Consider the following 576,716-nt stretch of genomic DNA (forward strand, 5'->3'; position numbering starts at 1 on the left):
CATTGTTATTCCTCCTCTGAAAGGATGGGAGAAGATATCTGTTCACCAAGAAAGTAGCCTTCTATAGTCTTATTTTTTCCCCTTTTCTGGGCATTTTCCCAACTAGTTACTTTTTAGTCCTTTGTCAAGAGGGGGTTATACTCTGGGAACCTGTAAGTTCTCAGTTCCTCCAAGGTGGCACAATCAAGGGAGTGGAGTTTACTCCTCTCTTGGCCTGCACACTGGTCTGGGAGCAACCACAAGCATTTTTATCTGTCCAGGATCTGCGAGTAGGATTCCCTCTCCACAGTCACCACAAGCTCTACCATGTCAGCACTTTCCTTCCCCCTGGAACCCCACTCAGAACTGAGACCCAGATCAGCTGTTCTCAGCTGATTCTCAGGTAAAGAGCTGTCCCCAGGCTCTTTAGGTGGAGGGCTCCAAGAATAGACTTGCTGCAGTGGCTGCTGCCACCCTGGGGCTGGGGCTAGGGCCAGATTCTGCTCCCTTCTCACCCAGGTGAACGAGCTTTCTTCCTGACTTTTGAAGATGTCTTTGGCATTTGTGGGTTGAGAAATTTGGCAACCACAGCTGCTACCCATGATTCCACACCTTGAAGTCTGCTCCAGTCCTGTCTGTGAGGTGCTGTGGCATGCCCAAGGCTAGACTGAGCTCTGTGGGCTGTGCTCTGCTCTGAACCTGGTGTAATAGGCCTTTCCTGTTGGTCTTCCAGGCTGTCTTGGGCTGAAAATTTCTTCACTTTTTTGCTTTGTGGCTTCCAATGCTCTAGAATTTGTTTACAATCATTTTTTACAGTCATTATATCTATTGGGTAGATTCTTAAGGAGAATAAGCATTTGTGGTGCTTGTATTGACAAATGGTTCAGTAATTTCAGCTACACAGTATCAGAGCTAGACTGAATCTGAGCACCTTCATGGAAACAAAAAAGATCTTATAAGTTCATGTAAGCTTTATCAGCTTTTTCTGAAATCTAACTTCTCATCTTTTCTTATAACATAGTAGTATTCCATTACATTCATATACCACAACTTGTTCAGCCATTCCCCAATTGATGGGCATCCCCTTGATTTCCAGTTTTTGGCCACCACAAAGAGAGCTGCTATAAATATCTTTGTACATGTGGGTCTTTTCTATTTTTTACAATCACTTTGGGATACACACCTAGAGGTGATATTGATGGATCAAAGGGTATGTACAGTTTTATATCATGTTTTCTTCCAAATTGCTCTCCAGAATGGTTAGATCAGTTCACCACTTCACCACCAATAGTCTAGTGGTTCAGTTTTCCCACATCTTCTCTAACATTTATCATTTTCCTTTTTTGTCATGTTAGTCAATGTGATAGATGTGAGCTGGTATCTCAGCATTGTTTTAATTTGCATTTCTCTGATTAATAGTGATTCAGAGCATTTTTTCATATAACTATAAATAGCTTTGATTTCTTTGTCTGAAAACTGTCTGTTCATAATCTTTGGCCATTTATCAATTGGAGAATGATTTGGTTTTTTTACAGATTTTGACTTGGTTCTCTATATATTTCAGAAATGAGGCCTTTATCAGAGATACTTGTTTGTTTGTTTTTTTAATTAATTTTTTTTTCAGTTTTCTACAATTACTTCCATAAGTCTCAGATTTTCTCTCCCTCCCTCCCCAAGATGGCATGCAATCTTATATGGGTTCTACATATACATTCTTATTAACCACATTTTCACATTAGTCATATTGCATAGAAGAATTTAAATGATTGGGAGAAACCATGAGAAAAAAACAAACCAAAACAAAACATAACACAAGAGAAAATATTCTGTTTCATTCTGTATTCTGATTCCATAGTTCTTTCTCTGGATGTGGATGGCATTTTGCCTCAAGAGCCCTTTGCAAATGTTTTAAGTCCTTGTATTTCTCTAAAGAACTAAGTCTACCAGAAACAGTCCTTGCATACTGTGGCTGTTACTGTACACAGTGTTCCCCTGGTTCTGCTCATTTCACTCAGCAGAATATGAATGTAATGGAATACTATTGTACTATAAGAAATGATGAATAGAGATACTTATTATGAAACATTTTCCCAGTTTTCTGTTTTCCTTATAATTTTGCTTGCATCAATTTTATGTAAAAAAATTAATTTTGTATAATCAAAATTATCTATTTTACATTTTGTGATGCAATCTGCATCTCCTTGGGTCTTAAATTCTTCTATCCATAAATCTGACAGATAAACTCTTTATGCTCGCTTAATTTATGTGTACCTATTTTGACCTTATCTTAATATATGGTATGAGATATTGGTCTATAGTTTCAGTTATACTGTTTTCCAGTTTTCCAAGTAGTTTTTGTCAAATAATGAGCTTTTGTTCCAAAAAGATCTGTTCTCAGATCTTTGGATTTAGCATATACTAACTTGCTATGGTCATTTACTGCAATGTAATTTGTATCTGATCTATTCCACTGATCTACCACTCTGTTTCTTAGTCAATACCAGATTGTTCTGATAATTACCATTTTATAATACAGTTTGAGATCTAGTAGGGCTAAACCATCTTCATTTTTTTAATTGATTCCCTTATTATCCTAGAGCTTTTGTTCTTCCACAAGAATTTATTATTTTTTTAACTCTATAAAACAATTTTTTAATAGTTTCATTAGTATGACACTGAATAAATAGATTAATTTTGGGAGAATTGTCACTTTATTTTATTGGCTTGGCCTACCCATGATCAATTAATATTTTTCCAATTGTTTAGATTTGACTTTATTTGTGTGAAAACTGTTTGATAATTGTGTTTATACAATTTCTGGATTTTTCATGGCAAGAGACTCCCAAATATTTTATATTGTCTATGAATATATTAAATGGAATTTGTCTATCTCTTGCTGTTGGACTTTGTTGGCAATATGTAGAAATGCTGATGCTTTATGTGGGTTTATTTTATATCCTGTAACTTTGCTAAAGTTGTTAATAATTTCAAGTAGTTTTTTAGTTGATTCTCTAGGATTTTCTATGTATAACATTATATCATCTGCAATTCTCATAGTCTATTTTAATTCCCTTAATTTCTTTTTCTTCTCTTATTGCTATAGCTAACATTTCTAGTACATTATTAAATAATACAGGCGATAATGGGCAGCTATGCTTCACCCCTGATTGTATTAGGAAGTATTAGGAAAGTTTCCAGCTTATTCTCTTACAGATAATGCTTGCTGATGGTTTTAGATGATTACTTATCATAAGTTCCACTTATTCGTATGTTCTCTAGTGTTTTTAATAGGAATGATTGCTGTATTTTGTCAAAGGTTTTCTCTGCTTCTGCTGAGATGATCATATGATTTCTGTTGATTTTGTTACTGTTATGGTCAATCATACTGATGGTTTTCCTAATTTTGAACCAGCCCTGCATTCCTGGTATAAATCCCACCTGGTCACACTATATGATCCTTGTGATATATTGTTGTAATCTCTTTACTAGTATTTAATTTAAAATTTTTGCATCAATATCCATTACAGAAATTGGTCTATAATTTTCTTTCTCTGTTTTGGTTTTTCCTGGTTTGAGTATCAGTATCATATTTGTGAAATAAAAGGAATTGGGTAGAACTGTGCCTATTTTTCCAAATAGTTGAAAGAGTATTGGGATTAATTGTTCTTTAAGTGTTTGGTAGAATGCACTTGTGAATTCATCTGGTCTTGGGGATTTTTTTCTTAGGAAGTTCATTGGTGGCTTGCTCAATTTCTTTTTCTAAAACTGGATTATTTAAGTATTTTGTTTCTTATGTTAATAAGAGTAATTTGTATTTGTGTAGACATGCATCTAGTTCATTTAAATTGTCACATTTATTGGCATATAACTGGGCAAAATAGTTCTAACAATTGTCTTAGTTTCATCTTCATTGCTGGTAAATTCACCCCCTTTAATTTTTGATACTAGTAATTTGGTTTTTCTTTTCTTTTTTAAATCAAATTACCCAATGGTTTATCTATTTTATTGTTTTATTCATAAGACAAGCTTCTAGTTTTATTTATCAGTTCAATGATTTTCTTGCTTTTAGTTTTATTAATATCCTGATTGTCAGGATTTCCAATTTGGTGTTTAATTGGGGACTTTTAATTTGTTATTTTATAGTTTAGTTGCATGTCTAATTAATTGATCTTCTTTTCTCCTCTTTTATTGATGTAAAAGATTAGAGGTATAACTTTTCCCCTAACTACTACTTTGGCTGAATCCCATAAATTTGGTTATGTTGTCCATTGTTGTGATTTTGTTTAATGAAATTATCAATTGTTTCTAGGCTTTGTTCTTTGACTCACCTGTTTTTTAGCACTAAATAATTTAATTTCCAATTAATTTTAATCTATCTTTCCACTGCCTATTACTGAATGTAACTTATTGTATTTTGATCTGAAAAGGATGTGTTTACTATTTCTGCTTTTCTCCATTTGGTTGTGAGGTTTTTCTCTCCTAATACATGGTCAGTTTTTGTGTAAATGCCATATATTGCTGAGAAAAAGGTATATTGCTTTCTATTCCCACTCAATTTTCTCCAGATATCTAGCACATATGACATTTCCAGAATTTTATTTACCTCTTCAACTTCTTTCTTATTTTTTGTTAGATTTATCTAGTTCTGAAAGGAGAAAGTTGAGGGCCCCCATTAGTATAGTTTTATTATCTATTTCCTCTTATAACTAGTTCAACCTCTCCTTCAAAAATTTAGATGCTATACCATTTGGTACATGTATGTTTAGTAATGATATGACTTCATTGTCTATGGTACCTATCAGCAGGATATAGTTTCCTTCCTTATCTTCTTTAATTAGATCTATTTTTGTTTTTTGCTTTGTCTGAGATCATGATTGCTACCCCTGCTTTCTTTGTTTCAGCTGAAGCATAATACATTCTGCTGCAGCCCCTTTTTGTGTATGTCTCTGCTTCAAATGTGTTTTTGTAAACAACATATTGTAGGATTCTGGTTTTTAATCCATTCTGTTATCTCCTTCCATTTTACAGGTGAATTCATACCATTTACATTTGTAGTTATGATAACTGTGTATTTTCCTCCATGCTATTTTTTGCTTGTTTATCCCCCTCTCACTATTTCCCTCCTCTCAAGTGTTTTACTTCTGATCACTGCCTTCTCCAATATACCCTCACTTTTACCAGTCTCCCCTCCCCCTTCTATTATTCCTTTTTACTACCTTATAGGGTAAGATAGGTTTCTATATCCAACTGAATGTGTATATTAATCCCTCTTTGAGCCAATTTTGATGAGATTAACATTTAAACTTTGCCTGTCAACACCACTCCTATTATAATAGCTCTTTCATACCTCTTTTATATGGAATAATTTACCCCACTCAATCTCCTCCTTTTTTCTTTTTCCAGTACAATTTTCTTTCCAACTCCTTTATTTTGTTCTTCTTTTGGTATCATCCTATTCAAGCCATCTTATATCCAAACCCTCTGTCTCTATATACATCTAATTGCTCTTATAGTAATAAAGTTATTAAGAGTTATGAAAATTATCTTGCCATATAGAAATATAAACAGTTTTACCTTATTAAATTTCTTATGTTTTTCTCTTGTTTCTTTTTTACCTTTCTACTTTTTATTTATTTTTATTTTTACTTTTTAAATTTTACATCGTATCTTGTTATCTCATAGAATCATTTGTTTCTACTTGTTCAATTCTAATTTTTAAGGAATTACTTTCTTCAGTGAGCTCGTACTTTTTTTCCCATTTGACCAATTCTATTTTTTAGGGAGTTATTTTCCTCAGAAAATTTTTGTACATCTTTTCCCAAGTTATTAATTCTTTTTTCATGATTCAGTTTATTCTCATTTCTTTTCCAAATTTTTGTTCTGCTTCTCTAATTTGCTTTTTAAAAGCCCTTTAAGATCTTCTAGGAATTCTTTTGGGGCCTGTGACCAAGTTACATTTTTCTTTGAGGTTTCACATGTAGCCATTTTGATACTACTGTTCATATGCCATCCTCCTCCCTAACACTATAGTAACTTTTTGTAGTCAAGCTCCATTTTTGGTTTTGGTTTTATCGCTCATTTTTCTGCCTCTTTTTTTTTAGTGATTTGTTGTTTTTATGTGAGAGGTGGGCTCTGGTCCTTCACTGCTTCAAGCTTTTTGTGTTCATCTGCATCTCACTGGGCTTCAGGGCTTCGTGAGCTGCTTGCTTTCTCTGGAAGGTAGGCTTCCCTTCTGGCTTGTACTGGGAGTGTGGCTTAGCTGCTGACCTGCTCTTGCTGCTGGGTTGCTTTGCAAACAGGGTCTCTCAGCTGGCAGGCCCCAGGGATGAGGTTTTGCTCTTGCCTAACCCCCAGGTGGGGCTTCAGTGCAGATCAGAAATGGGATGAAGATCGATCTGGTGGTTTGTGCTGGGGGTTGGAGCCACTGGGCTGGGACCTTGCTGTGTAAGGAGACTGCTTCCTTGCCTAGGGATTTGCTGGCTTGTAGGAATGTGGGGTCTTGCTGATAGGCTGCTCCAGGCTTAGAGCCTTACAGAAGACCCCCTGTGTGAGCCTGGCTGTTGCTGCTGCTCTTGGACCTTGCTCCTTTTCCACCTCAGTGAGTCAAACCTTTCCTGTCATGCTGGTAGGCTACCCTCCTCCTCTCTAGATCAATTGTGAGACAATTTTATGGTTACTTGGAGGGCTTCAGAGGGTTGTTCCTCCCTTATTCCATTATCTTGGTACCAGAAGTGTATCTCTACTATTATAAATGATTTTACGAAGGGAGATATCTCAATTTGAAGTTAGGAAGACCTGAGTTCAAATCCAGATTCAGACACATACTAATTGTATGACCCTGGGCAAGTCACTCTGCCTCCCTCAGTTTCTTCATCTGTAAAACTGGGATAATAGTAGCCCTTGTGTCCCACGGATATTGTGACGGTGAAACAGAATACTTGTAAGGTGCTATCTGGGCTAGTTTATCATCATCGTCATCATTAGAAGCAATAACTCCCAATTTGGTTGAGGTTTCCAAAGCACTTTTCTTATAACAGCTCTGTGAGGTATATTACTATGATAATTCCCATTTCACCAATAACTAGCACAGTAACATGTATTTCTATAGTGCTATAAGGTTTTCAAAGTGATTTATATATATATTAACTCATTTGATCCTCACAACAACCCTGAGAATTAGGTACTAGTATTATTCACATTTTATGATTCAGAAAACTGAGGTAGACTAAGGTTAAGTGACTTACCCAGGACACAAAGCTGGTATCTAAGGATTCAAAGTCAGAACGTTTTGACTTCAAGAATCACTACATGTTCTGTCCACTACAGATAAAGGAACTATGCCTAGACTCAGAAAGATGAAGAGATTTATCCATGGTACCTAGCAACTATTCAATGTTAGAGTCTAGATGGAAAACTTCATTCTGATTCTACATCATTCTTTTCTTCCACCACACTTCCATATCTACCACCCACCTTGTAATAATAGTTGACTTTCTTATAACAGTCATCAAGTACTTTACATACATTATCTCACTTGATCTTCCTGATATGACTTTTAGTTATACACAACCGCTATCATTATTTCCACTTTACAGAAAAAGAAAGTCTCAGAGACTCTTAGTCACAGCTATTAAGCACCAGAAGCCGTACTTCTGACTACAAGACCAGTAGTATTTCTGCCATATTGCACTGCAAGAAAAGACAGAGGCAACTAGTTCATCTTCCTCATTTTACAGATAAGGAAACTGAGGTTCATGGAGACTAGTGGAAAATTAGATTATGGGGTAGAGAAATTGGTGATTAAGCCAGTATGACTGTGATTAAACCATATCTCTAAAATAAGAGTTGCTCTGTTAACATTTATCATTCTCTATAGGAATTCTCATAATCTGGTAGAAAATCAAATTTTGGATATAGTTTAAATGAACTTTTAAAATGTCTGTTTTCAGGAGGGAAATAGTAGACATGCTTCAAACATTGCCTCATCTAGGAAAAATGGAAGTGAGAGCTCATTGGAAATCTCAAAGCCATATGTTCTACATACTGGGAAAGCTTTTTTTTAGATTAAGGGGGGAAACCATGAGCATTGAATTAGCTTCTAAAGCCATTCATTAGAATATAAGACAAGGACTTTTTATGAAAGAAAATGCTTTTGAAAAGAATTTGAATGTGACATCCACATTTTGTATACTTGACGCTGAAAGTAATCAACGTGGAAAATAAAAACAGATTTGAATAATTACAGGCATCATCATAACTTTGGGTGAATTCATTATTTTAGTTATCAAAACAATTCTATGAGAAATAACAGTGGCAGATCTGACTTTTGAAAAATAATATTCTATTACATCCATATACCACCACTTGTTCAGCCATTTCCCAACTGATGGGCATCCCCTCAATTTCTAATTGTTGGCCACCCCAAAAAGAGCTGCTATAAATATTGTTGTTCACATGGGTCCTTTTCCCTTTTTGGTGATCTCTTTGGGATACAGACCTAGCAGTGGTATTGCTAGATCAAAGGTTATGCACAGTTTTATAGCCCTTTGGGCATAGTTCCAAATTGCTCTCCAGAATTGTTGGATCAGTTCACAAATCCACCAACAATGCATTAATGTTCTCATTTTCCCACATCTTTTCCAACATTTATCATCTGGTAGGTGTGATGTGATACCTCAGAGTTAATTTAATTTGCATTTCTCCAGAAAGCATTGTTAACTACTACAAAATCTTGAGCAAAGAACTAAGCCTTGGGGGGGAGAAGTATACAAGTAGTGTTTTCATTACTGCTGCAGTTCAAGAAGAGATAAGCACATTTGGGAAGGAAAGATCCTATATTAAAATGGAATTTAACTTAACATACGAATGATAGGTTCCTGGCCAGGGATGGAGTCTTACTTAGCAAAGAACTGAAAATGTGTTGGTTAGACCAGATATATTGACCCAGGCATCTCATTCTTTAAGAGGGATATGATGACATTAAAGAGGGAAGTGAGGGCAGGAGCAGTGGGAGCAGTAGCAATGGAAAGCTACGGTGAATTCCAGCAGTAGCAGCAGCATGGCAGATAGCGTTTGTCTTAATGGAGCAGCAGAGGGAGCAGAGCAGTGAGCTTCTGAGGCTTGGCAGTGGCAGAAATGGGGTGGAATAGCAGTGGCAAAGGGTTCATTGATCATGCCAAGGTGTTCCTGGGGCACATGGAACTGCTTGGAGCTAGACCTGTAAGGAGTCTCATAGGGATTTATTTAGGGAAGAATCCTTAAGCCCTTCTGCTGGCATCTTGTGATTATCTTTGAATGGGTGGGTGAGGCAGAGAATGACCCTATTTGCTTGACATTTACCCCTTATTTACTTTGCTGTTTTGTGCCAATTAAATACTTTTGTTATTTGATTTGTGGCTCCTGGGCAAGTCAGGTAACTGCAGTTTAGGTGTCCTTGTCTATAAAATGAGGGGAATATGAGCGACTATGCAGAGAGAATCATATGATATTAGATATGACAACTATGTAAAGCACTTAGCACACTTAAAACCTGACCCCAGCAAGACCCTGCCAGCTCCCTCCCTGCTTTGGTTGGCCCTACCCGAGGGCTTTTTTTGCTGTTAGTACTCGACCCTTCTCCAGCATCAATGTGCAGGCAGCTGGCTCCTGGGAAAAGAATCTTCCATTCATACTCCCTGCCTGCCTTTGGTCCCTGCCTCAAAGTCTTCTCCCAAACATGGCCCCAGCTTGTCACTTCAGCACGAGATGTTGCCACTTGCTTTGTGGATTCGCTGCCCACTATCCCAGTGTTTTCCACTATGTGCCTGCCCTAGACAAGATCCTGTTACCTTCCTGCAGTCTGTGAACTTCCCTCAAGGAACTCTGCAATCGATGAGTCTGTTTAAATGAATTTCTTAATGGGTTAGCAAACTCTTATTCCCTTATTCTCCCCCATTTCAGTGATTGTAAACCTTTTGCTGCTGAAGAACAAGTCATACACCTCTTTTCTAACTTTCATGACTTATTCCTGTTCTCCTCAATCCCACCCTCCATAATGCCACTAAGTATAAGTGTCACTTAAGGATTTGTCCTAGGCCTTCTCTTTTTCTCTTTATGCAATTTTACTTATTGATCTTATCAATTATGGTGGATTTAATAATCATCTCTATGAAGAGGATTCCTAAGTTTATATAACCAGGCCTAGTCTCTGTCCTGAACTCCAGTCTTGCCTTTGGGCCTACTGCCTTTTGGATAGTTTAAAAGGTTGACCCAAAGGTACCTCAAACTCTATACATTCAAAACAGAGCTCATTATCTTCTCCTTGTACCTCAAACCAACCCTTCCCTCTTCCTAAGTTCTCTAGTATTTCTAAGGGCACCACAATTTTCCCAGTCACCTAGTTTCACAAAATAGGTATTATTCTTGACTTTCACTTACCTCACATACCCAATCCATTGCTGAACCTTGTTTCTATCTTTTCAATATCTATTATAAATGTCCTCTTCTCTCCACTCACACATTAGTACCAGACATCACTTGGGTTTGTCCCCTCATCATCTCTCACCTGGATGACTGCAGTAGCCTTCTAAGTGGTCTTACTGCCTCAAGTATCTCCCCACTGTTCTTCATTTAGTTACCAAAGGATTTTCTTAAAAATGTAAATCACATGCGTCACTCCCCTATTCAGTAAACTCTATTGGCTGCCTAATACTTCCAGAATCAAATACAAAGTCCTCTGCTTAACATAATCTGGCCCCTTCCTCCCTTTTGGTCTTTTACCTTCTTCTCTGCTGCATACTAGCATCTGGTTCTACCAGCCCCCGTGCCTTGCTCACAACATTCTTGGTGCCTTTGTAATGGCTCTCTCTCATGCCTTGAATGCTTTCCCTCCTCACCTTCACCTCTTAGGATAAAGTGGATCTTTCTTCAAGACTCAGCTCAAATCCTACCTTTCATAGGAAGCCAGCTCCATCCTCTTAGCTGCTGGTGACTTTCCCTATGAAATTATCTTCCTTCCATCTACTCTGTATCTATCTTTTATGTACCTACTAATAATTATTTACATGGTGTTTTTCCCATTAGAATGTCAACTCCTTCAGGGCAGGGACTGTTTTTGCTTTTCTTAGTACGCTCAGCATTTAGCAGGATGCCCAGTACTTAGTAAGTGCTTAATAGATGTCTACTGACTGATTGAATATAAAAATGTTATTGTTATTGTACCTATTTGATTCTAGATTTGAATTGGATGTTATAGATTGGTCAAAATCCTACGAAGGGGGACTGTCTCAAGGAATAAATGGAGAGGTTAGCCTTGGCCAGGAGACTGAGACTAGAGAGAGGACTGAAAGAGGGGATCAGTCACTCAAAAAGCATTTCTTAAATGCCTACCTTGTGCCAGGTCCTGTGCTAAACACTGAAAGGTAAAAGAGACAAAAGACAGTCCCTCTCAAGGAGGGACTCACAGTCTAATGGACCAGACAATATGAAAACACCAACAAAGCATATATCTATCGTGCTTGTTGTTTCAATGCTGTTTCACATTCAAGTCATCTTTTATATCTCTCTTGTTGAATATACATATATATGCACACACACACACACACACACACACACATATATATATATATATATACAAACATACATATACACATATACATGTTCATACATACTCCACATAAGCTGGAGGTAATTGATAGAGGGAAGGCACTACTAGCATGTGAAGCATAGATGAATAGTCTTGATCTTAATGTAAACTAGGATCTCACATAACCTCCTGGGAAATGACAATGGGGTTAACATTAGGGGACTGTGAGGGGGAAGAAACCTGAAGTGGTTGCTGTGGAGAATGTGATAATGAGTTAATCTGAGACCAGTAACCCTACTGCTGAAGGGGGTATTAGTTAATAGTCAATAAACATTTGTTAAACACAGACCAAGTGTCAAGCTCTGTGATGAGAGCTGAGGATACAAGAAAGATAAAAATTAGTCCCTGCTTTCAGGAAGCTCATAGCCCAATGGGGAAGACCATATGCAAACCACCATGTATAAACAAAATACCTCCAGTATGAACTGGAGCTAATCAACAGAAGGAAGGCATTAGAATTAAATCAGGAAAAACTTCCTGTAGAAGGTGGGATTTTAGCTGTGACTTGGAGGAAGCCAAGGAAGGTGGAAGGCAGAAGGCAGCTGGTGTTCTCTCTAGGCTTTATGGGCCTACTTTACATGTGAAACACGAGGCAGGCTATGGAGAAGGCAGTAACCCTGGTCCTCTTCACTCAAGTAGGTAGGTAGATTGTTTAGGCTGCTCATGTTTGAGAGAGATAATATATCAGGTTAGCATTAGTGCAGGCTTTAAGACTTCAGGGCAAAAGGCTAACAAGACTATAAAACAATTATAAACTTAATAAAACCTAAATAAAATGGGCATTTCCACATACACAGTAGAATAAAAAAGAGGAACGTATATGAAATGACAAATTTCTACTACATACAGCTTGCTTTCTTTAAAAGCATGTAATAAATTCAACATGTAACTTTCAAAGCCAGACTGCTTATCTGTGAATCTACTTGGTCTTTCTTCTGCTACCTTCTATACATTTAAAAATACTTGCATTGCTCTTTTTTTGGCTATGCTACCCTTCTGCCCCTTCTTCCTCCCACTACCAAGAAAGAAAATTTTAAAAAGACAAATAAAATAAAAATCTTTGTAACAAAGATGCATAATCAAGCAAAAGACATTTTCATATTGATGATTTCAGAAAATATCTTCTGTATCTTCAGTCAATCACATCTGCGAGGAGGTTTATAACATACATAGCAAAACTTCTTACATAATACAACAACCCTTTTCCAGGTGATTTAAGAAATTTTCCTCTATGTTTCTTTTTCTTATAGGACAGTGAGGTCAGTGGTATACCTGAATTGGTAAGGAGATTGGGGCAGAGCAGGCTGTCCTGGTTTTTACTGGTCCATCTCAATTACTGAACTTAATTAATTGTCTTTTCTAAGCCCAGAGCCTTTCTGGATCCTTTTGTAGATTTGGATACTGCAGACTACCCCTTCCTGCTGGATACTCTCTCTTCCCTTGACTTCTATGATTTTTCTTTCTCTTGGTCCTCTACATGTATGACAACTTAGTCCATCTCCTTTGTTGGTTTATCATCCACCTCCTGAACTTTAAATATGGGTGTTCTCCCAGGCGTAGTCTTGGGCCCTCTTCACTCCTTGCTTTATTTTCTACTTTGGTAATTATCTATTTGATTTATGATCACCTCTGTGCAGATGGTTTGAAAACCTATACATTCACCCATCGTTCCTGAATCCTAGTGCCATCTTCCCTCATAACTAGGGAGACATCTCCATCTAGACATTACATGGGAATCTAAAACTCGGTATATTTACAATGGAACTGATCATTTTCCCACTAAACCTGTTCCTCCAAATTTTCCTAATTCTTTTGGAAAAAAAAATAAAGCCTTTTATCTTTAAATCACAATTACTTTTCACTCCCTTCAGATCGAATCTTCCTTCATGATTAAGAAAAACAAAGTAACAAAAATAGCCAGTGTAGCAATCTTGTCTGCCAATGTATATATTATATTCGAGTAATATCCCACCTCCTTGTTGTGGAGAAACAGCAATGTTTCATTATCTCTTCACTGAGACCATCACTGGTTTTTTCATTACTTAGAGTTAACTTCATTCTAGTGGTTCCCTCATTTATACTGTAGTCAGCGTGCCATGACACATGATAGGATTCCCAACAGTGAAGGAGCTGGATCAAAGGATATTAACAGGATAATCACTTTTTCTGATTAATTTCAAATTGATATCTGGAATGGTTATTACTACTTCATAGTTCAACCAATAGTATAGCAGTAGGCATGTGTTTCTATGACCCTTCCAAAATTAACTGCTTCTTTCTTTTTTTTAATCTTTGCCAATTTTCATGCTGTGAGGTGAAACATCAAAGTTGTTTAATTTGCATTTCTTTCACCGTTAGTTACCTGGAACATGGTTTCATGTAATCATTTATAGTAATTTTGCTTTGAAAAACTTTTCATTTTCTCTGACCATTTATCTTTGGGGGAATTATGCATTTTGCCAATCCTTGGTATATTTCTTTTAGGGGCACATCATGTTCTCACCCACTTAGTATCACAACCTTGGAGTCATCCTTGGATCTTCCCACTTCCTCAGCCTAATTGCACTCCATCAGTTGGTTTTTAAATGTTATTAATTTTACCTCCTGGCTATTCCAGAACTTAGTGTTTTATCATCCATCTCTCAGCTGTAACATAAATTGTCTTTCATGCCTAGAATGTCCTCCCTGCTCAACAGCTTTTTTTAGACCCACTGTCTTCCTCCAAAGCTTAGCTCAGGTGTTGGTTGACTTCATGAATCCTTCCTTAGTCTCTCAGTTGTGTACTCTCTTCCTGCTCAGATCACCTTCTAGTTACTTACTTGAGAACATGTTGTATATTTCCGGTACAAAGGGCAGTCCTGGAGAGCACGGGCTCTCTTTTTCTTTCTTTGTAACCCCATCAGCTAGAACAGTGTTTTGCACATAACAGATAATTTATAAAGGTTTGTTGCTGCGATAGAACGTAACTGTGTCTGGGAAGCTGAGGCAGCTTCGCCCTGCCATGGTTGCACAGAAGAGAATTGGTGTTAGGGGAGAAGCTTATGGTAGGGAAATATCTAGAACACTATTTTAATGGTTTGGATAAGAGACAGTAATAGCTTGGACTAAAGTGGTACAAAGATAAAAGAGAAATAGAATGGGCAAATCTCATGTGGGGTGCAAGGGAAAGGGAGGAGCTAAATATGGCTTTGAGGTTTTGAGCCTGGAAAATAGGAAAATAGTATCATTAACAGTGATGGGGAAATCAAAATGAGAAGTAATTTGAGGGGGAAGGCATGTACTTAGATTTGGGGTGTCTCGTGCCATGGAGGTTAAGTACAGGCACCTTTGTCCTCTGCCTCCCTGTTACAAGCCTAAAAATCTGTTAAAGTGAAATTCTCCAACTTCTGATTTTCTGCTTATTAACAGGTGGGCAGAAGGTTACCTTTTTTGTGAGTATGATAAAAGAAGAGGAAGAGACTATGATCTGTGTATGTCTGACAGGATTTGAGAAATTTTCATTATGTACTTCAGAAACTAAAATGAGAGTTTTAAATAAGGCAAATGAAAAATGGGAGTTTAAATTCATGAGTGGTGACAATAACACAATTGAAGACAGTCAGACATCTTCTTAAAGACAAGGCATCTTGGCGTTCTGTGGCTACAGGTCGTGTCTATGTTGCCCTCCAAATAATAAGTGTGCTCTAATTTCATCATTCTTTAAAATTTTCAAATTACCTGGACACCTCTAATCTCATTTTATTTTCATAACAGCCTCCTAACCAAAAGGGGTAAAGGTAAATGCCGTGTTCTCAAGGGAACAGCAGCAGTCAATACCGAGCTAAAGGTTAGGCGCTACTGGGGCTCACTCTTATAGATCTTTCACCATCCTTCCAACATGACAAACATGGTAAGTCTTTGGTGACTGAGTTTTGTCACTTCAATAATATAATACTTCATTGTTAACATTATTACTATTAAGGATTGAAATTTTGTTTTTCTTCAAAATATTTGTTCACAACTTGATTTTTGTAGGCATTGTACATCCTGGGCTTGTGGTCCCATGATAATTTATATGACCACACAAAATTCTGGCTAAAAAGGAAAATACTATTTTTATTTTTGCAACATACTGCTAGAATAAAGTACTTCCTATGTGATTCAATGAATACAAATACAATTGGACCATACAATTTATTACTTTATTAACAGCTTATCCTTAACTTATGATGCTTCATTATGTATTTGTTTACAAAGCAAATTATCCACTAACTTCTATGAAAAACAATATATCTTGCAGCCTTGTTAAGAGAAAAAAATTCTCACTATTTTTTCTTCCTAAAACCTCAACATTATAGATCCCGAGTATCTGCTGGTTCCTCTGTGTCAGTTTGTGTGTTCTCAGCTTGTTCAGATTTCTAATGCACTGGAAGGAAAATCATTTTTAAGTCTGCATTGATTTATGGCAATATTTGTATTCAACAATCAAATGCTACACTATTTCCTTTTAAATGGCTATGCACCTAATTAATTTCACTTGTATGACAATTAATTAGTTTCACAGATTCCCATTTTTTGTATTGAACCTGACTATTGATAGTTGGAATAGTTACTGTATCAGATTACAATTCATGTTTTTCCAATCATACCACATAAAAATACTTTTTGTATTTTGAAAAACAGTCCATTGCAATATCATCCAACAGCTTTCACAAATTTAATATAATCTTCAACTAGTTTCTTCTTCTCATTTATTTTTTCCATTATTGCTTCTAATAAACATGCAGCAAATGGAAACTGGAAGAGAAACAGAGAAAGAAAAATGATTGTCAAAATTCTACATTTTCTTCAGTTAAAAAAGCAAACTAAATATCAAACTATCAGATTTCATTCAGTTATTTCTGACAACTTTGCACATATTACTTCACCTTCCTCTGATCTCTTTAAAACTGATTTTTCTTGTTAGTGTGGGTAATTTTGTCCTTTATAATAAAAATGATAAAAGAGCAGAAGTAAAATGAAAAAAGATAAACGCCTTATTGAACAATTCATGGTTTACTGACCATGTTAATGATGTAATCTGCAAGACAAGAAGCTTAGCCATTAATCTTCAATCAGCTGATCAATAACAGGTTATAGTCATCTCCAGGGCCCACAGGCCTGTGAAAGTAACGCTGTTAGTTCATCACTCATATAAGAAGGAGAGACAACTATCGATACACTTCCCTGTGTTATAGGGAAAGATCTCAACAGTTGTACAGTGAAACTTTGGTGTACAAAAAAATGAGGAAAATATATCCATTGATTAGGATGTTAGAAGAAAAGTTTGTTTGGAGTATCAAAGTATAATAGACATGTTGCAGGCTGCTGAGTTTATACACTGAAGAGTAAGGTTTTGATGGGCTTTGTAATTTATATACCTTCTTGGAAATTAATCAAAATTTAGTCCTCTGTGCCTTACAGAGTTGTTTAAAGAACTTCTAATTCCACAAAGACTGGAATTTCCCTTGCAATTCCTTTCCCTTCCCCTCCTCTCAGGGACACTCTTGTTCTTATCATTGGCCAACGGAAATGATTCTTCTTAGGACATAGTAGGTTTTCCTCTCTTCTCTGAAACTTGCCACTAAGGAAATAATGAGTTAATACTTATAAGGAATTCTATAAAAAATGTTAAAGCTTCTAGAGAAATGCATGGCAATACATTTCAGTTCTCTAGCTTGTCGAATGATCTCATTTCTGGGGCTGATACAAGCTGCCTCCAACAAAACTGTCAGTTAAGGAGTTTCAGTGAAGGGACAACAGGATATAGAGGATTTGGAACTGGAAGGGATCTCAGGATCATCTAGTTGACCGTCTTCCTTTGACATCTGGCAAAACTGAGGTCCTGAAAGGTCAGGAGTGAGTTGGGAAGTCCTTGGACTCCAAATGCAGGGCTCTTGTCACTACACCACTTAGTACAATGATACGTGTTGTCTCGTGTCCTTAAAAAGTAGGTAGAACTAGAGTGACCAACATTTCTTATAAGGAAAAGCTGAAGCAAAGAAGGGATTTGCTCAGCTTTCTTATGGAATTTAAGTAAGATAGTACTAGATGCTGAATCTTACATATCTAGTGACTCCACAATATGAAATAAATGGCTTCATTTTATACAATGGTCTCTTTATACTTTAAGAATTAGTACCTAAATTAGGGTGAATGCATTTTTCTGAGTAGATGAAATATAAAAAGTAAATGCAATTTTTTTTTGCCTGAGGTTCATTATCAAATCAGGGGATTTAATTGTTTCTGATGCTATTTTAATTATAAACTTTCCTTAAATTTCACTAGTCAGATGATACAATAGTACATGACATCTGCTCCAAATTAACTTATGATCTATGTTTATCTGTTCTAGCCTACATAATTTGCTTCACTTCTTAAAATTAAAAAGTAACTTTATTTGATGAATAACATTTTACATGCTTCAATTAATAAAGGTAAAATAAGAATAAAATGATATGAGGAAAATATATTACAAAAATAATCATATATGCTTTAAACTGATTTTCTTACTCTTTAGTACAACATTCCCAGCTCATTAAGGTTAATCCCTCATTGAATTTGAAAATAAACTATACTGCCTATGTAATTTCCAGTGTAATAAAATGCATATTATTGACATGAAGATGTGTTATATTTTTCCCTAACATATATTATTACCTTTCCCAAAATTTAGAATTATAATTTTTATGGGAAAAGCTAACCTTAAATCTAAGCATACATCTTTGGGATGCTAAGAATCACATAGTTCTTGAATTGTTTATAAGTATTAAACTGATTCTACTGAATTATTTCTAAGATACAAAAAAATGGCCCTGATTTAAACCAGGGACAGTTATAACAGAGAAAGAAAAGTATAGACCAATTTCCTTAATGAACATGGATGCAAAAATTTCACATAAAATATAAGCAAAGAGTATATAGAACACATCAAAAGGATTATATACCATTACCAGGTTTTATTTATATCAGGATTAGAGTAGAGTTAGTTCAATATTGGGAAAATTATGAAAATAATAGTTCATATTAACAACAAAACCAGAAAAAATCATACGATTATATTGATAGATGCAGAAGAGGCTTTTGAGAAAATACAACTATTTCTATTTAAAACACTAAAACATTGAAAAAAATGGATCTCACCTTAACAGGATAAGTAGTATTTATCTAAAGGTAAAAATCAATGTTATATGTAATGGGGATAAACCAGAGACCTTTTGAAATAAGATCAGGGGTAAAGTAAGGATATCCTTTATTTTAGAAAATCTAGTAACAAAACAAGAAAAGGAAGTGAAAGTAATAAGCATAGCCAAAGAGGAAATAAAATGATTACTTTTGCCAAGGATATGATGCTTTACTTAAAAGATCAAAGAACCAACTAAAATTAATCAAAACAATAATTTTAGCAAAGGAGCAAAATACAGAATAAATGCACATAAATTATAAGCATTTCTGAATATAGACAACAAAATCCAACAAGAAGTGATAGAAAGAGAAGCAATAAAATATGGGATAGTCTATCTACCAAGATATACAGAGGAACTGTAGGAAATCAACTACAAAACACTTTATGGAAATAAACCCTTACCTAAGTAACTGGAGAAACATTCATTGTTCACGGGTAGACAAGGCCAATATAATGAAAATTATAATATTATCTAAATTAATTTATTCAGTATCATACCAATCATACAACCAAAGGTTTACATTATAGAGCTAGAAAAAATAGTAACAGAATTCATCTGTTAAGGTCAAGAATTTCAAGGGAAATAATGGAAAGGAAAGGAAAGGAAAGGCACCTGGCAGAAACAGATCTCAAATTATACTAGAAAGTAGTACTCATGAAAACAGTTTGGTACTGGTTAAGAAATAAAGAGGTTAAGCAGTAGAAGAAATTAGGACTGTAACATACAGAAGCAAATGAACTATTCATCTAATGCTTAGTAAACCCAGACTCCAGGTACTGGGGAAAGGACACACTATTTGACCAAAACTGCCGGGAAAACTTGAAAATAGTCTGGCTGCAATAAGGTTTAGAACAACACCATGTATCAAAATAAGCTCCAAACTGATACATGACAAACATAAAAGGTCACACCATAAGCAAACCAGGGGAGCGTGGATGTGACCAACAAGGAATGCAGAGGATCATAGTAGGGAAAATAGGCAATTCTCATTGCTTTTGTGTCTGCCTCTTTGTGAGTCTATTTTGTCATTTTGCTGACAAAGACACTACAGGAGTTTTCCATTTCCTTCTCTAGCTCATTTTATAGATGAGGAAAGTAAGGGAAACAGGGTTAAGTGACTTGCTCAGGGTCACACAGCTAGTAAGTGTCTGAGGCTGAATTTTAATCCAGGTCTTCCTGACTCCAGGCCTGGTGCTCTAGCCTTTGTGCCACCCAGTCACCTCTGTAACAAATACAACCAATGAAGCTGTGATTAGAAGGAAAACAGTTAACTGATGGAGAAATCCATACAGTACATTTCTCTGCTAAAAGTCTATTTCCAAGATCTGTAAAGAAACTGATTCAAATTTATAAGAATAAGATATTTCCCAGGTGGAAAAATGCTCCAAGAATATAAACAAGAAAGTTCTCAAAAGAAGATTCGCAGGATTAAAATGGGAATAAGAAGAAAGTTCTTCAAATCACAAGCACAGACACGAAAATTAAAACAACTTTGTGTTTCCACCTCAGGAATGTTAGAAGGTTGAAGCTGATAATAAAGGCAAATGACACATTGCTGTGAAGTTGTGGCTGCTATTGTGGATTTGTCCTGCCATTCTGGAAAACAATTTGGAATATTCCTGAAAAGTGAGACCTGTGCAGACCTTTGACTCAGTGATACTATTACGAGTCCTGTGTCTCAAAAAGAGGAAAATGATCCATTGGCACAAAAATATTTGTAGCAGTTCTTCTTATAGAAAGAACTGGAAACTAATGGGGTACCCATCAATTGTAGAATGACTGAACAAGATATAGTACATGAATGCAATAAAATATTAATTTGCCCTAAGAAATGATGGAGGGGACAGTTTCAGAAAAAACAACGTGGGAATACATAAACGAACTGATGCAGATGAAGAAAGAACCAGCACAGTTTATATAATAAAATATAATAAAAATAATAATACAAACATAAAAGATTTTGAAAGATTTATCAACACAATGACCAACCATGATTCCAGAGGACCTATAATCACCTGTAATCCACCTCCTGAAGGAGTAGTGATGGACTCAATTAGAAGAATCAGACATGCATTTATGGACATAAGCAATGTAAGAATTTGTCTTGCTTTATATATATTACAAGAATTTTGCTTTTATTTTTTTTAGTAATAGGGAAAAGTGAGAGGAAAATAAAATAAATACTTGTTAGTTAAAAAATAATGCAAGCTATATGCCCACTGGCCAATAAGTGGAAATACTATTGAAGGAACCAAACCACTAATGTTGACATTCACAATATTAATGAAACCAGAAGACTCAAGGAAATTACAGATAAATAAAAGGATGGTTCACAAGTTCTCTTTAAAGCAGCAAAAAAAAGAGTTGCTCTAAAGCAACAGGAGAAGGAAAGGAAATGTACCTGTGATTTCACTGATATAGGTAACTCAAAGCTGACATAACTGCCTCTACCAATGCAGGTTGGAACCTTCTCTGCAACTTCTTGAATTAGAAAGCTGCCTAGAGCACAGGTATCAAACTGGTGGTCATGGGCTGAATGCACAGCAACTCCTGTGCACTGCCCCAATTAAAATATAATTGAAAAATGTTTAAGAAGTAAGTAAATAAATAAAATGAAAATACAATACAACAGATGTTCATCTGTGATTTTCTACGTCAGTGTTCATCTTGCAGTAGACCCATTTCTACCTGAGCGTGACACCAGTGACCTAGAGCAGTGAGTGATGAAGTGGTTTTGCCTAATGTCATGTAGCCAGTATTGTGATAGAGGCTTTTTGCCCCCAAGCGAGAGGAAACATTATTCCATGAGATGCTTATATATCTTAGCTTGTAGGGCTTGTAATGCATATGAACATATACATGTCTGATGGTAACATGCAAAGACCACAATAAATTATTTATGAAATAAAATAAAATGATAATTTAATAATACCTGGTAAAGAAGATGAAAACATAGAAAAATTTCATACAGAACCTCTAAACTAAAGCAACATATATATTCAGATATGTAATATATACACACATACTATGAGAAGGTGACCACAGAGAAATATTGTGGAAAAAACAAGTTAGAAAGCATGGGTTGGAATTTCAAGAACCATAAGCAAGTATATCATAAGTATTTTACATGGAGAGTCAGATAACGTTGGCATGACATGACTCCACCAATGTATGAATAGAAAACCATTGGTTTTCATTCTGGGAATAATTGCTGAATCGGTTGTGTTCAACCAGACCATCAAGGAGGTAGTCACCACCAAATCAGAAGAAAAGTGAAGACCTATTGCATTAAGTTAAAATAACTAACGTGATTAATTTAAAATGACCTGTTAAGTTTTTAAAATGACACGAATAAAGGTAAAGTATTGACACACATTATCATCATTTCTTACTGAGATGTAAACTGATATAAACCAATAACTGCAACAAGGAAGCCAAACACTTAGGCTTCTTGCCTAGCAGAGAGACATAGTAGTCATTGCCCACTGGTTTAGAGTACAAAGTCATATATAGAACACTACAAAGGAAGATGGCAGATACATACACAATAGCAAAAAAGGGTGGAGGTGAAACTGCAAAAGACTTGGAATGGGATTCAGCTAATTCAGATATTCCCAAATGTATTAACTGATGAAACTGCAAGAATATATGTTGACTGGGGCAGATTTGCCATTTTTTCAATAACATGTACTCTCATAACTAAAAGTGGAAGTAACACATCTGGACTCTGTTATCTAAGTATATGAAGTATTAATGGTAATTAAAATGCCAGAAAATGAAGCCAGGGTGAGATATAGCAAAGTCACGTACAGAACAAGTATGAGTTGGAGGTTGCAAAATTTTAAGAACATTGAAGGATTTTTAATATATCTTAAAGAGAGAATGATGGCAAAAGATTAGAAATAATTATGGGTGGGATTATGAGCAAAAGAACTGAAAAACTATGGAGATAATATCAAGCATACCACCTTATGTATTTGTTTTCTTATGTCTGTAAAATCTTAACGAACAGAATGTAAGCAAGGGAAGCAACTTGTGTTTTTGATCTAGATAGCCTCAAAAACAGCAAATTCATTAATGTGTATTGATTTGAATTGAGATTTAAATCTCTATGGTTGAATCTATTAAGGTATTTTGTATAACCTTAACATATAGGAGACACCATGTTGAAAGGGAGCCTTGAGGACAGCATCTTACTCTACCAATTCAAATGCTTTCTGGTTAATTGCTTCTCCATCAATTCTGTTTCTATGAAGTCATGGTTTGTGGTAGAAAACAGTTTGTGAAAGCCTCTCACTTCCACTCTCACATGTTTGCTGACATTCATGTGAGTTGACTAAGATAATGAATGTTTTATTTGTCAAAGCCGTTTAAAAAAATCTATTGTAATGATCATGTTTTTCTTATTTGTAGTGGGGCAGCTAGGTGGTGCAATGGATAGAGCACCAGGCCTGGAGTAAGGAGACTCATCTGTGTGACCCTGGAGAAGTCACTTCACCCTCTTTGCCTCAGGAGCTGGAGAAGGAAATGGCAAACCACTCTCTTTGCCAAGAAAACTCCAAATGGAGTCACGAAGAGTAGGAAATAACTGAACAATAATGGTTGAATATGATCATTGTTTTCCAAGTTTTGAGCCATTCCCACAATCCCCACGTAAATCCAACAATTATAAAGTATAGTTTTTGTATATGTTTTTATTTTGCTAAACTTTTATTCAAACTTTTTGCATCAGAATTTGTTAATGATCTTACTGGACTATAGTTCTGTTTTGTTTTGGTGTCAGGGTTTGCTTTCTTATCCCCTGGTTTTGGTATCAGAATAGTATTTGTTTTTTGACAGGAATTTTGCAAAGTTCCTGAATTATCTGTTACCAAGAAAAGAATTTGTAGAGTAAGTATTGGTATTAAATATTTGCTACAATTCATTTGTAAATCCATTTAGACTTATTTTTTGTCGTTTCCTCTTGGGACTGTTCAACATTTCTTGTTTAGTTAATCTGAGTATGTTATATTTCATAGGTAGTAAACTCTTTCCTTTGCAGACTTAGTTCTGCTAGTATATTATTGTGATTCATAGTTACTGAAAATTCTTTGTTTTCTTGTTTTTTATCTATTTACCTAGGTCATTTAAAAATTTTGACAACTTGATTTTCTGCTTTCCATTTCAAAAATACATTGTTAAATATTTTATCAATTTTGTTAGCTTTTTAAAACTGCCACTTAGTTCATCAGTTGAATGCTATCCTCCAGTACTCCAATGTATCTGTGACAGCTTCCTTGTGCCTCTGTAATGTGAACCACAAGTCATCTAACCATGCAAATCTTCCCCAGTGGAGTTCACAATAAAAGCCTTTTGAAATTAAAGACTACTGGATCCATCTTGTTAGCTTTTGAGGATGCTTCCTGGTAAGAATGGTGGAATTACTTTTTTGTTTATTTTCCTCCAGCTTTTTCAATTTCTTTTTTTCCGCTTGTTTAGGAATTGCTAATTTGTTAGAGTGGGTTTTTTTAAAAACACATACACAGTTCACTAATCCTTTTTAAGTAAAATGTGAATAGGTTTTCAAAGATCTATAAGGGTGGGAATACTTAGTCTTTGATCCACTGCTTTCTGCCCTCTCTTGCTTCTCACTTGATCAGGTCCAGGGATCACACTGTACCACTGTTCTCTAAGCCTCCTCATTGCCTCCATTGACTATGGACTAGGAGAGTTACATATTTATAGGCCTCCAAGCCACTGCACATTTTTAGTCAAGCCCAAGTTCTCCTTCTAATTTAAAGTTATGTTTTCACCCTTTGTATAGGGGCAAAAGATGGTAGACACATCCTCATTGAAGCTCTCTGACATACAGAAAACATGATAAAAAGCATGGGAGCAAGCGCACAGTCCTGTTTCACTCTATTATTGACTGGGAAAGTGTGAGAACATTGTCGATTATCCAAAATCTAGGCAAGCATGCTCTAATGAAACTGATGTACAATACTCATAAACTTCTGGGCAAGAAAATTTTGCCATAATTTTTCATAAGCCCTCATGAATGACAGTGTCAAATGCCTTCCTTAGATCTATAAATGTTTACGGACCCCTGTTCTGCTCCTGGCCTTTCTCCTGGAGTTGTTGAGCAACAAACACTGTATCAACCATTCTTGAGTCCTTTCTGAAGCCCCACTGGCTCTTGAAGAGATTGCTGTCTTCCAGGTGAAGGATCAGCCTATTTATAACTCCAGAGAGTATATTCTGGAAATGACAAAGAGATAGATCCCTCCTCCCTCACACCCCACCTCCCCCAGTGACTATCACAGGACAACCCCTTTCCTTTTCCTTTATAAAGATGGACAATAGAGGCATCCTTGAACTCCTGGGAGATAACTTCCTCTTGCCACATAACCCAGATTTCAGTCAGTTTTTGTATAAGAAGTGGACCCTTAGCCTTGTAAATCTCAGCTGTAATAGCATCAATACCAAGTAATCAATGCCATACAAGAGGAACCTAATGGCATTCAAAACCTCTTCTTCATTTAGAAGTTTGGCTAGAGAAGGACTGACTTCTACCAGAGGTATAAGGAAAATGGCTTTAGCATTGGTTGATGATGGTCTGTTGAGATAACTACGGAAGTGTCCAGCCCATCTCTCCAGGAGCTTGTCATTATTTCTAATCAATGTGGCTCTATCAGCACCGAGCAGTTGAGATGCATTGTACGTCTTTGGCCCATAAATAGCCTTTAGAGCATCATAAAAGTGCTCTGGATTGTTGCTATCAGTGGAAAACGGAATTTCATCCACCTTCTACTGAGCCAAGAACCCTGTGCCTCTCTAAACTTCACTAAACTTTTATTTTTGAATGACTTAAATGCTGCCTTCTTAGAGAAGTACAAATTATCCTGCTGATAAATCCTGTGGAGTTCTTGTTTTTTATTTATCAATTTCTGAATTCCCCCTCAGTTTTGTCCAATCAGCTTTGATGTTTGTGGATGTTCTGGCCCAGATGAGTAAATACAATGCTGTACACTAAATCTCTGAAAGCTGCCCATTCTTTTGCTGCTCCACTGTTGCCATCTGTGTGTTTGGCTCAGCTTTTCTTCCAAGTTAGCAACAAATTTTTCATGCCCTTGTGCATCTCATGACCTTCTCATCACAAACACTGTCTTCCATTTAACTGAACACAATAAAATTTCATGGGTGTGCCTTCACAGGAAACACTGGTATTTAACAGACTATGTCATTGTAAGAAAAGACAGCCAGAATGTGAGAGTGATAAAGGCTATGTGTGCCACAGAGTGCTGGATTGATCACAGACTTAACCTCTCCAAGCCAAACATTCATATTCAACAAAAGCAGTGGCCCCAAGGCAGGAGGATAGCTAGAAGACTTAGAGCATTTCTTGGACAACTGGTACTTCAAATGAGGGATCACCGTATGCAAACCAAGAAGCAGAAATCCTGCTCTCAATACCGATCAGTCTTGGTATTTTCGCCACAAATGAATAATAATAGCTCACATTTACATGGTGCTTACTATGTGCCAGGCACTACACTAAGCACTTTATAATTATTATCTCATTTGAGCCTCATAACAACCCTACAAGGTAGATACTATTAGTATCACCATGTGACAGACCAGGATATTGAGACAGCCAGAGGTTAAATGATATGTCCAGGGTCTCACAGCTAGTAAGTATCTGAGCTGGATCTGAATTTAGGTCTTCCTGACTCCAGGCCTAGTATTATTCTATCCACTGTGTCACTTAAGCTAACTGAAATTAAATGTAAGAATGGGTCACAGTTACTCTTTGCAAGAAGCAATGCAAGTAAGTGGTTTGATTTTTCTGCAGAGGCAAAAGAAACACAATTTTAGGGAATATTTGGTCACCTTGTATTTCAGTATTGATAATTATTTGCAAAAAGATGACTATGAAAATAATGCAGCATATGTGCCAACTTCAGTAGCAAAGGATAAAGTAGGGAAATTCTATAAAGAATTCAATGCGATTTTCTTTCTGCCTGCTTACAGTATGTTTTTCTTTGATATGGAAACTCTGGCTGCTAACTCTGTCATTCCTGTATGTTTTCATTTTGAAATTTCTTTCAAGAGTGGCTACTGGATTTTTATTCATCTTCATTCCAGTATGAGGGTATGTACAGTCAAATTACATCAAGTTGCACTCTGATACTCAGTTACTTTAATGGAAGGGTAGGAAAATGTAAGACTAGGAATATATTGAAAAGCACAATTCAGGAAAAAGAAATGAAAGAGCCAAAGATCTGTAGATTATGCAAAAGTCTAAGTCTTTTATATCATGAACACTTTCTCCAAAAAATGAACTAGAAGGAGATGAACATAGCAGGCACCTAATAGCATCATTCAGAAAAACAACTGTGTTGGGAAAGAGGGGAGGGATTTCTGTTCGCTGTAGGAGTTATCCCTAAATCAGTTTTCTGTATATAGTTACACTACTGCCTTCTCAGGGAAAATAACAGAATTAGTGAAAAGAAAGATTAAGGAAGGATAAGGAGAAAAATTCACAAAATTGAAACAACTCAATCTTGAATTATTTAAACAAATAATTATTCATGAAAAATGTGAAATGGTTATTAGAAATTATAGAGTATAAGAATCTTACAAGTTTAACCAATGTAAATCTATTGCCAAAAGAAGACCAAGAAAAGAAAAAAAAATTTACTTATTTGCTAAATGGTGAGAGACTCTGGTCAAAGACAACATGAGTTTAGATTTAGAAAGTAAAGTAGTTTAAAAATCTTATAAAGATAATGGGCAATTATGAGAAGTATGATAGCCTAGAGGAAAGAAAAGAAGTAGAGAGTAAAATCAATGTTTAAACAGTGGGCAAGAGATTCAACTAAGCTAAGTCATTCCAGGGACATTTAAGGATCAAAGTGGAAAGGGGATTAAAAAAAAAACTAGGAATAAATGGAGAAAGCTGTAAGTCTTCTATAACTGTTTTCATTATTAATGAAAGCAACATCACTACACTTGGATCCTAATGTCACATTTTAGATGTGTTTATAGCAGAGATAGAAATGGCACTAACATAAACAGAAAGGAACTGCACTGGACTAAGTATATATGAGATTCATGCTGCTGCTGCCACTAGTGTTCAGTTTTTCCAGTCATGATCAATTCTTCATGACCCCGTTTGGGTCAAGAGATTGCAGTGGTTCCCCATTTTTTTCTACAGCTCATTTCATAGATAAGAAAACTGAGTCAAACAGGTTAAGTGACTTGCCCAGAATCACACAGTTCATAAATGTCTGAGGCTGGATTTGAACTCTGGAAGACTTATCTTGCTGACTTTAGGCCCAGTAATCTATCCACTGCACCATGTGGCTGCCCAAGAGATTCATGGCAGAAGATACACAATTGTGAGGGTGTTGCCGGGTCAGAAGGAAATACATCTGAAAGGAGGGGAAAATACCAAAGACATGGAAAAAATATTGGACTTTACTAATTTCAAACAAGGCTTCTGTTTCTATCCCCTTGATGAATGCATAAGTGGGAAAAAGCAGGCTTTCACAAGTAATATCCCAAAACGGACCACATCTTTTGTATTTTGCATCTGATGCAGAAAATAAAACGTTGAGTTGTACTTCATGTTTGTTGATCACAAAAATAAATTGATTTAACAGAGACAAATACTGCCTTTAAAAGGTCTTTTCCAACAAGATGTCTCCCATCCATACATTATAATCATTCAAGATTCCTTGCAAGATATAATGAGAAAAATGAAGGTTCCAAATGGATACTATATTTCCCTTCCTTCTGTTAAATGTAAACCGTACTAATTGTTGCAATGTATTGCCTTTATATGTTTCTCTTGATTACTAACTGCCTTTCAAAGTTACTACTGAGCTCTAGTATTTTCATTAAGAGTGTTTGGAAGTCCTCTATTTCATTAATGATTCACTTTTTTTCCTTTGTATGATTACATTCAGATTTTCAGGGTAAGTTGTCCTTGATTATAATCCTTTATCTTCTGTCTTTTGGAATACCCTATTTAAAGGTTTCCTTTCCATTACAGTAGTTGGTGCCAAGTTTTGTGTGATCTTAACGGTGGTTCTTTGGTACTTGTTCACTTTCTTTATGCCTTCTTGCAGTATATTTTTCTCTGATGTGGAAACTCTGGTTTTTTGTTGCCAGTCCTGTGTTTTATTTTGGAGTTTCATTAGGGCAAGAGTCTGAAACTTTTTTTATAACATAAATCCTTTTGACAGTCTCATGAAATTTAGGAACCCTTCACAAAAATGTTTTTAAATGCATAAAATAAAATATACAGATTACAAAGGAAAACAAATATGTTGGAATACAGTCATCAATCTTTTTTAAAAAAGCAAGTTTAGAGACATTGCATTAAGAACCCCTGGTTTAGAGAGACTGCTGAAATAGTCCAAGTAGAAGGTAACGAGGGCTAGAATGAGGAGGGTGTTCTTTGAGCAGAGAAGAGATGGTTGAAAGAGATGTTACAGAGAAAAAATGACAACATTTGTAAACTGATAGATGAGGGAAAGGAAAGCAAGGAGTAGAGGATGATACCATAATGACTATAAGGATGCTAACTTCCTAGAAAGAAACTGAGAATTAGATAAGGATATATAGAAGATAAATTTAATTTTAGACATGTTGAGCTTGAGATGCCTACAAATCATTCAGTTAAAATGACTGATAGGTACTTGGCAAGGTGGGAGTATGCTATTTTTGTGCTGGCAAAAAAAATGAGAAACTAAAAGTATGTCCATCAATTGATGAATGGCTGAATGAGTTATAGAATACAAATATGATTGAAGGTCTGTTGTTCTACAGGAAATGAAGAAATAAAGACATTTAAAGAAAAAAAGACATTTTGGAAACTTACATGAACTGATGCAGAGTGAAATAAACAGAATCAGAACAATTTATACTATAACATCAATATTGTAAAATTGAAAACTTAAGGACCTTTATAAATTGATGAAGAATTAAATGAGCAGAACTGGGGGAATAATTTATATAATAGTCATCCTATAAAAACAAAAAATCTTTGGAAGTTGTAAGACCTATGATCAACACAATGACCATTCAATATTAAAGATGACTAATGGGAGTAAGCATAATTAGGCCTGTAGGTAGCAGAATGTAGAAGCATGCTGAAGGTACAGCAATTGCAGTTGGCTAGACCCTGTGGTTCTTGATGCTGACTCAACTGACAGTTAATTTTCAGAGATCTGGGTCTTGGACAGGAGTGAAGATAGCTGAGGGGTCAGTTCACCAGAGAAGGCAAACCACATGGAAAAGGAGGGCATTGGAAAATCAGAATCAAGGCTGTGTGAGAGGAACAAAGGCAGAGGACGTGGATTCCAACGTCTGGGAACATGGCCCCTTTAATGCGCAGTGGCTGGCACATGCATATCTATGCTTTATCAGGCTTTGCCCCAACCATGGTAAACTGTCAATATGACAAGCTCCCTTCCTGGTTTGATTTGATCCTCCTTGGCTTTCTGGACACCTTTGATTCATTCTCCAATTTCGTTCCCAGGTTTATTCTATTCTTTAGTACATGCAGTCTATCTTCACTTGTGTAATAAATCTTCTATTTCTCTAATATTTGGCCCTCAGTTTGGATACCACTTGTTTTGCTTCACTTCTGATGCCATCATCTAACACCTTTTCTTTCTAACCTTACTGTCCCATAGTGATGTTCTCTCCTTGCCAGCTCTAACTGCAATCCCTTCATGACTAATTCTGATGGGTGACTAGATAAAATATATACTCAGAAAGCTGAGTATATCAGAGAAGTCAGAAAATGCCAGCTCAAAATCAGAGAAACCACAAATTGGGCCAAAAATTAGAGAATTTTCAAGGTGGCAAAGCAGGGGCATGGGAACAATTTTTAAAACAAGTAAGCAGGGAGCAGAGCCAAGATGGCAGAGTAGAAAGACACAGATACAGAGGCTCTCTCCACACAGCCCATAAAATACCTGTAGGAGGGACGCTCAACAAATTCTGGAGCAGCAGAAGTGGAGAATAACAGAGTGGAGGACATTTCCAGCCCAGGGTGACCTGAAAGGTCCACAGGAAATGTCTGTTGCACCAGACACAGAGCGGAGCCCAGCCCAGCCTTGGCCATGGCACACAGCTCAGCAAACAGCCCTTGGGGACAGAATCTCCAATCATGGAATCCCTAGTCCCAGCAGCAGTGGGTTCACAGATCCCTCAACCCACAGGCATCAAAGGTCAGTGACGGGGGTTTTTCAGCTGGCCAGGGAGAGGGGCCTTCCATAGCTCTGGCCTTAGGCAGTCACTGCAGAAGCCACATCAGCAGGCACAGCAGCCAGATCCATTGTTGGAGCATAAAAACCCTGGGGGCACTGAGGAGCTGATTCTTGCCTCGGCCTTGTGTGGAGGCCCTGGGGGAGCTGATCTTTGTCTCACACTGAATGGTGGCCCTGCCCATCCAGCTTATCTGAAAATCAGCCCCCAGTGCTGACTTGGTGGAACTGGAGGCCAGGTGACTGTGGAGAGGTAACTGCTAAGATTCTGGGCACAAAAATCCCTACTGTGCCCAGACCAGTACATGCTTGATTGTGTGACCTTGGAGGAACTGAGAACTTACAGATTCCCAGAGTATACCCTACTCTTGACAAAGGACCCAAAAGTCAAGTAACTGGTTGGGAAAATGCCCAAAAAAGGGAAAAAAAATAAGACTATAGAAGGTTACTTTCTTGGTGAACAGATATCTCCTCCTATCCTTTCAGATGAGGAAGAACAATGCTTACCATCAGGGAAAGACATAGAAATCAAGGCTTCTGTATCCCAAACATCCAGAATAAATATTCAATGGGCTCAGGCCATGGAAGAGCTCAAAAAGGATTTTGAAAATCAAGTGAGAGAACTGGAGGAAAAACTGGGAAGAGAAATGAGATGCAAGAAAAGCATGAAAAGGAGGTCAACACCTTGCTAAAGGAGACCCAAAAAATGCTGAAGAAAATAACACCTTGAAAAATAGGCTAACTCAATTGACAAAAGAGGTCCAAAAAGCCAATGAGGAGAAGAATACTTTGAAAAGCAGAATTAACTAAATGGAAAAGGAGGTTCAAAAGCTCACTGAAGAAAATAGTTCTTTCAAAATTAGAATGGAACAGATGGAGGCTAATGACTTTTTGAGAAACCAAGAAATCACAAAACAAAACCAAAAGAATGAAAAAATGGAAGATAATGTGAAATATCTCATTGGACAAACAACTGGAAAATAGATCCAGGAGAGACAATTTAAAAATTATGGGACTATCTGAAAGCCATGATCAAAAATAAAAGAGCCTAGACATCATGAAAAGGTAAACAGTAAAGAGAAATCATAAGGGACTTACTAAAGTTGAACTATTCACATTCCTACATGGAAAGACAATATTTGTAACTCTTGAAACTTTTTTCAGTATCTGGGTAGTTGGTGGGATTACACACACACACACACACACACACACACACACACGCACGCATGCATGCACACACACACACATAGAGAGAGAGATAGAGAGCACAGGGTGAATTGAATAGGATGGGATCATATCTTAAAAAAATGAAATTAAACAGTGAGAGAGATATTTTGGGAGGAGAAAGGGAGAAATGAAATGGGGCAAATTATCTCTCATAAAAGAGGCAAGTAAAAGACTTTTCAGTGGAGGGAAAAAGGGGGGAGGTGAAAGAAAAAACATGAAGCTTACTCTCATCACATTCGACTAAAGGAAGGAATAAAATAAAAATAAAATAAAACACTCATTTTGGTATAAAAACCTATCTTCCAATACAGGAAAGTGGGGAAGAACAGGATAAGCAGGGTGGGGGGATGATGGAAGGGAGGGCAGTGGGAGGAGGGAACAATTTGAAGTCAACACTCTTGGAGAGGGACAGGATCAAAAGAGAGAATAGAAGAAATGGGGGGCAGGATAGAATGGAGAGAAATATAGTTAGTCTCACACAACACGACTACTATGGAAGTCATTTGCAAAACTACACAGATATGGCCTATATTGAATTGCTTGCCTTCCCAAAGAGAATGCATGGGGAGGGAGGGATGAAGAGAAGTTGGAACTCAAAGTTTTAGGAACAACTGTTGAGTATTGTTCTTGCAACTAGGAAATAAGAAATACAGGTAATGGAGTATAGAAAGTTATTTTGCCCTACAGGACAAAAGAGAAGATGGGGATAAGGGAAGGGAAGGATGTTGGAAGGGAGGGCAGATTGGTGATAGGGGCAATTACAATGCTTGGCGTTTTGGGGTGGGGGGAGGGGAGAAATGGGGAGAAAATTTAGAACCCCAAATTTTGCGAAAATGAATGCTAAAAATGTAAATAAATAAATTAAAAAAAATAAGTAAGCACTTATCTCTCCCAGAAGGACAAATTATGCTGATGGAAAAGTACCTTCACCATCATCATCTCAGGAATTTTCTGAGTCTTGAAGCTAAACTCAGCTATATAATTAGGGAAGACGGGGAGTTCTCTAGGGCACAGGATGGCTCTCAAGGAGATTTTCTAATAGATGTATTTGTTTGTCCTAGGAGTCTCATACTGCTTGACCAAGTGCAGGGCAGAATTTCTTGCTTCTACTATGCTTCTAGATTTTAGTGGAAGTGTTTCCCTTAACCTGGAAACCTGAGTATGATCAACAAAGAGGATTTTTTTAAAATGTCCTCTGACAAACAAGGAGTCTCTAGCACAGGACATATAGGGAGAAAAAGCAAAAGCTACTGCTAACTCCAACTCAGACCATGATTCCTTTTGCTGGCTGGGAAGTACAGGTCAGAGAGATCCTTGAAAACAGGCATTTTGGAGGAGGTCCCCATTTCTTAGCATAGTGCCTGGTGCATAGTAGGAGTGTGATAAATTCTTGACTATTTTTCAACTCTTGGATAAAGCACAGGAAGAGTATTGTTGTACCTTCCATTATAGACTGGCTATGTTAGAAAAGGGTGAGCTCTCCAGCACCCATTATAGAGAAAGAAGTGGAAAATAGTGGGATAGTTCATAGAAACCAAATTCAATTACAACATTTATTATACAAATGGACATTTACTTTTTTCTACGCTGCTATCTTACAATCTCTGTCTCTCACATAGTTTACAAAGGTTAAACTCTGTTGCTGAAGAAAGGTTATTTATTTTGCACAGATTTTCAATGGCTTCTTTCATGTAAACACCTGCAGATGCCTACCTGTGGGTACTGGTATTCTACTGCCAAAATCTCAATTTTATGTCTTATATTGAAAAAAAATTTGGCTGTGTAAAAATGCATCCTCTATAAAGGTAAGACATAAATGATGTGTGCAGATGTTTGAGGAATATATTAGATATAACATCCATGACTATAAGATACAGAAGGCACAGTTTATAATATGAAAACTAGCTGCAATAGGCAAAATTGTAAAATGGAGATTCCTATGTCAGTAAAAAACAAAAAGTAATTTATATTCAGCTTTAAGAAATGAAACTAATAATATTTTTATTTTATTCTTAATCAAAAAACTATTGCTAAAATATTATTTTAAATGCCCTTGACTTTTTCCCTTATAGAAAATTTAGCATGAAACAAATTACAGCATAATAGCAAGTATCTATAAGCCCATTCTATCTAAAGAGACAGAAAATAAAATATTTAGACAAGAGATATTTATTGCCCTCAAGTAAAGAATTTAATAACCAATAGTCTGACTAGGATGAATTTGAATATACCCTGAGTTTTCAGTCAAGGCTAGGGAATTTTTCATGATTTTTCTTCCTAAATGGAAGAAAGCAACAGTGCATGACTGTACGGGGAGGAGTTTATGCAAGAAATTGGAAAGAAGAGATACACTTTTTTTCCTTCAAGAGATGACTTAGTAATTGACTACAGATATGTGGAGTGAGAAAGATGGCCTTTGGAAGTGGAAGCCAAATAGGTTAAACTAGATCATCAACCTACTCCCAATTTCCAACTTGCCTCCTCAGAGACTTAAGAGAATCAGATATATCTTAATTTGAGTTAAGATAGCTTGTTCTCACTGAGAAAACTTATTCACTCTGTGCATTTTCTGATATATTCTAATCTGTTTAAAACCTATGATTGCAAACTTCTGTTTGCTATTTGCTTCGATAAATGTGTTCTATTGCTTCTCAACTGTATCTTTTGTGTAATTAGAGTCTGATAGGAAGGAGTCAAACTGCAAGTATAAGGTAAGGACTACCATTTCCTTTTGTTTTTAAGTTTTTAAATTTATTCTAAACTTAAATAAAACATAAGAAAAGAGAAACAAGCATTTCTATAACTGTAATAAAAATGATTGCACATGAAACTGCAAATCTATTCTATAAAACTTGCTATTTCTTTTAGATATATATAAAATATCATGTAACTTAAAAAATAAAATAAAAAATTGTCAGGTACACAGCAGAACATGAGAGGATTCAATATAAAATAATAAATTTTCATGTCAAGAAAACCTACGTAATATGTACTACACATTGTTTTCAAAGTTGTCCATCTTTTCTTTGCTCCTGTTTTCTTTTGTTCTCTGCTGTGTACTTTTTACTTTATTTTTCCCCTCCGTCCTCCCAAAGGCTATAATGAAGCACAGATACAAATACACACATACATAAATATATGTACATATACACACATACACACACATAGATGCAGATATCTATAAACATATGCATGTATATATATGTATATTTATACATATATCTTATATATATGTATATGCACATATATGTAAGATCGTACTATGCTTATTTCCACTGTGTCTGTTTCTCTGAAGGTGAATAGAATTTTCCTTCTTAAGTCCAAGTCTTTCCACTTTTTTCTACATCAACCCACTCATCATTTCCTACCCGACAGCAATATTCCAACCTAATCACATTCTATCTGAGAGATGTATGCATCTATGTAAGTTTTTTGTTGTTGTTGCAATTTTCTGCCTTCCTTTTATTCTTGACTGCATAGATTTCATTTATACAAGAAAATTTTAATTTAAAATAATCAAAATTATCCATTTTACACTTCAACACTTCAACAATTATCTCATTTTATAATATAGTTTAAGGTCTGATACTAATGAATCTGCTTCCTTTACCTCTTTTTCCCCCTGGTTTCTTTAAGTTCCTGACCTTTTGTTCTTCCAAATCAATGCTGTTACTATTTTTTCTAACTCAGTTAGATAATTTTTTTAGTAACTTAATTGGTGTGGTATTACTTAGATTAGTTAAGTAAAATTGTCATTTTTTAATTATATTGGCTTACCTACCCATTAACAATAAATATTACTTCAATTATTTAGATCTAACTTTATTTGTATAAAACATGTTTTTTACTTATGTTCGTATAGTTCCTCTGTCTGTTTTGGCAGGTATACTCTCAAGTATTTTATATTGCCTAGTTATTTTAAATGGTCTAAAACAATATTGAATAATATGGCTGACACAATGTACTTTCCGTTTTTCTCTATTAATTAAATCTATTATAACTTTAACTTTGTCTGAGATCATGATTATTACTCCTATTCTTTTTACATAATAAATTCTACACCTGACCTTCATTTTATGTTTGTATGCATGTCTCATTTTTATAGCATTTCCTGAAAGCAACATAATGTCGAAATCAAATTTTTAATCTGCTATCAGTTTCCATTTTATGGGTAAATTCATCCCATTCATATTCTAAACTATAATTACTTATTGTATATTTTCCTACTTCTTATTTTTCTTCACCATCTCACCCTATTCCTATCCCTCCTCACTCTTCTACTTTACTTCTATCTACTATCTTGCCCTCCTATTCCTTAACCTACTCACCCCTCCAAGAATCCTTCCCTTATCCTCAACTCCGATCCTATCCCCTTGCCCTCGTTTCTTTCTGAATTTAGAAGACTTTTACACCCTTCTAGATATATATATATATATATATATATATATATATATATATATATATATATATATATATATATATATATATATGTTGTTCTCTCTTCAACCTATTCCCAATGAGAGTAAGGTTATAGCCCTACTAGCCCTCTCCCTTGTGATGGTAATTTAAAATAGGAAGATCTTTGCCATTCATTAATTGGCCCATGTGACCTGCCTGAGTCACATGGAAGCCTGAGTCATATGGAGTTTGTGGTGGGAGGAGTTTGCTGAACAGGTAGAGCAGGAAGAGAAGGAGCTAGAGACGAGCTGAGAGGAAGTTAGTCCTGAGACCAGTCAGAACTGAAGGATGCAGGCTCCTGGGTGGTGTGATTGATTTTGTGATTGTGATTTTGTTTAAGGGGCCTTGCTTGTGAATGGTTTGTGGCTCGAGGCTGGTATTGTCTTCTGCATTGTTACTGTGTATAGGTTTTTGTTACTATGATGGATTTGGTTTTCTGGTGTCTGAATAAATGTTATGGTTCTGTCTTCCATGTGGAGCCATCTGTGGTATTTTGCAATTCAGAATTGTTCTGAGGACACTGCGAATATCTCATTGGTGCTACAGACCCTTCTCCCCCTACTAGCTTCTTCTGTTTATCAATTTTTCCTTCTTTGCCTCCTTTGTATGAGATAATTGCTCTTTTTTATCTCTCCCTATTGTTTTCTTTCTTAAGAATCACCTCATCATACTTGGCTCAGCCCAAGACTTTCTTTCAAACTATCCAAATAAAATGATGGTCATAAAAGAACAGATAATATTTTCATATATAAGAAGTAAACAATTGGACCCTATTGAGTCTCTTATAATTGGTCCTTAATGTTTTGTCTTATAGTTCTTCTGGATGTTATATGTAGAATTTTCCCTTAAGTTCTGCTGTTTTTTGTCGCAAATACCTGAAAAGCTGTCAGTTTGTTAAATGTCCATTTTTTAAAATTCAGGATCATGCTTATTTTTGCTGAGTAAGTTGTAACTCCAGATCTTTTGCTCTATGACATATAGTATTCAAAGATCTACAGTCCTTCAATACATTAACTGCTAGGTTTTGTGTAATTCTAATTGCAGATCTACAGTCTTTAAATTATTTCTTGTTGTTGTTGCTTCCAATATCTTCTCCTTAATCGGGGAACTCTGAAACTTGGTTATGACTTTTCTGTAAGTTTTCCTTCTGGATTTCTTTCAGGTGGTGTTCAGTGGATTTTTTCTATTTCTGCTTTGCTTTCTTATCCTAAAACTTCATAGTAATTTCCTTGATAATTTCTTGTAATGTTATATTGGTTCTTTTTTTTAAATCATAATTTTCAGGTAGTCCAACTATTCTTATATTATTTCTCCTCGATGTGTTCTATAGATCAATTGTTTTTCTGATAGAGATGTTTCACATTCTCTTCTTTTTTTCATTCTTTTTTGTTTTATCATTTCTTTGTGTCTTATGATGTCATTAGCTTCCCTTTGCCTGATTTTAGTTTTCAAGGAATTATTTTCTTCCTTAAGTTTTTGATTCTCTGTTTCTAGTTGACTGATTTTCTTTTCATAATTTTCCTGGATTGCTCTAATTTTTTTTCCTAATTTTTTCTCAGTCTCTTTCATTTGATTTTTAAAGTCCAAGACATCTTTTTTGTGCTTGGGACCATTTGACAATTCTCCTTGAAAAAGGAGTGACTTTTTAAGCTCCATTATCTTCCTTTGAATATGAACCCAGATATGGCTTTTGTTTTAAACCTAAAAATTCTTCTGCTTCTCCAGCAGAAAGATAGCAGTCCAGTACTCCTCTCAGAGACTATATATGAGAGTTTCAGGGATCCATATTAATGGCTCTCTTAAACATATTTAAATAACCCATTACATGGGCAGTACATAACTTACATAAAGACAGAATTCAAGATATTTTGCTTGTTGGAATGAACACAATATTTTTTAGAACACTAAAGTAAGGCAGAAAACATCAAAAACTATTTTTTTGGCTTAGAATTCTGAGGACCATTACTTTATAGCTTCTAAATGTTTCTTGTTGCTGACTGTAAAAAGAATGTTTTTTCTCTGCCAACGATCTAGGATCCCCTAAGAGTCATTTAGAGGTCCACCAAAAATTTGCATAATGAGGAAGACATATTGCAAAAACGGGGTCTGATAATCACAAACTGTCAAAAGCTGTGTTTTATCCTTATTCAGCATCTCTAATCTTAAATCTTAGACTAAAATTATGAGGTACAATTACAGAACTACAATGCTAAGGTGTGGTTCCTCCCACTCTTCCTGCTCCAAGGAAGAGTTGCTCCTACACCTGTCACATATGGACAGAGGCCTAATTTTAAAAATAAGCTTTATTGATGCCTTTTATTTTAACATCACAGTAATTTCCAGACACACTCTCTTACCCACTTCTAGAACAATATTGGTCTTACTATGTGCTCTTGGAACTGTAAGATGGAATACGGTAGATTAGCTGAGAAAAGGAAGTGTCCTCACCCAAATGTGACAAGTCATGAAACACAGAACTTATTGCCTTAAAGCAGCCACAGAAAGATTACAAGACTATTCAAAAAGAAGGAAAAAGGATCGGTACATATTCTCAGACTAAATGATAAACAGGTAAAACAAAAAAGCAAAGCTATTTCTGGAATAAGCAAACATTGCATCACTCATCAATAGTAAAGGAGGACAAAGACGCATGCCGTTGAACTTGTCAAATATAGCCATGAATGGTTCACTTCTAGTAGGAGCCTATGAAACAGCTAAGTTCCAGGGAGGGAATCAAAAGACCCTCCATGGGTGGCATATGCATGGAATGAGCTTACGATATATGGACAAAGAAGTATAGGGCAGAGGGCTAGGTCATATGAATCTGTTTGTAGAATTGGAAGGGTTTATGATGGTGATTTAGGACCAGCTTAATGCCATGAGAAAGTACAGAAAGGTCTTCCTTAAGGAGCCCAGGTTAAGTGACATGATGCTGCAAGGAAATGGTAGAAACTGCTTAGCATATCACTGAAGGCTGCAAATACTTAACAAGACACGATCTAGCATCTAGAATTATAGGTCAAAAGCTTGCTGGCTGGTTTCACTGATGACCGACAAGAAAGCCACATAGCAGAAATGGGATCAAGATAGAGGCTAGGCCTATATTTTCATTGTCATAGACAACCTCCGGGGGATGAGGAGAGACTCCTTTTCACCACTGCAGGCCAGCACCTTCTCTGCAACTTCTAAGCTTCAAAAGTTGCCTTGTGCACTGGGAGCTTAAATGAGAGGGTAATGTAAATAGCATGTGTCAGAGATGGTACTTAAAACTCTGGTCTTCTGGCTTCAAGGCTAGTTCTGTAGCTACCATACCACACTGCTTTCTCACAGGCCTCAAAATATCCAGGACAGCACAACTAAAACTGAGCTGTTTCTCATAGCCCAGATATAATACTGATCCATAAAAAATTAAAAATAATATTTCAATAGATGTGATACAAAATACCCATAATCTTGTGTGTATGTACGTTGAAAAGCTTTCAAATACAGAGATGTAGCATAAGAAAACAAAATAACATGTGAACAGGATAAGTATATATCATATCCATCCCCTTGTCTGACCTAGTACCAAAGAAGCTTTCAGCAAACCTTGGGTTGGTGGATTGGGCGCAGTTTACATTTTATTACTTTCACTGAACTATAAAAAGCAGTTATTTTATCCAACAGTCTATGGGACATTAACTATAAAAGAAAAGGACAGTCACTTGTTTTAAGACTGTTTCTTTCTGAACTTCAATAGCAAGATGGAATAAGGTAGACATCTGTTGTCCTTCATAATACATTCAATTTATTCCAGTACAGACATAACAGAGGGTAAAAAAACCTAGTATTAGCTTATCAGCAGGAGGGTATGGAGGTAGTTAATATGATGCTGAACAACAGCTGTCACTGCTTCAGGCAACCCTTTTATTCAATGGATTGATTCTGGCACATTCCCCACGGCAATTGTTCTAAACTCTCTCCAACTCCTTCCTTCCCACCAAAAAAAAAACAAAAAAAAAACTTTGCCTTTGATATTATTGAGAAAGTTAATATTATTCATGGTGAACTCCCTCATTTATCCTCTACTTTTTAAAACCACTGTGTTCTTACCCATCCTCTGTTACCGACGTAAGGGCTGAACTAGGGCCATGACAGTATAAATAAAAAAAGAGGAAATTCCTGCAAGACATACCTTGGGGTAGAAATCAATAGGACTTGCCAACTGATTGCATGTGGGAAGTGAGAGGGGGATAGATCAAAAATGACTAAGTGGAATGCCATGCAAAGTGGTTTGCCATCAACAGAAACAGAGAAGCTCAGAGAAGAAATAGCTCTTGTCTGGAATATTGTCAAAACTTGATAACTAGTAACTCTACTTCCAATCTCTCTTGTCTCAAGTCTGTTCTTCAGACAACGAGCAAGGTATTTTAATGCACATATTTAGGTTATACTAATATCTTCATTGGGGCAGCAAGGTGGTACAGTGGATGGAGTGTCAGCCTGAAGGCAGGAAGACTCATCTTTCTGAGTTCAGATATGGCCTCAGGCGTCTATTAGCTGTGTGACACTAACCCTGTTTACCCGAGTTCCTCATCTATAAAGTAAGCTGGAGAAGGAAATGGCAAACCCCTCCATTATCTTTGCCAAGATAACTCCCAATGTGCTCACAAAGAGCTGGGTATGACCAAAATGACTGGACAACAAGAGTATGTCTTAATTAATATTTCATTTTAATGCATATATTTACATATTTATTCTCTTGCTCAAAGATATTGTGTAGCTCTATACTGACTATAGGTTAAAATGCAAACTTCTTAGCCTGATTTTTAGGCCCTCCATAACATGACTCAAAACTGACTTTCAAGTCTTATTTTCTACAACTACCTTTTATATACTATACATTCTAGCCAAACTAGAGAACTTGCTATTTGTTTACAATGGAAATTATAGAACAAAAATGACTAGCAGGAAGTTGCTATGTATATAACAAAGTAGTAAGAAAGGACTAGCTGCCTTTGATTAATTCAAGTTACTTGGACCAGATGAATATATTCTTAGGTTAGAAAGAATTGGCAGATATAATTGTTCAGCAATTATCATAAATATCTGAAAGATCATGGAAAACATGGGAGGCGTCATAAGGATGGAGAAAAGCAAACATTGTTCCAATTTTCAAATAAAGGAAAGGTAACTGAACAACAGACTGGTAAGAATTTGATTTCAATTCCTGGGAAAAATTTTAAATGGATCATTAAAAAGATGATTGGTATATATGTGGATAGGGAAGTAGTAATCACGAAGAGACAACATGGCTTCATCAAGAACAGGTCATACCACTTTCCTCTCTCACTCTCTGTCTCTTTTGGGTCATGGAGTGCTTGATAGTGTAGGCAATGATGTAATGATGAACTAGTCCAAGAACCACACCATCTATAACGCGTTCCACAAATGGCACAGAGATGGCATTAAGAAACTTAGATGATAGTTTTCATTTGGGGGTTTCTTTCAAAAAGGTAACTGGTAAATTCTATTTCCATATTGCTCACTGGTTCTAAGACTTCTAGGCAGTTTTCTTTTAAGATTTTTTATAAAGTATAGAAGCACAGCCAAAATGACTGAGTAAAAGCAGTGACTTGCCTAAGCTCTCCCAAATTCCCCTATAAGCAACTTTAAAAGTAACACTTCAAAATGAATTTTGGAGCAGCAGAACCAACAAAAGGATGAGGATATATAATTTTCCAAACTAAGACAGGTTAAAAGGTTGGCAGGAAAGGTCTGTCTCACTAAGATGAAAGTGGAGCACGATTTGGTGCAGGGTGTGTCATGGCAAGGCCACAGAAGACTCTGGGAGTGACTGAATCAACAGTGGAGGTTTCTGGAGCTCTCAGCCCATAGACAATAAGGGGGTCGGTTAACAGGTCAGAAAAAGATTGCAGAGAACATTAGGTGTAGGACTCTGTTGCACTGTCCATATGTGGTTCCAGGTCACAGCTCCAGGGCAAGGAATGGCACTAGTAAATGAAAGCATGCAGCTGCAAACATATCAGGGCTCTGGCCACATTTCTAGACAGAAAAATGTGTTTGTGGTGTCTGACGGACCAGAACACAGGCCAGGAGAATAGTGAGCATACCTCTCCTTAGATCATACCACCATGGAAGTACTGAACTACCACTAAAAACAGCAGCATGAAAAACTCAAAGCTCACAAGAGTGCCCTCTTCACCCTGGGAGCATAGCCCAACTTTAACAAAAAGTTAAAAATCAAGAAATAGGCTGGAAAATGAGCAAACAAAAACAAAGCTGACCATAGAAAGTTACTACCATGACAGGGGAAATCAAAACACAAACTCAGAAGACAACAAAGTCAAAAGGGTTAAATCCAAAGCCACAAAGAAAAATGTGAATTAGTCCCAGGTTCAAAAAAAGAGCTCCTAGGAGAGCTCAAAAAGGATTTTAAAAATCAAATGAGAGGTAAAGGAAAAATTTGGGGAAAAAAGTGAGAATGATACAAGAAAATCATGAAAGAGGAGTCAATAGTTTGGGAAAGGAAGCACAGAAAAAATACTGAAGAAAACTGAAGAAAAAACACAATAGGCCAAATGGCAAAAGATGCACAAAAATTCACTGAATAAAAGAACTCCTTTAAAAGTAGAACTGGCTGAATGGAAAAGGAGACACAAAAGTATTCTGAAATAATTCCTTAAAAATTAAGTTTGGAGAAGTCTCCATGAGACATCAAGAAATCATAAAGCAAAATCAAAAGAATGAAAAGACAGAAAAATGTGAAATATCTTATTGGAAAAAACAAATGACCTGGAAAACAAATCAAGGAGAGATAATTTTAAAATTACTGGACTACTGAAAGCCATGATCAAAAGAAGAGCCTAGACATCTTTTTAAAGAAATTATCAAGGAAAATTGCTCTGATATCCTAGAAACAGAGTGATAAAAAAGAAATTCAAAGAATTCACTGATCACCTCCTGAGATTACAAAATACGAATGCCAAGAAAAATTATAGCCAAATTCCAGAGCTCCCATGGGGATCAAGGAAAAATATTGCTGGCAGCAGGAAAGAAATAATTCAAATATGGAATCACAGTTGGAATAACACAAAATTTAGCAGCTTCTACATTAAAGAATCAGAGAGCTTGGAATATGGTATTCCAAAGGGCAAAGGAGCTAGGATTACAACCAAAGAGTCACCTACCCAGCAAAACTGAGTATAATCCTTCAGGGGGAATATGAACATTCAGTGAAATACAGGACTTTCAAGCATTTCTGATGAAAAGAAGAAAAAAAGACTCTCAAATACAAGACTTGAGAAGGATAAAAAGGTAAACAGGAAAGAGAAACCTTAAGAGATTCGATAAGATTAAATTGTTTACATTCCTACATAGGAAGATAAAACTTATAAACTCTTGAGAACTTTATCATTATTATGGAAAGTTAGAAGGAGTATATAAACAGAGACAAGGGGTATGGGTGTGAGTTGAATATGATGGGATGATACCTAAAATAAATTATAATTAATGGTTGAGAAACAGAGTTGCACTTGGAGAAGAGGGAAGTGAGAGGTAGAAAGGAGTAAATTATCTCATGTAAAAGAGGCACAAAAGAACTTCTGCAGTGGAAGAAAAGATGGGGATAGAGTGGATAATGCATGAATTTTACTCTCATTGAAGTTGGCTCAAAGAGTGAATAACATAAAAACTCAGATGGGTATAGAAATGTATCTTACCTTTTAGGGTAGCAGGAGGAGAAGGAGATAAGGGCAGAGGGCTGATAGAAAGAAGGGCAACTTTGGGGAAGAAGTAGTCAGAAGCAAAACATATTTGAGGAGAGATGGGGTAAAAGGAGAAAGAGAGGATAAACCAGAAAAATAGGATGGAGAGAAATACAGAGTAATCATAACTGTGAACAATTTTTCAGCAAGTTTCTCTGATAAAGGCCTCATTTCTCAAATATACAGAGAACTGAGTCAAATTTATAAGAATTGAAGTGATTCCTCAACTGATAAATGTCCAAAGGATACAAACAGGCAAAAGAAAGAAATCAAAACTATCTAAAATGCTCTAAATGACTTATTAGAGAAATGCAAATTAAAACAACTCTGAAATACCACCTCACACCTACCAAATTGCCTCATAGGACAGAAAAAGAAAACGACGAATGTTGGAAGTGATGTGGAAAATGGGCACTGAAGTACTGCTGGTGGAAATGAGAACTGATCCAACAATTCTGGAGAGCAATTTGGAACTATGTTCAAAGGGCTATAAAACTGCGCATATCCTTTGACTCAACAATGCCACTACTGTATCTGTATCTCAGGTCTGTATCTCAAAGAGATTTTTTGAAAAAGAAAAAGGACTTATATGTACAAAAAAACATTTATAGCAGCTCTTTTTGTGGTGGCAAAGAATCAGAAATTGAGGGGACATCCATCAATTGGGGAATTGCTGAATAGTTGGTTGCATATGATTATGATGGAATACTCTTATGCTGTAAGAAATGATGAGCAGAATGCTTTCAGAAAAACCTGCAAAGACTTACATGAACTGATAAGTGAAGTGAGCAGAACCAGAAAGTGTGCACGGTAACAGCAATATTGTGTGATGACCAACGGTAAATGGCTTCACTATTGTTAGCAATGCCATGATCCAAGATACTTCTGAAAGACTTACAATGAAAAGTGCTATCTACCACCTAAGAAAGTACTGATGGAGCCTGAATGCAGACTGAACCATACTTTTTTAAACTTCCTTTACTTTTCTTGGGATTTGTTTTGGTCTTTTTCTTTTACAACATGATTATTATGGAAATATGCTTTGCATAACTGCATATGTATAACCTTTAGCAAATTGCTCGCCTTCTCAATGAGATGGGAGGAGAGGGAAGGAGGGAGAGAATCTGGAACTCAACATTTTCTTAAAAAGCATGTTAAAATTATTTTTACTTTTAATTGGAAAGAAATAAAATATTAAAAAAGGTTTGTTTTTTTTTTTTAATTAGGACTAGGATTTTTTTTTTAGTAGTAGCTTTCAGAGAGACCAATCATTTTCAAATTCTTTATTCCTTGATTTGTTTTCTAGGTCAATTGCTTTTGTAATGAGACAGTTTCTTCTTTTTTCTATCTTGTGCTTTTATTTCAATATTTCTTATTACCTCATTGAGTTGTTTGCTTCTATTCGGTCCATTCTAATTTTCAGGGAGTTTCCTTCTTGGGAAAGGTTTTGTACCTCTTGTCCTACCCTGGTAATATCCATTCTAGTTCTTTGTTCCATAGATCTCATTTCCTCTCAAACTTTTTCCTCTATCATGCTAATTTTACTTAGAAAAAATATTTTAACTCTGAAAAAAACACTTGATACACCTCTTTCAGGAATTCTAGTTGCATTTTTTGCCCAAGTTGTTTTTTGCCTTGCATGTTTTGCTGGTAGATGTTTTTGAGCTAGTCATTGTCTTCTTCTGAGTTTGTGTCTTAAGTATCTCTGGTACCATAACACTTTTTATAGTAGGATTCTTTGTTTACTCATTATTTCAACCTATTTCCTAACTTCTGAATTGATGTTAGAGGCAGGTTCTGTGTACTTCTGAAGGGGAAGTCTGGGCTGGTCCTGTAGCTGCTTTCTTGGGGTACTGAGTATTATATCAGGGAGAGCTGAGAGTCTGCAAACTATCAGTGCTCCCAAAGTAGGCTGATTCAGGGAAAGTCTGATCATTTCTCCCATTCTGAACTCTGAGTTCCTGACGGGTTTGGGTCTGAGCAACTATAGATTGCTGCTGGAGTCAGCCACTATCCATTGACCAGAAAGCTTTACTGATTCAGAGTGAAAAAACTGCAAGCTTCTTGTTAATCTGGAATTCTTGCCCTGATTACACCTCTGCAGACTTCAGTTTGGGTTAGAGGTTGGAACTGTGACCCTGTTCTGCTTCTAGTGGCCCAAGTGGTTCAAACCATATTGCTAGAGCTTGCTTCTGAACGTGCTCTTCTATTGGTACCCATCCCAGGACCCTGTACTGCTCATCACCCTGGAATGTCACCCCTAGGCACAGGTCCCCTCTGTCATCTATCTGTGACTTGGATTTGGGTAGTGAATGACAAAGCTGCCAGTTGGTACCTGTTCCCAAATGCTGCATGATGCTCTCATTTGGGTAGAAGAACCTTCTTTTCCCCTGGTCTATTGCTTCTCTCTACCTTGGAAAGCTCTGAATATGGCAGGTTAACCTAATCCTTAGTATACACAACCTCTTTGTGTATCTCCTAAGCTGATCTTGGCTGAAAAAAATGAACACTGTAACTTTTTTCTCAAATTTCCTCAACAGGATTCAGACTGGCATATTTTCTAGATCTGTTTCAAAGGGTTTGGTTTGGTTTTGTACTTTTTGGTAGGGACAGAGCTCCCCATACTTCTTTTTGCTGCTCAGATATCTTGGTTCCACCTTCCTCTGAGTTGTTTTACTCCATAATGGTGTTATCATTGTATAAATTGCTCTTGTTCTGCTTACTTTGTCCTGCAATTCCTTCTTAAATTATCCATTTCAGCACTAATTATGACACAATAATATCCCACCACATTCATATAACATAATTTGTTTAGCTATTCCCCAGCCTTGTAGTTTCCTATTTTGGGCAACCATGAAAATACATCTTATAACTATCTGTGTATATATTTTTTTTTCATTGATACTGCTATTGTTTGGTTGGTTTTTGGGCAAAATTCCAAATTATTTTCCAGAATGGCTGAAACACTCCACAGATGCACCAACAATGCACTAGTATACCTGTTTTCCCACAGCCCTCCAACATTTGTCATTTTTCTTTCTGTCATCTTTGCAAGTCTAATAGGTTTGGGATGGAAACTCAAAGTTGCTTTAATTTGTATTTCTCCAATTATTAGTGATTTAGAGCATGAACTCAAGTTTCTGAGAAATACGTGTTTTGCTAAGAAGCATAAGAATGGACTGAAGAAGATGCCAATAATGACAAAGCCATCAATGTGCGAGCAGAAGCCATCAAGGCCCTGAGCACCAAAGTCCCTAAGTCCAAGCTCCTCAGTCAGTCAGTGATATATGTGCCAGGTGCTATGTAAAGTGCTGGAGACACAAGAAGAGGGAAAAGACAATTCCTGCCCTCAAGGGGCTTATAATTTAACAAAAAAGAAAAGTACAGATAAGTTCTATACAGGATAAACAGGAAACAATTAACAGAGGAAAGGCATTAAGATTAAGAGGGCATGGGGAAGGCTTCCTGTAAAAGATGGGATTTTAGCTGGGACTTAAAGAAAGCCAGAGAGATCAGTAGTTACAGAATAGGGACAGTGCCAAATATGCATGAATGATAGCCAGAGAAAATGCCCAGTTAGGAGATGGAGTATCTTTTTTTGTAGAAAGAACCAGGAGGCCAGTGTCACTTGATCAAAGAGCATGTGGCATGGAGTAAAATGTAAGAAGACTGGAAAGGTAGGAGAAGGGCCAGGTTGTGAAGGTCTTTGATTGCCAAACAGAGAATTTTTTTCTCACCAACATGACTAGTAGATGCTGAAGTTTGTTGAGGAGGTATCAGATTACCAAACCCAAAAGTTCTAAGGCCATACTAGATACTGGCCCTAAGACTGCTGGCCATTGATCAGACCCCAAAGTCTGTACTAAAGCCCTGACCCTAAGGTCACAAGCATGACTCTAAGGTTGCCAGAACCACTGACACCAAGGTTGTCAAACTGACTGAACTTATAGGGTAGTAAAGCGGCTGATCCCCAAGGACATTATGTCTGATCCCATGAACACCAAGTCCAAAGCCAAGATTCCCAAGTCCAACTCTAAGCTCAAGCCCAGCAATTCCAAGATTGCTAAGCCCATTGGTCATGTCAGCCAAGTTACTGGTGCTAAGGCCCTCTGGACTACAGCTACTGGTCTTAAAACTTCAAAATAGATGCTTCAGTACAGAAAGACTTGTTTAAATTTTAAGCTGCAATTGTTTTTTTTTTCAACCAGGGCATCATCATTAATGATTTCATACAGATAAAAGCAGCTAAGTAGTACAGATAGAGTCCTGGAGATGGAATCAGGAAGAACTAAGTCCAAATCTAGCCTCAGATATTTATTAGATGTGTGATCCTGGGCAAGTCACTTAACTTCTGTTTGTTTTAGTTTCCTCATCTGTAAAATGGAGATAATGATAGCACCTGCCTCCTAGGATTTTGGGGAAGATAAAGACATAATATTTACAAAGTACTTTGCACACCAAACCTTAAAGTAGTACGTAAATGCTGGCTGGTTGTTCTCCTTCTTCTTCGAAGAGGACCAAAATGACATCACCATTGTAAAGTGAAATTTCAGTGTGTCCGACTGTGGCTGATCAGACCAATAGGAGCTTGGAATGCTCTACCACAGGTTGGGCATAGATAGTCCATGTGAATATTTGGGGTGAATATCCCTAATTTGTGCATCCTGTATTTACTTTGTGCTACCTCATTTCTGCTTTGCTCAAAAAGCACAGTACCCTTTCTGATGTGGGCACGCCACGCTAAGCGGTCCTGTGCCAGTGTCTCCCATGTTGCACAGTCAAATCCAAAGTTCTTGAGAGAGACCTTGAGAGTGTCCTTGTATAGTTTCTTCTGGCCACCATGTGATCGCCTGCCCCATGCAAGTTCTCCATAAGACAGTCTTTTTGGCAAGTGTACATTTGATATTCAAACAACATGGCCAGCCCATCGGAGTTGCACTCTCTGAAGCATAATTTGAATACGTGGCAGTTCAGCTCAAGCAAAGACTTAAGTGTCTGGTACCTTATCCTGCCAGGTGATCCTCAGAATCTTCCTAAGACTTCCTAAGTTCAAATGGAAACGACTCAGTTTCCTGGCATGGTGCTGGTAGACTGCCCATGTTCCACAGGCATACAACAATGAGGTCAGCACAACGGCTCTGTAGACCTTCAATCTGGTATTCAGTTGTGTAACACCTCTTCTTTCCCAAACTTTTCTTCGGAGTCTCCCAAATACTGAGCGTGCTCTGGCAATGCATGCATCAACCTCATTGTCAATGTGTACATCCCTGGAAAGTACACTACCAAGGTAAGTGAACTTATCCACAGCATTCAAAACTTCTCCACTTGTTGTAATTGATGGTTCCACATATGGATGGTGTGGTGGTGGCCAATGGAGCACCTGTGTTTTTTTGGTGTTAATAATTAGGCCAAAATTAGCACAGGCAGCAGAGAATTGATCCATACTTTGCTGCATCTCAGCTTCAGAGGCTGCATTGAGTACACAATCATCTGCAAACAGATAATCATGCACCAAGACTCCCTCCACTTTGGTCTTGGCTTGTAGCCTTTTCAAATTGAAGAACTTACCATCAGTATAGCAGTTGACCTTGATGCCGCATTCATCCTCACTGAAAGCATTTGTCAACATGCTATGTAGTTTTGTCAAATTGTAAAGGAAGTGATGAGTCAAAAGAACATGTCATACCAGATAAACCTTTACTTTTTGTTGTTGTTGACAGGATTATTAACCTAGTAGATGAAAAGAATGCTATGGATATAGCTTACTTAGATTTTAAGAACATTTTTGATAAAATGCCTCACATTTGTCTTGTGAAGAAGATGGAGAGATATAGACTAGATGTTGACTCCACATGGATTCAGAACTGGTTGGATGCCCAGACTCAAAGTCAGTGTTACTAGTTCAGTGACAATATCATAGGTCCCTAGAGGAGTATCCCAGAAATTTGTGCTTAATTTTGTGCTGTTTATAATTTTTATTAATGACTTGGGTAAAGGCATAGATACTATGCTCATCAAGTTTTCAGATAACACCTCACTGGGGGATTGGGAAAAGAAGCTAACACAACAGATGACAGAGTCATTGTTCAAAAGCATCTTGATAGGCTATAGCACCAGTCTAGATAAATTCAATAGCAACAAAAATAAAGTCTTACACTTCACAAATATCAGATGGGGAAATCATAGTTAGCAGCAGTTATTCCAAAAAATATCTGAGTCAAACTCAATATGAATCAGCAGTATGGCAACGCAGACAAAAAAGCTAATGCAATCTTGTTCCATACTGGGAAGGGCATAAGTATAGGGGGGTGATAACCCCACTGAACTCTACTCACACTAGACTTCATCTGGAGTTCTATTATTTCCTTCCGGGCACAGAGCTTCAGAACAACCAGGATGTTGAAGGGCCTTAAGTTTATGTCACATGAAGATCAGCTGAAGGAACTGGGGATGTCTAGCTTAGAGGGAAGTTGGTTAGTCAGTAAACATTTATTAAGCATCTGCTATGTGCCAGCCACTGTGCTAAGTACTGGAGATACAAAGAAAGGCCAAAGACAGTCCTTTAAAAAGCTCATAATCAAATGAGGGAAATAATGTATAACTAGCTATCTGCAAATAGACATGAAATACATACTGACTAAATTGGAAATAATCAACAGAGGGAAGGCATGAAAATTAAAGGAAATCAGGAAAGGCTTCTTGCATAAGGTGGAATTTTAGCTAGGACCTGAAGGAAGCAAGGAGGCAAAGGTGAGGAGGAAGAGCATTATATGCATAAGGATAGCCAGTGAAAATGCCTGAAATCAGAAGATGGAATGTCTTGTTTGTGAGACTTAGTGGAAATATGATGACTGTTTTCAAATATTTGAAGGGCTATCATGTGAAAGAGAAATTAGAATAGGATTGTTTGGCCCCAGAAAGCAGAACTGGGATGAGTGAGTGGAAGCTTCATGTCATGAAAAAGTTCCTAACAATTAGAGGTGACTGAAAGTGAAAGGGCCTGACTCAAGAGGAAGTGGATTTCCCCTTCCCTGAAGGTTTTCAAAAAGAGGCAAGTTGACCAGTTGGCAGGTATGTGTCAGTGGGGACTCCTCTGGGGTATAGGTTGGACAAAAGGGACACTGGAATAGATTAGATGCAACTGGTCCTTTCCGGCTCTCACAATCCTCTCATTCTGTTCCCCAATAACGTCCTGCTGTCCTCTCTACAACCAAGCAAACTCTGCATTGCTCCTCATACCTGCAATACACTTCCATGTTATCCTCACCTACTGAAATCCTTTTCTCTTAAGGTCCAGCTTTAGAGCTACTTCCTCGATGGAGCCTTACTCAGTCCTTCTAGTTAAAAGTTACTTTTTCCCACCCTAAATTTTCTTAGAACAATGTTGGATCTCTCCTTGTCTTTCCAATATAAAGTTTTACAGTATACATATTTGTGGGCATGCATCACTTTTGTTATATTGATTATATGATCTCAAGCTTCTTGAGATCAGGGACTATTACCTCTCACAGTATCATGAAATAGCAGATTTAGAGCTAGAAGAGAACTTAGACACAGTCTAGTCCAACCATCTCATTTTATTTACTATAAAGAATCCAGGTAGTATTTGGATTTCTGTTTTCTGACTCCATATCCAGCATTCTTTCTATTTTGTCTTGCTCTTTCTATATCAGAAACTACTTACAATCTCTTGTATGCAGTAGGCACTTACAATATCTATTCTGTTACTTGTAATGAACATTAACAGCAAATTGCAACGTTAGCCTAAGAACTTGTAATTAATTATAAGTGGCAAAGAAAAGTCAGGTCAAGATATTATTTAAGTTTAAAAGTTGTGATCTAAACTTTGATGGAATTAAAGTTACTTATATCAACTGTGCAGACCTTTTTTTTAAATGGTATCATAGATTAGCAAGGATACTTTTTGTCAAGGCCACAAACAAAATGAAAGTGGTCACACTGATAATTTCATTCAGCACAATAACACTGGATATAATGAGATATTGGGAACAATTTATAAGTAGAAAAGATTTCCATTCCACTTCACTGAGAACAATTTTTACTGTACCTAGATTCCATTTTAGCCTAGCGATACTCCTCTTTGTCCTGTAAATTAAGGGACTGGAAGAGACTTGTCTGTTAGCACACTTCCTTCAATGATCACCCTACATAATACAGTTTTGAAATAAAAGAGAAATGATTGGTTATATATTCTGATTTGATATACTGTATAAGCTAAGACTCAACTATAGTACTTTTGCCACTATGGTAGAACCTAGGACCAGCATCTAGTCTGTTCCAGTCTAATTCATTATATTCCTAGAAGTGCTGAGTCTCTTACAATAGCACACATGTCAGGGAACTATCTTAGTTGGAGAGATCTGTCTTCTCTGACACTCATTATTGCCTGGTGTTATCATACCAAACATAGTTTCTGCCTTCCAAGAATCAAAATAAAATAATTAATAATAATCATTATTTTATAATACTTCCTTTATGTGTTATTCTGAAATTATGAAGGAGTATCACCAAATCTCATGTGAGTCTCTTTAAGAAGAGCTCCAAATCCTGGGAAAGAAAAAGAAGTTTAACTAAAAAGTAACCGATACAATTCTATGACTACAGAATGTCAAAGTAATGGAGAAGGCAAGAGGCAAGTATAATAGGTAGAACTGTAATAGACAAGACAGTGTAGTAGAAAGTACTGGACTCCAGAAGATGTAAAGTCAAATCTTAGCTCTCATACTTAATAGCTGGGATACCCTGAGTATCAAGTCCTCTCTTGTTTTTTTTTCCTTTATAAAATAGAAATTATACCTGTGCAGGGGTATGCCCAATTTAGACTTTAGCAAAATTGATGGGATAAAGATAGAGATAATTAAATATCAGGGTCAAATACTTACAGGCATAAAGGTAGCATCTGGAAGTTATTTTGAAGATTTGAGTAATTTAGTTGCATTTTAAAAGATCAGAAAAGACAATGAATTTATTCTAGAGTACAGAGGACCTCAGTATCTTTATCCTTAGATGGTCATTTTGTATAAGACTCAACAGGAATTTGGGAAATTTAACTAGATGATCACCTTAGTTTGGGCTGGAACACAGTTCTGAATCAGTTTTTTGAAGAAACTGATACAAATATATAAGGAGCTCAGTAATCAAATTAATATTTTCAAACAAATAGATATGGCTCTGTGCTGCTTAATTATTTTACCAGTGACTTAGATAAAGGCACAGATGGCATGCTTATAAAATGCACAGATATCAGAGTTGAGAAGGACAGCAAAATGTATTAGATCTAAAAAGCATCCTGATAGGCTAAAGCACTGAGATGAACCTAATGAGATAAAATTAAACAGGGACAAATGTAGTCTTATACTTGGGCTCAAAAAAATCAGCTTTACAAGTTGAAGATGGAGACACATGCTTAGATACATTGTCAGAAAAAAATAAGAAGGTCCTGTTAGATTGCAAGCTCAATAATAGCCCCATTATCATAAGGAGCTAGAGATTTTTAGCCTGAAGAAGGGAAGTCTCAGTGGACAAATTTTATCTGTGCTCAAGTATTTGAAATGTTCTGTGGAAAAGGGATTAAACTTATTTTGTTTGGCCTGCCCAGAAGAACCCAAAAACAACAGACAGAAGCTTCTGAAGGCAAATTTGGATTTGATATCAGGAAAAAAAAAAACCTCCCTAATAATTAGGGCTATCAAAAAATGAAATGGTCTTCCTAGGCATGTAGTGATTTTTCCTACTAAGGAGAAGTTAGGTGACAATTTAGCAGGTATTACCTTATCAGGTAGTAAGAATTCCTTTAGTGTACAGCTTGGATTAAATCAGGGGTTGTTAATCTAAGACAGAGATAACTGCCCCCCCCCAAGTTTGTGACTAGACTGAGAAAGCTGTAAACTCAAGTGGCAAAAGTACTTTAATAACTGTATTTTAACGTAAGTGGTTTCCTTTGCAATCCTACGTATTTGACTTTATGCATATGGCCTCACCACTCTGCCAAAGAGGCTTAAAAAAAGGTTGAGGATCCCTGGATTTGACAGACTCTAAAATATTGTGATTCTATGTACAGACGCTATATGGAAGGGTAATCAATATTGTTTTGCTTTGTTCTACAGGGTAGAACTAGGAGCAATGGTTATCCCAAAGTGCAATGGGCTGTTGTAGGATGGATCAAGTTTCCTGTTTTTAGGGGTCTTGAGGAAAAAATGTTTGAGTATATGGCAGAGGGAAGGAATTCTTTTCCAGGAATGGGAGGACCACTCCCTCAAGGGAGTCTTTTTGGACTGTGAAGCTCAGTGATTCTGGGAAGTTTTAAAGAAAATGTATCCATTAATTGAAATACAAATAAAAATATTACAATACTTATCTTATAGGGCTGATGGGAGGAAAATGCTTTGTAACCTTAAAGTCCCCAAGTAATTTGAACTACTGTAATTATTTTTATCACCACTAGGAATTAGAGAAGATGAAAGAGCACAGAGATGCAGCTGATCTTTAAGGAACTTATTCTGGTCACACATTGATAAGAAAGTATTAACTAATATAACTGAAAAAAAGTGAAAGACTGATTGACCAAAGAGATGATTCTGACCTCAGGATGATTCTGAAATGTAATTCAATGTTATTTTCTTAAGTGGAAATATAGTCCTTTAACTCTGCAGTCCTCTATCTAGGGTTGCCTTTGGTGAATACAAAGAGCATATCTTTGGTGATGGGAAATGTCAAAAAGAGAAAATCACTTTAGGGGAAAAAAGAAAAGCTCACTAAACAACATCAGAAAGGCAAGAAACATTGGAAAATAAAGTAAAATCATGTCCTGGAATAAACTGATAGGTAATGGAAAAGCAGACACAATAATTCAAATTCAAATAGTCTTAACCCTAGATTATCTCTAGTAACAGGGTAATGCAAAGGCACAGACCTAAAATGTCTTAAATTGTCTTTAGAATTTTCCTGAACCAACCTGAAATAGTTCAGTATTACAGAGCAGGACCCAGTCGGTGAGAAAACTAAGTTGAACTGTGAGATATATGAATCACTGGTATTTTTAGAGAAATAGAATTTAACTGTTTTAGGAAGGGTTACCAAAGAGCAAAAGAGAGAGGAAAGGTGAGTATCAGGAGGAGGCCACAGAAGAACAGAGGAGACATTGGTTTTGTTTAACTGAGGCAAGAGAGGACGTTATCAGAGAGATCGAGAACCTGGTTCTGGGTCTGAGCACGAAGTAAAGGCAAGGGCATACACCCAAGTAAAGAGATCTAAAGAAGGTGCCCAGAACACCGGGGGGATCCCTTGGGGAGGGAGGTCTGAAGGGAAAAACGTCAAGAATTTAACAGGACAAGAAGGCAAGGATAGTATCATCTACCTTTGGAAGGTGTATATACGTTAATTAACTGGAATTAACTGCTTACCAAAAGTCCAGCAGAGATGTGAACAAGCACAGATTTTACCAAGTCTGCTTTGATGTACAGATAAGAATAATTTAAAATTAACACATTAATTACATGCAAATAGTGCTTTTTAAGTTCCTTCAGGTTTTTTTTCACTGAAGTAGTTTAAATATCTCTCATGAAATCTTTATAAATAAGTGCTATTAAAACTCTTGATAGATGGACCAACACCAGCAGACTTACTAGGATATATTTTCCTTGAGAGGAGGGGCTATTGCTTTTCATTTGTATCCCTAGTGGTTAGCAAAGTGCTTGTCATAGAGTAAGTGCTTAAGAAATGCCTTTCCATTCCATTCTTGAAAAGTATTTTTTTCTCTGAAGTTAAGAGTCTCCCCTCAAATTTTTACATTATATTTGCTTAACAAATCTTTTGTGCATTCAAAAATATATTTAAGGCCCAGTCTTGGTACAATTATTAAGAGTTCTAAAAAGTGGATATTCCTTTATGATACTTATTTTTGAATAAAAATACATTTAAGGTTTTAGTTCCCCAAATTTAAAATAAAACAAAGGTGTCCTGCAAAAGTTTAGTCCCAGAAGACTGAGGCAGCTGTCTAGCTTTTTCCTACTTTCATGCCTGAGCAACACTTGCACATTCCCTGGGTACAGAGTGAGGGAAGTGACTGTGCATTCTGGGTTCAAGGAAAGACATTTCAAATTCTCCTTTATTTGTAGCTATTACTGAGCCACCAGATGGCATCTTACAATAAAAGCAAAAAGACCTGGTAGTAATGTTAATAAAAGGATTATTGGAGCAATTTTTCTAACTGTTTTCCATTGGACAATTGGGGAATCCAAAGAAAAAAGCTATAACGGTATAGAGACAAATACCACCTATCTGCTTGCCTGTCTGTGGGTTATGCAGAATGTGTATAATTAGCGAATGCCAGAAAATCATCTGATGCGGAATTATTGATATGACCGAAAACATCACTGCTTTTTGACCAATAACATGTTTGAGCATGGGTGAACACTGATAAAAGTAGGTGTAGAATTGGAAGACACCGAACGAAACGTTGAGGGGTGCCATCATTCAGTTTCTCTGCTTAGGTCCTATGAACTGTGTCTGATGTCGGCTCTGGCTTTCATCTTCAGCCTTTCATTTATACTTTGACTTATGAGTCAGAGATTTTCATCTGCTTCTACTCTGAGTCTGGCTACAAAACAGAGAAGACACACTAGTTGCTGCAGAGGCCCTTCTGAGATGGGCTACTGTGGTTCAAAGCCATTGCCTTTCCACCTTCCTAGCTGCTGAGCTCTTTTGAAATAGGTCAGTTGTCTGTGGATTTCCTTGGAATACCAGCTTCTGCTTTGTTTGTTGGCTCTGTTCCTATTTATACTTGGCTTAACTCATACAATATAGCACCTGGCCAAAAGATCCTCTATCCCTCTTGAATTTAGTTTGCTTTATTTTTCCTTAGGCTCCTTAACCATTACAATTGTCTTGTGAACTTTAAGAGCTCCCTGGAAGTGAAAGGGGGGCTGTGACAGGATCTGTCTCAGAAGAAGGCAGTAAATTTTATTTTACAGAAGAAATCTGTAAAATAACTTGTCTCCAGATAAATTTGGAGTATTTTGTTCATTTTTTTAAGTAGTAAGTTTCTTTTGTATTAATGAACATTATGGATGATTGAGTGAAACCTGGAAGTTTGAGGAGAAAGAGCAAAGTGAAAATAACTGAGACCCTGATGAGGAACTAAATATCACAATCCTGTTTTGAGTACCAAATTCCCAATGCAGAAGAAACACCAATATATTTTAGTGGCCATTTCTGATGTAGGTTTACTTCTAGTGAATCAGATGTACACAATGTACTGTGTTAACTAGTTAAACAAATAAGTCCATGCTTCTAATAAAATTAGAAAGACATTTACAAACAGCACAACAAATTTTGAAACAAAATTCATTAATATTTAAAGATGTGACTAAATGAAAAAAGTGAAGGGTGAAATAGAAATTTTTAATTAAATATTGGTGACGTACCCAAACATTAAATATGGAAACAGCCCATTCATGTAAGTATAAAAACTTAACAAAGCAAAAATACCAAGCTGACATCCATTTTACCTTATTTAAGGCATCTGTATCTTCTGTATCCATTGTAAAATAAAAGCTTTTTGAGTTTCACATTTCATATTGTTCACATAGACAGCACTTCAGTATTATTTTAATGTGTACTGATGCACTGGACGCAAATAGTTTTCTAATTTCAAATGAATATTTTATCAATACATATTTTCACTTAAGTGAATATACACACACACATACACATACAACACCTTCTAGACTGTCAGAAACAAATCAATGGATTAATACTCAGTATTTATCATGAAAAATGACAACCAAGTTTGAGCCAACTTCCTGAAATCATATGCTTTTAAATCATAAGTCATTAAGTGAATTGAAGGATTTCTCAGCTATATAGTAAATTCAGAAAGTGAAAATGCTTTTTCTTTGGTAGCAGATTCTTATTTTGGCAAAATAACAATCTGTTCATTTTTTGCTTCACTCTGCCTGGGTAAACAATCATAATGACATCAGTGAAAATTTTACCTCAATATTTCAATAATATTTTAAGGTCATTTGGTAACTAATTAACTACTACATTATTTTAGACAATGAATATACTTTTCCCATAGATTGGAGATAATATAAATGCAAGTATGAGAACTGTGCCTGGCAAAGTCATAAACTAGATGGCAGGCGTGCTGTTGTAACTCTTGAGCCTCTTGAAATTCCAGAGCTGAACTAAAGGTTCAGAAAAATTGGTGTGAAAAGAGGTATCTTGTCTAAAACTCTGGACAAACACAAACTCAGGAACAGAAAGAAAAGTCTGGTAAAACGGAGCTATGTTATAGTTTATAGATTTTCCTCTTGGGTATAATTATGAAGTGGCATTCAAGTGAGAACTCTGAAGCTATATCCCCATTCCAACCTCCCCCACCCCCAAATCTAACACATTAGAAAAACCACCTATGTCAGTAATAAAATAAAAAGTCTTTGACTTTTTAAATGTTATCTTACTATCACAGTGGAATAAAATTAGCTTGAAAAATGATCTAAAGGGATATGATGCAGTTCATTATGTATAACAGCAACAGCAGTGGTTTCCCAGTGTTCATAAAGGCTGCTCCATTAAATTTACCTCCAGTCAATAATTAGGAGTCCACAAATAAACCGAGGCAATTAAATCAATACTGCTGGGCAATTATATTCCAGAGTCCAGGCTCAGTGGCACAAAAAGACCCTATATCAAGCTGTAGTATTAAGTGGTCTGCTTCAATTTTCAACAGGGCATTTTCTGGACAGAATAAGCAGCCTGAAAACGGATGATCTCCAGTTTGTGCATGCATATGAAGTATGTGTGTGTGTATGTGTGTGTGTGTGTGTGTGTGTGTGTGTGTGTGTGTGTGTGTTTGTGTGTGTGTGTGTGTGTGTGTGTGTGTGTGTGTATCATGCGAGTAAAGTATCTTCTGGTATCCTTAGAATTTGAAAAAAAATGCTTAAATTTAATGTTTTAGAATCATCATTTATATTTTTGGAATTCCAAAATAGAAAGAAGCATAGTAATACTAACAAGAATAAAATATGTTTAAATGTTATTCAGTTCACTTTTATTCACTGCCCTGGTAAGAAAATCTGAAGTAGATCTAGCCATTTCTAAAGTCACTTTTGAAAACTTGGCAAATATAAAAGTCCTGGCTCACAGATTTAGAACAGGGAGGGATCTGAGAGGCTGATGGTCTCATTTTACAGATAAGGAAGTTGAGGCCCCTCAAGGCTAAGTGACTTGCCCAATGTCACCTGAGTACAAGTAGCAGAGCTGGGATGGGAACTTTAGTCCCTGGACTCCAAACTCCTGCTCTTTCTTCATGCTACCTAGAGAACGTGGCATTTGGTACTTAAACATACCCCATATGCATGTAACTGCACGGTTTAATAAAGCACTTTAAAAACACTCTCTCTGTATTGATTCTCACAACAACCCTGGAATGTGGCACTGCGATGTGGAATGAGACTGTTAAATATAACTTTCAAAAGGTCATATGGGAGCAAATAAGCAAGACTGGACCTCGAAGCTCAGACCACCAGTGAATGCAGTGTTTGTTGCCACCACTCCATGCTGTCTGTTTGAAGTGCGCATCCTCAGTAATATCAGGTATTATTTAATGCAACTGATTTGGGTTTATAAAAACAATATTATAAACATAAATGCTGTATGCATCACGTTTTACTTATTCTTGGTATTACTCAAACCAGGCCAACCAATAGTACTTTGCAAATATTAAAAGAAATTTCTTTTCTATAAATTACATTTTGAATTGTAAAATGGAAACATCTGTAAAATATTTGCATAACCAGTTTGCGAAGAGAAATCATTTGAATCCTTTAGCATGCATCTTTCAATGATTTTCTTCTTTTGTGAGCTACTTTTAATACAAAAATCAAGATAAGAGCAGGAACTATAAGGAAAAGTTTTAGAATACATTACATGTTGTGAGTGATGTCAAAACAGGGGCTGACTATGACTAGAAAAGAAGGGCTCTCACCTGCCAATAAACTGCCCTTGATCACTTACAAGAGGGGCACATCCCAGCAGACCGTGTGTGTATTAAAAAAATACTTGAAAGAGAAGAAAAAGTATCACACAGGTCACAGCAGCGGTCTCAATAGACCCCTCAGGGATTTCAAGTAGTCTCAGCCTTGTCATCCTCTACGCAGCTTTCCACTCTACCCAGAAAATGTCGATAGGAAAATGTTTGAGGGGCCTCTGGTGGAAATTTTTTCATTCTTTCTGCATTGACAGGATGCCAAATCAATATTTACTTCCCACTAACAAGCTGCTCAAGGTCTCAGTAGAAAATATTGTAGAGAATGCGGGAAGACACAGTAATAAACAGCTGTCTGGCTGTGAGGAAAACATGAATTGACTGGAAACAGGTCCATAGTAAAAGGTCACTGAGACCCATGAACTCCTCAGGTGTCCATATCAACTACTAACTTTAAAGACACATAATAAAGAATCTCTTTTCCTAAGAGGTGTAAGGAATGGATCCTTTTCAATCCACCAAACATATAGATCAACCCAATAATTTAATTAATACATTTGCTAAGATCCTCTGTTGAATTAGTAAATACAAATAGGGTTAACTTTCCTTTCTGTTAGCATAATAATTCCTTATATAATACAACAATATTACAAAATAAGAGAAATTCTGTTTTAAATAAAAGAAGGCTTGAGATTATTAAGATAAAGTTTTAATAGAAAAAGCAGAAATACCTGGCCTTCCAGAATTTTGTTAATGTATATTATCCACTCCTTGTCTTGTTCACAGGCTCTCCTTGCTTTTTTCATTTCCTAAACAAAAAACAAACAAACAAGTAAAATGTCGGTATTAAGTTTATCTAAAATAAAATCACAGATCACATAGCCAGACATCAAATATATCTTTTCAAGGAATGAGGAATTGGCCTGTCCTAGATACCAAAAGACTGGCAACTTTCTAAAATTCAGCACTCATTTTGTGTCTTTGAATCCTAAGTGCCTAACAGATAACTAAAAATTATTACCAACACGTATGCAAAACACAAGTCCACAGAGCACCAACTCAAAAAATGTGTTTCAGATATATAAATTTACAAAGTGGATTTAAAAAAATAAAATGTAGAAACAATTCCAACTGAATTACTATTGCCATCGAGCTACACAAGGTAGCAAACACACTGCTCTGTCTTCCACGGGGCACCTGGATCACTATCTTCAAGGGAGGAAGAGGAATCAGACCTCTGCTACCTGCCCCATGAGGAAGAACCAGGAGTTGAGGGTAGAAGTAGTAGGAAGGAAAATTTTGTATTGTTATAGTGAAAAACTCCTTGACAATTAAAATTATGTAAAAGTGGAATGAGCTGACTTAGGAGGCAGAGGTTCAGTATCACTGGAGATTGTGAGGTGCAGGCAGAATAATCACTGGTTGGGTAGGTTATAGAACTGTTTAAGTATGAGTTGCCCCAACTCAGATTCTGAGATAATCTGATATTTTTTTCTTATACAGGATTTTATTATGTGTTATGTTTGGTAGGCAGGCATCTCTGTTAGTAATAAGTCTTAAAACAGTATAACTGCATATATTTCCAGTACACTAAAAACTAAATTTTTTTATAGTTTTCTAAGAAATAAGTAAAGTCCCTGTCTTAATGGCTAGGATCAAGGCAGGAGTGAATCACAGGATATAGATCACAGGGTTAGGGCTGGAAGGGACCTCAGAGGCTTTATAGTCTTTAATTTTGCAGATAAAGAAACTGAGGCAAAGGGAGATTGAGTGACTTGCCTGAGGTCACACAAAGAGTAAGCAGTAGAGTAGGAATATGAACCCAAATTCCCTGAATCCACTGTAATGCTATTTCTATTGCATCATGTGAAAGTAACTGAACCTAAATAAAACTGATTGTGCTATTGGTATATACAAGAGTCATTAAGAATCACAGAATTTTAGGGCTCTAAGGACCATTACAAGCCCTCTAGGGCAACCTTATTTGAAATATAAGGAAAATGAAGTCAAAAGTCACAATTAGTTAAAGGTATACTCACGTGTTAAAACAAAACAAAAACCATAATATAAAAATGTAAATGCATCAATAGATAAACTAAGAGATAATTATGTCAATTGAAAATAACTATCATTTTAAGTAGGATGTCCCAAAGGCATCTCATATTTGACATGCCCCAAATTGAGCCTGTCTTTATTTGTAAACCCATCCTCCTCTCAAATTTCCTGCTTTTTGTTTAGCATACCACTATCTCTCCAGTCAGCGAGGTTCACAGACTTGGCACCATCCTTGACTTGTCATTCTCTCTTATCCCTCACACCCAAACAAGCTGCCAGACTGATCAGCAGCATCTCCATAAAATATTTTGTATCCTTTCTCTTCTTTGTACTATGGTACAACCATCAAAACTTCATTCCTTACTCACTCACTCATATAATAGTCTCCTACTTAGTTCATTAACAATACTACATGTGCACACATACACTATTATCATAGCTATCGCTGTCACAGTGTCTATGTGCCAGGCAGTGTGCTAAGCACTTTAGACATGATAGTTCATATTATCTCACACAACCTTGTGAGGTAGATGCTATTATCCCCATTTCCCATTTGAAGAAACTGAGGCAAACAGAGGCTCAGTGACTTGTCCTGGGTCACACAGCCAGTAAGTATCTGAGGAAACATTTGAACTCAGATTTTCCTGAGTCCAGGCTTAGTGTTCTAAGCCCTGTGCTGCCTCACTGCCTGCTTCCTGTCTTCATGCTCCACTCAGCTACCAAAGGGACATTCCTAAAGCATAGGTAAGAGAGTGTTATCCCTCTGCTTGGGAAGCTACATTGGTTCCCCCTTGCCTTTATGATCAGATACAAACTCCTCTATTTGGCCTTTAATTTCTCTACAATCTACCTTTCCTAGTTTGCTAAACATGACTCTCTTTTATGCACTTAATAGCCTAGTCTGGTCCTCTTTGAGAAGGAGGACAAACCACGAAGTCAAACTAGCCTGCTTCTACTTCTCTATACATTTCATTCCTTTGCACCTATCTATGCCTTTGCACACAGACTGTCTCCCCTTCCTGTAATTCATTCTTTCCTCACTTCAACTTTTCAGAATCCCCGGGCTCCTTCAAAGCTCAAGTGTCATCTCCTGTAGTAAGAACGTCTATCCTGATGCTCTAGTGTTTAGTGCCTTTATCCTAGAATTTTCCTTCTCTATTTCAGGAAGGCCCTTTTCTGCAATGGCTCATGCACAGCCATGTATGACTTCCTATTCCCCAACTCAACTTTTTGACTGACTCATCAACCACCTTGCTACGAATAATACCTCACCCTCAGTCCTTGTTTCTGGAAGGGATGTGTCAATCTACTCTTTTATATCCCCATTCATTCGTCCTGTAACTTTCCAGACCTAAGTGTCCTTCCTTGGTCACCACTCCTCTATTTGTATGGTAAACTTGGCTTCCTTCCCATGCCAGTCTTGATTAAAACATAAGTTTCCTGAGGGCAGAACCCGTCTTTGGTTTTGAATTTATATCCTCACTGCTTAGTATAGTGCTTGGTGTATAGTAAACACTTAATAAATGTTTTTTTTTCTTTTGCTCACATGTAGGCACATGTGTAGTTATAAATATAGCTTATCATTTATTGCATCTATTAAATGGATTCAGCGAGGAAGGACAAGACTTTTTTAAAATAAAATTTTAAGTTTTAAATACTTACCTTCTTAAATTTTCAATGGCAGTAACTTTGGATTTAATCAGTATACACAAGAGATCTACCACTCCTTTATGTTACATAAAAGAGAAACAGCTTAAATCAGTGATGTCAAACTAACTACATGCACTGATGGATTAAAAATAAATTTACAAGATACAGAGTACAATTAACTAAAGAAGGGAAGTGGAAAGAAGAGACACGAGCAACTGATTTGTCTCAAAGTCATTTCAAGATGCTGCATAGCCCTCATCACACAGCTCAGTTTGTGTGGATTGTTTCAAGCATGCATCTCGTCTTGATGCATTTCCTCAGTGCAAAGTGTCAACCCTTATTTTTTTCTCTTACAGCTAAAATTATTGAGTCATCAAATAGTCATATTTTAATTGAAATTTAATTTAATTTTAAAAACTCATTGATTTAAAAAATGACTGCTAAAAAAGCCATTTAAATTATCTCACCTCTTCATCCTCCGAGTCTAACATTTCTTCCACATCAGTCGGTGAAAGGTTTAGGATAGAAGCTGCCAAACACTGGACTTTTTGGGTTGCAGCGTTGGCAAGTGTCTTATTGTGTACTATTTTTTTAATATGTCTTATCTGCAATCTCATCTCTTGGACATTATGTTGTATTTCTTTAACTAAAGCCTGTAATAAACAATAAATGAATTTAACTAATGCAAAAGAACCTAAAATGCCATGGAAAACAAGTAAAACAAATTAAATTTAAAATAATCAGTAAGTCAAAATATGGGGCTATTAATATCCCCTCCTATTACTGAATTTACTCTGTAATGAATATTGGAAGACCTTTTGCAAAGACAAGCAGGACATGCTCCTCGCTTTCAGAAGGTATATACTTAGGACAGAAGAGAGCAAGTGGTGGTGATGGTTCCAAACTTGAACTTACATTCCTTATTCACACTTAACAATACGTAAGTGACGCTGTCTGATCCTTCCGAACAGTATAATAAGGTTGTCTTATTTACCCAGCAGCCGATTCCTTACTTCCCACTAGACCTGACCACGGTGCATTCTGTCATCTTTGATACATTTCTGATGTTCCCAATAATCAATGCTGTTAGAACTAAATGTATTAACTGGTAGTCATCTAACTAACACTGCCTTTAAGCCACTTTCTTCTGTATATTTGGTATTAGCTAACATTTAACACAAACTACTTCCATATACTTCTCATACTAAAAACCTTTCCTTTCATCAAGAATGGCCATCTCTTCCCGGATACTATGCCACTCACCTTTTCTGTGACCCTCAGTGATTTCCAAATGCCTTTAGAATAAAATATAAATTTCTCTGGCTCCAACATACACTGTACTTTCCCATCCTCATGATTGATTATTCCCCTTCCATAACTCTAGAGGAGAATCAAACTGGACTGCTCCATGTTCCTCATGTGTCATCTTTTCTTTGGGCCTCTTCATCTCTGGAAGTCTTTCTTGGCTTTACCAAGTGCCAGTGTCCTCCCTCAATAAACCGTCTTTTAGTAACTTTGCACTTTTTCTGCTGAACTGCCAAACTGAAGGGATTATTTCATTTTTATGTCTTTCTATCTCTAGTCCCTTGTACAATGACTATTACACATAAACATTTGTTGATTGATTTAAGATTAATTCGATGCTTTTAACATATTTACTAATAGTTGAACCCTCCATTAGAATGCCACAAAGCATATATGTAGTACTCTATTAAGCTGACCAATATATTGGTATCACCCTCCCCCCAAAAAACACATATCAAATAAACCTACTAAGAAAACTTCACTTTGATTCGGATAATTTTAAAAGAATTTTAATAATACATCAAAAGAACAGTTTGTTCTGAACATTTTTTTTACCCCAGAGGCAGCCAAACTATCCACAGAAAAAACTAAGACAAAAAAAGAGCTCATTAAGTAAGGAGGGGATATACACTGAGAGAAAAAAACGTGACAAGAAAAAAAAAACTAAAGGAAAATAAGAGAAAAGTAAGGGAAAATGGCTAAGGTACAGAAAGTAATGAAGACTTCATGTGGCGCAGTCCCACCACTGCTCTATAGCATCAGCTGGTAAATCACTCCGGGGACTTTAAAAAGTGACATTTCAAACAAAAAAAGCACATGTGACATCAGACAGGGCTCAACAGCGGAGCTCAGAAAGACTTAAAAGTAACACAGAATCGTTCTCAGCTATGGCAGCCCTTTGGGGTAAGGCTGCATGTCACCATCTAAAACAGGTGTCCAGGTAGACAGTGATTTGAAGGGATGATGTCAGCAAAATGAAGAACTGGCGAAAAATCTCCTCAGATAAATAGCAAATAGAAAAGAGCCTCCCCCTCCCACCAAATAAATCATGAATCTATAAATATGTGGTAGAAACCACTGATGACCTTAACACTTTCAAACTGCAAGACAGAATTGTGTAGGCAGAATAACTAGCACTAAAGTTTATTACAATTAACCATAAGTATTGCTATTATTGTATTTCATTCTAATCTTTTAAAATGGATTTTTGAATGAAATGGTTCTGGGACAAGCCCTATCATATTTTCATATTTAGTACTCTACAGACTATTGCAGAAGTAGATAAACGGCTTTTTTGTAATTGAATACAAGTATGAGGATGTAAGCTTGTCCTCTGGAGAATCACTGAAAGCACCTTTAGGACCCCTCTAGCAGTGGGCAGAATGGCCGGGATGGGGCGCTTCTCATGCTGCGCCCATGTGACTCTGAGCTCCTTTCCTAGGTCCCTCGGTTTGGAAAGTTTTTTATTCCACATTGCTTGGTGATGATGAGTATTTGGTATGAAGACCTATTAAAATATTGTTCTTTATTATTATTACAATATCATTATTAACCATAAGTATTTATTAAATACCAAATACCATTACCTTATCAAAGTATTACTGTAAGGCAGGAGAGTTACAGAAATTCTATCAATTTCATCTAACTGGAATGTAAGCTCTTGGAGGATGAAAAAGTCTTCTTCATTTTTGTATCCTCCACAACGACATGTCGCCTTCTACTTGTAGGGGCTGGTGTCGTGGTGAGGCCGAGGAATGACAAGTGGACAATGGTGTGCTTCACTAGTACCACTGAGGTATCAGGAGAAAGAGAGGAAGGATTCCAGCATGTTTCCCTCAAAGACTTGATGGGACGACACAGAAAACAAGTGAAATGAATGAGCACCCATCAATGGGCTGTAGTCTGCATTAGTGGAGGAGAGAACTTCTACAATGATGAGATCACAGATCCATTTGAGTATTTGATGATTTATATGTGTATTTCATTTTTATTTATGCTATACAGTTCAACCATTTTCACCTACAAAACCTTTCAGTAAAGTTGAATAACTGAGTTTCACCTCCTCTTCTTTCCCTTCCCCAACTTTCTATGCAGGACCAGATAAAAAGAGGAAAAAAGTAAGAAAGTGTGTGTGTGTGTGTGTGTGTGTGTGTGTGTGTGTGTGTGTGTGTGTGTGTGTGTGTGTGTGTGTAGAATGCAGAATACTGAATTGCTTCTTGCCTTAATTTAATGGTAATTTCATTCTTCACAAAGGTAGAGGAATAAAAAGGGGAAAATTCTGTTCAAAATCTGATTCTTTCCAATAAGGAGGAGCTGAAGGGGAATAAGGTCTTGCTGAAGGGGAAGTGATGAGAACCTTGAGGTGATATGCTTAATTGTAACTTTACTTCTATTAGCTCTCCTTTGGAGAGTGATACCCAAGAGGATTAATGAAATAATGATATCACCTAGCCTCCTTTGATAAATTCAAGTCACTTCTCCCTCAGGAAGCTGAAATAACTGTCAGGTGTTATTGTAGCATCACTGATTGTAATCTTTAAAAGATCACGGAGAAGTGGAGAAGGACCTTATCATCGGAGAAGGACAAATATTCCAATTTGCAAAAAAGTAGGTGACAAAGTCTGAAAATTCTAGGTCAGTAAGTTTGCCTTCAATTTCTGGCAAAATTCTAGAACGTAAAGATCTACTTCAGGACTTCTGGAAGCCAAGATGGCAGATTAAGCGGTAAAAGATTAAGCTGTAGCTCTCCTATATTCACTTCCAAACAACCATAAAATAGTGCTCCAGGACAAATTCTGGAACAACAGACCAGCTGAAAGACAGGGTGGAGCAGTGTCTTATCCCAGGAGACTTGGAGGATTGGCAAGAAAGGTCCATCTCACTCTGGTAAAAAAGACAGCACATTCCAGGACAGGAAGCCAGACTAACCTTTTTTTCATTTTTGACAAATCACTAAACTGGTAGATAATAGGAATGCTATAAACATAGGTTACTTAGATCTTAGCAAAGTATTTGACAAAATTTTCATGCTATTCTTGTGGAAAAGACAGAGATATTGGTCAGATTACAATATTCTTAGGTAGATTCAGAACTGGCTGAATAGTCAGAAAGAAAGAAAAAACATTAATAGTCTAATGTCAGTTTAGAAGGAGTCCTTCAGTGCCCATAGATTTGGTAAGCTGAGTACTACTTAGCAATTGTGTCAGTGATGTAGATAAATGCCTAGATGGCATGTTCATAAAATCTATAGATGACATTTCTGTGTGTGAACACCAGAGTGCAGACTCAAATAATTCTTGACAGGCTAGAGCAGTGAGATGAACTGAATAAAACAAAATTTAGTAGTAGGATAGAATATAAAGTTTCCTAATTGGGACACGTACAAGACAAGGAAGTGATGACTGCGTAGCAGTGTGACAAAAGAAAATGCAGAATCAAGTGGAGAACAAGCTCCATTACTCAATCAGAAATCTTAAAGAGTGCTGAGAATCATAATGTCCAGGAATAAGGAGGTGATAGTTCCAATGTAGTGGCCACGTAACATCTAGAGTTACTATTTTCAATCCTTTGCACCATATCTTAGGAAGGGTTTTGATAAGCTGGAAGATATGCAGAAATAGGCAAAAAAAGTGACAAATACGACTAATCAAATACAACCATCTCCATAATCACTCCAAATCAGTCCTTTAAAGCCCTGTTGTCAACGGTGCAAAGACACACACGGTTCAGCTTTTCATTAACTACCAAGTTCAGTTAGTGAATGACTTCTGTCATTGCGCTAGTGGTTTGAGTTTAAAAAGTAAGTCATTTATTCCCTTCTGACAAGAATGGCCAGGCACATGACTATTACCTTGTAAGTAACGGGCTCTGAAAAATTCAAAAGCACCATATAAATGGCAGCTATTATCATTATTAATAAGACATGTATGAAAGAGAGAAAGTGACACTGAGTTAGTGCTAGGTAACAAATGGAGAGACAGTAGGAAGCAGTAGGCAGAACAACGAAGTGGAAGCTTCGAGACCTAGGTTCTAGGGTTGCTTTACAACTAGCCTCGCTTTGTGAACTTAGGTAAATCATTTCATTCTCTGAGTCTCAGTTTCTTCAACTCTTAAATACGGTGACTAGATTATTAAGATCTCTTCTAACTTTAAACTCTTGATTCATAACATTAACTTGAGTCTTATTAAAAAGCATTTGTTTGATTATTAGTCATTTTCTTTAGTCACAAAATGCAAATGCCCATAATATAACATGTTTTATTCAAGACTCTGAAAATACATGCTCAACAGTAATCTCATTAAGTCATTATAAGATAATCGCATTTACTTCCCCTGGTAAATATGCCCAAGAACAGAATACAGAACAACTACTTTAGCGGCACCCGCACAACAGCAGTGGGCTATTTCTTACTGGACACTTGTTTACATGGTAATTAACAAATGGTAAAGGCACCCTTTCTCTGAAATTTTTAAGTTGGGGGCTTAAAATTTAAACTCTCAACTCTACTTACATCCACAAAAAAATTATAAAAGAAGATTCTTAAGAGGCACTTGAATAAGTTAAGCATCTAAGAAGGAATGAAAAATTACAAGTGATAAGAAACAGATGCAAGCAAAAAAGTTGTTTTTTTTTTTTTTTACAAATGTTCTATATTTTCCCAAAAATTTCATTTATGTTTACTAGTTTGGCATTTATTTTTTCTTTTAGTTAATTTAAGTAGTTTGTATTTCTAAATATAAATTACCTCATTCTTGTCATTAAACTAAACTAAAATCCATTGTGGTTTTGTCCACAATGTATACAGCCTATGAATTACCACAAAATAAACCTAGTTTTATTAGGTAAAACCCAAGATGCTGCCACAGGAAATTGAATTTCTCCACCAATGTGGTACCACAGATTCAATAACTGAAACTTTCACAGAGTTTTCATTAGTCAAATACCTACACGAATAGGGCCTCTACAAAATTCTTTTTTAAAAGGTAGATTTCTAAATTACTGAAATTTATAATGATTAATAATTTCTTGAGAAATGATTATAAGAGATGGAGTACCTTATCCTTTTCAGATTTCAATTTGTACAACTGTATTCAGCTTACTTCAATTACCACTGTAGTTTCATAGGAATATATGATGTTTTTAAACTCAATTCTGACAGTAATGCTTCCTCTAAGAAATAGTGTGGTTTCTGTATGACTTTCTATATAGCTGGCACAATTTCAGTCTTTATTAAAAGCAAAACTCATGCCAAAAAAAAAGATGCAACTTCTGTTTTGGGAAAGGTCTTTCTTTATAAAGTATTTCAAAATAAGAAACACATAAGTATGCCATTCATCACAAACTCAATGACATAATATCTTAATTTCTTATCCACAACTACCTACAAACTTCCATTGAATTCATAGCTTTAAGGCCTTTAAATGTTAAAATGTATTCACTTTGGGAACAGCAAATGTGGCTAGGTTGAGACAGAGAACATAATACTAAATGAAGCCAAATATTTCTATTTTCTCGTCAACCTTTTATCCTTCATTATCTTACTTTGTTTTACCCCTCATTGTCTATCCTCTAACATGGTTCTCTCCGGGTTTTCCTCTGACCTTTCTAATGGCTCCTTCTCACTTTCATTACCTGGATCTTCCTCGAGGTCATGGCTACTAATCATGGGTGTTCTATAAGATGTCTCTTGAGCCCCTTTCTCTTCTCCTTTCATACCAAGGTTTTATTATTATTATTTTTTGATGTCATGGACTGTTTAGTGAAGCCAATGGATCTCTTCTTAGAATTATATTTTTAAATTCATAAAATACAAAAACCTATAAAGGAAACTAATTATACTAAAATATCTATGTATCTATGTATTTACCTATCTATCTATCTATTTACCTATCTTTTCCTGTCCAAATTCACAGTTCCTGTGAAATATATTCACAGATTCTTAAGAGACTATGAATTTAAGTTAAGAACCCCTGCTTTATACTATCTTACTCAGGGATTTCATTAGCACCCAGAAGTTCAATGATCATATCTATGCAGATTATTTTTAGCTCTATTTATCCAGTCCTAAGTTTTCTCCTGACCTCTCATCATCAGCTACCTATGGATCCTCTTGAACTGGATAAACTGTAGGCATCTCAAACTCAAAATAGACTCATTTTCATTCCAAACTCTCCCCTCTTTTCACTTTCCTATTACTGTCAAGAATACTACCATCCTCCCAGCCACCTAGGGTCCTAAATCTGGTTTCATCATCAAATCTTCACTCATTCATCCCACATGTTGAATCTGTTGTCATGTCTTGTCATTTCTACCTTCACATCTCCTCCTTTTAATTTTTGATTTCCCCACCACCCTGATGAAGACTTTAATCCCTTCATATCTATAGTGGAAAGATTGAGAAGTACAATAGGACAATCAAAACTCAATTATGCAATGAGAAATTAAAATCAAGGGTAGAACATGCATACGGTGTGTTTCAAAAGTGGCAAATATCAGGAGGAGAGAACACTTAAGAATCACTGGATTTTCTGAACACCATGACCAAGCAAAAAATATCAATAGCATATTTCAAGATATCATAAAACTGCCCAGAATTATTAGAACCAAAGTGCAAAGTAAGAAGGAACTCACAGATCATCACTTAAAAGAAACCACAAACTTAAAAACACCCAGAAAAGTCACAGTTCAAAAATAAGACCTTAAAGGTTAAATTTAAAACACTTCAAGGAACTAGGGGAAAAGTTCACTATTAAGGAATCCCTGTTGGGATCACCCAAGATTATGGATCAATTTTTTAAATGTGAAAGAAAAGAATAGAATGTATTCCAAAAGGCAAAAGAAAAAGACTTATAATTAAAAACTTATTCTGCAAAACTTCTTATAATCCTAAAGGGGAAAACTGACTCTCTTATAAAATAGGTGACTATCATATGTTCCTTTGAGAAAGTCAGTTCAATCTCTGAAATGCAAGCAGAAAAAAAGTAAGAGAGATCAAGAGAGGTTTGAGTAATCTGCAATGAATGAAATGATAATCAAATGCTCACATCCTCATAAACAGAGAAGAGGCCCTTGTCCCTTCAGAATCCCACTGTCCTCAAGGGGTAAAAGCAGCGATAAAGGATGTGGGGGTAGTTCTGTTTTGTTCTGTTGTGTTTTGTTTTCAGAAAGTAAATAAAAGGAAGAGGAAAAAGGGAAATCATTAGGGAAGATATAAAAAAAAGAAGGGGAAGTCACTGACTATTTCTGATTATTGATGTTCTTCAGAAGAAAAGTATATGAACAGGAAGGTGGGAAACGGGAGTATAAGCATTTCATGAATCTCATTTTTATTTGAACTAGAGAATGAAAGACTAAACAGAGCAAGACACACAGAGACGCCCCACCACCCCCTTCCCCTACATACACATACACATACATAAAGAATTTAGTGTAAATTAAACAGGGAAATGGATGAGGATATGAATGAGGAATTTTAAGAAACAAGGCAGAATTAAGGGACAGAGTAGTCGTGAGCAAAACAAGCCTCAATCTTAGAAGGCTGATTAAAAAGGGAGAATTAAAATGGTAGCAATAAAGGGTAAGAATCTTTCAGTGTGATCTGAATCTGGGCTGGGGGAACACAAGAGAGGCAAAGGAATAGGAGCAGACCACCAGTCATGGATTTCTAATTTTAATCTCATTCCCTTCTTTCTTTTCTTTATAAAGAATAGAGAAGTAGGAGGTAACGCAAAGGAAAATTAAAATCAAATATGATGGAAGAAAAATACACCTAACAATAATAACCATGAATGAGAATGGCATGAACTCTCCCATAAAGTGGAGGAAGGTGATAGAACAGATGAGAAAGTAGACTCCAAGGATATTTGACTACAAGAAACACATCTGGTATAAAAAGATCCATAAAGAGTTTACATGAGGAGCTGAAATAGAATCTATCATCATTTGTGTCTATCCAACAGAGAAAGTACAGCAATGATGATCTAAGATAAGGCAACACTAGTTAAAAGAGATAAATAAAGAAACCGCATTATGCTTAAAGGCAGCTTAGTGAAACAATATCAATATTAACTGCATACATGTATGTATGCATACATATAAATGCAAAAAAACCACTGGATGACCTAAATAGAATTTTAGAAAAGAGCTCAAAAAAGAATGAAAGTGAGCATGAACATGACTCACTGTACATGCCACCTTTACAAAAACTGAACATGTTCTGGGGTTTTAAAAAGCATCGTAAACAAATGCAAAGAAGCAGAAATGTTAACTCTATCATCTGCTGACTATGCAACAAGAATCATCATTAGTGAGGGGCAATACAAAGAAAGAATTAAAACATAAACAGAAGCTAAATAATGTTACGGGCAGCTAGATGGCCGAAAGTCAGGAAGACATCTTCATGAGTTCAAATCTGACCTCAGACACTGACTAGCTGGGTGACCCTGGGCAAGACACTTAAGCCTGTTTGCCTCAGCTTCCTCACCTGTAAAATAAGCTGGAGAAGGAAATGTTAAACTACTCCAGTATCTTTGCCAAGGGATTATGAAGAGTTGGACACAACTGAAATGACCAAACAACAGCAAATAACGTAATAACAAATATCAATAATTGCTGACCTCTATTTAGAGAAGATGTGCCAGACTGGGGAATCTCCAACTCAAATCCTACCTGTGGTTGGAAACCTTTTCTGGTTGCCCCACTGTTAGTTGTGTCTTCCCTCTGAGATTACCTCCCATTTACACTGTATATATCTTGTCTGTACACAGCTGTTGGCATATCATCTCCTCCATTGGAATGTGAATTCCTTATGTCAAGAACCATGCTTTTGCCTGTCCTTACATCTGCAGCATTTAATCTGATCCATAGCAAGTACTTAATATATGTTTGTTGAGGATGAGTGATGATGTAAAACACAGTCCCTCCCTTGAGGAATTTATAACTGAGGAGATGGAAAAGAGGCACGTTAAAAAATTCTAAGAATGCAATACATGATATAAGAAGTGCTTGTGACATAACTGATACAGATAACAAGTGCTCTAAAGATTTAGAAAGAGCATCTATGTAAAGTAGACTAATCTGGCTAAAGCAGAGAGATCACTGAAAATGACTGTGTTCAAATACTGTTAGTTTCTTTTGTGACTATTTGATTAATCCTTTGTGTCCTTGGTTGTGCCCCACTAGTGAATATATATTACACTTAAATCTACTTTCTTCTTCAAGGCTCTTTATTAGTTCACATTTCACCTCCCGTCTTCTTACCTTCCTTCACTAAAATCCCATTCTAATGCTTTATCTTATTGTGAAAGTGACTCTGGGTTCCTGGTGGCTAAATCAGAAGAGGCCAAACGCTGGCAGGTCCCTATAAAGCAGAAAAGGCTTTGGGCACAAACCCAGTGATGAACTGTTCCTGTTGTACCAGGAGCATCCTCAATAAGCTTGGCGGGCACCTCATGCCAGGCTGATAAGCTACATGCTCATGAATTTTGGGCACACTGCAAAACCTCACAATCATTTCCTTAGTTATAGAAAGGTTATGATAGGACTTGCAGAGAGTACCCATACTGATATGGTCAATTAGAAGCAGCTAGGTGGTGCAAAGTATAGAGCACTGGGCCTGCAGTCAGGAAGGTCTGAGTTCAAGTCCAGATTTGGGTATTTCCTAATAGTGTGGCCATGGTCAAATCAATTAATCTCTGTACACCTCTATTTCCTCAACTTTAAAATGGTTATAAAGTTCCTGGCACATAGTAAGGGCTTCATAAATGCTTATTCCCTCCCAATTCAACAAGTATTAAGAACCTACTAGGTCCAGGACACTGCACTAGACATTGGGGACACAAAGACAAAAATGAAACAGTCTTTGCCCTCAAGCAGCTTATGCAGATCCTCTAAATATTCTAGTGTCTTTTTAGTTTATGCTTTTCTCTTTACTGTCTTTTATTACAATTAAATAATTATATATGTATGTATTATTATAACGGGTTCCCCTTTTATTTTTATTACATTATATGATTCTCTTCTGCAAGGACACATACAAAATGGGAAATTACATATTTATAACAACTAACCCTATAAAATTTCATGAATAGAAATCAGGAGACTTGAATGACAAAAAGAACAGAAAAATTCAAATTCTAGATCCAGTTAAATGGCAGAAAACTCCAGGGTCTGGATGACATTAATAAGAGCTCGCATTTATATGGCACTTTAATGTGTGCAAATGCTTACAAATGTGATTTCATTTAATCCTCAAAACAACCCAGTAAGGTAGCTGCTATTCGTATCCTCCTTTTACAGGTGAAGAAACTAAATTTCTAGGCTGCTGAGGTTTGTGAGCTCCCTGAGGGGTGCAAAGGAGGAAGAAATTCTCTTCATATCTTCCCCTCAAGTTTGCATGTGATAACACTCCATTTCATTTTTCAATCACTAGAATGTAAGTTTCTCGAAGGCAGTAACTACCTCATTTTTGTCTTTGACTCTCTAGCACCTAACACGGTGTCTGGCTGATACTTGATAATGAATATCGATTAACTGATTCAAATGTAATAGCTGACATTTAGCACATTTATATACATGTATATACATATATTTATTTCATTTGATTTTTATAATAATCTTATGAGATTTATAATTAAACATTATTAGCTGCATTTTGCAGATGAGTAAAGTAAGCGTTAGAGAAGTTAAATGTGCTGTCCATGGTCACACAGCTAGTAAAATTCAGAAGTAGGATTTGAACTAAAAGTCTTCTTGGTACAAAGTTTTAGCCTCATCCAATTTTTTTATATACTAACGAAAAGCATGTCACTATTTTCAGGTATATTTGATTTCCCTGACTTGATGGTTTTTTATATTAACATAAAAATCAATACACCCAAGTTTGAGCACTAATTTCCTTAAGTATTTGAATTATCCCTTCACTTTTAACCACTCATCTATTTGATTAAGATAATAAATCCAGAGGCTAGAAGTTAGTATAAATTAGTATTTTATATAATGGAGGTTAATAAATGAGTAATCAGAAAAATAAGGTTAGTTCTAGTACATAAAAATGTTTTTAGCAGTAAGAGCTTTTCTGTCATGATAGCTAACAAAGGATTTCTTAATATAATCTTTTTCCAGTGGCAGTATACTAATAAATGAATGAATGACAAAGGAAGTACTACTGCTCTACTGCCCTTCTACTTCACAGAAAAAGCTAGTGGTGAACTTGTTTTAACAACATAACTGTTAATTCCACAAAAGTGCAAAATTTATATGACCCTAATATAAGACTGCGTCTTACCAAGTCATGCTTCTGCCTGATGACAAAACCAGTGAATATTTATACTTCTACCTGAATGCTGGCTCCATATTAGCACTTATTTCAACTCTAATGAAATCAACTGAAAAGCTAGCGTTTGACATGTGACTCTTCACATACTAATACAATGATAAGCCAATATGAGGGCTGAATCAAACTGAACAAATCCTTATAGAAATTTTCTCAGAATATTTTATTTGGTCATTAGAAGAATCAGTGTCTTGGCTCTGCCATATAGATAAAACTCAGGTGCTTTAAGAAATTGATTTTACTCTAGGGCAAAATTCTATATTCAAGACTAGATCTAGAACAGATGGCTACTCCACCTCTCCCATAACTGTGTGGTACAATATGAATAAATGAGAAGTCTGAAGGGAATGTGTATTCCATAACTGGGTCTATATAAACACCATTACTATTATCACTTCTACTAATATTTATTAAGTATTCTTGTGCGCATTGTTTTGTATTAGGCTGTATTAGGATGAGTCCCAGAGTTCATAATATTCTACACAGAATAAATTAAAGTACTTCCTGGTTCCTGCCCTCCTAAGGTTTATAATCTAAAATACTCATGTGATTTTTCCATTCAACTCTTCCCCTGCTGCTGAACTGTGAATGTGGTATAATTATGGTTTCATGAAGGCTACACCAGTAGAATATTAGCTCTGGCAAGTTACATCCAACTAGAAAGGTTTAGAGTACTGCCAGTGCTGTGATGTGTTCCTTCCAATCCTGGCCAGAGGAGAAGACCTTCATCTACCAAGTAAGAGAGAGGGCATGCTCTGCACTGTCAGAGGGAAGTACTAATATCACAGAAATCACACGTTCTTGAAGTGCTAACGAATGTGTGAAGTATTATGCTAGATGGTTATAAACAAGAATGCGAAGCACAGTCTCTGCCCGCAAGTTTATAATCTGGTTGCAAAGAATAACAGAAAAGTAAAGTCAGTGCGTGATCAACTTCAACATTTGATAACATAAACTTTGTGACGTAAGGAATCAGAAATACGGTTTGTAATTGTCAGGGAAGGCATCAGGGAAGAGGGGGCGACCTGGCCTGGGTTCTGAAAGGTAGGAGGGAAAGGAGAGAGCACCCCAAACATGGGGAAAACATTGAATAGAGTTAGAAAAGTCAGAACATACATGGCATGGGGATAAGTTAGTGAGCAGTGAGATGTGAGATTAGATAAATTGTACCAATTATAAAGGGCACTGGAAATCAGGTTTAAGAGTTGAGAACACAGTAGGAAATTGGGGAAAACAACTTAAGGTTATTGATCAGGGTATTGACATGATAAAAGCAGTGTTCAAAGATTATTAATCTAGCAGTGGGTGGTGAATTGAAAATAGAGAATGTGAAGGTAGAGATGGCCAACAAGGAGACTGTTATAATAATTTTGTTGTGAAGTAATGAGTATTATAATAAGGTTATGAAATGAGAGGATTTAGAGCTCAAGGAGACCCAAGAAGACATCTTTTATAAATTAGGAAACTGAAATCCAGAGAAGATTAGGATTATAAGATCACCAATTTAGAGGTAGAAGAGAGCTCAGAGCTGTCTAGTCCAACTCTCTCTTATTTTACAGGTGAAGAAAGGGGGCTCAAGCAGGCTGAGTAATCTGCCTGGGCTCACTCACATATGTCAGAAATGGGATGTGAACCCAAGTTCTTGAATCCGAAGACTACAAAGTCTTTCCACTATACTACCCTACCTCCTCTAAGTTCACACAGGTAATAAAGGGCAGATCCTAGATTCAAATACAAATCTTGACTCTAAATCTTGTGTTCTTTCTATTATACTTTTACTGTCTCTTAAGGAAGTCTCCTGTCATAGCATTTGATAAAGTACATATGTTTCCAAATACAAATAAACCTCTTCTTCATTTTAAAAGCCACTTATAAACCTTGTTTAAACCAAATTTCATTTGATGGAAAGTTGTATCTCTGTTGAACAGATCAACACCTTCCACAGACCAAGCTAGTATAGTAATTCTCTGACTTTGCCCTGGTAAATACTAATAAAGACACATTTAGCTTTTTCCATGGCAACTATTCAAGTATTAAATTTCTTTGGATTTACTGTAAACTACAATCAAGAAAAATGAAGACAAAAGACAGGGAAATACAGAAAGATAAAAAAGAGAAAAGGAGAGACAAACAAAGAGACAAGAGAATGTAAAATGAGTTTGTTAGAAACAAAAAAATGATAGGATACATAAAGGAAACTAAGACATTGTCTCAGACTTCAAGAGGCTAGCAGTCTAATTAGATAAATAAGACAGACATCTGAAACAGATAACAATATGATATCAAGGTAGTAATGGGTTATAATTTCAAGAGTTAAATTGTGCAGTGCAGATATAATGACAGAAGGAAGGCATGCATGTGAGAACGAAATAGTTATGAAGAACTTGAGACTTGAGCTAAACCTTGAAAAAAAGGTAAGGTTTGGAAAAATGGAGAGTAGTAACATGGTATTCCTAGCAAGAGGCTAACATGAGCAAAGGAAGGAGAGCTGGTAAGTGAACGTGGTGGAGAGAGAATAAACTGATGTCACTGCAATACAGTATTTCTGCTGCAGACTTCATTATGCAGAATGCTAGGCACAATTTAACCTTCAAAAATTCTTGATAACTGATGAATTTATAACACTGGATTGGTAGGGTTAAGAGTTTTTGGAGAGGCCTAAATCTAGAAAGGGATTCAAAAGGTCAACTAACCCACTTTCATGCTCTTGGTCAGAACTACAACCTAAAAGTTGAAGATAACTAGCTACCTTACATATTCTTTGTGGTTGAGTTTATTATTATTTTTTGTTTTGGACACAATAGGGATATCTCAGCAGACATCTTCCCCCAACACACACACACACACACACACACACACACACGTCCCCAAAGCAGTTAAGCAAAGGTATCTAAAAGACTCACAGTATAAATCACTTTTCTTATTTTACAATTTACTGTTAAGAGGGATGTAAGTTTAATAAGAAGGTTTGATAAAGATCTTCCAGTTTCCCAGTTATATCGGAATAGTCTCTTATTTTTCATCTCTTGTTTTTTATTCTGCTTGCTGCAGAGATGAAGAATCATTGCACAGTTAAAAAACTGTTACATATATTTGAAAACAATCACCTCTGGGGATTTTTTTTCTTTATGATACGCACCCTTCCTTCCCCCCCAATTATCCTCATCCTTCCTGAGACAGCCTGTTTTCAAAGTTTGTTCTGGACCTTCACGTATTATTTCCCTATCAAGAAGTAGCTCTCGGAGGCGGAGCCAAGATGGCGGAGTAGAAAGACGCATGTACACATAGCTCCGAACCCACAACCCATAGAACATCTACAAAGAAGTAACTCACGGCAAATTCTGCACCCAGAGGACACAGAACGTTGGAGCGAGGGAGATTTCTGTTCCGGAGAGACCTTCAAACCTCTCGCAAAAGGTCCTTCGCGCCACGGACTGGGCGCTGGGACTGGGAGCTGAGTACAGCCCTGCCGCAGCCACGGCACCGAGAGGAAAAGATCCGAGCGGGCTTCAGGGATGGGATCTCCAGAGGCCACGCGGGTCCCTCCACCCACAGGTGACAGGGGTCGGTGAGAGGGTCTCTTTGGTGGGTCGAGAGGGGAGTGGGGTGCCCCCATACTCAGGCCCCCTCGGAAGGCAACAGTGGAGGCGGGAGCAGACCGGGGCTCCCCAAGCAGGCAGGAGCCTGGATCCATTGTTGAAGGTCTCTGCATAAACCCCCTGAGGGAACTGAGCCATGAGGCGGCCCTGCCCCCACCTGAGCACCTAAACTTAATCTCACACTGAATAGCAGCCCTGCCCCTGCCCAAAGCCCTGAGGCTGGGAAGCAGCATTTGATTCTCAGACCCCAAGCGTGGCCTGGGAGGATCCGGAGGCGAGGTGGGTGTGAGGAGAATATTCAGAGCTCAAGTCACTGGCTGGGAAAATGCCCAGAAAAGGGAAAAAAAACAAGACTATTGAGGGTTACTTTCTTGGTGAGCAGGTTTCTCCTCCCCTCCCTTCTGATGAGGAAGAGTGGTGCTCACCATCAGGGGAAGACACGGAAGTCAGTGCTTCTACATCCCAGCCCACTCAATGGGATCAGTTCTGGGAAAAGGTCTTAAAGAGCCCAAACAATTTTCAAAATCATGATAGAGAGGTGGAGGAAAAACTGGGAAGAGTAATAAAAGACTTGCAAGCAAAGTATGAACAACAAATCAGCACCCTACTAAAGGAGACCCAAAAAAATGTGGAAGAAAATAACACCCTGAAAAATAGGCTAACTCAATTGGCAAAGGAGGTTCAAGAAGCCAATGAGGAGAAGAATGCTTTCAAAAGCAGAATTAGCCAAATGGAAAAGGAGATTCAAAAGCTCAATGAAGAAAAAGAAGTAGCTCTCTGTTTTGCCCTTTACAACTCCTTCCCCAAAGTGCATGTACATTCTAGGCTCACTTTCCAGTAGTGATGCCATGGAGAGTATCTCATGGAACACTCACACAATCCTTGATTTTTTCTACTGGCTCAAAGAACATATAATATTCTTGAGAGGCAACATGGTAAAGGGGGGAAAGCACTGGACTTCAGAGTATGGAGATTAGGGTTCAAGTGCTGACTATGACCCTCAATAGCTGTCTGTTTTTTGGTAAATCATGTAACCTCTCAGACTGTTTCATCATTTACAAAATGAGGCAATAAAACAATGCATCATGCAGTGATAAAAGATAGCACTTTGTAACACCTTACATGATAATACTAGGTTAGGTAATGGATTTCCTTCCATACTTTGTGACTTCATTAATGGGAGCTCCAAAAAAGGCAAGTAGGTGGGACAGTGGATGAGAGCACTGGGGCTGGAGTGAGGAAGACCTGAGATTAAATCCAGTTCCAACACTCACCATCTGTGCAATCCTGGGCAAGACTCTCCACCTCAGTCCACCTCAGTTTCCTCCACTATAAAATGGGGGTTATAACAGCACCTACTTCACTGGGTTGTTGTGAGAATCAAATGAGATATCTGTAACATTTTTAACACAATTACTAGCATACAGTAGGTACCATATAAATTTTTATTCCCTCCCCTTCCTGAATAATATGCAATGAAATATCCATCACTCATTAGTCTGACTAATTTGTATTCTTCAATGTTTATGAATCTTTCATAGGATTCTCCTCAATGTCCTAGAGATGTTTCTCTAGTTCTTGTGACATTTCATGCACACTAATAGGGCATGTTGCCTGTCCACTGTAATCCCATATTCTCTTCCTATAACTGGTCCACGTTTTCTAGGCATTTATCTCTGACAGGCTAAACTCTTTTTTTTTTTTATTTAACTTTTAACATTTATTTTCACAACATTTTGGGTTACAAATTTTCTCCCCTTTTATCCCCTCCCCCCCCCAAACCCAAGCATTCTAATTGCCCCTGTGACCAATCTGCTCTCTCTTCTATTCTCCCTCTCTGCCCTTGTCTCCGTCTTCTCTTTTGTCCTGTAGGGCCAGATAGCTTTCTTGACCCCTTAACCTGTATTTCTTATTTCCCAGTGGTAAGAACATTACATTTGATCCTAACACTTTGAGTTCCAACTTCTTTAGCTCCCTCCCTCCCCACCCCTTCCCTCTGGAAGGCAAGCAATTCAATATAGGCCAAATCTGTGTAGTTTTGCAAAAGATTTCCATACTAGTTGTGTTGTATAGGACTAATTATATTTCCCTCCATCGTATCCTGACCCCCATTACTTCTATTCTCTTATGATCCTTTCCCTCCCCATGAGTGTCGACCTCGGATTGCATTCTCCTCCCCATGCCCTCCCCTCCATCCTCCCCCCCACCCTGCTTGTGCCCCTGTCCCCCACTCTCCTGTATTATGAGATAGGTTTTCCTATCAAAATGAGTGTGCATTTTATTCTTTCCTTTAGTGGAATGTGATGAGAATAGACCTCACGTTTTTCTCTTTCCTCCCCTCTTTATCCCTCCACTAATAAGTCTTTTGCTTGCCTCTTTTATGAGAGATAATTTGCCCCATTCAACTTCTCCCTTTCTCCTCCCAATATTTCTCTCTCACTGCTTGATTTCATTTTTTTTTTTTAAGATATGATCCCATCCTCTTCAATTCACTCTGTGCACTCTGTCTCTATGTATGTGTGCGTGTGTGCATATGTGTGTGTGTGTACTCCCACCCAGTACCCAGATACTGAAATGTTTCAAGAGTTACAAATATTGTCATTCCATGTAGGAATGTAAACAGTTCAACTTTAGTAAGTCCCTTATGACTTCTCTTTGCTGTTCACCTTTTCATGGTTCTCTTCATTCTTGTGTTAGAAAGTCAAATTTTCTTTTCAGCTCTGGTCTTTTCATCAAGAAAATTTGAAAATCCTCTATTTCATTGAAAGACCATTTTTTCTCCTGAAGTATTATACTCACTTTTGCTGGGTAGGTGATTCTTGGTTTTAGTCCTAGTTCCTTTGACTTCTGGAATATCCTATTCCATTCCCTTCGATCCCTTAATGTAGAGGGTGCTAGATCTTGTGTTATCCTGATTGTATTTCCACAATACTTGAATTGTTTCTTTCTAGCTGCTTGCAATATTTTCTCTTTCACCTGGGAGTTCTGGAATTTGGCCACAATGTTCCTAGGAGTTTCTCTTTTTGGATCTCTTTCATGCGGTGTTCTGCGGATTCCTTGAATATTTATTTTGCCCTCTGGTTCTAGAATCTCAGGGCAGTTTTCCTTGATAATTTCATGGAAGATGATGTCTAGGCTCTTCTCTTGATCATGGTTTCCAGGTAGTCCCAGAATTTTTACATTGTCTCTCCTGATTCTATTTTCCAGGTCAGTTGCTTTTCCAATAAGATATTTCACATTATCTTCCATTTTTCGAATCTTCACGCTATGTTCTGTGATATCTGTCTTTCTCATAAAGTCCTTAGCATCCATCTGTACCATTCCAGTTTTGAAAGATCTATTTTCTTCAGTGAGCTTTTGAATCTCCTTTTCCATTTGGCTAATTCTGCTTTTGAAAGCATTCTTCTCCTCATTGGCCTTTTGAACCTCTTTTGCCAATTGAGTTAGCCTATTTTTCAAGGTGTTATTTTCTTCAACATTTTTTTGGTTGTCCTTTAGCAGGGAGATGATCTGCTTTTCATGCTTCTCTTTCATCCCTCTCATTTCTCTTCCCAGTTTTTCCTCCACCTCTCTAACTTGATTTTCAAAATTCTTTTTGAGCTCTTCCATGGCCTGAGCCCATTGGGTGGGCTGGGACACAGAATCCTTGATTTCTGTGTCTTTGCCTGATGGTAAGCATTGTTCTTCCTCGTCAGAAAGGAAGGGAGGAAGTGTTTTTTCTCCGAGAAAGTACCCTTCAATAGTTTTATTTCTTTTCCCTTTTCTGGGCATTCTCCCCAGCCAGTGGCTTGACCTCTGAATATTCTCCTCACACCCACCTCGCCTCCCGGTCCTCCCAGCCAGCGTTTGGGGACTGAGATTCAAATGCTGCTTCCCGCCTTAGGGCTTTTGGCGGGGGCAGGGCTGCTATTCAGTGTGAGAATTAAGTTCAGATGGTCAGCTCGGGGCAGGGTCGCCTCTCAGGCCCAGTTCCCTCAGGGGGTTTATGCACAGACCTTCCACAATGGATCCAGGCTCCTGCCCGCTTGGGGAGCCCCTGTCTGCAGCCGCCTCTCAGCTTCTATCTCCCGGGGGGGGCCCGAGCCATGGGGGCACCCCACTCCCCTCTCGACCCGCCAAAGAGACTCTCTCACCGACCCTCGTCACCTGTGTGTGGGGGGGCTTGTGCCGCCGCTGGAGATCCCGTCCCTGAAGCCTGCTCGGATCTGTACCTCTCGGAGCCGCGGCCGCCGCAGGTCCGGGCTGGGCTCCGCGTCTGCAGCGCGAGGGACCTTTTGCGAGAGGTTTGCAGGTCCTTCTGTGGGTGGAGGGACCCTCGTGGCCGCAGGATATCTCGTCCCCGTAGCCCGTTCAGATCTTTTCCTCACGGTGTCGCGGCCGCTGCAGGGCTGCACTCAGCTCCCAGTCCCAGCGCCCAGTCCACAGCGCGAAGGACCCCCCGCGAGAGGTTTGCAGGTCTCTCCGGAACAGAAATCTCCCTCGCTCCAATATTCCATGGTCTCTGGGTGCAGAATTCACAGTCGGTTGGTCCCCTCTAGCCGTTCTGTGGGTTGTGGGTTCGGAGCTATGTGTATGTGCGTCTTTCTACTCCGCCATCTTGGCTCCGCCCCCCCCCCCCCAGGCTAAACTCTTTTGAATATATATAGACTTTACAGAAGAAAATCTGCAAGGTTTCAGGCTTCATGTATGGTACCCTGTAAACAGGAAGAACCTCATCACCTACAGGGAATCCTTCATTTGTACTCTCTATTACACATCCCCCCGAGTATGACAAACACTTTTATTGATCTGTTTTTATGTTTGGTTTACTAATCAACAATTAGTTATTAAGCAAGTATGTATGTCAGTTATAGTTTGTGGACTGTTGAATAAAGAACTCTCTGTTGTGACATCCTTAAATGAATCTTGTAGGGTTCTGATATGCATGGAAAAATCTTGTCAGATAACAACCTTTAAGGCAGTGAGTTCTACCAAAACAGATGGTTGTTAATAATCAACAAATATTATGCATAGATAAGATCTTTTATTCTCTATATCTTTCAGTCAATTGTGTGATGGTAAAAATGCAGTCTGTTAAAGAATATCATGCTTTTACTTTAGCCTGTCCTTCCTTTTCTCACGTTTTCAGCAATGATGCCCTTGGTACATGTATTCTAATAAATATTCTGTCAAGACAGGAAAATGGGTAAGGGTTAGTAGCTGTGAATATTCTCTAGCTCACCATTTGAGGGGGGCAATAATAAGATAGGAGAATTTGTCCCTAGGGCCTTGGTATCCTCCCTTCTTTCTGGCACCTTGAGAATTGATTCTATGACCCCCTTACGATGCTCTCCTCACCTATATGGACTTCTCCCAGTCGAGCTCTTCCCATCTTTGGTCTATTTCCTTGTGTAGAGTAGCAGGAACAGGGATGCTTATTGATATGAATAAGAACAACAGGAATAGGAACAGAATGAATACAGGGGGAGGACCAATAATATGTCACTCCTGTCTGTTTAGAACCATCAACAGTTCATGTTTCTCAATGAACAAAACAATGGTTCCATTTGGTTCCCCTAAAGAAATCTGCCTAATGTGCATAGAATGGTTAGTATTTGAAAAATGTTTGCCATATTTTAAAGATAACATTTACAAAATGACTATTGAATTAACATGAAGTTCATGAAACTTCACCACTTCTAAACCATGAATTGAAATATATTTTCCTCCTGATATATATATAATATAATATTATTATATTAATATATATTATAGTATACATTCTATTATATTATTGTTATATATAATATAATATAATTTCTTATTTGAAACATTCAACATTAAAACAATATATGCCAAAGTTTTATAGGCTTTTTTTTAAAAGAAAAATAACAATTAGCAAATTCTTATATAAGATACAAGATTATTCCATTTCATGACAGGCAGTATTGCAAAGTAGACAGCAAGTCTTCAAACAAGGAAGGCTTGGACTCAGCTATCCCTTTTGACACATACTGACTCTGTGACACTAAACAAATATATTGCCTTCTCAGTGCTACAGGCACCAGAAGGTTCCAATCTGGCTGATAATGGGAGTCTTCTCAGGTGGGAGTTTCCTACTTTAATAAAACCACTGGTCCAGTTCCTAACCCTAGCCTATCCTAACTCATAATTATCAGCTATTTAAGTTAAACACAATTCTATTTTAGGTCTAATGTAAACTTTTGAATGGACAAATTCTCATGGTTTTGATATATCATAATATTAATGTCCTAAACCCTCTATTTGGAAAAATTCAATTTTCCTTGAATCTGAAATGGGTAATGTCTTTATACTTAGAAGAAAAACTATATTTTTAAAAGCCTCTCTATATCTTCATATATCTTCTCTCCTTCACTCAAGTCTTTAAAGAAGAGGTTCCCTTTGACACCAATAATCATTTTACTTGAGATCTTAATCCTCTCCTCTCCCTTTGTCTCTGGAGTTCAACCTCGCAGTAATTCCCTCTTATTCTTACATCATAAACCCCTATCTACTAAGCTCTTTCTGTCCTATCTAGAAAAATGTACAGGTCTTCTCCATCCTAAAACAAAACAAAACAGAGACAAATAAAACTTTACTTCTCACTGCCAGAGGCTTAAACACATTGTCTTATGTTTCTTCTTTTTCACTGCCAAGTTCCTTTGAAGAAACTTTTTCTACTCATTTCCCTATTCTTTCCTGTTGCCTCCACTTTCTCAACCCCTTACAATCTGGTTTCAGATCCCACCACTCTGCTGCAGATGCTCTCTCAAGCACTATGAATGACTTATTTCCTGTTCAATTTGACAGCCTGCTGCCAGTCTTCATCCTCTTTGGTTTCTTAGTAATGTGTGATGCTCCCCTATCTCCAGATATGTCTGATTCCCTTGACTTTGATGACAATGCTTTCTCCTGATATCCATTCTTTCTAATTTCTTGTGATGGATCATTATCCATTTCTCGTCCTTTCAACATGGGTGTCTCTCAAGGCTCTGATCTTGACCTCCTTTTCTTTCTACATTCTCCTCTTGGTGATCTCATCAGGTCCCATGACTTTAATTACAATCTCTATGCAGGCTTTGAAATCAGTAATCTAGTCCTAAAAACTCTTCTGAATTCTAGTCTCACATTAACAGTATACTAGACATCCCTAACTTGACATGTGCAGAACTAAAACCAAACATATCTTAAACTAGACATTTTAATTTCCCTTATAAATACCTGCTTGATACATTTGATTTCCAGTTACCCAAATTTTTAACTATACCACCATCCTTATAATTTTTGTTTCTTTCACACCCGTATTCAATTAGTTGCCAAATGAAATTCTCCTCAACATTAAATTATTTTTCATAAATTTTCAAGCAATCCTGAGACCAAACAGTTTGGGAACTGCTAGACTAGGGAACAGAGTATGAAAAGGGGAACAGCGTGAGATAAGCCTGGAAAATTAAGTAGGATCAGTATCGTGGAAGGCTTTTGAAATAGGTAAAAGAATTTAAATTTATTTGGTATGTTTTGAAGAAAAGAACAGGAAGTTGTTGTTTTTTTTTTTTTTATCTTAGTAGCAATGTGAACTGAATTATGTATTAGTAAAGCTACTGTGAAAGGATGAATTCTGGGTGACATGACAAAAAATGGTAGACTAGATACTTTCTGAGTCTCCATTAACTCCCACCTCAAAAAAGTAAATATATGATATATATATAGAGAGAGCAACTGTTGGCTTGGATAAGCAAACCCTGACAAAGTGTGATAGACATAAGTAATATCAAACATTTCAGTGAATGCCTACTTATCACTATGATATTAACCATGCTTTACTCTGGGAGTGTTTCAAGTATGTGTGAAAAAAAATATCCTGAAGAGTCATATGGTTATACTTGTAAAAAACAAACAAAAAAACACAAAACCACTTACTTTTGGTGTGATGTTTAAACATCATGTTTAAACCATGATGTAACTTAGAAAATAGTAGAACTTCTACCTTATTTTAAAAAGAGGGCACACTAGACATTTTCTCCAAAATCCATGACCTCTCAAACTTCTCTAAAATAGGAATTATTTACAAAAAACAAATTCTAGCTATCTCCACAATTAGGGCACCAAGAACCTTGGCAAGATAAAGAAGTAAAAGCAAAGAAACATACTCAATGAGTCTTATTGTGCCCAGTCAGCACTCCATCCCAAAACACCTGCACAAGCAAACCTGTGGGCTGGCAGTATAACTCAGTTATATAACCTATCCCTCTCCTGCTTCCCAGTACTGTAAATTCCAAAGGCAGAAGCTTTCTCAGGCTGTGATAGCAGTGTGCAACATGGGAATGCTCAGTGCTTCTGGGTAAGTCACTAAACCTGTCTGCCTCACCTTCCTCAGCTACAAAATGGGGATAATCAAATGAGATAATATTTGTAAAAGGGGTAAGCATAGTGCCTGACACAAAGTAGGTACTTAATAAATGCTTGTTTCTCTTTCCTTCTTTCCTTTCTTCCTTCCATTTGCTGATAAGATGATGGTTTACTTAGAAAATTCTAAGGAATCAGCAAAGATCCCAGGTGAGACAATTGCTTCAGCAAAGTTTCAGGCTACAAAACAAACCCTCAAAAATCAACAAATGATAATGATATAATGATAACAAAAAAAAGAAACCATAATGGAAAGGAAATCCCATTCTAAAATAATCTCAAAATGTATAAAGCATTTGGAGATCAGTCTACCAAAGCACACTAAGTATTTGTATAAATTCAACTACATAGAGCTCCCTAAAAGAAATAAAAAACAACTTAAATAGCTGGAGGAATATTAAGTGCTCATGAGTGAGCTGTGCCAACATTGAAAAAATTACAATACTGCCAAAATTAATTTATAATTTTAATGCCATGCCAACTAAATCATAAAAGAGATGCTTCAAATGCTTACTAAAATAATAAAATTCATTTAAAAAATCTAAAAGATCACAAGAAACATTTAAAAGATGTCAAGATGAAGAGAAAATAGTAATTCCTGGCTTCAAATTGTATTATAAAGTGGCAGTCACCAAAAACTATTTGGTAATGGTTAAAATAGACTAAGCAAGAGGGAATCAGAAACAATGGAAGTCAATAACTCAACATACAATAAAATGTAAAATATAAATTAATTAGGAAACAACTCCTTATTTGATAAAAACTGTTAGGAAAACAGGAAAGTGTTTTGGCACAAATTAAGTTTAGATCAATACCTTATGCCATATTCCAAAATATATTCTAACCTTAAGATCAGAATTCAAAAAAATTAAAAGAGAAGCTGATCATATACATCTCACTATGGATAGGAGATGCTTTCTTAAATATATAAGGTATTACAAAAGATAAAATGGTAACTGTGATTTCATTATGGGGGTTATTAAAAAGGCCATTAATTAGACTCATATATATCAAAAATGTGCAGCCGCATTTTTTGTGATAAGAATTAGAAACAAAATTGATGCTCATCAATTGGGGAATAGTTAAACAAACTGTAGTACATGAATTAATGGAATAATAATGTTCTATATGAAATGAAAATTTGACAAATATAGAGAAATGAAAGAGTTATATGAACCAAAAAAGAGTGAATAGCCAAGAAAAACAATATAAACAATTACAATGTAAAAAAGGAAAAAAACCACCACAAAAATAAAACCAAAAGTGAATGCTACAAAATTACAAAAAACAAGTATAACTCAAAAGAGAAGATAAGGAAAGACCCCTCCAGTTCCCAGGCCATCCCTTTGCATTAGTGGAAGATCCATAAATGCAGAAGTGGAAGATCCATAAATGTTGAACATTGCACATATTTCCAGACATTTTTGATATATTCATCAGTTATGCTGGCTTTTTAAAAAAATTTTTTTGTATTCAAGAAATACTATTTGTTATACTACATGGATGGCCCTTGAGGATAAGCAGAAGGGAAGGTACTAGGAAAAACTATGTTGATATAAAAAAAACAAAACACATAAATAAAAACTTATTTAAAAAAGAATATAGTATAAGAACCATAGAGGCTGACTGTCCCAATGGTGGTTTGATGTGCTCTGACCAACAAATCCAATGTAACTTCTGGTCCCCTGATGCTAAGAGAAGCTGCTGTCATCAAACAGCCTGACATTTTTATCTGCTGCTTGTCCAGAACAACTCCCAAGCCAAGACCATCCACAGCCAGCCTCTTACAACATCATCAGGATCAGTTTGTAGGCCTACCTTTCAATAATAAATATTTAGATACTGAAAGTTCTGCTCTCACCAATAATTTACATTTTACATAAGAATAATAAAAATAGAGTGTGGCATACAGGGCAAAATCCTAATGAATTAACACCAGAGAATGCTAATCTGTATCTCTGTATCCTTCTCTCTGACAGTAGGGACTCCAAGGATACAGAAACTCTGATCAAAGCATCAAATACAGAGCTCTTAAGTAATCCAATCTCAAAAAGAAGTTGAACTACCTAGAAAGAAATTACCAAATGGACAGGGGACTCTAGTCCAGATGGTTTTATAGTATAATTCTATCATATTTTTAAAAAATAATACTTAATAAAGCTTATCAAAAATTGAGACAGAAATCATGTAGTTTCAACACAAACTAGGGAAGGGAAATGAAAAAAAAGAGAACTACAGACCAATATTAACAACAAATATTGATTCAAAATTTTAAAATAAAATTTAACAAACGAGTATATTAATCAAAAATATTCACTATCATCATGATAGATTTATACCAAGGATATTATTAAATATTAGAAAAACAATTAACATAATGATATTATCATACATCTAGAAGGACTGATGAATATGGAGTTGCTGGGCCAGAGCTGAATGTGCATTAAAAGGGAGTTACTTGCATATCTGTAAGGATTTTTAACTTTGTGGCAGCTGATCTGAATCTCAGCTCTGAGTGGTGGCCCTGGGAGCCCTCCACCTAAAGCCCCTGGGGGAACTGAGCAGCTGATCTGAATCTCACCCCAGAACTCAGCCCTGCAGTGAGGAGAAGCACTGATGTGGTAGAGCTGGAGGTGGTTGTGGAGAGGGAATTCTACTCAGACTCTGGGTAGAAAGTTTTTGGTTGCTCCCAGACCAGTGTGCAGGCCAGGAGAAGAGTAAACTCCTCTCCCTTGATTGTGCCACCTTAGAGGAACTGAGAACTTACAGGTCTCCAGAGTATACCCTCATCTTGACAAAGAACTCAAAAGTCAAGTAATTAGCTGGGAAAATGTCCAAAAAAGGGGGAAAAAATAAGACTATACAAGATTACTTTCTTGGTCAACAGGTATTCTCTCCCATCCTTTCATATGATGAAGAACAATGTTTGCCCTCCGGGGAAGACATAAAAGTCAAGGCTTCTGCATCCAAAACCTCCAAAATAAATATGCAATGGTCCCAGGCCACGGAAGAGCTCAAAAAGGATTTTGAAAATCAAGTAAGAGACATGGAGGAAAAATTGGAAAAAGAAATGAGAGCAATGCAAGAAAATCAGGGAAAGCAGGTCAACAGCTTGTTAAAGGAGACCCCCCCCCCAAAATGCTGAAGACAACAACAACTTTAAAAATAGGCTAACTCAATTGGCAAAAGAAGTTCAAAAAGCCAATGAGGAGAAGAATGTTTTAAAAAGCAGAATTAACCAAATGGAAAAGGAGGTTCAAAAGCTCACTGAAGAAAACAGTTCTTTAAAAAGTAGAATGGAACAGATGGAGGCTAATGACTTTATGAGAAACCAAGAAATCACAAAACAAAGCCAAAAGTATGAAAAAATGGAAGATAATGTGAAATATCTCACTGGAAAAACAACTGACCTGGAAAATAGATCCAGGAGAGGCAATTTAAAAATTATGGGACTCTACCTGAAAACCATGACCAAAAAAAGAGCCTAGCCATCATCTTTCATGAAATTATCAAGGAAAAGTGCCCTGATATTCTAGAAAAATAAATATTGAAAGAATCTACCAATCAACTCCTGAAAGAGATCCAAAGAGAGAAACTCCTAGGAACATTGTAGCCAAATTCCAGAGTTCTCAGGTCAAGGAGAAAATATTGCAAGCAGCTAGAATGAAACAATTTGAGTATTGTGGAAATACAATCAGGATAACACAAGATCTAGCAGCTTCTACATACATTAAGGGATCAAAGGGCACGGAATATGATATTCCAAAAGTCAAAGGAACTAGGACTAAAACCAAGAATCACCTACCCAGCAAAACTGAGTTAATACTTCAGGGGAAAAAATAGTCTTTCAATGAAATAGAGGACTTTCAAGCATTCTTGATGAAAAGACCAAAGCTGAAAAGAAAATCTGACTTTCAAACACAAGAATCAAGAGAAGCATGAAAAGGTAAACAGCGAAGAGAAATCATAAAGGACTTACTAAAGTTGAACTGTTTACATTCCTACATGGAAAGACAATATTTGTAACTCTTGAAACTTTTTTCAGTATCTGGGTAGTTGGTGGGACTATACACAAACACACATACACACACACACATAGAGAGAGAGAGAGACAGAGGGCACAGAGTGAGTTGAATAGGAAGGGATTATATCTAAAAAATGAAATTAAGGGGTGAGAGAGGAATATATTGGGAAGAGAAAGGGAGAAATGGAATGTGGCAAATTATCTTTCATAAAAGTGGCAAGAAAAAGACTTTTCAATGGAGGGAAAAAGGGAAGAGGTGAAAGGGAAAACATGAAGCTTACTCTCATCACATTTGACTCAAGGAAGGAATAAAATGCACACTCCTGAAAACCTATCTTACAATACAGGAAAGTGGGGGAGAAAAGGATAAGCAGGGTGGAGGGGGATGATTGAAGGGAGGGCAATGGGAGGAGGGAGCAAATAGAAGTCAACACTTTTGGGCAGGGATAAGGTCAAAAGAGACAATAGAAGAAATGGGGGGCAGGATAAGATGGAAGGAAATATAGTTAGTTAGACTTATACAAAATGACTATCATGGAAGTCATTTGCAAGACTACATATATATAGCCTATGTTGAATTGCTTACCTTCCCAAAGGGGATGGGTGGGGAGGGAGGAAGGAAGAGAAGTTTTAGGAACAACTGTTGAATATTGTTCTTGCATACAACTGGGAAAGAAGAAATGCTGGTAATGGGGTATAGAAATTCATCTTGCCCTACAGGACAAAAGAGAAGCTGGGGATAAGGGAGAGGAGGGATGTTAGAAGGGAGGCAGATTCGTGGTAGGGGTAATTAAAATGTTTGGCACTTTGGGGTGGGGGGAGGGGAGAGATGGGGAGAAAATCTGGAACTCAAAATTTGGTGGAAATGAATGTTGAAAACTTAAAATAAATAAATTTTAAAAGAAGATTTTCTATCCCATTTAGGAGAAGTGAAGTCTTTTGCAGTTATGTGGATAATAAAACTTTATATTAAATTTCATAATTCTTTGGAATTTACAAGAGACATGAAAAACACAAATAATCCTAAAGTCCAGCTGACCCTCGGCAAAGCTGTAAGGTTAGCAGTTTGTCTTTGACACTCCTAAAATTCCCTTTCTAAATACCCTTTCAACCCTTTAAGGACAGAATGTTCTCAGACTTTTCATGCAGGCTTCAATATCTTTAGGATATTCTACAAGATAGAAGCAGCCCTCAGGCTGACTCCTATGGCATTTCAATCAGTCTTTTTCTTCCCAGGTTGTATCCCATAATTCAAAATTATAACTCCCTCTTCTCTCATGACCCAACTTCTATTCCTTGTTTCCTGATCTCAGAAGTCACAGAGGAAATCATTCTGACAAATTTAATTCACACAAAGGTATAAATGAAAACATTTTTCTGTGCTACCCTTTCCAGAAGTATTTTCATTTTTAAAAGGGGTAATTAGGAAAGGCAATGCCTTACACCCAAAGGAATGACTGAATCTTGAATGGAAGAATTACCAGCACCCTGTAAGGTAAGTGGCAAAATTTAGAGGCACTCCAAAGGGAGTGTCTTCTTAGTATCACTTAAATTTCACTACCTATTCTATCTATAAGGCCATCTGTGAAGAAAAAAATCTGAATTAAAGCATGCAAAAGAAAAGGAGAGCCCAAACCTTCACAAACGTGATGAATTCTTCCTCTCGGTCATTGGCTCGCATTAGTTTTATTTGCACTTTTTCAAAAGCCCGTTCACTTTGCAAAGCTAATCCATGGAGCTGCTGGGAAGCAGTTGTTTCAAGCTCTGTCATAGCAGATTTTGTCTCATTCATTTTACTTAATAGGTGAGCAAACTTGTGGTCCTATAAAAATAGGATTAAATATTCACCATGATTCCTAGTAATTATAGTCTGACAAATTTTGTTAAATACATTTAGCAGAGTTTATGTAGGACAAAGCAAACAGAGCTGTATTTGTGATAGACTTGTTTTCTTCTGTTTTAAGATGAAATTTCTGGCTTGTTCATTTTTTCCTCATTCTAACTTTCATTGTTTCCTGTACTTACGTATAGTTATGTATTTGCTGCCAAACAGAAGAGAAGTTATTTCAAACCAAAAAGTCTCAAGTCAATTATGTAAAATGTTTACAATTTCAGGGCAATTGATGGATTCTATATACCCACATCATTATATTTCCTCAAAAATAATTTAAGATTTTTGTATTAGGATAAAAATAAATGTCTTTTCTTATATAGCACTCTCTTTAGATGAAAATAAAATAAACCAAAACAATGCTTACTTGCTAGAATATAAGGAATACAAAAAGGAATACAAAATAAAAGAAAACAAAAAAACTGAGATAATAGTAAATATTTGCTTCAGAGATAGAAAGATGAAAAACTACAAAAGGAGGACACTGCATCACAACAGCTCCCAAACAGGAATAGCCTACAATCATACATACCTTTCTTTCCAGCTCAGCTTTAGCTTTTATATACATATGTTCATAATGTGACTTTTCTTTTGTAACTACATTAAGCATTTGCTTGAGTGCATCAATTGCTGTCTTCTTGTTAGTACAGTCTTCAGTCAGTGATTTTACCTGAAGTAAAACACAAGGGATTGTGGTGGAATTATTTAACAAAACAATTTGTATCAGAACCAAATTAAAACATGAAGTATTTAAATTTTCTTTCTTCAAAAGTGATACTCAAATTCAAATGAAGTAGAACTTGTTAACATTTATATGGTGAAATAATAGAAGTAATTCCAAAATGAATATTGCACATGAGTTTACAGGAAAGCCTAAATATGGTATCAAAAGACATATAAAAAACCACTAATTTTGTTAGACTGTATTTTCCACATATTTTATTTACTAATATTAGTTTGTTTAAAAAAAATTAGGAATTTTCTTGAATGTAAACAAATATAATTATTAAATACTCTTAGTTTTCATATATATAGTAAGAATAATTTAAGATGAAATGTGAAATATATCACCCAGTACTGTCGGAAGATGACAGTGAATGAACTCTTTAAAATGAAAAATGTCATTCTAAGACACTTAATGATGAAAATGCTGAATACTAAAAAGAACCATAGGAAATATCTTTTTTATTGGAAATGAATTTGTCCAGCTTTTTTAGACTTTATTCCTTCTTTCTTTTGAACTGAAAATAACATAATGATATCTTAGCTCTGGCAAGGAAGATGAAAGAGGAATGCCTTCTGGGACTGACGACGCTTAAGGATTGCCATAGTGCAGGCTAGCTTATCAACTGTTGAGCCAGCTCTCTTCTAAGGGAATCACAGTTTCTCTTAGTTGACATAATACTTATTTCAGTTTTGAGGATGAGAAGCTTTCCCTGCTCTCACTCTCACAAAGTCTCTCTACACACTAAATCAAGTGGGCACAGGAGAAGATAATGCTGACTAACTGACTTGCAGCTTCTTTTTAAAATTTGCTTCTAATTCAAAATGTAACAAAATGCTGAATAAAAAGTATGGATCCTAATTTTATTAAAGATAAGCTCAATTACATATTGACAGACTATTTTTAGGATGGACAGAAAGAGACCACGGCTCTCTTTCATTCATTTGCATAACACGGAATCAACTTAGGGATAACTGACAACTTTTTTGTTCTTTTTAAAATTTAATGATGAGACACCTGATGAATTCCTATTAATCTACATATTAAAGTTCTAAATCTGGGCAACTATCAGTTTGAAGAACAAATGATGTTATATAGTAAGTTCTATCCTAATATGAATGTTCATATAAATCTACTGGGATTACTGAAATAATTAGTGCAATGTGAATTGTAAAGTTAAATTATTTCTGTTAAAAAAAATTATTTTTACAATTCTGAGACCAAAAAATAAATGATACCTTTTTCTCAAGATTTTCTAACAAATCATTAAAGTTGTCATTATTTTCCAAGTTAACTTTCTGTCGACGCTTAAAGTGCTCTATCAAATGTCTCTTCATGGCTAAATCCCTCTCCATTCGAGACACTCTTAAAAGGAAGGAAAACATCACACTTAGAGTAATGGGACATATATTTTAAAGGCAGCATGTTTTTCATAATACAGAAATTCTGCTCAAATGGTATTGATCAAGTTGGCTGTACTAGATTATACATTGTTATATGTATACTATTAACCAGTAAATTGTTATGCCTATTGATATGCTTTTGAATTATATACATTGTCTATTTTGAAGCGATAGTTATATTATAGCATGACAGTTATACTTAATGTGTGTGTGCCAGTAAAACTTAAGTCAAAACTTTTAAATACTATAGAAAATCAGAAAAATAATTCACACATCCATTTGATATTTACTAGATTTAGGTTATATTATCATAAGATTATTAAAGCAATTATTAAGCAATATTGAGATAATCAAATTAAGTAATATTGAGACAATTAATCAAAAGAAATCATAATACTAGGATATATACTTTAGTTATAAATTTTGCAATACCGCATTTTGTAAATACCTCATAAATAAGCATAGTTGCATTATATTGACATGTAAGTCTATCTGTTTGCTAGAAATTTGAGTCTTTAAAAGCTATCAAGATAATTTTATAAACTACTCTAATAGATCCAAATAATTAAATGGTTAAACTTTTAAAAACTATTAATCTATTCTTTATCTGATAGGTTTTATCTAGCAATGTCAGTTGTCCAAAATACAGGATTGCAACATGAGCAAATTTTTAAAAATTTGTAAGTAACAGGCTAGAATTAATTAGACTCATAAAAAGTCATTAAATTTAATCTTAAGATTCTTTATGGTGAAAATGTTATATAAAAGAATCAATTTTGACTGTTGGACTAAAAGAACCCAAGTTTTTATAGGTTCATATAGAAAACAGTTTGTAAAATCTTCAAGCCATTCAAATATAAAGAAAAAATTCGTTTTGTCATCCTAGAAAATATAAATCGAGGTACTTTTTTTCTTACCATTCTCAACCTTTAAAAGTTGATACATGTAATAGCCCCAAAAGAAAGAATTACAGTGTTTGCAATATTTCTTTGAGTATTATTGAGGAAGTTATTTAGATACCATTCAAGAAAAAAAAAAATCAGTTCACCTTAGTGAACTCATTTCAAGATTCTCACTGTAATTCTGAAATTGTAGTTTTTGGTCACTAGATAGGGCTTAGATTATGAATAAGGGATATTCTATATATAATCTGAACATTTACCTTAGGGCAGAAAAAGTAGATTACATTAGCAATAATTCACAACATTATTTTCTAGACTTGAAACTGTTGACAGTTCTATCAACTACCACTGGGTGGCACCAAATACAATGGATATATACAACAAGAACATACTTTCCTTGCAATTCCAGCATCTGTTCTTCCTTTTCCTTTACTTCACATTTTAGAGACTTTATATTTGATGACTGTCTAGTCATTTCATTTGTTGTATTCTAGGTTTAAAATACACATGAAATTAAAAAGAACATTTACTCTTCAACAGTTGGTGACATTTGAAGTAAATAACACCAATGACTTAAAAATGATAAAACAGCACTTACCCAGCAGAAATGACCATTCCAGAAATAGTACAGAAAAGTAACTAAGGTGCATCAGATGAAGACTAATTAAAATAAATGTGCTACATTATATTAACATAATATGCTTCAAATTATGCTTTTGAAATTAAATTAATTTAAATTAATAAAACAACCAAAATGTTTCAAATCATATCAAAATACTATAGAAGGGATAGCCATTGACATAAGGGGGAAGTGCTCTCAAGTCATTCAAATATGAAAAAACAGAGCAAAATGCCTTTCTACGTGATGAGCGCGGTAGCATGCTGGTGCAACAGTGACTTGAACTTGACGCTGCAGTTAAGTATGAATACACTCTTCTTTTTCTGAAACATTATCACTCGTTAGAGATAAAGATTAATAAGACTGGGAAGTGATGGAAAGTGAAATCATCTCACATGCATGATGAAGTTATCTATGTGACTATTTTTTAAAGCAAAATAGATGTCAAGCTTTCGATACACCTGTCCGACATGTAAGAGGGCTGAGACATGGATCAGGAGTCAGAATAGATGACGTAACTGGCTCAGATACTGACTAGATGTAATGATCTTCAGTAACTTCTCAGCCTCTCTGTATTTCAATTTTTCTATCTACAAAACAAGACTTTGAGATAGATGAGATAGATCTCAGTTTCCTATCTAATTTACTTGTCATGTAGCCATTTAAGGGGGAAAAAGCCCTAGTATATTAAGCAGAATAAAAGATATAAATTCAATATATATTTATCTTTTGTCAAGTATTATGTGGGGATGCAAGTAAAAAGAATAAAATAATTCCTACTGTAACGGATTTATATTCCAATATGTGTTTATGTCTGAGTAAAGTTCTATGAACATTTGGAGTAGAGGCATTTCATTTAATGTTCTTTATTAATACTCATACGAATAATGCATTTTATGTTTAATTTTGAAAAGGAAAAAAATCATGAAAATACTAGTAATTTTTTTATCCCAAGACACAGTGGAACTTTCTATTTCTGAGAAGTTACAATTATACTGTTTGAAGGCTGGACAGTTTTATCTAAGGTTAAAAAAATGAAAACTAGGAAAGTCGTAGTAAAGAGCTAAGAGAAAATCAATTGCAAGGTGACTTCAGACAGAAATGTCTTTTTTTAAGAGATTAAGGTAGCAGTTTATATAAATACATCTTTTTTTCTTTTTGTCTTTTGAAATTTTAATTATTTTCAAAATTAATAAGCATTTCTTTTCTTATCCTTTTACTCCTCTCTCATTAATTAAATAAGAAAGAAAAACAAAAGAAAAATCTTCACAACAAATATACATAGTCAAGCAAAACAAATTTTCTCATTGTCTAAGCCCACCCAAGGATTTAGATTCATTTTGAGTTCATCATCTCTGTCAGTATTCCTCATCTTCCTGTGGAATTCTGGTTTGTCGTTTAATTCATCAGAGATCTAATAATTTTCAAATTATTTTTCTTTAAAATATTCTTTTTTTTATTTTTTTAATGTTCTACAATCATTACCAAAAAGCTTAGATTTTTACCCCCCCGCCTGTCCCCCACCATCTCCCTCCCTCCCCAAGACGCCATACAATTCTATATATGATCTACATATACTTTCCTATTGAATACGTTTTCACTATAGTCATGCTGTGTAGATGAACTAAAATAAATGGAAGAAATCATATAACAAATCAAAGCATAATACACACACACACACTTACACAAACATGATCTGCTACATTCTGCAGATGAATTCTATCGTTCTTTCTCTGAGTGTGGAAGGTGTTTTGCTTAGAAAACCACTGGGAATTATTATTTTTTGTTAAGTTCTTGCGTTATTATGAAGTTCCAAGTCTACCAGAAAAACTCTCGCACACTATGGTCATTGATGTGCACAAAGTTCTCCTGGTTCTGCTCCTTATGCTCAACATCAGATCAAATAAGTCCTTTCATCAGATCAAATAAGTCCTTTCAGGCCTTCCTGAAGTCTTCCTGTTCATCATTTCTTATGGCACAATAGTACTCCATTACATTCATATACCACAACTTGTTCAACCATTCCCCAATGGATGGACATCTCCTTGATTTCCAGTTTTGGGCCACCACAAAGAGAGTTGTGGGACCCTTTCCCATTTTTATGATTTCTTTAGGATACAGTCCTAGAGGCAGTATTGCTGGGTCAAAGGGTATGCACGTTTTTGTAGCCCTTTGGACATAGTTCCAAATTACTCTCCAGAATGGTTGGATGAGCTCACAGCTCTACCAGCAAAGAATTAGTGTTCCAACTCTCCCATATCTTCTCCAATGTTTATCATCTCCTGTTCTGTCATGTTAGCCAATCTGATAGGTGTCATGTGGTACCTCAGAGTTGTTTTGATTTGCATCTCTCTAATCAAAAGTGATTTAGAGCATTTCTCATATGACTATAGATAGCTTTAATTTCTTCCTCTGAGAACTGCTTGCTCACATCCTTTGACCACTTATCAATTGGGGAATATATAAATACATCTTTTGAAAGCTATAGCTTTTCATAAATGTGAAAACTGTCAAAGCTGTTAATTATCTTGATGGTTCTGATCTGGTCAAATGACCACGTATAAAATAGTTATTATCAGTTTATTTTACTGGTGCATGTGCAGACAGCCTAAATTAAAAGGCATTTTAACATGATTGCAGTAATGCCTCATTAGTTCAGCATTGTTAGGAAACTGAATGTCCTTTTAAAAATGAATTTTTCAGTGAAAGAAAAGAAAGTTTTATAAAAATCCTTAAATTAAGTTTGTCCCTATAAAGTGTTCCGCACTTTTCGACCCCTTAAACTAATAAAAAAAGAAGCTATTTTTGATGTTTTGTGGTTATCATGAGAAGAGAACATAAATTATTGAATTACAGAGCGATTTGTGGTTTCACACAGAAGTCTCTTTTCTCTGTACTTTTTAATATGCGAATATTTGTTGTTTGTTATGTTCAAAAGAAAAAAGAAAATTTAAAGAATCATCATGTTTCATTATATGTGAGCCCATATGGCAACAGGCAAGTTTTAAAGTAAAAAGAATGACTTTTGAGAACTCAGGTCAAATAATAACAAGAAAAAGGATTTTTCCTGATAGGCCAAACCTTACAAAAATAAACACAATAATACAGATTCACAGAACTCGAGTTGCTGGTTTTATAAGTCAACTTGTTCAAGACTTTTATTTTAAAGAGTAGAAAACTGAAGCCCAAAAAAGTTTGGTGCATGACCAAAGTCACTTCAATGGTATAATGGCATTGCTCAAGTTCTCTGGCTCCAAATGTTAACACTCTTCCCACAACTAAGTGATGCAGGTGAATAATAGATTCAGTATGAAAAATTAAAAATTCACTGAATTTTATTCAGATTTGGCTAAATGTATTTAGATATTCTGGCAAACTCTACAATATCATGGACATAAAGAGATGGAAAAATGCATTTTCTGTATTTTAAAACACCTTATGAATCAAGGACATCCAAGAGACAAAGAAGCATAGAATAATAGTTAAAACTGTGAAATAGAATATTATTTAAGAGCTAACACCAGACATTTTAAAATGTTCAAATAATTCAAATATCTCCAGTTGGTTCTTGTAGAAAAAAACTATCTTAAAATTCAACTATAATATTCACCTGTTTTGAAAAAAAAGTGTCAGCATTTTTATATCCATGCAGAAACTCTCTTCAACGCCTTATCACAGCATGGAGGACAGGGGGAAATGACTCATTACCAAAAGAATGGCCACTAGGTCTACAATTTTTATGGCCTTAGCAACACATTAAACCTTTTAGGTATAGGAGTACATCTACAAAAATTAAATGATCAATTTGGAAATAAAGAAAATAGTACGAACACACATATGTATTGGAACATGGGAATCTGCAGTAGCACAAAATGTACTTTTGTAAATTTTAAATTTAATTAATGAAATTAATTACACTGAAATTAATGTTCTAAGAATCTTTCAAACCATGATTTAAACAATAAAGCTGCACTGTGAAAATCTGGCTGATGTCTTTTTCATACCTTTCCCCCACTCCATGTTGGAGATGACAGTAGATGTGACACTTCTAATTGAGGCAAAGCATCACTCAAAGCAGAGGAGAAGGGAAGGAATTAAACTTTCTCTTTACTTTTTCTGTCCTCTTAGCCCACACCTTCATCAAGGCAAATGACATAATTATAATTATGAATTTAAAAACAAGATTTGCTCTGGATCCTCTGCTCTCCTCTTTACTCTTGTGCTGTCTCTGTCTCTATCTCTGTCTTAATCTCTCGATCTCTCTGTCACTGTCTCTTTGTCTGTGTGTGTGTGTGTGTGTTTCTTAACTCAACTCCCATTGATTCAACTCTTGTTTCTATAGAGGTGACCCCCAAATCTGCATATCCAATGTCACATCTCCTGAGTTCCAGAACACTACATCTCCAACTACTGCAAGAAATCTCTACCTGAATTTCTCACAGGAAATCTCAAACTCCACTTGTTCAAAACAAAATTCATTATCTTTTCCCTAAATCTATCTACACCTTCTAATCTGCCTATTTTTGTCAGATTTATTAGCAACTTCTTAGTCACATAGGTCCATGACATCTAAATTAGCCTCACCTCTTAATCTCCCTTCTCCCTACAAATCCAATCTGTTTTAAATTTTATGTAATGAACATTTCTATGGGATATAATGAAATCAACAAGCACTTAGAAGGATTTGGTAGGTACCAGGTACTGTGCTAAGAGCTGGGGACACAAAGTAAGGGAGAAAATACTGACCTCTCAAGAAACTCACTTTCTAATTGAGACTCCATTTAACGGGTCCAATACCAAAGATTAACCTAGAGCCGCAACAGCCTGAGCCAACCAAATCATCTTTAGTTTCTGAAATTATAAATGTCTTTAATCTCTTCAACAAAGTACCAATGGACACATCCAGGTCCTTCACAGGAACATACAAAATCCTTAACAAAGGCCCCTCTCCCTACAAACTCATAAAGTTGACCACATAATTTTATAACAAAAATAGTCTTCAACCAGCTTCTCCTCTCAAATTTTGCAGAAGAATTAATATTCTGAACCCTCCTCGTCCCCCTTGCCATATTTCTATCTGGCAAAATGATTAAGTGTTGGCTTGTTGAAGAAGTTTTAGGTTATTTAGGTCTTTCTACTGTGGTCACTGCTTTACTTAGGGTGGGACTCCATCAATAGCTATTCATTTTCCTATCTAAAATAATTAATTTCATTATTTTTGGTGATGTTACTATTCACAGTGTCCAGCACATTCCAACTCTCTACTTTCATGATATAGAGGCATGAGGTTTCTGTGTGATCTGTGACTTCTAAGAGTTCCTTTATCATCACCTTCTCATCAAATCCTTCATAGAATTTCTCCATATCATCATCCTCTACAATGGATGGTATTGCAACTACAGCAATGAGCTTCATGGTGATTCTCTGCTCATGTCATCATAAGCATTGCAATAAGAAATGACCTATCAAATGTCTCATTAAATAATATTTCTGGTTGTTTTTGAGCACAAGATGAAACCAGTTTGACAGTTCTTTTATTTGCTTCTCCAAGAAGAACCTATAAGCCATTCTTCCATTTAGGTATAATTTCCTAATGTATTTTGGTTTTACTTATGGCAAGAATTTCAGTAGTGATATGATTCAATTCATCAAGTTGACTCACTGACATAAGACAGTATGAACAGCTAAATTAATATTTATAGAAAGTCTAAAAAATAGGTGATACTTAACACCCTCTGCTCCTTTTTATGCCTCTGTGCTACTGCTACTTTAGAAACAGATAGTACCCAGGACTATTATTTATTTATTTTGCCCTGGTTGCCATGGCCAAAGAATTCATTGACCAGTATCCACTCTATTGGTGATAATATTGGCTACTGCCATAAGTCCTTCCTGTCCTCCCCTGGAAGGCAGAACTTTTCAGAGATTGTAGTCTTATGGCATGGACTTTAATCACTCAGAAGCACTTCCCTACCACAATGAGGCAACCAGAGTAAGAACTATCCTTTCAAATTATTCTGAAATAATTACCAAGGAATGTTGTATAGGAAATTGGCCTTGGAGACAAGGGTTTGGTTTTGTTTATTGGCCTCAGGACAATCTGAACTTGTCCCATATTGGAATGGCTGGGTAACTCTGAACAAGTCACCTAAACTCTCAAGTTGCTACTGGTATAACGAGAAGGTATAGAACCATTGGTGATATCCTCTGTTAAAAGTTTCCTTAGCAGAAATTTCCTATACCAGTGAAATACAGGTCCAGATTTTTTTTAAAATCTTGACTTATATAAGCAAACGATACAGTAAGTAAAATTTAGCCTGACATTATTTTCAATTAAAATTTTTACTGAGTAGATTAGAAGTAACTAGATGAAATCCTTTTTTATTCTGTTCTAATACAGAGTTATGGCAGTTTTCCTATTTATAAAAAGGACTAATAATAAATTTAATACTTTCCACACAAAATGGTAAGGATTTATTTAGCAAACTGCAAATTTTTCTGTAACCTTAAATTGCCATAAAACCATAAGCTAAGCACTCAACTTTGAGAAGAATAATGGAATTTAAAGAAATCTGAATTAAAACTTACACTTCCTCTCCCAAGGCTGTGCCTTTTCACTGGCAGTCTTCCCCGCACCCCCTCTTTCCTAAACCTGGAATTCCCTCCTTCTGCATACATGCCTCCTAGCTTATTTGACTTCCTTCTGGTACCAGACAAATCCCACCTCCAGGGAGCCTTTCCTGATCCTACTTAACTTCTAAAATTATCTCCAATATATTCTGTCTATATCTTACTTACACATAGTTGTTTTCATTTTGTCTTCCCAATTAGACTGTGAGCTCCTTGAGAGCAAAGATTTTTTTTTAATCCTTTCACTGTATCCTCAGAGCTTAAAACAGTGTCTGATACATAAAAGAAGCTTTATTATTGTCAAGTCATTATTGACTTGAATTGTGGTAAACATAGAATATCTTAGTAATTTGATCTAAGGTTATCTAAACCTTATTCTACATCTCACTATAAGGTTATGATACCTTGTTTCTTAATAAGTTGTTAACATTTAAATTTGACTCAAAAATTTTTTTGAAATCTGAATATTTACAAAATCTGAAACACTGAGAAAAATTCATGCATAAGAATACAATCTTCTCTTTTGAAATCTCTCTCTTACCTTAAATGTAACAGATTTAAAGATCTTTATCAAATATACTTAGCTCCTACAGTAATTCTCACTTTAAAATATCATTGTGAGAACATACTCAATATGGTACACTCAAAATATTATCAGTCTTTTCAATACTTCATTCCTTCTGAACTACATGTAGTCTATTCCTAGCTGAAGCTTTCTTCTGGTTACTTCTATTGCCACCATCTTTGCATACCTCTGGCTAGCAACTCTCAAGGAAGGAAATAACTTTTAAATGAGACACAATTCAGAAACATGTGTCTTCATAAACAACATGTTACTAAGTTCTCACAAATAATTTCCCAACTTAAAAAAAGAAACCTATAGTTCTATTTTCTATAAAATATATTCTCAAATATCTTTATTTATTTATATTACAAATCTGGCTTGGAAGTTGTTGAGATTCTTATCACTCTGGTTAATTGCTTGGTAAATATTGTGGTCATCTCTCTTATTCCCATATACTTATCGAACAAAAGTCTTTTAAATCAAAGAGTTTTTAAAGTAAAACACCTGATTTCCTTCCATTTTACTCCCCTCCCTCAATATGGGAGCATATACATAAAAACACCAAAATACCCAAATACACTATATCTCTCCATACACATACATATACACACAACACTGAATGTGTAAGTTGGGATGAGATGTAAGGAATTTGGACATCTTAGTTTAAAAGCGTCTCCTTTTAAAAAGGCTTCTGTTAAAAACGCAGCACACACACACACACACACACACACACACACACACACACACACACACCCCAATTCTTTGTAAGTCGATCCTTATACGTTTTCCAAAAGTAATTCTCTTTATTATCAGGATCTGAGCAGGACAGGTTAGAATGGAGCAATGAAACCGATGAGGAAAATGATGGATTTTCCACCTCCTGAGTCAGGGCTTCTGTGGCTTTGGTCAGTTTGTTCAGAGCTGAGGACTCTCAGGGACTAAACACTACTTTTACGCACACATATCTGTATGCTGGTTGGAGACTCACATACTTGGTTACCTTGACTTATATTTATTTTTTATGTGCTATGTATATGGAAAGGGATAAGGAGTAGAGCTGTGATTTCACTAGCATAGGGAACTCCATGGTGAGGAAATAGCCTGCACCAGTGGAGGTGGGCACCTCTTTGTGGCTTATAGCTTTAGAGAGCTGCCTAAAGCATTTAAAGGTTAAAAGACTTACCCAGGAGCACACAGCCAGCGTGTGTCAGAGATGGGGCTTAAATTCAGGTCTCTCTGGCTGTGAGACTAGCACTTTGTGCACTATACCAAACTGCATCGATATGACACATATTTTTATATAAGTAGATAAGTATGATATCTTTCCTATTTGAATGTAAGCACTTTCTGCTCAGGGGTTGTTTAATTTTTGTTTTTGTAACCCTGGCATTTCGCACTATGCCTGGTACATAGTAAGCACTTAAATAAAGATTGTGGACCGATTAACAAATAATTAAAATTCATGTACAAGCATTCATTCCAAATTCCAACAGAGAATGAAAAAATTTTGTATTATGCATACCTTGCCTTTCTACTATTAGCAAGGTTATCTGGAGTTGAGTAAAACTGAGTTGAGTCAATTCAATTTCAGAAAAAATACCTTTAAGAAGTCACTTATTAAATACCAATTATTAAATTACTATTAATTCTGAATTTTTAGTCATTTATAGACTCACCTTTAATTTACACAGCAGCTGTTTAATTTCTGCCTGCATACTCTTTGAAGGAGAGTCTATTGCAGATTTAACTTCATTTGCAGCCTCCAATTTCTTTTGTAATTCTTTTTTCTCTTTGCGAAGTTCAGCCAACTCTGAATTTAGCTTCTATTTTTCCCAGAAAAGAAAGTGTAACCATATTTTAAAAGCAATTCTGTTGTCTGTTAACAAGATTTTTATAGACCAAACATTATCATTACTCATGTTTGAAATCTATCCAATTGAAATTCATGATGAATAATGTAATTTAAAAATTAAAAGTGAAATCAAAAATTTAATTTAATTTTCTATGAACAAAATATCCTAGTGATAAAAATTTTAAAGTTTCAAAATTCTGTCTTCTGTAATAATATATATACATACAAATGTATATATTGTACAGTTGCAGATATTAAGAGGTCTTAGATAAAATATATGAAAATGACAGGAAATATGTTGTTTCTGTTTTGCATAATACTTAAAATACTGGGTCTTTCCAAATAAATATTAATGAAAAAACAGTGGTAGTCAAACTATGAATATTGAGAACAATTATAATTCAAATGCTAGAATCTCTACTGGCTTTTACTTTAAGTTTGTAGGGCTTTCCGCAGTTAAAATAAAATGCACCAGCTCTAGTAAACCATTTCAGGTTAGCCGGGCTTTCCTTATGTTGCACTATTGCTTCTCTTACGCATATACACATGCTAGCCAGAGACCCACATATTTGATAACCTTGACTCTAGGGCTGATGTACTTAACTGGTAAAAGCCAAGCTGGAGCAGGACAGGAGAACAGATGTTATTTGTTTATTCCACTGGGTAGTTCTTACCACCCTATACAGCAGCCAAAATGCTTCTCATTTAGCAACATAAATGTTAAGTCCAATTAGCAGACGAGGCTTGTTAGGGATTTAGTTCAAGTAAATAGCATGCAAACAAACTATCTTGGTTTTTATTGTATTTGATTGACAGCTGACAATGCCCTTTTGCAAAGTCTGAGGTAGAAAATCCTTCTATTTACATTTTAATGCCATAAACATTTAATTAGAAGCTGCTAAATAATATACTTTAAGGTTTTTATGTAAGAAGGTAACAGAAATAGTCTTTATGTTAGCTGTTATCTCTCACTAGTCTGTAGTCAGCAGAACGCCACCAAGGTTTAATGGCATAACAACTTAGGGCTCCTTGAGAACATAACTACACTACTATTTTATTATTCCAAAGAAGCTTATAATATGGCAGTTTAACATAAGGAACAATTAGACAAAATGGTACTGAAATCTCTCAAAGGAAACAAATTTTCCTTTGTGAGGAATCCCAATTAGAAATGGAAGAAGATATTACATTTCCTATAAGATGAAACATTTAAAATACACTAACATTTAAATAAAACTACTCTGTATTTATAGCTACCTATATACTGATATGTCCATATATTTATTATGAATCTGCTTATATTACAAATAATATTCATGAAATAAAATAACTCTTTTAACTTAAAATGCATCTATTGTAAATTTGGACTTCTTTGGTCATATTTATATTTACCAGTTTTAAAAGTATATTTTTAGGAATTAAGAATGGTATAAGACGTTTTCAATAATTTCTCAATTCTCTTTATCAAGATATTGCTATAAATGGTATCAATTTCTTTCTGAATATTAAAACTTTCCATTAATTAATTAATTAAATGAATGCCAAATTTTACTAACAATTTAATTTTATTTAAATTACTTCTTCTCTGCTTCTGCCTAAGTAGCATTCACTGGGGAAATTGTTCTACCGCTTCCTCCCTCATCCAGAGAAAGGTCTGCTTGTGAGCTCACCTGCTGGAGATTTCAGCCCTGTCAGATTTATCTCAGGGCTGCAATTCCAGGTGAATACAAGCTGAAACAACATTATACAGCCACAAATACTTTGATGATGTGCTTTTTTTCTCTAAGAACTGTCTCTAGTGCCTTCTCTCCCAGGGTACACAAACCAGAGAATTTCCTGTTCATTGATCCCTTGCTAGAAGACACGCTGGCATTGTAAAGGGGAAAAGTGTCCTTCACCAACACAATTTTATTTCTACTGGGCCAATCCAGAAAGACTGGAAAACTAAAACTGTGCTTTCACAACTTAAAAGGAAAAGAATTGCTACATGAGGAAAAAATGAAAATGATGATAATGCACATAAATGGGCAATCAGAAGAGGCGGTTTAAATGAAGCTAAAATCATTTCATCCACTATACGATACCATAAAGCCAAATTCCTCAAATCAGTAATTTTTATGTTAGAACTGCCACGAGAAAGGCCATATAAAGAACATGTAACTTTTAGAAGTATTAGTATGGAAGCATTTGGTTGTATTTTCATCTAGTCTAGGTTCCCAAAGTGGTCAATATCGCCCCCTGGGGGGCACTGGACAGACCCAGGAGGAAGTAGTAGCCCCTGCTTCAATTGGAGGGCACTGAATAAAATACGAGCGCGCTGGAACCAGAAGGAAAGAAGAGAAGACACCAAAACGTTGAAGGCCCATTCGTACATGTTCCATCTGCTGTGTGACAGAGCTGAGGGGCAGCGATTACATTATTTTAACCAATCAGTGGTCAGGACTGCTGAGGAGTCTCAAGGAGCAAGTGTTGGCAGGCACACAAAAGTGTGCGTAGGCAGAAACGTATGTGTGTGATGACTTGTTGATAATACAGTACTATATGGTTATATGATCTAATATTGCATCATCAAAATTTCAATGCTGGAAAAAACCCACAAATTTATAATAACATTAAATTGAAGATGTCATTTTTTGAAATGATGCAAATGTTCCCCCACAAAAGTTGTTAAAGGGTTAAAGAAAGTAGATTTCCAGGGGGGCACTGAGTAACTTTGTTTTGAAAAAGGGGCAGTAAGTTAGGGAACCTCTGATATAAAAACGATCACTTACGCGGAACTTGCCTATTTGTTAGTCATGGAGTAATCGATTACTCCTTTTGGTTCGTCTACCTTTTGGGGCATTGTCAGTTAAGCAGAGACTAAAAAATGGTTTCACCCACTTATGGCCCAAAGTTTAGATTGTTTATTGCTCCTATACTGGTGGAATAGCAAAGATGTGATGCAAATCATTTTCTTTTGCTGGAATGACTGGCCTAAACTGATATATGCTCCACAATATACATTTACTATATATCACAATTTTGATTTAGAATCTGTAAATAATTTCTAATTTTTTCTTACTAGATATTACCTAAAGAAAATCAATGCTGAAAAGTAATTTTTGTTCTTATAATAATTTTGTCCTAGACTTTCCAGGAAGAGAGTAAAAGTTGATTAGAGCCATCCTGTATTTAGCAATAGTAGGAATTATTCAATTCAACAATTATCAATCACCTCCTATATGCAAGACACCATGGCTGCAAATACAAAATGAAAACCGCTCCAACCCTCAAGGAGCTTACATTTCAATGATCAATTTTTGATGATTATAACTATGGTGGTCATTGAGACAGCTGTTTTTCAGTTACAGAACTCACTATAGAAATATCTTCATTCCCCATTTAATGGCTACGTATTTTACACACCTATACCCACACATGAAGCAGCTAGGGAGTATAGTGGATAGAGTGATCAGCCTAGAGTCAAGAAGATCTGAGTTTAAAAATGGCCTCAGAAACTAGCTGTGTGACCCTGGGCATTTAACCCTGTTTGCCTCATTATCCTCATCTGTAAAATGAACTGAAGAAAGAAATGGCAATATCTTTGCCAAGGAAACCCTCAAAAAAGGTCATTTAGAGTTGGACACAATGGAAACAACCAAACAATGACAAAAAGACACAATCACAGACACACACACAACGACAGTGCAATGGGTACATACAGATATGTGTGTGTGTGTACGTACATTTATATATACATATACAGACACATATATCACAATAGAATCATAGCCCTGGGATACAAGGAATTTTAAGTATAATTTAAAAATCATAGCATCGTGAGACCATAAATTTAGTGGTGGAAGGGACTTTAACATCCACCGGTGAGGACCAGAATTGTAAATTGAGTTGCCAAGGGTTACAGAAGTATGAAGTAGCATAGGGAAATTTTTAACCCACACCCTCTAACTCAAGTCAGACCTTTTCTACACCTGACCAGAATACTGCCTTGCCCAAATATTAGAAAACCTTAAGCTGTGAAAGTTCTATTTCAAAAACTATTGTTATTTAGTCATTCAGTCATGTCTGATTCTTCGTGACCCCATGGACCACAGCACACTACCTCTTTACGTCTGCTCAGGTTCATGTTGGCTATTTCCGTGATATTACCTAACCATCTCATCCTCTGCTGGTCTCTTTTCCTTTGACCTTCAATCTTTTCCAACATCAAAATCTTTTCCAATGAGTTTTATCTTCTCATTCTGTGACCAAAGTATTTAAGCTTCAGCTTCAGTATTCGGCATTCCAATGAATAGCCCAAATTAATTTCTTCAAATGTTCACTGATTTGACCTTGCTATCCAAGGCATTTTCAAAAGTCTTTTCCAGCACCACAGTTCTAAAATGTTGAATCTGGTGCTCAGTTTTCTTCATAGTTCAACTCTTATAACCATATACTGCTACTAGAAAAATCATAGATTTGACTCCATGGACCTTTGTCAGCAAGGTGATGTCTCTGCTTTTTAGTTTGTTGTCCAGATTTGCCAGTTTTCCTTCCAAGGAACAAATGTCTTCCAATTTCATGACTGCAGTAACCATCTGCAAAGACTTTTGAGCCCAAGAATATAAAATTTGACACTGCTTTCATCTCATCCTCACAGATTGCTAGGAAGTGATGGCACCAGTTGCCAAGATCTTAGTTTTGTTTTTTTTTATATTAAGCTTCAAGTCAGCTTTTACATTCTTCTCTTTCACCCTCATCGTGAATTCCTCTTCACTTGCTGCCATCGAAATGGTATCCTCTGTAATATCTCATGTTGCTGACATTTCTCCTAGGAACCTTAATTCTGGCCTTTGATTCATCCACCTAGCATTTCTCATGATGTACTGTGCATATAAGTTAAATAAATAAGGTGACAATATACAGTCTTGGACTCCTTTTCCAATCTTGAACCAATCAGCTGCTCTATGTTTGGTTGTAATTGCTGCTCCTTGGCTCACATACAGGTTCCTCAGGAGGCAAGTAAGATGATCTAGTACTTCCACCTCTTTGAGGACTTGACACATTTTTACCATAAACCACGTAGTCAAAACCTTTAGTGTAGTCAATAAAGCAGAAGTAGGTTTGTTATTTTTTTCCGTTACTCCTTTGCCTTCTCCATAATCCAGCAGATTCGTCTCTAGTTCTTCTGCCTTTTAGAAAACCAACCTGCTCTTCCAGTAATTCTCAGTTTATAAATTGCTGACGCCTAGCTTGCAGAATCCTCAGTATTCCGTCGGGTACATCTTTCCCTTAATCTTTTCTCTTTCTTTCTTTCCTCTGTTATTTGTAAAGCCTCATCAAACAGCCATTTTGCCTTCCCGCTCTTTTTCTTTGGAAATGCTTTTTTGCTGCTGCCTCCTGTATGCTGCAAACCTCTGTCCGTAGTTCTTCAGGCACTCTATCTACCAGATCTGATCTCTTAAATCTATTTGTCACCTCTACTTCCTATTCATAACAGTGGTTATTTGGGTCATACTTATATGATCTGATGGTTTTCCCTACTTCCTTCAATTTAAGTCTGAATTTTGCAATAAGAAGCTCCAGATCTTGTATCAGAGCTTCTCCACCCAAGGCTGCAACATACACCAATCTGATTTCTATATTGACTATCTGGTGATGTCCATGTGCAATTGAAAAATATATATATATGTATATATATATGTATATATATATATATATATATATATATATATATAAATACCAGAATCAATTTGATTTTCTCCCTCCAAATTACACGTAGGTGATGCAGTGATTAGAGTTGTGCACACGGAGTCCGGAAGAATTGAATTCCAATCCTGCTTTCTGACTCGACTGTACGACCTAAATTGCAATTTGGATTGAGAAAACCAAATTGATTCTTATTACATTTTGTAATTGATTCTATTCCGTATCACCTCCAATCTGTTGTAAAATTGCCTAAGCAATTTTTTTCTTTGTCTCTGAGTTAAGTTCAGAAGTTCAGCTTTCTTCTCTGAGCTAAATATAAAGAAATATATAAATTAAGAAACCCCTTTTTTGGGGGGTAACTGCTAGTGTTACTAATAAATTGAATGTGCTCAGAACTTTGTGCCTCAGTTTACCTTAATTCTGATTGTAACAGTCTTACCAAAGGAGCTCACTGTTACAAAAGCCAAGAGAGAGGTAAATATCAAATACAGTGTGGTTTACGGGAGCAAATACCATTGAGATTTCAATATATAACTAAATTTATATAAAGTTATTTTCTAAAGTTTTACAAAATAAAGAAGTTCTATATAGGAATTCTTAGTTTGATATTAATTGTTCATTGAAAATTTGGGATGTTATACCTTAAAAATAAGCAAGGTGGAGGAAGGGTGGTAGAGGCAATAACAATTTTAAGTATAGGTAGTATTGGTTGCTTATTTAACAGAGTCTTTTGAAAAATCCATCTAGTTGCTAAATCCATCATTTATAAACTATTTTCTTGCAAATGTAGTTATTAAAAGCCTCCAAGTGTGTTTCACAAGATGTCAAGCTGATGAAGGTAATATAGAGGACTTTTTACCAGCGCTTTAGCTAGGAGTTAGACTTCAGTAGCCTTTAGAGACCATTAAGTACCCTTTGGCTAATTGGCCAATGGTAGATTAATCCTCTTTTTATTCTAGCAGCACTATTTTAACACCCCTTGCACTCTGTCAATGTAGTGTCTGAATGACAAAATAATATTGTGCATGAATAATAAGCAGAAAAGTTAAATTAACATTTCATGTTTAACATGCTGTACCTATGTGTCAGAAAAAAAACTTTCTTTTTAAGTCACTGACATTCAAATTTTTTTAACAGTCTAATGCCGACAACTTATTGAGGTGAATCTTCCTAATTACTGCTAATTGCTTATCAAGAAAAGAAGACTCTTCTTGAAGTGCAGTTGTCTGTTACAGATGAACACAGCTCCAATGTGCACATTAAAGACAGGCTACATTACTATGAGGTCATACTAAATAAGTTTATAATTAACAAAGCAGCTTTTAAGGCTGTTTAAGGTAGTATAAATGCCCATCTATCTCAAAGTGGTTAAATTAGAGATAATCAATAAAATACAAGTATCTGCATATGAATAATAAGCATATTTAATTTCAATTTACTAAAACAAAAGTAATTTGTAATGTACGATATATGCATACATATGTGTACATATATCTCCAAATTAGTATTTGGCAAATATTTTGAATATAAGATATTTTGACTTACTTGAAAAGTCAAAATTACTAGATACAACTTTCTAAACAATTTCATTCTTAAAAATGCTTAAAATACCCCAAAATGATGTCACTAACCTTTTATTTCTATGAATATATTTTATATTTTGGATTCTGACATGAACTTGAACTCAATCTCTTTAACCTCAGTAATAAACAAAATGTTTTAAATAATATTATTTTAGCTGAAATGCTGATTTTAAAATTACCTTTATTTAACTAAAAATTTGATAGATGAAAATATTTCTCTATTTATTTGCTTCTCATAAAACAGAATGCTAATACCTATCTTGGAATTGATTAAAACTAAACTCAATGACTAATAATAACAGCTTACATTTATGTATAACTTTGTAGCTTTCAAAGAGTTTTCGTAGATTATTTTACCTGATTAATCAATATTAACATGAGTGATATTAAATCTACATGATTTAAACTTTTGTTATTATGACTATCCTTAACATTTAGTCCCAGGACATTAATGGAAATATGGAAATAAAAGAAGAATTAATGTTGTAGTTAATTTATACAATTTAGAAAACTAAACAAACACAAACATCAATTATGCTTGGTTGAATCATCCATATTTTGATTTATCCACAGTGAAAATTATAGTCTTTAAATCTAATATACAGAGCCACATATCTGTTAACGTTTCAAATTGCCTCTTCACTTTTGCCTGCTGAAAAGCCCACTGAAACTCAAATATTAAACCACCTCCTCATTCTCTATGAAAGGACTGAGAAAAGGTCCCTGAGAGGGACACTATGGACACCAGCACAGCACAGCGCAACAACCGGGGGAAATACTCCTCTGACAAATTCAGTGTTAGTCTAGTACCGGCTCTCTATCCTTTCATAATCAAATGTAGTTCTGAAACTTAGCATTAAAGAAAAACTTAAAACCATTTCCTAGTGCATTTGTGTATGCGTAATTGCTGCCACTGAAACAAAGCTATTTGTCACGACAATCATTTATTATTTCAAGGACACTTTGGGTTAAATGGGCTTTGGTGGGCTGATCTGGGGTCTTAAACTCCTTACACCATTGCTTCTTCAGGAAAGCATTAATATTGCTTAACATATTTTTAATTTCTAAATAATTTATAATAGACCTGGATATTTATGTAAGCAACATATATGTTAAATCACTTTCAATTAATAACCTGCATGTATAAGTACAATCTCAATTAATTACACATGAATAAACATGAATAGTGTATCAAGTCACAATAATTTGAACTACATATTTTTATCTTTTACATAATACAAATAGATCTTTTACAACTTTGTACTCAGAATCATAATCTGTGGATCTTCATTTTACATACTCAAACTAGTGAAACTATGATTACATAAATTCTGTTAATTTATAATATGTGGAGAACATCTTAGAATCTGAAAATTAAAATATTTTAATGGTGGGGTCAATCATATGAGCAGTATCCATTTGCTTGATCTTAGTACATCTAAGCACTGCAAATGAACTACTTCCATGAGAACCAGTCAGGGAATTTCAAATACTCTACAGCTCATTACAAATTTAACAGCAGCAATACTAAGTATTCATATGGTTCAGATAACACATACAAATATACTCTGCTGAAAACTCACCAGGGAAACAAATTAATAATGTTTCCATCTGTTTCCTGTATATTTTTATGAAATCAAAAAAACCATATATATGTACATATTGTTGTTAAAAGAGGAGTTTTTCTTATATAATTGAAATAATCATTCGTGTATGTCTACCCAAATGTACATCTTAAACAAAAAAATGTGCAAATTATAAAAGTATTGCCTCCAATATATAGAAGTAAAAATAGATTTTAAAATCTTTAAAATATACTATATATTTTATTCTAGTCAATATATTAATAAGAGGAATGGACAAACCTTTTAATTAAAAATGTAAAAAGTCAGAATGAACTAAGGCTTGCAAAGAGCACTAAGGACAACAAAAAAGGGTGTTGTAAAAAGGGCAATCAGAGAAAAAAAAGAACGCCAAAGCAGAGAGATGACGATTATTTGAAGAGGGGATGGTAACAATAATGGACACTGAGGGAGGAAAGACTGCTCAACTCTTCCTTCTGTTTTTCTCTACAGAGCAAATTGTTCTTTATGCTGGAAAGGACAAAAGGAAAACTGCTAATAAGAAACTGATCATTCAGTAGTAAAGGAACACCTAGGTGTCTTTGAAGGGTTCCAGATACCAGACCCAGACAAATGATTTTCCAAGATACTGAAAGAACTAGCAGAAGTGACTGCTGAGGTATCACCAGTGACCTCTGAAAGACTAGGAAAACTGAGAGAAGTACAGCAGGACTGAAGTATGGCAAAAGAGGAAAGAGGATAGAGCCTGAAAACAACTCAATGAGTTTGATTGTGATTCCAAGTAAAAGTCTAGCGTAACATCTGTAACTGCTGCTGGTTTCATGGGGGCTGGGTCATTTACTCTCTCCCTTTGGGGGAGTCCTAGCTTTGAACCCACAGGCATGGATCAAGTTCATTCCTGGGGGAACACCTGGCCCTTACAGAGATAGGTCAGGCTCCTTTCTTGTATTCTCTGGTTCTTTATATCCCAAAATCCTGGAATACTTCTGAGAATCATTGAAAGCTTGTATTTGGCTCATCTCTAGAGTTTCCCTAACATAAGAAATAGAAAAATACTCATTGCAAAATGTAGATCAGGTATAGGACAATTTCCTACACACACACACACACACACACACACACACACACACACACACACACACACACACACACACACACATATACACACACACACACAAAATACTTCAAACACAAAAGATTCATGAGCACACATCAAGAAAGACTTAAACATGAAGCAATGACTAATAACTATTGCATTATTATACTCTTCTGGGACATTTTTCATTAAAATTTCAAAACCTAAGCCATATTGTGAAACTACTGAATTGGCTGTTCACTTTGACCTCAGCTTTCCAGTGTTCACACACCACCTTCAATATCCACATCTTCTGGCAAGCCAGGCCAGGGGCTGGCTGCTCCTCCACTTCCTCTTGGCATTCACCTTCTCCTATGCAATTTGCTACACTAGTTGTAGGGAGCCATTTCTATGGTACAGGCAACACCAACTGAGGGACTCAGGAGCTTCTGACCTCTCAAACTTGCAAAGGTTGCCTCCAAAGCTAGAACCACTCACCTCAGAATTGCTGCTCAGTCACCTGAACTAGGCACAGGAAGAAAAAAAGTAGAAGTGGCAGTCAGAGCTTTGAGATCATAATTCAGATCTGCGTCGATGAGCCCATGCTCAAACGTCATTGTGGAAGTAAATGAAGGTGCCTATTGCCCACCCCATGGGAAGTCACATAGAGAATTCCATATGCTCTGATGTGTGTGTGTGTGTGTGTGTGTGTGTGTGTGTGAAAGAGAGAGAGAGAGAGAGAGAAAGAGAGAGAGAGAGAGAGAGAGAAGAGAAGTAGTAGTAATAAAAGAAGAGAAGTAGGAGGAGGAAGGAGAGGAGGAGGAGGAATAGGGAGATGGAGAAAAGGGAGAGGTAACTGTTTCTCAAACTAATGGAGCATTATACTAAAACGTGTTATTAAAAGGATGGTTTGCAAACATCTAGACAAGGAAGTGGTATTCACAAAGTGTAGAGTGATTTGGCAACCACAAAAAGTGAATATGGTTTTATGCTACAATAAGAGATATAATATTCATTAAAAAATCACTTTATGCTGTATATTGGCTTCATCGATAGTATATTATACCTGAATAACTTCATATCCTTTTCTGGGGGACAATTTTTCTAGTAGTTCAGATTTTTAGATTTTTAGTAAAGCAATGGGCAATACTTCCCATATTAATATTATGGACAAGATGAAGGGATATGAGATTGATGACAGAGAGATGGATGAGTTCAGAAACTGCTGAATAGCTATACCAAAAGCATAGTCTTTTAAGGTTAGATGGAAACTTGGAAAGGGGTAGAGTTCGCAAAGTCAGGAGCCATGAACATGCTGAAGACTAGAATGCTGGGCTGAATCCAATAAGATGAAATGTAATAAGGATAAATAAGTGTCACTGTATACTTGAACTTTAAAAAAATCTACTTCTCAAGTAAAAGATGGGAAAGCCTGGCTATGTAATAGTTTGTTTGACAAAGATCTTGGGGTCAAAAAGAGTCGAGATGATAGAGTGATATAAAAGCTACTGTGTTCCTATGGTATAGTGCTAAGAACTAAGGAGATGATGTCCCTACTACACTCTACCTTGCCCTACTCTTATCTAAACTACTATATTCAGTTCTGTAAATCACATTTGAGAAATAAGGGGGACAACATCCTAGGAAGGGAATCTACATTGAAGTTAACGTAAATATTTAGCCAGCCAGATAAGAGAAAATCAAACATTTGAAGGGCTGCAATATGAAAGATGTACTAACCTTGCTCTGGCTGTCCCCAGAGGGTACATCTAGAACCAATGGTTAAGCATTGCAAAGAGGCAAATGTAGGCTTGACACATGGTGGGGGAAGTCCTAAAATTTAGTTATTTTAAAATAGAATAGACTGCCTTGAGAGGTAGTGGGTTGCCCTCCACTTGAGGTCTTTGAAAAAGGCTGGCTTAGCACATCATATAGAATGTATTCATGTTCATGTTTAGTTTGATTAAATGACTTCTTAGGGCTCTTTTAACTTGGAGGTCTTTGATGATGCTGTATTTTCATACGAGTAAGAAAGACGTACCTAGAAGGAATACGAAGGATGAATTGGAAGGGATCAAGATGGAAAGTGAGAAGATTAGAAAGTTGTTCATAGTTCAGATGAGAGATAATGAAAACATATTAAAGGGATGATATTAAGCATAGAAAATAAGGAAGGAATTTGGAAGAACTTACAGGGGTAGAATCAACAGGACAGCACAAATAATGGCAGTGGTAAAAATGGGGGTGAAGGAGATGAGGAAAAGGGAAAAATAGAAAATAACACTGTGATTGCAAACATGGAAGAATGAATTAATATAGCATAGAGGAAGATAGGTTTGAGGAGAAAAATAAAGAACTTACTTCTGTACATATTTATTTTTCAATACTGCAGTTAAATATAGATGGAGACAAATTCTAGGTTGCTAGAGAGGTATGCGTAGAACTCAGAAAAAAAGGTCATGATGAGAGAGGGATTGTTTTATATGATCTACATAATTGTAGACTATTTGAGGCTATGGGGCTGAATGTGTTTATCAATTGTGGGAGAAGCCCTTTTATTTCCTTCAGGACTCAGCTGAAGTGTCATTTTCTACATGACATTTTCTACATAGCTGCTAGTACCTTCCCATTCAAGGTTTCTTTGTCTCTTTCCCTATATCTTCCTTATATCTACCTTCCTATGGGCATATTGTTTACCCTAACTGGATGATAAGCCTCTTGTACCTTTTCACCAGCACTGATCACGGTGTCTGACATACATTAATTAGATACTTAAGAAATACTTACTGATTGATTTGATTGATAGTGTTCCCCCCAAAATTACTCTATATTTTGTACACAATTATTTATGGACAGATTATCTCCCGTAATAGAATTTGTGCTCTTTTATGGCAAAGTTTCTTTAATTTTTGTCTTTGTGTGTTCAGTGACTAAGTGCTTGCACGTAGTAGAGCTCCTTGAGGAAAGGGACAGTCTCTGCTTTTGTTGTTGTATCTCTAGTGCTTAGCACAGTGCCAACCACATAATGAAGGTCTTAATAAATGCTTTTTCATTTATTCCTGAGGGACTACCAATACAACAGGAGAAATATGGGAGACGGAGTATCATGTATAAACAACAGCAAAAAAAGCCAGTCTGCTTGGACTAAGTATCTTCTATAGCTTTTAAACAGCAGCACAAGACTGCAAGTCTATATCTTTTTTTTTTTTTTTTACTATGCTAAGCTGTTTGTAATATTTCTCTATAAAGGGTTGACAAATATCAGTGGGTCATTCATTATTTGGTTATAAACATTAAGGCTAAGTATACCAACATGAGGAATCCTATAAAATACCTTTTCATGCCAGGGAATAAATAAATGTCTTGTGTCCAGTGAGAAATGCCTCCTGTTTTCCTTTGCCAACATAGCTCATGATAGTGAAGGGAAAGTTTTTTCACATTTGAGTCAACTTTTAAGGCAATGTTTGGGATCAAAACAAATTGGTAACAACAAGTTTTATATTAAACTCAAATGCATACATTTTTCTATAAGAAAAGTTGCACATTTAAACAATTCTATCACGTATTGTCAACTACCATAATTTCTAGAAGTCCTAGTATATGTATGATACATGATTTTAAAAATTTGATTCTCATCATCTTATACCTTTCAGATTGGCTAAAATGATAGTAAGGGAAACTGACAAATGTTGGAGGAGGTATGGAAAAATTAGGATACTAATTCACTGTTGGTAGAACTGTTAACTAATCCAAACGTTTTAGAGTACAATCTGGAAATATCCCTATAAAACTCTGTATACCTCTGATCCAGCAATACCTCTACTAGGTCTGTTTCCCAAGATGATTAGGAAAAAAGGAAAAGAATATATATATATATATACATACATATATATGTATATATGTATGTATATATGTGTGTGTATATATATATATATACATATTCTAAAATATTTGTAGTAGCTCCATTTGCAGTGGCAAAGAATTGGAAATTAAAAGGATATCCTTCCATTGGGGAATGGCTGAATGGAATACTACTGTGTAATAAGAAATGATTAGCTGGTTGATTTCAGCAAAGATGTGTGAAATTAGCAGAGTGTTCTACACAGTAACAGCAATATTGCTCTAAGTACAACTTTGAACAACAAGATCATTTTGAGTATTACAAATATTCAATTAAACTACCAGGGAATGATGAAGGGAGATACTGTCCATATCCTGAAAAAGAATTGAAAAAGAGTATATATAATATGGTTTTACATATATTATATATATATATATATATATATATATATATATATATATATATATATATATATATATACATACACACATTTTTATGTCTAATGGCATGCATCTCTAGGACAAGGTGGGGAAGGAGGGAGGAAAAAAGTACACAGCATAGAACAAAAGCAAACTTAGAAGGAAGCATAAAAAAACAGGGTAGCTTTGAAAATGATGTCATATTTATTACATCGTTTTCAAAAAAAGTATACAGCGTGAAAAAGAAATTCGTGGTTTTATACTGAATTCTCTCTTTATGTTGTGCTGTGCTCATGTAAAAGTTCTTTTTTGTCTTTTTGTATTTAAGTTTAAAATGAATTTTAAAAATTTTGTATCTATGACTTCATGAACAAAGGGAGCTCCCAGGTAAAGAAACTCCCTCTATTGGTGCCAATTGGAATTTATTCTGCTCTTCATAGTATGAAAGCTACATAGGTGTACTGAGAGGTAGCAGGACTTGCCCAGAGACAATATTTATTGGAGGCAGGATCTGAACCCATGTTCTTCTGACTGGCTGACTACCCAGAATGCCATGGTGCTTCTCCAGCAATCTATCAACAACCTTTTTCAGGTCGACACCATCTGTTTGGGGGATGCAGGTCAAAGAATGAAATTCCTGATTCCCAAGGACCTTACATTCTAATAGGGAAGACTCTGTGTGTGTGTGTGTGTGTGTGTGTGTGTGTGTGTGTGTGTGTGTGTGTGTGTGTGTGTGTGTGTACAGTATATTTATATGTGTATATATATATATATATATATATATATATATATATATATATATATATAGGAAATAAAAATAAGTTAAAAATGAAGTATTTTGGGACAAAGAATACTAGCAGTTCTGGGGAGGGATCAGAAAAGGCTTCATGAAGATGATGTCTGAACTGCAAGCTAAGAGAAGAGAAAGGAGTCTCTGAAGTGAAGACAAGGAAAGAAAGCACTTTAAGAACGTGGGATGGCCAGTACAAAAGGCACAGAGAAAACAGGAGGAACAGAAAGATAACAAATATATGAGGGCATACGTGCACATACTTGCATATGTAAAATTATGGTGTACTTTATCTGCATATGAACGTATGGAATAAGGAGAACGAGAATGAAGTCAAATGAATAGACAGTAGTTAAACACAAGGCAGCTGAAGAGAAAGGGCTCTAGCAGTTGTGGTGCTTTCTTCCGAGGGGAGACTTGCAGGGGGAAGGAGGACAACCAGGGGAGTGATGTCATGAAAACCAAGAAGAGAGAGACAGAGGAGCAAAGAATGATCCATAGCGTCAAATACAACAGACAGCTGATGAAGAATGAAGAGTAATGAAGAGATCGTCGGTAAATCTGGGAAGATCCTTTTCAGCTGAGTCATAAGGTCAGAAGTCAGGCTGCAAAGGGCTAAGGAATGACTGAAAACAGAGATGAGCGTGGCCTACTTTTTCAAGAACACTGCATGAATATTCATGGGCAATCAATCCAAACAACACGTCTAATAAAGTTCTTGTATTAAATAAAGAGCTATTAAGAAGGGATGCCCTCCACAATAAAATAAAAAGATAAAGCTCTTTATGCCTATAGTCTGTCTGCTGACTAAGGAAGCCTAAGGGACACAGAAAAAGTACTGTGAATGTGGAGAAACTCCCTTTCTAGTTAAGTACAAGGCAGAGAATGGTTCTCTACAGCCTAGAGTATACAGAAAAGATCTGTATCTGTAGTTACAGATACTGCAATGATGCTTTAAAGTGAATTTTTATTGCTTTTTTTATATCACCAGAATTTCTTTGTTGTCAGAACATTAAAAGATTTGAAGGGATATAGTAGAGTATGAAGGAGGCTGCTAGGTGGCACAGTGAATAGAAAACAAGTCCTGGAGTCAGGAGGACTGGGTTCAAATTTGACCTCAGACATTTGACACTTATTAGCTGGGTGACCCTGGGCAAGTCACTTAATCCCAATTGCCACCAAAAAAACCAAAACAAAAGAATGTGAAGGATCTGTAATTTTGTTAGCATTAACTATAGTAGAATGTTAATTATGCACCATTTCGTTAGCATGGGAACTCCTGCTATAAGAACTCAGGCCACCAACAGAGACTGATTGAAACCCATCTAAGACATAGTAGTTGAGGCCTAGGTTAAAGAGGTTAATTGAATTTCCAGGAGTCACATAGCTAGTTCTACATGTGAAATTTAAAGCTTGGGCTTGCTCAATCTAGACCAAGCACATTATCCTGTAGATGAGAACCTTGCCTCTTTCTAGGACTTTATCATTCAGAATTTACAGGGAGGCATTACTCAAAGGAAAGGAGAAAGTACAAGCTTTTCAGGTAATAGTGAGTTTCATAAAACAAAGTGGAAAATTCATAGTCCTGTTGTCTCTTGTACATTTTGAAATTAACAACCGAGAACAAAATACAGGCCACATAGATGATAAAAGCAAAAGTTCTGTCATGCCTACTCTCTGGATATAAAGACCAATTTAAAAACAGGAGTAGGGTAAAAATGTTGCAATTACTTCCCATGATAAACAAATGGAATACAAACTGCTGATCCTTTCTTCCATGAGGTACCTGTCCACTCTGAAAATGAAAATTTACTGAATGGCTGAGGCCACTGAGTAGCAACAAATTATACTTTATCCACCACAATGTGACGGTGATGCACTACAGTGGAAGTTTATCACAATAACCGGGCAAAGAGAAGGGAGGAAAGTGGAATGGCAAGAGATGAATTGAAGTACCAGCAGTGTCTTCATCTCTAAAATGGATATGATCATTACATGTCCAAGTGGTTTCAGAGAAATGCTAAGAAAATAAAATAATAGAAATAAAAATTTTAAGTCCACATTATTATCAGCATTTTATCTGGTAACACAAAATGATTGCTCCAAGTTGTACTGGTAAATTAGCTTTCTCATCTACCCTCTAATCAAGCACTTTCAAAAAGCTATCAGAGATTCTCTTGCTAATCTTGTCTTACCATTGTTTCAAAATGATCCCACAACTAGATTTCAGACTGGCATAGCCTTAAGCCTTAGGTTTCATGTCTAATATCTTCAGGAAGTCAAATGTTAATTTGAACAAAACTACATAAAATTATATGTGTTTTAATGACCATTTTTTGTCTAGTACATTAATACAATGAAAGAATATTAGGTAACCCCAAAATATAACATCTTCCTCACATTGTTCCATATTGTACTGATGTCAACAATGTCTACCATGACTATCTTAAGATACTTTTACATGATCTGTTTCTCTATATGATGCTTTTTTTAAGTGATCACTTTGGTGCAATAATTAAGGGACATTTCTGGTGTCATTTTTGCCATTTTCACAGTAAAAACTTTGTTAATTTTAAAAATGCATTTCCCTATACATTCTAGATATGTGTCCTAAAATAAATATAAAAACAAATCAGAACTACAGTGCAAATAAAATCAAATGGGGAATACAGATAGTACATATGCAGCTTGTTTCTTCCTCAAAGTAGGGGATGGTATTCTAATATAAAGCAGAAAATTAAAATATCTGGAGTGATTTTCTAAGAAAGTAAGACATTTTTTCTTATGGAATAAAGAGATATATAAAATCTTACTAAGAACATTTTTTGTTAAAATTAACATCAAAATTAGCTTGTTATAGTTTCTTTTCTTTTCAAGTGAACATCTAGGTTAGCACACATTATCATATTTTTGAAGAATGGGAAATTTATGGCAACTAGTTCAAGAAGTAAGGAAGCTGAATTATCTAATTCACCTCATATTTCAAACACTGTTCACTACCACAATCATTATTCCAGTACTGTCTTTCCTTAATCAAAGAAAAAAACAAACATCATCTGAGGGGAGGAAGAAAACACACACTCTACATTATCAACAATGGTAGAGGCACAGTTCGCTGTTTAAGCAATATTTCTGTTGGCTTTGAGAAATGATCATAGCACCAACTCTGAACACCTTGTTCTATAAGAAGCCAGGATGGCCCAAGGAAAATGCCAGTGGAGAAAGAACACAGAACATCATATAATTAGAGCAGCGAATTAACTAGGAATCATTTTTAAACATATAACAGATACTTCGTAGGGTTAAGAACAAAATAAAAGTGTTTTGTTTTTAAGATTTTACAGATTCTGCTTTCAAACACTGCTCACAATAACAGGTTTTATACAAATAATAGAATTTTTACAAAAAGAATTTAAATTCAATTTGCTGTTTCATATGTTTACTATTTATGGAACTAAAGTAGACACCTTAATGCAAATTTACATTATAGCACATTTAAAGCCAACTCTAAAAAGGCACACACATATCTGGATCTTGCAATAATCTGAGTCAAAGAAATGTTTATTATGACTAATATTTTAATGAGATACACACTTGAAAATAAAGTGATACAAAGAATAAATGTTCTGTTGGAAATTCAAGCCTATGTGATATATTAGGACAATAATTTGTTAGAAACAGAAAACATATTTGTAACAAAAGCCGTTCAAATCATGCTTTTGATTTTAAAATATTCCTCTGGTATGCTCCCAAGAGAATCTGAGAACAGCATATAAGGAGTATGATTTTACTGTACACAGTGTTCTAAGTGATAATAATAGTTTCTTGCAAAGTCTAATATAAGACATAGACATTCTGTTAACAAATATCACTTGGTTGATCTAGAAGATAGGACATAGAAATAAGACAGTCACGTCCAATTCCACATGGATTCTCAGCTCAGATCCTGGTTTTTGCACAGTTTACCTTGCGAACATGATCCGAGTGACATTTCACAAATTCCTGGATAAATGTTGCTACACTCTGCCAGCAGAGAGACAGGCTATGTCATGCACAGATCAATAATAGCACCGTGTTTCATCAGCCTCAAAATCAAAAGTGCTTCATCTGGCAAAAGCCATGGCCCTTGAGAATCTGACATATATAAACTGAATACTCTACAAGGAATCTCTACTATACAAACTTCTGAGGTAAAGCATCATGCAATTCACAATGAAACAGAATAACAAAAGTAGTTTTTAAATTTGTTACTTCTAGAGGAGCGAATACAAGTTACCTAAGGGTTACTTAATAAAGGAAATTAAGGTCTTTATAAATTAAGCTATTAACATAAATTAAGCAATTTTAAATTCTATATAGTTCCTGACTGAAAACATGAATTCAGTAAAATTTAAATGTACTTTAAGAATAACTACAACGTGCCAATGGATAGAATCCCCAGATTATGCGCATAGAATTATAGGAAACATATCTATATAACATATTTATTGTTATTTCATAACATTATATTCTTGTTTTAATTTCAAAGATCGGACTCATTCTCTTTTAAGTAGTTCATATGTCCTTGAAACTCTCAGGCTAAATAAATATGATTTAATACCCACATCAAAGAATGTTTTTATGGAGTAACTTCTTGGTGGGGGTTTTTGTTGCTCGTATTGTTTTGGTTCTTAATTTCAGTTTCACACTTGGGTAATATCAGATGGAAACAGAATTCAGTTCAATAAAGATCACCGTGCTCCAATGTATGTAAAGGTTTATCTAACACACAGGTCAAATCCTCTTCTCATAAGGTTTCTAATCTTGTTGGGGGGATACAGTACATATAGATAAATATAATCCAATATTTAAATAGTTCTATGATCTCGGCTACATGGATATTCCTTGCAACAACGCATGGAACAATTTATCTGTGGATAGGAGACTGTTTTTCAGATCCTCCCACAATTCACCATAGGGAATCCATTTCATGTGCTGGAGGGCTTCCTCTATTATTCAGGGTATCCTCAAGATACCAGTGGAGAACAGTTATTCCTTGATCTCAACACAACACGCCCATCTTGTTTTCCAATCACATGTTTCTTTGTTTTATTCCATTTTTCCCCCATATTTTATGTAGTCTCTTTGCTAGTGTTGTAGCCTGCTCATACCCATCTTGTGCCTCTCCACCCCCTTTTAAGTAACACTAATTATAAACAGCATAATTAGGGATGTGCTCGTAAAGATGACCATAATGCAACCTTGGAGAAAGGTAGGAAGAAACAGAGGATGTGAGAAGGAGGGGTGGGGGGAAAGGGGAGGGACAGTAGGTAGGAAAGGGGGATTAAGAAGTTCAAATTTATGGGAAGTAAAGGAGAAAAACCAGAAGGCAAGGAATGAGACCAAGACTATACATGGAGGACATTAAGGTAATGAGTGGGTTGTAGTGAGAGGTAACAGGACAAAGAAAAGGGAACAGATTGTGGAGCACCTTGAATGCTAGGAAGCAGACTTAATCTAACAGGCAGATGAAAAGTTATCATTTCCCTAAATTCTGGAAAAGTATATTTTGATCTGAGAGATTATTGTGGCTTCAGCAGTAACTAGATATGCTCAGTAGGCAAGGCAGGCTTAAATTGAGTATGTGAATTTTCAATCATGCGTCTGATGCCTATTAATCCTAATCAGAAGATTTTTTAAAACTAATCAACGCTCTTCTCAAATATAAAACTTTGTTGTTAGGCTTCAAGAGCGATACGTATAGTGATAGAATTTAAGAAATTTATAATGATTCTCATCTGCCTAGAAGACTTAGGGTGCTCCCATAGACCATACCTATTTACACTGTCCTGCATTATCTCCCATGAAAACCTTTTAACATCTTCAATATCCCTGTCACCATTCATGTTCGTTCCTGCATTCTGTTTTGCTGCTTTAGTTCCCATCATTTGCAAATACCCTTCCTTTTCCTCAATTACCTACTTCAAGAAACATGGAACTTTGTTTTGGACTTCCCTCATGAATATATTATTTTATTTTATGTCTTATCCCCCAAATATACTGTAAGATACTTGAGGATAGGACCTGGACTATCTTAGCTAAATGTTTTATATCTTCCAGTGATCGTTGTTGAACTGATTCTATTCCACACAACACAGTTTTTCAAATTGTACTTAAAAGTAACTAAATCTGTACTCTACATTTTGGAAATTTATTATAAATTAACTTGGCAATTTGTTATATACAAAATTGGGCTCCCTAAATATTCCCTGAAAGTAAATCTTGTTTTTTTGACCAGAGTGAAAGGTTCCTAGGGTGAAAGGGTAATGAAGGGCTGTTTTGCATGCTACTTTATATCCATTATAGTGTTAAGCTTAATATTAAGCATAGAGCTAAATTTCAATAAGCACGTATTGAACAGAACAGCAGAGTAATATAACTTATAGTTTACTTTAAATATAGCTATATATACATCCATATACTCTTATGTAATTATATGGTATACACCATAATCTGTAATTCTCACTTCTCTAGTAATGGCAAAGAGACCTGGGTGAACCCAAGGAAGTTACATAACCTCTTTGGGGATCAGTTTTTTTCAATTGTGAAACGGTGTTTACACTAGATTTTTAAAGCTCCGATACACAATGCTATTATGCGCTGATAAAATATTCTAATTTGATTCACAAGTTATTTAGAATGCAACAATACACATCAAGTGTTCTGCAGGCCTTCAAGTATTATATAATATTAGCTATTAAAAATGATTTATCCTATTGACTAGTATCTGCTTCATTTGCAACCTGAACTATCGTAAGAAACTAATTTAAGGCCATTTTCAGTACAGATGCTAGCCTTTCCTCTAAATAAAATACTTTTTAATGCCCAGTGCAGAAACTGACAGCAAAATTGCTGTCATCATCTTATTCACACATCTTGACGACTAATCTTCAGACTATAGATTCTTAAAAGTGAGGTAATTTATTCCAGTTTAACATTTTTATAAAAAGTATCAATCATTTTATTAAATCCACTAAATTTCATTAAACTTCATTTTTTAACATTTAATAATATTTTTAATTATATGTAAAGATGGTTTTCACCATTCATTTTTGTAAGATTTTGAGTTCTAATTTTTTCTCTCTCCCTCCCCAAGACAGCAAGAAATCTAATATAGATTATACATGTATAATCATGTTAAACATATTTCCACATTAGTCATGTTGTGAAAGAAGAATCAAAACAAAAGGGAAAAATCACAAGAAAGTAAAAATTTAAAACAAGTGAAAATAGTATGCTTCCATCTGTATTCAGACTCCATAGTTCTTTTTCTGGATGTGATTATCATTTTCCATAATAAGCCTTTTGGAATTATCTTGAATCATTGTATTGCTGTGAAGAGCTAAGTCTGTCATAGATGCTCATCACACAATGTTGCTGTTACTGTGTACAACATTCACCTGCTTCTGCTCACTTCACTCAGCATAAGTTCATGTTAAGTCTTTCTAGGTTTTTCTGAAATGTGCCTGCTCATTATTTCTTATAGTACAGTGCTATGCCATTACATTTATATACTATGACTTGTTCAGTCATTCCCCAATTGATGGGCATCCCTTCAATTTTCAATTCTTTGTCACCACAAAAAGAGCTGCTATAAATATTGTACACGTGGGTCCTTTTCAATTTTTAATGATCTCTTTGGGATACAGACCTAGAAGTGGTATTGCTGGATCAAAGGATATTCAGCTTTATATCGTGTTTTCTTCCAAATTGCTCTCTAGAATGGTTGGATCAGTTCACAACTCCACAACAATGCCTTAGTGGTCCAATTTCCCCACATTTTTCTAACATTTATCTTTTTCCTTTTGTTATAGTAGCCAATTTCATAGGTGTGAGGTGGTACCTCAGAGTTGTTTTAATTTGCACTTCTATAATCAATACTTATTTAGAGCATTTTTTATATGACTATAGATAGATATCTTTAATTTCTTTATCTGAAAACTGCTTTTTCATGTCCTTTGACCATTTATCAGTTGGGGAATGATTTGTATTCTTATAAATTTGACTCAGTACTCTATATATTTGAGAAATGAGGCCTTTAAAAGAAACAATGACTGTAAAAATTGTTTCCCAGTTTTTTACTTTTCTTCTAATCTTGGCTGCTGTGGTTTTGTTTGTACAAAGACTTTTTAATTTAATGTAATCAAAATTACTCATTTTGTGTTTCATAATGTTCTCTATCGCTTCTTTGGTCACAAATTTTTCCCTTTTCCACAGATCTGACATGTAAACTGTCCCAGGGCCTTTTAATTTGTTTATGGTGTCACACTTTATGTCTAAATCATGACCCTATTTTGACCTTACTTTGATATGGTGTGTGAGATGTTGATCTATATCTAGTTTCTACCCTACCATTTTCCAGTTTTCCCAGTAGTTTTTGTCAAATAGTGAGATTTTATCCCAACAGCTGAAGTCTTTGGGTTTATCAAACAGTAGACTGTTATAGTCATTTACTGCTGTGTCTAGTATACCTAATCTGTTCCATTGATCTACCACTCTACTTCTTGGTCAGTACCAAATAGTTTTGAGGACTGCTGCTTCATAATATAGTTTTAGATCTCGTACAGCTAAGCCAACTTCCTTTGCATTTTTTTCATTAATTCCCTTGATATTCTTAACGTTTTGTTCTTGTAGATGAATTATTACAAATATTTCTAGTTCTGGAAAATAATTTTTTGGTTCTTTGATTGGTATGGCACTGAACAATTACATTAATTCAGGTAGAATTGCCATTTTATTATATTAGCTTGGCCATTAGCAATTGATATTTTTCTGACTGTTTAGATCTGACTTTATTATTGTGAAAAGTGTTTTGTAACTGTGTTCATATAGTTCCTAGGTTTATCTTGGTGGGTAGATTCTCAAATATTTTATACTATCTACAGTTATTTTAAATGGAGTTTCTCTTTCTAGTTCTTGCTGCTGGGCTTTGTTGGTAATATGTAGAAATACTAATGCTTTAAGTGGGTTTATTTTATGTCCTGCAACTTTGCTAAAGTTACTAATCGTTTTAAGTAGTTTTTTAGTTGATTCTCCATTGGATTCTCTAAGTATACCATCATCTACAAAGACTGATAGTTTTGTTTCCTCATTACCTATCTTAATGTCTTAAATTTCTTTTTCTTACTAAAATTGACATTTTGAGTAAAATATTGAATAATAGTGGTGATAATGGGCATCCCTGTTTCAGCCCTGATCTTAATGGGAATGCTTCTAGCTTATCCCCATTACATATAATACTTTTAGAGAAAACTCCATTTATTCCTATGCTCTCCAGTGTTTTTAATTGGAATGAGTGCTGTATTTTGTCAAAAGCTTTTTCTGCATCTATTGAGATAATCATGATTTTTGTTACTTATATAGTCAATTATGCTGATAATTTTCCTAATATTGAGTCAGCTCTGCTTTCCTAGTATTAATCCTGCCTGGTCATAGTATATTACCCTTGTGATAAATTGCCGCAATCTCTTTACTAAAATTTTATTTAAATTTTTGCATAAATATTTGTTAGGGAAATTTATTTATAATTTTCTTTCTCTATTTTGGTTCTTCTTGGCTTGGGTAACAACACCATATTTGTATCATAAAAGGAATCTGGCAGGACTCCTTTGCCTATTTTCCCAAATAATTTATTGGAATTGTTCTTTAAATTTTGGAAAAATTCAGTTGTAAATCTATCTAGCTCTGGGGATTTTTTTTCCTAGAGAGTTCATTGTTTAATTTACTTTTCTGAAATGGGGTTATTTAAGTATTTTATTTCCTCTTCTGTTAATCTGGGCAATTCATATTTTTTAAAATATTCATCCACTTCACTTAGATTGTCAGATTTATTGGCATACAGTTGAGTAAAATAGCTTTTAATTATTGCTTGATTTTTCCTCTTCATTGGAGGTAAATTCACCTTTTTCATTTTTCATACTAGTAATTCAGCTTTTTTAAAAATAAAATTAACCAAAGGTTTATCTATTTTAATAGGGTTTTCCCCATTAAAACCACCTCTTGGTTTTATTTATCAATTTAATAGTTTTCTTACTTTTGAGGTTATTAATCTCTCCTTTGATTTTCAGAATTTCTAATTTGGTATTTAATTGGGGAATTTTGGGGGTTTTTTTGTTTGTTTTTCTGGCTTTTTTAGTTGCATGCCAAATTCACTGATCTCTTTCTCCTATTTTATTCATGTGAGAATTTAGAGATAAAAAATTTCCTCTAAGAACTGTTTTGGCCTCATCCCATAAGCTTTGGTATGTTTTCTCATTATTCTTGTTCTCTCTGATGAAACTGTTTCTATGATTTGCTGTTTAAATCACTCAATTCTTTAGGATTAGATTATTTAGTTTCTAATTAGTTTTTAGTCTCTCTTTCCATGGCCCTTTATTATATGTAATTTTTATTGCATCATGATCTGAAATGCACTTAATATTTCGGCCTTTCTCCATGTGTTTGTGTAGTTTTTACACACTAATAATACATGGTCAATAGGTGCCATGTACTCTGAGAAAAAAGGCATATTCCTTTCTATTTCCATTCGGTTTTCTCCAGAAATCTATCATGTCCAACTTTTCTAAAATTATCTTCACCTTCTTAACTTCTTTCTTGTTTATTTTGTGGTTAGATTAATCTAGTTCTGACACGGGGAGGTTGAGGTCCCCCATCAGTGTAGTTCTTTCAGTAAATGAACTTGTCACCCAAGAATTTGGATGCTGTGCCACTTGGTGAATATATGCTTAGAAATGATATTACTTCATGGTCTATAGTACCTTTCAGCAAGATGAAGTATCCTTTCTTACCTTTTAATTCGATCTCTTTTTGCTTTTGCTTTGTCTGAGATTGGGATTGCTACCCCTGCTTTTTTTTTTTTTTTTTTTACCTTCAGTCAAAGCATAATATATTCCACTCCAGCCATTTTGTTTACTCTGTTTTTCTCTCTCTGCTTCTAATGTGTTTCTTGTAAACAACATATTGTGGGGTTCTGGTTTTTAATGCACTCTGTTGCTGCTTCCATTTCAGGGAGAGTTCAATCATTTACATTCACAGTTATGATTACCGTTTATTTCCTTTCATCCCCTTCCCCCCAACTGGCTCCTTATACTTTTCTCTGTCCTTTCACCCTGTCTCTCCTCACTAGTGTTTTGCTTCTCACCACTATTTCCTTCAATTTGCCCTCCCTTCCATCAGCCCTTCCCTCTTTTCCTCTTTCCCCTCCTATTTTTATCCTCCTTTCTGCTCTCCTTCTATTTGACTTCTCATATCCTTTTTTTTCCCCTTTCCCCTTCTACTTTCCTACAGGATAAGATAAATTTATATACCCAACTGAGTGTGTATTTTATTCCCTCTTTGAGAAAATTCAGGAGATTAAGTTCAAACAACTCACAGCCTCCCTTCTTTCCCTCTGCTGTAAAAGGTCCTTTGCCCTTCTTCATGTGATGCAATTTACCTTATTCTACCTCCTCCTTTCCTCTTCTCCCAGTACAATTCTTTTTTTAACTTCTTAATTTTTTATATCATCACATCAAAGTCAATCTATACCCATATCCTCTGTTTATGTATACTCCTTTTAACTGACGTAATAGAAATACATCTCAAGAGTTACTAATATCATCTTCCCATGTAGGGATATAAACAGTTTAATCTTATTAAATAATATGGCTTTTTCTTTCCTGTTTATTTTTTTATGCTTCTCTTAAATCTTGTATTTGAAGATGGAATTTTCTGTTCAGCTCTGGTCTTTTTATCAGGAAAGTTGGAAAGTTTCCTATTTCATTGAATGTCCATCTTTTTCCCTGAAAGATTATGCTCAATTACATTTGGTAGTTGATTGCAATCTAAGTTCCTTTCCCTTCTGGAATATCATATTCCAAGCCCTCTGCTCTTTTAATATAGAAGCTGCTAAGTCCTGTGCAATCCTGACTGTGGTCCCTACATATTTGAATTGTTTCTTTCTGACTCCATTATTTTCTCCTTGACCTGACAATTCTGAAATTTGGTTACAATATTCCTTGGATTTTTCAATTTGGCATCTCTTTCAGGAGGTGATGACTATTTTACTCTCTGCTTCTAGTTTTCCTTGATAATTTCTTAAAAGATGCTGTCTTGTTTCTTTTTTTGGTTATGGCCTTCAGGTAGTCCAATTAATTCTTAAAGGATCTGTCCTGGATCTGTTTTCCAGGTCAGTTGTTTTTCCAATGGGTTATTTTATATTTTCTTCTATTTTTTTCATTCTTTTAATTTTGTTTGACTGATTCTTGATTTCTCATAGAGTCATTAGTTTTCACTTGGCCAATTCTAATTTTTAAGGAATTATTTTCTTCAGTTAGCTTTTGTATTTCCTTTTCCATTCGGCCAATTCTACTTTTTAAGGAATTGTTTTCTTCGGTCAATTTTTTCCATTTGAAGAATTTTATTTTTAAAGGAGTTGCTTTCTTCAGTCAATTTTTATTCTTCCTTTTCCAAGCTGTTGAATCTTTTTTTCCCTAATTCTCCAGCATAGCTCTCATTTCTTTTCTCAATTTTTCTTTTAGTCCTCTTACTTGAATTGTAAAATTCTTTTTGAGATCTTCCAAGAGGACTTTCTGGGCTTGAAATGAATTCATATTCCCATTTGAGGCTTCACATATAAGCACTTTGACACTGTTTTCCTCTTCTGAGTTCAGGTTTTAATCTTCCCTGTTGCCATAGTAACTTTCTATGGTCAGGGCTCTTTTCTGTTTCTTACTAATTTTTTCAGCCTATTTCTTGACTTTTAAAGTTTGGCTCTGCTTCTGGGGCACAGGTGGCAGTGCCAAGCTTCTTAAGCTTGAGTCCAAGGGCCTGGTTTTCCGTATCGGGGCCTCAGGTGCTTGCAGCTTGCCTATTATGCTATAGGTGGCCTGGCTTGGTCATGCCTATTGTGCCAAGGTTCTGAGTCTTGCATTTGGGCTTCTGCAATGGGGCTGGAGGCCTCACAACTGGCCTGCTGAGCCAAGACCCAGAAGCCTTGGTTGCTGATCTGTGCTGCTGCTAAAGACCTCCTGATGGCTTGCCTAGACACCATTTGTGGTAGGCTATGCTCCCCTTTTACCCAAGTGAGCCAAACCTTTCCTTAAGTCCTTCCAAATTATCTTAAGCTGGAAAATTCTTTCACTCTATCCTTTTGTGGGTTCTGTCACTCCAAAATCCATTTAGAGGCTTGATTTAATCTTGTTTCTGAGGGTAATTTGGGAGAGCTCAGGAAACTTTCTGGTTTCTCTCCACCACCTTGGCCTCATTAAACTTTTAAATAATAGTTTTTAATTAAATGAGATCTTTCAACTTTGCAGTACTATTAATAGATTTTTGTATGTTTCATGGTACCAAAGTATCTACAACAAATACATTTCAAGTACTACAGAAAAGAAAAAATATATAGCACCTCTCATTACTGAATAATCAATACTTACAATCACAGACTTACAGTTGGAAGGAACCTTATCAACCAGTAATTATTCAGGGCTACATAGGTACTAATTATAAGGAGCACAGACTAGATTTTAATTTTGTCCAGCTTGGACTTCAAATTCAGGTGTGCACACTCTCTCACACACTCTTACTCTCTCTGTTTCTGTCAGTCTTTTCACACACATACACATATATCACAAATACATATGCAATGTGCTACAGATGTATATGTGTGTATATGTTAAGTACATGTGTGTTTTATATATAAACATACTGGCATGACTGCAACAATGGGCCCTTCAAATTCAGTGATTCTATTGACAATGTTTTTCAACATATGAAAAAGACAATCTAGAATCTAATGACTTACAAATCATACAATGCAATCAGAACCACTTTCCTGTAGAAAAATGACCCCCAAACCACAATAAAAACTTTGAGTAACCCCAGGGCCTCTAGGACACAAAAAATGCAGAAGCTAAACTGGAATTCAACAATTTAGTGGAAATTTGTGGAATGTGATCATGAGATGACCAGAAGGATGGAGAGAATTAGGGTGCTACTCTAAGCCAATGTTGAAGTTTCAGGACGCAAAGGGGGAAATGATTATTTGTAATCTACCTTCCCCCCCTCCCTTCCCATTGTGATTTATGTATATAATCTCTGTCTTCATTTCAGCAAGGTGAAATTTTGCTTATAGTTTTACTAATATTGAACTAGCTCTACATTCCTGGACTGCCTGTTCATAGTGTATGTTTGTGACATGCTGACGTAACTCTTTGCTAATATCTTACTTACAAAATTTTTACATCAATACTCACTAAGGAAATTGATCTATACTTTTCTTTCTCTGTTTTGACTGTCCCTGGTTTGTGTAATCAAGACGATATTTTGATAGGATTCCCTATATACTTTTTTTAAAAGTTTATGTAAAATTAGAATTAATTATTTTTTAAAACTTTGATAGAAGTTTACTTATAAAGCCATCAGGTAGTGGTTTGTTTATCCTTAGTTCATTTATAGCTTGTTCAGTTTCTTTTTCTAAATGATTATTTAAGTATTCTATTTCCTGTTCTGTAAATCTATGTAGTTGTAGTTTTGTATCTGTTCATCCATTTCATTTAGATTGTCAGCTTAATCAACACATATTTATGTGAAATAACTCCAAATAATTGCTTTTATTTCTTCAAAAACAGCTCCTATTTTTATGTATTAAATGTTGGTTTTATTTTTTACTTGCAATTTTGTTCATCTATCCTTTGACGTTCAGGACTTCTATTTTGGTGTTTATTTGGAAGTTTTTCATTTGTTAGTTGTATTTTTTAATTGCATTTCCAATTCATTGATCTTCTCTTTCTCTCTTTTATTGAAGGAGTTTAAAGATGTAAGTCTTCCCCTAATTATTGCTTTGGTGCATCCCGCAAATTTTAGTATATTATCTCAACTGTACCATTACTGTAATGCACTTACTATTTCGATAATCTGTTCTTTGATCCACTCATTTTTTAGGTTTAAGTTAGTTTTTAATTATTTTTTCATCTTTGCTAAAAGACTCTTTATTGAATATAATATTGTATTAAGTCTACAAAAGATGACATCTAATATTTCTGGGTTTTTGCATTTGTTTGTGAAGTTTTTCTGCCCTATTACATGGTCAGTTTTTGTGCCAGGCACTGCTATGAAAAGTATACTCCTTTCTATTTCCATTCAATACTCCCGAGACATCTAACATATCTAACTTTTTAAAAATTCTATTCATGCCCTTAACTTCCTTAATTTTTTTTGCTTCAATTTATCTAGGTCTGGGAGGGAGTAAATTAAGATTCCCCCACTATTAGTTTTACTGCCTATTTCTTCCTGTGACTCATTTAGCTTCTCCTTTAAAAATCTAGGTGCTCTGCCATTTGTTCCACATATTTGGTATTGATATTACTGTCTAAGGTACTTTTTGGCAAAATGTAATTTCCATGCTTTTCTATTTTAACTAAGTCTATTTTTGCTTTTGTTTTGTCTGAGATCATGATTACTATCCCTGCTTTTCTTTTCTGTTGTATTTCAGATGAAGCTCTAGTTCTTCATTTTAACTCTTTATGTATCTTTCTGATGCAAATGTGTTTCTTCTAAAGAACACAATGTCAGAAACTAAAGAGATATCCTGTCTTATTTTATGGGTGAGTTCATCTCATTCAAAATCAAAACTGCTATTGCTAAATGTATTTACCTGTATCCTATTTTCTTACATATATTCTTCTCTTTTTTTTCCCTGCCCTGTCTTTGAGTATTTCTAACACCTCCCTTATTCTACTACCTCTTGTCTCCCTTTTCCTCTTAATCCCATTCCTTCCTATTTGCTTTTTGAGTGAGATGCATTTCTATACCCAACTATGTGTGTATACCTATTCTTATTATTCTTTTCCCTCTCCTTCCCAGTTCATTCATTCCACTTCTAATCTATTCTATCCTCTCTCTCTCTGTTTTTTTAAGATCAGCACAACAGAATCACAAATAAGCTCTGTGTCTCATTAGACTCACTTTATGACCCCTGGTCATGCTAAAGTTCTGAGGAGGTAAATATATATATCAAAAAGAATGTAAACAGTCTAACTTTGTTTAGTCCTTCTTATTTCTCATACACATTTACTTTTTTATATTTCCCTTGACATCTGTGTTTCTTCATCAGATTTTCTACTCAGTTCTAATCTTTTTATCAGGAATAGTTGGAAGTCCTGTTTTTGTTAAAAAATACACTTGTTCCTTTTAAGGAGGGACAGGGTCAAAGGAGAGAATAGAATAAATGGGGGGTGGATAGGATGGAGGGGAAATACAGTTAGTCTTCCACAATATGACTGTTATGGAAGTGTTTTGCATAGCTACACATGCATAACCTATATCTAACTTCTTGCCTTCTCAATGAAAGTGGATGTAGAGAGAGGGAAGGAGAAAATGTGAAACTCATGCAACTGGAAAATAAGATATACAGGCAATCTGCCCCACAGGAAAACAGAAGGGAAGAAGATAAAAGGTGGCGGGGGCAGGGGGAGTGATAAAATGAAGGTCAGATTGGAAGAAGGGGTAAACAGAATGCATGCCATCTTGGGATGGGGGAGCAGAAATATGGGGAGAAACTTCAGAACTCAAAATCTTGTGGAACTGAATGCTGAAAACTAAAAATAAATTAATTTTTAAAAATTCACTTATTCTCTTCTTAGATTATACTCAATTCTGCTGGAATGGTTGTTTTTGGTGTTAAAACCTTGGTTCCTTTCTTTTTGTAATATTACATTCTAAGTTTTCTCCTCTTTTATGGTGATGGTTCTAAATAATTTTTTATTCTGACTGTGCCTCCTACATCCTTGAATTCTTTCCTTCTGGTTGTGATTGCTTGCAGTCACTTTTTCCCTGACCTGGGAGCTCTGAATGTTGACTATGATATTACTGGAAGTTTTCATTTGGGGATTTCTTTCAGGAGGTGATTTGCAAATTCTTTTAGTCTGAACTTTTTCCTCTGGTTCTAAGACATCAGACCAGTTTTCTTTTATGATTTCTTAAAATACGATATCTAGGCTATTTTTTTTTTTGTTCTTGTGTTTCTGGTTATCCAACAATTAATAAATTATCTTTCCTCAAAATATTTTCTAGTTCAGTTGTTTTTCTGATAAAATGATTCACTGTTTTTCTATTTTTCTTTCCATTTTTTAAACTTTGTTTTGTAATTTCTTGATGTCTCAAGTCATTGGCTTCCATTTGGCAAATTTCAACTCTCAAGGAGTTATTTTCTTCAGTAAGTTTTGGTACTTCTTTTTCCAAGCTGTTAGTTCTCTTTTTATATCTTTCTTCCCTAGCTCTTGACTTTCCCCCCCGCCCCTAATTTTTCCCCTATTGCTCTCAGTTGGTTTCTAAAATCATTTTAGTTCCTTTTTTAACTCTTCTAGGAATTTCTTATTGGACTTCTTTACAAGCTGAATTTATCTTTGAGACTGTTTGTACATTTCTTCAAGTCATTATCTTCCTCTCTCTGGGTTTGTATCTTGAGTTTCTCTGTCACCATAACAGCTCTTTATGGTTTGGTTCCTTTTTTGTTTATTCATTCTTCTAGTCTACTTCTTGACTTTGGACTTAGTTCTGGGCTCTGTAGACTTCTAGGATGGAATGGGAGGATTGTCTGATCTGAACTCCTGTCTTCCTTTGTGTTATTGCATTCATATCTTCAGCCAGGGGCTCCCAAAGTAGCATGAATCAGGAGATCTACTCACTGCCCTCCTGGTCTGGGTCTTTTGACTCAGATTTGAACTTTGTTCTTATCTGGGAGTCTCAGCAAATGGCTGCATGATAAGTGAACCACAAGGAAGCTCTGAAGTTCCAAAATGAGTAAACTGCCAACTCCCCTGGGTCTGGAATGTTGCACTCTGCTCCTAGAATCAGAACCACAGGGAACTACCATTTGTGTATTGAGGTTGTTTCTTGCTCAGCACACACCAATGCTCTCCTCCACCCTGGATCTGCGACCTTACACCAGGTGGTAGGTGACAGAGCTCCGAGATGGTACCTAGCACTTGCTCAGGAATAAACTAGAATCTCTTTCTGGTACCTTGTATTAGCTAGCCCTCTCTCAATCCCTGGTTGCTGGAATGCTCCCAGCTTATTGCCACTTCACATGGCCAGTCCCCTTCCCTAGTGTCTGTAGATCTCCATGTCTGACTTCCTGAGCTTCCCTGTGTGGGAAAAATGACTATAATTTTTTGGCTTTTTCAATAAGAATTGGATCTAGTGCTTTCTCTAGATCTTTGCTGAGGGCATGTGAGAGGACAGCGAGACTTTAATGCTTACTCTCACTCTGCCACCTTGATGCCTAACGACATCAGTGAGGTACTGCTATTTGTCCTTTATTCTCGAAGAGGATCATGACATCAAGGAGGTGATGCCAAGACATGCAAGTGAATTGGATTTAAGTGAGAGAGGGATGTAAGAAGTCATCAGCCTGACTCTCTCCTCTGAAGCCATCTGTGTCCAGTGGCCACATATAGATCAGGACTGGAGATGGCCCAGGATGTGGTGGGGGACTTTGGCTTATTCAAGCTAAAGCCTTTAACAGGTCTCATTTTGCCTGAGGCAATGCCCATAAGGCTTCATAAGAACTGAGGCAGAGAATGGCCTCTTTACCTAGCCAAAAATAAATAAAAAAATGTTTTCTGAGCTGAATGAAGGACAAATAACCTCTACTCACCTCTGTGAGTAGAAAAGGAGCAACCCTCTGAGGAGCAAACTGGAATGTTTTTCTTTCTTTTCTTTCTTCCTTCCTTCCTTTCTTTTTCTCTCTCCCTTCCCTCTGTCTACATAGGGCATCACACCCTTACTTGCCAGTGCTCTGCCCAAAGAGAATATAAATTTTAATTTCTGAAACCTTTTCTTTTACTTAAAGACCAGCCTTAACCCCAAATCACTCTAGCTCTCATTGATTGGCCAACAACAGGTCTCAGGTCAAGCCCTGTTTGGTCACTGTTTGGGCCCTGGTTGGCTCAGGATGAATGTAAATAGCAACTGTTTCTGTTTTGACCAGAAACCCTGAGGGTCTTCCCTCCCAGACTGATTTTTTATTTATTTACTTACTTTTAATTTTTGACTAGGTAAAGGGGCCATTCTCTGCCTCAATTCTTTTGAAGCCTTAATCACTGGATGGTCATTGCCTCAGTCAAAATGAGATCTATTAAAGACCTTAGCATGAAAAGGCCAAGGTCCCCCATTGCATCCTGAGCCATCTCCAGTCATTCTGATCTATATCTGGCCACTGGATGCAGATGGCTTAGGAGGAGAAAGTGAGGCTGGTGACCTGCACAGCTCTCTCTCACTTAAATCCGATTCACTTGCATGTCATGGTATCACCGCCTTGATGTCATAGTCCTATTTGAGAACAAAGGACAAACAATCCTCCTAATGACACTTTAAAATCTTCATCCTTCTTGATCTCTCTAATGCCTCTGACACTGTCAGTCACTCTCTTCTACATGAAAACCTATTCCCTCTAGGCTTCCGCGACATGATTCTATCCTGATTTTCCTCCTATTTATCTGACTATTCCTTCTCACCTTCCTTCACCTCAGTCACACGTTGTGTCCTGTATCCCACAGTGCTGTCCTGGGCTCTCTTTTCTACTGCTAAATGATCTCATTTGGTGATTCCATCAATTCAGACAGATTCAATTATCATCTCTATGCTGACAATTCTCAAATCTATTTATCCAGCCGTAATTTCTCTGCTGAACTCCAATCTCACATCTCCAAGTAACTATCAGACACCTTGAACAGGATGTCTCAATGACATCTTATATTCAATATGTCCAAAACTGAACTCATGGTCTTTCCCCCTCTTTTTAACGCTCCTCTCAACTTCCCTATTACTGTAGTGTTCCATTATTGTTCCAATTACCCATGTTTGTAATCTAGGTATCACCCTCAACTTCTAACTATCATTTGCCCCTCTATGTCTAATCTGTTGCCAAGTCCTATAGATTTCACCTCCATAACATCTCTTACATACTCCATTTCTCTCTTCTGACACTGACATCACCTTAGTATAGGCCCCTAAAATTTCACATCTAGACTACTTCAATAGCCTGCTGGTTGGTCCAATCTGCCAAAAGTTTCCTCTACTCTAGTCCACTCTTCATTCAGCTATTTAATTAATCTTCTTAAAATGCAGTTGTGACTGTGTCATCCCCCTAGCCAATAAAATCAAGTGGTTTCTCTTCATCTCCAGGATCAAATACAAAATTCTCTGTTTTGTGTTCAAAGCCCTTCATAACCTTGTTCCCCCTACTTTTTCAGTCTTCTGACATAGTACCTCAACAATTCTTCTCCAAAGTTGGTTAGCTGGTTGGTTAGTTGTTGTCCTTCATGCTCAAAGAGGACCAAAATGGCATCACTATGTCAGGGTCAAGGTACAGTGTATTCAACTGTAGTGGATCAGATCAGTACAAGTTAGGAAGACTCTACCATAGGTCGGGCACAAACCGTACATATGAACAGTTTTCTAAATTTTTGTCTCACCTTTCTTTTGAGCTACTGCAATTGTTTGCTCACAGATTATAAGCATCTTTGATACAGGCACACTATGCTGGGCAGTCCTGTGCCAGTGTCCCCCATGTCTCACAATGGCTTCCAAAGCTCTTCAAAAAGACCTTATATTGCTTCTTCTGACCTCTATGTAAGTGCTTGCTTTATGTGAGTTCTTCATAAAATAGTTTTTTAGGCAAACATACATTTAGCATTTGAACAACATGGCCTGCACTCTCTGCAGCAGAGTCTGAACGCCTGACACTTCAGTTTGAGAAAGGACCTCAGTGTCTAGCACCTTATCTTGCCAGGTGATCTTTAGAATCTTCCTAAGACAATTCAAATGGAAGCAGTTCAGTTTCTAGAAATGGTGCTGCTATACTGTCCAGCTTTACAGACATACAACAATGAGGTCAACAAAATGGCTATTTAGATCTTCAGTTTGGTAAGCAGTCTAATACCTCTTCTCTCCCACACTTTCTTGTGGAGCCTCCCAAACACTAAGCTACCTCTGGCAATGTATGCAGCAATCTCATCAAGTATGTATACTAGAATGTGTACTGCCAAGGTAAATAAACTTAATCCACAGCATTCAAAATTTCTCCATTTGCTGGAATTCATGGCTCAAAATATGAATGCTGGTTGGAGGAGAACCTCTGCTTGCTTGGTGTTAATTATTGGGCCAAAATTAGAACAAGTAGCAGAGATTCGATTGATAATCTGATGCATCTTAACCTCAGAAGCTGCACTGAGTGCATAATCATCTGCCAACAAAAAGTCACACACCAACTCTCCCTCTACTTTATTCTTGGCTTGTAGCTTTTTCAAATTAAATAATTTACTATCAGTGTGATAGCTGCTCTTGATGCCATTTTCGTCCTCATTGAAGGCATCTGACAACATGCTGAAAACATCATGCTAAAAAGCATGGGAGCAAGTACCCAGCTTGGTTCACTCCACCGATGACTGGGATATCACGATATTATTGTCCATTATCTAGAACCCATGCAAGCATGACATCATTAAACTTTTTTTCTAAGTACTCTACAATCCAAAGGTACTTGTCTATTTGTTATTCCTACCATAAGAAACTTGATCTCTGACTGTGGGCATTTTAATTTGCTGTTCTCCATTCCTGAAATTTTCTCCTTCCTCATCTGTGCCTCCTGGCTTCCTTCAAGTCCCAGCTATAACTCCACTTTCTACAAGAAGCTTTTCCTGATTTCCTAAATGCTAGAGCCTTCCTTCTGCTAATTATTTCTAACTTATCCTGTATACAGCTTATTTGTACATAATTATTTGCCTGCTATCTCCTCCCTTAGACTATAAGCTCTTTGAGAACATGGACTGCCTTTCTTTGTTTCCCAGACACATGGCAAATAGTGCCTGGCACATAGTATGCATTCAACAAATGTATATTGACTGACCTCTTCATCAAAGATATTGAGATAATGGAGAGAATGAAAGATGTCAAGGAAGTTTAGGATGTAGAAAAGAGGAGAAGAGGGACTTCCTGGTGTCTATTTTCTCTGAAATATATGAGGTAAGGTCCTCAACTGGAAAGCGTGGGCAAAGGGGTTGTGCTAGATGCTTCAGGAATGAAGAAGTGAGGAAAAGTCTATGGAGGGAGTTGGGTAGAGAATCAGTTAGGGAGGAATAATGGAATTACCTTGCTGAGGACATTTTGAGGACCACATCCAGATTAGGGAACATGAATTTGTAGTGGACCCAATCAGCTCAGCTTCCTTCCAACTCCATTTAGCAGCAAGTGAGTAGGGATGTAGGGGACAGATGGTGAGATTAATACTTCACTGAAATTGCAGAGAACCAGAGGAATATGTAATGAAAACACTTAAAAAGTCCACTATATAGCTAGAGCCAGGATGGCACAGTGGATTCAGTGCTTTGGAGTCAGAACTATATTCAAGTCTAATCTCTGACACAAAATAGCTAGTAAACATGAGCAAGTCATTCAACCACTCAGACACATAGGCACCTCTTTGAGATCATAAGTTGCTACTTGTGGCAATTGGAGGAGGCAATACATCCTATACCAATGACATAAAAGGTCTCAACCCAACATAAGTGTTTTTTGTTAGGTTCAAACTTATGTCCCGTTTCTTGTCAAATCTCCTCCTGCATAAAGAACCTGAAAAATATTGTTTTTAGAGGAAGAAATTATCAAAAAGAATTCACTCAATCACAAAAAGAAAACATATGAAAATAATTTCTAAAGATACTTAAAACAACTTTTATGAGAAATGTTTTTCTACACAGTAAACTAAATTTTACAAAACTAAATGATGTGAAATTCATTATCCATCATGTTTTTTAAGATCCAGTTAATGTATAAAGTTACATTTTCCCTTAAAATATGTATTTTTTTTTGTTTGCCTTTGTCAAGTCCTACTCTTGGAATCTGTTTGATGATGCTTTCATGCTGAGAAAGGGGTCTCTAAAGACACAACACACTTGGGCAATATGATTCTGATAGAACAGAATGGCATTTACACCTATCTCTTGTTAAGGCTTTGGCCTCACACTTATACACACTTTCAATTATTAGTGAGGCCCTTCTTGTCAAGAACTGCACTTGTAAACTCTGAAAGGTCACCTTATATATTCTGCTTTATGTCTTTCTGGTTTGCTTTTGCAATAATGTAGAATGTTAATATGCCAAGAAAGACAATTCAATATTTTAGTTAAAAATTAATTTTCAGAAAATATATGTAAAATATAAAATTGTTGAATTCATGTAAAATAAAGTCACTCAGTATCAACATACTCAATGGGCATTAAATTCTTTTACCTTCTTACAAAGACAATTGATTGTGCTCCCACAATCTAAGCTCCCACTTCTTACTTGACATTACTTTAATGATTTGAGATGACCTTAGTGTTTGCCTTATCCCATGATAATGGGAACAACCTAGTGATGAACCATCTGATTATCTTAATATTGACTATTTAAAACATGTAATGTGGACATAATTCCGTAGCATGCAGCTCACCTAACAAAGGTTTATTCTCAGCATGCCTAGATCTTCTAAAATGGAGGTGCCATTTCCCTGCCACATGAGTGGGCATAGCCTCCTTTGATGGCCTATTTACATGGAACAGGCTCCATTGTTAAAACCAGAGAGACTGTGATGGTCACCTTCTTTCTGCTTCACTTTCTGGTTCCTATGCTTTTCTGTGGGCTCTTTCCTCCTATATCCTGCCCACAGGCAGGTACCATGAAGTGAACCAAGACAAGGGGAAGAACTTCCCTTGCCCTCCCTCTTTTTTATACAGACTCTGAGAAATGGGTCTGGAAGTATTTGTTTTTGTTCTGCTTCATTTGACCTCCTCACTTTCAGCTTCCAGGGAGGGCCCCACTGGATCCAGGATCTCAATCCATAGCAACCTTGGAGACAGGATTGCAGGAGGATATTATAACTAGACAACTTGGCAAAGAAGCCAGGAAGCCTGGATCTGGAGCCCAAGGTAGATTTTGGATTTGGAATTGGGACTGCACTACACAGGAACTGAACTAAGTTATAATATGAGCCTAAAATGTAATAATATTTTGCTATAAGAATAAGTAGCAAAAAAAGTGCTCGCCAAACACCCTTATATTATAAAATTAAATGAAGAGTTCAGGTTCACTACCTACTGAATGACGGTACAATTTCCCATTCTTTGTCCAGAATTTTCAAGACTGATTCAATTAATGAGTTAATATTATGTATTAAATGTAATGAATCAATAAATATGCATTAAAGTTCCTAAAATATGGCAGGCATTGTAAATTTCGGAAGTGGAAGGGCCCTCAGAATTCATTTAATTTAACTCCTACAAGAATCACCACTGTCACATCTGACAAGTGTTCATCTAACTTGAATCCACCACCTCTGGATATACAGCCCCCTTTTGTTAGGAAGCTTTATATCATGGTTAAAAATTCTTATAATTGATATTATAACTCAGATACGACAAAAAGGAAATACTGTGAATTGAATGAATCAAACTTGTATTTAAGATCTTTTTTTTAAAAAGTCACACTATAATAAAAAATTTTCAAATAGATATAGATACATATATACACGTAATACATAATTATCTATGTACACACAATATATAACTATGTTTTAGTCAAGTTGTTATGCCAATCATTATCTGAAATATAAGCCATAAATATAAATGTACTTAATTTCTGCAAATAAAATTTAAAATTTTTTAAAAGGAAATTTCTGGTATTTACTTTGGAGAATCACAAAACACATCATTATCTGTCTTATTCTGAATTGATCACTTTGTGCCTGTAAACTAGTTCCATTCTAGTTTGCAAGTGTTGTTTCATAAATCACTCAGCCAATGCCTGCAGTAATTTTTTTTATACAGAAACTGATCCAAACCCAAAGTATTTATCTGACAAGAATTTCGGTAGGATTGCATGGCATTTTTGTCTAAAACTATAAGAACTGATTCCTAAAGTTAAAAAATGCTTAACTTTTTTTTTTAGTATGTTGGCCCATCAAGTAGAACACACAGACTATTCTACAAGTACTTGCTCTGCATGTAGTAAGTTTTGTAGTTCAAATGTAACACCAAACATCCCAAAGCAAGCTCTGATAAACCACTATCATCATGATGCCTTTTAGCTGAAAGGACATAGAAAATTAATATTCCCAAAATAAAAGCTTTCTTGAGTTTTAAGAAATTCTTTGATTATATTCTATATGGTATTTTAAATGACTGGAATCAGTTTTAAATAATTGTATAACTGCACATTCAATGAAAAGCTTCTTAAGTGGCTGACAGCTAGAAATTTGGTTCAATAATGGAGAATAACCTTAATACTATTATGTCTTAAGAGGACAATTATTCCAGCACTAAAAGACAGACACTTGACAAAATTACCTGAATTACTAGTGGTAATTTCAAGATGCAAAAAAGAGAAGCATGGAATTAAACTCCATATCACCTAATTCTCACAAAAATTCCATGTTCCTTTGACAAAAAAAACTTTTATTGAGATCAAAAGATACCTCAAATCCTCAGGTTCAATGAGTAAAAACTATACTGACAAATGAATATCTGCAATATTTTATCCTGGGCTGCTTTTTAAATGTTATAGGCCTCAAAGATTTTAATAAAACACTGACTGAAGAATAAATCTATCTATACCTAAAACTGGCATATTTTTTTCAATTTCAAGTCCCTTAAAAATGCTAGTTTATCAGGAGAAGAAACCAATGTTTGTAGAATTTTACTACATTACTCAAGTGGACAGAATATTATAAAGAAACATAATTTTAGTCAATTACAACACTTATTTGGTTGTCTCATAGTTGCCAAAATATTTTCAACTAGTTTTGTAGGCATGTTTTAAAGTGAAAATATTGTAATATCATTTTCAAAGGTCATTTTTTCCTCTCTTCAATATTTTTTGTATTTTTCCATAACCAATAAAGTATATCTAGCCCAATGGAGATTTTAATGGAAATGTAAGACCATTTATTACACAATAGCATAAGTATGGCATTTACTTTGTAACAACTTGAGGTTTGCAATGACTGGCCTAAGTCATTCTGGATAGCTTTCCTACCCTATGTTCAAAGAAGAACGTGGATTACAAGTTATTTGATTAGCTGAATCACCATTCTCTCTAAAATGTACATGAACCCTGCCATTAGAACAGTTTTTTTTAATCTCTTAATTTTCACTTGGCAGATAGCCCAACTCTCTGTTTAAAATGTGGATTTCCCTCGTGATAGCACTAGTACAGCATTTCAAGAGTACTTAGCTGTAAGAAAGGGAATTAAAATTGGTTTTGAGAAGGAAACAATGTGCACACATCAGATTTTTAGTTTAACTCCTGCCCTACTCTTTTTTCCTATCCAAAATGCTGTTCATTAGACATTTAAGTCTACAAATTCATGTGCACCAATTAATGGTATTAATGAAGTTGGAAAGTATTGCGCCTTCTCCAAAAAGCAGACCAAGACATGGTAGAATCTGTGACCATTTCCAAGACTCTGGCTCATTTCTGTGTTTGGGCACTGGCGTGGCGATTCATTGAGTGTCTGGGTTTCATCTGATAGCTTTATGGAATTGGTCAATAAGAATAACCTCAAAGAATTTGTAGGTTGAATCTTCACTCATCCATAGGAGTTGAAGACTCAGGGTCCCACAGTGGCAGCCAGCATATTCTTCTGTTACAGATTGAATACTCCCAGCAAACTTCAGCTGACTGACACCATGATGCACAGGTTTGCCGTGGTTTACACCCTTGGGAACTGGGTGTACGACGAACATGAGTAAAGAAGGTCTCGGTACTCCAGTCTGCAAGCTTTGTTGGGTTTGCTGTGCCTGGGGCGCTCAGCGCAGGGTAGACAGCTGGCGGTACTGCTGGCAGTGCGTCTGCAGGAGGAACCGCATGACATCCTACTGTTTCTTCCTCCACAGTTCCTGGATGTAACTGCAGGCCCCCATTCTGGCTTACACTCAGCCTGCCTGATGGCTGCCATCAACCAAAAAGCCCTGCATTACTCTTTTCTCTTTTTTTGCTCACAGTGCATAAGTTGTAAGGAGGACCAATCAAGAAACTTGTCTGCCACTTTTCAGTTTGCAAATAAAATGTGCTTCTGTTCCAGCTGAGATGGAGAAAGCTCTTTTCTTCAAACCCCTAGCTTCTTCTAAGCCATATATTTTGTGTTACATTCTGTTGTGTATATGTTTCTAACAGTCATCTCACTTTATAAAACTTTTCATTTGTTTCAAGAAAGCAAGAGCAAATGATTTGTGGCCTGAAGTAAAAATAAAGTAAGAAAATTTGTCCTCAGATCAGAGGTTTTGAAGCAAAATTTAACAAACTTTCCACCCTGAGTGGAATCAGGCTCCCCTGACTTCTAAAACAGAGTTAAGAACACTTAAAGGCCATAACTTCAACTATCTCATCTAAATACTGACAAAGGACTTGATGTTGTCCAGGACTCCTCTCCAGACTTCAAGAATGGGACCAGTTCACTTACTATGAGTGGGTCATCTGGCCATGTTGGGATGTCCTTAACCTTCCAATAACAGTTTGAGACCTGGGTACAGGTAAGGTACAGTTTTAAACCCAGGACAGAACTAGGATGCAGACGCTGCTAGTCTAAGACTAATTCTATGAAATTAAGTGGCTTGTGAATTATGCTTTTCCCAGTCCTAATAAACAAAATACTAGACAGTAGAGTAAAACCCAGTTACTGGTTGTTTTAGTATAAAGTAACAATTTCCCTGTGTCTTTCCCAGAGAATTTAATAGGAATGTTTCTTTCCTTTAAAGAAAATCTTGAATTGCTTTATGACTGAATTAGAATAAGCACAAGGATCAGTTCAATTGAATATGTCAATTAATCAATAAGTATTTCTTAAGCACTTACTGGGTTGCTTGACCCTGCTACATTCTGATTAAAAAACAATGAGAATAACATACCCAGTCTCTGACCACAAGGACCTAAATACCAACGGGAGAAAACAGGATGTACAAAGGTCTATACAAAGTAAACATGGAGGGGAAGGCTCCAGCAGCTGAGGACAGGGAAGGGGACAATGACGGGTTGGCTGGACCTGAGACTTGAAGTCAGTCAGAAATTCTAAGAGGCAGACAGATGTGAGGATGAAGAATGCTTCAGGCATGATGGACAGCCTGGGAAAAAGCACAGAGACGGAAGATGGAATGTTGTGTGCCAGGACAGGTTTGCGATAGGATTAGATTGCAGAGTACATGAAAAGGAAAAAAAGGGTACAAGATTGGAAAGGTAAGAAGAAGAGAGATTTTGAAAAGCTTTCAACTCCAAACAAGGCACCTTTTAATATGATCAAATTAAGTTAGATATTTAGGTTAAAATTAATGTGATTCAAATTACTTTTTTCATACAAAAGTTGAATATAATGTCAGTATATTATTAACTCATCAACTAAGATATAACACAGAATAAAAACCAAAACCACTATGGAAGAGGACCAAAAAATAAAAATGTAGAATAAAACTCAAAATTAATAGAATCATATTGTCATTTTTAATTAGTACCTATCCACCTATTCTCCATGCAACTTCCTTCTTGAGTGCATTCCTTAACCTACTTAAGTTACTGAACAATAGATTTACACATATGTAAATTGCATAAATGTGAGCTAAACAAAATTGTAAATAAAATATGGGTTTTGTTAAAATCTTATAACACAACTTTTCACTAACGTTTTCATTACCTTAATGGTTTGTTTGGTGGTCTGAAATTTCTGGTCAGTTATTTGTTGTTGCTGGGTAAGCTTTTCATTGGCTTCTTTTAATTCCTTAATAGAAGCTTCAGTAGACTTTTTCAAATCCTGTAGCATATTGATTTGCTGCTGCATGGATACAACTCGTTCCTGTAATACTAATTTCGTGAAGTTTACATTCTCTTTGTTAACTAAATAAATGACACGGTAAATGATGGTTTTTAGTCTTACATAAATTTAAAATGACAGTTATGCAATTTCAATTCATTCTCACCTTTAATAGTAGCTGGTGCATATGCACTCCTCAAAGCACAAATTTTCTTCTGGGAAGATGATCTTCTATAATTCTTATTACTGATATCCTGAATTTAAAAGTCTCATACCAATTAGATTAGTACTCAAAAACTCTAGTTGGATAAAATAAAAACAATAATTTTACCTATTTAAAACATATGAAGAGCAAATAAAGTTCATATCAGATAATTATAAAAAAATTAGCAATATTATATTTTGTTCTTACCCTAAAACCACAATTTATTGGTTAGAACTAGAAATTCAGCTAGCAGACAGAAGGTTAAATCAACTTACCAGAATGAACTTTAAGGCCTTCTAAAGAAAAGTAGGACTAATTGTTACAAGTATTAAGATAAAACATACTGTGAGACTTTAATTATTTTGATTCTGGATATATCAGTCCATTACTCCTCTTTTCAATCCTGCCTGACCATTCCTTGGATATTTCACTATGATGTCACCAGTGGACCTGGGCAAACAGAAGAAATGAAACTTACCTTGTTCTATTTAGTTACCAGTCAAAGCAGGAGGAAGAGATTGAAACTATTAACTGAATTGATTTTTAAGGATAATCTGTACATTTCAATTATCCATGATACCTTTGTACTCTAAAATGCCAGGGATAATCAAGAATTCTCTTCAAGTGGTAGTATGAGGCTTTCAGATGTCTATGCATGAGGCAAGGAAAGAAAACTCATGTGAATTATGAAAATAATAGATTCTTGAAATTATAATCAGCACAGAAGGGGAAAACAAGGAAGGAAAACATAGCAAATTAAGAAAGCATTTCAACCATTAGTCTCTGTTACCATCACATTAAAAGATAAAGTAATGTACGTAGGTAAATGAATTACTATCCCTCAAAGAGTATACTTTTCTCCAGATATCCTTGAGGACAGTATACCAAGTCTAAATAAAACAAAACTGTATAGGCTCACTTTCCAAAACTGCTCTTCAACAATAAATATTTCTTTCCAAAAAAGAATTTAGACAGTCATAGACATACATAGTTGTTAACATGTTTTAAAACTTAAAAACAGGAATGAGGATGACTGTGGTGGGATTTTTTTTAAATGGCAAAAATTTTGGTTAGGTGATTAGTTTGGGTTTTTGGTTTTTTTTTTTGCTTTAGCATAAAAATTAATTCAATGTAAAAAAAAGATGGCTTCTCATAAATTAGAAATTCTCTGAAGATGTCAATTCTGGAGAAAATTAATGAGTAATGTATTTTAGTTTAGATGGCATTTTTGAAGAAATATTATCATAAAAACATTTCTTGGTAGTCATTAGGAGGAAAATGATATTTTAAAACTTTTAAATATGGCATTTATTTTTAAGATAAAATTTTAGCACAGCAAAAAAGTACTATCTAATCTGAAATAACTGCCACGTTACCTGTAATTTATTCCATTGCATTGAATGCCATAAAACAATGTTGACATAAATTCTCATTGTGACAATGGGCTGTACATTTTATAGACAGTGGATAAACAAAATGAATGATTAAATATAAAGTGTTACTGTAAAGCTACAAAGCTGGTTTTTTGTGGGTTTGGGTTGGTTTTTTTGTTTGATATCCTGGACCCAGTGAAGGTTTTACTTCAAAATAACTAATCGCCCCGTGCCATTCTGCACCTTCTCCAATCACATTACACCAAGGCTCACAATATTTTTGGAGCTACTCTTCTGGCACAATTCCCAGAGACCATTGAAATCCATACAAGGGAACAGTTCTTATTGTATGGTCACACATTTCTTACTCAAAATAGCGCTTCCCAGTTTAATCAGCTATCTCTTTTAATCACCAGACTCAGCAGAAAATTAATTTTAGCAATTAAGAAAAACCACTTTCATCCTCCAAGGTCAAAAAATGTGTCATGGACTAAAGTAAATTTCAAGAGAAGAGCTCCAAAAATGCTTTAAGACTAGCAGATAGAGACTGAGCCCAGCTCTTCCATTTCACAGAGGAGAAACCCAGAAACATCAGGCAATTTACTCAAGGTCAAGCATAGGAGTATGACTCAACTCTGGGACCTTTGACTCCAAATACAGAATTCTTTCTACTGTATAAAAATACAGCCTCAAAGACATAGCACTTCCCTGGACATGTATATCCTAATACGTGTGTTTTAAAAAGGAAGTCATAGTATTCCACAGTTATACCATGTAAACAAATAAAACGGGCATAAGTCAATTGAAAAAACAATTTTACTGAATTATATTTGACACATTATTTTTCTATGTTTGACAAAATTCTTCAATCAGGTAGAATCTGTCAGCAATCACAAATGAGTAGACAGGAACAACACACACCAAAATAATATTTGTTGAGCTTGCCAAAGTGGCAGGTTATATTTGTGATCAAGTTTAATTAAATTCAACAGGTATATAGGTAGCATTTAGTAGGTATAAGGAATTTTTATGAAACTCAAAATCATGCACATTTTAATGAACTAGAAATATTTAGTCTTCAGCAGAGAAGATTTTATGAGGGAAGCAAGGCTATGCCCATAGCCTTCAAAGATTTGAAGAGTTTGGCATATGGAAGATGGATTAGATTTATTTTCCTGAACCCAAATGGGAAGTAACTAAATATACTTGTAATGAGTTCACACTCAAATAGAGGAGACAAGTACACACGTACACACACACACACACACACACACACACACACATAAAGTAAAAATGGAAAGTTAATAAATATGGTTATATATGAAGTAGTCTAGTAGTCTATGAATTATAAAGTAGTTTAGAAGGTAAGGCACCAGCAGTTAGGGGCATCAGGAAAGGTTGCATGCAGAAGATGATGGTTGGGCTGCATCTTAAAATAAAAGAGGGACTCCAGTAAGGGGAGATAAAAAGGGAGTACATTCCACATATAGTGAAGGTGGCTAGTGCAAAGCTCAAATCAGCACAAACTTGGAAAGTAAAGATATTCTTTTTATTTTAACAGTAAAAAGCTTCATCTAATTGTTACTAGAGCCATGCCATGGAAGAACTCAAAAAGGATTTTGAAAATCAAATAAGATAAGTAGAGGAAAAATTGGGAAGAGAAATGAGAATGATGCAAGAAAATCATGAAAAATGAGTCAACAGCTTGCTAAAGAAGACCCAAAAAATGCTGAAGAAAAGAACATCTTTAAAAATAGACTAATCCTAGTGGCAAAAGAGGTCCAAAAAAGCCAATGAGGAGAAGAATGCCTTAAAAAGTAGAGTTGGCCAAATGAAAAAGGAGGTCCAAAAGCTCACCAAAGAAAATAATACCTGAAAATTTAGAATGGAGCAAATGGAAGCTAATGACTTTGTGAGAAATCAAGAAATACTAAACCAAAAGAATGAAAAAAATAGAAGACAATGTAAAATATCTCATTGGAAAAACCACTGACCTGGAAAATAAATCCAGGAGAGATAATTTAAAAATGATTGGTCTACCTGAAAACTATGATTAAAAAAAGAGACTAGACATCATCTTCCAAGAAATTACCAAAGAAAACTGCCATGATATTCTGGAACCAGAGGGTAAAATACAAATGGAAAGAATCCACCAATCACTTCCTGAAACAGACCCCAACAAGAAAACTCCTAGCAACATTGTGGCCAAATTCCTGAGTTCCCAGGTCAAAACAGCAAGAAAGAGGCAATTCAAGTATTGTGGAAATACAATCAGAATAACACAGGATTTAGCAACTTAAACACTAAGGGATCAGAGGATTTGGAATAGATATTTCAGAGGTCAAAGGAGGTAAGATTAAAACCAAAAATCATCTACCCAGAAAAACTGAACATAATACTTAAGGAAAAAAATAGAATTTCAATGAAATAGAGGACTTCCAAGCATTCTTGTTGAAAAGACCAGAGCTGAATAGAAAATCTGACTTTTAAATACAAGAATCAAGAGAAACATGAAAAGGTAAACAGGAAAGAGAAACCATAAGGGATTCATTAAAGTTGAACTGTTTACATTCCTACATGGAAAGATGATATTTGTAACTCATGAGACCTTTCTCAATATTAGGGTAGTTAGAGGGAATATATATATACATACGTGTCTATATGTATATATTATATATGTATGTATATATAGGTATATAGGTATATATTATAGATATGTATGTGTATAAACAAATGGCACAGAGTAAGCTGAATAAAAAGGGAGAATACCTAAAAAATAAAATTAACTGTTGAGAGGAATGTATTGGGAGAGAAAGGAAGAGGTAGAATGTAGCAAATCATCTCACATAAAAGAGGCAAACAAGAGCTTTTACAATGGAGGGCAGAAGGGGGAGGTGAAAGGGAATAAGTGAGCTTTACTCTCATTGGGTTTGGCTTAAGGAGGAATAACACACACTCAACTGTGTATGGAAATCTATAACACACACTCAACTGTGTATGGAAATCTATCTTACCCTGCAGGGGGAAGGGAATAGAACAAGGAGGATAACAGAAGGGCTGGCAGATTGGTGGAAGGGGTAATCAGAAGCAAACACATGGTGGCGTGACAGGTCAAGGGAGAAAACAGAATAAATGGAGGGTGGATCAGGATAGGGGGAAATGGACTTAGTCTTTTGCAACATGACTGCTATAGAAGTGGTTTGCATGGCTACACATGTATGACCTACATAGAATTGCATGCTTTCTCAAGGAGAATGGGTGGGGAAGGAGGAAAGGAGAGAATGTGGAACTCAAAGCTTTAAAAATGAATGTTAAAAATTTTTGCATGCAACTGGGAAATAAGACGTACAGGGAATGGGGTATAGAAATCTATCTTGCCCTACAGGAAAATAGACGGGAGGAGAATGAGAGAAAAGGGGGTGATAGAAGAGAGGACAGATTGGGGGAAGGGGTGCATGAGGTGCATGTTGTCCTGAGGTGGGGGGGTGGGGAGAGATGCAGGAAAAATTTGGAATTCAAAATCTTGTGGAAGTGAATGTTGTAAACTGAAAATAAATAAATCATATATTAAAAAAAATAAAAATTTTTAAAAAGTTCCATTTTGATGTACTAGTAACCCCAAAGTCACTTGGGTCAGCTAAACAATCAGATATGAAAGAAAAACTTTAAAGAGAATAGCTTCCTACAGTTTCAATGAAAGAACAACCTAGTGTTCAGGATAAAAGAAATCATTTATCTTCCAGCTTTATAGAGGTTTGTACTAAAAGGGTAGACATGGTAGTGCACTGAGAAAGTATTATTAATTATTATTAAGTTGTAGTTAAAATATTTTTCACTTTCTATTTTTAGAAGTGAGTCCCTAGAGGGCTGGCTTCCCTAATACTATGACCACTGGCTGGCACATATTAAGTGCTCTAAAAATGCTTTCTGACTGACTGGAAGGATAGGGAAAAAAGGCAGTGTTTAAAAAAAAAAAATACTCCATGTTAGTGGTGAGTGAAGAATATTGTTTTACATTTAAATGCAGCTAAAAATGATACTTTGTGAGTACAAATATACTGTACCTAATGAGGACCCTTTTTTGAGGTGCTCATTAGTAGAGAACATTAAATATAATTAAAATTGAAATTTAAGAGGTTATCCAATATTCTCATTTATTAATAAATATGTAACTAATTTTTCTTTAACTAATGCTTTACGATAAAGTATACCAGGATATACAATATAATTAATTTTAATCTTTGCTGTATGTCTTTTGAAAAGAATTTTTAAATTACTAACATAAGTTTAAAATCATTAATCATGATGTCAGGGTATGGGCAGCTTAGAGAAATTTGAAATATTATTAAAATGGGTCTTATAAATAAATATATTATATACCTTTTTGACTGGACTTTCTATAGCTAATGTAATTTCTTTCTTTACTGCTTGTTCTTCTGTCTGCTCCCCTTCATCTTTTCTTGGACTGACTTTTTGGGATGTTTCCACAATGATTGTTCCTAGGTTTGGAGAGGTCAGTTCTTCAGAATCGCTTTAGCAGGAAAAATACAAGAAGAAAATTAATTAAAAACAATTCATGTCTTTCCAGCTTGAATCTTTAAATAATTTTATCAACTTTAGGTAAAGTTATAAAGAATTAACTCTATAAATGTCCCAAGGATACTTGGGAGGAAGGGTAGAATTATAGAGCGTAGACATCTATGGTAATCAAGAACACAAGATAACTATAAAATCTCCATTTTACTTTGTGCTTTACTATGTGGCTACAGCTGTAGCGTTAATTAAAGGAAATGATAGTACAGCAACAGAGAATCAAGTTAATTATTATTTTCAAATCTCTAATATCCCCCAGGCAAACTTACAATGATGCACACTAGTGGAAATGTCATATGAGAAACCTGTCAGAGATGGCTTACTGATGTATATGAACTGCCAGATGGGCCCTCCCATTTAATACACACTTTGAAAGGGGATAATAGTAATGCAAATGCTGAGTTGCCTATATTCAGCTAAGCAGAAGAAATAGCTTATTAGAAGGAATCTGTGAGGCTCTGTGAATTTTGCTATGAAAAGAAATGGTAAGAAAGTGAAACATTTAAACTTGAACTGCAGTAGTTTATATTGGTATGTAGGCAGATTTTATAATGAATAAGTAAATGTACAGCTATACATACACATATATCAATTTATTAAATTTTACTTGTTATATATAGATATATTTCTAATAAAATAAACACTATTTTCAAAATTTCAAATAATTATATTACAAATTAGTGCAAATTATTGTTGGTTTGAGAAATTCTAACATCAAATATAAGTTGCCCAAATTTGGAAGGACTCTTTAAAAAGATCATGACTTTCTCATTGGCAGTGGAATTCAAATGAAATCTGAGTTATTCAAATTTAGATGCCACTAGAAAAACCCTAAGGTGCTTTCTAAATTAGTCTGAGAGTCCATGACTCAAATTTCATTGATTGGTTTCACATAAGCTTTTAGAAGACAATGCAATGGTTGTTACTCATCTCTGAAATATATAGTATGTATACCATCTAACTAAATGTAACAGGGATAAAGCATTAAACTGCAGATTACAGATTAGATAATTTTACCCTAAAGAAAACAGGGTTCGAGTACGTGGTGAGTAGATCAAGATTCTATTAAGTAAGATGGCTTAACGAAAGATGTGGCTGGCCCTTTCAATTTGCCACCACCCCAAAACAAAATGAAATGTGGCAAATAAAGTAATGAAAACAAAAAGGGAAAAGAAAAAAAAACCTCGCCAGCATGTAAATCCTATTAAAAAAAAAAAAAAAAGAGGGCCATTTTGCTGACTCACTAAATTACATATGGCATTTCCCATAATTCCCTGCTAATATCTTGCACTCTATACTCTGTCAATACTCTGAGACACCTATGGCATGGGTAGCAAGTCATCTAGTGGTCTATCTGTGGGATCCTCTTGGAGTTTGAGAATCTCTTCCAGACAAAGATTCAAACTAATATTCTCCAAACCTTAATACATACTGCTCTAGCAGTCAAGAAAAGCTGATGACTGAAGAGAGGGAAAAGTCTCAACATAGTAGAATAGATAAAACACTACCTAGAACAGAAGAAAAATAGCTTCTGGAAGGAAGGACAAGTGAGAGGTGGGGTATAAAACTAGCCATCATTCAGCACTACCAAATCATTAAAAAACGGTTCTAGACTGGTAGATTAAGGAACTGTTATACATTATTTTGCCTATATTTAACCTAAGCATTTCAATATGGTGAGGAAAAATGTAGTACCTTTAAATGAGGAAACCCAAAGAATTGTTATCAATATCCTCATATGAAGTTGCTCTTTCATGTAAAACCTCTGATAACTGGACTTGGTTCTACACTGATTTACATTTTTTACCAAAATTTGGATAAAGGCTAATCAAAAGTTGAGATTAAAAGCTGAATGAACTGGGGATGTTTGGACTGTAGAGAATGCTTTAAAAAGCAAAACATGGGTCTTATCTTCAAGCATACAAAGAGATATAAATGAGGAAGAGAGATTTGATTAATTTTGCTTGGTTCCAGATAGCAGAACTAGGAGAATGAATGGAATTCACTAAAAGGCAGATTTAGGTTTGATGTAAGGAAAAGTCCCCTAAGAATTAGAATTGTCTAACAATGAAATGGGATGCCAACCAAAGTAGCAGAGTCCCCTTCCCTAGAGTTTTAGTTAGAAACTATTTATTAAGTGAGATAGAAAAACCATTTTCAATCAGGTACATGCCAGTTAATAGTCATTACTGAGTTACAATAGTATTTCACTATAATAGTTGTTATAATAGTTATTATAATATAATAATATATAATATATAGTTATTATAATGGTTCTTTATATTATACTAGATAGAAAATTAAGTCATTTCCAAATTTATGACTCTGTGATTCTCATCTTCCATAATTCTTGTCCATTGAATTCCACAAATTCTCTGTGAGGGTTTTATACAGACTGCTAAGGCATCTTCTGCAAGTTTTGTAATATTACATGTTTATTAGTACAGAATATGGGCTATCTATTTCACTTGTTTTCATTACATCAATCAATCAAAAGCATTTATTAAGTGCCAGGAACTGTGCTATGTGCTGAGGATACAAAAAAAAAAAAAAAGCAAAAGTCATCAATACCTCATGGAGCTCACATGGACATGTGAACAAATACAGATACAAAGCAAGCCATATACAGGATAAAAAAGGAAACAATTAAGAGAGAGAAAGTATGGGGATTAAAAGAGGTTGGGGAAGCTTCTGGTAGAAGGTGGGACTTCAAGGAAGGTAGATAGGTAGTAGTCAAAGCAGAAGAGGGAGAGCACTCCAGACATGGGGGACAGCCAGAGGACATGCCCAGAGTCAAGAGATGGAGTGTCTGTAACATGGCTGGCCTATGTTCTCTCTAGATGGTATTTGGTGCCATTCCTCTCTTAGATTCATGGTATTTTTCTCCACTCTTATCTGGCTCAACTGCAATTTTAATTTTTCAGAGACTACAGGAATCTGGGATTTATACAGACAAATAGCATCACACACACACACACACACACACACACAGAAATACTTTGATCTTGTTGACATAGATACTCACTCTAATAATGCAGGCTATGACCCATAAATGCCTTCTTATCCTGTGCAATTCTTGTTCATATCCTTCTACAAATCTTCCAGAGGAATCAAACATGATTAAACTTTCCTTTAGATGTTATGACATGGATATCAGTAGATCCTGTTGGCCATCTATCACTTATGCCATGATCTTGCTACAAGACTACATTTTCATGCAGTCATAGATCTCTTGAATGACTTCCTTCACACTGATTCTCTTGCACATTTCTTTGTTAGTAACATATTGAGGCCCCCTTACACCCACAATGTAGAGTTTCATTTACTTTGGAGCAAACCTCAATTTTAATATTTCAGAGACTGTGGTATTCCATTACTTGTAGCCATACATCACCAGAAAACTATTGCTATTAAAAAGACAGGTACTGAGGAGAAGCTTGGTATAATTAAAATCCCTGTTTAATTTCCTAAAGATTACCAAGTCAACTTTTTTCATCCTTTTCATTTTTGACCTAGTCCATACTCACTCCCTGTTTGTCTGAGAAATCTGATACATACTGACAAACCAATTCTAGGGATTGGTTTGGTCAGCCAATTGTTTATCACAATCTGGAAAATAGGCATTTTTAATACAGTTAAGTTCCTTCAATCAATAAACACTTATTAAATGCCTACCGTGCTAGGTGAAGAAGATACAAAAAGAGACAAAAGACAGTCCCTGACCTCCAAGAGCTTTACAGTCTAATGAGAAAAATACCATGCAAACAAATATGTACAAAGCAAGCTAAATTCAGGATAAATAGGAAATAATTTAAAAAGGCAAAGCACTGGAACTCAGAAGGGTGGAGTAAGATTTCCTCAGGAAGAATTTTAGTTGAGACTTGAAGGAAGCCTTAAGGATAACCATTATGTGATTTCTGATACAATGACCTAGGCCCAAATTGTCACCATAAAACTATTCATTTTCATAAACAAATTAGCATGACTGAGTTCATGAGGATGCTAGCCCCAGAAGGATGTTTCATTCCATTCTTGGACTATGACTATCTTTAAGGCCATGGGGAGTTAAGCCATTTTCAGTTAAATTTACAAATCCAATGGTATATGCCTGATATCAAACTTGATTACCAGTTGTTAGAGTGAAATCTGCTTGTTCTAAAATTATTTCTATAGGTTTGATGTATGTATCATAAGTTCAAGCCTATCAATCTTTTTTCCTTTTTTTTTTTTGAGATTGCAAACTTTATTTCTGCTGATTGGTGGACATGGTTCCAGGACTGGACACAGATCTACAAATGTGGCTCAATCAAGCCAAACGACAACAGGAGTGTCAATTTGATTTGCATGACTGCACAAGGCAAACCTATATCAAATATTGCCTGCCTTTTTTTTTTTGACATTTTATTTTTTTATTTATTTTCAGTGTTCTACAATCACTACCGTATAACTTAGATTTTTTTCTCCTCTCTCCCCTTCCTGCCCCTCCCTCCCCAAGACAGCATACAATTTTATAAAGGTTCTACACATACATTCCTATTAAATACATTTTTACCAGTCATGTTGTATAGAAGAATTAAAATGAATGGGAGAAATCATATAACAAACCAATATGTAATACAAAAGAAAACGATCTGTTACAATCTGAATTCCATAGTTCTTTCTCTGGTCGTGGAAGGCATTTTGCCTTAAAAGGCCATTGGGAATTTTTTAAGTCCTTGCATTGCAATGAAGTTCCAAGTCTACCAGAAAAAACTCCAGCACACTGTGGTCGTTGTTATGCACAAAGTTCTCCTGGTTCTCCTCCTTTCACTCAGCATCAGATCATATAAGTCCTTCCAGGCCTCTCTGCAATCTTCCTGTTCATCATTTCTAATAGCACAACAGTATTCCATTACATTCATATACCATAATTTATTCAGCCATTCCCCAATTGATGGGCATCCCCTTGATTTCTAATTTTTGCCACCACAAAGAGTGATACTATAAATATTTTTGTACATGTGGGACACTTTTCCATTTTTATGATATCTTGGGGATACAGTCCTAGAAGCAGTATTGCTGGGTCAAAGGGCATGCACATTTTTGTAGCCCTTTGGGCATAGTTCCAAATTGCCCTCCAAAATGGTTAGATCATCTCACAGCACCAACAATGGTGTTCCAACTCTCCCAAATCTTCTCCAACATTTTGATAAATGTTTTGTCAGGTTACTCAATTTGATAGGTGTGATGTGGAACCTCAGAACTGTTTAGATTTGCATCTCTCTAATCAATAGTGATTTAGAGAATTTTTTCATATAACTATAGATATCATTAATTTCTTCCTCTGAAAAGTACCTGTTCATATCCTTTGAACATTTATCAATTGGGGAATGACTTCTATTCTTGTACATTTGACTCAACTCTCTATATATTTTAGAAATGAGGCCTTTATTACAGACACTAGTAGCAAAAAATCTTTTCCAGTTTTCTGCATCCCTCCAAATCTTGGTTGTATTGGGTTTGGTTGTACAAAACCTTTTCAGTTTAATATAATCAAAATCATCCATTTTGCACATCATAATGCTATCTCTTGTTTAGTCAAAAATTTGTCCCTTCTCCATAAATCTGATAAATATACTATTCCTTGCTCCACTAATTTATTTATAGTATCAATTTTTATACCTAGATCACGTAGCCATTTGGACTTTATTCTTGTGTATGTTGTGAGGCATTGGTCTATGCCTAGTTTCCGCCACATTGTTATCCAGTTTTCCCAGCAATTTTCGTCAAACAGTGAGTTCTTGTGCCAGAAGCTAGGGTCCTTGGGTTTATCAAACAGTACATTATTATATTCATTGCCTACTGTGTCTTGAGTACCTAGCCCATTCTACTTGTCTATCCTTCTGTTTCTTAGCCAGATCAAGTGCTTTTGATAACTGCTGCTTTATAATACAATTTGAGATCTGGTAGAGCTAAGCCATCTTCCCTAGCATTTCTTTTCATTAGTCCCCTTCATATTGAAAAGAACCTTTTGTCCTTCCAGATGAATTTTGAAATTATTTTTTCTAGCTCTGGAAAATAATTATCTGATAATTTGACTGGTATGGCAGTGAATAAGTAAATTAATTTAGGTAGAATTATCATTTTTATTATATTGGCTCAGCCTACCCATGAGCAACTGATGTTTTTCCACTTACTTAGATCTGACTTTATTTGTGCAAAGTGCTGTTTTATTGTGTTCATATAGTCCCTGGGTTTGTTTTGGCAGGTAAACTCCCAAGTATTTTATAGTGTCTGCCCTAGCTTTAAATGGGATTTCTCTTTCTGTCTCTTGCTGTTTGACTTTGTTGCTAACATATGGGAATGAAGAAGATTTATGTGGGTTTATTTTGTAACCTGCAACTTTGCCAAAGTTGTTTATTATTTCAAGTAGTTTTTTAATTGAATCTCTGGGAGTCTCTAAGTATATCATCATATCATCTGCAGAGTGACATCTTAAGTTTCTTCTTTGTCTATTCTAATTCCTTCAATTTCTTTATCTTCTCTAAATGCTACAGCTAACATTTTTAGTACCATATTGAATAATAGTGGTGATAATGAACATACTTGTTAAACCCCTGATCTATTGGAAAATGGAAATGCATCAAGCTTATCTCCATTGCATATAATGCTTGCTGAAGGTTTTAGGTAGATACTGCTTATTATTTTATGGAAAGTTCCATTTATTCCAATGCTCTCCAGTGTTTTTAATAGGAATGGGTGTTGTATTTTGTCAAAAGCTTTTTCTGTATCTATTGAGATAATCATGTGGTTTCTGTTAGGTTTCTTGTTGACATGGTCAATAATGCTAATAGTTTTCCTGATACTGAACCAGCCCTGCATTTCTGGTATGAATCCACCTGATCATGATGTATTATTCTCATGATAAGTTGCTTTATTCTTTTTGCTAAAATCTTATTTAAAATTTTTGCATCTATATTCATTAGAGAAATTGCTCTATAATTTGCTTTCTCTGTTTTACCTCTTCTTGGTTTAGGTATCATAACCATATTTGTATCATAAAAAGAATTTGGGAGGACTCCTTCTTCCCCAATTTTCCCAAATAGTCTATAAAGTACTGGAGTTAACTGTTCTTTAAATGTTTGATCGAATTCATTTGTAAATCTATCTGGCCCTGGAGATTTTTTCTGAGGGAGTTCACTGATAGCTTGTTCAATTTCTTTTTCTGAGATGGGATTAAGTATTCAGTTCCTCTTCTGCTACTTTGGGCAATTTATGTTTCTTAAAATATGCAACCATCTCATTTAGATTGTTGAATTTATGGACATAAAGTTGGGCAAAGTAATTTCTAATTATTGTTTTAATTTCCTCCTCATTGGAGGTGAGTTCACCCCTTTCATTTTTGACATTGGCAATTTGGTTTTCTCCTTTTTTTAATCAAATTGAGCAAGAGTTTATCAATTTTATTAGTTTTTTTCATAAAACCAACTCAGTTTTATTTATTAGGTCAATAGTTTTCTTAATTTCAATTTTATTAATCTTTCCTTTGGTTTTCATTATTTCTTACTTGGTATTTTCTTGGAGATTTTCAATTTGTTCTTTTGCTAGCTTTTTCAGCTGCATGCCCAATTTATTGATCTCCTCTTTATTTTATTCATGTAGGCACTCAAAGTTATAAAACTTCCCATAAGAATTGCTTTTGCAGAATCCCATGAAGTTTGGTAGGTTATCTCATTATTATCATTCTCTTGAATGAAGTTATTGATTGTTGCTATAATTTGTTGTTTAACCCACTCATTCTTTAGGATTAGATTGTTTAGTTTCCAATTAATTTTTGGTTTATCTTTCCATGGCCCTTGATTACATAAAAGTTTTACTGCATTATGATCTGAGAAAGATGCATTGACTATCTCTGCCTTTCTGCACTGGATTGTGAGGTTTTTATGCCCTAGTACATGGTCAATTTTATTATATATGCCAAATACCACTGAGAAAAAGGTATATTCCTTTCTATATCCATTGAATTTTCTCCAGAGAGCTATCATATCTACCTTTTCCAGAGTTTTATTCACCTTAACTTTTTTTCTTGTTTATTTTGAGGTTAGATTGATCAATTTCAGAGAGGGAAGGTTGAGGTCCTCCACTAATATTGCTTTGCTGTCTATTTCTTCCTGTAACTCCCTTAACTTCTCCTCTAAGAATCTGGATGCTATACCATTTGGAGCATATATGTTTCGTAATGAAATTGCTTAGTTGTCTATGGTGCCTTTTAGAAGGATATAGTTTCCTTCCTTATCTCTTTTGATTACATCTATTTCTACTTTTGCTTTGTCTGAGATTAGGATTGCTACCCCTGCTTTTCTTACATCATCTGAAGCACAATATGTTCTGCTCCAACCTTTTATCTTTATCCTGTGTGTATCCCCCCCATTTGAAATGTGTTTCTTGTAAACAACATATTGGATTATGGTTTTTAATCTATTCTGCTACCCACCAAGGTTTTATGAGAGAGTTCATTCCATTCACATTCACAGTTATGATTAGAATCTGTGTCTTTCCCTCTATCCCCTTTCACACCATTTGTGCTTTCAGTTCTCCCATCTCCCTTCCCCTCTTCAAGAGTTTTCACTTTTGACCAGAACCTCCCGCAGCCTTCCCTTCCTTCTTTCAGCCCCTTTCCCTTTTACCCTTACTACTTCTTCCTTCTCTTTTAGCCTCCCCTTTCCTTTCTTCCCCCCTTCCCCCTCCTACTGCCTATACCAAATCAGATGAGAGTACCTCTCAAACAATGCTCATCTCCCTCCCCTCTTTCCCTCTAGTATAATTTTGTACTTCTTCCTGTGATGTAACTTACCATTTTCTGCTTCATCCTTTTCACATCTCCTGTTACACTCCCTTCACATGCTTAAATCACATTTTTATCATCATATCATTAACTTTATACCTCTTCCCTCTACCTATGTGTATCCCTTTTATATTTCATAATAGATGTACAATTCTCAAGATTAACAAGTATCATCTTCCCTTACAGGGAGGCAAAACAGTTTGCCCAAATTGAGTAATAAGTTTTCTTTTTCTGTTTACCTTTTTATGCCTCTCTTGAAACTTGTGTTTGAAGACTGAATTTTCTATTTAGTTCTGGCCTTTTTTTCAGGAAGGTCTGGGAATGGCTTATTTCATTGAATGTCCATCTCCTTGCCTGAAATGTTATGCTGAACTTTGCTGGGTAATTCATCCTTGGTAGTTCCAGCTCCTTTGCCTTATAGAATATCATAGTCCAATTCCTTTGATCTTTTAATGCAAAAGCTGCAAGGTCCTGTGTGATCTGACTGTAGCTCCTCGATATTTGAATGGTTTCTTCCTGGTTGCCTGAAGTATTTTCTCCCTCAATTCATAGTTCTGGAATTTGGCAACAATATTTCTTGGTGTTTTTAGCTTGGGATCCCTTTTGGGAGGTGAACAGTGGATTCTTTCAATGACTATTTTGCCCTCTGGATCTACCACTTCTGGGCAGCTTTCCTTGATGATTTCTTGGAACATATTATCCAGACTCTTTTTTTTCATTGTGGCTTTCTGGTAGGCCAATAATTCTTAAATTTTCTGTCCTGGATCTATTTTCCAGGTCAGTTGTTTTTCCAATTAGATATTTTACATTTTCTTCTATCTTTTCATTCTTTAGATTTTGTTTGACTGATTCTTGATGTCTCGTAGAGTCATTAGCTTCTACTTGTCCAATTCTAATTTTCATCAAATTGTTTTCTTCAGTTAACTTTTGCATCTCTTTTTCCATTTGTCCAATTATTCCTTTTAAGGAATTATTTTCTCCAGTTACTTTTTATATTCATTTTCCATTTGTCCAATATTCCCAGTTAGGTTTTGTGCTTCCTTTTCCATTTGTTCAATTTTCCTTTTTAAAGAGCTGTTCCCTTCAGTGAACTTTTTTCATAGTTTTAAAATTATTGGCCAGTTTTTCTTCTATTTCCTTTCTCAGTTCTTCCAAGAAAGTTCTTTGTGCATATGAGCAGTTCATAGTCCCTTCTGAAATTTCAGATGGGAGTGCAGTCTCAATACTGATCTGTTTGGTATTCATGTTTTGGTCCTTGCTCCTAATAGAAAGATTCCATGGTCTTTTCCTTCTTGCTTTGCTTCTTCTTCCTCATGATGATGACGCTTTGTATATTGTGGCCTCTGGTTCTTTCACCTAGAAGCTAGAGAACCTGGTGCTGAGCTGGCTGGTGTGAGAAAGCAAAGGGCAGGTGGTGTGTGTGTGTGTGTGTGTGTGTGTGTGTGTGTGTGTGTGTGTGTGTGTGTGTTTCCCTGGATTAGCCCTGGAGCTAGCTTTTGAAGTGTAGGGGAGGGGTGGTCTGGTCACAGGAGATTACCTCAACTAAGCTAGAGCAAAGACAAGCTCAGCGTTTGGTGATCCCCCTGAGGTAGCACCTGGGTCCTGGTACGAGGCTCCACACCCCTGGAGCTCCTCTCGGTGGTTCACTGAGGTGAGGCTGTCTGCGACAGTCTGGTCTGCCACAGTAAGAGGAATCCTGTTTAGCAATTTTCTGAGCCTCAGGTGTTTCGAGAGTGTTTGCCCCTTCTATTGATCCCACTGATTCAGGATTTTTCTGGGGAAATATTTTATGACTCTTTCAAGGTCAACAAGGGAAGGGGGAGAGAGCATTTACCGATCATTCTGCCATTTTGGCTCCCGGAAGTTCAAGTAGGTGATTTACAGATGTTTAATCTGCAGGCTGATAGTCTCAGGAGTGCCTGCTTGGGCTCAGTGGCTCTCACTTGCTTGGCTCTGCTGGTCTCCTACCCTGGGCTGCCAATCTACAGTTCTGCTGTGCTGCTGCTATCTCAGGCAGCCCTGGGGCTTTCCTGCTTGACCCTGCTGTGGTGGGGATGTGCTGTGCTGTGTGCTCCTCCACCTCCGTGGAACAGATCCTTCCCATTGACCTTCCAGTATGTCCTGGGCTGTAAATCTGCCACAATCTGTCTACTGTTGGATTGTGCACCTCCATAATTTGGTCAGATTCTCTTTTTAGAGGTACCTGAAGGGGTTTATCTAAGAACTTAGGTGAGTATTTGCTTTTACTCCACCATCTTGGTTCCACTCCCTTCTCTTTTTCTTTTTTTAAAAAAGAGGAATTGTTCATATTTTTCTCTACCTTCATGTAATGGGTTGTGTGCTCCTTCAGGAAAGAGACTGTCTGTATTTTTGTTCGTATTTATATTCCTAGCATTTAGCACAGTGCCTGACATGTAGGAAGTGCTCAAAATATCTTAGAATAGCTAATAATGTTGAACATTTATGCAAGGTTTAAATTTTTGTTAAATGTTTTACAAATATTATCTCACTCAATCCTCATAACAATCTTGTAAGGTAGTCATAATCATAATGCCCCTTTTACAGATAAGAAAACTGAGGCAGAGATAAGTTCAGTAACTTGCCTAGGGTCACACAACTAGTAGCTGTCTGAGGCCAGTTTTGAATTCATCTTTCTGATTCCATGTCCAGCACTCTCTCCACTGTGCCACTAATTTGCCAATATTGCTGAAAGAAGGCAAATATTCTGAAGACAGTAAAGTTCTACTTTGGGATCTAATTGTGTGAGAATTCTTTGTAGCTGAGTGTTTCATAGAAGTGTTTTGTCATGCAGTAGTAAATATAATACTTAATTCTCATAATGAAATCAAGTTTCATTCATAAAGAACTCAAGTGACAAATCCAAATAAAAAAGGAAGAATACAATACATTTCCTCAAGTATATGTATGTATGATGTACATTAGAACTGAGCAGGCAGTTAATTAATTTTCAAGTAAAACATGAAAATATGAATGTACATATTTACATGCACAGTATCTATCAATCTGTAAACACATCATTTATAGAATGAAGGGACAGGTACCAAGAGCTTGAGGAATTGTGAACAATTAAAATTGAAATATACCTTAAAGATAGAGGATAACTCGTAGTTGGGATGTGAATGAGATAGGATCTCACCCAATTTCAAATCTAATATTTTCCCAGGAAGATAGAGGCAAAATTGTGAACTATGCATAATAGAATTCAAAGATCAGTTAGTCCAACTCAATTTTAGAAAGGAATAAACTCAACCACAGTGTGCGAGAGTTTTTTCTGGTAGACTTGGAATTTCGTAATAATGCAAGAACTTATTAAAAAAAAAATCCCAATGGTGGATTTCTAAGGCAAAATGCCTTCCACACTCAGAGAAAGAAATATGGAAGTCATTTGCAGAATGGAGCAGATCATGTTTGTGTGTATGAGTGTTTTTGCGTATCATGTTTTGATTTGTTATATGATTTCTTCCATTCATTTTAGTTCGACTACATCACATGACTATAGTGAAAATGTACTCAATAGGAAAGTACATGCAGAACCTATACAGAATTGTATGTGGTCGTTGAGGGGGAGGGAAGTAGTGGGGGGTAGGTGTGGGGGGGATAAAATCTTAATTTTATGGCAGCGATTGTAAACCATTAAAAATAATTTTAAAAAAAAGAAAGGAATAAACTGAGGCGAGAGAAAATAAATTGCCTTATCTAAAGTCACACAGAAATTATCAAGTCTTGCTTCTTAATATTTCATTCTTTGAACATAGAAAGCTGAACCAGATGATATCTAAATCTGTAATCTATGGTTTTCTAAGAAAAACCTTAAGAAATTGGACCACAATGATACCAAAATTGATAAAATATGACCAACACTAGCAATAAGTTTTGAAAAATTCATTAAAGTATGATTGAAAGCTAAACATATAGTATTAGAAACTGGTTCCTTTGAAAAATATGAACAATTAGGGATCAAATCTGTTATTCATTTTGAATACAGGATAAAACATAGAAGTGATGAGCAAAGATTATTTAAAATACTACTCATTTGTCCTTGTGAATTTATTGTGCATGTGTATATAGATACATATATGAAAAGGGATTAGGGAATGAAACATTATAGATCTTTAGTGCATTCCTATTGCCATTCCCAGGGGACTATATGATTCAAGACTGGAGAGCTACACTATGATAACTTTAAAGAACTAAATTTTTTACCATCATTCAATTAAAGTTAGTACAATGACTGTGCATAAAACATACATGAAATAATTAGTGAAGATGGTTCTTAATTTAAAGGATGTTAAACAGCTTGTAGACATCTGGTAACAAGCTGAAATGGGTCATTCAAAATTTATCTAACTAAATTAAGAAGGAAAAAATGTTTCTCCTCCTGGGTCGGCATGTCACAAGATAACTAAACCGACTTAGTAGGCTTGCCTGGGAATCCTTAGCTGTCAGTGGTGAATATGCAAAGGGCCAGCAAATTAAATCAACCTGCCAAACTGTCAATTTCAAGCCTCATGACTGCATGAAAATAGCATCACTGGAAGAAATCAAGCATTGCCTTCTTTTGGGTTTCCTGGCACCTATTCAAATACTCATGCAGTTGTGGCTAATTTTGCATGCAAATTTCAGTCAATAAGCTCAGAACAAGACCTCCCAAGATATTTCAAAGGATCTGACAGTATTTTTTCTGAATACCAAATCGACAGTAGTTGAAATTCAATCTCCATTTGCTAGTGCTTTACATATGCACACTGTCCCCTCCAAAGAGCTAAGTTAATGAGAGCCGTACCTGCTTTCACTCACAACCTCCCAGTCGTCCTTACAGTTCTCAAACATATTGCTCATAACCTTGATGGACTGATTGAGAAAAGCCTGAGGATGTCCCGTGGTACCTTTTTTCTTGGCTGCTTTAAATTTAACCTTGGTGGTAGTTGTCTTACATTGTCTACATTGTTCAGTGCTCACCACCTCCAGACTGGGCTTGTTGGGTGTAGCTTTGTCCAGGTACAGCTGAACTGACCCCACTTGTAGCTGGGCTAGAGACTGTGCTGGAAGCTGCATTTGGGCTGGAAGCAGTTCTGATGGCTGGAGTAGAGACGGAGTTGGTAGCTGGATTGGAAGCTGTGCTTGCAATTGAGCTGAAAACTGAGTTGGTAGCTGAGCTGTTATCTGTGTTGGTAGCTGAGCTGGTATCTGTGTTGGTAGCTGAGCTGGTATCTGTGTTGGTAGTTGAGCTGGTATCTGTGTTGGTAGCTGAGCTGGTATCTGTGTTGGTAGTTGAGCTAGTATCTGTTTTGTTAGCTGAGCTGGTAGTTGTTCTGGCAGCTGAGTGGGTAGCTGAGTTGGGAGCTGTGTTGGTAGCTGTGCTACAGACTGTTTGGGTACCCATAGGAGTGCCTGAATTGGCTGTCCTGGTTGCACAGACTGCATTTCCCCCATATGCTGCACCTCTTGCATCTGCTGCATCTCTTGCATTTGTTGCATCCCCTGTATCTTCTGAATTCTCTGAACTTTCTGAATTTGATTTGGGCCCTCCATTTCTTGTACCTGCTTCCTCAGCTTTTCATTTTCTTTTCTCATTTCATTAATTTCCGCCACTTTTTCCTTCAGAGAATCAATTTCTGCAACTTGTTCCTTCAGGCACTTGAATTCCACTACTTGCATTCGCAGGGCCCTGACTTCTATCTCCAGCTCCCTGACCTTGAATTCAAGAATAGTTCTGTCTCTTTCCACATCTTCCTTCTCTTTTCGTAGATGGGTTAGCTCTTTTTCTTTTGCTTCTGTATCACCTTGCTGCTGTTCACAGGAAGATTTTATTTCATCATTTTCTTTAGTTAACTTTTTATTTTCTTCTTTCAGTTTCCTTGACTTTTTCTCAAAAGCTTTCAATCGTTTCTCTAAATCAATAATCTAAAACAAAAGTGCATGTTTTAATTTTTGTCCCTGTTAAATCCAGAATTGTGAAACCATTGTAACTTAAAATTATGTTTACTTTATGAAAATAAAGTTACCTTTACCACAAGGTCAAAATCAATCTGGAGTGTTTAATGAATTAATAATTATAAGGAAATGTAAATGAATACATTCTAACATTAAAAACTACTACATCTGTTGAGCAAAGAGTAAGTAAATAGTGAAAGAAGGTAATAATATTCTAGATAAAGGGAAACAACTCTAAGTTAATAGATACTGCTATACATACAATTCATTGTGAACAATATTTCCATAATGGAAAAATTATCTACACAAGCTAAATGATTTAAAAGCATAGATACAGATCACAAAAATAAAATAAAGTTTACATGAATTTGAACATTTAAGTCATGGGCTGCAAAGCTAACAAAAAGACTGCACTCAAAATTTAATCTTAAAAATCAAGATGATTTCAATGATGCTTATAATTTTCTAAAAGGTGCTCAAATATCTTCACTCCTTTCTAATACTGCAACATGTCCTGGCGTATTTTCTTTTTAAAACATTTTCTAACTCGGAAGACACATTTGGTCTGGTCTGACAAAGGATTGAGAACTGGAGAGGAACTTCAGAGACCATCAAATCCACCTCCTTCATTTTACAGAGGAGAAAATTGAAGCAAGAAGAATCAAAGTGACTTTCCCAAAATGACACAGCTAATACGCGTCTGAGGGTTTGAACCCAAGTTTTCCTGGCACAAAGTACAATGCCTCTCATTTAGCTTAGTTCAGATACTGTGGAATGCTACTTTTTGTCTGGAACTCGGAAAGTTTAGTCTAATAGCTAAAACACAGAGGATAAAGTTGAAGATTAATTAGGTAACAAAGGTTTCCTCCCCAAAGTCATCTGTCTAAATTGTTGGTATTGGTTGTCTAGAATATTTCAGTTTTGTCAGATAATTAAATCAACTCCTGATTGTCACAAGCTAGGTAAACTTTTATTTGAAGAAGCCAATGCAAATATTTTGTAATTAAAGGCAAATGATTTTGGATTCATCTTGCCATCACAGGTAAGAAAGGCTAAATGTATTTTGGTTCAATTTAGTGATGCTTTGCTTAGGTCTGGAGAGGTTGAACCTTTCACTTCTTAGCTTATCACAGGATATGAAATGAACATTTTTTTCATAGCTGAATATAATTTTTATCATTATTCTTATCAGTAGTAGATGATTAAGTGTAAATTAGAATAACAAAAGCTAGTTCAACATAATGTGAACTAATCTCTTCAAGACTAAATTTGTAATTTCACTGATATAAGAAACTCCCTCTATCAACTTAATACCTTCTCTTTACCTTTCAAACAGCTCCTTATATCACTAAGAGTTAAGTAACTTGATCAGGTTCACACAGCAAATATGGGTTTTCCTGGTTTAAGAGTCAGCTCTCTATTGACTATACCATGACTGCTTCCCTCCAAGAAAGTATAATGAATTTATCAAAGTATTTTTAGAGGATTCTACATATACTCAGATGCATTAAATCAAGTATTTTTAGAGGTCACTAAATTTACTTTTAGTACATATGTGCAAGAGAACAGGTGCAAAAAAATATAAATCTACTTCTAGAATTTCCATTATTAAATGCTTAAAAAAAAGACTGGTTTCTAATTTATTTTTAAAATACATGTCCCTAAAAAAATGGTCATTTACTAATAAGCTAAAATCAGAGAAATCAGTAATACTGGTAACAATAGTGATTCCAAAAAGTTACTAGATTTTCCAATTATATTAGTGATGAGAAATATTTCATAACTTCTAATAAGCAAATTTCCATAATATTACTCTTTTAGTTATCCCTTGCATTTATATTCAATTAATCATGTTGTATCCTTTGAAATGCTGACAGGAAGTTGGGAAGAAAGGCTACATGGTACAGAGAACAATCTTTCTCAAGTGTAGGTGTAGATCTGACCACGTTGTCCCTTCCCACCCTCCAATACACAGACACAGACACAGACAGAGACACAGACACACACAGACACACACACACACACACACACACACACACACACACACACACAGAACTCCTGTGCCTGCCTCTCCTCTATCTCCAAGATCAAATATAAAATAGCTTTTAAAGTCTTCTGCTAACTAGGTCTTCCCTATTTGACTGTCTTCTATATATTTTAGGACATAGTGACCCCAGCCTGTGTGTTATTCCTTATACATGATACTCCATCTTCTAACCTGGTGACATTTTCATGGCTGTTCCTATCCCTGGAATGCTCTCCCTCTGCACTTATGCCTTCTGGATTTCCTCAAGGGTCAGCTCAAATTCTACCTTCTCTAAGATTCTCCTCTTCAACTCCCCATTCAACCACTAACTTCCTTACTTCCAAGATTAACTCTCATTTACACTGTATTTAACATGCATGTATACAGTTATTTGAATGTCTGCCTCATTAGAATGGGGGATCCTTGAGGAAAGTGACGATTTTTAAAAAAATTTTCTTTGTATTCCCCAGTGGTTGACACAGTCCCTAGCACAGAGTATGTGCTTAACAAATGCTGGTGGAAAATGTTGATGATACAAGAGGCTTTGTCTTTAAGTCAGGAAAACCTAATAGATATGTGACACTGGGCAAGTCACTTTATTTCTCTGTGCCATACTTTCCTTATAGTGGACAATGTAAAAATTGGATTCTATGTATCTATGGTCGCTTGCATGACCAAATCTATGATCCTAATCTGATATTTACTAAGCATGAATCTGAGAAAGTCTAATTAAATTTAAAGATACAAAACAGGAGGCAGAATAGATACAGAGCTGATCTCAAAGTCAAGACTTGGGTTCAAATCCCACCCTTTTCACATATTCTCCACGTGACACTGGGCAAGATCCTTCCCTTCATCATACTGCAGAAAGCTGTTGAAGACAGGGATTCTTAACCTGAGGTCCAAAAATTTTATAAAAAAATATTCTGATAACTGTTTTTCAATATTTGATTTCTTTTGTAATAAACATTTTATTTTATGCATTTTAAAAAGTATTCTGAGAAAGCATCCATAGGTTTTCTCAGATTGACAAAGGGATCCATCACACAGAAAAGGTTAAAAACCCATGGTACAAGACAAGATGATAGCCTGCACAGATATTTTCTTACTGGGAATTAACAATTCCAAACTACAAAGCTAGTATTATTATTTTATTAAATTGAAATGATTTTTTAAAAAAATTTGCAAAGGACTTATTGACATTTTGCACACCAGTTAAAAGTCAAGGGTGGGTGCATTAAAATTTTAAAAATTTTTTTTTTATAAACCTTAAATAAGTTGACAATAATTTAAAGATAGACAAAACAACACAGAGATATAAAGTTAATAACTGTATTACTTTAACTTTCTTTTTAAAAAAACTGAGGGGGGAGGAGCCAAGATGGTGGAATAGAAAGATACACATATGCTAGCTCCTAACCCACAGCCCATAAAATACTTGTAAAGAAGAACTCCCAACAAATTCTGGAGGAGCAGAAGTCACAGAACAATGGAATGGAGGAGATTTCTGTTCCAGAGAGCCCTGAAAAACCGACACCAAAAGTCTGTCACGCACCTGACCCTGAGCAGAGCCCAGCCTTGCCTTGGCCGCGTGGCACCGAGAGAAGCAGATCCAAGCAGGCTTCAGGGACAGAATCTCCAGCAGCCGTGCAGGTCCCTCCACCCACAGGTGCCAAAGGTCAGTGAGAGGGTCTTTTCAGCTCACTGAGAGGGGAGCTGGGTGTCTCCATAACTCAAGCCCCCTTGGGAGGCAGCAGCGGAGGCAGCAGCAGACAAGGATTCCCAAAGAAGGCAGGAGCTCAGATCCATTGCTGAAAGTCTCTGAATAAAACCCCTGAGGGAAATGAGCCCAGTGTGGTGGCCCTGCCTCCGCCTGACCACCTGAACTTAATCTTACACTGAATAGCAACCCCACCCTGCTGAAGCCCTAAGGCTGGGAAGCAGCATTTGAATCTCAGACCCCAAGCCCTAGCTGGGAGGGACTGCAGGCCAGGTGGGTGTGGAGAGGAAACTAAGAAGTCAAGTAACTGGCTAGGAAAATGCCCAGAAAAGGGAAAAAAAATAAGACCAAAGAAGGTTACTTTCTTGGTGAACAGATATCTCCTCCCATCCTTTCTGATGAGGAAGAACAATGTTTACCATCAGGATAAGACATAAATGTCAAGGATTCAGTATCCCAAACATCCAAAATAAATATTCAATGGGCTCAAGCCATGGAAGAGCTCAAAAAGGATTTTGAAAATCAAGTTAGAGAGGTGGAGGAAAAACTGGGAAGAGACATTAGAGAGATGCAAGAAAAGCATGAAAAGCAGGTCAACACCTTGCTAAAGGAGACCCAAAAAAATGCTGAAGAAAATAACACCTTGAAAAATAGGCTAACTCAATTGGCAAAAGAGGTTCAAAAAACCAATGAGGAGAAGAATGCTTTCAAAAGCAGAATTAGCCAAATGGAAAAGGAGGTCCAAAAGCTCACTGAAGAAAGTAGTTCTTTCAAATTTAGAATGGTACAGATGGAGGCTAATGACTTTATGAGAAACCAAGAAATCACAAAACAAAACCAAAAGAATGAAAAAATGGAAGATAATGTGAAATATCTCATTGGAAAAACAACTGACCTGGAAAATAGATCCAGGAGAGACCATTTAAAAATTATGGGACTACCTGAAAGCCATGATCAACAAAAGAGCCTAGACATCATCTTTCATGAAATTATCAAGGAAAACTGCCCTGAGATTCTAGAACCAGTGGGCAAAATAAGTATTCAAGGAATATACCGATCACCACCTGAAAGAGATCTAAAAAGAGAAACTCCTAGGAACATTGTGGCCAAATTCCAGAGTTCCCTGGTCAAGGAGAAAATATTGCAAGCAGCTAGAAAGAAACAATTCAAGTACTGAGGAAATACAATCAGGATAACACAAGATCTAGCAGCTTCTACATTAAGGGATAGAAGGGCATGGAATAGGATATTCCAGAAGTCAAAGGAACTAGGACTGAAACCAAGAATCACCTACCCAGCAAAACTGAGTATAATACTTCAGGGGAAAAAATGGTCTTTGGATGAAATCAAGGACTTTCAAGAATTCTTGATGAAAAGACCAGAGCTGAAAAGAAAATTTGACTTTCAAACACAAGAATGAAGAGAAGCATGGAAAGGTAAACAGCAAAGAGAAGTCATAAGGGACTTACTAAAGTTGAACTGTTTACATCACTACATGGAAAGACAATATTTGTAACTCTTGAAATTTTTCAGTATCTGGGTAGTTGGTGTGGGATCACACACACACACACACACACACACACACACACACACAACACAGAGTGAATTGAATAGGATGGGATCATATCTTTAAAAAAATGAAATTAAGCAGTGAGAGAGAAATATATTGGGAGGAGAAAGGGAGAAATGGAATGGGGCAAATTATCTCCCATAAAAGAGGCAAGCAAAAGACTTTTTTTAGTGGAGGGAAAAAGAGAGGAGGTGAGAGAAAAACATGAAGTTTACTCTCATCATATTCGACTAAAGGAAGGAATAAAATGCACACTCATTTTGGTATGAAAACCTACCTTACGATACAGGAAAGTGGGGGAGAAGGGCATAAGCAGGGTGGGGGGCATGATGGGAGGAGGGAACAATTTGAAGTCAATACTCTTGGGGAGGGACAGGATCAAAAGAGAGAATAGAAACAATGGGGGGCAGGATAGGATGAAGGGAAATATAGTTAGTTAGTCTTATACAATACGACTATCATGGAAGTCATTTGCAAAACTACACAGATATGGCCTATATTGAATTGCTTGCCTTCCCAAAGGGAATGGTTGGGGAGGGAGGGATGAAGAGAAGTTGGAACTCAAAGTTTTAGGAACAACTGTAGAGTACAGTTCTTGCTACTAGGAAATAAGAAATACAGGTAATGGGGTATAGAAAGTTATCTGGCCCTACAGGACAAAAGAGAAGATGGGGACAAGGGAAGGGAGGGATGGTAGAGGAGAGGGCAGATTGGTGATAGGGGCAATCAGAATGCTCAGTGTTTTGGAGTGGGGGGAGGAGGGAGGGGACAAATGGGGAGAAAATTTGGAACCCAAAATTTTGTGAAAATGAATGTTAAAAGTTAAATAAATAAATTTTTAAAAAAACTGAGGATGGAAAAGAGAACAAAACTGAAACGGTATCCCTCAAGAATCTATATAGTGGTTTATACCCTTTGACCCAGCAACATCACTTCCATTTCATTAACTAATTCAAGATAAGCAAACACATATCCTATCAAATGTCTCAAACATGAATATAGATGTTATAATTATTAAAACATATAAGTTCATTTAAAAGTGTTATTAAAATCAAATTAGTATTGTCATTCTGTATTTCTTTATCAATGACTATTCATATTACATGTATTACCATGTAGGGATCTGAGAAATCCTTTGAGGTTATAAAGAGATCCTCGAACTTGAGAAGTTTGGGAACTACTTGTGAAGATAGCAAGGGACATTTCAAAGGTTCTAAATAACACTGTACATACTGAAGTTCCCAATATATGCTACCAACAGATTGGCTTCAAAATACAATGAAAAATAAAGGAGATAACATTTTTTTAGAAACAGAGGATGAGGGGGGAACTAAAGGAAAAATCACTTCATTTCTAGGCTAAAGCATCGGAATTATCAACGAGAAATTCCAAATGGATCGCTAACAAAATACGTGTTTTCTTTAAAGATTTCATGTTCAATTTTTCCTTCCTTAACTAAAAAGTTTTAAATAAATTGTTATCATGAAAAGATGTAGCAAATTTCATTTAAAATAATCACTTGATAATGCATAATTCAAAATGTTACTGTACTGATTAAAATACAATATGACATATTTCAGTTTTCTCAGACAAAAACTATACTCTAGTTTTGACCCATTCTACTCTTTTCTTTCTGAACCAGTCTGGATTTCTTCTATGAGGTATTAATGGCTATGTCAAAGTAGATGGTACTACTGTAAAATACGGAAAACTATCTAAAAGAAAGTTATGATCTTTCCATTAATCTCATTTATCACTATAGTAATGATAAATTAACAGGCTAATATGAAATATGACCAAACTAAAAAAAAATCTCATTAGTTATTTAGTAGTTAAAATTGATTTTTAAATTTCTAACACTGAAGGCATTTATTGTAAAATAAAAAATAAATTCGACTAAGATTTATACCCTAAGGCAGCAGTGTGGTACCATATATCCATAGAGACAAATATCATACTGAACCTGGCAAACAAAATTATGGTTTTTAAACATACATGATAAGCCAGTATAAATATGTGACATCCTAGATGTTAGTGCTGAAATGATTTCAGTTACACAGTCTACCTTAAGATAAATGAAAGTGAACATTTCTGTTCTCTGGGTTATTATTTTAACATGATGTTTGTCATTCAGTAATAATGTGATGACAACCTTCATTACCTAACCATATGGCAAGTCTTATAAGTATATGTGATCATATCTACCGTAAATTATTATAAGTTAGTCCAAAATATAAGAAAAAAGAGGTAACTATACTGATAGATTATATGTTGTTGTTTTATTATATGTTCTCCTGGTGCGAAAGATTTCTAAGAAGTAAAGTCAATGCAGTTCGGTCAAATGAAAATCCATTTGAAGAGTAAGTGTATTTAAAGGATGTATTTTTTTATATCAAACTAAAACATATGGCAAAATACAACTAAGCCCCTTTAAGTGAACATTGTAAACATACTTATGTATCAAAATATGAATTAAAACATAAATATGAATCATAATATTTACTTGTTAAATAAGGTTTATAACAATATCTGCCCATTAATGTCAGGCCTTCTACATAGTAGGGTGTTCACTACAATTTAAAAGTAAATGATGAACTTATAAGTAGGTTTTAACTATAAAATTCAAAGAATGAAGCAATTTACTCTATGTGAATATTTTATATTTTAAAATTAAAAGCATATTATGAAATTATAATATAAAATCTAAAATACCTACGTAACTTTTCTTTGTCTTAGAAGTTAGATGTTTTTACATTTAATATTGTATAACACAAACTAAGTTATACCTGAGGCAACATGTTACAGTGGATCAAGTATTAGCTTAAATGTTGGGAAGACCTGAGGTTCAAACCCTTTCTCAGACACATATAAGCAGTGGGAACCTGGACCAATTACTTGACCTCTTGGTGCTTTGGATAACTCTCTGAGACTTTTAAGTTGCAGGGAAAGTGCTGGCCTATGTTGGCACAGGGAATTTCAGTTCCTTATTCCAGTGAAGTTTCAGGTTCAGTCCCTATCCTTGTTCCTAAATTATAAATAGTAAGAAAATGCTACATTTTAACTTTTATTATCTATTGTTTTCATTTCCTTCATTCTAAAATATTTTAATTTATCCATACATAAGCACAAATATCTCAATATTTATTCCATATTCATCGGAATCACTGATCCTGTTCTGACAAGCGACCCCAGTGAACTGAAGTTAAATATTCACCAAAAGGTTTAAATTAATGAGCTCTGATTTAAAATAACAATCCTTTATGTTAAAATTTAAATTTCACTTGCTTAGCTCTACAGTAAAGATCAATATACCTTCTGCAATGTCTCATCTGACTTTTGTTTCAGCTTCTTCTCTGAAGCGTCATCCTTGACGTCTTGATCTTCACAAAGTTTGTAGAGCAGTTCTGGCAGAGAATAAATAACATGTGATGCCACCTCATACATCACTACAACATCACTGTTAATTTCAGGATATAAGTTCTATAGTTTTTCAATTATGAATAATGTGTCTATTTTCTTGTTAAGTCTTTGGCCGGTAGTTGCACAGTGACCTCTTCCACAGCTTTGGGTCACATAATTATGGATCTTTGCAGTATCACAGTGTAGTTTTTTCCTGCAGTACCAGCTTTTCAAAGGTACAATAGATCTGCAGGTTCAAGATACTATACTTTTATTCTCACTTTCATTCTTTTGTAGACTATTCCCCTTTTGCTTTAAAAGCAGAATTCATTTCTATTTTATCTATACAGTCACTACTAGTTTTGTTCTTTGGGTCTTATTCCCTGCCAGGAGGATGAAAGTGATTGTTCAACAAAGCAAACAGAGAATTAGGATGGACTGAAACTTTAAATCATTTTTGTTAAGTGAAAGATCATGTACTCTACAGGAGAAATCACAGAAGTCATTTTCCTATAAAACTGTGAATTCATGACAATTAGAAACTCAAATGGCAGAGTGAACTTATGTCTACAAAACATGACAAAAAGCAGCTAAACTTCCTGACAAATACAAAATTTGCTATTAACAAAATAATTTGCAAAGTTAAAAAATCCCTAAAACTTTTGCTATGAGTACTAAAATTAAAGGGGACCAAAACTGATGAAGATGTTATATTTGCATGTGAGGTAAAACACTGTTATCAAAAAAAAAATTCATATTCAATAATATTAGGGAATATTAAATCTCTCTAAAATAAAGGGAAAAGATGAGACTGAATTAGGCTACAGAATAGGTATTAATGTTTCCTTGAGAATATTTCTTTAAAGATATAATTTTAAAACATATTTGGATATTTTAGGTCAAAGAAAATTCTGCCTTATCAACAAAGGGGAATGAGAAAATAATTTTATTCACCATAGAATAACAATCATCTTGGTTTAAACAGAGATTAATAAGTTTGTTAGAATGAATTAGGAGTTTCTTTTGTCTTTGGAACATGTCACAGTCAATTAAAATTTCTTTGTTGGTGAAATAAATGGAACACTATTCTACAAATAACAAAAGCTAAAAAAGGTAGAACTTTTCATCTAGGGAATATGTACCTTTACCTTGATAGTAATCTCTTAGCTCCCATGTTTTTGTTTTTGTTTTGTTTTTAATTATAGTCCCCTAACACAGTGGTACTGAATACATTTACAATATTTTTAAAACAATACACAAATATGATATGCAAATAATATTCATCTTTTATGCATACTTAGCTATTTGGATGCTTACTGTATTTCTGAGTACAATATTTACCACTTACTTGTCTTAAAAACCAAGATGTTTCTGGATTCAAAGTGAATAAGCCAGAGAACAAATCAATAGTTAAATATATTAAAGTAGCGGAACCACTTACAAATAAAACCACTGAAACTACATATTAAAAAATCAATTAAATTAAAGTTTGTTAAAATAAACTGTCTATAAAAGTAAATAAATTAAATAAATGCTACAGCACAATTATTTAGAGTGAAATCCATGAACCAAAATCAGTCCTCTTTCTTAAGTTCCACAAACCAAATCAACAAATATCTATTTGTTGCTACATTCCTGTATTTAAGACACTGCACTAGGTTCTGCTAGTTGGTTGAGTGTTGTCCTTTGGGCCCAAAGAGAACCAAAATGACATCCCTATGTCAGGGTCAAGGTACACTATGTATGATTATGGTCAATCAGACTAACATGAGTTTAGAAAGCTCTATAATAGATTAGGCACAAATGGTCCATACGAACATCTGGAGTAGAGGTATCTCTAAATTTTGCACAGCTCCCATTTCATTTGAGCTACTACAATTCTGCTTTGCTCATTGAGTACAGCACCTTCTTTGTTGTGGGCACACAATGCTGGGCAGTCCTATATCAGTGTCTCTCATGTCTCCCAGTCAATTCCAAAGTTATTCAGAGAGACCTTAAGAGTCTTCAGTAATGTTTGTTGTCAGATGCCTTTGATGAGATGAGAGTGGCATCAAGTTCAGCTGCTATACTGATGATAAATTATTTAACTTGAAAAGGCTACAAGCCAAGACTAAAGGAGAGGGAGAGTTGATACACTGCTCTTTATTCACAGATGACTTGTGCACTCAATGCAACCTCTGGGGCTGAAATGCAACAGAATATGAATCAATTCTCTGCTTGTGAAATTTTGGCCTGAAAATTAACACCTAGAAAATAGAGGTCCTCCACCAGCCAGCACCACACTATCCATATGTGGAACCATGAGTCACAGCAAATGGAGAAATTCTGAATGCTGTGGATTAAATTCATTTGGCAGTATACTTTCCATGGATGTACACACAGATTATGAGGCTGATGCACCCATTACGAGAGCTAGCACAGCGTTTGGGAGGCTCTAAAAGTGAGAGAAAAGAAATATTACGGTACCTAGTAAATTGAAGGTCTACAGAGCGTTTGTGCTGACCTCATTCTTGTATGCCTGTGCAACCTGGATAGTATACCAGGGCCATGCCAGGAAACTGAATCGCTTCCATTTGAATTGTCTGGGAGGATAATGTACTGGAAACTGAGGTCCTTTCTGAAGCTGAACCGCAAAGTATTCAAACTCTATTGAAAAGAGTGCAACTCCAATATGCTGACCAAATTGTTCAAATGTCAAACATATGTTTGCCTAAAAGATTATTTTATGAAGAACTCACACAAGACAAGTATTCACACAGGGGTCAGAAGAAGTAATGAAAGGCTAGTTCAGTCAGGATTGATTGCAAGGAATTTATGGGAATTATCATAATTCCACAATGACTTCTGGAATAAAAAATGAAGTAACAATGAAATTTTTACATTAAAATGTAGTATTTCAGGGCAGAGCCAAGATGGCAGAGTAGAAAGATACACATACGCAGGGTCTCCCCACACAGCCCATAAAATACATGTAGAGAGGAACTCTCAACAAATTTTGGAGCAGCAGAAGTGGAGAAAAAAAGAGTGGAGGAGATTTCCAATCTAGGGTGACCTGAAAGGCCCACAGGAAACATCTGTTGCACTGGACACAGAGCGGAGCACAGAGCCCAGCCCAGCCTTGGTGGTGAGGTTTGCGAACAGCCCTTGGGGGCGGAATCTCCAGTCATGGAATTCTCAGTTCCAGCAGCAGCAGGTTTGCAGATAGATCTCTCAACCCACAGACGCCAAAGGTCAGTGACGGGGGTTTTTCAGCTGGCCAGGATGGGAGAAGGGCCTTCCATAGCTCTGGCCTTAGGCAGTCGCTGCAGAGGCCACATAGGCAGGCGGCCACATCTGCAGGCACAGCAGCCAGACCATTATTAGAGCTTAAAAACCCCTGGGGGCATTGAAGAGATGAGTCTTGCCTCAGCCCTGTGTGGAGGCCCTAGGGGAGTTGGTATTTGTCTCACACTGAATGGTGGCCCTGACCATCCAGCTTATCTGAAAATCAGCCCCCAGTGCTGACTTGGCAAAACCAGGGCCAGGTGGCTATGGAGAGGTAACTGCTAAGATTCTGGGCACAAAAATCCCTCTCTGCATCCAGATCATTACACACTTGAGTGAGCCACCTTGGAGGAACTGAGATATTACAGATTCCCAGAGTATACCCTACTCTTGACAAAGGACCCAAAAGTCAAGTAAGTGGTTGGGAAAAATGCCAAAAAAAAGGGGAAAAAAGTGAGACCATAGAAGGTTACTTTCTTGGTGAACAGATATCTTCTCCCATCCTTTCAGATGAGGAAGAACAATGTTTACCATCAGGATAAGACATAAAAGTCAAGGCTTCCATATCCCAAACATCCAAAATAAATATTCAATGGGCTCAAGCCATGGAAGAGCTCAAAAAGGATTTTGAAAATCAAGTAAGAGAGGTGGAGGAAAAACTGGGAAGAGAAATGAGAGAGATGCAAGAAAGCATGAAAAGCAGGTCAACACCTTGCTAACGGAGACCCAAAAAATGCTGAAGAAAATAACACCTTGAAAAATAGGCTAACTCAATTGACAAAAGAGGTTCAAAAAGCCAATGAGGAAAAGAATGCTTTCAAAAGCAGAATTAGCCAAATGGAAAAGGAGCTTCAAAAGCTCACTGAAGAAAGTAGTTCTTTCAAAATTAGAATGGAACAGATGGAGGCTAATGACTTTATGAGAAACCAAGAAATCACAAAACAAAACCAAAAGAATGAAAAAATGGAAGATAATGTGAAATATCTCATTGGAAAAACAACTGACCTGGAAAACAGATCCAGGAGAGACAATTTAAAAATTATGGGACTACCTGAAAGCCTAGATCAAATAAAGAGCCTAGACATCATCTTTCATGAAATTATCAAGGAAAACTGCCCTGAGATTCTAGAACCAGGGAGCAAAATAAATATTGAAAGAATCCACTGATCACCTACTGAAAGAGATCCAAAAAAAGAAACTCCTAGGAACATTGTGGCCAAATTCCAGAGTTCCCAGGTCGAGGAGAAAATATTGCAAGAAGCTAGAAAAAAACAATTCAAGTATTATGGAAATACAATCAAGATAACTCAAGATTGAGCAGCTTCTACATTAAGGGATAGAAGGGCATGGAATATGATATTCCAGAAGTCAAAGGAACTAGGACTAAAACCAAGAATCACCTACCCAGCAAAACTGAGTATAATACTTCAGGAGAAAAAAATGGTCTTTGAATGAAATCGAGGACTGTCAAGCATTCTTGATGAAAAGACCAGAGCTGAAAAGAAAATTTGACTTTCAAACACAAGAATGAAGAGAAGCATGAAAAGGTAAACAGCAAAGAGAAGTCATAAGGGACTTACTAAAGTTGAACTGTTTACATTCCTACAGGGAAAAACAATATTTGTAACTCTTAAAACTTTTTCAGTAACTGGGTAGTTTGTGGGATTACACACACACACACACACACATACACACACAGCACAGGGTGAATTGAATAAGATGGGATCATATCTTAAAATAATGAAATTAAGCAGTGAGAGAGAAATATATTGGGAGAAGAAAGGGAGAAATGGAATGGGGCAAATTATCTCTCATAAAAGAGGCAAGCAAGAGACTTTTCAGTGGAGGGAGAAAGTGGGGAGGTGAGAGAAAAAACATGAGGCTTACTCTCATCACATTCGACTAAAGGAAGGAATAAAATGCACACTCATTTTGGTATGAAAACCTATCTTCCAATACAGGAAAGTGGGGGAGAATGGGAAAAGCAGGGTGGGGGGCATAATAGAAGGGAGGGCAGTAGGAGGAGGGAGCATTCTTGGGGAGGGATAGGATCAAAAGAGAGAACAGAAGAAATGGGGGGCAGGATAGAATGGAGGGAAATATAGTTAGTCTTACACAACACGACTATTATGGAAGTCATTTGCAAAACTACACAGATATGGCCTATATTGAATTGCTTGCCTTCCCAAAGGGAATGAGTGGGGAGGGAGGGATGAAGAGAAGCCAGAACTCAAAGTTTTAGGAACAACTGTTGAGTATTGTTCTTGCAACTAGGAAATAAGAAATACAGGTAATGGGGTACAGAAATTTATCTTGGCCTTGAGGACAAAAAAGAAGATGGGGATAAGAGAAGGAAGAGACGTGAGAAGGGAGGACAGATTAGTGATAGGAGTAATTAGAATGCTCAGCGTTGTGGGGTTGGGGGAAGGGAGAAATGGGGAGAAAATTTGAAACCCAAGATTCTATGGAAATGAATGTTGAAAACAAATAAATAAATTTAAATACAAAAATAAATAAATAAATGAATGAATGAATGGAATGTGGTATTTCTAGTTTGGGGTAGCAAAACTGTAAACCCCAAACTGGAACATTCTTCTGTGGTTAACAACAAACTAAAGGAAATCAAAGAAATAAAGTGCTACTGAACAAAGTAATTGCTTCACCTTTGCCAATACAGAGGATGATGTAAGAGAATGAATGAAATCAAATGGACATTTCTCTGGGGTCCTTCACTCCTGTTTTTAAGACAACTTAATTTATTCTATATTATTTATCTTTATCTTTATTATATTTATATTATATTTAACTTATATTTAATTATTAAAGATTTTATTTTCTCCCAGTTACATGTAAAGACACTTTTTAACATTTGTTTTTAAAACTTGGAGTTCTAAATTCTCTTTTTCCTCCCTCCCCATCCCAGCCTCATTGAGAAGGCAAGCAATGTGATTTAAGTTAAACATGTATAGTCATGCAAAACATTTCCATAACATCATGATTTGAAAGAAAACTCAAACAAAAAAAACCTGTCCAGATAAATAAAGTAAAAACTGCATGCTTCAATTTGTATTCAGACACCGTCAGTTCTTTCTCTGGGAATGGATAGCATTTTTCATCAAAAGTCCTTCAGAGTTGTCTTGGATCATTGTATTGCTGAGAATACCTAAGTCATTCACAGCTCATCATCTTACAATATTGCTGTTACTGTGTACACAGTACATTTCACTTTGAATCAGCTCGTGTAAGTCTTTCCAGATTTTTCTGAGAGCATGTCACATCTAATTCTTAAAGTCTTGATCCACATTATGCTGAATCTAAAGGATTGTAGAGCTCATTACTTACTGATTCCTGATTTAAGAGTTATTCAATGGGGAGCCAAGACAGAGGAGTAGAAAGACAGACCTGTAGAAGCTCCCCCACAAAGCCCATAAAATATGTGTAAAAAATGACTCTAAACAAATTCTAGAGTAGCAGAAGCCACAAAATGACAGAGTGAAAGAGATTTTCAGCCCAAGGCAGCCTGGAAGGCCAACAGGAAAGGTCTATACCACAGGCATGGAGCGGAACACAGCCCAGCATAGACAGGACCTGGAACAGGCTTCAGGGAGCTACCAGCAGCATTAGGTCCCAGATTGCTCCACCCACAAACGCCAAAGACAGCTTCAAGGGTCAGTAAGAAAGTTCCTTCACCGAGGAGAAGGGAACACAGTCTGGATCACTGGCAGCAGCTGCTGCGGCAGCAGCGTCCATTTTTGGAACCCTCAGCCTAAAGTCCCTGGGGGAACTGAGCATCTGATCTGAATCTCAGCACAGAGCTCAGCCCTGCAGTGAGGAGAAGCACTGATGTGGTGGAGCTGGAGGTGGTTGTGGAGAGGGAATTCTACTCATGGATTCTGGTCAGTAAGTTTTTGGTTGCTCCCAGACCAGTGTGCAGGCCAGGAGAAGAGTAAACTCCTCTCCCTTGATTGTTTCATCTTGGAGGAACTGAGGTTCTCAGGTCCCCAGAGTATACCCTCCTCTTGACAAAGAACTCAAAAGTCAAGTAATTGGCTGGGAAAATGCCCAAAAAAGGGTAAAAAATAAGACTATAGAATATTACTTTCTTGGTGAACAGGTATTCTCTCCCATCCTTTCATATGAGGAAAAACAATTTTACCCTCAGGGGAAGACATAAAAGTCAAGGCTTCTGCATCCAAAACCTCCAAAATAAATATGCAATGGTCCCAGGCCATGGAAGAGTTCAAAAAGGATTTTGAAAATCAAGTTAGAGAGGTGGAGGAAAAATTGGGAAAAGAAATGAGAGCAATGCAAGAAAATCAGGAAAAGTGAGTCAACAGCTTGCTCAAGGAGACCCCAAAAAATGCTGAAGAAAATAACACCTTTAAAAATAGGCTAACTCAATTGACAAAAGAGGTCCAAAAAGTCAATGAGAAGAATACTTTAAAAAGCAGAATTAACCAAATGAAAAAGGAGGTTCAAAAGCTTACAGAAGAAAACAGTTCTTTAAAAATTAGAATGGAACAGATGGAAGCTAATTACTTTATGAGAAAACAAGAAATGACAAAGCAAAACCAAAAGAATGAAAAGATAGATGATAATGTGAAATATCTCAATGGAAAAACAAATGACCTGGAAAATAGATCAAGGAGAGACAATTTAAAAATTATGGGACTACTTGAAAGTCATGATCAAAAAGGGATCCTAGACATTGTCTTTCATGAAATTATCAAGAAAAAGTGCCCTGATATTCTAGAACCAGAGGGCAAAATAAATATTGAAAGAATCCACCAATCACCTCCTGAAAGAGATCCAAAAAGAGAAACTCCTAGGAATACTGTAGCCAAATTCCAGAGTTCCCAGGTAAAGGAGAAAATATTGCAAGCAGATAGAAAGAAACAATTTAAGTATTATGGAAATACGATCAGGATAACACAAGCTCTAGCAGCTTCTACATTAAGGGATTCCAGAAGTCGAAGGAACTAGGATTAAAATCAAGAATCACCTACCCAGCAAAACTGAGTATAATACTTCAGGGGGAAAATAGCTATTCAGTGAAATGAGGACTTTCAAACATTCTTGATGAAAAGACCAGAACTGAATAGAAAATTTGACTTTCAAACATAAGAATCAAGAGAAACATGAAAAGGTAAACAGGAAAGAGAAATTATAACAGATTTTCTAAAGTTGAACTGTTTACAATACTACATGAAAAGATAATATTTGTAACCCTTGAGACTTTTCTCAGTATTTGGGCAGTTGGAGGGATTAAATACACACACACACACACACACACACACACAGACATACAGACACACACACACACACATAGAGAGAGAGCATAGGGTGAGATGAGATAAGATGATATCTAAAAAAACAAAATTAAAGGGTGACAGAGGAATATATTGGGAGGAGAAAAGGAGGAATGGGGAATGGGGCAAATTATCTTTCATAGAAGAGGCAAGAAAAAGCTTTTTCAATCGAGGAGAAAAGGGAGAAGGTGAGAGGGGAAAAGTGAAGCTTACTCTCATCACATTTGGCTTAAGGAAGGTATAACATGATCACTCAATTTCAAACGAAAATCTATCTTACACTACAGGTGTAAGATAGGAAAACAGGGGAGAGGGGGACAAGTGGGGTGGGAGGATAATGGAAGGGAGGGCAAATGAGAGGAGGGAGCAATTAGAAGTAAACATTTTGGGGAGGGATAAGGTCAAAAGAGAGAACAGAATAAATGTTGGACAGGATATGATGGAGGGAAATATAGTTAGTCTTAAGCAACATGACTATTATGGAAGTCTTTTGTTATTCAATGGAAGACTCAGGGTAACCTAGGATCAAACCAGCACCAGAATTATCAATTTGCCCTAAGGAAAATTGTGATACGTATATCTCAGCTTTCATGGTTTTTGTTTTCTTCAGTACAGAAGCAATAATTTTCACTTTATGGATTATTATCCTATTTCTCCTTTCTTTCAGACCAAAAAGAGTTTAAATGCTAAGTTCTCAATAATAAGTCTCTACACCCTTACTACTACTCATCTCATTTTCTTTCTTCCCAATGCAACTTCTTCTCCACAACCAGGCTTCTTTATCTTATCACCTTAATGAAATTGCTCTACTACCACCAAAGCTGTCCTTATAATCAGAAGAAGTAATTTTTATCTTTCCAATCTTACTTCACTTCCTCTGTTGCACAACACCACTGATCTTCAGACTTCCTCTTAATATGGTTTTCATGACACTTTCCTCTCCTGAATTTCCTTCCCCTTTTCTAAAGCTGACTTTCTCTTCCTCATGCCCTAACTGGAGAAAGGCTAACACCATGTAAGTAAAGTTTGTATCATGCGGCTCTAAGTTTATTACCTATCCCTCACTTACAGCAATATTTTTCTTTCTTCTCCGACTTACAGACAGGTTCACAAAATCTTCCTGCACTTCACTATCCATAAATATCTAATATCATTTTTAGACCTGGATATGGCATTGTGAACTCCTTTTTCAGATAAATCATATAAAAATTAACATATACATTCCAGAAGCAATCCTTGGCTGAATTCCATGCAAAGACATATTGGTAGTATCTATTTATCACTATTTCTTTTTTATTTATCTCTGGGTCAAGTCTCAGTATTAAAAAATGACCATGAACCTACGGTGATTCAATTTTTAAAAACTTTTTTGTTGTGGAATCTTGCCATGAGAATTTGTAAGGCTAAATTATTACATTCTTTGACTTTTCTTCATCTCCATTTTTGTCTATCTCTTCAAAGGTCTCTGGTAGATTAGACAAATATGTGTCAATTTAATTAAATGACTATCCATCAGCTACATTTTATTCAAGAAAATTACTGGCAATATGGAGCAAAAAAAAAAAGAGTACAAGATATAGTTCTCACCCACAAAGAATTTATAATCTATGGGCAGATGTAAACAATTTAAACAGGAATTGGCAGATGTGATAATATACAATGATATTTAGCAAAAACAAAAAGTGCAATAAGAATTACAGAAAAAAATTGATTTGGACTATGATCATCAAGAAAGAATTCAAGCAAATGGTGGACCTTCAGAAAGGCCTTGTAGGAAAAACAGAATATGGATGAATAAAAAATGAACTGCAGAAGTGAGAGACATAGCACATGCAAAGGGAAAGGAAATAGGGAGAAGAGGAAGGAAACCAGTCTCACTAAAGAAGAAAGGTTCATGAAAGGGAAGAGTAGAAAAGAAAGGGATGTGTTGGTGTTGATTTATATAGTCACTTACCTTCTCTTTCTTGTTCCAGACATGCATTCTCTTCTTGCATTTTAGCTGCTTGGAACGATCTAAAAACTTTAAGTTGATCCAACTCTTCTTCAAGATTGACACTATTGAAGAAATAAAAATAATGGACTACTTTTTAACACACTGAAACATAAAAGCAAACATTCATCAAATCAGTCAACATATTTACTAACTACCTACTACCTGTCAGGCCCTGCGCTAGGTACTGAGGATACAAAAAAACATACAAAACACAGTCCCTGCTCTGGAGGAACTCATCATCTTAAGTGGAGATACCATGCAAGCAACTGGGTATAAACAATCTATATACAGAATAAACTGGAAACAATCCCGAGAGACAAGGCACTAGTTAGGAAAGACTTGGAAAGGTTTCTTGTACAAGTCAGGATTTAAAGCTGTGACCTGAAGAAAGCTGAGATGGGAAGATGATAAGGGAGACCATTCCAGGCATGGTGGGACAGCCACTGAAAATGCTCAGAATGGGAATGTGTGTGGAGATAAAGGATAAGAAGACTAGAAAGGCGTGAGGAGGGGTTAGGTTGTAAAGAGTTTTGAATGCCAAGCAGAGTTATATAGTCTAGTAGCCTTTTAGGATTGCAGAAGTTCAAGAAAAAAATAAAAGTGCTAAGTAACTTCATCTCACATCATTTAAATAAGCAGGTCAAAGTTTTCAGAAAACCCCACAACTCAAGGTCGTGTATTCTGGGAAATACATTTTATCAGTATGGGACTATTAACATCGGGAGAACTAGTTTCCATATGCATAACATAAATCGAAGTTCTAGGTTTTGTACTAATGAGTGTTAATGTATAGTTGTATGTTTGTTTTATAAGATAACTGCCTAAATGTCTACTTAAAACTAAATTTTCATTTGTCAGGTTGCTTTTAAATGTGTCCATTCCAAACCAACAAAGTACAATATAAGCTAAAAGCAAGAATGAAAGGAAGAAATGGAAAGAAGAAATATGAGAGTTGTCCTGGAAATTTTCCATATAAATCATTTGGGCTGAATATTACTCAGTAGCCTAATTCTTCAAAATAAGACAATGTGAAGTGAAGGCTTTTGTTAATTCTCAGATGAAATGAAAGATTTTCACTCCACATTTTTGAGATGGAGAATGATGTAGCCAGGTATGTGCTCTAGGAAGATTTGGAGGTCAGATTATGGAAGATAGATTAGAGAAAGAAAAGATTAGGAACAAAAAAATATAAGAGGTTACTAGTACAGTAAAGAGATGATGAGGATCTGACCTATAGTGGTAGCCATGTGCATGAAGAGAAGAAGGATATATTTTACGAACTGAAAAATCTCTAGTGTCTACTGAGGCAAATTCTTAAATCTTCAAAATTTATAATAAAAAAAAAATCTACAATAGAAAATTAAGCGCTTTGGACAGTATCTTTTGAACAGAAGTGTTCTTCCAGGGAGGAAAAAATTTTTTAACAGCATCAACAATAATTAAAGAAGCTGTTTATGTGCATATGTTTATATCATATCTAATATTTCCCCTTTTGTGAAAATAGGAACACAATAAATGAAAAAAATCTTTTTTTTTTTTTTTTGGTATGACATTAAAGCTATAAAGTAATTTAGGTAACATTGTTTTTCTTTCATTAGCACAGCTCAAATATGAACCGTGTTCTAATTATTTAAATAACATTGATATTAATCTTGAATCTGCTTTCATTTTTTAAAGAAGATCATTAAGTGTACGTATACTAAAATATCAGTTTTAGGGACCATGAAGGTTCAGTGGTTCTCAAAGACTGGTTTTCAAGGCATACAGGCGGTTCTGGAGACAGCTTTCTGAACTCATTAATACAACGTAATTAAGCCTATGATTTCATTTCTTACAAAAATTCATAATATATTTGTCATAATCAATCAAGAAGTATTTTAAGGGTCTATTCTTTCCAAGCACTACGCGGGGGGAAGAATAAAGAAGACATTATCATATTACTTCATCAAAAGGTGTCTTGCCTGTCCTTTTCATTTTGAAGACTGATGTTAGGAAGATGCAGGTAAGAGAAAAAGTTGGGAAGGTACAGTAAGTAAGAGGAAAAGAAAAAGATTGTTTCCTGGGTTTTTAAATACCCTGGTAGCTTAATCTTGCTCATCTTTGTGTGAGCAGGCAGATATGCAACAAACTAACCAGTAAAGAAAATCAGTTATCCTTTAAAATGATCAGAAAAGTTATTTTTGAAAAAAGCTTTATTGCACTGTATTCAATATGTTTATATTTTTTAAAAGCTTTTTAAGCTTGTGTGGTCAATCTACCAAAGCAGATTCAAGATTAATGTAAACGTTATTTAAATAACTAGAACATGGTTCATATTTGGGTTGTGTGAATGAAAGAAAAATAATGTTACCTAAATTACTTTACATATTTAATGGCATACCAGTCAAATTACAAGACAACTTATAGAGCTAGACAAAATAACAAAATTCACATGAAGAAAGAACAAAAGAGATAGAATCTGAAGAAAATCAGAATGAAGGAGGAATGAGGATGAACAGTGCTCTCATCTTATAATACAGCTTAAGGTCCGATACTGTTGAATCTTCTTCCTTTACATCTTTTCTCCCTGGTTTCTTTGAAATTCTTGACTTTCTGTTCTTCCAAATGAACTTCGTTATTATTTTCTCTAACTTGGATACTTTTTTAGTAATTTAATTGGAATGACACAATAAATAGATTAGGTAAAACTTTCATTTTAAAAATTACATTGGCTTTACCTTCTGACTAGCAATAAATATTATATAAATACCATGCTTATATAAAATTTAATATTAAATTAATTATAATATTAAACAGTACTAAATTATTATAAATATTACTTCAATTATTTATATATTGCTTAATTTGCATAAAAAGTGTTTTATGTTTATGTTCCTATAATTCCTGTGTCTGTTTTGGCAGGTATAAGCTCAGTTAAAAACTATCTAGTTATTTTAAATGGTCTGAAACAATACTGAATAATATTACAGACATATAGTGTAGTTTCTGTTTTTCTCTTTTGATTAATTCTACCTTAACTTTAACTTTGTCTGAGATCATGATTGCTACCTCTGCTTTCTGTTTTATATAATAACATCTGCTTCTGCCCTTTATTTTATCTTTATGTGTATCTCTTGCTTTAGTGTTCCCTGAAAACAACATAACGGTGAATTCAAATTTTTAATCTGCTATCCATTTCTGTTTTATAGGTAAATTCATCTATTCACATTCTAAATCACAATTACTTATGTATTTCATTCCTTACAATTTTTCCTCACTACTTTTCTCACCTATTTTACCTTATCCCTCTTCACTCCTCTGCTTTACCTGCTACCTTGCCCTCCTATTCTTTAACCTACTCATAGCTCCAAGTGTCACTCCCCTTACCCACTCCCTCCACCTTATCTCCTTGCCCTCTTGTTTCTTTGTGTATTTAAGACTTTTATACCCATCTAGATATAAATGTTGTTCCGTCTTTAATATATTCTTGTTAAAGTTTCAGTACTATCCGACCTCCCCACACTACCTTCTTCAGTTATCAGTTTTTTCTTTTTAGCCTCATGTGTATGAGATAATTGCTCCTTTTTATCTCTTCCTATAGTTCCATTTTTGTAGAATCACCCCATCATACACAGTTTAGTCCAAGCCTTTCAAACTACTCAAATAATGATGACAGTCATAAGAGTACTGTTTATATTTTCACTTAAAAGTAAATAATTTGACCTTATTGAAACCCTTATAATGGGTCCTTAATGTTTACTATATATTTCTCCTGGATGTTATATGTCAAATTTATCCTTAAGTTCTTGGATTTTTGTCAAAAAAACATGAAAGTCTTTCAGGTTGTTAAATATCTTTTTTTTTTAATTCAGGATTATACTTAACTTTGCTGGGTTGTATCCTTGGTTGTAACCCCTGTTCTTTTGCTCCGTGGGATATAGTATTCCAAGACCTACAATCCTTCAGTGTAGTAGCTGCTAGGTCCTAGGTATTGTAGCTCCATGTATTTAAATTGCTTCTTTCTTATTGCTTCCAGTATTTTCTTCCTTAACCTGGGAGCTCTGAAACTTGGCTATGATATTCCTGGAAGTTTTCTTCCTGGGATCTCTTTCAGGTGGTGATCATTAGACTTTTTTACTCTATTTCTGCTTTGTCCTCTTGTTGTAGAACTTAGGGGAACTTTTCTTGATAATTTCTAGTAATATTGTATCAAGATTCTTTTTTATCACAATTTTCAGATAGTCCAACTATTCTTATATTATTTCTCCTCATTCTTCTCATTGTAATTTCTCAAGATCAGTTGCTTTTCTGATGAGATGTTTCACTTTATCTTCTATTTTTTCAGTCTTCTGATTTTATTCTGTCTTAGAATGTCATTTGCTTTCCCTTGCCCAATTCTGGTTTTCTTTTTCTTTTTTTTCCAATTTATTTATTTTTGGTTTTCAACATTCATTTCCACAGGATTGAGTCCAAATTTTCTCTATCTCTCCCCTCCCCCCACCACAATGTCCTACATTCTGATTATCTCTTCCCCAAGTCTGCCCTCCCTTCTATCACCCACCCCCCATTATCTCCTTTCCCCTTACTTTCTCGTAGGATGTAACACCAATCACAGCAGCACACCTGAGAACTGCTGCGGTGAATAATTTTAAGAGTCTAATCAAATAGTATAATGAATTATCAAATTATTTATTTATTCAGCAATAAACTAAACATTGTTCAATAAAGAAAAGCATAACATTAATAGCAAAATCCTTAAGTAAAATATATCACCTAATACAGATACGTATCTCATAATACTCAGTATGTCATATGGCACATAGCATACATCATTGCATCCCCAAAGTCAGAGGGTCCCAGGCTAGGGTCTTCCCTAGCACAATGCATCCTTAAGGGGTAGCAGAAAATACCACACCATCCACCCCTAGGTCACTGCAAGAACAACCTCCTTAATCAATACACAGTGTGCAAGCAAAGTCCTCCATCATCTTGATTCGAGACTGACTTTTAAACCCCATGGCTCCTCCTCTGTGGGCCAACCGGTCCCAGCTCTTGCCTGAGTTCACACACAGGCAGTTATCTGCTCCTGCTCTGTGTCTCAATTCATGGGGACTGTACCATTCCAAACTCTTCTTGCTTTTGCCTGATAGCAGGCTCCAGGGGTTCTTTCCCACAGCTTCTGTTTCTAGGAAAATGAAGCTTACCAGGGCTATAACAATATTTACACACATTACCAGTGCCATCATCTCAATTCACTTTAATAGTTCTTAAAAGGGGCTTAAGCTAAGCTTCCTTCCTGTGGGCAGATATCCACTCTTCAGCTCAATTCACTAATAAAGACCAAGAGACAGGGCTTCTGTCTGAGAAATTAACACTAACTAAGAGATGGGACCTCTGTCTGAAAAATCAACACAAACCAACAGAAAGGACTTCTTTATGAGAAATCAACACAGATCAACACATAGGGCTTCTGTCCGAGAAATTAACACAGATTAACAGGGAGCACCAACATCACGAACATTCTCCCCACTAGCAAGTTACCCTACACTGCTCATGCTCACTTTTCTCTTCTCAGCTCTGCTTCTCTCTGTAGTCTCTTCTCCCTCCAAGCAATATGATGTAGATATAGATATAGATAGGTAGATAGATAGTATTTCTGTTTTACATACTATATATATATGTATAGATAGATGCATATATATGTATAGATAGATAGATGGATATATATATATGTATAGATAGATGCATATATATATGCATAGATAGATAGATAGATAGATAGATAGATAGATAGATAGATAGATAGATAGATAGATAGATATTCTTTCCAATCAAAGACTCTTAATCCAAACAAAAACTTCTGATTCAGTCAAAGGCACTTGATTGGTTAAAACTCAATCCAGAAAAACAGTAAAAAAAAAATCCTACTTTGCTTGTTGTTACATAGGGCAAGATAGATTTCTATACCCTATTGCCTGTATATTTTATTTCCCAGCTGCACATAAAAACAAATTTAATATTTATTTTTAAAACTTTGAGTTCCAGATTCTCTCCCTTCTTCCTTCCCCACCCAATCTCATTGAGAAGGCAAACAATTCAACACAGGTGACACATGGGTAGTTATGAAAAACATTTCCATAATAGTCATGTTGTGAAAAACTAACTATATTTCCCTCCATCCTATCCCACCCCCACAATCTATTTTCTCCTTTGACCCTGTCCTTTTTCTAAAATGTTTGCCTCTGACTACGCCCTCCCCTCCATCATCTCTCTCCCCCCACCCATGTTCTTTTCCCTTACTTTTCTGTAGGGTAAGATACTCAACGGAATGTGTATGTCATTCTCTCTTTAAGCCAAATCCAATGAGAGTACGGTTCACTCATTCCCTCTCACTTCCCCCTTTTCCCCTCCACTGTGAAACATTTTTCTTGACTCTTTTATGTGAGATAATTTACATCATTATATCTGTTCCTTTCTCCTTCTTCAATACATTCCTTTTACCTCTTAATTATTTTCTTCAGTGAGCTTTTGGACCTTCTTTTCCATTTGGCCAGTTCTGCTTTTTTAAGGCATTCTTCTCCTCATTGGCTTTTGGACCTCTTTTGCCATTTAGATTAGTCTATTTTTTTAAGGTGTTATTTTCTTCAGTATTTTTTTGGGTCTCCTTTAGCAAGCTGTTGACTCATTTTTCATGATTTTCTTGCATCGTTCTCATTTCTCTTCCCAATTTTTCATCTACTTCTCTTACTTGATTTTCAAAATTCTTTTGGAGTTCTTCTATGACCTGTGACCAATTCATATTTTTCTTGGAGGCTTCTGATGTAGGAGCTTTGATTCTGTTGTCTTTTTCTGGTTGTATGTTTTGATCTTCTTCGTCATCAAAGTAAGATTCTATAGTCTGAGGGGTTTTTTTATGCTCATCTTCCCAGCCAAATACTTAACTTTTTTAACTCTTTGTCAAGGTAGGACTCTGTTTTCAGAGGGCTGGGGTGTAAGTGGATGTACTTTCCCCAGTCTCAGGGATTTTGTATCAGCCACCTGTTCCCCCACCATCTGCGGACCCAGAACTCTGGAAGCAGCTGCTGCTGCTGCCACCTCCCCCACCCCAGGGCTGGGGTTGGACCCCTACTGGACTGGATTCCTCTTTCACCCAGGGCCCACAGAGTTTTCCCACTAACCGTCTATAGTGTCTTTGGCATTTGTGGGTTGAGAAGACTAGAAACTGCCAAAGCTGCCAGTGATTCAGTCCCCTGAGGCCTGCTCTGAACCTGTCTTTGCTGGTGCAGGCCATGCCAGACTGCGCTCCACTCCCAGTCCAGTGCAATATATCCTTTCTGTTGACCTTCCAAGTTGTCTTAGGCTGGAAATTTGTTTTACTCTATCATTTTGTGGGTTCTGTAGCTCTAGAATTTGTTTAGAGTCATTTTTTTACAGGTGTTTGGGGCAGATCTCAAGCAAGTCCCTGCTTTTACTCCACCATCTTGGATCCACCCCCCATTCTGGTTTTCAAGAAATTATTTTTCTCCTTAAATTTTGCATTGTCTTTTCAAGGTGGCTAACTTTCTTTTCACAATTTTATTGATTTTTCTTAGATTGCCCTTTTTTTCTAATTTTTCCTCAGTCTCTCTTATTTGATTTTGAAAATCCTTTTTAAGTTCTTCCAAGAGCTCTTTTTGTGTTTGGGACCATTTGATGTTTCTCATGGAAAAAGTAGTTGCTTTTTAAACTCCATTATCTTGCTCTGAATATGAATCATATCTTCTCTGTCTCCATTTATTATTGGGTTCTTTCTCCTTTGCTTACTCATTTTTTTATTTTGTTTTTAGCAGTTATTAGGGCAATCAACTTCTAGTTCCAGGGTATGGGGAATGGTGCCCCAACCCTCAAGTCCATATTACTGTTATTTTCTGAGGTCTGTCCCAGGTTCCAACCTTGGGCTTCTATCTCACTTTTAAACCAAAGTTAGGGCCCCCAACCACACTGTATCGCAGATGATCTTGTTCCTTGTGGTCCCTCCAGTGGCTGCAAACTACAATTATCCTCTCTCCCCTGGAACTGAAACCAGGGACTCTGCTCTCCTGCAAGTGCCTGCAGCCAGAAGGGACCTTGCCCCTCTGCTACTGCTCTCAAGAGGTTCTCCTCCTTACAGTTATGGCCTGGGATGCATCTGGTCAGCATAGCTGTGTTTGGTATCCCTTGGCACTGAAAGGTCCTTCAGTCTTCTCCTACTCAGCTCAGACACCCTCACTATCTGTGAGATGAAAGTTTCTAAGGCTGAGACTGCCTCTCAACTCAGCTGCACCCAGGGCTTGTAGATTCTGGCTTCAATGTGTTTGAACTTTACTCAGACTGAACCTTCATCTCTAGAGTTCAGGTTGTTCCTAGGGTCTTCTCAAATTGTCTGAGGAGGACTTCTTTACCCCAACTTTTATTTATTGCCCTGCTCTATGTTCCCTCTAAGATGAAGTTCTGTCCTTTTTTTGTGTGTAGAGGAAATTTGGAGAGCCAAAACTTTTCGGACCTACTCCACTATCTTCCCAGAATCCTTGCTGGGTAGTTTACTCTTAGTTGTAATCCCAGCTCCTCTGCCATTCCAGAATATCCTGTTACAAGCCCTGTGATGCTTTACTATGGGTACTGCTAAATCTTGTGTCATCCTGACTATGGCTCCACAATATGTGAACTATTTCTCTCTGGATGAAGTATTTTCTCTTTGACCTGAGAACACTTGAATTTGGTTACAGAAGTCCAGGACTTCTCTTTTGGGGATCTTGTTCAGACGGTAATTGGTGGATTAACTGGAGATGGCTCTGGAGGAGAAAATGAGGCTGGTAACCTTGCACAGCCCTCCCTCACTCAAATCAAAGTCAATGACAAGTCATATCATCATTTCTCTCCATGTCATGGTCCCTTTCAAGAACAAAGGACAAACATAACCTGTGAGCAGTCCGAGCTCCCTGAATGTGGACCCAGTCAATTGGGTAACTCAAAATCATTCTCTCCTTCATTTCCCTCTCTCTCTCCCTTCACTTCTCCTCTCCAAAGGAAGGTAAATTTTGATTGCTGAAAGCTACCTAGTTAACTTGGGATTTACTGGCTAGATTTCTTTCTCAAAGACCAAACCTTAAACCTATTTCACTCTGGAACTCGTAGATTGTACAACAATAGGTCCCTGACCACGCACCCCTTATGGCTATATTTTGGGCCCTTCTGGCTCAGAGTGAATGTAAATAGTAATTGTTTCTCTTTTGGCCAGCAACCCTGAGGATATTCCCTTCCAAGTGTGATCTCTTTTTTTTAAATTAAAGGGGCCATCTCTTGACTCACTTCTTACCTCACTCAAAGTGAGAACATGAAAAAGACTGCAGCTTAAAAGGTCTCCTACTGCATCCTGGGCAATCTCCAGTCAACCTGATGAATATCTAGTCACTGGACTCAGATGGCTCTGGAGGAGAAAATGAAGCTGGTAACCTTTGCACAGCACTTCAAACATAGCACTTTCAAATCAAAGTCAATTGAAAGTCATGTCATCATCTCCCTAATGTCATGGTTCTCTTCCAGTAGGAAGGACAAACACAACAATAACAGCCTGGCGGATTAACTGAATTCCTCTTTTATCATCTGGATCTAAGATATCAGAGCTGTTTTCCTTGACAATTTCTTGAAATGTGATGTCTAGGCTCTTTTTTTTGACTGTGGTCTTCAGGTAGTTCAACAATCCTTAAATTATCTTTCCTCAATCTTTTTGTCAATTCAGTTGTTTTTACAATAAGATTTCATATTTTTTTCTATTTTTTCATGCTTTTGACTTTATTTTATTGTTTCTTGATATCGCATGGAGCAATTAGCTTCCACTTGCCCAATAATTTTAAGGAATTATTTTCTTCAGTGATATTTTGTACCTCTTTTTCCATTTGGCCAAGTATGCTTTTCAAGGAATTCTTTTCACCAGTAATTTTATGTGCCTTTTTTTACCACTAGATCAATTTTTTTTTTAAAGATGTAATTTCCTTCAGTATTTTTGTGCCTCTTTTAGTAAGCTATTAATTCTCCTTTCCTTATTTTCTTGCATAACTCTCATTTCATTTTGATAATTACCAGTTTATAGTTGATTGTGAGATCTGGTACAGCTGAGCCACCTTCCTTACAATGTTTCTTCATTAATTCTCTCGGTATTCTTTCTCTTGTTCTTCCAAATTAACTATATTATTTTCTCTAGTACTATAAAATAATTTCGGTAGTTTGGAATGGCAATGAATAAGTAAATTAATTAAGGTAGAATTTTTCATTTTAGTTATGTTGGTTCAGTTAATCCATGAGCAATCAATATTTTTTCCCATGTAATTTCTTTCTCACAGGTGTCTGGTTCTGAGAACTCCTAAAGCTGCTGCATTGCCACTGCCAGCATTCTCTCTTCCAGGCTGTCACTCACTCAGGTGTTACAGACCTTTCCTGCTGACCTCCGAACTTTTCTTAGGCCAGAAAAATGTTTCATTCTGACCTTATCTGGGCTCTGCCACTCCAAAAGTTGATTTAAGGCATTACTTTAAAGTTGTTTGAGGAGGATGTTGAGAGTCCAACTCAGCTGCTGCCTCTAATTCACTATCTTCTAAAGTTGTAATGATTAAGCAATTAGAAGCATAGTAAATAAACTTCTGACCTACTTTAAAACTGAGCACTGAAAGCAGGCAGATTTCTTGATTACCCAGATAAAAAGGTCAAAGTTAGTGGAGGCAGGGACTAATAATTGGCAAGAGGAAAATATGCTTTCTGATCCAGGGATTTTCCTGGAGAATATTTTTGGACTCTAGGGAAATGAAGTTTACTCAAAAGGACAGTAGGGGTAAATAATCATAACTAGGAATTAGAGTAGATGGTAAAAGAGTCTCAGGTTACCCTATTAACTACTCTCCAGCTCCTCCCCACCCCCAAGAATACTTCCCAAGAATTTTTCTCCTAATTTGGAGTAATCAAAAACTGGGTGAGCTTTGAACTTGGGCAACGATAAGAGAAATTTAAACAAGGAAATGAAACTTTAGAACAATGACACATGAAAGTGGGTTTAATAGGGATGATTTAGAGTATTTGTTATTCGTATAACTCCATTGACTCTGATAATTTACAGATGATTTGCTGTTACAAAATCTAATGAATTATTTTATGACCATTTGGGGCAGGGAAAGGGGGCTAAATTTTCTATTCCTTTTGATGGAGAAAAATTAGGAAACCCTGGAGACCAGGCCCTATAAAGATGAAGTAAAATCAGTTCTGTAATAGAAGGCTGCAAGGGAAGGGGTTAAATTTTAAAAGACATGAAGATGAGAAAGAGAAATTCCATTCAAAATTACAATAAAATGTATAAAATGTTTGGATGTCTATCTTTAATATATATGATAACTGAATGTAATTACAAATCTCTACTTACAGAAATAAATACGTACCAAAATAGAAAAATATTAATTGCTCATAAGTAGGCTAAACCAAAATAATAAAGGCGATAATATCTAAATGATTTTGTCATTCAATCCATTGTTATCAAACACCAAAAGAATAGTTTAAAAAAAAACCCTCGAAAAAATTACATTCATGTTGAAGAAGAAAGGTTCAAGACTTTCTGTTTGTACATCCCTAACAAAAGCACTGCAATAAAATTAAAACAGCTCTGAGGTACCACCTCATATCTATCAGATTAGTTAACATGACAGAAAAATAAAATGATAAATGTTGGAGATGTGAGAAAATTGGGACATTGAAATGCATGATGGAGGCATGAACTGACCCAACCATTCTGGAGAGCAATCTGGAACTATATGCGAAGGCCAGTCAGACCATGCACACCCTTTGATCAGACAATACCTCTGCTAGGTCTGTGTCTCAAAGAGATCATTAAAAAGAGAAAAGGACCCACATGTACCAAAATATTTACACAGCTCTTTCTGTGGCACCAAAGAATTGGAAATTGAGAGGATGCCCATCCGCTGGGGAATGGCTGAACAAGTGGTGGCATATGATTGTAATGGAAGACTATTGCACTGTAAGAAAGGATGAGCAGGCAGACTCACATGAACTGATGCTGAGTGGAGCGCGCAGAGCAAGAACAGCGCAGCAGTAACAGCAACCGTGTGCATGACCAACTATGATTAACTCCGCTCTTCTGAGCAATATAAGGACCTAAGACAATTCCAAAAGACTCATGGAAAGTGCTACCACAGCCAGAGAAAGAACTGATGGAACCCGAATGCAGATCAAAGAATGCTATTTTCACTTTATTTCATTCACAATTCTTCCCCTTTTGTTTTGTTTCTTGTTTCACAAAATGACTAATAGGAGAATATGTTTTACATGTGTATACATACATACATACATACGCACACACACATATATATGTATAAAACAACATTTGTCAAATTGCTTACTGTCTTAAGGAGGAGGGAGGGAAAGGAGGGAGAGAGAAAAATTTGGAACTCAAAATCTTATAAAAAATGAATGATAAAAATTGCCTTTCCATCGTAATTGAATAAAAAAATTGAATAACTGAATAAAAATTGAATAAAAAGCACTGCAATAGAAGATGACCAAATGTCTCACAAAATTATGGAATGATTTTTAATGACCCAAAGTTTGATGTTAGTGAAAATTTCTTTCCAAAAAGGTTATATTAACTTCTGAATTATGTCAAAGGTTTTATAGACTAGTTTCTTTTTAATTAACTTAAGCAATTTATATTGCTGAAGGATTTCACAGTACATATTCAGAGTAGAATCATCAGAATTCACTACCCCCTTAATAAAATTAAGGTGCTTTTGCATCACATCATAGAAGTCAAGTAGGATAACTATATATGCCAAGTATACATACACAACTTAATGCAGCTACTTTTCTTTAAATCATATTTGTCAAATAATTCACATGAAACTTAATTGGGGACAAACAAAACTGACTTGAAGGTTATTTCTCTTTCAGCACTGAAGATAAAAGTCATAGGATCATCAATCAATCAATCAATCAATAAACATGAGTTAAGCATTTATTATGTGGCAAGCACTTTCCTTTGAAAATGATTTGCAGAAAGCTCTGTATCCCTCTTCTTCTACTTCTTGTAATGATCTCTGCCATATTGGTCTGATGCGATTCACAAGTTCCCAATCCCAACTAGTTGTCTCAATTTTTTAGTTTTGAGTTTATCTTCTTCCTCTTCAATTGCAGCTTCATCCTCTATTCTATCTCTTTCCTTAGCTTCTTCTTCAGTGTATTCTACAATTTCAGTCTTACTACTGCACAGAAATATAGCAAAGCTTCAAGGTAAAGTCTCTTCTTACAAAGTGAGAATCATTTTGGTATAGCTTACCCCTGTGTCTTCTCTTGGGTCAGCAGTGACAGTCGGAATCCCAGAAGTGCAGTAAATCCTTAAGGATCCATGCCCTCTCACTCCAAATCCAGTTCTCTTCCTATTATTCTACACAGCCTCCATGCTGGTATAGAGATGGTGAGGATATAGAGGAAAACTACTAGATGTCATTCTGACTGTATTGGGCTACAAACCACAGAAGGTGAGTGGGTAGGTCTGAATTAGAACAATAGGGCCCTAGACATACAGGTTCAGAGGGAAAAACCCTAAACACATTTCCAAACAACAGACAACATTGTGCTGAGTCAGAATACCAGGAAGACTGAGACTGGATGGATGGAATGGATAGAATGCACCTGGTCAGGTTTCTAGGAACCAGCTTAGAAGACTGGACTGGGATTCAGCGATGGATATTTTTATTTGCTCAATAAAACAGAGTGCAACAATAATAAAAACAGTAACAACATCGACAATCTAATTAATAGCAATATAGCTCGCATTTATGTGGTACCTTAAGCTTTGCAAAGTGACTTAGAGAATGTTCTTTTCTCCTTCCAACAACCCTAGTAGTAAGGCGCTATTACTATCAATCCTTATTTTACACATTATAAAGTGGAGGCAGAGTGCAGTTTTGTTACTAGTAAATATCTGAGGCCAGATTGAATTCAGATATGACTGACTCCAGATCCAGTCCTCTGTTCACTGCACCACCTAGATGCCTGTACATTTGGTTTGTACGCAATGGCTTCTTTTGCAGGACAGTGGTAGTAGAGAGCAGATCTTGATACTCCTGATATTTCCCTAGAAGGTTCGATCAGGTCCTCTTACTTTCATAGCACTGGTTATCCTGGCTCATGTACAAAAATATGTATAACAATTTTTTTTCCTGGTAACCAGGAAATTAAGTGGGGTTCTCCTATTGAAGAATGAATGACTAAATACATGTTGATACATGAATATAATGGAATATTACAATGTCATAAAAATTATGAACAATTATCAGAGGAAAGTGGAATAACTTTTAAAACTGATGCATATCAATCAACAGAATTAGCAAAATAATCTATACAATGACAAAATTATAGAAAAAAAGAAGATAAGTCATGAGTCCAAATGAATAAAAATGAAACATGTCCTCTTGGCAAGGACACACTGACTTTTTGCTACTTGTTACTTGAAAAGTAAATTAACCCAGTTTTTAAAATCCTAAAGATCTCTCAACACCCTATTCAAATGTCAGATATGCTAGGAAGTTAACTGATTCCTCTCATCAACAAAGAACATTCTTTCATAAGACCTTATGTAGCATGTAGTTTTTTTAAACTGATATGAAAGACACTTTTCAACTTTAAAAATTCCCCTATAATTCTGTTATTTGTTATTGTTTTGTATAATAATTATTTACGCAAATAAAGCACTCCCCATACACACTACATTGCCATGAGGCCATGTGTTATTTAAATTTTTTTGTCTCTGTTATGTTTAGCACAAAGTCAGCACTTAATAAACACTTGTTGAAATGCATTTATTAAGTTATTATCCTCATTAGACACTTAAAAAACAACTAGACCTCAAAATAAGAGGGAAAATATTATTTTAAAATACAGCAAATAGCATTTTAATTATGTTATTTACAGCCCCTGTACAGAACAGAAGGTCTGAGTGGAACAATACATTTAGTTGTGAAAATTATTAACAGAAGCAAAACATCATGACTTGCTAACTACTGAGAGGCATTAGCCATTATAGGATGCATTTGCTGAAAGAATTCTGAGAAAGTAAAATTTATTTACAAATAAAGCTTTATATGTATCAGTTTTGTTAAAAATTACTACTTAATAAAAGACTTCTTTTAAAATCCTGTCATCAAAATTGTAAAGATCTTGGAGTTGAGGAATGAGTTTACTCTCAGTGTAATTTTCTATAGGGGATGATGTTAGTGGAGAGGAACTAGGGAGTTTAACATTGCTGTTAGGTCTAAGTAAATCATGTTAGAATTAAAAGGGCCATAAACTTTTAAAGCTAGAAGGGAATTTAGAATCATTTAAACAAGACCAGCCTCACAATTTAAAGAGATGAAGATTGCAAATCATTTTAAGAATTCGATACATAGGCCTGAGGTGAAAATATTTTTTTAAAAGAGGTTCATTCATTTTTCGAGACTTATAAATTTTATTCTTTTTGGCTTAAGTACCATGAATTCAGAAGAAATTTTTGAAAAAATCTGGGAGTTTGTGAACATTTCTAAACATAGTATAAATATAATTCCAATTCTAACTTCTCAGCAACTTCTGTAAATTCGATGAGTCAAAAACCAGGTTTCAGGATTGAGAATTGGAAAAGACCTTTCAAAAAACTATATACTCCAACTCCCCTGTTTTACAAATAAATAACCCGAATTACTTCAAATGAGTAGTATAAAGGGGTAAACTGATTTGCCAGTATAGCACATGGAATAAGTAACAGAACCTAGGATATCTAGTGGATGATATTTCCTCTAATAATTTTTGGACCCACCTTCAGCTTCCCTATAATCTTTTTACTTGTTACCAATTGTTTAAACATCGTGGAGTTGCAATTTAGGTGACTGTGATAGATTAATAATAGAAACTGAAGCTGGATTTAAAATGTTTTCCTTATTTTAATGTAAAATGGTATTCCTTAAATTCCTAATCCAATAAATGAGTTCTATATAAATTAAACTCACTCTTTTGAAGGCTAATTACTGAAATTAGTTTCTTATACATATTTATATGGAATAATCATTAATAATAAATTATTGAAGTAATACAAATTATTTAAATTATATTAACTAATTATTTGAATTAGTTACTGAAACCTGCTCCAATTATTTTTAAATTTTATTTTTATTATAAGCTTAATAAAAATCAATAAATGGGAATACAAAGAAAAAACTAAAAAAGGAAGTTTTATTTAAAACTGTGGATGTCTGTTATGTACAGTTTGGCTTTCTCTCTACTATGTGCAGCTTGATTGCTTTTATGTTAGTGTTGTCATTTGCTGGGGATGGAAGCTCAATTCCATGTGGACAGTCTCGGGCGGGTAAAGGTGGGAACTTCTAAATCTTAGAGTTCTCACGAGGCCCCCCAGGAAACGACTGGGAATCGAGGTGAACCGAGCTATCTCGTGTATTTCCGCCTCTTCCCGTGAGAAACGTGATGGGAGAGAGCTCTCCCCGCCCTCGAGATTGTCCCAGATCTGGGCACACCTAACAGGCACGGTATTCAGATGCAAACTATGCGGCTGGAGAGCTTAATTGGAGACAGGAAAGCCTGAAAGCTCTCTTGGGCGGAGGGGCCACGGGTGAGGACAGAAGGCTCCGCTTTTCCTCTCTCCTCTCTTCCCTCCCCCTCTCTCCCCACTTACACTTCTACTTCCAATCTCTTATTGTAAGATCTTTGCCTCCTTGGGAGATCTTTCTCTCTCCCTCCTAAGGAAGAATTCCCCTGCACTTGTAACCAGAACCTTGAATAAAGCTCAACCCTTGTTCGACTCTGGAACGTCCTTTCTCTCATACAAGCATCCGGCTTGGCCAGCCGAAGACCTCGGGAGGTGAAGTAAGAAGACTCGGGTAGCCCACAGGCCTCTAGGCCTGGCAGTTGGCGCCTCTAGGCCTGGCAGTCATTTATAAAATTCAAATTGGACAAAGTAGTTCCAAAACTGTCTTACTATTTGATGTTCATTCGTGATCTTCCTTATGATTTCTCATTTTCATGTTTTAATGATTCATAAAGCTTTCTTTCTTCCTTTTTTTAGTATAATTATCACTATTTCTCCTCTCATCCCTAATTCACTCCACCAAAAGAAAAACAAAAGAAAAGGTCTCCCTTATAACAAATACTTCTGGTCATGTAAAACAAACCCTTAATTGGCTGTCTCTGAAAAGTATGCCTCACTCTGTATCTTGCATCTTTGTGCGGGAATAGGTGGGAAAAATTCATTACGTTGTTTAAACTTCTTAATTCTTTCGCAGTTATTCATCTTAATAATTTTGTAGCAATAGATCAAATTATTCTTCTGGTTCTGCTCACTTCATTCTGTACTGGTTCATATAAGTCCCCTCAGTTTTCTTTGAATCTGTTATTTTCATCATCTCTCTTTTTCCCCAGCTCTTCTCTAATTGATGGGTAGTCACTTTGTTTGAAGTTCCTTGCTACAAAAGAAATTACTGCTATAATTGTTTTTGTACGCATGGGTATTTTTTTTTCCCTTTCTTTGATGCCTTTGCTGTATGAGCCTAGAAGTGGTCTTGGGTTGGGTTAAAGAGTGAGCAGAATTTAGTGACTTTCAGATATATTTCTAAATTGCTTTCCAAAATGATTAGACCACTTTGGAAATTAACCAACAATGCATTGCTGTGCTTATTCTTATAGTTCCTTCAAGGAAAATGAATATAAAGAGCACAAGAAAATGTGAAAGACAGTAACTGACATAAAGCAAGATCAGTTGACTACCAACAGCACGCAGACTGACAACAATTACTTCACAGAATAAAAATAAATACAGCTTTTATCGCATTCTCCACATCAAAGATTTTAGATCCCCATGAATGCATCCTACTAATGTCTCACAAAAATCACGTGATGATAATGATGATGATAATGATGATAGCTAACATTTATAGAGTGCTTATTATATTCCAGGCACTGTGCTAAGAGCTTCATCATTATTATCTTATTTGATCCCTACCCTAATGGAATTTACAACCTAATGGTGGAAGAAAACAGATAAAAAGGAGCTGAAAAGAGGAGAGGGAAGGCTGGCTGCTGTAGGGACATGATGAAGTCTGGCAGCAGGGCTGGACAATTGGAAGATGTATGAGTCACAGAGGTGATGTCATCCTGCAACAGGAAGAATTTCTGGAGATTATGAAGACCAAGAGAGTAGCCAGGTAGGAAGTGAGGCTTCTGAGGTAGCCCACATGCTTTCTTTATCGTTCATTTATTAAGCCTGAACTATATTTTCCAACATACATTTTACAATCTTCCCTAATGCCACCATTAAAATTAATGAGTATGAAAGTACAAGTGGACTTATTTGGAGGAACTGGTCCAAAGGTTCGTAGAATTTACTTCCTTATCTTCTGCAGCACATGTTGCTGCATGTGCTTCAGTTATCTTAAAAGGGTCAATTTTGTTTCTAATAAATACAAGGTCTATTCATACCAATGTGGAACAATGTTTTTAATGATTTATTTCCATTTTTGCAAATTGCAATTATTATAATAATGAGTTTACTTAGTGAATGTATTTAGTAAAAAACCTTACAGTTATAAATAGATTCTATCATAATTGATAAAACATATCTAGGATTATACTACATTTCTTATGTTTCAACTTAAAGCAATTTAAAAGGCCTGAATTATATATTCTAAAAACCAGTACTGTTCAATAGAAAATGATCTTTAGCTACAAGTATGAATAGTAGTTATTGCTACAGGAAACCTAACTAGACAAATGACTATATTTAACATAAAATTGTATAACCTCAAAGCAAGGTAAAACTAAGTTACCAAAGAAAGGATCATTGTTGATGTTTAAACAATCCTCCCTATTTCAATATCTTTTTGCTAGCTCAATGTTAAAGAAAATTAAAAACTATATCCCATATCATGGGTAAATCTGGCATATCAAGACAAATAAAATCGTACCATTCTCTTGGGCAAAGTCACATAATACCTTGGCTACTTTGTAAAAAACTATTATATAGAGAGATTTAGATCCAAAATCATTTTTTCCTCAAAATGTCCAACTGTATGTCTATTTAAAATTAATTGTGGTCTTCCCATCTTAGAAAAGTAGATAATAAGAATTCATCAGGTTAGTATCTCAAGAGAAAAATATGAGATTTGGAAATGACTACAACTTAGAAGGAAGATACATGAAGAGGTTAGAAGGCAGCTCTGGCGAGAGTGAGAGGATCAAAGAGTTAGCATTAGAGTTCTCAAGACAACCGTTCTTAAGACAGTTGAAGAAAAGGAAAATTAAAAGGAATGTCTTGGGCAGTTAGGTGGAATACTAGTTGTGTGACTCCGGGCAAGTCATTTAACCCCAAATGCCTCTCCCAATGTTCTTCATTGGGAATGTTGTCCTGGAATACTGCAAGGACTCAGAGAGAAGCAGCCAATTGAAGAAATCTGAAATTCAGATAATGATCTGATACCCAAGAAGTATAAGGAAATAATAATTACATAATAAGACCAAAAAGCATTCCTCAGTAGTAGCCAAAGGATATGAATAAACGTTTCTCAAAAGAACTTCCAACTATCAATACTCATAAGAAACTTTATTCCAATCAATTAACCAATCAACAATCAACAAGCATTTCTTTAGTGTTTACAATATGCCAGGCACTATGCTAAACACCAGAATACAAAGAAAAAGTGAAAATATTTCCTGCTTTCAAGAAGTTTATATTCTAATGCGGAGATAATATGTAGATATGGAAACTAAGATGACAGGAACATAACCTGCAATTTCAATGGTGCATAAGGAAATTCTATCGACATACAATTAATAGAACCTCAGCTGCCAAGAGAATTGAGAAGTAAAGTCCCTTGCCCAGGATCCCCCAGCTAGAGAATTTCTAAGGTAGGATCTGAATCCACATTTTCTTGGTTTTGAGACTAACTATTATTTCCAGTTGCTTCATATATAAATAGGCATAAACAAGCAATGATTAATAAGAGAAATACAAATCAAAGGAACTCTGACATTTCATCTCACGATCAGAAAATTGGAAAAGATGCCAAAGGAGAGGAATAGGCCATGTCGGAGGGGCTATGGAAAAACAGGCCCAGGGTGGGGGAGCTGTTTGATCCAAGCCTTCCACAAAGTGATGTGTTATGCAAAAAAAGTCATTAAAATGCCAGTTCCTTTGATCCAGAGATCTCAATGCTAATCATAAGTCCTAAGGAACTCAACGATAAAAATTATAAACAACATATTTTTAGTAGCACTGTTTGTAATAACAAAGAACTGGAAACAAAGTAGAAGCCCATGGATTTGGGAATGGCTGAACAAACTGTGGTATGTGAGTGAAACAGTGAAATACGCTAAAAAGAACAATGAATTCAGAGAAGAATAGAAAGACATGAACTGATGTACAGTGAAATAAGTAGAATCATGAAAACAAGACATACAATGACTACATTAATGTAAATAGAAAAAACAAAATATTTGAAACTTCATACTGTGAAATTATAACAGCCAAGCTAAGATCCAAAGAACAGACATGAAAATGTTCCTTCCCTCACTCCGTTCTCCTGCTTTGCAGAGGCAGGAGTGGGAAGGGAAGACACTTAGAGGAATGGAACTGTACATATAATGTCAGATTTTTTCATTTTGTTTGTTCTGCTGTATTTTTCCCCCATTTTTATTTTTTATTATAACAAGGCTCTTTAGGAGAGGGATGGAAGTAAATGCAACTGACATAAAAAACAAAGTAAATATTTTTAAAACAAGATAACAAAAAAAAAAGAACATATAGTTATCCCAATCCATTGTCTTATATACTCTAGCAGTGGCTAGGGTAGCAGGGGAACCAGACTGGTCCTTTAAGGAATCAGTCCCTTACCCCCTTTTGTGACCTCAATTATAAAAGGTCTAGCCTACAAAGTAAAGGCATCAAAGAATATACCTAAACTCTACTTCCTAAAGGGAAGAGATCCAGATCAAAGTGATTGGTTAGTGAGGGGACAAAATGGAGCACAATTTTATATCTTTTTAATGTAGAAGCTCTTCTGTTTTTATTGTATTTTGTGATCCATGGGTATTTTCTTGCATTTTAACCCATGAGCCTGAATCACTAAACTGGCTGAGGTTAGGCCTGACTCACAATATCTGCTGTACAGCAAGAGATGAACTCAGGAAAAAGGGAAAAACAGAGATGTTTCAGTTTGCACAATAATCTTCTTCGCTGTATGGAAACGCTTAAGTATATCAGATGCCACATTTAAGTACGTTACCTGCCATATACAACAACATAAATATTAGGTACAAAGACAGACAAGTTGGTGTTAATAATGACAGATAATTGGCAAAAGGGCAGCAGCCCTTTAAGTATATTTCTGAAATAATGATATACAAGTCAGTGAAAGAAAAATAATGTATAAACATCTGATCTAGGTAAAACTGTTTAGAAATTCATCTAAATGTAAAGTTAAGATATTAAAAACAAAAAGCTGCATTTCGAACAGTTTGAAACCTTTAAAAATATTATGATTTTAAGAATCATTTATATTCCATACGTATCCTGTTTTTATCAAGAACCATTACCTATGTGTATCTGTTGTTATATTACTGTGCAACATGGGAGACGCTGGCACAGGACCACTCAGCATGGTGTGCTCGCATCAGAAAGGGTGCTGTGCTCTTTGAACAAAGCATAATTCAGACAGCACAAAGCAAACACAGGATGTGCAAATTTGGGGTATCCACCCCACATATTCACACGGACTATCTGTGCCCAACCTGTGGCAGAGCCTTCCGAGCTTGTATTGGTCTGATCAGCCACAGTCGGACACACTGAAATTACACTTATCATGGTGATGTCATTTTGGTCCTCTTCAAAGACGAGGGACAACAATCAACCAACCAACTCTCTGAGTAATTTAAAAAAGACTTCAGACCTTTAGGAACTGAATCCCTTAAAGAGTTTACAGTTTCCAAGTGGATAGTTTCTCTTAATGACAACTAACAGCACTCCTTACTAAACTTCCACTCTTGTCTTAAAATGCTACATAATTTTAATAACATAAATGAGAATAACTAAAGTATTCACAAAAGTTATAATACTAGCTAAATAACTGTTTACTCCATTCTTTTAAACCATACTAAATCAAGAAAAATTACAATACCCTTTACAAAAAAAAAGACACTATCAAAATGTTTAAAGATGATAATTTTTAGGTAAAATCATTTTGTAGACCTCAAGATTCGTCAGCAATATTAATCAGTTAGGGCAGGGGGTATTCAACATTTTGATAGTAAGCACACAATGAATTTCATATCCTTTAATAACAGTCAGAGATCAAGCAGATGTGAAGTGAAAACAGAATACACTCAGGTGAATAAAGTTGTCAGCTCCAATGTAGCAGCTTCATAGAAGTCATGCAAGAAGCACTTTTAAACTTCAGGTATCCAGCAACTCTTTATTTGTATCTTACTCTGGATTTACAAAAAGACCATGATGATACCTGTGGACTCTTACATGAAGTTACAGTCAGATTTCTAAGAAGCAGAAATTAAATCAACAGAGATTTTGCTGGCACAGGTTTGTTTTAAGAAAACAGCACCAGAAGTCTCTAACACATGAAGAGGATATTTGATATAATTTGTTTGTGACCTTTTCCCTATTTTGGTTGAAGACATAATTTCTTCTAGATATGAAAATGGATAAGCAAGGAGACATCCACAATTTCTTACTCTCTTCTACCAATCCTATATTCAGTCAATTGCCAGTTCTTATTCATTCTTTTTCTACGATCCTTGCATACCTCTCCTTTTCTATGATCATACCATAGCCACCATAATTTAAGCCTATATCAACTCTTACCTGTACTGCAGTGATAGTCTCTTAATGTATCTCCTTGGATTTAGCCTGTATTCTTTTGAATCCATATTCACATAGCTACCAAACTATATTTCTAAAACAGTATAATCTAAACATAATCACTACCCTTTCCAAGTTCCAGTAGTTCCCTACTGCCCTTAGGATAAAAGGTAAGATCCTATTTCACAGTCTGGCCTATTTCTTTTTGGGCTGATTACATATATTCCCCTTTACACATGGTGTCTTTCAGTCAAATGGATTACTTACTGTTTCTTATACATGATATTTCTTTCCCTCCCCCTGTGACTTTACATAGTTTGTCTCTCTTTCCTAGAATATTCTCTCTCCTCACTTCTGTCTCTTAAAAACCCTCATTCCCTTCAAGGCTAAGCTCTAGTTCATCTCCTACAAGAAGACTTACTTAATTCTCCTACTTATTAGTGCCCCCAAATTACATGGTATGTATTTTGTATATGTTTTAATTTACTTATCAATATACCTGTTGTTCCCTTCCTGAGTATAATGACATGTCCCTGAGGTCAGTGGCTTCTTAACATTTGCTCCGTATCCCTGTAGCCTGTCACAGTCCTGGCACAAGGCAGTAGCCTAATAAATGCTTGTGGAATTACCAGTCTTTCAAGAATCAGGTCAGTGTCACTTTCTCCATGAAGTATTTCTTGATTTTTCTACCCTAAAATTATCTTTCTCTTTCCTTAAATAGCCATAACACTTTAAGTCTCTTATTGTACTTTCTTTCTCTCCTTTGCACTGGAGCAGATCCATTATCCTTACTAGAATATAAGCTTCTTATTGACAAGGACCGTGTCTTATTCATCTTTCTATTCCCCAAAGTACCTAGCATAGTGCCGTGTAGAAAAAAGCTCAAGAAATGTTTGAATGAATAAATTTATGAAAAGTTTCAAAGACAGATATTCCATTACCAGCATTAAATATTTATTCAGCATCCACAGAATATGTTGCAAAATATTGAAGACCTTAGAGTTCATAGTTCGAGTTTAACATGGTCTTTTCTCTAAAGAGCTTATAATTTTGTGAAACAGCTTATAATTTAGTTTTATGTGTATTACATAAAGAGCTGAGTACCATAAAATGATATGATAATTTATAATTTGCTAAGAAAATTCAATAAACTTTGATGCTCAGTGCCACACCTGTTGCCAAATTCTTAGACTAGCTATCTGAAATTTGCCATCTTCCACAAAAACTTGACATTCTGATGGCTAAAATTACTGTAAGGTAAAGAAATAGTTAAATAGCAGCAAAAAGCTAATTATACTGGGCTAATTTCCTTTTGTCTACAAGAAAAGAAAGTTTTCTTTCATTGACAGACTGAGTATAATAATATGTGAATTATAAGATCAAAGAAGCAAACTGTATGTTTTCTAAAATATGAGTTTCCTTCACCAAGTTTTATACTTACTGTATCTAAAAGAGCTGTGTGAAGGGATCAGCATTAAGCCCAAAGGACAGGCAATGCACAGCAAGAAAGAAAGCAACTCCCTCGTGTCTTCTTCAGGTCACTACCAAGGACCATGTTAGCAGATCCACACCAGACCCTTAACAGGCAGCTCTGCTGCTACCAGTAATTAGCTTGGACAGCTCTGGCTCCAAGAGTAGCAGCAAGGCTACACCATAATGAGCTCAGCTGGGATTAGCAGGACAGGGCAGGGAACCAAGAGAGCTGAGGCATTCTGCATTGCGTATGTATCAAGGAGATCAAACAAGGATGGCTGGCTAGGTTATCCCCTCACCACCTCATTCCAAAAATGAAGCACGGCAGTGTGTAAAATACAGGCTAATGAAGAGCGACACCTCCAACAGATGAGAGCCACATTAATTAACACAATCCCTAGATCATGTTATACAGTTTCTGTTAGTAGCAGCAAACGTACAACTTGTCACTGCATTATGAAAAAAGCCAGTGGTTTTTTTTTTCTTTTCTTTTTTCTTCGTAAAAAGAAGACGGTATAATCTTCAAATTATGTAAGGACTCTCTCTAGTGGCCTTCGAGCCACATAAAAACCTCCCCAAATGTTTCTCCATGTACATATTGTTGAAAAAAGAAAACTCACTTTTCAATCAATAGCTTCTGGTGTTCCCTTTTGAAATATGTCAGCTCATTCCACAGAGCATTAGAATCCTCTTGTCGGAGCTGCTGGGACTCTCCACTCCTCATTTGTTTGTTTCTGTCAGTCCTATTTTATAATCAAGATGTTTTATTATTTTTCTAAAGTTTAAAATCTAGAAAAACTCATACAATCTTTGAACTTTAAAAATCCATTAGACATATTCCTAAAAGATAATATGAATGCAGTTTTGATTGGATAGTACTTCAAAAATCTGGTATGTTTAAATTAAAGATCTAAAATAATTTCACAAAGCTGGACTGCTGGTGTGAAAGCAGAGCTCTTAATATGACATATGGCAGTACTAGGTCTATCTCTCAAATTCTGCCAATAGAGAAAATGTACATTGTAGAGATGTCACAATCTCCAAGAAAGGTTATAAGCCGTCAACTAATCCAGCATATGTTGCCAACAAATCTGTAAGTGGCATAAATGCCCAGTCTTAAAAGCAAGCTGTTAGGTATTCATGTTGGAAAACGAACCATTATGCTATCAGGGCTTTGAAAAGTTATATGCTTAGAGTAGTGGAATCTAAAGTTATTTTTACACTTTGTTTTTGCTCAGGTGCAATTTGGTAATATTTCCATCTATCAGGAGAAATAATTAAAAAGTAGTATAATCAGAAGAACTTTCTCCATCATGATCCAATTTTATCAATAGACAATGGAAATTTCCTTTTGAATCTCAGTTTTCAAGAGATAAAAATCAACTCTTCACTTATAATTTGGAAAAGTGATGTACCGACCAATTTAGAAACGTTATTTCTACATACGAGCAGACAATGTGTATCACTAACGCTGCCCTGAAGGATCTCTCGCCAAAGAAGAGACTATACTACATTTTCTGTTCTCATTCAGTCCTTTGCTCTCTGTTGATACTGTTAACAAGGGAGCCACTTCCTACTAACTGAGATTTGAACACCTGTTCACAGCAATTGAACTGAGACCACCAATTCATTCAGATAGCTTTAGAACAAACCAATGGATTGTTAAGATTTTCAACACTTTCTATGTTAAATAAAATTTTAAACTGTTAACTGTAAGTTATAGATCACATATACCTTTTGTCTTTATATTGTAAAGTTCTGAGTCTTAATTTTCACTAACAAATACTGTTATAAAAATAAATGTTCAATCTTATATATGCTATTAATTTAAAATCATATATTTTAATTAAATATCTACAGAGACTAAAAAGTAAAATAAATAATAATTTTCAACTGTTAAGGAGCATGAATACAATTTCAAAATACTAAAGGTTGGCGTATGTACTTTATCATGCTCCATGTTACCTACTTATATGAAAAAATTTCTATCAAATAACTTTACAAAATCCACTAAGAATACTTAAAATGCTGCTGTATTCCATTTAATATTTAGGGGAGGTATTTTTTATGAGCTATGTAACTCACTTGCTATAGTTTTCTTCCAACCGTTTTAACTGCTCTTTTACTGCTCTGTAGTTGGTCTGTAACATCTGCAGCCTTTCTTTGCGTTTTTCATGGGCATCTCTTAGCTCATCATTTTCTTGGATCTATAGAACACAAAGAAATAAACACAAGAGTTTGGTTAAAGATATTAATATTATGTTTCAAATAAAAACAGCATAACCAAGTTGCAATTTTAAATAAATTATAAACGTACTTTTATTTAACTAAATTAAGTGGAAGAATGAGAATTGTTATTAGGTTAATAAAACTGGTTTGTTATTTCATAAACTTGGAGGGTAATTAAGTTATGGTTTAAACCATCATGGTTTAAATAGTTATAAGAATTTGATACCAAAATTTTTCAAGTCTTTGAATTAGAACCACAACATAATTAGTTATGTTACAGAGTACTTTTCTATTTTTTTCTTAAGAATTGGTCAGAATATTGGTCAATATTCTTCCTTATTACAGATAAACAAGCCCAATACTTCAGTCTATAGATTAAAGGCTAGACTAATGTAAACTAGAACATTCAAGAAGGGCAATTTACCACTACACAAGAAATCCATCAATTAGAAAGTGCTTAGTAAGTGTTTACTAGTTGCCAGGCACTGGGCTAGGTGAAAGAGATCCAAGTACATAGAATGAAACAATCCACTCACAATGAGATTATACTCTGAGAGAGACGAGAAGATACAAAAATACATGAGGCATCATTGTAAAGTTAATAAATACAAACATATACAAAGTAGCTAAATACAAGATAGTTTTGGAAGAAGGCACTAACAGTTAAGATCAGGAAGGGCTTAATGTGGAATTGGCCTGAGCTACCTTTTAAAGAGAACAGAACTCTATGAAGCAGAAGTAAAAAGAGAATATATTTCAGAAATAGGGAAAGGCCAGTGTAAAGGTACAGACTTGTCAAGAATTAGAAACTCAATAGCTATCTAAAATAATGCCAAGATTATGAACCAAGGAAAATGGAAAAGATAGTAGTGCTTTTGATAGAAACAATAAAATTATAAGAGGGAGAATTTAAGGTATAAGACAAGGAATTCATTTTTAGATATTGAGATTAGATGTCTTAGAAAAGGCAGAGACAAAATGGCAAAGCAGTAGAATGAAGTACAGCAAGCTTCTCTAAATAGATCTAATAACATGTACTACAACTGAAGACAGATGAGAAAACCCAAGAAAAAGTTACAGGGAGTCATTTTTCCAGCATTGGCCAGCATAAAGTGAAGCAAGATCTTTGGACTCTGGGAATAGGGTCTGACCAGGAATGAAAAATGAAAGGCACATCAGTACCCAGGAACTAAAAGATAACAGAGGCTGTATTCAGGGGCATGAAGAGGTTCCAGACCAATTCCAGGGCATAGAGAACTCAGGCAGAGTGCGGGAATATTGACAGCTGTCAGGTTTATCAGTTATCACTTCCAGTTCAGAGATGACTGAATTCAATAGAGAAATGACCATGGCAGACATCTCAGATCAAAGAGGATTCTACAGTTCTGTCACTGAACAAGCAGGGCTTTGCAACAGGCTAATAAGGACTAAGGACAGCAGAAGTTTATTGAAACTCCAAAGGAGGAAATCCACAGGTATCTTGCTCAAATACAAAACCAGGTCAGGAATTTGCAGAGCTCTGATCACTCAACAGCAATTAAACTTGTCCAGGATCAGATCACTTTACGAGCACTGAAAACTTATAGTTCTGCAACCTGAGGTATTCCTGAGGTTGTAGAGCAACTCAAACCTTGATACCTCCCCCAAAATAGTAGCAGAACTGAGCCAAACACTTTTTCCAGAAGTGCCCAGAGCTGGGTCCCAACACAAAATACAAACACACTGGGGAACAGAATAAACAAACCAAAATGAAGACAATATTTTAAATCTATTATGGTGATAGGGATGTTCACAACACAAATCTAGAAGTGAATGACTCCAAAACATCTACAAGCAAAGCTTTACAGAAAAACACACATTGAATACAAATTTAAATAGAAGTCTTGGAAATAATAAAATGAGCTTTTAAAAGAGTTTTTAAATGTTTTTTTATATATGAAATGACAGCACTAGTGGAAAAAATGAAAAGAAATGAAAGCTATGCAAGAAAGAATTTGAAGGAGTTATTAACTGCTTGGGGGATAAAAGGGAGTATAAAACTTTGACCGAGAAACAAATCACCCTAAAAACCAGAATGGAGAAACAGAAGCTTATGACTCCATTACACAGCAAGAAATATTAAAACAACTATCAATCAACTGAAAAATATAAGAAAATGTAAGCTATCTCATAGCAAAAACAAATGAAAATTAGATGTGAAAAACAAAATAAGCTGACAACACTTCAGACATCACTGGATTATTTTTTGAAAGCCATGAACGAAAAAAAGACATTATAATTCAAGAAATCATAAAAGAAAATTTCTTAGACTTCTTAGAACCAGAGTACAAATTGGAAATAGAAAGAAAATATTATTTACCGCCTAAAAGAAACCACAAACCGAAAAACTCTCAGGAACATTATTGTCAAAATATAAAGTTTCCAGGTCAAAGAAAAAAAAAACTGAAAGCAACCAGAAAGAGAGAATTCAAGTACCAAGGAGCCAGAGTTAAGATCATACAAGATTTAACAATAATCATTATAAAAAAGCAGAGTTTAACATACACTATTCTAGAAAGGAAAAATACACGCTTATAGCCAAAAATAACTTATCTGGCAAAATTGAGGATAATCATACAAGGGAAAAATGTATCTTTAATGAAATAGAGGATTTCCAGGTATTCCACATGAAAATAATAGATTTAAATAGAAAATTGAGACACAGTTTAAGTGACATGCCCAACAGCACACAATTAGGAAGTATTTGAGAGTGGATTTGAACTCAGATCTGACTCCTGTGCTCTATTCGCTGTCCACCTAACTGCCTCCAAATACTACAAAATATGACCGTTCCATAACATAACTCTCAAGCACTACCTCCCAATGTGAACTTGTAACTAGAAAGAAATACTAACTTTTTTCAAAGGTTCAAGTCAAGAGGTAATTCTGTAGAGCTCAATAATCATTTTGTAGTGGTAATACCAATAAATGATTGCTTCATTGGATACTAACAATAGTATTCTTTTTTCTTAATAATAGTAACAGTGTCAAATACCTGCCTTTCCCTCCCTCATGTTAACACTCAAATAAATTTATTAAGTTCTTATTTCAACAGCATATGAAACTCTACTAAACTATCTTGGGAATGATTTTGGAAGGGGATTATGTTCAATTATTTTAAATAGTTATGGAAAATGAAGTATATATAATGTATTGGGCCAGGTACTATTCACTTGAGAGTAGCTACATGAAAAGAGTACAAGAATGAAATTTACCAATGATCTTTGACTAACTGTGATTAGAAAAATAAGACATAAACTAGAGTCAGAGGAGTTCACACAGTACACGATGACTTGGGTGGTATGGAGTGTTTTTAACAAAGAATTGTCAAGTACAAGGGCCAGGAGACTTTTTTCTGTACAGCTCATGAGCTAAGAATGGTTCTTATATTTATTGTATTTTTAAAATATAAATACTTTACTGTATTTTTAAAAATAACAATTTTATCATATTTTAAAATATATTTTTATTGCATTTTAAGATATAAAATCATTCTTAGCTTCTAAGTTGTACAAAAACGGGGAGAGATTTGGCTCTTGTGCGATAGTGTGCCAACCCCTGGTCTAAGTAGAAAAAGTAAAGGGCTGAGGTTCATAACATATGGTTCCAGTCCACTGTACCTTAACGGGCCTCATTTTCCCATCCTCAAAATGAAACTGTTACCCTCATGTTCAATTTGTAGGGCAGTTTAAAATAAGTATTGAAACAGAGACTCGACCAGTGATTTCATTAGTTTAGGGGACTCTAGAGGAGGAAATTCACTCTCAATGCAGATAACACATTTTCTATGCAACATATATATATATATATATATATATATATATACACACACACACACACACACATACACACACATATAGTCTTATATACAGAGTGCACAGCAGTTAAGTGAATTTCCCAGGGCCACATTGTCTTGCATATGTCAGAAGAACTTTTGGACTTCAAGGTTAGCTTTCTACACACTAAAACATGTTGCCTCTCCCATTTCAAATAATGAGAAAATGGAAAAAAATGAAATAAAGTGAGAATAAAAAGGAATAATACTTCTAGACCTCACAGCATGCAAGGTGCCACCAAATATTTGACTTCTGTTTTAAGTTATTAAAACAAATACTTTTTTTTAAAGTTAGCTTTAAGCTTGAAAACTGAAGAAGATTTAGAGGGCATTTTATATGATGGAGTAGTAATCATCAACATTTTCTGTTAATGGTTAAAAAAAAACAAAACCAGAAAAGTAGACCAATGGAATAGAATAGACAAGAAAGAATCAGAAATAAGTGAACTTAATAACCCAGCATCATGGACTATACAGGAAAGAACTCTTGCTGACAGGCATTGCTAACAACACTGCCAAGTAGTCTGGCAAAAATTGAATTGGGATGAACCCTATTTAAGCCTTTTGGTTTCTCTCCTTGTCTCCAATACTTCCCAAATACAGTCTATCCACCTGTTTGTATTTGTCCTTCGTTTTTGAAGAAAACCATGCCATCCAAGAAATGATGACATGACTTGCACTTGACTTTGTTTTCAGTGAGGGAGAGCTGTGCAGGTCACCAGCCTCACTTCTCCTCCAGAGCCATCTGAATCCAGTGACCAGATATTCATCAGGATGACCGGAGAAGACCCAGGATGCAATGGGAGACCTCGGCCTATTCAGGTACTCACTTAGAGTGAGGTAATGTCCATTCAGTGAATAGGCCCCTTTAAGAAGTAATGAGCAAAAGAAAAGAAACCAGTAAATCAAGCTGGGAGGGAAAAAGCCACAATTACTAATCACTCTGAAGCCAGGTCCGGAAAAAAGCCTGTGTCCAATTAGTCTTCCTAAAGCACAAGTTGATATCACCCCGCTGTTATAAACTATGGCTCCCTATCAGCTCTGGGATCAAATAAAAATCCTGTTGGGCATTCAAGGTATTCTTTTTCCTTATTCCTCTCTACTCATTGCAACTCACTGGCACTGTCTTCCTTGCTGTTCACACAAGACATGTCATCTGACTCCAGGAATTTTCAAAGGCTATTCTCTACACCTAGAATTCTTTCCCTCCTCATCTCTGGATCCTGGTTTCTAAGGCCTTGATCAAGTCTTTGCTAAAATCACATCTTTTATGAGAAGCCTTTCCTGATTCTCCTTATTGCTAGTAGTGCTTTTGTTTGTTAATTATATGTGTATATATACATATATGTATTATTTATGCATATGTAAGCATATAAATACACATATATACATATGGCTTTTATACAAAGTTCTTTTCCTGGTTTCTCCCCTATTGACGGTGAACTTTTAAGAGTGGGGCCCTGTCTTTTGCCTTTCTTTGTATTTCCAGTGCTTAGCTCGATGACTACAACATAGTAGTTGCTTAAATTCTTATTAATTTGATATCTTACATCATATACTACAGTATGACCAAATACTAAAGGTTATACAATGAGGAAGGAAAGAAGGAAGGAAGTGGAAGGAGGGAGGGAGGGAGAGAAAGAGAGAGAATCCAAATCCAATACCTCTCATTGTTATGGCTAAGGTGTGAATTTTAACCAGATTGTTTTTGTTCAGTTGTTTCAGATGTGTTCAACTCTTTATCACTCCATTTGAGATTTTCTTGGCAAATACACAGGAGTGGTTTGCCATTTCTTTCTCTAGCTCATTTTACAGTTGAGGAAACAGGCAAATAAGGTTAAGTGACTTTTCCAGGGTCACGAAGGGTAATAAGACTATGAGACCAGATTTGAACTCATAAAGATGAACCTTTCTGCCTCCAAGCCCAGCCCCGCACCACCTAGCTGTGCCAACCGGGGAATAGGGGTTTAAAAAAAATTTTTTTGACTGCACAAAACTGAAAAACTTTCATACAGACAAAATTAACAAAACTAGAATAACAGTGAACTTTTTGTCTCCGCTGTTCCAGTTCTGGAACCATGAACCATGATCTTATAAACTCTGTCATGACTCGCAGATGTGTTGTGTCGATCTACCCTCCCCCTACAGCACCCGCCCCCCACCAAATCTTGTAATTTTCTGAACCAAATACCTCTTTCTCACCAAAAGTGCCCCAGGTGTGTTGTTTCCACCTTTAGAATGGCTCCTTGAGATCTTACTGGAATCACTAGCGCTTCATACAGTACTTTAACTGTGATAGGTACTTAATAATCATTTCTCATAAATTCATTCATATTAAGATAAACACCAATCAAACAACTCAGAGGTTTCACCTTATGTCCAGAAACCAGGTAAAGATGATCAAAAAGGCAGAACAGTAAACACTTAAAGGGATTCAGTGAAAACAGAAATACTGTTCTGGAAAGCAATTTGGAATGATATAAAGAAAGTAACTTAAAGACACATGATAAAGACTTACATGAACTGATGCACTGCTAAGCAGAACTCAGAAGTAATATACACAGTGACTGAGGCAACGCAAATGAAAACAACCCCAAACTGATCAAAACTGAATAACGTAACATCATAATGACCAAGCTTAGAACCAAAGAAGAAATGTGAAAAGGCATCTCTCACTCTTCTGTGGGTATGGAGCGTTACAAGATGTTGCAGAATTTTTCAATGAGTTGATTCATTTTGCTGAATGTTAGAGCCTCTCTCCAAGCAGATGTGTGCACATTTAACAACGTTTCTAACATATCTGGCTAAAATGTACAAGTAGATACATTTTCTTCCACATAAATCTAAAGCCCTTTGGCTCCACAATGCCAAGATATTTAATAAACACAGCAGATACTTAGTCAATGTTTCCTATCTCAAACTGAATTTAACCTTCCATGAAGAAGAGTAGTATGGAGCAGTGGTCATTATGGGCTGCACTGAACTGGTCATCATTGAGGAATCCAAAAAAATAAGATCTGATTACATCATTTTCATGCCCACAAACCCTTAGTGACTATAATCTCATATTATAAACAAAGATTCATTACCTTGTTGCTTAAACTGCTCTAATTTGGCTTCAGCCTTTTTTTTTGTGTCCTTATTCCTTCCTCTCACTCTACACTCCAACAGAAGTGGAATGGTTCTTTCAACAACCTCATCATGCATTTCCCAACGTATTTCTCTCATTATGAATTCCCTTACTGTGAATGAATTAATGAAACATCGTATGGAAAGTACTTTGCAAACTTTAAAAAGGTACATAAATGTTAGTTTTTTATTGTTGTTGAAATACTGTTCTCCCATCAGGGGCCTAGTAGCTCACATGTCAATCTTTCCATGATGCCTATCCTCCTATCCTCAATCCTGCCTTTCTCACACTTTCTTAAAGCACATTTTATCATTCCATTGACCTCTCACAATTTACCAAAACAGCAACTATGTCTATCTTGCATATGATATTTGCCTCATCATACTAACCTCTGTCAGGGAAAGATCTGAAAAGAAAAAATTCTACAAAGATCTTGAAGAAAGTATCTCAAGCACCGTTAGGATCACACAAGACCTGGTAGCTTCTACTAAAAAGCAAATTTCTTAAAAGAAATTACTCTAAAAGATAAAAAAGATAGGCTTATAACCAAGAATAACTTATTCTGTACAGCTGAATATAATCCTAAAAGAGAAAAATGAAAACCCCTTTAATGGAGTAGTAGACTTTCAAGCATTTGTCATGAAAAGACCAGATCTGAGAAGGAACTCTGAAACACAAATGCAAAACAAGAGAAACAGAGAAGTAAATTTATGTGAACAATTGGAAGATGACGTATGATGATAGTGCTAACATTTTAAAAAGATAAGCATAAGTTTTGAAAGAGAATGTAAAATGTATTATATGCTTTTATTTTTTTAGAAAAAGAGGTATGAAAGGCAAATTTGTAGTTTTATATACACTCTTCTACTTGTGTCCCACTGTGTTTATGAAAATATTTCTCATCTTTCTCTCTCTCTCTCTCTCTCTCTCTCTCTCTCTCTCTCTCTCACTGTGTATGTCTCTTTCTCTTTTTCTCTTTCTGCAGTTCAGAATAAAAAAACTAATGAAAAATATTTTATGGAGATAAGAAAACGGGCTTATGGCTCTATCTGTAATTATTCTGTCTTCATTATCTTTTTTCCTCAACAATACTATATCACTGAGGTACAAATCCCAACCTGTATCTACAACTGATCATCTTCTTTAACCTGCTCTCCTACCTCCCACCAATGTCCCACTCCAGATTTACTCACCCTTACCTCGTGCACTCTGGAATGCCTTCTATATAGCTAACAAACTTGCTTTCATCTAAAGCCTTTTCCTTTCTTCCTCTGCTATTCTCCAGCACTCACTAAGAACTAGCTCCGGCCGATAATACTACATCTCTGCCTACCCTATCCTGTACTGGTTGCATTTTCACTTATACTTGCAAATCACCAGTCACCATGGAATTGTTTCCCATTAACACTTCTTGACTCTGTTCTACTACTATCAACTCAATAACCTCTCTTTTGAAGTTTATTTAAACCAAAATTTTTGTTACTGTTGTCCAGTAATTTTCAGTTGGGTGAAACTTGTGACTCCATTTGGAGTTCTCTCGGCAAAGATCCTGGAGTGGTTTGCCATTTCCTTCTCTAGCTCATTTTATAGACAGGAAACTGAGGCAAACAGAGTTGAGGGACTGGTTTGGGGTCACCCAGCTAATAAGGGCCTGAGGCCAGATCTTAACTCAGCAAGAGGAGTCTTCCTGGCTCCAGGCTCAGCACTCTATCCACTGTACCACCTAGCTGCAATCCAAACTTATCACCCAATTAAGATTCTAGCAGCTGTTATTTACAAGAAGAAAATCTTAATACTTTCTCATTGAATTGTGTGCCTGACTCATGGTCTTACTCTCCACCCTAACTCCGGTCCTCGTGATAGGAGGCTTCACTTAGCAGTTCCTCAATCTATTCAAATCCCATGACCAATTCCTCCATTCCATCTCAACTACAAACAGATGGTCATACCTTCAACCTTGCCATCAGCCACAAGTGTTTCCATTTTCATGTTCATCATCTCCCAAACTGCTATCAGAACATCTCTTTTCATTTTCCCTCTCTTCTTTATGATTCTTAACCCTGTTCTGCATCCTCATCCCTTCCACTCTACACTCTTCATGAAACATGAAGCCCTTTTCCTCTTACCCTATTGTCCTGCCAATTCCAAACCTTGAATTACTCTCAGAATCTACTGCTTCACTTCTATACATGTGCTGCTGAATGGAGAAAATAGCTGAACTATGCTGACTGGGTACACTACAAATTTATGTTGCATAATCTCAACTGTCTCTTCACTGCAGCAAAGCATATACCTAAACAAATTGCTGACTTACTACAGTGGGTATTCCAAACTTTTTCAACCATCTTCAAGCCTCCTATGGTACCCCTCCTCCTTAACTTCTCAACCAGGGGTGACACCTCACATTTAATTGAAAAAACTGAGGCCAAATGCCAAAATCTCCTTCTTTCCCTTTTCCCTGAATGTCATATCATTCAGATGTCTTCCCCCATGATTTCATCCTTCACTTCTGACTCATATGAAGTGATCTTTCTCCTTGCCAAGTCAAAGCCCTCAAAATGCACCTATGACCCCATTCCATTTTGTCTTTAAGTAGATTACTACATAAGCTTCACTCTCTCATTAATCTTCAATTTCTGTCTATTGACTCTGGTCCCTACAATATGCCCATGTTTCCGTACCCTTTGAAAAACCTTCACTTGATCTGACCATGCTTGCTAGCTATCATCCTATGTCTCTCCCCACTTTTATGGCCATACTCTTTAAAAATCTATCTGCATTTAGTGCCCCCCTTCCTTTCTTCTTGCTTCCCCTATAAATCTTTTGCAGTCTATTTTCAGGCCTCATTATTTAACTGAAATTGCCCTCTCTACAATTACCAAATCAAATGGCTTTTTCTCAATTCTAATAACTCTTGACTTCTCTGCAAACTTTGACATTGTCATTCACTCCCCCTTTTCTGATATTCTTTCCTCTTAGGTTTTCTTGGCACCATTCCCTCCTGGTTTTCCTCCTACATGCCTGATCATTCTCAGTCTCTTTTATTTTCTTTTAGGTCATATCAGCATGGGTATTCCCCAAAAATCTGACCTAGTCTCTCTTTTCTTTTCCCTCTCTATTATCACACTTGGTGTTCTTAACCACTTTTCATGGATTCAAATATCATCTTTATGTAGATGATTCCTATCTATTCCTATCTATAGCCCTAACTTATTCTCTCCTGACTACCAGGTTCACATCATCAGCTACCTATTAAACATTTTTATTTGGATGCCCTGTACATATCTGAAACTGAACAGCTCCAAAACAGAACTCATCATCTTACCTCTCAAAGTCCTCCTTTTTTCCAAACTTCCCTATTATACTCAAGCATACCACCATCACTCCCAGTCTTGTAGGCTCATAACTTATGTGTCATCCTCAATTTTTTACTTAAACTCAACTCTTAAACACAATCAATTGTCAAGTCTTCTCATTTCTATAGAAATAACTGAAGACTTTTTAAACATAAGAACCACTTATACCATAATTATCAACATTATAATAATGAACAGCTTGAAGGATTTTGTAAACAATAAAGAATGAAATGAGCAAAACCAAGAGAAGAATTACAACTCCCACAATGATGACAAAGTACAAATGACTTGGGAAGCCTGAAGATCTGTGACTAACAGAAAGGCCATCAATGACTCCAGAGGACTGACGAGGACACAAGCTATCCATCACAGAGAGGCAACGGATCTAGAGATGTGGGACGATTTACACAAAGCTATCTTTCTGTACAGTCATTGAAAGAATCTGTACTGCTTGACCGGGTGGATTTGTTACAAGAAACCTAAGGTTATATACAGAACTTAAACTTAGCTTCTATATCTCCAAATTCAGTGTTCTTCCTAGCACCTTCCTTTATTCTACACTGTCATCATACAAATCATGTTGGAAAAACATGATGGCAATGTGCGTTTCAAAGAGAAGGGAGGGATGAAGAGAAGAGAACGGACTGAAGTTCTACTTGAGTTCCCATTCAACCTTCAGTCCAAAATAAACACTTTGAGCACAGATTTCCAGAAGGACAATGTGAGTATGAGTCACTTCCATGGTATAAGGACAAAAACAGTGATTTACAAACTCTAAGAAAAAGGAAAATGACTACTTTATTAAATTCTTCAAAGTCTCATGAAGTTATACAAGCAAACCTAAATAAAGTCTCTGAAAATTCTGTTTGGCAGGAAACCTACAAGTATCATGCATTGTCCACACACCAAGTAGCGCTATACATTTAAAGGGTGATAGGAATGCCCCCTAAGTCATAATGTCGTTGTAGAACAGTTAGCTTCATTCTGAATTGATACAAATTACTGTGTAAGTACTATCACATTCAAGCTGTTTTATGACAAAGTAATACTTAATTGTTGATTGATACAGTATGTAGGTAGGCATGTTTTAGTTTCTGAAACTGTATCAAGGAAGTCCAAATCAAATATTTTTTATCTCAATAGAATATTAAGTTCCGAATAGGAGGGATTCAAATTTTCTGTGGTACCAAACACTTTCTACATAATTTCATAAAAAATTACTTAACATTCAAATATTCAATAGGACACTAGGTTCTAGTCTACAGCTATAAATGAAGAAAGTAAAGAAGTTGGCACTCAGTTCCACTGAGCTCCATCACTACCCTTTTTCCAAAAATGCCCTAAATATAGCTATAAGAAATAAGTCCAAGATTTATGAATAATTATTTCCTATAAGAATGGGAATTCAACAAGTACATCTTAGGGAATGTCTCAAAGAAGGGCTGCTTATGCCTGATTCTTTTTTTTTCTGTCTTTCCTTAAGAAAAAAAAACAACCACAAAAAACCTGGCTGTCTTTATTTTAATCAGACTGGAATGGCATGGCTCCTCGCAGGCATGATCCCCCGTGGGTGACTGCTCCATTTCTGACCTGGTCTGATTCACACTTCTTTAATCTGGCGGGTAGTTCCTGATTCCCAGGGGCTCAGTATTTTGGTGATGTCAGACTTAGTAAAGGATTCAATGGCTCCAGACCCAATGAAGCTCAAAACGAAGGAGCTCAAGTTAGTCTCAGCTTCCTCAGTAACAGAATTATTGCCTAATTCTAACAAAACAAAAATCTACTGACTAAAGTATTACACATTTTGACATATATGAAGAGTTTGTAATGGCAAAAGGAAGGAAATTATACTTGCTTGAATTTCTGATTAAGCATATCTTTCTTAACTGGAAGGAAAACAAACCATGAGGAGGCAGTCTGGTTAATAGAAGAAGCACCGTATTTAGTTGGAGGACCTAGACCCTGTACTTATACTAAGCCTAGGAAACTCATGACCACAGTTTCTTTATCTGTAATATGAGGTTGGACTCGATGACACTGAAGATCCTTTTGATCTCTACATCGATTTTCCTAATACTCTGTAAATGTAGTCAATAAATTTTCTTTTTACATGTTTTCAATATAATTGTTTTAAAACTTTCTACAAGTCTTGTTCCAACACTTGATTGTGAGGTGGTATTGACTCCAGATCCTCAAACCTATGCCAGCAGAATACAAATTCTAGCAGTTTCTACCAAGCCAGAAAAGATTTGAATATGACCATGGGGAGTGTATGATTTGAGTACCAGGTTAATTAGGGAAGGCTTGTCACCAAGTTGGTTAAGAGGTACTGAATTTTTCCACCATACAGCAGTTCTTAAAGCCTATCCATTAAATCAAGGAGGGTTTAAAAACTGTACCAATAGAGGGAGAAGAGATATATAGATATGATACACACATACATTTATGTTTATATATATGTATATTCTCCTATAAGTAGTTTATATGTATGTGTGTCTATGCAAACACATAAAACTATGCATGCAAACATAAAAATATTTATGCATAAACATATGTCTGTATGTATATATACATATATCATATATATACAAATATATATCATTACTTTTATTCAGTACAAACTCTATGTCTATATCCAGGAAATTAGAAACGAAAATATTCCCCACCAAAACCTACTCACATAATGCCAAAAGTGGACTATCTACATTCATCGGTAGTAGCATCTAGCATTATCGTTACTGTATGGTACTTACAACTCTTAAAAATGAAACCAAGTACCTACATTTTTTTCCCAGTAATTCAAACACATAATAAGATATAAATGCAATAGTTTGCAAAGTGTATATTTGCCTTGGTATATCTTTATCTCTGCAAGGTTAACACTAAAGAGATTTTTTTTTTTAACATTCACCTTTAGCTGCAGTGTCTTCTCTAAGTTTTCAATCTTCATTTCGGCAGCTTTAAGCTTCTCGAGGTCCTCTGAGCCTTTAAAACACCTCTTTGGGGACAGAGACCTTGAACGTTTCACAGGTGGCTCCTCGAGAATAAAACAAGGACATGGTTGAACTAGTTGGAACACTGGATTATGAAAGACATGCAAAATTAAAGAACAAGTAATTTTGAATACTAATAATGAATTATAAAAAAATCCTGCATGGAATACCAGAGAAATAACAAGCAGAATTACCACAGTGCTACCGCTAAAGGTTTCTCTGTGACTCGTTAATGAGAATATTCATTTACATTCACATTGTTTCTTTCAGAATAATGATGTCCCATTAGGGAAGACTAAAGGGTTATAGACTCAGAAATGCAAGAAACCTCATTACAAAGGAGGGGATGGAGGCTGGTCTAATTGCTCTATAAGGGTCCAAGGTTACACTTGATAGGACAACCAGAAACAAGAGGGAAAGGATTTTTTTTCCCTTTGAAATAGTTTAACACACTGTGAAGTTGAAGGAACAATATGCTTGAGGAATATAAATACAACAGACAGTAGATCTTATACCATAATGACCATATGGTCATTAACTATAATGTGGCTAACTAGAGACAAGAATATGTGTTTATATTATGTACAGCTTCATATGGCAATCTGGAGAAGGAATATGTGGAAGCACCACTATTAAGCTGGGCAGCATCCTGTTCATACTTCATGTCCTCATGAAAAAAAGACATAAAGTTCCATTCAGAATATTCCCTCTCATTTTCTAAATTTTTATGAGGAACAATGAACTGTCCAGTAACTTATAAACAAGGTAACATTAGGCCCTATAAATGTTCATTCAGAGTTTTAAATTTTTTCGTTTAAATAGAATTTATTATTATGTACTTCTCTAAACTAAAAACTAGCAAAACAACAAAAACAAATGCTGTAGCTATGTCAAAGAATAGTTTCTCTAAAAAGTACATAAAATACCACCTTGCATCTCTGGATCTAATCTTGAGTAGCTATTATCAAGATTTTTGTTCAACTTAAAAGACAAATTGGCAAGTGCTAAATGCAGAAAATATTTGTATTAATACAAACATTGATCCCAGTGCTTTCTAGAAAAATACTATTTCACTATAAAAGTAACACCCTTTGATTAAAATGATTAAGTAATACAAAATTTAAAGGGAAGTCTTTTGAAACTCCTTATTTTGAGGAGAAAAAATGGTTTTATTAACTGATCCAAAGACAACATTTTTACAATGTAAGACTGTTACACTGATATTTTAATTAGATAAAAGTTTCTAATTATCTTTGAGGTAATGCCAACACATACAATGATTACTTTAAAAGGAAAACAAAGATAGGAACATTTTTACATGAGTAATTATACTATTCTAAATCTCTCAATTTCATCATTAATTAATATACAGAGGTTCCTCTTTGTATCTGTGATGAGAGGGAAATGATTTAATATTATTTTAACATATACATAAAAAGGATGAGGAAGTAGAGAGAAGCTGTGATTTGATATGTGTAGGCAATTCCCTGGGAAAAAAAATACCTTCTACCAATACAGATTAGCAACTATTCAACCACCTATAATCTTATATTTCCTGGGACACTGAGTAGTTAAATGACTTGCCCAGTATCTCACAACCAGAATGTGCGAAATGCTAGGCTTGAACCCAAGACTTCCTGACTCTAGGGCCAGCTCTATATCTACCAATTATATACAACTTTTCAGATATAAAATATGATATCCAAATGAAAGATTAGTTATTTTGAAACTTCTGGTTTTTAAAATACAGATGATTGTCCTAAGTCTTATCAAGTCTTTTAAAAGCTGAAATTAACGTGTCAAGCTTGATCAGCATGATATCTATTACTGATTTTTAATATCAACAAAATGTATGTTTACTTTTAGGGCAAGATAAGCACATGGGTCTTCAATAAGTTATATAGAACCTGACAAATATTCATTTTTAAAAATATAAATAAATGATCCTCTAAGTAATTCATGAATCTATCATGTTTTGACAAAGTAAAACTTTCTACTTCAAACTGATAGTTACTTTAACGAGTCTTTGGAAGATAATTCCTTTTAAGCTTTTAAAATTAGAAGTAGTAAATAAAAATTTGTGTTGGGCAGCTTTTTAGACATTCTCCTGAGCAAGATAGTTTGACTGAAATCATCATGACACATACACTACAGGAAAACTTCTCCACCTCATGTACTCTTCCAGTTGCTGAGATGATTCTTCCTACGTGAATATTGGTAGAAGAACCCTTCTCCGACAGCTTAAAATTTGCTATTTTCAATTTTTCCTGTAAAAAGTCAATTTCAGACTGTTGTGACACCATTAAGGTTTCTAGTCTAGAAAAAGATGGCTGTTGAAATTCCTATAAAAACAACAGATATCAAATTATTTTAAAATAATTCAAGCCTTCAAATCAGCAGAAAGTTTAAAGAAGGCTCTCCTTACCAACAGCCCATCTTCCCCATTGGGGCAAGGATTAAACCAAACTCTAATATTCCAAATGCAACATTTTCTCAAATATCCTAAGGTCTGAGTAAATAGCTTCATAAATAATAACATCAAAGAGATTTGCAAACACGTAAGGAGGAAAAAAAATGGAAAACACATTTGTATTATCCACACAAAATGATTTTGATTTCAAGTTCATGATTTAAAATATAAGAATTTTCTAAATATGTTTAATCTACCATCTGATTCTTATAAGTCACAAGCGTAATAATATAAATTCAGAAAAATAAACTGAAAGCTTGTTACTCCTATAATATGCTGTAAAATTAGTTTTAGCCAAATACTCTGCTCAATGTGTTATTTTAACATTTTTTCTGTCAAATAAAATACTTGAAAGCTCCAAATCTTAACAATATAAATCTTTGAAAAAATTTTTTACAGGAAACCTGTTGATGATTGGTGCCAGATATATTTGAGATCATTAAAACCCAGGAACATATGCTACTTCAATATTTTCCACTAATATTTAAATCTCACAATATATGTACTGAGTGATCACAGGAAACAAAAAAGTTAATAGAATATTTTACCATATTCAAAACAAAAATTTTGCTCCTTGCAAGACAACAAAAGCCTTATTTAATTCTCCTATTAACATTAAGGATCCAATATTCATAAAATTGCATTTAATTAAAGATTTGAGGCATCCTATCATTTTCAAATTATGTTCCTAAGGACTCAAATAAAATGTTTAATTCCTTTTGGGTCACTAATGAAAAATATCATTTATTTCTTACTTTGTTGACAAAATACTCTAAATTCTATGAGATCATCTCTTATGAGACCATTTTTGATTTACATTGTTAGAGTCTAAACCTCTCAAGGGGACCAGCATACCATTTTTCTCTAAATATTATTTATACATGAGGCAATGTTTTATAGTGGAAAGAGCTGTCCTCAGAACCAAGATCTATCTCTGATAAAGATCTACCTCTGATATATATCAGCTGTGTGATCCCAGGTAAGTCAATTTATCTGTACTCTTTAACACTAAAAGTTGCCCAGAAAAAAAAAAAGGATGACAACTCCCATTTCCTAATCTAGAATTCCCAATGATAATGAAAACACAAGTCTAGTTGCTATCCTTATTATTCATACTTTGTTATGAAAATTTCACTACAGTTATTACTTTATTCCTAATTTGCTTTGTATATCAAATTATAAAGTCTTTGACATTCAAAGCCTTTTTGACACTTTTCTCCCACTTACTTTTCTAAATTATTTTCTCCATTGTACTCAACTCATGCAAACCTCTATATTCCTTATTCTTGGATTTTCAAATACCACATACTGTGTTTGGAAATATTTCTCCACTTGCTGGTCTGCCAAGTGAAACAAATTTTATTTCTAAAAACATTTCTTCTATGTTGACCTTATTTGACATTTAACATCTTCCCAACAGATCGTGATCTACAGTGTTATTATCCTCATTATGTTAGCAAATAAATTTGAAATGACTTTTTACTAACAGTAAAACTGGAAAAATAAAACTTTTCATAACATATACATAAAATATATGATATATATTGCATATAGTGATTCTCTAAATTTAAGATACAATTTTCAATCAAATAAAAAGCTTATAATTCCTGCACTTAAAGCCTCCTCTGAAATTTCATCATGGCAGATACGTGACCCTAAGTTATGTCACTGAGATACAGGCACTGGCAGAGTCTGCAAATCTGTAAAGGTTTTAAGTATTAGTTGGGCATGGACTGTAGATCTGTCATCCAAAGATTATCCTCATCAATAGAGTAGACACTAAAAAATGATTTTTTTTTTGGCAGAGCAATTCACAAATGAAAGTCTACTAAAACCTGGAGGGTTTGCAAACTTCACTAGTAGAGGAAATACTCTATGATATAAGCATGGGATCTTCAAATATTAAAAATTAAATGATAAAGCTATATGTGGTCAAGATAGCCCAAATGCTACACTGACGTCCTCCCACGTTAAAAACAAATCCAAGAGTTCTTATTCTTAACCTATGGTGCTCGAACTTTTGAAAAAATTATTTTGATAATTATATTTCAATGTAATTGGTTTTATTTTCCTATGTATTTTATTTTGTTCATTTTAAAACTTTACTCTGAGAAGAGGTCCATAGGCTTTATCACAATGAAAAAAGAGTCTATGACATAAGAAAGGTTAAGAACTCCTGACCCTATTGGTAAATCCCCCTATAGGAAATTTATAGCACATTATGGACAAGAATTGTATAGGATAAAAAGGCATGAATGAATTATGTTTCACAATGCAAGTACCCACCTTGATGAGATCAAAGATTCACTGATGATGCACATGTGAAGACATGAGAAAATGCAAACACTGATTAAGAAGTTTTGGAGGTTGTTTTTTATTTTTTTTAAATACATCAGTAGGCACCATCAAATGAAAAAAAACTGAGGCTTGTATATTTAAGCAGCATCTTATTCTAAGGACCTCAGTAATGAAATCTCAAAATTGAAAAACAAGATGATTAAACAAGCTTAAATGTTCATATGTAATAATCACAACAAATTTAGAATAAAAATTTTGGATTGTTGCATTTTTCCCTTAAAAGCTAAAAGCCTGATTTATCTAGTAGAGAGGTATAAGAAATGAAAAAAGCCAAAGACTTGTCACTACTCAGTATTTTCTATTAATATAAAGAAAATATAAATTATACTTTTATATTATTAATTTTGGTGATAACTGGTAGGCAAACAAGATATGACAAGAGATAGATGACATAAAAAAACTAAATGGAGTCAATTAGAAGAGACTAAACAAAAATAAGGACTGACATAGTTCACAATTAGCTGGGTGTTTTGCAAGTCACAGGGTTAACCAATCAGAACAAAGGTCCAAACAAACATTTAACTAAAAGAATGAATGAAAATGAGGACGTTATAGTGTGAGATTGGAGCAGTTCCAGTTCAAGCCACTGAAACAAGCTATCAACTGAAAACATAGAAAAGACATTTCTATTATAAATTCTGGGAGAAGGTTAACCAATTATGAGAGTTGTCACAATAAAGAGGAGATGCAAAGATCCCACAGATTACATCCTTGCCACTAAATGCTTAATGTCCTTGCCAAACAGATACAAATCAAATCCAACACTGGTTTAGAGCATAATATCATTTGTAAAACACTACAGGAGAGAGTAGTAAAAATTTAAAAGTAGTACTGCATCATAACACAATAAAAGCAGTTGATAAAAAAAATAATTCTGTGAAGAGTTTTGCATGAGATTCAGCTAAGACAAATTATACCGCAACAGTTCAGATGAATTATAAGGAGAACAACAAATAGATGCAAAATGAAACAGATCTACTAGAATTTTTTTCATAGGACTCTAGATTTCTGTTGGCAACAATAATAGAATTCCTCCATTTGTTTTCTATGATCATGAAGAAAAAAAAACTACTTATAAAAAGTGACTGGAAGAACTGTTGATTATGTCTAAGTACACACAAAAGATTAGAGATAACACCAATTTAAAATCAATCAAATTTATCTTATGGAGGGGAAGACTGAAGTATTTCTTTATCCTTTTAATGATAAATTCTTCCCTCTGAAATCATCTCCAACTTTTCTTCTATGTATATATATTGTTTGGACATAACTGTCTGTATGTTTTCTTGCTCTTAGACTATGAGCTCTTTAAGAAAAAGGACTGTTTTTGCCTTTCCTTGTGTCTCTCATGCTTTGCTTACTTTCTGGCATTTAGTAGATGCTTAATAAATGCTAGGGCACCTAGGTGGCACAATGGATAGAGTGCTGGACCTGAAGTCAGGAAGACTTCCTGAGTTCAAAATTGGCCTCAGACACTTACTGGCTGTATGATCCTGGGCAAGTCACTTAATCCTGTTTGCCTCAGTTTTCTCACTTGTAAAATGAGCTGGAGAAGGAAATGGCAAACCACTCCAGCATCTTTGCCAAGAAAACCCCAAAGTATCAGACACAATGAAAACTAAAAGAACAACAATAAATGCTTGCCATCTTAGCCTGACATGAGAATAGAAAAGGTCACAAATGGGCACTTTCACTGTAAAAACAAATGAAAAGAAAAAATTAGGAACTATTAACCAATCCTGTTATCTCAAGTTCATGCAGCCTATATGTTAATTATCTAAGCAAGCAACAAGAACAACTTTGATATAAACAAGTGGAAGAATGGGGCAGATTTTCATTGGAAATTTTCTACAGGAACCTTCATAGGACAAAGCATTTGAGCTAGAAGGAAACTTGGAGATCATCTATTCCAATCGCCTCCTTCTGAGACCTGGAGAGGTCGATACATGTCCAAAGTAACACAAATTATTAACATGTGAAAAATCCAGGATCCAAAGCCAGCTCCTCAGAATTCAAATCACCGCGCATGATGTTTTTCATGATAGTTCTGTACAAAAGGTCTCAATGAAGGAAAGATTTACAGTTAATGGCAAAGTTTCTGAAAGCTTCTATTTACAGATGACATTGCAACATGCTATCAAGCCCAGTACATTTTCCAGGCAAATCCATACTAATGTCACTGGAATTAATCAAGTAAGAAAAGTTCAGGATAATATCAAGGTACTGAACCTGGGAGACGAGAAGAATGGTGGTATTTCCACAGAAATTCAGAAAAAGAGTTGTTTTTTTGGAGGAATGAAAAAGAATTGTCAGGAATATACTATGTTTGAATATACTAGGTATGAAACATCCAATAGGTACTTGCTGATGCAGGTCTGGATCTCAGCAGAAAGACTTGAGAAGGATTATAGATCTGACAGTCATCTGTCCCATCAGATCTGATGAAGTCACTCAGAGAAATAGAGTAAAGGAAGAAAACAGAAAAAGGCCAAAATCAGAACCTTGGATTAGATTAGAAAACAAGGAGACAGTCAGTAATGCCACAACAACTTAGGGAGAAAGAAATTATAAAGATCAATAAGATTAAATCAAGGCAGAATTATACAAAACTATAATGTAAGGAAGAATTTGAAAATTGCAAAAAGATAACTCTTCCAAGAAATTTAAATAAGAATATACTGATTTCTTTTGTTGGATTATGCCTATTTATTTTAAGGGAGGACTTTTATTTGAGGGAGGAGGTAGTATTAGTGGCTAGTTAGAATAATACAATGAAACAAGGGCATCTAGGAAACATTTTAAAAAATAGAATAGAGAAGAAATCAATTCATACAAGGATGGAGACCGACTGAACAAGTTTTGATATTACCATGTTAAATGTAATATGAACAAAAATAGATTTTACATGAATTCAGTTTCATATACCATCTTTTCTATTGTTCTTTATATATTGAAATGTTCATGTTGTTGTTTGTTAAGGTCATACTACAAAAACTTCTTTTTAATGTTTTAAGAAATTTAAGTGGGAGGGAGATAATTTTCAGGTGAGGAGACGAGGAACACAGGAAACAGGGAAACCATTATGGAGAGGGTAATAATCTGAGTGTATCCTTGAGGAAAAAGAGAAATGTCCAAAGGTGGAGATGGGATGCATCGGCTAGAACAAACTGCATGGGTAACATTAAAATTAAAATTAAAATTAAGGCATCAAGGCAGCAGAGGGTAGGCCAAATATTGCAAATGAACATTGACATAGGCTCAGAATTAAGCGGCAGAAAATCAGCATGATTTTGGAAACAGTGTAGTACTTTGAAAGTTCCCAAACAATTTGCAACTATAAAATCACTTTCCTTTAACACAAATTTTTTCCTAGTTAATGCTACCTGGCACTGATATCAGAAAAATTAGAATTATATGCAATCTGAAGGACAATAAAAAGCTAGAAACTTGTGGGTTTTAAGTAGGCAATGGCATGTTATTAACAATGATGTTGAGGCAATGAGGGATATGCATGACCTGAAAAGAAATGTTAGTTATATAGTAAACATGAGAATGAGATAAATGAGAATGATCCAACTGGTATATTAGTATCTCTGGGACATTAACAGAAAAAAAGGTAGGCTTTTAGTCAATTAGTAGGATACCACTCCCAAACCTCCTGGGAAGATAGATGAGAATATGCAGATAAGAATTAAACGGGATGAGAAGGCATGGGTGAATTGAATTCTGTGTAAGGGAAATAACAAAAATAAAACTACTGCTCCTTCCAATTATCAAAGTAACCCAAGCCTTGTCTCTGCCTTTAACGAAAGTTACAGAAAACGAGAATATTATGTTGTCATAAACAGAAAGATGACCTGAGAGTTGATCTGATGAAGAAAATAGACAAAATTTCATTTTATCAAAGGCCTAAGATGTGAAATAAACATTTGTCATCATTTGTATGGAAAAGTTTTCAGTTTTTTATTATGTTCAATGACTCATAGTCTAATTCCAGCTTTAGAGCACCTATTAAGGAAAACCTGGCTCAGAACAGGATTATTTAGACACCTGGTTCAGAATCAGAGAAACTAGGATCAAAGATCACCTCTACCTCTGTTACTACCACTGGAACCATGGATGAGTCACTTGGCTTACTCAATATCCCTGGATCCATTTTCTTATCTCTAAAAAAAAGGGTTGACTAAGACAGCCTCTGAGGTCCCTTTCACCTCTATATCTATGATCCTAAAATAGAGAAACCTATAGTGTTTTTTCCTATTAATGTAATAGGAATATAACTTGATAAATAATTAAAAATTAAATATTTTTAAAAAACTAATTCTTCATGACACATTCCACCTACAAAACCACAAACATTTTGTGGTATGACAATGTGCTTTGGCAACATTAAAAATTCTCTAGTTATACAATAACTGAAAAGATTATGTGGCTTTTTTTATGTTGTTTCCTTTTTTTTTGTTAAATGAGTGGATTGGATTAGATAATCTTCAACTCCTTTACAGCTATAAAATCTTATGATTCAAGTTTACAGCTATTAATTTTTTTAGATGTTTTACAGATATATTTTATTTTTATATCAAAGAAAAACAAAGCTTACTGTCCCATTGAATCAACTCTCCTTTATGACAAAAAGTAACTATTTAGCAAAAACATCCCCATACAGTAAGGATATCTAACAATGCATAGCATAACATTCTGACCTAATTAATAGTCCCCTACTTCATTATCATAAGAAAGGGGATCTGATTCATTACTGTTCTCCATGATCTTTGAATTTTTCATTTTTTTATTAACTTAAAATTTAACTTCCTTAAAGTGATTTAATTACACTGTTGAAATAATGACATAATGAGTTCACTTTAGATCCAGAAAGATCTGCCCTGGATTCAGAATATCCTGCATCTGATATATACTGATGTGTGACCGTGGCTAAGTTATTTCATCTCTCAGTGCTCCAACTGCTGAACTGCACTGGCAGGATTTTCCTCATCAAGATCCTATATCAAGGAAATCACAGGTTCGGTTCCTACCTTGGCTCTATTTTCTTTTGAGTCTACCTATTTCATCCTCCATCAGTTTATACAGATCTTTCCACATTTCTCTGAATTCCTCATAATCAGTATTTTTCAGTACACAATAACATTTCATTATTTTCATGTCATAATTTTTATTTACACCTCCTTTATTTCTACTTTTTTTTTTTTGCTACCACAAAGAATGTTGCTACAAAAATTTGGGTATATATTAGAGATTTGTTTCTATCTTTAATTTCTTTAGGACATAAACCCAGAATGGGAGCATCAAGTCAAACTTGAATCATTTTTTGCATTATTTTAAATTGATATTCAGAATGTAGAAATACCAGCAGTGTAATATTAGTAAACCTTTCTTCCCCAAACCCCTGTCACATTCACTATTTCTGTATTTTTGGTCACTTTTGCTCATTTGTAGTGTAAAATAAAACCACCAAAGTTATTTTAATGGTAATGTTCTCCTAATTTAAGTGATTTGAAACATATTTTCACATTGTTATTTATAGTTTACAATTTCATTTTTGAAAACTTCCTATCCTTCTACCAATTATATATTGGTCAATTAAATTTACTTAATTTTTAAATTCCAAAACTACCTAACAGATATGAATAAAAGATAACTGATTATAAGAATGTTTAATATGGATATCATATTTTTCAGGTATGTACCAAATAATACTTTTTCAGTAAATTTTGGGGTAAGTTTTTAAATTTTCTTTTTTAATTGAATAATTAAATTTAGGCTAAAATTTAGGTTAGGTTAAACACCTACATCATAAAAGGCTTCTAAATCCTATGACATCTCAGTTCCAAATAAGTATCAAAATTAAAGGCTAGAAAGAATGAAGGAGGACAATTACAAATATTAAAAAGGGCTAGTATTTTGTGTTTCAAGAATCCTTCATATCAAATGAAGCTTGACAACAATAAATTCCACTGAGAGGAAAATATAAATTATTTTTAATTAAAACCAAAAATAATATTTCCATAAATCCCCACCAATGATGCATATTCACTTGGTCTAGGTTTAAATATGTCTTCAGCAATAATTATTTATGGTACAAAATTTCAGATTATAATATCAATTAATGTTAACTTGGCAAAGGGTTAAAATGAAACTAATCTAAGTTGCAATTTGTTTCAAAATTATATTACATATATACTATATATTTAACTATATATACTAGCATATGTATACTTTTCATTTATTTGAACTTATAAAGTTTTCAGCTTTCAAAATTACATTTAGAAGTGAAAAAATGTTTTTCTTCAAAATATTAAGTTTAATTTATATACATAAAGGTGAAATTTTACTATGAATAGTGAGTATATCCCAGTGATTTCTTTAGAACAAAATTGACTGGTACAAATTATTCAGTAAAGTGATATCTAGCTTCTTGACACTAGTAGGAAGAGAAAAATCCCTGTGTGGTGTAGACTAACTTCAAGGAGCAATAAAACGCGAAGGTTCTGGTTAGTAAAGGCAAAAATCACATTCCACACCTTATTAACCCCTTCCTTTGCATAGAATGCTTGTTCTATGATTTATACTATACCAGAGCTAACAACATTGGTTTATATTCCCATCAGAGAGATGACAAGGGAATTTTACTTATCACAGGAATTGACCTACAACGTACTAAACACTTAACCCATGACATGCAAATGAAAGGTTAACAGCCTTATAGCTGATAAAATGAGTATTCATTCTAAAATAGATACATATTTCTTTATACTAATTAGAAAACATTATCAAAAGATGGCTTAAGTACTTCCAAAGGTGTATGCTGCCTAGAGCTGCCTTGTTGTATGCCAGTATGTTAACTGGTATTATTAAGAAATTAGAGCGTTTCACTAAATACTGACTTGATTACTAGAGAGTAATTTTGACATTAGGATGAAGAGACTCCTAGACTTTGCTTAGAAAATAATCTCTGAACTTTAAATTGGGTGACCTTAACTAACAGGATTCAATTCTTTCAAGGTTTGATGAGGTGCTTATAAATCCTAAATTGTGTCAGAATTTATTTTGAATATTTCTGATCCAAAGATCATAGTGTTAGAGCTGATATAGGGATTTCAGAGGTCATCTAAGCTCAAACCCCTCGCTTTACAGGTAAATTAAATGACAGTCAGAGAGAAGGAGTTAGTTCCCCTAAATTAATAAAAAGGAAAAGCTGGAATATGAACTCAATCCCTTACTACAAATCCAGTCCTCATCCCACTATACCATAATAGCTCTCCATGTATACATGTACATAAAGTCAACAAGAATTTTGTCAAAGATCAATCTTCTGTTTCTTTGACAATTTTCACTATGAAACAGGATATTTTTCATAGGATAATTTTGTAATCAACTAAGGGAAAAAGGCATTGTACATTTTGTTGACACATACCTATGTCACAAGTCAGAAAACAAACCCTGTTCACTAGTGGTGTAAGCTGGGGCCTGCGCTTGTTATGCATTATCATCTCTATACATTAGAACCTCAATCACACTGAAACAAATTCACCAAAGTGTGGTTTTCAATCTGCTAACTATGCATTCCATAATAGCCTGTAATTATTAAAAACTGACAAGAAAGCTACGCCACCTGTGTTTATGTGAAGCCAGGTAATGAAAAAAACAACAACGCTGTCATCACCTCTCAATTCCTGATTGCATTATCAAAACTGTAGCCGAGTTTGGCATCTGGGTGTGACCTTGTTAACTGCTAGGGTAATTAAATTTATCCTATTGGGAAAAGGGATGATAAATTATTAGCAAGAAGATTTTGTTCACATTTTATTAAATTGGCCTGTCAAAGGGTTGGCCAAATTATCAAGGGCCTCATTTATTGGAGGCCAGCCATATTGCCACATCTGTTACAATTATTTATAATTTCAGCAGTTGAAAACCAACTGAGTGAGGCATCCGCCATGTAAAGTAATTTACAAATTATCTGATGAGGGAGTGTTTTAGCTTCTCCCTCATTCCTAGCCAGCAGAAAGCCGCGTTGTAATTACAGAGCACGATTAGGTTCTTTGGGGAACTTATCTTGCACTCATAGCCATAGCAAGATGCAGCAAGAACATATGGAGGAGCTTGTGCTTCTACTCCCTGAAGCTCGTGACCCGCCTGCCGCTGAGCCCTGGAGTTGAATTTGAATGAGAGTGCCATGGCTAATGTTCTACACATGCACCATTTATGCCACAAAACAAATCGGATCACTGTTAATTATGAAGCAGCTATAATCAGGCCTTCACATCTGTGTAATGTGAAGCGCAGTAGGCTGTATTCCAATAATGTATGACTACCTTTGGGTCGCAAATTGCGAGCCATATTGCCTCAGTAGTAGTTACTGAATTCAAAGTAACTCCTTTGATAAAAGCCCATCACAAGGATATTTTTATCCAGCTTTAAAAAAAAAAAAAGGCAAACAAGCCTTTCTTTATCAGCTATTGACCAGAACAGTTAAAGCATATGGCACAAGTTCATTAATGAACAGCACACAGCACTCTAATTTAATGAAACCACTTGAGCCATAAAAATCAGATTTAGTTAATTCCCTCCTTCACATTTTTCATTTTTTTGTATATAGCCTAAATTCATATTCTATTTGATATCAAAAAAGAGGCTATAAAATACTTATCTAAATTTATAGTTATCAAACTTTTGTCACATAATTCAAGATCTTAAAGAAATAAAAAAAAATAAAGTTTCTTTGGCATACCTCAAACTTAATTTAATCTTAATTAATAAAGCATACGCTATTTATGTTTAGAAAATGAAGTCTGGCAGCTGTATTCTAACAAAAAAGTACTCCTTATTCCATGAAAAATCTTTCAGTAGAAAAGCAACTAAACAAGCTGTACCCAGATGGCAAACCAGCTACAGTTTAATTAATCCACTAAAAGCCATTCAGTTTTCAGTAAGGGTAATGTAATTTTGAATAATTGTAGAAAAAAATCACTAAAACGTTCTTAAGTTTTATTATAGCGGCATGAGAAACGCCACTATAGAGTAGTTAAAGTTGAGTTGCTGTTTCCATTATATATGCTAAATTTTTACATTTTAATACCTTGCCTATTGTACCTTGCTTGAAGCTTAAAATTAATTTTGAATATTAGGCACTGAACTAAAATTTTAGTTCAAGTAAAATTGCATAGTGTTAATTCATATAAGTTTAAATAACATCATTCTAAACAATTGGGCTTAAAGTCTGGTAATATATTGAGAAAGGGAATAAATACGCTGTTAAATTCTTAAAAGAAAAAAGATTTTTCTAAATTTTAAAAATAAATTTTAATTGTTTAATGTAAGATAAAATATAGCATTATTTGACAAAGGTAAAAGTTACTTTGTGAAGCATATTTCACTGAGGTTAACCAAATTCTAATTCTAATAATTATTTGTCTCATGTATAATATATAACCAAAAAACTTTTATAAATTTTAATCTTAAAATGTGTATGTCAACATTTTCTCTATGGCTGCACATACTGATGTGTTAACTTTCAGTTAACAACAGCAAAAAAGAACCTTACCCCTAAATCCACAATTTCTAATATTTTAAAAAAGAATTTATAAAAGATGCTATACCAAAATCAGTCATTTTATTCAAATAACTTTATATTTATAAATTATATTTTGCCCCTGAAGATCTGAAAGCACAAGATTGTATGAACCTAGATACTCCGGTTTAAGCAACAAGTAAATACTTTCCATGTCACACGCTCTGTTAAAATAAGTAGGAAAATTGGTACAAAATGTAAGAACAGAAGGTTAGAGGCCTAAAGAATAGAATGGCCAAGTCTAAGAAACTACATAGACTACAATGGATAGAAAGTAGTAGCTATCAAATCTCTTGACAAATAATACAAAATTTCCTGTCTTGGGCTCTTCTTATTTAGTACAGACATTTTGCTAACATTCAAGAATTATTCAGGTATATTTACCCTATTTTAGTTAGGACACTGAAAAGCTGAAGTAATATATTTAGCTTAATGAAGTAAAGATACAGATAATATGATGTCTTCTTTTAAGTGTCTAAAAGATGTCATTTAAATAATCCAAATAATTATACTTAGTCCCTAATGAGAGAATGAGGAGAAATGAGTAGAAATTACACGGAGGCCATTTGTGGCCTCTCTGACAGTTCTAGGTATCCAGAAGTTGAATGGGCTGACTCATAAAAGAGTATGCTTTTCATCAGTAGAGAGATTTAGGTGGAATACGGATGACCCCTTGTGGAGGGCACTGTAGCCCTCTCAAGTCTCTGCACAGAAACTGGGCAAGGTGACCTGTGAGATTCTTTCTAACCTTGAGTCATTATCATGCTCTCCCATTACTGCTGGCACTGTAGTAATCCAAGTTGTAATCAACACAGATAACTTAAAAGAATAAGCAAAGTGAATCGGTTCATGATGAAGAAGCCAGGCTGGCATAGTCAGTGTTAGAGATGAGACCTGCCCTGTTTCAAGCCAATTCTGACTCATTGACTAGGTAGAGTCTGGCCAGAAGATGATGCTCTAGAGTCTAAGAAAAGTGGAAAATTAAAGGAAGGAAAAAGCTTGAAATCGAGAGAGGACCAGTAAACTATAAAAGTTTCAGGGAAGAAGTCATGCCACAAATCCAAGACCAAAGTAGACTACAAAAGAACTTACTATTTATTTTTCCACTTAACTAAAACTTCTCTCTTTTTCTCTGTCTCTGTCTCTCTCCTTGACTTACGTGTAGTGAGTAACAATGTCAATGAGACATGTATCACCTATTTTGGGGGGGTACATATAAAGAATAACAGTAATTCAATTAAAGCTTTAGAAGCATGTATTTAACACTACTCCCTTGACTGCTATTTTACACTTATTACAATAGGTGGACAAAGAGAATTGAGAACCATTTTCTTTAGAGTTTCATGGTTTACAGTGGCATGTCTCAATTAAAGTCCTACTATAATGTTTCATGAGATGCAGGAAAACCATAGATTCAAGCTATGCTTTTACAAATACTAGCTATGTGACCCTAAGAAAGTCACACCCTCTCAATATTCTAGGCAACTCTCTCAAACTATAAATTGCAGAGAGGTCTGGAAGGTTACAGGGAACTCCTTGCCTTGTTAGAGAGAGCATCCTCACCTGTGAGTTGCCTATAATTCTAACGAAAATAAGTGATTCATTTTCTATCCCTATTCCTATAGTGTTCCATTATATTTATCAAAGATTATGCTGATAGAATAAAAGCTTGAATAGTATTTACCAATCTAAAAAAACTCTAAATAGAAGCCCAGAAACAAATTGTGTATCTGTTATCTGAAGGCTAGCCAATCTAATGCAGAGAAGTTCAACATCTGAAGGCTGGCCAAAAGGCAATATCATGTAATTCAAATTAATTAAGACTTTGCTTTACATTTTGTTATGATCAAAGTGAACTGTATGTGAAACACAGTGGTTACAAAAATAAGTTGAACTATTGACCAAAGTATGTCAAGGAAATCAGTCAGAAAGATGTACATGGAAAGATGGACAGAGAGAACAGGAGTCTGGTGCAGAGTAAATAGGTCAGGGAGTCAGCTAGAGATTGTAGAAGTTAGAAGAGTCCATTGAAAAGCTATTAGGAGGCCAGACATAGAAGGCATAGAACCAGTTGGCAGAAGATTAAGGAAAAAGCAGAGAGAAGTCCAGAGAGTTGAAAAGAGGCCAGGAATGTGTTTATATATGTACAGGAAAAAAGGGATAAATCCAAAATAAAAGGAAGAGAGGTCAGAGATCCATTCCCAAGAAGTTAAACGATCAGTTAGTGAACCAGAGAATATACAGAAGGCCAGAAATTTCTACATAGTATTTAGAAGGCCAGCAATCCATACCCCAGTAAATAGAATGCCAAAAAAATGAAACAAAAGCCAGGCAGTTATTCCTAAAGTGGCAGGATAAAAAGATTATACATAGGAATTATATGGCTATCCAGAGGGAACAACCAAGGAAGAAGTACCACACCAATAAACTGGGTGAAAACACAATAATTATAACTTTAGAAATGATTTAATAAATTACATGGCATAGAAGGACCTCTCCAAACAAAGCCTTTCCTATAATTTTCACCACTGACCTTTTGACTTAGTAACATTATATTCACAACTTAATTGTGAATATAAAAGTCTCAAATGCAAAGCATGGGCACAAAATAGTAAATCAGTGATTTTTTAGACAAAGATTATCCAATTTCTTTCTAAATCAGTTCCATTTGATTAAGTTCAACAAGCACTTGGCATCTTATATTTTTGTGCCAACACTGTGACCTCAAGAAGCTTCCGTTCCCCTAGTTTTCCTGCATGTTTTAATTAATTCTCTACTGGAGAAGGCAGAGAAGTTCCCCCTTCTTCCAAAACCCCCTCACCAGCAGGCTCAGTCTGACTGCCTACCATTTCCTTTGCCTCCGTGTTCTAAAACCATGAGCCATGATCACAAACACTGTTCCTGGACAGGGCATAGCAATCATTCCTATAATTTTCCAAAACAAAGTACATCTTCCTGGCCACCATGACCCTCTATGATTTTTCTCCATTAAAATGTAAGCTCCCCAAGGACAGAAGCTGTCTTTCCTTTTGTTTTTCTATACCAAACACATATCATAAATGCCTTTCATTCATTCATTCATACAAACCTTTCTCCCAATAAATGTTTTCCAATCTTGTTTTAGGTGAATAAAATTTGTTCATGCAAAATCTTTTCAATTTTGTTTTCTCAAAATTATCGATTTTATCTTTTGTGATTGCCTGTCACTTCTTCTGAGTTAAAAATTCTTCCTTGTTAAATCATGAAAAGTATCTAGTCTAGCTGTCTCCTCATTTTATTTGTTGAGGTATGATCTTTCATTGAGTTCAAGTGCTCATTTATGGGGAGGCAGAGCCAAGATGACAGAGTAGAAGGATGGACCTGTAGAAGCTCCCAGCCACAGCCCATAAAATACCTGTAAAAATCACTCTAAACAATTTCTAGAACAGCAGAAGCCACAAAACAATAGACCAAAAGAGATTTCCAGAGCAAGGCACCCTGGAAGGCTGAAACAAAAGGTCTATTGCACCAGGCTTGGAGCAGAGAGCAACCCAGCCTTGGCCATGACACGCGGCAAGGGTAGGACCAGGCTTCAGGGTGCCACCAGCAGCAGCAGTTCCCAGATTGCTCAACCCACAAATGCCAAAGACAGCTTCAAAGGTCAGTGAGAAAGCTCTTTCACCTGGGTGAGAAGGGAACACTGTCTGGCCCCGCCAGCAGCAGCCACTGCAGCTGCAGCGTTTATTTTTAGAGCCCTCAGCTTAAAGATCCTGGGGGAATTGAGCACCTGATCTGGTCTCAGCCCTGAGTGGAGCTCCTGGGGTGGGGCGGAGCATTGGCTGGTGGAGCTGGTGGAGGATCTGGACAGGGAATCCTACTAGCAGATCCTGGGCAGAAGAGTGCTTGTGGCTACGCCCAGATCAGAGTGCAGGCTAGGAGAGGAGTAAACTCCTCTTTCTTGATTGTGTCTCCTTGTGGGAACTGAGAACTTACAGGTCCCCAGAGTATACATTCCTCTTGACAAAGGACTCAAAAGACAAGTAACTGGCTGGGAAAATGACCAAAAAAGGGAAAAAATAAGACTATAGAAGGTTACTTTCTTGATGAACAGGTATTTTCTTCCATCCTTTTGGATAAAGAGGAACACTGAATACCATCAGAGGAAGACCTAAAAGTCAAGGCTTCTGCATCCAAAACCTCCAAAATAAATATGCAATGGTCTCAGGCCATGGAAAAGCTGAAAAATAATTTTGAAAATCAAGTAAGAGAGGCAGAGGAAAAATTGGGAAGAGAAATGAGACAGATGAAAGAAAATCATGAAAAGCGAGTTAATAGCTTGTTAAAGGAGACCCCAAAAAATGCTGAAGAAAATAACACCTTTAAAAATAGGCTAATTCAATTGGCAAAAGAGGTCCAAGTTCATTTATGACTTATTGTTATTTATGGTATAAGATGGTCTTCTAAACCTAATTTTTTGCCAAACTGCCTTACAGTTTTCCTAAAAGGGAGTTTTTCTCCAAATAATTGGAGAATAATTGGATCACAGATTTACCAAATAGTGGGTTATTAATTTTCCTTTATCTAGTTTGTTCCAGTGATACTATTATATAAGCAGTTCCAAATAGTTGATGATTACTGCTTCATAACTATAACTTGTGGTCTAGAAGTGGTATTCTACAATTCCTGTTTTTTCCTCTATTTCTCCTGAGGTTATAGATCTTGTGTTCCTCCAAATGAAGTGCTGTTATTTTATTTAGCTCTATAAAGAAACCACTTAGATTTCTGATTAAAATATGTACTAAATATGTAAATTAATTTATACAGTATCGTTTTTTATAATTACCTAACTCAAGCATGAGCAATGAATAACTGTCCAATTATCTGTCATTATTAAATCTTTAAATCAATTTAAAGAAATTCAATCTTGAATGTATTATGGAAGACAAACTACATTAAATAATCATTTTATGTATTTGTTTTAAATCCTGTTGATGTATTTATTCTCATTTACATCTTGTATATATTTATATCATATGTACTGTTTCATTTACAGAATATAAGCAACATAAGGGTAGGTGCTATTTCATTTTTGTTTGGTATCCTGAATGCTGGGCTCAATTTCTGAGACATAGAAGATGCTAATAAATGATTATCAGTCTAAGTAAATTGACAAAGTCATCAACACATATTGATAATTTTTTCTCTACTTTGCCAATATCTGACATTTTGATCTATTTCTCTTAACTGTCATCATGAGCATTTCTAGAATGTCAAACAAACAGCAGGGGAAGACGTCAAATGCGTTTCATTCCTATATTTATTATCAATCAATAAGCATTTCTTATACACCTACTATACACCAGGTACAGTACCAAGCACCAGGGACAGATACAAAGAAAAGCAGAAGATAGTCCCTGCTTTCAAGGAGCTCACTTGCAGTTTCATTTATGATGTCTTGAAATACAGCATTGGAAAAACCCAGAAAGCCCACTGGGATTCAAAGGGAGCTATGAGACCATGCCTTAAACCCAAATTACTGATCCTCAATGACTAGCCTACAACAGGTCTCAGTCCAAGTCTTACTTAGAGTTCTGACGACTCAGAGTGAGTGTAAATAGCAATTGTTTCAGTTCTGGCCAGAAACCCTGACGTTCTTCCCCTCCAAGATTGACTTTCTTTCAAAATAGGGGAGAGAAATGGGTCTTATTCCTTACCTAGCCCTAATCACTGATTGGGTATTGCCTCAAACAACCTGAGACCTGGGAAAATCCTTGGCTTAAAAAGGCCAAGGTCTCCCACTGCATGGGGGGCCATCTCCAGTTGTCCTTATCTATATCTTGCCACTGGACACAGATTATTCAGGAGAAGAGAATGAGACTGATGAGTTTGCACAGCCCTCCCTCACTTAAATTCAATTCGCTTGCAAGTCAAGATATCACCTACCTGATACATCATTGGTCCTCTTCAGAAAGAAGGTCAAATAACAACAATCTGTCTGTGAGTCTAATGGGAAAATCTTCTAGCCTTCTTCTCATTGAAAGTAATGCAGTTTTAGGTTTCAGACATGGATTTTTATTCTATTAATTATGAATCTTCATTTGCCTATGCCATTTAGGCATAAATGAGCATAACTGCTTATTGATTTTTCTAAACATGTTACAGGTTCGTGTGGCTTTTGGTCTTTTGGTTTTAATATTACTGTGCAAATTATTTTCCTAATACTAAACAAAGACCTCTGATATCAACCCAAATTTGTCAAAGTGAAAAATTTTTGATATATCACTATAATCCTTTTGTTAGGATTTTAATTTTTTTTTGCATGTTCATCAATGATGCTGGTCTACGGTTTTCTTTTTTAGTCTTTTCCTGGTTTCAGAATTAATGCTATAAACTTGCCCTACAAAAAGCAACAAAGTTTAACCTTGGGACCTAATTGGCTGACTTCTTTGAATCAATTTCCCCTTAGTAGATTATGTTGTATTTATATGCTTCCTGGAAATTTAAGGGCATAAAAAATTCCAACTACATAGAATCTTGGCCTTTTCAACTGTGCAGATGTCTGAAAACCACAGGAATCACCACACCCTGCCATGGTAACCAGACACATTTCCAAAGATTCTGGTATCAATAATCATGACTATCAAATATAAATGCCATTGCATCATTGTTATGGTAGACTAATCAATTTCTTGTTAATTGTTCAATGACATAAGTCACTGAATGAGTGTCTCAAGTGCTGGTGGCAGGATTTCCCTAACAACAGTATAAAAATTTTTTTAATTCAATGAAATTTATATCTAACTCAATTTACGCCAAAGATTTTTATCTCACAGCACTTCTTTTAAAGTTTATTAAATTTTGCCTTCTGAGAATGACTTTTTAGAGATCTCGAATTCATTTTGTCTTAATTTGGAGAGTTTATATTTTTGTTATTTTCTACCAAAACTCTACGAGTTTTGCTAATATATAATTTATTTACTAAACTGGGAAAATTACTTGTATTTCTCCTCTGTTGAGATTACAATTGGATCATTTTTAATTTTAGTAATTTGATTTTCTTTCTTTCATATTAGATTGGCTAAAGATCCTAATGAGTTAGTCTTTTTAAAGAACCAATGGATGTATTGATAGTTTTTGTAGACTTTGTTAATATTTTTCATTTTATCTACACATTCTATGTGTATTTGTTAGTTTTCTGAATTAAAAAACTGCATAAAAATTCAGTATGATCTGCAAAGAATTTAATATTTCTGCATTCTTTACAATTTAACTGTGCTTTAGCACAAGGTTTGTTTGTTTTGGGGGGGGGTAATAGTACATGTATTGTTGGAAAATACAGATATTCTAACTTTAAATTCTCCAATATTTTGTGCAGGTCTATATTTTCCTTTCTTTATCTTTCAGTTAGGGTTGTCTAAATCTGAAAAAGGAACACTAAAGTCTTGACAGTCATGTCACCACTCTTTTTGAAATTAAGTTAATTTTTCCTTTATGAACTTAGATGCTATGCCATATGGTACATGTATATTTATTGGTTCAATGACTATGGATCCTCTAAATATGGAGTGTTCATTTCCCAAATTACTTTTCCTGATACAGACTACAAACCCTGATTTTTTTGAAAACCATTTTGGCATGGCAGATTTTGTTCTGGTCTCGTTTTCATGTCTGCTTTTAATAATGTGTGCATGTATGTGCATGCCCACATGTGTGTGTGTTTTCACAGCACCACTCTCCCGGTTTTCCTCCTATCTATATGACTGTCCCTTTGCTAGATCCTCGTCCAGAATATTCCTCTAAATATATGTGTCCTTTGGGGTTCTGTCCTGTATCTTCTTTTGTTCTCCCTATACACTACTTAAGTTGGAAAGTTAATCAGCTCCCATGGATTTAGTTATCATTTCTATGCTGATGATTCTCAAATCTACCTCTCCTGCCCCAGTCTTTACATTCTTATACCTCCAGCTGCCTTTCAGATATCTCAACCTAGATGTCTAGTAGACATCTTACACTAAATGTATCCAAAACAGAACTCATCATCTTTCTCCCTAAGCCCACCCTACTCTTAAGTCCCCTATTACTGTAAATGGGAACACCATTCTGCTAGTTCCCTAGGTTTACAACTAATATGTCATTATTTACTATTCATTATCTCTCACCTTTCATATCGATTTTGTTGCTAAGGCCTAGCAATTTCACATTTGCAATATCTCTCAAATATTCTCTTTTCTCTCCTCTCACACTGCAATGACTCTAAGGCAGTCTCTCATCATCTCACACCTCAATTAGGACATTAACCTGTTGGCGAGTCTGCCTGCCTTAAGTCTCTCCCCACTCCAATTCATCCTTTCAGTCACCAAAGTGATTTTTATAAAGTGCAAGTCTGACTGTATCACTTACCTAATCAATAAACTCTAGTGTCTCCCTACTGCCTCTAGGATGAAATGCAAAATACTCTGTTTGACATTCAAACATCTTCATAACTTAGCCCCCTCCTACTTTTCAGTTTTCTTACACCTTATCCCACAACAATCTACTGACACTGCCTCCTGGCTGTGCCATCAACAAAATACTCCACGCCTCGGTTCAGGCATTTTCTCTCGCTTGTCTCCCATGCTTAGTATACTCTCCCTCCTCAACTCTGCCTACTGACATCCCTGGCTTATTTTAAGTGCTAATTTCTCATTTTCACATGAAGCCTTCATCAACCCCTCTTAATTCAGGAGCTTTCCTGCTTTTCATTAATTCCTATTTATCCTGTATACAACTTGCTTTGTATATATTTGTTAGTATTTTGTCTCCCCCATTACATTGTAAGCTCCTTGAAGATAAGAACTATCTTGTGCCTCTTTTTGTGTCCCCAAGATCTGGCACAGTATCTGACATATAGTAGATGCTTAATAAATGTTTATTTCTTGTTTCACATATAAAAGATTGTTCATTTTGTTTTCTTATCCATTTTTCTACTTTTGTCTGATTGGATTATTTAATATATTAATCATTAAAGTTTGGGTTTGGGTTTTCCTCCACTTGCTTCTTTTATATTGATTTTTATCACAATTTTCTTTGAAGAGAATAACTGTTCCCTGAAATTAGCTTATATGACATTCCTATATGAGTTACCTCCTTATCCAATCGTCAATATTTATCTGTTTTATCCCAAGTTCTTTGAATATGATTAAATTTATTTACTATTTCTTTCTTTTCATTTATCTGTTTCTTTCCTTCTTTTGAACCTTCCCTTTCACTGTCCTCTCTTCAGCATGATTCAAAATCTTCTCTCCCTGAACACTCCTGTAGCAGCTAGAATAACTTAGAAGTCTTCTTTTAAACCAAGAGTTATTAAACATTTTGTGACACAGAACACTTTTGAAGGACACCTACCAAGAATAATGTTTCTAAAAGCATAAAATAAAATACATAGGATTGTAAAGGAAAGCAATTATACTGAAATACAGTTATGAAGATATTTAAAAGTTTGTGAACAACATGAATCCCTGTTTTAAATAAAAAACTCTATGCCTTTCAAGTGGCACCCTTCTCCTACAACACCCCAAAGAAAGGTTATATAGGAAACATAAGCCACTTAAGGTTGGTAATTTGCATTAATATGAAAGATGATGCCAAACATCTTTCTCTCTCTCCTTCAAACTAACAAACATTGTGAACTCCTAATTATTTACAAAATCCCACATTATCAGACATATTTATAGCTCAACAATATCACAAAAACATATTTAAAATATAAATGATTTTTTAATTTTAGTATACCATTTGATATCATCTAAACTATTCATTCTAACCACTGGCAAAGATGATAAAAAATGCAGCTACAGAGATCTATGATATTTAAGTAAAGCTATGTAGAAATTGTTACCTAGAAAAATAAGAAATTTAGGAGATTATTTGTTTATTAACTATTGATATGAATATATTGCAATGTTTGCCTCTAAAGAAATATATAAATCTGGCATAACAATACCAGCAGCAGACTTAAATTAACAATTTATTTAGGAATTTGGATCAAAATATTAATTAGTAATATTTACGAAATTAGAGATCCCTGTGATTTGATTTTCCTACTCTCCAAACTGCTCTGTCAGCCATGGAAAAATATCTATCAAATATCAAGCATCTAAATCAAAGTGAAATGAATTTCATTTGGATTTGATTTTGGGGACAGGGTGTAAAAAAAATTTTTTGAGACAATTCCCAGAAGATGGAATTCAATGGCTTATAGACTTAGCTTACTAAACCTGTGTGGTATCATGAAAGGAGCATTAAATGAAGAGTCGGGACAGCCTAGATAAAATCTCGGTTCTTCCACTGGTTAGGAGTCATAAACAAGCCATTTTACCTCTTCTAATTTCAGTCTCCTCATGTTTAGAATTAAAAGGCTGAAATAGATTTGAGTTATCTTACATCTCTAATAGTTCATTATCTAGGACCTAAATGTCTTCATATCCTAAAAAGAATGGAATACCTTTCAAGATCTATAGACTGCATTAATAGGCCAGGAGAAAAATCAAGAAAATATATGTCCTTCTCATGTAGCTCTAATCCCCAAAGAAAGAAAATTTATGGAATCAAACTTGTATTTTAAAACATTCTGAAGGTTGTTAATGTTAATAACCTTCTTCCTTTGAATATTTATTATAAATAGCTATTCATTTTATTTTGTTTTTGATGGCAAAATTTCATTTTGTAATTTAGAGGGAATATTATAATTCAAATAGCACATATTCAGTTTAAAAACAACTTTTGAATTCAATTTTGTAGTTATACAGGAATTGGAAAGAAGAAAAGATTAAACATTTCCTTTTTGAGGCAAGACAGTGTAAAATATGTTTGGTGTTTAACTTTTTCTTACTAGAAGCCAATAAGAGATGAAAACGGTAAATGTTATTTCAGGTTATAAAACACAAAATCATGACATCATACTTTCAAAATATAGTTTTATTTGTGAATCTATAAATTCCCAAAAGAAATGACTGGTAGAATAGAAAAACTTAAATTGATGGTGGCAAACTTCACTGAAAAAAAAAAAAAGAACTGACTAGGAAAGAAAATATATAGAAATGAAGGGCAATCTAAAAGAGAAGCAAAAACATTAAAGGAAACTGTGAGCTCCATAAAAACAAAACATTTAAATCTGGAAGACATATTATATAGAGACAACTAAAAGATTATTAATCTCCCAGAAGAACAAGACTATGCAAAAAAAAAATTTGAACATATAATATATGAAATACTACAAGAAAACTGCTTAGAATTTCTGAACACAGCAAACAAAATGTCAAATCACCTCCCCTCCCCCCAAAATTCTAAGAACCATAGTTAAATTTAGTAGTTCCAATGACAAACAACAAATTGAGCAAGAGATATGGAGAAAGATTTTCAAGTAAAAAGGAAAAAAATTCAAATAACAAGATGATTTTGTACCCAGCAGAAACAACATTAAGGAACAGAATAATGTTGTATAATGGACAAAGGAGCTCAAGATGCAACCCAAGGTGACACACTCTATAGATCTGACCCTATTCATGAAAAAATATAAGCTTTCAATAAGATAAAAAGGTGTTTGAAGTATTCTTACAAAGAGAACCAGACCTGAACAAATTATGAATTTATCCAACACCAAAGAAAACATGCATGCAAGATAAAAACAAAATGAACAAAAAAGCAATACGGCAACCAAGAACAAAGTCAACAAAAGAACAACAGAGAGATAATTCAGAGCTTTCTTTCTAAAAGTGCATATGAAACAAGGGAAAAAGCAAAAAGACGTGGAAAAATAGGCCAGCCACATTGGAGACGAAACCTTTCTCTGAGACAAGTACTGTCCACATCCTTCAAACAAGGAAGGATCAAGCCCAGCAACAGAACTATAAGCAGACAGAGAGATAAAGATGGAATCATATGTAAACATACAATTGCATATGTATAAACATATACATATATACATAAACTAAAATCCATTCTCCAATATATATCTGGTCAAAGGAAACAAACAGTGCTCAGAAGAATTACAAACAATCAGCCATAAGAAAGAACTCTCCAAATGACTAATAATAAGAGAAAAACAAAACACAACCCACCCTGAGTTTTCACCTTAAATCACACAGATTGGTAAAGATGACAAAAGATAAGAATAGTCAATACTGGAGGGATTGGAGGAAAACAGGCACACCGGGGCTCTGCAGTGGAGCTGTGAATCAGTACAATCATTTTGGAAAGTCATGATAAATACGATGAACACCGAGAAACGTGGACAGATCTACATGAAGGAGCGCACAGGGAAGTCAACAGAGCCTGATAAGCAATAAACACAACAACTACAGCAAACAAAAAGAATCGTCACCAAGAAAAGAAATAAAAATTGAATGATGCAAAATGTCGAAGAATGAGCATGAATTCAGAGCAGAGATGTGAGAAACGTCCCACTTGGCCCTCTGGAAGGCCTGTGGTAAACTGCATATATTTTCAGACTCATTCAACCTGCTGCTCACTTATGATCAAATTTTTTTCATTTTTTTGTCTTTAAAGATATTCTTTGTAATAAGAAATTGCTCTTGGAGTGGAAGGAAAGAAATATGAAGCAGGGTTTGGTGTGGAGGAGGGGAAACATGGTAATATGAAAAAGATATTAATAAAAATGTATTTATTAAATTGAGAAAAATTATATTATGCTCCATTCCTTGGAAGAAAACTATTGTGTAGTATATCTAAGGACATAAGCCTTTTCACCTCTGAAAATTATTTAGCTGGTAGATTTTTGACCACATATTACCATTAAATTCTATGGAAAAAAACTCTCAGGGTACTTTTATGTTCTATACCCCATAAAATGTAATATTCTTAGTTGGGAAAGATCTGAAGTAAAGAAAAATCTTAACACAAAGTCAAAGAAATAAAATTCTGAAAAATATTTTAGCACCCTATATCACCTCCTTCCTTAAATAAGAACATCATCAAAACATACACAGACTATTAGTCTGCTTTGTACTGATGGTGACAACAACCAATTGATGAATACCACACATGTTATCAAAAACTTTAAGCATTCATGAAATACTTTTGTGAAATATTTTTAGGAAAATAAGGAAGCTACCTTTCATTTTCTAGACTAGTTCCTATTTTATGCAAGTATACTTAGATTTTTGAAATCCAAAGGGAGAAATAATCAAAACCTAAGCAAATAAAAATTTTAAAAACTGGCTCTTACCTGTTCCTTATTATTTAGAAAAGGGGGACTAGTTACTAAGTGTGAAATTTTTTCAAGGTCATCGATTTTTTCTGTCAGTTGCATGATATCACGGTCTTTTTGAACTAGTTGATCCTTAAGAAAAAGAATATTTTTCCGGAGCAGAGACTCAGTTGCTTTCTTTGCTTCAAAATTAATTTGTAACTCACTGTAAAGCTGTTTAAAAATAAATATTTAATCATATTAAATTAATAACCAATTAAAAATATTTATTTACCTATGAGATATCATATTTGGCAATATATTTAAAACATAATTCTTACACTCAAAAAAGGACAGTTTCGTTAGGAAGATTACATATAAACTTATAAAACTTATGCAATAATACAAGATACTTCAAAATTCAATACAAGATTAATGGCTGGACAAATGGTTTTGACAACAAGTGCTCGTTTTAAGGCCAAAAAGTACATAGAGGTGATAATAGACAGAGTGCAAGAAGCCACAGAGAAAGATAGGCAGGTATTCCAAAAGATTCACAGTACAAAGTATATGTGGGGGACAGTGAAAAGTCAGATAAAAGGTACATATCGGGGACAAAATGGAAGATAGGACTGGAAAACTCCCCTAGTATTGTCCGTCAGGTTTATAACCTAGGGTGTCACACTTTACTCTTCAGTATCTCTTACCCTCCAATTCAATTTGTTGCCAAGGCCTATTAGTTTCCAATTTGGGCCCCTTTTTCTTTTCTGACACTGTCACCACTCTAGTGCAGGCCCTTATCACTTCATGCCCATACAGTTATGTTACAACACCTTCTTGTTGGACTCACTACTACAAGTCTCTCTCCACTCTAATCCATTCTCTAGCCACCTGTGCTTTCTAAAGCACAGGTCCAACTACGCCAACCCTCCCTCCCCACCCTACCCTCACAATATTCCATCTGTTACCTCCAGGATCAGCTATAAAATGCTCCATTTGGCATTCCCAGTCCTTCATAATCTATTTCTCCTTGCTCCCACCATTCTAGGCTTCTTACACATTTCTCCCCACCTCTTTGTTATTCTACAAACAACACTGCGACTCTGGACATTTTCTCTGGCCATTCCTCACACCTGGAACACTGTCCCTCCTCATCTCTGTCTCCTGGCTTCCCTGGATTCCCTTTAAGTTCAACTAAAATCTCACATTCTACAAGTAGCTTTTCTCAATTTTTCTGAAAATTCTAGTGCCCTCCCTGTGTTGACTACTTCCTATACATAATGTGTTCGTATATATTTGTTACTTGTTTGCACATCCACTAAATTGTGAGGGTAGCGATTGTTGTTTTCCTCTTGTTGTATCCCCAGCACTTAGTACAGTGCCTGGTACGTAGTAGGCAATTAATAAATGCTTAATTGCTGACTGAGATTAAAGAACGTCTTGAGCGACACATTTAAGAAGTTTGGATTTTATCATATATGAAAAAGGGATCCACTCACGATATTTAAACAGGGAGGTTACAAGTTCAACTATGTTAAAGATAAATTCTTTTCTTTTGAGAAAAAAATGACATCTTCAATAATATAAAAGGGCATCAACTGCAAACCCTGGCAACCTGCGCAAAAGGACTACAAAATTATAAACCACATGTGTATCAACAATAAAAATAATTGTTGAGCTCATTGTACTTGCCAGGCAATTTTAGTCAAAAGTATTGCTGGCAATTGAATACTATCCTACCTATTCATACTGATCCGCTAACGAGAAATTAAATATACAAATTTATGAAAAAAATAAATTTATGGGAAATATTTGGGCACAATTCAGTTTCAGTAATTTAACTAGATTACAGGAATTACACATCTTACTTGCAAAGCCACTACAGACTCTAAAAACAGTTACCCGAATTAAAGGTACTAGTAGAAGACCTATGACTGAGATAGAAGCTGATAGCAAAAGAAAGCTTTCTGTGCAAAGAACTACTGCTTCTGCACCGAGATTAACTAACAGCCAAAGCTTCACCAAAAGCAAGAGCTTCCCTGGGCAATGAACAATCAGAATGATTACCTGCAGGCAAACAATTTTTCAACTTCTAAAAGAGATAAAATAATATTTTAAGAGCCCTGGGAACCACTTTTTTCTCTAGCTCCTAAAAAGTATGGGTTCTATCCCTACCATTTGAGCTCATTCTTCCCCCCAATCACTAAATATACTGCTTTATTTCTCCATACTCCCTTCCCCATTAAAGGCAATATAATTTATATTTAAGCTACAAGACTAACGAGGAAGTGTTTTTATCAGAATGATATTAAATATTTTTGTAAAGTCAAGAATACTTATTTATGAATTAAACGGAATTTTGTGGTATAAATATGAGTTTCTTTATCGTACCATCATAAGAAATGCCTAAAACCTTTTCCAAAACACAGTTAATGCAATGAGGTTTGTCACAAGGAGACAGGAAGGGAATGGAAAGACCTGATAGCTTCACAGGTAAAAGAAAGGATTAGAGGGGGTCAGATTGGAGGCTTGAGTTGTACTGGGGATTTGAATGTGACTACTATTGATACTGGGTTCTATAAAGCAGAGGAAAAGGTTAGATAGAATTAGAGTAAAGTTGCATGAGCTGAGCTGATGATCTAATGGCAGAGGTGAACCAAAGATAGGGTAAAGAGCAAAGTCTCCTATTCTGGGACAACCTCATAAACTGTTAAAATATAGAGAATTTGGCCTTAGGTATCCAAATTGAGAATATTAATAAAATTATCATGATTTTTCTGTGTAATGGCTGGAAAAACAGATATTATTCAGAAGCTGGTGAACTAGTTAATAATTAATTCTCTTTTTTCCTCTTAATCTTTCTTTACAAACTTGACTTCTGACCATTTCATTAAGAACAACCAAAATGTATAGACAGAAAAAGGATATAAATCAAAGTGAGCAATATTATAGTATTTCTTAAAGGTTTTCTCATTTACAGAATGAGAAATGGAGTAGGTTAATAGCTCCCATTAATGCAATATTTTACATTATTTCAACCTGAAACCAGCCCTGTGAGGGAACCAGAAATTAGTGTCATCACTCCCATTTAACAGTTGCAAAAACTGAGACTAAAAGAGGTTTAGAGACTTGCCCAAGATTGAAGAGACAACAAGCAGAAGAGATGGAATTTGCATCAAGTTCTGTATCAATTCCTGAAATCTACATTTATCACAAATGCCCCTCTCAAATCTAAAATGTTATATTCCAATGAGTTTACTATTTGGTAAGGAAAAAAAAGTTTTTTTTAACCAAAAGGCAGGTTTCTAAATTATATATACAAATCAAACAATCGTGTTAAGATGGTCCCTTATTAAAAAAACAGGCAAGGAAAACATAACATTAATGTTGTCTGCATCTTCCCATCAGTCTTCAACACAGGTTTTATGTAATATGTTGGAGACCTTTTCCAGATCTTTTGCCACTGGATAGATATCAACAAGGCACTAGGACTGTCCATTGTGTATATGTGTGTAAATATGTGTATATATATATATATGTCTGCATATGTACATGTGTATATATGTATATATATATGCATATATATATGCATATATACCTTGATATTTCTCAATGACCAAACTATAATTGCTGGGCAAAAATTAAAAACTCTGTTGTGGAGGGGAAGGGAGAACTAAAAGCATAAACAGGGAAACAGGATGGAGGGAAAGACACAGATAGCAATCATAACTGCGAATGTGAATGGGATGAACGCTCCCATAAAACGGAGGTAGATAGCAGAATGGATTAAAAACCACAATCCAAGAATATGTTGTTTACAAGAAACACATTTGAAACAGGGAGATACACATAAGATAAAGGTAAAAGGTTGGAGCAGAACATATTGTGCTTCAGGTGATATACAAAAATTAGGGGCAGCAATCCTAATCTCAGACAAAGTAAAAGAAGCAACAGATCTAATCGAAAGAGGTAAGGAAGGAAACTATATCCTGCAAAAAAGGCACCATGTCCAGTAGTGAGTTTTTTCATGAATTTTTTTACTTCACTCTAGGTGCTTCTCCCATCTTTGTTTTCCTTAGGGCGATTCTTATTTCTTCAAGAAACATTTCAATGATCATAAAGTTAAGATGCCTACTACCTACGAGAATAATTTTGGGGATCAAATGAAGTAATATTTGTAATGTTTTACAATCTTAGAGAGACATATAAATGTTAGCTATTATTATAAGAAGGAAGAAAATAACTCAGAGTCTTATATCAAGCATTAGTCTCTCTTCTGAGCATCAATTCTGCATCACCATCAATATACCGGACATTTCAACCTGGACACCCAAGATATTTCAAATTTCAAACATGCAAAACCAAATTCATATTTTTTATCCTAAAACCCACCCTGCTTCCAAACCTTCCTATTTTTGTCAAAGGTGATATTATTCCAATCTTCCAAATTCATAACCTCAGTGTTATCACCTCACTCTCCTTCACCCTGCATATCTAATTGCCAAACCTTGCCATTTCTACTTCTCTTGAATCTAACAACTTATATCTATTTACACAGCTATCACCCTATTTAAGGCCCCTATCAGCTATTAGATGAGTACAATAGCATCCTAAATGAATTCCCTGCCTCAAGTCCTTTACCACTACAGTCTCTCCTCCACACTGAAGCCACAGTAATTTTCCTTAAGCACAGATTTGACCATGTCATGCCCCTACTCAATAAACTTCATTGGTGCCTTATTGCATCTAGAATAAAATATAACTTCTACCATCAAGTTTCTAAAGCCATAAATAATGTGGCCCCCAACTTATTCTTCTAGTGTTAATACATATTACTCCATTTTCAGCACTTAAATGATCTGGCCAAACTGACCTCTCAGTTCCACACAAATACTCTCTCTCTTGTTTCGTTGACTCTTTATTAATCATTGTCATACTCAGAATGTCTCTTTTCCACAGAATCCTACTTTTCCTTCAGGAATCATCTCAAAAAGCAACTTTTGAATCAAGTTTTTCCTGATTCCCCCACCTGTCCCCGCCTCCCAAGTTACCTTGTATTGAACTACTTTGTATTATAATTTTTATATTCTGTGTACTTATATATGTAATTATTATACAATTATTGTACCTTACATGTATTGTAAATTTGTTGACAATAGGAATTGTTTTATTCTTTTTCTTTGTATCCCTAGTGCCTGGCATATAGTAAATAGTTAATAAGTGCGTGTTGATTGATTGACCTTTAACTTTCATTGGTACATTCTTAGACATACTCCTACTGAAGTATAATGTAGAGGAGAAAAATTAAAATAAATATTTACTTTAAAAAAATCCGTTGTATTTAGCATTTTATTTATAGGCATTTTCCTACTTATCACTGAAATAGATAATAAATTACATGACTAAAAACCCATATCTGCATATCACTGAAAAAAAATCTGTGATTTAACATAGTTAATATTCAAATTATGTAAGGTTGCATTCTATCAAAATGGTGGCAACCCATATCTTTCAATTATCATTATGTATATAAAAAGTAATAAAAACCATATATTTAGCAACCAAAATTTTCTGGATGGCCTACGGAACATAAATACTGGCATGTTCTTACTCATATTTAAATTGCATATAGAAAAGATTGCATAGGGAACTGCGGGAAAAGGACCCCCAAAAAAATTCATAGAAGGAGAATAAAACTCATGATGACTATTTTGTTTCTTCTAATTACTGTTATTTTTTATCTGAATGTGAAATCCCTGAATAATCATTTTGTGGGTGAATTTGTATGTGAGGGAAAAGATATGTCAATGATGTCTCTACAGAAGCATGACTCAAGCCTTCCCTGCACTCAAAAGTAATCCAAGTTTGTCTCAGTTTAATCTGTTTTGTACCCCTGGCTACTTACAGTTACATTTGTAGACAATAATTGAATATCAGGTGTGAATAGTACTCTGTATACTTTTTAAACTGTCAACTGCAGCAGATTTAAAAGGGGGTATAATAGGAAAACCGATTCATTTAATGTGCTTGTTAGAGGAGACAAAAAATTCTCAAATTACAAAAAATTAAGAAGACCTGGATTTCCAGTCTAACATAAATTGAATACCATTGAGAAATTTGAAGTAAAGGAGAAAGGATACAATGTTATTTTCTATTTTCCCTTATTCTAACCTTGACAAGATGGGGACAATCTAAGCATTAGCTTTCTTTTTTTTTTTTTTTTTTTTTTTTTAAGCATTAGCTTTCTACCTAAAACTTAAAAGATTAATCTTATTATAGCAATCATATCATGAAAACATTCTAATGAAAATTCTTCCCAAATGTTAGCTCAATCTTACTTGCAAATTCAAATCTCTGAGAAAAAGACCCCAAATACACAAATATAAGAGGGAGAACAATCAGTTATGCAATAGCATCCTAATGGATAATAAAGTTACATAACTGCAATGTAAGAATATGTTAAATTGTCTTCAACTTTTTTCAGACCACATAAGACAATAGCTAAAATATTACATGCAGCCTCTGTTCCTCAGCCCTTTCTGAAGGTTCTCAAGCATATGACCATCTTCCAGGTGAAGGATCAGATGATTAAAGAGGGCTCTAGCAAAAATTCTGTCAGCAATAATTAAGAGAGAGATCTCCATGTGATTGTCACAGGACAATCTATTCCCTTTACTTTTATAGAGATGGACAATGGAGGCATCCTTGAACTCCTGGGGGGTTAACCTCCTTTTGACATATAACCTAGAAAATTTCAGTCAATTTTTGTATGAGCAATGGTCTCCCTACCTTGTAAATCTCAGCTGGAAAAGAATCAGCACCAGGTGCTTTGCCACATGAAAGGAGCTAATGGTCCTCAAAACCTCTTCTTAGGCTGGAAGTTCGGCTAAGGAGGGATTGACTTCAACCTGAGGTAAACAGTCAACAGCCTCAACAAACTGATTGATGATGGTTTGTTGGGAACACTATGGGACTGTTCAACCCATCTCTCCAGGATCATGTCCTTATCACTAATCAATGTGGCTCCATCAGCACTGAGCAGCTGTGATGCACCATAGGTTTTTGGTCCATAAATGGCTTTCAGGGAATCATAAAACCACTTTGGATTGTTATTATCAACATAATACTGAATTTCATCTTCCTTCTCACTGAGCCAGGAATCCTGCACCTCTCTAAGCTTTACTTATACTTTGCTTTTGATGGAATTAAATGTTACTTTCTTAGAGATGAATGAACTATACTGTGAGCAAACTGTGGAGTTCTCATTTCTCATTTAGCTGCTTCTGAATTTCCCAAATCATTTTCATCAAACCAGTCTTGGTGCTTGCGAGTGTTCTGATTCAGATGAGCAAATGCAGTATTGTACACCAAATCTCTGAAAGCTGCCCACTCCTTTTCTGCTCCACTGTTGACAACTGTGTGTTGGCTCAACTTTCCCTCCAAGTTAGCAACAAACTGTTCAGGCTCAGAGAATAGCTCTCATTTCTTGACATTAACTCTTCTGTTAGTCATTTTGCCTAGGGGGTGGCCCTTTTGATGAATGAGAATATTTAGCTTGGAAAGGATAAGTCTATCATCAGTCCAGCACTCTGTACCACACATTGCCTTTGTCACTCTCACATCTTGTCTGTCTCTTCTCCTTACAATCACGTAGTCTATTAGATGTTAATGTTCACTGTGAGGGTGCATCCATGAAGTTTTATTGCATTTAGGTAGAAGACAGTGTTGGTGATGAGAAGTTCATGAGTCCCACAAGTCTTCAGTAGTAAGTGACATTGGTGTTGCTGTTTCCAACTCCATTCCTCCCTAGGATTCCCTGACAAGTGTGGTAGTCTGAGCCTACTCTAACATTAAAGTCACCCAGAATTATTAGCTTGTCCTCTTTTGGGACATTAATGATAAGGGTCTCTAGGTCTCCAAAAAATTTTTCTTTGACTTCACCAGGGGTTTGTTATGGTGGGAGCATAGGCACTGATGATGGTGGCATGGTATTTTTCTGCAAGTGGAAACCACAATGTCAAGAGTCTATCATTCACTCCTTTTGGCAGGTATACCAGCTTCCTGATTAGATTAGTTTTGAATGCAAAACCCATGCCAGCTTCACAGTGCTCCCCTTCATTGCACCCACTCTAGAAAAATGGGTATCCAGCTCCAACTTCAGTAATCTGGCCTTCATTTCTTCAGGGCTGCTATTTGGATGTGATACCTATTGAGTTCCCCTGCAACAAGAGCAGTTCATCTTTAAGGTCTCCTGGATTTTGTGTTGTCTATTAGTGTATGCACGTTCCATGTGCTGATGGTTAGTGGAATCATCTTTGCAGATGTTCTTGTACATTTTGTACATTTCTTTGTGTTTGACTGCATAGTAGTATTCCCCACCTGCCATGGTAATCAGGTCAGAGGTGGGTAAGCACACAATTTTTAGGGCACCCTTTCTAGCCCTCTTCCTCACACCAGGAGGTGAGCAGTGCAATCCTTAAAAGGCTGCTCAGACACCCAGGTGGCTGCCAAGTCCCACTGATGCTTCCAATGAGAAATGACCCTATGGCCTGGGCTGCCTGTGTGCAGGATTGTAACTACAGCTCCCACTGTATCCACACCTGCTGCTTCATCACTTGCCTGTCACTACAGGACTTTAAGGCAAAATAGTAAAATGGTGTGGGTGATGTCTTTTGATTCGTGCATAAATTGGATTTAAGTGAGGCAGAGTTGCATGAAGTCTTCAGTGTCACTCTCTCCTTCGGAGTCATCAGAGCCCAGTGGCAGGACAGAGTCAATACAGCTACCAATGGCTCAGGATACAGTGGATGACCTCGGCGTCCTTGGTATCTAACCAAGCTCTAAGTGCTCCATATCGCCTGCTTCATCTGCCTTCATGGCCATTGGAACAAATTGTTCACATTCACCCACTGCACCAAAGGAAGTTTTCACAAGCTTAGGGTAGACACCCTCCTAACTCACCAATGGGTTTAAGAACCCTTGGTTACTCTAAACCTGGTTTGGCCCGTATGCCGAAACAGTTTACTAGGGTGTGGCTGCTGCACATGCTGCAGCTTCTTGAAGCCACAGGTGAGAGTTGTGTGGAACAGGTGGACACCAACGGGGGAAAGAACTCTGAAAAGGGCTCGGCGATATGGTGTTTGCTGCTGGACAACTCCAGGAGAAATGTCAGGAGTAGAACAGAGGTCTGTACACAATGTTTATAGATATGACTAAGGCCTTTTGACACCGTTAGTCATGAGGGCTTATGGAATATTATATCAAAATTTGGTTGCCCGAAGAAGTTCAGCAATATTGCATGTCAATTTCATGATAGCACATTTGCCTGGGTTCTGGATAGTGGATAATGCTCTTGTGCCTGCCCAGTCACCAATGGAGTGAAACAGGGCTGTGTGCTTGCTCCCATGCTTTTCAGCATAAAGTTTTCAGCCATGTTGTCAAATGCTTTCAATGAGAATGAACACGACATCAAGGTCAGCCATCATACTGATGGCAAGTTCTTCAATTTGAAAAGGCTACAAGCCAAGACCAAAGTGGAAGGAGTGTTGGTGTGTGATTTTCTGTTTGCAGATGATTGTGCACTCAATGCAGCCTCTGAAGCTGAGTTGCAACAAAGTATGGATCAATTCTCTGCTGCCTGTGCTGATTTTGACCTAATAATCAACACCAAGAAAACACAGGTGCTCCATCGGTCACCATCACACCATCCATACATGGAACCATTGGGTACAACAAATGGAGAAGTTTTGAATGATGTGATAAGTTCACATATCTTGGTAGTGTGCTTTCCAGGGATGTACACATTGACAATGAGGTTGATGCACACATTGCCAGACCTAGCTCAGTGTTTGAGAAGTTCCAAAGAAAAGTTTAGAAGAGAAGAGGAATTAGACCTGACTACCAAACTGAAGGTCTATAGAGCTGTTGTGCTGACCTCATTGTTGTATGCCTGTGAAACATGGATAGTCTTACCAGCACCATGCCAGGAAACTGAATCGCTTCCATTTTAACTGTCTTAGGAAGATTCTGATTCTGAGGATCACCTGGCAGGATAAGGTACCAGACACTGAAGTCCATGCTCGCACTGAACTGCCAAGCATTCAGAGAGTGCAACTCCTATAGGCTGGCCACGTGGTTTAAACGCAAAATGTATGCTTGCCAAAAAGACTATTTTATGGAGAACTCACATAGAGCAGGTGATCACATGGTGGTCAGAAGAAGCAATACAAGGACACTCTCAAGGTCTCTCTCAAGAACTATGGGTTTGACTGTGCAACATGGGAGATACTAGCACAGGACTACTCAGCATGTGCCCACATCAGAAAGAGTGCTGTGCTCTATGAGCAAAGCAGAATTGAGACAGCACAATGTAATTTGAAAGATTCACAAATTTGGAGTATCCACTCCAAATATTAACATGGACCATCTGTGCCCAACCTGTGGTAGAGCATTCTGAGCTCTGTCACAGGTGGACATGTTGAAATTTCACTTTATCATGGTGATGTCATTTTGGTCCTCCTCAAGAACAATGGACAACAACTACCAACCAACTAATATGGAGCCTCAATTAAAATTCTTAAAAAACTTATTGGATACACAGAAAAGTCATAACAGTTATTAAAGGTTATGAAAATTAAGCCTATAAGAAAAAATCACAAGAATCCAACAGCTCGATTCATCTGGAGGAAGCTGAAGAATCACAAGAAAATGAAATGTTAGTAAGAAGAAACTTCAGATGTCATCTAGTTAGACCCATATCTAAACAAGAAACCATAATCTATCTCTGAGGATCTCACAGTACTTGTGAATAGCTCTAATTGTTAGAAAGTTTTTCCTTATGTCAGATATAAATCTGATTGTCAATAATTTCTAAATATTACTGTGAATCTTGTCCTCTCTACTAAAGAAGAAAAAAGTCTTTATTATTATTATTATTTTGTAATACAGTCCTTCAAATACTTGAAGACAACTATTAAACATCCCCAGGTCAAATACGCTCAGTTCCTTAAATCAACTGTCATATGACAAAAACTAAGGATCTTCTATCATTTTGGTCTTTTCTGACCCCTTGCCAACTTACAAATGTCTGTCCAAGGCTAACAGAACTTAACAGAATGCTACAGAAGTGGTCCGATGAAGGCAAAGTATAACAGAACTAGCACTTAAAATTTCTGGGTGCTGGGCTTTTCAATGAAGTTACCTTAGCTCTTTCTGGCTGCTATTTCATCCTATTAATTCATATTAAGTTTACACTTCATAAACACTCTCTGGTCATTTCCAGACCAACTACTTTCTAGGTATGACACCGTCAGTTCTACTTGTGAAGCTGACTAAATCAAAATGTAAGACTGTATTTATCCACATTAAAGTGAATCTCATTAAATGGAACTAACAGGGTAATTTTCCATGAGGAAAAGTGACTCTGCCATGCAAACAACTCCAGATCCTTCCTAACAAAAAATTAACTTCTCTGTTCAGTTTTTAAAGCCCTATACAATCTAGACCCAACCAGTCTTTCCAGCCTTATTGTACATCAGTCACTCACCTCCCTCTTATACTTTGTTATACAATCAAATAGGCTTTTTCCATATTCCTCACACAGGTCATTCCATCTCAAATCTTTATGCCTTTGCACTGGCCATCCCCCAAACCTTGAATGTATCCCTTCCTTACTTCTACCTCAGAGTCCAGCTCTGTAAATACAGTTAACATTTAGATTATGCTATGTACCTGATAAGCTAAGCAGTTTATAATTATTAGCTTATTTGATCCTCAAAAGCACCCTGGGATGTAGATTCTACTATTATTCCCATTTTACAGATGGAAAAACTGAGGCAGAGATTAAATTACTTTCCTAGGGTTACACAGCTAGTAGCTGCCTCAGGCCAAATTTGAAGTCAGGTCTTCTTGACTCCAGACCAGGTGCTCTATCCACCAAGCACTATCTTCTTCAAGAATTCTTTCCTAATCTCCTCAAATGCTAGTATCTTCTCTCTCAAATAACCTTGTATTTAACTACTTTGCATATATTTGTATTTATTCACTTATTTATGATTCATAATTATATCTGTAATTGTTGTTTTTCCCATTAAAATGTGAGCTCCTTGAGAGTATAGAATGTTTCTTTCTTTGTACTTGAATCTCCAGTGAAAAGCACAGCATGAGATATATAGTAGATACTTAATAAATATTTGCTTATTAAGTAAAATTTTTTTCAATCAACATACATTTGCTTTTTTTACATTTCACCCATCTCTCTAATTGAGAATGAAAGGAAAACAAAATGCCTGATACAAATATGCACAGTCAAGCAAAACAAATTTCTTTACTGGTTATGTCCAAAAGAAAAGACTACATAGACATAGACAGACAGATAGGGTGTACATATATGTGTGTGTGTGTGTATGTATGTAGGTATAAATTACGTGTATGTTTCTGCACTGGGTTTTTCACCTCTCTGTTAGGAGGTTGATGGCATGTTTCATCACCAGTCCCCTGGAATTGTGGTTGGTCATTATGCTGATCAGAGTTATTAAATCTTCCAAAGACTACAATTTACAATGAAGTTGTCACTATGTAAATTGTTCTCCTGGTTCTATTCAATTTACTCTTTATCAGTTCATACAAGTCTTTCCAGGTTTCTCTGAAATTATCCCTATCATCATCACTTAAAGCTTAATAATATTCCATTGCATTATTCAATGTAAATTGTTTGGCCATTCTCCAATTGACAGAGATCCTCCTCAGTTTCCCATTCCTTGCCATCTCAAAAAGAGGATAAATATTTTTGGAAATCTTTGGAGTTTGTTCTGCTTGGGATCAATACCTCTCTTAATTTGTCTTCCCTTTGATTTCCCTGTTTCTCTTCTCCTCTTTCACTCCTACTGTCTTTTTGCATCAAATGTATTTCTATATATCACTGTGTGTATATTCTTTCCTCCTCCAACCAGCTGAGATGGAAGTAATGTCTGCATGTAACTCATTCCCCTTCCTTGTTTTTATATAATTCTTACCAAGACTGAAAATGTGAGAAAATTTTCATTTAACTTCCCTATTTTTCCCCTTAGTATGTTACTCTTTCCTTCCTTTTCCACCCTTCTTTTAAGATTATCAAGATGAGGGGCAGAGCCAAGATGGAGGATTAGAAAGACACACATACTCTAGCTCTTCCCCCACAGCCTATAAAATACCTATAAAAATGACTCTCAACAAATTCTAGAGCAGCAGAAGCCACAGAACAACACAGTGAAAGAGATTTCCAGCCAAAGTTAACCTGCAAGGTCTACAGGAAAGGTCTATTGTACTGAGCACAGAGCAGAGCACAGCCTAGCCCTGGCCATGAGGCACTGGGAGGAAAAGAGCTGGAACAGGCCTTGGGGGCATAATTCCTAGCAGCAGCAGATGTTCCCAGACCCCTCAACCCACAAGCTGCAAATAAAGCTTCAAAGGTCAGTGAGAGGGCTTTTGCAACTAGCCAAGAAGGGAGCATGGCACCCCTAGCCCTGGCCCCAGGCGGTGGCGGCAGCAGTGGTGGTGGCAGCTGCAGCATCCATTTGAGGAGCCCTTAGCCTAAAGCCCCTGGGAGAATTGAGCAGCTGATTTGAATCTCAGACCTGAGCAAGGTCCTGGGGTGAGGAGGAATGCTGGGCTGGGGTGGCAGAGGAGGAGGTGGTTGTAGAGAGGAAATTCTACTACTCACAGATTCTGGGCAGAAAAGTTTTTGGCTGCTCCCAGACACAACAGTGTGCAGGCAAGAAGAGGAGTGAACTCCTCTCCCTTGATTGTGCCACGTTGGTGAGAACTTACAGGTCCCCAGAGTATACCCTCCTCTTGAAAAAGGACTCAAAAGTCAAGTAATTGGCTGGGGAAATGCCCAAAAAAGGGGGGAAAAAAATAAGACTATAGAAGGTTACTTTCTTGATGAACAGGTATTTTCTTCCATCCTTTCGGATGAGGAAGAACAATGCAAACTGTCAGAGGAAGTCAAGGCTTCTGCATCCAGCACCTCCAAAATAAATATGACATGGGCTCAGGCCATGGAAGAGCTTGAAAAACAAGTCAACAGCTTGCTAAAAGAGACCCCAAAAAATGCTTAAGAAAATAACACTTTTAGGCTAACTCAACTGGAAAAAGAGATCCAAAAAGCCATTGAGGAGAAGAATGCTTTTTAAAGCAGAATTAGCCAAATGGAAAAGGAGGTTCAAAAGTGCACTGAAGAAAATAGTTCTTTAAAAATGAGAGTGGAGCTGAGGGAAACTAATGATTTTATGATAAATCAAGAAATTACAAAACAAAACCAAAAGAATGAAAAAATAGAAGATAATGTGAAATATGTCACTGGAAAAACTGACATGGAAAATAGATCCAGGAGAGACAATTTAAAAATTGTGGGACTACTTGAAAGCCATGATCAAAAAAAGATCCTAGACACCGTCTTTCATGAAATTATCAAGGAAAACTGCCCTCATATTCTAGAACCAGAGGGCAAAATAAACATTCAAAGAATCCACCAATCACCTCCTGAAAGACATCCAAAAAGAGGAACTCCTAGGAATGTTGTAGCCAAATTACAGAGTTCCCAAGTCAAGGAGAAAATATTGCAAAAAGCTAGAAAGAAACAATTTGAGTATTACAGAAATACAATCAGGATAACACAAGATCTAGCAGCTTCTACATTAAGGAATCTAATGGCTTGGAATATGGTATTCCAGAAGTCAAAGGAACTGGGATTAAAACGAAGAATCACTTACTCATCAAAACTGAGTATAATACTTCAAGGGAAAAAAACGGTCATTCAATGATATCTATATCATTGGACTTTCAAGTATTCTTGATGAAAAGACCAGAAATGAATAGAAAATTTGACTTTCAAACACAAGAATCAAGAGAAGCATGGAAAGGTAAACAGGAAAGAAAAATCATAAAGGACTTTCTAAAGTTGAACTGTTTACATTCCTACATGGAAAGATAATATTTGTAACTCTTGAGACTTCTCAGTATTTGGGTAGTTGGAGGGATTACTTACACACACACACACACACACACACACACACACACACACACACAAATACAGACAGAGAATAAGGTTGAGTTGAATCACAAGAGATGATATCCATAAAAAAATAAAATAAAATTAAGAGGTAAGAGAGGAAAATATTGGGAGGAGAAAGGGAAAAATGGAATGGGGCAAATTATCATTCATAAAAGAGATAAGAAAAACCTTTTTCAATGGAGGAGAAAAGGGAGGAGGTAAGAGGGGAAAAGTGAAGCTTACTCTCTTCACATATGGCTTAAGGAGGGAATAACATACTCACTCAATTTGGTATGAAAATCTATCTTACACTACAGGAAAGTAGGGGAGAAGGGAACAAGTGGGATGAGGGGGATGACAGAAGGGAGGGCAAATGGGAGGAGGGAGTAATTAGAAGTAAACACTTTTGGGGAGGGACAAGGTCACAAGAGAGAATAGAATAAATGAGGGACAGGATTAGATGGTGGGAAATATAATTAGTCTTACACAACATGACTATTATGGAAGTCTTTTGCAAAACTACACATATTTCACTTACACTGAATTGCTTGCCATCTCAATGGGGATGGGTAGGAATGGAGGAAGGAAGAGAAGTTAGAATTCAAAGTATTAGAAATGAATGCTAAGAATTGTTTTTGCATACAATTGGGAAATAAGAAATACAAGTAGTGGGGTAAAGAAATCTATCTTACCCTACAAGAAAAGAGAGAAGATAGAGACAAGGAAAGGGTGGAGTGTGACAGAAGGGAGGGCATATTGAGGGAAGGGGTAATCAGAATGCAAGGTGTTATGGGGTGAGTGGAGGGGAGAGATGGGGAGAAAATTTGGAACTCAAAATTTTGTGGAAATAAATGTTGAAAGCTAAAAGTAAATAAATAAACATTAAATTTTTTTTAAAAAGACTCTGACCCTTCCCAAAGAAAAAAAAAAAGACTGACTTTTCCTAAAAAAAAAAAAAAAAAGATTATCGAGATGTAGCAGAAACATTTCCAGACTTTCTGTCTAATTAGACTAATTACCTCTATGACCCCAGATGATGCTAATGTTTACAGGGAACAAATATATCCTCTCTCCATACAAGAATGTAAATAGTTTACCCTTCTTAAGTCCTTTATGAACATTCATGTTTGCCTTTTTATGTTTCTCTTAATTCCTATGTTTAAACTTCAAAGTTACTAAATAGACCTGGTCTTTATCAGGAATGCTTGGAATTCCTGTTTCATTAAAGGTCCAATTTTTTTACCCTGTAGGATTATACTTAATTTTGTTAAGTAAGTTAATCTTGGCTAGGTAAGTTATTCTTTATCCTTGGCTTTCTGCAGTATTGTACTCCAAGCTCTCCACTCCTTTATAGTTGTGGCTGCAAAATGATGTGTGACCTTGAATGTGGATTCTCAGTACTTGAATTCTTTCATTTTCTGGCTACTTATAATATTTTTTTCTATGATGGGGAAGCTCTGGTTTTGGTTATAATGTTCCTGAGAGTTTTCATTTGTTTTAGGAAATAACTAGAAGTTCTATTTCTACTTTGTTCACTGGTTCTAAAATAGATGTTTAATTTTCTTTTAAGATTTCTAGAAACATGATGACAAACTATCATAGATGTCAAGTGGTACAGTGAATCTTAAATATTTTCTTAAATATTTTCTCCTCAAATTGATCTCCAAATCAGCTGTTTTTGCTAGAAGTTATATTTTCTTCTGTTTTTTTCATTCTGTTGATTTTGTTTTAATACTTCTTGTTATCTCATGGAGTCATTCATTAGCTTCTTTCTGTTTGATTCATTATAATTTTCAGGGAATTTGTTACTTGAACAAAGTGTTGTGCCTCTTATGATAAGCTGTTAATTCCTTTTCTTTCTTCCATACATTCTCATTTCTTTTCCAGTTTTTTCCTCTAACACTATAATTTCATTTATAAAATATTGTTAACTCTTCTTTTTAAACTCTTGTTTCACCTCTTTCAGGAATTCTAGTTGGATGTGTACCCATATGGTGTTTTTCTTTGAGGGTTTGTTTGTAGATATTTGAAGTAATTGTAAAATTCTTGAACATCCCTGTTACCGTAACTTTTCACGGTGGGTTTTTTAATTGTTTGTTCAGTCTTCCAGTGTACTTTCTGACTTTAGATTTTATGTTTGGATTTGCACTCTTCTAGAACAAAGGTTAAAGTTTGTTCTATTAAGTGTTGTGTTATTCTAGGATCTAGGGCTGGAGTACCTACAAGCTTTCAGTGTTCCCCAAATGGAAACAGGAGAAAATTAGATTGCTGGCCCCCTGGACTGAGCTCTGTAAATTTTTGACTTGGGTTTAAGTCTAAGGCACTGACACTGATCTCAGTTACCATTAGACAGATGGGAAGCACTACTGGTTCAGAGAGATAGAACTGTAGGCTCCCCTTTGATCTGGGATTTCTGCCCTGGTAATTCTTCAATAGAATTCAGAGGAGGTTAAATGCTGCAGCTTAGACTTCAATCCACTCTTAGGTTCAGAGGCACAAAACTACTGGATGCTCCTAATCTTGTTCCTCTAGTACACAGACATGTTCCAGGACTGCCTCTTACCTGGATCACCACATCTGGGCATAGAAAGCCCTGCTATATCTTCAAAGAGAAACTGGGTAAGAGCAGCAAAACTATGAGTTGGGATCTTTCCTGGTTCTCTGCATAGGCTTAGGCCTCTGCTGCACCTAGTCTAGGTAAACAGCCTCTCCCTACTCTGGAGTGGTCTGAAAGGTCTAAAAACCTTTCTGTCTCTGCTGACTTCAGCTCAAAGAATGACACCCTTTGACTTTTTCCTCCATATGCCCACTAGGCTTAAGTCTGGTGCATTTTCTAGACATTTGGAGTTTCTGGAGGGAGCTCACTTCACTCCTGCCTACTACTCTACTATCTCGGCTCTCACTTCTCTTATGCTTGTGTTAATTACTCTAGTTCTACTCAAATTGTGCATCAACTCCTACTAAGCAGGGTTCTGTGAAATTATCTTTTTTCATTTCTCACAAAATAAAAATCTATATTTATGTATCATTTATCTAAGAGAATTTAAGACACCACTACTCTTTCCCCATTCCCACAGATTCTGTTCCCCTCTCCCCTTTGGATACTCCATTCAGGATCAGGAAAGATTTTTGGTTTGTTTCTTGTTTTTTACTTGTACCTACTCCCTTCCTGGCATTATACTGTCCTCCCTACCAAAACCCATCCTTAATTATTTCCTTATTGAATTTCATATAATTCTATACCAAACTGTATGTTTGTATGTACATGTGTGCATGTTCAACACTCTTGTATATTTCAGGTAAGTGATGATAGGTTCATATGATGCCTACCCCTACTTCTTCCACATTCCTGTACTCTTCTTCTTACGGACTCTAATTATGAAAAATAGAAAGTTCCATCACCCTCTTCCTCTTTTTATCCTAGTGTATTTTTCTTTTAACATTCCTATATCCTTACTCTCTTCAAACTTTCAGAGCAGAATCAATCCATCTCCTTTTTTTTCCTTATTTAACATCCTCAATATTTTTTAAAGATACTAAAGATCTGAAAGGGACATCTGTATCATCTATTAGAATGTCAACACTAGATCATCATACATCTCCTTCAAAATGTACAAATAAATTTGCCTTTCTAGGTTTCTCTGAACTCAAGTTTGCACTTCAAAGTCATTACTCAACTCTGGTTGAAAATCTTAGAAATGCTTAGAAATTCTGTATTCCATTTACAAGTCTTTTTTTTCTCTTGTAGAAAGAACTACACTCAGCTTTGAAGGGGAGTTTAATCTTGTTTGCAAGCTTATACTTTTTTGTCTTTTCGAATTATTACTTCAAGATCTCCTCTGGTTTTTAATAGAAGCTGCCAGCTCATCCATGATCCTGGTTGTGGTTCATTTGTACATGAATTATTTCTTTCCTGATCTTTGTATACAGGAGCTCTGGGTTTGGACTTTCACATTTCTGGTACTTTTCCTTTTGAAGTTCCTTGCAGGAGATGATCAGTGAATTTATTCTATATTTCCCCTACCTACTTCTGGTTTAGCAGATCTGGGCAATTTTCACTAAAGATTTCTTGAAACAGTATTCAGGCTTTTTAAATCATGTTTACCAGTAAATTATATCATTCTTAAAAATTATCTCTCCTTGACTTGTTCTCTCAGTCAGTTGTTTTTATACTACATATCTTACATTTTCTTCTCTTTTCAAAAAATGTTTTGCTTTTGCTCTAATATTTCTTGCTTTCTTAAGAAATCACTGGTTTCTTTTGGAATGTTCTAGTTTTCCAGGAATCCATCTCTTAGAAAAACTTAACACTTTTTCATCTGAGCTATTTATTGTCTTTCCAATTTTTTCTTCAGGTGCTTTCATTTTGTTTTTCATTTTTTCTCTCTTCCTGAGTTTCTTCTAGGCATTCATGTAAATCCTTGTGTAAAATCCATTTTTTTCTTTTCAGTCTTTGCATGTAGTTATTATAAAGTTACTCATTCTTTCTTTTAGAGGCTTTCTGTACTTCTAGTAATTATTTATATTGGTTAGTGTTCTCTTTGATTTATTCCTCTCTCCAACTTCAGTTATTTAATTGGGACCCTGTGCCAGCACCAGGCTCCACTCACTGCTGAGTTTATGAACAGAATAGCCCTATTTGATCTTGCTTTGAGTCCCCTGAGCTACTTCACCGACTTACATCTGCTGGGATTAGTTTGCCCTAGATCTTTGAAATTCAGAGCTATGGGTCTTCCAGCCCCTCTCTAGAATCTCAACAAAACGTTAGGGTTAGAACTGTGCTCTGATCTGTGCTGTGGCATTCTAAGTCATACGGCAACTTTGGGTACAGACTGCAATTGGACCCCAGGAATTTCAAAGTTCCTATCCAATAACTTTCTCAGAAGAGGTCTCTATACTTGATGCCCTTAGACAGAGCCTTACAGGCTATACATACCCTTCTTATGACTGCATTAGGTTGTGTTGGCACTGACTTAGGGAACAAGGGATAGAGGAAGTCCATGAACTTCTGCCTGACTTTTTGTCCTTCTAGAGTGAAGGACATCACTTACTATAGTTTCTCATTGGGTTTTTTATCTCTAGTGTTCTGTTGGAATATATATGTGGGAGTTGGATAGTCAGTTTTTTGTTCAACCAGCCAGTTTGTATAGAAGTCCCATGCCTTTCTCTTTTATCATTGACCTTCTTGGGATATAGGACTAGAAGAATTTGTACATTTTAGTTATTTTCTTCAAGAAATTTCTAATTAGTATCTACCAGAACTCCTCCAACTTTTAATATTTTCATCTTCTATCTTCTTTGCTAGCTTGCTGGGTATGAAGTTGAATGTCAGAGTTGTTTTGATCTGCATATCTCTTGTTAATAGTGATTTGGAGCCTTCTCTCATGTAATTATTAATACCTTGAAGTTCTTTTGCCACTCGCTTCTTTATATTCTTTAACCACTTACATGTTGGGAAAGTGAGATATTACTAAGTTTTAAGTTCATTCTGTTGTCCAGTCTAAATATTCACACCTTCTGTTTTTGTTTCCTCTAAAAAGTACTTATTAAATGAATAGTTTTTCACTTTACTTTTTATTATTCAATCATTCAGTCACATGTTCATTGTTTCCATGACACTATAGATGTCATTTCTCTGCCATCCCCTTTTCCTTTTGCCTTCAATTTGCCCAACATTAGGGGCTTTTTCCAATGAGTCCTGTCTTCTCATTATGTGGCCAAATTATTTAAGCTCCAGCTTCAGTATTTGACCATTCAGTGGACAGCCTGAATTAATTTAAGTGGACTAATGGGATCTCTTTGCAGTCCAAGCTTTTCTTATAGTTCAACTTTCACAGCAATACCCTGCTACTAGAAAAACCATAACTTTGACTATATGTATCTTTGTTGGCAAGGAGATGTCTCTGCTCTTTAGTATGCTGTCCAGATTTGCCATAGCTTTCCTTCCAAAGAGCAAACATCTTTTAATTTCATGACTAAAGTCACCATCTACAGTGATCTGTGAGACCAAGAACATAAAATCTAACATTGCTTCCATATCTTCTCCCTCCATTTGCCAAGAATCTACCTTTAAATCTGCTATAGTTGACATCTTAAAAAGTATCCAGAGTACACATTTGATACCTACCTATTGTTTACAAAGGTAACTGCAACAAGTCCAGGGGACAAAAATATATTAAAAAATGCAATATCTGCAAAGCACAATAAAGTAAAGCACAATAAAATAAGGAATGCCTGTATGTGAAAGGCACCAAACTGCCTCAATAGTTATGTAGTAACATAGAAACAGCTGTAAATTTAGGTAATGCAAACAATGTTTTCTGAGAGTTAATGATAAAGAATACTAAAAAGCAGTCATTGGAAATGCAAAGAGTGGAGCATTTATGAGAAAAAAGAGAAGTATTAAATTTTGGTGAAGAGCAGAAAATGACTGGGGAAGATGGGGTTTGGGAGAATAAGAAGAAGCCCTTTTGAGGTAAATTTTTAATATATCAATATTAATTTTAATTTAATATTTGAATTCAAATTTAATATGTGAATTTTTAAAGGAGAAAATTTCTCCATATAGGTAAAATACTCAGTGAGAAATGCCAGGCTGGATGAATCAAAAGCCAGAATTAACATAGTCAGGAGAAATATCAACAATCTCAGATATGCAGATGATAGATACGATTCTGATGGCAGAAAGAGAAGAAAAATTATGAAGCCTTTTGATGAGGATGAAAGAGTAGTGTAAAAGTTGGTTTGAAGACAAATATTAAAAAAACTAAGAGTTGGGCAACTGGTTCCATTACTTCCTGGCAAATAAGGGAGAAGAAATAGAAGTAGCAACAGATTTTCTATTCTTAGGTTAGGCTCAAAGATCCCTTGCAGGTGGTAAATGCAGTCATGAAATTTAAAGAAACATTTGCTCCATAGAAAGAAAGCTATGACCAATTAGGACAGTATACTAAAAAGAAGAGACATCACCTTGCCAACAAAGGTACGCCGTCAAAGTTATACAGTTTTTCTAGTAGCAATATATGGCTGTGAGGAAAGCTTTAGCACTGCAGAATAAACACTTTTGAACTGTGGTGCTAGAGAAAACTTTGGAGAGTTCCTTGGACAGCAAAGGGATTAAATCAGCCAACACTTAAAGAAATTAATTCAAGCTATTTATTGAAAGGTCAAAAATTGAAGCTGAAGCTTACATACTTTGGCCATAATGAAAAGATGGGACTCACTGGAAAAGACTCTGATGTTCAAGGCAAAAGAAAAGAGGGACAGAAGAAGATGAGATTGGATAAATATGGAAAAAACAAATATGAAGCTGGACACTTTGGAAGACAGCTGAGTATAGAAGGGCCAGGAAAGCTATGGTCCATAAGGTAATGAAGAGTCAGATATGACTGAATGACTGAACAACAAGAATGAAAGTTTCAGGAGATGGAGTGCCATGTTTGAAGAACAGCAAGGAGGATGAGGACTTGCTCTGGATTACAGGGTACAAGAAGCAATAAGCAAGTTCTTAAAAAAAAAAAATGAATGACTAGCAACTCTAATTAATCAAGAGATAAGGTTGGGTGAGATGTCAGAAGGATCAGATGGTAGAGAACCTTAATAAACAAGGAAGTAGAAGTGAGATGTGATATGTTAAGAAAACCTGAAGCTTAACAGAAATCTTGTTTCTAAAGGAGTCTGTGGAAATGTGATACTGTTTTTAAAAGAACTTAGAAAGTGATTTTCTACAATATTGTACCAGAAAATTCCAATGTTAAACAGTCAGACAGTAAAGGAAATTCTTGATTATGTCAAATGTTCATAGCAGAAGTAAATTTTAGGCCAAGATGGCAGACTAGAAAGACACACTTATGCAGGGTCTCCCCACACAGCCCACAAAATACCTGTAGAGAGGTACTCTCAACAAATTCTGGAGCAGCAGACTGGAGGAGTTTTCCAGCCCAGGGTGACCTGAAAGTCCCACAGAAACATCGATTGCGCTGGACACAGAGCGGAGAGTGATAAGACTCTGGGAGGAGGACACCTCGGGGACAGAATCTCCAGTTGCAGCAGCGGGACCTCAGATCCCTCAACCCACAGGTGCCAAAGGTCAGTGATGGGGGTTTTATCAGCTGGCCAGGAAGGGAGAAGGGCTTTTCCATAGCTCTGGCAGCAGGCAGTGCCCACAGAGGCTGCACAGCAGCCCATACAGACCCTCCATTGTTGGAGTGTAAAAACCCTTGGGGGCACTGAAGATCTGAGTCTTACATCAGCCCTAGGTGGAGGCCCTGGGTGAGCTGGTCTTTGTCTCACACTGAATGGCGGCCCTGCCCATCCACCTTATCTGAAAATCAGGCCCCAGTGCTGACTTGGTGGAACTGGAGGCCAGGTGACTGTGGAGAGGTAACTGTTAAGATTCTGGGCACAAAAATACCTCTCTGTGTCCAGACCAGTACACACTTGACTGTGCCACTTTGGAAGAACCAAGATCTCACAGATTCCCAGAGTATACCCTACTCTTGACAAAGGACCCAGAAGTCAAGTAACTGGTTGGGAAAATGCCCAAAAAAGGGAAAAAAAATAAGACCATAGAAGGTTACTTTCTTGGCGAACAGATATCTTCTCCCATCCTTTCTGATGAGGAAGAACAATGCTTACCATCAGGGAAAGACATAGAAGTCAAGGCTTTTGTATCCCAAACATCCAAAATAAATATTCAATGGTCTCAGACTATGGAAGAGCTCAAAAAGGATTTTGAGAATCAAGTTAGAGAGGTGGAGGAAAACCTGGGAAGAGACATGAGAGAGATGCAAGAAAAGCATGAAAAGCAAGTCAACACCTTGCTAAAGGAGACCCAAAAAAATGCTGAAGAAAATAACACCTTGAAAAATAGGCTAACTCAATTGGCAAAAGAGGTTCAAAAAGCCAATGAGGAGAAGAAGGCTTGCAAAAGCACAATTAGCCAAATGGAAAAGGAGATTCAAAAGCTCACGGAAGAAAATAGTTCTTTCAAAGTTAGAATGGAACAGATGGTGGCTAATGACTTTATGAGAAACCAAGAAATCACAAAACAAAACCAAAAGAATGAAAAAATGGAAGATAATGTGAAATATCTCATTGGAAAAACAAATGACCTGGAAAATAGATCCAGGAGAGACAATTTAAAAATTATGGGACTACCTGAAAGCCTAGATCAAATAAAGAGCCTAGACATCATCTTTCATGAAATTGTCAAGGAAAACTGCCCTGATATTCTAGAACCAGGGAGCAAAATAAATACTGAAAGAATCCACCGATCACCTACTGAAAGAGATCCAAAAAGAGAAACTCCAAGGAACATTGTGGCCAAATTCCAGAGTTCCCAGGTCAAGGAGAAAATATTGCAAGCAGCTAGAAAGAAACAATTCAAGTGTTGTGGAAATACAATCAGGATAACACAAGATCGAGCAGCTTCTACATTAAGGGATCAAAGGGCATGGAATATGATATTCCAGAAGTCAAAGGAACTAGGACTAAAACCAAGAATCACCCACCCAGCAAAACTGAGTATAATACTTCAGGGGAAAAAATGGTCTTTCAATGAAATCGAGGACTTTCAATCATTCTTGATGAAAAGACCAGAGCTGAAAAGAAAATTTAACTTTCAAACACAAGACTCAAGAGAAGCATGTAAAGGTAAAAAGCAAAGAGAAGAAATAAGGGACTTGCCAAAGTTGAACTGTTTACATTCCTACATGGAAAGGCAATATGTGTAACTCTTAAAACTTTTCAGTATCTGGGTTGTTAGTGGGATTACACACACACACACACACACACACACACACACACACACACACACACACACACACCACAGAGTGAATTGAATAGGATGGGATCATATCTTAAAAAATGAAATTAAGCAGTGAGAGAGATATTTTGGGAGGAGAAAGGGAGAAATGGAATGGGCAAATTATCTCTTATAAAAGAAGCAAGCAAAAGACTTTTCAGTGGAGGGAAAAAGAGGGGAGGTGAGAGAAAAAAACATGAAGCTTACTCTCATCACATTTGACTAAAGGAAGGAATAAAATGCACACTCATTTTGGTATGAAAACCTATCTTACAATATAGGAAAGTGGGGGAGAAGGGGATAAACAGGGTGGGGGGGGATGATGGGAGGGAAGGCAGTGGGGGGAAGGAGCAATTTGAAGTCAACACTCTTGGGGAGGGACAGGATCAAAAGAGAGAACAGAAGCAATGGGGGGCAGGATAGGATGGAGGGAAATATAACTAGTCTTACACAACATGACTAATATGGAAGTCATTTGCAAAACTACACAGATATGGCCTATATTGAATTGCTTGCTTCCCAAAGGGAATGAGTGGGGAGGGAGGGATGAAGAGAAGTTGGAAGTCAAAGTTTTAGGAACAACTGTTGAGTATTGTTCTTGCTACTAGGAAATAAGAAATACAGGTAATGGGGTATAGAAAGTTATCTGGCCCTAGAGGACAAAAAAGAAAATGGGAACAAGGGAAGGGAGGGATGTTAGAAGAGAGGGCAGATTGGTGATAGGGGCAATCAGAACGCTCAACATTTTGGGGTGGGGGAAGGGGAGAAATAGTGAGAAAATTTGGAACCCAAAATTTTGTAAAATGAATGTTAAAAGTTAAATAAATTTAAAAAAAAAGAATTAAAAAAAAGAAGTGAATTTTAATTCTCTTTATCCTTTGTTGAAATGAAGTACATTTTGCTAGTTATGTGATTCTTAAACTCTGAAGGGACTAGAAGGGTAATAAGACTGCTGAAATCTGTCCTAGTCACATCTGGAATTTTGTGTTCAGTTTTATATGCCACATTTTAGGAAATCAATTTAATCCAATAAAAATTTATTAAGCACCTACAATGTGCCAGGCACTATGTTAGGTACTAAGCATATATAAACAAAACTGAATAGTCCCTGCATTCAAGGAGGTTATGTTTTAGGGAATGGGGGTGAGGTGAATGAGGACACTGAATAAAAGCAGATAAATATAAACATTATAATACGAGAAAGGAGAGAACACTAACACATTACAGAACAGGGTTCTCATAAAAGATGGCACATGAACAGAACTTTAAGGAAACATGATTCTAGGAGGCAAAGATAAAGAATATAATCCTGGAAGGGAGGACAATCCAGGCAAAGGCACACAGACAGAAAATTGATGAATTCCGAAAACAGCAAATATGCCAGTTTGGATGGAACACAGATATAGAAAAAGGACTAATGCAAAATAAGTCTATAAAGGTAAGCTGTAGACTCTGAAGATCTTCAAATGGCAAACAAAATAATTTGCATTTTATACTGAAGTCAAAGGAAATACATTGAAGGTGTTTAGCAAAAGAATAACATCCCCAAATTTATACCTTGAAAAGACTATTTTAACAGGTCTACTATGGAAGATAGATTAAAGATGGGGAAAACAATAAGCAAGGAGATCAAGCATGAATCTATTCAGTAGTACAGAAAAGAGACCTGAAATATGGTGGCAACCATTTGAAAGACGAGAAGTCAAGAGATGAGAGATAACTGTGGAAACAGAATCTGATAAGGTCTGGCAATTGACTTGATATGGTGGGGTGAGGGAACAGTGAAAAGTTGATGAAAACTATGAGACTGCTAATCTAGGAGATTATTAGAATGCTGATGTCTATAACAGAAATAGAGAATTTTGAAGTAACGGTGAGTTTAGGAAAGAAGATAATACATTATATTCTGGATATGTTGCATGGAATTCTAGACAGACGTGCAATTGTCAGTTGGTTCTGGAGGACAAGAATTCGGATGAGAAACCATGGCTAGACTACAGAGTTAGAAGCTATCTACAGATAGATGATAACTGAATCTATGGAAGCCAAAGAGATCATGAAGAAAGGAAGTACTGAAAAAGAGAGAACAGAACCCAGGACAGAGCCTTGAAGAATGGTCATGATTAAGGAGGAGGATACAGATGATGATCCAGCAAAGAAGCAGTCAAATAAGTAGGAACAGAACCAGAAGAAAATGTCACACACAAAAAAAAAAAAAAACCAGAAGGTATTTGGGGGCAAGATATGGTCAATAATATCTATAATAATAATAAAAGTGGGGCAGCTAGGTGGCATAGTAAGTAAAGTACCAGCTCTAGAGTCAAGAGGAGCTGAGTTTAAATCCAGCCTCAGACACTTGACAATAGCTGAGTGACCTTGGGCAAATTACTTAACCACAATTGTCTTGCCTTGCCCCTGCCAAAATTATAATAATAATAACTAACATACAGTGCTTTAAGGTTTGTAAAGAGCTTTACATGTATTATCTAATTTGATCCTTTAAAAAACAAGTAGGTACTATTATTATCTTTAGAGGTGTCTGGGGCAAAAAATGTTCTCAGGTCTTCCTGAATCCAGGTCCTTAAGTTTGTTCACTAAGCTAGAAGATATCAAAGCAAAAACTGGATAATCACTTGCCAGGTACATTACACAAGGGCTTCTCATTCAGACATGGGCTGGACAAGATCTACTCTAAGATATTTTCAATTCTTGATATGGTATGCTATAACGAAATGGCTTCTGAATGTTACTTTATCAGATGTATACAGGATGGAACAGAAAAGGTAGAATGAAATGTGAGGGAACAAAAATGAAGCTATTGCAGAAGCCGACTATAATTCAAGGGGTATATGGGATGTTCAGAAGGATTAGAACCTCTGGTGTAAAGGCTTGCCAAGCCTTTTTCAGGCTTGCTCATACACATTTAGCATCCACCTGATTCACCCAAATCTCATCTGTGGTTCCAAAAAGGTGTATCATGCACAACAGCCAGTTGACTTAGGGAATATTTATCCCAATCATGTAAAAACTTTCTCTGGTCAAATGAGATGAAAATAATTTGTTCCAACAGCCATGAAGGCATCTGAAGCAGATGCCATGGAGCACTTACAACTTGGACAGATATCAAAGATGCGAAGATGCCACTGCATCTGGGGCCATTGCCAGTCATTTTGACTTCTGTCTAGCCATTGGACTTCAATGACTCTGGAATAGAGTGAGGCATGTGACGACTTTGTGCAAATCTGCCTCACTTTAACCCAATTTACACACAAGTCAAGATGTCCCCCATATCACTGATCCTCTTCAAAAGAATTCAAAAGAAAATGAAATAAGAACAATATGTAAAACTGAGAAATGTAGGAGGTAGAAAAGAATTGAAATTATTTCCAAGGTTGTAAGCCTAAAGAACTGGGAGAATGTCAATTCCATTAATTGTAATAAAAATTTGAGCAGAAAATATAGAAATACACAGAGAGACATAATGAAACATGTTTAATTACCTGTCATCATTTGTTTAGAATATCTGCTTAATTGATGTTTCAGTGTTCTGTTTTAATGTACTTAGTACCTTTAAGAGGAAATGTGTCATCCTGGATTCAAAATTGGCCTTAGGGTCAAAAAGAGCTTGGGTTCAAGATGAATTTGGGCGAGTTCATTAACCTCCCACTACCACAGGCAACTCTCTAAGACTAAGAATTACAAAACAATTGCTGGTCTGAAGTGGTGGAGGAGCTTCTTTTTCACAATACCAGTAAGAAACTAGCAACTCCCAGCCTGAAAACAAGATGGGGAACAAATACAGTGAATCTTTTAAAAAAATCTCAAGAAAAATGGAAAAGAAAGCTTTCTATGACTGGAAGAAAGCTTATAAACATTTCATGCTTTTCTGGCATGTTCTTTCAAAATAAATGTTCATTCAAGATTCAGAGAGTATTACAAAATGTAGAATGGATAACTCTGATTACATTAGATTTAAAAGATTTTATGCAAACAAAACCAGTGCAACCAAAATTAGTAGGAAAGAGGAAAAATGGGGAAAAGAATCTTACATCAAGTATCCCTGATAAAGGTCTCACTTCTCAAATATATAGATAATTGAGTCAAATTTGTAAGAATATGTCATTCCCCAATGATAAATGGGTCAGAGGCCATAAGCAGGCAATTTTCAGACAAAGAAATCAAAACTATTTATAATCATATGAAAAAATGGTCCAAATCACTACTGGATAAGAAATGCAAATTAAAACAACTCTGAGGAACCACCTCACACCTGTAAGATTGGCTAATATGACAAAAATGATCAATGTTGGAGGAAATATGGGAAAACCAGGACACAGATACACTATTGATGGAGTTGTGAACCAATCCAACTAGTCTGGAGAACAACAGGAAATAAGTCCTAACAGCTAGAGATATGAAATTGACTCTAAACTCTAAACTCAAAACCACAGATGAAGATTAAACAGCCAGGTTACAACAGAGTGCATTAGTGACTCAAATCTGAAAGGGAAGTTAACATAGAAATAATGTTAGTGTAAATAGCTTTGGGGTTTTCAGATCAGGCCACAGAACCTGCTTATTTCACCTAAGCTATACCTGGTCACTGGATTCAGATGGCTCTGGAGGAGAAGTGAGGCTGGAGACCTGCACAGCCCTGCCTCACTCAAAACAAAGTCAAGTGCAAGTCATGTCATCATTTCTCTGATGGCATGGTCTTCTTTGGCAACAAAGGACGAACACAAACCTGAATATTGCACTAATGATTATAACAAACTTAGTGTTAAACTTTTGGAGATTTTTTTTCATCTTTCTCTGATTTTTCATCAAGTACAAGGTAAACTAACTTCTTTCCACATTCAACATGTGCTCCTTTTGACCAAAGTTTCTCTCATTCTCTAGCCTTCCATGGAATTGAACAGTCTCACAACCTTTGTTTTATGCTTTTTTAAAGCAAGCAAAGAACCTTTTTCAAATTTTGTAAGGATTTTTACTGCTTTGTTGTTCAGTTGTTTCGGTCATGTCCAAGTCTTCATGAACCTATTTGAAGTTTTCTTGGCAAAAATAACAGAGTGGTTTGCCATTTCCTTCTCCAGCTCATTTTATACACAAGCAACTAAGGCAAAGAGGATTAACTGACTTGCTCATGGTCACAAAGCTAGTAAATATTTGAGGTCAGATTTGAACTTCGGAAGATAAATCTTTCCGATTTCAGGTCCAGTACTCCATCCCCTGCATTACCCAGCTGCATTTTTTTTAAACTTCTAGTAAAAATCAGCAAATTTTTCTTTAAATCATACTGACACTTTGCCAGTGCCAGACACTCTGCTAGGTGAAATAGAGCAAATCAGGGGAAAGGAATGAAAAGTCTCTTTCCTACATACAAGCATGTTTCCTTTATTTTTGCTTAGACCCTATGAGGAAAAATAAAGTTGCACACAAACACTACTGGTGGGTGTTTGTACACAGAGATCTGAAATAATATTCATTTACATTTCTGAGGAAACACAGGCTCAACCTATTTGGGGAATTTAATCACAATAATTTAAGTGTTAAAAATACTTGTGGAGAAGTCTGAAGCCTTGGACGATGAGGCAGCTTGTTGATGCAGTAGAAGTCTGGAGTCAGGAAGACCTGATTTCAAATTTGGCCTCAGACACTTACCAGCTGTGTAAGCCTGTCAAAGTCACTTACACTATTTTGCCTTATTTTTCTCAACTGTAAAGCACCTATGTTCCAGGGCAGTTATGAGAAACAAATGAGATATCTGCAAAATGTATGGCACATGGTCAGTGCTCAATAAATGCTTGTTTCCTTTTCCCCTTTGAGAGAGGAGCAAACAAAAGCATGATAATCATTTAGGGGTGGTCTCATAAAACAGTAGTGGACCTGTGGGAACCTGAAATAGCAATAAGAAGATGAGTGGTAGCAGAAGATTTAACAACCATTTCTCTCTCTTATTATCTTCAATAATACCAGTCATATCACCACAGATATTACTCCAGTGTGAAACTCCTGCCTCCATTTACACAACCAGTTCATCATGTTTGGAATGTTTTCCTTATTTTGCCTCTTGGATTCATTTTCTTCCTTCTTGGCTGTTTAAAATATTTTCTCCTTGATCTGGGAGCTATGAAACTTGACTATAATATTTCTGGAAGTTTTCATTCAAGAGGTGATTGATGAATTCTTTCACTTTCTATTTTACCCTCTGCTTCTAGAACGTCAGGACAGATTTCCTTGGTAATTTCTTGAAGATGATGTCTAGGCTCTTTTTGTTTAATCATGGTTCAGGTGGTGCAGTAATACTTAAATTATCTCTCCTGGATCCATTTTCCTGGTCAGTTATTTTTCCAGTGACTTATTTGACATTTTTTTCTATTGTGTTATTCTTTTGATTTTCTTTGATTGCTTCTTGATGTCTCATGCACTCAGTTTCTTCTTGCCCAATTTTAATTTTAAAGGAACTATTTTCTTCAGTGAGCTTTTGTATATCTTGTATGTCATCTGGCTAAGTCTGCTGTTCCAGACATTCTTCTCTTCATGGGATTTTTATGCCTTTTACCATTTGGCCTATTCTGGTTTTTAAGGTGTTATTTTCTTCAGTATTTTTTGTATCTCTTTTATAAAGCTATTAACTTTTTCCACTATTTCCTTGCTTCATTTTCATTTCTCATCATTAATTTTTCCTCTACTTCTCCTTTGCGTTTTAAAATCTCTTTTCAGCTCTCCTCTGGCTCAACACAAATTCACATTTTTTTCTTTGAGGCTTTGGATGTAGCAGTTTTGACTTTATTGTCTTCTGAGTTTGTGTTTTGATCTTCCCTGTCACCATATTAACTTTCTATAGTCAGGATCTTTTTCTGCTATTAGCTCATTTTTCAACCTATTTCACGACTTTTAAATCTATGCTAAAGTGGGGCTCTTCTTCTGGAGTAGAGGGAGCACTGTCCCAAGCTTCAAGTGTTTTGGGGCAACACTTTTAGAGATAACTCTGGGGACCTGTAGGTTTTCCACTTCTTCCATGGTGGTACGATCCAGGGAGAGGTATGATTACTATTCTCCTGGCCTGTGCTCTGATCTGTGAGTGACCACAAGCACTCTTTTTCTCACCCTGGAACTATGACCTGAGTCCTAGCTCCCCTAAAGCTATAAGCTCTGGTGTGCTAGTGCTCCTCCTCACCCTGGGGCTGAGACTGTAGACTGTGAACCAGATCCAAATACAGGCAATGAAAAAGAGCCCTGCCCCCAGTGCTGGCAAACAGACCCCTATAATCTCCTGACTATATGTAGACCCCTCGTACCGACTCTGGGCTGAGAGGTCCGGAAACTTCCACTGCTGCCACTGATTAAGTCACTCCCAAGGTCTATTATTGGTTTGATGGGGCATGGCCAGTTTCCCATTCTCACCCCAGTGCAACAGACCTTTCCTTCTGGCCTTCTAAATCATCTTGGGCTAGAAAATTATTTTACCCCTTCCTTTTGGGGGTTCTGTCACTCCAGAATTTGTTTTGAGATATTATTTAAAATTTTTTGGAAGAGTTTTGAGGAAAGCTCAAAAGAATAACTTTTCTCAGCCATCTTGGCTCCACACACTCCTTCTCCTGACCAAGTCTTCCTTTAATGCTCAAATGTCACTTCCTCCATGATCAGTGCCTCTCCTTCCTCAAGCTTGCTTGTGCTGTATTTATTTGTATATAGCAGAATGCAAGATTCTTGAAGACAGGGATTTGTTTCATATTTTTGCCTTTGTCCCAACACTTGCATGACAAAATAGGTACTTAGTGTTTCTTAAACAGAATTGCTCAAATGGATACATTAGTTAGTACAGGTAGAAGGGAAAAAATGAGAATAAAATTCTAATCTGCAACAGAAGGAAGGAAAGAGAATTCCTGTGGCTACCATTAGCTCTAGGAGACAGTCTGAATGTGTGGAATACATATAATACAGGAGAAGTTAAGTCGAGATTACCTATTTACTATTTAATTGTACACTAAGCTTAAGTTTTAATAAATTCATTTTGATATAAAGGTAGATAAATTCTATCATAAACTGTTTTTGCTCCAGTGCTTGAACACATAACTAATACTAGCATGGTACAGTGGAAAGAACACTGAACTTGGATTAAAAAGGAGAAGCTTGGACAAGAGAAGATGGGGAGCGGAAGACCACTTGAGTTGCCCAACTGGAACTGCTCAGTTGGGTCACCATTCAGGCTGCTCAGACCTCTCACAGGTTACGGTTTGTTCTTCATTCTCCAAGAGGACCATGACATCAGGGAGATGATGACATGACGTGCAATTGACTTTGATTTGAGTGAGGGAGAGCTGTGAAAAGTCATCAGCCTCTCTTGCAATTCCAATTCACTCTGGATCTCATGGACCAGACAACAACAGGTCTCTGCTCAAGCATCACTTCATGGTTATTTTGGGGACCCACTTGGCTCACAGTGAATGTAAATAGTATCTGTTTCCTTTTGATCAGCAACCCTGAGGGTCTTCCCCTCTCAGTTTGAATTTTTCTTTTTAATTAAAGGGGCCATCTCTTGATTCACTTCTTAAAGAGGCCTATTCCCTGAATGGGCTTTGCATCACTCAAAGTGAGAACCTGAAAAGACCTTAGCTTAAAAGGACCAAGATCTCTCATTACATCCTGGGCCATCTTCAGCTGTCCTGATGAATATCAGGCCACTGGACCTAGATGGCTCAGGAGAAGAAAGTGAGGTTGGTGATCCTACACAGCCCTTCCTCACTCAAATCAAAATCAACTGCAAGTCATGTCATCATCTCCCTGATATTATGGTCCTCTTCAAGAACAACCTTAAAAGTAGAGGATAAAACAAAATGATCTCTAAAATTCCCTTTCAATTTTAAGTACTATGAGCCTATTAATTTGAGGAATGATACAAGTCTCACTACTTAGACTTTGTTGTCATGGCTTAATATTGTCACTTATTATCAGTGTATGTAAATTACAGAGCCAGTTTCCTGAGAGGGTGACTAAAACCATTTGAGAATTGAAGATGAAAAACAAAAAGTCAGTAAATTACTTTTTATAATTTAGAGTTTATAGTTTAACCATCTGGCATTAAACCTGATAAATCAACAGAATTAAACTGAATGACAACAAACCACAAAATATTTTCCATATTAAAATTTCCATGAATGGCACAACTCCTAAGTCAATTTATTACCTAAAATTCTTACAAACACTGTAACATGTAAAGCATCCGTGACTTGAACAGTATAGCATACTTTCACACTACAGAAACTTCTATAGATACAGACCCCAACCTAGGGAGTGGCCTGAGGCAAAGAGAAGTTACATAACATGGAGGGTCAGAAGCAGGATATAAACTCAGGTCTTGACTCCAGCATTTTTCTCCACTATGTAATGCTGCTTCTGTATTTCCTAATTATAGCAAAAAAAAAAATCAATAAACCTATTAATCTGGAATATATTACCACTTAATGTTTCATTAAAGATTGTATCTCATTGGTAAGAGTAGTTTGTGCTCATATTCTCTGGTTCCTTTCACATAAAGTAGTAGTAGTTCCAAATGTTCTAGTCACAAAAGGGAATTCTATTTGATAAAATCAGTACTCACCTTCTATCCCACAGAATGTCTCCTGGTCATTAGGAATAAAATCCAAGTAGATTTCATCATATGCCTTTATTACATATGAAGTGAAATCAGTATCTTATAGTCATTCTCCTCAAGTTGTAGCATATCCTACTATTGTTAAATATTAAAGTTTAACTCTTAGAATACAAAATACCATCAAATCCAATACCATTTTCCATTGCTTTATCTAGAAGAAAATTTATAAAAAGAAGGTAACAAGAGAACACTGAAATTTAGAAAATCTAAATTATCTAATTATAATACTTTTGGTATATAGAGTTTATGAAAATAAATGCATACTTTTTGATAGGATATACTTTCAGCTGTGTGGGCATCTTCCTGATTTCTCAGTACTTTCTGTGTATCCATATTGAGAACATGAAGTTGCCGGATCAGCTCTGCCTGTTGTGTTGTGTGTTCCTGGTTGTGTTGGTAAAGATCCTGCAGCTCCTGAAACTCTTTCCTGTACAAAAAAAGTGACAGAGAAAAGCAAAAACAGAAATCATCTCAGCTAAATAATTGTGTTCACTTAACATAATAGACTGAATTCATATTTTCATGTATATTTTACTGCAGGCTACCTTATTAATATAAGAAATGATATGCAAAATATCTTATATACACCAGTAAAGTATTGATAAAGCCTCTTTTGTAACTCTTGAAGCCTAATACGTATCAATTTTCTTTTTATAATTTGACAGAAAGTTTCTAGATCTCTACTTTCTTAACAATTTAATCCTTTGGTGCCAAGAATTGAGTTGAACTAATGCCAGTGGTTGACACAAGATACAATCACCAAGATAAACTTTCACTGCCTAATATTAAACACTTGATCACTAATTTTATTGAATCCTCTATGATTAACTTGCTTTCTTTATTAATCATGATATCTGACACATGGCAAGCACTAGATAAATGTTGTCTATTATCATTTATTATTAAACATCCCTAAGACCATGATTCCAAGATCTATAAAGTTATAGTCTCCCTACTGAGCTACAACCTGTATTAACAATTGCCCAAAAGATATTTCAAATAAGATGTCCCATATAGCATAAAAATCTCTGATTCAATATGTCTAAAACTAAACTCATTATCTTTCTCCAAAAACTCAGAATATCACCATCATCCAACATCAAGACAAAACAATTTGTTAAGTACCTACTATGTACTAGTCACTAGCCTGAGTACAAGAAATGCCAAAAAGGAGAAAAAACATGACCTCTACTCTTAAGGAGCTCATATACTAATGGGCAAGAACATTTATACATACATATAGGTATGTGTGTGTATACAACACACATATGTACACATATACATATATGTATATACGATGAGAAAAATACAAAATATATACTATATGAAGGGAAGATGGTCTCTGAGGGAATGGTGTGATGAAGAAAGTTATCTTCAAGGAAGTGAAATTCGAATGAAGTCTTAGAGGAAATAAACAAAGCCATGAGGTGGAGGTGAAGGCAGGAGAGCTAACCAGGCATGGGAGTAGGCAGAGAATCTGAACATGGAGTGCTGTGCTATAAGAGAAGGAAAAACTGGCAGACCAAAGAAGCTGGATCACAAAGTGCACTGTATGCACAGATGTTCTAAAGGTAATATTGTCAGGATCTGACAAGAGATTGAATATGCTAAGTGAGCACCCTAGATAAGTGGCAGGATCCTGGGAGCCTCAACAGTAAGAGGGGAATGATGGGGAAAGGAAGGTTTGAGATAAAGATAAGTGTATCAATTTTGAACATGCTGTGTTTGAAAAGCTTATAAGACACCCAATTAAAACTCTCCTAAAGACAGTGGTGATATGGGACTTGGGAGACAGATTAAGGTTGGATATATGTATCTTGGAATAATATCCAAGGATATGATGGCTAAAGCCATGGGATATGATGAGATCTCCAAGCAAAACAGCATAGAAAGAACGGAAAAGGAACCTGGGGGCAGAGCTTGGGGGATACAGAGAGTTAGTGTCTATAATCTGGATAGAGATCCAGCAAAGAAGACCTTTTCACCTAGGCTTACAACTTTAGGACCATTCTCACTTGCTCCAAGTTACCAATCAGTTATGCTTTCTACATATCTCTACCATATATTCCCTTTTCTAATAGGCATCACGCTCCACCAGGCTCTCCTCATCTCTCCCCTAAACTACTACAACAGCCTCCTAAACATTTCCCCACTGTAATGCATCCACCACACAGCTAACAGTGATTTTTCTAAAACATATGTCTGACTATATCCATCCCCTACCATCCTTCCAAATCAATGAACTCCAGAGTCTCCCTGTTACCTCTAGGATTAAATATTAACTACTCTATCTAGCACGGAAAGCTTTTCACAAGCTGGTCCCATCCTATAATTCAAATCTTACACACGATATATACCTTTTTATACACAGTACATTACAGTCATATTAACCTACTGGCTGTTCTCCTTTATATGTCCTTCTTCCCCCTTGTTTCTCCCTTAAGAAATGACTAGGCTCTCTTCAAGCCCATCTCAAAATTTCAACATTAAGCTTTTCTACAAACACACACACACACACACACACACACACAGAGATGCATATGCATATACATATACATAAACACAATACATTTCAACAACCCATTAGACAATAAACTTCTTAAAGGCAGGGGACGTTGCACCTTTTTCTTTATATCTCTAGCACTTAGCATATCCCATTTCCAATGGTTAATAAATGCTTCTTGATATATTGACGATGTTTTTCTTTTTATTCTCAGCACATGGCAGTCAATCATTCAATAATTATTTTGAAATTCTTGATATTGTAAAGAAGGGCGGAAGAAAGTCCTTGCTCTCCAGATGTTCTCAGGGGAGACACATGCAAAGAACTATATACAAACAAGACACATACAGAATGAACTGAAGACAGGCAAGAGAGGGCAGGCATTAGAATTAAGAGGGTTTGGGAAGGTGGGATTCTAGCTGTGATTAAAAGGAAGCCAAGAGGCAGAGATAAAGACAGAGAGAATTCTAGGATTGGGGAACAGATGAACAGTGCGTGTAGTCAGGAGATAGGTGATCTTGTGGAGGAATAAAAAAGAGCTAGTATCACCATATCACAGAGTGCAAGGGGGTGAATCAAATATAAGAAGCTGGAAATGTGAGGCATTGCCAGGTTATAAATCTGACACAGAACAAGTACTTAATAAATGCTTACTGACTGATAAATTAGTTTTGGCTTCTGAAACCACATATCACCGAGAAAACACAATTTTCCAAAATATGTTCCTTTGCATTAATAAACAACTTGGTACTACATATAAGCATGACATAGCAGAGGTCCCAACTCAGAGTCAGTACACTTAAATATTATGACTGTGAGATGACAAGAAAGTTGTTTACCTCTTAGAGCTTTCTAGACTACAGATAGTTCTCTAAGGCTACACATTGCACAACACTTGCTGACCTACCCTGAGTTCCCTATATTAATGAAATCACAGATTCTGCCAAAAAAAAAACCTTACCTTTATATCATATTGCAAAATGTAACAGCATCTCATAAATGACTGTAATATCTAAAATATTCATCATTCTGTGTCTCATCTAGGTATGAGTCTCTCCTACCTTTGCTAGGTCTTTAGATGATAGAAACAAAGGCCATAGCTAGAACCATTCCTGAAGCTTTTTAATACTCCTGCAAAACCTGCTAATGCTAGTGCTCTGCTGAGATGGTCAACTCTATCCAAGAATCAATCACTGGAAGACTTTTACAAAGAGTTCTCAACCACTCAGTCTTTAATTCTTCTGAGTACATGCGGTAACAAGAATCAGTGCTAGAACCAAAGGAGGAATAAAGTGAAAGAAAGTGTTAAGCTTTTAAAATGACAACAAGGGCTGAGTAACATGTTTACCGCAGTACAAAATTATCCAAATAATCATGAACTTCACAGAAGAGAAGAAAACATCAAGTGGATTCCGGCTTTCGGAAATCAACCTTCTATATCAAATTGGCCTAAACTGTTCCACACAGGATGAAATACTAAACACGGCTCACCACTACAACTCGAAGCTAATTGCAACTGCAATTTCTCATCTCCCCCAAAGGATATGTTTAAATCTATAGGACATTTTATTTATCATAATTATTAAAGAGTGCGAAAAGGTTTGAGTTTAACTGGGGTAGTTTCTTTTTTATGAGTCAGGTGGGAAAAAAGTGATTTCCTAAGAAAGCAACTTGTGAAACTAAGAAAAAAAATTGTGAAAAAGTGATCTTGATGTGTGTAAGGATATTAGAGAGTGGAAGATTGTGACACAGGGAAGGAGTTTCACTGAACTCATAGTAACACATATGAATCTTTGCTCAGAGAGGAAACAACTGGACTCCGTGGGAAGCAGCTCCCTGTTGTACAAGCAATAATGATATAAACCCAAAAGTGATATCAAGTGAAATCTAATCCAGGAAGTGGTAGAAGAAGAAGAAGAGATAACAATGGTTGGTAACTCTCCACCAAAGAGGACTCAGGCAGCTGTTTGTCAATCATAATAATGATCATAATAATGAATAATAAGAGAAAGGCCTGCTGTATTCCATATATACGTATAGACAAAGATGCTATATACACATAATATACACATGCATACATACACACAGGGAATACTAAATGGACACAGAAATGCACAGTATGAGCAACAAGGAAGGGAAGAGAGATACTCAGACTAAAAGGCAAAGTTAGCCTTACATTAATATCTTTACATGGTGGCATGAGATCCATAAATAGAATCTAGCTCTAACAGAATTACCTTGTTCAAAAAAGAGCAGCATGGGCATCATAAGAGAATCTACTCATGAAACTACAGCCAAAAAGTGATACTCATTGAACAAGCAATACATCGAGTAAGTCTCTACCCCAAGGAGATCAAAGATAGAGGAAAAAGACCCATACACATAAAATATTTATAGCAGCTTTATTCATAGTAGCCCAAAACAAAGGGCATACCTGTCCACTGGGGAAAGACTAAACAAATTATGGTATATAAATGTAATGGGATATTATTATAAGGTTAAAAAACGACAAAATGGACAGTTTCAGAAGAAACTTCTATTAAATGAAAAAGAGTGAAATGAGAACTATAAAATGTATATAATGATAACATTATAGAAGAAAAATACCTTTGAAAGACTTAGAACTCTGATCAAGGCAAATGGTAAACAATGAGTTGAGAAGACTGAAGATGGCAGAGAAGTGACAAAATTAAAATACAGAATGACATATTCATGTTTAGACATGGTCCACGGGAATTTTTTTTACTGGACTCTTCATATTAGTTGAGGAGGTTTTGATTTTTTAATTATTCACAAGGGGGAGAGAGGGCAGTGGGAGGAAGAGATGATCAATTCTTATGAAAATAAAGGGGAAAGAAAAGAAACATTGAAAATATACCACTATGAAATGTTTCAGGAACACATAATATACGTATACATACATACACAAATTGATCTACATAAAGACATATGTGTATGTGTGTACGTATGTGTGTGTATATACAAAATAAGGCAGTAATTGTCAAAATTATCTGGTACTGGCACAAAAAATAAGAAAAGTCAAACAGTGGAGCAGAGTAGACAGACACACAATACACAACTGCAAATGTAGACAGTAATCTTGAATTTGACAAATGTAAAGATTTAAGCGCTGAGGATAAGAATTCATTATTTGGTAAAAAAAAAAAAAACTGTTGGGAAAGCTGGAAAGCTATCTGGCAGAAATTGAGCACAGACATTTACAAAGATAAGGTCAAAAAGGATATGTGATCTAAATGTCAAGAGAAATATCAAAAGAAAATTAGAAGAACATAAACGATATTACCGACCAGACTTATGGATAGGAGAACAGTTTGCAAATAAACAAGAGATATGAAGTACTGTGAGGCATAAAATGGATAATTTTGATTACATTAAATTTAAAAGGTTTTACACAAATAAAATTATATGGCAAAGAGCAGAAAACTAGGGGAAACATTTTACAGACAAGTCTCTCAGACAAAGGTCTCATATCTCAAATATGTAAAGAACTTTGTCAAATTTATAAGAATACAAGTCATTCTCCAACTGATAAATGAACAAAGGATATCAACAGGCAGTTATGAACAAAAGAAGAAATTAGTTATATAAAAAATGTTCTAAATCATAATTGATTAGAGAAATGCAAATTAAAACAACTTTGAGATATCATTTTACATCAAACTGGCTAAAATGAGAGAAGGGGAAAGAAAGAAATGGACACTAATTCACTGTTGGTAGAACTGTGAACTGATCCAACCATTTTGGAGAGTAATCTGAATTCATCCCCAAAGAGTTAAAGACCTGTGCACACCCTTTGACCCAGCAATACCACTATTAGGTCTGTTTCCCAAGATGATTAGGGAAAAAGGAAAAGAACTTATATATTCTCAAATATTTATAGCAGTTCTCTTTGTGGGAGTAGAGAACTGGAAACTGAGGGGATGCCCATCAACAGGAGAATGACGAAACAAACTGTGGCATATGATTGTGATAGAATACTGTGCTATGAGAAATGATGAGCCAGTTGATTTTAGAAAAAACATGTTATGACTTGAATGACGCAGTTAACAGCAGTATTATTCTAAGAACAACTCTGAACAACTAAGCCATTTTGAGTATTATAAATGCTCAAATCAACTACAAAGCGCCTATGAAGGAAGACACTATCCACATCCAGAGAAAGAACTGATAAATAAATGCATGCATAGTAGGGTTTTACATACCCACACACACATTTCTGTATCTAACAGTAGCCTTCTCTAGGATGGGGTGGGGAGGGAGGGAGAAAAAAAATTACACAGTAGAGAATAAAATTGTTTTATGTTGCGTTGTGTATATGGAAATATTCTGTTTTGTCTTTATGTATCTAAGCTCAAAATGAACAAAAAAGATTCTTAAAAGAAACAAGCAATATTACATTCTGAGTTTTTTAAACGGGGTCTGTATACTTGGGCTGTTGAATAGTTTTGTAACTATTTCAATATAGCTAGTTTCTTTTGTAATTTTATATACTTAGCTTTCTATATTAAAATATATATATCATTTGAAGACTTCCATAGACTTCACTAGACCACCAAAAGGATTAAAAAGTTTAATTCCTGCTCTTAAGGGCAAGGGAGAAAAGATTCAGGACTTGGGAACTGGATCACAAATCTAAAACAGAAGCTTTATATAGTACTGATTTAGAGATGTTAAGGAAAGGTGGAACTGTTGATTATCCAGGTATCAGTAGGAGTTGTACCAAAGCAGAGAAACTATTCAAGATCTATAGAAATGATAATTTCATGTTTCAAAAGATAAGAAACTAAACAAAGACAACTGGAGTACTGTGAACTTGATTCTCACCAACAAGAAGGAACTGGTTATGAGGATAGAAACTATCCGAGTACTCATGGTAATCATAAAAGGAACATGCCAATGCCAGGCAACAGCCTACCACAGAGGCAGTGCAAATGGTAAGGCCTCGAAGAGCTTAGAAAACAGTGGCAGGGTAAAAGGAATGGCCTAGTGGTTGGAAAAAAGCTGCTGATGACCATTTCTTCTAGGCTATATGAGCAAACAAACAGCCAGTGGGAGGGAAAGAGCATCCCACATGAGTTCTCCTTTGGGCCATGGCAGAGGGAGAAAATTAAGAAGGCAGGAGACAAAGGAAAAGGACACCCCTGGGAGCGGCAAGTGGATGTTTTTTTATTTTCTTCCTTATCAAGATGATTATAATTGTAGAATTCAAATTTCACTTATAATGACTCCCGTCAACCTGGAAACATGAGTATTTAAGAATTTTTAGCCAGGTATGGTAGCATATAAGAAAACATATTGATTTCAGATACAGAGCAAAATCAATCTTCAAAGAAAAATTTTCTCTCTAAAAATAAACTATAAATAATAAAAAGAATTCATTCCCTAGGAATGCAATTAAAATTAATAAATCATTTAAAAATAAATAAAAGAAGCACAAAAGAAGAAAACTTGAAAATTAGAAGAGAAGTAGATAAAATGGAAAAGAAAAAGGGTAGAAAAATAATAAACTGAACTTCATCTTATTCCTTGAAAAAAATAACAAAATTCATAAACCTTAGCAAACTTGCTCAAAAACAAAAGAGAAGGGAAAAAATCAAATTAACTAGATAAAAAGTGAACAAGATTAATAGGCCAAATCTATTTTTAAAAGAAAGAGTTCCCTACTGACCAATACATGTTCAGTAGAAAACTGATTATGGCCAGTTCTATTATATTTTTATGGAGCTATTTTCACTAAGACTAGATAAAAATACAGCACAATCCCTCCCCTTTGAGTTGCTCCAAAAGGATATTTATGATAAATCATTTGTTCCATTTCATTTAAGAAACTCTTTCTCTAACTTATACAATATGAGCATGAAATAAATATCTCTATACCATGTCTGTAGTTTTTTTTCAAAAAAATCAAAATACTGATATTTTTATTAATGAGAATTTAGCTATCTATTAGTAAAATAGATCTAATTACAATTATGATAGTAAAGAGTTGACATTTTAAGGCTAAGGAGATTTGTATTCTCATGCATAATTTTAATTAGTTAGTTTGGCTTTCAGCATTGTTTGGTATAATCACAAAGCAATGGTATCCTCTAGCTACATGAACGTCATACCTACTCCATTATACACAGTCTTCTAAAATTGAAAGCATATTGTAACAGAATTTTAACATCAATTAATGAAGACAGAATTCTTGGAGATATAAACCTTATCATATTAATGCATTTATGTACGATATTAAAATTAGTCAAATTTCCCAAGTGGCATTTAATTTTTCCCTCTTAATAGGAAGGAAAGGCTCAGGAGTAACATGTCAAGATTAATTCATACTTTAAGATACTAACTTATGTGATAGTCTGGAAATGGACATACCAACTCCACCTTATAAAATGGAATATCATTTATGTTAAATTGCAATAGTCAGGATTGACATAATATGTTCTCAAACTATTAAATATCACACCATTCAAAGAACCAAAAATGAACTCCAGGGGGTCAGCGTGTTGAAATAAAAATGTAACAACACTAATAACAGCCACAGCAAAACAAAACAAACACCTTAAAAATATCCCATTTTATCCTCACAAGGGAGACATAAATTATGCGGCTTGCCCAGAGTCACAAAGGCAATAAACGACTGAGGGCATAACAAAAGTTAGGTCTTTCCGATACCAAGTCCAAAACTCTCTGCACTATGCCACCTAACTGGAAAGAGAGCTGTATCTGCAGTCAGAGAACCTGGGTTAAAAACCAAGCTTTATCAGTTATAATCTGCATGACACTGGCCATATTATTTAATCTCCTTGGTCCTCAATTTAATCACTAGTAAAATGAGAGGTTTGGACTAATGAATTATAATAGTTCGTCCAGAAACACACGTACATGTCTGACATGAAATGGAGCAGTGGATCTACTCTCTCAATTAGTCTTGAAGCAAAATACCTTTAGGGATGTTAAAATCCCCTCCCTTCATTCTGTAAAAAGTAAAGGAATTGTGAAATTATTCAATTCACTCTGTTAAAAGGAGAAAGAATGCTACTTCTTACTGTACTTGTTCATCTTTATGATCTTTATAACATCTGTGTATAAAATGAGCCTTTGAATAATAAGATAAATAGTTCTAGGTAGAACTACTTAACTCTTGAATTTTGAGTTTGGTTGTATCATATTTGAAGACATTTTTTCTTTTTTAAATCAGGGATTTATTTTGAATCTTAAGAGCCTTGACTCTTATCTAATGGTGTTCAATATTGAAACAGCAGATCCTTGACAGTTTAATAAGTAATACCTATAATTTACTGTGCTCATTATCCCAGTTGACTAGAGCATGGCATTAACTAACAAGGCTAAAGTTGTGGCTTTAATCCCTTTTCAGTTCAGTTAGTTTCACTCCCTTGCATGGTCATAGAGAATACCCCTGCCTAGCTAATTGTCTTGAAAATGAATGCCAAGGTCAAAAAGGAGAGAAAATCCCACTATAAGCAAAAATACAAGTATAAGGTATAGTGACTATGAATATTCACCTAACCTTCACATATAAAATAAAGCATCAAGTCTTTGCTTTGCATTCTAAAATCTCGTGGTCATAATCCTGGGGTTTCTACTGGTAACTGGTAACTACTGGTAAAAATACAAAATACTTTTTAAATTTTTTTTTAAAAATTTCAAAACTAAAATTATAAAATATAAACTACATAAAAATAAGAATGAACAAATGAAACAAGAAACATTAGAGTAGTACTAAAAATATGGAACTTGCAGATATATCACAGTAGAAATATGAAGAACAGGTGTGGAGATAGTTCTTATGATAGCCCTGAGTAAAGAAACAGGCATTTAAATAGATCAGTAAGGTATATATACCCCTTGATGCACACAAAATGTATTTCTAACATGTTTTTAATTCAATAATTTTATTACATAACCTTATAATCAAAGTCTATTTAAAAAAAACAAGTCTGAGCTTTAGTTTGAGACTTTTCACTATAGACTGTCACTAGTATAATAGGCCTCTGAAGAAGGTTGTTTTAGAGAATTTGAAGTGTATTAAAAATTATCTCTCACATTAGAAACTTTAAAAAATCAACAAAAATTAATTCCTACTATGCGATGCTGCCAAAATATATAAAAATTACTAGTATACTATCAATACTCAAAAAGGTCTACTGATGTACATCTTTCCTCTAACAAAAAAGATCACAATCCATCCATGACATGTGCACATTCCCCTACTTGGGATTTCCTCATGTATAAAATGAAGGGGTTGGATTCAATGGTCTAAAACTATGTTCTTACTTATGATGAGTTACACAGTGAGGGCAGCCCCTCTGTGGTCACACAATATTAGAAATGATTAAATCAAAGAGAAAAACCAAAATTACCACTATATTTAGTGTTCTAAATGATTTTAATTTTGATTCTAGCAAAAAGGCTGGATTTCATTTCAATCGAATGGATCTGATTTCTAATCAGAATACCAGTATACAAAATGCACATGCCAGATGTTAAAAATAACTTTAGTACTTGAGTGTAAGAGCTAGGATGGCATAGAAGGCAGAAAGCTGCAGTACCTCAGGTCTGGAGGAGTTGACTTCAAGTTCTACCTCTCTCATGTACTGACTGTTCAACCCTTGGCAAGTCACTTAACCTCTTAATGTCCTTAACAACTCTCTAAGACTGTAAGATACATAGAGAGTTGCACACATATACATATATAGATAGATATGTGTAAGTGTATATACCCATATACATACATTTATAGTGATCTACGTATGTATGTATATATATGTGTGTGTGTGTATAGTCAGCAAAACGGCATAGTGGATAGAGTGCCAGGCCTGGAGTTAGGAAGACTCATCTTCCTGAATTCACATCTAGCCGGGTAACCCTGGGCAAGTCACTTAACCCTGTGTGCCTCAGTTCCTTCATTCACAAAATGGGCTAGAGAAGGAAATGTCAAACCATCCAATATCTTTGCCAAGAAAACCCCAAATGGGATAAGTACTGGACATGACTGAAATATCTGATAACTAACTGATCTATCTCTCTATCGATAGATATATAGATATATATATATAGCTCTATATAGATAGATAGCTGACAGATAGATAGATAGATAACTACATCTTCTTCTGTGGTAGAGAGAGCTTCTTTAACAAGAGTTCCCATACCAATGAAATCATATGTCTAACTAATACCACAATGATTTAATTTGCTTAACTCTACTTATTTGGGGGCCACTGGGGAATTATAAATAAAAGCAGTTACAGAGTAGTGACACTATACAAAAAGACGAAGAAGACAATGCTGGACAGAGAAGAAGGGTGCCCCAGTGAGGTATCTCAATGAGACATTAACAAAAGCTGAAAGTATGAAGAGGCAAAAAAGACAAAAATAGTCAAAGGTTAAAGGGAAAAGTTTTAAACGTAAAATAATTCTTCCCTATCCTCAAAAGGCTGAATAACATGAATATCTAATTGAAGAGGAAGAGGCCAGCGAGACAAGAAGGTGCCTTTCAGGTGTACACCCCATTCACACTGCTTGCTCCTAGTCACCGCTCTGCACATGAGATTCACGAGGGAGGTAACTATAACTAATCACCCAAAGGCACAAATGAATGGAAGAGACTTTTTGAGAGGAGGAAGAATTTGTCAAAAAGTTAAAGGTTGTTGCCTTAGCTGAAGGAGCTCAGTGGTACTCCAGCTACAGAGAGTCCACTGTCTTAGTCCAGTGGCTGAGAGAAGAAAGATGCAGTGACTAGGAGTAGGCCCCTCCTTCTTAAAGAATTACAAGATTTTGACTCAGCCTCCGGACTGAGGTTCAATTTAGGATCTGGCTATGGCTCTTTCTCCATTTCCTTCTTCTCCAGTGGCTCCAAACACAGATCTCGTTGCGACTTATTTTGAACTTGACAGGTCCCACCCATACACTACTAGTGGCACTGCTAACAAGTTTCCTGGGAGACCCTTGCCTCTTTGGCTTTTTGGTACTCTCTGACTCTGTTTCCTGACATGGCTTGGGCATGTGGTTGACTCGGTGCTATACTGCCTTAGCCTTCCCACTGATCTGCTTGGGCACTATTCTGGTCCCAGCCACTTCTGACACTCTAGTAGAGCCTCCGCGGTGCTGAGGAGTTAGTCAATGCTTAGACACTTGGGTGCTGAGTCAGCCCTGCATGACATGCTCCCCGGAGTGGGTTGTGGTCTTAGTTTTTCATCTATCTTTGCTCGGGCTTCTGCTTGTCTATATTTCCAGGCTTGTCTATATCCCAGCTCATGCAAGATTTTGGCTGTTTATATGTAGTACTGACCGAGATGTTAAAACCAATAATTATCTCTTTATCTTTTGCTTTTCTTTATCATTGTTTGTTCTCATACATTTTTAGAGCTTGTCTAGCGGGTATTTACAAGGACCTGCGGCGTCTAGGTCATCATCCCATAATCTGATGAGTTTAGAATTTCTAAATATGGTCTGCTACATAGATGTAATGCTCAGTGATTGAGCTATGCTTTTGTATGGTGCAGAAGGCAGAATCTATGACATGAATTTTTTAAAGGTGAAATTTAACTTTAACATAAGGAAAAAATTTCCTAACAATTCGAGCTGTTCATAAGTAAAATCAGTGAGTTGCTTCAGAGGGTGTTGCGTCCTTCCTTGTCAAAGGTTTTCAGTCTGAATAACCACCTATCAATGAGCTGAAATGAAGATTCCAATAAAATAGAGGTTAGTTAGACTAGATGGCTGTGGAGGTCCTTGCTGACTCTACAATTTGGTGCTGCTGGGATCCTATTATCCAAATAATATTCTGTACCAAGGCAAAGCTCAGACAGGTTCTGTAGCTAGTTCAGATGTCTTTAGATATACCAAAGATTTGTACATGCAAATTTCTGGTTTCAACTGATATTTCTGCAAGTTATAGATAAAAAACTAAATAATTCTCTCTAAATATTTTCTTTAACTACTAGAGGTTCTTCCATTTCTTTCAACTGATGGCATCATAATCATCTCAACTCAATACCTACTTTATAAAATGCATTTTAGAAAAAGTACAAAGACAAAAACAAAACATGCCCCGCAGCTCTCAAAAAGTTTGTAAGTCTAACATACACACAGATTTGTGACTCCAAAATTAGAGTGGGGAAAGAACGCTACAGCTGGCAGGGACTGAGAAAGAGTTTTACCTGAAGGTGGAAAAACAGACCTGAGTCTTGCAAAAGAACAAGAATTCTAATGATTCCAATAGGTAGGTATGCAATTAATAAATTACAGACATGGGGGAGCCTGATTTTCAGTGTTCCTATTTGTGTTTTCCTAACCAGTTTATAACCATGACAAATTAGCAAATACTATATGACTTATACAACAGCATACTGTAGCAAGAAAAATGTGTTGTGTTTTCCAGATATTCTTTCCATCTCGACCTCTCATATTAAGACTAGTTTATGTTCTATGAATTCAGGTACTCTGCAGCACCCCAGATATTCAGTCATATTGGGGAGTTAAAGTTCATAATCAGACAACATGAGGCTTGCATAAATAGAATGGATTTTCCTTATCGTATCTATTAATATAAAAATATAAATAATGTTTTAGGGTTTGTGAAGCACTTTGTAAATATCACATTATATTATCCTCATAACAATTCTGGGAAATTTGTGCTTTTTCTTTTTCTTTTTTTTTTTTTTTGAGGCAATCAGGGTTAAGTGACTTGTCCAGAGTTCACACAGCTAGTAAGTAGCTGAGGCTGGATTTGAACTCAGGTCCTCCCAATATCAGGACCAGTATTCTAACCACTGCACCACCCAGCTGCCCCAGATGGTGCTATTATTATCCCCATTTCACAGATAAGGAAACTGAAGGAAGGCAGAGGCTAAGTGACTCGCCCAGGGTCAAAGCTTGATAACTGTCTCAAGCTGGTAACTCCATGTCCAATATTCTATCCACTGTGCCACTGAGCTACCTATTAGGACAAGACCTTTTTATATAATTGTAATTTTGTGTTTCTCTGGAGGTCTGGCTTCCCTATCAGGGAAGTGGTCAAACAGAGGCTGGATATTCATTTCGTATAGTGGTTACAGAGGAGATTTCTTCTTAAGGTAGGAGTTATAACAGATAGACTATGAATTTCTTCAATATAGTCTAGTCTCCCCAAAATTGAAAAAGGACACCTTCTTGTGATTTTTAACCAATGACATTTTCATCCTCATATCTTTGTTTGACTCGTTGTGACCTTCGGAAGTATTTGATATCTTTGACTACCCTTTCTTCCTTGATTTCACTGGCTTCTGTGATATACTCCTGTTTTCATCCTTCTTCTTAATGGCTCCTTCACCCTTTCCTCTTCCTGACACCAGGTATTCTTCAAAATTCTGTTCTTCACCTCCACCCCTTCCCCTCTGAAGAAACAAAGATATGAGGATGAAAATGTCATGAGTTAAAAATAACAGAATGATATCTGAAATTTGGTTAGGGATTAAACCCCAACGGCAAAGTATGTAAGTGAAGGGATAGATAAACTTTTAAGCCTGAAAGAAATATAAAGAAGACGATAATCACAAACAGGTGTCCTTCTTCAATGTTGGGGAGACTAGAACATGTTGGCAAGCAGATAAGGAAGAAAGTATTTATCATGGAAAGAATCTGGAATCAAAAGACATGGGATAAGATTCCAGCCTGCCAATTACAACTGTGTAACCTCTGGGCAAATGATTTAACCTCTCTGCCCAGTTTTTCTCATATGTAAAATACAGGGCTAGAACAAAGGGACCTCTAATGTGCCTTTTAGCTTCAAACTGTATGATTTATAATGAGACTGAAAATAATGTCAAGAAAGAGGTCTGACTGATAGAATAAGGTACAAGAAAAGGAACAAGGAAGTGGAATCATGGACATGTAGGTAGAGTGACTAATTTTAGAAATAATCATTCTAATTCTTTATTTAAGACAAAGGAACTTAAGGAGAAAATAATAAATTTATATGTACTGATGCAAATTCAAAATATCTGTCTTTATCAGTAACTGAAGATACTTGCTTCACTAGAGTGATATCCATATCCTTCTGCATTATTTCAGTCTGCTTTTGATTCAATTGTGAGGTCAATTCATTGCATTTAAGCTGTGATTCCTCAATTTGTCTCTTTGCCTCAGTTAAATCACATGCAGAAGTCTAAAATTAAAACATACATTTAAGAAAATATTAAGCATAAAAGTAGACTAAAAGTACCAAAATGATAAAATGAGCATGAAAGAATTTGTCTAGCAAATTGAATGATAACCAACATATACAACAGGGAAAAAAGAAAGTGTAAAATCTTGTTTGTTCACATTTCCATCCAAAAATTGTTACTTTAAGTGATGTAGAATCTTATGTGAAAGTCATATACTGTCCCAGAACTTAACTCAAGGTTTTGAAATGTAAACATAATTGTGAAATGCAAACAGTTATCATCTATAATGAAGTTATATGATTAACAGTTTTGTAATCCCTAAAGCACTATACAAATGAGCTATTATTATTATAACTTATTAAGCACATACAATATGCAGATGTTTCTGAAAAAGTTAGACATCTTTATGTGAAGAGGAAACATTGAGAAGGTAAACATAAATATACACTGTAGGACTTTGCTATTTTTCTTGTTTCAGGAAAATGTACACATAAAATTCTGAAGGAAACCATAAACATGCTGCAGTATGTTTTAAGGACTAGGACAGAAATAGGAAAGTTCAGAAGAGGGAAGGGTTTGGAGTGAAAGATGGGCCGAGCGCTGAACATGTTCAGTGTAAGATACCTACAGGACAAGAAGTTTGAGGCAACCAAAAAGCTGCTGAGAATGTGAGAACCAAAAGGAGAGAGGTTTTAGAGATGGATGGGGAGATCAGGGAATCATCAGCCCAGAGGTGATGACTGAAATAACTGCAGCTGATGAGATCACCAAGTGACACAGTATTGAGGGAGAAGATAGTTCAAGACAGACACCTTCAGAACAACCATGAACCCATGATCGTTGCTACTGTCTGTCTTTCACTCCTGAAGAGGACAACGGCCATCAAGAAAGTGATGTCATGATTCGCAAGTGAATTGGATTTAAGTGAACAAGGGCAGTGCAAAGTCACCAGCCTCCCTTTCTCTCTCGGCAGTCATCTGGATCCAGTAGTAAGATGTAAATCAGGATGACTAGAGATGGTCCTGAAGGCAGTGGGAGGCCTTGGCCTTTTTAAGCTGAGGTCTTTCCCAGGTCTCAGCATGACTGAGGCAAGTCCATTCAGTGATTAAGGCTAGGTAAGAAATGAGTCAAAGAATGGCCTCTTTTACCCTAGTCAAATTTTTTAAAAAATCAATCTAAGAGGAAAAAACCCTCAGGTTTCTGGATGAAACAGAAAAAAATGCTATTTTCATTCACTCTGAGCCATCAGAGCCCAAACAACTACCACTAAGTCAGGCTTGGGATGGGATCTATTGTTGGCCAATCAACGAACTGCCAAAATGAGTTGAGTTTAAGATGTGGGGGGGTGAGCACAGTAAATATGACCAGGATGAAAATCCAGCTAAGGAGGGGAGGCAGTAGGAAGGAAAAGTGTGTAGTTGGGAGTATATAGAAAGGAAACTAAGAGAGTAATTTCAGGAAAATTTGAAGTTAGCCAAGTGCCAAACAGTGCAAAGAGATCCATAAGAATGTAGGCTGATAAAATCCCATTTGATTTGAAATTAAGAGATCATTGAATTTTTAAAATTTTTAAAAATAAATTTTATTGATATTTTGTTATTTACACCACCAAAATTTCCAGCAGTGGCCTTCCCTCCTCCTAGAGACATTTCCTATATCAGAACATTTTTAAAGAAAGAGAAGAGAAAAAACATCAGAACTAATACACTGAAGAAAATCTGAAAAGGTAAGAAATATAGCACCCCCCCACCGACCTTTTTCATCTTCTAAGGAGCTGGAGAGAGGCGTCTTCTCAAGGTTTTGCAATATTTATTTTTAATTACTGTATGGTTGTTCTTCCCATTTACACTGCTATAGTCTTCGTGTATGCTGCTTTCTTGGCTCTGCTTAATTGCAACCTGCATCTGTTCATGTGGATCTTTCCACACTTCTCTGTATGCATCACATTCATCATTTCTTAAAGAACAGTATACTGTATGACATTAATGTACCACAAAAAATTAATTCCTTAAAAGTGTTAAAAATAGGCAAAGAAGAGATAAAACTATCCCTATTTGCTGACATTTCAATGGTTTGCTGAGAAATTCCTGGAGAATCCCCCCACATACTAATTGATCAGGAATGTTGCAGGCCACAAAATAAACCCTCAACAATGAACATTTCTTTAAAATAACAAAGAAATCTAGGCAAAAATAACAGAAAAGAAAATCTCATTTCAGACAACTAAAAAAATGCATAAAGTACTTGGACCTATCAAGGCATGCAAACTACTTGTATGTATTCAATTAAACAGACCTCTGTAAAGAAATAAAGAACCCCTTAAATAACTAGAGCAATATTTCATGCTCATAGCTGAGTTGTGTCAATATAAAAAAAATTGACAATACTAGCAAATTTAACTATAGTTTTAACACTATTGATAAATGAACTCTAAAGTATCAAAGGGACACTTTACAGAACTCAATAAAATAATGACAAGATTCATTTGAAAAAATAACAGGTAGAGATTATCAAGTAAATAATGAAAAGAAGTAGTAATAAAGGAGGAACAGCACTTCCAGTTCTTAGACAGTACGATAAAGCAGCAAATATCAAAACTCTAGATAAGAGTGAGTAAGAAACAATGGGAGTAGAAATCCAGTATTTGATAAACAAGAAAACATAAAGTATTTAGGAAAGAGCTTTGTATTTCATTTTTTAAAAACTAGGGGGAAAACTAAAAGGCAATCAGGCAGAAACTGGCCTTAGACCAACAGTTTACACCATATTACTCAATACATATAGCAATGGACATGTAATTTAATGTTAAAAATCATAATATAAAAAAAAATCAGAAGAAAAACAGATCATGAATCTTTCACACGTATGGATAGGACAAAAATTCTTATTCCACAAGGTATATAGGCATTTACAAAGACAAATGATTTCAAAAAGCTAACAGGCTTCTACACAAAATTAATACATTTAGGATAATAAGGGAAGTAGTTCAATAGGAAAATATATTTGTATCAAAATTCTCAAAACAAAATTGTATCAAAAGATATATATGCATGTATATGCAAAAATATATAAACATATGTTTGTATAAGTACATATATAGGTTTATGTTTGTATACATATATCTTCTATATAAATATATCTGTCATTTACCGCTATATCCCAAAAAACATTCTCCAGTAAACAGGTCGTCAAAGGATATGAATAAAAAGTTCTAAAAAGTGCCTTTTGTTTTCTGAGCCAATCATTTTTTTCAATGTACTACATTATTTGATGAATTTAAAGTTGTAAAAGTGAAGCTTATATTTTCTTCCATTCATTTCTAATACTGGAATTTTCCCCCCAATTTTTGTGTTTTTCCTTCTTCCTCTGTAAACACTTTAGGACATCCGTATTCCCACCAGCTCATTCATCCTCAAGTCCCACCCCAACCCCTTGTTTTTTTTGTCATTTTCCCTAGTTTGGGGAGGTTTTCTTAATTTACTTGTTCCACTGCCTCTTCTTTTCTCAGGTTAGCTAATCCTTGCAGTCCAATTTTCTCTCAGTTAAAAAGTCAAGTGAACTCTATTTCCCTATTCCCTTTCAACTTGTATTTGTTAGTTTTTTTTCCACGTTCAGTGACTTTTTCTAGAAAGTATTTCCCTTGTTCTTTATAATATATCTCTTCCCTTTCTGTCTATTCCAGGCTATTATTCTTTAATGAATGGCTTTTAAACTTACTTGTACGTGTGTGTATTCCTAAACACATTAATCCTTCTAAAGCACCTGTTTTTCTAGTTCTCACTTCCTTTTTTACCTTGTCCCCTGCCCCTCCTGCTTTTCTGAAGTGCCTTTTGGAAAAACCAACTTATTCAAGTGATAAGAGAGGATACTGCCCTAAGGTTGGAATTTTCCTGTCCTTAATCATGCAAATCAGTATTAAACCTCCTGGTTATTATTTTTCTACATTTGTCATTAAATACCCTCTCTGGCTCTCTTCTGAGGGTCTTTTGCCCTTATCGTGGGCAGTATGTTATTCATGGAGACATAACACTAAGTGGAAGTGTTGTCTAATCATCAAATCTCAGCAAAATGCTTCCATTCTAAGACTGTCTCCTGTTAGAAAATCTCTCTCTCCCTTGCAAGGGAATATTCTTCAATGGGACACCTTTCCCCCTTGTTTCCCTTACTGACCTCACTGCTACTGTAAATCACACTGGTGTCATCCTTCAGTTTCCCCTCCAATTCCTTTTTGTTTTCTGGTGTGGAGATAAAGAACTAGCTGTATCTGAATGCTAATTATTGTTGTTGTGTCCCATTTTTCATAACCCCATGGGCCATACTGTCCATGGGGTTTGCTTTGCCAAGATACTGACATGCTTTGCCATGTCCTTCTCCAGTGGAATAAGGCAAACAGAGCTTAAGTGACTTAGCCAGATCATGCAGCCTACTAAGTGTCTGAGACCAGACTGAATTCAGGTCTTTCTGACTCCAAGCCCAGTATGCTTGGATTCACTACCATGAAAGCTAGTAATCTTCAGTTTTTCAGGCATGACGGAACCCCGCACACATGCTTATGCACTTTATATACTACGTATATGCTACACCAGTATACCACTGCACCTCTGCTTCTCAGTTCTTATTGAGTACTGCAGCAACACACAATTCTGCCATTCAATGTAACCATCCAGAGCAAGCTTCTAGCCTTTGGGTTTCTGGGATGTCATCTGGTTTAGGGGTACAGTTGAGTTCTGTTGCAACTCTATGCACAGTCCTGCCAGAGTGTAGTAGTTTTAGGGAGAGAGGATGCTATGGGAGCATACTATCGAGTACGGATTCACCTTTTTTGTTGTTAGTTCATCAATTAACTTCTTTAGGGTTCTTTGTTACAAATTGAAATTACTTTATATCTTGAGCAGAGTTACAATTGTGGAGAGTTTTAAGAGGTCCTGAACATCAGAAAAAGTGTCAAGTCTTCCACCTTATTGGTCATGGGACTCAGAATCTGCAATATGATCTTAACACATGGCGCAAAAAGAGTCAAAATAGAGAAAGAAAATTACAGAACAATATCCCTAATGAATGTTGCAGAAAAATTTTAAATAAAATATTAACAAAGAGACCCCAGCAATATATAACAAAACTCATACTCGGGGACCATATCAGACTTATATCAGGAATAAAATGCTGGCTCAATGTGAGGACAATTGTCAACATTATTAATATATATTAGTAAAATAAAACCCCATATGATTATCTCAATAGATGCGTAAACAACTTCTGAAAATATACAACAATAATTCACTTGTTCAGTATAATACTAATCAAACTACACCAAAGGATAACTTCACAGAGTTAGAGAAAATAACAACAAAATTCACCTGGAAGAACAAAATATAAGAGAATCTTAATGTAAATAGTAGGAAAAAAATGGGAAGGAAGAGCACCTACCAGTAGTAGATTTAAAACTATGCTACAAAGCAGTATTCATCAACCTAAATTGATGCTGACTGAAAAATACAAAGGACAGTTAGTGGATCAGATTAGTTTCACAATATACAGAAGCAAATAAGTACAGTAGCCTTGTGACTGAGAAACTTAAAGATCATGTTTTTAAGGTAAGAATTTATTGTTACTCAGTCATTTTGGTAATGCCCAACTCTTCCTGACTCCATTTGCAGTTTTCCTGACAGACACTGGAGGGATTTCCCATTTCCTTTTCCAGCTCATTTCACAGATGAGGAAACTGAGGCAAACAGGGTAAAGTGACTTGTCCAAGGCTACACAGCTAGTAAGCATCTGAGACCAGATTTGAACTCAAGTCTTCCTAACTCCTGGCCCAGCACCCTATCCAATATGCCACCTAACTACCCAAAGGTAAGAATTTAGAATCTGATAAAAACTGCTAGGATAACTAGAAAGTAGTCTAGCAGAAACTTAGTATAGACTAATACCTCATACCATATATTAGGATAAATTCAAAAAAAGATACATGACATAGAAATAAAGAATAACCTCAGAAACAAAAGAGAAAATACCTTTAAAATTTCTAACTGGAAGCAGAGTTCAAGACTGAATGACAGAGAGGATCATGGAAGATGGAACAGATAATTTTGATTCTGTAAAATTTACGGTCATTTGCACAGACAAAACGAATACAACTAAAACCAGAAGAAACTAGACTACTGTCAAAGGCGGAACATCTCCAGACTGAAGCAAACCAAGAACAGAGATTAGGGAAAAGATTAGGGATCTGAGCTCATGTCAGGTGGCTGTAAAATGAACAAGAAGAAGTATACAAATACTAAATCCACTTCTCTATCCCACAATGGGCCCAAATTGCTGGTCTGGTCTCTTACTGACCACTGACTGGATTTTAGATGGGCAGCTAGGTGTCACAGTGGATAGGAAACAGGAAGACTTGAGTTTGTGTATACATTCAGACTCTTCCTAGCTGTGTGACCCGGTTTTTGCCTCAGTTTCCTCATCCATAAAAGGAGCTGGAGAAGTCAATGGCAAACCACCCCAGTATCTTTGCCAAGAAATATCTAAATGGGGGGTGGAGCCAAAATTGAAGGGTAAAAGCAGGGACCTGCTTGAGCTCTCCCCCAAACCCCTCCAGACACCTGTAAAAAATAACTCTCAACAAATTCTAGAGCAGCAGAATCCGCAAAAAGACATAGTGAAATAAGACAACCTAGAAAGTTGAAAGAAAAGGTCTATTACACCAGTCTGAGAGAAAAGCTCAGTCTCAGTGGAGGCACAGTCAGGGTAGAACAAACCTGGAGCAGGGGTCAGGGCACTGACACATGGGCAGCTGGGGCTGTTTACAGACTTCTCAACTCCCAAATGCCAAAGACAACTGCGCAGGTTAGTAGGAAAGGTCTGTTAGACCTATGTGAGAGAGGAGTTGTGTCTGGCTCCAGTACCAGCTGTTTCCAGAGCTCTCACTCCACAGACAGTGGGGAATCAAGTGGCTGATCAGAGAAGGATTGCAGGAATCTCTTTGCTGGCGACAAGGCAGAATTCTCTTTCTTTGCCCATGGTCTGGGTTGCAGTCCTAGGTGGCAATCCTGGGGCGAGCAGGAGCATTGGTGTGGCAGAGCTTGTGGCAGCAATGAAGCAGGAATCCTACTCATAGTTCCAAGGCAGAAAACAGATGAGGAGAGGAGTAAACCTTTGTCCTTTCATCCTACCACCTAGGAAGAATGGAAAATTTACAGGTCCCTAGAAATATCTCTGAAAACAGCTGCACAATACCCCTGAAGCTTGGGACAATACACCCTCCACACTGGAAGCAGAGTCCTACATAAACAAAGAGCTGAAAAGTCAAGTAATTAACTAGGAAAATGAGTAAGCAGCAGGGTAAAAACAGACTACAGAATGTTACTTTGGTGAAAAAGATCAAAATCAGAAAAAGACAACAAAGTCAAAGCTCCTAAATCTAAAGCCCCCAAGAAAAATGTGAATTGGTCTCAGGCCATAGAAGAGTTCAAAAAGGATTCTGAAAATCAACCATGAGAAGTAGAAGAAAAATTGGGAAGAGAAATGAGAGTGAAGTAAGAAAATCATGAAAAACAAGTCAACACCTTGCTAAAGTAGACCAAAAAAAATGCTGAAGAAAATAACACCTATAAAAATAGAGTAACCCAAATAACAAAAGTGGTGGTGAGGAGAATGTCTTAAAGAGCAGAATTCGCCAAATGGAAAAGGAGGTCCAAAAGCTCACTGAAGAAAATAATCCCTTCAAAATTAGAACGGAGAAAACATAAGTTAATGACTTAATGAGAAATCAAGAAATTATAAAACAGAACTAAACAAATGAAAAAATAGAAGACAATGTGAAACATCAATGGAAAAACAAATGACCTAGAAAACAGATCCGGGAAAGATAATTTTAAATTACTGGACTACCTGAAAACCACAATCAAAAAAAGAGCCTAGACATCATCTTTCAAGAAATTATCAAGGAAAACTGCCCTGATATTCTAGAATCAGAGGATAAAACAGAAATGGAAAGAATTCACTGATCACCTCCTGTAAGAGATCCCAAGAAGGAAACTCCTAGGAATACTGTAGCCAAATTCCAGAGCTCCCAGGTCAGGGAGAATATACTGCAAGCAGCCAGAAAGAAACAATTTGAGTATTGTGGAAACACAATCAGGACAACACAATATTTAGCAGCTTCTACATTAAGGAATTGGAAGGTTTGGAATACGATATTCCAGAGGTCAAAGGAGCTAGGATTAAAACCAAGAATCACCTACCCAGCAAAACTGAGTATAATACTTCAAAGGGAAAAACAGACATTCAATGAAATAGAGGAATTTCAAGCTTTCTTGATGAAAAGACCAGAGCTGAATAGAAAATTTTATTTTCAAATATAAGAATCAAGAGAAGCAAGAAAAGGTAAACAGGAAAGAGAAGTCATATAGGACTTATTAATGTTGAACTATTTATATTTCTACATGGAAAGATATTTGTAACTCATGAGACCTTTCTCATGAGATGGAGGGAAGAGAGAGAGAGAGAGAGAGAGAGAGAGAGAGAGAGAGAGAGAGAGAGAGAGAGAGATGGTACAGGATGAGTTGAATATGAAGAGATATCTAAAAAACAGAATTAAGGGATGAGAGAGAGAAATGTACTGGGACGAGTAAGTGAGCAGTAGAATGCGGCAAATTCACATAAAAGAAAAGTTTTTACAATGAAGGGGAAGAGGTGAAAGGGAATGAGTAAACCCTTACTCTCATCAAATTTGGCTTAAGGAGGGAATAACATATGTACACAACTGGGCATGAAAATCTATCTTAACATACAGGAAAGTATGGGGAAAGTGGATGAGAGGAGCAGATGATATAAGGGAGGGAAAACAGGAGGAGGGTGTACTCAAAAACAAATACTTTTGAGGAGGGACAGGTCAAAGGAGAGAGTAGAAGAAATGGAGGGCAGGATAGCATCAAGGGAAATATTTTGCATGACTACCCATGTATAACGTATCAAATTATTTGCCTTCTCAATGAGGGTGTGTTGATATAAAATATTAAAGTTTTAAAAACAAATGCTAAAAATTGTTTTTACATACAACTGGGAAATAAGATATACAGGCAATGGGATATAGAAACCTATCTTGCCCGACAGGAAAACAGAAGGGAAGGGGATAAGAGAAGGGGACTAGAATGTGTTGATGGAAGGGACCACAGATTAGGGGAAGGGGTAATCAGAATGCATGCTATCTCAAGGTGGGGGAAGGGGAGAGATGGGGAGAAAATTTGGAATTCAAAATCTTGTGGAAGTGAATGTTGAAAGCTAAAAATAGATTAATTAATTTAAAAAGAAAAAAGAAAAACCCTGAACGGGATCATGAAGACATGACTGAACAACAACTTCCTATGCTTCCTATGCAAATCTTAACGTTGACCCACATTTCAAAACTAAATTACCCTCAATTTAGAGAAAGAGTACCTGTTATGTTGGGATTTGATACCTATTACTAGGAATATTCCTAGACAGTTTCAACTTTCATCCTGTGCTTCTCAGCAAGACTATACAAGGTCCTTATATCCATAGTTTTTTGTAAGTTCTGAAATATTTTTATACTTTCTGTCAATTACTGTAGGAAAATGCATTCAGTGATGGTGATTAAAGCAGATTATTACCTTGGCTGAGTTATTCTTTTTTAGTACAGTTGATCAATTAGTTAGATTTGTTCCATCAAACTAAAAAAGTTTCTTAAAATTCTTAAGTTTACCTATCTCCTTTCAAATTCACATAAGCCATCAACATCATTTGTTTGTTTCATTATGATTCTGTATTAAATGAGTAATTTAATACAGAAGTAACTCACTTAACTTCTCAATATTACAAGCAGTTTTCTAAAAAGATAAATTGCAGAGAAGATGTAGATCTGCAACAATAAAAATCCATATTGGGAGGATCTTATGCCAATGAAAACACAGGTTAAATACAAAAGAATTATATTATAATTGCTTTTGACTGTTCTGCTCAAAGAAGGTAATTAATAAATTTGTTCAATTAACGAATGACACAAAGAAAAAAGCACAAGTGTAAATAACTAGTAATTTTCCAACTCTTTATATTCTCTCAGTGCCTTGGTCACAGCTTGATAATAAAGAGGGGACACTCAGTTATTAAGTCTTTTTAAGTAGTCCATTTGCTCTAAAAGAATGATTCAGGTACTCTCAAGAACTTGGCTTCACTTTAACATAAATATACCTTAAGCACATTATGTGTATGTGTGCATGTATACATTTAAATATACATTTGTATGTATAAGTATATAAGTGAATGTATGTATGTATGTGTATCTTCTCCATAAACACTAAGATGATTTTTAAAAAATATATACTTCAGTGAGTTTGAGTAACCATAAACATTTTCATTTGAACATATACAGAAAGTAACCCAAAATACACCAATTTTATTAAGACTCCTTTGACCAAATTTATGTTAAAGCACAAATTTTAGATGAGTTTGAAAATTAAAAATAAAGCTTACTTGAATAAACATGTGAAAATAAATATAATTTCAGTAATATGAAAAAGAAAATGACAATATTTTAAAGACTTGATTTAACTTCTAATTTTTTATAAGACATCTCACTAAGAATGAAGTCTTTTTAAGATACATGAGAACTAAAATGAGTAAGATTAAAAAATTTTGTGGCTACTGTTTGCACTTAGTTTTTTGTTCTCTTTGGTGTTAGGGGAAATTTTAACAGACTTAAGAAATATATAATCTTAAAACTATGTAGTCCAATGCAATCTAGCATTATTTATGAATTTAAGCTATAAATGAAAAAAGTCAAAACATGGGGTTCTAAATATGTTTTTCAAACCATATTTTATTTGAAAATGCAACAGCTTTTATTTTTTAATGATTACATTTTAGGATGACTTATTTGAAGTCAGTTCCCTGCTTTGCAACATCAATTTTTAAAAAGCTGTGGGTCTTAAGTGAAGGAATGTAAATGAATGTCAGTCCCCGCTGGTAGATTTGAATATATAACTTCTTATTGAAAGAAAATAATATGTAATGAAACTGCCTATAAGAAGTTACTTCTCAAACAAGAATTCAAATGTCCATTTCTACCTCATACCTTCATTTTGCAATCAATGTCATGTTTTTCTTTTCTCCACCCTGTTTCCTGCTTCCTCAGGTTCTCCAGATCATTTAGCAGTTCACTGCAGCGTATACCTAATTCTTTATTTTCCTCCTCTAGCTCTTCGATAATTAGTATGTTTTGCTCTTCCTTCTTCTCTGCCCTCTTCTTAGTGTTCTGCAGACAGTATCATGAGCACCAGTAAACAAAACAAAACAACACAACAATAACAACAAAAGTGAGAATTAATCAGCAAATATAAACTGCACAGCTTTACCCGCACAGCAGCTTTATGTATTTAATGGCCAAGGTCACCTGTGTACTTTTATTGGTCTCTTTTCATGCAGGTGGAAGGGTCATATTTTTTAACTGGATGACAGCTTTGATGAGCACACATTTGCAAAGAGCACATTAATTGATCAATCTGCCTTTGATGCTGTCCCCAGCTATTTTTGAGACCCACACAGACATATCCTCCCAGACCTGGGCTTTATCAATTAATAATGCTAGTCCCATCAGAATCTAATTACAAGAAGCCACATCTTCACACTCCTACTTTCTTTGCTCCATTTCCATCATTAACTATTTATTAGAAAGTTATAAAGCTTAGATTCTTAGCTTTAAAGCAGCTTTCCCAGAGTTTTGTGTGTAAGAAAACTCTATGATACAGGAAGGCCTAAGGCAATTTTTCCTCTAAGCTTGTCACTTTCTGTGCCACAAAGGCTGACAATGCTTAAAGAAGGACTTCAAAGCTACAATCCTATAAAACTATGTACAAGTCAATATACCTTAAGTTCTTGACTTTGATCTTTAAATTTCTTCTGTAAGTCACTCAATTCTTTCCTTAAGAAAACATTTTCTTCATCCACAGCAATTTTCTCTTCTATAAGGGTATTTATTTCCTGTTGTGATCCTGATTCTCTCTGTTGAAAAAAAATGAAAAGTACATATAAAGGAAATGTTATTACTAGAGTTTCCTCATCTTCCCATCATTCATATCTAGGATAAGAAACTAAAAAATCATTTTCGGCAGTTTATGAAAATATGTCATATTCATTGAGTGCTTTTTAAACTTAAGGAAATTGAGTTTCAGAATTCAAAATCATACTACTGGTGTCAAAACTAGTACTAAACAATGTACCATATAGATTCCAAATTTTGTGATCTACCTACCATAATGTGCTTCAACTGTTATCTGAAAACTTATTTCCTTTGTTATAATAATATTCAATAAATTTTGTTATCCAATATATAATGGCATTTAAAAACTATACTTTCATTTGATGACTTGGGACAAGCTAAACAAATCAATTACAAGTATCTGCTACTGATATTTTTAAGGTAATTTAAGGGGGATGGGGGAAATAGGTGACTTTAAAACCAGCCTCAAGAAACTTAACAGGTGTTGTATGACCCTGGGCAAGTCCTTCAACCTCTGTCTGCCTCAGTTTCTTCAACTATAAAATGAGGATAACATTAGCAGTCACCTCCTAGGGTTGCTGTGTGGGTCAATGAAATAATATTTGTAAAGGGCTTAGAACACAGTAAGTGCTTTATAAATGCTTATCTTGTCCCCTTCCTTTCCCTCTCGATAATGCTGCCCCCAAAGTTAAAGGGGTGTATATATTCAAAATCATATGACAGGCTTTGATGGAGGGGAAAGAAATCTTAATTATAACCTTGAATATAATGGGCTAAATTCAACCATAAAATTACAGGGGTGTACAATGGATTAGAAAACAAAACTCAATCATCCTCTGCCAAAGCAAAGCACACATAAAACAGAAAACAAGGACACCATTAAAGTAAGAAGCTGGGACACAAGTGACTCTGAAGCAGCTGGACACACAAAAATAGTTGTTACAATCATGATTTCAAATAAGAAAACAATAAAAATAGAATCTATCAAAAGTAACAAAAAATGACGAGTGTAATATAAATCTATTACCTGTCATGAAACAATATCAATGTTACATATCATGCACCAAAACAGACAGCATCTGACTGTCTTAACTAATCGTTTTTTTAAGGAAAAACTAAAACCAAAAACATTCATATACAAAAAAAAAAAATTATGGATAACTTTAAAGTGCCTTTTCTCAGAACATGACAAAACAAGCAAAATAAATCAAAGTATGAATGCGATAAGAAAATTAGAAAAACATTTAATAAATTATCATGATGATTAACAGGGAAATCTTAGACAGCATCAATTCTTTTCAGCATCAGACAACACAATTACCAAAAGCTCTTATCTGCTAAGGCATAAAAAACACAGTCTTACTCCAATGCATGATTATTGAAAATGTCATTCACAAACCATAACAATGAAAGTTAAATATGGGAGACTTTTTTTAAGTACAGGAATAAAAAGAGAATAAAGAATTAATCAAAAAATCAAAAAAACAGAATGTAATTATATTGTAAAAATAATAATTAGAAACCAGACCAAAATTTATGGGATGTAACTCAATCAGTTCAGGGAGGGAAATTTACACATCTGAATATTATATTAACAAAAAAGAATAGTGGTTTGAGCATAAAATTTTTTAAAGATAAGAATACATACAAACTAATAATACCATGGCAAAGAAAGTCATGTGAAAACCAAGTTACACAAAAAAATGAAGTTTATTGGGGTAATGGTGAAGGGCTGGGAGTGAGGGGTGTGAATATGATCAGACAACATGTTCTTTGAGAAAATTGCTTCAGTGAAAGTTTTTGCACAAACAAAGCCAATACAATCAATATTAGAAGGGAAGCAGAAAGCTGGAAAACAATTTTTACAACCAGTTTCTCAGATAAAGGCCTCGTTTCTAAAAGATACAGAGAACTGAGCTGAATTTATAAGAATACAAGTCATTCCTCAATTGATAACTGGTCAAAGGATATGAACAGACAGTTTTCTGAGGAAGAAATTAAAGCTATTTATAACCATGTGAAAAAAAATGCTCTAAATCACTATTGATTAGAAAAATGCAAATCAAAAACAACTCTGGGGTAACACATCACACCTATCAGACGGGCTAACAAGACAAAACAGGTGGTGAAGATGTGGGAAAACTGGAACACTAACGCATTGCTGGTGCAGTTGTGAACTGATCCAACTATTCTGGAGAGCAATTTGCAACTATGTACAAAGTAATATAAAACTGTGCATACCCTTTGACCCAGCAATACCACTTTTAGGGCTGTATCCCAAGGAGATCATAAAAATGGGAAAAGGACCCACATGTACAAAAATAACAGCAGCTCTTTTTGTGGTCACAAATAATTGGAAAGTGAAGGGATGCCTATTAATCGGGGAATGGCTGAATGAGTTGTGGTATATGAACATAATGGAATACTATTGTACTATAAGAAATGATGAGCAGGCGAATTTCAGAAAAACCTGGCAAGACTTACATGAACTGATGCTGAGTGAAGTGAGCAAAACAAGGAGAACATTGCACACACAGTAATAGCCACACTGTACAATGACTGGCTTTGACAGACTGAGGTCTTCTCAGAAATGCAAAGATCTAAAACTCTAAAAGACTCATGATGGAAAATGCTATCCACATCCAGAGAAAGAACTTTGGAGTCTGCAGATGGAAACATAATATTTGCTCCCCCCTTTTCTTTCACTGCTTTGTTTCTTCTTTCTCGTGGTTCCTCCCATTAGTTCTAATTCTTTTTTACATCATGACTAATGTGAAAATTAGTTTAAAAATATGAATGTATAAGTAGAGCCTACATCAGATTTCATACCATCTTGGGGAGAGGGGAGGAAAAGGAGAGGAAGAAAAGGTACAACTCAAAATGTTATGGAAGTGAATGTTGAAAATTAAAAATAAATAAATTATATGTTTTTTAAAATGTCAGCTAATATGACTGGCAATTTTCTTTTTAATTTAATACTAAAGTTAATTATGCACAAACATAAAAGTGGTGCCATACTTTTTGTTTCAGAAATTTGTTTTACTTACTGTTTGTTCAAAAGAATGCATTTGCATTATATAATTTGGTGAATAACATTCTTGAAAAGTATGTAAGTACTCCATATTAATGACATAGCTTACAAACAATTCATGTTGCCTCCTCCTCTGTGATTCTAATCTATAAATTCACTATAGATCATGTGCCCCATATACTGAATAGCATTCTGTAGAACATTTGATACTTGGGAGATGACAATTCAATACTCGGGATGCCCATCAGTTAAAACCTTATTCTTGCTACATGAAAAGCCCGCTGACTTTTCTTGTCCAAGAAATATTTATTGATATATTTTATGCTATTTCCAAAGGTTTCAGATTGGAAGGGGACCTCTGATGCAATCCATATCTGAAAAAGTCTTAACTCAACAATATGCCTAACAGGTGGTCATCCAGCCTTTGTATGAAGACTATCAATGAGGAGAATCCACTACTTTCCAAAGCAGTCCACTACACTTTTCAATAGTTCTAATTGTCAGGAAAAGTTCCTTTACGTTACGTGTAAGTGTATTGCACTGCAACTTCTACCTACTCTTTTTAGTACCCTCCTCAGAGGGCAAAAAAAAAAAAAAAAAGAATATCTGTTAAACATAAAGGCCCTCTACATATATGAAGAAAAAAAGAACTTCATGTTTCCAATGGCTTTTCTCCAGGCTAAACAACATACACGGTTATTCCAAGTGATCTTCGCAAAGGAAGAAACTGAGGCCTTTACAATTTAGATTAACCACCTGGAAGCTATCCAGCTTATCAATACCCTTCTTCAAAAGTCACAAAAAGAAACCAACATGACGTCTGATGGAGAGCAGAACTACCTATCATGCAGGGTACTCAGATCATCATAACCTCCAGACAAAGCAAAAACAAAACTATACCCAGTTAAAAGAAATAAACAGGAAAAGAACACCTTGCTTAAAAAGTAAAACTGGTCCTAAAAAGTACCATAAAAAATGAATTCCTATCAATACAAAACATATAGATATCAAATGGCTTTGCATGTAAATTCTTAAAGAAAAATTTAAATGAGTTATAAGGAGAAATACACAGTAAAACTATATTAGTGGGGGATCTGTTTGTCACTTACAAATGGAAACATAAAGGAGCATACATATATCTCAACTGATATGATACCTTGCTTGACAAACACTGGCCACATATTAGGGTAAAAAACTCATGAAAATGTAGATAAGAAGAAATATTAAGCATACTTTGTGTACCATAACGCAATACAAATGATATTCAATAAAGGGTCTTTGAAGCAAAGACTAAAAATTAATTGCAAATTTAAAGACAATCCTAAAGAATGGATGAATCAAAAAAGAACACATCATTTAAAAATCAATAATTTTATTAAAGTTAATGGCAAGAAGGAGACAACAAATGAAAATTTGGAGGATGCAGTCAAAGCAGTAATTAGGGATAATTGGTCTCAGCAATGAAACAGAAAATAAAAACAAATCAATAAATTAGGTTTGTGATTTAAAAAACTAAAAAACCAGCCAATTACAGCCCTCCTCCTCAATTAAACACCAAAACAGAAATCCTGAAAAATCAAAAAAGAAATTAACAAAATTGAAAAGCAAAAAAAAGCGAATTAAAAAATGAAACTAGGACCTGCGATTTTTCAAGTAAAACAAAAAATGAACCATTAGATAATTTTATTTTTAAAAAAGGAAGGAAACCAAATTACCATTATCAAAAACAAAAAAGGCAAACTGACAACCAATGAAATAAAAAATATTATTAGGAACTCTTTGGTACATTTATATGACAAAAATGATAGACTAAATGGAAGGGGTGAATATTTACAAAAAATGTAAACCCAATTTTAGAAAAAGAACTTGAAAAGGTAAAAAATTAACCAAAAAAAAAGGAACAGATGCATTTAAAAGTGATATTTATCAAACATTTCAGGAACAATTAATATCATTCTATATAAAATCTTTGAAAAAAATGTTTAAAAGAAAGGATTCCATCAAATCCTTCTTTGACATAAACACGGTTATAAGGGATACAAAAATGTGCATACCCTTTAACCCAGCAATACAGCTTCTAGGACTGTATCCCCAAGAGATCATAAAAATGGCAAAGGGTCTCACATGTACAAAAATATATACAGTAGCACTCTTTGCGGTGCCCAAAAACTGGAAATCAAGGGGATACCCATCAATTGGGGAATGGCTGAATAAATTGTGGCATATGAATGTAATGGAATACTATTGTGCTACAAGAAATGATGAACAGAGAGGCCTGGAAAGACTTATAGCAACTGATGCTGAGTGAAAGGAGAAGAACCAGGAGAACTTTATACACAGCAACAACCACAGTGTGCTAGGATTTTTTCTAGTAGACTTAGAATTTCACTGCAGTGCAAGGATTTAAAAAATTCCCAAAGGTCTCTTAAGGCAAAATGCCTTCTACATCCAGAGAAAGAACGATGGAATTCAATCACAGAATGTAGCAGATCACTTTCTTTTACATTACGTTTTGGTTTGTTATATGATTTCTCCCATTCATTTTAATTCTTCTATACAACATGACTATGGTGAAAATGTATTTAATAGGAATGTATGTGTAGAACCAATATAAAATTGTATGACAACTCAAGGAAGGAGCAGGGAGGGAGGAAATCTAAGTTCTATGGAAGTGATTGTAGAACACCAAAAACAAATAAAATAATAATAATTAATAAATAAATATGGTTATGATATCAATACCAAAGAGAATTAAAACTCTAAAGACCATTATTTCTAACAAATATAGATGCAAAAATTTGAAGCAAAATATTATCAAGAGGATAACAGCAACATATCACTAAGATTACACACTATTACCAGTTTAGATTTATAACAGGAATGCAGGGCTTGTTTAATATAAATAAAACTATAAACATAATTGACCACATTATTAACAGATGATTATATCAATAGATGCAAAAGAAAAGTTCAACAAGACAAAATATCCCTTCATGTTAAAAAAAAAAAAGACACTAGAAAGAATACTAAGAAATAGATCCTTTCTTAATGTCATAAATAGTTTCTATCTACAACTAAGAACCAGCACTTTCTATAATGGTGCTAAATTAGAGGCTTTTCCAACAAGAGCAGGGGTAAAGCAAAGATGACCATTATCCCTTTAAGCATTCAAACTAGTGCTAGAAATGCTACTCATAGCAAAAAGACAGGAAAAAGAAACTATGATAATAAGCATAAGCAATGAGAAAACAAAAATTTGTTTCCGGATGACATGATGATGTACTTAGAGAACTAAAAAACTACTGAAACAATTAACTTCAGCAAATTTGCAAGATATAAAATAAAGCAACATATCCATACATTACCAACAAAATGCAGCAGAAAGAAATAGAAAAATTCCACCCAACATGTTCAAAACTGAATTCATTACATTTTCTCCAAAAACCCTCATCCCTTCAAAACTCTTATTTTGAAAATAAAAAGAGCACCACTATCCTAGTCACCCAGCTTCACAACCTAGGTATCATCCTCAAGTCCTCAAACTCTCATCTTCTATTGTCAATCTGTGGCCAAGGCTTGCTGATTCTCTCCCGTATGAGCCCTTCTCATCTCTGACACTCAGGTCCTCATCGCCTCACAGCTAGTTTCCCTGCCACAAGTGTCTCCTCACTACTGTCCATCCTTACCAGCTATCAAAGTGATATCCTAAAGTGCAGGTCTGACCACGTCACTCCTCTACTCATTCAAAGTCCTTCATAACCGCCCCCATCCACACACACAGACACACAGACACACACACAACACACACACACACACACACACACCTTACAGCTTGAATCCCACCCACATACTCTTGTCATACAGTGACACACAGACACACAGACACACACACAACACACACACACACACACACACACACACACACCTTACAGCTTGAATCCCACCCACATACTCTTGTCATACAGTGACACTAGCCTACTTCCTCAAACAATACACTCCATCTCCAAACACTGGGTATTTTTCTTGGCTTTTACACCATTACTGAAATGTTCTGCCTCCTGTCCTGTCTTCTTACTTTCTATGGGAAGCCTTTCCCAATTTCTCTTCAAGCTGTGATGTTCCCCCTCTTCAGCTGTGAAGTCAGTACTGTGTGCCTACAGTGACTAACAATTCTTTTAAAGGTCTGCCTGTTGCCAGTGGCTCTCTTCCTCTCATCCTCTCCTCTCACTTGCCATCCCTTTCTCTTTGGTGTTTATCAGTTTCTCTTTCTCTCCTGATTTTATCTGGCTATATAATTCTTCCTCCACACACTTTTTTTCTCTCAATTACTCAAAAAGAGTCCAGTTTCTTCTCCACCCTTTCAACTACTCTTCTTTATTGATTTTTTTTCTTTTTCGGACCCTTTCCAAAAAGGATTTTTTTTATCCTCTTCGTTATCCATCCTCTCTTCCTGTGAACTTTAGAACCTCCCAATTTCTCTTAATTCTAGTGCCTTTCCTCTACTACTAATTTACCCTGACTATAGCTTGTTTATATATGTTGTACGTTGTCTCCTCCATTAGATATTGAGTTCCTTGAGAGCAGGAACTATCTTCTAACTTTCTTTGTATCCCCATAGCTTAGTATAATGCCTTGCACATGGTAGGTAGGCATGCAATAAATGTTTACTGACTGTCAAAGGAATTATATGAATGCCATTTTAAAACATTCTTCATATAATTAAATACAGATTTAAATAATTTGCAAAATATTACCTGTTCATTAGTAGGTCAATTCAATATAATTAAGCTTATAATACTACCTAAATTAAATCACCTATTCATTATCATATTAATCAAAATGCCCAAAGAATATGATATAGATAGAGATAATTTTTTAAAATGCAACTGGAAGAACAAAATATTGACTACCACAGGAATTAATGAGACTAGGTGGAAAGGAAGGAGGTCTAGCAGTATCAGATTTCAAAGTATATTACAAAGCATTAATCACCAAAACAATCTGGTACTAGTAAGAAATAGACAGGTTGCTCAGTGGAACAATTTAAGTACATAATATACTGAAGCAAATAAGCACATTAATTTAGTGTTTGATAAAAAGATTCCAGCACCTGGGGCAAGCATTCACTACTTGCCAAAAACTCTTGGGAAAACTAGAAAGCAGTCTAACAGAAACTATATGTAGACTAATATTTCACACCATATACAAAGGGAAGTTCCAAACGAGTACATGACTTAGATATTAATGGTGATATCACAAACAAATTAGAGGAACAAAGAATTTACCTAGTAGATCCATAGATAAGGGAAGAGTTTACAATGAAGTGAGACAGCAAGGATCACAGAATGCAAAATGGATAACTTTGATTACATAAAATTAAAAAAGTTTTGCACAAACAAAATCAATACAGCTAAAATTAGGAAGAAATAGAGAAGCTAACTGACTTGGCCATTGTTGCTTCTGGTCTTTTCTTGGGGTACTCATTCCTTCCTTTCAGTATCATTGAAATGAGTGGAAGAAAAGTAGAAAAAAGGGAATGACCTCTCAGTGAAAGATCCAATAATCCCAAAGTGCTCCCAAGGCCGGAAAGGGAACACTTGTCCTACTGAACTGCAAATTCAAGAATGTCAATCAGTCCTCAAGATGACAAAACTTATGCTGAAAGTAAAGATACGGGGACAGCAAGAGGAAGAGCAATCAATTTGAATGATTTGTTGATTATCTTTATTGAGTTGCTTTTTTCTTTCTTTTTTATTCTGTTAAAAGACTTTTGGTTGTCAAAGATATATTGGGAAATGAAAATAATATAAAAGCAAAAAATATCAATTAAAAAATGTGAGAGGGGCATGGTACACAGATCAGTCCTACTGTACTCTGTCATGGTCAGGCAACATCGTCACATTTAGTTCTAAGTGTCATACTTGAAAGACAAGGATAACTTGGAGAAAATGCAGAGGAGCGTAACTGGAAGATGAGCAAAATATTTCAAGTCTGAGCCCCATAAACTTCAGTTTAATGGAGTGAAACTATAGCAAGAAAAGAAGACTGAAAGGAGACATAGCAGCTTTCTTCAAGGAAGAAAAAGCTTGTAACATGGAAGAGAGAATGGTTTTATTTGTAAAGTCTGTTGCAGAATTAGAAGCAAGGGGCATGAACTGAAAAAAAAGGCAAATTTATGTCTGATATAAGGAAAAACTTTCCTAACAATCAAGAGTTTAAAAAAACAATGAGATACCTTGAAAGATAGTGGGCTTCCCCCTGCTTTCCCAACCCCCCCCCCCCCCCACACACAGACACACACACTATTGTTACAAAAATCTTCAATGAAGTGAAATGTTAGCACAAAGTTTCTGAGCATGATCATGTATAGCAAGGGTAGCAGTTCCCAACAAGTAAGACCCCAGTGGCCCTTAGTGGCTAGGGATACACCTGACAGTCAGAGCACCTTTTCATGTAGTTGGCCACGTAAGACCCAGTAAAATAATCTAAACTAAGATTTTGATTGGTCTATAGTCGCTAGTGTTTATCCCTTATGTTTATTACAATGAACAAAATGAGGCACCAATATGCACTTGACCTTAGGAACGTCGGATCAATACTGTGTCTTAGTTCTGTTTGATTTCAAGCATGAGTCATAGTCAGCAGCCAATCACACTGAAAAGCTCATTTTGAGCCATAGGGAATCATAGCTAAGCTCAGATATATGTAGGTGTGAAAATGTCTTGTTTATTACCAAGATGGGGAAACCAGATCAAAAGAATCCTACCTTGACCTTTGTAAGGTCATCCTCTCGACTTTCCCAGAGGCTGACATCTACCTGTAGCAGCCCTCAGACTGCAGGGGCACATGGCATTTTCCTTGAATGATGGACTAGCAGTAGCCTTATGAGAGATCAGACCCTACACATGTGAATTCTAAACAGAATATCAGCAGATTAAAGTCCAAAGAGACTTTTCCTCAAATTGACAAATCTCACAAATTACAGCTTAGGGCTAGGTTATTTTTATTTTTCTCATATCCTAATACGTATCAGGACATTTTATTGATCTTTCATGTGAGAATGATTACATTCTGGACTTTCACATACAGTGAACAGCTCACACATATAGTGAATACTTGGTTCAAAAATGTAGCTTCGCTACATACTAATTATTAACAGACACAATTGCATGATTTTCCAAATGATCTTACAAGTTTAACTTGTAAATTTCTCTACCTTGGCTAAGAGAGGTCCTAGTTCCTCAGACTACAGTAATACAGTGTTTCACAACATGCCGTCAGCAGGGCTGGCAAGCTCTTATCCCAGGGATCCTCACAGACCCTCTCCTCCCAACAGGGAGTTGCTATTACTGTTGTTTCTGTTATTATCTAATTTAAAACAAAATAAACCCTTTAAATGTCTAACAGTTTCCAAACATAGAATAATATTATATAACAGATACATTTATAATCTAACAGCATTCAAATGAAAAGAGAAAGTAACTTGTCTTAAGAGCTTTTCTCAGCTTCAGGAAAAAATTTTTGCATATCCAATTTCATGAATTTAAAACATGAAACTTATTACTAGTTGAATTCAATGGGAATTCCTTTTAAATTACCTCACAAAGAAAGTCATTCACCTTATCTTGTTTGGTATCCAATGACATCTAAGATGGTATACAGCTACCCAGAACAGAATAATTAAGGTCAATTAAAAAAAATAATCTTTCATTTACATGTAACAACACATGCTAGGCTTTTTTTTAGTTCTTTAAAGATGATTTTAAGGAATTTCAGAGGCCTGTTTTCTGTAGCATTTCAGAATGTTTACATTTTGATATCTCAGTTATTACTTCAGCCACTTGCTATATATTATAGAGTAGCTATAAATAGTAAAACTGAATGAAGTCTTTTCTTAGGAGGCTATTTTAGGGGAATATATATTCCACTGAATATTTAAAAGGTTTTAAACAATCTTTCTATCTCTTAGCAGACTAATTCATAAGATAAAACATTTATTTTAGCCAAATGGTATCAATTTAGTCAATTTCAAGTCATCATTTACTGTTTTAGACTTTTCAAACTTAAGTTTTTCCAGATGTTGATGAGTTATTATAACTTTATACTCAAGCACATTTACAAAATTTAGTGCCACAGCTATGGTTGGGGATGGGGGGAGACTGTCATCAAACCTCTTAAATTGTACAAAGAATTGTACATTTCAAGGCAAAAGGCATTTTATAATTTTTCAAAAATTGTTATCACATTCATTTTAATGTCAATAGGGAAGTGGCCTCTATCGGTATTTTACAATATTGTTTGTATTTTAAATAATTTTACAATGATTTAGAAAAATAACAGTATTATTAAAAACTTATTCTCCTCAATAAAAAGGAATTCAAATTTCTAATCACATCTGTTTTCTTCCAAAGTCTACAATACAAGAAAAACTAGACGCCTAAAAAATATAATGGATTGAGTTTGGCTTGGTTTTAAGCATAACACCAAACTCTTCAAATTTCAGCTATGTAGTTCTAGATGATCTTAACTTATCTTTCTTAAAAAACCATTAATTATTATCTTCAATACGCTATTTAACCCAAAACTCAATAACAATAGTGTACGTATATGTGTGTATGTATGTTTGTGTGTGTGTGTGTATACATATATACATATATATATTATAGTTTTCACTATGTTAAAAACGTTTTATTCCTCCAGCAGCTCTGGGAGGTAGGTGCTATTATGTCTTTTTATATATAAAGAAGCCTGATTGAATTCCCTAATATACCAGAATTATAATGAAGCTTAAGAACAAAATTTTGACAAGATTGAATCCAGATTTATAATCTCTAATGATTATAGTTAAATCTCATTTTTTTGCAAGAGCGCACTGTTTTCAATTAGTTCATGATCAAAAATTCATCCCCAATTGATAAGTGGTCAAAGGATATGAACAGGCAGTTTTCAGAGGAAGAAATTAAAGATATATAAAGTCATATGAAAAAATGCTCTAAATCACTATTGATTAGAGAGATGCAAATCAAAACAACTCTGAGGTACCACATCACCCCTATCAGATTGGCTAACATGACAAAACAGGAAGATGATAAATGCTGGAGAAGATGTGGGAGAGTTGGAACACTAATAATACATTGCTGGTGGAGCTGTGAGCTGATCCAACCATTCTGGAGAGCAATTTGGAACTATGCCCAAAGGGCTACAAAAATATGCACACCCTTTGACCCAGCAATACCGCTTCTAGGACTGTATCCCCAAGAGATCATAAAAATGGCAAAGGGTCCCACATGTACAAAAATGTTTATAGCAGCACTCTTTGTGGTGGCCAAAAACTGGAAAACAAGGGGATGCCCATCAACTGGGGAATGACTAAACAAGCTGTGGTATGTGAATGTAATGGAATACTACTGTGCTATAATAAATGATGAACAGGAAGACTTCAGAGAGGACTGGAAAGACTTACATGATCTGCTGCTGACCGAAAGGAGCAAAACCAGAAGAACTTTGTGCACAGCAACAACCACAGTGTGCAAGGAATTTTTCTGGTAGACTTGGAATTTCATTGCAATGCAAGGACTTCAAAAAATTCCCAATGGTCATATCCAGAGAAAGAACTATGGAATTCAATCACAGAATGTAGCAGATCATTTTCTTTTGTATTACGTTTTAGTTTGTCATATGATTTCTCCCATTCATTTTAATTCTTCTTATACAACATGACAATGATGAAAATGTATTTAATTGGAATATATGTGTAGAACCTATATAAAATTGTATGCTGTCTTGGGGAGGGAGGGGAAAAAAATCTAAGTTATATGGTAGTGATTGTAGAACACTGAAAATAAATAAAATTAATAAATTTTTAAAAATCGTGATGGTTTTCTCAAGCTCTCCATAACTATTTCTTTAAATCACCCAAAGAGCCAAAAAAAAATACATTCATTTTCCTAACTTAACCCTACCACTATATATCTTACTAGGAACTTGATAAAGGGCACACTGGGGTCATCTCCAATCATATCTTACCACTGGACCCTGATGGCTCCAGAGAAGAGAGTGAGGCTGCTGACTCTGCACAGTCTTCCCTCACTTAAATTCAATTAACTTGACAAGTCATGGAACCACCTTCCCAATGTCATGGTCCTCTTCCAGAACAAAGGACAAGCAACAACCAAACCTGGGAAACATCTCTTATTACCCTGAAGCTTTTTGGTTGTCACGCCCATGGGAAAAGCTATTTACTATTTTTTTTTACAAAGGCTTTTAGCATAATTGCTTAATTAGACCAAAGAAATAATCTTTTCTCTATCAATCAGCTAATGAATATGTATTTGCTAAACTTCCACTTAAAACTTCAAAGTCTTAAGAAATATCTTTTGTGATTTTATATTGATTGAGGAAGGGAGAAATGCAGCACAAATCTTAGAAGCTTCCCAATCATGCATCTGCAAAGACAAATTACATTACAATAAAATTTCATTATAATACCCTGGAATTTCATAGTCAGCTTTTTTCTTTGAGAAATGGCACTACTAAAATCACTGATGGTACCACGTTATGAAGGCTATGCTTATTAAATTCTGATATACCCATTAAAAATTCAGTCTTTTTACTTTATCCTCATACCTTATATACATAAAAAAAATGTAAAGACATTTCTAAAGGAAGAGAAACTATGCTTTATAAATAAATGAATTTCTCAAAACCAAAGCTATTCCTATCATAAAGAGAGTTCTCTGATGAACCAAGATCATAGTTGAAGAACAAGTGACTATCTTGAACCTGAAACATTAAACATTAAATAACATTAAACATGAAACATTAAATAAAAAACTTCAGTTCATGTAAAGGGCAAAATTCACTCTCATTCTTCAGATAATTTTTTTCTACTTTTAATCAGCTATCACATCACAAAGCAAAATGGCTGAGTCAAAAGAATTCTGGATTTGGAATCAGAGGATTTGGGCTTAAATGCTTCCTTTTCTACTTACTGTGTGAAGGAGCAATTTACTTAATCTCTCTGAATCTCATTTTTCTCTTATGTTAAATGAGAGGTTGAACTCATGACCTCTTAAGGTACCTTTCAGCTCTAAACTGATTTCTCATCTGATTTTTCAAGACTTTTATGAGCTAAAAGTATATTTGTTGCGAAAATTCAGAATCTTAAAGATGAGATATGAGTTCTGTCCAAAAATGATGTGTAGAAACAACCACCATTTTAGAGAGATAAAGAAAAAAAAAAGTTTAGTGTGTGGTCTGAGACAGCCAAAAACTTTTTAAAATTGCAGTGTTATTTTAATTTTTCAGTGTGTTGTAATAATCTAAACATTGCCAACTATAATGCATAAAATAAAACACAGCAAACATTATAATACAGCTTATGACAATATTTACCTGACTTGTAAATCAATATAGATATCATAAAAACAAGTTTCAAGTATAAATTTTTTTCCTATCTTAAGGAATAAAGAAACCAAGTGAATTACATATGAAGTGAAGAGTACTGAAGAGTTTTATGATTATAAGTAAAACTTTTGATATCTCAAAACCTTGATAATATTGAAGGTAATCATAAGAAAAGTTCTAAAGAAATTAACAATTCATAATTCCAATTTCATATGAGAATGTAGATTCTATTTCTCAAAGATATTAAAAGTATATTTAATGCAAAATGTAAATATGACAGCAAAGCAAACTAAGCACTTACCGAAGTTTACTTTAAACAATACCTGATTACACCAAGCTCATATTTTAGAACTTACAAAAAAAGTAATGTATTTTAAGAGACTGTTTTCATATTAATTTATTATGTTTTTTAACTGATTAACAAAATGACAAACCAGAGAGTTCAAAGAGAAAAACATAACAGTAGTCATAATCTGTCATACTTTGACGCAGAATTTTACATTCAACATCTTTTCAGTCACCCAGGTTTGCAATCTTGGTCATCCTTCTCTCCTTACTCTCCGTATACCCCTTTATTTAGTATTCTTCACATCACATATCCAATCAGTTTCCAAATCTCTGCCATTTTATCTCCATGATACATCTCACATCCATCCTTTTCTCTCTACTCACACAGTCACCATACTAACCTAGGCCCCATATCACTTCTTACTTGAACAATCAAAATACTCTTCAAATGGATCTCTTTATCTTAAATACCTCCCTACTCCAATCTATCCTTCACAAAGCTGCAGTAACTTTCCTAAAAATACAGATCTGACCATGTTACTCCCCTACTCAAAAAATCCCATTACCTCCTTCTAGCATTTGGACCAAATACAAAATCCACTGCATTCCTTTCGCAACCTCCAAGTTACCAATCTCACAATATAAGATATTACTTTTCTCTTTAAATACTCTCAGTCCAGCTAACCTGGTCTTCCTGCACCACACACTCCCATATCCATGCCTTTAAACAGGCTGTCCCCATATTTTGAATGCATTTTCTTTTCATCTATACTTCTTAAAATCCCTAGTGCCTTTTTGTAGTTCACCTAGAACTTTTCATTATCCTCCTGACCCCAATGCTGGTGCCATCACCTCCAAAATTATTTTGTATTTATTTTTAATATTTTCTATAGTCATATCTTCTAATAGAATACAACCTCAATGAGAACAGGGAATGTTTCATTTTTGTCTTTGGATCTCCAAAGACACTTGGCACAGTGCCTGGAACATAGGTATTTAATAAACAGAGATACAATATGCACATATAGGAGTATATACAAAATATGTAAAAAAAGGAGATCATTTTAGAGGTAAGGCACTAACAGTTTAGAAAAAGGGTAGATCAGATAAATCCCCTTGTAGAAAGTGGTGCTTAAACTTATCTTGGAGGTAAGGAACGAATGCATTCTAGGAATGAGAGGCAGCTTATGAAAGGCACAGAGATGAAAGACAGAAAGCTGTGTGTGAGGAATAGAAAGTCAGTTTGACCGGACAGACCATGTGAAGAAGAGGAAGGTATGGAAAGTGTGATTTAATGACTTCTGATCTAGCCTACAAGCAAGGAACTGACTACAAACAGATCTAAATTTTTTATGGTTCTGTAGACCACTCTGAAATTTAAGTTTCTCAAAGTCTCACTTCTAAGAGTCCTTCTTCTTGGAAGTAGTATCTAAAAACTTTGCCCCAAGCCAGGGAAATTTTCTTCAGTACTGGATTTGCAGTAATAATCTAAACTTTCTGCAAAGATAAAATATTACTAATTCTATGAACTCCATAGCTCTTTGGAAATACTAAGTTTGAGGATTTTTTTTTAATATTCTGAGTCTAAATTTCAAATATGTCCTAGATGTTTCTATATGTTTGACTCATGTGAAAGTCTGCTATACTTTCAAATACTAAGCAGAAAGCAAGGAATGCTAAAAATAAAAGATAAAGTGTAATCAAATGATATTTATCTAATGAGTTATTACCACAAAATCATACTATTTATTCATAATACTGATTCAGGGGTATATCTTTTCAAAACAGATTATCATAAGCTACTACCACTAAAGCAAACAGATGAACTAAACAGTCAATTCAAATTGCTTGTACTGTTAAAAAGATCCTCAAATTCTAATTAAAAATTAATCAATCAGCATTTACTAAATACCTACTATGTTCCAGGCACTGTGCTAAAAAAAAACTAGGGATACAAAAAGAGGTAAAGACAATCCTTTCCCTCAAAGAGCTCGCAATCTAATGTTGAAGAAAACAGACAAACATACACAAACAAGCTATGTACAGGATAAAAAGGAAATAATTAACATAGGTAAGGCACTAGAATTAAGAAGGGTTGGAAAAGGCTTCCTGTATAGGAGGTGGGATATTAGTTGGGACTTAAAAGAAGCCAGCAAAGTCGGTACCTGAAACAGAAGAAAGAGAACATTCCAAGCATTCCAATCAGCAGGTAAAAAAACCTAGAGCCTAGAAATAGGAACAGCCAAGAGGCCATGTCTCTAGATCGAAGAGTACATGTAGGAAAAGCAGAAAGGAAGGAGGGGACAAGGATATAAATGGCTTTTAATGCCCAAATGGATATTTTGTATTTGATCCTGAAGGCAACAGAGAACTACTAAAGTTTAAGGAAAGGATAGGGGTTGGGGTGGGCGGGAGAGGTATATGACATAATCAGACCTGCAATTTTAGGAAAAATCACTTTAGGGGCTGAATGCAGGAGAGATTTATGGCAGGCAGACCCATCAGTAGGATATTGCAGTAGTCCAAGTATGGCATGTTAAGGACCTGTACCAGGGTAGTGGCAGTGGCAGAAGACAGAAAGGGGCATATTTGAGAAATGTTACTTAAGTGCTATCAGGCCTTAGCAACAGATTGGATGCATCAGGTAAGAGATAATGCCCAGGTTGTGTGCCTGAGGAATTAGATGGTATTGCCATTAGGGAAGGTAGGAGAGGGGGAAAGATAATGAGTTCTGTTTTGGATGTGTTGAGTTTAAGACGACTACTGGATATCCAGTCCAAGATATCTAAAAGGCAGCTGGAGATGCAAGTTTGGAGGTCAGCAGAAACACTGGGGAATTACAATAAAAATAGCATTTAATATTTTTCAAACACTAATACCAACCTTTTGCAACTCCTTTATTCTAGCATCTTTGACCTGCAAAATTTCTAACACTTTTCTATCCTTGGCTTCAGCTTTAGTTTTTTCTCTAGAAACAAAAAAATATATATTATTAGTCATAATTTTCAGTTAATCATTCAAATTTGTCATGTCTTCATAATGAATGTCATTTTAAAGTACACCAAATTAAATTATCTGAAGCTGACAGCCCTTACAGGATTAATCAGAGACCATATGGCAAGTGACAGCAAATTACAACTGTAAATAACTGAGACAGCTTCATTCTACAAGAACCAGTTGAGCTACTAGGCTTGAGTACCCAATAAAAGAGAACCAAAATGATATTTAACATTTTTATCCAACTTATCCAAGTTCTTCAACGTTTGGTGCCAGGCTCTCAATAAACTTGGAAGAAGTAAGGGAAGGAAGGAAGGAAGGAAAGAAAGATTAACCACAATAGCAGCGGCTATGAAAGTAGCAATTAATTTGAAGTATGCAAAAGATGGTAAGCATGAAACACTTCAACTAAAATACAGCTAGAATATTATAAATAAATATAGAATATTATAAAGCTACAGCCATTTGTGACTTTTAATCACAGTTATTCCTCATATTGTCAAACACAACCTTAAAAGACAGAATAAGTTTTAATGTTTTATGATTGAATAAACACAAGTCTAGTTTGTCTAAAACTCTGTGGAATGACTTTTTTTCTATTCTTTTTTCTTGGCTACTTGGGAATGGTAATAGGGCAACTTAACTATTTAATGTGAGTTTTCTAAAAATAAATGCCCAGTCACGATTCAAGGTTTTCACTAAAATTCACTTGAAGAACCATGAAAGCTAAAGACAAAAGGTCTAAAACTAAATACAAGCTCTTGTTTAACAAAAAAATCATTTTTTTAAAAAAATTGTTTCTTTCTTTGAATTATTTTATTTTAGTGACTGTAAAAGAATGTAACAATCTTCTTTAAAAGTCATTAAATCATAATTCATGCTTCATATTTTTTCCAATTTTGGTAAAGGTTAAAAAATATCTTCTAATAAAACTTTATGGTGTTCACTTACAGAATTGTTCTGCATTCAATGTCTAATAGTTAATAAAGTTTAGAAGTGACCACTTTTATTCTAGAGACTGTTAAAGACAAAGAATGGAAATCTGGACATAGTCTGACATGCATCCTAAATTTGGAGAAAGTAGATTTCAAAAGGTTCACAGTAGTGATAAGTAAGATCCTCTGGATTAAATGCTATTGAGGAAGTCAGCCTAGTGGAATAAACCATACTCAAGAATAAAATCCTTTAGGCACAAAGGAAAATGATTCCAGTGAGAAGGAAAGAAGGGATCTGTCTGAAGAGATTAATGCAAATGCACAAGTAACTCACCCACCAACTTAGATTTTTAAATCAAATGTAAAGGTCAAAGTTAGACTAGGTAAGAGAGGATGAAAATAAGGGCACGGGAGGCTTCTGGAAGAAAAGCTCAAGGTCAGAAAGAGCTGAGATGGATGATAAAAGCGAAGGACAATAACATTATTTTGTTGCTATTTTGTTCTGCTTTAACTATACTGGAGAAAAACAGAATCAAAGAAGAGATGGAACCTTTGCTTAGGGTGGATAGGACAATGATAACTGACCAGAAATAAAAGCAGAATTACTCAACTCTTCTTTTGCTTCTAATTTCTGTCAAGGAGAATGACCTTTTTTGTACTGGAAATAACAAGATAAAAATGACTAATAGTGAGTTGAAGCCAAAAATAAAAAAGTAGAAAGTGAACGCACATCTGTCCTTAATGAATTCAAGTCACAATCCTAAGCTCCTGAAAGAATTGGAGGTAAATTTTGAGCCACTGTGTGGGTGATAGTCGACAGATGATAGAAAATGAGACAGGTACCCCAAGATTAGAGGAGGGAAAATATTTTCATGATTCTCAAAAAGGCACAAAGCACAATCAGCAAACTATAGATCAATAAGGTTAACTTAAATTCCTATGAAAACTATAGACTAATGAAGAATGAAATGAGCAGAACCAGGAGAAGAATTTAAACAATCACAATCCTATAAAAAACAAATAGCCAATCATGGCTCAGAGGCCCTAGGATGAAATATACTTATCCATAACAGAGAGAGGTAACAGATTTAAGAGGGTGTGTGTATGAGGGTGTGTGATTATGTGTGTGTTTCTCGCATATGTCTGTGTACACAACCACAAGGGGAGTTTGTTTTACTTGATCATGTATATTTGTTATAAAAAATTTGTGGAGTTTTTCTTTTTTTTTTTCAATGGGGCAGGGGTGGGGGTTAAGAAGTAGAGAAAAACAGGTATCTGGATGTTTGTCTTTTTTTTTTTTTTTTAATAGAAAAATGGGAGGATGAAATTTGCATATATTTTTAGGTGAGGTCACTGTACTATTAGTTTGGCAGCTAGGTGGTGCAGTGGATATAGAGTGCTGGGTTTGGAGCCAGGAAAACTCATCTTCCTCAGTTCAAATCTGGCCTCAGACTCTTACTAGCTGTGTGACCCTGGGAAAGTCACTTCACCCTGTCTGCCTCAGTTTCCTCATCTGTAAAATGAGCTGGAGAAGGAAATAGATAACCACTCCAGTATCTCTGTTAAGCCTAAAAGGCATCACAAATAGTCAGACACAAATGTAAAATCACTGAACAACAAATTATTAGCTTTACTAAACTTTTATTTCATTATAAAAGACCACACACAAAGTAGAAACATTCTGTAAATGTATGCAATGTAAAAACAAAACTTTAATAAAACTGAAAGCAATCTCTTAAAAAAAGTTTATACAACAAATCAATAAAGAGAGGTTTGACAAACATCAAACAACAAAATTAGGACTTTATCAAGAGCAGAACATGCCAGCCTAACCTCATTTCCTTTTTTAAGAATTACCAATCTAACAGTTGAAAAAAATACTTCAGATACAATTTCTCTAAGTATTTCCCATACTTCTAATAAAGTATGTCATGCTACTCTTGCAATGACGATAGAATAGTACGGATTAGATAGCAATACAATTAGCCACATTCAGAACTGGCTGAACAGCCAAACTAAGAGTTTAATCTTAACGTGGTATGAGGTTCTTCAGTGGAAGCCTGGGGTTCAATGACTTATGTGAGGGCACAGATGGCATGCTCATCAAATCTGCGAATGACACAAAGCTGAAAGAGACAGCTAACAAAATGAAGGACAGAATCAAGATTCAAAAGAATCTTGATAGGCACGATAATAAGATAAAATTCAATAAAGATAAATGTAAAATCTTAAGATCAGGCACCAAAGATCAATTTCACAAGTACAAGGGCAGCTTGGTGATGGAGCAGACAGCATCCCAGGTCTGGAATGAGGAAATCCTGAGTTCAAATTCTGTCTCAAACATTTACCAGCTGTGACCCTGGGCAATAAGTAACCCCATTTCTCTCAATTTCCTCATCCGTAAAATGAGTTGGAAAAGGAAAAGACAAACCACTCCAGCATCTTTGCCAAAACCCTAAATGAGGTTACAAAGAGTCAGGCACATCCAAAACAACTGAACGACAAAGAGTAGAAGGGACAAAGAGGTTTCAGAGGTTTCCCTTCCTCTCCCTCAAGGAGTTTAAGGAGGGGCTATATTACTATTTGTCAGGTACATTATGATGGAGATAATTCTTTTTATATATGTATATATGAGTGTATATGTACATATATACATATACATACATATATATACACATACACACATATATGCTGGCTGTTGAGGTCCCTCCGTTCTCAAATTCATGATTCCATAATCTTTCCTGATGTGCCACCAAGAAAATTCTATCATCCCCTTACATTGTTCATGCCATCATCAGAGATGCCTTTTCTCCCTCGCCTTACCATCTCTGGGCCTCCCAGAACCCATCTAGGTTGTTTGTCATGTCATTTGACTTGGATAAGATGAAAGTCCTTCCATTGAGATGAGTCTCTCCTGCCACTGTCTCCCAAGTTCCTCCAGGCTTCATCCGCTCCCCTGCCTCCACACATAGTACACTTATGGCACTGTCATCTTCCCTACCAATATGACCTAGGATGCCTAGGACTTTCTATCTGCTTTGTTGAGCCTTTAAGTCTCTGCCATGCAACTGAACTAATTTTTATGTGTTGTCATCCCACAATTAGTGTGTGAGCTCCCTAACTTTTTTTTTATTTGTTAGCTTTACACATAGTAAGCACTTAATAAATGCTTTTTCCTTTACTCATTCATTGCATGTATCTTCTACTAGGGTAGCATCAGGAAAAGCTATTCAACTCTGACCAGCTAGTTACCTTATCTGTACAAGGAAGTAGCTGGATTAGAAGACCTTCAGTCAGCACTTTACACTACTACTACATTGTGGGGCCTCTATTATTAACAATAACAAATTAGGCTTGAATATGGCATAACAATTCAATTATAATTTTAAAAAATGGACTCATTTATGTGGGCTCTGGTGCCACAGGAGCAAAATGTCTTCTCCAGCTTATATTCACACTATTTTCTTGTGCCAGCAATATATACCACTAGTTCTGAGTTTAGCTATGGTTTAGCTATACCCCGATCCTCCAGCAACTTCAACCTCTGATTTAAAGATAATTTATTATACATACAGTGGCAGATGCAGTAGAGTAACAGACAGAAAAGCTAACTTCAAGGTTTATACAAGGTTCTCACAGTATTCTAGCCCTGAAAAACGACAACATATTTTACCTTAGTTTCATTCTGGCTAAAATTCTTATCATTCTGGATTTTTATATGAATTCCCTTTGCCATGTAACCAGCTGGCCTGGTCTGCTACTCTTGAGAATCTAATTCTTCAGTCCCCAGTAAGATGTACTAGATGTCAGAAGTCTAGGACTTGCTCTCTATGATCATCTAACTTAGTCATCTAAAAATACTTCATTCTGACTCACTGAAAATGGCCTATCTTGCTCCCCAAAACATTCAGATAGAAAGAATTCTTCCCTATAGAAGACCATTTGAAGTCCCATGGACATTAAAGCTACCACTCCACAGTTTCACATCACGATGTCTCCCTCATTCTACCTAGAGGTTTCTACACTCTCTAGAAGATAAAATTAATCTTTATTGCTATCATGTCTTTTATTAAATATAGAATGAGCTAAGAGGAAGATGACAATGGGTAGTGTTACCACACAAAGTTATACTTATAGTCAGTACTGGAGGAAGGAGAGAGTACATCACAAATCTTTCTAGACAGACAGATCTTCATTTTGGCTTGGTGACTCAAAAAGTGATATGGTGAGGTTTTTAAAATCTATAATATTGAGGTCTCCCAAGAAACAAACAAACAAAAAAAAGGAGGCTACATGGACCTGAGAACCATCATGTTGTTTCTCAGCTAAAGTAAGATAATTTTTGTAAATAAGGTGATGCACCTCAAACATGGGGGACTTCAGTCAAGATGGCAGTCTCCCATGTAAAGAAGAGGGGACAGTGAGGAAAGAGCAAGTCACACCACAAAGCCTACCCAGTGAGAGTGGACAGACATAGCTCTAACAAATAAGATTCTCTCCTTTTGTATTTGGGAGAAGGGCAAGTTCTGCTTAGCCAAACTATGACTTCCACAGTGACACCTACTGGTTACATTTTGAAAGCTAACATTCTACCTACCAGTATTACTACACAGCAACAAGTCTTAAGAGTACAACCACCTCTAAGGAGAAGCACCCCCAAAAAAGTTACACAGAGATCAAATTAAAGGTTTATGGTAGGTGTGAACAGGATTCAATATATAACAAAGAACCTCAAAGACTACCAGCAAAATAGGTCATCAAGGATACTTATTAATATAAGCTAGTCTTATTGCAGGTGCTGTCTTTGCTTTTGTATTTGTTTCTTCAGTACTTAACACAGTGCTTGGCACTGGATAAGCACTTAATAAATACATGTTGACTGATTGATCCTAGAAAGAACTTCTCATACTATGAAATTAAGAATAATGTATGTGCACAAACGTTGTTTTCCTACAGCAGAGTGAAAGATTAACTTTCCCCTTTTGTCTCTGTATTCCATCCAACACATGGTTGTTGAGTTCGCCTGAGCATGCTGTGAGAGCCCGAGGCTCTTCAGAAGATTTCCCTTCTGGAAAAACAAATTAAAAATTAACTGGAAACTAAATCACCCAATCTTCAAAAATAAATGAGTAAAAGAACAAATCAAAGAAACAATAAATAATTTCATTAAAGAGAATGACAACAATAAAACAATATAGCAAAATTTATGAGATGCAATCAAAGCAGTACTTAGGGCAAAATACACATCTCATTGTGTATTTACATCAACAAAATGGAGAAAGGGCAGATCAATGAACTGGGTGTGCAACCAGAAAAACTAGAAAAAGGGTCAAATAAGGAACAAGAGGGTAAGAGAAGAAGATAGAGTAACAGGGATTGGGTGAAAAGAGAGGCTGAGAAGGAAAACAGTGAGTAAAACTATGATGGAGGGAAATTCACAAATACATTTATAATTTTGAACGTGAATGGGAAATGAATTGGAGAATGGCTGAACAAGCTGTATATGACTGTGATGAAATACTATTGCGCTATAACAAATGATGAGCTTAATCATTTTAGAAACACATGGAAAGATCTGCATGAAATAAAGATGAGTAAAATGAGCAGAACCAGGAGAACACTGCATACAGTAACAGCAACATTGTTTTAAGAATGACTCTGAGGAAGATGGCGGAGTAGAAAGACGCACATACACATAGCTCCGAACCCACAACCCACAGAACGGCTAGAGGGGACCAACACACGGTGAATTCTGCACCCAGAGGCCACGGAATATTGGAGCGAGGGAGATTTCTGCTCCGGAGAGACCTGCAAACCTCTCGCGGGGGGTCCTTCGCGCTGTGGACTGGGTGCCGGGACTGGGAGCTGAGTGCAGCCCTGCAGCGGCCGTGACACCGTGAGGAAAAGATCCGAACGGGCTACGGGGATGAGATATCCTGCGGCTACGAGGGTCCCTCCACCCACAGAGGGACCTGCAAACCTCTCGCAAAAGGTCCGTCGCGCTGCGGAAGCGGAGCCCAGCCCGGACCTGCGGCGGCCGCGGCTCCGAGACGTACAGATCCGAGCAGGCTTCAGGGACGGGATCTCCAGCGGCCGCACAAGCCCCTCCACCCACAGGTGAGGGTCGGTGAGAGAGTCTCTTTGGCGGGTCGAGAGGGGAGTGCGGTGCCCCCATGGCTCGGGCCCCCCCCCGCCCCCCCGGAAGATAGAAGCTGAGAGGCGGCTGCAGACAGGGGCTCCCCAAGCAGGCGGGAGCCTGGATCCATTGTGGAAGGTCTGTGCATAAACCCCTGAGGGAACTGGGCCTGAGAGGTGGCCCTGCCCCGACCTGACCACCTGAACTTAATTCTCACACTGAATAGCAGCCCTGCCCCCGCCAAAAGCCCTAAGGCGGGAAGCAGCATTTGAATCTCAGTCCCCAAACACTGGCTGGGAGGACCAGGAGGCGAGGTGGGTGTGAGGAGAATATTCAGAGGTCAAACCACTGGCTGGGGAGAATGCCCAGAAAAGGGAAAAGAAACAAAACTATTGAAGGGTACTTTCTCAGAGAAAAGACACCTCCTCCCTTCCTTTCTGATGAGGAAGAACAATGCTTACCATCAGGCAAAGACACAGAAATCAAGGATTCTGTGTCCCAGCCCACCCAATGGGCTCAGGCCATGGAAGAACTCAAAAAGAATTTTGAAAATCAAGTTAGAGAGGTGGAGGAAAAACTGGGAAGAGAAATGAGAGGGATGAAAGAAAAGCATGAAAAGCAGATCAGCTCCCTGCTAAAGGAGAACCAAAAAAATGTTGAAGAAATTAACACCTTGAAAATTAGCCTAACTCAATTGGCAAAAGAGGTTCAAAAGGCCAATGAGGAGAAGAATGCTTTCAAAAGCAGAATTAGCCAAATGGAAAAGGAGATTCAAAAGCTCACTGAAGAAAATAGATCTTTCAAAACTGGAATGGTACAGATGGACGCTAAGGACTTTATGAGAAAGACAGATATCACAGAACATAGCGTGAAGATTCGAAAAATGGAAGATAATGTGAAATATCTTATTGGAAAAGCAACTGACCTGGAAAATAGAATCAGGAGAGACAATGTAAAAATTCTGGGACTACCTGGAAACCATGATCAAGAGAAGAGCCTAGACATCATCTTCCATGAAATTGTCAAGGAAAACTGCCCTGAGATTCTAGAACCAGAGGGCAAAATAAATATTCAAGGAATCCGCAGAACACCGCATGAAAGAGATCCAAAAAGAGAAACTCCTAGGAACATTGTGGCCAAATTCCAGAACTCCCAGGTGAAAGAGAAAATATTGCAAGCAGCTAGAAAGAAACAATTCAAGTATTGTGGAAATACAATCAGGATAACACAAGATCTAGCACCCTCTACATTAAGGGATCGAAGGGAATGGAATAGGATATTCCAGAAGTCAAAGGAACTAGGACTAAAACCAAGAATCACCTACCCAGCAAAACTGAGTATAATACTTCAGGAGAAAAAATGGTCTTTCAATGAAATAGAGGATTTTCAAATTTTCTTGATGAAAAGATCAGAGCTGAAAAGAAAATTTGACTTTCTAACACAAGAATGAAGAGAACCATGAAAAGGTGAACAGCAAAGAGAAGTCATAAGGGACTTACTAAAGTTGAACTGTTTACATTCCTACATGGAAAGACAATATTTGTAACTCTTGAAACATTTCAGTATCTGGGTACTGGGTGGGAGTACACACACACACACATGCACACACACACACACATACACAGAGACAGAGTGCACAGAGTGAATTGAAGAGGATGGGATCATATCCTAAAAAAAAAAAATGAAATCAAGCAGTGAGAGAGAAATATTGGGAGGAGAAAGGGAGAAGTTGAATGGGGCAAATTATCTCTCATAAAAGAGGCAAGCAAAAGACTTATTAGTGGAGGGATAAAGAGGGGAGGCAAGGGAAAACATGAGGTCTACTCTCATCACATTCCACTAAAGGAAAGAATAAAATGCACACTCATTTTGATAGGAAAACCTATCTCATAATACACGAGAGTGGGGGACAAGGGCACAAGCAGGGTGGGGGGGAGGATGAAGGGGAGGGCATGGGGAGGAGAATGCAATCCGAGGTCGACACTCATGGGGAGGGAAAGGATCATAAGAGAATAGAAGTAATGGGGGTCAGGATAGGATGGAGGGAAATATAATTAGTCCTATACAACACAATTAGTACGGAAATCATTCGCAAAACTATATAGATTTGGCATATATTGAATTGCTTGCCTTCCAAAGGGAAGGGGTGGGGAGGGAGGGAGCTAAAGAAGTTGGAACTCAAAGTGTTAGGATCAAAAGTAATGTTCTTACCATTGGGAAATAAGAAATACAGGGTAAGGGGTCAAGAAAGCTATCTGGCCCTACAGGACAAAAGAGAAGACGGAGACAAGGGCAGGGAGGAAGGATAGAGGAGAGAGCAGATTGGTCACAGGGGCAATTAGAATGCTTGGGTTTGGGGGGGGAGGGGATGAAAGGGGAGAAAATTTGTAACCCAAAATTTTGTGAAAATAAATGTTAAAAGTTAAATTAAAAAAATAAAAAAAAAAAGAATGACTGAGCAAATAAGTCATTTGGTCTATTATAAATACTCACATTAACTATAAATGACATAAGAAAGAAGACGCTACCTGCATCCAGAGAAAGAACTGATAAACAGAAGTATGCATAGAATAATTTTACATATGTACATATGTGTATGTATGTTTGTGTTTTATATGTGTGTATATATGTTGGGACTGGAAGCTCAATTCCGTGTGGACAGTCTCGGGCAGGTAAAAGTGGGACTTCTAAATCTTAGAGTCTTACGAGGCCCTCCATGAACAGCGGGGGTTCGAGAAGGTCAGACCGAGCTAGCTCGGCTAGCTCGGGTATTTCCGCCTCTCCCCCGGAGATACCTGATGGGTGGAGTCTCCCTGCCCTCGAGGTCGTCCCGGATTGGAGCACACCTAGTTACCTAACAGCACGGTATTGAGATGCAAACTGTGTGGCTGAAGATTAAGTAGGATTGAGGAAGCCTAAAAGCTCTCTTAGCACGTGTGGAGCCAAAGAGAAAAGTAGGGCTCCGCTTCTTTTCTTTCCTCTCTCCCCTCCCCCTCTCTCCCCGCTTGTACTTCTACTTCCAATCCCTTAAGCTTAGCCTTCTTAGGAAATCTCCCCCTCTTCGTCCTAAGAAAGAAGACCCCCTGCACTTGTAACCGAAACCCTGTAATAAAGCTCAACCCCTGTTTGACTCTGGAACGTCCTTTCTCTCATACGTGCATCCGGCGTGGCCAGCCGAAGACCTGGACAGGTAAGAAAGACTCGGGTAGCCCAATACAGGCCTCTAGGCTTGGCATATATACACATACATACATACATACATATTTGTTTCTAATGGTAATCATCTCCAAGAGGGGAGAAAAAAAGAAATTTACATGATAATTTTGTTCTATGTAGTAGATCTGCAGTTTCATGTACAATCACATTATTTATTGTGCTGTGTTATGGAAATGCTTGTTTTATTCCGTAAATTAAAAATATTTTTTAAAACTCAGAAAAAAGGAAAAATTAAAAATCCCCAATTAAACACCAAACTGGAAATCCTGAAAATCAAAGAAGAGATTAATAAAACTGAAAGTAAAAAAAAAACTTTTAACTAATAAATAAAACTAGAAGCTGGTCTGATGAAAAAAAAATAGATATGCCACTGTTTAATTTGATTTTAAAAAAAGGAAAGAAGAAAACTAAACAACTAGCACCAAATTGAAAGTTGTGAATTTATTACCAATGAAGGGGAAATTAAATTAGGAGCTATTTTGCTGAATTATCTGCCAATATATTTGACAATCTAAATGAAATAGATATTTTCAAAAATATAAATTACTCAGATTAACAGAAAAGGAAATAGAATACTTAAATAACTCACTCTTAGAAAAAGAGATTGAACAAGGAAGCAATGAACTTCCTGAGAAAAAATCCATAGGGTCAGTTGAATTGAAATGATGAAGGAGTCCCAGCAAATTCTTTTTGTCAGACAAACAGGATACTGCTACTTAAACCAGGAAGAGCTAAAACAGAGAAAGAAAATCAGACCAACTTCCCTAAAGAATATTGATGCAAAAAAAAAATTTTTAAACTACCAAAGAGATTACAGCATATTATCACAAGGATCATATGCTATAACCAGGTGGGATTTATACCAGCCATGCTGGGGGGTGGCTCAATATTAGGAAAACTATCAGCATAACTGACAAATAAGTAGTTGGTTGTTGTCCTTCATTCTCAAGGAGGACAAAAATGACATCACAGTGTATCAGACTGTGGCTGATCAGACCAATATGAGCTCGGAATGGTCTACCACAAATCAAGCACACACAGTCCATGTGGACATGAATCTGCACATCTTACTTCACTTCTGCCTTGCTCACAGAGCACAGCTCCTTCTTTGATGAGGGCATGCCATGCTGGGTGGTCCTGTGCCAGTGTCTCTCATGTAATGCAATATATTCCCAAGTTCTTAAGAGACTTTAAGAGTGTTCTTATATTGCTTCTTCTGATCATTATGTCAGCACTTGCCTTGTGTGATTTCTTAAGAAAATATTTGGCATTTGAATAATGTGGCCATATCTATAACAAAGCCCACAAAAATCATATGATTATTTGGATAGATGGAGAAAAATCCTTTGATAGAATACAATACCCCTTCTTATCAAAAATACTAGAAAGCATAAGAACAAATGGAGAGAGCAGAGGAATAAATGGTGGTTACCTTAAAATAATAAGTAATAATTATTGAAAAATCATCAGCGCACATTATCTGTAATGAAGACAAGCTAGAAGCCTTCCCAGTATAATCAGGGGTAAAGCAAAGAGGCCCATTATCACCTCTATTATTCAATATTGTATTGGAAGAAATTGAAGGAATTATAAGAGGCAACGACGAAACAAAATTATCGCTCTTTGCAGATGATATGATGTTATGGAGAACCTACAAAATCAACTAAAAAACCAGTGAAAATACAATTTTAGCAAAGATGCAAGATACAAAATAAACCCACATAAATCATCAGTATTTCTATATATTACCAACAAAGTTGAATACCAACAGATAGAAAGAGAAATACCATTTAAAATAACTGTAAACAACATAAAATACCTGGGTATCTGCCTGCCAAGACAAACCCAGGAACTTTATGAACATAATTACAAAACATTTTTTCACACATAGAGAGTCAGATCTAAACAACTGGAAAAATATCAGTTGTTCAGAGATAAGCCAAGTCAATATAATAAAAATGACAATTCTACCTAAATTAATTTATGTATTCAGTGTCCTACTTGTCAAACTACCAAAAAACTTTTATAGAGCTAGGAAAAAATAAATACAAAATTTATCTGGAAGAACAAAAGACTGAAAATATCAAGGGGATTAATGAAAAAAAATGCAAAGAAAGGTGGCCTAGCTGTATCAGATGTCAAACTGTATTATAAAGCATCAGTCATCAAAACTAACTGGTACTGATTAAGAAACAGAGTGGTAGATTGATGGAATAGATTAGTTACATAATATATTACAGCAAATGACCAGAGTAATCTAGTATATCGATAAATGCAAAGATCCAAGCTTTTAGGAGAAAACTTATTGTTTGACAAAAATTGCTGGAAAAACTAGAAAACAGTATGGCAGAAACTATGTATGTACCAACAACTCACACTGTATGCCAAGATAAATTCAAAATGGGCACATGACTTACATATAAATGGTGATACTATAACCCAAATAAAAGAATATAAAAGTTTACCTGTCGGAACTATAAATGAGGGGAAAAATTTAGGACCAAACAAGTTATAGAGAGCATTATGAAATGTAAAAGAGATAATTTTGATTATATAAAATTAGAAAGTTTTACACAAAAAAATCACTGGCACCAAAATTAGAGGAAAAGCAGAAAAGGAGGGGTAGGAGGAATTTTGCAGCATGTATCTCTGACAAAGGCCTCATTTCCCAAATACATAATGAACTGAGTCAAATTTATAAGATTACAAAACATGCCCCAAATGATAAAAGGTCAAAGGATGTGAATAGACAAAGAAACCAAAGTTTTCTTTAGGCATATGGAAAAAATGTCCTAAATCACTACAGATTAGAGAAATACGTATTAAAACAACTTTAAGGTATCATATCACACATATCAGATTGACTAACATGACAAAACAGGAAAATGACAAACGGAGAAGATATGGGAAAACAGGAACACTAATGCATTGCTGTGTTGTGAGCTGTTCCAACCATTCTAGAAAGTTATTTGCTACTACATCCAAAAGACTATAAACTGTGCATACCCTTTGCCTCGGCAATACAACTTCTAGGTCTGTATCACAAAGAGATCATAAAAATGGGAAAAGAACCCATATGTACAAAAAGAAGCTCTTTTTATGGTGACAAAGAATTAGAAACTGAGGGATTGTCCATCAATTGGGGAATGGTTGAACAAGTTGTGAATATGAATGTGACGGAATACTATTGTTCCATAAGAAATGATGAGGAGGTATACTTCAGACAAATCTGGAAAGACTTATATGAACTGATGCTCAGTGAAGTGAGCAGAACCAGGAGAACATTATACACAATAACAGCCACATTGTGCAATGACTGACTTTTATAGACTTAGCTCTTCTTAGCAATGCAAGGACCTAAAAAAAACTCCAAAAGATTCATGATGGAAAATGCCATCCACATCCACAGATAGAAATATGGAATCTGAATGCAGATCAAAGCATACTATTTACTCTCTTTGTTTAGTTTGGTTTTATGTTTTCTTTCTCATGGATCCTCCCATTCATTCTAATTCTTCCATACAATATGATTAATGGGAAAATATTTTCAATAAGAATGTATACGTAGAGCCTATGTCGGTTGCATGCCATCAGGGGGAGTTATTTAAAACTTATGGAAGTGAATGTTGAAAATAAAATAAAATTAATTAATTTATAAAAATATATACGACTACTTAAAAGCTTAAGCTAAACTTTATGGTACAGACAAAAAAAAGAAAGAAACGATAAAGACGTGTACTTGAGACAAACCTGGAAAGACTTACATGAACTGATGCTGAGTAAAATGAGCAGAACCAGGAGAACATTGTACACAGTTACATCCACATTGTGTTATGACTGACTTTGATAGACTTAGCTCTTCTCAGCTACACAAGGAGCGAACACAAGTCCAAAAGACTCATGATGGAAAGTGCTCTCCACATTCATAGAAAGAATTTGGAGTCTGAATGCAGATGTAATCATACTATTTGCTCTCCTTTTGTTGTATGTTTTGTTTCTTCCTTCTCATGGCTCCTCCTGTTAGTTCTAATTCTTCTTTACATCACGACTAATGTGAAAATATGTTTAATACGAATACGTAAGTAGAGTCTATGTCAGATTGCACGCACTATCTTGGGGATGGGAGAAGGAAAGGAAGGAGGAGAAAATTTAAAATCAAAATCTTATGGAAGTGAATTTTTAAAACTAAAAATAAATTATTAAAAAAAAAACTCTGAGCTACCACCTCATAATAGATTAGCTAATATGACAAAAAAAGGAAAATAATGGATGTTGGAGAGGATGTGGGAAGAGTGGGACACTAATGCACCATTGGCGAAGTTGTAAACTGATCCAATCATTCTGGAGAGCAATTAGGAACTAAGACCAAAGGGCAATAATAATGTGCATGCCCTTTTATGAAGCAATACCACTGTGTTAAACCTCTATCCCAAACACATCCAAAAAAGGGAAAAGGACCTATCTGTACAAAAATATTTACAGCACCTTTTTTTTGTGGTGGCTAAGAATTGGAAATCAAAGGGATGTCCATCAATTGGGGAATGGATAAACAAGTTGTGGTATATGATTGTAATGGAATAATAAATGCTATAATAAATGAAGAGCAGGATGATTTCAGAAAAACCTGGAAAGACTTACATGAATGAATACAAAGTGAAGTGAACAGAAACAGAGGAACATGTACATGGAAATAGCAGAATACAGACTGAAGCAAACTATTTTCACTTTCTTTTCTTTTTTTGAGTCTCCTTGTATAAAATGACTAACAGAAGTGCTTGACATGATTATACATGCATAACCTATATCAGATTGCTTACTATCTCAGAGGGGAGGGGAAGAGAGGAGGGAAGGATAGAATTTGGAATTTAAATACAAATAAAAACAAATGTTAAAAAATTTAATATACAATTGGAGGAATAAAATATTATTAAAAATAAATAAAATATTACATATAGAAAGAAAAAAGAAGACAACTCTCCCCTTCTTCCTTATCAGAATCAAATACAACTGCATCAACCGAATTTCACTCTTTAGAACTCCTGTCCCTCCGAAGACAAATTTCCCATAGCATTTTTCGTCTTAACATTCTGAGATGTCATTCTCCAAAGTAAAGGCTAAATCTAATATTATGCCTAACATTCCTCTCCTTATCCACCATGAACTCTAAGCATAATCCTGTTAGCTCAGCCTAAAGTATCTAATTTAACTGTGATAATTCCTCTTTACAGGTTCAGATTTATGTCTTCTCCACTGTCGAGAAGTTAACTCTCAGGCAAATCAACAAATGATTAGTTGGATGTTCTAATTTTAGCAGAGATCTCTACCAGAGAGCAAAATACCCAAGCTCTCCCAACATTTCCTGCCAACTGGGTAATCTTCTCACAAAGTGGCATAGAGAAAACACAAAAGATTTGTAGCTAGAGGACCTGGATTAAAATTCTAGCTCTAATATTTATACTAGGTGACCACACAACTTAACATATCTGGGTCTGAGTTTCTTCATCCATCTACAGGAATTCTTCAAGCACCTATGTATCAGACAGGGTGAGAAGTGCTGGTGATAGAAACAAAAGCAAGAAAAGTCCCTGTCTTCAAGTAGTTTATATTCTAAAAAGAGAAAATACTGCAATTATAAGTCAATACAAAACACAAATGAAAAATGTAAGTATCCTTTGAGAGAAAAAAAAAGTACTAAAAATTAGAGGGACCAGAAAAGATCTCATGTAGAGGGTAATAACAGAGCTGAGTCTTAAAGGAAACCAGAAATTCTAAGACAAAAGTAAAAATAATAAAGCTTGTACCGCCTATGTTACATAGTTGTAAAAAAAAAAAAAAAAAAAACAAACCACATAAATATTACATATATTTGAATCCTTATCAGGAAAAAGAAACAAGGTACAGTCCTTACTTATGTTTAAGCCAATAGTATAAAATACCTCCTAATTGTCATACAGTTTTATTGGCAAATTTCCTAATGAGGCCACAAGTGGAACTCAAGCCCCTTTCACAGCAGAAAATAAACCAGACTACTATTGCCCATGTTTCCCCCCACCCCCCAAGATAGAGGGAGAAAAACTTCTATTTCCTTTGCCCCAAGGGAATGAAACAGCATTTCAATCTGAAGTATCCAAATTTCAGGCAGAAAAGCAACCTGAAGACAATCAGACTGTCCTGCCCTCAAGAGCTGAAGAAAATATAGCTAGAAAACAACAATTAAGAAGGGCTACATTGTGATGGATGATTTAAAACACACAGGTATAGAGTCACACATATTTGAAGAGCTCACCCGCAACTTCAGGTGAAAAGTCCTGGTCTGAACGCCTTTTAGAATTACTAGAAACACTTATTTGTACAAACTTTCCAGACTAGCTTTGCAATGGAAGAAATCTTTGCTGCATCTGATTGAAACAAATAAAATTTGGTAGAATATACATAAACACACCCAAGAAAAATATGTGTTCACATTTGTAAATGTCTTCCAAGCTAGACAGTTGTTTTGTTGAGGAACTGTGGAAATATTTCTGGTATATATCTAAAAGGGCTCTATCCTTTGTGAGATGAATTTTGCCAAGGCTGTAAAAGCATAGGCTATGATCCAAGAGACTATCCCATCAGCAATAAAAATTATCAATTAAAAGGCCAAAAGACTGCACAGTAAAGACTGAGGGATGAACAAGAATACTGTTATCTCCCCATGAATGAAAATGTCAAAAAATAAAAAACAGATATTGCGAAATAAGGTTCAGAAACAACAATAAGCATGAAATTTTTTAAATGGCTAATGAAACCTACATTGTCTGTGTATTCACACACCTGGTGCCATCTAGGGAACGGACCGGAGGAGAGGATGAGGGTCAGGAGACAAAAGCAGCTCTGCCTCACTGTCAGGTATAGCCAGCTGCAGAAAGTATGTAGTTATAGTAAATATAACTGTAAACGTACATGAGCATGCATAACAGCATTCTGAGCAACATGCTCTCTATTTAGTAAACTTCAAGCTAAGAAGATCACCCCATTTGACTTGGCAGAGTTTGATAGCATGCTTTCTTATCACTTAAAATCTTGCCATTCCAAAACAACTGCAATCTCAACTGTTTTCCCCCAAAGAAGCAAAGATCACCCTGTCCCTGCTAAATAAGCTAGAAAACTCTGATCATCCAAAATTCTAGTTCAAAAGTTTAACAGGAGATCTGGCGATTTTATGCGCCTCACATTAGGCTAATGGGAAGATGTCTCAATGCACCCCAAAGAAACAAACCTAACAGATAAGATTACTAACAACCATGTGCTTCTATTAGGGCCGTAGCTCATTAGATTAACCAATTACACTACAAGGAAATGCACAAGGAAAGCTTGTTACTGGACCTGTTGAGTTCCAATCTTTTTCTAGCTACCAACACGATTATAATATGAAATGGAGAAACAAGGCCCTCCTGAACTTCAGTCCAAGTCTTCTCCTTGTTTGTAGAGGTAAATGATGCTAAAATTTCTGTAAGGACTATTCCATCATATTAATTCATATACAAGTTCATTTTGCCACAGCATACGTTTTTCCTATAAATTCTCTGTAGTGTGAAAAAATGGAATAAAGGACAAAATTCTTAAAGTACTCAAGTGAAGAATGTAATAGTACCTTAACCTGATGTAGCACTTGAGTGCTTTGAAAAAGTGCTTTACATACACTATCTCATCTAAAGATAATAACAAACCTATAAGGCAGGGATTACTAGTATCCTCACTTTACACATGAGAAAACTGTGGCTAATAGAATTTAAGAAGTAACCTGGGGGGAATTAAGTGACACAGTGGACAGAGCACCAGCCCTGGAGTTAGGAGGACCTGAGTTCAAATCCAGACTCAGACACTTACTAGCTGTATGACCCTAGGCAAGTCACTTAACCCCAGTTGCCTCCAAAAAAGAAATGAAATGACTTGCTAACTCACACAGCTAGTATGTGAGGCATCATTAGAACCTAGGTCTTTCTGAATCTAAGTTCAACAATCTTTGCATGGTGTATGATTTCATTGACAGAGATATTACCTGAAATCAATAGATCAAAAATAATTAAGTGTTTTCTATGTGATATGCCAGGCATTGTGCTAGGTGCAAAACAGTCCATGACCTCAAGGTCAAGATACCTTTGTAAGTATATAGGTATATGCAGAGACAAAATGAATATGAAGTAGTTTTGGATGGAAAAGTCCTAGCAGTTGCAGTGATCAGGAAAGACACCATGTATAAAGTGAGGTTTGAGCTAAGTCTTGAAGAAACGAATATTCCTTCTTGAGCTGCTTCTACCAGGGACAGTAGAAGACACAATATGTTCCAGGCTAGGGGTACGGACACTTCAAAGGCTCAAATTTGAGAAATGTAATGTCACTTATAAGGAAAAGCAAGAAGGTCAGTTCAGCCAGACTGCAGAGTATATACAGGAAGGAAAGAAATGTACAGTGAGCCCTGAAAAGTAATCTAGTTATTTTCTGAATACCTTTAGAGCCAGAAGAATTTACATTTCATCCTATAGACACCAGTGAGTCACTAGACTTTATGAAGCAGAGGAGGGACTAGGCAAGATCTGTGTTTAAGGAAAATCACTTCATAAGCTGGGTGGAAGATGCACTAGAGTGAGGACAGATTTGAAGCAGGGAAACCAATTAGGAGACCACAGCAATAGTACAAGTGAGAGTCAATAAGGACTTCAAACAGCATAGCTGTCGGAGCACTAAGAAGGGGAGAGGTTTTATGAAGGTAGAAATGAGAGGATTTAGCAACTGATTGAATATGGAGAGAGACAGAGAGAGAACAAAGATGCAAATCTGGAAGGCTAAGTGGATGATGTTATGTTCAACAGAAATTAGGAAGTTTAGAAAAGGATTGAGTTCAGGAGAAAAGATGATTTCTGCTGAAATTTCTGCTTTATACATACGAAAGTTGAAAGGTGCAATAGGAAGTTAGGGATGTAAGACTGGAGGTTAGGTGAGAAACTAAAGAGATCTGGTACACATCTAAAGAGAAGTAAAAATGAAATCAATGGAAGCTGATAAAGTTACCAAGTGAAAGAATGCAGAAAGGGAAGAGAAAAGGGCCCTGAAGACGAAAGCATTGCATGGATGGTGGGCCAATAAAGGAGACCCGAAAAGGTAGTGAGAAGAACCAGGAGAGAAGAGAAAACTGAACAGGAGAAGAGGACGTTCAACATAGCAAATAATAAGAAAGGTCAAGAAGGATGAGGACTGAAAAATGACCACCAGATTTGAAGAATAACAGATCATGTTAACTTTAGAGAGAAAAGTTGCCATTGAATGATGAGATCATGAAGCCAGATTGCAATGAAATGAAAGCAATATAGACAGATTTTTCTTGGGAATCTGGTAAAAACTGCTAAGAAAGAGAATAGTGAAGGTTTTGTTTTGTTTAAAGAATGGAGGAGACTTGGACATATTTGAGGCAGTAAGTAAGCAAAAAATAAATAGGGAAAGACTAAAGACTATTGAGGGGAGAATGAGGGTCTGTCTTTTATGAGAAAACTGGAGGAGATAGAATAAAGAACAACCTGCTGTACATTAGGAAGACTCCTTTATATTTAAGGCAATTTTATTTCAACAGATAATAGATATATCCCTAAGCAGCAGAATCTGTGAAATGATCAGAATACAGGAGTTGGAAAGGGAAAGTCAGCACTCTCTTGAAGTAATTCTACAATGACACAATTTGATAGCAAATGAGTCATGATCATAAGTGATCAAGAATATTCAATAATACCAGCAGTAATACTAGAAGACGGGTGCATACACCCAAGATTCCATAACTTCCAGTTCTAAGCAAGCCAATTCTTCCTCAAATGAAGCAATAAAAGATTATTAAAGCATCTTTTCAGGAACAGAAGAAAAGAGAAGATAGGACAAAAAGAATCACAGTCCTGATGAAAACTTTGAAAGTTACATATTGAATAGCTTGGGCTAAGATCAAGTGCATTTTTTAAAGCAAGCTATTCACGACTGAGATGTGTAGCTTTGGTTACAACCATTTTCTTCTCTAAATGACTATGGAAATGTTTATCTTATTTGGTGTTTGTTAAGTTCAGAATAAAAATCAAATAAAATTCCAAAACTGAAAAAAAAAAGTTATGCTACAGTATTTTTGTTCACCCAAGTATTTTCCTTCCTTCTTCCTTTGATTTCTTTTTATGTATCACTGGGTCAAATATTAAGAAAGTTTAAAGATATGGTTGCATACCGTTTTCCAGAATAGTTGGACCATTCACATATCCAATGACAATATGCCTGTATTCAAATTATTGTCTCTCCAACAATTACCAGTTTCTTATTTGACAATCTTATAAATGTGAGTTAGAACCTCACAGTTGTTTCAACTTCCATTTCTTTTATATAACAAATCATTTGGAGAATTTAATGTGGTTGTTGACTGCTTGAATTTCTTCATTTGAAAACTGCCTATTCATGTTCAACAAACCCTATAACTATTGGGAAATAACTCTTGTTCTTATATCATTATATCTATTCCTCAAATAATATAGATATCAAACCCCTATAGATATCAACCTTTTGGAGGGTGGGGACAGGCGCACCAAAGCACTCAGGATTAAGTGACTTGTCCAGGGTCACACAGCTAGTAAGTGTCAAGCATCTGAACCAGATTTGATCTCAGGTCTTCCTGACTCCAAGGCTGATGCTCTCTCCACTGCGCCACCAAGCTGCCCCCAACATCAAACATTCTTCTGAGATCTGCTGTGAAGATTTTTTCCCCAAGATAATTCATTGCTAACTACAATGATTTTGCTTGTATTTCACTGATCAACTCTTCTATTTTTTAAGCAGTACAAACTATGTTGATGATACTTGATATGGTAACAAGTATTTTGATGATTATTACTTTACAGGGTAGTTTGGTATATGGCAATATAGTGATTCCCTTCATTCCTCGTTTTCTTTTCAATTATTTCCTTAAGATTCTTGACCTTTTGCCTCATTTCTAAAATGTATAGAGAACTGAGTCAAACGTACAGGAATACAAGTTATTCCACAACTGATAAATGGTCAAAGGATATGAACAGGCAGTTTTCAGAGGAAGAAATTAAAGCTATCTGTAGTCATAGGAAAAAATGCTCTAAATCACTACTGATTAGAGAGATGCAGATCAAAACTACCCTGAGGTACCACATCACACCCATCAGAGTGGCTAACATGACAAAACAGGAAGATGACAAATTTTGGAGAAGGTGTGGGAGAGTTGGAACACTAATTCATCATTGGAGGAGCTGCAAGCTGATCCAACCATTCTGGAGAGCAACTTGGAACTATGTCCAAAGGGCTACAAAAATGTGCATACCCTTTGATCCAGCATAATCGCTTCTAGGACTGTATCCCAAAGAGATCATAAAAAAGGGAAAGGGTCCCACATGTACAAAAATATTTGTAGCAGCTCTCTTTTGTTGGCCAAAAACTGGAAATCAAGGGGATGCTCACCAACTGGGGAATGGCTGAATAAATTGTGGTATATAAATGTAATGGAATACTATTGTGCTATAAGAAATGATGAACAGGAAGGAAAACTTCAGAGAGTCCTGGAAGAACTTATATGAACTGTTGCTGAGTGAAAGGAGCAGAAGCAGGAGAACTTTATACAAAGCAACAACCACATGAGTAAGGAATTTTTCTGCTAGACTTAATCCTTCATAGCAATGCAAAGACCTAAAAAATTCCCAATGGATTCTTGAGGCAAAACACCTTCCACATCCAGAGAAAGAACTATGGAATTGGATCACAGAATGAAGCAGACCATGTTCTCTTGTACTATGCTTTGTTTTGTTTTGTTTTATGGTTTCTCCTATTCCTTTTAATTTTTCTATGCAACATGACTAAGGTGAAAATGTATTTAATAGGAATGAATGTGTAGAACCTGTATAAGATTGCATGCTATGTCGGGGAGGGAGGGGGAAGACAAGGGAGAGAGGGGAAAAAATCTAGGATATATGGAAGTAACTGTAGAATGCTGAAAAACAAATAAAATAATTTGAAAAAAGATTCTTGACCTTTTGTTACTTCTGATGACTTAGGTATTATTTTGTCTAGGTCTACAAAGTAACCTCTTCTCGGTAGTTTGATTGGTATGGCACTAAGTATTCAAAATAATGTGAAGTATTCTCATGTGAATTATATTGGATAGTCCACCACAAATAAGTAATATGTCTCTAATTACTTAAGTGTATCTACTTCTATAAAGAGGATTTTGTACTTATATAATGTAAGTCCTGAGTATATTTCTTAGTGAGATATTTTCCAAACATTTACAGGTTTTGTGACAATTTTAGTAGATTTTTAAATATTTCATTATGTTAATTTTTCTTAATAATATATAAGAAATAATTATTTGGGCAGCTGGTTGTATAATATATACATTTACTGAAAAAACTTTCATTTAACTTTTTTTTAATCTCTCAGGTTCTCTAGTTAACCATCATATCATGCTCAAATACATATTTTTTTTATTTACTCTTAACCTAAGTTTATTCCCTCAACTGCTTTTGTTCTTATATTATTATAACTATCACTTCTAGAATACTATCAAATTATTATGGTGACAATGGATATCCTTGCTTTACACCTGATTTTACTGGAAGTATCTTTAATCTTTCTCCATTATGGATAAAGCTAGACCTTGGTTTTAGATACAAACTATTTACCATGTTAAGGAAAGGTACGTTTATGTTCTTTTTAGTATTTCTAATACAAATGCATGGTATGTTTTGTAAAAATATCTATTTATCTATCTATATATTTATTTATAAAACTATCAACTGACCTAATCAATATCGCTTTCCAACTACCTTTTACGCAATGTCTTTCCAATCTAATGTAAGCCTCTTTGAGAGTAGGGATTATCTTTTCTTACTTGTATGTATATCCTGAATCCTTAGCAAAGTGCCTAGCACACATAAGTAATTAATAAATGTCTGACTGACTAGTAGCAAAATTTCTCATGATGAGCTTATCCATACTAAGTTAGCCATCTGCTAGTCTATCATCAGATCCATACTTGAAACTTTTCTCATTTACTAGAATATGCTAAAAAGTAACACAGATTTAGAGAAGCATAACTTTCCTCCACACCACAATGAAGCACTAGACTAGGAATATACAGATGCAAGTGAAATGAAGAAAATTAGCACCAAAAAAAAAATAATAATAATAACTAAAGACAATCTGAAGAGTTTTAAGAAAGCCCCTGGGCTTTTTGACAAATTAAAAAATCATAATAAATATCAAAATTACTTAAGTTTGGCTAACAGGTAATAACGTTTTTAGCTATGGTAACCAATAAAACAGACAAATGGTAAAATATCAAATGACTGAGTAATTTAAGTAAAAGAGCCCAAAAATATAATAACAAGGAATGAAACTGATGTACCATTTTGGTGGTATAAAATACTATAAACAGAGGTATCTATGGGTTGATGTACCTAGTCTGAACAGTAGTTCATTCCTAGAAATTCATCTTTAATCCTACTCTTTCATGGCCTTTAGTGGATTTTCTAGCAACATGGATAAGGGGAGCACCGAGACTATGTTCTAGACAAAGGCTATTTTTGAAGGTTCAAAAACAAGTCTACATATTTTTGAGACCCCAAGAACCACATAAATGACCAAGATGAGACTGTAATCTAAAAGTTCAATTCAGCATTCTACAAGAAACTTTAAATCCAACCTCATAACAGAATTAGATACTAAAAGCCCCCTTTGAATAGACAACTAGCATCAATGTCACAAAATCAGAAGTCAATTTTCAGAAGTAAACTTGAACAACGTGGCTATGAAAGGCATGGTCATATATTCAATTTTAAACAATTCAATTAAAAAACTTTTGTCAAATTCCTACTATGTGCAAAGGCACTATGCCAGATGTCCAAAGGAAAAAATAAAAACTGTCCCCACCAGTAAAGAACTTAAATTCTTTTTATTCATCTAGTGTAGTTATGGTTTATTCTTTTGATTATTAATGTAAATCATTCCAATTGATTGTTAGTTGATTAAGCTTTAAAATTAAGCTGAATGAAATAGTTGAGTATTTATAAATGTTTTAAATTTAGTCCAAAACCTGGTTCATAATATCTTTTAAAATGTACCTTAATAACCATTGCATTAAGATAGAACTTTAAAATTTAATTAATGTAGGATACTTGAAAAATAAATTAACACAAAAACTATGAGGACTTTTTACAGTAGCTTCTCCTGATAGCAGATTATGATTTCCCATATTTCCTTTTGCAAGGATACCCCCGCTCTATGGTATGCCACTAGTTACTGGAAAGAATAAAGTAGTGTTAACAGGAAGAAAAACAAGTAGTCATTCAAAATACAGACATCTCTGGTCAATTCAATTAATATATCTTCTATGGATTTATAAGATATAGAAAAGGTTGGTCAAAAAAACTAGTCAGGCACTGTCAAGAAGTTGATGATGATCAATGACTGAGACAAACTCCTGTTTAGCTAATTAGAATCACTGATGTGCAATAATGATGTGAGCTAAGAATATTTGCAGACTTCTTTAGGATGAAAAATGGAGTAAAGAGAGGCTGTCAATTTGTACAAGTTTTAAACTCCAATCAATTTTCCCAAGAGTGTTACTCATTTTAAACACTGAGAATTACTCTTCTTAGCCGCAGGGATTTCCATACTAAGCTTCTACCATCTTCCAAAAGCCAAAAATCTGAAAAATTATTCTAAATCACTAACAAGTTTTTGTTGTTTGTAGAACATGCTATATATTATGCAACATGACAGGATCATATTTTCTGGGTTTGGGCCCATTTTTAATGAGTTGTCAAAAATGAAATATTAGAGACTAAAATGAAACATTTAACTATGAATAAGGAGTTGATATTGAGCCTACATTTAATAGAAACACTAACCAAAAAAAAGCTAAGTTCAACAAATTTGACATTTTAATCAGAAAAATAAGAAAATCAACAATTAATAGAACTAGTTTGGATTATATCAGTATTTGATTTGAAACAAGAAAAGAAATTATCCTGAAAATTTTATTTTAAATGTATATTTTATACTAACTTCAATTACTGGCTTTCAACTTAAACAGATCTCTAATTTCTAGTAAATGTTGAAATTCTAAAACAAATTTGGCAAAATGGAAATAAGAAGAGATGAGTTATTGTTACACTACCTATCCATGTCACCACTAATTATTTTGTAAATCTTTTGCTACTTAGAGCATGTATACAATAAATGACTGGAAGAGAATGGTTTCCAGGAATAATTCAGTAACATAGTAAACATATTACATCCTGTGGGAAAAAAACAACATAACAAACCTCTACTTTCCAAAATAGAAGTAATTCAATGAGTCTGAATGTAAATTGCTCACTTTATAAATAAATTGTTTTAATATTCAAGTATATCTATAGTATGTGTATACACATATATATGTATGTATATACATATATTCTCATTAAGCAACTTAGCATAAAATATTTAATAGTTATTTGAGAATTCTGAACTATTCCAAATATATTTTGACTTATAAGATACTTTAAAAATTATCATTGAAAATGCATATCTATAAGAAAAAGATATTTATATCTTAAAATGACAAAACTGATTTGTAATTCAATAATTTAGGTCAGGTAGAGAGCTCCTGACTAAGATAAAAGGTGTGATCTTCCCATCATATATAAATATGAAACTAATTTCATATCACTGAAACTCCAAAGAAAAACAAAAAAATAAAAATTTTATAATAGTACGTTTTGCAAATTCTAGGAATAATCAAATAACTTACTTTTAATCTGAATGTTAACCATAAAATGTCTTTTAAAATATGAAGTTGAAAAAAAAAAGTGATTATTCTTCCTATGGTTAGACATTTATTGACTTTAGTCAACTATTGATTTTTCTATTATATTTTGTCTATATGCCGAGAGATTTCTGTACAAGCTTTACTCATATGACATGAGTATACAAATATGTAAACGATAAACAAAATCTCTGGAAACGTATATCGTATTTCACATTTGATCATTTTGCAAATATTCTTCACCAAGAACACACAAGTATTTTACTGTGTTCAAAAATATCAGCACTTCAGAACAGACTGTTTTAACATCTGCACATCACCAGGGTTGCCCCCAAGGACTTTTAAATGATGCCTGCCTGTGCTGAATAAAGTGCTAACTTGCACCTTGCATTTCAAACTGTGTCCTGAGCAGCCATCCAGTTGGTACAATACCAGCTGAATTCCCACAGGCCACTGCTCACTCAGGCTTGACTGCAATTATCATGTCAATATTTTGTGCTCCGATATGCAGATATGCACACATGTAAGCTGCATAATACTTTCTTCTCTGTGGAATGTTGACTTATGCTCAATGTTCTGGGAATTTTTAATGAAACCAGATATTAAACTTTCATTAACTGAAGACAATCACAATTATTTGACCTTAAATACAAAAGTTAATCATTTCTTGTGTTTTTAGATATTTGGCCTACTCCTATTTATAAAGGCTAAAATTTTTAAACGTAGCTATTTAATTCAATATTATAAGCCAGTAATAAAGTTCACATAAAAATTTAAAGTTAACAATTTCTGCATTCAGTATTCAGCATTTATAAACTACTATGTGCTATACGTCAGCATAATTCAGGTGTCAAAACTGAAGTGCTACTCCATTACTGCTTCATACTTACTCTCACCTTGCCTTGTAGGAGGCTGTAAAACAATGGGACATTTTGCCTTACCTCCTACTTTCCTCTGTTCTAGTCTCACCTCCATCCTCTTCTCTGCCCAGGTTTACATAACTGCTGCAACAGGGGAAAAGCTCAACATAAGTGAGCTTACGCCTTGAGTTAAACTGCCTAGCAGCACTGTTACCAGATGGCAAAGTTCTGGCAGCTCCCCTTCTGGGGTCTCCAACCTCCTATGCCCCCATCACAGCCCAGGATACATTTCAGGTGGTGCTGGCCAAATGCGTATGGGGCAACCTAGGACCACACAGCAGCTGTGCTCCCTGTGAGGTTGGGGGGAGGAAGATTCTTTTCCTATTTTAATTTTATATGATGTGTCCTTATAAAAGCCTGCTCATTAAGCACCTACATTCTGCCAAACAAGGCACAGAATTTAGACAATGGCTGCCATCTATGAAGATAAATATTTAGATACAATCCAAACACACATTTTGCAAAAATAGTATAGACCAAAAAGATTATGGAATTAATATTATTTTTTCTTACTTTTTCACTTTCCATTTACCCCATTTTCATATTCTATCTATTTAATTTTCATTTTTCAATTCCTACCACCACCTGCTAATACTTTCCCTTTCAGTTTACCTTCTATCTACTTTGTATACTTCATGTACACACCTAGATATTTAAAGTTGCCACCCACTTTAGAACACAAACTCCTTGTGAGCATGCAATGGAGGAGGGGGGCTGTTTGTGTTTTTAATTTTCCTTTCTTTGTATCCCCACTTAACGCTTAATACTTAACACATTTCCTGGTACATAATAAGTACTTTAACAAATGCTTGCTAACTGACTGACCACCCTCTTGAATGAAAATTGGCACTACACTTCAATGGCTTTAAAGAAATCCATAAATCTAATACCAGAGGAAGAACTACAACAGGGAAAACATACTACCCCCTCTAGGGCAAAGAATTATACTGCCATCCTATTTTACATGAGTTAGAAATCCACATGAATTCTGAATTCTTAAGCTACTGAACACAATGCGACTTCCCATGCTCCTTAACCCACTCACTTTTAAATGAAAGGTAAAAAATAATTTGTTTTAAAGTTTAACAGATCCTAAGGCTTTCTTTGTGTCCAATAATATACATAATATGCCAGCTCCTTCTGGTTATGTTACCTCTTATCCTCTCCTCTACCCACCACTCCACATAACTTTAATGTATATTATTAGAACCTGCTTCTCAGGATTGTTATGAAAACCAAATGAAAGATAAAGTACAGAAAGCACTTTACAAACCTTTAAAGCACCATACAGACGTTAACTATCATTATCAAGTGGGCAAATGAAGGCAAAAAACAACTGTCATCAGTCTATTCTATTTTGTTCCCACATGAGAAGGGCCAATTTATATGTTTGAAGCTTAGTAAATGGAACTTAGAGAACAGAAATAGTGCTAAAACCATAGCAAACTATAAATTTTGCAGATAGCTACACCACTTTTGAAGATGTAAGCTTTCACAGAATCATGGGACTTCTGGGGAAAAAAAGAGAATGAAAGATTATCTAATCTAATCCCTTCATTTTATGTATGAAGACTTTCCAAAGTTAGCCAATTAAACCACAGAACTCCTTAGCCATCCAGGCTCATTTATCATTATAGATTGAGAGTTGAAAGAGAACTCAAATGTCATCAAGTCCAACTCCAAGATTTTACAGATAAGGAAATTGTCTTTCCTTCACAGTCAAATAGCTGGGAAACAAATGGCTGAGACAAGACTCAAATCCAGGTCTTTGTAATCCCCAATTCAGCATTCTAGATATTTAGTTTTTGTCTTTGTATCACCAATTTCCCAGCATAACGCATCTCTATGGGGCACTTGACTGATGGAATTAGAGACATTAGAACTGGCAATATCTTTCTAGAAGTCACCTGCATAAAGATAACTGAAATTATGGGAGAGGATGAGATAACCTCACTTACAGGAGGATGACTGAGGAAAGGACACTTAAGAGTAATACAAGTAGTCTTCAGTACCACAAGAGAGGAGTGTCATGGAGGCCAGTCGAAGAGAAAACAATGAGTAAGAAGCGATGAGCACTGTTACATGCTGCAGAAGGATTGAAAAGAATAAGAACAGGGAAAAAACCCACTATTGGGTTTTTTTCTGTATCCCCAGAACTGAGCAAAGAACCTGGTACTACTGAATGTTTACTGGCTGACGGGAAAGTACTTACTGACCAATAACTCTGTGAAACAAAGATCACTGTCTATATCCTTACACATTTGTCTAGAGTATCTAGTGACCCTAATACATAGTGAAATATCAATAAATATTTAACTTGATTTTGTTCTTATAATACAGTTTAGTGTAACACAGCAGAAGTTTCTCTGTTAAGACTACCCATTCCATTTTCGAAAAAGATAAACTTCTAACTTTTCAATTTTACCATTAAGATGATATTCATAATAAATTGAAAAGGATGCTTTGAATTGCCTTTTAAAATTTCATAGTGCTTTTATTAACCCCAAACTTCTCACTGAAATCATACCAATAGTCTCTTAGGCCTAGAAATCATGGGATAACACAATTTCGGAATAATTAAGACTTAAAAGTTAGCCATGGGGAAATAGGCGGTGTGTGGTGGGTATGAAAAGCCTTCAAGACATTACTAACCAGAGAACTAGACAAAAAAAGAATCACACGAAATATATCATTAAATAGAAAAAAGACTGGAAAAGTGGGTACAGAAAGTCAGGAGGCATCAATTAAGCACTTACTGTGTGCCAGACATTGTGTTAGGATCTCACAGTATAAAGGGGGAGATGAACACGCAAATGATTATTTACAAACAAGTTATACACATTTTGATAAATGAGAGAAGGCACTAATATTAACAAAGACTAGGAAAAGTTTTTTGAAAAAGGTGGCAATTTGGTAAGGACAAGGAGAAAGCCAGGCTTTTCTACCAGGAAGTTGAGATGAGAAGGGAGAAACTTCAGGCATGGGGAACAGCCAGCAAAAACACAAGGAGTAATAAGACAGAGTGTCTTCTCTGAGGAAAAGTAGTAAGGCCAGAGTCATTGAATCTCAAGGAATATGGACAGTAAAGTCTAAGAAAGGGAGAAAGGAATAAACATTTACTAAGTACCTACTACGTGCCTGACATTGTACTAAGTGTTTCACAAATACCTCATTTGATTCCCCACAACCACACTGCAAAACAGATGCTATAAATATCCCCTATTTTACAGTTAAGGAAACGAGGCAGACAGAGGTTAAGTGACTTACCCCGGGGTCACATAGCTAATAAGGGTGTGTGGCTGGATTTGAACTCAAGTCTTTCTAACACCATGGAGGATGTACTGGAGAAATAAGGAGGGATGAGGTGGGGAAACTAAGCAAAAATTTTAAGAAATATGCCAGATATGAGGTGATGGGGATCTGCACCCAGGGTAGTGGAATTTTTGCAAGAGCTATGGGTAAATTTACAAGACAATTCAAAGACAGAAACAAAAGGACTTGGCCGTTGATTGGAAATGGGGTAGGAGAGGGTGAAAGGAAGTGCAGGGTGATTTCTAGATTGTGAGGTTGGGTGTCTGGAAGGATGCTCAACTGTAACACCCAAGTGTGAAAAATGGAAAGTTTTAGGGAGAAAGAAAATTACGCCAATTTTAAGCATATTAATAATTTATTTAAAAACTTAATAAATCTGTAATACATCCAATTCAAGGTGTCCAAGAGGCAGAGATGTGAAACTGGAGGTCAGGAGCAAGATCAGAGCTATGTAAGTAAATTTGAGAACCATCAGCATAAAGATGACAATTGAATCCACGGGAGTAATGAAATCACCGAGCAAAAAAGTTTAAAGAGAGATGAGAAGAGCAACAAGTTCTGAGCCCTAAACCCACAGCTAATGGGCATGACCTGAATATCTTGCAAAGGGGCTAGAGCAGAGACAGTCAGGTAGGTAAGAAAAACAAGAAAGTAAAGTGTCATAAAAACATAGCTACAGTGATATACATGAATTAAGGAATGGTTAAATAAGTTGTGACATATGAATGTGAAAGAGAGCTACCCTGGTATAAAAAAAGGAGAAAATAAATCATTTCAAAAGACATGGAAACACTTAAAACAACTGATGCAAAATAATGTAAACAATCAGAAAAATTCACCGTAACATCAATATTTTTAAAATTAGCAGTTTTTGAAACCTTTTACAAATTGATAATGAAATGAACAGAACTTTTTTTTTTTAATGTTTAACAATCACTGCCATACAATTGAGATTTTATCCCCCCCACACCTACCCCCCACTACCCCCCTCCCTCCCCACGACTGCAGACAATTCTGTATAGGTTCTACATATACTTTCCTATTGAGTATATTTTCACTATAGTCATGCTATGAAGTCAGACTAAAATAAATGAAAGAAATCGTATAACAAATCAGAACATGATACACAAACACATACACATACACAAACATGATCTGCTACATTTTGCGAATGACTTCCATATTTCTTTCTCTGAGTGTGGAAGGCATTTTGCCTTGAGAACCACTATTGGGATTTTTTTTTTTTAAGAAGTTCTTGCGTTATTACGAAATTCCAAGTCTACCAGAAAAAACTCCCGCACACTGTGGTCGTTGCTGTGCACAAAGTTCTCCTGGTTCTGCTCCTTTCACTCAGCATCAGGTCATATAAGTCCTTCCAGGCCTCTCTGAAGTCTTCTTGTTCATCATTTCTTATGGCACAATAGTACTCCATTACATTCATATACCATAATTTATTCAGCCATTCCCCAATTGATGGACATCCCCTTGACTTCCAGTTTTTGGCAACTACAAAGAGTGCTGCTATAAATATTTTTGTACATGTGGTACCCTTTCCCATTTTTATGATCTCTTGGGGATACAGTCCTAGTAGCGATATTGCTGGGTCAAAGGGTATGCACATTTTTGTAGCCCTTTGGGCATAGTTCCAAATTGCTCTCCAGAATGGTTGGATGCGCTCACAGCTCCACCAGCAATGAATTAGTGTTCCAACTCTCCCACATCCTCTCCAGCATTTATCATTTTCTTGTTCTGTCATGTTTGCCAATCTTATAGGTGTGATGTGGTACCTCAGAGTTGTTTTGATTTGCATCTCTTTAAACAATAGTGATTTAGAGCATTTTTTCATATGATTATAGATATCTTTAATTTCTTCTTCCGAAAATTGCCTGTTCATATCCTTTGACCATTTATCAATTGGGGAATCACTTGTATGATTATACATTTGAGTCAGTTCTCTATATATTCTAGAAATGAGGCCTTTATCCCCGAGCTTAGCTGTAAAAATTCTTTCCCAATTTACTACATCCCTCCGGATTTTGGTTGCATTGGGTTTGGTTGTGCAAAAACTTCTCAGTTTAATGTAATCAAAGTTATCCATTTTGCATTTCATAATGCTTTCTATCTCTCCTTTAGTAAAAAATTCTTCCCTTCTCCATAGATCTGATAAATACACTATTCCTTGCTTCTCCAGTTTATTCATGGTATCAATCTTTATACCTAAATCATGTACCCATTTGGACTTTATTCTTGTGTACGGTGTCAGGTATGGGTCTATGCCTAATTTCCGCCACACTGTTATCCAGTTTTCCCAGCAATTTTTGTCAAACAGTGAGTTCTTATCCCAGAAGCTGGGGTCCTTGGGTTTATCAAACAGAAGGTTGCTATATTCCTTGCCTACTGCGTCTTGAGTGCCAAGTCTATTCCACTTGTCTACCTCTCTGTTTCTTAGCCAATACCAAGTGGTTTTGATAATTGCTGCTTTATAGTACAGTTTGAGGTCTGGTAGCGCTAGGCCACCTTCCGAAGAATTTCTTTTCATTAGTCCCTTTGATATTCTGGACCTTTTGTTTTTCCAAATGAATTTTGATATTATTTTATCCAGCTCTAGAAAATAATTGTCTGATAGTTTAATTGGTATGGCACTAAATAAGTAAATTAATTTAGGTAGAATTGTCATTTTTATTATATTAGCACGGCCTACCCATGAGCAACTAATGTTTTTCCACTTACTTAAATCTGACTTTATTTGTGCAAAAAGTGTCTTGTAATTGGAACAGAACTTTGAAAACAATTTTGAAAAGTAGTAACTTTGAAAGTAGCAATATTTATAATCAATACAATGACTGTTCATGGTTACTGAGTACTGATGATGAAACGTGCTACCATTACAGTGAGACAATTAATTTAGGGTACAGTTAAAAAGATTTCTTCTGATTAACCAGGATATATCTTATAAAAATTTCTTTTTTTTTTTTGTTCCAATGGGATGGGGGTAAAGGAAGAGAGGAAAGAGAATTCTGTTCATTTTTGAAAGACTACTCTATTTTTTTCCCAACTGCATTTAAAGACAATTTTTGACATTTATTTCTTAAAATTCTGAGTTCCAAATTCTCTCCCTGCCTACCACCTCACTTTCTCATTCTTGACAGTAAATAGTTTAACACTGATAATACATGTGTAATCATAGAAAAAGTATTTTCATATTAGTTATAATGTAAAAGAAGACACAGAATCCTCTCCCAAAAAGGCAACCATGAAAAAAATAAAGTGAAAAATTAATATGCTTCCATCTGTAATCAAACACCATCAGTTCTTTCTCTGGATGAGGATATCATTCTCCATCATGAGTCTCTGCAATTTTACTAGATCATTGTATTGCCTGTATTTCTTTGGGATGCAGACCTAGTAGTGATACTGTCAAGTCTTGAGCAGAAAGAAAGAAAAAACAGATAATGAAGAAAGTAAGCCTTCTCCGAAAAGGAGTACAAAAATGAAATTTTAAAAATTAATGAAAATGAGGAACAGTTAAAAACTAAGAGAGGAAGTGGCCATCTACTTAACAAATGGAGAGGACAAAAAAGGAAGGAAGAAGTAAATAAACAGATAAAAGCAAGAAAGGAAAAGAAATTAATAAGAAAAACCCCAAAGGTAAAGAGGTAACTAACTAATAAGAGGAAAAGAAGGGGATCTAAAGGAAGATAAAAAAGAACCAATGGGAAAAGAGCCACTTTATAAATAAGAAGAAATAATTCCTTATTAAAATTCCTTACCAATAATTCCCAATAAAAATAAGGAACATAGAACTATGTTTACAAAAGATGAGTGAAAAACCATAACATATTACAGAAAAACAGAGGAAAATATAAACATAAATCTCGTCACTTTATTTGTGAATGGATTAAACAACCAAATAAAATGAAAAAGAATGACTGACTGGATAAGAAAACAAAATCTGAGACTCTTTCACTGTTCAAAAACAAAAGCATACAAAAAAAAACACTTGAGAAGACGAGGAAAAATTTACAGATCATCAAATGAATCTAAATGCAGGAACTACAATCATGCTATCAGAGAAAACAAAAACAGAAAATAAAAATAATTAAATAAGTACTTTATTGTGAAAGAAACAACAGACAACAAACCAACATTGTTAATAATCATATAACTTTCAAATGCCTAATCGTCCAAATTCATAATGGAAATATTAATTGAACTAGAAAATATAAACAGTAATCAAACAGTTACAGGGAGTTCATTATCTTATTCTCAGTTCTGAATAACAGAAAGATAAACAATGGAAAAATGTAGAACTGAACAGAACAAGAATTAAAAGACTGATGGAATCTGGGACATCCAACAACATTCATATTTCTTGGTACTACATGGAACTTTTATAAAAACTGACCACATATTAAGGCAAATAGAAATTGCAAACAAATGTAAAAAGGCAGAAATAGTTAATATATCCTTTCTAGACCATAACACAATTAAAAATAATCATTTGTTCAGAGACCACAAACACAAAACATATACCCAATGGAGATTTAACAGTAAAATCCTAAATAATTAATGGATCAAAGAATAAGTCATAGAAATAATTACTGATAATATGAAAGAAAATTATAATGATGAAAAACAGACCAAAATTTCACAGACACAGCTAACGCAATCTTCCAGGCAAAATAAGCATACATTAACAAAACGGGCAAAAAGAAGGTTACTACATTAAATATGATTTTTAAAAAACAGAAAGTCTATATACAAACAAAATGAGCAGCAAAGTCTATATACAAACAAAAAGAAGGGAGAAAGCTCACTAGAAACAGAAAACAGAAATGATGAATAAAACTAAAGGCTGATTCTCTGAAAAGGCTAACCGGGTTGATAAGTCATTAGCTAAGATGATTTAGAAGACAGCAGAAAATAAAAATTAGTAAAACAGAAAATGAACAAGGTGAAATCATGACACAAGCCAGAGGAAGAACAGCCAGAGCACACGACACTGCTTTACTCTGACAAAGCTGTGACCACAGAACAAACAGAAATAACTTCAAGAATAGACAATATCCAAAATATCAAAAGGCCAGAGAGAGATCTGAAGTAACCGAATTTCAGAAAAGGAAATCAACTTAGCTGTAGGAGGAACTAGCAAGGAAAAACCTCAAGGTTCTGATGGATTCTGAGGAGAGTTCTACCAAACTTCTAAAGAACAATTAGTACCAACACTTCACAAATTATTCTCAAAAAAATAACAGCCCTACCAGAATCCTTTTATGAGGAAAATATAGACCTAATACTCAAATAGGGAGAAGATCATGCAAAGAAGGAGAACTATAGGCCATTATCATTAATGAATATTAACTCAAAAATTTTCATCAGCACCCTGTCAAAATGAATGCAGTAATCTATCTAAAAGTCACCTACTATGACCAGTTGGATTTATACCAGGGATGCAAGGATGTTCAAGATCAGGAAAATAATCAACATAATTAATCATATTAAAAGTCAACTCCCCCCCCCCCCAAATCACGCTATCATTTCAATAAATACAGAAGTCTCCCACAGTGCAATACGCTTTTACGCTTTAAAAAAAACAACTCTAAAGATAGGCATAGAGAAACTTTTTTAATATAAAAAATATCATAGTCAAAAATTCATTTCAATTCAGCAATCATTGATATGGCACCTTCTACGTTCCAGTGACTGTGCTTTTAAGGACTGGGGATAAAAGCCCCTTCCAAAGGCTTAAGATCTAATACAATCTAACTACTGCATCATGTACAATGGGCATATAATAGAACCTTTCACCAAAAATACAGGAGTAAAGCAAGGATTGACCACTCTCCCTACTATTATGTGATAGACTTTTTTTAATGATTACCAACAAAAGAAAAGAAAGAAAATAATGTATACATTAGGCAAAGAGGAAATTAAACTATCACTATTTCTGGATGATATCATGGTATACTTGAAATAATTTAGAGAAGAAGCAAAGATATGAATTAAAACAATCAGTTTTGTCAAAATTTCAGGCTACAAAATAAAACCTCAAAAATCAATAACATTTATGCATAATAACAAAAGAAGTAATAATAGAAAGGGAAATTCCATTATAATTTCAAAATACATAAAAAATCAGGGGATTAACCTACCAAAGTAAACCAAAAATATATATTTATTCAACTTCAAAGTACTCCTTCAAAAAATTAATAATTGGAGGAATATTCAGTGTTTATGGCTAGCCAAGCTAATATAAAAGAAAATCACCATACTTCCAAAGTTAATCCATACTTTTAATACAAAAATGAAATAGATATAAATACATGTAGGATATTTTATGAACTTGCTAACTTTATTGGGGAAAACCAAACATCTAAAATATCAAGGAAAACACTGAAAAGATGTAGAAATAAAGAGAAAAAAGCATTTCCAGAGGTCAAACAATATATATTGTAAAACAGTAGTTATAGAAACCACCTGGTGCTGCTTAAAGAATAAGACTCAATAACCCAGTGTTTGATAAAGTAGAAAACATAAATTACCTTGCAAAAAAATTCCTTATCTGATAAGAACTGCTGGGAAAACTGGAAAGCAATCTGGCACAAATTAAGCTCAGACTAACACACTGTATATCACATTCCACAAAACATTCTAAATGGAAATGGAACCCTAACATTAATGATGAGAAAACAAAAATAAAAATTACAAGAAAAACAGATTATATATAACCCTCACAACTATGGATAGAAGCTATATTCTTAAGCACATAAGAGATATGGGCAATTTCAAAAGATAGAATAAGTAATTTTGACTATGTGAGATTTAAATACTTATGCAAAGACAAAATTAATGCATCTGGGATAAAAATATAATTGGTTAAATAGAGGAAGTGGGGATCTCTGAAATTTCTCTGAGAAGGATTTAGTATTCAATAAGTATAAACAATGCATATATAAAGATAGATATGTATATATATGCATGTGTGCATAAATATATACATGTGTGTATAAATGTAGACATGCATACATGTATAAGTATATACATACATGTGTGTGTACAAATCTTTATATACACATTGTATATGTGTGTATACACATATATACACATACACACACACATACATTTACACACAAATGGCCATTTCCAAATAGGTAAGTGGTCAAAGGATACAAACAGTTCTCAAAAGAACAATTGCAAACTATTCATAAACACATGAGAATGCTCCAAATCACTAACAACCCTAGGGTTTCATCTCACACACTGAGTATTGACAAAGATAACAAAAATATGGTAATTCTCAATGTTCAAGGGCTTGTAGAATGACACTAATACATTGTTGGTAAAGCTGTGAGTTTGTACAAACATGCTGAAAAGTCATTTGGAATTATAAAAACAAAATAACTAAGGTGTCCATATCCTTCGAAATAGAGACTCCATTTACTAAGTTTATATTCCAGTCAAGAGATCAGTAAGAAATAAATCCTCATTTGCAACAAAATATAACAGCATTTTTTGCAATGGCAAAGAATTAGAAACAAAGTAGATACCCAATATCCGGGAAATGGTTAAACAAATTGTGGTTCATGAATATGATGGAACATTACATTATGATGCTGTAAAAAATGATATATGTCCTTTGACCCAGAAATACCACTACTAAGTCTGTATTTTAAAGAAATTATTACAAATGGGAAAGCTCTTTGTGTGGTAGCAAAGAACTGGAAATAGAGGGATGCCCAGCAATTGGGGAATGGCTGAACAAACTGTAGTATAAGACTGTGATGGAATACTACTGAGCCATAAGAAATGATGGGCAGTATGTTTCCAGAAAAACCTCGGAAGACTTATAAGAATAGATGCAAAGTGAAGTGAACAGAACCAGGAGAACACTGCACACAGTAACAGTAATATTGTACATAGTAATGAAATGACTTAACTACTCTGATTCAAAAGCACCAATGATGAAAAGTGCTAATCAAAAGAGAGAAGTGAGGAATTCTGAGTGCAGATCGAAGCATACTTATTTGTGGCAATGTATTTTTCTTAGAGTTTTCTTTTGCAATATGGCTAATGGGAACATTTGTTTTGTATGACTTTACATGCATAATCAGTATTGTTGCTTGCCTCCTCAATGTATAGAGGTCAAGGAGAAAGGAGGGAATTCAGAACTCAAAATTTTTTTTTAATGAATTGTAAATAATATATGTGATGAATACAAAGAAGCAAGTACTTGAACTGATACATAGTGAAGAAACCAGAGTCAAAATACTACATAATACCTACAAAAATATAAAATAAAACAATCAGATGCCAAAAAAAGGATTGAATTTAACATCATGATAAAGATCAAGCATGACAAATATTACCCCTTCATGGAGGTGGGAAGCCCTCAGGTATTACACGCTGTACATATGTTTGGATTTTTTAAGTGTACCAATCAGATGCACTAGGTTTTTTTTTTCCTTTTCTGTATCAAATATTACTTGAATAACTGTGACGACATAAGAAATAGAAGACATCAATAAAAGCTTATTTTTTTGAATAATCATGAGAAATTCCTATTCCATGCAACTTTGAGGAACAGAGAACGCTTGTTGCCTCACATTGTGAAATGTTTTTGTGACCTCAGTTTGTAAGTCTGTTTGACTTTCATGGTCTTACAAAAAGTTACATTTCCTTGGTGGAAGGCTGGTTCATAGGAACAAAAGTAAATATTATGCTTTCTACACTAGATGTATTACTTAGTATGACTATAACTATATTTTCCTGATATTCTGATATAAATAAAATCATCTTGACTGTGCAAATTAGGAATACCACTGACATTAGAAAAACTCTGTAGGTATTTTCAAACATGTTGATATAGAACTGTATTTCCGGGTTAGTTACTTTCTATCTACTTAGAATACCACTGATCTCAACTTTTAAAAAATAAAATGCTACATATCTAGCTCACTTTCCTTTGAAATATTTTTATAACAAAAAGTTACCCAAAATGCTAAAAATGAACAGATATATCTTCCTATTCCCTCTAAAGAGCTACTGATTCTTTTCACTTTTATTTGAATGCTATTACTTACAATTATATGAGTAATCTTAATGCTTTTATGAATGAAAGTTTATGATAATAACTGATTTTAACTGTTAGGCTCCTAATATTAAATGGCTACTAAATCTTTTCCTACCAATATCTTATTACCATATATAAAAGGACATGAGATGAGAAGTCTGTTCATGAAATAAAGACAGTGGAGTGCAGTCAACATTTTTACCTAGCTCTCCCAAATCACTTCTTCCATAAAAGCCCAGAAAACATGCCAGAAGTAATTTTCAAAGGAAAAGTCACACCTAGGCTTCTTTCCCACCCAAGGTAAACACTGAGCTAGGGACTGGCCTGGAGTACAGACCACGCAATGGCAGGACAAAGGAAGCACCACACCCATTACGCAGTTCAGTGTCGTAAGTCTGAAGGAGAGAGCAATGGCCACAAAAGCCCTCGCAGAATACTCAGCACACAACAAATTCCAGAAACTTGTATGGGACTGAGCAGAGGAGCCTCTAGCTCAAAATATAGGCCTGCCATGGAAAAAACCTGGGCATAACACCAAGACCAAAGGTGATCCAAGAGTTGTCACTCTGAACCTACAAAACCTAACACTGACTGAGTCCACCAACTCTACTGAAATTCAACTCCACACAAGCCAAGACCCAAACCTTGGTTAGGAACTTGCAGGGCTCAAACAGGAGGCAGGCTCCCAGAATGAGCTGTGAGCGAAGCTCAAGCAAGATCACCACTTCCCCAATCCCCAAAACTAAACAGAGCCTAACACTAAAATAAAATCAAAAGTCAAGAAGCAGGTTGCAAGAATTAGCAAACAACAACAACAAAAAATCTGACCAGAAAAAGCTACCATGATACCAGGGAGGCTCACAAGAAAAGCCACAAAGAAAAATATACATTGGTCACAAGAACAACAAGAGTTTGTAGAACAATTAAAGCAAGAGCTAAAGAAAGAGAAAAAAAGGGGAGGAGGAATAATTAAAGATCAACATCAAATAAGAATGGGAAAGAATAAAAAAGTGAAAATAAAGGAGAGTTTACCGAGGAATTTATGAAAAAAGAAACATTTGGTAAAAGAGGTAGAAAATTTCACTAAAGAAAATAACTCCTTAAATACTAGAATAGGTCAAATGGAAACTAATGATTCCATGAGACATCAAGAAATAATAAAACAATGTCAAAAGACTAAAAAAAAGTGTGACTATCCGACAGAAAAAAACATAACAACTAAAAAAGAGATCAAGGAGAAATAATCGAAGAATGATGAGTCTATCACTTTTTCTAGCTGTATAAAAAATATTTTTGATAATTTGATAGAGTTGACACTGAATATATTAATTTAGGTAGAACTGTCATTTTTATCATATTGACTCAAACTACCCATGAGCAACTGATATTTTTCCAGTTGTTTAGATCTGATTTTATTTGCATGAAAAGCATTTCAGAATTGTGTACATATAGTTCCAGGGTCTGTCTTGGCAGGTAGACTCCTGCCATTGTCTTATGTTGCCATTATATTGTCTATAGTTGTTTTAAATGGAATTTCTTTCTATTTCTTACTGATGGACTTTGTATGCAATACATAGAAATCCTGACAATTGATGTGAATTTATTTTGCATCCTGCAACTTTGCTAAAGTTGTTAATTATTTTAATTACTTTTTTAGTTGATTCTCTAGGAGTCTCCCAGTATAATATCATTATCACAAAGAGTGACAGTTTTGTTTCCTCATTGCCTATTCAAATTCCTTCACTTTATTTTTGTTCTCTCATTTCCAGCACAATATTGAATAATACACACAGGGGATAATGGGCATCCTTGCTTCACTTGCTTGTACTGCGAAGACTTCTAGTTTATCCCCATTACAAACAATGCTTGCTGACAGTTTTAGATTATGTATTACTTATCATTTTAAGGTTAACTCCACTTATTCCTATGCTCTCCAGTGTGTTTAATAGGAATGGATGCTATACTTTATCAAAGGCTTTTTCCGCATCTATCGAGATAATCATATGATTTCTGTGAGCTCTGTTATCGATATCATCAATTATATTCATCGTTTCCCTACATTTCTGGTATAAATCCCTCTAGGCCATGTGATCCTTGTGATATTGATATAATCTCTTTGCCACTATTGTGTTTAAAATTTTTGCATCAATATTCATTAGGGAAATTGGTCTATAATTTTCTTTCTATGTTTTGGCTCTTCTTGGTTTAGGTACTGGCACCATATTTGGGTAGTAAAAGAAATTTGATAGGATTCCTTCTTCACCTATCTTTTCAAATAATTTATATAGTATTGGGATCAATTATTCTTCAAATGTTTGATAGAACTTGCTTGTAAATCCATCTGACCCTAATAAATTTTTCTAAGGAGGTTTATCAATAGCTTATTCAACTTTATTTTCTAATGCTGGATTATTTAAATATTCTATTTCTTCTTTGGCTAATCTAGATAATATATATATTTGTAGATATTCATCCATCTCATTTAGATGGCCAAATTTCTTGTTGTGGAATTGGGCAAAATAGCTCCTCATAATTGTTTTAATTTCCTCTTCATTCATGGTAAATTTCCTTTTCATTTTTGATACTAGTAATTTAGTTTTCTTCTTTCTTTTTCTTAATCAAATTAAACAATGGTTTATCTATGGTTTTCTTATTTTCAATTTTACTAATATCTCATTTGATTTTCAGGATTTCTAATTTAATGTTTAATTGGGGATTTTTTAATTTGTTCTTTTACTAGTTTTTTTTACTTGTATACCCAATTCATTGATCTGTCTTTTCTTTATTTTAATGATTTAAGCAATTAGAGATATAAATTTTCCCCGAAGTACCACTTTGGCTGCATCCCATAAATTTTGGCATGCTGTCTAATTGTTATCATTTTCTTTAATGAAATTATTGATTGTTTCTATGATTTGTTCCTCAACCCACTTATTTTTTAGGATTAAATTAGTTTCCAATTAATTTTTAATTAGTCTTTCCATTATCCATTATTGAATATAATATTTATTGCATTATGATACAAAGAGAATGCACTTGTTATTCCTGCTTTTTTAATTTGGTTGTGAGGTTTTTATGCCCTAATACATGGTCAATTTTGTGTAAGTATTGTATACTGCTGAGAAAAAAAGGATATTTCTTTCAATTTCCATTCAATTTTCTCCAGAACAAAAAACAAATAAATAAAAAATTCATCTGGAAGAACAAGAGGTCAAGGATATCAAGGGAATCAATGAAAAAAATGTGAAGAAAAACGGTTGAGCCACAGCAGATCTCAAACTGCATTGTAAAGCAGCAATCATTAAAACTGTTTGGTACTAGCTAACAAGTAGCAGGGCATAGATTATCTACATGTTACATTATATTAAATGGCCACAGTAATCTAGTATAAGATAAACCCAAAGATCCAAGCCTTTGGAACAAAAACTTATTATCAGAGAAAAACTGCTGTGGAAACTGGAATATAGAATGGCAACACCTAGATACAGACCAACATCTCACACCCTATACCAGGAAAAGGTCAAAATGGATACATGATTTACACATAAAGTATGAAACAATGAGCAAATTAGCAGAGCATGGAGTAGTTTTTCAGATCTATGGAGAAGGCATGAATTAAAAACCAAGAAAATACAGAAAATATTTAAAAAGTAAATAAATAATTTTGATTATATAAACTTTAAAACTTTTTGCATAAACAAAACCAATGCAACCAAAATTAAAAGGAAAACAAAACTGGGGGGGAGGAAATTTTGTAGCAAGTATCTCTGATAAAGGCCTAATTTCTCAAAAGTATAAAGAATTCAGTCAAATTTATAAAAATAAAAGTTCTTCAATTAATAAATGGTCAAAGGATATGGATAGGTAATTTTCAGATGAAGCAATCAAAGCTATTTGTAGGCACAGGGGAAAATGCTCTAAATCACTACTGATTAGAGAAATGCAAATTTAAATAACTGTACGGCACCTTCTCACACATATCAAATTGGCTAATAAGACACAAAAGGGAAATGATGAATGTTGGAGGGGATATGGAAAACTAGGACACTAATACATCGATGGTGGACCTGTGAACTGATTCAATCACTCTGGAGAATAATTTGAAACTATTCCCAAAAAGCTATAAAACCGAGCATCTCCTGCTAGTTCTATATTCCAAAGACATTCAAAAAAGAAAAAAAGAAAAAGGACTTATTTGTACAAAAATAATTATAGCAGCTCTTTCTGTGCTGACTAAGAATCAGAAATCAAAGATATGGTCATCAGTTGGGAAATGGTTCAACAAACTATCGTATATGATTGCAATGGAATATAATTGTACTATAAGAAATCAAGAACAGGATGATTTCAGAAAACTTGGAAAGACTTACATGAACTGATACAAAGTGAAGTGAGCAAATCCAGAAAAACATTGTACATGGTAACAGCAATACTGCATGATGAACAGTGGATGACTTAGTTATTCTCAACAATACAACGATACAAGAGGATCCCAAAGGACTCTACCTCCAGAGGTAGAACTGATAATGTTTGAATACAGACTGAAGCATGCTATTTTTCCCTTCCTTTATTTCATTCTTTGTAGTTTATTCAAGTCTTCCTGTACAAAATTACTAATACAGAAATGCACATTTGACCTATATCTGATTGCTCACTGTTCTCAGGGAGGGAGGGATGGAATTTGGAACTCTAAACTAGGGGGGGAAAGTTTAATTTTTTATCACATGTAATTGAAGGAAAAAAATATATTACATAACTGGAAAAAATTAATAATATTGGGACAGGGGGGAAAGTGGAAATCATTGGTCTACCTAAGGGCCATGAACTAAAAAAGGAACCTATATATCACATTTCAAGAAATTATACAGGAAAATTTCCCAGACAGCTGAGAACCACAGGGCAAAGTAGAAACTGAAAAAAAAAAAATCCACTAGCCACCTCCTGGAAGAAACTTCAGAAAATAATAAATGAAATAAATACCACCAGGAATATTACAGCCAACACCCAAGAACTCCCAGGTAGAGGAGAAAATATACTGCAAGTAGCCAAAAAGAAATAATTCAAATACCATGGAACCAGAGTCAGGATCATACAACATTTACAAGGCACCACTATAAAACCATAAATACCAGTATCAAAACCATGAAAACAATATCAAAAATAAATAAGTTGAATTCATAACCAATGAAGATGGAATTAGAATAATTAGGAGCTATTTTATCCAACTATATGCCAATAAAACTGAAAATATAAATTTAGTAGATGATTATTTACAAAAATATAAACAGCCAAAATAGAATACTTAAATAACCTGATCCTGGGAAAAGAAAATAAACAAACGACAAATGAACAGCCTAAGAAAAATCCCCAGGACCAGATTAATTTACAAGCAAATTATACCAAATATTTAAGGAACAATTAATTCCAATACTACATAAACTGTTTTAAAAAAAAAGGAAAGAAGGAATCCTATTAAATTCTTTCTATGACACAAATATGGTCTTAAAATATAAACAAAAGGAAATCAAAAGAGAAAAAGAAAACTATCAAGCAATTTCCTAAAAGAATATTGATGCAAAAATTTTATGTAAAACGCTAATAAAGAGATTACAACAATATATCACAAAGATTATACATAATTATCAGACTACATTTATACCAGGAATGCAGAGCAGTATTAGGTAAAACATAAGTATAACTGAAAGTATTCATGACAAAAATAAAAATAATTTCAATAGGTATAGAAAAGTTTTTTCACAAAAAAAATACCCACTCCTTTAAAAAAAAAAAACTTTAGAAATCACAGGAATGTATGAAGCTCATTTTAAAATAAGTAATATCTAACTAAAACCAAGAGCAGCATTATCTAAAATGGGGATATGCTAGAAGTCTTTCCAATAAGATTAAGAGTGATGCAAGGATTCCCATTATTATTCAATATCACTTAAGTATTAATTAAATAATCAATTAAGTATTCAATATCATTCAGTATCACTAGAAATGGTACCTATAAAATTAAGACAAGAAAAAGATGATGAATGAATAAAAACAGGCAATAAGGAAACAGTAGGCACTTAATAAATATTTATTCACAGACTTAGGAAACTTAAATAAGCTTTTCTCAATTACGGACAAATTTTTTAAAAGGGAAATACAGAATTTTTGAAATTGCTGAAGAAACTAGAATTAAAAGATTTATGGTAAATGATCCTATTAAAAGACATACAAATATTTCTGAGTAGTACACAGAACTTTTACAAAACTTAAACATGTATTAGAATGCAAAAATATTATAAATACAATTTTTAAAAGTATCACTTAATCACATTTTTAAAAGTATCACAATAAAAACAGTCACAGTTTCAGGGAGCAAAAACAAAAGGCACAAACCCAAAGAAAATTCAAAATAACAAGTGGATAAAAGAACAAACCAGAAAAATTAATAATTATGAAGATGACATAACATGACAAAATTTCTGGAAGGCAACTAAAGTAATCCATAAAAAGTAAACCATTTTCCTAAAAACATAAATTTAACAAAACAAAATAATCATAAGCATTTCTTTGGCAGCTTAAGGTTGATGAAGCATTTTATATGTCAACATTTGATCTTCACAACAACTCTAGAAAGTACATACTATTATTATCCACATTTTACAGCTAAGGAAGCTGAAGGAGAGGCTAAGTCCTCAGAATTATACTGCTAAGTAAGCATCTGAGGCAGGATTCAAACCCTGGTGTTCCTCACTCCAAGTCCATCATTCTATCCCCTACTCTACTTAACTAAGATTAATGAACTGAATGTACAATTTTTAAAATGAGAAAGTCAAAAAATAAACCCAAAATACGAACAAAAGAGAAGATACTGAAAAATGAGAGGAGAAATAGATAAACTGAAAATCAAAAAGATTGAAGAAATGATAAGTGATGTTAAAAGCTGGCTCTCTGAATAGACTAATAAAATTGATAAACCTGACCTGATTAAAAAGTGGGCCAAAAAAAATCAAGTCAACAAAAACTGAAAGAAATAAAAAAGAATTATCAAATCCTACAATATACAATTTAATACTAACAAAACTGAAAACATAAAATACAGTATCTTTAAAAATACAAAATATGCAAACTAAAAAAAGGCCAAAGGGAGATCTTAATCCAATCTCAAAAAGGGAAAAGAACAAGGGAAAAACTGGTTAATTATGAATTCATAGAAGAATTCTATGAAACATTTAACAACAATGAGTAAGGATGGCAAATAAATGATCTTTAAATAGTGAAAAATAAAACACTTTATCAAACTCCTCATATGAGACAAATATAGCCCTATTCCTAAATTACAGAAGGATAGAGCACTGAAGTAGAGACTGAGACCTACTTCTTTAATATCAACTCAAAAAATGATTTTAAACCTATCAAATCAACTTTAACAATTCATCCAAGAAATAGTTCAACATGTTCAATTTAGATTCATACCAGAGAAGTACTGATGGCTGAACATTAGAAAAATAATCAGCAAAACTAATCAGATTAAGTGACTTGAACAGGGTAACAGAGCCATTAAGTACCTGAGGCTGGATTTCCATTCAGGTTTTCCTGATTCTAGACACAAACAGCTATCCACTTTGCCTCCTGGTTGCCAGAAGAGAGATTTGTGGCATGGAGACCACCTGGCTATTATCATAAAACAGACATGAGGTGATAGGGGCCCAGACCACAGTGATGGCAGAGTCAGAGGACAGAAGGAGCCCTATACTGGAGACAGAGATAAAATCAACAAAACTTGACTACAGTCTGGATAGGGAGAGGGAAAATAGGTAGTCGCTTCCAACACCTAGGATGCAATCCTGGGTGACAGGGAAGACAGTGGTATTCTTGACAAGAAGGAAGTTAGGAAGAAAGATAACTTGAGGGGAAAGATAATGGATTCAGCTTTGGCCATACTGAATTTAAAGTGTCTACACATAAACCAGTCTGAGACATCTGGTTGGTTGCTTCTCGTCTTCCATTCTCAGAAAGGACCAAAATGACATCATTATGTTTCAGTGAAGGCACAATGTGGCTCATCAGACCAGAAGCTCTCCCACAGAGCACCTTATCTGAACCAAAGACAATTCAGATGACAGTGATTCCGTTTCCTGGCATGACCCTGATATGCTGTTCAGGGTTCGCAGGCATACAACGAGGCCAGCACAATGGCTCTGGAGACCTTCAGTCTGGCAAGCAGTCTGATGACTCTTCTTTCCCATGCTTTCCTTCAGAGCCTCCCAATTACTGAGCTCGCTCTCGCAACGTGTCTATCACCCTCATCATCTATGCGCACATTACTAGACAGTATACTGCCAAGATAAGTTAATTTATCCACAATATTCAAAATGTCTGCATTTGCTATAACTGAAGATACTATATACAGACTGTGTGGTGCTGGTTGGTGGAGAACCTCTGCTTCCTTAGTGTGAATTGTTAGGTCAAGATTAGCACAAGTGGCAGACATTCAATTCACACTTTGCCGCATTTCAGCTTTAGAGGCTGTCTTTGTGTTGGGCAAAAATTAGAAATGGAGGCGACTCCCATCAGTTGGGGAATGGCTGAATAAGCAATGGCATATGATTACAATGGAGTATTCTATGCCGTTAAAAATGATTAGCAGTGCTATTTCACAAAAACCTGAAAAGACTTACATAAACTGAAGAAGAGTGAAGTGAGCTGAATCAGGACAATGTTATGCCCAGCAACAGCAATACAGTATGATGAACAACTGTGAATGACTTAGGTATTCTCAGCAGTACAACGATCTAAGGCAATCCCAAAGGACTCACAATGAAAAATGCTATCCACCTCCAGAGACAGAACTGGTGGTATCTGAATAGAGATGAAAGCATACTATTTTTTCTCTTTCTTCTGTCCTTTCTTTTTTCTATCTTTTCTTTCTGGCTTCCTTTCTTTCAGTTTTCTTCCATAAGATGACTAATGCGGAAATAAGTTTTACAAGACTGCACTTATATAACCTATATCAAACTGTTTACCATCTCAGGGAGGGGAAAGGGAAGTGAGGATGGAATAAAATTTGGAAATCAAGGTTTTAAAAAAATGTCAAATGTTAAAAATTTTACACATAACTGGGAATTTTTTTAAAGGGTCCTCAGGCACAGCCGGGGACTGCTGAACTTCACTGCTGCTTTCAGTGAGAAGCTGTGTAGGTGCACGATATGACTATAGCTCCCAGTCTATCTACACCAGTCGCTTTGTCACTTGCCCATCACCACAGGCCTTCAAATAGGTTAAAAAGAGTAAAATGGCATAGATGACATCTTTTGATGTACATATAAACTGGACTTAAGTGAGACAGAGTTCCACAAAGTCATTGGCCTCACTCTCTTCCAGAGTTATGAGTCCAGCAGCAAGATAAAAGACAAAACAATTGGCCATAGTTCAGGATACAACAGATTGTAACTTGGATCTTCAATGAATAACCAAGCTCTAAGCATTCCACAGAGCCTGCTTCTGCCACCCTTATGGCTGCTGGAACAAAGCCCTATTTTCCAGTGAAGTCTTTACACACTTAGGGAGACACCCCCACAACTCACCAATTGGTTTGAGGCTCATCAGTTATCTTCAACCTGATTTAGCCCATCTGCTGAAAGTTTTACCAAGGTGTGACTACTGCACATGCCACAGCCTCTTGGTGTGAGTTGAGTGAGAGTTGGGTGACAGGTGGACACCAAAGGTGGGAAGAAGCTCTGAATGAGGCCCAGTAGCCCTCAAGACAATGGGTACTAGTCTTCTCTTAACACCCCGCACAGTTCAAAATTTAAAGGGAAAAGAGAAGAGAGTTCCGTACAGACCCCTAAGGGACGCACAACATTAGTCTGCATGACCTGGATGAAGACCAAGAAAAGGAGACTGAGAAAAAGCAGTCAGAAAGGTAGGATACCAGGACAGAAGAGTGCCAGGAAAACCTAGAAAGAATAGGTTATCAAAGAGACAATAGGGATGAACTGTCAAAGGTTGCAGGGAGGTTAAGAAGTCTGAGCACTGAAAAAAAGACCATTAGACTTGGCAAGTAACAGATCATTGGTAACTTTAGAGAGAGCTTTTTCAAATGAATGACGAGGCAGGAGCAAGAATGTAAAGAGTTAAGGAGAGTGAGAGGAAAGGAGATAGTTATCAACTGTACATGATTTCTCTAGGAGTTTATTTACATAAAGGAGAAGAGATATAAGGTGATAACTAGTAAAAGGACAGGTCAAGTAAGGGTTTTTTGAGGGTGGGGATGACATGGGAATACTTGTAGCAGCCAGCAAGTAGCAAAGAGAGGCTGAATTTAACTCAGAGAGGATGAAAGAAGAGTCAACAAGCTAGACAAGATGGAATGAGATCACTTGGACAGGAAGAGGAGTTTGCCTTGACAAGGATAAGGGCCCCCTATTCAAGTGAAACAAGGGAGGAGGAGACAGTCCCAGAAGGCCCTTGGGTTTTGTGAGCTAAAAAAGAAAGAAGAGGGAGCTCTTGATTTATGGCCTCAATTTTTTCAGAGATATATATGGGAAGGTTCTCAGCTGAGAATCATGGCAGAGGGAGTCATGGTAAGGTTCAGGAGGGATGAAAAGGTTTGGAAGAGCTGCTGCAGTAAAGGGGATAGCTAATTAATTAGAAGCATTAAAAAATGCCCAGCTTCAGTGAAGACCCAACTGACATTATGTAACATAACTGTGAAAGACCTTATCAGCACCATTTCATGATTTGCCTCCATTTTTGTTCTAAAGTACTTGAGCAGAAGTGAATACAACAGATCGGTAGGGTAATACAAAGCACAGGGCTGAAACAACAATAAAATTAGAGGTTAAGGGATTCAAGAAAAGAGACCATTATAAAGCTGAACTGGTTCACCAAGGAGTCAAGACAGAAAAGGGAGGAGAATGTAGCTAATTCAAGGTGACAGCTTTGAAAAGAACCAAGGGACTGAAAGAATGGAGGTCAGAGAGAGGACAAATAACAGGGTCTGGTGCAGCAAAGCACAAGAATGACAATAGACTGTGATGAAACAAGGAAATTTCAGAGTTCATGAGCATGGAAGGAGTAAAGATGCAGAGAGGATGGAGGAATAGCTGACAAAAAATGAATAAACTGAGGAATTCTGAAGATATAGCATTTGGGAGAGTATCAATATACATATTGCAATCCCTCACAATGAAGGCAAGAGTTCACAAAGGGAAAAAGGGATAAAGTCAAGTACTGAACTCCTTAAGGAAAGAAGTGTGAATGTTGGTAGACAACAGTTACCAGAATTTTCTTTGAGTGGCAGATATGGACTGAATGAACTCCAAAGGAGGAAAGATTATTGAATGAAGAAGGTAGAAGGAAGGCTTCTAAGTGGTAATGAGGAACAAGGGTTATATCAATTCTCCCACCTCAACTAAGGAGTAAGAGAAAATGAATGAAAGTAGAACTAGTGCTGGTTTCATCAGGAGGGAACTAGGTCTCAATGAGAGGTAAAATACGAAAGGAGTGGGAAAGGAGAAGAGTTAAGATGAAAGCCTGTTTGTTACAATGAAGCAGCCATTCTAGAGCAGAGGTATTAAACTAGTTGTGTAAAGGCCCAAAGGTGGGGGGGGGGGGGGAGGTTTAACCAGATTAAAATGTAATTGGGAAACGCTTAACAAATTAAAATATAATACAACATACACAATGTTAATTTACTGGCTTTCTAAATCATTATGCAGGACAACAGGGATCTAGTTTCTATTTGAGCTAAACATCAAATTCTAGAAAGCATAGAGGATGAGGTGGGACAAGAGGCAGCAGGGCTGAGTTGAGGGAAATGGGAACAAGGGATTGAGCCCTGAGGGAGAATGAGGTGTGATGAGGCACACTAGTGCATTATTGGTGGAGCATCACACCCATTTTTGAAAGCAACTTGGAATTATGCAAAACTAGAGATTAAAGTGCTACTAGGTATATCACCCAATTGAGGTCACTGATAAGAAAAAAGTCCCCACATGCATCAGAGTATTTACAGCAATACTTTTGTTACTAGAAAAGAACTGGAGAAAAGTAGAGGAAACAACTGGGAAACAACTAAACAAACTGTAGTACATGAATATATGCAATATTACTGTGCTATAGGAAAAAATGAATAAGATTAAGACAAAAGCATGAAAAAACATACATGATCTGATACAGAATGAAGTGAGGCCAACAAAACAGTGTAACGATTTTTAACAGTGTAAATGGAAAGAACAAACAGCAAAAAAATCAGAAGTGAACGTTGTAAAATTATAAAAAAGATATGAGAAGATCCTTCAATCTTGTCCCTTTACAGAGGTGGGAGACCCATGGCTCTGAAACTATGCATACGTTTTTAGATTTATTTCCATGTACTGATCAGTTTTGCTGATTTTGTTCCTCTTCTTCCTCTTTTTTTATTTAAAAAAACATATGGATGACTCTGTGGATGGAGAAGAGACCATAGGAGAAATTCTCACGATGTAAAAAATGAAAGATATTAACAAAATATATGTTAGAGACATGCTTGAGACATAAAAAGGTATCAAGGAAAATTTATTAAAGTAGAGTTCAGAGGAATTGAACACTTTAGCCAAAGCTGACTCTGATGGGGTTCAGACTCTGGGAGACTCCTTGAGCTCCCCTTGAATCTTCCCACTTAATCTGGCCTTTCTTACTCAAATCTAATCTTCCATTTGTCCCGGCAGTCTCAGGAAGCCCATGGGCTTTTAGTCATCACTGTGCTCAGGTCTCTGTGGCATCCCCCACCCTTGATCCCATCAAAATCCCGTTCTGCAGGCTGTTGACCACTCCCATCAAGATCTGTATTCATTCCCATACCACCCCTATCAGGATCTCTGGATTGCCTTACCTGCTTCCCACCCAAGCCCTCCACTGTCTGATACCTCCTGATTGCCTCCAGCTGTTTCCAACCCTTGATCAGTCATTCCTTCCTTGGCCTTCTTCTCAAGACCCTTCCTAAACCCCTCCTCCCATCACCCTAGACTACTAGACCCCTCCCAGATCCCTCCTATAGTCTTTTCTTATTTAAATTCCATCTTGCCTCCTTGAAAGCACTCAGATTCAATCCAGCTCAGACTGTCTAGCTCGGATTCTATATGGCTCGCTTGTAAATACAAACATTACAAATGCTTAGGCTCCTTATGAGTCAACCCAATTTGACGAATCTTTAATAAACTTTGCCTTTCTTTAGCTTTAAGAAGGTTTGAGTCGAATTCATTCAAGCAGGACCCAGCATGTCAGTATTTTGGGGTCCCCAGCACCCCTAAATCTCATCCACTCCACCCCTCTTTAGGAGGAGGGAGTGCCTTCTTACTTTCATTCCCCTATAATGAAGGGGTAACTTCCAAGGGAGGTTACAGGAAGACTACAACTTGTTCAGACCAATGGAAGCTTCTTATACTGTTCTGAAATTTGGAATTAACACCCTACCATCCACTGGCCACATGACTTCATGTCATTATCTCTAAAAGGCTTTCCCTCCAACAGCTCATCAAGCCTGCCCTCAAGTTTCTGACCTCTAACCTGACCATGCTAGGTCACAACTCTGATCACCCAAAACTGTGGAAACAGAACTTCCTTTTTTCCCACAATATATTTTTAAATAAATAAAATAAACCTGACTACATTAAAAACTGACCCAAAGGAATTCATACTTTTTTGCCTCAAAAAAGCAATATTCAGACAGACTGAAGGTGGTTGGCACTAAAGCTGAGCTGCTCATTGATCAAAGATTTGATGTCACAGATGGAAGTGCAAAAAGTAGAAACAAAGTTCTCTGACAAAGCTCTTATTATAAAACAAGAAAAATATTACACTAGTAAAATATTAACTAGTACTGTTTCATTAATTATAAGCAGTTAAGGATAGCACTTTATTACTTAAGACTCTCTCTTTTGAAAAATACTAAAAAAAAATACAATAAGTAGTCTTACTTGGAATCCTTTTTTTACAAAGCAGTTGATAACTAACCACTCTGAAGCAAGAAAAAAATAGTATTCTCTAAAACCCACTTTCTTTACATTTTCAAGTAAACAATGAAATAAAAGAAAATGGGGAGATGAGGGGAAAGAGCAAAATTAATGTCTGAAAAGATATAATATGCTGAAAAATATCAACAGTTTCAATACTGTGCATCAATACTTTCAACATGTATGGAAATAATTCAATTTGAAATATATAATCTAAGATAAGCAATATCATTAATTCTAATATGTATGATTCATAAACAATTAGAATCTGCAAAGGGCTTCAAGTAAGGAGAAATATAGCTAATTCACAATCAAATATAAATGGTTCAAGACTAAAGAATATTGTATTTGGAAGTTTTCCAGGATAACTTTTTACATTAGTACAGCACTATTTATGATAAAAGCCCCTAACCCAAATTAAATTCCACACTGGAGGTCGTTCATTACAAAAAATTTTGCCATTAGCAAGTCATTCCTTTGTATTATATCTCATTATGCTTTAAAATACAAGCAATACTCAAAGGGAAAAATACCAAACTTAGCTGGAGAACTGATTTTATGCTGAAGTGAAAAATGACTGATACCGAATTGTTTTCCTGACCGATAGATCAAGGAACTAAGGTGGTTCTGACAAGGCAAAAAAGGAAAACCTCTGTCTGAAGAATGAGATGGACCTAGGGTAAGCAGACCAGAGCAGAATATAATAGTAACCAGGAAGGAGTATCAGGTTCCTGGGACCTAGAACAAAGAAAAGAAATAAAGATGATGTAGGAGTGCAGCAAGGACACCTAAGGTTAACTTTATCCAATCAGTGCAATGCCATCCACACTTGGAGAATCACTGGAAGACTTTACTATCTATAGAGAATCCCTCTTCCGTGTGGACTCTCTCCACTACAATGGCAAAGACCGCTGGCAAGCATATCTCCCTATTCTACATGCCCTGACTGACGTTAACAATAAAACTATAAAAAACAAAAGCTAGCCTTTCTATAGTGCTTTACAGTTAGCAAAGCCCTTTCCAAATATCATCCCACCCGATCCTCAATCAACCCTGAGAGCTAGATGCTGTCATTATCGCCGTTACACAGATGAGGAAACTGAGGCAGAGGCAAAGACACTTGCCCAAGGTCATATGGCTAGTAAGTCTATGATGCCTAATTTGAATTCAGTTCTTCCTGACTCTAAATCTAGCACTCTATCCACTGCATCATCTAGAAAAAAGTTATTTATGTTGTTTTAAATTTCAAAGACTTTTGTATGATTTTGACATATGCATGGAAGACACATTACAATGATGTTTTAGTCTGAGAAATCAAAGCCTTTTTCTATAGCCAACAAACAAAAAGCACAGCAGAATCATCTATATTTTGGAACTTTCAATCAATTGGGTAAATGCAGAAATGTGGCCTGATGTAGAACATCATTTTCAGAAGGCTGTTTGTTTCTTTCTTAAGCTTTCATTAAGAATGTAAAGGAAGGAGGTTTAGCAGTATCAGATTTTAAACTATATTATAAAGGCAGTAATTATCAAAACTATCTGGTACTGGTTAAGAAATAGAAAAGTAGATCAGTGGAACAGAGTAGGCAAACAATTTGCAGCAACAAATAAACAAATAAACCTTGTACTAGATACATCTGAAGACTTAAGATTTGGGAATAAGAATTCATTATTTGGTAAAAAATTGTCAAGAAAACTGGAAAGCTGTATGGCAGAAACCGTGCCGACATTTTACACCATTTGCCAAGATAAGTTCAAAATGGATACATGACCTAGATAGAGAGATAGTACAAGAAAATTGGTTGTTGTCCTTCGTTCTGGAAGAAGATCAAAATGACATCACCATGATAAAGTGAAGTTTCAATGTGTCCAACTGGCTGTTCAGAACAATACGAGCTCGGAATGCTCTAGCACAGATTGGCACAGATACTCCACGTGAACTTCAAATTTGCACATCCTACATTTCCTTTGTGCTGTTTCAGTTCTGCTTTGCTCATAGAGCACAGCACCCTTTCTGATGTGGGCACACCAAACTGAGCGGTTCTGTGCCAGTGTCTCCCATGTTGCACAGTCAAATCCAAAGTTCCTGAGAGAGACCTTGAGAATGTCCTTGTATCGTTTCTTCTGGCCACCATGTGATCGCCTGCCCCATGCAAGTTCTCCATAAAATTGTCTATTTTGCAAAGCGTACATTTTGCAATCAAACAACGTGGCCAGCCCATCAGAGTTGCACTTTCTGAAGTACACATAGTGTGAATGCTTTCTGTTCAGTTCGAGCAAGGACCTCAGTGTCTGGTACTTTATCTTGCCAGGTGATCTTCAGAATCTTCCTAAGACAGTTCAAATGGAAGCAATTCAGTTTCCTGGCACAGCGCTGGTAGACTGTCCATGTTTCACAGGCATACAACAATGAGGTCAGCACAACAGCTCTGTAGACCTTCTATACCTCTTCTCTCCCAAACTTTTCTTCAGAGCCTCCCAACACTGAGCTAGCTCTGGCAATGCATGTGTCAACCTCATTGTCAATGTGTACATCCCTAGAAAGTATACTACCAGGATAAGTGAACTTACACATCATTCAAAACTTTTCCATTTGTTGTAACCGATGATTCCACATATGGATGGTGTAGTGGTGGCTGATGGAGCACTTGTGTTTTCTTGGTGTTAATTATTAGGCCAAAATTAGCACAGGGAGCAGAAAACTGATCCATACTTTGTTGCATCTCAGCTTCAGAGACTGCACTGAGTACACAATAATCTGCAAACAGAAAATCACACACCAACACTCCCTCCACTTTGGTCTTGGCTTGTAGCCTTTTCAAATTGAAGAACTTACCATCAGTATGGTAGTTGACCTTGATGCCGTGTTCATCCTCACTGAAAGCATTTGACAACATGGCTAAAAACATAGGAGCAAGCACACAACCCTATTTCACTTCATTGGTGACTGGGAAGGTATGAGAGCACTATCCACCATCCAGAATCTGGGCAAACATGTCATCATGAAGTTGGCATACAATACTGATGAACCCTGAGCAACCAAATTCTGACATAATTTTCCATAAGACCTCATGACTAACAATGTCAAAGGCCTTGGTCAGATCTACAAACATTATGTTCAGACCTCTGTTCTGCTCCTGGCATTTCTCCTGAAGTTGTCAAGCAGCAAACACCGCATCTACTGTTCCTCAGCCCTTTCTGAAGCCACAATGGATCTCAGGTATATGACCATTTTCCAGGTGAAGGATCAGCCTATTAGGGGGGACTCTAGCAAGAATCTTGCCAGCATTGACTAAGACAGAGACCCATCCCCCCGCCCGTGCTGTGATTGTCACAGGACAATCTATTCCCTTTACCTTTCCAGAGATGGACAATGGAGGCATCCTTGAACTCCTGGGGGATAACTTCCTCTTGACATATAACATGGAAAATTTCAGTCAGTTTTTATATGAGCAATGATTCCCCTACCTTGTAAATCTCAACTGGAATAGAATCAGCACCAGGTGCTTTGCCACAAGAAAGGGGCCTAATAGCCCTCAAAACCTCTTCTTCAGGTCCACCCGAAGCTAAGGAAGGACTGACTTCAACCTGAAGTAAACAATCAATGGCTTCAGCATTGACTGATGATGGTCTGTTGAGAACACTATGGAATTGTTCAGCCCATCTCTCTAGGATCATGTCCTTATCACTAATCAATGTGGCTCCATAAGCACTAAGTACTTGTGATGCACCATAGGTTTTTGGTCCATAAATAGCTTTCAGGGAATCATAAAAGTGCTTTGGATTGTTACTATCAGCATAAAACTGGATTTCACCTGCCTTCTTACTGAGCCAGGAGTCCTGCGTCTCTCTAAGCTTTGCTTGTACTTTACTTTTGATGGAATTAAATGCTGCTTTCTTAGAGATGAACGAACTATCCTGCTGGTAAATCCTGAGGAGTTCACGTTTTTCACTTAGCAGCTTCTGAATTTCCCAAATCATTTTCATCAAATCAGTCTTTGTGTTTGTGAGTGTTCTGACGCAGATGAGCAAATGCAGTATTGTACACCAAATCTTTGAAAGCTGCCCACTCCTTTTCTGCTCCACTGTTGACAACTCTGTGTTGGCTCAACTTTCCCTCCAAGTTAGCAACGAACTGTTCAGGATCAGAGAATAGCTCTCATTTCTTGACATTAATTCTTCTGTTATTCCTTTTGCCTAGGGGGTGGCACTTTTGATGAATGAGAATATTTAGCTTGGAAAGAATAAGTCTATCATGAGTCCAGTACTCTGCACCACATATTGCCTTTGTCACTCTTACATCTTGTCTGTCTCTTCTCCTTACAATCACATAATCTATTAGATGCTAGTGTTTGCTGCGAGGGTGCATCCATGAAGTTTTATTGTGTTTAGGTAAACGGAAAACAGTCTTGGTGGTGAGAAGATCATGGGATGCACAAGTCCTCAGCAGTAAATGATCATTGCTGTTACTGTTTCCAACTCCATTCCTCCCTTGGACTCCCTGCCAAGTCTGGTAGTCTAAGCCTACTCTAGCATTAAAGTCACCCAGAATTATAAGCTTGTCCTCTTTTGGCACATTGATGGTAAGAGTCTCTAGGTCCTCATAAAATTTTTCTTTGACCTCATCATTGTTCATCATGGTGGGAGCATAGGCACTGATGATGGTGGTATGACATTTTCCTTCAAGTGGCAATCGCATTTTCATGAATCTGTCACTCTCTCCTTTTGGCAGGCATACCAGCTTGCTGACTAGATTAGTTTTGATTGCAAAACCTATGACAGTTTCACAGTGCTCCCCTTCACTTCAGCCACTCCAGAAAAATGTATATCCAGCTAGCTTCAGTAAGCTGGCCTTCATTTGCCAGTCTTGTTTCACTCAGGGTTGCTACTTGGATGTGATATCTGTTGAATTCTCTTGCAACAAAAGCAGTTCATCCTTCAGATCTACTGGATTTTGTATTGTCTGTAACTGTGCACACACCATGTGTCAATGGTGTGTGGAATCATCTTTGCAGATATTTTTGTACATTTTGTACATTTCTTTGTGTCTGACCACATAGTAGGATTCCCTGCCTACCACGGTAATCAGGTCAGGGGTGGGTAAGCGTTCAATTTTTAGGGCACCTTTTCTAGCCCCCTTCCTCACAACAGGAGGTGAGCAGCGTGATCCTTAAAAGGCTGTTCAGATACCCAGGGGGCTGCTGAGTTCCACTGCTGCTTCCAGTAAGAATGAGTGATTTCTTTTGATTCATGCATAAATTGGATTTAAGTGATGCAGAGTTGCATGTCAGCCTCACTCTCTCCTCCAGAGTCATCAGTGGCAGGACAGAGTCAAGACGGCTGGCAATGGTTCACGATGCAGTGGATGACCTTGGAGTCTTTGGTATCTAACCAAGCTCTAAGTGCTCCACATTGCCTGTTTCAGCTGCCTTCATGACCATTGGAACAAATTGTTCTCATCCACTCATTCCACTAGGGGAAGACTTCACATGCTTGGAGTAGACACCCCCCTAACTCACCAATAGTTTTGAGACCTTTTGGTTACCCTCAATCTGGTTTGGCCTGTCTGCCAAAATGGTTTACTGGGATGTGTTTACTGTGCATGCTGCAGCTTGTGGAGTCACAGGTGAGAGTTGGGTGGAACAAGTAGATACCAAAGGTGGAAAGAAGACCTGAAAATGGATCAGCAGCCATCACATCAAAGGTACTGGTCCTCTCTGAACACAATGTACCCTTTATGTTGCCTAGCCTTCCACTGTCTCTTACATCCTGATTGCCTCCAACTGCTTCCCACCCTTGTTCCCATCAAAATCCGACTCTTGGTTCTGACCTGTAGTCACCCCAGTCCCATCTAGATCCTCCTTAGTTCCTCAAGACCCGCCCCAAATACTTCCTTCCATCTCCCTAGACTACTTGGTCACCCCCTTGATTCCTCCCACAGTCCTTCTGTATAAAAATTCCATCTTGCCCCCATGAAGGTGCTCAGATTCAATCTATCTCATATTCAATCTATCTCAGATTCAATCCAGCAGAGATTCAATCTGGCCTGCTTGTCAATACAAGTGGCACAAATGCTTAGGTTACCTAAAAGTCTACCCAATATGGTGGATCTTAAATAAACTTTGCTCTTCTTTGGCTGAAAGAAGGCTTCAGTCGAATTCATTCAGTCAGGATATGCACAGTGTGTCGGTATTTTGAGGCCCTGAGCACCCCCAACCTCAACACTATGAGCCTATCACAAGTGTCTGGCAATGTTTAACAAGACACTACTCTGGAAAAAGAACTGAGTCCAGCAAGGTATCAATTCACTAATTGTTGAGTTTCTACCTTGTACCATTCCTAGTCTTCAAAATCTCAATGTTCTCATTATGTCTACTTCTTTGTATTCCTGGCTCTTTGATTCCCTAACATCCACTTCACAAGATTCTCTTCACTGCGAAGATTCTTTTTTTTCTAACTCTCAGAAAGTAACCCTGATTTTCTTGTTTATTGCCTTTCTCATCTCTGCTCCTGGTTCTGATGCCTAGATCTCTCCTCCATAGGAATAACTATTATTTGGAAAGGAAGGAGACAGTCTACAGCAGCTGCATTAACCATTTCTGGCCAATGCCCTGTGGAACAGAGTTCTCTAAAGTTTTTTGATCTTGCATTCTTATCAGTAAAAAGTTTTTGTAGGGGAGGAGCCAAGATGGCAGAGTAGAAAGATACACATATGCTAGCTCTGAACCCACAGCCCATAAAATACCTGCAAAGAAGAACTCCCAACAAAACTTGGAGCAGCGGAAGCCACAGAACAATGGAGTAGAGGAGATTTCTGTTCCAGAGAGACCTGAAAAACCGATGTGAAAGGTCTGTCGAGCCTGGACCCAGAGCGGAGCCCAGCCCTGCCTTGGCCACACAGCACCGAGAGGAGCAGATCCGAGCACGCTTCAGGGATGGAATCTCCAGCGGCCGCGCAGGTCCCCCCACCCACAGGTGCCAAAGGTCAGTGAGAGGGTCTTGTTGGCTGTCCCAGAGGGGAGCGGGCATCTCCATAACTCAGGCCCCCTCGGGAGGCAGCAGCAGAGGCAACAGCGGACAAGGGCTCCCAAAGCAGGCAGGAGCTCAGATCCACTGTTGAAGGTCTCCACATAAATTCTGGAGGGAACTGAGTCTGGTGTGGCAGCCCTGCCCCGAACCGAGCAACTGAACTTAATCTCACACTGAATAGCAGCCTCACCCCTGCCAAAAGCCCTGAGGTTGGGAGGCAGCATTTGAATCTCAGCCTCTGAGCGCTAGCTGGGCAGATCAGGAGGCGAGGTGGGTGTGGAGAGGACGCTCAGAAGTCAAGTAACTGGCTGGGAAAATGCCCAGAAAAGGGGTAAAAAAAAATAAGACCATAGAAGGTTACTTTCTTGGTGAACAGATACCTCCTCCCTTCCTTTGTGATGAGGAAGAACAATGCTTACCATCAGGGAAAGACATAGAAATCAAGGATTCTGTATCCCAAACATCCAAAATAAATATTCAGTGGGCTCAGGCCATGGAAGAGCTCAAAAAGGATTTTGAAAATCAAGTTAGAGAGGTGGAGGAAAAACTGGAAAGAGAAATGAGAGAGATGCAAGAAAAGCATGAAAAGCAGGTCAACACCTTACTAAAGGAGACCCCAAGAAATGCTGAAGAAAATAACACCTTGAAAAATAGGCTAACTCAATTGGCAAAAGAGGTTCAAAAAGCCAAAGAGGAGAAGAAGGCTTTCAAAAGCAGAATTAGCCAAATGGAAAAGGAGGTTCAGTAGCTCACTGAAGAAAATAGTTCTTTCAAAATTAGAATGGAACAGATGGAGGCTAATGACTTTATGAGAAACCAAGAAATCACAAAACAAAACCAAAAGAATGAAAAAATGGAAGATAATGTGAAATATCTCATTGGAAAAACAACTGACCTGGAAAATAGATCCAGGAGAGACAATTTAAAAATTATGGGACTACCTGAAAGCCATGATCAAAAGAAGAGCCTAGACATCATCTTTCATGAAATTATCAAGGAAGACTGCCCTGATATTCTAGAACCAGAGGGCAAAATAAGTATTCAAGGAATCCACAGATCACCACCTGAAAGAGATCCAAAAAGAGAAACTCCTAGGAACATTGTGGCCAAATTCCAGAGTTCCCTGGTCAAGGAGAAAATATTGCAAGCAGCTAGAAAGAAACAATTCAAGTATTGTGGAAATACAATCAGGATAACACAAGATCTAGCAGCTTCTACATTAAGGGATTGAAGGGAGTGGAATAGGATATTCCAGAAGTCAAAGGAACTAGGACTAAAACCAAGAATCACCTACCCAGCAAAACTTAGTATAATACTTCAGGGGCAAAAAGGGTCTTTCAATGAAATTGGGGACTTTCAAGCATTCCTGATGAAAAGACCAGAGCTGAAAAGAAAATTTGACTTTCAAACACAAGAATCAAGAGAAGCATGAAAAGGTAAACAGCAAAGAGAAGTCATAAGGGACTTACTAAAGTTGAACTGTTTACATTCCTACATGGAAAGACAATACTTGTAACTCTTGAAACTTTTCAGTAGCTGGGTAGTGGGTGAGATTACACACACGCACACACACTCGCACACACATGCACACACACACACACACAGAGCACAGAGTGAATTGAATAGGATGGGATCATATCTTAAAAAATGAAATTAAGCAGTGAGAGAGAAATATACTGGGAGGAGAAAGGGAAAATGGAATGGGGCAAATTATCTCTCACAAAAGAGCCAAGCAAAAGACTTTTTAGTGGAGGGAAAAAAGAGGGGAGGTGAGAGAAAAACATGAAGCTTACTCTTATCACATTCCATTAAAGGAAAGAACAAAATGCACACTCATTTTGGTATGAAAACCTATCTTACAATACAGGAAAGTGGGGGATAAGGGGATAAGCAGGGTGGGGGGGATGATGTAAGGGAGGGCATGGGGAGGAGGGAGCAATCTGAGGTCGACACTCATGGGGAGGGACAGGATCAAAAGACAGAATAGAAGCAAAGGGGGGCAGGATAGGTTGGAGGGAAATATAGTTAGTCTTCTACAACACGACTATTATGGAAGTCATTCGCAAAACTACGCAGATATGGCCTATATTGAATTGCTTGCCTTCCAAAGGGAATGGGTAGCGAGCAAGGGATGAAGAGAAGTTGGAACTCAGAGTTTTGGGAATAACTGTCAAGTTCTGTTCTTGCTACTAGGAAATAAGAAATTCATCTAATGGGGTATATAAAGTTATCTGGCCCTAGAGAACAAAAGAGAAGATGGGGACAAGGGAAGGGAGGGATGACAGAAGAAAGAGCAGATTGGTGATAGGGGCAATTAGAATGCTCGGTGTTTTGGGGTGGGGGAAGGGGACAAATGGGGAGAAAATTTGGAACCCAAAATTTTGTGGAAATGAATGCTAAAAGTTTAATAAATAAATTTAAAAAAAAAAAAAGTTTTTGTGCACACACCAGTATGTGCATATGTGTATATGTATCTGTATATATATTTATAAATTATATACATGTACTTTAATATCAATATTATGTACATTATAAGACCTAAAATAATTTTTAAAGATGAGCTAAGGATTAAACAAACAATATTATTACAGTATAATTTCATTTACTAATGTTATAAAAAGTCTTCTGCAATCACAAAAAATATAATTAATGATTTCCAGTTTGAGTAATATGAGTAAAGAAACTTCAATGTATTTTTATATCAATTTGAAGTCCTGGTCATAAGTTCAGTTACACATTGATATTTAGTCTTAATGACTGTCATACTGAAAAAGAAATAAGCATAGTACTGGTTGTGCTTACCAAATCATGATATTAATTTTCCAACATCACCCACCAATTATACAAAAGTTTTTGTTGAACCACACCTTATAAATTTCCATTTCCCCCAGATGTCAATCAGGTGTTCTTGCAAGCTAATACTTGTGTTTTTAGCAATGGGGTTCAAAATTCACAGAAACTCATTCTTTGGAAAACTTTCAAATAAATTAGAAAATTCTGTTTCCAAGTTTTTAAAATTTTCAGATAGAAGATTTTTTTTTATAGACGATATTTAAAAAAAGTTTTGTTTTTATATGTGTTGCTAACCATAATGACCATTAGGATCCAATATCAAGTTTGTCTGATGACCTAGAAATCTGGAATAATCAACCCCAAAGGTATATCTTTCTGGGGAGCCACACACACACACTCTTTGCAACTTTTCTGTTGATTTTTTTAGCCTGCCTGCCAGAACTAGGATTAGTTCAGACCTCTCAATGAAATTCCTTATGCGTAGCGCACTGGAGAAATACACATGGGAAATTTTTGTCCAGACCTCCAGCTGGAATGTTCTATTTGTGGTAGAGATCATCTGAAGACATTTTGAATAATATATGAGTTGTAGGGACCTAGAGGAACTTTCACTCAGAACAGTTTAAATTCTCACCTGACTAAATGGGGTAGCTTCTAATCAACCACAACTCTCTGAGGAGCTCAGCTAGAACCAGGCTTTTCCAGTGAAAGAGGCTCAAATTTCATTTTCCCTTTTATGGGAAACAAGGAAGTTCTGTTTCCACAGTTCCGGATGATAAGGGTTGTGACCTAGCACGGTCAGGTTAGAAGTCAGAAACTGGTGGGCAGGCTTGATGAGCTGTTTGAGGTAAAGCCTATCAGAGAGTAGAACATAAAGTCGCATGGCCAGGGCACAGTGTCACGGGAGAGCAAAAGTTCCAAATACTAGAAGAAGCTTCTATTATTCTGAGCATGTTGTAGCATTCCTTTAATCTTACTGGGGAGGGTACCTGTCCAGAATGGACATAAAGATTAGTAAGAGCTTTCCTGATTTCATAGCAGGTATTGTTCTTTGTCTAAGGTGAGCATGTTTCTCATAGTTGGGGGCTTGTTAGATGGGCTCATTTCTCACACTTTACTTTATTGTTCTTGAGTTGGGGCAGCCCTTTGCAAATACTTAAAAAAGGTGGTAACCTATAATAAATTTTTAACATGATGTGTGTGTTTCCTGAGTCATAAATAGCTATTGCAGGCATAAATTTTTATGAAAGATTATTGATTTTCAGCTTGTGTGATAACTATGCCACATGAACTTCAATGAAACTTTTAGATTTCAAGGTACTGGAGTAAGGTGCTTGAAATAAAGATTCTGAGCATCCCCAGTCAACTAGAGAGCTATCCAGCACTGAATAAATGCGTACAGATAAACCTATTTTCCAAGACCAGTGAATGTGTAACAGGAGGAGAGTATGGTGGAGACTTGTCAGGAGTGGCTTATTTTCCCCAGTCCATTTTGATTAAAGAAAGGAAGGAAGAAAGTCTGTAAGTATTTCCACAGGTTGCTTTGTGTTCTAATCTCAACTAAACCTTCTCTTCTGGAATCAATTTGGTATTTCATTTTTCACAGCAGACATTCTAAATCTGTTCATCTCTCATCAAGCCTAATTCATCAACCTTTGCTTATGCCCTCCCTAGTAAGACCTACCTTATACTTCACCAAAAAATGAGATCATTCTTCTTGCCTCTTCATCTCATACCAATAAAGACTCTTCCCCTACTATCTACTCCTTCATTCTAGTCTAGGATAAAGAGTAGGCCCTTCTCCTTACCAAGGCCAATCTGACATACATGCTTAATCCCATTTTATCCCATAGTGTCCCCATCAGATTGCCCCATTATCATTCCCAATTTCTTATCTTCAATCCTAATCTGCCTACAAAAATGCTCAGGTTTCCCTCATCAGTTTAAGAAAAAACCTTCACTTGATACTACCATCTATTTCTCCTCCCTTTTGTGGCTAAACTCTTCAAGACATATACTCAGTGCTTCTACTTTCTCACCCTTACACTCTTTTAAATCCCCTGCAATGTGGCTTTGACCTCATCATTCAGTCAAAACTGTTCCCTCCAAAATTACCAATAATCTCTTAATTTCCAAACCTAGTGATTTTTTCTGAAACCTCAACCTTTCTGTTGCGTTACATGTTTTTGATCATATTTTCTTCCTCAATATTCTCTCCTGAGTACTTGAAACACTGCTCTTTCCTAGTTTTCCTTCTACTTGTCTTTCAACCCCAGTCATCTTCATCATCATCCAATATTCTACACACTAACTGTAAATGTCCTCCTAGGCTCTGTCCTGAGCCCTCTTCTCCTTTCTTTCTGAACTACTTATTTAGCGATTTTATCAGCTTCTATATTATCATCTCTACACAGGTAATTCCCAGATCTATATCTTTAGTAGGCCTCATCTCTTTTCCTGAACTACATACAGTCCTATATCACCAACTGTCTTTAGACATTCAGAACTGTCCCACAGATATGTCAAAGGTAACATGTTCAAATAAGAACTTAGTAGATTTCCTCCCAAGTGTTCTCCAATTATAATTTCCCTCTCAATGTCCAGGCTATCACTATCCTCCTAGACTCCCAGACTCACAATCTTGACATCATCCTTAACTCCTCTCTCACACACTCCAAATTTCCATTTAGTTCTCAAATTTTGTCATTTTTACCTTCAAGACAGCATTCATATATGCCCCCTGCTCTCCACTTACAGCTACCATCCTATTTCAGGCCCTCATTACCTCTCACCTCGACTATTAAAATAATGTCTCTCAATACCAATAGAGCCTCCAAAGAGATGAGAAAGTGTAGATTTTTCTAAAGCTTAGAAAACTATGTCATGCCATATTCAATAAACTACAGATGGTCCTGATTACCTCCAGGATCAAATATAAACTCCCTTTTTGGCATTTAAAGTTCTACATAACCTGGACCCTTATTTACCTCTTTCCTGTCTTTTTGACACTTTGCATTCCCCCTATACACTCGATGGTCCAACTACACTGATCTACTTGTTTTTTCTCACACACACAGATCAGGTCTCCAGGCCTTCGTAGCAGCTGTCCTCCATGCTTGCAATGCTTCCCCTACACAGCCCTACCTCTTAGCTTCTGTGACTTCTCTCAAAATTCTGCTCAGACTCTATCTTCTGCAGGAAAACTGCAAAAAACAATACTCCCAGATGCTAGTGATTTCCCCAGTGAGACAGTCTTCTATCCACTCTGTGTATTTCTTGTAGGCACCTAGATTATTATGTGTTGTATCCCTTTTATAATACACTCCTTGTAGATAGGAATTGTTTTTATCATTTCTTCAATCCCCAGAGCTTCCTTGGCACAATGCTAGGGTCTAAAAATGTACCTAATTCATGTTTACTGTGTGACCAAGGAAGTAGCTTTATACTTCCTTTCTTTCCAAATTGAAGCAAATCAACATCATTTGTGAGAAAATGTACATATGCATGCATGCACTCATAACTGCACGTTAGCTCAACTCAGATATACAAAACATCTCAATATATGACATTCTTGGGGGAAAGAGGGGAAACTGAGTGAATATCAGGTGGCTATTTGGAAAGGTAAGTAGAATGCTAGACTTCGAGTAAGGAAAACCTGAGTTCAAAACCTGCCTCAGATACTTACTAGCTATGTTAGCTTCTCTGTGCCTCAGTTTCCTCCTCTGTCAAATAGGGAGGTTAGACTGAAGAGCCTCCAAGGTCCTTTTCAGCTTTAAATCTATGATTCACCAATCCTATGGACCAATATACAATGTACCTACATAATGTTCCCAGGTATGTTGTCTCTAGTCTAGAGATTGTGTTAAATCAAAAACTCAGGCCATGAACAAACTTTTTGGTTCTCTGTTCTTTCTTTTGTCATAAAGTTCATTATGAACTAATCACCACCTTTGCAGAAGATTGGGACCCTGAACTCCCAGGAAATTTTTTTGAGCACCTGCAAGGTATTTTGAGAGCAAACCATTGTCTCCATGAAAAAAGTCTCAGTCACACATGGAGTTGAGTCAGACTCTCTCTCATTCTGTTGCTACCTTTCCTCCCTAATTCCCCTCATTAACCAATTACAATACTCAGAAATTCAAAGGAGATATCACATGAGCAGAGGTTACAGGTAACACTTTGCTTCCACATTAACCACCATCTTGGGTAGTAGTAGTACACAAAGGAAATTAACACATAAACACATATCAGAGATGGAATCTATCCTGTATAACCAAGGAAAAGGTGTGAGGCCACTTTACTGCTCCCTCCTCCCAAAATTTATATGACACCCCAAGTCACCTAGTGAGCTAACAGAGGTTTGCCTCTACCCCAGAAATTTCTGCATTCCTTCCTACTCTCCTGAGGATTCAGTCAGTTGTTAAGAATATCTTTCAATAAATCTCATTTGGATATGTAAATTTCATGCATTGGCTGTATCCTTTTCCTTTCATACAGATTTTCTGGCAAATCACTAATGTGCAGAAACATTAGCCACATTAGATATAGACAATGACCACTAAAAATATAGATATTGACCACATCTTCCTCTTTTAAATGTAAGAAAAAATTCTATGGACTAAAAAAAAAAACATTTCAACACTTTCACAAAATGAAATTATCATTAAGAAAATAAGAATTTTTTAGCTAATCAACTATAAGGTAAAAGCTATAGAGAATTCTCGACAGTTCAAAATTGCCCCACCAGCCCTCTTATATAATATCACCATGGTAATTTTGTAATATTTCCTAATTCTTTATTTAATTCTTCATTCTGCTCAGCTGATCGGCAGCATACTATAATGAGAATAGCATAATTAATATGATAGTGCAGAGTTAACATGGTAATTGATACTTCACATTTGTTCTTTTTAAAAACTGCATACTCTTGTTACTTTATCAATTATGAGGGATAGCTTAGTATTGCGTTATTATGTCATATTCCTATACATTTCAATGTCAGACTTCTCTCAGAGACACTCGTTACAAAGATTTTTTTCCCCAATCAATAGCTTCTCTTCTTAGTCTGGTTACATTAATGCTGTTTAGGCACCTAGCAGAGTGCCTGGCACATAGAAGATACTTAATAAATGCTTACTTATTGACTGTTAGTGAAAAGCTTATAATAAAAATGGACTGTTTTTCATTTTGTAATAATTGCTATCTTATGAACACTCTGCCTTACCACAGTTAAGAAAAGTATTTCTGAAAAGAATTCTGGAAAGATGGTGGATTAGGACACAAAATATCAAGATCTTCAGATTTACTAACAAAAAAACTAAAATAGCACCTCAGGGTGAACACAGAGCACACAGAAATAAACAAGAATTAAGGGAGAACAGCGGTCTTCCTGGGTTAAAAACAAAAAAGAGTTGGGGCATAAAGGGTCCTCCTGGGACAATCAGAGAAGTGAAGAAAAATCCCAGGATGAGGTTTGGTCCCTTTGAAGACTAATCTCCTGATCAGGACCCCTGAAACAGCAAGTGGCAAGCCATGGGGCTAGTTGGATTGGGAGGTGACCTCTACCCCAGCCACAGGAACTTTCACTTCCCTGAGAGTGAGGGGAGTAGGGTGCCTGAACCAGGTAAGATTAAGGGAACCTCTGCTGATAAGCAACACCAGATCCAGCTGTGCAGCTGAGTGAGAAGGAACTAGCACACCCCTGGTGAGTGCAGAAGTACTGGGGCTAGGACTCCATTGGTAATGGGCAATTACAGGAGGGTGGATTTCTTGTTTTCAGGCCAAAGCGGAGAACTGAAGAAGTAGCTGAGGCTAGAGCCACCATACCCCTAAAGGTGATTACAAAAAAAATGAACTCCTAAAAATTAAAAAAAAAAAAAAATTGGAGAAAGAATCTAGTCATAGAAAGTTACTACAAGAATAGAGAAGACCAGGTTCATCTTCAGAGGATACTGAAGCAAAGAAACCCTCTCCTACACTAAAGAGTAATGTGAAACGGTCACTTGCCCAAAAAGAATTCATAGAACTTTAAAAAGACTTTAAAAATCAAATTAGACACACTGAGGAAAAACTAAATAAGAAGAAGAAGATTATCAAACAAAAGTGAATCACTTAGAAAAAGGCATCCAGAATCTTAAGGAAGAAAGCAACTCCTTGAAAATTAGGATTAGGCAAAGGAAAGTCAGCAAAGTTATGAGACCAAGAAATAATAAAATAAAATAAAATATAAAAAATGAACAAATAAAAGAGAATGTGAAACATCTCATAAGAAAAACAACTGAACTGGAGAATACGTCAAGAGAAAACATAAAAATAACTGGACTACCTGAAAACTACAATCAAAAAAGAATCTTGATACAATAATACAAAAATAATTAAAGAAAATTGTCCTGAAGTCTTACAAGAAGAGGGGAAGGTAGAAATAGAAAAAATCCACCAAACACCACCTGAAAGATCCTACAAGGAAAACCTACAGGAATATCAGAGTCAAATTCTGAAACCCCCAGCTCAAACATAAAATGTTATGAGCAACAAGGAAAAAAACTATTTAAATATGGTTGTGCCACAATTAGAAGCACAATTAGAAACCACAAAAAAGATCTAACAATGGTGACACTGAAAGATCAGAGGTACTGAAACATAAATTATCGAAAAGCCAAAGAACTGGGGTTGTGGCTGAAAATATCATACCCAACAAAGTTGAACTGTCACTTTCAGGAATTTGTTAAAAAAAAAAAAAAAAAAAAAAAACCTGAACTTAATAGAAAATTGGACATACAAGAGCCAAGAGAAATATAAGGTACATACCAAAGACTCAACATAAGGGACTCAATAAGGACAAAGTGTTTCTCTTTCATATGAGGAAATATAATACATACATCTAAAATTGTTATTGGTAATTGGGTAATTCATAAAAAAGACTGGGGTGGACCTGACTATGACATGATTTTTTTAAAGTTAAATCAGTTAGGAACAGATAAAAAGAATAATTATATTATACAAATGAGGTGCAAGAGGAAGAATTGATGCACAGGAATTAGGTGGCAGGTAGTTCTAGAACCCAGCTTTTATGGGGAATGGTTTTAAAAGGTAACAATAAATATTGTTCTAGGAGGGCAAGTCTTTTAAATTCAGAAAGAAATAAAAGGCTAGATTTTTAGAGGGGAATGTGAGGGAATAGGATAAAGTGGAGCTATAAAATGGTATTTAGATTAATGGGAATGGGAGGACAAGGAAGGGATCCTTGTAGGGGGTAGATTAAGTAATAGAGGGCAAGGTGGTGGGGAGAAAACAAGTAGAGAAATCAGGAGGGATAGGAAATAAGAAATATGCACAAACACAAAATAAAGATCAGGAGTAGTATTTGTTAGGGGAAAAGGAGCAGGTGGGGTAATCATGATCTCTTGACAAAGTTAAAGCTAAAATAGATTTAATCAAAAGAGAAAAATAGCAAACTACACTATGTGCCAGCCATGTTGATTAATACTGTTTGCACTAGTTAAAATAACTACAGTATAAAGTTGGAATATTGCTGTGATACAGGAAATGACAAACTGGAGAACTTGGAAAAATATGGAAAGATTCAGATTTATGAAATAGGTTATCCATGCTCAGAAAAACAGAACAAGTATAGTATGGTCTTACATAAATGCATATGAATGTATGTTTATATATGAGTATGATTGCGGATATCTAAGTATATGTATGTGCATATAAGCATATGTATATATGCATACATATCTTTGTGTCTGTATGCATATATGCATGTATGTATATATTTATGTGTGTTATATATGTGTATGTGTGTGGTTGAGTATGGTGTATAAATATATACATTCTTAACTGAAACCTTGGGGGAGAGGAAAGGAAGAGGGGAATTAAGAATACAATAAAAAGTACACAGGCGAGAACAAAAGAAAACTTACAAGGAAGTAAACATGGACAGATCTGAACACAGTGCATAGTGTTTATTATACAGGTTTTCTTGAAATGGAAATTTTGTTGTATATTTTGAAACCTATCATGTTCCCCTGTGTACAAGGAAGTGCTTTTTGTTCTTTTTCGTTTTGTATGTTTCATACTTGAGTTTACAATGTTTCTTTTTTCCTTACTGTATATTATAACGTTAATTAAGGTTAACGATGAGTGGGGGAAAGAGTTAAGATCTTCCCCAGCCCATTAACAGGCCTCAATACCTTTGGTTAATTTCTACTGAGACACTGGGCCAGAGGGTCCTGCCCTCCAGCTCTGACTCTGAGGTGAGGTTTTACTTTGGGGCTCACTCATCGGAAGTGTTTGTTTGGCCAGAAGCTGCAAAGCTTCTAAGGAGCACCCCAGGCTTTGAAAACCCAGATGCTAGTGCTTCTCTCTCTACTATGTATTATGCAATGCAATTAAGAAAGATTGCTGACCCCCCCCCCAAAAGTTACTTTCCTTTTAGAAAAGGAAATCTAAGAACCTGTATAGCAGACCCTCCTGTGGATGCTGGGGTCCTTGCTGTTACATATATTTAAGTTTTTGTGTTTAATTTTAAGATTTTTAAAATTAAAAATAAAAAAATGAAATGAATTTCCTCACATTTAATCTAATGTTTCTCTGATGAGATAGTAAATTAAAATTGATAAATGCATTTCCTCACATTTTAATCTAATGCTTTTCTGATGACATTAAATTAAAATTGGTAACAATATGCATTTGTTAAAGAATTACTGAAAAGAAGGCAGTGTGCAAAATTGTAGAGATACAAAAGTTAAAATAAAACATTTATTGCTCTCAAGATTGCTTCAGTATTAAGAAAAGTAACATAATTAATCCTACTAAAAACAAAACATACAATACTACATGGATTTATAAATAGATGCAAAGAAGCCTTTATCAAAGTACAACACTCAATGCTCCTCCTACCCTGCCAAAAAAACTATAAACGATAGGCAGAAAGAGAATTTATCTAAACAAAGGCAAGAATCATCTTCAGTGTGAATACACTAGAAGCTTTCTCAATAAATTCAGGAGGAAAGCAAGAGCGCTCACTCCATCCACTAGTATTTTCTATGGCTGTGGAGATGAGGACAACAGAAAGGCATTAAGACAAAGAGTTTTTCAATTATTTGTATTTGTTAGTGACATCGCGGTTTTTATTTAGAAAATCCAGAAGAATCCACAAGATACTGAGATGACTAACAGCCTCAGCAAAATTACTGGCCATAAAATAAACCTACAAAACTCAATAGCACTTCTCTTTGACAACAATGAAATCTAAGAGGAAATAATGGAAAGGGAGAGCCCATTCAAAAAAAGGACAAAATGCATGAAACATTTGCTGATGTGCTATCAAAAAACATAAAGTACTCACATAGATTCAAAGACCAAGTACTCTTAGAGAAATGAAGAACAACTTAAACAGCTGTAGGATTATTCAGTACTCATGTATGGGCGTTGTCAATACAATAAAAATGACAAACAATATTAGTTTACGGTTTTAATCCTAATAAAAGAATCCTTTACAGAATACACAAAAAATTGATTTGGAGAAAGGAAATATCTAGGATATCTACAAAAATAATGAAAAAGGTAGGAAAAAAGGGGAAATGACATCTCCAGACCTTGAACTATGTTATACAGTAACAGTCTCCAAAACTATTTGATAGTAGTTAAAAAAAACAGAGAAGTAGATTAATTAGACATACTAACAAAGGAGACTTAAAAACAATGGAACTTAACCCAGTTTTGAGAAATCAGTAAACATAAATTATATAGAAAACGACTCTCCCTTTGATAAAAATGGCTGGAAAACTAGGAAGCAGTCTGCCAGAAATTAGGCTCAGTCCTATTCCTTACAGCATAATCCATAATAAATTCTAACAAGTGTAACCTTAATGACAGATATACAATAAAAAATTAGAAGAGAAGCAAACCATATACATTTCATAGACATGACTGATATCATCTTAACAACACCAGAGTTAGAGAAAGTTATAAAAGATAAAATACAAAACTTTGATTATATGAAACTGAAAATGTGGAAAGGAAAGGGATACTCGAAGAAATTATAGTGATAAAATCAATAAAAATTTGTTTTAAAAATGAAAAACAATTCTTAACTTCAAAGGACTGACTTTCTTTGGGATTTCTTTTCTATTTAGATTGCTTAACCTTTTGAAGCTTACTGTGTTGTTTAGTGTAAGACACTAAAATAAGCCTATTATCTGTCATGCTTCTTTCCAATTTTCCCAGCTGTTTTTTTTTTTTTTCAAATAGTCCTTCTGCCTAGACATTTGTATTCTCAGGTTTCTCCAACACTGCCACTTTGTATTTGCTGGCTTTATTTCTCTGGTTTCATGCACTGTTTTTTAAACCAATACCAAATTTTTTTTGATGAACACTTTTATAATATAATTTAAGATCTTGTAATGTAATCTTATAAAAAGTCTCTTCATTCATATTTTTTCATTATTTCCCATAAAGTTCTTAACCTTTTGTTCCTCCAAATTAATTTTACCTAATTTATCTAGTTTGAGTTATTATAGCACCAAATCGTTAGATTAATTCAGGTAGCATCTTCAATTTTATTATATTAGCATGACCCAGATGTGACAATAAGTGAATCTCTTTCCAATTATTTCAGTATTATTTTACTGAAAAGAAGATTTTATTGTTGTATTTATATAAATTCAGATAGTGTCCTGGTAAGTTGAAACATTTATGAAGTTTGTAGTTATCTGAAAGGTATGTTTTTCACCTCCTCATGGATTTTGTTATTACCATACACACACTTAAGATTTTTCTGGAATTACTACATGCCCTGCATGTGTTTTGTTGAATGTTCACATTACAAGAGTAGCTCAGTGTTTGGGAGGGTCTGAAAGAAACTCTGGGAAAGAAGCACAAGGAAAAAAAAAAAAGAAGCAGCATTAGACTGTGTGCCACCTTAATATCTACAAAGCCATTGCACTGACCTCATTATGCCTCTGAAACATGGAATGTATATCAGCACCATGCAAAGAAACTGAAGCGCTTCTGTTTGAACTATCTTCAGAAGGCTCTGAAGATCACCTGGCAGGATAAGGTACTGGACGCTGAGGACCTTTCTTGAGCTAAACTGCCAAACATCCAAAACTCTACTGCTGAGAGTACAACTCTTATGGGCTGTCCATGTTTTTCAAATGTCAAGCATACACTTGCCTGAAAGATTATTTTATGGACAACTCACACAAGGAAAGTGCTCACATGGTGATCAGAAAAAGAGATACAGGGGGGCAGAGCCAAGATGGCGGAGTAGATAGACACACATACACTAGCTCCGAACCAACCGCCCATGGAATATCTGTAAAAAAGAACTACCAACAAATTCTGGAGCAGCAGAAGCCACAGAACAACAGAGCGGACGAGATTTCTGTTCCAGAGAGCCTGAAAACCTCTCGCAAAAGGTCCTCGGGCTGCGGACCCGGAGCCCAGCCCAGCCCTGCCGCGGCTGCGCAGCACCAAGAGGAGCAGATCCGAGCACGCTTCAGGGACAGGATCTCCAGCGGCAGCACGGGTCCCTCCACCCACATGTGACAAGGGTCAGGGAGAGAGTCTCTTTGGCAGGTCGAGAGGGGAGTGGGGTGCCCCCATAACTCAGGCCCCCTCAGGAGGCAGCAGCTGAGGCGGGAGCAGACCAGGGCTCCCCAAGCAGGCAGGAGCCTGGATCCATTGTTGAAGGTCTCTGCATAAACCCCCTGAGGGAACTGAGCCTGAGAGGCGGCCCTGCCCCCACCTGAGCACCTGAACTTAATCTCACACTGAATAGCAGCCCCGCCCCCGCCCAAAGCCCTGAGACTGGGAAGCAGCATTTGAATCTCAGCCCCCAAGCGCTGGCTGGGAGGATCCAGAGGCGAAGTATGTGTGAAGAGAATATTCAGAGGTCAAGTCACTGGCTGGGAAAATGCCCAGAAAAGGGGGAAAAAAAAAATAAGACTATAGAAGGCTACTTTCTTGGTAAACAGGTATTTCCTCCCTTCCTTTCTGATGAGGAAGAACAATGCTTACCATCAGGGAAAGACACAGAAGTCAAGGCTTCTGTATCCCAGCCCACTCAATGGGCTCAGGCCATGGAAGAGCTCAAAAGGATTTTGAAAATCAAGTTAGAGAGGTGGAGGAAAAACTGGGAAGACAAATGAGAGACATGCAAGCAAAGCATGAAAAACAAGTAAACACCCTGCTAAAGGAGACCCCAAAAAAATGCTGAAGAAAATAACACCTTGAAAAATAGGCTAACTCAATTGGCAAAAGAGGTTCAAAAAGCCAATGCGGAGAAGAATGCTTTCAAAAGCAGAATTAGCCAAATGGAAAAGGAGGTTCAGTAGCTCACTGAAGAAAATAGTTCTTTCAAAATTAGAATGGAACAGATGGAGGCTAATGACAATCACAAAACAAAACCAAAAGAATGAAAAAATGGAAGATAATGTGAAATATTTCATTGGAAAAACAACTGACCTGGAGAATAAATCCAGGAGAGACAATTTTAAAATTACGGGCCTACCTGAAAGCCATGATCAAAAAAAGAGCCTAGACATCATCTTGCATGAAATTATCAAGGAAGACTGCCCTGAGATTCTAGAACCAGAGGGCAAAATAAGTATTCAAGGAATCCACAGATCACCACCTGAAAGAGATCCAAAAAGAGAAACTCCTAGGAACATTGTGGCCAAATTCCAGAGTTCCCAGGTCAAGGAGAAAATATTGTAAGCAGCTAGAAAGAAACAATTCAGGTATTGTGGAAATACAATCAGGATAACACAAGATCTAGCAGCTTCTACATTAAGGGATTGAAGGGAGTGGAATAGGACATTCCAGAAGTCAAAGGAACTAGGACTAAAACCAAGAATCACCTACCCAGCAAAACTGAGTATAATACTTCAGGGGAAAAATTGGTCTTTCAATGAAATAGAGGACTTTCAAGCATTCTTGATGAAAAGACCAGAGCTGAAAAGAAAATTTGACTTTCAAACACAAGAATCAAGAGAAGCATGAAAAGATAAAGAGCAAAGAGAAGTCATAAGGGACTTACTAAAGTTGAACTGTTTACATTCCTACATGGAAAGACAATATTTGTAACTCTTGAAACTATTCAGTATCTGGGTACTGGGTGGGATTACACACACACACATGCACACGCACACACACATAGAGACAGAGTGCACAGAGTGAATTGAAGAGGATGGGATCACATCTTAAAAAAATAAAATCAAGCAGTGAGAGAGAAATATATTGGGAGGAGAAAGGGAGAAATGGAATGGGGCAAATTATCTCTCATAAAAGAGGCAAGCAAAAGACTTTTAGTGGAGGGATAAAGAGGGGAGGTGAGAGAAAAACATGAAGTTTACTCTCATCACATTCCACTAAAGGAAGGAATAAAATGCACACTCATTTTGGTATGAAAACCTATCTTACAATACAGGAAAGTGGGGGATAAGGGGATAAGCAGGGTGGGGGGGATGATGTAAGGGAGGGCATGGGGAGGAGGGAGCAATCTGAGGTCGACACTCATGGGGAGGGACAGGATCAAAAGACAGAATAGAAGTAATGGGGGACAGGATAGGATGGAGGGAAATATAGTTAGTCTTATACAACACGACTATTATGGAAGTCATTTGTAAAACTACACAGATTTGGCCTATACTGAACTACTTGCCTTCCAAAGGGAGGGGTGGGGAGGGAGGGAGGAAACGAAGTTGGAACTCAAAGTTTTAGGAACAACTGTCAAGTACTGTTCTTGCCACTAGGAAATAAGAAATACAGGTAAAGGGGTATAGAAAGTTATTTGGCCCTACAGGACAAAAGAGAAGATGGAGACAAGGGCAGAGAGGGATGATAGAAGAGAGGGCAGATTGGTGATAGGGGCAATTAGAATGCTCGGTGTTTTGGGGTGGAGGGAGGGGACAAAAGGGGAGAAAATGTGAAACCCAAAATTTGTGAAAATGAATGTTAAATGTTAAATAAATAAATAATTTTTTAAAAAAAGAAAAAGAGATACAAGGAGATTCTCAAGGTCTCTCTGAGGAACTATGGAACTGATTGCATGGTAAAAGAGACACTGGCACAGAATTGCCCAGCCTGGCATATCCACATCAAGGAAGGTGCTGTGCTGTATGAGCAAAGACTAATCGAAGTCACTCAAAAGTATCATGAGATGCCAAATGTAGAGAATCCACCACAAATATTCACAGGGACTCTTTGTTCCCACCTATGGTAGAGTTTTCTGAGCTCATACTGATCTGATCAACCACAGTCAAACGTATTGTAACTTGACTCTAAAAAAGTGATGTCATTTTGGTCTTCTTGAAGAATGAAAAACTATGACAACCACACAAGTACTTTGTTGAAGTAACTAATCATCTCAATTAGTTTTGAAACTAAGAAAGCCATACCACCCACAAACAGGATGGTTTTTCTTGCTTATTGCCAATACTTACTCCTCAAATTACTTTCTCTGCTCTTCTTACCAAAGCAAGAATTTCTATCAGTTTCTGTCAAATACAACAATGGGGAAGAGTCATATGCTTGCTTTATCCCAGAATTTACTTCACTGGAAAAATGTACAGTTTTGATGGAGTCTGGCACTGCCCCCAACCCCAATATCCCAACTTCCTCATAGGCCTCACTAGGCTCACCACAACCACATCCATCTAGTTTCAGACAAGACCACAATATCCAACCAGTAAGAAAGCAACACTAACAGGACATTGAGCAGAATATTTGACTATAGAACCAGGAGGGAAGTGAATGCCTACGCAGTAATAGCAAAAACTATCCTGTAGGTAAACTTATGACACAGAGAGGCTTATTAGAATACAATTATCTTACACTAATACCTCCAAGTGGGCTTCTCTATATGTACTCTGGATAGCCATATCCCTAGCTCAACTGAGGTTTGGACCCCTCTCCATAATAACAAACCCCTCCTACATTTTAATATTCATATATTCTGTTAGGATCAATAGCCTCATTTATTCTATAAAAATCCCTGTCTTCCTTTGCTAAGCTGCTATCTTCTCTAAGGAGTCTCACCCACTGAGGGTGTAATCTTCAATAAATGCCTTTATTTGGTTTGACGGTCTGAATCTGTGAACTCTTCTGAGACAACCTTGCAATACACTTTGCCACCCTAACATTTTGATGCCTAACATAGGGAAGTCTCCAATTCGGAACCCATGCAATCCAAGATAAGCCTCTCCCCTCCCTGAGGCAGGGCTCCTCAAATATCTAAGAAGACCTGATTGGACAATTGGGCCCTAGTGCCATAGGCCCATGCATCTGGCAAATTTCTTCAAGACAGAAGACAATCTGTTTGGGAACTTTGTAGTTAACACCCTCAGCGTGCTTATTCCTCTCCATTGGATGCTGTGTGGCAAGGTGAGTGGTGGCTATAAGAAAGGATTTTTTTAGGTTTACTCCTCCATCCCAAGGGACCCTCCACTAAGCTGCCTCCTGCAAAACTGGGACAAATTAGGCTTAGAAGACCTAAAAAGGAGGTAGCTCATATTTTTCTGTAATACAGCCTGACCCCAATTTAATCTAGAAAACCAAGAAATGCAGCCAACTGACGGGTCCCTCAATTACAATACCATTTTTCAGCTTAATCTCTATTGCCTCTATTGCATGAGGGAAAGTGGACTAAAGTCCAATATGACTAGGCCTTCATAGCCCTCTGACTAAAACAACTGAACAATCACAACATTCCATTAGATGAAGGCAACTGGAGAAAGACAAGGAATTTCTAGTGATTGGCTGAGGATCATCAATGGCATTGATAGCTTTTAAAAAGAGGTCTAATGCAGAACCTGGTGCTAAAGTTGGATCTTAAAGAGAGGGACTTAATGAGGATTAGGTAAGCACAGAATAGATTCTAAGAATGAGTGACTATTAGTACAAAGGAACAGAAATGAAATATGGAGTGCTATGGGTAAGCATTGGAATGCAGATCAATTTGTCGAGATCACGAAGTGATGAAGGAGGTACAGTATCCAATGATGCTAGAAATAGAGACTGGACTCAAGATGTGTGGGGCTTTGAAAGTTAAACAGGGGGATTTATATTTTTATCCTAGAGTTCAAGAATTCATATCTTACTTGACTATGCATAATGACTACAATAGTATAATTTACTTTTCTTCTTTTAATGGGGTTAGGGTAAGGGGATTAAGAGGGAGACAAAATTATTGCTTTTAATAGGAATAATAGAATAAAAGTTAAATATTTTAATCTTGGTTGGTTGTTGTCCATCATTCTCGAAGAGAACCAAAATGATATCACCATGATAAAGTGAAATTTCAATGTGTCTGACTGTGGCTGATCAGACTAATATGAGCTCTGGAAAGCTCCACCACAGGTTGGACACAGATAGTCCATGTGAATATTTGGGGTGGTTACTCCAAATTTGCGCATCCTGCTTACTTTGTGCGGTCTTAATTCTGCTTTGCTCATAGAGCATAGCACCCTTTCTGATGTGATGCTGAGCAGTCCTATGCCAGTGTCTCCCATATTACACAGTCAAATCCAGAGTTCCTGAGAGAGACCTTGAGAGTGTCCTTGTACCACTTCTGACCACCCTGTGATTACCTGCCCCATGTGAGTTCTCCATAAAATGGTCTTTGTGGCAAGCATACGTTTTGGATTCAAACAACGTGGCCAGCCCACAGAAGTTGCACTCTCTGAAGCATAGTTTGAATGCTTGGCAGTTCAACTGGAGCAAGGACTTCAGTGTTTGGTACCTTATCCTGCCAGGTGATCCTCAGAATCTTCCTAAGACAGTTCAAATGGAAGCGATTCAGTTTCATGGCAAGGCACTGGTAGACTGTCCATGTTTCACAGGCATACAACAGTGAGGTCAGCACAAAAGCTCTAACCAATATGACTCCATCAGTACTGAGTAGAGATACACCATTGGTCTTTGACCCATAAATAGGCTCAAGAGCATCATAAAAGCGCTTTGGATTGTTACTGTCAGTACAAAACTAAATTTCACCTGCCTTCTTACTGAGCCAGGAATCCTGCGTCTCTCTAAGCTTTGCTTGTACTTTACTTTTGATGGAATTAAGTGCTGCCTTCTTAGAGACGGATAAACTATCCTGCTGGTAAAGCCTGTAGAGTTCTAGTTTTTCATTTAGCAGCTTCTTAATTTCCCCATCATTTTCATCAAACCAGTCAACATTTGGAAGTGTTCTGACTCAGATAAGCAAATACAGTGTTGCACAACAAAACTCTGAAAGCTGGCCACTTCTTTTCTACTCCATGGTTCCCAACTATGTGTTTGCTCAACTTTCCCTCCTGGTTAGGAACAAAATGCTCCCACTCAAAAAAGAGCTTTAATCTGTTCACATTGATTCTTCCGGTAGTCATTTTGCCTTGGTATTACCATTTTTGTTGAATATGAATATTTAGCTTGGAGAGGATACATCTATGATCAGTCCAGCACCCTGGGCCACATGTTGCCTTCATAACTCTCAGATTCTGTCTCTTCTCTGTACAATCACATAGTCTATTAAATGCCAATGTGTGCTGCAAGGATGCATGCATGAAGCTTTATTGCATTTAGGTAAACAGAAGACAGTGTTGGTTTGTCACTTGCCTGTCACCACAGGACTTTGAGATAGGTAAAAATGGAAAAATGGTATGGGTGATGTCTTTGGATTCATGTGTAAATTAGATTTAAATGACATACAGTTGCATGAAGTTGTCAGCCTCATTTTCTCCTCTAGTCATCAAAGTCTAGGGGCAGGATATAGTCAAGAAGACTGGTAATGGTTCAAGAGGCAGTGGATGACCTTGGTGTCTTCAATGTCTAATCAAGCTCTAGGAGCTCCTCAGCACCAGCTTTAATTGCCTTCAAGGGCCTTGGAACAAATTATTCTTATATTCCCATTCCACCAGGGGAAGTCTTCACATGTTTAGGACAGACATTCCCCTAAATCACCAACAGGTTTGAGACCCCTCAGTTACCCTCAACCTCATTTAGCCCATCTGCCAAAACGGTTTACCAGGATGTGACTGCTCTGCATTCTACAGCTTCTTGGAGTCACACATGGGAGTTCAGTGGATCAGGTGGATACCAAAGGTGGAAAGCAGGCCTGAAAAGGGCTCAGTAGCCCTTATATCAGAGATACTAGTCTTCCCCGAACACATCCTACACTGTGGCATGCTGCTATTCACTATGAAATAAAGTACAAATTCCTTTGCTTCTGTTTTCAACTGGGTCTGAATCAAATCTGTTCCCTGGGACTTTCTAATCAATATTACAAATAAATTAGAAAGGAAGAGTCAAGATGGCAGAATAAAGGAAGCACTACAGCCAACTTCTTCCAACACTCCCTTCTAAATAACTTTAAAATAACCACTGAAGGGGGAGGAGCCAAGATGGTGGAGTAGAAAGAAGTACATATGCTTAGCTCTTACCCCACAGCCCATAAAACACCTGTAAAGAAGAACTCTCAACAAATTCTAGAGCAGCAGAAGCCACAGAACAACGGAGTGGAGGAGATTTCTGCTTCAGGAAGACCTGAAAAACCGATGGGAAAGGTCTGTCACGCACCAGAAGTGGAGCAGAGCCCAGCCCTGCCTTGGCCACGCAGCACCAAGAGGAGCAGTTCCGAGCAGGCTTCAGGGACAGAATCTCCAGCAGCAGCGCAGGTCCCTCAACCCACAGGTGCCAAAGGTCAGTGAGAGAGTGTTTTCGGCTGGCCGAGAGGGAAGCGGGGTGTCCCCATAACTCAGGTCTCCTCAGGATGCAGCAGTAGAGGCAGCAGCAGACAGGGCTCCCAAAGCAGGCAGTAAAGGTGTTATCATAAACCCCCTGAGGGAACTGAGTGTGGTGTGTGTGTGTGTGTGTGTGTGTGTGTGTGTATGTGTGTGTGTGTGTTGGCCCTGCCCCTGAGCAGCTGAACTTCATCTCACACTGAATAGCAGCCCCGCCCCCCCAAAAACCCCTAAGGCTTGGGAGCAACTCATTTGAATCTCAGCCCCCAAGTGCTGGCTTGGAAGAACTGGAGGCCAGGTGCTTGTGGACAAAAAACTCAGAAGTCAAGTAACTGGCTGGGAAAATGCACAAAAAAGGGAAAAACAATAAGACCATAGAAGGTTACGTTCTTGGGGAACAGGTGTCTCCCCCTATCCTTTCAGGATGAGGAAGAACAAGGCATACTGTCAGAGGAAGTCAAGGCCCTTGCCTCCAAAGGGAACTTAAACTGGGCTCAGGTAAAAGAAGACCTTAAAAAACAAGTTAGCAGCTTACTAAAGCAGAACCAAAAAAATGCTGAGGAAAATAACAGCTTTAAAAAGAGGCTAACTCAATTGGAAAAAGAACTCCAAAAAGCCAACAAGGAGAAGGAGGTTTTAAAAAGCAGAATTAGCCAAATGGAGGAGAAGGTTCAAAAGCTCACTGAACAAAATAATTCATTGAAAGAGAGAATTGAGTTTAGAGAAACGAATGACTATGAGTTAAACCAAGAAGCTAGTCAACAAAACCAAAAATTTGAAAAAATAGAAGATAATGTGAAACAACTCATTGGAAAAACAACTGACCTGGAAAATAGATCCAGGAGAAATAATTTAAAAATTATGGGACTACCTGAAAGCCATGATCAAAAAAGAGCCTAGACATTATCTTCCATGGAATTATCAAGGAAAACTGCCCTGATGTTATATAATCGGAGGGCAAAATGGATATTGAAAGAATTCATCGATCACCTCCTGAAAGAAACCCGAACAGAGAAACTCCTAGGAATATTGTGGCCAAATTTCAGAGTTCCCAGACCAAGGAGAAAATACTGCAAGAAGCTAGAAAGAAGCAATTTGAGTACTGTGGAAATACAATCAGGATAACACAGGATCTGGCAGCTTCAACATTAGGCGATCGAAGGACTTGGAGTGAGATATTTCAGAAGTCAAAGGAACTGGGATTGAAACCAAGAATCACCTACCCAGCAAATGTGAATGTAATGCTTCAAGGGAAAAAATGGTCATTCAATGATATGGACGACTTCCAAGATTTCATGTTGAGGAAAAGACCAGATCTATATTTAAAAATTTGACTTCCCAAGACAAGAATCAAGAGAAGCATGAAAAGGTAAACAGAAAAGAAAAATCATAAAAGACTCACTAAAGCTGAATTGTTTACATTACTACATTGAAAGAAAATATTTTTAACTCGAATCTTTTCTCAGTATTTGGGTAGTTGTAGAGATTGTACATACATACATACACACACACACATAGAGAGAGTACAGGGTGTGTTATATCAGAAGAGATGATATCCACACATACAAAAAAATAAAAATTAAGGGGTGAAGGAGGAAAATTCTGGGAAGAGAAAGGGAGTAATGGAATGGGGCAGGCTATAACTCATAAAAGAGATAAGAAAAATCTTATTCAATGGAAGAGATAAGGAGAGAATGTGGGAGGGGGAAAAATAAAGCTACTCTCCCCACGTGTGGCTGAAGGAGGGAATAACATGCTCACTAAATTTGATATGAAAATTTATATACACCACAGGAAAGTAGGAAAGGAGGCAAGTGGAGCAAGGGGAATGTTAGAAGGGAGGGCAAATGGGAGAAGGGAGTCACTAGATATAAACACTTTCAAAAAGAGACAAAGTAAATTGTAGGGGGGTAAAAAGGGGGATAGGGTAGGTCAGAGGGCAATATAATTAGTATTACACAATATTATTATTATGGAAGTCTTTTGCAAAACAACACATATTTAGTCTGTACTGAATTGCTTGCCTTCTCTGGGGCTGGGGAGAGAAGGAGGAAGGGAGAGAAGTTGGAATTCAAAGTATCAGAAATGAATGTAGAGAATTTTTATTGCATATAGTCGGGAAATAAGAACTACAGGGATAGGGGTATGGAAATTTATCTCGCCCTGCAAGAAAAGAGAAAAGATGGGGATAGGAGAGGGGTGGGGTGTAATGGAGAGGAGGGTACATTGAGGGAAGGAGGAATCAGAATGCAAGGTATTAGGAAGTGGGGGGAGGGGAGTGATGGGGAGAAAAATTGGACATGTTACAAAGTGAGGTAAAAGCAATTAGTATTAAAACAACAGATTGAAATAATTACTGAGAATAAATCAATGACATCTTTAGTTTGGAGAAAAGAATTTCAGTCTAAATTTCCTAGAGGAAGGTAACCCCTTGGGTAAAATTTGGCATTGATGGAAAAGTCAAGGTTTTAATGGTAAATTTGATTTTACAATTGCCATTTAATCAGGAACTAGAACATGTACAGAAAGGCATGTAAGCCACTTAACACTTGCCTCAAAAGATGTTCCTTAGCCAAAGTGAAACTATAATCATATTTGAAACCTGGTTATTGGAACTTGACATTTTTAGATGCTATGGGACTATTAAGTGACTGTTCTTCTGAGTCTAATGGGTATGGGTAGCAAGGTATGGGTAGCCAGAAAGGCGATCTGAGCCTCCAATCTATGATGCCAGTTAGCTGATGAGATGCTGGTATGAACTGCATAAGTGATCTCAAGGGAGGGGTGGGAGAGCAGCTGTTCAGCATGGGCTGAGGTGGGATTCTCCTGACTCAATTTCCCCACTGACACCTGGCAGACTTTAAGCCTGACTGAATGCAAGTGGATAATCTAATCCTGCCTGGAATTGACATGAAGTTGGGGAGATAGTGTATCCCTACAATGTCCTTACTATTGGTGGCAATTTCCTAAGTCAAAAGGTTTGTAAGCTTAATAACAGATCTATTCAATTATAGATTATGGGTAGGGGAACATCCGAGGTTGTCTAAAATTAAGCTATTAGGCATAGGACTTTAGACCAACAATAATAAGTTAGGGTCCTTTAATTCTTAGTAATACTGTGGAGACAATTAGGTCAAGAGCTTGTGAAGTTAGCAACATAAATATTATTTGTGTTTCAGTTGGTTAATGTTTAAAAAAAAAATTCTTTTGGGGTCCATATTGTAAAAGCCTTAAAAAGAAGTATCATCTGACCAAAAGTTTGAATTGCTTTATCTGTTATAAACTGTGTTAAAAATAAATGAAAAATAATTTTAAAAAAATAATTACTGAAACAAAATTCTGGAGCAGCAGAGCCAATGAAAAATCAGTGAGACATTTTTCCAGCCCAATACAACTTCAGAGGTCTGGAGGATAGATCTATGACAATGAGTCATAGGAGTCAGCAAAGACTCCATGTGACAGCAATATTATCTGTGAGCCTTGGTGACAGCAACAGTAAGTGGCAGGCAGCTTCAGGAGATTTCAAACTAGAGACAGTAAGGGGATCAGACAACTTGTCTGAAAGAATCTACAGAGGACACCTGTGCTAACACAGGACACAGGATATGACTATATGACTCCACTGTCTATCCCCTTTTCTGGTCCACAATTCCACTGCAAAAAGGAAAGCTTGTAATCACAAGGGATCAGGAGCAGCAGCATCACTGGTAGGAGAAGAGAGCTGTGGTGCTCAGGACCAGATTGATTTACAAATTAATTCTACCAAACATTTATGAACAATTAACTCTAATTCTATAGAAAATCGTTTTTTAAATGGGTAACAGTAATTATGTGACAGACTATGACGTGAGATTTCAAAAGGAATCATCTTTTTAGTTAGCTATAAATGTACTAATATATCTTCACACTTCAACTTCATTAATAACATACTTGAATGTCCCTTCACAAAAAAAGCTTCTGTATATCTAAGGTTTCATATATTGCATACTGATATTCATGAGAATTAGGAACCATTTGCCAGCTAATACAAATATGATATTTTGCCAAGCTTTTTTTTCCCGAAACAATCCCACTAAAGAGAAGGAAATGAAGATGTGTTTATTAAATAATGAATGGGAAAAAAACCCATTTTTTTCTCCAAGTATTAATCTGGTCGTGTCTTGGGGAAAAAACAATTAGAAGGAACTAGTTTCTAAATTTCTAATTGTTATTTAGAGTGACCCACATCTTTAAAATCACAATAAAAAGAATGCGAGCACCTAATATACTCAGAGTTGTCTCTACTATATGGAGAACTGCTTCAAGTCTGATGCTTTAAAAGGTTCCATGCTAAATAAAGGGTCAGCGAAATGGGGGCAGAAGGTGATGGCTTATCAGAGAGCTAATGTTTCAAAAGATTCAAAAGATTCAAATCTTAGAGTCTATACATATTCAGAGTACATATAACTCATTTTGCAAACTCTCCCACCACCACCAATGCAAAGTTCTCTAGCCCTTAGACTGCATACTACTTTTACTCTTTACTATTAATACTTTATTATTAATAATTATTTTAAACTTTATTTATATTATTAAAGCATTTAGGTGATGCTATGCAATGGATAGAGCACTGGGCCTAGAATCAGGAAGACTTGAATTCAAATCCAGCCTTAAGCAACAAGTTCTGTGACCCTGAGCAAGTCCCTTAATCTGTTTGTCCCAGTTTCCTCAGTTGCAAAATGGTGATAATAACAGCACCTACCTGCCAGAGTTGTTAACGAGAATCAAATGACTTAATATTTGTAAAGTGTTTGGCACAGTGCCTGGAACATAGTGGGCACCATATAAATACATGCTTGCTCCCAATCCTCTCCATTAAGTTAGTCAGTAAACATTAAGTGCCAATATGTGTCAGGCATTGTGTTAAGAGTTTATATGAAAAGGGAGGGGCTGGGGGGGCCAAGATGGTGGAGTAGAAGGACAGACTTGTAGAAGCTCTCCTCCCATAGCCCATAAAATACCTGAAAAAAATGACTCCCAACAAAATCTAGAGCAGCAGAAGCCACAAAACAACAGAGTGAAAGAGATTTCCAACCCCAGAGCCTGGAAGGCCTACAGGAAAGGTCTAGCACACCAGGTTCTGAGGGGAGCGCAGCCCAGACTGGGCCATGCAGCACAAACAGGCCTGGAACAGGCTTCAGGGGTGGAATCATGGGTAGCAGCTGCAGTTCCCAGATTTCTCAACCCATAAATGCCAAAGACAGCTTCAAAGGTCAATGAGAAAGCTCTTTCACCTGGGTGAGAAGGGAGTCAAGCCTGGCCCCAGCCCTGGCCAAGGTCAGCATCAGCTGCTTGCACTTTTGGAGTCCTCAGCCTAAAGACCCTGGAGGAATCAAGCAAATAATCTGGGTCTCAGTTCTCAGTGGCGGTCCTGGGGTGAGAAGGAGCACTGGCTTGGTGGAAATGGTGGCGACTATGGAGAGGGAATCCTACTCGCAGATCCTGGGCAGGTAAGAATGCTTGTGGTTGCTCACAGAACACAGCACAGGCCAGGAGAGGACTTAACTCCTCTCACTCAATTACGCCACCTTGGAAGAACTGAGAACTTACAGGTCCCTAAAGTATACTGTCCACTTGACAGAGGACTCAAAAGTCAAGTAACTGGCTGGGAAAACACCCAAAAAGGGGGAAAAAAATAAGACTATAGAAGGTTACTTTCTTGGTGAACAAGTAATTTCTTCCATCCTTTCAGATGAGGAAAAACAAAACATGCCATCAGAAAAGACATAACAGTCAAGGGTTCTACATCCAAAATCTCAAAAAAAAAAAAAAATGCAGTGGTCTCAGGCCATGGAAGAGCTCAAAAAGCATTTTGAAAATCAAGTAAGAGAGATGGAGGAAAAACTGGGAAGAGAAATGAGAGCAATGCAAGAAAATCATGAAAAGTGAGTCAACAGCTTGCTAAAGGAGACCCAAAAAAATGCTGAAGAAAATAACACCTTTAAAAATAGCCTAACCCAAATGAGGATGGAAGAAGGGTGGGTAATAGAAGGGAGGACAGATTGGAGAAAGGGGTGGATGGGGTGCATGCTATCCTGAGATGGAGAGAGATGGAAAAAAATTCTGAATTCAAATTCTTGTGGAAGTGAATGCTAAAAACTGAAAAATAAATAAATTACATATTAAAAAAGAAAAGTGAGGGGCAACCCAAAGTGTAATCTGTCTTGAGTCCTAAACCACTTTAACTTGTTGTTTGTTCTTTGTTCTCAAAGAGGACCATGGTATCAGGTACGTAATGCCATCACATGCACCTGAATTGGATTTATGTGAGGGAGGGCTGTGCAAAGTTACCAGTCTCACTTTCTCCTCCATAGTCATCTGGGCATCTAAGTACAGAATGAACTCAGAAGACATTCAATAAATGAAAATAAGTGAAGGGGAAGAGGGGAAAGCAAACAAATGAGGACAAGAAGAATTAGCCAGAGAAATAATACAACATGAGATTGGCTCTAATGAAGTAAAGTCAACAAGTATTGTTAAATACCTAGTACATGCCAGGTACCGTGCCAAGCACTGAGTATACAAGGGGGGAATAGTCTCTTCTCTCAAGAAATTCACAGTCTAATAGGAAAGAAGCAGAAAAGAAAGACAATATTATCAAATTTACTTATCTGGTTAACAAGTAGGCCATAAGTAGCAAAGAATAACAACATATCTCTCTTTTAGTAATAATAATACTCATACAATAGACATGACATTTAAGCAAAGTCACACCATATAGAATCAGAATTTGTGAGTTGAGAAGGGTAAAGAAATAACGTAGTACAATGGTAGTCAAGAGACTGTGATCCAGAGATATGAAATAACATATCCTAGGTCCCAGATCTACTCAGTGATGGATATTATGATTAGCACTCAGGTTTCCTGTGGTTAGACAATTTTCTGTCCTCTACACTGCTAAAAATACAACTTTCTGCACAATTTTTGCTGGAAAATAATGGCACTCCAAGGCAGCTGGGCTTGTCCTGAAGGGAAAAGGACAGCTACATAGAACAGGTCAATAAAAAATAAATTCTCCTACAAGGGAGGAGGCTGATAAAGTATGGTGGGGCAGTTCTATAGTTAAACCCTTTATCAATGAGGGAAAAGAAAGTAATTACCAGGAAAACTTAAAGAAAAAAAGCTAAAACGACCAAAAATTCAAAGAGGAAGAAAATTTAAAACCTATAGAACAAGTAGATAAATCAGCAACGAGGTTATTAATATTAAAAGAGGTGAGTGTCTAAAACATTCAAGTTAATAAACCTTTCTAAATAAATAACACAAAAGAAATAGAAACCAAAATATTGAACCAATGGATTCTCAAGAATATTCTCCAAAGGAATGACTGAACATGTTGTGGTATATGATTATAATGAAATAATACTGAGCTATAAGAAGCAATGAGCAGGCTGATTTCAAAAAAACCTGGTTAAGACTTACACAAACTGATACAAAGTGAAGTGAGCAAAACCAAGAGACACTGTACACAGAAACAGCAATGCTGTACAATGATCAACTGTGAATGACTTAGCTATTCTCAGCAATACAATGATGCAACACAATTCCAAAGGATTCATGATGAAAAATGCTATCCATTACAAAAAAACTGTTAAGAGTCCAAATGTAGATTGAAGTGTACTCTTGTTCACTTTTTTTGTGTTTTTTTTTCCTTTGGGTCTGTGTCTTCTTCATAGCACTATTAATATGGAAATCACATGTATGATTACACATGTAAAATCTTTGTCAAACTGCTTACCATCTCAGGGAGAAAGGAAGGGAGAAAACATGGAACTCGATTTTTAAAAAAATGTTTAAAATTGTCTCCATGTGTATTGGGGAAAAAAATAAAATATTATTGAAAAATAATATTCCCCAGAATAGTAGATTTAGAAAACAAATATACTGAAGAAAAAAATAATTTCAAAATGCACATGATCTTTATATAACCAAACTTTAGATCCCAAAGACAGGATATGGAGAGACAATTTAAGGATAGTAAGTCTCCCAGAAGAATGTAATAAATCAAAAAACCAGAACACCACAATCTAGGAATATAAGAAAATTTTCCAGAACTTCTGAATACAGAAAAAAATCACAAATCCCAAGAATCCATATTTCATCTCAAAAAGCAACAAAAACAAAAACCCTATGCTGCAAAAAAATTGAAGACACACAGTGGCTAAAATTTGCATTTCTCACTACAAACAACAGATTCTGCAAGCAGTCAGGAAAAAGATTTTCAAATATAAAGGAAATCTGAATAATGCAAGGCCATTCTACAGTCACCAGAAAACACAAATGAGAATGGAATAGTATATTCCAAAGAGCAAAGGTGCTCAAGACACAACTGACATACCCACAAACCTAAGCCCAATTATCAAATTAAAAAGATGAACATTCAATAAAAGAGAGGTATTTGAAGCATTCCCGCAAAAAAAAAACAAAAAAAAAAACGATATTCTCCTTGGAAACCCCTCAAATAACAGAAATGTAAAAAAGGTATATAAATACAACCTTAACAAAATGAATAAGTAAATAAGTAATCTATCTCTAGACATTGGTAAAAGGAGAACTGCAAAAAGAGAAATACCTTTTCTGGGTTAAAACACACACAACAGAGGGATGGTTAGGAGATTTTATTTTAAAAGCACAAAGGGGGATAAAATGAAAGCAGACTTCAAAAAACTGGAGAAATAGAGTAACAGACTTAAAACACCATGGTTTACTAAGTCTCACAACCTTCCTGTCTACAAATTCATCAAGGTACTTTGTGGGATTAAATTGTAAAATGGAAAAATGTATAAAAGTGAAAAAGGGAGATGGAGAATAGAGGAGAATGAGCAATGTACCACATATAAACCCATAAGTGAACAATGAAGGGGAAAAAATCTCCTGTAACCAATCACTGAGAAGCTAGACTATAAGAGGTAAAGAAAGAGTAGTCTCATCCCAGTAGGAGAAGGGAAAGAGATATATTCTGTAATGTGAAATGGAAACCTTACAATATAATCTAAATCGAGTTGATGGTACAAGAGAACACTTCCTCTGAAAGTGCTGTGTCTTCACGGACAGCATCCTGCCTCAGAAGGAAAAACAGAACTCTAGGTAACCAGCATCCAAAAGGATAAAAGGAATGCACATGGGAAGGGGATTATATGACAAAGGGGAAAGAAAGATAATGATCAGGTAGAAAGCAAGGGGTAAAATTAGAACATATGATTGAGGAAAAAAAGTTAATTCCTACCATGGTGAAATGCCTCTATCCTCATTACTTCTCTCAAGGATTGATATGTCTAAGAGTTAAGCACAACAGAAAAAAAAAGCTTCGAGAGGACAAGATATACTAAATAAAATTGTCGGGAGTAAGTACACCAAATTAATACTTAAGAAGTCTTATTTTTATTTTTACTTATTCTTCCATGAAGAATACAAGGAGACTAAAGAAGGAATAAACATATAGACTATGAAGCAAAGAACAGAAGTTCAGGATAAACAGAACGGGAAGAATATCAATGAAGGGAACAAGATAAAGAAAATCTTTCTTAGGAAAGGGCAATGATAAAAGAGAAACTAATGATATCACATTTTTTAAAAAGATATTTTTTCCTTGTACCATTAGAAAACAATGAAATCTAAAACACTATAAATACAGTGAAAACATATTTCTCCTTTATTAATGAACTCAAATAAATTTGGTTGTTTCCTTTATGGTGCTTTTTTTAAATGAGGATATTGTCAGAAACTGATCATCAAAAGCTGCTATCAATACCCCAAACCTCACATGCCACAGCTCCCTGAGGTGCCACTAATTGCCTATTGACCTACAACAACTCTGCTGAGAGCAAATTATGCCACAAAAAAAAAAAAAGAAAAGAAAAACTCAAAATCTGATAGGAAAAAAACTATTTTTGAAATTAAATCTTATCGACACTGATATATACTGCTAATGTATATTACCTCCTTGAAAACAGATCACCATTCGCTTATAAGCTCTTTGAAGACAGGTACTGTCTTTTGCCTTTCTTTGCAAACCCAGCACTTAGTACAAGTACCTGGTTCATAGCAGGCACTTAATAAATGCTTAGTGACTTATTGACTGAGATCATACCACAAAGAAACATTTCTCTTGTAATGTCTTCCCAGTACCAGCTCCTTGTTTACTTTGCTACTTACTCTTGAACTCTCAGAAACCTAACATGTACACCTGCCTATTGATTACGTTTCTAATTTCTACAGGGCTTTTCTGACTCCTGCTATATCGATGCCTACATTGTCATAAAATAGCCCATACAGTCTTGTGTTCTCTTCAGTAAAAAGGGATTTTTCATAATCAACAAACAAGCTCATGAAGATTTTATACTCTTCATATATTTCAATTAATTCTGAAATGGTAACATAATTGTCAAGCAATTGTGAAACGGTCCATTGTTGAACACTTTGCAAAAATCTCCTGAGAACTACCCAATAAACTTAATGAAGATTTCCTTGATTTGCATAGAGACGCTCTCAAAGATTTTGCAGAGCTGGAAATGGAGGATGTTCTCTTGGTCCCACCCTTTTTTTTCAGTATTAATGAATACTGAATCACCCATTTGGCATCATTACATACCTTATAAATCAATTACATAACACCCTTACAACATATACACTTGTATACACATCTGACAGCTTCTCCTCTCTTTGTTCTCTTCAGTGTCATTTCTATCTCCTCTGCAAGCATATCCTGGACTATAATGTTAAGATCCAAATGTGGGGGTTCAACTGTACTGACAGAACAAAAATTTTGTTAAGCTTTTACATGTTATTTTCAACTTTTCTTGCTGCACTCCTTCCTTTTTCATTCCTAGATATCCTTGGGCATCTTGTCAAGTTTTCTTTAAACTCATTTTAAGGTCCTTGTTTCCCTCTACTTTATGAATAGATATTGCTTATAATCATACATCAACCTTACAGATTTTATAAATGAGTTTATAGCCTAAACCAACACTGCCTTTAGCAATCAACCCTCTCCCTCTGGCAGGTTACACAGCTGTTGGATAACTAAGGTGTTTTCTGGGGGCTTTTGTTCTCCTTGTTGTGGCAATCAATTTATACTGGTTAAATGTATCTATAAAAATACCATAATCAGTGTCAAAGTCATGTTCATTGTTTATTTCCCATTTATAAATGTCAAATGATTGCTTAAGCAGCTAAGGCATGTTCAAATATATGCCATATCTTTTTTCTAACTGATTATTTGTTCTCTTCACTAATTCTAATTTCAGCTCCCAGAAGTTGATGTTCAACTATGCAGACAGTTTCCCTTCCAGGAAAAGATGCACATATTTGGTCTCTTTCCTAGTAACCCATTCCCAATGTTCATTTCATCAGCACATGACATCATGGGGCTCAGATGTCTCATACAGTCCTTCGGTTTCTGAATACATCTCCTCTTGGAACTGGGCCTATTCTCAGAGCACCTCTGAAGTAAGGGGCTTCTGCTAGATCTGCTTCTCTGGTTCTCCTTACTTGTAGAGATTCTTGGATGTTTCTGCTACATGCTTTTTTAAAATAGACCTCAATACAATTTAGTATACTCTCCTCATTTTGGTTTTCCAATAACCAGCTCAAGCATTAGGTACCCATAATTCACTCAAAAGTTGAGAACTGAAGTATTTAACATCTCACCTGGTATTACCTAAACCTTGCACCTGATATGGACACTGCTATCAACAGGCTAAAGGAAGAATGCTAAACAGAAATCCATGAGGATCTAACTAGTAAAATGAGCCATCACAGTAAAGACTAATATTTACCAAACCAGACATGTAAGTTAAGGTACATAAAAGTAAAACTTTCAGTTTTCAATTAAGTTTTAAAAAATTAAATCTTCTACTCCATTCAAATTTGAAAGAAAACAAAATTTGGAAAAAAATTGTACATCACATCTTTATTTTAACATTTAGACTACATCTTATATATTTATCTAATTTCCTCCCTTGGGAAGACAGTATCACTGTACCAATTTGAAAGAAAACCCATTCTCATAAATGAATACACAATTCTTAGGTAGGTGACAAGCTCAAAAATTATTTTTATTTAATTGGTTAGGGAACCGGCATGTTAGTGTTCTCAATACAAACCAGCAGTAACTCAGATATCTTACTGATCACCTGCTCTAACACAGAATCTTGCTATAAAAGAGGGGGGAAACATAGTTATAGCAGGGAGACACTACTTCCCTAGCTCTGTCTGACTTCAGACACAGGTTACTTGAAAGCCAACAATGAAGAAAAGCTTAACATTATTCACAGGGTATGAAAGACAGGCTTATGACTGATTAGGGAAAAATCTCTTGTTTAGGAAACTATATCAAGAGGACGCTACTTAGTCAAGAGGATGCTAAGATTGTCCCCTCAACCTTTCCCAGGAACAGATATTTACCTGTAGCAGTTATCAGACTGCAGCACATGACATTTCCTTGAACAGATTAGATGTATTGATGATTTCAGATACCTAGAATCAAAACTCAGAGCAATGTCAAGTTATAGTCCAACAAGTTTCTACTTCAAATAGCAAAATCTTAGAGTAAGTAGAATGATGGCTGACTCCAACACATTAACAGATATAATTTCTGTTGAATGCAGTCCAAGAAAGTAAATACTGTGTCACTGTGGCTTAGTGCTCGGACTCAGCAATTTCACAACTTGTCATCAGTAGGGCTTCAGTAAACAGAGTTGATCATCTCTGCAGGTCAACCTGCAGAGACGCATGCAACACAATTTTATCAACAAGGTATTATTTCCATTCAAATCTCAGAAATCTCAGAGACAAAACAGAAATACAATTACAGCATGAGCATGACACAAGTGCCATAATAAGTTTAGATGACAGCAGTGTAGGTAAATGTGTTTCCAAATCATCACTCACAGCCATTCATTCTACCACAAGTGACTTTGAAGCTCACAATATTTATAATTTAGAAAAGCATTGGTGCAAAAAACATTTCATCAAAAACACAACCAGCACAACAAAAAACATGGGACAAACCTGGGGGATTGATGTTACTACTTACCCCTTTACCCTGGGAAACCGTAGTGACAAGGAACGGTAATAAGTTCTGACTAATCACCTTAACAACAAGAGATACCTCATCAGAAATGAAGGAACATAAGACAAACGAATCTCACATTAAAATTACAGGGAAATACATAAAAGGCTCCACTGGTTTAAACTTACAACTGTTACTGTTAGGTTAGACCAAAGTATGTTGGGCTAAATATTATAAGACATTTTTTTCTGACTTTCTCACTCTACCATTCTAGATGGAGGACTGGTAGGGTATTTTGATTTTTCACCCAGGCAAAAGGGTCTAAGGAATCTGATATTGCTCTGACACAGAAAGGCTTCAATTCCTCAAATCACAGTCCTTAAGAATTTTAAGAGAGGTTATGACTATGCTAAGCTCTAACACAGTGATTCCCAATTTGCACAAGATAAGAAAACACTTAAGGCATTACACAGTACTCACATCTAAATCTTATTATATAATTATTTAGAATGAAGCACTGAATATGAAGTAATCACAATGGCCAACATTGATATACTACCTGATACTATGGCATGAGCTAGGTACTACTAAGCTAAGTACTTCATAACTTCACAACAGCTGATCCTCCCAAAAATCCTGGGAGTAGGAACTACTTTTATCGACTTTCTGTATCAACAAACTGAGATAAACATGGGTGAAATAACATGCCTAAGGTCATGCAACCAATAAGTTTCTTGACATCAAATAGCACTTGCATTTTGTATTAAGTTCTACCTATAATTACCTTAATAGGGAAACACATCTCACTTTAAATCAAGTAAAATTACCTCTGGTTTTACAATCAAACAATATCATTTAAAATCTCACTTTACACATGCCATAAAATACCAGTAGTTTTAAACCTATAGTCAACTGTTATCAATCTGACTTATGTTCAAAGATTCCTCGTGGCATTTTTCACATTTCTATAAACCTTTTCTTTATTCTTATTTAAATCACTCAAAGAGCTGGATCTATCCTTCATGTTCTTAATGTAGCCTTACTGCACTACGCAGGTACTCTCACATCATCCAGAAGTACCTGTCATTTTCTACAAGATTAACCTTGGGAAGGGGTTTTTTTAAGGACAGATCACTGTCTAAAACTGCTAACAGGAAAAGTTTTCTCAATTTTCTCCTATCTAATTTCTCAGTTGTATTCAAGATTATCAATAGAACTAACTGTACTGAACTTCTGCATTTTCAGTTTTTATCAATTGTTTTTAAAAATTAATCTCTTGATCAGTAACATTCAATGTCATGTATAATTAATAAAGCAATACCGTGCTTCCGATATGAGCTTCGTAATTTCATCCTAGTTAAATCAGTTAACTGACAAAACTCTGACCTAAGATGACAAACTGGTTTTTACGGATTTAAGGAAAATTAGAAGATCAACAAAAAGTGTAAAGTGCTATTGCAAAAAAACAGTGCTGGAGAGGCTAACACTGCATATCAGCTTTTCAAACAGACTAACACATTCACCAAATTTAAGCAAAATATTTTGTTCAAATAAATTCTAAAAATATTCATTGTGGTTTCAACAATACGTTAAGTGGCCAGTTTACTTATGACCAGAAAAGGTACTATTGCTTGAGTAAAGCACTTGATGTAAATTCTATTTAATGAACATTATTCCCCTTAATTGTCCTTATTACATCTAGAAACATTTAATTTTAAAATATCTTGCCTTCATATGTATCAAAAAAATCTATTTTAAATGTCTGTATCTTTAGATCTTTGTCTCTCATTTACTTAAATAATTAAGTTCATAAAATATTCTTGCAAACTGAAGGTTACTTACTTTTTAAGTAAGTCACAAGTCTTTCTCTTTTCAGAGGCAATTCTTAAGAGTCAGAAAAATTTAACATGCCAACTGTTCCTGAAAATTCACTGATGCCTGCAAACAGGTTCAATTTCCCTTTTTTTCTGAAAACTTCCCTTTTAAAACAATACACTTGTCACTCTCTGGGGGAAGTGATTAAAACCTGATCCATTTTCACTTTTCAGAATCTAGATAAGAGTTGTCTCTGCAAATTCAGTATTCCTCTCCTTTCTTTAAAATACCCAGATAACATCCTCTAATTTCCATCAAGAGGATTGCATTTTTTCAGTTCTTAACAACACTGCTTATACCGTGGTTACCATGCATTTTTAAATATTAATTCTGCATTCAAGTGACTGCATTCAAGGCCAATATAGAGAAATCTTGATCAAGTATACTTTACAGACAAAAACTGGTTTTTGTAGATTTTAAATACATTAAATAGTGAGTGGCAAAATGAAAATAAAACTCAACAGCAATAATCTATATCTAATATTACCCAGGACTAGTTTTATCTTGGAAGGGCTAGCTTTATTTCTTAAATCCTTCTATTCCACAAATATACCCACTTATTCTTGTACAATTCTTTTCTTTTATTAATTTGTTTTCAGTTTTCTACAATCACTTCCATGAGTCTTGGATTTTTCTCCCCCTCTCTCCCTCCTCCCTCCCCGAAATGGCATGCAATGTTACATGGGTTCTATACATACATTCTCATTAATCACATTTTCACATTAGTCATGTTGCATAGAAGAATTAAAATGAATAGGAGAAACCATGAGAAAACCCCAGACAAAACAAAACAAACACAAGAGAAAATATTCTGCTTCAATCTGCATTTCAATTTCATAGTTCTTTCTTTGGATGTGGATGGCATTTTGCCTGAAGAGTCCTTTGGGAATGTTTTAGGTCCTTGCATTACTGTGAAGGGCTAAGTCTACCAGAAAAATTCTTCACACATTGTGGTTCTTACTGTGTACAATGATCTCCTGGTTCTGCTCCTTTCACTCAGCATCAGTTCATATAAGTCTTTCCAGGTCTCTCTGAAGTCTTCCTGTTCACCATTTCTTATAGCACAACAGTATTCCATTACATTCATATATACCACAACTTGTTCAGCCACTCCCCAATTGATGGGCATCCCCTTTATTTCCAGTTTTGGCCACCACAAAGAGAGCTGCTTTCCCATTTTTATGATTTATTTGGGATACAGTTCTAGAAGCAATATTGCTGGGTCAAAAGGTATGCACTGCTGGGTCAAAAGGTATGCACATTTTTGTAGCCCTTTGGGCATAGTTCCAAATTGCTCTCCAGAATGGCTGGATCAGCTCACAGCTCCACCAACAATAAATTAGTGTTCCAACTGTCCCACATCTTCTCCAACATTTATCATTTTGCTGTTTTGTCATCTTAGTCAATCAGATAGGTGTGATGTGGTTTCTCAGAGTTGTTTTGATTTGCATCTCACTAATCAATAGTGATTTAGAGCATTTTTTCATATAACTATATATAACTTTAATTTCTTCCTCTGAAAACTGCCTGTTCATATCCTTTGACCATTTATCAATTTGCGGAATGACTTGTATTCTTGTACATTTGACTCAATTCTCTATATATTTTAGAAATGAGGACTTTATCACAGACACTGGTTGCAAAAATTCTTTCCCAGTTTTCTGCTTCCTTCCTAAATGTTGGTTGCACTGGGTTTGTTTGTGCAAAAACTTTTCAATTTAATGTAATTAAAATTATCCATTTTGCACTTCATAATTTTCTCTATCTCTTGTTTAGTCATAACTTTCTCCATTCTCCATAAATCTGACAAATACACTATTCCTTGCTCTCCTAATTTTTTAGTTAAAATTCTTAACATGACCTTTTTTATGACAGTAGAAACATCTAACTGGAGCCTTACACTTAAGATTTTTCTTTTTTCCTTATCTTTTCCTTCATAGACATGCTGGGCTGTATCTTTTAATTCATTAGTTCCTTATTTATGCCACTCTGGGCAATTCATTTTTAAAAATACTTCCTAATTTCTGGTTGAAACTGGCTCACAAAGCTGAGTCATTGATTCAAGTCTCACGCGGATCACTGAAATGTAGACCTACTTAATGCTTGGCATCTTTGCACAATCTATTTTTTAAAAGATTTTTCTAGGAATTGAAAAATATTCTAAATCCTGAGATGGACAACATAAATGGCCATAATCTATAAAATTTCATATCAGAACCCAATTAAATGGATTTACATTTTCTAATATTTAAAATCTATTTTACTTGAGCTCCTTAAAAGTAAGGATTAAGTTTCGCTCACCCTGAAGTCACACCTTGATTTAAATAAACTTCTCTCCTTTTAAGGTCAAAAAGAAAGTTCAGAACTGTCTTGGAAATCCTTCTAAAGCTGACTTCTAGCAGTCTGATACTTTTAAAACTAAACTGAAAAAAATTCCCACCCTAAAACAATAAAAGCAGTCTGTATGTAAATCTTTTCTTCTTCCAAAGCAAACTACAGTTTTGAGGTACCACAAAGGCTTAACATCCATAAAGACTATCAATTCATGACCAGATTATGTTTAAGGTTCATTATGTTCTATGCTTATATCTATGATTACTTTTCATGGGCACAAGACAATCGGGCACATGGTTCAGCTGAGCAGCCTAGTCAGAGGTCTGGTCCTTGGTTCATAGATTTAATAAGGGTTCAGGAGTCCCTAACAGGAATCTCTCTGATAGCTCATGGCATTCAAATTGGTGGTCTATTTTAGTAAGTTGATGGCTAAGCAAAAAAGTCACAGGCTGCCCAGAGATGTGGGTAAATTTTGGTACAAGTGAATTTCTCCTGAGAGGCATACAGGGTTGCCCTTATTAACCCTTGCTTTCTACAACTGGGTTAATAGTGCTATAGTCTCCCAGGGTAAGGGTGGTTGTCCACAGTTTGAGTCTGTTTTCCAGAGATGCAGTTTATGAGCTAATGGAAGACAGTATTTTGGGCAAAACCTGAAGACCATCTCTTTCTTATCAGTAATTTAAATATAACGTGGAAATCACAAGACAGAAACTCAAGACAGCAAATACCAGTGATGAAACTTCAAAAAGAAAAACATCCCTTTTCAGACCAATTTTGAAACATATATCTTAGAATGATTTTGCTCTATATATTTTGTCTATTCCCTCTTTTCCACCCCTTTCTTAAATAAGATGTATCCCTCTGAGCTTTAAAACTAAGATTCCCCCTTTAAGAAGAAAGAATTCTTCCAAAGTTTAAGAACCTACTCTTCTGTCTGATTCAGAGCCCCCCTTAGAGAATATAAATTTTGTAAAGTTTAAGAATTCCCTGAAAGACTATTAATCTTTCTTGTCATAAGCCAAAAGTTAACCCTTGAAGTAGGAAAAAATTTCTCAAGGGTTTTTAAGCCCCTTAGAGGAATTTGCCAGGCTTTATAACATCAATTACTAATTGTCAAATTATCACACTGAATACAAACAGTACCCCAAGGTAGATATAAATAGACAAAGTTCCAACCTTTCCCAACAGAATGCTTACCCCAGCTAGAGGAACTGAGATTGAGGGGAGAGTCAGTTCTCCACTGCAGTTTTCATTAAAGAGTATCCTCTCTAGGTGAGAAACATCACCAGGGAGTTGGGGGCTGTTTCAAGAACCACATGAGCTCCCAGTTGTCATGGTTATAAAGAAAGACAGTCTGAGGTAAAGTGTTCCGAGCACTATCAGCTCATTACTAGAGCACAAATCAACTAACAAAGTAGGTCAATGGCTACCTCGATAATGCCAGAGATACCACTGATGAATGACAAGGTATTTTATAGTAATTAACAAGATGACAGAGCAAAATTTTGAGCTAAAATGATGTCTTATTGTGAATGGTCAGAAAGTTAAAAACCTGATCCTCAGTTACACATTACCATTGCTTGAACCTCCTTGGGCACAAATAAGATGTGTGATCCTGCCTTGGGAGATGAGAGCAGCAGTAAGAGATGGTAACAGGATTAGTCTGCAGGCTAGGAGAGTAGTCCACAATAGTTTCAATTTAGCCTGATCTTTCCCTAGAATACGGATGGTGGATGAAGTAGCAAGGGTGGAGATACAAGTTTGTTGTTCTTCAGTCATTTTCACTTATGTCTAACTCTTTGTGACCCAATTTGGAATTTTCTTGGCAAAGATACTGGAGTGATTTACCATTTCCTTCTCCAGCTCATTTCAGAAATGAGGAACTAAGGCAAACAGGGTTAAGAGACTTGCCCAGGGTCACAAAGCTAGTGAATATCTGAGGCCAAATTTGAACTTAGGGAGATAAGTCTTCAAACATTCTACACACTGCACCACTTAGCTGACCTGGAGATTCAAGTTACAAGATAAGTGAACTGAGATTACCTGAGTAAAACTTAGAACAAAGAGTGATATTAAATCTAGTTTGACTAAGCCTTACAAATAGGATTAAAATCAATTTTCAATTTTATAGCACCATGTATACAAGAAAAGAAAAACTATCCCTGCCCTCAAGGAGATTAATTCTAATTCTAAGGTGTGGACAACATGTATATGATTTAAATATACAAGCTACATAATATGGGTAGAAAATAATCTCAAGGGGAAGGCACAAGCATAAGAGATTGGGCAAAACCTCCTACAGAAGGTAGAATTTGAGCTAAGTCTTTAAGGAAGTTAGGGAAGCTAGGAGGCAAAGGTGATGAAAGAAAATACTGAACACATGAAGTACAGCTAGTGTAAAGACATGGAATCAGAAGGTGGGAGTGTCGTGTGAGAAACAGCAGGCCAGTGTAATTCGACCACAAAGTGTGAGGAGGGGAGTGAAAAAACTAAGAAGGAAAGCCAGGAAGAGTCCACACTGAGAAGGGCTTTAAATACTACATGGAGTATTTTGTATTTGAACCTGGGTGTAAGAAAAAGCCACTGGAGTTTACCGAGGGGGAAGAAAGTAATAAAGCCAACCCTGATCACTTAGGATGAAGTCAAGCCGGCAAAGACTTGAGACAAGGAGACCAATTAAAAGGCTATTACAACTGTATAGGCAAGAAATGACGAAGGCCTGTGCTAGGGTGGCAGCTAGTGAAGAGTGTAGAGTGAAGAAAAGGGGACATATTTGACAGATGTAGTGAACAGGTTATATATACAGTTGGGGTTGTTATGAATGAGAAATTCAGGATGACACAAGTTTGCAAGCCTAAGTGACTTGGAGGATGGCAGTTATACTGATAGTACTAGGAAGGATAGAAAGAAGGGAGGCATGGGGGCAAAAGACAATGCATTGTTTATAGGACACTCAGTTTCAGATGTAAAAAATATAGCTGGTGATGTGGGTCCATTCCCCAGGACAAATGGAAGTGTTGTACATATAGATCCAGAAATCATATTGTCCCTCTAAAGACTATAAATGTTGTCTGCAGGCTGTCAAACTTTTGATACCAAATCCCAGTGTATATGAGTAAAGGAGGCTGCAAGCTGAACAGTCTTTCTCTAAGGATGATACTGAAATCTTATCTAAAATAAGCTTTTTGTCCCTCATTAATAGAGTTGAGTTGAAACTAACAGCCATTTCAATTTTAAATGTTTCAAGAAAGCTTGAGCTAAGTGAAATAGGAGGAATGGAAAACGACTCTAAACAAGCACTTTTTCTACCCTGTTGCTATACTTTTTTCAAATAAGAAAGTACATAAAAACGGCTATGGCACAGACACTGCTTTCTAGAAGCTGATGAAAAGAAACTGGGATGTACACAAACAGCTATGATACATAGGAAATTATGATACACCCAAATGAAAGGTACAAGGAAACTATGGAAAATATGAAGAAGGAAACATTACTGGCAATGGGGGGTGACGGGGAGAGAGGGGTTGTTACCAAGAAAGCTTCATATTAGAAGTGGCACTAGAGCTGGGCCTAGAGGCTTAACAAGGGAGAAATATGGAAAGTATACAGGAAAAGCAAAAACACAGTGAAAGGAAGACCAAATGACACTTGTGTCCCCAAGGCAGACTACTGAGAGAGCCCCTTCTTATAAAAAGAAGCTCAATGTAGCAGATGAAGTATTAGAACATCAAGGCTCAAATCTAACTAAAGATATTCACTTATCTATATGACTCCAGGTCAAATCACTTCACTTCTCTGGGCCTCAGTTTCCTCACCTATAAAATGGGAAGAGTATATATAATCAATTCAGATCACTTCAGGTCCCTTAAGGTCATCCAATTATTGTGACACGATGCTAAAAAAAAAAAAAAACTTCTTTTTAAAAATCCTACATTATATACTAGGATGACTGTTTAAACACTGAAGGAAAAATGCAAATAAAATTAACTTCTTTAATATTTCAAAGATTTCAACAGTACGGGCATTTCTTCCACTGACAGAGATCACCATCTCTCCCAGTAAATGTCCTTCATGATTTACTGCGGCCAAGAAAATCCACCCTGTGCAGTCCACTTGATGACTAGCCTCTCCAAAATGATGTAGGCTGGTCTGAAATTACAGAGCTCATCACCAAGTGTCTCCTCAAAGCTCTTCCAGCCTGGGAGGGCCTGCCAAAAGGCTAAAATAAATTAAAACTGCCTTAAAGAACTCAGTGTGACCTCCATGCCACAGCGAGGTGCTGGAGTAGGACTTTAAACTTCAATAATTCTGGGACTCACCTTTCCACAACCAGACTGACTGCTTCTGTGAGATCTGGGTTTGCTGCATGGAGGCGTTTCCACAAAGACCACACAAATTCTTTGTCAGCCTTAAAGGAAAAATAAAAGAAATTCGTTGTTTCAAATATTATGCTTTCCTATGCAACAATTACAGATTATGGAATTCTTGTGGTTAGTCATTTTTCAGTCGTATCCAAACTTTAATGATCCTCTTTGGGCTTTTCTAGGCAAAGATACTGAAGTGGTTTGCCACTACCTTTTCCAGCTCATTTCAGAGGTGAGGAAACTGAGGTCCACAAGGTTAAGTGCCTTGCCCAGGTTACACATTTATTAAATTTCTGAGGCCAGATTTGAACTCATAAAGATGAGGATGACTCTAGGCCCAGCACTCTATCTACTCCACTAGTATTATGATCCCTAGTTTCTGTACCGTGCACTATGCTCAAAGAGGCTACTTAAGTGAACTTTAAAAAATATATTCTCTTTCATAATTCTAATACTTCCCATCTTCCCCATTCCTTTTAGCAAAATTAAAATGCTAGATAAAGTAATCATATCTCCAGTTGTCATATCCTGCCATTACTTGTTCATCCAAGGTGTGTATACCATACCACACAAAATGTCATAAAGTATATTTTTTATGAGTGAATTTTTTCTGACCACAGTGATTTTCAACTTAAATATCTTATCTAAAAATCCATTTAATAATACAAAGAAATAGAATAACACAGATCTCAGCATTAGGCTTAAGACATCACCTCAAATCATCAAAGGCTGTGTCAAATATATTGTTATTAAAACTGGAATAAGGAGAAATGATGATGAAAAACAACTCCACAAAAATATTTCTGATCAGAAGTAATAAGAGTGCTGAGTTTAAAAACTCAAAACACCTCATTCATCTAGCCTTGACCCTCATCTGCCTTGCATTCCATATGACAGACCACACCTCCATGGCACTGAATCAGAATGACTTGGCAATAGCAATCACTTCACCTAACCCCACTGGAGACCTAGCAGGGTAGAGCAAATCCATGCATGTGGAAGGTGTTAAAACTCAGCTACAATCAAATCCTTTGGAAAGCAGCCAGAAAAAAAAATTTCCTAGCCAAACCTAAACTTGAGGATGGCTACAAAAGTACAAAAGTATAGTGATCTGGAAGGAAAAACTAGGTAAGGTATGGTTGAGAGAAAGGCCAGAAGGCCTCCTGATCCAACCCCACCTCATCAGAAGACAAATACTGAATGGAAGAATGAATAAGAAGGCCAACAAAGAAAGTTAGGGATAAGTAAAGCTTCTCCCCAAAAAAAGGAGTAAGTAGATGACTCAAAGAAAGGAAAATAAGCCAAGATGACAAGGAAAGTCACAAAAAAATTACCATTTAACAGAAAATGACCCAAAAACCTCAAAGAAAAAGAAAAAAACAAAAACTTCCATAGGTCTCCAAGAATTACCTAAGCAACAACAATAAACTTAAATGGATTAAAAGAAAAACAGGAAAATTTAAATTAAGAATGGAAATTAAGGGGGAAAATAAGAGCTCTCCAAAAAAAATGCAAATGAAAAAGGCAATTTAAAACCAATTATAGACAGTCTCTTCAATGAAGTAGTGATTGCAAAAAAGAGAACGGCAGATATAAAACTCAAGTAAATACAGATCTGGATAAATAAATTGTAAAAAAAAAAAAAAAAAGTCAAGTTACTGTGTCATCAGAAAAGTCTATGAATTATATACAAATCAAAGCATCTGACCTTTCTTAAAAACTTAGCGCTTGACACACAAAAAGCTATCAAGGAAATTTATTAAAGTAGAGTTCAGAGGAATTGAACACCTTGGCCAAGATGAACTCCTTCCTGAGAAAAACATAAAGAGAGATACAGAAATAAGGGTATTTTTATAAAGTTCGTGCTGGACAAATCTTCCCATCAGCAGAGAGACTGGTCCATTCTCTTTCGGGTCACAATCTTTTGACACACCCACTGTACATCATCAACAAGCACAGATGGATTTTTAGGTCCTTACAATGACTTCATGTTCTCCTTTCTGATAGGGTTTCTCTCAACCAGCTCATCAAGCCTGCACACAAGTTTCTGACCTCCAACCTGATCATGCTAGGTCACAACTCTGATAACATTAAACTGTGGAAACAGAAGTTCTTCTTTGTTTCCCACAATAATTTGGATTTCATAGCTTTTCTAGAAAAAAAATATGAAGTGAAATGCCTGGATACTAAACAATAGGAAAAATTCAAGAAAATTATCCAAAAGTATTGAAAAAAAAACAAATAAAATGTTAATTAATTGGTTAACAGAATCCAAAGGACAATTAAAGAAATACTGAACTTTAATCACTAAGAAATGTCTTCATTAGCCTTTAGAATTTCAATGTTTACCAACAAATATTTTAAGCATGCATGAGAAAAGCCTTTACTTATCAACAAAACAATTAAAGTTGCCCAGAACTGTTACTTGTCTGAAAAAAAAGATTGGGATATAATCATCTGAAATGCAAAAGTCAAGAGGATAGCATATCCTCCAAAAATGAGCCAATTCATCAACAAAAACAGAAGGAGTTTCAACAGGGAGCCATCCAAACAAATCGTCTGTCCAAAAAGAATCTAGCGAGTAGTAAGCTATTGAACTTACAGGTATTTCAAATGGTAAAAACAAATTTTAAAAAAATAAATAAGTATAGTCATCAAGAAAAGTCTAAGCAATGAAGGTAGTGAAGCAATGAATTAATTCTAGGGCTACAAGAAGCTAATGTTTCCAAAACAATTTTCTTGCATTAATCAGAGAAATACCAAGAAGATCATTTAGCAAGGATCTAAGAAACTAATGACTTAAGATAGATAAAGAAGAAGGGAGAAGTGAAGAAGAAAGGACTGAATCGATACTTCAGGAATGAAAACTCTACCTCACTACAAGGAAAGAGGATGAGGACTCAGAGGGTCCTGGCTCTGTGATCCAAAAGGCAGGCAAGATACAGAAGCTGGACCGCACTTTAGCCAAGACTGCCTTTGGCAGGAGAAGGAAAAGCAGTCTCTGTTTCTCTGAACTGTCTGAGAGAAACAAGGAACAGTAGGGTAAAAAGTGTAAAAGGGATCTGGGGCGGTAACTTGGAGGTAGGTCCCTTCACAGATAAACGGATATTGAAATCCACTCACATGAAGTGTAGGATGAAGGCCCCAAAATATTTGTCAGGGTGTAATCAGTACCACTTAAAAAAAGAAAAAAAAAACAAAACCTTCTCACCAATGCTACCTGCTCCAGCAGCGGACTATGAGTTTCTGAAGGAATCTAGTTTCCAGGAGTAATAGTGGGTAATGAGTCCAGAGCAAACATAGGCAAGTGATTAATGTCTCAACTTCAAAATCTCAGCCTTACACATGTATAAGCTATGTACAGTGTACAATATAATGCAAAATAAATGTGATGTAAAATGTGTTAACACATGTGTCTCTTCATGCTCCTTTATATCATCTAGTTGATCAGTTGTCAAATTTTGCGATTGATTGATTTCCCTGGTTTTAGGAGTTTCCCTTGCCAGAGCATTTGATAGATTTTTGCACCAATTTGGTACTTCTCCAACATATTTTTCATGTACTATTGTACATTATAGTTACCTGTGCATTATATTATCCCCTACTAAGAAGGAAGCTCTCTCACAGTTGAGGCCATCCTAAGCTCCCACCAACGTAGACACTTATCTGTGTATTTGTTGTTGCAGTCCCATGAGATTATTATCAAACTGAAAGCAGGATCTGTTTCACTTCTGTCTTCCATTCCCTAAAACCTAGTGACTTTCTCATGTTAGGTGCCTAGCATATAATAAATGCTAGTTGATTTGGCTTGCTTTACAAAAGCATGTTAAAATGAACTGAATCCTGTGCCAGTCTTATCTATATCTTCCTATAAGTCTTCCACAGGGGGTCAGCAGTATTTCCATTAAGAAAGTAGGTTTCATCTGGGTGTTTTGACATTTAATCAAGGTCAACCACAGGTCCACAAATATGTTATGTCACAGTCCCTCTGCAAGAGGAAGTGATCTTCTTTTCCAAGAATATATCACTCTCCTACCACCCTTTATATCACTTTTCCTGTACTCAGTATTGACCTTTGAGTGACCCACAATTTTAATTCTTTAAAGAATGTGGCATTTTGTGGATCAAAGTCATACCACATCACTAGAAAAATAGTGAAGGCCTCAGTTATTGGGATATGGCTGTACAAATTATGGTAAGTTAATATAAGAGAATATTAGCGTACTAAAAAGAATAACAAATATGAAGAATGCGGAGAAACTAAAGAAATTTTGCATGAAATGATGTGGGGTGAAGATTAGAGTCAGAAGTACAATATACCCAATGATTATAACAGTGTCAATATATTCAATATTGCTGGGATTGGAAGCTCAATTCCATGTGGACAGTCTCGGGCGGGTAAAGGTGGGAACTTCGAAATCTTAGAGTTCTCACGAGGCCCCCCATAATAACAACAGGGAATCGAGGAGGAGACCGAGCTATCTCGTGTATTTCCACCTCTTCCCGTGAGATACGTGATGGGAGGAGCATCCCCGCTCTCGAGGCTGTCCCGGATCTGGGCACACCCATTGTTACCTAACAGGCACAGTATTCAGATGCAAACTATGCGGCTGGAGAGCTTAATTGGAGTCAGGAAAGCCTGAAAGTTCTCTTGGGCAGAGGGGCCACGTGTGAGGACAGAAGGCTCCGCTTTTCCTCTCTCCGCTCTCCCCTCCCCCTCTCTCCCCACTTACACTTCTGCTTCCAATCTCTTATTGTAAGATCTTTGCCTCCTTGGGAGATTCTTTGCTCCCTCCTAAGGAAGAATTCCCCTGCACCTGTAACCAGAACCCTGAATAAAGCTCAACCCTTGTTCGACTCTGATAGGTCTCTTCTCTTATACGACTATCCGGTTTGGCCAGCCGAAGACCTCCAATAGAGGTAAGGTAAGACTCGGGTAGCCCACAGGCCTCTAGGCCTGGCACAATATGAAGACGCAACAAACCTCTGGTCAAATAGTGCCAAAACTCAAGAACACATTCCTCTGAACCCATTAATAATTGATAATCTACATTCAGGGGAGTATAAAAGGATTTGTCTGAAGAGTTGCTATTATCTGTCATGTCAAAATAAAATGAAGAAAAACATTTTATAAATCAAAAATCTTAAATGGTGAGTCTCTATTTCAAGGAGAAGTTTAAATCCTTTAAAAAGCAATACCCAATATCCAAAAGCAATTCCTTTTCCTATTTAAAAATGAGTTCAGTTCACTACCCACCTGCAGAGTCTATATAAGTGTGACACATTGGTTCTCAGGTATATGACCATCTTCCAGGTGAAGGACCAGCCTATTAAGGAGGATATTAGCAAGAACCTTGCCAGCAATATCTGAGAGAGTTCCTCCCATCCGCCGTGATTGTCACAGGACAATCTATTCCCTTTACCTTTATAAAGATGGACAATGGAGGCATCCTTGAACTCCTAGGGGATAACCTCTTCTTGCCATATAACCTGGAAAATTTCAGTCAGCTTTTGTATGAGCAATGGTCCCCCTACCTTATAAATCTCAGCTGGAATAGAATCAGCACCAGGTGCCGTACCACATGAAAAGAGCCTAATGACCCTCAAAACCTCTTCTTCAGGTCCACCTGAAGCTAAGGAAAAACTGACTTCAATCTGAAGTTAAATGAAGTGTTCAGTCCATCTCTCTAGGATCATGTTCTTATCACTAATCAATGTGGCTCCATAAGCACTAAGTACTTGTGATGCACCATAGGTTTTTGGTCCATAAATAGCTTTCAGAGAATCATAAAAGCACTTTGGATTGTTACTATCAGCATAAAACTGGATTTCACCTGCCTTCTTACTGAGCCAGGAGTCCTGCGTCTCTCTAAGCTTTGCTTGTACTTTACTTTTGATGGAATTAAATGCTCCTTTCTTAGAGATGAACGAACTATCCTGCTGGTAAAGCCTGTGGAGTTCTCATTTTTCATTTAGCAGCTTCTGAATTTTCCCATCATTTTCATCAAACCAGTCTTGGTGTTTGTGAGTGTTCTGACCCAGATAAGCCAATGCAGTGCTGTACACCAAATCTCTGAAACCTGCCCACTCCTTTTCTGCTCCACTGTTGACAACTGTGTGTTGGTTCAACTTTCCTTCCAAGTTAGCAACAATCTGCTCAGGCTCAAAGAATAGCTCTCATTTGTTGACATTAATTCTTCTGGCAGTCATTTTGCCTTGGGGGGGTGACACCTGATGAATGTGAATATTTAGCTTGGAAAGGATAAGTCTATGATTAGTCCAGCACTCTGCACCACACATTGCCTTTGTCACTCTCGCATCCTGTCTGTCTCTTCTCCTTACAATTACATAGTCTATTAGATGCCAGTGTTTGCTGCAAGGGTGTTAGAAGAGCATGGAACATATTACTTACCAGATTTATGAATAGACAATTTATGAATAAATAAGAGGTAGAGAGCAAAATTAAGTGTAAAACGGATTATTTTACTACATTAAATATAAAAAGTTTTGTACAAATGAAACAAATGTAGCCAAGAGGAGAAAGCAGAAAATTTGGGGAAAATGTTATAGTTGTTCTGATAAAGGTCTCATATCTCAAATACATATGGAACTTTGTTAAATCTATAAGAATCCAAGTCATTCCTCAAATGATAATAGTCAAAGGATATGAACAGGAAATGAAGACATCAAAACAATTTATGGTCACATTAAAAAATGTTCTAAATCATTATTCATTAGAGAGATGCAAATTAAAACAACCTTGAAACATCATTCAATATCTATCAGATTGGCTAAAATGAGTGAAAGGGAAAGTGACAAATGTTGGAGGGGATGGGGAAAAACTGGAACACTAATCCATCATTGCTGGAATTGTGAACCAATCTAACTATTTTTAGAGCAATCTGGAATTATGTCCAAAAAGATATTAAACTGCCTTTACATCCCCTTTAACCCAGCACCACCAATGCTAGGTCTATTTCCATAGATAATTAGAGAAAAAGGAAAAGAACCTCTATGTTCTAAAATGTTCTATAGCAGCTTTCTTTATGGTGGCAAAGAATTGGAAATCAGAGGGATGCCCATCAATTTGGGAATGGTTAAACAAGCTGTGGTACATGATTGTAATGGAATACTACTGTGCTACAAGAAATAATGAGCTCAATGATCTTAGAAAAACATGGGAAGGTTTGCACGAAATAATGAAGAGTGAAATGAGTAGAAGCAAGAGAACACTGAATACATTAACAGCAATGTTATTTTAACAGTAACTCTGAGAGAATAAGTCATTTTGACTATTATAAATACCCATATTAACTATAAAGGACATATGAAGAAAAACATTATCTACATCCAGAGAAAGAACTCATAAACCAAAGTATGGATAGAACAGTTTTGCACATATACACCTATTTGTGTCTAATTGTATCCATCTGGGGAAAGGGGAAGAAAAAAAAGGAAAAAAAATTTACATAATTTTATAAAAGGAATAGCAAGTTGTGTATAATAGATTAGCAGTTTCATCTGCAAGCATCTTTTTTATTATACTATATTATGGAATTGTTTGCTTTATTCCATAGATTAAAAATAATTTTTTAACAATCTTCAATGCTTACATAGATTATTTTCACAAAAATTTTGCAGAGATTGGAAAGAAGCTGGTTATTTCTGTTTCCTCAAACACTTTTTTTTTAGTAATAATAAAATCCATAATTCTTTCTAAACAAATGTTACAGTCCCTCTTTCAGAAATCTTGCAAATTGATCACCAATACCCTGAAATAAAGACACATTTAATATCAATATCCTGGTAATGCTGAAAGGCATCTAATCCGGAAATACCAGAATCGCTGAAGAATTCAAGTTGCAAATGACCTAAATTGCGATGGAAAAATACATAGCAGGAATTATTAAGCTGAAACACCATCAATGAAGAATTGTGCAAGAGTCATAGCATAAAGAATGTTCTCAAATAAGTGTACGACTGCATAAAAAAGTAAGTTGGTCTTATAACCAAAGTGACAATTAGCCAATAAAAATCCCATGTTCATTACTGGTATCCACACGGTATCAAGAGATTTTAAAGGAAAACCTGGGGCAGGATGGGTAGACCCTTGTAGAGGATTACAGAAAGACATATGACAGCCACACAGCATGGAGAAATTGTGGTAGCTTGTAATCTATACTCTTTCTGGAGAAAATACTCACACTGAACTTTCAAGAGGCAGCTAGTATAGTACAAAAGTTTTAAGAGGCAGCTGGTAGTACAATGGACAGAGTGCTGGGTTTGAAGTCAAGAAGACTTGAGTTCAAATTCAACCTGAGATACTTATTATATAAGCTTGTAAGCAAGTCACTCAACTTCTATTTATCTCAGTTTCCTCAATTGTAAAATGAGGATAATAATAACACCTACATTACAGGGTTGTTGTGAGGACCAAATGAGACAATATTTGTAAAAGATGCTTAGCACAATGCCTGGCATGCAGTAGGCATTGTGTAAAAGTTTAATTCCCTTTCCTCTCCTTCACCCTTGATTAGATCATAGATTCATCAAAATTAAAAAATCATCACAAAGTAGTCTAGAAGCTGTAGTAAAAGAAAGGAAGATGAGGTAACTGGAACAGGTAGGAGGAAAGGTGGAATCAGCTTTCCATTAACCTCTCTGTAGATCAAAACATAGCCAAGTTGGTCCCATTATGGTCTAATTCCCGTATGCAGAAATGAAAAATAACAAGTTTTTCCTTTCCTACACGAATTCCTTGAATAGTTAAATGATGAAATGATTTTCATGGGAATTTACACAACATTACAGCTTGTCCACAGATATGTAAATCATGGGCTATGGAAATTTTTCAGCTGGCCAATTGCAAATACTGTTTAAAATGGTATGAAGAAGTTCCAGACACTGATGAACATTCTTCAAAGATGTCAGACCATTGGCTGAAATTTAAGTTGGTTATGAAAAGGAAAAATTTTAATAAGAGTTCAAGAATTAAAGGCTTAAGGCTCCATACACTACTAGCTGGATGATCTTGGATGCTTCACTTAATCTATTTCAGTTTCTTCATTGTATTGCTTAGACCAGCACCACGTGCTCGTTGGAGGGATTTAGCTCCCTGTTCCCCAGAGGCATCCATCACATGTTCACAGTCCCTGTTCCTTGTCATTGACAGGTTCCTGTCACAGAACTCTGGTTCTGTGGTCATGACCCATACGACTTGAAACAATGGCTGTTCCCATGAGACCCAAGAATGCCTGTATTGTCCTGAGAGATACCAAACATGAGACCATGAGAACTATCTCAAGACCTAAGAAAGACTGTGCTATGGGCCAACCCTTTTCATGTATATGGGTGGCTCCAGCCTTAAGCTCTCCTTCTCAGAAGGGGAGGCTTCTAGTATGCATACCTCATTTTCCTCACTCTGAAATTAATCAAACTTAGGTCTGTGTCCTGACTCTCCTGTGTCCAGCCTGCTCTGTTTGTTTGGCTCTGGCCGCCTACAGAGGTGGTTGGAGATCCATTCTGGTCAGGCTGACAAGTCAGAACACAGAAAATGATTTTAAGTGTTTATCTGGAGTCAAAGGATCTAAGAGATTAATCAGAATGACTATGAGGGAGAGGAAGAGAAGGGGGAAAACGGGAGGGGAAGGGGGAAAAAGGGAGGAGAAGAAGGAAAAAGGGAGGGGAAGAAGGAAAAAGGGGAAGGGAAGGAGGAAAAAGGGGAAGGGAAGGAGGAAAAAGGGGAAGGGAAGGAGGAAAAAGGGAGGGGAAGGAGGAAAAAGGGAGGGGAAGGAGGAAAAACAGAGGAAGGAGGAAAAAGGAGAGGGGAAAGAAGAAAAAGGGGAAGGGAAGGAGGAAAAAAGGGAGGAGGAAAAGGGAAGGGGAGGGAGGAGGAAAAGGGAAGGGGAAGGAGGAAAAGGGAGGGAAAGGAAGAAAAAGGGAGGGGAAGGAGGGAAAAGAAGAGGGGAAGGAGGAAAGGGGGAGGAGGAGGGAAAAGGGAGGGAAAAGAGGAGGGGAAGGAGGAAAGGGGGAAGAGAAGGAGGAAAAAGGGAGGGGAAGGAGGAAAAAGGGAAGAAAGGAGAGTAGGGGATGGAGAAAAAGCAGAGAAGAGGAAGAAAAGAGGGAAGAGAAAGAGGAAAAAGGGAAATAGGAAAAAGGAGAGAGGAAGGAGGAAAAAAGGAGAAGGAGGAAAAAGGGGAGGGGAAGGAAGAAAAAGGGAGGAGGAGTAAAAAAGGGAAGGGAAGGAGAAGAGGGGAAGGGAAGGAGGAAAGATGGAGAGAAAGGAGGAAAAAGGAAGGGGAAGGAGGAAAAAGAGAAGGGGAAGGAGGAAAGAGGGAGGGGAAGGAGGAAAAAGGGAGGGGAAGGAGGAAAGGGGGAGGGGAAGGAGGAAAAGGGGAGGGGAAGGGGGAAAGAGAGGAGAGAAAGGAGGAAAGAGGGGAGGGGAAGGAGAAAAGAGAAGAGGGGAAGGAAGAAAGAAGGGAGAGGAAGGAGGAAAGAAAGGAGGGGAAGGAGAAAAAGGGGAGGGGAAGGAGGAAAGAGGGGAGGGGAAGGAGGAAAAGGGAGGGGAAGGAGGAAAAAGAGAAGGGGAAGGAGGAAAGAGGGAGGGGAAGGAGGAAAGAGGGAGGGGAAGGAGAAAAAGGGGAGGGGAAGGAAGAAAAAGGGAGAGGGGAAGGAGGAAAAAGGGAGAGGGGAAGGAGGAAAAAGGGGAAGGGAAGGAGAAGAGGGGAAGGGAAGGAGGAAAGAGGGAGAGAAAGGAGGAAAGAGGGAGGAGAAGGAGGAAAAAGAAGAGGGAAAGGAGGAAAGGGGGAGGAGGAGGGAAAAGGGAGGGGAAGGAGGAAAGAGGGGAGGGGCAGGAGGAAAGAAGGGAGGGGCAGGAGGAAAGAGGGGAGGGGCAGGAGGAAAGAGGGGAGGGGCAGGAGGAAAGAGGGAGGGGCAGGAGGAAAGAGGGAGGGGCAGGAGGAAAGAGGGGAGGGGCAGGAGGAAAGAGGGGAGGGGCAGGAGGAAAGAGGGAGGGGCAGGAGGAAAGGGGGAGGGGAGGAGGGGGAGGGGCAGGGACAGGGGAGGGGGGGGAACGCTCGCCGCCAAGGCCCGGAGCCCACCTGGCACTGGCCCAGCTCCTCGCGGACGCTCCTCAGCTCCTCCTCCAGCAGCTGCAGCTCCTCCTCGGAGCCCCTCCCCAAAAGCGCGGGGTCAGAGGGCAAAGCCTGGGGGGCGTCAGCCCCCGGCCCCTCGGCCACGTCGCCCGCCGCCTCCACCCTGCCCAGCCAGGGCTGCCCTCAGCCCTGCCCGTGGCGCGCTCCCGCCAGGGCCCGCTCGGCCTGACCCCGAACGCGCCCCGCCCCGCGTACCCCCGCCCCAAATCAGGGAGAGCGGCGCTGCCGCCCGAGGGGGGCGGGGAACGCGCCGCAGGCCCGCTAAGCGGTCAAGTTTCCTTCTCCAAACTCCGCCCTCCCCGGCCCCATCCCGGGCCGCCAGAGCTTCCCGCTGCGCGTGCGCCGCCCTTTTCCCGCCTCGGTCCGTTAGCTCTCACGCTGCCTCTCCCTCCCCGCGACCGCGCCACCACCAATCCCCTCCCCGCTCCTCGTCAGGAAGCCGGGCGTGGCCGCGCAGGCGCGGTGGCAAGAGCCGGGCACGTGGGCGGCCGAGCCTCGAGCCGACTCGCGGCGCGGCCCCGTCCCTTTCCCTCATCCTGGCACTCTTCAGAATTCGGATAAGTTGTTCTAGACCTGGTGTCGGGTCCAGCGTGCGAAGCGTGGAAACCAGGCCGCCTCTGTTTCCGGCGGAAGAAGGTCTCCAGTCGGCAGCCTCCAGTCGTGCCTTTCCGTAGCTGCCTATCCCGGCGCGTGCACGTCTGGGAGCCCCGGCCTCGCCCGAGCCTCAGAGCCGCCCCGGCCTCCTCCGAGGCCCGGCACCTCCACGTCTGGGAGCCCCGGCCTCGCCCGAGCCCCAGAGCCGCCCCGGCCTCGCCCGAGCCTCAGAGCCGGCCCGGCACCTCCACGTCGCAGGAGCCCCGGCCTCGCCCGAGCCTCAGAGCCGGCCCGGCCTCGCCCGAGCCTCAGAGCCGGCCCGGCACCTCCACGTCGCAGGAGCCCCGGCCTCGCCCGAGCCTCAGAGCCGCCCCGGCCTCCTCCGTACCCGGGCCCTCTCCGCCTCATTATCCTTTAACTTATCTCCGTATTCCTAGTGCTCACCCAGAGTGGGCAGTTACTAAATGCCTCTTGAATGGAAGCGGATGGGAAGGGACTGGGTTGGTGATTTTGTCCTTAAACTGTATAAAATACTTAAGCACTAAATGAATCAAGTTAAAGTTAGAGGAAAACTCGTAGGGATTAGAGCATCCTAAAGTGGAACGGGCTGATGGACGAGGTGAGGAGGTAGTCGGCCCCCCCACTTTGGGTCATACCTGGTACTGACACCTACCAGCTGCTTCCCCAGAACCCTCAAGTCTGCGATTTCCGCTTTCTGATCGTGACCGGACCCTATTCCCCCATTTCTACATCTGCCTCAACCTTGATCTGCCTTCTTAGAACTTTCCTGGGACTTCCACACCTTCATACTTAGTCCCTCCACAAGTTACTTAGGTAAACACTTAAGTGCTTGCCTGTCCCTAGGGAGCTTCCCAGGCAAACATCCTCCCAAGCATGCCCAGTTGCTAGGGGTTGGAAAAAAAGGGTGTAGAGGGAGGGGCAGGAAGGATTTATTAAGTGCCTACTATGTGCCAGACTCTGTTTTATGTATGATGTACAAATATTATTCTTTGATCCTCACCACAACCCTGGCTATACGACTATTATCCCTATTATACACTTGAGGAAGCTAAGATAAAGAGGCTAAGGGACTTGCCCAGGATCACACAGCTAGTATTGTCTCTGGTTGGATTTTAATTCAGATCTTCCTGACTCCCAAGCCCAGTGTTCTATCCAATGCTCTACCTGTCTGTCTCTGGAGAAGGCCATGAGAAAACTGAGGGTGAGGCTACTTAAGAAAAAAAGTAAGTATGAAGATGGAAGCAACATTGTTCTGATGATAATGCTGTGACTTTCCTCTCTAGAGCTGCCTTGTCAGGAGTATGAATCCAGGCATGTAAGATCCTTCTCATAGTAAGGAAAAGCTTCTCTGACTTGTCCAGCTTAACAGAGATTCCACTGAATATATATAGTCAATTAGAAAAGAAAGAGTACAGTAGTTGGCAAGGAGACCCCGCAACCTGAATGCAAAGTTTGTACCATCTGCACGAGTAACTAGGAAAATAGACAACTTTATGAAACTGATGAACCTCAAGCATCTTCACAAGTGAAAAGTGAGAAGTTGGTACTCAGCCTAGAGTTATGTGGTCAGCACTTGGATGGAGGGGAGTGTTTGCCCTGCCTGCTACCCTTGGAGACTATGCAGACATTGGAATGGCTATGATCTGATAAGGATGCTTATTTCATGCTCCGTGTTGAAAAAATAGAAGAAAAGGCAAGGTAGTTTATCAAACAAAAATGACCCTGGAAATACATTGAAAAAAGATGATTTAAGAATCATTGGACTACCTGATAGCCATGACCAAATAATAGTAAACATATTTTAAGAAACCATAAAAGGAAACTATCCAGATCTTAGAACCAGAGGACAAAATGGAAATAGAAGGAATTTTCTGAAAGAAATCCCAAAATGAACATTCATAGCATTATTTGCCAAAATCTAGAGCTTCCAAATCTAATAAAAAATACAAGAAACAGCCAAAAAGAAAGAATACTGAGGACTTAATAAAGGTCACACAAGATTTGGCAGCCACCACTTAGAGAATCAGAGAGTTTGTAATACAATGTTACAGAACCCAAAGGAATACCTTACCCAACAAAACTAAAAATGATCCTACAAGAGGAAAAAAAATGGATCTTTAATGACATGAAAGACTTCCAAACATTTTTAAAGAAAAGATGCAGAAATTTTGAGGTGCAGACAAAGGAATCAAGATAACCATAAACAGCTAAACATGAATGAATAATCATGATCAGGAATTTAACAAGGACGAACTGCTTACATTCAAACAGATCTATATGGAGATGATCTATATGTCTTTTCTGAACCATACCATCATCAGGATTCAAAGAAGGGGTCTGATTAGAGAGAATATCTGAGGATGGTCATGATTATCTTAAAAGAAGGGTGGAAAAAAAAGAGAAGAAGAATACACTGGGTGGGAAGGCAAGAGAAAGATGAGGGGAAATTATCTCACATAATTGGGATGCATAAGTCGAAGTCTATACAAACAAATGGGTGAAGAGCTGCTGATACTTGAATCTCACTTATCTGAACTAGTCAAAGCAGGGAGAGAGAAAAAGACAGAGAAAGAGAGTTGGGTACAGATAGACATTTCCTTCAACATTGAAATAGGAGGGAAAGTAAGGAGAGAATTAGAAAAGAGATAGATTATGAGAGAATTAGTTCCAAGTGAAACAAACTCAAAGAACGTACCAAATTATTTCCAGTCTTTTTTTGTAAGGGCAAAGAATTTGAAATTGAAGAGGTAACCATCAATTTGATAATGGCTGAAGAAGTTAGAGTACCCAAATGTGATGTAGTATTATTGTGCTATAAGAAATGATAAAGGAGATAGTTTCAAAGAAACCTGGAAAAAGTTGTATGAACTTATGCAGAGTCAACAGAACCAGAATAATTTATTCAATGACACACAATATTGTAAAGACAAAAACTTTAAAAGATTTAGTAACTGACCAACCACAATTCTCCAGGCTAATGATAAAACATATTACTCTGTTACATGTCTTTTGATAGAGGTATAAGACTCAGTGTAGAATGAACCTATAAAATGATGGTAGAGAGAGAGAGACAGATATTGATAGATTTTCCCATAAGCTTTCTCTCTTCTGTATCTTAGGTTAAAATATCAATATTACTGGCTATTCAATATATTAACAATGTAACTAGCAATATTTAAATATTTTACCAATTTATCAGCTATGAGAAAGATCATAACCAAAGTAATCTTTAACTATCAACTTCAGCTTCTGACTTTTCCTCAGAAACTGGAACCATAGTTCCACTATTAAGATGTCTCTGGAGGGCATTTAAAATTGCTTCTTAAGATGTCTTTTCCACATCACTTCTCTTCAGATTAGAGTTAAAATCAGTTATCTCCAAATCTTTCTTTTTTCTTTCTAAAAAATTCCTCGGTTTCTCAGGAAAAGAATTCTCACACTCCTGAGTTTCATTCTAATTCAGTGATGAAAGCAAACTCATTCCAAATAGCAACTACACAATTTCATCCTCTAAGTCTATTCCCTTTCAACAATGCAATAATAATATTCATAGTGTCTGTGTGAAGAGCTATGAAAGCTGATGTTTTATGTAGTTATAAGCATATGTATTGTCTCCCCCAGCACACGATAAGTTCTTTGAAGACAAGAACTATTTCATTTTTGTTTTTATATCTTCAGTACTTAACACAGTGCTTGGCATATAGTAGGCGCTTAATAAATGCTTTTTGATTGACTGCATTACCATCAGCCTGATTGGATTTATTGTTTTGATTCTGATTAAAATTTTATACAGCATATTTTGTAAGTGACCTTGAATAAGAAGCAGCAGTTACAAAACAAAGTAAATAGGCTAGTGCCTGGAGGATGGAAAGAGACCCAACTCCTAGACTAACTTGAGAATATTCATACCACTCACAAAAGAGAGAATCCAAGGAATGACCAATATACAATTTCTCTGAGAGCTAGAGAAAGGCATAGGGAGCTTGTCAGATAACCCAGAATGCCCTCTGATGCTGGATGGAGCACATATGCCCAAGGTCTAAACTGTTGGAGAGAACCAGGCTCTGGTCACAGAGTCCCCTCTCTGTCATAAAGGTAAAATAAATAAAAATAATTTAGTTATCTTTTCATGTAGAATATTGAAACTCATTAGAGTGTAAGCTCTTTGGGGGAAGGTATCATTTCTTTTTATCCCTATGTACTTTCCACATAGTAAGTGCTTAATATATGTTTTTTAATTAAAATTTATATAACTAGAGCAAGTGATAACTGATAGATTACACTGGAATTTGCACATAATAGTCATTTAATAAATATTTTAAAATAAATTATTGTATGTAGCCTTTTCTAGTCATACATGATTTTGTTGATCTCTTTTATGCTATTTTTCACCTACAAACCATGGTAACTAATATACCACAGACTACTTAAACTCACCACCTGCGTGCCTTTGGTTCACTTGAGATTAAGCACTAATAATATAAAATAGCTAATAAAAAACTATTCTCTATTAGGTTGAGACTTAAAGTCATCAAAACAAAAAGCACTTTATGGAACTCCTAAATCAGCATCTCACATTTAACCTCAGCTTTGCCCTGCCCACACAATCCTCTCCAGACCCATGGCTTCCAGCCAGCAGAGCCAGGGACTGGGCTATTCCTTTTGTTGGTGGTGTGGCTGCTTTCTCCTCTAAGAAGTTCTATAGCTAATATAGGGTTGATATCTCCCAAAGTGCACCTGATTCCAACTGAGGACCCTAGATCTATCAACCTCTTGAGAAAATCAAACTGCTTCCAACCTTAGATAAATCCATCTCGGAATCACTGCTCTGTCACCTCCAATTAGGTTGGAGAATACAATTGAGACAACCAGTGGCTTGTGTTCAAGCTTACCTAGCTTTACCCCGACTCTAGCTGTTGTAGAGGAGCAATTACTTGCTGCTAAAGTGAGAAGAGCCACCCTCACAGAGAGTCCTAGCATTACATAATGCTACATGGACAGTCAAAGGAAGACAAAGACCTAAACGGTTGGGTTACTCATTTTTAAAGTTCCACGTGTGAATCAGCATCTATTCTTCCTCAATGGCCAGCAAGCCAATAAGCCATCCCCATCAAGACCGTTCAGCATTTAGCCACACATATCTCTGGAGTCTCCAGAGGTTTTTAGAAGAGTTGCAGCATGCTTTTGTGTGATAGCCGCTCTAGAACTGCTCCCACACATGCTCCAGGTGAACAACTGCCGCTACCTCTGAAGTCTTCACCTGGCATTCTTCATTTTAGTAACTTGTATTTTTTGTGTTTGTACCTCCTAAATTAGACAGTGAGCTCTTTTTATAGAATAGAACCGAAGTATCCCAGATCACCAAATCACAGGATCATAGAATTTCAGTTTTGGTGAAACCACATGGCTTCTAGTCAACTTCTTACCTGCAAATAGAATCCCTGCCACTTTAGGTTGACTTTTATTGTTAGGGAGTCTATCTTTATGTCAACTAAATCTGTATCTTTTTAATTTTGATCTGTTTCTCCTGGTTCAGCCATTTGAGGTGACAGGGACAGGTAGAATCCCTTTCCTACTTAGCATCCCTTCAAATTGTTCAGTCGTCTTCAGTCATGTCTGACTCTGTGACACCATTTGGGGTCTTCTTGACATACTGGAATTGTTTGCTATTTCCTCCTCTAGCTCATTTTACAGCTGAAGAAATGAGGCAGACAGAGTTAAATGACTTGCCTGGAGTCACACAGCTAGTAAGTATCCGAGGTCACATTTGAACTCAGGTCTTCTTGCTCCAGGCCCAGCTCTCTATCCGCTACACCATCTAGCTGGTCCATCCCTTCAAATGCTTGAAGATAGCTATCATTTGTCCTAAGTCTTCTCTAAAATACAGTCTAAACCTCTCCAGTCCCTTCAACTGACCTTCATAGAGCATCTGCTTTAGAACTTTCACCATGCTTGTCATCCTCTCCTGGAGGCTCTCTAGTTTATCAATGTTGTTCCCAAAATGTGGTGTCATAACTGACTACAGAGTGTGGGGTATTACCAGAGCAAGTACTGTAAGAGCAGTACTATTATTACCTCCTTATTCTTGAATATGATGCCTCTCTTTTTTTTCTTTTTTCCCAAAAAATTATTAATTTGTTTTCAGGTTTTAAACAATCACTTCCATAAGTTCCAGATTTTCTCCCATGCTCTCCCCAAGATGGCAAGCAATCTTACATCTGCTCTACACATACATTCCTATTAAACACATTTTCACCTAGTCATGTTGCATAGAAGAATTAAAATGAATAGAAAAAATCATGAGAAAAACAAAATATAACAAAAGAGAAAATAGTCTGATTCATTCTACATTCCAACTCCATAGTTCTTTCTCTGGATGTGGATGGCATTTTGCACATGATGCTTCTCTTAATACAGTATATGATCACTTTATATTTGTTAGCCACTATGTCATACTGCTGATTCATACATGTCATATTGTTGCATTTACAATTCGCCAACCCCCCCCCCATCTTTTTCAGATAACAGACTGTCTAGCCACACCTCCATCTTGAATCTTTGTTTTGAACTTCAGCATAAAACTTTACCTCTTTTCTTCGTTAAAGTTGTTCAGTTTCACCCAAGTTTCTGGCCTCTAGATCACTTTTGTGTTTCCAATTGTGTTAGAGATTTCTTCCAGCTTTGTGTTGTTTGTAAAATTTCTAAGCATGTCAACTGTAAGGCAATATCTTAGATTTCTTTTGATTCTGCATTATGTGTAAAGTAACACAAGAATAACAGACAGTTAATAATGACAGATACTGTGGTTCATCAGATCACAAACTTTAAAGATAGAAAGATAACCTTAGGAGAGATCTAGCATAGCCCTTCATTTTTCAAAAAAGGAAACTAAGTCCTTGAGAAATTATATTACTTGACCAGGTCACACAAGTGGCAGAATCCAAATCCAAAATTAGGTCTTCTGATTTCAAATCCAGGGCTACTTTCAGTATTCTGTGTCCCCTAATACATTGATATAGTGCATTATGGTTTATAAATTGCCTTCTTCATCGTCCTGTTGAAGTAGATAGTGAAGGCATCATTATCCACATCGTACTGACAAAGAATATTTGTTTATTGTTTTCAAAAGTGGAGTTGAAGAACTGTGGTTACCAGACAAGTCCCACAATTTAATTAGGGGCACTCTGTAGCCTTTATTCTTTTTCTTTTATTTTTTCAGTAGATGCTATTTATTTAACAGCTATTTATTAAGCATCTACTACATAGAAAGCACAGTGTCAAGTACTGAGGTTGATTAAAAAAAAGAGCCTATAGTCTGTCATGGTTTCCTTTCATAGTGGAAGAGCATTATTCAAATTTACCATAATCAGGATGATTTGGATTCTTGAGCAGAAGTGTCAGAAATTAGGAGTTTGAAGGTGCCTAGTAGAGGATGAGTCATAAGGTGAAGCAATCAGAAATTATCCTCTGAATGACTCCTCTTTTTCTTCTCTGGACTCAAATGAATAATATAGAAGAAACCCTATTTCTTCCTATCCTTTTTCATATCTTTTTCCTTGTCTTTAACAAGCACTGAGGAGTAAAGATACCTGCTCCCAAAGAATGGGCATGCTTACTGACATCAAGACTAAGTTTAATAGTGGTTCAAAAAGTCTTCTACAGAAATGAGTTCTCAGACCAGACATAACTTGAGGTTGGGGATTGGGGGGGAGGGGGGGGAGTGTCCCTTTGAGAGTGTAAGACCTTCTCTGAGTACTACTGCTCTAAATAGCTTAAGTGAGAATAATTCTGTACTACTTGTCTTGAATCCTGTTGGGGTACACTGTATGTTTAGGTAAACATCCTTTCACGAAAACCCCATTAAATGCCTTTCCAATCCATCATTCTATATGTTAGTGTATAATAGAGTTTTTCTACTGTATCCTGGAAATGACCTGAGGCAATAGGAGAATACCGGAAGCCAATGTATGCAAGTGATTTTTTTTTTCTTCTGCTCTTGAAGATACTTCCTGTCTCAAGTTTTCTGAATAAAGAATGGAAAGGAGATTCCTGTCTGAACTCCATTTTGGGTTTTGCTTTTAAATGGCTGGAGCAGAAGGGAGGGATCCTGCTGCCTCTTCAGGGAAAAGAGCAAAGCAAGAATTGGTATGAATCCTACAGATCTATTGATGCTAGCATAGATACCTCGACTGCTTCAGAGCTAGAGCAAACAATAGTGGATGTGTAATAGACCAAATCAGATTTGGAATGGGCCAACAATGGCCAAACCATGAACTACAGCCACAGCAGATGAAGTGAAGCTAATTGCAATGTCTCTTCTTTCTCTCCCCTTTCCCCACCTCAGACCATGTTTCCTCAAAATGATTTCCAAGGAAATCTTGACACATTTCAAAATTTGTCAAATATTCCTTATGTCTTCTACTGGTTGGGAGAAGGTGGAAAAAGAGAGAACACAGGTGGAATCAGTTCTGCCTGGTAATTTTATTGCAGCTTGCTAATTACATACTTCTTTACCATTTTGTTTTAGTGTTGCTAAGCTACTATTTTGGTTATTGTTTCAATAAATCCCATGGCCAATAAGAAAAAAATTTGTAAATTTTCGATCTTATGAATGAGGTACATCAGTGAGAAGAGAAGTTCTCAATGATGGAATAGGATATTAGAGCAAAGATGAAGAAAGATTTCCTGTTTTGGTAATTTTGTAGCATATTCTCCTAGATGTATATAGAACCTGGGACCAGCTGCCCACGAAGAAGAGCCAGAAGGCAAGTGGGATTGGGAGTAGGTTAATCATATGTGGTAGGAGCACCACCTGGTGAACAGTGGAGGAGATTGCAACCCTGGGGGAAAGATCCCTCATGTCTACTGATTACTTTCTGAATAGCCACTGGGAGAGTGGCCTGAAGGTAGCACAACCTTATGGTCCAATTATACACTATATCCCCAGCTGGTTAATTCATGACATCATAAACCACTGATATGGGCCATAGACATGAGCCATAGCCTACGTTATACATAAAGTCAGTCCCAGAATGCTAGAGTAGAGGGATTTAACAAGTTCAAGAGTTTGAGAAGAGGGAGCCTAACCCCCTTCTCATTAGAGGATAGGTTTCTCAGGATTGAGCAGTTATATTCTAAAACGATTTTACCTATTTCATTCATGCCCATCCATGACTTTCACTATGTATTCTTGGTCACATATTTTTATACTGTACCCTAACACTCAACACACACATTTCCACATTTTTAAAAAATCCATTTTTTTGTCCTTAAGGGAAGGCAGTGTCAGGGTGAGACAGGAAAGCACAGCAGTTAGGGCTATCAGTGCAGAACTTGGTCATGGTCCTATTTGTAAGAGAAGTGAGTACCTAGTGAAAGGAAGAATTTTTGGTTAAAAAAATAATGTAGTGGGGAGTAAAGCTCTTCAGTGAACTGAATAGATGTACAAATGAATACGCATGTATGTATGTAGGTGCACAATAAACACACATACCCATATTATTCAGTCTTTTTTCCCTCTCAGATTGTGAAATTGCATCCAGTTTAAGACTAAATATCGCATCTAAGAAGGCTACAGTTGGAAATGCATGTAAAATTTAAAACAACATTAATTACTGTATGTTTTTCCCCCAAGCATTCCACCTGGTCAAGGATTTTTTTTTTTAATTAAGGAACTCTGACCCAAGCATTTCTGAGAGGTTAAAGATAGGCTTCAAAGGTATTAAGGAAGCAAACTCTTGTAACAGAGTCATTGAAGCTGAATTATTTACTGTTTTCTGTGCCCCAAATCCCAGGCAGTTTGGAGGATAATTCAGCACACTGACTTATTCAGGTACATGAGAACATGTGTACATGTAGCAAAAACCATTGAGAAGCACCAAACCTCTGCAGTTTCATTGCTCTTCACCTTAAAGAGTTTCACCTGCCTCTGTTTCCTTCCTTCACAAAGAGCTATGGTCCATCCCTTAAACACTTATAAAGAAGCCCTGTTTATCAGTTTTACGTGCTGCCTGTAGGTAACCCCAGTGTATGAAAGAGGATAATTCCCTTTCTAGGGCTACTAGCTGCAGGGAATATCTTCACAATTCATCTTCCCTGTGTTCCTAATTATAGTAGCAACTTATTTCACAAAAGGCTTATGGATTTCCATGTTTCCTACTCTTGATCTAATATTTTAACAATAAATCATATAAGCTCCTAGGTCCACAAATAAGCAGAAACATTTATGAACAGACAACCAACAAGCATTTATTAAACTGCTACTCTACACTTGGCATTTTGGACATAAACACACTAAATGTAAAAAATTTCTTTTGCAAGATGAAAACAGGTGCATGTGCACATTTTTCACAAGCACTTAAGGGAAATCCTTTTTAAAAACCAGCTATTAGTAACTTGACCTCTCATCTCCAAATATGTTAAAGAATATGTGAAATAGTATATATTAGATACCTGTACTTCATTTAAAAAGTTTAAAATATGTGCTAGTACCTGAACAAAAGCTGTTCGAAATAACCAAATGTTATTGCTACAATATTAGCTCTTTATGGTTTCAAAATGTAATGTGCTCATTATGAAGAAATGCCCATTTGCATGGCCCAGTAAGAATCTCAGAGATTGAATAGGTTAACTAAGGGTGACAACTGACCAGAATCCATATACTCTAATAATTCTACTTCTCCTAATTTGCGAGCCGAAGTAGCCAAGATAAAGGGGAGAAAATATTCAAGCTAGCATCTTTTAACCACGTTCCTTTTTTTTACCCAGAAAAATCACTGTTTAAAGATAAAAAAGATAGATGAGCAGTTGCTATTGATACCATTTATCTGCCACTCCCTAAATTTTCATACTAGTTAATTTCTTAATTGTATTTTCATTAGCCATTGCCTATTGAGATTTAAGCATTAAATTCTAGTCCAACCTTAACCATTAGTAAATGAAACCCCAATACAATTGGTCACTTCTTCCTTAATCTCATTTGAAAGCATATCTTGGGGAAAGAAAATTATTTTTTTAACATTTTCTTAGTGCTTTGCCTGAGTTTTAGAGATTTCAGATTATCAGTTTCTAGCACCTCCAAATTGAAAAAGAAAGATACACCTGGCAAAATTCTATAAATCAACATTAAACTCATTATATCATTGTGTCAGTGTCATGATAGCATGCCAAAACCTCAACCAGGACTTAACAGATATATGGCAGAAAAATGGCATGTGGGGACAATAGTGGAAGCCATTAATCCTTTCAGGGGTTCTAAAGCAAGTTCATAGTTGTCTAAGGCTGATAGTCAACAGCGTCACTTGTTCGGAGGAATGGACTCATAGTCCAGATTTGGGCTCTCCTACCTTCCCTTTCCATAACTTCTCCCTAGCTTTTTTGTCATTTCATTCTTCTCCATCTCCTATTCCTTCCTGAATGCTCATATTCATAAATGGTTCTACCTTCTATTCATTGTCTCTGGATTTTATCTTCAGGTCCAGATAAATAAAAACAAAATTCTGGCTTGTTATTTTCAAATAGATTACACAAGGTCACCTTGAAAGCGGGACTTTGATACATGTCAGTCAAGGAATTTTAAAATTATAGGGCATTTTTGAAAATGTCTTTACTGCTAGTTGTCTGGGGAGTAAATTTGGGAGTTGTTAGCAGGATCATGATACATAAATCATGATACATAAGGAGAATAAGATGCCTGCCCATGGTGTAAGGTTCTTCATAATATAGAGTTTTATAGTCTTAAGAAAGTGGTTAAGAGATAAACAATCATGTAAAAAGATGTTGAACAATTCAATGTTGGATTGAAGAGTAGGAATGTTGATGATAGGTGGATCACCTAGCTAACACATGTGATCTCGCAAGGATACAAACAGCTAACCAGGAACCCAAAAACTTGGTGGGAAACACCAATGGTGATGATATTTGAATAAAGATGAGAATGATGAGCACAGAGCCATCCATTCTTGGCTTTAATAGATCTGTTTTAGCTTAATGAGGAAGGAAGAGAGACCTGAATAAAGACATAAAACATTCTGACGTGCACTTGAAAATCAAGTGCCAATGCAGAGCATAACAAAACGAAAATAATTTTTCTTTACCTATACACCAAGCTATATCCTTCACTTCCTTTAAACTCTGACTTAAACCTTGTCCCCAGGAAATCTTTCCTAATAACCCTATTTATTGTAATCATTCCTTTACATCACTTGTCATAGCACATATATTTATTCTCTTGTGTAATAAAGTCTGGACAATCCCTAGCAGATGGAGCCACTTATTACTTTGCAGAAACTAAACTCTCATTGGCTCATTTGAACCCACCCACTATCAACTCCTTATACTTTTAGATCCAGAGGGTATTTAACAAATCACTTATATCTTTTTGATCTTAAAAACAAAATAGTACAATTAGTAAAAGCATCATATCAGCTGTAGTAGCTACAATGTCAGAAAAGAAGCAAATTTCAACCCCCAATCCGCAGTAGTAAGTCTTAATCAGCACACTTACCTATGTTCAACACCTTGCAGAGATGGAAGGGATGATTGACTACCCTGATCCAGAGCCTGAAAGGGCACCAGGTACATGGACCACCTTAGTCCATTTCTCTTGATCCATCTCCATACTCCTTCAAGCTTTTGTTCTAATATTTTTGAGTCCTACCTTTTTTCTGTCAGAATCCCTCCTTAGTCCATCTAGACTATGGTCATGTTTCAATAAATGTAAAACTTCATGGTGAACTTCCCCTTGAGAAATCTCATATCTAACTCCTCCCTACTGAGTAAAAATTTGTAGTTTCTGCAAATCATGTAAGCTGTAGCAGAAGTGTGCTGGTAAATTTTTTAAAACCAGTTGTCTAGGGAAAAAATGTACAGAGGTTTAATCTGCAACATTTATATTTTCTCCACCACTTTCCTAAGTCTAGATCAGGGAATGGCAAACTACAGCCCATAGGCCAAATTTGGCTTGCTACTTATCTTGTGAATTAATAATGATTTTTGTATTTTTAAAAAAGTTTTATTGTATAGAAAAATGTAAAAAATATTCTTAGCTCTCTAGACAGTCAAAGACATATGGTGGGACCACTTCATGGTAGTTTGCATATTCCTAGTCTAAACAATCAATAAAACAATAAATTGAGCCCTGATTTGTAGAGTTTATAGATGTGTAAATGCTTACCCTATAAAATTTAACAATTAGCTCTCAAAAGCAGATCCTAACAAATTCCTGAATGTGGGAATATCTATAATCATATAGTATAAGAATGTAGTTATAAGTAATACATGGTATAGTATACTTGTGAACACATAGTGCATTTCATTCTCATTAGAATTGCATAAAGCAAGCACAAATATGTGAAAAAATAATATAATTGACAGTATATAACTGCATACTGTACACCACAAATGGATCACAAGTCTATATTACAGTATATTATTGCATTTTTAATTATATAATATTGCAGTATATTACATACAGCATCACATTTTAGGGTTTCATGAAATAATTGAGTACCTAGGTCACTTGTGGAAACAAAATACATATAAATGCTACATCAGCACAAGAAGTATAATATAAGAAGAAGTCTATTATATAACAAAAGCATTGGTCAATATGACAGAATATATATTGCATCTAGATGCCAATTACATATTAAATTTACCACAATAATGCACATGGGTAATCTTCTTTCTAATTTAATCAGGAGCAAAATAAGTTAACTTATCACAGACCAATTTGTCCTGATATTTCTATTGTGACCTGGCATTAATTCATCATGCTTGTTGACCTGCTGTTCCAATCTTAATGGCTTATTCATCTCCCCTCCACAAAAATACAAGAAATGGATTTTAAAAAATTCTTCAGTGGGTCTTAACAATCAAAAAGACTCACTCCCTCAAAAAAAATTCCACAAATTTTCAAAACAAGAAACAACATCAGAGAAACTAGATCTTAATTGTAACAAGGGTGTTCCTGCTCATTGTGACAAGCTCCCACAGGTGACAATTTCCTTGTCTGAGTAGGAAAATCTCTGTTGGCTCCTAGCACTATCATTTTCTATATGTAATCCCTAAATTCTGGGGGCTATTCTTCATTGAAACTGTTCCTTTTCCACTAGAGGGGAAATACCACTACATAAAAATTGCTTAAGATCTTTTGTTATATTCAAAAGCAAAATAATTTAATTAACTTTTAAAAACATAGTAGAATTAGCAGTTGCAGCAATAGCAACAGAAACTACTGTAATCTTAATAGCTGTCCTCCAAGGGTGAACCTTTACTTTCTGATGGGCGTTGCCTCTCCTCAAGTGAGTACCAGCAAAGACCTTGGTCTAAAGGGCCCAAGGTCTCCCAGTGCATTCTGGGCTATCTCCAGTCACCCTGATGAATATCTGGTCACTGGATTCAGCTCTAGAGAAGAAGTGAGGTTGGGAACCTGCACAGCCCTCCCTCACTCAAAACAAAGTCAAGTGTAAGTCATGTCATCATTTCTCTGATGACATGGTCTTCTTCAGCAATGAAGGACAAACACAATTGATCACTTCCCTATAGCTCCAAAGCTTTAGAAAGAGAAACCAAAGAGTTCCCTGGTATAACATAAGACTCTTAACTCCTGACACTATAGACACAGAGGGACAATGGCAGTTACTTACAGTGGTTTTTGGGGAGGCAGGTAACCAGAAATATAGTAGGTGCAGGGAAATGGATAACTAAAGTTACTCACAGCTTGTAATGGTAATTTAAGTGGGAAGATCTTTCCCATTCATTAGTAGGCCCATGTGACTTGCTTAAATCTTAAGTCACATGTGATGGGAGAAGCTTGCTGTGGGTAGAATAGAATGAGTGGAGTAGAACTGAGTTGAAGTGAGTGAGAGTAGTTAGGGCAGAGAGAAAGAGGAGACAGGCAAGCAGACAGCTAGGCTTGTATTTGTGGGAAGGCCCCAGCACAGAATTGGGGAGGGGGGGGGGGAGACAGGAGACTTGGGAATGGCTATGTCCCCTGTAGTGCTAATATGCATTGATTTCCTAGCTACTATGATGGATTTGACTTTCTGGTTTGGGGATTGGCTTTCCAGGGTCTGAATAAAGGTTTTTCTTCCACCTTCTCTATGGAGAGTTTGTTATACTTTGTGATTCATATTCATAGTTACCACCGGTGCTGTGAATGTTGCCTTGGTGATACATGGCTCTTGGTCACTATTTATCCACTCTTCTCAGATGACTGACAGAATGGTGGCCACTGTACATGTTGGTTTCCTGGTCTCTTCTGACTTTGTTCTATGAGACAGAGATAATCATTCACCCAGTTGTATTATGTGTCTGAAAATATATTGCCTTTCTTGTCTCCAGACTGAGAAAAGAGTTACAGCTCATGGATATAGTCGTGTTGGTCTGTCTTTCTCCATCCTTCTTTTCTCAACCTCGTGTCCCAGTGTTCCAACATTCTGCCTCTCTTTCTGCCACATCCACCCCCTAGTCTAGATCCAGATCATGAATATATCTTACTAAATGACAGATACTCAGAAACATCACACAGAGATTCTGGCCAGGCTCACATTCAGATTTCTCTGACATCTGTATCTTTATGTATTACTCAATATATTGTAAGATAATGAATCTCATGTTGTTTAATGTGGATGTATTTTGTCTCTCTAACTTGATTTTAAGTTTCTTGAAGGTAAGCTTTTTCTATACCATTTGTAGTACTTAATTCTATTTAAATATAGTAAACACTCAGAAAATGCTTAATGACTGATAACTTCTTGCAATTCATAGTAGACCCTTCTTGTCTTCACCAGTAACTAAAGTTTCTAGGTGGCCTTTATATTTTAAGTCAACTATTTTAAGTATTTTAATTCAACTGAAAAGTTATGAAACTCTACAAATTAGTCTAACAATATGAGAGGAGGACATACTCTTTACAAAATATAGTTGCAAAAGAATATGCTGGGGTCATTTTCTCTCTAGTAAATGAAGTTCTGCATCCTCTACAATCTATGGTATCTGGGTGGCCTTTCCCTGAGGGCAGAGAAAGGTGAAACCCATGTAGCTGTGTGAATTCTGGAAAATGTAATCCCAGACAGGTAGTGTTGTTGGCTTCTTACCCTGAGTAAGAGATTCTTGTGGGAGATAGTACACAGACAAACAGACTGGGAGGAGGTAGAGCCAAAACATGAGTACCAAGTTAAATTGGAGTTCCTATTGGAAGAAAAGCAAGCTAAATGGCTGAGGACAGGGAGTGAAGTCAAAGCAGACATTTTGCTACATGAGTTTAGAGACTAGTGTCTGGGCATTTCATGCCAGCTGCAGCATCCGTGACTTCTGCTCATAAAAACAAAACAAAATAAAAACAAACAAACAAACAAAATGATGGTGTGGCTAGAATGCACTGAGGCTAGAAGGACTGTTGCTTCTCTGAGAACAAGAAATGATCTGGCAGGTTTCATTCCCTTCCTTTGAACTACTAGACACTTCCTATATGATTTTCACTATTTCTTAGCTACTTCTAATTTCTGGTTTTATCTCCTATAAGCTATAATAGATGAAAACTTTTCTGTGGTAAATGTCTGTTAATTGTGTTAATGGAGGAAGCTGATGAATACTTATGGTATAAATAGATAAAGGATGAATCTTCTCTGTGGCAAGGAAAGGGAATTGAGTTGAATGAAAAGATCCTATGGTTTTGACTTTACTAACAGGTCTTATTATAGCAGGAATCAATGAACCACATGATTTAGAACTCTTACTCTTGGACTATAGACTCATGCATGATCAAAATTCAGGTTTCCCAGAGTGACACATGTCGTAATGAAGCTTCAGTTTCCTGAGAGGTTAGGGTAAGGGTAGAAGGGAGTACGTACAGGTATGGACCAAGGGGAAGTCAAACTTCCTGCCCTGCTGGGGGGAATGGGGTGGGGCAGGGAGGAAAATGTGCTCTGGAAAAAATGTCATTTCTAAAATTCCAGAGGTTGGGTGTTACTCTCTCAAATATACCAAATTCTGCCTCTGAGCACCAGATGGTAGTTATAATGACATTAAGCTATGGTATCCAAAATGTCAGGTGTGAGTTACCTCTGGTCTTTTTTTACTTCTATACTATTGTCCTACAAATGGATAAGGAAAACTAGAATGGAAGCACATAAATGGACGGTACTTACAGTGCCAGAGATTGTGCCAGAAGAGATATCACTTTCAATCCATTTCCCAAGGAAATAATAACAAAGTGAGTTTTTTGTTTGTTTGTTTTCTTGGTGCTTATGGGGTTTTGTTTGTTTTCTTTCATAGTCATTCTCAGTTATGTCCTTTCTCCATCCTGGAACCTTCCCTTGTAATAAAGAAAAATAATAAAGGAGAACTTACCTATATAGAAAATGTTTCTATCATCTCCCATCACATTTGGCATCCATATTCTGCCATCAACCATCATCAAAAAAGGGGGAATTTATTTTAAAGCCTATCCTCTAGAATCAATATTATCGATCATTGCATTTAATCTGAGTTCAACTATCTTTTTTTGTGGTTGTTCCATTCATATCATCGTAGTCACTATGTATATTGTTCTCCAGGTTCTTCTTTCTTCATTTTGATCAAGTCCGTGTATTTCTTCTCATACTTCTCTGAATTCCTTATACTTGCCATTTATTGTGGCACAATAATATTCTGTTTCATTTACATACTAGTTTTTCTTCCCCAATTGATGCATACCCACTGCATTACAATTTTTTTTTTTGCTAGCATAAAAAGGTTCTTCTAGGAATATTTTGATGTATACGGACCTATCTTCTTATCTTTAACTTTCTGAAATCACATGCTCAGTGGTGTGATTTTGGGACAAAGGAGTATTAATGATTTAGTATTTTATTTTAATGATTCTAAATTGTTTCCCAAAGTTATTGGATCAATTTGTAATCTTTTGCCATTGTACCTAAATTCTCACAGTGTAACTCATCTTTGTCCATTGAAACAGAAACTCAGAGATGTATTAATTATTAGTGATTTGGAACATTTTACCAAGTGTTGCTAATAGTTTACCTCTCTTTGGGTGAAGACTGTGTATGTCCTTTGCCCACTTATCTATAAGAATGGTCCTCCTACATTTTGTAGATTTGGGTCAATTTCCTGTATATCTTAGGAGTCCAACTTTTATTTTACTGCAAAGATCTTTTTTCCCACTATAAATTTTCCCTTCTTCTTCTGATTATATTGATCTTGTTCATGCAAAATCTTTTGCATTTTATATTTAAAATTCTTTCATGTTCTCTTGTATTTCTTATTTCATTAAGAATTCCCCTTAAACATAGTTATATATATCTATATCTATATGTGTCTATATATAGATATATATATGTCCTGTCAAGTGTCTTCTAATTTTTAAAAATGATATATCCTTTGTATTTATATTTAAATTGAATATTCATTTAGAACTTATTCTAGCACATGGATTAAGATTCTAGTCTAAAACTATTTTCTGCCAATTCCCTTTTCAGTTTTCCAAGTCATTCTTGGCAAATACGTCTGACTTCAATAGTTTATATGCTTCACTTTATCAAACAATGAGTTACGGTATTCATTTGCTACTAGGTTTTACTCTTCCAATATATTCCACTGATCTACTTTTCTATTTTTTAACCAGTACCAAATCATTTGATGATTTCTTCTGTATAGTATAGTTTGAAATCTGGTAATGCTAAGAACCCTCATGCTTTTCTTTCATTTTTTCATTATTTCCATTCACTTTTTATTTCTCTAAATAAATGTTATTCATATTTTGTCTAGTTCTATAAAGCCAACCTTAGGAAATTGTATTGAATAGCACTAAGTTCATAAATTAATTTAATTAATATTATCATTTTTATAATATCTGCACTGTCTAAACATCAGCAATAAATGCTTTTATTCATATTCCTTTATTTTTATAAATATTATGTTGAAATTGTGTTTATGTAAATTCCAAGTATGTCTTAGGTGTTTTATGTATTCTGTAGCCCTTTTAATGGAGTTTTTCTGTCTCTGCTTTCTGAATTTGTTAATGATATATAGAAAGGCTATGGGTTTGTAATATTTTGTATCCTGCCACTTTCTTGAAGTTGTTGAGTGATTTTGATTAATTTTATTCATTGAATTTTTGTGGTTGTCTCGGTAAATGATCAAATCCTAAGAGAACAGAAATAATTTTTACCTCCTTTGCTGACTTTTCCTTGAATTACTTTTTATTGTCTTATTTTATTACTTTTATTTGTCTTGTCTTATAGTATTAGCATTTTTAGAACTATAACAAATAGTGGTCAAAATTATAGCTATCCTTGTTTTACCCCTGATCTTTCTGGGAAAATTTTGTGACAAATAAAAATCCTGAGAGACAGAGTTTCTGGGTAACTAATAATCAATTTATTAATTAGGCTAGCTAGCAACCAATAAATTGATGGCCAGTGGTTTCTCTCCGTAACCAAAGGAGACCCTGAGAGCCTTAAATACTTTCTAAAAGGAAATTCCCCTGACGAGTGAAAATTCAACCTTGATTAGTGAACATTTGATGAGAAAGTAGGCTAAAAGTCTTCTACTCCTCCTGCTGAGAAAGTGGCTCCATCATGAGACTCAGCAGCCTCCAGCGATCTGGAGCCATTTCCATTCAGACTACTCTGACAGATTTTCTCCTTCACAAGCTGGGTCACCCAAACTCTAATGAAGGGGATGAAGCAAATATATACATTCCTCTGCTCCCCAGGGTATAAGGGCTATACCAGATTGGATTCAGTTTATGTTGTAAACAAAAATTATGTCTCCTAGTTGGGTGGGATTCTGCCCAAAATTGATGAGCGTGCTCTTTGAGAGTTGAAAGTAATCTCATCAATCAGCCACACCCTTCAGAAACTGACGGACCTTAAGCAAAGTTGGGCCTTTATAGAAAATAGATTTTCTGTAAAAAAAAAATTTTCTTCTATGCCTTCTGTGGATCACAATTAATAATTTATTGTTCATATAATAACATAATATTAATTCTCTCAGCTTCTAAAATTTCTATGTGGCAAGTAATGCTATCTGTGGCTTTTAGATAGATATTTTGGATCATACAGAGGGAATACCTAATTTTTTCCTATGACTTTTGGCATTTTAACATCACTGGGTAATTAAAAAGGGAGATGGGAATATATACATTTGCTCCAGTCTCACAGGCCAGGGCTTTCTCCAAGCCAGGGCCATTCCCTCTACTTATGCCCTTCATTCCACCCTCCCTTTCCTTCCATCTCCTCTCTCCTCTAGGACCTTGTGGCTTCTATCATTCCCTCTCTCATTTCAATCTTTATCTCTCTTATCCACTTGCTCCTTCCTTACTGCATTAAAATGCACCTAGATCACTATTCTCCTTTTAAAAAACACTATTACTTTACCACTTCTCTATGTCTCCTCTTCTTCATTGCCAAACTCCTAAAGAGAACTCTTGAAAGATGAATGGTGAAGATAAGCAGTCTGCAGTATGCTACTACCATAAGCAAAAAGTGACAAAAAGAATTTTATTAGATATATAGGTATTTGAAAGAAGATGGACCAGAAGTGTAGTTAGAGAGAAAAACTGAATAGCTTAAGTGGTACATTTGTACCTTAAAATGCTAAAAGTAACAGAGCAGTCACCTTTGACTCTTTCCTGTTCCTTATCCCACATATGCCATTAGTTTCTACATTAATCATTTTATCTCTTTATATCTACAGATCCTTCTCAATACTCACAGCAATATACTTTACCCAGTCCTTGTGGTTGCATAAATAAACTTGAATTTGTCATTGACTGCAACAAGTCAACCTTCTCATTGGATTAATCTAATCTGTAACAAGAAGAGATAGATGTCACACTTCTCCTGGCTAGAAAGCACATGACTCATGCCAATGTAGGATGGTACTTCTTTTGGGTCTTCACTCTAACATGCTCTGTCCTTTTATATTTCTAAACCTTTTTATTGTTCATCTTGTCCTTTTCAAAACACCTGCACATGAAAATATGCCTCCAACTTTCAAGATTCTCTTCCAATGAATACATACATTTTTGCTCCCAAATCATCTGGAAGATATAATTCAGAGGGAGAATCCTTGCACACCCAGACCTAGGGCTTCCCTAAAGCCTTCTAGGAGTTGAGTGTGTGGGGTGGCTACTGGTCCCTCACATCAAAAGTACAGGAGATTAATTAGAAATTCTCTGAAGTCCTTCTAGACTCTAACATCGTTGAACCTATGAAATAAATATTCCATTTGGGAAAGCTACCTTAACAAGTGAAATTCCTGAGAATTTTAAATTGCAGTAACATAAAATATGGTGTAGATACTGAATGAATTGAAGTTGCAAAGTAGATGGGATACATTTGATAGCACTGGAGATGAAAGGAAAGAGAAACATAGGTTACATCCACATACCAGTCTGATCATCTAAGGATAAAATTACCTTTTAAAAAAATGGAATCTCGAGGGCAGAGCCAAGATGGTGGAGTAGAAAGACACACATATGCAGGCTCTCCCCCCACAGCCCATAAAATACCTGTAGAGAGGGAATCTTAACAAATTTTGGAGCAGCAGAAGTGGAGAACAACAGAGTGGAAGAGATTTCCAGCCCAGGCTGACCTGAAAGGCACACGGGAAACGTCTGTTGCACCAGACGCAGAGCGGAGCCCAGCCCAGCCTTGGCCGCGTGATGCAGTGTGGTTCTGGGAGAAGGACACCTCAGGGGTCACAACAGCAGCAGTTTCGCAGATCCCTCAACCCACAGGTGCCAAAGGTCAGTAACAGGGTTTTTTCAGCTGGTGGGGAAGGGAGGAGGGCCTTCCCATAGCCCTGGCTTCAGGCAGCAGCCACAGAGGCCACATCAGGCAGGCAGCAGCAGTTCCCACCACAGCCCCTACAGGAGCCCGCATTCATTGTTGGATCATAAAATCCCTGGGAGCACTGAGGTACTGATTATTACCTCAGCCCTGTGTAGAGGCCCTGAGGGAGCTGATCTTTATCTCACACTGAATGGTGGCCCTGCCCAGGCAGCTTATCTGAAAATCAGCCCCAGTGCTGGCTTGGTGGAACTGGAGGCCGAATGGCTATGGAGAGGAAACTGCTAAGATTCTGGGCACAAAAATCTCTACCTAATCCCAGACCAGTGTACACGCTTGATTGTGCCACCTTGGAGGAACTGAGATCTTACAGATCCCCAGAGTATACCCTACTCTTGACAAAGGACCCAAAAGTCAAGTAACTGGTTGGGAAAATACCCAAAAAGGGGAAAAAAAATAAGACTATGGAAGGTTACTTTCTTAGTGAACAGATATCTTCTCCCATCCTTTTGGATGAGGAAGAACAATGCTTACCATCAGGGAAAGACATAAAAGTCAAGACTTCTGTATCCCACACATCCAAAATAAATATTCAATGAGCTCAGGCCATGGAAGAGCTCAAAAAGGATTTTGAAAATCAAGTTAGAGAGGTGGAGGAAAAACTAGGAAGAGACATGAGAGAGATGCAAGAAAAGCATGAAAAGCAGGTCAACACCTTGCTAAAGGAGACCCAAAAAAATGCTGAAGAAAATAACACCTTGAAAAATAGGCTAACTCAATTGGCAAAAGAGGTTCAAAAAGCCAATGAGGAGAAGAAGGCTTGCAAAAGCACAATTAGGCAAATGGAAAAGGAGATTCAAAAGCTCACGGAAGAAAATAGTTCTCTCAAAATTAGAATGGAACAGATGGAGGCCAATGACTTTATGAGAAACCAAGAAATCACAAAACAAAACCAAAAGAATGAAAAAATGGAAGATAATATGAAATATCTCATTGGAAAAACAACTGACCTGGAAAATAGATCCAGGAGAGACAATTTAAAAATTATGGGACTACCTGAAAGCCAGGATCAAAAAAAGAGCCTAGACATCATCTTTCATGAAATTTTCAAGGAAAACTGCCCTAATATTCTAGAACCAGGGGACAAAATAAATGTTGAAAGAATCCACCGATCACCACCTGAAAGAGATCCAAAAAGAGAAACTCCTAGGAACCTTGTGGCCAAATTCCAGAGTTCCCAGGTCGGGGAGAAAATATTGCAAGCAGCTAGAAAGAAACAGTTCAAGTATTGTGGAAATACAATCAGGATAACACAAGATCTAGCAGCTTCTACATTAAGGGATCGAAGGGCATGGAATAGGATATTCCAGAAGTCAAAGGAACTAGGACTAAAACCAAGAATCACCTACCCAGCAAAACTGAGTATAATACTTCAGGGGAAAAATTGGTCTTTCAATGAAATAGAGGACTTTCAAGCACTCTTGATGAAAAGACCAGAGCTGAAAAGAAAATTTGACTTTCAAACACAAGAATGAAGCATGAAAAGGTAAACAGCAAAGAGAAGTCATAAGGGACTTATAAAAGTTGAACTGTTTACATTCCTACATGGAAAGACAATATTTGTAACTCTTGAAACTATTCAGCATCTGGGTACAGGGTGGGATAACACACACACACATGCACACGCACACACACATAGAGACAGAGTGTGCAGAGTGAATTGAAGAGGATGGGATCATATCTTTAAAAAAATGAAATCAAGCAGTGAGAGAGAAATATATTGAGAGGAGAAAGGGAGAAATGGAATGGGGCAAATTATCTCATAAAAGAGGCAAGCAAAAGGCTTTTTTAGTTTAGGGAAAAAGAGGGGAGGTTAGAGAAAAACATGAAGTTTACTCTCATCACATTCCACTAAAGGAAGGAATAAAATGCACACTCATTTTGGTATGAAAACCTATCTTACAATACAGGAAAGTGGGGGATAAGGGGATAGACAGGGTGGGGGGGATGATGGAAGGGAGGACATGGGGAGGAGGGAGCAATTTGAGGTCGACACTCATGGGGAGGGACAGGTTCAAAAGAGAGAGTAGAAGTAATTGGGGGCAGGATGGGATGGAGGGAAATATAGTTAGTCTTATACAACATGAGTATTATGGAAGTCATTTGCAAAACTACACAGATTTGGCCTATATTGAATTGCTTGCCTTCCAAAAGGAATGGGTGGGGAGGGAGGGAGGAAAAGAAGTGGGAACTGAAAGTTTTAGGAACTACTGTCGAGTACTGTTCTTGCCGCTAAGAAATAAGAAATACAGGTAAAGGGGTGTAGAAAGTTATTTGGCCCTACAGGACAGAGGACAGAATGGAGACAAGGGCAGAGAGGGATGATAGACAAGAGAGCAGATTGGTGATGGGGGCAATTAGAATGCTCGGTGTTTTGGGGTGGGGGGAGGGGATAAGCGGGGAGAAAATTTGGAACCCAAAATTCTGTGAAAATGAATGTTAAAAAAGTTAAATTAATTAATTAAAAAAAAGAATACTTTGAAAAAAAGAAAAGAAAACAGTTCTTTCAAAATTAGGATGGAACAGATGGAGCCTAATGACTTTATGAGAAACCAAGAAATCACAAAACAAAACCAAAAGAATGAAAAAATGGAAGATAATGTGAAATATCTCATTGGAAAAACAACTGACCTGGAAAATAGATCCAGGAGAGACAATTTAAAAATTATGGGACTACCTGAAAGCCAGGATCAAAAAAAGAGCCTAGACATCATCTTTCATGAAATTATCAAGGAAAACTGCCCTAATATTCTAGAACCAGGGGGCAAAATAAATATTGAAAGAATCCACTGATCCCCTCCTGAAAGAGATCCAAAAAGAGACACTCCTAGGAACCTTGTGGCCAAATTCCAGAGTTCCCAGGTCGAGGAGAAAATATTGCAAGCAGCTAGAAAGAAACAGTTCAAGTATTGTGGAAATACAATCAGGATAACACAAGATCTAGCAGCTTCTACATTAAGGGATCGAAGGGCATGGAATAGGATATTCCAGAAGTCAAAGGAACTAGGACTACAACCAAGAATCACCTACCCAGCAAAACTGAGTATAATACTTCAGGGGAAAAAATGGTCTTTCAAAGAAATAGAGGACTTTCAAGCATTCTTGATGAAAAGACCAGAGCTGAAAAGAAAATTTGACTTTCAAACACAAGAATCAAGAGAAGCATGAAAAGGTAAACAGGAAAGAGAAATTATAAGTGACTAACTACAGTTGAACTATTTACATTCCTACATGGAGAGACAATATTTGTAACTCTTGAAACTTTTTTCAGTATCTAGGTAGTTGGTGGAATTACACACACACACACACACACACACACACGCACACACATGCACATGCACACAGAGACAGAGAGCAAAGGGTGAATTGAATAGGATGGGATCATATCTTAAAAAAAATAAAATTAAGCAGTGAGAGAAAAATATATTGGGAGGAGAAAGGGAGAAATGGAATGGGTCAAATTATCTCTCATAAAAGACGCAAGTGAAAGACTTTTCAGTGGAGTGAAAAAGTAGGGAGGTGAGAGAAAAAGCATGAAGCTTACTCTCATCATATTCGACTAAAGGAAGGAATAAAATGCACACTCATTTTGGTATGAAAACCTATCTTACAATACAGGAAAGTGGGGGAGAAGAGGATAATTAGGGTGGGGGATGATGGAAGGGAGGGCAGCGGGGGGAGGGAGCAATTAGAAGTCAACACTCTTGGGGAGGGACAGGATCAAAAGAAAGAATAGAAGAAATGGGTGGCAGGATAGGATGGAGGGAAATATAGTTAGTCTCACACAACATGACTATTATGAAAGTCATTTGCAAAACTACACAGATTTGGCCTATATTGAATTGCTTGCCTTCCAAATGGAGGGGGTGGGGAGAGAGGGAGGAAAAGAAGTTGGAACTCAAAGTTTTAGGAACAACTATTGAGTATTGTTCTTGCAACTAGGAAATAAGAAATGCAGGTAATGGGGTATAGAAAGCTATCTTGCCCTACAGGACAAAAGAGAAGATGAGGATAAGGAAAGGGAGGGATGTTAGAAGGGAGGGCAGATTGGTGATAGGGGTAATTTGGGGTGGAGGGAGGGGAGGAATGGGGAGAAAATTTGGAACCCAAAATTTTGTGGAAATGAATGTTGAAAACTTAAATAAATGTAAATAAAAAAATAAAAGAAAGAATATTGGACAAAAAAAATAGAATCTCCACATGATATTTCCTTTTCACTCAAGTTTTGTTCCAAAGAAAGTAAATACTAGTTCCAAACTATCTTCCTTTCTGATTCCCAATGTCTGAAATTCGGAGAGATGAGACTGGCTTGGCTGCTTAACTCAATGTATGAGGTCCATTAGAGTATGTAAGCTCCTCAAGTGCAGGGACTTTGTTTTCTTGTGTTTTTTTATATTTCTAGGCAGAGTCTGGCACACAGTAGGTGCTTAACAAGTATTTATTGATTAATTGATATGATACCACAAGCCATGCAGTCTCTTTTTTCTGGTATAACACGGGTCCATGATAACCACCTTCCCAGTTAGACTCACTTCTCAACCTCAACCTCAGGTTTAGCTACCAAAGCTCCAGGTTGCCAAGATCCTTACACATATTGAGTGTCATTCCCTGGTGTATGATTGGGGTCTGGATTCCCTGCTTTATTTGCTCAGTAGGACCTGAGGCAATCAGAGAATTTTCTAGAATTTGGCAATTAATGAGAATATTTTAAAACAAATCTGTTAGACTGCCTTCAAACCCCATTAAAGAACATTTATAAAGAGATGACCTGCAGCAGACTGAGAGGTGGAAGGTTGGTAAGTTTGTTCCTGAGAGTACCTGAGATATATTGCTTGCACCTTGCATCATACAAACCATGAGTCTCTAACACAGATGCACAACTTGAATATCTCTATGTGCCCAAATCACACAGATAATTTGACTGCATCAGAAAAGTCAGCAGTAAGAAAATTAATAGCAAATACAGGAAAAGTGTCACATTGTGGCTTCCACTGCTCCAGAATTTGTTGGGAGTTCTTCTTTACAGATATTTTATGCACTGTGGGTTCGGAGCTAGCATATGTGTGTCTTTCTACTCTGCCATCTTGGCTGCTCCCCCAAAGTGTTATATTGTGGACAGTGAGTGACAGCATCTCAAGTATGCCAGACAAGACAAAAGAATTGAGCAGTAATGGCACGTCCAACAAAGACTGGAGTTCAGGAGAGCAGTGGATCAGACAAACAAATCAGAACACATTAACAAAACAAGACAGGTGGTCAAAGAGCCCAGGAAACAATTCGTAATCAGAAATTCTACCAGACCCAGGGTTGCAGGAGAAAGCAAGAAGGCAGATAAGGGTCACTTCAAGGACCTTGATAACTAGGGACAATTCACTGGGCGTTCCTTAGCCCTTACCCCACTAAGCAGTTATCCCAAATAGGCCTGATCTTGAAAAGAACTGGCTGTCAACCCGCAGAGAGTAATCACAATTCCCTAGAAGAATGAAATTCCTCGTAGCCTTTGGTTGCTGCTTCCTACCAAATGGTTACAATGGTCAAACAGGCTAGCAATAAGTGGGTTGAAACACAAAGGGTCAAGATCACCATGGTCCAACTCATTTTCTATTTTCCTGGTGACAGCGTACAGGATTAGAGCCTGTACACTTGTCTTACCTGAATTCTATTGCAAAGTCAATGTGTAAAGAAGTGGAATTCTGACCCCAGAATAACTATCACCTTGCCATCATCAGAAAGGCTCCTTTCTGTCTGTTTTACAGCTCCAGCCACACTGACATCTGAAGCAGAGCTTCATCACGATAGCAGTCATCAGTAGCCATCTAAGCTAAATACCTCAGAGATGTGCTTTCCCCTACTTTTTCCAATTGTAAAAGCAAAACACAAACAAAAACCTTAGCAGAACCCCATCCTGGAATTGTGATGAAATGTTAAATATCAGAGCAAAGGTCAGATTTTCCACCAGGTAGTGCTAGAGGGACTGGGGTGAGTAGCCAGATTAGGAAAACTACTTCCAGAACAAAATAACCTTTTCTCCTTCACCTCCCCCATGCTATCATTAGAGATCTGTGGGGATTAGGTTAATAAGTTTTTAAAATGAAAATAACAGTAATTATAGCTGACATTTATACAGTATTTTCAGATTTCCCAAGCAAATCTCATTTGATTCTCTCAACCCTTGGAGGTAGGTGTTAAGATTATCCCCATTAAACAGATGGGAAAACTGAGACTGAGAGATGCTAAGTGGTTTGCCCAGGGGTCTGAGGTATAAATTGGAATCAGTCTTCCTGAATCCAAGTCCAGCATGGGCTTTGCAGTATGAAAAACGAGGTTTAAACCCTAATTGGGCTGTTTACTTGCACTCTGATCTCTGTCAAGCCACCTCCCCTTTCTAGACTTTAGCTTCTTAACCTGTTAATAGAAACACCAGGCCTGTGAAATGACAAACAATTTTCTTGGTCCTTGGAGGTATTCTTAAATTCAGGTCCTTCAAGTGTTTTAAACGAGGGTGCTGGACTCATTGATCTCTAAGGAGCCTCCTATGTCTTATTCTTATTCCTTCTTTAAAGATTAAGTCTATGAATAATTCACCTCATTGTGAATCACTTTAATTAGATAATTCAGTTTGACAATCACTTATTAATCTTCCTACTATGTACAGAGCACTAAACTGGGCACTGAAGATACAAAGATAAAAATAAAAAACTGTCCCTACCCTCAAGAACCTTCTATTTTTTTAATTTTAATTTAAAATACAGCATCTTCACAATTACTTTTGTAATCAAGTATTATAGAAATTAAAGTTTTATGCAAAACAATAAAAGAAGAGTTTTTCAAGGTTGCTTTAAAAATGAAATTGATTTTGGTCTTAAATGTAAGTTTTTTAGCCTGCTACAAAATCCCCAAAGAACTGACTGTGATCAAAGGCTGTTTAACGTTGGAGTTGATCATAACAACTTGCCAAATAAGAATCCTTTGTGTATTTTAAGCCAACAGACTCAGAATATATGGCATTAGTAAGTAGACAAGAACAAAAAATAATCGGAAGTCTTCTGCGTTCAGAGCTATTCAATGGAGAATAAAACTGAATCTTGATGACAACTGTGCGGATAATAGCATAATTTCTCATTTAGAATTCATTGGAATGACTTGCATTATCAGTGATTAGAGTAACAAATCTATCATTTTTGTTGAATAAGGAGAAGTTAAGGCTCATGCTAAATACCATTTAAATATTATCCATCTAAGTTATTTGAGCATGTTCTTCCTCACCTGCTGCATGTATTTTTATTTTCTAATTAACAAAGGCTGATGGAGTCCTTTTTTTGAAAGATTTGTTGGGTAAGCCAAATTTTCAACCTACTACAGTTTGAAGTGAGTACAAAATCTAAGCAATTCTCTCCTTAATATTTTCCAGATTCTCCATATTTCAAAGAAATTCGGTAATATTTTGAAGGTGATTTGTGTGTACATGTGCTGTAATAGAGAAACTTTATACCTTGGCGCAGGAGTAATATTTGTTCTATCAGTTTCAGTTGGAAAGTGGAGAAGACAAATTTGTTTGACTATAGACTGTGTCTATTCCTACCATGAAAGGTTATAATAGCATATTTGGGAAGTATTTAGCAAATTCCCTCTCCTTTAACCAACATACTCTTTTATAACCAACTGTTCCTTCCTTTTCCACATTTGTCTCAAAGTTTCCAATCCCCTGATGCAGTTCCTTACAATCCGAAAATGCTCCAAGCGTATCATAAAAAGCTATTAGCATATCCTAAAGTTTTTCCATTTTTAGATTTCTGGGATGGTGATAAGGGAGGTGATATAGTTAGGAGAAAATCTATCTGAGAGAAAGGGGAAGTAGGTGAGAAAGGTTGATAGAGTGTTATTGGCCTTTAGAGAAAGCTAGTTTATGGTTTTCAAAGATCACTCATTATTTTGTTTCTTTCTTAGGGGATAATCAACATTAACTTCCCATTATTATGCCCCTTTAGCTATTAAAATTAAGTAAATTTCATGCAAGGAATTTCACTATATTGGAGAAAACTATTAATTGATGACAAATGAGAAAGACTGTTAACTTCCAGTTTACTACTTCCGGCAAATCCCAGAACTACAGATAATTACACTTGCCAGATCTAAATACTATAATTATATTAGTGCCCTCTGCTGTATATGTGCATAATTACAGAGAATTATGGGGCATTTCAAAATTTTAGGGAAAATTCTAGGTCTTGGTTTTTCCTGAAAACAGGTGTTAATTATTATCTTCACCTAATTTCAACTTGGACAAATTTCTGAATGAGAATTTTGTCCTTCCTGATTATCGGCTCACCTCTAAAAAATGTATAAATTGTTACATAAGTGAAAAAGTGTCATTTTGAAAATATTTCTAAAATAACTGTAATTACTTCATTTTATGGTTGTTATTTAAAAGCCTTCTTTCCTTGTCTAGTCACTAGTCTCTAACACACTTGGATGTTTTTCTTTTTTTACTCTTCTTTTGTTTATCCCAGTATGTTCATTTACGCCATATTCTATTCAGAGCTCCATAAACTATTCTGCTTGCTTATGGCATTCACTAATTATTTTATATGGCATTTGTTTTGTGCCACTTGATTTGTGTCTATGTCCTAAATTAAAAATCTCTGCTTCTGTCTGAATTTTATTAACTGGAAATAATATTAGTGTGCTGAAGCCATAGATATAAGTGGTCCTCTATCAACCACTTATCTTTCTGTACATCTTGTTTATTCTACGTTATGAAATTTTAAACAAGTTACTTACCTTTAAATAATCTTTCCACATTTTTAGGGTAGAATATTCCTCCCAAATTCATATGGTAGATCTTAATTTTGTTATGTTTCTCTCCACATATGAAGAGATATTAAAGTAGCATAATTTAAAATGCAAACACATATTTCCTTTGAGTTGGTAGATGTTGTTTTTAGTTATGTGAATTGGGGAAATGTATGTTCTGGATTTATTTTATTTTTCTTTGTAATAGATTCACCCGTACCCCCTTTAAATCTAATTTTTAGTTCATATTTATAAGTTTGTTTGGAGGAAGGTTAAAGATAGCTAAATCTGAGTTATTGGGCTTATATTTTTTTCTTTACCTTTAAATACTTCATACAGGTTCAATATGCACTAGATGATCCCTAAAGTCTCTTTCAGCTATGGCCCGATGGTCTTTTATATATAAATGCACATCCAATAAATTAAGGTGTAATTTCCTGAAATTTGTTAATTTTCCAAGGGAAAAAAATGACATAAATTAGTGAAGACTAGGAAGGATTATAAGAAATAACACAATAAATTAAAAGTTATACATTAATTAGCGCGACATTGTAGAGAAATCAGTTTCACACATTAATGGATTCTAAATTGGAACACTAGAAAATGAAACTGAATTGCCAAGGACAGCGCAGAACATGATGATGAACAGAAAAGAGAATGAGACCCAGTTAGTGCTTAACAGATGCTTTTTCATTCATCCATCCATCCATCCAGTCATTCATCCAAGGTTGTAGAGACCAAAAGCCCTATATTATGTATGTTAGCTATGCACTTTTTATGCTTGAAAGGAAGCATCGCATGGTGGCTAGAACTAGAGAGGTGGCCTTTGAATCAGGAAGATCTGTCTCTTGACACACTCTAACTGTCTGACCATGGGCAAGTCACTTAAACTTTCAGGGTCCCAAGCAAATTTCTAACTAATTCTAGGGAATTGCTGACCTACATCAGCGTAGGGAATTTCCATACTGGATATCCCCCAAACTGATGAAATCACGTCTAGACAAAAAAGAAAAACACTATAAACATTATCTTTTGCTGTGTTTGCTTCAATTTAAAGAATGTAACCAAAAAAAAGGATAAATCATGAGTACTATGTTATAATTCTGTAATTTTTGCTAGTTTTCATTCTAGTTATCATGACTTACGTACATTTGGATAATAATGTCTGTTATACATATCATGGATTATAAATCATGCGATTAGGGAGTGGCAACATATTAAATAAGAACCTATCTTCTGAAGATTTTAAAAAATTAAAGTACATTAACTGCAGAGAAAAATGTTGCCAATAGAAGTGTTCCAAACAATTGGTCACAAAAAAAAAACCAGTTGCTCCCTCTCTGAGGTTTCACCTGACACTTGGCAAATTGGCAAGGGTGACAACAGATGAAAATCCTCAAATGTAGATGAGGCTGTAGAAATACAAGCACATTAACACAGTGTTGGCCAAACTGTGAATCAGTCCAACCATTCCAGAAAACTATTGTGGAATTGTGCTTTTAAAAAGTGGCTAAAATGTTTATACCCATTGACCTAGAGATTTTCCTGATAAGCATATACCCCACAAAGGTCATTGATAAAAAGGAAGGACCCATATACAACAAAATATCTACATCAATACTTTCTGTATGGAAGCAAAACTAGGGGATGCCCTTCAGTTGGTGAATGGTTAAACAAAATGTGGAACATGAATGTAATGGAATAGTAATGTACCGTAAGAAATTATAAATATAGACTTACACGAACTAATGCAAAGTGAAACCAGCAGAATGAAAAAGGATAAATAATCACTCCAACAATGTAAATGGACAAAATAATAAGTCAATAAACATTTATTAAGAAACTACTCTATATACCAGGCACAGTACTTAATGCAGGGATACAAAGAAAAGCAAAAAAAAAAAAAAGCAGTCCCTACTCTCAAGGAGCTCACAGTCAAATGTGGAATACAAAACATGCAAACAACTACATACAAACTCTGTGTGTGTGTGTGTGTGTGTGTGTGTGTGTGTGTGTGTGTGTAAAATAAATTGCTTAGATTTTACCCTGGTTCCGTTGAGTGCCCTAAATGGCTTATGTCCTACAGTGTAAATGGCATAGAAGGAATGTGGGACTTTGGAAAACATATTTCTCTTGGCAACAAACCTTGATCACTCTAGGAGAGTGTCTATTCATAGGCATGATGCCATATTGGGGGGGAGTGGATTTTTTTTTAGTACATGATATGTAGTATACACAAAACGTAGTAAGAGCAGAAGGGAGATAAAAAAGATCATTTAAGATGACCTCTTTTCTTATAAAGCTTACAATTCATCAGGGAAATAGAAATATGGCACATACTTTTAATAACTATAAATATCTAATAACTTATAACATATAATAAAATAAGACAAATATTGAGAAAAATATAAAATACTCTATAAGAGCCGGCAAATGAAAGATAACTTCCAATGAAGGGGAACCAGGGAAAGCTTCATGTAGAAATTGGAATAGGAGTTGGCTTTCTTAAGGACTCAATTTCCATAGTTATCATTTGCTGCCAGGTCCTAGAACTATAAATGTCCCAGGCCTCAGGGTACCAAAAACATTTGTGAGACTGAACTTAAGAGAACACAATCTAAAAACATGAACAAATCCATCAGAGATGGACTAAGCCTCAGGATGCCAAAAGTGCTACAAGGTCTTGTGTTTTTAAGATATTAGAGACTGGGTGCTAAATGCCTTCTTCATGGACACTTTCAACTTACTTTCAACTACCCTAGATAAAGCTATGGTGCTGTCATTGAGTATAAATTCAATCGGGTCTACGGGCCAGACCCAAGCATCAGCTATTTACTAACCTAGATTCATAGATAGAACTTGTCAAATCCTTGTTCCACATGCCTGTATTTGGAGTGACTAGAAGTGGGAATCATCACCCTCATCCCTTAAACCAAATCATGTCCAATCATCACAGGACCCTGGTAGGCAAGGTCCTTGATACTAAAGTCCTTGGCAGCTTCTTCTCCATGAATATTAAAATCCCAGCTCCTATTTTTCATATCCCTGTAATGCTGAGTTATTGTCTGTTGAGACAAAAGTCCCCTTCCCTTGTTCTATCCTCCAGTGCTCTCATCCCTATCCAGTTCGGGACTATCCACTTGCTATTTTCCTCTACCTCCCCTGTGCATTGTATCCTTTGATAATTCTGCCCTCTTGTTAACAAAATCCCCTTTGCCCTAGACTTTGTCATTTCTCACTTTTTCCATCTTCTGGTGCTCAAATAAACCTGATTCCCTCTGGAAGATACTGCACCCTTGACCACCCTCTTCAGGAAAAGGTGTTTCTTCTCTCATGCCCTGCAAGACATTTCACCTGGAGTTAGAGTATGTATACTTTTTTTCTCCCTTCTACTTCCAGATTCATGACCATCACCCTCCATCTCTCTTTAAAATTCACTCCATCTTCCTATATCATCTTGTCTATATTCTTATTACTGTAATTCATAGAGGTCACTTACCTCTTTTCACAAGTAAAATGACTCACTTGTCTTCTTCACCCCAACTGCTACCTTTCATACTCAGGGACTTTAATATACATATTTCTACCCCTTAGAATGCACTGGTCTCTCAGTTCATTATTCTCTCATTCCTTTCACCTACAACTTTATTCTACCTCAGCCATTCACATGAGGGGTCACATCTGGGATTTCACCATCACATATATAAGAAAATGAGTCACCTCCCACCTCCTCCTTATCAAAAACCTTTGATGACTCCTTACCATATAAGCAGGAACACGACCTGGGTTTAGCTTCAAGAAAAAAGATCAAAATGACCATTTCCACTCACCCCTCTAGTATAGTTAAGTGCTTCCTTGAGGTTTCTCAAAGCTCAAGAACAAGCTAGAGAGGACATGATAGGAGCTGAAAGAAATTTCCTCACCTCACTATAAATATCAAATGAGCCTGGGAGAAATTCTTGCTTGGAGGGTAAAGTAGGGGAAAGTTTGGAGAAAAATAAAATAAAAACTCTTGACCTGAGGGTCTCTTTTCTGTGCTATCTGGTTATGGCAATGGGTTAATTAGATCCAGGCACATTTTGGCCAGTAGCCTCACCAAAAAACCAACCAACTGACCAACCCCACCTTCAATATTCTCTTTGAGAAAAAAAAAAGACACAATGGTGGCTGAAGACAGTTTCAACAGGTGGCAGCTGATTAGGGGAGAAGAAGCTGCCCAGCCACAGATGGCTATAGCTGCCATCTGTAACATGCTGTTCTTCTGTAAGAAGAAACTAGGGAGAAGGTAATAGCAGCCACTCTGGAAAAGCAGAAGCAGCATCTTTGAAAGCAGAGAGGAAAGGCAGGTGTAGAGGCAAATTGGAGCAGTAATGAGGCGTAGCTGGGTGCTTTGAGATAAAGTTGTGAGATGTGCCACCCTAGGATTAGGAATTATCTGCATCTTTTTCCAGGGGCGTGGAAATCTGTAGGAATCCTTTTATGAATAGAGGGACTTTTTTGGTCATTATTTCCTAATTAAAAATTTTCCTATTTGCTGTACAATTCCAATCTGCTTGTTAAAATTGCATTGGATGGGAGTATGGCTATATTTAGGCTCAAAGAATAGTAGATTAAGAGCCATAAGACTTTAGAGGTGTTCTAGTCCAACCTAACCCTAATCCCATTTAACAAATGAGGGAACTAAGTCCCAGAAAGAATAAATGACTTGACTAAGGTCAATTAATTTTAACGTATTTAGAGTAGCAGGATAAATCTAAGCAACAATTCAATGAAAAATCATGTTGAACAAATTGATGCTTTTAAAAGGAAGTTACCAGAAATAAATTTATGATATCCTAGTGTTTAAAAGACTTAAAAGTTGAATTCTATGAAAGACCACAAGAGGCAGCATGACACAATGGATAAAGGGATGGCCCTGAAATCAGGAAGACCTGGGTTCAGGTCCTGCTTCAGACACATAATAGCCATATGACCACCAAAAAAACCTGCATAACATCCCATCAATTGGGGAACAGCTGAACAAGTTGTGCTATATCATTGGGATAGGATACTATTGTGCTGTAAGAATGGCAAGGGGAATAATTTCAGAAAAACCTGGGAAGATGTATATGAATTGTTGTAGAGTGAAGTGAGCAGAACCAGAAAAACATTGTACACAGTAGCAACAGTATTGTTATGGTGATCAATTGTGAAAGACTTACCTACTCTGATCAATACAATGATTCAAGACAATTCCAAAAGACTCATGATGAAAAATGCTAACCAATTCTGGAGAGAGAACTGATGAATTCTAAGTATGAGATGAAGTATACTGTTCTCACTTTCTTGATTTTTTCTTACTTTTTTTTCAAAACAACTAGTATGGAAATATGTTTTGCATGATTTCACATGTATAACTAAGATCATATTACTTGCCTTCTCAATGAATGGGGGTCGAACTAGAGGAAGGGAGAGAATTTTGAACTCAAAACCTTTTTAAAGAACATTCAAAATAAACAATTTTTTAAAAGCTTAGTCCTAAGAAACTCTCTAAAACTATAAGTCATGGATGAGTTACTGATCTGATGTTCATATTCTTTCCTCTACCCTGAATGAAATACTATATCATCTAATGACTATTTCACTTGTCAAATAGTTTAAAATTGTTAAGTTATAGCACCAGCTCTGCAGTAGTTTTCTCTAAAGCTGGCAAATCACTATGCCCTTTATTGTTCATGGCATAGAGCATAAATCTATAGACTTGGAAACTAGAGAACATGTTTTGCCTCAGACAATATCTAACTGTATGACCCTAAGCAAGACATTTAATCTATCTCAGTTTCCTTATCTGTAAAATGGTTAAATTTATCCATTTATCATAATACACTTGCCTCACAGGGTTGATGTAAGGATCAAATGATATAATATATGCAAAATACCTTGCAAATCTTGAAGTGCTACATAAATGTTAAAACTATCATTATCATTATTCTGTATCTCTAAGAAATGAAAGAACAGTGACATCCCAAATGGAATGTTATAATAAATAACTATAAAATAATTATCCTAATCATAATGTGAATTGCCTTAGTGATATGGCACTAGGTCCTATATAAGTGCTGACTAGAGTAACATAGCTTTGAGACTTGGATCACAGAAGCCCTCCCTCATTAAAGGAAGCCCATATGGCTCCCAAACCCATCTAAGACCCCCAACTATGTGCTTCTTTCAGACTCATATCTTTAATCAACACAGATGCTGAGATTTTAGCCAAGGTGCTTGCCCTGCATCTGAATAAACTGTTCCTGCAATTAATTAACCCAGACCAAGCATTTTTTGTGCTCAGTCACAGATCCTCTGGCAACCAGAGGAGACCCTCATCCATCATCGAACAGTCTACCAAAACATCCATTTATATCACATCCTTACATACTGAGGAGGGATCTGAGTAAACAGAGTAAGTACCCTTTTATGCTTCAAACAGTAACTAAATGGGGTATAAATAAAAGGACTTTTAAAAAAATGTAATGATTCTACAAAGCCCCAGGATATCATCCTTTATCAAGTGAAGCTTGTCTCTTTCTTTGAGGAAGCATGTGATTCCTCACCCTTTCTCTGTTCAAACTGCCCCTTATACCTTTAGCCTAGGTGTCCTTTTCTATATACGGCATATGAATATATGCATATGAGAACTCAAAAATTAGAAAAGATATTTAACACTTTATTGTATAGAATTGTATATTGTATAGAAATCTAAGGTTCTCTCATACAATTTCCTCATTTCCTTTCAACAATGACAAATAAGAAAGGAATACAAGCTTTCTTCCATTGCTTCTCTGTTGGTAATAGAATCCAAAGAACTGGAATAAAAAATGAGAGGCTAAGTCAGGTAATGCGAATTGACTTTCTATTTCCCACTTTCTTGTCCCTTGACCTATTTTGATGAATCACCTTATAGTTCTTTGGGTTTACATTTTTAATATCTTTATTGTATTTTATCAATTTGTATGGTATAACGAATATTTATTATAAAACAATTGACATTATATATACACTATTGCATACATACACATACACAAGTGTTTTGAAGAATTACATTGTCCTTCATTGGGATTTTGCAACTTAGTGTAAAAGGCTTTTCAACAGGAACACATCTCTAGTTTTATAAAAGAAGCTATAATGAAAATTGAGTTCAATATACATAAATTTGATTAACAACTCAACTATTCTGTATAGCCAGAGAAACATGTAGTATACATTGTGATCCCTGATGAAAAATAGGATCAATAGGTTCTTAGTAATATAGATAAATGTCAGCCACAAAGTCAGGAAAAAACATAAAAATTGAAGACTTTTTATTCCCTCTGTAAATTAATCTGTTTTATTTTAGCACATAGTAACAGAACACAGCTGTCAGTAATCCTTAACAAAAAGCTTTCATACTAAGAAAACTGTCTCCTTATATAATGTTGACAAACTTTTAATTGTATTCATATAAGCCAAGCAAACTATATTTGTGTTCCAGAAATCATTAAGAAGTTTAGCATACTCTTGTAGTACAAATAAAATGCAAATCAGGGAGTAGAACTTAACTAATTAAAATGAACCTTGAAATTTAATTAATGTATTTTCTCCATCTAGACAGATATATGAAAATATATATGTATATGCATGTGTATCTATCTCTATCTCTTTAGATAGATTGATGGATAGAAAAATAGATAGATATATGCATATAGCATATATAAATACATATGTAACATATATGTGTATATGTACATGTATTCAAGGTGTCCAAAAAGTCTTACTGTAATTTTTATAAGCCATAAGAAGCTTCAAAGATTAACACTAAACCAAGATTTTTTGGACATTATACACACATGCATACAAGCAGATATATGTGTGGATCTAGATAGAGAGATCCTCTTCATTCTATAGGTTTTTTCAAAACTCTATTTTTTAACTTGTAGAATTAATAAACACTAAATAGCCTTTTCTACTACCTAATAGCACTGGCAGTAGTAACCTGCAGAAGTTGACTTTACTTATTGTTTGAAATTTGAGAAGAAACAGGAAGTAGAATTCTTTGAAAAAAATGAACCATAATGTATTATATGGTCAAACTGAATGGTAGTACAAATAAATTACTAATTAAAATGACTATGTTTTGTATAGCATGATATAGCTTATTAGACCATCATTATAACAATAATACTACTTATGATTTTTGCAGAAAAGGGTGTCATTCAGTGAGGTGAAATTGTAAAGTCATAAATTAGAAGCACACTTTAGTCAATAAAAGGTTGTTTGTCAAAGATAAAGAACCCAACCTAATATAAGTGACCTCCAAAAAAGGAAGACATCTCAAACTTACTTGCAACATATTTTTACAGTAACAGCATTTACAGTCTTTCAGTTTTCAAATCCATTTTGGAAACACATGTTTTAAATTATATGCAAGAAAAAAATTTCGTTAAGCTATTTACTAAAGACTATCCCCAAAGTGAAACCTCCCTAGAGGCTGAGCCACCCCTTTCAAGAATGAGCAGAAAACAAAACCAAAACCCAACATGAGGATTCCCTCCCCACCCCCAACAATAACAAAGAAACCCACAAAAAAAGCATCAAACAGTTATTCTGCTCCATCCCCTCCCATGCACACACTTGCGGTAATCGCCTCAAAGAATCAGATTAGAGTGTGGATTTCCTTCCCTTCCAGAGTAACTCTTCTCCCCCCCCCCCCCCCCCCCACCTTCGTATGGAGAAAAGATATTCAAACAAGTTTAGGAAAAGATGAAAAAGAATTTGGAAGCAAAATCTAAAATAACTCTAGGTAGCGATCTTTCAGATTCAATTGTTCTAATATATATCCAGCTGTATCACTACTAGTCCTGCTCATACCAACATTAATGGTACTAACACATAGTCAGCATTCCTTATCATTTCACAAAGATCTTCATGAAAAGGAACATCAGATCTGCCAATCAGAATGATCACCTTGTAAGGACGTCCTTCTAGTAGTGAGCCTGGATAACTAACTCCTTTGGAAAGCATCCAAAGACACAGCCGCATTTACTGAATTTGCTCTGCAGCAAAGGCAGCTTACGCTGAGGTTCCCGTTTACTCATGCTGCAGGTAATAACTATACAATATATTTGAAATCTTCTTAGCAAAAGATCCAAAAACCATCTTCTGTGAATTTCTTTGGAAAATAAATCAAACGGTCTCATAAACATTGCTTATTATTTTATTTACTTGGCAAAAAAAAAGAGAGAGAGAGAGAGAATTATTTGATAATAGACGCTAATCCAACATTTAACCAGGGAATATTATTTTCTACTGAAGCAAGTGAATATAAAATTCACCCAGGAAAAAGGATGAAAATGTAATTTCCCTCTCACCTTTCTCTCACTATTCTTACTCCCACTGTTAATATTAGTGTAATAGGTGGTTTTTTTAGAGAAGCATCAAAATGAAAGTGATTTTTAAAACAATAGTTTTAGGAGTTAGAAAAATCATTAATGACTCAAAATTAGAGCTTAAAATGAATTCAACAGAGATGGGGAAATGAGAGGCTGTTATGAGTTTTGCGACTAGGACACTACTTAATAATTCTAGTCCCAGCTCTGCCATGGATGTCTTTGAGCTGCTCACTTAAGCATTCTATATCTTGGTTTCCTCATGGTGGTAATTATACAGAGCTGCTGTGGGAGAAAACAGAGAGGAAAAGCACTTTCAAAGTGGGCTGTACAGAATGCTTAACAAGGATAATAATAATTCAAATGGCAAAAATGCAACACTGAAATTGAAGGGTTTTTACAAAAATATTATTGGTATATTTGGAAATATACATATGACTATAAGATGTCCACTTGGAGTGAGTTTGAAGGAGGAATTATGAAAAAATTAATGCTTTTTGAACAATTTTTCTTTAGTGGCTCCCTATGTCCTCTGTGATATAATGCAAACTGCCTAACCTGGCATTTGAGGCTTTTCACAGGTTGGTGAAGCATTCTGGTTCTAGTTTAACTTCCCAGGCTATTTCATGTAATGCCCATTCATGCATTCCCGTGAGCCTGGTAGACCTCCATACCATTCCTAGAACTCAACATTCTACCTTCAATCCACAGGTCTTCATACTTGCAATGCCCTTCCTCCTCACCTTCCCATCTTAAACATCTTACTTTCCTTCAAGGCTCAGCTCTGCAGTGAAAGGCTTTTCTGTTCCCTGGAGTTCTCCCTCCTTTCTCAAATTATCATGCAATTACTTTTTCTGGTATATTGTCATGTTTCCCAGTAGAATATAAGCTCACTGAGGTCAGGGACTGTTTGTTTTCACATCCCTAGTATGGTGCCAGGCACCTAGAAGGTGTTGAACTCAATTGAATTGAATTGGTGAGGAAAATGTATTATCAAGGATTAGGTTCCCATCATTTCTCATGAAATTTTGGAAAAATTCCTAATTTTAATAGAATCATTCTAGTATCCTCCACCCCTGTGGCCTCTCCATAATATACCTGTTCCCTTTTATCTCTTCCCTCTCTCCCCTCCCCACCATGCCCTGCTTTTTTCAGCTACCTTTTCTGCATTATCTTCTCCCATTCAAAGGTCAGGTCCTTGAGTTCATATATGTTCTTTCTGACTGTACTTGTATTCCCAGAGCATTGAACGATTCCTGCACATAGTAAGTGCTTAATAAATATTTGTTGACTTGACTTGGAAACATCCAGCATTTGTCTTTTAGAAAGCTGGACATGTTCTGTTCTGTTTGACTATGAGTGTAAAGTAAATACAAAGTTCCATTATTCCAGGTCACAGACTACTAGGAGTCACTTAAATTTTTCCAGATACACATTTCACAAGTTACTTTTGATGAATAAAAATTTAAAAGAAACTATTGTTTTTGGCTGAGCTTGTGCAAGCCAAATATGCTAGTGTACTGTGGCATTTACCCTAAGATATTGCTTTCCTACTTTATTTTGGATGTCAACATGACCTGTAAGGAAAGGGAGTGAGAAAGCCAAATTATGTTGTGTGTTGGAAAGATGGGGGTGAGGGGGAGAGAATCTGATTTACTATTCAGATGTTTAGGAGGTCCTCACATTCCTACTTTGATATCAGAAATGTCTTTGGAATAGCTTTAAGTCAAGAGCTTAAATGTTTAGAAAGTGTGTCCATCTACAATGTCCAGAGACAGAGGCCAGAGAAGCAAGCTAAGAAGGGACAGCAGATGGAATGAGAAGAGTGGAAAGATCCCTGAAAGACCTGTTTCACTTTGGTGAGGTTTTATTTAATGCCTTCCAACCCTCTGTACTTCCCTTTCTCCTTCAACTACTTTTGTAAAATCTCCCCCTTCTCCTTCGATCTCTTCTCTTCTTAGACTCCATAGATAATTGAAATAGTTTTCTGGGCTGGATTAGACCAATAACTGTAGGCAGTCTTTGTTATGGTAATCTTGTCCCAAAGGTGTTTTCATTGTTTATATGAAAAAAATCCACTTGTTTAACTAACTAATTCATATACAAAAGAATTTAGGTCTTCTACAGGAAAAGTACTCCTATCCATGTGCCTGAGGTGCATGGGGACTGTGCCCTGCTGTAAACTGAATGTTATCCATATATAGAAAAAACCCGGATCTCAGAAGCCATTAAAGGAAGACAAACTGTCTCTCTATGCTTTTACAGAGACAAAGCTTCTTCTTCCAATGAATGTATACTTACAGTTATCATTTGGATCTTTGACTTTTGAAAGACACAACTCAGGTCCCAATATGAAAGGAGTTGATCTCCACCAGTCTTGTATGGACTTTGCATTTATTTGTTTATGGGGCAGCTAAATGGCAAAGGTGGATACTTAATACAGTGTTTGACACATGGCAGGTACTTATTAGCGCTTGTTTCTCTCCTTGTCCCCACCCCCCAATTTCCTTCATCTTACAACTGCACTATGACTTTTGGGATACCCAACAGTATGTAAGTTCCTTAAGGAAAGGGACCAATTTTCTTTTCTTTTTGAATCCCCAGCATCTAGTTATAGTGTCTTGTATTTGAAAGCTTTTTTATTATCATCAATAAGCATTTGTTTTTAAAATTTTCGATTTGCTACTAAGAAAACACAATAAAAAAGAAAAAGAAACATAAACTTAAATATAAAATAAGAAAAAAACATGCCATGTACACAGAAGAATGCAAGAGGATTCAAAATATATAGCAATAAATTTTCATTTCAAGAAAACCTATGTAATAAATACTATGAAAGGCTCTTAGTAAATGTTGAATTGAATGTTTACTCCCATTGACCAGGAGAGGATATAAAATAATTAACATACTTCTTGGGGGCCTATTATCCTAAGGCACTGTACTAAGCAGTGTGGGACTAAGAAATCTAAGACGAATTTCATGTTCCCAGAAAGAGGTGACTTATAATCTAGTGTACAATCTAGATAGAGGCTTTGATTGATTTACATAGACTGCTGAAGGGATTTACCTTCTCTGTATATGGGGAAGAAATGACTGCTAAGTTGTTCTAACGAGCTGTATGAGGAAAATAAATTTTTCACATTAAAAAACAATACCTAAATTCTTTGAGAAGTTATAATTTCATTAATGTAGATCATAACCCCTTTGTACAGTTTTGGAGATTTGTTGGAACTAACACATTCAAGATCCTAAGGGCCCCTGGTGATGTCTCTCTCAATTTCGGTTGGTCTTTAGACTATGAACAACACATAGTGCATCTATAAGTCATACTAAAAACCTTTTTATCTTGAATAGGACTTCTCAGAGTATACATTCTGCTAGCCTAGACTCTGAAAGCTTAGTCACCTCTATGTCAAGATGAAGCAAAAGGATGTCAGTTGTTTTAAAGGGTGGGCAGAAATTTGAAAAACAAATCCATAGGAGGAAGTATATTCCAGGTTTAGAAGACACAGCAAACAAAGGCATGCTTAGAGATGGAATAGGCATGTTCAAGGGACAGAACGAAGCGATCCAGGTTGACTAGAATACAGAGTACATAATAGAAGACAGGAAAATAAGGTTTTAACACTTTTAATTTTTTAAAAAGAAATTAACTTTCCTTCCAAAATTGGAGATTCTCCTTTACTTCTGAGAAAGATGGCATCCTCTTTCCTTTTCATTTCTGGAGACCCCTCCAGTCCCAAAGCTCATTGGTATAAGACTCTCTCCTCATTGATGGAGATCAATGTCCCATACCTACGTGAGGAAGGAAGAGTTACCAAGAACTTGAGAGAGGAGAGCTCTTCAATTGACTTCAAGTAGATTCTGGCCCTTCCAGCACTTTGATCCACAATTGCCCTGGGGGCTTCCTGTTTTGAGAGGGAAGATGGAAGAAACAAAATCAATTTCCAGTTGCTGAAAAACAAATACTCTGGAAAGACATGAAAGGAACTCTCAATTTCCATCACATTCCTTTTCCCCAGTTTACTACTCTACAGAGTCTGGGAAACTTCCCCTTGGGTGAGATCTAGGATTCTCTTGGTTGAGCTGAATTACCCTATTCCAAATGGCAAAGCTCCTTGACTCTTTATTGTGTGGTATACATTCCCCCATGTATGTTTTTTCTGACTTCTGTTTTGCTACCAATTTCGATAAATGGGTTTTCTTTGACAATTGCTATTGTGTGTTCCTTGTAGAACTGGTATTTGGACAGAAAGGGATCAAGCTTCAGATACAGAGCTTGCAGTCTTCCATTCCCTCTCATTTAATGAAACAGAGATGACAAGCTAGTTTGAACCTGAAAATAACATCCACTAGATTATTAATATTTAAGGAAGCAGATAGATATAACTCTAGCCTGGTAACCCCCTTCCTCTGAGGAAAGCAAAGCGGTGACTTTGGCCCCCACCTTTCTTCTTTCCCTCTTGGCAGGGAATAAAGTCTCCTCTGGAAAAAGGTAGGAAGAGAAAAGGTTACAAATGTCTATTCTATCTCTCTTTGAGCAACACAAAGACACCCCTATACCACATGTGGGGAGAGCCTTCACAACATATATGCCTTACTACACAATTGAGACTTCATACACTCCTCCTCACTTCCCTTTGGTTCCAAGAACTTACTTATCACTTTGGTCCACTGGCTGTAGAATGAGGGTTTTATTTATTTCTTCGTACCTATCCAGAATCCCTCGGATGAGGAGTGGGGAAGGAGACAAAGTACACGAAAAAAAAAACAATCAAAATGCAAAAGGGAACAGACTATCCAAGTGGGTGAGTACTTTGGGATAGATCTTGGGCTCGAACTAGAAAAGGAAGAAAATTTATCAGCTTAGCAGAACAGGAAAGGTCCAAATCTAGCAGTGAGTAGAGTGCTGGGAAGTCAGAAACACCCAAGTCTGAATTCTGCCTGATACTTCCTAGTTAATGTGACCTTGGACAAGTCACTAAATGGCTCTTTGCCTCAGTTTCCTCATCTGCAAAATGAGAATCATAAAAATAGCATCTACCTTCCAGGGCGGTTGTGAGGATAGAATGAGATAATATTTGTCAATTGCTTTGCAACCCTAGAGTGCTATAGAAAATGCAAGTTACTATAATTATCATATTCCATCTCCTTTCTTTATGCTTAGGCATAGGCTGGACTTCATGTCTGAAATGGTCTCCCCTCTTGCATCCCGCTCTTGGAAAACCAAACTTCTTTCAAGGCTCATGTCAAGTAGCCCCTTCTATAAGAAGTCTTTTCTAATTTCCAATGTCTTTCGGACTCCTCCCACCCCCAAATTATTCGATATATAGTTGATATTTACTTTGTGTGTGCTGTTTCCCCTGGAAAAATATAAGCTCTTATTTCAATTTTGTCTCCCTATTCACAGAATCTCGCCCAATGCCTCAGATGCCTCATCACAGGATAGAGATGACCCTGAGTTCCTAGAGGTTATGCCAGTGGAAAAGAAGCTCCAGAAGGTTCTGCCATGCTAAAAAGACTTTTGAGTGTGGCCCCAGCAACTGACCTTATCTATTTTCTAAAGATCAGTTTAAGAGGTACACCACCATTTGATATAATATCACCTACTATTGTCCAGGGCAACCCATGAAAAATGGGAAATTGATCTTGGTCCATCTTCCATTCCTCTTTCTGCAAAGTTGGAGCATGATAGAGAAATAAATTAACATATGTTTTGCTTTATAAAATAATAAATTTTGAAATCTGAAAGTGCTAATACCTCTTTATTTTTCCTTTTTTTAATTGTTTCCCCTGTTATGCTAGAATTTTTGTTCCTGCAAATGAATTTTATTTCATTTAGCTCTGTAAAATATCTCCTTAGTACTTTGATTGTCATAGGATTAAGTTAATTTTGGCAACATTTTCATTTTTTATTATATTAGCATGACCTAACCATGAACACTGAATATCCCTCCCTTTATTTCTTTAAGGAGTGTTTTATAATTATATCTATAAAGATCTTGAGTGTGTTTTGGTAAATTAACTCCCAGTTATTTAATAGTTATTTTGCATGGGGTTTTCCTTTCTGTTTTTCCCTCCTGGATTGTCTTGTTGCTAAATAGCAATGCTTTTGATTTTTTGTGGATTTATTTTGTATCCTGCAACTTTACTGAAGCTATTAATTATTTAATTTGGTTTCTTTATGAATTCTCTAGTATTTTCCAAATAATCATCATGTCAGAAAATAGGGGTTTTGACTCTTCTTTGCCTATTTTTATGTCTTTAATTTCTTCCTCTTATTTTATTGCCTTTGCTGCTATAAGATGTAAGGTGGAGATTTAGTTCACACCTTCCATCATCCCTATAGTTTGTAGAGTCACAGGAAACTAAGAGTAGATAACAGAGATAATGACGTATTGTTTTAAAAGGTGTCAGTAACTGGTGATCCCTCTACAAAGTGTGAGTACCTTTCTGAGTGAATCAGGAGTATTTGGCTGCCAAAAATGTATTGTGTCTTTCAGGCTTTTAAATCACTAAGTCTTGGAGAAAACTGAGGAGTTCAAGTGAGCGGTGAGGTGAGGAACATCCTTACAAATGGGAAGGAGGGAATTTTACTCTCATTATCCTATCTAACTTAGCTTTTAGCAATAGAACTAAGAGAAGAGGAGACATTCCATCCAGCAGGTAAAAAAGTCAATTCAAGTGATTTAGAGGCACAAATGAGGGAACAAAGAGGCGTACTCTGAACAAACGTGGATATAGAAAGTCAGTAACTTAAAGCAGCTGTGAGGAGCAGGATCTCTAGCAGCAGAAATGAAAACTGACTATGGAAAGAAGAGAACCCTAACTCATTTGAGCTGCAGAGAGGAGCAAACCCTGCGAGTCCAGCTGAGCCTCCTACTTAACTGAGACATGGTGCCCAAAAGGGAGATTTGTGAGAAGAAAGGACTTTCATGCTCTACAATGCTGTACCTGTAAGTTTCCATGGCCACATGTGGTCCTTCCATATGTGCTTTGTACTCTGTGCCCACTCTTCCCACAGGCACTCTATTTGTGGGATAGTGCACTCCAGGTTTATAGAAGGAATGTTTTTGTACACTATTTTTATCATGACAACTTAGTAAATACTGAAAACCAATTGTCTACTGGCTAATTGTTAATAGGAAGCTCCCGGGTGGGAGCTGTCGAGCTGTCATTTTAGGAGTAGCTAACCATGACGTAAACTAGTATTGATCACCCTCTGAGGAGGGAGCCCAGAGTGCTATATTTATATTTCTAAACCTAACACATAATGGGAAGAGGGGGGCATTTTGCTTTACTCCTGTATTTATTGTGAAAGCTTCTCAAGTTTCCCTCTTGCATATAATACTAGCTTTTTGGTTTTAGATAGGTTGTCAACTGTTCAATCTTTTCAATCTTGTCGGACTTTTCCTGTCCCCATCTGGGATTTTCTTGGCAAAGATACTGGAATGGTTTGCCATTTCCTTACCCCTTTAGATTGATACTTTTTTTTATCATATTAAAGTGCTTATTGATTAATTGGTATACTCTAAATATTTTGACTAAATTTTTACCTATAATAGCTATATGCATGTGTAAATAAAGTGCCACGAGAGTGAACCAGTCAAAACATAAACATTGCAGTTATGTGACAGGAGACTAAAATTGGTAATGAGAGTAAAGAGGAGTGAACACTTATAAGAAATGTAGACAGAATTGGCATGACTTGGCAACTGGTTGATAATGAAAGATTAGGGTAAAGGGAAGGGTCAAAGACAATGCCTAGGTTCTGAATATGGGGCACTTCAAAAATGGTTTTGCCACTGAAAGAAATAATCATAACAGAAGAAGAACAAGACGGTAAGCATGTTTAATTTAAGGTGTTCATGAGACATCAAGGTAGAGATGTCCTGTAGGCAGCCAGGGACTGGAGCTAAGAAGAGAGTTGGACCTATCATTTTGTAAATCATTGTCATAAACATTGTTGCTGAAGTTGTGGGGGTTTGTGAAATTAATAAGGAGAGATGGTCATAAGAAGAGAATCTGTTCAAGGACAGAATCTTGGGGACCATCCATCTTAAGGGGGTGAAAAAAAGGCTTAGAGCTAATGAAAAAAACAAAGGAGTGGCTAGAAAGGTAAGAGAAGAATGAGAAAAGTGCGATATCTCTGAAGCCAAATAAAAAGTTATTATGTTATTAGTGTTGTATCTCCTAAGATTTAAAATAACCAGCAGTTTCCAGATGATAATACTGGCAAATAGTTCACCGCTGAATAATATATGTTCCATCCAAAAAATGTAATTGTTTAGCATGGTTGGATTTGGATGGATTTTGTCCTAAGGAACTACACCCATAAAATATACATATTTCAACAGTGACACTTTGGTTTTGGTTGGATCCATGCATAAAATAAAATGAAGTAAAACAGATAAAAGATGTCCAGTAACACTCAAGATCCAAAAACAATACCACTAAGTTTCTTTAAGCATTTAAAATAGATTTAACTGTGAATTTTTTAAGAATCATGGAATAAAAAAAATCCATCCTTGATAAAGGTGGTAAACGTTGAATACTTTGATGATCTCACTCAGAAATAATTACAGTAACTCAGATATAGCATCTTAAGATTTGAAAAGTGCTTTCCTTCCATAAAACCTGTGAGAGAGTTAACATGAGTATTATTATCCCCATGTTACAGATTAGGAAACTGGGACCATGAAAGGTTAAATAACTTGCCCTTAGTCACATAGCTAGAGTTCCTGTTTGAAGCAGGATTCAAACTCGTCTCCTGACACTAACGCCCAGCACTCTAGGTACTACTCCCAGATTCTAGAGATTGCTATAAATGTGTAAACTTTTAAAAATCTCATTGCACAGTCCAGTTTATTGAAATTAGCTTGTTCTTGGAATCTTCATGTTATATATGACTTCCCAAATTACTTTTAGTTAAGTCTATGCTAGAAAAATCAAGGAAAGACTAGTCATTAATAAAAATGAAATTAATTGTCAAGTGAAATATGCATATGATGGAGGAAAAAGTATCTTCTTCATATTAATTATGTAGATAATTGATCTAATTCGCCTTTCTACCTTGGTTATATACTACAGGCCTGGCCCTCTGACAAAGGTTTTAACTATCAAGCAAATTTAACACTTCAGCTATTTACTGTGTCTTAAATCTGACCATTTTGGAGTCTCTTCAAGTGAGCCAGATGAGAAGCTACTTAATTAGGATTTTAATTATTTTCTTGCATTCTGATAGTATCTGTGCGTCACTGAGAAGCAGCTTGGTTCTGCAGTTTCTCAGCTGCTAACACGGTTCCCTAAGGCGGTGTTTGTTGTAAATTCCCAGCTCCAGGGAACACAAGATAGATACTGCATACTGCATTGTAGGGTGGTAACTCAGTCAGGCCAGCCTGAATGCTGTGGTCTGAACTCCACCATCTCAGTGGGATGTAACTGTCTCAGTTCAGTAGGAAGAAGCCAGTGTATTTTGGCCTTGGAATCATGTTGTATCTTTGAACTTCTCTGCGTTCCTACAGTGATTGAGTTCTGAGTAAGATCATGTAGTTAGAGACTCTAGCTTTTAACTACACTTTGAGAAAAGTGTGTGTGTGTGTGTGTGTGTGTGTGTGTGTGTGTGTGTGTGCAAAGTCCACATAATGGAATGACAGATATTTTCCACTAATAAAGCTGAAGTTGAGAATGCAAAATTAACTTCATTAGAAAAACTACTTCTAGCCAAGATGTGACAAATAAATTCTCCCTTAGGCATGATGAGATTGCAGGAAGCATGCATTGTTAAAGAAAGAAGCTATGAGTTTTGGACATTTTAGTTTATGTCACACGGAAATCTGCCAGTGGGTTTCTGTGACGGAGCTCTGTTTACATTTTTTAAAAACTGTTAAGTAGTTTTTAAAAAAAAACTGTTACAGAGTCAGAGTTCTTAACTTTTTAGGGGTACCATGGACCCCTTTGAGAGTCTGAACACTTCTTAGAATCATGTTTTTATTTTTATTTTTTGACATTTTATTTTTTCCCAATTTTTTCCAATGTAAAGACAATTTTCAATATTCATTTTTTTTAAAATTTGGGGTTCCAAGCTTTCTCCCCCACCACCTTCCCCCTTCCTAAGATGGTAAGCATATGCACAGCAACGACCACAGTGTGTGAGAGTTTTTTCTGGTAGACTTGGAATTTTGTAATAACGCAAGAACTTCTTATAAAAAAAAAAAATCCCAAAGGTGGTTCTCAAGGCAAAATGCCTTCCACACTCAGAGAAAGAAATATGGAAGTCATTCACAAAATGTAGCAGATCATGTCTGTGTATGTGTATGTGTTTGTGTATCATGTTTTGATTTGTTATATGATTTCTTTCATTTATTTTAGTCTGACTACATAGCATGACTATAGTGAAAATATACTCAATAGGAAAGTGTATGTAGAACCTATACAGAATTGTCTGCAGTCGTGGGGAGGGAGGGGGGTAGTGGGGGGTAGGTGTGGGGGGGATAAAATCTCAATTGTATGGCAGTGATTGTTAAACATTAAAAAATAAAAAAAATAAAAATAAAAAAATAAAAATAAAAAAATAAAAAAAAAAGATGGTAAGCATAGAATCATGTTTGTAAGTAAACATTAAAAGTACACAGAACTACAAAGGAAAACAATCATATGAAATTGCAGCTATAGAAATATTTTAAAGAAAACAAATCATAAATCCTAGCTTAAGAATCCTGGACATGGAGGGTGGGAGTACAGGATTTGGATAAATCATCTAACCCCCTCTGAGCCTTATTTTCCTCCTCTATAAAATGGGAACAATAGTATGTATAGTACCTGACTCACTGTGTCTTTGTGAAGTGCACATAAAACATAAACATAAAACGTAAAAATGTTTTTACAAAACATTAAAGCACTATATATGGATATCAGTTTGTATTATTAATTTAAGACTATCAATTAGGCAATAGCCCCAAAGTTATGGTATATGAATGTAATGGAATACTACTGTGCTAAAAAAATGATGGACATAGTTTCAGAAAATCTTGGGAAGACTTAAATGAACTGATTCAAAGCGAAGCAAGCAGAATCAGGGGAACAATCTATACAGTAGCAATGATATTGTAAAGATAACCAACAATGAAGGACTCAGTCATTTTAATCAATACAATGATCCACCACAACCCCAAATGATTCAAAGGGCTTTTGTGATTTAAAAAAAAAAAAAAGCTTTTTATAAGCTCTAAAGATTGTATAAAATATATGGAAACCATTATTTTTATAAATCACCATCAGAGGTTTGGCTACTGTGTGACTGTTTTTCTAGTCTCAGTACCTCATGATAATGCTAAGACATGGAGAAAGCAACAATGGACCTTTAAGGTATTGAAAGATGGTGATGACAACGATGATGATGATGAATCCTCAGGAAAATTATACTGACCTTTGCCAGGGAATTCATACACCCAAGCCAAAATTTTCATTGGTTACATAGAGTAATAAGAATTCATATTTATGATTTACAAAGCATTTTCCCATTTAACCCCATCAGTTAGATAGTGCATGTAATTCTGTTCCCATGTAATGGACAAAAACTGATGCTCAGAAAGGTCATGTAGCTAGTCAGATCTGAGACTTAGATCCAGATCTTTTGATTCCAAGTCTAACACTCCTTCTTCCCCACAATATGGTGGTAACTGAATTCTGTGTCTCCATGCACTATCATATACTGATTGGAGGGAAAAAATTAATGTAATTTGAAAGGCCAGCAGGCCTTCTGGGAAGCCCGTAGACAGCATGGCACCAAGCCCCAGAGACAACTGCAGGTCTCTAATTATTAGTAATAGTCAACCTTCTGTGTAGTGCCAGGTTTGGATCTGCCAAAATATCATATCCAAATTTCTGGAGGAGTTTCATGAGCTCCATCTATCTCAGAGCCAAACTTTACTCATTCAGTGGTAAAACTAGACAATCTATCAACTGATAAAACAGAAATGTCTAGTTCCCTAGTGTTGAAGTACATTCATTGTAAAAATCACTCTACTAGGCTAGAAAGGTAAAGCATACTTAGATAAGAGCAGGTTATTAAAATCTTTGGGGAACTACAGGGTAAAGGAGTCAACAAAAGGAACACTTTAAGGCTAAGCTAAAGCTTTTTTTAAATGTGTTTCATAGGGATTGGTTTCATGGTATTTTAAAATTGGAATGGAATTTAGAAATCATCCTCTCCAACTCCCTCTTTCCTTTGCTCCTTCCCAACTAAGGAAACTGATGCCTCAGGAAGTTGTGATCTTTCCCCAAAAATAAATGGTCAAAGGATATGAACAGGCAGTTTTCAGAGGAAGAAATTAAAGATATCCATAATCATATAAAAAATGCTGTAAATCACTTTTGATTAGAGAGATGCAAATCAAAACAACTCTGAGGTACCACATCACACCTATCAGGTTGGCAAACATGACAAAACAGGAAAATGGTAAATGTTGGAGAGGATGTGGGAGAGTTGGAACACTAATTCTTTGCTGGTAGAGCTGTGAGCTCATCCAACCATTCTGCAGAGCAAATTAAAACTATGCCCAAAGGGCTACAAAATTGTGCATATCCTTTGACCCAGCAATACTGCTTCTAGGACTGTATCCCCAAGAGATCATAAAAATAGGAAAGAGTCCCACATGTACAAAAATATTTATAGCAGCTCTCTTTGTAGTGGCCAAAACCTGGAAATCAAGGGAATGCCCATCAATTGGGGAATGGCTGAATAAATTATGGTATATGAATGTAATGGAATACTATTGTGCTATAAGAAATGATGAACAAGAAGACTTCAGAGAGACCTGGAAAGACTTATATGATTTGATGCTGAGTGAAAGGAGCAGAACCAGGAGAACTTTATGCACAGCAATGACCACAGTGTACTAGAGTTTTTTCTGGTAGACCTGGAACTTCATAGCAATGCAAGGACTTAAAAAAAAAATTCCCAATGGTCTTCTAGGGTAAAATGCCCTCCACATCTAGAAAAAGAACTATGGAAGTCAATCTCAGAATATAGCAGATCATTTTTGTGTGTGTGTGTGTTATGTTTTGGTTTGTTATATGATTTCTCCCATTCATTTTAGTTCTTCTACACAGCATGGCTGTAGTGAAAATGTATTTAATAGGAATGTATGTGTAGATCCTATATAGAATTGTATGCCATCTCAGGGAGGGAGCAGGGAGGTGTGGGCTAGGTGAGGGGTAAAAAAATCTAAGTTATATGGTAGTGATTGTAGAACACGAAAAATAAGTAAAATTAATATTAAAAAAAAAAGTTGTGATCTTCCCTAGGTCACACTACTATGTAGTGCACAGAACTAGGATTAAAAACCACCTCTTCAAACACCCAGGCCAGTTTCTCTCCAGACTAGCCTGCATAGAGGGATCAGAAAGTCTTTTAGCAGCTTCTACAAACAGACCATTCTTGACAGATCCAAAGAGGATTTGCTTTGTGCTAGTTACATGTTGCAGCCAATAGATTATGCAAAATTTCAATATATGTGACTTGTATGTTCAATTCAATTAAGTTCCATAGATTTAGAGCTGGAAGGGACCTCAGAGGCCATGTATTCCAACCCCTTGGTTTTATAGATGAGAAAACTGAGACCTATGGAAAGTAAATGACTTGCTTAGGGTCACATAGGGTTTGGTAGCAGAGCCAAGATATGAACACAAATGATCTTCATCTAGGTTCAACGCTTTTTCCATTTAGCATGGTGCCAAATAAGCGCAAGGCAATGTGATTCATATGGATGATGCAAAGATGAAGTTGACCCAGTTTCTGCTTTCAAGGCATTAAGGAAGGATACAAAATGAATGTGATTCAAGGCAGAATGAGACAGAGAGAGGGACAAGCAGTGAGAGAGGCCAACAGAGAGACAGTAGAGAGGGACAAAGAGACAGAGACAGACAGACAAACCTCTAGATGGGTCCTCTAGGAAAATGTGAGTAAAGAGATCACTTTCAAAGAGGGGGTTTTAAGAAGAATTACAGGATTTGGAACTGAAAGGTGCCTTATTAAATATCTAGCCCAGCCCCTTCATTTCAAAGATAAGGAAATTGAGTCCCAGGGAAGTTAAGTAGCATTTCCTATGTGTATAAAAAAGCAGAACCAGATTTCAAATCCAGATCCTTTGACTTCTAATCCAGTGATCTTTCTACTATACAAAGAGAATTAATTCTTCACCTGGGTCTGGGGAGGGAAGAGAAAGCAGCTATAGCTTATAGTTCAGTCTTGTCACTTTTAAAGACCCAGGAAACTAATCAAAGAGACTACCTCCCATCCACGTGGTGGAGGACACATTGGGCTCCTTGTTAGCCAAACTGGGCATGCTGAAAAGGCCAGTCTAAGTTACACTAAGATTCTTACTCATAAACTCACAGGAACTGGGAATCGTTATTTTGTCATCTTCCTTTGGATAAGTCACTTGACCTATTTGTCTCAGTTTTGCTAAATCCTGTTGTAAACTAAAATTTAATCTCTGTCAGTCATTTAACATTTATTAAGGACCTACTATGTGTCAGGTACTATGTTAAATGCAAGGAATTAAAAAAAACACAGAAGAGAATCTCTGCTCTCAAGAAGCTCACAGTCTAATGGGGAGACAACATGAAAACAACTATGGGCAGACGAGCTATTCATAGAACAAATTGGACATAATCAGTGGAAAAAATCTATTAGACTTAAAGGAGATCAGAAAAGGCTTCCAGTAGAAAGTGAGATTTTAGCTGAGATTTGAAAGAAGGCAGGAAAGCCAAGAAGTGAAAAAAAAAAGAGGAGGGAGAGAATTCCAGGCACGTAGACAGCCACTGAAAATGCCCAGAGTTGAGAGATCAAATGTCCTGTTTGAGAAACAGCAAGGAGGCCTGTGGTTTTGGATCACAGAGTACGGTGGGTAAGGTGTAAGACTCAAAAGGCAGTAGTGAAGGCTAGGTTTTGAAGGGATCTGAATTCCAAACAAATGATTTTTTAAATTTAATATTTTATTTTTCCCCAATTACATGTAAAAACATCTTTAACATTCATTTAAAAAAATTTTTTAAGTTCCAAAGTCTCTTCCTCTCTTCCTCCCCTTCCCCTCATTGAGAAGACAAGCAATCTGATATGGGTTATACATGTGCAGTTATGCAAAACATATTTCCACGTTAGTCATGTTGTGAAAGAAAACACAGACCACAAAAACATAACAACATCAACCCAAGAATAATAAAGAAAGTAAAGAAAAAGTATGCTTTGATCTGCATTCAGACTACATTAGTCCTTTCTCTAGAGATGGATAGCATTTTTCATAGTAAGTCCGTCAGAACTGTCTTGGATCATTGCATTACTGAGAATAACTAAGTCATTCACAGTTGATCATCATACAATGTTACTGTTACTTCATACAATGGTCTCCTGGTTCTGCTCATTTCAGTTATTTCAGTTTGTATCAGTTCATGTAAGTCTTTCCAGGTTTTTCTGAGAGCATCCTGCTCATCATTTTTTAAAGCACAACAGTATTCCATCACAATCATATACAACATCTTGTTCAGTCCTTCCTCAATTGATGGACATACTTTCAATTTCCAATTCTTTGTCATGACTAAAAGAGCTGCTATAAATATTTTTGTACCTATAGATCCTTTTCCTTTATGTGTTTTTATCTCTTCAGGGTACAGACCTCGTAGCGGTATTGCTAGGTCAAAGGGTATGCATGGTTTTATAGCCCTTTAACATAGTTCCAAACTGTGCTACAGAATGGTTGAATCAGTATACAACTTCAACTGTACGTTAGTGTCTCAGTTTTCCCGCATCTCCTCCAACATTTGTCATTTTCCTTTTCTGTCGTACTAGTCAATCTGATAGGTGTGGGGTGGTAGCTCAGAGTTGTTTTAATTTTCATTTCTCTAATCAATAGTGATTTAGAACATTTTTTCATATTACTATAGATAACTTTGATTACTTCATCTGAAAATTTCCTGTTCATGTCCTTTGACCGTTTATCAGTTGAGGAATGACCCTTATTTCTATAAATTTGATTCAATTCTTTATGCATTTGAGAAATGAGATCTTTATCAGAGAATCCTTTCTGTAAATTTTTTTTACAGTTATAATGACTAACTCTGTATTTCTTTCCATCCTATTTTCCCTCTCTTTATCTTATCCCCTCACTCCTTTTGTCCATTCTCAAATGCCACCCTCCCCTCTTTTCTTTTCCCTTTCTCCTTCTACCTTCCTGTATGGTAAGATTTATTTCTATACCCAACTGAGTGTATACATTATTCCCTCTTTGAGCCAGTTCCAATGAGAATAAGTTTCATGTGTTCCCCTACTTCCCCCATCTTCCCCTCCACTGTAAAATCTTTTTTAATGCCTCTCAGACATAATCATTGGAGGAAATCTATTGGAGATAATTTACTCTATTCTACCTCTCTCTTTCCCTTTCTCCCAGTACATTCCTTTTTCTTACCCCTTCCAGGGCCATTGCTGTTACTGATTCAGTGGCCTCCAAGTTGCCTCCAAGGCCTACCACTAGCTTGCTGGAGTACAGCCTGCACTGGACTGCATTCCACTCTCACCCTGATGCAACAGACCTTTCCTTCTGACCACCTAAGTTGTCTTGGGCTGGAAAATTGCTTCACCTAATCCTTTTCTGTGTTCTGCTGTTTCAGAATTTGTTTTGAGGCATTATTTCAAGTATTTTGGAAGAGTTTAGGGGAGAGCTCAGGTGATTCCCTACCTGAGAGGGAATCCGCCATGTTGACTCCAAACAAATAGATGATTTTATATTTGATCCTAAATGTGACATAGAGTCACTGAAGTTTATTGAGTAAAGAAGTGACATGGTCAGTCCTAAGCTTTAATATCACTATGGCAGCTTATGTCCATTATCACCATAAGTCTATTTTGGTGTTTCATCTTTGCAGGTTTTTCCTACTTCCTGAATAATGGTTTCAGATTAGTTACCCCCAGAAATATAAGTGCACTTAGAAAGTTCAATCTCATTTCATTTTGATCTGTTCATTTATGTTATTAATCTGACCCTGCTGCTGTTAACCTGACTTCCCAATTTAGTAATCATCTAAGAAATCTATCTTCTAGGTCATTAATAATATTGTTAAAGAAGACTGGCCTTCAAACTTACCTTACTTCTAAATATTTTTGCATGCCTAATACGTTATCATTTATCATTACTTGTTATTTACACTCCTAGAACAATTTTTCAATCTGTGTGGCAGTAGTATTATCCAAGCCAATTTGAATTAGTTTCATAAGTAATTTCATATGACAATATATCAAATAACTCACAGTGGTCCAATTATATAATATCCACTAAGTTTCCTCTTCCACTCATTTTGTAATTTTTTTCTAATGTGATTCACTCTTAATAAATGCTGACTCTAACTGATCATAATTTCCTATTCATCTAAGTGCTTATAAGTTTCCCCCTTAATATCTGTTATATTATTTTTACCTTGAATTGCCCTTGGTATCCAGACAGTGTTATGGTTTTGAAAGGAAAATACCCTATTTCCTTCTTGACAGTTCATTCCCATTATCCCTGTCCTATGTGAGCAATTCAGAAACCAATTTAATGTTGGTTAACCAAATCTCTCAAGGTATTTTTCTATTTATGTAGTCTAGGTGAGATTTCCTGGCCAGTTCAGTTGCTTCCTGGGAAGACCTTGTGCTATTTTCTTCCGCAAGGGCAGAGAACAAGTTTTATGGTACCAGCAATATTACATGATCCCTTCCGAGGTCCAGTCTACAGCTGACTATGTGGAAGCTGTTGTATTTTAAGCTAGTGGTTGTCTTATCTGTTGTTATTATCCCTCAATGTAGAAACAACTCTGATATCTAGGGTATAGAATACCAGGATTTAATTATATATAGTCAACTCTTGATAATCTATACTAATGACAGGAAGCAATAGCACAGATAAATCAAAATAGTGGATAGTTCCCAAGTCATATATATTTATATTTTATTTGGAATATGTTTTTGTACTTATATTTGAATGGGGCATTTCTTACATTCAGAAAATTTACAGTACTTCAAATAAAATAATTAAACCACATTGTGAACATTTGATTGAGGGGAAGATGGAAAAGTGTTTAGTATTTCCTATCCTTCTCCTTGTCCCCACTCTTGTGTTAAAGGTAGAAAGTTATTACCTTTTAGTAGACTAAAAGTATCTCAGTAGATTCATGATCTCATCAGTATTTTGTTTTTCTTACTGATACAGATCATAACCTAGCCCTACCTTCTCTATTAGTATTTATGGGCCCCTATGTCATTATCCCTTCTTTCTGGTGGAGTTCAATACTTTACTCAAAATCTTTTGCTGCACTCAAACCTGAGCTTCAAACTTGAAGACTGTAGCTTACATGGAAATGTCCCTGAAAGTATCCTTACTTCCTAGCTTATCTATGTCTCCAACTCTAACGATCCGTAATATCACTCCATCTCAACCACACTCAGGGAGAATCAGGTCTTCTAAGTCAATCAACTGTTCCACCTCCATAATACAACCATTCTTTTCTGACCATAGTGTCCATTTCTTCCAGTTTCCCCTATGCTTTCCACTCATCATGATCTCCTGATTCTCTGTCTTTACTGTAACCTCTAACCATTTCACTTTTCTCTGATTTTCTAAGCCATCATCCTTGCTCTAGCCTCAGTCAGTCAAGTAGCATTTATTATGGGCTTACTAAGTGCCAGACACTATACTAAAGAATGGAGATACAAAAAGAAGCAAAAAATGGTTCCTCGCCTCAAGGAGCTCACATTCTAACATAGTAGGCATGCCAAAAAAAAATTGTACCTATAAAATATGTACAGGGAAAATGGAAGGTAATCTCAGAGGGAAGACACTAACATTAAGAGAGACTGGGAAAGGCTTCTTGCAGAAAGTGAGATCTCAGCTATCTCAAAGGAAATCAGGGAAGGCACAAGGTAGAGGTGAGGAGGGAGAGTATTCCAAGCATGGGGGATAATCAATGAAAATTCACAGAAGGAGAAGATGGAGTGTCATCTGTGAGTAACAAAAAGCAGGCCAGTGTCCCTGGATCTTAGTATTCATGGAGGAGAGTAAAGCGTGAAAAGACTAGAAAGGAAGGAGTCAGGTTGGAAAGGGAACCAAAAATACAACTGTGCCTCCTGGATCTTCTATGAAAATGAAGTCATCCAATCTCAATTATTCCTGTAATGCTGTACTCCAGACCTTTGACTCTTTCCTGATTTATCTTCTGTCACCCTCCCTGACCTGTTCCAAGCCTTTCTTCTCTTCACAGGCCTCTTATACCACCACCTTTCCCCTACCTTTGTCTCATACTTCACTGTATAAAGAATACAAGCACCTTTTCCTCAATTCTACTTTTCAAATCACCTCAGCATTATTTCCTCTCCTTTTCTCCTTTATTTCAGTCTTAGAGAATGAAATTAGCCTTCTTCTTGCCAATAGCAACACCTTTATTTGTGCCTTTGATTCAGGGAAACAACCTATGGGGAGATGTGAGCTGCTAATTTGCCTTTGCAATGCTTTATCCTTTACCTCCTCAAAATTCACAGCTATCCAAGAAGAGAAAGTTCTTGCCAACAAAGTCCTTGACACTTTCAAATTGTTCAAACATATTGTTTTATCGGTGGTTTTATTGGTGAAAATGACCCTAAAAATGTTTCATTACCAACTCCTTTGCAACTGTATACTTAGAACCATGGAGGTCTTTCTATCTGACTTGTAGCTGAATGATCCCATGCATATTGTATTCTATTAGAATATTAGCTCCTTGAAGAGTCTTTCTTGATTTGTATCCCCAGTGCTTAACATACAGGAAACATTTAAAAAGTACTTTTTTGTTCATTTATTCCATCCTCTTCTATCTTTTATAGAAACTTGTCCTTTGCATCATTCCCTCTCTGTCCCTAACTTTCAACTTTTCCTTATCCACTGACTCCTCACTTACTGCCTACAAATATATCTATATATCCCTAGTCTTTTAAAAAGTGCTTCATTTAATCCTACCATCTCCTTAGATGATTATTCTACAGTTCAGTTAAAACCTCTAGTTGAGGATTAGTATGAGATTGAAAGAGTGTGTACAGTACTTCGTGAACTTTAAAGTGGTATATAAAAGTCATTATTATCACTATAATGATTATTACTGAGAGAACTATAGCCCTTCCCTGTGGAGGAGAGGCTTATTAACCATAGCACTCTCCAGAAGATAATAGAGATGACAGAAAGAGCAAAGTGAAAAAAAAGATATCACCTTTCCCTCAAGAAGAAAAACTTAACAGCTCTGAAAAATAAGTTGACAAAGACCCCCTTAATGTGAAATTCAGCAAGGAGCAGAGGCTACAATGGTGGAGAGTAAGAGAAGCAATATCTGGAAGAGAGAGAGCACAGAAGAGAATAGCACAAGAATCTTACCAGGAGAGAGGCAATTCTGTGGCATCAGAGGCATGATTTATCCCTCCAAGTATGTGCCATGCACACAAGTGTTGTCATGTATACATTCCATGTCATTCCTATGCATCTATCCACTCTTTCATTCAGAGAATTTGTGCAAAAGTGATCATAAGGTTTATGGGGAAATGCTCTGTCTGCAACCATACAGCTCCAGTAGATATCACAGTTACACATTCTTAAAAGAAAATGTAGTCACAATTACAAAATACTTTCTCCACAAATAAAGTCAGATCTAAGTAAGTGGAAAAACATCCGTTGCTCGTGGGTAGGCTGAGCCAATATGATAAAAATGAGAATTCTACCTAAATTAAGTTACTTATTTAGTGTCATACCAATCAAACTCTCAGATAATTATTTTCTAGAGCTGGAAAAAAATAATATCAAAATTCATCTGGAAGAACAAAAGGTCCAGAATATCAAGGGAACTAATGAAACGAAATGCTCAAATTGTTTTATAAAGCAGCAATTATCAAAATCACTTGGTATTGGCTAAGAAACAGAAAGGTAGATCAGTGGAATATGCTAGGTACTCAAGACACAGTAGTCAATGAATATAGCAATCTACTGTTTGATAAACCCAAGGACCCTAGCTTCTGGGATAAGAAGCTGTTTGACAAAAATTGCTGGGAAAACTGGATAACAGTGTGGCAGAAACTAGGGATAGACCAATGCCTGACACCATACACAAGAATAAAGTCCAAATGGTACATGATCTAGGTATAAAGATTGATACTATAAACAGATTAGTGGAGCAAGGAATAGTGTATTTATCAGATTTATGGAAAAGGGAAGAATTTTTGACTAAAGAAGAGATAGAAAGCATTATGAAGTACAAAATGGATAATTTTGATTACATTAAACTGAAAAGATTTTGCACAACCAAACCCAATGCAAGCAAGATTAGGAGGGAAGCAGAAAACTGGGAAAGAATTTTTGCAACCAGTGTCTGTGATAAAGGCCTCATTCTTAAAATATATAGAGAACTGAGTCAAATGTATGAGAATATAAGTCATTCACCATTTGATAAATGGTCAAAGGATATGAACAAGCAGCTTTCAGAGGAAGAAATTAGAGATATCTATAGTCAAATTTAAAAAATACTCTAAATGACTATTGATTAGAGAGATGCAAATCAAAACAACTCTGAGATACCACATCACATCTATTAGACTGGCTAACATGACAAAACAGGAAGATGATAAATGTTGGACATGCTATGGGAGAGTTGGAATACTAATTCATTGTTGGTGGAGCTGTGAGTTGATCCAACCATTCTGGAGAGCAATTTGGAACTATGCCCAAATGGCTACAAAAATATGCATACCCTTTGACCCAGCAACACTGCTTCTAGGGCTGTATCCCCAAGAGATCATAAAAATGGGAAAAGGTCCCACATGTACAAAAATATTTATAGTAGCTCTCTTTGTGGTGGTCAAAAACTGGAAATCAAAGTGATGCCCATCAACTGGGGAATAGTTGAATAAATCATGGTATATGAATGTAATGGAATATTATTGTGCTATAAGAAATGATGAACAAGAAGACTTCAGAGAGGCCTGGAAAGACTTATATGATCTGATGCTGAGCAAAAGGAACAGAACCAGGAGAACTTTGTGCACAGCAACAACCTCAGTGTGCGAGAGTTTTTTCTAGTAGACTTGTAACTTCATTGCAACTCAAGGACCTAAAAAAAAATCCCCAGTGGTCTTTTAAGACAAAATGCCTTCCACATACAGAGAAAGAACTATGGAATTCAATCGCAAAATGTAACAGATCATTTTCTTTTGTATTACATTTTGTCTTGTTATATGATTTCTCCTATTCATTTTAATTCTTCTACACAGCATGACTATAGTGAAAATGTATTTAATAGGAATGTATGTGTAGAACCTATATAAAGTTGTATGCCTTCTCAGGGAGGAAGGAGGAGTGCAGGGGGGAGGGAGAGGGAAAAAAGGTCTAATTTATATGGTAGTGATTGCAGAACACTGAAAAATAAAAAAAAAGTGAGCATGTTTAGCCTGCATGCTTTGAAGGTTCAAGGATGAATTTACCAATTGGAGGATGAAGAGGCCACAGAAGCAGAAAAGTGGCCTGAAATATTATAACTTTTTTTCTAGAAAAAACTAAAAACACAGTAAAATAAAGGTGAGGATTTATAATAAATAGCATAATGCAAAGGAAAGAAGCCTTAACAAGAAACCACCACTAATTGCTGTGTAACTTTGGGCAAGTTCTACACTTTCATTTCATTATCTTGAAAAATAAAGATTATAAACCAGAAAAAAATTCCCAATGGTTTTTTAAGGCAAAATGTCTTCCACATCTAGGGAAAGAACTATGGGTTTCAATTGCAGATTGCAGCAGATCATATTCTTTTGTATTACGTTTTGGTTTGTTTTATGATTTCTCCCATTCATTTTCATTCTTCAATGCAACATGACTATGGTGAAAATGTATTTAATAAGAGTTTATGTGTAGAACCTATATAAAATTGTATGCCATCTGGGGAGGTAGGGGGGAGGTAGAAGGGAAGGATGGGGAGAGAGGAAAAAAAATCTAAGTTATATGGTAGTGATTGTAGAACACAGAAAATAAATAAATTAAAAAAAAAAAAACCAGAAAACATAGTCCCTAAAAAGTGTGCTTAACTTGTGTCCAGGTCACTCCCCAGCTAGTGGCTCACGTTACGTAAAAAGGATCATGAAAGAATTCATCGAACTACAAAGTGTAATATCTACCCTAGTGTATTTTTACATTCTTATACAGAAAGATCCACTTAAAATTAAAGAACTGTATTTCACTTAGATGTAAGTGTGATATGTACACAAGCATGAGACCTCTTCAAAGTACTCTAAGAAAACCAACTCTAGGGCAATGACTATAAAAATCACTATAAAACACAGAAGTAAATAAGGGTGGAAAGTTAGAAAAATTTAGTTATTTCAGTGAAATTATGAAATATAAAAAGGGATGAAATAAAGAAACTATAATTCCATTAACTGTTTTCCTAGATTTATTAAACTCAGTAAATCCAAGTACAGGTTTTCTGAATTAAAAAAAATTTTTTCTGAATAACTGGTAAGTTTTAAATATACACTTAAAATATGAATGCCAATAAAAAAACAAGAAAGAAACAGTGAGAACAAAGTACTATAAGGTATTTTCTCATTCTTCCTGAGCGTGTGCTATTGACAGCACTCCAAGGTCCTGCCAGCCTGGCAAACCAGAGGCAGGGAGAAAACTGCAGGTGTAGCACATGGCCAAGCAGAGCCTCATCTTCAGGCCACCAGGCCATTCTGCTAATGTGTTTTTGTATTTGGTAATTAAATAAAGATGCTGGGTAATGCTGAAATATCTATTTACTAGATGGAGTCTCTTGAAGTACCCAAGGTGCATCTGAAAAACATTTCACAGAAATGTCTGAAGTTGTATATTAGGTTTGAAAAGTTTATTTTCTTTTATTTGGAAAGCCAACATATCTTTATTAAAAGCATCTTTGAATGATATCTGTTACTTAAAGAGAGAATGCATATATGAATTATATTTCTGGTCCCTTGATTTCGTTGACATTTCCTGATGCATATACCAGCATCACCAGATCATTATGACTGATGATCATTTGCAGAGTAAACAAAAATGGGGTCCCAGGATGCACCACTTCCAGGATTTCTCCTGCCTTTGGAGCGAGTTGCCACATTGCAAATATGACAACAAATGAAATGATGATAGCATCTGCTTAATCTGGCTTTTGTCCATGTGTCACAACTGCCATGTACTAAGGTTAATTGAGACTTTTTTTATCTGCTTACATCTCTTTTGTTCATTTAATTTTCCCTGACATGATTTTACTTCAATCATCTTTGACTGAAATACTGTCAATTTTTAATGGAAATGTATTTATTCATCTTTAATTTTTAAGAAAAAGACATACCAAACACTTACTCTGTCGTGGTTGATTTTGTGGAAATTTTGTTAAACACACCAAGACTATCAATGCGGTTTGGTCTTAAGCCATAATTTGTATTTCAGGTAACATTTTCTAGTATACAGTGCATGGTCAATAAATGTTAATTGATAATAACCATGCTTTTTAGCCAATAAAGTAATGACCAGCAGGAAAGGAACGAATAATCATGAAGTCATTCTGGATCCTTCTGGTACCACCTTTGTTCATGAAGAACCAATTGAACTCATCTTTTTTCTTTTCTTCTTTTTGCCTTTGAAATCAGAGTAATGGTTTTTTGGCCCCTAGGAGGAAGGATATCTAACTTAATAAAGGACTAGACTTTGCCACAAAATAAACTAGTAATTCTAACATAACCATTCTTCCTCAAGGCAAGTAGGTATTCTACCCAAAGATATTATTCATAAATAGAAACTAGTATACCCCATAAAAGATTTCATTCTACAAGAAAAAAATTAGCAAATGAACCATTTAACTACAATAATATTTTTAAATCGGTATACTAGAGAGAAATTAGATGATTAAGTGGTCTAGACCAAAATAGGGCTTGCCTGGTCTCTTCTCCAAGACTAAAGATGCCAAGCTGATATGTAGTTTAGTTCAATTTATGTTTTGGTTAATTTAATTACCTTTGTGGCTGCCTTTACTATCATGGCTGGTGATCTCTCTATTTAAACTAACCCTCACCAAAAGGAGATAAAGTTATCATGTTTCAGATACATGATAAATTCCACTCAAAACAAACTCTGGATTCTCAATGATAAAAGCTATATAATGGTAAACTCTTCTATTGGATTGTAATTTCAGTTTATCAGGCTCCTTATTTTTTTTAGATTTGAATCTTCACTTCTCCATACTCGAAGCCTTAGTAAAGTACCTAGAATACAGTGGAAACCCCATAACACTTTTTGAAAGAAAGACTTGTGAGACCCTGTCACTGGGTACCACTGCTTTCCCCCTGGATAAGAATGGAATAGTCCCAGTATGCAGTCAATATTGCCCTCTAGTGGCTTTCTCAGCTATTTGGGTTCTAATGCTAGACCTGAGAGTCTCCATTACTGATGGTAACTGCTCATTAGTACTAGTGCCATTTTGAGGTGATTTTTATTCTCATTACTTTCTCCAAAAGTTTACATATGACAGATTTTAAGTGTCCTTAAAAATGTGCTAACAACCACGATAAATTAACAAAGTAAATAAAATTTCATTATACACAGGATTAGGAAAATTAATGAAGGGGTTAAATATTAATAATATTAGACTAGTGTAATAATCTCATTTGCTGGTATTTCATTATTGTGCAGATTCCAATAAAAAGGAAATGGGATGCTTCAGCAGGCATTGGATTCCATCTGCTTGTTAGAGGTCTTCAAGGAAAGGAACCACTTGATGGGGATGTTACAGAGGTATGGATTAGACCAGATGCATTCTGAGGTCTTGCAAAAATGATTCAATGAAACTAGTAGCAGGAAGGTTTGAGTCATGTGATAATAATGATGATGATAATAGATATCATTGGGATAGCACTTTGAGGTTTGCAAAGCAATTTAAGGATATTATCTCATCATATTCCTACAACAGCTCTGTGGGGTAGGTATCATTATTATTATTCCCATTTTACAAATGAAGAAACTGAGGCTGAGAGGTTAAATGACTTGCTCAGTCATGCCACTAAGTGTATGAGGCAGGATTTGAACTCAGATCTTCCTGACCTAAAGTCTATAGACAATATGACCTAGTTGTCTCAGTAGAGTAAGGGTGCTTTAAAGTTTAATGTTGATATCTAATCAACACATAAATATTTATTTTTTGAAAGCTATTCTTTTATTTATTTTTGGTTTTCAACATTTATTTCCACAATATTTTGAGTTCCAAATTTTCTCCCATCTCTCCCCTCTGCCCACTCCAAGACAGCATGCATTCTGATGACCCCCTTCCCCAATCTGCTCTCCCTTCTATCACACCCCTCCCTTCTCTTATTCCCATCCCCTCTATCTTCTTGAAGGACAACATAGATTTCTATACCCCATTGCCTGTTTATCTTATTTCTCAGTTGCATGTAAAAACAATTTTTAACATTCATTTTTAAAACTCTGAGATCCAACTTCTTTCACTTCCTCCCTCCCAGCCCATCCCCACTGAGAAGGAAAGCAATTCGACATATGTTATACATGTGTAGTTATGCAAAAGACTTCCATAAAAGTCATGTTGTGGAAGACTAACTATATTTCCCTCCATTCTATCCTGCCCCCCACTTATTCTATTCTCTCTTTTGATCCTATCCCTCCTCAAAAGTATTTACTTCTAGTTAAACCCTCCTCCCATTTGCCCTCCCTTCTATCATCCCCCCCACCGCCACCCTTGCTTATCTCCTCCCCTACTTTCCTGTCGTGAAAGATAGTTTCATAGCAAATTGAGAATGCTCGTTATTCCCTCCTTAAGCCAAATGCAATGAGAGTAAGGTTCACTTTTTCCCTCTCACCTCCTCTCTCTCTTCCCTTCCATTGAAAAAGCTTTTTCTTGCCTCTTTTATGTAAGATAATTTGCCCCATTCTATTTTCCCCTTTCTCCTCCCGGTATATGCTCTCTCACCCTTTAATTTTTTTTTAGATACCATCCCTTCCTATTCAACTCACTCTGTACCCTCTGTCTATTACATAAACATTTATTAAGCACCTATTATGTGCCAGACACTGTGCTAAGCATTAGGGATACAAAAAGATGCAAACGACAGTCCCTTTCCTAAAGGAACTTACAGACTAGAGGAGGAAATAGCATGTGAACAGATAAATACAAAGCTATATTCAGGATAAATAGAATATGATTGGGAGAAAGAAGGCACTGTAATTAAGTGGGGTTGGAAAAGGTCGCCTAAAGAAGGTGGGATTTTAGTTGGGACTCAAAGGAAGCCAGAGGTGAGAGTAGTCAGTATGGAAGAGGAAGAACATTCCTGGCATGAGGGACAGCCAGAGAAAATATCTAGAGCCAAGAGATGGAGTGTCTTGTTTGTGTAACAGCCGGAATGCCAATGTTACTGGATTGAAGAGTATGTGTCAGAGAGTAATGTAAGAAGACTGGAAAGGTAGAAGGGGTATAGGTTATGAAGGACTTGGAATGGCAAGCAGAGCATTTTGTATTTGATCCTGGAGGCAATAGGGAATCAATGTCTGTTGCTAGGAATACACCCTAAGAAGGTCATTGACAAAAAGAAAGGTTTCCTATACACCAAAATATTTATAGCAGCACTTCTTGGTGACAATGAAAGACTAGAATCAAGGCAGATGCTCATCAACTGGGGAATGACTAAACAAATTGTAGTATGGAATGAAATACGCAATAGAATGTAATGGAATATTGTTGTGCTGTAAGAAATGATGAACATGAAGAATACAAAAAAAATAGAAAAAAATCATATGGACGGATACTAAGTGAAACTGAGCCAGAAAAATATTATACACAATGACTACAACAAGGTAAATGGAAAGAACCAAAAAATGATTAAAAATTAATTTTGTGATATTATTTTTAAAAAGGCTGACCCCAAAGAAGAGATATGAGAAGATACCTTTCCTTAATTCTTTGCAGACGTGGTAGTCCATAGGTGTGGAACACTGTATACAAGTCAGAATTTTTTTTTTCAATGTTTTGAAGACTTCTATTGAAATTTTTTCTCTTTTTCTTAAAAAAAAGTGTTTTATAAGGGATGGGTTTTTGAGAAGAGAGAGATAGAGGAATCAAGGGGGAAATATCAGCAAAGTAAAAATGGAAGTTTTCAATAAAAATCTATTTTTTAATTTAATCTTGATACTAACATTTAAGATGTACAAATAGTTTAATTCAAAAAAAATTTATATGTGTAAAATCAGCTGATCCGTTCCTACGAAGAAGTTCCAGTTCTGGATTCACATGGTTTGTTTTCAGTCCTGGGGGAACCTGGCTTCTAAAGAAAGGAGTCAAGTTTTTTTTATTATTATTATTATTGTATCTAACTCATTATATTCCTATCCAAAAGTAAAGCTCTGAGGACATTCACTTAAATAAAGCTTAGGTTGGCTCCTGCCTAGAGTCTCCCCAACAGGGATTTATAGTGTCTTTTCTCAAGGTGTTCAATGTACAAAGTAGATCAAATATAGGACAGCTATTTATTTCTTCCACCACAAAAGAAATGCTTAAAGATTCAAATGTATTCATAAATATTTGTAGCATGATATAAATACTTAAAACATAAATAGGCATTTTATTTTTACTTTGGGACCTACTATCTAGGTAATTCCCCATATTGTCTTCTGGCCAGCCCAGCATGCATGGCTCATGCTTTATCCAGTGTTCAACTTTTTCTCTAAGAAAATTTGTAGCAGTTACAGGGATGCTGCAACTCTTGTAGGATATCTGGTACTGCCTGAAGAACCCAAGAAGTTAACATATGGAAAGAAAAAGGGTATCAAAGGACTATGGTCACTCTTGTAAAGCCACTCCTGTAAAGTGAACTGTTCTTCCTGGCTCAGTAACCAGAACTCTTTGATGCAGCTGTCCATACACACCACACACACACACACACACACACACACACACACACACACACACACACACACACACACATACACTGTCATGGGGACCAAGGAACTATTAACGGGATTGCTTCATCTTCTCAGAGCATAAGTCGACAGGGACCAAGAAGAGTTTATTGTATCATTCCAAAGGGATTATCCTCCAGCATTAAACCCAACTGCATGTCACTGAGAGTTACCAGGGGAGCTCAAATCAGTTCCACATGCTCCATGTGGTGGTCTGCATAGATTCATCTTCACGCATGCTTCATGGGGTATACCCTAGTCAGAGCAAATCAAGGGAGACTTACCTGAACATTCTCATTCTACTATCTCCTCTTTCACTCCTGTCTCTGATGGAAGAGATAGTCTTTCTTTTCTCCAAGGTCAGCTTCTCTACCTGTACCCTTGATTCCATCTCCTCCCATCTTTTCCAGCCAATTGGCCTGCTCCTATACCTACTTTCTTATCTTCAATTGTTCTCTTTCTAATGGTTCCTTCCCTCCTGCCTACAAATATACCCCTATCTCACTCATCTTAAATAAAACAGCAGCAAACTTTTACTTGATTCTACATTCATGCTACTTATTATCTGCTGTCTCTTCTCCTTGTGGCTAAATTCCTTGAGAAAGCCATATATCCTAGGTACTTTCTTTTTTCATACTCTTCCTCTGTAATCTGGTTTCCATTTCTCATCAGTTTGCATTCTCTTATCAGTTGCTCTCTCCCAGGTTATCAGTGACCAGTTATTTGACAAATCTAAAGAGTTTTTCTCAATTCTCATCTTTCTTAATCTCTCTGTAGCATTTGATGCTCTTATTTACCTTCTCTTCCTAAATATCTCTCCTCTCTGGATTTTCTTGACAATAGTATCTCTTGGTTCTTCCCTCCTTCTATTTGTCTGGCTGCTCATTCTCAGTCTTCTTTGCTGTTTTTTCATCCATGTCACATTTATTGACTGTGAGTGTTCTTCAAGGATCTCTCCTAGGATCACTTTTTCCCTCTGTATCACCTGTCTTGGATAACCTCCTAAGATCTCCTTGGTTAAGTTTTCGCCTCTCAGAAGATGATTCAGTAACCAAACTGGCAGAGTAGAGGCAGCAACCAACCAAACTCTCCTAACATTCCCCCTCCAAATATTTGCAGAATAGTGCCTCAAATCAAATTTTGGAAAGGCAAAGCCAACAAGAGGTGAGATATTTTTCCAGCCTAAGACAATTTAGGAAGTTGACAGGAGAGACCTGTGACATCAGGGTGGGGGCCAGCCTGGAGCCATGCTCAATAAGTTTAAACTGTTTACATTCCTATATGGGAAGATGATACATGTAATTCCTAAGAACCATATCATTGCTAGAACGGTTAGGAGTCTACATAGACAGAGGGTAGTCTGGACGATCTTTAAAATTGAAAGGGTGAGAAAGAGGAATTCACTAGGAGAAGAAGGAAGAAAGAGGGGAAAATGGAGAAAATAAGCTCACATAAAAGAAGTATACCCAAGGCAGAGCTTTTACAGTGGAGGGGAAATGAAGGGAGTGGCAGGCAGTGCTTGTACCTCACTCTCATTAGAATTGCTTCAAAGAGAAAAGAATATATATGTATATGCATATATATATATATATATATATATATGCATATACATATATATACATTCGGTTGGGTATAGAAATCTATCTTACCCATCAGGGAAGTAGGAGAGGAAAGGAATAAGAGAAGGCAAGAGGTGATTAAAAGGAGGGCAGATTAAGGGAGGTAGTGGTCAGAAGCAAAACAGATTTTTGAGGAGCAACAGGATAAAAAGAGAGAGAAGAAGAAACAAAAGAAAATAGGATAGAAAGAAATACACAGCTAATAATTTTATCTGTGAATGTGAGTGGAATGAACTCACCCATAAATTGGAAGAAGATAGAGTAGATTAGAAACCAGAATCTAACAATACGTTATTTACAAGAGATGTACTTGAAACAGGAAGACACATACACAGAGTTTTTCAAAAAGGGTCTGGAACATAATCTATTATACTTCGTAGCTGAAGTAAAAAGACAAGGGTAGCAGTCATCATTTCAGACAAAGCAAAAGCAAAAATAGGCCTAATTAAAAGAGATAATCAGGGAAACAGCATTGTACTAAAAGGTACCTAGAGAGTGAAGGAGTATCAAAAAACATTATAGCAAGTTTCTCTGATAAAATCCTCATTTCTCAAATATATAGGGAACCGGGTCAATTTTTTTTTTTAAGTTTTTCCAACTGATAAATGGTCAAAGGATATGAATCGGCTGTTTTCAGAAGAAGAAATCAAAGCTGTAGTCCTGTGGGGGAAAATGCTCCTAAAGAAATGCAAATTAAAAGGACTCTGAGGTACTACCTCACACCTCTCAAACTGGCTAACATGACAAAAAAGGAAAATGATAAAGTCTGGAAGGGATGTGGAAAAATAGGTATATTAATGCACCCATTGGTGAAGTTGTGAACTAATCCAACCACTCTCAAAAACAATTTGGAACAATACCCAAAGAAGTATAAAACTACATATCTTTTGATCCTCTAATACCACTACTAGGTCTGTATTACAAAGCAATAAAAGAATAAGGAAAAGAACTTATATGTACAAAAACATTTATAGTGGCACTTTTTTGTGGTAGCAAAATAATTGGAACTTGAGGGAATGCCTGTTGATTGGGGAGTGGTTAAGCGAGTTGTGGTATGTTATTGTGAATAGAATATTATTGTGCTATAAGAAATGACGAGGGGGATGATTCCAGGTAAACCTGGGAATACTGATGAACTGATGCAGAGTGAAAAGAGCAGAACCAGATCATTCTATACAGTAATAGGAATATTATCACAAACTTAGCTGCTCTGATCATTACAATGATCCAGGACAATTCCAATGCACCTATGATGAAAAATGCTATCCATCTCTGGAGAGAGAATGGATCAACTCTGAGTACAAACTGAAGTATAGTGTTCTCATTTTCTTTCTCTTGCTTTTTGTTTACACTATGGTTAATAAGAAATGTGTTTTCGTGATTTCAGCATGTATAATTGACATCATGTTGCTTGCCTTCTCAGTGGGTAGGGTAGGGGCTAGAAGGAGGGAGACAATTTAGAAATCGAAATCTTTTTTTTAATGTTAAAAAAAATAAATATTTTTAAAGAAGGAGATAATTCCCAAATCTATCTATCCAGCCCTACTTTCCTTAGCTACAGAGCCACATCATAAGTTATAAACTAGATGCCCCATAGGCATCTCAAATCCAACAAATCCAAAAGAGAATCTACTATCTTTTCCCCAAAACTCTTCTCCTTGCCAGACTTCCCTGTTACTATTGAGAACACTACCATCATCTTAGTTACCTACACTCACAACCTCAGCGACGTTCTTGACTTTTCTGCTTACCTCATATATCTAATCTGTTGTCAAATCTTGTGCTTGGGAAAAGAAACATAAAGCAGAAGAAGGCCTTGAGAGCCCATTCCAGGCTTATCCAGGTCAGCACATGTGCTTGCTGCCATATTCAGCAATAAGTCTAACTTCTGGAAGAGATGGAAAAAAGAAATTCCCTCCCACACAACCTCTCAGAGGAAATCTCAGGAGAGCTGTTGAAGTCCCAAGCCACACTTTTAGAGAAGAGAGCAGAAGTTGTCTCTTCCTTCAAAATTTACTATGTAGCTCCTGCTGCCCAATGGCCAATGCTCTTTGACTGAGGCTTCTTATCATAAGATGGAGAGTGGGGACAAGTGGTACATGGGGACCAATCAGAAGCCTCTGGTTGAGCCAGAGGTCAAAGCATATGCCTAGGACACAGTTTCAACATAACTTATACTCCATAGGATGGCCACAGTAGGCCCATCCCCAAGCATCTTCCATGGGGTGGGCTCCAATCTAACTTTACCACTATACATACATAATCAGTCCTTCCCAGGCCTCATGAGTTGAGGTTGTATAGAGCAAGAGACAGAACATTTTATTTGGCATCAGAAGGCTAGGGTTCAAAACTCATACCTGCCATTTTGCTACTTATGTTACCTTGGGCAAGTCATTTCCCTCTCTTGGCCTCATTTTCCTCATGCATAAAGTAAAGTAGTTGAACTTGATGATCTCAGAGGTTCCTACCAGCCCTAAATTTATGATTCTATAATTATACCCCAAAACAAGAGAGAGAATCTGACTTCATGCATTTAAAATTAATGGTGCTTTTTGAACTTGGTTAGTTTGGAATCCTTAGTCACTGAGAACTTCAAACATGACAGAAAAGGCAAAATTCATCCCATTCAAGAAATATTTATTAGGTGCATTTTGCAAGGTGTGGTGATGGGAGTGGGGGAGATTTAAAAAAGAAAGAGAGAAAGAAACCAGATAGCCCCTTTCTTCAAAGAGCTATTGCCAGTGATATAACAAAGAGAGTGTACGTGTGCCTGGTGCACAGTGCTGTTAACTACATTGGCAAGAATTTGGCTCGGAGATATGCTCCTGGCAACTCTTTGGAAGATTTTGTGCTCTACAGCTGCACTGAAGCATAACTCAGAAGAATCTAATTTACATTATTCAGCACTAGACCTGGAAAACCCTAACTCATCCATCAGTGGTCCAGACATGAAGAGTATTTGAAGCATAATTTAATACGGATGGACTCCTGCTAGCTGAAAGAAACACTCACATTTCTATGGCGCCTTAAGGTTTATAGAGCACTTTTTTCAAAACACCCTGGGGAAGTAGATGGTATAAGTATTAATGTCCCCATTTTACAGATGAGAAAATGAGGGAAAGAGAAGTGACTTGCTAAGAGTCTCATACTTGAGGTCAAAGCAAGGATTCCAGCCCAAATCTCTTTTAATCCAAGGTTCGATGATCTTTTTTCTTCCTGATGCTGCCTCTCAAGTGCAGGGATGTGAACATCCTAGCATTTGTTTATTTCAGACAAGGCTCCAAAGAGATCAGGGTTTTCTGTGGTTCCTCTCAATGCTTCCTGTCAGTGGTCCCAGTCTTTATCATCCTAATTCACTACCTCTCAAGATACCCAGTCCCCTGATGCTGCTGTCATACTTCCCATAGGGAGCAATGTCAATGATGGAAATCTAAAGACTACAGTTACCAAGTGGGGTAAAATATTTTAAGCTTTTTCATTTCTTTTAAAATCAGTTCATTAAATATGTTTTAAGCACCTACTGTGTGCAAAACCATGCTTAGGAGGCAAAGATAAAAAATGACACAAATTTTATATTCCGAGAACTTGCATTCTAATAGGAGTGATAAGACAGGTTCACAACTATTCATGCAGACACCCAATAGGTTTATGACTTTGGAGGTAACCTTGACTTTTCCCTCTCCCTCAACTCCTGTATCAGGTCAGTTGTCAAATCTTATTGATTCTACCTCCACGATATTTTTTGCATCTTTCCCCTTCTCTTCACACATTCATCTTCCCTAGTTCAGACCCTTACCACTCTCATTTGGAATATTGCAATGGCTTTCTAATTTGTCTCCCTGCTTCCTCTCTGTACTCCCTATAATCTATCCTTAGAATAGCTGCCAAACTGATCGTAATAAAAATACACATCTAACTATATCACACCCTCCCCCTACACACTATAAAAAAATCTTAAATGACTCTCCATTGTGTCTAGGAGAATCCACTGAAATTTAAGGCCCTCCACAATCTGGTTTACATACTCTTCCAGGTTTATTTTATATGGCTTCCCTTCATATGCTCTCTATTCCAAACTGGTCTATTTTGCTCTCTGTACATCTGTTCCTTGGCATAAATGGTCTCCTATGTCTGAAATACATTCTCCTTCTCACCTCCATCCCTTGGAATCCTTAGCTTCCCTCAAGATACTGTTCAGATGCCACCTTCACATGGGGCCTTTCTTGATCCTTCTACAGTTATTCCTCCCACCTTGTGACTTTCCCCAACTTGGTTGGCATAAGAAATTAAATGGGAATTTAGGAAAGTTTTACAAAAGCTGCAGATGACATGTGAAGGCCAGCAGATGACAAAGAAAAAGTTTAGAAACTCAATAATGTATAATACATACACACACACATATATGTATATATATGAAATATCAGCTTGAATTGTATAATAAGGTACTGTAAACACCCTGTAAAAGGAAAAGAAAAAATTCATACTTCCTTTCTTGGTAGGAAGGGAGGGCCAAAAAATTTTATGTGGATTTTCCAGATCATAAGGGCGCCATACCCCATATGACTCCTGTAATGTAGAAGGGATATCTGTAGTTCCTAGAGGGTGCCTTCTCTTCATTTCCAACCCTCCCCATCCCCCATGAAATTCATTTTCATTGAATATATATATATATACATATAGTACTGATTCTTCTGTGTACATGTTGTTTGAATGTAGGCTCCTTGAGAGTAGAATTTATCTTGTTTAAGTCTTTGTATTCCTTATGCCTGGCACAATAGTCTTAATAAATGCTTATACAAGAGAAGGAAACAGGGAAGAAAGGATTTTATTGATTGTGCAAACTATTCATCTAGAATAATTTGTGAGTCAAGCTTTACAAGGGGTGATTTGGTTTGGTCATTTGCTTATTTAGAGGTTTTACTGGATCATAGATTTGGAGTTGGAAGAAAACTTAGAAGTCATTTAGCTTAATTCTCCATTTTATAGCTGAGAAAACAGAAGCCCAGGCATGTGGAGTGACTTAAGTTGCAAAGGTTGTGAGTATTAGAGCCAAAGATCTTGTACAAAACAAGAGTTCCTGTTTCTATTATAGCATGGACACTTTGGCTCTAATCCCTTGTGTAAACAATGAGAAGAATTGTTTTTGGGGAAGTAAGAAATATTGGATAAAAACTCTTGAAGACTTCCTTGTGAAAGATAATTTTAAATTAGTATTTGCAGCTGTTTGGGGGAGATATATCTTAGATTCAAAAATGAACAGCTAATCCCATCTGGTGATTGGTGAGTTGTCGATGGAACTCATGTAAATGATGAATGAAAGTGACAGGTAAAGAACAAAGCCACTGGACCAGTGTGATAATGATTAGGGAGATTATTAATCTCCACACCTGCTCAAATTGAACCTCTTCCAGTCAGACGAACATACTGCCTTGTCTTTAACATCTTTTATTTGCATGCCATGTTGCCAAAGAATTATGAAGGAAAACAAGTTTGAGCTAAATGGCGCAACTCATTTGGAAACCCCTGATTCCTCTATAAACTGCCTGAGTGAAAAGTTGAATTGTATCACAAAACTTTTATCCTGAAAGAAAAGGTTACCTATGAAAAGGTTTACCTATCAAATGTCCTCTTCTCCTCTTCACCCAGACACCTTTCTTATGCAATCTAACTCTACTTCTCTCAATCATTGCCTTTGCTCCACTCAGAGAGGCACTTCACCCTCCAAATTCAGGCTTTTTTCAGCCTCTTTCAGTCTTTTAAAGCCTGGACTACAGTCTTGCTTCTAGCCTCTCCCTTCAATAATATCTTCCATACAGCTGCCCAAATCATCTTCTTACGGCACAAATCTGACTATATCATTCCTCTGCTTAGAAACCATCAGTAACTGTCTAATGTCTATTTAGGGATATGGATGGTCAAATGTTCACTGTCAGTATTTATGCCTTGCAAAGTGGTAGGCAAATACTACAAATCAGGACTTTTATTTATTGTTTGTTGATGTCTAGAGACTTAAACAATGGAGAAAAAGATTAATAATGCAGATTTTAAAATGTGTTTTTTTCTCAAGAACTAGTTGTTAAATATTCATCAACACACCAGTGCCTATGATACAATACAACTCCTTAGCATAACAGTTTAGGCTTTTCACAATCTGGTTTTCACTTACTTTTCTAGCCTTAGTTCATCCTATGCCTCTTCACAAACTCTCAATTCCAGTCAAATCAGACATAGTATGCTACAATTTGATATCTATTAATCACTTCTACATACCTATGTGTCAGGTACTATGCTAACTGCTAAAGATATACTTTTTCACAAAGACAGTCCCTGCCTTCAAGAAGCTTACAATCTGATGGGGGAAGACAATTCATAAAAGAAAACAGAAAAGAGAGGTGGGGAGGGGATGGACAAATGGTGTCCTGGGGGCATGATGATAGTGGCATAGTCAAAACCAAGAAAAGTAGCTAGTGGCCAATGGAGAGATGGCTGGGACTTTGAGCCCTCTCTAAAAGTAGGCTATGGGGAGGGGTTTTCTTTGCTCTGCCCTCCAAAACTTCAATCAGAAGGGCCAAAGCAACTGGGAGTATTGATGAGTTGTGAGCCCCAAAGCTGAAGCAATCTTCAAGATGATGAGTTTCCCACAGATAAGCTTATCTTTGTTGGTGGGTGGAGGGGAGGGAGACGGGAGAGGCTTGAGGGAATGATGAGTTTCTGGATGAGGAGCTTAAACCATTTATTTTTATGAATTCATACAGGCTATTTTTCATGCCTGTATTGCACTCGTTTCCTCTTAGAATCCATGTCCAACTTAGCATTAAGGTTCAAATCAAGGCGCCATCTTTCCTATGAAGTTTGTTCTCATTCTCACAGTTATTAGTTTGTACAATTCATTGATTGTATAAACTATTTATCTAGAATATTTTGTGAGTCAAGCTTCACAGGGAGTGACTTTATTTGGTCATTTGCTTATTTAGAGGTTTTACTAGATCATAGATTTGAGATGGAAGAGATCTTAGAAGTCATCTAATTTAATCTTCTATTTTATAGATGAGAAAACAGAATCCCAGGGAGGGAGAGTGACTTAGGTCCTACCTGCTCAGTTTTCCTTATACTGTAGTTATTTGTGCACATTTTATATTGAATATAATCTCCAGGAAGAAGTGGATTCTAGAGATTTTGCCCTTATCTTGTATGAGAGGAGATAACAGTAAGACTTATTCTCATTTGAGAAACTCCCAGCTCTGTAGCACAAAGGAAAGCCCTGACAGTGGGAAGGTGGAGAAATGTCCCTCTACACTGCCCCTCACCCTCCTCTACCTACAATGAACAGCCTACAAAGACAAGATGTGTAGGAGACGGCTTCCCCTGTAGGACATCTCATATTTGAGATTTTGGCAGCATGCTCCAGGCAAGTTAAACCACCACTACCACCTCCACCATTGTGTTCCCTTAAACCCTAACAGAGAAAACTCAAGAACCCGAACCCAAAAGCCTTGGGAATATTGCTGCTTCCTGCCCACTGCTCTCAGCCATCATCTTGGGGAAGCAGCCCCTGTGGAGAAGGAACCTAGCATCTGCTCCTACAGGCACTGTAGCCACAGCTACTAAAGACCCTGAACCGAAAGGCACCATCACATGGTTCAGAAATGTATATGATTTTATTAATGGAAATAGCACTAAAGAGGAAGTATTGCCACCAGCTTTGCCACTGTACCCATAGGACCATGGGACTAACCCTCTGACTTTCAGCTGAAACTTTCCATATGTATTGTCTCCTATTAGAATATGAGCTTCTTGAGAGCAAAGGCTATCTTAACTTTTTCTTTTTGTATCCTCTGCATTTATTCCAGTGCTTTGCACAGTGTAAGTGCTCCATAAACTCTTCATTCTCACTCATTCATCCATTGATTCATTCACTCATCAAGGGCAGTGTCTGTTTTCTATCTATATATCCAGTGTATGGAATAGTTACTTCATAAATGTTTGTTGAATTAAATTGAATTAATTTGCACTACAGAAAAATAGGTCTCCAGAATAACAATGATGTAGAATGTCTCAAAAAAAAGAAGTAGGGGTACGCAAAGATGATCATCTGGAATAGATTTCAAGTCAAGCCCCCCATGGGACAAAAGTTTCTGGGAGGCCTCTGCTGCCAAATAAAAAGAAAGAAAAAAAAAGGTATTCTGAACAAAGCCTGCTTCATGACAACATGTGGATATACAAAATAGGTTACACATGTGGTGCTTACTCTTGGGTCCAGAAATTAAAGCATGGAAAGAGGAGCTGCAGAAGCTGTACAGGACACAGGTCCTGTATAATGAGGAAAATTTAATGTTACCGTCGCCCAGACTAAATCAATAGCTGGCATCCTAACTGGGCCAGCATTGAGAGAACATGATTTGCTTTTTCTTCCCTCTATTTAAATGGATTTCTTTTACCATTGGATAATTCAGGTTCTACAAATTCCATTTTCAAAGTTCCTCTAGACAAAACACCCCTTTAAAAGATTATGTGTGTGATGGAAAAGGGATGATCAACATGACTGAAACCTACAAAAATTATTAAGGGAAAAAAAAAACCAAAGAAGAAGGAATCTATTTCTTGCCAGTTACCTAAACTACTGTTTATTTACAAGAGTTTATTTTCTAGAATGCCTTGTATTTGAATCAGCTACACTTGACTGATATCAATGTTTCTGTGTTCAGGGTGGCTAGTCTCTCTGGAAATTAGAAAGTATTAGTTCAGTGACCAGGCAGAGTATATATATCACTCCATGGGGTTCTAATAAAGTTAAAGGGAAAAGCACTCTGAAATATCTAATCTCCTTTACCCTGCTTCCTCTTCAGAACAATTCATCATAAACCTTTTCTTCCTTTTTGTGACTTTCCTCACAGAACTGTGAAGATCAAGTAGCAGTCACATGTGGAGTGCTTTGGAAAATGTTATACTTCCATACTTCAGTCAACTATTGTTATTTTAATTCCTTCTTACTGATTTAGGAGAACCCTCCATTAGGGCACATCTGATAACACAACTCTATTATCTCATCTCGATTTTTGTGCAATTTTTGTCTAGAAATTCTCCACAGAGTATTTCTTAGTATACTGGTCTTCCTCTGGTACTTTTAATATTTTGTGACTATCAGTGCAAAATTCAGGCCATGCATTTTTCAGTCATGCTAAAAAACCAATTCATAATTTTTTGGTCAATACACATCCTTAAGATGTGTATCATGCCATCGTTGGTAACATGCTACGGCTTGCTTACCCCCATTAGAGTGTAACCTCCTAGTGAACAGGGATTGTTTCATTCTTTATACTCTTGTCCGGAGCACCTGGCACACAATAGGTAATTAATAAGTGCTTGGTAATTGATGGACCAGCCCCACCATGCATCTCTCTGTTACCCTCTTACTCACAGGCCATTCTGATTTGTCTGAGATCCTGGTATGCCATGATTTGCAGCTGTCAACATCATTATTTATTTAGTGAGAGTTTTAAAAATTCTATACTTTCTAAATGTTAAACTCAGAGTACTTAGAAGCTTTATCTCCTGTATACCCTTTGCAGGGCTGGTCACTTTCTTCTCCTGCTCAACTGATAGAGATAATGCATATGTTTGCCTCTTGGCACCGAGCCTCCCTTACCATTTCTTTGGAATTACCTTTCTGCATGAAGGCTCTAGAAATGCGCTGGGAAATCACTGGGGCCAGATAGTCCTCTTGGAAAGCAAAGAGCCAGAGAGTAATCAAAACAAGCCAATCACATGCTGACCTATTTCTGGTACATTTTCATCCTCAATATCTAAGCATCAGTTTAGATACGGAGGGGAAAATAACTACACCAGCTTGGTGCATTGGCTGAAATTGCTGCTGTTATGTAAGAATGAATGATGGGTTGAACTTTTTGGTGAAGACAACTGTCATTTCTCTCTCTTGTGTATTGTCAATGCACCAGGTTCTATTTCAATCAAGACAAAACTGAGAGGGAGATGATTTCTTCTTCAACTTTCCCCAAATCAGTCATCTTTACCCCAACCTCCACACTTGCTTCTTCTTTCAAATCTCCTCTTTTCCCACATGCTCAATGTCCTTAGGCTGCCCCTTCTCTAAGACAACCCCCTCCACATACACAGAATCACTCAAAGACCTCTGCTCACTACCTCCACCTGCTCCAGGACCGCTCTCCTCTCACTTTCCCTTCTCTTCACCTATCTAGGGACAGTGAGGCCAGAGCAGCGTTATTGAATAGTAAGAGGGTTTAACCAGGATGTAGAAAACTTGGGTACTACTCCTAACTTTCCTGCTTCCTAGAGCTAAACATTTCTCTTAACATAAAACATAAAACATTTGTCTTCTCTAGAACTCGACTTTCTCACCTGTAAAAAGAGAAGATCCTAGTAGATGGTCTCCAAAGTGCCTTCCAACTCTGAGCATTATGATCGGAACAAGCTGATGTAAAAGTAAAACAAGATGGGGTGAAACAAAAGTCAGATCATGAACTGAGACTAATTGAGATAATCTTTCACCCTCCCTCCAATATTTTTACACAAATGTCATCAGATGGGGAACTTTCAAAGGAAAAAGAAGTCACGAAAGTACAAAGGTGCTACTTCCAAGGACTGTATGTAGAAGGTAAATCCAGCATCTTTACCTTAATTTGTGAGAAGTTTATGAGTCACTTGTGTGTGAGCCATAGTAATTCATTAGAATTCTAACATTTTAGAGTTGGAAGATCTCATTACAGCTTCTAGGAGTTCTTAACCTGAGGTCCACACTCTGGAGATCCAGGCATAGATTTCAGGTAGTCCATGAACTTGGGTGGGGGGAAAAAGGCTTCTTTATTTCAGTATAATTGGTTTCTTTTGTAATCCAATGGATATTGTTTTATTCATTTGAAAACATTATTCTTATGAGTCCTCAGGCTTCACAAACCTGTCAAAGGGGTCCATAATGGAGAAACAAAAGATGAAGAATCTCTGATCCAGACCAAATTCCTCCCTGAGGAAACTGAGGTCCAGAAAAAGTGGAATGACTTGCCCAAGATCAAACAGCTAATTAAGTGGCAGAGCTAGGATTAGAACCTGGGTCTGTTAACTTATTCCTTCACCTAAGTAAGACACCTCCTACTTCCTCACCAAGTGCCTCCATCAGCCATTGCCCAGTTAGCAATAATAATATTTGAGAAAATGTCTATAAAGCACTTTGTAAACCCTAAAGCCATTAGAACCTGATTCTCTTCAGCTTTAAAATTGGAACAATGACAACTTCTCTATCGACCTTAGAGGACTGATGTGAATTCAATCTTAGTTAAAAAAGCCTAAACCAAGAGAGTAATCCTGTGAGTGGAGACTGGAGGCAGAAGGGGGAGGCATGGTAGAAGTAGAATCAACCAAGATTTGACAGCCGGTTGGCTATTGGGATGGTGGAATCAAGATTCAACCTTGGAGCTTTTGCTCAGGTTACCTCTCAAGCTTTCTGCCCTGACCCCACTCCAAACCCCAGCATCTCACAACACATTCATTTCTTTTTTCCTTTCTCTTCTTTTAAATTAAAAAATATATAAACTTTACAACCACCAATAAAAACAGCAAAAAGAGATTGTGCATTAAATGGGAAACTTCCATTAGTTTTTTGAACGTATATTATTTTTGACAAGATAATAACAAAATTGTCCTAGTTGTGTGTTCCCTTCTCAATTTTTTTTTTCCTTTTCTGTGTTTTATTCCAGATTTTATTCTTGTCATTATTGGTCGAGCTATGTAGCCAATGTGTGTCTTGTTTGTTTGTTGACTTTCCTCACTCACCATCATTTCCTCTGTCTTCTCCTATTTCTTCACAAAGCATTTATTTCACCAAACTGCCAGTTTCTCTTTTTCTTTTTATCTTTCACTTTCTGTTAATTTGGTCACCTGTAACCTTTTATGCTGAATGAAAGGATGAGTGAATGAATGAAAAAGTGTTTATGAAACACTATATATAAACTGTCAATAATTTAAATGATTTGAGGCATAATGATCAATCAATCCAAAAGCATTTATTAAACTCCTGCTATGTGCTAGGCACTATGCCAAGTCAGGAGAATTCAGGTTGTTGAGTCATTCCATCATGGATCCCTTTGGCAGTTTTGTGAAACCTAAGGACTCCTAAGAATAATGTTTTCAAATGGAAAGTCTGGCTCTTCATGACCCCATTTGGACTTTTCTTGGCAAAGATACTGGAGTGTTTTGCCATTTCCTTCTCTAGCTCATTTTACAGATGAGGAAACTGAGGCAGACAGGGTTAAGTGACTAGCCCAAAGTCACACAACTAGCAAGTATCAGAGACCTGGTTTGAACTCAGGAAGATGAGTTTCCTGGTTCCAAGCCCAGGACTCTATCCATTGTACCGTCTAGCTGACCCTAAGGTAAAATTCCAAAGACATTAATAAAAAAGTCCCAAGCCCAAGGAGCTTGCAGTCTGTAGTGGAGGGGTTTTTAATCTTTTTTGTGTGATGGATCTCTTTGGCAGTCTGGACTTCTTTGAATGATGTTATTAAATGGATAACAAAATATATAGGACTACAAAGAAAATAAGTTACATTGGGGAAAAAAAGGTGTAATTTTTCCCACCCAAATTCACAGATCCTCTGAAAACTATCCATTGCTCTCCACATACAACCCCAACCCCAATAGGTTAGGAAACCCTGCATATACAGGGCACACCGTGTACACATGTATATATAAACTTGTAACCAGTAGGTGGCAAAGTGGAGGGGAAAACTGGCTGGTTTGTCTTCAATGCTTTCTGCTCCCTCCCTCCTGGGTAAGAGGAGCCAAATTCTCCCAGTCCACATCTGTCTTAACCCACTCCCTTCCACTTCCTCCCTTTTCTCTCTTGGGGTTGGGAGGAAGGGGGAGGGGAGGGAAAAGAAGCACCAAAGCTGGCTGTAAAAACAATAACTGGCTTAAGTTAGAAGCCTTCCACAACTCCATGTGATGGCTATATAGAAATGAAGGAGAGGAGGAATTCTAAGGGGTGACAGTGAAGAAGACATATATGAGTAGGGTCAGTGAGGACACACAGAGGCTGGAGATGTATAAAGAACAGCTAGGCAAATTTGACTGTGTTACAGAGTCTGCATAAAGGAGGAAAACACCTAATAAGGCTGTGATGGGCTTTAAATGCCAAACAGAGGAGTTTGTATTTGATCTGTCAAGGTACTAGGGAGCCACTGAAGTTTACTGAGCAGGGAGTGATGGCCAAATTTGTGCTTTTGAAATGTAACTTTAGACTTTACTCTAGTAAACCAAATTAAGAGGTTTATTGTGATGGTTCAGGGGAGAGGTGATGACAGCTTGAAGTAGGGTGATAGCTGTGTGAAAGGAGAAAAGAAGAGGTATAAAAAATATGCTGTAGAAGTAGAAGCAACATGGTTTACCAATACATTAGATGTGTGCGAAGCTGTGCTAGAGCTAATTCTAACATGATAGAAATGCCGCAGAAATCAGCAACCACTGCAAACCAAGGCTTGATTTGCTTTGTTGATTGTCGAGACAGAGACAATAATAAATACGCTCTAATAAAGAGTCAATAATGCAGACCAAACTTTAAAGTGTATATGCATATTTCCCTCCTCCCCCAGAGAAGCTGATTATTAAATATTTACCATCAAACCCCTGTATTTCTTTAAAAACATTTCTTGAACTCAGCAGGAGTGCAGGAGAAATCTCAGTGAATGATGATGACATCAGATTGGAGAGCTAGAAATTGGAGGCTGATAATGACGATGTTGTTAGTGATTACGGTGATGACGACTGTCATTTATGTAGTGCTTCTTATGTTTTGCAAAATGTTTTACAGTCATGATTTTATTTGAACCTTATAATACCCCAGGATATGTGGGATGAGAGAGAGTGAGGAGCTGAGGGTGACTGAAGCTATAAACCTGTGTGACTAGAAGGAAGGTAGCTAAGTGAGAAGCCTCTTCTGAAAGAAGGCAAACTGTACTTGAAGTCAATGGCAGTGCCCCCAAATTCCCGGCAAATCACTTACTAGCTGGGGGACCTGGGAGGAGTCACCTGATAGCACTGATCCTGTTTTCTTTAGCACTAGTTATCTCACAAGGAAGTTGGTAGCAAAGTGGTTCATTTGTAAGTTATAATAACTGTAAGTTATTAGAATCATCTATTTTCTTACCTTCATTCCTTCTCCCTTGACCTCTGATTTCCTGGTTTGCCAAAGTCACTTCAAGAATATCTCAAAATCATTCATTAAAAGAGACCTACTTTCATGTCATCAGCAAGAAGTTACTAACTTATCCTTTACCTTTTTCATCTCCAAGCCATTAGCAAGGATCATAAATTGCATGGGGACTCTCAGTGACCTGTGGAATATGGAATAAGTTGTCTCCATTCGGAGAAATAGCCACTTTCTAAACCTATTTTTACAAGAACAAGACATTACCCTTTGCTCTATGAGTACTTATTTTTCTTAATAACATCTTTCAAGGGACATTATCTAAAGCTACATAAACTCCCAAATAAATTAAGTTCAGCATTGGTAACCTTTCTTCACTTGATTTTTCTGCTTTTCAAAGGATTCAGACAAATTGGAAAACCAACATTTCTCCTTAAAACAGCTAATTGTTTTGACCCTGTCAGGAAAGACTGGTGCATAATTTTTTATTATATAGCTAATTCTCAGTTATTGAAAGTAATGGAGAGACTCCTTGATATGGTATTAGCCCAAAGCACAGATAATCGTCACAATACTGTAAAAATTCAGAGTAGACATTGGTGAAGATACATTCATTAACACAGGTACTGAAACTGCTACTTAAACTAGATTCCTTTTTTTATTAGTTTATTTATTTTCAGTTTTCAACAATCACTTTCATATGTTTTAAATTTTCTCCCCCTCCCTCTACCCTCCCTCCCCAAGGTAGCATGTGATGTTATATGGGTTCTACACATACATTCTTATTAAACCCATTTTCACGTTAGTCATGTTGCATTGAAGAATTAAAATGAATGGGAAAAACCAAGCAAAACATAACATAACACAAGAGAAAATAGTCTGCTTCATTCTGTGTTCTGATTCTATAGTTCTTTCTCTGGATGTGGATGGCATGTTGCATCAAGAGTCCTTTGGAAATGTTTTAGGTCTGTGCATTGCTGTGAAGTGCTAAGTCAATCAGAAACAGTCTTCACACACGGTGGCTGTTACCGTGTATAATGTTCTCTTGGTTCTGCTCCCCTCACTCAGCATCAGTTCATATAAGTCCTTCCAGGCCTCTCTGAAGTCTTCCTGTTTCATCATTCCTTCCAACACAATAGTATTCCATTATATTCATATACCACAACTTGTTCAGCCATTCCCCAAATGATGGGCATCCCTTCAATTTCCAGTTTTTGACCACCACAAAGAGAGCTACTATAAATGTTTTTGTACATGTGGGACCTTTTCCCATTTTTATGATCTCTTTGGGATACAGTCCTAGAAGTGATATTGCTGGGTCAAAGGGTATGAACATTTTTATCTCCCTTTGGGAATAGTTCCAAATTGCTCTCCAGAATGGTTGGATCAACTCACAGCTCCACCAACAATGAATTAGTGTTCCAATTCTCCCACATCTTCTCCAACATATATTATCTTCCGGTTTTGTCATATTAGCCAATCTGATAGGCATGATGTGGTGCCTCAGAGTTGTTTTGATTTGCATCTCTCTAATCAATAATAATTTAGAGTATTTTTTCATATGACTATAGATATCTTTAATTTCTTCCTCTGAAAACTGCCTTCTCATATCCTTTGACCACTTATCATTTGGGGAGTGACTTGTATTCTTGTATTCTTCTCAGTTCTCTATATATTTTAGAGATGAGGCCTTTATCACAAGCACTACTTGTAAAAATTCTTTCCCAGTTTTCTGCTTCCCTCCTAATCTTGGTTGCATTGACTTCTAAACTAGATTTTTTAAAAAATTAAAGTCTGCAATCTAATTAGTATGGACAAACACCCTGTGTAGAAATTCCCTCAACTGGTACATATGTACAACTTCTTGGTAATTTATAGACTTATCACTGAGAGATAAAGTGACTTGCTCAGGGTTACACTACTAATATCAGTCAAAGGGAATACTTGAATCCAGGTCTTCCGTTTTCAAAGCTACCTTCCTGTCTTCTATACCCACAGATATGCTGGTAATTATTTAACAATCAGGTCTCTAAGAGGAAAAAATGTACCCATGGCATACTATTAAGTTTAACCTGCATTTTTTAACATTTTCTTGAATCTAGACAATCAACAAACAATAAATCAAGCATTTCTTTTTCTTTTTTTTTTTTTTGCCAATTTCCAAGGTGTAAATGCTCACACTGAAAATTTAACAATTGACTCTTTCAACCATGTAGACCTTGACTCCAACAGATACCATATTGCCTTTTCCATATATATTTACCAACCTAGCAATTAACATATTTAAATTATTCTTAGTAAATTGACAGTGCTCTTGCTTTGTAATATACACATGGGTTTTCCAATTGCTTGAAAGAAATTAGATCTGCCTTTAGTTGTGAGACAGTTGCAAGATTTGAAAATCCACACTTGGAAAGTTTTGGCTCTTCTGTTTGCTCACAAGTGAGAGAGCTGCTGTGGCCCAAAGGCAGGAGGAAAAATTAAGGAGGAAATGAGGAAAAAGTAGATAAACAACCTTGGAACAATTGAAAGTCAGTTTCATCCTCTGTTATTCCAAGCTGAATAGATGAAGTTCCTGCAGCCTGAATGTTCATGCATCCCATAATACTCTTTTGGAAATACAAATGTAGGTACCATCTAAATGGTTTGCTTTGAAAATCGTCACTGACCATTTAGTACAAATGGTGTTTTCAAGGTGCTCTTTGTCTCCCTCTTTAAAGATGAACCTGCCAAAGATGGATTTTTATTTCTTATAGAAAAACCATGGAGTAGAAAGACGCGCATATGCTGGCTCTCCCCCCATGGCCCATAAAATACCTGTAAAGAAAGACTCTCAACAAATTCTAGAGTGGCAGAAGCCACAGAACAGCAGAGTGGAGGAGATTTCCAACCCAGGGTGACCTGAAAGGCTGACAGGAAATGTCTGTCATACCAGACGCAGAGTGAAGCCCAGTCCAGCCTTGGCTCCCCAGCGCGGCTCTGGGAGGAGGATGAGAGCAAGGCCTCGGGGTGGAACCCCCAGTCACACTAACAGCAGAGAAGAGAGGAGGGCCTTCTCATAGCTCCAGCCTCAGGTGGCCCACAGAGGTCCCATTGGGCTGGCTGCAGCAGCTTCCACAGCAGCCCATATCCATTGCTAGATTGTAAAACCCCTGCTGGCACTGAGCAGCTGATTCTTACCTCAGCCCTGAGTAGAGGCCCTGCAGCAGTTGATCTTTATCTCACACTGAATGGGCAGCACTGCCCCCACAACTTATCCGAGTCTCAGCTCCCAGTGCTGGCTTGGTAGAACTGGAGGCCAGGTGGTTGTGAAGAGGAAACTCTACTAAGATTCTGGGCACAAAAATCTCTCCTTGCTCTCAGACCAGTGTACATGCTTGATTGTGCCACCTTGGAGGAACTGAGATCCTACAGATCCCCAGAGTATACTCTGCTCTTGACAAAGGACCCAAAAGTCAAGTAACTGGTTGGGAAAATGCCCAAAAAAGGGAAAAGAATAAGACTACAGAAGGTTACTTCTTTGGTGAACAGATATCTTTTCCCATCCTTTCTGATGAGGAAGAACAATGCTTACCATCAGGGAAAGACATAAAAGTCAAAGTTTCTGTATCCCAAACATCCAAAATAAATATTCAATGGTCTCAGGCCTTGGAAGAACTCAAAAAGGATTTTGAAAATCAAGTAAGAGAGGTGAAGGAAAAAATGGGAAGAAAAATGAAAGAGATGCAAGAAAAGCATGAAAAGCAGGTCAACACCTTGCTAAAGGAGACCCAAAAAATGCTGAAGAAAATAACACCTTGAAAAATAGGTTAACTCAATTGGCAAAAGAGGTTCAAAAAGCCAATGAGAAGAAGAATCCTTTAAAAAGCAGAATTAGCCAAATGGAAAAGGAGGTTCAAAAGATCACTGAAGAAAATAGTTCTTTCAAAATTAGAATGGAACAGATGGAGGCTAATGACTTTATGACAAACCAAGAAATCACAAAACAAAACCAAAAGAATGAAAAAATGGAAGATAATGTGAAATATCTCATTGGAAAAACAACTGACTTGAAAATAGATCCAGGAGAGACAATTTAAAAATTATGGGACTACCTGAAAGTCATGATCAAAAAAAGAGCCTAGACATCATCTTTCATGAAATTTTCAAGGAAAACTGCCCTCATATTCTAGAACCAGGGAGCAAAATAAATACTGAAAGAATCCACCAATCACCTCCTGAAAGAGATCCAAAAAAAAAAAAAAGAAACTCCTAGGAACATTGTGGCCAAATTCCAGAGTTCCCAGGTCAAGGAGAAAATATTGCAAGAAGCTAGAAAAAAACAATTGAAGTATTGTGGAAATACAATCAGGATAACACAAGATCTAGTAGCTTCCACATTAAGGCATCGAAAGGCGTGGAATATGATATTCCAGAAGTCAAAGGAACTAGGACTAAAACCAAGAATCACCTACCCAGCAAAACTGAGTATAATACTTCAGGGAAAAAATGGTCTTTCAAAGAAATAGAGGACTTTCAAGCATTCTTGATGAAAAGATCAGAGCTGAAAAGAAAATTTGACTTTCAAACACAAGAATGAAGAGAAGCATGAAAAGGTAAACAGCAAAGAGAAGTCATAAGGGACTTACTAAAGTTGAACTGTTTACATTCCTACATGGAAAGACAATATTTGTAACTCTTGAAACTTTTTTCAGTAACTGGGTAGCTGGTGGGAGTACACACACACACACACACACACACACACACACACACACACACACACACACACACACACACTGGGTGAGTCGAATAGGATGGGATCATATCTTTAAAAAATGAAATTAAGGGGTGAGAGAGAAATATATTGGAGCAGAAAGGGAGAAATGGAATGGGGCAAATTATTTCTCACAAAAGAGGCAAGTAAAAGACTGTTCAGTGGAGGGAAAAAGTGGGGAGGTGAGAGAAAAACATGAAGCTTACTCTCATCACATTCGACTAAAGGAAGGAATAAAAGGCACACTCACTTTGGTATGAAAACCTATCTTACAATACAGGAAAGTGGGGGAGAAGGGGGTAAGCAGGGTGGGGGAGATGATGGAAAGGAGGGCAATGGAAGGAGGGAGCAATTAGAAATCAACACTCTTGAGGAGGGACAGGGTCAAAAGAGAGAGTAAAAGAAATGGGGGGCAGGATAGGAGGGAGGGAAATATATATAGTTAGTCTTACACAACATGACTATTTTGGAAGTCATTTGCAAAACTACAGAAATATGGCCTATATTGAATTGCTTGCCTTCCCAGTGGGGAATGGGTGGGAAGGGAGGGAGAAAGAGAAGTTGGAACTCAAAGTTTTAGGAACAACTGTTGAGTATTGTTCTTGCATACAGCTAGGAAATGATAAGTACGGATAATGGGGTATAGAAATTTATCTTGCCCTACAGGACAAAAGAGAAGATAGGGATAAGGGAAGAGAGGGATGTTAGAAGGGAGAGCAGATTGGTGATAGGGGTAATTAGAATGCTCAGCGTTTTGGGGAGGGGGGAGATGGGGAGAAAATTTGGAACCCAAAATTTTGTGGAAATAAATGTTGAAAACTTAAATTAATTAATTAAAAAAAATAAACTGTGGCTCTAGTCCACAGATTAATAGTTCAGAGATTTCAAAAAAAAAAAAAGCCATGAGAAGAAAAAACATTTTTTATTTTTTCCCACTGATCTCTAAGTATAAAGTCTTTTATTTTGAAATCAAGGCTGTCCTAGGACTTCTGGGATCTCCACCTTCATGAATCAGAGCCTCAGAAAAGCCCAGGAATATACCCATCTGTCTTCGAGTCAATAGGTGGCATAGTGAATACAGCCCTGGACTTGGAGAAAGGAAGGCATGTATTCAAATCCTGCCCAGGAAACTTAACTAGCTGGGTGACCATGAACCAGTCACTTAAACTTTCATGGACACAATGTCTTCAAATGCAAAATAGCATCCTACTTTATAGTGTTGTTACAAGAGTATATTGCAATAACATATGTAAAATGCTTTGTATACTTAAAGTTCTATGTAAATATATCTTATAAATATACCTTTGCATACCTTAAAGCGCTACATAAAACATAATTATTATTAGGGGTTCAAGAGAACACACTTTTTACTAGGTGACATTAGGAAAGCTCTATTGGACAGTCTGGATTTCTCTGCATCTGGCCATATTTGCTAGTGTACTTGAGGCACTCTCAAATCTAAGTTGCATGGGCAAGAATTGTGTCTTATCTCAACTTTGCATCTTCCTTCCAACACCTCCATTTAAAGAAGATCAATCATTTCCCACCAATAGTCCTTCTTGGATCCCAATTCTACTCTCTGCTACCCCTTAACGGGGCATCCTCTTCATCTCCAGCTACCCTTTTTTTTAGCTTTCTCTAATGTATTGACTTCACCCGTTAACTTTTGAGCAATCTGAGAGCAGGGACTATTTCTCTTTTTTTCCTTTGTACCCCAGTCCTTGATACAGTACCTTGTACATAGTAAGTGCTTAATAAATGTTTATTGTGTTGTAGTGGATCACAGGCATCTGTACACATCAAGCAAATGATAAATGTTGTTTTTGTAGGCAGAGTAGATAAAAGTTGAAATGGTATAAAATAGTATAGAAGAGCAGTGAGAAAACTCCTGATCCTCCCCCTCAATTCCTCCCATACCCAGTCATCTTCTATCTGTAATGTCACAAAGTTATACTCACTGCTTCCTTGTGGTATGAAGGTGATCTTGGCTTCTGAAAGTGGCACCAGTAGAGCTCAAAATCTGGATGCGTTTTCTGTTCAGGAAAGCCCTCAAGGATGATCCTGGCCGGGACAGCTAGGGTTCAAGTCTTACTACAGTATCGTGTGAGGTAGTTACTGAGAGTATTATTATTATTATTATTACCATTTAACAGATAAGAAAACTGAGGTTGAGTGAAGTGATTTGCTTGTGGATCACACGAGTAATCTTTGGAGTGGAGACTCAAAACAAGTTCTCTTCTTTCCAGATATCTTTCCATTTATGTTGCCTGTGTTCTCTTGAGAGGAATCCAAAGTGGTATGCATGACTGGTTATCCACTTTTAGTTCTTATGCAAGGTGGGTAGACATTCTCCTTCATGCTACGTAAATCTCCAATGTAGATTTGTTGTTGGTGGAGGTGTAGAATACAGCTCGTTTGTACAGTTGTTTGCATGTTTTCTCTCCCATTAGACTGTGAGCTCCTTGAAATCTCTTTGAGTTTTTGTTGTATTTCCTTTCTTTGTATTTCCAATGCTTAGCTCAGTGCCTGGCACCTAGTAATAAACGTTTATTGTCTATCTTTCCTGTTGTAAGTCTGGGATCTGACTGCCTCTCCCTCCACTTTCCCTTTTCTTTTTCCATCTCTGCTCTTTCTGTAAATCAGAGGATTAGACAGGGTATTTTTTTTAAAGCAGTTTTCACAACCTTACTTTCCTCTTCTAAAACATGAGAGTATTGGACTAGACACTCTCTAATATTCCATCCAGTTCTAACATTCTATTAGTCTAATTGACACAAGGCAACCATCTGTACATTTTGTAATTGCCAATGAGTCGTTTTAAGTGGCTCTAAACTTGTATTTCCCACTTATTTTTCCATGCTTCAAGGAAATGCTGGTGCCAATAAACATGGCCCCCAATCTAGCTTTATTTCTGAACCCTTGTCTGTAGTTTTGTGTGCAAATTTGTACATGGTTTGGGCTACTTTACAAAATCAGGAAATTACACACACAAAAAAAGTTGTGCTTGGCAGATAATATTGCTGGATAAGTTACTTGTTGAGTTGACTTCAGAGCTGTAATCTGGAAGTTTGTCTAATTGGACTGATTGGTTTTGGTCTTGTGGTCATGAGAGAAACCAAGGATGAAGTCTGAAATGTCAGAAACATTCATCGGCCAAGAGAGGGAAGTGATGACGGTTTCCTTTTTATGTATCTCCAAATCGTTGTGGCATGTTTGGCTCAAACTCTCTTGATTTGTGTTTTAATTTTTACATGTCTATGAAGGGAAGTACTTTGGTTTGGGAGAGTTAGCTTTTTCTCTCCAAAGGCACTTAGAGGATACCCTTAGAATCCCTCTAGTTCTGAAAAGATTCTATGAATGGGCACGGATAAGAGGAGCTAACAGGTTGCCAGGAAAGAATTCCTCTTGTTTTTATTTTTTCTTAGAAATGAGAATGGAGTGAATACAAAAGACTAGAGGTGAAAATCTCCTCATCACCTTTGATCTAAAGGCTCATCAGATCTATTCTTGAAACATCATCAGGGTTTTTTAACAGTGCTACAAAGATAGTATCCTTTAGGCCCTGAAAGAACTTTGGGGCCCACTGTAGAGATATTCCCTATTACTATTACTTCCTTATTACTAAAGAAAAAATGTCAAACATTGAACTCACAACACTCTTGAGTACAGTCCTAATCAGATTAAAATAGTATTAGGAAATATATAACAAAATATAGATAACATCATATTTTCAGACTAAGTTATTATTCTGCTTTGGGGATTCAATCCATCCTCCAACCAGTGAACATGCTTTTCCTAAAGTGCAGGTCAGACCATGTCCCTATTCCTGTGATTCCTTATCGCCTTCAGGTTCAATTGTAAAATACTCTGGTTGTCATTCAAAGCCCTTTATGACCTAGGCCCCTCCTACCTTCTAGTTTTCTTATACCTTACTCTCCACCATATACTCCTCAATCCAGTGACACTGGTCTCCTGGCTGTTGTATGAACTTCATCTCTCAGCTCTAGGCATTTTCTCAAGTTGTTCACCATGCCTAGAGTGTTCTCTCTCTTTATCTCTGCCATTTGGCTTCCATGACTTCCTTTAAGTCCCAACTAAAATCCTGTCTTCTGAAAGGAGACTTTCACAATCCCTATTAATGCTAGTGCCTTCCTTTATTAATTATTTACAATTTGTCCTGTATTTAACTCATTTATACATTTGCTTGCTTGTTATCTCTTGCATTAGACTGTGAGTTTCTTGAAGGCTGGGAATTTTCCTCTTTTTGTATCCACGATGCTTAGCACAGTGCCTAGCACAGAGTAGGTTCTCAATAAATGCTTATTGAGTATTTGTTGGATAATTTTTCTCATCCTCTTTTTAAAAATTTATATGTGTGGTAGAGTTATAGAAATCATATCATATGCTATAAAAAATTGAAAAAGAGGGAGACATTCTGGTAGAGTGATCTACTGCTGAGAGTGTCTCAAAGAGGAAAAGATATATTTGATCTTAGAGTCAAAAGATGAGTTCAAATTCTGCCTTGTAACTTATTAGTTATGTGACCCTGTACAAACCACATACCTTATTCTGCATCCCAGTTTCCTCATCTGTAAAATAGAGATAAAAGAATATTTCTACTCTACTGTTTAAAGAAAAAAAAATTGTAAACTTTAAGACGCTATATGAATGTCTTTAGCATAATACTTTTACTGTATCCTTCCAGGACTTAAGGGAATACAAAATCTCAGATATCTACTACATGTTTTGTGGGAAGGAACAAACAGAAAGAGTTGGAAAACAGTTACAGAAGTATAGATTTAGAGGTAAAAAGGAACCTTAGAAATGATCTAATCCAGTGGTTCTCAAACTTTTTGGTCTCAGCATATCTTTACACTCTTAAAAATTGCTGAAGACCCCCCAAAGAGCTTTTGTTTATGTGTATTATGTCTATTATTACTTATGTTAGAAATTAAAATATCTTAGCATTATTATCAAACTGGTTTTGACCTTGAAGATCCCCTGAAAGGATCTCAGGGACTTCTTCATATTTGTTGAACTAGTTCAAAGCCCTTAATTTGGAGAAAAGAAACTTGAGAATCAGAAAGGTAAACTTTTATAGGTAATCTCCTCCTATAAAATGTAAGGCCCCTGAGGGCAGAGGCTGTTTCATTTTTTTCTTTGTTGATTAATTGATTGCCCAAACTCACATAGGGAGCAAGACCAAGCTAGAATTTGAAAGCAGGTCCTCTCATGGTAAATTAATGTTCTTATATCATGCTGCCTTTCTTTTATCTGGAATAGAGTGAAGAGATTCTTGAACATTCACCCTGTTATCAGAACCCTGATGTGGTACCCTTATACACCTGGCAGAATGATTAGTTTCTTCATTCTTAGTTCTGTCAGAGTTTGCTGTTTCAATCAATAAGCATTTACCAAGAACCTACTATGTGGGGTGTGTGGAGTGTTCAGGGGGACTAGCACTTCTTGTGTGAAGGCTTGCTGAGCCCTTTTCAGGGGTCCTCATCCACCTTTGGTGTCCACTTGTCACCCAATTATCACCTGTGGCTCTAAGAAGCTGGGGCATGCACAGTGGCCACACCCCAGTAAAACCATCTTAGCAGATCAATTAAACCAAATTAAGAGCAACCTATGGGCCTCAAACCTATCAGTGAGTTAGGGAAATGTCTACTCCAAGCATGTGAAGACATCCCAAATGGGCAGATAAGAATAATTTGTTCCAATGGCCATGAAAGTGGCTGAAGAAGGCATTGTAGAGCACTTAGAGCCTACTCCGACACTGAAGACACCAAAGTCATCCAGCGCATCCTGGGCCATTGCCAATCATCTTGACTTTTGCCTTACCACTGGACTTTGATGACTGGAAGAGAGAGTGAGGCTGATGACTTTGTGCAGTTCTGCCTCACTTGAATCCAGTTTACATGCAAGTCAAAACATCACTCTGTGATGTCATTGGTTCCCTTTGAAAACAAAATATGAACAACAACTAAAGAGGTTAAAAAGAAACAATCCCTGTTCTCAAGGAGCTTCTAATCTAATGAGAAGTTTTAAGTACAGGGAAGTAGCCATTGTTGAAGGCACCATGGAAAGACAGGCTCATTAATTAATTAATTGTTGGTGGATCTAAATTGGTTTAACCATACTGGAAAACAACTTGGAAATATGCAAAAAAAAAAAAATCCCTAAATTGATCTTTCCACACATACTCCACCTTTCACTCAGTAATCCCAATATAGGGCATGTAGCCTAAGGAAATCAAAGTCAAAAATAGTTTCCATGTATACCTAAAATATGGAGTTCTACTTCTTGTATCAGCCAAAGTATGTATGTTGGGGCAGGGAGAGGAGATAAAGAGGACATTCATTGATTAGAAAATGGTTGAACAAATTGTGCTTATATAAAGATAATAGAATATTATTTCATCGTAAGAACCAGTGGCTATAAGGAATTCAGAGAATCCTAGAAATTCCTAAACAAATGAATGAATGAAAAAAACATTTATTAAACTCTTTCTATATAACAAACATTTTACTAAGGCTTGGGGATACAAATAGGAAAGCAGACAGTGCCTTTGAAGAATTTACAAATCTAATGAGGAAAGCAGTAAACACTGGTAAGCCACGGTCAGGAAGGGAAACATGGGTATTGAGTAAGGGTGAGAGCATCCCAACCAGGAAAAACAGGAGAGCTGATCTGCCCATGGTCCCAAAGTGGAGGTAAGAAGTGAGGAGGTAAAAATGAAGGCAAAAAATCTGGGAGGAAAGGGAACTGGCTTGAAGGCAACATCAATGGATGACTGAAGAGTAGGGGGTGAAGTGAAAGAGAACCAGGAGGACAATGTAGGCATTGACTACAAAAATAAGAATACAAACAAAACTAAAAGGCAGACAAACTTTGATTCATTCTAGTGACTAAGTTTGGCCTTTGGAGAACAGATAATGAAATGTATTTTCCCTCCTCTGACTGGAGGGGTTGGGGTGGGGGGGATCGATGAACACAGTTTGTTGCATGTGCTATCATGCATTAAGTTCATTTAACTCTTTCCTATGTGATAAGGGAGGGTTCAATGAGGATGAGGAAAGTATATTAGGAAATAACTGGTGAAAAAATGAAAGAGACAGACAGACAGAGGGGTGAGGGGAGTATGTTGGGAAATCAATAATGAAAAACATAAGGCATCCATAAAATGAGAAGTGGGGAGAGAGAGATAGAGGAGGGGCAAAGAGGGAGAGAGAGGAGGTGGAAAGAGGGGGGAAGAGACAGAGAGAGAGAGAGAGAGAGAGAGAGAGAGAGAGAGAGAGAGAGAGAGAAAGAGAGAGAGAGAGAGAAGCTCATTCCTAGCCTACTAACTCCACCAACTTTCGGTGAGATGACCACTTTTGGGTCAATACCACCACAGTGACTTCAGTGGGCGGTGTCTCTGGCCTGAGTCCCCTGGTTGTCCTTCGCTGTCTGCTCTATTTATTAGTCTATTCTGCAAGAGACTTAGTCTCCAAGAAACCAGATGAGACAAATAACCTCACTGAGCCAAAATGAAGGCATTTTCACCAGAAAAGAATGAAATGCAGCAGTTACAGTTTACCAGAAGTCTGGCAAAACTGTTCATGAATTTCATCCCCCACCATTCTAATTTTTGGCAACCAATGAAACTAAGAGCAAAATTCCAATTATTTTCTCATTTTGACCTAAACCCGACATTTTCTTTCCTCAGGCACTCAGGGATGTTTAAAGGGGGTTCCCCCTACATGTTTGCCTTCAATGAGCTCCTGAGGATCTGGTTCAAGTTTCAGGATTTCCAAATAATACTGCGGCTTTCTGTTAAACTTCAGTTCCTCTATAACTTCTGAAGGCGATGGTTTGGCAAATTACAGCCATTTATTTCTTTTAGTCGTGTTAGTTTGAATTTTGGCCCTGGAACTATGTCTTTACTAGGGAGAGGGTCTTCTCTGAGTCAGGAACCTTTTTACAGGGGCGGAGGAATTTTGACTAACTTTATGATTTTTCCCTCCATCCAGATGTAATCCTATTGGGAAGAAGGAGTCACTCACTGACAACTAAGAGATAGCTTTTATGTTGGCTACCAAAAGCCTAAAAGAAAGGGAAAGGGATGACTACCATACAAGAGCTGATCCCTTCCCTAGGGGCATACTATGATACAGTAGACAGCTGCAACAACTTCCTGTCTACATCTATTCCTGCCTCTTTTTAGACCAAGTGTAGGGAACTTGGGGCCTTAAGGCCACATGTTGCCCTCCAGGTCCTCAAGTGCAGCCCTTAGGGCCACATGTGGCCTCAAGGCCACAGGTTCCCCACCCCTCCTTATACCATACTACTTCTTTCAGCAAAGAGAGATGATGTTGCCCAGGGTCCTTGTATCCTTAGACAAAGAAGTAGAGTGGAGTGGAAAGACCACTGGATTTGAAGTCAAAGAACCTATCTGAATTTAGACAAGTCAGTTAAATCTCTTTGGGTCTCAGTTCCCTCATCTGTAAAAGGACAGAGCTGGACTTTATTGTTACCTAGCTCTAAATCTTGTGATTTGTACTCCCCTAGCAAAAGTCAGCTAATGATATCCAGAGAAGTAGATGGAGAGATGGAAAGAGAGAGTGCTAAGGCACTGTGTGTGTGTATGTATGTATTACATATGTGTGTGTGTGTATATACATATATAATATGTATTGTGATATTACATATTGTATAGAGCTGTATATATATATGTGTGTATGTGTGTGTGTGTGTGTGTGTGTGTGTGTGTATATATATATATATACATATATATATACATGTATGTATGCATATGGAGGGGGGAGTGTATAAAGGGAACCAAGGAAGTTCCTTCCCTTCAAGGAACAAATATTTTAATGGGGATGGCAGTACCTTGGTGTTTCAGAAAGGGGTTCTAGAAAGCTGGATGGAAGGCTATGGTAGAGAGATTGCAGGAAGTAGTGGGATGCTCTGGTGTTAGAGTAGCTGGTGGCACAGTGGATAGAGTGCCAGTCCTGGAGTTAGGAAAACTTATCCTCATGAGTTCGAATCCAACTTTGACAGCTATGTAACCCTGGGTAAGTCACTTTCTGCCTCAACTTGCTTATCTGTAAAACAAACTAGCGAAAGAAATGACAAACTACTCCAGAATCTTTGCCAAGGAAACCCCAAAAGGGGACATGAAGAGTTAGATACAACTGAAATGACTGAACGACAACTCCTACTGTCTGGCTAAATAAGGCAAAAATCTCACCAGTCTGAAACCGAAGTGGAGTCCTCATTTCTGATGGAGTGTGGATGGTTGAAGATTGAAGTCAAAGAAAGTAGACTGCAAGGAATAATTAGAACAAAAACTCCTAGATGTCATTAGAAAATAATAGCTAATATTCTTCACAGATGCATATACTATTCTCTTTTCTGTTCTTTGTTTTATGAAATGTTCATATTTGCTGATAAGTATTTTTTTAGAAAAAAATGAATTTTAAAAATAGTTCATATCCCATGTAGGAAGGAGCTAAATGTAGACTAAGAGACTGTACTTGGGTGAAATGAGTGAGGCATGGCTTTCTAGCCACCTTGGATGAATAGGGATTAATTTGAATGTGACTCAGTTTTTGACAAAAGTGCTATTTGTGAAGGGGGCTCAAGTGGACATATCAGTCATATTGGGATCTGAACTATTCATCATGTATAAAATTGGCAGTAAAGAGCAAGCCTAGGGCAAAAACATTGATGTGGGCAGCCTCTTTGTTCTATGGGTTGTAGCCACCTTACGAGTCAACCCAAGTGCCCCATAATCCCAGAGGCTGATCTAATCATCCACCAACATCCACCAACATTCTGTCACCTGGCACCTTGGTACCACATTCTTTAGAATCTCGTACTACTGTTTGCAACCTGACCCAAAACTGAAAATGATTATAAAAACAGCTAAGTGGAGCAGTGGACAGAATGCTAGTGCTAGAGTCAGGAAGACCTGAGTTCAAATATGACCTCAGACACTTACTAGCTTTGTGACCCTGCACAAGTCATTGAATTCTGTTTGCCTCAGTGTCCTCTTCTGTCAAATGAGCTGGAGAAGGAAATGGCAAACCACTTCAGTATCTTCTCCAAAAAAACTCCAAATGGTGTCACAAAGAACCCGACCCAAATGAGTGATAGTAATAACTGTGAAAATAAAAGGCACCAAGAAAATTAAAGGAAAATAATTTAGAATTATGGGCAACTGGAAGCAGTGTGTATTAGTGTTAAGACTGAGTCAGAAACGACTAGATTGAACCTTACTGACTGTGACCGTGGGAAAGCCTCTCTGTGCCTTCAGTTTTGCATGTGAAAAACAGAATGATAGTATCTATAGCACTAACCTCAGATGGTGATTGTGAGGCTTAAGTTATGTGTGTATATGTATGTAAATATTTATATGTGCATGTATATATATAAAGTGCTTTGCAAACCAGTAAACAGTGGCTTGGCAAAAGGCCATCAGTCCTCTGCTCACTGGAAAGTAAACCTTTTAGCCTTCAACCACAGTACATGAGGACACCTCATTGATTTCCTTGCACAGGTGACTACCATGCCTTCTTACTCATTGGGAAACCTTGTATCCTACATTGCAGATTACTTCTGTAATTCTCCCATCTGATGCAAACTAAATGTGATCTTTCCCTTTCTGTGCTGTGCCCTCTTGGCTACACATAGTCATTAAAGACCTTTATTTATTTGCAAAAGAAAGAAGGTTGTTACTCACGGTTATCTTGGTCAGTTTTCCCTAGGATGCCATCAGTCTGATTCTCAGACCTGTTGCCTATGCCTGGACTGTCCAGAGAGAGAAGGCCTTCTTTTCTTGTTCCTGGAAACAGAGCAGTTCTTTGTGGGGAGTCTTTATGCCTGTTTCCCCTGTAGAGGCGTGACGTGCCCAAAAGGAAAGGTTTGGCAGCTGTCCAACTAGAGGCAAGCATTCTTAAGGACAGAGGGGCTGTGCTTACCAGGAGTTGTACCCAGAAAAGGGGCCATTTTGAAATGGAGATACTCATTTCCTCTTTACAACATTCACCTTTGCCAATTGACCCTGAAGGAGTCAAGAAGGCCCTCAGGCGTGTATATACTCTCAAATTAACCTTTCTGCCCCTTCTTCAGAGAAATATTGGGGTACCTGCCTCATTCCCCCATCATGATAATGCAATCCCTAATAATTCTAATAGAACTAAGGAAGACTGAAACTCTATATAATCTACTACAGACTTAAGAGAAATAGGAGCACAGATGGGAAGGGTAGTTGCTAGTATCTGGCAAGCCAAACTTATTAACAGTATAATGCTCAGACATTTTGTCAACCCCCATTTAAAAAAGAAAAGACGTTAATGTAGCACTCCTCCCATATTATCTTAAGTGCTAAATAACACTTTATTACATAAATATGGCCTGCCAGTTCTAATTGCTATGTGCAAAATTTGCTAAATCCCAATGTAATGGTACATATGAAGTTGCTTATAGAAAATTGCAAAGTATTTAAGTGACAGAGAGAGAATGTTATGATTGGCAAGGATATCCATTTACTCTACCTAAAATTGAGGAGCCTGTGTAAACAAAGTCAAGTTTCCATACACAAATGATTTTTCCTCCAATTGTACCAGTAACATCAGAAATAAAAAGGAGAACCATGAAAAATGATCCCTGTGAGACAATGCACGACATTGGCAGAATGTTACTTGTGTATATCAGAGGGGTTTTTTTCCTTGTTCTCTTTTCTTTCTTTCTTTTTTTTGGACATACCACACAGAAAACAGACGTAAAAGTCTTTGGCTTTGACCTTGATACTTCATTTACCAAAGCGAGTTTTGCAGTGAGTTTTATTAACACTGAGTAAATTATGGAAATAATTAAGCTGGAAACTGCTACCATTACTCCTTGTCAAAGGGCTATGTTCTCCTTTCTAATACTTGGGAAAAAATGTAGCTTTTTGTGAAGATGTATGGAGATGCTTAAGCCTCACAACCATGGCCCTGGTCCAATAATGCTAGTAGTCCGTTTTGAGAGTGCTATAGATATGCAACTTTTCTGGGAGCAGTATTTGAGAAAGAAGCAAAGTATTCTTTCAAGGGTGACATCAATAGTTTTATTGTGCCATTTCAAAATTTAACCTGAATTTTTTTACTCTCTGAATTCCTTTTTTTTTTTTTTTTGACTAAAAGATATTTCTTCTCCTTCCTTCTACCCTCATAAGTTTATTTGCAGTTGGGCTACTTTCAGCTCTCTGGAGAGATCCCTATTTTTCTGAGATTTAAGGAAGTCAAGGGACATAAATTAGCACATGCCCCCCATAAACTACAACTTCCAGGTTTCAGTTCTGCCAAATATGTCTCAGTCATTGAAAAACCACTACTACTTAGTCTGTACTTGTCAGGAAAACAATCCATCCCTAAGGACTTCCTTGAAAGGGTTGCTCCTTCATAGAAGGGCGATTAAGTATACATGACTTCCAAAACATAACTTTTTCTATGTCTAGGACAATTGCTTTTTTAGTAGCAGAAGACTAATTTGGAGGGACCTTTGTAGACTAATTTTCCCACCCAAGTTGGATCTCTGTCAGCATTTTCTTCTGCTCGTGGCAGAAGGAGCTCACAGTTAGCTCTTTCTGATTGGCAGGGTGGATACTTGTGATTTATAAGGAGTTAGCAAACAATATTTGCCTTTTGGGTTTATTACTTTGCAATAATGGAGCAAAATATAGTAGGAGTAGGCTTTCATCCTGGACCTCAGGCACCTCCCCTCCTTAAACTGACTAATAATTCACATTTGACCCTTTTGTTGCCACAGACTTGTGAGGAAGGGATTACAAGTATTGTTATCTTCATCTTATACACAAGGAAATTGAGGCTGGGAAGAGGTAAGTGACTAGCCTATGATGATGCAACTAGGAGACCTGACACTTACCTTGGACATTTAATTTATCTTCTCTGGGTCTCTTTCCTCATCTACAAAATGAGAGTGTTGGACTAGGTGGTCTCCAAGGTCCATGATGATGAGGATGAGGAGGATTCTACAACACACATACATATCATAGAATAAGTTAACTGTTAGTCTCAGGATGTAAGGTCTCCAAATCACTGGAGTGTTTCAAAAATCAAATCCACCTTAAAGGGTGAAGGTTTGCGATTACTAAGGATATTCAGAAGAATAAACCTTAAAAGCCATACACAAAGAAGTATTCTAAAACGATTTTGATCAATGGCAGTATTGTTGGAATAAGATTCCCATAGTACTCATCAAAAAAAAAAGATATTTATTACTATCTTTTGTTTGTATATCATCTATATTATAGTCCTCCTTCACAAAGAGCTACCCCTGTAATAAATATTATGGAAAATGGATGGTATTTAATTGGGGTATACCCAGCAGTGTGCTGGTAAATGTCTAAGAACTCCCTCTCCAGGAAAAAAAATAAAAACCCTAAAATTATGCATGATATACTTTTAAATATAATCTACACAATTAACATTTTTGTCATCATTTTCTTAAGCCAAAACAGTAAACAAAATAATGTATAAATAATAATACATAAAAATAATAAATCAAACCCTGACTTAGTACAAATATGGTTTGCTGATTCCTGAGGTTTATATGGTCTCGATGAGAATTTCACAATCAGCTCTGGTAAACCTTTTCAAGCTGACTCCAGTCCACCCCATGGAAAGCCAAGCTTTCTTCATGATCACTTTTACTCTATGAGATATACTTTAATCCAGCCCCAACTACACAAAGAACAGAAGAGAGAAAAGCAAATTTAACAAAACTATCCAACTCATTGAAAAACCTTTATATCAAAATACTCTGGTAAGGGTCTAAACTTCCAAGACATATTACCAACTAATTGAAATGGTCTAAGACCATTCTCTGAAAGGTAACAGATAAAAGGATGTGAACAAATAACTCTGAAAAGAAAAAAATAATTCTGCCAACTATCAACAGCCATATGAAAGAATGTTCCAAACTGTTAACAGTAAGAGAAATACAAATCAAAACAATTCTGAAGTTTCATTTGAAAAGCAGCAAATTGGTAAAAATGGCAGATTAGGGAAAGATAGGCACAAAAATACATAGTTGGTGGAGCTGTGATTTTAATCACTCTGATAAGCAATTTTGAATTAGTCTAAGAAAGTGATTAGAATGTCTCATTTATTTAATTTGTGTGATCTGATATATTTGCCCATTAGTTGTAAGGATACTTCAATAGTCAACTCTTGTTTCATGTAGTCAGGTGACTCTCATTGCAATAAGATAAATCTTGTTTTAAAATCCTTGTTCACGTTGATGCCTACTTTACATTAGGCCTTTATCAAGAGGATGTTTCTCTACCTTCTTCTTCACCTATGTCAGGTTCTTAGATTTCTTTTATTTTCTCCTAAAATCTTTAAGTCAATAAGAGTGAGCTATATGCACATGTGTGTAAATGGGAAAATCAATATTTTATTTAATATTTCTATGAGGGAACGTTTTTGTTTCATTAAAATTTTTAATTGCAAAATTAGCCTTCAACAAAAGCCAATATTCAACTGTGCAAATAAAAACCAGGGGGGAAAAAACGGTTAAAAAAAAGATTATACATGAAGTCATCGATTTCCTCATCTTCTACAGGAAGCCTTTCCTGACAGCTCTTCATTCTAAGGCCTTCCTTCTTCCTGTTATTTCCTATTTGTATATAGTTGTTTGGACATTGTAATTTCCACTTGACTGGTAGCTCCTTGAGGGCAAGGACTGTCATTGACCTTTCTTTGTATGCCCAGTGGTTAGCACAGTGCCTACTGTGGAGGAAGCACTCAGACTGGACTGGCTCCAAACTGCAATAATGTTAACAAAGAAATAATGAAATCATTCTCTTCCATCTTGTGTCATCAGACTAATTCTGATTGAAGTGTTTATGTTGGCAAAAGCATAGGTTCTGTCAGGTGGACCAAGGTGGGAAGTATTGAACTTGTGCCTGGTGACAGAGACGTGTGTCCTCAGAAGATCCACCTGAATTTACCTATAAATTACAAGCTGATGAACTTTTAGGTCATAGCAAATCTCTAAAATCACCTCCTGCCTACATCAAAGAGGGGTGAAAATCTGTGTCCATGAAAGGAGTTTCTCTATTCACAAAATCACAGCTCCTTGGAACAGCAAAGTATAATCTGTTACTTTAGCACAGTCTAATTTTTCTGTTCTAGTCTATTCCACTTGGCTATGGCATTAATGCTAGTTTGAAGATTTGTATTTGGAAGAATATTAAAATGGTGAATTGCTAACTTCCTTACCAAGAACATGACACAGTGTTGGACACTGGGAGAACAGAGAGGTGGAGCAGTTAGTGACTTTGCTGTATCATTTGAGTCATTTGTAAAGAGATTTCTTTACAAATGTAATTATAAAAATATTTCCAAAGTCCAAATTCAGCCAAACCCTGATTAACTATAATGCTCAAAGAAAGAGTTAACTGAACTTTCTAGTCCCTTAAAAAAAATCTTTCTGAAAATCACTCTGAAACGCTTCAGTACACTTTCCTGCTGTAGTAAGGACAACGTAGTCGACATAATTCAATCTTTTTTTGATGATTCGAGATCTGAGCCATAATTACTAACATAATTTCTTGTATAGTACCATAGAGGTAAAGGAATCAGGGATTTGGTCTGAATTTATACTGACCCTAGGTAATACCCTGGAAGTTGTTTGTTTGTTTGTTTTTTAAGGTAATAAATTTGTTTTGTTATTTGCCTTTTTCTTCTAGAAACTCAATATTTCCTCCTCCCAAAAAAATCTGAACTAAGGATTCTGGTCAATCAATTTATTTTTTCATTAATTATTTTTGGAATAACACTATTCTCATTGAAACTTTTATGAAAATTAAGAATTAACCAAAATTTGTATGATTTTTAGATCATAGATATAGAAAGAAAGGGACCTAGGCAGTCATCTAAGACAACCTCTTCCTTTTAGAGATGAGGAAGATGAGGCAGAAAGGGATTAAGTGACTTGCTCAAGGTAATAGACCTGGCATTTGAACCATGGCCCCAATTCTAAGTCCAGCTAGGTGGTGCAATGGATAGAGTGTAGAGCCTCCAGTCAGGAAGATTTGAGTTCAAACCTGGCCTCAGACACTTTCTGGCTATGTGACCCTGGTCAAATCACTTAACACCTCTTTGCCTCAGTGTCCTCATCTGTAAAATGGGGGTAAACATAGCATCTACTTCCTGTAAGGATAAAATGAGACAATATTTGTAAAGAGCTTGGTGAACCTTAAAGTGCTCTATAAATGCAAGCTATTTCTAAAGGTTAGCTTGTAAAGCAACATTTAGGCACTTTGTTGTGCAGAGTGCTAACCAAGAAGCCCATGACATTGCTAGTTGCCAGAACTGTACAAATATATTGAATCTAGCCACCCATCTCTCCGTTAGGAGTTTCACAGCGTTTCAGCCCCGCCCCCCTCCCCTTTCCCCATCTGTTCTCTGGAGTTGTGTCTGGTCATTGTACTGATTAAAGTTCTAAAGTCTTTCAAAATTGGTTTTCTTTACAATATTATTACTGCCTCTCTGTTCATACAAGTCTTCCCAGGATTCTCTGAAACCAACTTTTCTCCATTTCTTTTGGCAGAATAATATTGCACTCTACATGATCCCTACGCGATCATTTGTTCATCCATTCCCCAGTTGATGGGCATCCCCTTTTTCCAGTTCTTTTTCTTTACTACAATAGTTGCTATGCTTTTGTATGGATGGATAATGTTCCTTTTTCTTTGATCTCTTTAAGTCATAGGTCTAGTAGTGGGTCAAATGACATGCATGGATTAGTGACTCTGGGGGCATAGTTCCAAATTGCTCTCCAGAACATTGCCAAGGGTCACTATTTCTACCTGCTGAGCATTCTCTCCAGTCCCACAGAACCTAGACCATGCCCTTACCGTCTCTACACTAATTGCTTTCAAAGTGGTCTCCCTGCCTCCAGTCATTCCTGTCTCCAATCCATCCTTCTCAACAGCTGCCAGGTACAGATCTGACCATCTCACTGGCTTAATTAAAAATCTTCAGCGACTCCCCATTGCCTCTAGCATAAAATACAAGTTGTCACCATGCACTTATGGTTCTTTATGGCCTGGTTTCTACCCACTTTAATACATGGGGTTGGAGTCTAGAACTATGATTTCATTGGTATAGGGAATTACTGATGATGAGATTTCATCTAGCAATTCAGGTTAGCGACTGCTCTACAATATATTTCTGGGGGCACTGAGAGATTAAGTGACTTGCCTACCTTAGCTTACCTATTTGGTATGTTTCAGCGTCTTGTCTTAGACTCAATCCTTTCCAAACCCAAGGGCAGCTTTCTATCTATTATGCAGTACTGCCTCTCACTTTTGGCTACTTTTCTAGCCCTCTTTCCTATTACTCCCTTTCACAAATTCTATGTTCTATTTCAAGTGAACTACCTGCTGCTCTCCAAACTCAACACTCCGATCACCTTAGTCCTATTTTGTCTTTGCCTTTGTTGTCCAGTACCTAGCTCAGTCAGTGTCTTACATATAGTAGGTGCTTAATAAATGTTCGAATTGAATTGAATATTATATTTGTATAGTCTTTAAAGATTGCAAAGTGCTTTATTCCCATTAATTCATTCCCATTTTACAGATAAGGAAACCGAAGCTTATTTGGTCAGAGCCAAGGTTCAAACTGAAATCTCTTATAATTCCAAAGCTAACGTTCACATTATACCACACCAGAGGCAATTCCAAAAACTTTGGAGTTTCCTTAATGATTTTCTGATTATTAACATCAAAGCAGTGATCAAGTATTCATCAAAGATGTTTGAGGTTCATGGATGTCCTGAACAAAATATAACTGGAAAAAAAGACTTTCCTGTAGATGGTGTGGTTATTCTGGTCATTCTATTTGTGAATGATTGAGCTTCTTATCAATCATTTGAGTCAGTCAGCAAACAATTATTAAGGTTTACCCTGTGCCTGGGATTGTGCTAAATTTCTGGGAACACAACTACAAGTAGAAAGAAAGACCGTCCCTTTCATCAAAGAGCTATTCTTCTAATGGGGAAGACATAAAAGGAAGGAAGGTGAAAAAGGAAAGGAGAATGGTGGAGAAGTCTAGAGAAGAATGGCCAGTTGGGTAATGAAGAGGTATTTGTTGTTGTGGGCTCCCTCCTAAAACAGAGATTCTGGGAAGAGCCTTCCACCCTCCAATCAGCAGGAGAGAGAGGCCCCAGGAGCAATGTCCAGTTAGCTCTTCTTTAAATGAGGTTTTTTAGTTAATATTTTTTTTGCATACATTTATGACCTGCCCCTCTTATTGACTCCTTCATGCCCCTCCTATAATTTGAAGCTGTTAAATATTTTTCCTTCTCATACATTTTATTTTCATACAAATGTTTTTCCTAGCTACATTTTTGCATTGTGTCAGATACAATTTGCAGTTTAAGTGAATCTCCTTTCCTTTATTTTGTTTGGGGAGTTGTTTAGCTAAGTCTAGATTCTTCTGAGGAACTTCAACAGTTTGATGGGCAAGGTGTCAGGAAATAATGAAGAGGAATTGTGATGTGAGTTCCTTATCTACGTTGTTATGATTACTCTTTCTCAGGAATGAGTGTTGATGTTAGATAACATGTGTGTCTGCCTTCCTGAAACATAAAGATTTAAATCTCTATTCAGAAGAATAGGAGGGCATTAAAAAAATAACCTTTTCCATGATTGAGATCTTGAACATAGTCATGATGATGGATAGCTAATGAAGCCTTCTCTCTCGTGGAAATATCAAGCTCTCTTTCACCGTTGTGACCTATCAAACAAAGATTGACTGCCATATTAAGCCAAACAGAGGAAACACTTTCCCCATCTCTCTCATTTTTGGAATATAATTTCTGTTATTTTTGGGGGGAGGGGATTACAAATCTACATGTTTCCTTTCAAAGATAAGAAGGAGGGACAGAGTTGGTGCCTATATTTGGACACAAACAATACCTGCAATTGGCCATTTTGGCCATTCAATTATCTAGTCTTTAGAACAGTCAAAATAACTCAATGCACTCTCCTGTGCTTTGGATACTTAAGTCATCCTGAGAGCCATAATCTTACTCTCATACTTGGGTGAATTATTATTTATTCTCATTTATACATAATAACAATAATTTTAAGTGTCCTGGAGGTCATATGCCCAACAAAATGATAGAGGACTTATTTTCTGTAAATTTCTCTAAAACTTCAAAAGAAAGGAAATTATGCACCAGGTATGGAATAAGTATAGCTGAATTCCTGAGATAAGAAGACAGAACCTCTACACCAGGTCAAAACCTCATGAATATATCCCAGAGAACCTCAGTACTTTGAGTGTTCATTCAGCATCCTTGCACTGAGATGATTCAATGCCAGCCATAGTGAACACAAGCTTGTGACTTAGGGTCTGGCTATAGGATTCCCCCATGTAAATGACCCTGCTCTCCTCATTCTTCAACCTCAAAAAGCAGCAGACACTTGTTCTTTATAGCCACATGAAGGAAAAACAGAAAGTTCTTTGAGTAGATGGGGTGCTCAAGCAAGTTAGGTGACATGCACAGTGCTCAGATGCACCCATTGGATCTGAGAGAGAGGAAGGTAAAAACCTGAGGTCAAGTCTGTCTTCTAGGAGATTACTTGGGGCAGGGACTTGGCCCATTCAGCACCTAGTAAGGAGAAACTGAAGTTGAGCAACCCAGGCTTGAGGGTCTGTGTAGCAGTAGAAATGGCAGAGACCAAAAAGTGAGGAAGGAATTTGGGGAGAAAGATGAAAAAACTCATCCAAAGAGAAATCATGAAAAAAATACTTAACCCACAAGAAGGTAAATGAATAGAAAAATCACAGAGCTAAAAGGAAAAATTAGTAAAACTTCAAAAAGAAGTACTTAAAAGTACCAGAAGTACTTAAGTACTTAAAATATTGTTATGGTTTGTCCTTTGTCTTCAAAGGGGACCAAAGACATCATGATGTTGGGGTAAAATAGCAGATGATGGATAATGTATTGACTTGTGAGTGAACTGGACTTAAGTGAGGCAGAGTTGAGCAAAATCATCAGCCTCACTCTCTCTTCCAGTCATCAAAGTCCAGTGGTAAGACCAAAGTCAAGATGACTGTCAATGGATGGCCTGAGAAGCCGTGGATGACCTTGGCATGTTCAATGTCTGACCAAGATCTAAGCGCTCCATGGAGCCTGCTTTAACCGCCTTCATGGCTTTTTGAACAAACTGTTCTCACACGCCTGTTCCACCAAGGGAAGTCTTCACTTGCTTAGCATAAAATCCCCCTAACTCACCAATGGGCTTGACACCTATTGGTTACCCTCAACTTGATTTAGCCCATTTGCCAAGATAGTTTTATCAAGGTGTAGCCACTGCAGGTGCTATAACTTCTTAAAATATTATAATATGAAGGAAAATGAATGAATATTATCAGAGGAAAGGAAGAATCCCAGAGATCATAGAACAATAACAATAAACTCCAAAATGCAAAACAAGATAAATAAAATTCTTTTAAAAAGAAACTAGGAATGAATTTAGTTCCGAAATCAGAGCTCTCAGTGAAGACTTAAAAAACACAAACCTCAGAATGGGAGAACTTGAATGCAAGATAGAGAAGCTTTTCAAAGAAATAGAAACTCCAAGAGAAAAAATAATAGATGTGGAACATAAATACTGAAATGAAGAAAAATGTAGGAGGAGTGGGAAAAGACAAGAATGTTGCAAGAACTGAAATAGCTGAGCCATGAAGATAAAATGCATAAAAATAAATTAAGGATAATAGTTTTCCCTATGATACATGCATGACAAATTAAAAAAGAAAAAAAAACAACTTGTACATGACAATTCAGTAAATTTTTATTTTAGTATATACACACATATATGTGGTACGTGTGTATGTATAAAAACAACCCTCCAAAACTTCTGAATATAGACAATAAAGCAGTGATCAAGGGAAGTCATGGACTGCTGCCAGAAAACTTACAAGTCAACAAACAAACAAGGAGCTTGTTTCAATTTCACAATTTGAATAACAAACAACATATTTTGTAAACAGAAGACAGATATTTTTTATTAATTTATATATTTTTAGTTTTAAACATTTACTTCCACAAGATTTTGAGCTCCCAATTTTCTCCCCATCTCTTCCTTTCACCCACCTCAAGAGAGTGTGCATTCTGATTACCCCTTTCCCCATCTGCCCTCCCTTCTAATACACCCCTACCTTCTGGAAGACAGATCTTCAGAAGGAATGGTGCTTGAATTCAGAGGTATTCCATATTCCTAAGATTGTAAGACAAAATGGAACAATATAATCCCAGAAAGCAAAGGAGCTTAAAATTGCTACCCAAAATGATGTCCTTCAACATGAACATGATCATCAGTTAAAGCAGAGGGATGTTCAACAAAAGAGAGGCATTTGAGGAATTCCTGTAAAAATAAACCAAGGTGAAAAACAAATTGGAGATGCAAAAAAAAAAAAAAGTTTAAAATGGTTTGTTTAAGCCACAGTGTGAGGGAACTGATTTTGATAGACTTAGCCCTTCTCAGCAATGCAAGGACCTAAAACATTTCCAAAAGACTCATGATGGAAAATGCCATCCACATCCAGAGAAAGGGCTATGAAGTTGGATTGTAGAGTGAAGCAGATTCTCTTTTGTTTTATTTTCTTTTGTTTTCTTTCTCATGTTTTCTCCCATTCATTTTAATTCTTCTATGCAACATGACTAAAGTGAAAATGTGTTTAATAGGAATGTGCGTGTAGAGCCCATATAGGATTGCATGCCATCTTGGGAAGGGAGAGGTAAGGAAGGTGGAGATAATTTAGAACTTATGGAAATGAATATTGAAAACTGAAAATAAATAAATATTTTTAAAAATAAATAAAATGATTTATTGATTTCTCAATGACTCCTATTTTACCCTGACTTAATGCGATAGTTCAATCTATTGCCTCTTTGCTACCAGTTCTAATGCTGTGGCTTCCTTTCCTGTGCAGTTTGCAAACAGTAGAGCACTTGCATCCCTTGGTCCATCTCTCCCAGAGAGAGCCTACCACTGTGGTTATGTGTTGAGCATCCTGCCATCCAGTGGTGGGAGGATGTGAACTCTAAATCTAAATGATTTTTCATTTTGTCCATTTGGTGGTGACCATCTATAATAATAGAATTGACCTGACTAGTTTTGTTCCTGTCACTCTCATGGCAGCTGATTGACTTATTTTTGCTACTCTTTCATTGAAAATGGATTAAATTTAGTTTGTTTAAAGCAGAGTGGTTTCTGGGTTACACATAGGATTCTTGTCATTGTTGATAACAATGATGACGATGATAAAGCAAGATAATCTCTTCTGGGTGTTTTTGTTTGTTTGTGAAATTAAAATGTCCAAAAGTAAATCAGGATCACTCAGTGATCTGACTATTTTGGGTATGTAGATGCAGATACCTATGACACCATATATTTCCTACTACTTTTATGTTGAACAATCATCTGAGATAAAGATGTATGATGTACTTCCAACTGTTGTACTGAGCCTATTTTTCAAGTTGAATTTGCCATAATAAGATAATATCTTCCTTAGAAATGCACTGCATTTCTTATTTATATTATCAATTTGTAGCTCCTGCTATTTATGACTTTCAAAAATTACACTAGACCCCCAGGCCACAATATATTCCTATGTTGCTAATGTATTAAATGTATTCAGCTTACAATGAATTTTCTTTAAAAATTTTTTATTTTAAGTGTAATAACTGGCAACAAACATACATATCCAAACACATAACTAAGTACCAAAAAATGATTTTACATGGAACTGAAAATCCTACTATTTACAGTTTTAAAGTATGCATATTATCTCTAACAAGGTAGTAACAAAATTGACCTGTTTATTTTCATATTTCTTTCTGAATGTTTTTTCTTTGCCTTTATATTTTACTGGATTTTGTTGCTGCTATTATAATGAATATGAATATGGTTCTTTTGGTTCTGCTTTCTTTCTCTTCATCCTCTCAATATTTATTTGAATTCTTCATAATTGCAAATTATGCATTACATTGAACAATTTGTGGTAGAATTTGTTCAGCCTTTGCCCAATTACTGGACACATGGTTTATTGATTGATTGATCCCTGTGTCACATGAATGGTTATCTAGCTTTTATTTCATAATTCCATATTGCTTTCTTGTTTGAGTTCATTATTTTTATTTTTCAAGTGACAAATTTGTTCATTTTTATTAATCTGTCTGTTCCACTACAGCTCTGACACTTTAAGAACAAGCAAACCTGGGGGAAAAGTCTTTCAATAGATATCTGCATAGTCGGGCAAAACAAATCTCCATATAAGGCATGCATGAAAAAAACATATCTTTTTTTGCATTTTAAGTTCATCAGTTCTCTATCGTGAAGTGAGTAGAATGTTTTCAATTTTTTGGACTTTTGGTTCATCATTGTAATTGATCAGAGTTCTAAAAGTCTTTCAAAGTTGTTTTTCTGTATTATGTTGTTAGCATCATGTAAAATTCCATAATTCTGATTACTTTACTCTGCATCAGTTCATACAGGTTTTCCCTGTTTCCTCTGAAATTGTCTATTTCATCATTTATTATGTCATCATAATATTCTATTACATTTATACACCACAATTTGTAGGATACTCCCTAAGTTTCTAATTTTTTGGCTACAATATAAAGAACTGCTACAAATATTTTTATACATATAAATCCTTTTTTTGCTCTTTCTTTGATTTCTTTTAGAGTAGTAATGATTTAACTGGGTCAAAGAGTTTGCACTGTTTGTTAACTTTCTGGACAAAGCTTCAAATTGCTTTTTCAGAATAGCTGAACCAAATGCACACCTCTATGAATTGTTTTAATTTGTAAATCTCTAAAGAGTCATACCTTTTCTCATGCAGTTATTGATCATTTGTATATCTTCTTTCAAGAACTTTTTTGTTGCATTTTTTCCAATCCAAATTAATCTTTCAAAAATGCTTGATGAAATTGGTTCAGGGATGCAGGTGGTGATTCTCTTTAATATAGTGAGTGCTTAGTGCTCTCCTTTCAGATACATAACTTTGAGTCATAGAACCTAAGACTTGGAAGAGACTTCAGAGGTCATCAGATCCAAGTCAGATGTAGAGAGTTGTAAAGAATTCTTTCTACATCATCCCTGTTAAGTGGTCTTGTCTTCTCTGCTTAAAGACCTCCAATGATGAAGAACTCATGAAGAACTAGAGTTAACCCAATGCACAGCTCCAATTTTTAGAACAATTTTACTTCTATTTAACTAAAACATAGCACTCTAGGATTTATATCTATTGGTCACAGAAAATCTCAGAACTGGAAGGAATCCATGGGGGCAATCTATATTTGATGAATGATACATTTAGAGCTGGAAGGGAGCATTGAGATAATTTAGTCTAACCCTCTCAGTGATGTAATTGAGGTCCAGAGAAGTTGAGATTTGCCTATGGAGTTGGAAATGGGGGTGAGGGGTGGGGGAGGATTCCCCAACAGAGTTTCTGTGCCAGATGGGAAATATCTGACTGCTCAGTTTGTGTTAAAGCATGAAAGCTGGTAGGGGAGGGTTGCTGAATATGTACCGTATGGATTGACGTTCTCCAGTGTCAATTCATGAGGAGTTTACCTTGTTGGGCTTCTTCCTTTCTTATCCTGTGCATTGAACTGTAATAGAGCTCCCTCTGGTGCAAAATTTCTTTTTTAGAAGGTTTTTGAGCATTACGGGGGGACAGGAAAAACAATGTAGTCTTCCATCTCATTGGTCAAATATGATCCCAAATTGTCAATGGTCAACAGACTTGTTAAAATAGAACAAGCTTACTTCTATGGATCATCCTCAAAGACTCCACCTTGTTCTCAGCCCTCCCTCACTCAGATACAAGTCAACTGCAAGTCATGTCATCATTCCCTGATGTCAGGGTCCTCTTCGAGAATGAAGGACAAACACAACAACTTTGTTCTAGAGTAACCCAGGGTAAGTGAAAGTCAGAGGCCTGAAAAAGGTCTTGAATAAAGATGGAGTTGGCCCCTTTCCTCTACATTGCAAATCTGGGAGGGCCAGAAGATCCCACAACTGAAGAGATATTTAAGTTTAAGGATAAAAGAGAAGACGTTTCAACAGTATATGAATCCCTCTATTTTCAGTACACTAGTGAAGCAGAGGAAGGTAATGGACTGGACTTTGTTTCTGCTGACCATACCATGGGAGGAGTGAAAGGAAAAGAAAGGCAATACGACAAGTTAACTGAATTGTCACAGCAGGCCAATATATTGTGGGTTGGCACGGGAACAGCATTTGAAAAGAAAGCATTGAGATACACAGACAACAGTTGAAACTATATAAATATGGGGACCAACAAAGTGTGCTGGGTTGCAGATTGATGGTTGAGTATGGCAACTGGGTGTAATATGCTTATTGGAATTGGTATAGGATGTTTACATCCAGTCCATTCTTCCAGGAATATATAGAGACACCCTATTATCGCACCACCCCACCCCATCTCACCCTCAGCTATGGAGTTCAGGGAAGAATTAGAGGTTTTAGAAAAGGGGCTGGTGTTTGCATAGCAAAGAAGGCAGAGCATCTGAGTGAAGGGAACAGAAAGGTGATAACTGCAAGAAATAGCCCTAAGAGTATTCCATATGATTGTGGCCTGCAACCTGTACTTGGAAGCAGGAAGAAGTAAGGACTTTGTTTTCAGTAGTGACTAAGCTAGTCCTTGTAACACTCCTTTTACAAAGATAAATAGTGCTTTGAGAAAATGGGAATAAATGGAGTAGGTTTGGTCACAGTGTTGAAGAAAAGTCGGGGTACAGGGGAGCTCAGTGTTCTTTGGTGTTTTTTTCTTCTGCTTTGTGTCTATGGGTGCGTTTTCTTTGTTTTCTGTGGATTCCTGTGGTGGAATTTTGTGCATCTTGCCATGCTGTTGAGCTTCTAAGTTCCAGGCATGCATTATACTCCTGGAAAGTCATCTGTCATAAGTTCAAAATGTAGGCACTATCCTTAATTCCTACTATGTGCTCATTTCCTATGAGACAAACTTGAGAAGGAAAATGTAGAAGCTTGATTACCCGCCTTATTAATAAGAATTCACTCTGAATAGTTTTTGGATGTGTTCCCAAAATCCAATGCATCCACAAAGACCTGCCCCTACTGAGAAGGTTAAAAGTAAAAATATGCCTGAGGCTTTAAAGGCAATTTCAAGACTGGAAGAACCAAAAATGCTTTGGGCAATGACACAATGGCTTCAATAAGTGTATTGCCTCTCAGAGGGCTCCTTCAAAGGGGACAAAACACATTTGGATGTTTTAGTTCTGGTAAGTTTGTTTTCAGGAGGTGGGGAGACTGGTTATCAAATTATACTAATAAAAATAATTCTTTGATTATAACTCCATTTTTAGAATTTTTCTAAGATGTTGTCTGCCTAGGGCAGAAGATTATTTCAGAAGCAAGGCCTCTTTTCTGCTTTCCAGACTGTTTGTTTTAGTCCTTGATTCACTTCCTTGGGTTCCTGACCTTTCCCTCTCTTAACCTTCCTAGTGCCCGTACAAGTTCCTGACCCCTTGTTTTGACCTGTCCTCTGACTCCCAGGGATTTCCTGGTTCCTTACTGCCTGCTTAGTCCTTGACTTGTCTGCCCTCTGGAAATTTTAAATTCCTGTTCCTGAATTCCTTCTTTGGGCTTTGATCTACCATGTGTGTATGTCCACCTAGTTCCTAACTGTCATAGCAGTCTGGTCACTGCTTCATTTTCCTCTTTAGGTTTTCTTCATACCCTCCATCAACTGAAAGTGATTTCATATTTCTTACAACACTTGATTCAGCTCCCTCCTTTGTCCCATTCTACCTTGGATCACGTCTCACCCTCCCCAGAGAACCTAAGTGCCTTGCAGGCAGATGTTGTATTAATTTTCATCCCCATAACTTGCTAAAGCTGAGCACTGTCCCTTTGCACTTATATTTCAATACTAAAATTGATCTGTGATCTCATTAACATGGATAGTCCCTCCATAGGTACAGATCACGACCCATCCACATCTTCTTATCTTGTATAATTCTTGCCTATGGTCTTCCATTCATGTTCCGTAGGGGCCGTCTTCCACATCAGTTGCGATTACATTGGTCATCCATCTCTTATCTCTGTCTGTCATAGCTGAGTGACTGCCTTACTTCCTTTTCTGGTCATATACTTCCGAAACTTTTCTTTATGCTAATTCTTAGATATAACATCTTTGAGAACATGTTGCAGCCTATTTGTGTATGCTCTGCATCTCTCCATTATCCTTAGGTTCACCTAAAACTTTGATTCTTCAGAGATCACTCGCAGGATGCCAAAATTTGCAATGATACAACTTCAGTGGGAGAACATTTGTCTTTAAATAGATATAGATATAGAAGCAAGGGAATATCTTGTGATTATTAGAAGCACTGCACAATTTTACCCCAAAACAATCCAACCTGCTATTGCTTATTTTGAATTCCAATTCATTATCTGCCTATGGTAACTACCCTAGATATATTAACTGAGGTACAAATTTAATGCATTGGTCATCTAACCACATTGTGTAGACAATAGGCCTTATTCATCCTTATATCTTTGCCTGTATAAATTCCGAGGCTGATGTCTTCTGAATAATCTGAAAGGCTCTTACTGAGGAAGTCCTGCAATATTGGGGACTTATGGATAAGCATCCACAGATGCATATGGAGGACCTCACCATACATAGGGAACAAGAAGTTCTTCATGTCAGTGGTAAATAAATCCCTTTGGTAAGCATATATCTACCTATTTCATGTCTCACTAGATGTTGATAATCAGAAGGTTATTGAAAAGAACTACCTTGGTGGTTGCCTTTTTCGAGGAATCTTGTTTAATCCTAACATATGGATAAGAAGCTTCATGTTAGAGGAGAACTGGTGAACCAATTTTTTACTTATGGAATGAAATCGTTTTGGGGGAGTGGTGATGGTGGGGGTAAGTAGCAAATAATAAACAGCAGTATTGTCTTTTTACCTTCTAGTCAGTTGCGTGATTGAGAAGAGCTGGTCAGCTATAGAAAATCATTTGCAAATATCTGCTTATTCTCTTACAGTTTCATCTAGAAAACTCTCTAATACATACATAGATCCCTCTCATAAAGATTTGATTAAAATGATAAAGCAGGCACATGGATCTCTAGTCATAGAAGCTTTCTCAATTTTCCTTTTAAAAAATATAGACATCATAGATGTCTTCAGAATTTGGTTTTCAATTTACTATAGATCAATTTGATCTACAATTCCAATTTGTGTCCACCTCCAGCCCCCTCCTCACTCTAGGTTACTTGTGTGGCTCCTAAGCCTAGGCTCTGATTTGATTATTAGCCTTTGGATCCTGTATGGGTACAGCTCTCTCATTTCTCATCTCTCTTCTGCCTTTGTAGCTGTGCCTAGACATTTTCGTGGTCTAGTCCCTTTGCTTTATCTCTGCAGTCAATCATACATAATCTATGGTCCTAGGATGGAGAGTTTAATTTTCTTTCTATTAATAATAATTCTTCTCAATCCCCAGGAAAGTACAAGAAAAAAATTTTTTTTTACCATATTAGGAAAATGGTCCTTGTTTTCTAACACCTGTTGCAACTTTCTGACATCATTGGACTCAACTTTTCCCTAAAGTGTTTGCATGAAAGTTCTCTTAGAATTGGCTGACATAATTTTTTGCATCAAATCAGAACTAAACTATATACAAAACTTAATTTTTTTCTGGTGCATTGACAAATTTTCTTTAGGCTATACTTGATTTATTTATGTTATCACAATCAGGAAAGGAGGCCAATTGATGTATGGAAAGGGAAGCAGCAGCTACTGCCAATAACCCTAATGAGAGCACCAGCTTCTCTCCCACTCTAAGGCTGCTTGTAGCCACTTATAAGAACAAAATTAGCCTGGCCTGAGTCAGCATTATCTAAACTGGTCCTTATACTGCAGAGATGATTGTATCCCTAGAATGGAGAACAAGAGAACCAGGTGAGACTTCTCTGTAGCAAAACAGTGTAGCTTTAGAGAAGTGGATTGGGTGAATTTCTCTTTGTTTGTGTTCCTCTATATGGTTTGTATTCAGGAAGACTCTTGTAGTTGACTGTGCTGTTGGAAGTCTTGAGGTCTGACATATACCAAAGATTTGGAAGTGTCCATAGGATCACAGCTCTAGAATTGGAAGGGACCTCAGGAGCCAAATAGTTTGACCTCCTGCACCCTTGCCCATTTCATTGTTGAGAAACTGGATTCTATGGAGATTAAGTCATTAGATCAAGGTCACACAGATAGTAAACCTCAGAGGTAGAACTTTCAAGTTCACAAGATAATGCCATTCTAGAGATCACCAATCTTTGACACAACCCTTTGTCCCATTTCCTATTTTCCCAAGGTTGTCTATATCAGATAGTCTTGGGACCTTGATATTTTCTGGCCTAAGTATTTATTTAACCCTTCTTCTTTCTTCTTAAGCAATCAGGGTTAAGTGACTTGCCCAGGGTCACACAGCTAGTAAGTGTCTGAGGTTAGATTTGAACTCAGGTTCTCCTGATTCCATTATACCAGCTAGCTGTCCTCCCTTTTTAAAGAGGCAATTGGTGTTAACTCTTCTTAAGACATTTACCCTGGTTTAGATTTGTAGGTCACATATTCTTAATTGGATTTCCTGTGATTGCCCTATTGTCCACATTCAAAATCCAGTCACTCCCTACACTTCTCATCACACATATGTATAGTTCTTAAATCTTTTTTCTACATAAAGTAGGAAGGCAAGGTTAGCTCAAAGGATCTCAAAGGACTAGATCAGAAGTGATACTACTCCATTGCCACTCTGTTGATTTGGACCTGGCCATTCAGAATCCCCACCCACCCACCCCAGCTCTGCTTTGTGGTCTGAATGCACTTCCCATATCCTCCCCGTAACAAGACCAATGACTTGTAAGTCAGTTCAATTGAACTCAACACACATTGGCTGAGCAGTTAAGTGCAGTGCATAGTCTGAGTTTCTGGGAATATAAAGGACAAAAATAAAACAGCCCCTGAACTAAAGGAGGATATCATACACACACAAATTTCTCATTTTTGTTTGCCACTAGCTGTTTTGCTTGGTTTCTACTCCACCATCATCATCATGTCCCAGTACCAGGTACCTTTTTCTCCCCTTTTCAGTTTCCTTAAGGTAAGAGCTCTAACAGTTATGGAAACAGGAAATACTTTATGGAGGTGGTGGTTACTGGGCCGAACCTTGAAGGAAAGAAGTGGGAGTGCATTTCAGCCCTTGGAATGAACAGAGATGGGAGATAGAATGCTGAGTTTGGGGAACTGGCCAGTAGGGTCGTTTATCTGGAATACATTGTGTATGAAGGAGCTCAACTATGTAATTCCAAGCATAGTGTCTATTGTTCCCAGTGTGCCCAAGATTCAAGGATCCAGAAAGGCACTCAGTCAAATGAATCCAGGGATTATTGGGACAGCCCCATCAGAAGGGGTACTGAGTGTAGGTCAATACATTTTCAGCATTTTCTATTGTCCTCAGGGCTCCTAATACATTCCAACCAAAGCTCCATACTGGTTACAACAAACCCCGCATGGAGTCGGGTATATTTTTATCACACATCACCAATCATCACCACCCCCCATAGTATGATCTGGTCCTTTACTAGGCCAAAATATGTGTTCTGTAGTGATAAGCTGGCAACCACATGTCTTGAGCCCAAATGTACCGTATATCTGTATTCCCTCAACTAGCTATTTTACTACACAACAATCAGCATATTTCTGTGATGGCTGTTCTCCTTTTCTGGACTCTGTACCCTTATTCATTCACTAGCACATTTGAAGCTTTCTTTCCCTAATGAATGTCAGATACTAGTTAAGGAGAAGAAAAAGGACAGCTTTGTGAAAGAACAGTTACCTCTAAGTGATAAAAGATGTGAATTCACTTTCCCAAGTTTCTCCTAACATACTTGTCTCCTAATTGTTACGCTTCTTAGAGACTTATTTGACTGTTAAGAATCAAGCCAACTCTAGAAACATTTGAAACCTCATGTTTCCTTCTGGTGGGGAGGGCGCTGAGCTAACAGAATTCCTGGCCAACCTACGGTCATGTATTATGGAATTCAGACTTAACAGATAGCACTTTTTCTACAGAACTACATTCGGCGTAACAGCAACAAACTTTGTTGGGTATTACTTTCAAGGGGGGGTAGATTTCTCTATCTGTGTATTTTCAGCCTATGTATGAAAGGAATGAGGTCTCTTCTCAAGAAAACATCACAGTTGCAGGAAACAATATTAAAAGAGGAAGAATAGGAAAGCCTTTGTAATGATTACGGTATCTCACTGGCAAGTTTCATGTATACAGAATGCAAGTGTGTGTGTATATATGTGTGTATGTGTATATTACATATATATCTGTAACATGTATACACACATGTGCCATAAACACATCTGCCCATTTAAAGTTCTGCCAAATGTGGTAATAACTTCCCACACTTTATAAAAACTAGGACTAAACATGGAACACATTTATACAAGAATGGAAGCAAATCAAACACAAATCTTGGTTAGATTTTTTTTTTTAATGAGTAGCTTTTTATAGTTTTTAAGTCCTTGTTTGGGGTGGGATGGGAAATAGAATTACAGAAAATCAGGTTTTTCCATCAGATTGTGAGAACTGCTTTATGGATCTTTGGCCTTTCACACTGTGACATGCAGGGAATCTTGAAACTATATTATGCCAGATCCCAGGATATCGTGTGTGTGTGTGTGTGTGTGTGTGTGTGTGTGTGTGTGTGTGTATTTACAGGCAATTGGTGGCACAGTGAATAAAGCACCAGGCCTGGAAGGAAGACCTGAGTTGTGAGGATCAAATGATATAATATTTATAAAAAAGCACTTAGCACACACTGTGCCTCACACACAATAGGCACCATATAAATGCTTACTCCCTGCCTCATACATCTATACTACTGTGACCACTAATTCGAGTCTTCTGTTGAAAGTTCCTTCATGACCCCTTCTCCATTTCTCAAAACCTCTCCATGTCTTCACCTATTCTCATATCCTTCCCTACGGTCTCAGAAGAGAAGGAGTCCTTCCTTCCTGCCAAGCTTACATCCTCCATTTAAGCCCATGATCCAATCACTTTGTGTCTTCTCCAGGGCCTTATTCCATAGAGCCTCACTTCCATTCATCTTTAACCCCTTATCTATTGGTTCTTTACCCTCTGCCTATCTACATGTTAGGTCTCCCCGAAACAAAACAACTTCCCTAGCTCCTTCTTACGCCTTCATTTTAGCACTCCTTACCTTTACTAGCACGTTTCTAGAAGGAATATTCTACATTCAGTGTCTCCATTTCCTCATCACCTGACATTCTCGCTTTTTATATACAGCATTGGGTTGAAACTACCGTTTTCACCAGTAGTCCTTTAGACAAATCCATCAGACATTTTTCAGTACTCATCCTTCTTTTCTTCAGCATGTGATACTACTGGCCACTTCTTCCTATTTTCTGGTCTTTTGTCATCATTGACATGACTCCTGGTTCTTTTTCTCCCTCTGTGGTCACTCCTGCTGAATATTCTTTGCCTATTTTCTTTCCTTCAACCCTCTTAACTGTGGATTTCCTATTCTTTAAATCTCTCTTATTGTTTTTTTCTTAGTGATTTTACGTATTTCCATATCTCCAATG

General features: G+C 36.4%; 1 protein-coding gene and 3 long non-coding RNA genes across 4 annotated transcripts in view; 2 read left to right on the plus strand and 2 right to left on the minus strand.

Annotated features, from left to right (window-relative positions):
* Positions 1–15,761: 15,761 nt before the first annotated feature.
* On the minus strand, positions 15,762–454,286 carry CNTLN (centlein). Its single transcript, XM_072600808.1, has 26 exons — positions 454,129–454,286; positions 453,698–453,875; positions 442,554–442,642; positions 338,896–338,980; positions 321,155–321,289; positions 320,364–320,543; positions 309,137–309,270; positions 293,849–294,011; positions 259,130–259,324; positions 231,427–231,552; positions 218,012–218,133; positions 216,547–216,669; positions 191,515–191,615; positions 180,901–180,992; positions 171,122–172,242; positions 157,281–157,431; positions 151,489–151,576; positions 151,206–151,372; positions 107,313–107,459; positions 98,215–98,312; positions 96,756–96,882; positions 95,326–95,463; positions 94,539–94,724; positions 64,703–64,888; positions 61,262–61,339; positions 15,762–16,378 (listed from the first exon to the last, which is right to left on the minus strand). The coding sequence occupies exons 1-26, from the start codon at positions 454,284–454,286 to the stop codon at positions 16,277–16,279; spliced, it is 4,470 nt and encodes a 1,489-aa protein (XP_072456909.1). The 3' UTR covers positions 15,762–16,276.
* Positions 454,287–468,623: 14,337 nt separating this feature from the next.
* LOC140534590 (uncharacterized) lies at positions 468,624–476,229 on the minus strand. The gene is made up of 4 exons (XR_011977386.1): positions 475,970–476,229; positions 475,088–475,182; positions 471,520–471,686; positions 468,624–469,639 (listed from the first exon to the last, which is right to left on the minus strand). It is a non-coding gene; the product is annotated as an uncharacterized lncRNA (long non-coding RNA).
* Positions 476,230–496,168: 19,939 nt separating this feature from the next.
* On the plus strand, positions 496,169–500,168 carry LOC140522477 (uncharacterized). Its single transcript, XR_011973354.1, has 3 exons — positions 496,169–496,276; positions 499,138–499,225; positions 499,828–500,168. It is a non-coding gene; the product is annotated as an uncharacterized lncRNA (long non-coding RNA).
* Positions 500,169–572,854: 72,686 nt separating this feature from the next.
* LOC140534593 (uncharacterized) overlaps positions 572,855–576,716 on the plus strand; it is a 7,243-nt gene continuing 3,381 nt past the window's right edge. The window contains exon 1 of the long non-coding RNA XR_011977388.1: positions 572,855–573,014. This is a non-coding gene — a long non-coding RNA (uncharacterized lncRNA). The remainder of the gene's footprint in view (positions 573,015–576,716) is intronic.

The sequence above is a fragment of the Notamacropus eugenii genome, chromosome 1, assembly GCF_028372415.1.
Source record: "Notamacropus eugenii isolate mMacEug1 chromosome 1, mMacEug1.pri_v2, whole genome shotgun sequence".
NCBI lineage: Eukaryota > Metazoa > Chordata > Mammalia > Diprotodontia > Macropodidae > Notamacropus > Notamacropus eugenii.

Coding starts and splice junctions, on each gene's coding strand:
- CNTLN (XM_072600808.1), bottom strand. CDS start 454,286: ATGAGGGAAAGGGACGGGGCCGCGCCGCGAGTCGGCTCGAGGCTCGGC. Junction 320,544..321,154: donor ATCAAAGTCAAGAACTTAAG/GTATATTGACTT, acceptor TACTGTCTGCAG/AACACTAAGAAGAGGGCAGA. Junction 94,725..95,325: donor AAGCTGAGCTGGAAAGAAAG/GTATGTATGATT, acceptor CTATTTTTATAG/GACCACAAGTTTGCTCACCT.